Source organism: Pinus tabuliformis, chromosome 2_2 (assembly GCF_031772625.1).
Source record: "Pinus tabuliformis cultivar Carrire ecotype Pingquan chromosome 2_2, CPIR1, whole genome shotgun sequence".
NCBI lineage: Eukaryota > Viridiplantae > Streptophyta > Pinopsida > Pinales > Pinaceae > Pinus > Pinus tabuliformis.
Window position 1 is genome coordinate 940723586 of NC_142300.1, and position 576716 is coordinate 941300301.

The following is a 576716-nucleotide window of genomic DNA, read 5'->3' on the forward strand; positions in this document are numbered from 1 at the left end:
TTCAGGACATGTAACTTCTAGGGAATTGAAATTTACTAGCTGGGCAAATTCAAATAAAGAAATATGTTTACAAGAAATTGAGCTAGAACAAGCGGTATCAACAGTGGATGGATCTCTATAAAATTTGGAACTTTTGCAGGCTCTTTCAATTCCTCTGTAATCAATAGTAGATCTTCTAGGGAAAGACAAAACAACAGAGGATTGGTTCTCTTGGATATCAACAGAGGTTATTCTTTTAAGTGCTGGAGGCTTGGGATTAGAAACTACCCAGTGTTTAGGGAATGTAAGATCTTCCCATCGAATTGTCTGATGTTCTATTTTCTGATTCTTTGAATCTGTTAGAACAATGACACTTGCTTTTGAATCCCGACTGGGTGTATGGCATATGGCTGGCCATAAGGTATTTGTGTGCCGGAAACATCCTCTGGATTGTATGGCTATGTTATGTCTTTTTTAGTGCATATCAAACCCCGAAGTTTGTATATGCAATTGCAAGATCTGATCTATTGTTTCGTCAAAGACATAGACTGAAAAATTAGGATAACAATCAAAGTATATTGGGCCATGTGACAGAGGAGCAATTATACCTCCTATTAAGGAATCAGTATACTTATTATGAGTAAGGTCTCAGACTGTGGCTAGCACAAAATTATTTAACCCCTGATGAGTCAAAGGGTTGATCCCAATCCTTATGCATCCCAAGTGCAAATATTTTGTTTTTAACCTTTTAGCTTCGGCCTGTAAAGTTTTTGGATCCAGAAGAGGGATTGACTGAATATTGTCAGAATTCTCCTAAATCTGACTAATAGACTCCTTTATATTAATTCTAGTGGTAACTCTTAAATGGAATATAGAAAAATCATCATAAACTTTTGATGCAGAGATACTAGGTAATTGCCATCGAGCAGATGGTTGTGGTTCTTCATATTCAAGTTCTGCTTGATTTAAGACTCGACTAGAACTTGATAAAAACATGTCCCTAAGGGGATTCTCTGTAGCGGATGACTCTCTGTCTTCTAATTCATGGAAGGATATAGACTTCCTAGATGGATCCATTAATATGAGTGATGATTTAGAATACCAACCTCTTGAACTAGACGTTACTGGCTCTGAAACCAATTTACAGCAGGGGCTTCCAAATAGATATTTTCTTATTTTCTTATTTTTTCTTTTTTAAATACATAATGTAATTTTATATCAATCTATAAAAAAAATAAAGTAAATGAGAAAAAAAACTTATATTTTCATATAATTCTTTCTCTTTAAAAGTATTTCAATATACATCTCAAAAAAATATTTAAATATTAATGTTAACCAATGTATTTAAGTGTTGACTTCGTATACATATACATTTATAAGTAGATCCACCTTAATCCTTTTTCTAGTCTCTGCTTTATCAAGTTGTAATGGGGAGCAATTTTCCTCAGGGGTAACATTTTTTTCAAATTTTATCTTTCAAAAAAGATTTAATCCCTCGTATCAAAATAAATCTACACTAAAATATAAATTTAATATTAATCAATGTAAAACATAATGAAAATTATGTAGAACTACACATTTCTCATCACGTTAACCAAGATTTTGTAACTAAATTTTATGTTTTAATTGATGAAATAAGTTTTTTATGTTAATATTCATGAAACCTTTCTATAAGGTAAAACTTTGGTTTAAGTAAAATTATGAGAAATATATAAGTAGTGTAACCATATAAATTAAATGGTTTGTGGAGGTCCATAGGCATCAACCCATAAAAAGCATCAAAACACTTCCTTTTTTATATCTGTCACATTGCTAAAACTACCAATTGCACCAAATGTTGCAAAGGAAACGTCGTAAGTCAGTAGCATATGGCTGAAAATCATAGATGAAGGAAGATGTGATATTGGTCTAGACTCGAAACGTCGACAAAAAAGATGAACACTGTGGATACCGCTTGTTCTTGCTCTAGACTCGAAACGTCGACAAAAAAGATGAACACTGTGGATTATCCGAACTCAATCTCTCAAAAACCACTCCACAGAAACTTGCAATCCAAAAAAGATGTGATATGTTATGTCATCTGAAGGTGCACAAACTTCACTCTAAAAGAACTATCAACAATATGACTAGTTGTGAAAATCAACAATATGCCTAGCTATGAAGTATATATATGTGCTCTTATGTGAAATAAGAATTTAGTTTGCATGATATGATCAAGTATGTTTTAGGTTTTAGAAGTTAACAATATTTTTTGGTACATTTAAACCTAGAATTATATGTGTGTATCTGTGTGTGCTCTTATTTGAAAAAGGAATTTAGTTTGTAGAACATGATCAAGTTTATTTTAGGATTTAGAAGTTAATAGTACTTTTATGTACATTTCAACCTAGATGGTTTGCATGTCTGTGTACCTCCTTTTTCTTTGGTTAAAATTTACTGAATTTTTAAGTTTAAAAAAATTGGTGTCAAGTTTATAGCATATTTATACAGATAGAGGCAGGTGTGTTCAATGCAACATATGGAATAACAAGATTTTTAACTAGTAATCTCTAACATGTTGACTAGAGAATCATTTTGAGGTTAGGAGGAGATTGCATTTTGTGAAGATAAAGAAAACTCTTTCAGTCCTACCCACATCCTAAGAACAACATGATTACATCCTAACAACATATGATAAAATCTTACTCATGTAGCAAGGACCTTTCAATTCCCCTTGTGGATAATGAACATTGATGTGCAAAAGTAAGACACTATTGATGACCTGATGCAGTCCACAAGTGATGTTTGTCAGTTATTTTCCTTGGTCAGCTTTATATTGTAGTTTATGTGACAATAATACGATATTTGCAGTGATTTTTTCAGTGAGCCAATACATGTAATGTGTAAACCTAGTATCGCCTTCAAACTTACATGCTCGACTTCTTGTGGGATAATTTCATAGTTTCAAATATATTCATACAAAATAATGTCAAATGTAAGAAAGAAGTTACAGAATGGAATAAGACATTCGAAAAAGAATATAAATGACAAAATGGAAAATAACATCCTAAGATTATTCTAACAGGAAACCCAATAAAGAAATCCAAAAGCAACTGAAATAATTGCAATTATTATCATATATAAGCATAGACATTCTCAAATTATTGGCTACATGCTTGTGCCAAAACCTTTTATTAAAAAAATAATACAATGAATGAATGTCAATGAATTTTGGTAGCAATGTCACTAAGTTATGCAAATTAGTACAAAAGAATAACATAGACATGTAGAAATAGATGTCATGCCTTCAAATGTGGCAAGACTGCCATTAATGAAAATCACAACCCAAGAAAAAGCACAAAATGCCATACTATGGACTACTACCAAGAAGAGAGTGTTTCAAAATCAGCTCAACACCCAGGCTAGCCAACATTGCATCTTGTTGAACTCCTTTTGCAAAAAAAGAAGAAGATATGTAGGCCCTATTCAAGAGATTAATACAACATTCAAGCCTTCAACTGCATATTTGTCTGAACCAGTAGACTTCATTGTATTGGAGGATGCATGGATGCCATCTTAGGCTTAGCCCCACATCAAAAAGTTGATACAAATAAAATGAAAACACACTATTGAAACTGTTTCTAAAGGGATCTAACAAGTGTTCACCATAATAAGATATGAACCAACATTCAAATGGAAGAGGCAACAAAAAGATGGTTGGTGAATCAAAATTTGTTACAAAGAAATGTCAACATATTAAGGTAAGTGAAAGTCCAAGGCATCTCGCATAAATAAAAGTCTACCCCTTTAGATATCATTAATAGTTTATTATTTAAAATTTTCCTTAAATAAAGCCAAGCTAGATTCACAAATAATAGCCAAAAAGCACTATTCTCATTGCCAATTGAAAACTAAGTTCATTGTGCAATTGTATGGTCATTAAACCCTTCAATAAAAAATTTCACTCATGAAAGTAATACCAATATTAATCCCTTGAAAAAAATGATTTCATTAAATGTTATATGATTCACATTTACTTTGTCAAATAACAAAACCATGTTTCAAAATAAGTATGGAAACTAATTATGTTAAGAGGATCCATTATGTTTGCAAGAACCTTAAATTTTCATGTTAGTTTTGTATCCTTTCATTCCAAATGACAAAGACACAGAAGTGTGGAGGACCAATATCATAAGAGGCTCTAAATAATATCACATCTGAATAATAATATTAAATAAAATTACTCTATAAAGTGTGCGAATATGATATTAAATATTTAAAGTCCATAATAACAACGAAACATTGATCATAAAAAAACATACATTGGCTAAAATATTTGTGTTTACAAAGATGAATTCTTAGAAAAATGGGACATTTCCAAGACCACCAAAGCACATAGTTTTTTTCAAGGAAAAAAACGGTAACTTTTTATTAAAAAGATAATGAAAAGTTACACTAGCAGATGCATTGAAGCATTCCGTAAGCTGCCACAAGGGCTCGAGTGCTTTCGCACCCCACGCAATGTTAGAGGACTAACGTGCACAAAGAATAAGAAGAAAGGAAGGGAGGAAAGAGTAGAAAAGAGGCAAAAAAACTGAATTCCGGCAGTGAGTAGGACTCACGCTTCAAGTTTTTCTCCCCTTTTTCTTTTCGACCTTACGCCATTCACATGGAGTGGGCTCGATCGAAGTAATGACTAATTGTGTTTCTGCATTCTGTGGGCCAATTTCTTTGTCTGAATCTGAAGTATCTGATTGGTGGTGTCGTTTGATGCCTCCCGTGCTCAGATCCATGCTATACTTCTCTGCCTTGTTGTCTGATGGAATTTCCTTCTGATTCTCCATTTCTTGGGATACCTCGGTCTTCTCTGCTGTGATCTCCTCCTCTGCTGCTTCTAATTCTTCGTCCTCTGAATCTGAGTGTGAAAATTGCCATCCTTTTTTCTGCTTCTTTTTATTCTTAGCTTCTGGACATGAGCTTTGTAAGTGTCCTGTCTGCCTACAAAGCCTACATCTGAAAGCGGTGTTTTCATAATCTAGTACCTGTAACCAGTTCTGTTGTTTGTAGATCAGCCTTATATTGTCCAGCAGCCCTTTACTTAAGTCTACTTCCACACAGATACGTGCGAAAGTGTAGATCCTTTCATCGATCCTTTCTAGGTCTGTTTTGATATACTTCCCAATGTTGTTCCCAATGCCTTCCAACACTTGTTCATTCCAAAAGTGCAGTGGAAGATTGTATAATCTAACCCAGACTGGCATTGTGGTTATAGTCATTTTATTTGGATCAAAATCTGGGAACCATGGGGTCATAAACAGCCCCGATGTTCCCCAGAACCATGGCCCAGCACTGATGACTGTATCTCTGACTTCTTTGGATGTAAATCTTACTATGAAGAAACCCTTCGAACATAGATGAATATCACATTCCATGGTCCAGCTGGTGAAGATCCAGTGGAATAGATCCATGGGTTTAGGCCAGAAGCTGTTGAAACGGCAAATTAGAGCTTGCGTTTCATAGGACTTAACGAAGTCATCAATCCCTGACGAATCTAAGTTTAAAGCTGGGGTATGCTCTGACTGATCTACTATGTATGGCCTGGGTATGTGCCCGCCTTGGTCTGGGGAGGGCCCTGAATTCCTGCTGCCCTGTAAGATGTTTTTGTAGGATAATCCTCCCTTGGGTTGGTGCTGGGCTGCAGTTTTTTTCCCTTTGTCTCTCCCTGAGGAGCTTGTCTGTCCCTGAGGCGGAGCCCCTCCTCTCAATCTAAAGTTTAACGTAATGGTTGTTCCTGGCCCAATCTCATAACTTTCCAACGATCTACAGTCCTGGAGGGACCGCCTACCACTGACCAGATATTGGATCTGGACTGGGTATCCCAATTCTGCCCATATTTTTTGTTTCAGCTGCAAAAGGGTGTCTCCTGCATGAACCCAAACTAGGCGAGTTTTCCCCTGAGGGAGATTAATCAGAATCTGAAAAAAATAATTTGTTACGTGCTCTGGCTGAAGGCAAAGTTCCAGATCTGGCTCTGTTTTGATTTGTTTTTCCTTGTGCCTGTCTAGATCTGCCGAAAAACTGCTCGATCTATGGTTGGTGCCTTCGATCTGCTGCCTGGGATCAGGCTGTACTCGGGTAAAGGCTAGATCATGAAGATCCAAGTCAAAACTACAAAGTTTGGGTCCATGCGATGAAGGGGAACGCGGATCTGCAACATGCAATCCCCTCCTGTCATTTTCCCATGAGTTCTGGGTTTGACGAACCCTGGCCCCTAAACGCCATACTGCTTGACGGCTTCCTTGTTCAGATGCACAGTTTGGGCCTTCGATCTCTTGCCAGAGAACACCCTCCTCGCGGATCCACGCAGAACGGTGTGCTTCTGTTGAAACCCTCGCCTCATAGTCGCGTTGGAAACTTGTATTTCGCTCCCAATCCAATATCTTTCGGTTCCATGTGATCGAAAACCCTGCAGGTACGCGGCCGCACTGAACTGGCCATATTTGAGGCGAGGTTAACCGTTTCTCTGAGTGCGCAGACGGCTTCCCAGCAGCGATTACTGTTAATCCATACACTGGATCGCTTTCAGGTTCTGCGGCTGGCTTGGGGGCCGATGCGGCTGCAGAAAGAGCCCCGCTTAAGCAAACCCTAGCTATCGCTATCGCCATTCTCTCGAGATCTTCACAAGACGGACTTCTATGTTACCTACTGATCTGTCGCCAAAGCACATAGTTATTAATATATACTATCCAAATTGCTGGAGAAAAAGGGATAACAAATACGAAAATTTATGGTGATTCTTATCAATGAACTAGATGACCGTGGATGATGGTCAGGGAAATAATTCATGTAAAGAATTTAGTTACCTATCTAATACATATATACATATCCTGAATGGCAGGAAATACGTTGCCCTGCAACAATTGTTTAAGGAATGCAACATCATATATTAATAAAGAATCTAAGTAAATGAGTTAGAATAAGACCCTAACAAAATTATTTAGTTTCACAAGTTTTACCATTTAAAACATTAGCAAATAAAACTACAAAAAATCACTTAACAAATTCCACAGCTAACATCCTCTAAAAAGAAAATTCTTTTACCTGACCATGACAATGAGGAAAACCTATTATCACTAATAATAAACTAAATATATAAATGGCTCTCCAAAAGAAATGACGCACATGACAACTTAAGCATAATATTTGCTAATATAAATGTCTCTAAAAGAACAAAAATGATCCACAACTTAAACATAATCTTTACTTTTCCCACAGGACTTTGGTTTGACAGTGAAGGGTGCATTGTTAAGGCACTCCATGTGATAGGTCACTAGTTCCAATCCCCCCGTGGGTGCTAACTTAATAAAATAAAAATAAAAAACGTAATCTTTACTTTGCATGATTCCCATTCTTCAAAGCCAACTTGTATTATATGACACAACTTGAAATGGTCATAATATTTATAAAATATAATTCCTCATTATTCAAATTATTGGTAAGTTATAAATTAGTTTACTAAAATTTTAGAGTTGTAGTTGGTAGGAGAGTTACATACATCAAGCTCAAGCTCTTCACGATCACTTAATAGAAATTTCCTTCATAAATCAAATGGGTTAATATACTTTATATATATCCTCACATTATATATTACCAAATTTATACACAAACGAATAAAGTTGGCATATAAATGAAGAAAGAAGATGTGTTGATATAAGTGCTTTAATGTCTTTAAAATATTATCCAACTTCTTACATGTAGACATTTAGATCAATGTTTTTGACAAAAAATCCTCTCCCAATATTTATTTTATGAACTTTGAAAAGCACATTTTTTTTTTCGGAAGAAAAGTACTGCAGTTGTAGATGCAATAATAGTTCTGTTGAATACTATGAAAAGTTAAAACTATCATCCTGGAAATTCTGCATATTCCCAAAAATATGCAATCATGTCTCCATTGAATAGTTGGTAAACCATTGAAAAAATCCATGGCGAAGGATTCTTAATTTCAAAATTTCAGATTCTACATGAATGTTACTATGGCAAGCTTATGCATGTTGATAAAATGAAGAGAAAAAAGCTACAGTATAATGCTTTGTATTGTAGCCTAAGATGATGAAACATACTATACAAGTAAGAGTGCAATAGGGACTCAAAAATATTTATAAGCAACACCTATTACTAAAATGGAATAATCGACACTGTATTCCCTCTAGTATTTTGACATGCACAATTTCTCCAAACTGTCCAAATAATGATCTAAAAATTTCATCTATCACTGTTGGGTGTAAGCCACCCATAAATATCTATGTCCAAAAGGCCTATAGAATAAGAATATAAAGTGAGAGATTCCTTGAAAAAATGAAAGCATACAGAGAGACAAATAGAAATAGAGGCACAAATAGTTGTATTATTTCAATCATTATCTGAAGCAACAACTTGAGGTGGAAATGACGCTACTACAAAAAAAAAAAAACACTTGTGAGGGGTATAGGACATTTATAGAAGAAATGAATAGCACAACAAATACTAAACATATTATATATCTCAATAAATTATCACACAACAAACCATACCAAGCTCAAATGCCCGAGCATTTTGGCACCACTTGCTATAGTATTCAAGATTAAATCATCTACCGTTACAAAATTGAAGTCCAAAAGTTGCAGATTAGTACAGAGACTAATGGTAGAGAACCCCTTTGAAGTTTATACTAGGAAACCTTTGAGATTGATTCTTTCAATATTGTTATTGGAAAGAAGTAGAGTTTCCAATTGCACTTCTATGACTAAAAAATATGACCTTAGTGAGAACTCCTTCAATTACATCTCAATAAAATTTAATACAAACAAGCATTTCCCATCACTATGGGAGCCATCAAGTGTGAGGGATGTTAGATCCTTGCATTGTAGTATATGAAGCAAGGCATAGCAAAATAAATTAACAAGTCAACGAAAGAACATGAAATATATAAAAGTGGTTTGAAGTAGTCAAAAGATACATCTATGAAGGGAGAGGGTATCCGAGGTGAAAAGAGCTTGATGTGCCCCTAGCGATTTAAGACAATAATGTACATGCCCACATTGTTAAATAAAGGGGTTTACAAACTTTCTTAATATTTTAACTACGGGAATAAAACTAAACATCAAATTAGAATAAAGGCCCAATTCCCCATTAAAGACTGTTAAGCAGTGAAAGGAACTCTAACAAAAAACCATCGACAAAGCCATTTAAATAGCAAGAAAAAATGAGGTAGAGTCTATTTAAACACGCACACACCAACAATTTCATATTGTATGCAATTAAAATTATAGACATATGAATGAATACAAACTTTTCTTAACTTCACAATTTATGGCTACATTCCGAAAATCAATCTACTTGGATTCTGCCTCCTGAGAGAGTCTCTTCCTATTTGGGAAGAGAAATATGGGTAGTTGTGGGTTTAAATAAATATAGTGCAGTTTTGGGTTCAAAACATAGACAGGTACTTTAACCTTGTTATGATGTAGACGTGGAGATGTTGAAAGACTTGTTATTCATGTGCTACACTCTATGCCCCCGGTTAAGCAAAGACATGGTCCACTCAGACAGGAAATCCCAAAATCTTTGTTCCCATCCTGATGGTACTAGAGGATTTACTAGGTTCTCCTGGCACTAATTGGACATCTAGAATGACAAAAATCCCCCTTAGAATTTCCTCTGCTTAGATTTGTAAACTGATTTACTCGCGCCTTTTCAAGTTTTCGTTACTTAAGATGTCTCTCCTCTTCATGATAAGGAAGGTAGGTAGTCGAAATAAAGGAATCGACTCACAATTCAGGTGGTTGACAGTTCAAGTAGGAATCGATGGTGGGATCCAATGGGAGAAAATCTTTCAATCATAACAACTTGTATTATATGACACACAACTTGAATTGGTCATGATCTTTATACCATATAATTCCTCATTCTTCAAATTATTGGTAAGTTATAAATTAGTTTGTTAAGATTTTAGAGTTGTGGTTGGTAGGAGAGTTACATATATCAAGCTCAAGCTTAAGCTCTTGACGACCTCTTAACAGAAATTTCCTTCATAAATAAAATGGGTTAATATACATTATATTTATCCTTAGATTATATATTACCAAATATATACGCAAATGAAAAAAGTTAGTATATAAATGAAGAAATAAGATGTGTTGATATAAGTGTTTTAATGTATTTAAAGAATTATCCAACTTCTTACATTTAGAGATTCAGATTAATGTTTCCGACAAAAAATCCTCTCCCAATATTTCTTTTATGAACTTTGAAAAGCACATATCTTTTATTTTTTTGGAAGAGAAGTACTACGGTGGTAGATGCAATAATAGTTTTGTTGAATACTATGAAAAGTTAAAACTATCATCTTGGAAAATCTGCATATTGCCACAAATATGAAATCATGTCTCCATTGAATAATTGGTAAGCCACTGAAAAAATCCATGGCAAAAGATTCTCAATTTCAAAATTTCAGATTCTACATAAAAGTTATTGTGGCAAGCTTATGCATGATGAAAAAATGAAGAGAGAAAACTACAATATAATGCTTTGTATTGTAGCCTAAGATGATGAAACATACTATACAAGTAAGAGTGCAATAGGGACTCAAAATCTTTGCAAGCAATACCTATTACTATACTGGACAAATCTGCAATGTTTTCCCCCTAGTATTTTGACATGCACAATTTCTCCAAACTGGCCAAATAATGATCTAAAAATTTCATCTCTCACAGTTGGGTGTAAGCCACCCACAAATGTCTGTGTCCAAAAGGCATAGAGAATAAGAATATAAAGTGAGAAATTCCTTGAAAAACTGAAAGCATACAAAGAGACAAACAAAAATAGAGGCACACATAGTTGTATTATTTTGATATTATCTCAAGCAACAACTTGAGAAGGAACCATCGCTACTACAAAACAAAACACTTGTGAGGGGTATAGGACATATATAGAAAAAATGAAGAATAGAACGAATACTAAACAATTGATATAACTCAATAAACTATTGCATAACAAACCCTACCAAGTTTAAATGCGAGAAAATTTTGGCACCACTTTCTATAGTAGCCAAGCTTAAATCATCTACTTCTATAAAACTAATATCCAAAAGTTGCAAATTAGTACAGAGACTGATTGTAGAGAACTCCTTTGAAGTTTATATTAAGCAACCTTCGAGATTGATTCTTTCAAGCTTCTTGTTGAAAAGAAGTAGAGTTTCCAATTCCACTTCTGTGACTGACAAGGATGACCTTAGCGAGACCTCTTTCAATCACATCCCGCTAAAATTTGACACATAGAAACATTTCCCATCACTATGGGAGCCATCATTGAATGCGAGGGATGTTAGAGCCTTGCATTGTAGTATATGTAGCAAGGCAGAACAAAACAAATAAACGAGTCAACGTAAGAACATGAAATACATAAAAGTGGTTTGAAGTAGTCAAAAGATACATCTACGAAGGGAGAGGGTATCCAAGGAGAAAAAATACATTTCCCATCACTATTGGAGCCATCATTGAGTGCGAGGGATGTTAGAGCCTTGCATTGTAGTATACGTAGCAAGGCAGAACAAAACAAATAAATAAGTCAACGTAAGAACATGAAATACCAAAAAGTGGTTTGAAGTAGTCAAAAGATACATTTACGAACGGGTAAGGTATCCAAGGTGGAAAAAGATTGATGTTCACCTACAGATTTAAGATAATATTGCACATGCCCACGTTGTTAAATAAAGGGGTTTACAATCTTTGCTTAATAGGCCCATGGACCCAAATTTGATGTAAGCTAACCATGGTTTTTTTGTGCTTTTAAAACAAGGTAGGAAGATATTTTAGGTTTAGGAGGGAATGTTTTTGGCATGTATTAGTTTAGTTTAATAAGGTGAATTTTGGACTTCTTTTCCCTCATAGATATTCTAGTTGATTTTCCTGTAAAGTTTTTTTCCCCAATTCAATCAAGTAAATAATTTGCTTTTTCTTGGCAACAATGATGTGTGATCTTTGGTGATAGCAATGATTGTGTGTTTTAGCAATGAGAAAACTTATATCACTCACACGTGAAACCAACCATGGATGATTGTGTGTTTTAGTTGTGTATTTCCTTCATGATTCAATAATAAATAAAATAAAAATATGTGATAATTATGCATAAATTATGTAAAACTTATCACATAAGAATAGTAAATTTTTTAAACAATGAGAAAACCTATATCACTCACATGTAAAACCAACAATGGAAATGCCCATCATTAACCATTCAAGAAAAACTATCCACTTAAAATTATAGACTAATAATATGTAGAAGCATAATTTCACTCCAACAAACTATCTAAATCTTTTATCATAAACTAGCTGCCTTAAATCCAAAAAACATGAACTTAGTTAGTCTCTCATATATATATATATATATATATATATATATATATATATATATATATAATAAAATTGATTAAAAACTTATGTAATACAAATTAATTAAAAATGCAATTTAATTCACCCAATATATTCTAACTACCTAGGGTTGATAATGTATAATGAAAAATCAGCGAAAATTCCTTCGGTGACTTATTGCTTCTAAAGATGCACCTGGAAGACTTGCATTTCTCTCTCCTTCCTCTTAAAGGAAGAGGAAAATGTGAAACATAGAATTTCTGGGGATTTGCCAGAATACAGAATTGGAGGCGTTTCCCTCTCCTTCCTCTTAAAGGAAAAATCATATATCATAGTCACTTGCCAAATTACAGAATTCGTTGCGAAGGATCAGCAACAGGCCTATTTTTGGTACACGTCTTTCCTGCTACCGTTGTAGCAAATTTGAAAACAGTTTGCAATCCACTCACGCAGAGCGCCTTAAAACTTCTTGCCTTCGAATCCATTACGATTTTACATAAAAGGGGAATCATGGGTGGAGATGAGCATAGTCGAAACGAGACCTACACAGTGGTGGTCGTGGGTAGCCCAACCCCTCGAAGTGAAACTATGGTAGTGGAAATCTACGAGCTCTCAATTTTACAAGGGCAGAGGAGAGGAGTCTTTCTCAGGAATCTGTTGCGTCAAGTCAAATCGCCAGTTGCGGGAAGCACATCATAACCAGACAATGGTTTAATTGAAGTAGAAATTAAATAAAAAAAAAAAAAAAGAGTAAAATTGAGTAAAATTTTGGAACAACAAAATAAGACTTTGGATTAATTTCTAATTCATGAAAATACATTCATATGAGACTGCAACCCATTCACCAAGTAAAAAACAAGGTTTACTGCGATTTACTCTTCACTAGGGGTCGCTGAGTAACACAATAAAATACAGTAACTATTGTTTTCACCCACCCACCAAAATTCGCTCCACAATTTTCTTTTCTCCTATCAGACTTTCACCCTCTCTTGCTCAAATATGCAAATGACTTTTTCATTCATATTTATCCAAAAAACACATTTTGAATCATTAATACACGATAAAGAAAATATTCAAGTCTCGAGATGGATGATTATACAAAATGGGGAATTTTCTAAATTTGCAGAGGTTGCAGACTGCAACTAAGAGTTACATAGTAAATGTTTTACCCATACATATTTACCAACCCTCATTAAGTGATTTAACTATGTGATGTGTTGCGGACTGCTCAGAACTTCAGTCCTTCCACCTACAAACAAAATTGCAAACTGCAGAAGTTGACTGGGAAAGTATGGTGGTTGTCGATCTGTTTAAGGCGGTGGTTGGGATTAATATTTCCAACACTCCCCCTTAATCACAACTTCTGCCACTGAAAGTTTCCAAAGAGTCTTTGAGATAATAAAAACTTTCACATGCCAATTGCTTTGTGAAAATACCAGCAAATTATTCTTGTGATCCGCAGTGCTGCAACACAATTTGATAATTGTTAAAACTCTTTGATAAAATGATATTTAGCATCAATATGCTTGGTCCTCCTGTGAAAGACAAAATTCTTTGACAATGAAATTGTGGAAGTGTTGTCACAAAAAATAGTTGTCGTTCCCTCTTGGTCGTGACAAAGATCCCTCAACATCCTTCTCATTCAAATTGCTTGGCACAATGTTGTTGTTGCGGGGACATATTCAACTTCTGTTGTTGACAATGACACTATCGACTGCTTCTTGGAAGCCCATGAAATGGCTCTAGAATCCAAATGAAAAACATATCTTGATGTGCTCTTTCTATCATCGACACTTCCTCTCCAATCACTGTCAGTGTGACCAATCATCCTGAAATCATCTATTGCAATATATAAAATACCATACTAGTTTGTCCCATTGACATTCCTTAGAATCCTTTTAGCTACTTGCCAATGTGTTTCTTTAGGTGTCTCCATGAACCTCAACACCAAACTCACTGCATACATTATATCCGGCCTAGTGGTGGTCAAATACATCAAGCTGCCTATCATACTTTTGTATAATGTCAAATTGACATTGCTTCTACAATCTTCTTTGCTCAACTTCAACCCCATGATAGTTGGAGTTGGTGTAGGCTTGATGTTCTGCATTTTAAACCTCTCCAAAATTTATGCCACATACTTTGCTTGAGAAATAAAAATTCCATTTTTTGTTTGCTTCACTTCTATGCCCAAAAAATATCTATAAACCCCAAGTAAGTCATTTCAAATTTACTTTCATGACTTCTTTGAAATCAGCGATGACGAAATTATCGAAGCCTATAAAAATCAAATCATCTAGATATAAGACAACAATAAGAATCTTACCATCACTCTCTTTGATGTAGAGAGTAGGCTTACCATCACATTTGTCGAAACCATTGTCCAACAAGTAAGCATCTATCCTACTATACCATGCATGTGGTGCTCGCTTCAGCCCATAAAAAGATTTCCTCAACCTATACACCTTGTCTTCGTGGCCTTCTACCTCATAACCAATTGGTTGCGCAACATACACTTCCTCTTTCAGCACTCCATTCAAGAACACTAATTTTACACACATTTGATACATTTTCCATTTATGTTGTGCGACAATCGCCACCACTGTATGCACTGTCTCCATCCTTGCAATTGGTGCAAACGTATCCACATAATATCTTCCATGTTGCTGCGTGTATCCTTTACAACTAGCCTTGCTTTATGCCTTTCAATCTTCCCATCGACATTGCTCATGGTCTCATAGACCCAGTTCACTCCAATGACATCTTTTCCTTACGGAAGGTTCACTAACTCCCATGTGTCATTATTTTCTATTGCTTCGATTTCTTCCTCCACTATCGCAACCCATTTTTCTTCTTTGACTGCATCCTCGAAATGGATTGGGTCATCTACATGAAAAAATAATGCAAATAAGGAACTTAGACTAGTGCTACTATCAGGTTCATCTTGCTCATAAGTCTCATTTAAATTTCTGAATTTCGGTCTTCTTGTGCTTGCTGAAGATGGGCTTGACATGTCACTTGGTGTTACACTTTGCGGTGAGCTTGGAGAAGAACTTGTTTGACTACATGACATTGTCCTATTATTTGTTTACAATGTTACTTGCTGCCTACTTTGTTGCGCTTGAATAGGAGTAGAGGGAGTCATTATTGAGGAATTGCTTGATGTTGTCAATTCCTCTTTGTCCTCATGTGGTATACATGCTTTGACATTGATTGTATTATCTAAACTTCCATCCCATTCTTCCTATTCTATGAACTGCACATCTCTGCTGATTATGGCCTTCTTGGTTAACGGATTGTAGAGATTGTATGCCCTGGATTCATCACTATATCCAACAAATATGCATTTCCCCCCCTTGTTGTCCAACTTCTTCCTCAACTCATTTGGGACATGTGAATATTCAACACATCCAAAAGCTATCATGTGAGTGACACTATACTTTATTCCACTCCATGCCTCTTCAGGAACCACATTCTGGATGCTTTTGGCTAGAAATCTATTCATGATATATGCTGCAGAAGCGACAACCTTAGCCCAATAATCATTTGGAAAATGCTTTTCCTTCAACATACTCCTTGTCATTTCCATAATGTTCCTATTCTTCCTTTCCATGACACCATTTTGTTGAGGTGTATACCTTGTTGTAAATTTTTTGTGAATTCAATGCTCCCTACAAAAATGAAGGAAGTCTTTTGAGATGTATTCGCCACCTTTGTTAGTCCTCAAGGATTTGATGTAGTGTCCACTTTTCTTCTCAGAAAGAGCTTTGTATTGGTGAAAGTTCTCAAACACTTCACCTTTCTATTTTAGGAGATAAACCCATGTCTTCCTTGTCTAGTCATCCATGAAGGTCAATAAATAATGGGTTCCACCAATTGATGGTGTCTTCATTGGTCCACATAAATCTGAATGGACAATCTCAAAAGATGCCTTTTCCCTTATTGACTTTCCTATTGGAAATGTCTCTCTATGTTGTTTGTCCAAGATGCATCCTTCACATAGACTGTCCGGTTTTTCTATGAGTGGAAATACCTTCACCATGCCTTTCATACACATCAAATTTAAACCTCCAAAGTTGATATGACCAAATCTCAAGTTCCATAACCAATTTTCATCTTTGACTTCTGCTTGATAGTTCACTTGTGTAACATTTGCAACTTTTCTTTCATCCTCTTGTGAGTTCATTGATAGTTGTGCTTGTGCACCTTCTTCCTTAAAATCTAATCTTATCTTTAGGGGAAACATTCGATTGTTTGTCATCTAAACCTTTTCAATCATTTTTCTGCTTGGAGGCTTATCCAAAATTGTGCACTCATCATTTTTGAAAAAAACATTATAGCCCTTTTGCATGAGTTGTCCAATGCTTATGAGGTTAGGCTTCAAACTAGGGACAAAGTAAACATCTAAGATGTACTTCTTCTCCCTTTCTTTGTTAGGATATTAACTCTTCCTTTGCACATGACAGAGACTTTGCTATTAGTCCCTAATGTCAATTCAAATTTCACACTGTTATCTAGATTGGAAAACATTTCTATGTTCCTTGACATGTGGTTGCTACACCTTGAATCCAGATACCATATATCACTTTGTTTTTCTTGTGCTACATTACAAGCTAAAAACATGTTATCATGGTTTTGATTTTCTTTTGTGAAATTTACACTTGGTTTGTTACTAATGTCATATTGCTTCTTTCTACATTCATTTGCATAATGACCATAGTTCTTACAGTAATGACATTGGACTTGAGATTTATCATACCTCTGACCTTGAGCTTGATTTTGGCTTAGGCTTTAACTTGGATTTTGGTTACTGCCCCTTCCACCTGAGCTTGAAGGGCTGCTTATTCCACCTCTTTGTGGGCTTCTTCCTCTTCCTCTAACATATGATCTTCCTTTGCCTCTACCTTGACCAAATGAAACTTGTGTCTTGAAGGAATGCTCCAATGAGGAGCTTATTTCTCTATTCAGTCTATGCTCATGAGAAATCAATGATGCATGAAGCTCATCCACTGAGAAATATGAGAGATCCTTTGTCTCTTCTATGGCCACAACAATGGCATCAAACCTTGTTGACAAACTTCTCAAAACTTTCTGAACTATTCTCCTTTCCTCAAGTGTCTCACCATGAGACTTGATTTGAGTAACTAGTCCAATTACAGATGTAAAAAACGAGTCTACATTCTCAATCTCTTTCATATAGAGTGTCTCAAAGTCTCTCCTTAGCACTTGTATCCTTGCTGTCTTCACTTTTTCCATTCCTTGGTAGGCTATTTGGAGGGTGTCCCATTCTTGCTTGTACTTCGTTGCTGTTGCAACCATTGGGAAAATACTTTAATGAACTGATTGAAAAATGTAGAAGAGGGATTTTTCATCCTTATTCCTGTTGTCTCTCAACAAATCCCTTTCTGCTTGAGACAAAGCATTGTATGCTTCTGCATTTGCTGGTTCTTGAAAACCATTCTCCACCAAATCCCAAATGTCTTGAGAAGAAAATAGGGACTTCATTGTAATAGCCCGATAATTATAATTTTTCCAATTAAACTGAAGTATCTGAGGACTAGTCAAGCTTGTGCTTTATTTTTCCATTTATGAGTGTAAAAACCGCTTTCTACCTGTTGGGAAATATGCTCCAAAGGAAAAAACAATCTTCCCTCAAAACAATTTTTAATTGCTAGTAAAAAAACACTTGTTTTTACACTAACAAAGTTTAACCCACTTTGATACCATTTTACAAAATTTTAGAGGAGAGGAGTCTTTCTCAGGAATCATTTGCGCCATGTCAAATCTCCAGTTGCGGGAAGCACATCGCAACCAGACAAAGGTTTAATTGAAGTAGAAATTAAACACATAACAAAACAGAGTAAAATAGAGTAAAAACTTGGAGAAACTAAATAAGACTTTGGATTAATTTCTAATTCATGAAAATAAATTCATATGAGACTATGGTTTATTCACCAAGTAAAAACCAAGGTTTATGACTATTTACACTTCACTAGGGGTTGTAGAGTAACACATAGTAAAACACAGTAACGATTGTTTTCATCCGCCAATCAAAATTCGCTCCATGATCTTCTCTTCTCCTCTCAGAATTTCATCCTCTCTCTCTCTCAACTATGCAAATGAATTTTTCATTCATATTTATCCAAAAAACACATTTTAACTCATTAATACATGACAGAGAAAATATTTAAGACACAGAATGGACGATTATACAAAATGGGGAATTTTCTAAACTTGCAGAGGTTGCGAACTGCAACTAAGAGTTGCACGGTAAATGTTTCACCCATACATATTTACCAACCCTCATTAAGTGCTTTAACTCTATGATGTGTTGCAAAATGGTTAACGTTGTACTACTTCTCAGAACTTCATTCCTTCTGCCTACAAACAAAATCACAACCTGCAGAAGTTGAGTTGGAAAGTATGGTTGTTGTTAGTGTGTTTAAGGCGGTGGTTGGGATTAATATTTCCAACAAAATCATGGAGGGTTGCAGGGGTACTGCCCCATGTTTTGTCACTAATGGGGAGAATGGTTTTCAATGCTAGAAGTATGTACATGTTATGCAACATTCACCCGCATGCACAAGTTAAGGCTTCCAGCCTTTTGCATCAAATATGGGATTTCCATTCTCACCCCATTGCGAGTGGTTTTCCAATTTTTAAAATGTGATAAATTAATTAAATTATAACTTTATTTCAACACTATGTAAATAGTTTTTCATGCACAATTTCATGAGCAACTAAAACTAATGAATTTAAATGTAATTTCTAAAGAAGTTCACTTCGTCAGTTCTAACAATGAAATTTTTCCATGTTATTCATACTTGTCAACTGTTATAAGGATCACACCAAAATTTTCAAAAATTATGCCAAATTCTAAGGTTGGCACCAAATATCAGGAAAACACTTGCAATGACGCATGTCCCTTTCTTCTTCCCTCATTTTGTTCCCAAGGCAGTGCCTTCGAATAATTTTTTCCCTTCTCTATTTTCAAAGCCCTTCACATATAAGAATAACATAAAAATACTGCATCAATCTGTATAGAATCTTCTGTTGTTGGCCTTCAATTATTTGGTCTATTTTTGGCTGTAAAAGAAATCTTTTGGCTCCTCTCTACTCGGGCGCAGTTTGTTTATTATGAACACTACAAGTGTATTGGTGAGTTTGAGCTTGATTTGCAGTGGCAACTCTAGTAATGGTGGGGGAGGAGATCTGAAGGCGCTACATGGCTTCAAGGCTAGGATTATCGATGACACATCGGGGCGTTTGTAGTCATGGAACGACTCCAACTACTGGTCAGTGCTCTTGCAGCTTCACAGAAGCGCTCGGGCAAAATAAATCCAATTTTAAAGATTACCATTAATAGTTGTGTCCTTTACAAGTTTTCTTGGCAATGCACTGTGCAATTTTGGTGGTATCAATCTGACTACCCACATGAATTCTATAGTCTAACATAAAATATTCATGAGTCATAGTTAGACAAAGTGACAGTTAGGGAAGTTATTCCAAAGGAACTTCTTAGGACTAGGTGTAACTGCTCTTCGCACTATCCTTAAGTATAGGCTTATAGAAGTGTCACGAAAAGAACTACTTCAGCCTTGAACCAGAAGCCTTTAGTCCTTCACCTATGGATCCTAGCTAGTGGAAAGGGTTTAGATCGGGTTGACCTTTCACCAATGAATGTGTTAGTTTCTGGGGTTGAATCACTGGTGGACCATCCCAAAATTCTATTGAGAAATTCCGTGACAGTGGAAGCAGAGCAAGCAGCAGAACCTCGCTCGCTTGCTATTCCTGTTCTAGCATCCCTACTGTAGTTGGGGGTGAAGCCTCGACCTTCCATCTATTGGAAACCAGCGATATCTAGAAATAGGTGTACAAAGTCTATTCACATCATTCACACACATCTTTGAGAGCAATTAATTAAAAGCAAATCATAAAAAATAATTAAATTATAACTTTATTTTGAATTATTATTATTATCATTAATTATAAAAAAGAATTAAAATATGAGTTAAACATATACACATTTAAAAAAAAAAAAAACTATTATGGAACAAAATTCTTAACCATCGAGATTTATCCCCACTTCACCTAAGAAATTTTTAATCTGTAAATGGGCTTTGTTACAATACCATGGGAAAATGCCATGGCTTATCAATATCACATGCCCAAAAAACCATTACTCACTTCATATGGAAATTGATCATATGAATTTTTTTATTTTTTTTAAATTAATCAATTTATTTAAAAAGGAAAAATTGCATAATTACTTTGGACATAAATCTCAACCATTGGTTTGAGTATATTATTATGAATCTTCATTTACAAGTCCTCTTCAAAAGGAACAAGCGATTTTTCTCGAAGATGGCGAAGCAGGGAGGAAACTCGAACCCAGGCCAAATCTCTGATCATAGAACAGGTTTCGGGTAGTTAGCCGAGGCCAGCTCCAGCATAGATGCCGTCACGGGAGCCTCACACTCAGCCCTAGAAACTGGCATATGGCGGTCAATGCGCGTTACGTTTTTCCCTAAGGCGGTAAAGTTTATTTTATTACTGTATCTGTCAGTTGTTTTCCGTTTCTCCCGGACTGTCGGTGGTATTCCCCTTTGTAAGCATCAACATGGTTAAGCCCACGGAGTTTCTAGCACTGGACCCAGAAGTAGAGGACATTCTGTCCATGTGGGGTAAAGATATAAACTCTCAAAATGTGGATTATTACTTTGGTTCTGTAGATATTCCCTGCCTGGAGTCTGCATCGCAGTTGGAAACCACTCATCATTTTGGCCATGACAAGGTATCGGACAGAGAGTTCCAGTTCGAAGGATTAGCTTCTGACCCTCCTCAACCAGCGACAGAACCAGCTCTGTGCGGGATTATCGCGGCTTCAAAGTCCCAGGAGCCAAAGGGTTTTCTTCCGAAACCCCGGTTTCCAAACCCTAAAGGGCTCGAGGAAATCTCGCAGCTAGGGTCTTCAGCTGAAGCGGAGCTTCCCAGATCTATTGGCGCTCCTGGTTCGCTCACGAGGGTTTCTCTCCCTCGTGACCCACAAGGCTTACTTGGGGTTCAGCCTAGCACCCAAGGTACCTCTGCTGCTGATGGGTCGACAGAAAATGGTGGCCAGGGGGCAGATCCATTGCTTGAAGAGAACGTCAATCTGGATCATTCTGGTATCAGACCGGAAGGGGAGAACTCAAGGCTAAGGAGTGCGAATAGGAAGCAAAAAAGGCCGATTGGATCACAGGAAATATCGGAAAATCTTGTGCTAGGGATGGAGGTATCGATGAGAGAAGCCCTAGCGATGGCAGACTGCACTTTGGTCGGCAGGGCCAGAGGTAAGCCATTTTCTTCTGCCTTTCTTCAAGAATGGGGTGCAAATAGTTTCACTTTTGAAAGAATCGTAAATTTCGAAGCACAAACATTAGCAAAAGGATGGTTCAAATTTAAGTTCGAGGACAGAGAATCGGCGGATTGGGTACTGCAGCAAATATGGCATTTTGACAACATCCCCGTTCTCTTCAAAAAATGGTCTCCATTGTTCGATGCTATTAAGGAACGCACAGATACCTTCCCGGTCTGGGTGCGTGCTCCGGGTCTCCCCTCCCTTCTGTGGACTGAGGAGGTCTTCAGAACAATTGGTAACAGGTTGGGTGTATATATGACTGCGGTCATGTCCTTTCTAACAACAAATAATTTGGCAACCGCACGCATCCTTGTCATGCTCAGACCAAGTGGAGGCTTGGCACAAAAGATAAATCTACAATTTGACGAATATGTCCATGAACAACTTTTAGATTATGAATACCTTCCCTTCAGATGCCACTGGTGCCATGAACATGGACATTTAGCAAAGGATTGTCCCCACAAAAGAAGACGGAGACATTTTCGTCGAAATCCGGCTCACAGAACAACTGTTCAATCGGTCGATCAGACGAGGATGGAACCGGATATGCCGGAGAATCAGGAACATATGAATATGGAGGCAGAGGAGACCGAGAATGACCCTACATATACAAGCACACAGGCCACAGATTTGGAAGCAGAAAATGATACAGACCAGGTTACTGTGGAAGAGACGGCCGTGGAAACTGTCAAAATTCCGGAAGCAGAGATTGGTCTGACTGAAGAAACTCCACAACTTCAACCCGTCGATCCGGAAAAGGGGAAAGAAACGAAGAAGCCGATCAGCTATCTAAGGCAGGTTTACTACAGGATCAGGACAGCTGGGAGATAGAAGAAATTTTACAGGGGCAGTCTGTCAGATCAAACCAGCCTCCATATGTTCAGTAGCTCTATCAACAGTCAGTTTTTTCCGCCCTTTTTTTGTCGGCATTTCTCCAGTTTTACTAAATTTTTGCTGTTCACACTCATGTACTTTTTTCTTATATACTGTCTCTCGGCAAATATTTCTCGGGGTCAGCTCTGATCTCTCGGCATATACTCTCGGCTATCTCACTCGGCATTTACTCTCGGAACATATTTCAGTTTTCTCCACTTTTGATTAACAAATTTTGTATATGTAACACAGTGATGGAGGACTATTTCTCACTGCTTTCACAGGATTTATGTCTTTCCATGTTGGAGACTCCAAATATTTTTGAAATTTCCTGTATAAATTTGTTTTTATATCCTCCTCTTGGAGGATGAATGTATCAGGTATCAACTCGAAAAATAGCTCCCCGCGGGTTGAGCTGTATCTGCACATTTAAGCCCTGTGCGGCTTATGAACTACTGGAACAAAACTTTTATTTCACTAATAAAAAGTTGCTTTTTTCCCCGGAAAAAAAAAATATTATTATGAATATTCTAAAATATTTTAGGAATAAATATCTGCTATCCACTTAATAATTATCGATAATCAAATTAAAATTATGGAATCCTATTACAAAATAAACATCCCTATTAACATAATTATTATTATTTTTTAATTATATTGAAATTTACCATTGAAAATGAATAATTTATGTATAAATTTTGTGAAGGTCTATCCCAATGAGCTTAGATTTAATTTTAAATGTAATTGATAAGTTTTATGTTAGTGTTTCTAAGTGTCACATCCTTTTTTTTATTAAATTTCTTCAATTTATTTCTATTAATAGCAAAAGATGTTACATTGAAAACCTTTCATTAATCCAAAAGAGTGACCGTAATATCATAACTTCTACTCGAGATAAACATAGACACATTAGAAACTAACAATAAGCCAAATTTGCAAGATAGGACTGCCCTAACAAAGTCAACTAAGATCCTCCAATTTCCTTAAGGCTCTGACTGAGCCATGCAAAATGCCAGAGGCAAAATATAGTAGTACATAACCTCAATCCACTAGAAATACTGAAAAAAACATCATAAGATTCCTTACAAGAAAAACAAGTTCCAACCACAGTAAAAATTAACGCAATTTTCATGGTGGACTTATTAGTCCAAAATGATTATTAACGAATGAGGAGAAGAGTTTGCATGAGAAGTGTTATGAGTTGGAGCATTGGTGATTGCAGGCTTTTCCTGATGGTTATTGGACTCAGTATCTGAATCAAAGGCCAAAAAATTTCTACTCAAGTCAATCTAATCACGATATCATCCAAATTATACATGATGTCCCTCAAGATCCTTTTAATCTCCTCATGAACTGCAAAGAGCTTGTAGTTGACAACCTTCTTATCTCAAATTATCATGCTTAATATAATTTCCAAGTGATGGTGCAAGGTGATAGAATGGAGGAAGTGAAGTCTTCCCCTATGAAACTTCCCTGGATCAAGAACCCACTTGAGGCTACTCCCTCCAATATCTGAATCAGAATAATATTCATGATCACTAAACTCCCAAGCTTCCAAGTGTGGAATTTCCTTTCTAACCTTGAGACGAGCTTAGTCGAAAAAATTAGTGACTCATTCCCATCTGAAAAAATTCCTACGTCGTGAATATGATGGCCCAGGTGCACCACCTATGTGTCTAGGTAGTTGTTGTCGTAGAGCCACTTAGGCATACAAGCTGCAAACATAACAAGAAACAACGACTCTAGAAGAATGAACAACAGAGTTGGGGGACGCAACATGATGGTTAAATCCCAATACAATACGAACCACAAACCTAGTCTTAGAACAAGAGAGAACTATATGTGGGTGGAAGAAGTAATTAGGGTCCCACAACATTCCCTAATTGATACCTTCCCAAAATTCTAGAAACCCCAAACTTTGTTTGAACCAAGAGTTGAAAAATTTAGAAACATTTGAAATACTAGAGTTCTAGCGAGGCCATGTCCATTGTCAAAATTAAATGGATAAGGTACCGTGGTACCACACTCCACATACCAACACTGGACAAATGAATGAAATCCTAGTGGGGTCAGAGTTCTAAGGTATTGCTGAGGGTAATACTGCCACCAATTTGAAGGAAGGATGAGTCCCCAAATTATGTAAAAGATCACAAAGAAAATTGACACCTATTTGAGAAAACAGATGATCGAGAAGAGAGTTGACTACCTGACAATTTAAGACATTAGGACCAAGTTTTAACCAAACCTTTGAAAGAAAACAATGCAACCCTATAATGACCAACCTATAAAAGTATAATAAAAACAAACCTCCAATCACTATAGCATAGACTTCTTTTGGTCACCATAAATAGATTAACGATTGAGGATTAATAGCATTAGTAACCAAGACACAACCTTTCTGCCACCCTGAAACCAATATGAAGCATACATAACATGGCACAAACGTGATAAATTTGGCTTGATGAGTGAAGTGAGCAGCAAGAGCGTTCACCAACATGAGCCAAGTGTACAACCCAAATCAATACTCTGTCATCCCAAGAAACTTTAGCATGATAATCTCATAAATGGGCTTTCCCTGATTGTCAGAGCATCCCCCTTTCGCAACCAATCTACCCAGAGAGGGACGATCCATTTCAGAGTAGACATAATCAATTTCATCGCTAAAAGATACTGTCGTATACACATCCACAACCTCCTAGTTTCTCACATTTAAGTTGATCAGACTTGGGTAGGTGGAGAAACTTTTGGGAACCATGGGATCACCAGACAAGAGGCATGCAGAGCTAGGTGTAGAGCAAGACTCTATCACCGAGGGCTACCACCCTGTTAACCAGATGTAAGACTCACATGTCAACTATAATTTTTTTGGAAAACCAACTTCGAGAGAGAATTATCCACATTCTGGTTACGCCTCCTACCACGGTCCCGTTATCATGAGAACAACCCCCATTGGAGATGAGCTGTGACATCTCAAAATATGGACAATTTCGTGTCTACTAAAAAAATGTTATTCAAAATTAGTGCACATATACCATTAAGGTGGAGTGTATTCATTATATATTTTAGCGCAACACATGAACACCTTATTACTAGGTTTAAACAAAATAGAGATTGGTCATTTTGTTCAAAAGATTCCAGGGAGGATTTTGGCTACCACTCTAAATAGCACATATATTTTGTTTACACTTTAAAATTGTTAGGATTTCCATTTGCATTTTATTGTAGGTTGTTTAATGTTAACATGGAATATAATTCACCCTTACCTTAACATGTCAATATTAGTACATTAGTACTTACTTAAATCAATGTATAGCTAAAATTAGTAAAATGCAATGATTTTATAACGCATTGTGATTTATATTTTGGTATTTCATGAGATATTAAATTTAATTCATTGGATTTTGAAATGTATATAATTACTTGGATTATTTTAAAATTTTATTTATGTGTTTGAAAAAAGAAAAAGAAAAAGTATTTATAGATCGTGATAGTTTTGATGAGATAAAAGATTATGAAGTTTAGCATGGGAAAGTGAGGATTGGTTGTTTTTCCCATTCAATTTATGTGAGAAAATATTTGAGGCAAGACCCCTTGGTACGAGTGAGAAAAAGGAAGAGAGGGAAGCTGTATTCTAGCTAGTCTTAGGTAGCATTGTGTGGTATGTTTAGAAAGATGTCACTCAACTCATGTGTAAGTCCTGGAACCCTTTTGTTCCTTTGTTTTTCTAATGTGCTCACAATAGGTGAGAGGCAACATGATACGAAAGTGCAAGGTAGCTCTAGGGTAAAGTATATATCTAAGTCACCTTCTTGCGAATTTAGATACCACACTGCACCTGGAAAATAGTGTGAAATCATGGAGATGGAATAAGAAATAGTGGGGAAGCATGGTTTCCTCTCAAACTTGGAGGTTGCGGCTATAGTTTCTTACTAAATCCCGGACATGGGAAATATGAGGAGCACATTGAACCAATATTTGGATGCAATCAATTTATATTGGAAAATGAAATCCCTGTTGGCCAAGATGCTGCTAGAATGCCACAATGCTAAAGTTAAAATTTATTACAATTAGATGAGATCCATCTTGAGGGGAAGGGGATGGATAGGTTTCTATGAAAAATCAAAGGCTATCTTTTTCCACCCCAATGCCTATAATGCTCCACAGAAAAGGGAAAGCAACCCTTTGAGGTTGAGCCAAACGACTCAACATAATTCTCATGGTGTTTTCTTCATTTAACTATCTTTTAATTTGATCTCTTAGTTGTAGGTATTGGCATGCTAAGTGGTTAGGACTTGATGGTGTTAGTCCTAGCCCCAATGTTTCGATTTTCGAAGCAAGAAATTTAAAAAATAAGAAGCAATGTATTTCCACTGGCCTAGTTTCCCAAGTGGAAAACCAAGCCATGCTTAGACTTTCTAGACCTATAATTATTTAGTGAATCAATAGAAATTAAACTTATAGGAAAAAAAGATAAAAAAATCTCTTTGGAAACTCTTGTCAATCATGTTATCTCATATGGTTGCAAAGCTTGTTATTGTAATATCTATATAAAATTGTGTAATGAGATAGGACAATTTTCAAAAATATTTTATAAATTACAATCCCAAAAATAGAGGCAATACACCCTATTATATCCTGTTCATAGACATGGGTCTTTCCTAATTGAGAACACAATACATAGTTATCAACTTGTTGAGGGCCCCGAAATCGGGTCGACAACAAGCGGGATACCCACCCGGTCCGGAACCTGGTTGGCGGCTCCTTGCCCGTTTGGAGTAGTCGGTCCGACTGGGGGTAATGGGACCAGTTTCCCAATGTGAGGGGTGTGTGTGTGTGTAGAGTTTGATGGTATTGATCTAGGGGTATTTTTAAGCTAATTTAATTCTAACTGCTAAACTAACTCTATGCTATTGTAATCTAATGAAAAACAATACATCTAATCTACGCTAACCCGAGGTATTTTTCTTCTATTATGCGATCTAAAAAGATTTCGAACAATAGCTGGTAATAAAGATCATTCAACTATCATAAGAATAGAAATCCATTAAGATAAACCATTCTGCATAAAAAGTTAGGCAAAACAGTTGTGAACAGCATATCGCATAATTAGTTATTCATATGTCAAGCATAAATAAATGACTCCACCGTACAGAAGTGCCAAATGGTAATACACACATTCATACATTAACATATAAAGAACTCAGCTACATATCACTTTAGGAATATAAGCAGAAATCAATCAAGAGATAAAAGTACCATTTATGACTGATTTCACTAATAAACTTCAAGCAATAATGATTTATTTCTACTTGTTCTAATATCTGCTAAGAGTACAGAAGTGCAACATCAGTAACAGACATTAAAATGCAAACATAAATAAATCTCGATCCATCCATTCATCAAAAACCCCCTCCGAGGGTGCAAAAGTGCATGTTCTGAGGACAAGTTTTTTGACAGATTTCCGGACCCTTCTCCAAATGCCATGAGAAGGGTTAAATACTACTAACTAATTAATCTTAATTACACAAATTTAGGGAACGGCTTCAAATGACCGCCCTTTTACTAAAAGCAAATTTATTTCTAAAAATCAAATCTAATTTCTAACCGTTTCTGTATCTGCTCCTTAGTGCTGTAAGCAATGCGCTGTTCGCCGTGAAAGAGTCGGCTAGTTGTCCTTTCCTTTTGTTCGAGCTTGAAAATTAGCAATGATAAGAGCTGGCACCTCTTTCTGACAGACTAGAAGATATTTTCGAAAACCTTTCTCTAGCTGGGTGTATTCACTGTGCGTATACTTAGTACAACCCAGGTTCCTTTCGAACTGATTTTTCTGTTGCTATTTCGGTTTCCGGTCGTGCGAATGACTCAATGAGTTAGGAGTCGCGTTGTATGGACAATCCCCTGTATCGAGAATTGCTTCCGTTCTTTGTTCCAGGCTTTTCTGGAGCGTCCTCCTTCTTTTGCGTTTCTCTTTTTGCTTTACCCAGTCTGAGCTTCAAGATCTTTTGCAAACACGCTGCTTTTGTGTGCCTTTGACTCTGAGTCTTAGATAGTCTATTTTCATCAGTGCCTGTTGGGTGATACTCTGGAATCCGCGGTCCTGCTGCATGCGGCATCCATTTGCGGAGGCATCTTCTCTCTGTTACCCCATTGGCGCTTTCCTCTTTTCCTTAGATGTTTCCTGCATATAGATTTATATCAGTTACATGTCTTGCAGTTTACGCAAAGAAGAAGAGAAATGACGAAAAGATTGACATGAAAGCATTAAGTTCTAATGAATGCGTAATTCTGACACTCATCATGATTTGACTCTTCGAAAAACGCGATACAATCATTATTGGATACTGAAGCATGCGATCATTAATTTCCCTTAAGGTGCGCGCTCAATTTTGGGTTTACCGTTTATGTCGGAGAATTCTTGCGATGAGTCCTTTCTGCGATTGGAATCGCAGTATCGAGGACTGCGACGTCATTAAGTGTTATCGCAAATTGCCAATATCGCAGATCGCAGTTTTGTATGATCGCAAATCACAAGATTTTCGCTTTATCACTCTGTGCTGCTTATGCGACATTGCGATGTGCGACGTCGCATATCGGCCGTCGGCGATTCCTTAGGTTTTCCCTTTTTGAGCGCTTTTAATGCACGCGATGCGATGGGTTCTCGCGTCGCTCTTTTTCAGTGTATTTATGCGCTTAGGGAAAACGCTTCTTTCTACCTTTGCGACGCGATATAGCTCTTAGGGAGTTAATACAAAAGATTTTTTAAACAAAATATTTTTTTTAGATTTTTGGTTAAGGGTCCCCCTTTGCTTGATGTTATTACTAATATCAAACAAAGAGGGGGGTTGTTGGTGACCACAACAATGGCGATTCACTGTGATGAACCAGTTATCTCTGCTTTTCTATTGACCGTTCACTTCCGAAACAGCAAAATTTTTATATGTCTAAATTTTGTTATGGACAAATAGAGTAGATTACCCCTCACCTCGTCAACAATACTTTGTCTCAACCTTTTTATATCCCAATTGCTTGCTTCCTCAGGCTTTTTCTTGCATTCGCACCAGACATTACTTGGTCTTGATTAAAGATAAAATAAGGTCTTCTCTGCGTACTGGCTTAAAAGTATGCTCATTTGTCGTAGGTAGAGCCTTTGCTACCCGCAAGCGTCCATAGCCTCGACAGGGTTACCATGTTATCCAGCAATGATCCTTTTTCCTGCTTGAGGTTACTCGCAACATTCCAGAAAAAAAAAAAAAAAATCCTTTTTGACACACTTTTCCTTCTTTAATTCTCTAAAGAACAATGTCTTGGTTTGGTGGCCAAATTATGACACAGTCATTCACTTGATTTACACTTTTGCTGAACAAGCCGGCTTGTGATGAGACCTCTTGTCTTTTGATTGCAACAATCTTAAGTCGTTGCCCTGTTTTGATAGACAGTATTGGCAAAGTCAGCAAGTTATAATATCTGTGATCATGATAAGCCGGCTCGTGATGAGACCTCTTATTCTTTGAGATATAGTGTTTTCCTTGGATTGTTTCTCTGAATGCTGCAATTTCCTTTTAGCAGGGAGGAAGTCATTGTTTTTCCTTAAGAAAGCTCTGGACGACAATAATAGAGTTTTTTGAAAACAACAGTTTTGCAGAGAATACTTATTTTATTATTGATGATACCTTTCATTGTGCTGATACAAAACAATTCTTTACCAAAGGTTGCTTTCGTCAAAGTTTTTTGAGGTTGAAACTAGCATCGTAATCAAGGTGAAGTTAACTCTATTTGTCAATAATAAAATTCAGATTTTCAAAAATTTTGCTATTTGTACAAGCGAAATCAAAATCTGATAGAGAATTGGCGTGCTCTTTCATGAATCCTTTTTAAATGATCATTTACAATGGGTTTTATTCATAAAAAGAGAAAAACAAAACAAAATAAAAACTAAAAATTAAATCTATCCTACAAAAACTAGAAGAATTCTCTTCTATGGAAAATACATTTTGAGAATTTGTCCATTCACAGGCAGAGAATCTCTCCTGCCTGTTAAATCCTGCAACACAAAAGTCGATGGGCCTATGACCTCTACAATCTGAAAAGGACCAAGCCATAGCTTCTGGAATTTCGTATGTTTTCCCTTTTCTTCATGAGCCTTATCCCATTTTAAAACTAAATCTCCCATCTGAAAAAAAAATAAATTTGGTCATTATGTTTGAGTCAAAAGAGGATTTTATTAGCGCTTGGTGGTGAGCATGGGTTTTCTTAGCTTGTTCTCGTCGTTCTTCTAGTTTGGTTATTTCCATTTGTCTTAATTGTAAGGAGGAAGTAGGTACTTCATCAATGTAGTACACTAAAGACAAAGAGGGAATGACTAGGTGAGTCGGAAGAACCGCTTCTCTCCCATAAACTAAATTAAAGGGAGAAGTGCCGATAGAAGCTTTCTTTGTAATTCTATCTGCCCATAAGGCATTTACCAGTTGCTTTGTGCCAATTCTTTTGGTTTTGGTCGACTGTCTTTTTAATAATCCTGATTAGGTTCTTGTTTGTTGATTCGGCCAACCCGTTACCTTGCGGATAGTAGTTGGCAGAATACTTCAGTTTGAACCCTCTTTTGAGCGCAAACTCAGTGATTGCATTTCCAGAAAAATATGATGCATTATCAAACATTAAGGCCGTTGGCAATCCAAACCTAGTGATGATAAACTGATCTATGAATTCAATAATGTTTTCAGAATTAGCTGTCTTGAGAGGAACTGCTTCTACCCATTTGGTAAAATAGTCAGTTGCCGTGAGGATATACCTATGCTGTTTAGAAGAGTGAGGAACGATCTCACCTATTATGTCCAGGCCCCATTGACTGAACGGTTGCTCAATGTTAACCAGCTGCAGTGGCATGGATGGCTTCTTTTGTTTCCCTGCAACAGTCTGGCAGACTTGGCATTTCCTTACGTAATTGTATGAGTCTTTGAACAGCGTGGGCCAGTAATATCCTGCACGCAAGATTTTATGTGTGGTGGCTTCTCCAACATAGTGTCCACCTGCTGGTCCATCGTGAAGTTCCTGCAAAACCTTTTCGGCTTCAGTTTTCTCAAGACATCTAAGAAGCACAGAATCGTAATTTCTTTTAAACAGAACATCATTTATGAGCTGGTATTGTTTAGCTTTCAATCTCAGGGCTCTCTTCTTGGTGTGATCTAGGTGAAATGGAGCATACCCGTTCTTAAGAAAATAAATGGTGTCAGCATATAATGATTCTGCGTCGTTTAGGCTTACCTCATACGTGTGTACCTCTTCAGATGAGTTCTCAGGAATTTGCGATGCTCCAGCTAACATCTTGTAGAAGCCTTGACCTCTCACGATTTGTGCTGGCTTGATCTCAAGATCGTACTCTTGTAAGGCGGTGATCCAATTCGCTCTCTTTTCGCCTACGTCCTTCTGTATCAGGAGGTTTCTTACCGCTGGGAACGGTACTATGACTTTGGTATGGGCTTTTAGCAAGAAAGGTCTGAAATATTTGATTGCTTTGAAAACGGCATACGCCTGTTTCTCTACGTCTGAGTAATTAAGTTCAGCACCTTGTAAGTTCGAGCTAAAGAATGCGATTGGAGCTTCTGCCTTTTCTTGATTTGCTTGAGTTAAAATCGCAGCATAAGATTTCTCTGAGGCAAACGTGTATAAGATAAAAGGTTCTGAAAAATTTGGGGTTGCTAAAGATGGAGCGTTGATGATGGCTTGTTTGATCAAGTTGAATGCTTCATGCTCGTCTAGACCCCATTTAAAGTTTGAATTCTTTTTTATCATTTTTTGTAAAGGAGAAATAATACGTGAAAAATCCGGGACAAATCTTTTGACAAAATTGATCTGTCCAAGGAAGGATTGCATGGTCTTTTTGTTATGGGGCATGGATATCTCGGAAATTTCTTTGATTCTGTCAGGTTCAATGTGAATACCAGATTTTGACACTATGAATCCTAGCAATTTCCCTTCACTTAATGCGAAAAAAGATTTCTTCGGGTTAAGTGAGATCCCATACCTTAAACATCTTTGAAAGATTTGTTTCAAATCTTTGAGATGGTTGCTTCGTTTTTTGGAGTACACTGTTATATCGTCCAGGTAAATCACTACTGATTTATTGACTAACCCTTTAAACGCAATGTCCATGGCTCTCTGAAAGGTAGCTCCGGCATTGATCAGACCAAATGGCATCTTCCGATATGCATAAGTGCCCCATTTGGTTCGGAACGTAGTCTTTAACTGATCATCGGGATGCACCAGTACTTGATTGTATCCTGAAAATCCATCCAGGAAAGACATTAATTCTGAGCCTGCTACTGCCTGTAATATTTGTTCCATAGGTGGGAGGGGAAAGTTATCTTTCTGACAGGCTTTGTTGAGATTTCGGAAATCGATACAGATTCTAATGTCTCCGTTTTTCTTCCTAACGGGTACCATATTGGATACCCATTTGGAATGCCTGACGGGGAAAATTATTCTGGCTCTCAACAACTTATTAAGCTCAGTTTTTATCTGATTTTCTAAGTTAGGGTGTATTTTTCTGAGCTTCTGCTAGACAGGTTTTTCATTGTCAATCATAGGGATAGTGTGTTGAATGATAGAAGTGTTGTAAGTCTTCAGCTCATCGTAATTCCAGGCAAAAACGTTTTTGTATTGTCTCAGGAGATGGATATATGCTGATTTCTCTTTAGGGGCTAGGCCGTGGCCTAGGTTAACGTTTTGTGGCTTCTGATCGGTCCCTAGGTTTACTAATTCATAGTTCAGGGTAGAACTGTAAAGTTTAGCATTGGCGGACCTTTTAAACCGACTTTTCAAATCATATAAATCTTCTAACTTGACCACTGATTTTGGTATAGCATTGTCAGTGCTACTTTGTTGTACTTGGTGATCATGACAGTCTTCGTCGATTATTTGGTTTGAGTAGGATCCTTCAGAAGTAAGGAAATTTACGATGTCAGGATCGTCGTTGAATACTCTCCAATTGGTGATGTTGTCAGGGATGGATGGTCTAAAGATTAATTCTATTGAAAACCTATCAGGACTAAAATCTTCGGAAGGAATAAGTCTAGAGGCTACGTTAGCTAACAGGTCTGCGCTCACGTTTTGAATTCTTGGAATTGACGAGATGTTGAATGCTATGAAATGTGCAGTGAGATCTTGAACTAACGATTGATAGTGCTTTAAATGACTTGACAGGCAATGTATGGTGTTACGTACCTGTTTTACGACGATCTCAGAATCTCCAAAGACTTGAAGATACTTAACGTTCAATCCGATTGCTTTGTATAGGCCTTGAACCAAGGCTTCGTACTCCGCTGTGTTGTTCGTGCAATCGAACTCAAGTCTTCATGTGAGCATAATCTTGTTCCCGTCCGGGCTAATCAAAACGCATCCTGCTCCTGCTCCCTCATTGGATTTAGACCCGTCAAAATATAATTTCCAAAATAAAGATGTATTTACAGAATTATCTAAAAAACTAAAACATTTTGAGTCATCAGTTTGGGAGAAATTTTCAACTTGGGATAAAACTGAATTCTCTAAGTAAGGTGAAATATGAGCATTGAAATTGCCGAGGAAAGAATCTACTGCGTAATTGCCTACAATGCTGCTATTGTATGTTATGGCTTCATTTTCTCCTTCCAGTTCTGTCACTATGTATTTTTGGTGCAACTCTCGTTCAACCCTTATCTGATTTGGTTTACCATTGTATGGTAACCACATGTGCGACCAGTTGGTTGAGAAATATCCGTGGAGTTTCTCCGACCAATCCATGCTAAGAATCAAACCATAGAACTCATGGATATCAGCTACTAGAATGTCGATAACCTGACACACTTTTGGGTTAGACGACAATCTTATGGTCACCTGATTAAGTTCACCAATCACTTCGACTTGGGATCGATCAAGTTGAACTATACGTACTGCGGATTTTTGAGGTTGAACATTCAATTTGGCACATATTGACCTGGGTAAAATATTCGTTGAAGCACCAGAATCGACCAAGCAATTGTGCACGTTTTTATTGAAGATTTCATATGTGAGAAGAAAAGGAGGAGTATGAGATCTTGATCTTCCTCCAATCAAGGCGATGTCATTTGGATCAATCTCATTGATCGCATTGGTTGGAGGCCTTCCCAGATTGTGGGAAGCTACAGCTGTAGGTAAAGATGTAGTAGGCACAACATGTAATTCTTTCATCATTATTTTCTGCTGGTGTTTCAATTTACTCAATTCATAAAGGGTGATATTAGCCCTAGTCTTTTTCATGTCATCGATGATGTTATACTCCATTTCATCCGACACTATCAGTGTTCTTGATGGAGGTGCTTGATCGGATTGGACTGGGCTAAACTGGGTCGCTTTAGCAGTTGTCTTTTTTGTTGCGACCTTATCTTTTGTTGCAGGGCTTGCGCCCTTTTGTTTTGGGGTAGTTTGGGGAGGATCAAGTTGATTTTTGCTTCATGTGCTAACCGGAAATGCTTCTTGATCCTCTTCTTGTGGGAGGATGAAATCCCACATTCCTTGTAGTTCCACCACTTCTTCATCGTCGGTCTGTGCTTCGATGGTATTCTCTTCTTCTTCTTCTTCAGATTCAACGTTTGAGACAACGTTGGGTGGCTTCGTCTCCATGGGAGGGTTTCTTTTAAAAGTCCTGAAAGGCTTTCTTGAAGACGTTTCTGCTACTTGTCTTTTTATATCAATCATCTCATTGGACATGGCCTTTAATACTTTTTGTAATCCTTCCATATCGAAAGGATCTTTCGTTTGCTTCTTCTTGGTGTCTTCTTTGAAACAGATCTTCTTAGATTTACGTTCTTCAATTGCAGATCTCTTTTCAAGGGCTACTACGCGTTTTTCAACTGCTAACGCCTCTGTTAAGTTTTCAACTAAGGTTGTCTTGCTTGCCCTATCTATGAAGATAGCCAAGTTAGATGGTAAGGCCGTGATGTACCATTCACATCTTACTTCCTCGCTGGGTTGTGAAGCAGCGGGGATTTTGTTGAGGATCTTATTGAACCGTAAGTTAAAATCTTTAATGGGTTCTCTAGCCTCAGCCTTAAGATTAGATAGGTCATTGATCAATGTCGCCGTGGATCTGTCATCACCAAACTTGGTGAGGAACTGACTTTGAAAAATGTCCCAGCTTGTGATGGATCCAGAAGGTAACGAAAAGTACCACGACCCGGCTGTTCCTTGCATTGTATAAGGGAAAAGCCGGACAACAGCGTCTTCGTTAGTAACTCCGTTGAGATTAACAGAAAGCATGAAATTATTGATATGTTCTTCGGCTAGCATGCCTGCTTCTGGATTGAATTTAGGCAGCCATTTCTCAGGATGGGCCGGTATAGGGCTCAGGGGTGGAGGCATTAAAACCGCCCCAGGATTGTTCCATGGAGACTGGGCCATTGTTGAGCTGCTAGTCAATGGAAGTGCAGAAGATGATCCCTGATGCTGAGAAGATGGAGATATTATGATCTTCGATGATTGCGGAGGAAGGGTTGCGGAAGATGGATGAGTGATCTTGGGTGAAGATGTGGGTGGCTGACTTCGCGGTGAGGGAGTTGAAATGGACGAGGTAGATGAAAGAGTCTCTCTGTCAGACTCTGGAAGTGCTTTCCTTGCTCTTTTCCTAGTGGGGAGAGGGATTTCAGTTGGCTGGATGCCAAACTTTTCACTCTTCAATCTGGTCAAGGGATGAGCAGGATTGTACTGCGAAGTCACGCTGCCTTTAGATTTATCAGACCTCTGAGTAAAAATATAGAATCCCTGGAGTTTACGAATTAAAGTTTGAAGTTCAGGGGGATCAATGATAAGTTGGTCTGATATATTAGAGTGTGTAGCAGCGGTGGATGCCCGAGCGACTTCTCGCTCCGAGTTTAATCGTACCGGAGAAGTCGGGGGAGTTGGTGAGGGTGATTTGCTCTGAGAATGGTATTTAGATTTTGATTTATGCGCCATTCATAGCTCGTGCCCTCCTTCTAGCGCCAAATATGTTGAGGGCCCCGAAATCGGGTCGACAACAAGGGGGATACCCACCCGGTCCGGAACCTGGTTGGCGGCTCCTTGCCCGTTTGGAGTAGCGGGTCTGACTGGGGGTAATGGGACCAGTTTCCCAATGTGAGGGGTGTGTGTGTGTGTAGAGTTTGATGGTATTGATCTAGGGGTATTTTTAAGCTAATTTAATTCTAACTTCTAAACTAACTCTATGCTATTGTAATCTAATGAAAAACAATACATCTAATCTACGCTAACCCGGCGTATTTTTCTTCTATTATGCGATCTAAAAAGATTTCGAACAATAGCTAGTAATAAAGATCATTCAGCTATCATAAGAATAGAAATCCATTAAGATAAACCATTCTGCATAAAAAGTTAGGCAAAACAGTTGTGAACAGCGTATCGCATAATTAGTTATTCATATGTCAAGCATAAATAAATGACTCCACCGTACAGAAGTGCCAAATGGTAATACACACATTCATACATTAACATATAAAGAACTCAGCTACATATCACTTTAGGAATATAAGCAGAAATCAATCAAGAGATAAAAGTACCATTTATGACTGATTTCACTAATAAACTTCAAGCAATAACGATTTATTTCTACTTGTTCTAATATCTGCTAAGAGTACAGAAGTGCAACATCAGTAACAGACATTAAAATGCAAACATAAATAAATCTCGATCCATCCGTTCATCAAAATCCCCCTCCGAGGGTGCAAAAGTGCATGTTCTGAGGACAAGTTTTTTGACAGATTTCCGGACCCTTCTCCAAATGCCATGAGAAGGGTTAAATACTACTAACTAATTAATCTTAATTACACAAATTTAGGGAACGGCTTCAAATGACCACCCTTTTACTAAAAGCAAATTTATTTCTAAAAATCAAATCTAATTTCTAACCGTTTCTGTATCTGCTCCTTAGTGCTGTAAGCAATGCGCTGTTCGCCGTGAAAGAGTCGGCTGGTTGTCCTTTCCTTTTGTTCGAGCTTGAAAATTAGCAATGACAAGGACAGACTAGAAGATATTTTCGAAAACCTTTCTCTAGCTGGGTGTATTCACTGTGCGTATACTTAGTACAACCCAGGTTCCTTTCGAACTGATTTTGCTGTTGCTAATTTTGTTTCCGGTCGTGAAAATGACTCAATGAGTTAGGAGTCGCGTTGTATGGACAATCCCCTGTATCGAGAATTGCTTCCGTTCTTTGTTTCAGGCTTTTCTAGAGCATCCTCCTTCTTTTGCGTTTCTCTTTTTGCTTTACCCAGTCTGAGCTTCAAGATCTTTTGCAAACACGCTGCTTTTGTGTGCCTTTGACTCTGAGTCTTAGATAGTCTATTTTCATCAGCGCCTGTTGGGTGATACTCTGGAATCCGCGGTCCTGCTGCATGCGGCATCCATTTGCGGAGGCATCTTCTCTCTGTTACCCCATTGGCGCTTTCCTCTTTTCCTTAGATGTTTCCTGCATATAGATTTATATTAGTTACATGTCTTGCAGTTTACGCAAAGAAGAAGAGAAATGACGAAAAGATTGACATGAAAGCATTAAGTTCTAATGAATGCGTAATTCTGACACTCATCATGATTTGACTCTTTGAAAAACGCGATACAATCATTCTTGGATACTGAAGCATGCGATCATTAATTTCCCTTAAGGTGCGCGCTCAATTTTGGGTTTACCGTTTATGTCGGAGAATTCTTGCGATGAGTCCTTTCTGCGATTGGAATCGCAGTATCGAGGACTGCGACGTCATTAAGTGTTATCGCAAATTGCCAATATCGCAGATCGCAGTTTTGTATGATCGCAGATCGCAAAATCGCAAGATCGTAAGATTTTCGCTTTATCACTCTGTGCTGCTTATGCGACATTGTGACGTGCGACGTCGCATATCGGCCGTCGGCGATTCCTTAGGTTTTCCCTTTTTGAGCGCTTTTAATGCACGCGATGCGATGGGTTCTCGCGTTGCTCTTTTTCAGTGTATTTATGCGCTTAGGGAAAACGCTTCTTTCTACCTTTGCGACGCGATATAGCTCTTAGGGAGTTAATACAAAAGATTTTTTAAACAAAATATTCTTTTTAGATTTTTGGTTAAGGGTCCCCCTTTGCTTGATGTTATTACTAATATCAAACAAAGAGGGGGGTTGTTGGTGACCACAACATAACTTAATGAGAACTTTAATGGGTTCTCATTTTTTATAGGTAATATTTATTGGCTACTTTTACTTCCTTTTAAAAATGGTGTGCCATTAACATTCTTTTCTTTTTTCAGAGTTTAGATTACCAATTTTTGCAGCCATCATACCTAGAGGTGCAAATAAAATATTTAAAATTGAACCTTGAAACAAAAGTTAGTGTTCATACCATCACTCCCTTTTTCTTGATATCAGAATTACAACTTTGTTGAAATCATGGTTTCAACAAGTAGTAAAATAAATGAAAAACATACATATATTAAAAAGTTTGAACTTTAAAAAAAATATTGAAAATTTCTAAAAATTAAATAAAAAAACTGTTTAACGTTTCTCTTCAAATTATCTATCTATCAAATCTATCTATCTATCTATCTATATATATATATATATATATATATATATATATATATATATATATATATATATAGATAGATAGATAGATAGATAGATAGATAGATATATATATATAGATATGAAAAATAAAATAAATGAAAAAGATAGTAAGTTGGGGAGGACAATTCTCGTAATCAATTTAATTAAAGGATAAAATAAAAGTATGATACTATAAGAAGGTGATCAAGCCTAATTTAGAAGATCAAAAGTATCTTCCCAAGACGTCATGGATCAATGAAATTTTTCATATTTATGACAAAAAGAGGGTTGAAAATAAAAACATTTTCTCTTAAATATACCTACATTAAATCACAACTTCAAAATAGCTACAACCTTACCACATGTGGCCATTTCTCTTTTCATTATTATTAATTGGAAAAAGGAATTTTTTTCTTGTAAATACAGAGGGTAAGAAGGAGAAGGGGTTTTTCATCTCAACACACTCTCTACTAGGTCATACATTTTCTCCTTCTCTTCCTATAGCAACTTTACCATTTTCTGCAATTCTTCTACTCATAGTATCTTTTTCTTTCTTTCTCCCTTAATCTTTTCCAAATCCCGAATTAGCAAATTTTCAACCCATTGTCTTTTAAGATTGTTAACAATCTCCTTATGTTTACTTAGAAGGATGACCTTGCCTTTCAAAGATATTTCTAACCTTTTGCATCTATCTAATTCCTCAGATAAAACATTGATTTCAACAGTCCTCCAAGTTCTGATTGTGTTGCATATGTTGCTATTTTAGTAGCAAGTTCAACAACTTCCTGTAGTGCTTATTTATATTTATTCTTCTCCTGGTACACTATCTTGAATGTTGGTTCTTGTGTTTTGATAATGTCATTAATAGATTGTTGTGTATCAACAAATTGATTTTTCTTAGTTTGCTTTCCTTCATGTACTGCTTCTTGTGGAGTAGAAACATCGTTAGGAGGTTCTTATAGATCAAAAATTTGATTTTCCCTAGTTTTCTTTGCTTCAACTATTAGTTCTTATATAGCAGAAACATCGTCAGTAGGTCCTTGTGGATCAACAAATTGATTTTCCCTAGTCTGTTCAGCTTCAGCTATTGGTTCTTATGTAGTAGCAACGTCATCTCAATTTCTTGTGGATTAGTGGTCTAGAACTCTACATCCTGCTCCTCTACTTATATTCCAACCAAGACGATTACTTGACCTTCACAACTTACTTCCTTAATAATTTGTTTACAACCCATGCATAACCTTTTAGTTGTGTCAATGGGTGACACCATTCCTATTACCTATGCTAGGCTTCCCAACCCTATTTATTTCTTAAATTGTTTTTTCTCTTTATGTAGAGCAAGTTGTTCCTTCAAATTTTCATTTTCCTTTTTCAAATCATTAATTTTCTAGGTTAGGGGGTTCTTCTTTCTTCTCCTCACTAGGATGTTCCTCTAGCTCCTTTGATTATGCTATAGCAACATGAACTCTAGTCATTGATGAAGATGATCGCGTAATAGTCACTCTTACTCTTTTTGTAGGATTTTTACCCCCTCATGTCTTTTTTAGTGACCTCCTTCTTATTCTTGTTTGTAGAGTTTCTCATTCCTCAATAGGGCACATATACACAACGCTTTTACACTATTTTCTATAAATATCAGTTGGTTCTTGAGTATCTTCTCTTTTCCACTTAGTAGGTGTATCAATGGTAGTTTTTGTAGAACTTCTACTTTACATATTTTGACAAGGAGGCCTAGGTGGTGTAACTACCTTTACTTTCGACTCTGTTTTTGCACTTTCCTCATGCTCCCCAATTTCACTCCTTTCCTCCTCTAGGAATGGTACTCATGAGTCTGCTAGTAGTTTAGACCATGTACTCCCTTGTCGTTGCAATGAGTTAATTATGATCAATTTAATCAACCTATGATTAGTTATACATGTTTGATGATGTTTTTCAATGTGTACAACGTCTTCCATACACTGTAATGATTTTAACAAGTAATAAGGTATATTGATTGCTTTCCTATTACACAAGTGTGCTAACAACATAAAATGATAATGGAACACAATCCCAAAACGACATTTTCATGTTACAAAATTCTAAATGAAATAAGCTACATCATCCCAGGGATGAGGAAGGGAGGCCCTATCAATCACTCTTCCTTTATACCTTATCTCCCTACCTTCCTATAAAAATGTGGCTTTGGATATTGGGACTCCTATTTTTTGAGAAAATGAATTCATTCATATCTGTGGTAGACCCATAACCCTAGCAATTACTTCCTTTATAACAACAACCCTTATTCCTTTTATTATTAGTCCTTGCTCGTTCAATATCTGTACAAATTCTAGGGAAATTTGTATATTGAATCCTTTTAGCTTCTCAAAGCATGCCAACCTACCCACATTGTGAAACACTTCTAGGACCTTTGAATGGTGTAATAAAGAATCAATAGAGTCGGGTTCATATAAGATTGTTTCTCCTCCCATGTCTACTCAAAAGACTGTTACAAGGTTGGCACTTGTTCATGCAAATATTCGTTAGAGAGGAGAATGTTGATCTTCTAAAATTGACAATATTTTCATTTCATTGGTTTTATGCCATAATTGACAACTAATGGGAATGATTTCAGGGTGGTCACATCCAGTTTACAAGTGGAATAATGGCTATTTGTTATTAATACAAGGTCTAGTCAATAACCACTAATTTGGGATGGTGGTGATGGTGCATCGTACTATAGATACTATCCTCTTCCCTCCAACTTGATGAAAATATCAATTGTCAGTGGGTGTTATAGAGGGTCATGTCAAGGTCTTAAATCCATAAATGTAAATAAATGATAAAAATCATGCCTTTTGTTGACTTACCATTATGCTGACATGGAGACTATACAAGTGATTCTAACTTGAATGATGTCATGCAACAACTAATTCATGACATGTGTCTATTTTTGAAGCCTTCCATTGCAATAATGTGGCAATAGAGGTTTATGTGTCAAAAAAATCAGGTGTATCAACATAAGATTGTAGTTGTCAACCATGAAAATGCAAGAGCACATGATGTGTTAGCTTGTGGTGGTGAACAAATGAAAGTGTCTGTGATCTGCATCAATGGAACTATGTAAAATTATAAAAGTGGCTTGCATATGTACAAAGTTGTATCAATAAGAAATATGTAGAACAATATCAACAAAATCTGTTTGAATACTCTAATATCTTTCAATAGTAGCACGCCTATGGAAGTGTAGCAACTAATAATAGTTGGTAAATATGGAATCTTTTACAACAACAAATTTGAACAATAAACCAATTACAAATAGAGAAGAAAATATATTAGAACACTATTACAAATAAATAAAAATATATGTTGGCTACTAACTAGCTAGTTTTTAGCCACCACATTTGTCCAATAATGTCGTAGAGGGGTTTTCACCACTATAAATTTTTATTTATTTTAGTTTTCTCTCTTTTTTTTTTGTTTTTGAATAATAGTCAAATAAACTAAGTGGATAGCAATGCAAGAAAAATTTCCCTTGCCCCAACAACTTCAAGGTATGAATATGAATTTGAGACAATGTTGAAAAATGAATCCTTAGAAGTAGGGCTATGATACAACTGCAGATAGTGTCCATTGGCAAGCGGGGATGTTTGGGACCCATCAATGGTTGTTAATTTCATAGTCCAATTGTCAAACATTGTATCTACTACATAAGGACTTAGCTACTTGGTGCACAACTTCCCTTTGAGATATTTGAATCAGGAGTTATATAATAAAGCTTAATCACCCTATTAAAACACCTTCTTCTTAATAAATTTATCATGCCACTTGGAATGATGTTGTTGAATAGTATCTGTTCATTGCACAACAACCAAGTGCTTCTCATCTAACTCATTCAACTATTCTAGTCAATGTTTCTAAGCTACAGTCAAATCTAAATTCACCTCTAAACCAACTCTGAATGTTTTTATCTCAAATTCAATGGGAACAATGGGACTCTTACCAAATACCAAATCATAGAGAGATAATGTTGTAAAATTCCAGCAAGTAGTTCGATAAGCCCATAAAACTTCTGGAAGTCTATTAACCTAGTCTCTTTAGTGGCCTACCAATGTCTTCATGAGAATATATTTAAGTGACTTATTGGTACTTTCCACTTTCTAATTTTTCTATGGATGGTAAGGTGAAGTGACTTGGTGATGAATCCAATATTTCTTGACAAGGTCATGTATAAGCCAAGAAGTGAACTATGTGCCACCATCTATAATTATCTCCTTTGGCACTCCATATCGAGCACAAATCTCCTCAAATAAAAAGTCTTGAAAAACACTCTCAATTTCCTTAGTGAGTGCTCTTTCCTCGATCCACTTGGTGACGTAGTTTGTGCGTACCAAAATATAAGTCTTCTATTGAGATTAGGGGTTAATTGGTTCCAAAAAATCTAAATCCCATTTCTCGAATGGTTCCATCACTAGTTGAGGTTTTAATGTCATTTTATCTAATTGAATAGGCTAACCCATCCTATGATAGTTGTCACACCCTTGCACATATTTCTTTGCATCTTGAAATATAGTAGACCAAAAATAACCCATCTAAAGAACCTTATGACATATCCTCTTATTTGCAAAGTTTCCTCCACAAGGCTCATCATGACAAGCCTTAAGAATATCCTGGATCACATCCTCCCTCACACACCTTCTAATTTTCTCATCAAAACAAGTGTGGAATAGGTAACCATCCAACCAAAACTATTGAGCACTTTGCTGAATCGTTTTTCACTTTTCTTTTGGAGAAAGATGATAGAGAAGCTTTCCTGCGACAAGCTAATTGGAAACATTTGCATACCAAGGTGAATAAGTATATACCCCAAGTAGATATTCATATGGAAAAGAGTCTTCAAAGGGCACATTATCATTAGTGTTAGTCAATTTAGAAAGAGAATGTGAAACAACATTATCTTTTACAGGTTTATCTACAATAGTAGTGTCAAATTCTTGGAGTAACAAAAACCACCTAGTAGCCCTGTCATTAGTGGTTGGTTTATTCATTAAAAATCAAATAACATAGTGGTAAGTATGAACAAACATTTGGTAACTAGTAATGTAATGCCTAAATTTGCTAATAGTAAGAATAACAACCAAAAACTCTTTTCTAGTTACCATATAATTTACCTCTACATGGGCCAAGTTCTTGTTGATATAGTAAATGATATAAGGTTTACTTTCCTCCTCCTCTCCCAACACAACCCTGATGGTTGTATCAGAAGCATCAGTGGAGATGTGAAACGAAAGACTCCAATTTGGTCCTCATACAATGGGAGTTTTTGTTACACATATTTTTAACTCTGCAAAATCATTATTACACTTATTAGTCCATATAAATTATTTATCTTTTGTTAATAGGGAAAACAATGGAAATGCAATCTTAGAAAAATTTTCTATAAATTGTTTGTAATAACCTTTCTTCCCCAAAAATATACATACCTCCTTCTTCGTCTTATGAGTGGGGATTCTTAGAGTTACCTCAAATTTTGTTGGATCAACCTGTATACCCATAACAGAGAGATAATGTCCTAAAACAATACCTTCAGCCATCATCATATGATGCTCTTTAGTACTGATACAAAGGTGGGTCTATATACAATTCTCAAGTTCCTTTTCAAGGATCTATAAGGCTTCATCAAACGCATCCCCATAGGTTGTAAAGTCATCCAAAAAGATTCCAAACATTTATTGACTAGATCATAAAATATTGGTAACACTGATCGTTAGAAGGTTGTTGGCGCATTAAAACGTCCAAAAGGAAGGACCCCATACGAAAATGTACCCTATGGGAAAGTGAAGGTAGTCTTGTCCTGGTCCTTAGGTGTGATCTAAATCTTATTATAACCACTAAACCCATCAAGAAAAAATAAAATATTTTTACTAGATAGAATATCTAGGACCTGATCAATGAAAGGTAGTGAGAAATGATCCTTTTGAGTGGCTCCATTAATCTCCCTATAGTCAACACAAACTATCCACTTTCCATTCTTTTTGGGGACAATAATAAGTGTAGATACCCATAGATTGTTAAAAATGGTATAGATTAAGTTTGCATTTAAGAGCTTTTGTTGACAACACTCTTTGGGGCTAGATTCATTCTTCATTGAGGTTGTCATATAGATGAGATCCCTCCTTCAAATAAATATGATGAGTGTATAAAGTGAAATGGATACCCTTAATACTAGGGGTCATAGGTATTTCTATTATAATACAATCATTAAAAGTATTATCCTCACTAGCTTTGTTTATTACAAAACTTAACAATTGAGATGTTGATGGTGTAACAATAGAAGGCTCACTAATGAAGTTCTTAATAGTATCATCCTCAATCTCATTTTTGAAATGTACAATTTTTTCTATAGTGAGTAATGGATGTGTATCAACCTCCTCTAGTTTAAACTTAGACCATAAACGATTCTCATATTCTAAAGTCAGCTTAGTTGGAGGATAAAGAACAAGATCTTTGGTAGTATTGACACTAGATATAATCATACATCCATATCTACATCCAATAAATGTGTTTGCAGTGCCCAACCATGGACTGCTTCAAATAAGAGGATGTCCTCCTAAGCGTGTCTTACACTGTAACACTACAAAATCTATTGGATACTGGTAGTAATCTATTGGAATAATAACATCCTCTAATATTCATTCAAGTCAAATCATAGACCTATCTTGTAATTCTAAAACATTCACAGGTTGGTCTTAGGTTGGTAAGACAAAGTAGTTTGATAGTATCCTTGGTTATATATTAATTGTTGCTCCTAAATCAATCAGGGTATTTGGAAGATTTGTTCTTCCAATATGGATAACCACTTTTGGGTTCCTAGGATCTTCATATTTGGTAAGTGTATTATCCCCTAACATTAGTTTTGGTAATTTTCCAATTACATGTACAATATGAAAATATCATGGGTTCCTACATGGATTTTTGACACATAATTCTCTAACTATTTTAGTGTAAATTGGAAAATCTTGAATCGCTTGAACTAAGGGGATTCAGACATGAAAATTTTACAACTCCTTCAAGAATTCAGATTTATATTGAGGAGTAGTTTTGTCTTTAGTTAATATTTTGGGATAAGGGGCGTGCAAAGAAGTTTCATTATGAGTAGTTGTTACAGGACTCACAGTTGGGGTAACATCAAATATTATGGTGACATCAAAGGTATCATTAGCTGTCACAGTGGTATTAGTAGTAGCACTAGCTGTTACAACCTCATGAGTTTTGTCTTCTATCCTAGCACTAGTAGTAAAATTAGTTGTTACAACCTCTAGTACCTTAAAAATGGCAGAACAAACACATGGAATCTCCATATTTCCTTTGTTTTCCTCTTCCTAAAAAATACAACATTCATCCATTGTATAATATCCATAATCCATTAGTGATTCATGTTTAAAAGAAAAATAATAGTTCTTACTAAAACCTGGAATTGATCTTCAAAACTTTAGAAAATGAAACAATTACCATAATATCAAAATAGAAAAGCGTAATTCTACAAATACTTCTCAAACACAATGTCAGTATTGGTAAAAACAACCAATATTACCTCCTGTCTTCACCAATAGTATACGAGGTATGAAGTCCACCAAATATCCCTCTTGATCTCCCTTAAATATGCTAAAATTCTCACCATTTGAAGCACCCAAAATTTTTTATATAGAAAATACAAAGATGGTTTGTTTATTCAAAAAAATACATTTTTACCCATGCACACTTTTCTACCAAAAATTTCTCCTTTTATAAATTGTCATAACCCTTTGTGAAAATACAATATTAATTCAAAGGCAAATCAATTCATTAATTAAATAATTAATTCCCATTTTATTTCAATACCAAATACCATGGGAAATACCACAGGTTTCCTAGACCATTGCTTTGAAACCACCATTTTACATTTTATTTTGACTTCATATTCTTTCACGAGCACCCCCATTTAAAACACTTGGGGATATACGTTGGGATCACAATTGTCGTTACACAAAAACCCGCATGTGTTAGTAAACAGATGCACCTCTCAAGTTAATGGATCCTCGAAAGGTGGTTAAGAACATGTTGCAATATACATAGGGAGATCTGCATTATCCAATGCTCAATAATCTTCCCCCCAGTGTGACCTGAGTTTGTTTTGAACTTGAGACCTATGTCTTTGATGCCACTTGTTGGGATCACGATTACTATTAGAAAAAAACCTGTAGGTGTTAGTAAATTGATGCATCGCTAGAGTTAATGGATCCTCGAGAGGCATTTAAGCACATGATGTGAAACACATGAGGAGTGCCTTATATCAATGATAACTATTTATTCAACATTGAAAACATGTTCCTTAGCACCTTTTGGTTGACCCTATCATCTTTGATGGATTTCAAGTTCACCAAATCAATAGCCTTTCATCCCAAAATAGATGGAAGAAAAGAACTGGCCAATAGAATTATTGTGTGAATATCATGCACAAATATCTCTAAACACCCACATACATGGGATGAAATCCTTCTATATGTTTAGCATAACTGTAACAAAGCTCTCCATGGCTCTATTGGCCATATCTGTTTTTAGGTGTGCTTAGTGTTCTAGCCATTTTCCTCATTGATTCCACTCTACAAATTATATGTTCATAGATAGAGTTCTCCTATGCTCAGGATGAGGTATATAGACCAACCAAATTTGTTTACTGGATCTAGCACCTCCCCCAATAAGTTCATGATATTCTACCAAAAGCCAAATAAAAGTAGTGACATGATGTGGACATGATCAACATCAAGTTACACACAAGTTTTAACTTTTTAATAATGTGTGGTTGATAGGAAGAGCACATCATATTGCCCCATAGGAAGCTCAAAATACTCCAATATGGGACTTACCCAATCTCAAAGGATGTGGGTGAAAATTCGTTTGAATTGAGTACTCCCTCTTTCCTTGGCTTGCACCAAGTATTTAATGTGGAGCTCTTTCAACTATATTTTACAAATTTATTGGACACCTCAAAGGTAGCTAAGTGTATGCACAGTGTATGCCTCCCATAGAACTCAATATTTATTACATTGATCATGTTACAATGGACCAAATATTGTATGTAAAAGTTGTGTCCTTGGGTGGTTGATGTATCAACTAATAACTCCTTGGGGGATTGCAATTATTTGGTGCTTCATCTTCTAGGGTTAATTTTTGACATATAGGGTTCTTTCTTTATGTTAAAAATCTATTCTTTTAGCCTCTTATAATAGTTTCTGTGAATGAACATAGTTTTTGTGTCTCTCTCTTCAAAGATAAACTCCCACCACTCTAGAGAATTTGTGTTATACAACATTGAACTATTTTGTTCATTAATATAACTTGAGTTTTCACTATATTACTATTCTATCTAATATATTATCTTTGTGTGTGTTTCATTTCATTCCTTGTAGAACCTAAATGATTTATAACAAGGTTTGATGGAGCATCAATTGGTATTTAAAACATCCCACTCCTTACCACCTTCACACAGTGAACATGATGATGACATCCCTTAGTTTTAATAGTTAACCACACAATGCACATCCATGTAGGCATCCTTTTACACAAAATAATGAAACTTAAAATATCATCCATGAACTACTAGAGGCTAGAAAAATATGTTAGAGTACCAAGACTTAATCCTTACCTATGGTAATGGTATTAAGCATATACCACAATTGTGACATGTCTTCTATGTAGGAATTTACAGGGTAAGTTCCTCAGACAGAACACCAAAGGACACCGCTCACAAACAGATCACAAATCAATACACCAGTACCTTTGATGTGGTTAAAACCCTCAAAGAGGGAAACAGTCCATAGCCTGAGCCAACGCGGCCACTTCAGGCAATTTATTAATAAAAGAATGAAAATTTACATCAGCTTCTCTCATGGACGGTTAACCTACAAATGACCCTCCATGCTCTTTAAATAGAGATCATGGACCAATCGGGTGTTAAGCCACGGATCAAGTGTCGATAATACCGAGGAGAGAATGAACCGTCGGATCACTACATATCATGACCGTCGGATTCTAAGTTACAAAATGTACATAGTAAAGAAACAAACTTTACCTAACTCTATACTAGACCAAGTTATACTTAACTATTTCCTATGTGTCGGAATATCCTGACATCCCCCCTTAAGAACAACTTGGGATGGGATTGAAGGATTTACAAATATGACACAATAGGAGAAGGAAGGAGGCACTAGAGCCTATCCCCCCTTAATGACAACTTCCTGAACTCCAACCATAAATTGAAGTTTAGTGAACTTCGCCTCTGTGAGAGCCTTTGTAAAGATGTCTGCAACTTGATCATCTGTTGAACAATATTGCACTTCAAGAACATGGTCGTGGATGAGCTTTCTGATGAAGTGCATGTGCAGTTCAATGTGTTTGTTGCGCTGATGTTGGACTGGATCTTTGCATAGTTGAATGGAACTTTGATTATCACACCAAAGTGTAGTCGGATGCTGCTGCTGAAATCCAAACTCTGAGAGGATCTGACGAAGCCACAAGGCTTCCTTACTAGCTTCTATGGCACCACGATACTCTGCTTCTGCTGAAGAAAGAGAAATGGCACCTTGTTTCTTGCAAGCCCATGTAATAGGTCCTGAACCAAGAGTGAACACATAACCTGTAGTAGACTTCCGATCATCAGGGTCACCAGCTCAATTGGAATCAGTGAAACCAACCAATAGAGGAGATGCTTCGGCACTGTAATGAATCCCAAACTGAACTGTACCTCGAACATAACGAAGTATTCTTTTAGCTGCTTTCCAATGACTTTCACGTGGGTTTTGCATAAACTGAGCAACAAGGCCAACAGCAAAGGAAAGGTCAGGACGAGTATGGGTTAGATACAAAAGTTTTCCTACAAGTTGACGGTATAAGGTAGCATCAACTTCAGGAGAAGTACAAGTGACTGAAAGTTTGACTCAAGACTAAAAGGGAGAAGGGGCTGGCTTACAGTCTTCCATGTGAAAATGGCGTAGAATATCACAGGCATACTTGGACTGGGAAAGGGAAATACCTTCCTTGGATTGCAATACTTGAAGACCAAGAAAATAATGTAAGTGTCCTAAGTCTATCATTTCAAACTTCCTTTTAAGGCTAGTCTTCACATGGTTTATAAGGTTGGGATCACTACCAGTCAGGATAAGATCATCAACATAAAGAACAAGAATGATAAGAGACTTGCCCACTTTCTTGGTGTAGACAGTATTGTCAGAATGACACCTAGAAAAGCCATTTTCTAAAAGAAAGTTATCCATTTTGGCATACCAAGCTCGAGGAGCTTGCTTGAGACCATAAAGGGATTTCTTAAGCCGACATACAAGGCTGGAGTCTATTTGTATAAAGCCAATAGGTTGTTCCATATAGATTTCTTCATGCAAGTCCCCATGCAAGAAGGTGGATTTAACATCCATCTGATGGACTTCCCATTTGAAAGAGGCAGAAATGGAAAGAACAAGGCGGATAGAGTTCATTTTGGCAACAGGGAGAAGGTTTCAGTGTAGTCAATGCCTTCAACTTGTGAAAAACCCTTAGCAACAAGACGAGCTTTATGTTTATCAACTTTCCCATCTGGTCCATACTTGGTTCTGTAAACCCATTTGCATCTAACAAGTTTTCGTCCCTTTGGTAGAGGAACAAGATCCCATGTATCATTTGCCAATAATGAATGATATTCTTCATTCATAGTTTCTTCCCAATCTGGATGGCCTGAAGCTTCTGCAAAGGTGTCAGAATCATAATTCATTGAAGCTTGAGTCAGTAAAGAAGAGGCTCTATCAAACTGAGAACGTGTACGTCACTGATCTGTAGGATCACCGGCAAGATCACCTGCTGCATCCCGAGTAGCACGGACCCATTTTGGAAGCTGAGGAGCTGAAGGAGGATCCTGAGAAGGTGGGGGAGGATTTTCATCCTCACTTTCATCATCTGAAGAAGAAATATTTTCAAAAGTAGAAGAGATAGGGAGAGGTGGCACATTCGCCGAACTAGGCTCGTAGGCCAATATATTTTCAGCAAACTTTACATCTCTTCTAATGATAACATTTTTGGACTTAAGTGGAATAAGTCTATATCCTTTGACATCTTCAGAATATCCAACAAAAATACATTTTTCACTCTTAGGTTCTAAAGCTTTATGTTTCTCATCTGGAATATGGGCCCATGCTTCACTTCCAAAAACACGAAAGTGACTTACATCTGGTTTGATTGAGCTCCATGCTTCTTCTAGAGTGATATTCTTTAAAACCTTAGTAGGAGTGCGATTTATTATGTAATTTTCACAGTTAATTGCTTCTGCCCAATAATTAAGACTAAGTCCTTTAGATTGAAGCATAGAATTAGCCATTTCCTTTAAGGTGCGATTCTTCCTTTCAGCTACACCATTTTGTTGTGGAGTATATGGAACAGTATGTTGCATTTGAATTCCATTCTCAGTGCAAAAGTTGATGAATTTGTTGTTAACATATTCTCCGCCATTAGCAGATCTTAGCTTAAGAATTTGATGTCCAGATTGTTTTTCAACAAAGGCCTTAAAGGCCAAGAACATGTTAAATACTTCACTCTTGAGTTTTAAGAAGTATAGCCAAGTGCGTTTGGAGAAATCATCAATGAAAGTTAAGAAATACTTGTAGCCAGAGAATGAAACAACTGGAAGTGGACCACATAAATCACTATGCACGAGCTGTAAACGGGCTGAGGCGTGCCAAGAGGCACATTTTTCAAAACTGTCCCGATGATGTTTTCCGAGTACACATCCGAAACAAACACCATCTCTACAAGATACCATTGGAAGACCTGTCACCATATTTTCTTTACATAGATTCTGAAGAGAGCGATAGTTTAAGTGACCAAATCGCTCATGCCAAAGTTTGCTCACTTCATCATTATGAGCAACAAATACTGAGGGAAGATTTGATGACCCAAAGTTCTGAAACTTATACAACCTTGTAGAATCATCAGCAATGCCAGTAGCTAAAATCTGTCTAGGATCTCTTAGGTCCTTAATTACAACATCGTGAGGTGAAAATTCAACGATTTTACCTTCACCTAAATGGGTTATCTGATATATAGATAGAAGGTTGCAGGATAAGGTTGGAACACATAATACATCATTAAACTGACCATTGTCTATATGAACAGTTCCAGTCCCTACAACACTAAGAGATCTATCATCACCAACATATATATTTTTGGTGTTACAATCATTTAAAGAAGAAAACATGGCTTTGTTTTTGGCCATGTGATAAGAAGCTCCAGAATCAATGAGCCACTCATGAGAATGAGAAGAAGAAGATACATTTAGTGCATAGCCAGACCGAGATGCTTGACAACCACATGCAGAAAGTGTCATTCCTGAAGATGAAGTTGAAGTTGAAGAGTGCTCCAAATGGATGTGATGCTTCTTCATTGCTGCTTCCAAGGCTTCCATCTTCTTAAAGCATTTGGATTCTAAGTGGCCATCTCGATTACAAAAGTTGCAATGTCTATCAGTCTTCTTCCCTTTGTTTTTATTTGTCTTATCATTTTGTGTAAATGATTTTTCATTTTGAGGCTGAGATTGCTTAGGACCCTTGTTTGGTTTAGGACCATTCCTTTTAGGATACAACTTCTTAGGATTCTTTGGATTTGGTTGCTGCTGGGCGGCTAACGCTTTCTTAGAAGAGTTTCCAAGATTAAGAAGACCAAGGTGTAAGAGTTTTTCTTGTTCTCTTATTAAAGAATCACAAAAAGAATCAAAGGAAGGGGACTTGTAGTCTTGTCCTTGAGAAATGAAGGCTTCTCTTGTAGAATGGAAGGTGGAAACAAACACAGAGTAGGCTGGTCCCAACTTAGTAAGAATGGAATAGATAAGGTTACTATCTTCTTTCTTAACCTTAACACCTTCCAAGAGAAGTCTAAGGGTCTTGAACTTGGACAAAAAATCTTCAATGCAAGAAAAATTATTGGGGTCCAATGTAAGCAACTAATTTTCAAGTTGATGGGCTCTAAGTTCATTTTTTATTCCAAAAACTTTAGTAATCTGTTTCAATGCTTCATCAGGAGTATCAAGTTCTACAATATGGAATCTAAGATCTGGAGAAATAGACATCCCTATCAACCCACGTGCTTGATCTTGCCTATTTTCCCATTTAGCTGCCTTATCTTCATCTTTCAGTTTGGTTTCTTGGCCTGTGGCTATTCTGTAGAGACCTTTACTTCTAAGTAAATCGACAATGTAGGACCACCATTGGAAGTAGTTGGTGCTGTCAAGAATAACTTGGCATGGAATTTCCATTTTAACAGAAACTGAAGCTATAGATGCTAAAACTAAGTGTTCCAATGGAAAGATCTCGAAAAATTAGGCTGTTTAAAAAAAAACGGTTCTGAAAACAGCTTCCAGATGAAGAAGTTATGGCTTTTTCAAGAAAATTTTATGAAGTCGCCAACGAAGTGCGGGAATGTGCAGAAATGAAAAATCTGCCCCCACAAAAAGGAGACTTGAACTCAAGACCTCTACCCTCATAAATTAGCTTTGGACCAATTGAACTATATAAAATGTTTGAGAGAGAGAGAGGGGGGGGGGGGGGGTTGAAGCTTTGGGTTGCGTGCTTGCTTTGAGAAAGCTCTTTTTCCCTACAAAACAAAAAACACAAAACCCAACACAGACATACAAAAAGAACGAACCTTATGGCTCGAAGTTAGCTTTAGCCGGAAACTAAATATTTTCCTCAATGTTTCTGATTTTCCGAGATCACACTAAGGCACAGTGGAAAAGAGCATACGCATGAGAAAAATCCTTCCTTTATGTTTCTGATTTGCCGAGATCGCACAGAGTCGCGAGGAAAGAGCATACGCAGAAATGAAAGGTATAGATCCGGTAATAAAAAAAGCTAAATAAACCGAAACCGAAATAAACAGAGAGAAAATAACTGTAAACTGCAAATAAACATTGTATACCTCCAGATCTTAAAAATGACGCAGCTAGGGCTACCGGAAACCTTTTCGCGTGAAACGAAAGGGGTTCCTCACTGGAACAGATGCTCCCAACACAACAAAGCAGTCCTCTCGGCTCGAAAGCAGTCAGAAACAGTAGATCTAGGAAATGGTAGTCGGATGCAGTTCTACCGGCTTCAGATTTGGATCACCAACGGACGCAACCCTCAAATAGCTCTGATACCATGTAGGAATTTACAGGGTAAGTTCCTCAGACAGAACACCAAAGGACACCGCTCACAAACAGATCACAGATCAATACACCAGTACTTTTGATGTGGTTAAAACCCTCAAAGAGGGAAACAGTCCACGGCCTGAGCCAACGCGGCCACTTCAGGCAATTTATTAATAAAAGAATGAAAATTTACATAAGCTTCTCTCATGGGCAGTTAACCTACAAATGACCCTCCATGCTCTTTAAATAGAGATCATGGACCAATCGGGTGTTAAGCTACGGATCAAGTGTCGATAATATCGAGGAGAGAATGAACCGTCGGATCACTACATATTGTGACCGTCGGATTGTAAGTTACAAAATGTACATAGTAAAGAAACACACTTTACCTAACTCTATACTAGACCAAGTTATACTTAACTATTTCCTATGTGTCGGAATATCCTAACATTCTAATTTTTTGGATTTCGATAAGTTGACCATCAAAGACAAAATTCCCATTCCCATTATTTGTAATCTCTTGGATGAGCTAACATAGAGCCAATTTCATCACTAAAGTGGACCTTCATTGAAGACAACATCAGATATGGATGAAAGAGAACATCTCTAAAACAATTGTTTTTTTTGCACACATGAAGGCCATTGTGAGTTTTTAGTGATGCCCTTTGGAGTTTGCAATGCTCCATCTACCTTTTAGAGATTCATTGACAAGATTTTTCATTGTTCCTATGAAATTTTGTGTTGGTCTTATCTAATGATATATTAATCTACATGAAAATGTAGAAGTTTTAGGACTCAAATTGAACATACTAATAAAAAATTACAACTCTTGTGAGACCACAAGTATTTTCTCAAGAATTCCAAATGTGCTTTTCAAACTCTAGAAGCCGAGCAATCAGGTTACATTGCTAGTCAATATGGTGCACAAGTAGATCCCAAGAATGTTGCATCTATGCAAGATTGGCCCCACTACAAGACCTTGAAAAATTTATGTGGGTTCACAAAACTTACAGGTTACTATAGAAGTTTTATGAAAAATTAAAAAAAAAATCTTGCTCCCCTAACCACTTTAATAAAATAAATAACTTCTTATGGAGTGATGAAGGTTGGAAAGATTTCTCAAAATTAAATGATTCCATTTGTTTTACCCTAGTCCTAGAAATGCCAAATTGCTCTATGACCTTTTTCTTGAAATGTGATGCTGGAAGGGTGTCCCTTGGGATTCACCAAGCTGTGTTACTACAATTTAGGAAAATCCTTTTATGAGAAAGAGATGATGGAGATCCTTCATGTAGTTGAGGCTTTAAACTCATATCTCATTAGGAAACATTTCCATACTAAGGATGATCATCAATTTGAAAGATTTTCTAAAAATGAAGATAAATGTCCCTAAAGAAACATACGTTGTTCAATGAAATGCTTAGCTATGGCTATGAGATTATATATATGAAAGGTAAATAAAATGTGGTTGCTACTGCTTTATCAAGATAATGCTAAGAGGAAAGATCTCATTTTTCCTTATCCTTACCTATTCCAAAATGGTTAGAGGAAGTCTGTCAAAACTAACTAGAAAATGACATTGTGGTCCAACTATCACAAAGGTTTCACATTACTCCTAACCCTCCTAAAGGTTATACATAGTAACACAATACATTAAAGTATAAAATGCACATTTTTCTAGTAAATATTTTCCTTAAAATAATGCGAACTAGAGGAGTTGCACTCAGCATTTATACTAAACCACTCTAAGTTTCATGAAATCCATTAATTGGAAAAGAGACCTAGACGAGTTGCACTGAGCATCTATACTAAACCACTCTAAGTTTCATGAAATTCATCAATTGAAAAAGAGACCTACGATTTTGTAGAAGCCTAGGATATGTGTAAAAAAGAAGAAGAAAGGTGAGATGTTGAGGACACCTAGGGCACTAAAAACACTACCAATACCAATAAATAAATGTACGAGTAATGTACAAGCTATCATCACTATTAACTAATCATATGCAAATCGTTTTAGTTAAAAGACTAGGCCATTATGTTAGCAAGGTGATTTCAAGAAATGAAATAATTTTTCTGAGATAATAGATATAATAAAATCTATATAGTTAATTACGCTCAAAGTATCCAACCATGTTTTATTGTGGACCACTATTTGATAGGTCGATAATAAAATAGAATTTGAGGTTTCTAGTCTTATTCACTTCATTTAAACTAAGAATAATCATTTTAAATAAATAGGAGTCACAACTTATTCAAGAAAAGATTCCATCTCAATTCATTTGAGTATTGAAGTTTGTTTTGGAGAATTCTTTATACCATTTAAATTTAAGTAGCCCAATGATTGAGAATGAAAACTATTGTTTACTTTTATAAAATCACAAGTTTAAACAGAAGAGACTTCCATAAGTTTAGAGATAGAATATATTCGCAAAGTTCAAGATGTAAAATATATACATCTTCTTATATATATACACCCTTGTATATATACACCCACATATTAATGAAATGGGATTTCATTTTCCCAATGGTGTCTTCGTCAACGGTGCCGCATTTCGGTTGTCTTTCTGTGGAGCCTGCGTTAAACGACACAGTCAACGACACAGTCGATGACAGCAAGGATTGGCACTTCTAAAATCCCACGCTTTCCTTGTAAAATCTAACAATTTGCTTCGCTGATTTCTCCAGTTGAACTATGATTGCTATGGCCTGCGTGGGGGCTTTATTACTATTCTGAAATCTGCAATCAGAGCGCTGCTTCAAGGTCTACACGTCAGATCCCATTCTCGTTGGTGGTCAACAAATGGCTATGAACAAGGTTCGACTAGAAACAAGAATCAAGGATTTTGTGCCAAGACATGTATACGGATGTAAAAGCAGCGATGATCTGATAAATTACTGTCCAGCACAACGAAAGCCATGGCAGTGCACTGTTAGCTGTTACAGCGCAACCGTGGGACATGGCATTTGTATTGAAGACTGGAAAATCTACGGTGACCATCTAGTGGTGCAAAAGGCAAGGGCTAACGAGCTTGGCATAGGGTATTAAATGCTTCTTCAGCTGCAAGTTCGTTAGCCATATAATATAAGGTGAGGACGGAGTGTTCAAAGAATCAGCGACCATGCGTGTTAAATATGACTAATAAACTTACAGTTGAGCAGGCATTTAATACCTTATGACAGACTCCTTAGCCCTTATCCTGCAAAATGTCCGCAAGATTGAGAATACGTAAGTACCATTTTTGGCTAGCTGTAAAGTCAGACTCCATTAAACAACGTTGACCTGGATATTTTGGAGCCCTCCACGCACATAGAACTTGATGCAATGAATCACATCAAAATTGTACGAAGTTTTTACTGCCAAATCAAGATTATTAGTTTCCTCCCTCGAAAATATGGGTGAATAGTTCATTTTAGAAGTATTGAGAGCTTTATGTATTTTTGGGTTGGTAAAAAGGTGCATAACTGATTATTGAACCGTGTTGTATAATTTAAATCAGTGGTTCTCCGCATTTTTTTTGGGTGGTGAGAGAAAGTATCGTTAGTTTGATTGTGTGAGTTGGTTATGAGATGATGGGTTTGGTAGTATTTTGGGTTTTAAGAGCATTAGTTATGGGTTATTATGGGTTATTTTATGAGATTATTGTGAGTTAGTTGTATAATTGATCATTGAATATGTTTAGTATGAGAAGATTTATTTTATTGTCAAAATTATAGTTCGTTTGCATTTTGACATATGGTAGTTAGTTTATAATGTGGTTTAGTATTAAGATTGTCTTTAAGGAGGTCAAGAAGCTTCAATTTTGCAAAGTTCATCAAACATGGTCAAAGGCGGTTATGTTTTAAATGAAGTTCAAGCGATAGTTCAAAAATGAGGTAGTGCAGAAAAAATAATGTTTGTGAGATTCCAGGGTGAATGTGAGTGTTGATGAAGACCAGTGAAAGAAAAACATAACCTACTTATATATAAATTGTAATATGTCATTATTATAATAATATTTGTAATATAAAAGTGATTTGAAACTTCTGTGATCCATAATAGTTGAAAGAATAACTTTGGCGTAAATCACATGTAGACAGACATTTTTCGATGCGTTTCGAACCAAGTAACACTTAACCATATCTTAAATACTTGAGAGTCTCTCGTACTGTACAAAGGTAACTTACTAAATTCGTCATTTTCATCGTAAAAAAATCCTTGATCGCAATTGCAACAGACTTGTGAAATTTAGAGGAGAAGAACGTTAACAAAATGATGGTAGATAGCTACCTATATCATTGAAAAGATCTAAAACTACATTATATCATATGCAATGAAAATATATGTCTTGAAATCTATTAATGCTATGGACGTCGATACCAACTGATTAGATCGACAGACCTGGGCATTGGCGTACAGGTTTCAACATATATATCATATGCAATTACTCCAACATTGCCCAACATGTTGCATGGATACCTAGAACACATGCTGAGAACTAGACGCGAACATCATCTTTTCTCACAATTCATTCTTCCACATGTCACCCACCATTTCCAAACTTTGGCAAGCCCCCAAAGGGTTACTAAGTTATTCTATGGACAACCTTGGCATGACATTGAAATATGATTTTTTTTTTTTTAAATTGGGTTAAGCTAAAGGTTAGTTATTCTCTCTTAAATACACACTCCAGGCCCCCCACATACTCCAAGCCCACCAAATTATTGGACTCGTTATTTATGCATTCTAAACACTTATTTCGTTTTATGTTTTTTTTAAATGATTTAATTTTTTGATACTTTAAATGATTTACTAACAAATTTTTATAATAGTATTGGTAACATTTTTTATTTGTGGAAATTCAATGTTTGTTATTTATGGAAATTGAATGGTTGTGATATCTTCAATCATGAGTCAAGGCTTCAAATTGTAGATTTTTTTGTTGAATATTTTGGTTTTATTATATATTTAGATATTCCAAATAATTTAATTTTTTTTTATAGGTCAAATGATTTTAATACTAAAATAATAATATTAATATTTTAGTATTTTAAATATTAAATAATATATTAATTTAATTATTATTTTAATTTATTGATACAAAACTTATATATTAGTATATGAATATTTAGTATTTAATATATTATTACTATTGAATTATGACATTAATATAATATTAACCAATGTAGAAAATATTGTTAAAACATTTAAATAACCTTAATAAAAGTTTAATACAATATCAATGGTACATTAATAATATATTATTCCACACATTTATAATGTCTTACTTATAAATTAATTTATCCATTAAAAAACTGTTAATTGTGGTTGACTATTGTTGACATAGTCAACTATAGTCAACATAATTATGGTTGACTATTATTTAACATGGTCAACTATGGTCAACATGGGCATCATAATAAATAATAGTCAACATGACTACTGTGGTGAACCATAGTTACCACGAACATGATGGCTTATAAGTAGGTGACCCATTGTCAACCATAGCGAACTATATTGAACTATGGTGGATGACCATTGTTGGCAATGGATGCCTATAGTGGATGGTCATGGTTAGGGATAGTGAAATCATGGTGGAGCATCAAAAACCGCCATTTCAATAGTACCCATAATGAAATAATGGTCAACTATAGACACAACATAGTCGAAATATGGTCAACCACAGTCAAACCATATTCAAACCATGGTGAACCATGGTCGAAAGTTGCATTGTGAGAAAGATTGTCTCAATATGAAAGTAAATCATGGTCAACCATGGTCAATAACCATGGACATATTTTGACAAAGTTTATCTCATGGTCCAACATTGCATTGTGACAACCACGATTAGCCATGATCCAATGTCTCATTGTGACGAAGATTATCTAGATATGAAAATCAATCAAAGTAAACCATGGTCCAATGTTGTATTCTGACAAAGATTGTCTCAATATGAAAATAAACCATCTTTATTTAAGGTTTATAATATTTATCTCAGGGTTTATATACCTTGGGTTTATATTATTCCCTTGGGTTTTTAGTATTAATCTCTTGGGTCTATTATTCCCTTGGGTTTTTAGTATTAATCTCTTGGGTCTATTATTCCCTTGGGTTTATAATATCAAGCAAGGTCAACCATGATCAACCATGATTTATAAAATCAGTCATGGTCAACCATGGTCCAATGTCACATTGTGACAAAGATTCTCTGAATATGAAGATCAACCATGGTCCAATGTCGCATTGTGACAAGAATTGTCTCAATATGAAAATCAACCATAGTGAACCATGTTTATTTTAGGATTTATAATATTTATCTTAGGGTTTATATACCTTGGGTTTATAATATTAATCCCTTTTGTTTAATATTATTCCCTTGGGTTTATAACCTCTTGGGGTTTTAGTATTAATCCATAGGGTTTATTATTCCCTTAGGTTTATAATACCAATCCCTCAGGTTTATTATCTAAGGGTTCATATTCCTAGGGTATAATATTATTTATAGGGTTTATAATCTTAATTGTAGGGTTTAATATAAATCCCTTGGGTTTATAATCATTGTCATTATCAAATTATGACAAAGATGGTCTCAATATGAAAATCAACCATGCTCAACCATTGTCAACCATCCTCAACCAGGATCAATCATGGTCAACCATAGTGCAATTGGACATTGTGACAGAGATTGTCTCAATAAGAAAATCAACCATGGTCCAACTCCACATTGTGATAGAGACTATCTTATTATGAAAATTAAACATGGTCAACCATGGTCCAACACCACACTCTGACATGGACAACCATGGTCAATCATTATCAACCATGTTCAACCATAGTTAACCATGGTCCAACATCACATTGTGACAAATATTGTCTCAATACAAAAATCAATCATGCTCAACCATGGTGAACCATGGTTCAACATTGTATTGTGACAAATATTGCCTCAATATGTAAATAAACCATGGTAAACCATGTTAATTTTAGTGTTTATAATATTTATCATATGGTTTATATACCTTGGTTTATAATATTTATATTAGGGTCTATCATAGACTTTTCTCAATATGAAAATCAATCATGGTCAAGTCAAGCATAGTCTAATGTTGCATTGTGACAAAGATTGTCTCAATATGAAAATCAACCATGGTTCACCATGGCTAATCCCGGTCAACCATGGTCAATAACCATGGTTACATTGTGGAAAATATTATATTTTGGTCAAACACCACATTGTGACAACCATGGTCATCCATGGTCAACCATGGTCCAACATTGCATTGTGACAAAGAATGTCTCATTATGAAAATCAACCATAGTCAACCATTATCCAATGTTGCATTGTGATAAAAGTTGTCTTAATATGAAAATCAATCATGATCAACCATAGTGCAATGTCGCATTGTGACAAATATTGTGTAAATATGAAAATCAACCATGTTTGACCATGGTCAACTACATTTATTTTAGGGTTTATAATATTTATCTTAGAGTTTAGATACCATGGGTTTATAATATTTACCCATTGGGTTTAATGTTATTCCTTTGGGTTTATAATACTTATATTAGTATTTATATACTTTGGGTTTAAAATATTAATTCCTTGGGTTTAACATTATTCCCTTGGGTTTATAATGCCTCGGGGTTTTAGAATTAATCCATTGGGTTGGTTTTATAATTAACCCCTTGGGTTTATCAATCTAAGGGTTCATATTCCTAGGGTATAATATTATTCATAAGGTTTATAATATTATTCAATTTGTTAGGTTTAGGTTTCTAAGGGTTTATTTTCCTAGGGTGTAATACTCTTCATAGGGTTTATAATATAAACCCTTGGGTTTAATATAGATCCTAGGGTTTAATATAAATCCCTTAGGTTTATAATCATTGTCAAGCATGGTCCAACATCACATTATGACAAATATTTTCTCCATATGAAATTCAACCATGGTCCAATGTCACTTTGTGACAAATATTGTCTCAATATGATAATGAACGATGGTCAACCATGATCAACTATGTTTATTTTAGGGTTTATACTATTTATCCTAGGGTTTAAATGCCTTGCATTTATAATAATAATCGCTTGGGTTAAATATTATTCCCTTAGTTTTATAATACCTTGGGGTTTTAGAATTAATCCATTGGGTTTATTATTTCCTTGGGTTTATGATATCAATCAATTGGGTTTATTAATCTAAGGGTTCATATTCTTAGGGAATTATATTATTCATAGGATTTATAATATCGATCCTTGGGTTTCAAATAAATCCCTTGCATTTACAATCATGCTCAACCATGCTCAACGATGGTCCAATGTCACATTGTTCCAAAGATTTTCTCAATATGAAAATCAACCATGGTCAACCATGGTCCAATGTTGCATTGTGACAAAGACTGTCTTAGTATGAAAATCAATGATGGTAAACCATAGTCGTCCATGTTTATTTTAAGGTTTTTATACCTTGGGTTTATAATATTTATCCGTTAGGTTTAGTATTATTCATTTGGGTTTTTAGTTTTAATCCCTTAGGGCTTATTATTCCCTTGGGTTTATTAATCTATGGGTTCATATTCCTAGGGTATAGTATTATTCATAAGGTTTATAATATCAATATTTGGGTTCAATATAAATCCATTGAGTTTATAATCATGGTCAACCATGGTCCAATGCCACATTGTGACAAAGATTCTCTCTATATGAAAACCAACCAATGTCGCATTATGAAAAGGATTGCCTCATTATGAAAATTAACCATGGACAACAATCTTACAATGCCGCATTGTGTCAAAGATTGTCTCAATATGAAAATCAACATGGCTAACCACTATGCAACATCGCATTGTGCCAAAGGTTGTCTCAATATGAAAATCAATCATGGTCAACCATAGTCTAACATCACATTGTGACAAAGATTGTGTCAATATGAAAATCAACTGTGGACCATGTTTATTTTAGGGTTTATAATATTTATCTTAGGGTTTATATACCTTGGGATTATAATATTTATCCTTTAGGTTTAATATTATTCCCTTCGGTTTTTAGTATTAATCCCTTGGGTTTATATTATTTATCTTAGTGTTTATATACCTTTGGGTTTATCAATCCCTTGGCCCAATGTCACATTGTGACAACCATGGTCCAATGTCGCATTGTGAGAAATATTTTCTCAATATGAAAATCAACCATGGTAAACCATGGCCAAGACATAGACATAGACAAAGACATAGACAGTCGTCATGATGACATAGACAAAGATATTTAACCTTTGTAGCCAATGTATAAATAATCAACCATGGTCAATGTTAATTAAATATATGTTTACCATACTCAATGATAGTCAACACTTTTCACTCTTAGTCATCCTTAGTCATACATGGTCAACCATGGTCAATCATTGTCAACAATGGTAAATCATGGTCAACGATGGTCAATCATTGCATTGTGATACAAATTGTCTAGATATGAAAATCAACCATGCTCAATCATGGTCAACCATATTTTATAAAATCAATCACGACCAACCATGGTTAATGATGGTCAACCATTGTCCAATGTCGCATTGTGAAAAATATTGTCTCAATATGAAAATCAATCATTGTCTCCACCATGGTCCAGTGTTGTATTATGACAAAATTGTCTGAATATGATAATCATGGTAAACCATGGTCAACCTTGGTCAACCATGTTCAACCATGTTTAATAAAATCAAACATGGTCATCCATGGTAAATCATAGTCAACCATGGCCGAATGTTACATTGTGACAAAGGTTGTCTTGATATGAAAATCAACCATGGTTAAGCATGGTCGAACATCACATTTTGATAAGAATTGCCTCAATATGAAAATGAAACATGGTCAACCATAGTCAACCATGTTTATTTTAGTATTTATAATATTTATCTTAGGGTTTATATACCTTGGGTTTATAATTTTTATCGCTTGGGTTATTATTCCATTGGGTTTATAATATCAATCCCTTGGGTTCATTAATCTAAGGGCTCATATTCCTAGGATATAATATTATTCCCTTAGGTTTATAATCCCTTGGGTTTTTAGGATTAATCCCTAGGGTTTTTTTATTCCCTTGGGTTTATAATATTGATCATGGTCAACCATGTTTTATAACTTCAATCATGGTAAACCATGGTCAAACATGTTTTATAAAATCAAAACATGGCCATCCATGTCAACCATGGTCAACCATGGCCTAATGCCACATTGTTACAAAGATTGCGTTGATATGAAAATCAACAAGGTTAAGCATGGTAAAGCATAATTTATAAATTATCCATAGTTAATAATCAACTATTATTAAATAATAATAATTTATTATTAATAATGATAATATTTATTAATATTAGTAATTAATATAATTAATTAATAATTAATTTATATTACATCATTTAAAATTAAATAATAATAAATTGCATTAATTAATTAATAATAATAATAATGTTGTTATTTTATTATATTATTATTTTTAATATTTTATTATTATTATTTTTATTTATTAATAATAAGGAAAAAAAACTTTTACTTATATTAAAAATATTAACGTGCTTATGCTTATATTATATTATTTTATAGTTTATCATTTAAAATTTTATTTTAATAAACTGGGAAAAAGTTTCTCAGGATTATAGTGAGAACCCGCCTTTGTATATAAAATAAGTGGTAACTAGGATTTGATATCTTACTACTTTAGCTTTTATTTTTCAAATCATTTTGATCACACAATTCTTATTTTAGAAAAGCATAGGGGTGAAAACTAAATAATGCTTAAAGATAATATAACAAAATAAATAAGTAAAGAATTATTGCTTTATGAATACACAAGTTATAAGATAATATTAATGTATTAATTTTGAAAAGAGGTTTCTCCTTATATTATAAGGTTTAATTTAGGTATAAATTATATATTATAATTAATTTTATCTATATTAAATTAGATTAATTTAATATAATTGTAATTTATAAAATATTATATTAATAATATTAAATTAAAAATGTTATAATTTTCTTTTAAGTAAATTGACTAAGTTAATATAGCATTACATTATATTACATAATTTTTTATACAGTTATCATATTAAGGGGTAAAATTTAAAGTAATAAAAATGATAATAATCAATTTGTTATATAGTGATTCTAATTGTTAACTATGAATCTTCAATTCTACTTTATTATGAATATTATGAATTTGTAAATGACTTTGTTATAATAGTATGGGAGTATCCATTGTCTTATCATTACCATATACTTAAAATCCACAATTTATTTTACAATCAAAATATTTTATCAAAATTTTATTTTAATTTACTTTTATAACATTTATTTAATTAAATCTAAAATAAAAATATTATAATTAAATAAATTTTAGATAAAATCTAATTAATTTATTAATATTACAACTAATTCTTTATATATATATGACCTCATTATCATAATAACACTACTTTTCTTTAAACAAATATTTATCTATCTTAAATAATCCACTTAGGCATATTATCAATAAAATTCTCAAATCTCCCACCAATTCATCCAAAAAAAAATCTATGGGAAATTTTGGAAGCATCATTACAACCCTTTCATTTTACCATTGTTTTCCATTAAACAAATACCTGTGCTGGATAGAGTAACCCAATCCTGCACAATGTGAATTTAAGTTATCAATGGTATAAGAAGACATTCCCAGGATTTTCATAAACTTACAAAAGGCCTCATTACAATCTACTCATGAGTCATAACAGCCATATGCGACCAACTCATTGATGCTGAACTTGAATTAGTTTGTCATCAATGTTACCATATGACAACAATGATTAAGTAAAAAATAAATTTACTGATGCAAATATTGATGTGATTATTTTAATTGAGGTAGAGTACAAACCAAAAGAATGGTATCTCTCATACATATATAGGAGTGTGTAACTGTCAGTATAATATTTCTGCCTTACTAAGAATCCTTTTGCCTGGTTCATGGATCTTTCAACATATATATTTATAAATATACCATTGTTCATTAATTTTAGGTACAGACTTTTAAAACCAAGAATCACTGCCTCCTAATCCTAATCTTAGACATGCCACCAGCTTGTTCATGATGCGTTTCAATCGGTTATGTAATCTCCCATGCTCTAGGTTTATTGGATCTTATGTAATAAAGTTTTCTTCTAATAAACATAATAAACATCATGCTTTCAGCGTGGTCTTTGGTCGACAAATTTTGCATGTAAATCATAATGGGTTTGAATCTGTTATGTAACGCACCATGCTGGATTGATCTAATAAAGTTTTCTTCTCAGGTATAATATATCTGTCTAAGTTATAGACACTGGTTCAGATCGGAAAACCTCATGCTTCCAGCGTGGTTTCTTTTTAATTTGCTATTGATCTAGTTTATAGACTATGGTTTAGAAAATATAGAAATTATGAGGAAGGAAATACAATAGAAAAGTACAACAATATAAACATTGAGCCACAACATTAAAAATATCAATACTTCACATTTTTTTTTCTTCCACTCATTTACCATATTCATTGAACAATTATAAAATTGCTATTGGTCATTTGAGTCCAAATCAATTGACATTAATTCTGACTTCAAATTAATTTGCAAAATTCTAATTTCTCTCAGGAGAAGTGAAATTTTGCTGTAACAACTGGTCAGCAATTGCATATTACAATTAATCATCCTTTTCAACATCCTTCTTAATATTTATAATATGAGCAATTGTAAAATTGCATATTACAATTGATCATTCTTTTCAACATCCTTCTTAATATTTATAATATGATTCTATGTACATGAGAATTTTCTCATATTTTAATATGATTCTATGTACACGAGAATTTTCTCATGGAATAAAGATTTTTGTTTTAAAGATTTTTGTTTCAATGAATATATCTGCAAATTGATTAAAGATTTCTATTTTAATGAATATATCTGCAAGTTGATTAATTTTTTTACAAAACTTGTATCAATTTCACTCTTTTTCACAAATTATCTTTTACGAAATGATATTTGCAGTAACAATTGTAGAAATGTTATCCCAATAAATAATTGATATATTGATGTTCTTGCTTTATATCCATTCAAGTTCTCTTCAACCAATTTGTTTCACATCGTCTCTATATACAAGGTAATGAAATGGCTGATTGTTACCTTGAAAATGTATCCCTAACCAACCGAAAATTTACTATTGGATTATACCATAGCCTACAATTGCTTGTTCCATGGAAATACCCCAAAATTTTTTTAGTGCTGCAAAATAAATATTCAACATTTTTTTAGTCCTCCAAAATGAATCTACTTGGACTTTACATGAATCTAGAAATCAAATTTAAAGTGATAATAATATACATTTTGACTAACTTTGACTTTAACGCAATTGTTCCTTTAGTTTCAACTTTCACTTATCATAATATAAATTTTTATTTTTTAGATTTATCTATCTTCACAAAGCTATCTCTCTTTCTAGTCATGTGATTGCAGCAATTGCTATGCAAAAGCCATATCTCCTTGGAAATATTATGACCTAAATCACAAGCTAAAAAAAAGTAGGTAGCTTGTTGGTTTTGTTTTTTTTTCCAACAAGTTAATAATGACCAAATATTAAACTTGATATTTTAGAATATTTTAGCTCAGTCATTTCTATCATTACCTCTTCCATTTTTATTGGTAGGAAAACTTATTCTTTAACCTCTATTGCCTACCTAGTGTATATGCTTGTCCTCTTCGTCAAAATTTTCTCATCTAGAAATTCTCAACTTCCCTACCTGATCTCTAGAAATATTAGTTTTTGCTTGAAATATTTGGTTTACCTAGTGTATATGCTTGTCCTCTTCGTCAAAATTTTCTCATCTAAAAATTCTCAACTTCCCTATCTGATCTCTAGACATATTAGTTTTTGCTTGAAATATTTGGTCAAAATATTTTAGAGCATCAAATTTTGCACAAAAGTTTTTAATATCTTTTTAACTAGTGAAAAATATTGAGTGGATACATGATTTTGCATGTGAAGAGTTCCAAATTTTATTATGAGAAATTGTAATTTAACAACTTTAACTTATGATTATGTAGATTCGCTGTAGCCCATTCCATGCATCTTTTGATTTTGTTGTGTGCAATAAGTGTTTGGAAAAATAAATTCACATAATGATAGTGGGATGAAAGAAAGAAGTGTAAGTTACTTTTTGGCTTTTCATTCAACTATTATTTTTGAACTTGAGTCCAACTAGCAAAAGGTTGAACTTCAACCAATTTTTTATAATTTTTTATAATTTTTTCTACCAAATTCCATAAATCTTTAGATTTTCATTTAACTATTATCTTTGAACTTAGATCCAACTATCAAAAAGTTGAACATCAACCAATTTTGTATAACTTTTTCTACCAAAATTCCTTAAATCTTGAAAAAACTAAATAAAGTTTTCATTTTAATATGCTAAAATCATAATTATTATATTTAAATATTGATATTTAAAACTTATAAATACTAACATCATTTCTTTTATTAACCATTTTTTCAAACCGTCCAACACTCCTCAGAATAACCTGAATTTATGACTTCACAAACAATTAAATGTTTTCCACTCCTAGAACTAGGGACTTATACCAAAATCTGTAAATTATAAAGATACAAATACAATTATCAATAAAAACATTAAACCAAAACATTGAATCAGTGGGTAATATTCTTTGAGGTAATTTTTCCACTCATAAAACCCTCAAATTTTTTCCACTCATAAAACTAGAGACTTATACCAAAATCTGTAAATTATGAAGATACAAATACAATTACAATTATCAATAAAAACATTAATTCCAACTGATTCTGATTTTCAAGTGAAATTCTGTGACTTTAATTCCAACCAATCAAGTGATCTGCCATGACTTTAATTCCAACCAATCAAGTGAAACTAATTCTGCCTTTCAAGTGATCTGCTATGGTGAAAGAACTAAAAGTTATGAACTCCAATTAATCTGGAAAACTTTAGATTACACGGACAAAAGCTCAAAATTTTCTAACAATACTGTAACAATTAATCAACAATTACTTATTATAATTAAGCGTTGTGTTGAACATCAGATCTGTAAACATCGTGCTTTCAGCGTGGTTTTGGGTTGACAAATTTTCCACCTAAATCTGCGTCGAAGACCTTTATTGTGTTCACATCTAGTTTCAACCTCTTTCAAGAATGTTTATCTTCCTTTGGTCTTGGGTTGACAAGTTTTCCAGCTAAATGTGCGTCCAAGAATTTTGTTGCGTTCATATATATACTTTCAGACACTTTCAATTTTTATCTTCTTCTCCTTAATCCAATACATTATCTTGATTATTATAAAAAGAAACCAATCAATCAGAGCTTAACCTGAATAGTTGTCTTAGAAATCAAGTTAACCACCGCCCATGACAATAAGAACACCTGGTATGTCGTAAGCTAGCAATTGAGCTCGGTGTGTTTTTTTCGTGGTATCCAAGGCAGTCTATCAAAATGACTGTGTACATCAGAAAAAGGAGTAGAACTCACAAAATGATGTGAAGGCTAGGATAATCTCAGCTTCTACCAGCAGGATACATGCATAGAAGATTTATCTGTCATTGTGAGATAGGAAGTAAAGTTGTCTTTTTTTAATAATGTGTATTTCAAATTCATTACCTCTGCTGGAACCAATAATAATGAAAGACCTGTAAAAAGCAATTTAGTAGTCTTTTTTGTGATAATTGCTCATATGAATTCATCACAAATTTAAGCTATGATGCAAGAGCATCCGAGTGAAGAGGCGACAGCTAGGAAATGTTTTTATTTTTATTTTATTTTGACAGACAAAAAAGAAAAACACTTTAAGTTTCTGTTTCATTTAAATTTAAGGCTCACTCAACCATTGTCAGTATTTTTTAAATTAGGATTAGTTAGGAACTTGTTTGAAGAAATTGTTAAGCAATTGAAAAGTACCTGAGGAACAGTTCCTCAACTATAAAGAAACTGCTAATATTGTATTGAAAAGAAAAAATCAGAGAGGATGGAAGGGATGCAGAGAGGAGAGAGAGCCCAGAAGTTGTAATTCAAAATTATTTGAATTTCTATAATAGCTAACAATTCAAAATCTGTCATTAAGGAAGTAGATTAATTTTCATTACATTCTCTGTGCATAGATGTTTTAGGCATCAAAATGAAAGCAAGACAGTGAAACCATTTATTCAAAAGATTTGAACAAGCATCGACAAGCATTTTGTAACAAGAAGCATTTCAAAACCGAGAACCAAACAGAGGTATACTAACATATAGATTTCTTTTCTCAACAAAACAAAACCCAGGTACTATTATATTCTGCATTTAAAAAGCATTTCCTGTACATTGCATTTTCATTTTTCATTCAATAAAATTCACTGTACAAATTCTGTAATCTGGAAATCGTGGAGGGTTCCAAACCCATGAAAACCAAACACATTATAGTCCACAGGCTAGGCCTAAATCTAACAGCGAGGGCATGAACACCTTAGAGATCACATACAGACACAAAGGACCCAAAACCTCAAGGGTATAGCCGAATTACAGACAAGAGCAAGCGACAGAACAACTGCAAACTAAACACACAACAAAGCAAGCAAGAAACCACTACAGCCATGGAAAGACCATACCCAGGCTTCCCTAAGCTTGTGAACAGTCCCCAAGACGAAGCTGTGGAGCAACGCTTCCCTAGAAGGGCCTGCACACCACCACAGAGTAGGGAAATAGTCAGTTTGAGCCACGAAAACCAAAAACAACAATGAATAGCCAACTGGAAGAGGAACGAGGATTTTTACTTGGAGGAGAATCATTTCCGTGACGGAGGACGAGAGCCAAGACCCGCAACAGAGGGTTTCCACTAGTGGAAGAGCCATGGACGCGTTCTGCCTACTCACCAAGGAGCCAGAGCGTTAGAACCTTCAAAAACAGGGAGTGAAATTGAAATCGGAAGGAGGAGCTTACCTGAGATTGAGTGCGCTGAGTCGTCTTGTGCAACAGCTAAGCAGGGACCTGAGATTTGCAGAGCCGAACCGTAACCAGACCCAACATCAACATACAAATCACCACAAACAGAGTAGAGATGAGCTTGAAGCAAATAACAGAGACAAATAAACTTGCGAGAGGAAGAAGACCTGAAACCCTCCAAAAACTAGAGCAGTGAGTCAATACAGATAATGAGCAGAGGCACAACATCGACAGACCACAGAGAACAAGCAGAGGCACAACACCAATAAACCACAGAGAACCAGCAAAGCATAGTAAACCGCCATATGGAACAAACAAGGCACGATACTTACCATCCATCACAAATACCAGGTGAAAACATAGAGCACCCATAGAGCCAAACCATCGCAAAGGAGAAATGACTTCCAAACACCCTCGGCGAAAGTGATAACCCATAGTCACAAGCCTGAGGTCAGTACAGAGGGTGGAAAACAAACAATAAACCGCAATAAAGTCACACACCAAAAACCCTGCCACCAAACTTAATTTGGAACTAAAGAATTAAACGGTCACAGCCACGTGTCCCTCCTCGGGATCGCCACCAATTTTTGGTATCAGAGCAGGTTGTTCCTTTCTCTTAATAAAAATGGAGTTAGGAAGAAGGGGTTGAGGAAGGGCCATCAGAAGAGTAGCAGATGAAGGGATACGAGAAGAAATTAGGAATTTAACTACACGTTTGGCAGTAGTGGAAGCAGGAAGGCGTAGAGATCCGGAAGGTGGGGATGATAGTGAGGAGGAAAACATAGCCACGATGGATGGGTCAGATGACGAAGGACCATAAATTAAACTATTGAGGTCAGTTTTGTTGGCTAGCAGCAAGCTAAGACTGGAGCTCTCTAATTATGATGGCAATTTGTCCATAGAGGCATTGTTAGACTGGATAAGTGAACTAGATAAATATTTTGAGTATGAAGAAATCAGCGAAGACAAGAGGATCAGGTTTGCTGTCACCAAATTGAAGGGACATGCAACTCTATGGTGGGATAGTTTACAGGTAGAAAGAAGGAGATTAAACAAGCCATTGATTAAAAAATGGGACAGGATGGTTGCTAGAATAAAGACCAAGTTTCCACCTAAAGATTATCGAACTGCCCCTTATAGACAAGTACAAAACCTGAAGTAGAGAATGATGACTGTGAAGGAATATACTGAAGAATTTTATAATGTTAACCTGAGAGCTGTTTATGTTGAAGATACCCCTGAGAAAACAACGAGGTTTGTAAATGGTCTACGGATGGAGATCCTACACGAAATTAGTATTCTTTCCCCTAAGACCATAGAGGAAGCTTATCAGAGTGCTTTGAAGGCAGAGGAAAAGATTGCTAAGAAACAAAATGATAGAAAAGGACGTGGTTCTGGTAGAGGTCGAGGATAGACCTTTTACAGGGTAGGATTGCCAACAACAATGAAGAGGGCAGTGGTTCGAAGACTTCAGGACAGAGTGAAAGGGAAGGTAACACCAGAGGAGGAAGGTCATACCAGCGAGGAAGAGGTAATGGTAGAGGAAGAGAAAATGCCTACCAGTGTTACAAGTGTCACAAGTGGGGACACAGGTCCTTTGAATGTCTTGAGAATGAAAAAACTGGGCAGAGGGGAGCATATGTCGCTCAGTGCGATGAAGCGAAGACACTGCCATAGGAGGTGGAAAATATGCCAAAGACTGGGGAAACCATGGTGTTGAACAAGGTATTATTAAAATCAGCTAAGGAAGTAGCTGATCAAACACAAAGGAAAGCATTGTTCTAGACTGTATGCAAGTTGCATGGTAAATGCTGCAAATTCTAGTAGCTACTGAAATGGTGGGAAAATTGGGTTTGAAGAAGTTGAAGCACCCAACCCCATATAGGGTGTCTTGGTTGCAGAAAGGTCACCAACTGCTAGTTGATGAGTAGTGTGAAGTAGAGTTTCATATTGGCAAGTACAAGGACAAGGTGACTTGCGATATGATGCCTATGGACGTGTGCCATATTCTGTTGGGTAGACCATGGCAGTATGATAGGAAGGTTGTCCATGACGGGGCAACAAACTGTTACAAGTTTGTTAAAGATGGGATAAAGCATACCCTAGTGCCCATGAAGGAAGAGGATGTTGTAGAAACCAGTGGGACAAAAGCACTACTATTAGGCGGAAAAGAGTTTCTGTGACAGATGGAGGATGATGAGGTGAAGTATGCAGTTGTGCGAAGGCCAAAACCAGTATTGATCCATACTGAAGTCACTGACTTACCTAAAGAGATACAGGACATGCTGCAAGAGTTTAGTGATATTGTGGTAGATGATCTACCAGACAAATTACCACCGAAGCGGAGCATTAGTCACCATATTGATTTTATTCCAGGAGCCAGTTTGCCAAACAAGGCTGCCTACTGGATGAGTCCGAAGGATAATGAAGAAATCCAGAAGCAGGTGCAGGAGTTGTTGGATAAAGGACTGATTTGGGAGAGTTTAAGCCCTTGTGCAATTCCGACTGTTTTAGCTCCCAAGAAAGGAGGTGAGTGGCGAATGTGCACGGATTCTCGGGCCATTAACAAGATTACTATCAGGTACAGGTTCCCTTTACCTCAGATGGATGATATGATGGATTGTTTGAGTGGAGCAGTGTACTTTTCAAAGATAGACCTGAAAAGCGGCTACCACCAAATCAGAATTCGAGAAGGTGACGAGTGGAAGACAACTTTCAAGACTAATGAAGGCTTGTACGAATGGCTAGTTATGCCATTTGGATTGAGAAATGCCCCTAGCACATTCATGCGGTTGATGAACGAGATGCTGAAGGAATTCATTGGAAAATTTGTGATTGTATATCTGGATGATATACTTATATTTAGCAAGACGAAGGAAGAGCATTTTCGACACGTGAGGTATGTATTGGAAAAATTGCAGCAGAATAAATTACTGATAAATTTGAAGAAATGTTCTTTTTTCAAGAAAGAGTTAATTTATTTGGGATTTGTGATTTCTGAGAATGAACTAAAAATGGATCTGGAAAAGGTTGCAGCCATAATTAGCTAGCCATCTCCCAAAAGTTTGTTTGAGGTACGGAGTTTTCGTGCTTTGGCGAGTTTTAATAGAAATTTATTAAAATTTTTAGTGGGATTTGTGCTCCCATGTTGGACACCATTAAGAAGGCAAATCAGCCTTTCCATTAGATAGAAATGGCAGAGAAGAGTTTTCAGCTGCTCAAAAGGAAAATTACTGAAAAATCGATTTTGCAATTACCAGACTTTAACAAACTTTTTCAAATTCGTTGTGATGCCAGTGGGACAGCCATTGGTGCAATACTCAGCCAAGAGGACAAGCCAGTAGCCTATTTCAGTGAGAAACTAAACGAAAGTAGGCAGAAGTACACATCTTATGAAAAGGAATTTTATGTAGTAGTTCAAGCGCTAAAGCATTGAATACATTATCTGTTGGCCAATGAATTTGTCTTGTTTTCAGACAATTCTGCGTTGCAGTATATTATGTAGAAACATAAGCAGAACCATAGACATGCGAAGTGGGTGAAGTACTTGCAGAGTTTTACATTTGTGTTGAAACACATCAGTGGTCAAGCCAACAAAATGGCAGATGCATTAAGCAGGAGGAATTTGATCCTACAGGAAAGTACGATACAAGTATTAGGATTTGAACATCTTAAGGATTTGTATGAGGCAGATGCAGATTTTAAGGAAGCTTTCCAAAATCCATTATTGAGAGATAACAGTTCATCGCTAGATTATAATATGCAGGAATGGTTGTTCAAAGGAGGGCAATTGTGTATTCCAGAATGTTCTATGAGAGAGAACTTAATCAAGGAAAAGCATAATGGAGGTTTAGCTGGACATTTTGGCATAGACAAGACCTTGGATCAGTTGAGTCACTTTTACGATTGGCTGAAGATGTGCAGAGATGTACAGAGGTTTGTGACTAGATGCAAATTGTGTTAGCTTGCAAACGGACATAGCTAGAACACAGGGTTGTATACGCCCTTACCTATTCTGAATAGACCATGGGACTCAGTCAGTTTAGACTTTGTCTTAGGTCTACATAAAACCCAACGGGGATTCGATTCCATCATGGTGGTGGTGGATCATTTCACCAAAATGGCACATTTCATTCCATGCAGGAAAACCAATGATGCCACACATGTAGCACATTTGTTCTTTACCGAGATAGTTAGATTACATGGCTTGCCGAAGTCTATTGTTTCAGATCGAGACGTTAAGTTTACAGGACATTTTTGGCGAACCCTATGGAAAAATTTAGACACCAAACTAAACTTCAGCTTAGCTTATCACACGTAGACCGAGGGTCAAACTGAAGTGGTGAACCGAAGTCTGGGAAATTTATTGAGGAGTTTGGTTGGAGAAAATTCTCGATAGTGGGATCGTGTGCTTGCACAAGCAGAATTTGCCTATAATGATTCGCCCAACCGAAGCACGGGCAATAGTCCTTTCCAGATCCTATACGGAATGCACCCACATGGAGTACATGAGTTACGAGATTTGGGACAGTTGGAGCGCAGGAGTGCTGACAGTGAAGATTTCACAAAGGCAATTAGCGATCTTCATGAAGATGTGAAACTAAAATTACAAGACAACATCCAAAGATACAAGCAGAAAGTAGATTTGAAAAGGCGAGGGGTACAATTCAACGTAGAAGACCTGGTATTAGCACACCTACACAAGGAGAGGTTTCCTAAAGGCGAATACAACAAGTTGAAATGGAAAAAAATTAGGCCTTGCCAGATTCTTTGGAAATTTTCTGCGAATGCTTATGAATTGTAGTTACCCCCAGGTATTGGAATTTCACCCATTTTCAATGTGGCGGATCTGTACCCCTACATTGCGGCAGATGAAGAAGACAGTTTGGAAAGACAAACATGGGACACCTAGACAAAGAATGATTCATGAATTAAAAAAATGCCCCGAGCAAAGCCTCTAGAGATCAAATAGATCCTACATACACAGGTGGTCAGACAGACTCGAAGAAAGGAATATTAGACGTACCTAGTCAAGTGGAAGGGTCACCCTATTGAAGATAGTTCATAGTTAGATGCTGGTTAGATTCAAAGTGCCGGGTACTCTATTGAAGAGCTCATGGACAGAAGCCATGAGTTTAATTTACCCCGGGAGCCTGATGCAGGAGCATTCGAGTGAAGAGGCGACAGATGGGAAATGTTTTTATTTTTATTTTATTTTGAGAGATAGAGAGAAAAACACTTTAAATTTTTGTTTCATTTTTGTTTCATTTAAAGTTAAGGCTTACTCCGCCATTGTTAGTTTTTTTTAAATTAAGCAAATAGATCCAGATAGGATTAGTTACAAACTTGTTTGAAGAAATTGTTAAGCAACTGAAATGTAACTGAGAAACAGTTCCTCAACTGTAAAGGAACTGCTAATATTGTATTGAAAAGAAAAAATCAGAGAGGATGGAAGGGCTGCCAACTAGAAAGGAGAGAGAGCCCAGAAGTTGAAATCCAAAATTATTTGAATTTTTATAATAGCTAACAATTCAAAATCTGTCTTTAAGAAAGTATATTAAATTTCATTACATTCTTTGTGCATAGATGTTTCAGGCATCAAAATGAAAGCAAGACAGTGAAACCATTTATTCAAAAGATTTGAACAAGCATCGACAAGCATTTTGTAACAAGAAGCATTTCAAAACCGAGAACCAAACAGAGGTACACCAGCATATAGATTTCTTTTCTCAACAAAACAAAACCCAGGTACTATTATATTCTGCATTTAAAAAAAGCATTTCTTGTACATTGCATTCACTGTACAAATTTTGTAATCTGGAAATCGTGGAGGGTTCCAAACCCATGAAAACCAAACACATTACAGTCCACAGGCTAGGCCTAAATCTAACAGCGAGGGCATGAACACCTCAGAGATCACATACAGACACAAAGGACCCAAAACCTCAAGGGTATAGCCGAATTACAGACAAGAGCAAGCGACAAAACAACTGCAAACTAAACACACAACAAAGCAAGCAAGAAACCACTACAGCCACGGAAAGACCCTACCCGGGTTTCCCTAAGCCCACGAACAGTCCCTAGGATGAAGTTTTGGAGCAGCGCTTCCCTGGAAGGGCCTGCACACCACCACAGAGCAGGGCAGCAGTTAGTTTGAGCCTCAAAAGCAAAAAAGAACAATGAATAAGCAACTGGAAGAGGAACGAGGGTTTTTACTTAGAGGAGAATCATTTCCGTGACGGAGGACAAGAGCCGAGATCTGCAATAGAGGGTTTCCACCAATGGAAGAGCCATGGACACATTCTGCTTTCTCACCAAGGAGCCAGAGCATTAGAACCTTCAAAAACAGAGAGTGAAATTGAAACTGGAAGGAGGAGCTTACCCGAGATTGAGTGCGCCGAGTTGTCCTCTGTAGTAGCCAAGTAGGGACCTGAGATTTGTAGAGCTGAACTGTAACTAGACCCAACATCAACATACAAATCACCACATATATAGTAGAGACGAGCTTGAAGCAAATAACAGAGACAAATAGACTTGCGAGAAGAAGAAGACCTGAAACCCTCCAAAAACCAGAGCAGTGAGTCATTATAGATAATGAGCGGAGGCACATCATCGACAGACCACGGAGAACGAGCAGAGGCACAACACCAATAAACCACAGAGAACCAACAAAGCATAGTAAACTGACATATGAAACAAACAAGGCATGATACTTACCATCCATTGCAAATACCAGGTGAAAACACAGAGCACCCGTAGAGCCAAACCATCGCAAAGGAGAAATGACTTCCAAACACCCTCGGTGAAAGTGATAACCCATAGTCACAAGCCCGAGGTCAATACAGAGGGTGGACAACAAACAATAAACCACAATAAAGTCACACACCAAAAACCCTGCCACCAAACTTAATTCAGAACTGAAGAATTAAACGGTCACAGCCACGTGTCCCTCCTTGGGATCACCACCAAGCTATGTTACCAGAAACGGGACGGTAGCGAGGGTTTCTGGAAAAAAATGCACAAGAAACGGAACGAATGAAAACGCCATTTTCTACATCCATTCTTGTTTTCATGGTTAGGGCTTAGAATTTATTTTTCATTACCTGTTTGGGAGGTGGTTTGCACTACGTATTTTCAACAATGCACATTGAAGAATGTATAATGACGATCTGAGAGATTACACTAATATTCCCAAATAAGGAATCTACAGTTCGATTGAAAGCACATCGTTTCATTGCAGATGTCACTTCAACTGCCAATTTGGACCAAAGCTTATTGACAATAAGATTGGTGACATTTCCCATTATGTTAATGTATTTTCTATTATCTCCCATTTTTCAGATAAAACTATAATTTTTATAACGCAAATAACATAAATCAAGCCGAACTCTACACCCAACCACAATCCCACAAAGATTTTTTTATTGTTAGCAAGTTACCAATTTGGAACAGGCCATTCCCATAAGGGTCCCGTGTTGTATCTCTTATGCATTGAAGCAGGTCATAAGGGTCCACTATTGTATCTCCACTATTGTATCTCCCGAGCATTGGAACAGGATCATATATTCGCTCCAGGTCTTCCCATACACACTAATCCATTATGGTTAAATCATAAATGGGATTATTACATTTTCAACTATATAGATGAATGTTTTGTTTTATGTTTTCTTAGTAGAAGAAAAACACGAGAAACAGATTTCAATCACCAATATTTTGCATATTTTACATATAAATCCTTCTGTAGCGAACCTGAGAAGGGGAGCAGCTACAGGTTAAGGTATTATTAGCTTGAAAACCTTACGATTATTAGACTTTCTCGTTCCAATGTAATCTGGCGAAAAAGGACAAAACATACCCTAGTTTATATAACTGTATTTACTATTATGTAAATATGTAATCGTTCAAAGATACCAGGCATCTAACATATATTTTTATAGCGAAACTTTTTCAATTTTTGATTTTTTTTCCTGGTGGAAAATTATTTGTTTACTAGTGAGATGTTATCATTAATTTTATGTTAAACTATAATTAAGGTGGGCTATTTTCAATTTTTTCTTCTCATAGTAAAATTTGGGCAGAGATCAACCCCTAAAAGAATCTTTGAAAGCTGATCTAGCAGACAGCAAAACCTTGTCTGGTTGTCATTTCTCGTTTTTCTTCGGAGCAATGACATAAAGGCAGAAGAAAAACACAAGAAACAGATTTCAATCACCAATATTTTGCATATTTTACATATAAATCCTTCCGTAGCGAACCTGAGAAGGAGAACAGGTCAAGGTATTATTAGCTTGAAAACCTTGGAATTATTCGGCTTTGTCATTCCAATGTATTTTGGCGAAAAAGGACAAAACATACCCTAATTTATATAACTGTCTTTAATATTATGTAAATATGTAATCCTTCAAAGATACGAGGCATGCAACATATATTTTTATAGTGAAACTATTTTAAATTTTTATTTTTTTGGTGGAAAATTATTTGTTTACCAGTGAGATGTTATCATTAATTTTATGTTAAATTATAATTAGGGTGTGTTATTTTTAATTTTTTTTTTTCTCATAGGAAAATTTGGGCAGATTAACCCCTGGAAATCTTTGAAAGCTGGTCTACCAGAGTAGCAAGACTTAACCCCAAGGGCGTGGAGGAAAATTGACCCTGTGACCACTCTGCCACGTACTTAACAAAGGGAGTCAACCAATTGAGCTAACCCTTGGAGCTTGGGGGCTATCTCCAATGTCCTAATGTTTACTGGAATAACTATTTGCCTACCAAAAGATGCTATCACCAGGATTATGCAAAACTATAGCTAGAGTAGGCCAGTCTCAATATTGGATGGAGTAAATATCTGCAACACAGAAAATATTGTAACCAATATTATCTTATAAAGCTATCCAAAAACTAATTTCTTAATAAACCTCTTTACATAAAATTAAACTTATAAATACTAAACCCCACACAAACTAATTAACCCCACAAATCAATTGTTATATATCTCTTAAAAAAATTAACCCCACACAAACTAATTAACCCCACAAATCAATTGTTATATATCTCTTATATACTTCTATCAAGAATATTGTGCATATAAGCTTCAGATTAACAATATCGTGCAGATAAATCGCTCCGTAGCGACTATGACAGGGAGCACAGGTACAGGTTATGCGATGCGTAGTTTGAAGACCCTAATGGTATTTCAATTAAATAACACGCGTAAGTATGCATTAAATCTAGTCGAGAATTGAAAATAATCATTACTTATAGATCCATCAAATGCGCATCGCTCAGTTTTTTAGTAAGAGAAAAGGCAGATGTATATATTATATGAGTAGAAAATTACATAAATCATTTTTCAGACATTTTATAGAGTGAGTAAGAATAATTCTCAAGATATCAAAAGCAACTTGTTACAGTCGAGAGCCAGAGACGCACTTTGAGCAACATAAACTACATATAAACATAAATTACATATTGAGCAAAATACTATACTGAGTCTATTTGACTAAAAGCAACATTTACAAAAACAAGAATTGTAAGAAATATACAAGATGAAACATCATTTGTTGCTACAATGATAATCCACTCTCTAAAATCAAAATGAATTCATTGGACAGCCTCGGCATCGCTCAGTTGTGAAGCCAGACGATTCATGCACTTCACAAGTTCCTATATATAATAAATCTATTAAATATTAACAAAAAGCAGGGCTTCTATGGGTTTGTTTTACTAGGCAAAAGATGGTTTGTACTTTAAACCAGCACATATCAAAGAATTGAATGGAATGAGTCTGTATTAATGTTTACAGTTGTGTATATCAAATTTTGTTTTAGATGGATTTGTTTAGGTGAATTTTAAGAGGCTTATTCTACAGTCCAGTATGATGTATAATTTTGTTCATCTGTGATCAAAGCAGAAATTTTGTTTATGTTCTCTAAATTTTTTATTTATTTTTTAAATCTAAAAAAAGTAACTATACAAAACATTTAAATAATGTCTATTCATAAAAAATAATTAAAAAAATTGCAAGTGAAGAAATTTGATCCCTCCGGACTTTTGTTAGATCCGTATTTAAAATAGATCTATATTAGTGTTTATACCAGTGCATATCAAGGGAAGAGTCATATAGGTCTGTGTTGGTGTTTAAAACAGTGCATATTTGAATTAAGGTTGAATAAATTTGGTTAGTATTTTGACAGTTGACTAGTGTATACAAAACATTTAAATGATGTCAAAATTAATAAAATTGTAAATGAAAAAATTAGATCCCTCTAGACTCAGATTAGATCCATATTTATATTTAAAATAAATCTGCCAAGTGCATATCCAGCCAAGAGTCATATAGTTCTGTATTTGCGTTTAAAACCGTGCATATTTGAATTGGGGAATTGGGGTTAGATGAATTTGGTCTAGTCTTTTGACAGTTGACTAGTGCAACTCTATTATGAAATTGTTTGTTCTCTATTTCAACCGTCTATGTTCTTCCATTTTATGCAAACTTACCCGAGTTGAGATCTGTGTAGATGATCATTACATTAATTTCATGTGAATAAAATTTCATTTTCTTGTTATGCAGAGTACAGGATATGTATGTGTTACAGAATAGAAACAAGATCGAGAGAAGGTCCAAAGAAAAAATAAATATCTTTACATAGAGCTGTTTTACAATTATGCATGATATGATGGATTCAATAAGAATCAAACTTACTGAAGTGTTGCTTTTTATATTTAAAGAAATTAATAGATGAAAATGAATTTTAACACTTGAAAAAAGCTTAATCCGTTTAAACGCTATATAGATCTAGATCCATCTATACAGATTTCTTTCATACAAAATTTTGCATAAAAATAGCGATTAATCCATTTAATGCTTAATAGATCTAGATCCATCTATACAGATTTCTTTCATACAAATTTTGCATAAAAATAACCATTAGAACTCTTGAAATGATTGAAAAAAAAGCAGTGACAGACTCATCAGGTGTTGTGGATCGGAACTACACCCGTAGATGTACTGGAACGATGCCTCACAGAAGTTGAAGTAAACAGCAGAGGAGCGATTACTAGCATAGACTGCACTATGCTCATCATTGTTTCGGACAGAGATATCAACTCCTCAAACGTAGACAGCGGTTTTCTAAGTGCCACCATGGCCAATAAACGAACTGCCCGCCTCAATACATCGCTGAAACTGGTATCCATTGAGGGTGAAACACACGACACGCAGGCAGAGGGAAAAATGAAAGAGATAAACGAAGGGCCAGATCCATCTCGTGGGGTTTTCATTCATGTTGGGTACAATTAATTTCAACACAGTGCCCTGATACTGTACACTCCGTGTATTAAAATATGATTAAGAGGGCGGTCGAGTGAGCACATAATGACTCCATCGTATTCGATATTTTGTTTTTTTATGTGAGGTACGTAAGGTAGACATCTCAACGTATTTTTTTCCGCGAAACAGATTGATGTTTGATGTCGACATATTTGGTATATAAGTTCTGTGAATATATTGTGGCAGAAACCTATTTTCGTAAGGTCGTTTATTATTTATAATCTCATAGGATACGTTTCACAAAAGAGAACGAAACCCTCATGAAATGGTAAGGTACACTATTTAGGATCAGATATGCGTTAATATTGACTATGATATTCTTAAATAGCTTAACTCCAAATCAAAGCATTAATATTGAATTTGAAATTACATTGTATATCTTTATGTTACTTAAATAGTTATTTATTTTATTTGAGTGTTATTTGAAAATATTTTCTTTATATTGAGTATAAATTATAAATAATTTAATAAGTTGAATGAATATTTTTATAGTGTATTTGGTTTTAGGCCTTGAATGAATATAATAGGTTAAAATAGTGAAAAGGGACCTAAGTCGAGCATTGAACTAAACACAAATTCATAATTGTTGGCGTGGACCGACTCACGACCTTCCAACCTCCCAATCAACGTTGAAAGGTGTGCTGAGGAATTAGTTTCGCATGGTTTTCTTGTGTTATTAGTGACTTCTCCAACTATGGTAGAGGAGAAGTGTTGTTGCTAATATTAATGGCAATTGCAGAGAATAGAGACAAGGCAATGATGACCACAACTTGCAGAGCTAATTCACCGGGCCTGGCTCAAATGAAGCAAGCCATCCTTGATCTGTCTTGCTCGCTATGAATAATTCAATGGAAAAGGTGGTTGGGTGCACAAGAGTTGATTACAAAACAAGAAAACCATGCCCAAGGTACAAGTCAATTTTTATGAGCAATTTGTAAGTATGGAATGCCTCGTCGGAGTGTACAATTTGACTGAGAATTAATTCTCAGCATAGAGAAACACTCAAAATCCCATTCTATGCATTAACTCCTGTGTTGTGACTAAGAACATAAGTTACAATAGAATGGGGAGCCTTGCTAAAGTGTGCAAGATGACTAAAAACACATTCTCAGTATGGGGGGCACCTAGATAACGAGTCAAAGATTCAAGGAGCCTTGCTGAAGTGTGCAAGATGACTAAAAACACATTCTCAGTATGGGGGGCACCTAGATAACGAGTCAAAGATTCAATGTGACTGTGATGGTTGAGTGAACCATGCCCATCTTTAGAATTAAATATGGTTGTAGAGTGTAGTCACCATGATAGAACAACTGTAGACCATGCCATGTTGTAGTACACTATTAGATTTAGAGACTATAAAGACAACATCATTCCCAGTGTAGTATAGGAACAAAACAATGCAGTGCACTTGAGCAAAGTGGGGGAATGTAGAATTGTTTTGAGTTAGAGAGTGCAACGCTATGAGTATGTGACTGAGCCAAGTGTTCACTGAGAGATATTGTATCACAAGGCAGAGACCAGAACTGGTTGAGCAACAAAGAGCACAATTCAAAGGAGAAGTGTTGAGTTGAAGAAAATGAGTTGGTATTGTAGTAGATCGAATTTATATGACTGTGTTTATGTATTAGCCTCTGTTGTGAGTTTGAAAATTGTATGAAAAGTAGAACATGACTAGATCAGGTAGTGTCTTGCATTCATGAGAGGTTCGTGCCTCTTGGCAAGTGGTGACTTGCTATGTGAAGGGGTTTGGGGCCTCCTCTGCTTGGGTTCTCATAGAAAACTTGATGTAATTAACTGGATGTTTGATTTACATCATAATAAAAAAATAGATTGGTGGTTTTTCTCCTTTGGGTTTTAACATAAAAATACATGTGTTAATATGTGTATGTTGCTCAATTGATGAACTGTGTGCTCATGTAAATGGTTTTCTTTACTACACGTTTAAATTGTAGTCTGAATGCTCATAAAAATAACTACCAAAAGTCAAAGAAAATATAAGAATTGAGCATAAAATTTTAATAACCTCACAATTACTAATTGACCCCCCCTCTTAGTAATTCCTTATTCCAACAATTGGTATCAGAGCCAAGTTCCTTTAGGAACAATTTAACCATTGGAAGGTAGATCCACAATGAATTATGTCCACGGAAGAGAGTTAGGATGCTTAATCGAGTAAGGTACCAATCTTTGATGGGACAACTTATGATTTTTGGAAAGTTAGGATGGAATCCTATCTTATGTCTCTAGGGGTATATTTTTGGAGCTCTATGTTGATGGATTACGATGTTCCTAATAACCCTCCCACAGACGTAGATAGTAAAATGGTATATGTAAATAATGTTAAAGCCAATAATTCCATTCTCTTTGGCCTTAGTCAATCTGAGCTTGTAAAGGTTATGCACTGTAAGTATGCCAATGAATTTTTGCTGAAGCTCAATCAGAGCCATGAAGGAGATGATAAGGTCAAGTAGGAAAAACTTCAAACCTTCACAATGAGGTTTGAAAGCTTAAAAATGAGTGAAGAAGAAACTATAGCATAATACTTCCTTAGAGTTGATGAAGTAACCAATATGATTATAGGAATTGGTGAAGCCATCAAGGAAGATATAATTGTTTAGAAAATCTTAAGATCTCTGCCTATGAGATTTAATGCCAAAAACTTTTCCATTGAAGAGATGTCTAATCTAACGAGTCTCAAAATGGACCAATTGCTTAGTACTCTCACAACCTATGAGATGAGAGTAGGAAAAGAGAAGTTTGAATCAAATTAAACAACTTTCAAGGTGTCCAATAAGGCTGAGGAACACAAAAATAATCGGGATTTTTCTAGCTACGAATCTGATCAAGTGTTGCCTCACTTTGCTAGGAAACTAAAGCATGGCTCAGGAAAGTTTAAAGGGAAGCTTCCCTTCAAATGCTTTTACTGTGGAAGAGTTGGACATCTTTCATCTAAGTTCCCTTACAATGAAAGGATAGAAGATGGAAATGATCAGAAGTTCAAAGGTAAAGCTCAAAAACATCAAAAGAAGAGGCTCTCTAAGAAGAAGGGGCTTTACTCCAAAGAGGATAGCTCAGCTCCAAAACCAGATAGCGAAAAATCCTCAGTGGATGAGTCAAAGGAATGTTTACTAATGACATTTAGAGTAGAATCCAAGAAACAAGACATTACATACTCTCAAAAAGAAGAAGAAGAAGTAGGAGTAGTGTACAATGAAGGAGAACTCATAAACGCTATTGATGAGTTAAAGAAGGCCAGAAGAAAGAACACGAAGCTAAAATAATAGCTATAGTGTTCTTAAGAAGGTATGTATAACTCAGACAATGAGGAATTTGTCTAGCAAAATTAAATACATGAAGAAGTCATTAATAGTAAAGACATATTATCCCTTCGACTCGAAGAAAAATAAAAAACATGTGAGAAACTAGAAGAAGAGAATGGGAATCTAAAGGAGGAGTTATTAAAGGTAAAGAAGGAGATGATCTCAGATACATGCAAAAAGAAAATTTGTCACTGGAAGTCAAATTAGAAGAAGTTAAATAGAAATAAGTTCTTAATGATTTAGTCCATGAATGGGAAGAAAACTATCACAGTCTCGAGGAAGAAGTTGTCTCTCTGAGAAAAAAATATTGAGAGACTAAAGACTTAGAAAGGTTTAAATGAGAAGTATGTGGAAGGGACAAGAAAGTTAGATTAGGTTCTAAATAGCCAAAGGTCTCTAGAAAAAAAACAGGTCTAGGATATTTGAGGCCATAGGAATCTTCTATGAAAAAAGATGAACTTGAGGTTCGCAGGATTCGACGAACCTCTAAGCTATGCAAAAATTCTTCAAGAAATAATCAAAGAAGATAAACATGTAGCAAGAAAGAGAGGATCCCATCATTGGAGCAAGAATTCCAACCTCTCAAAGGAGCCATACCAACAGAGAATGATTTAATCAATAAGATAATAGAGGTACCTTCATGAACGAACTCATGAACCTTCCAACTTTAGGTACTCTAATATATTTATGGTCAATGTTATAAATGTCACATCTGTGGACATAAGGCTATTGATTATAGAAGAGTTAAAGTTGAAATAGATGAAAATTTTAGATACAATAAGTATCAATATTTTAGACCTCAAAACTCTCCTTCCAGAAATAGAAATCCCTTCTCATCCTTGATGAACGATGTTGAATGCTTCAAATGTAATAATTTTTGGGCACAATGAAAGTGAATGCAGAAGCACATTTGAGTACTCATATAAGTTATAGTGTGCTTAGAAGCTAGCATTTCAAAAGGACAACAAGAATAAGAAACATAAGTCTCAAAAGAGCATGAAATGTTGACATGCTCTGTTAGCACAACATCAAGAAAACAAATGGTATGTGGATAATGGTTGTTCCAAGCATGTGACTGAGGATAAAAGTAAATTATTGTCTCTAAAAGAAAAGGACAAACATAACAATGTCACGTTCGACAACAATGCTTTATAAAAAATTAAAGGCAAGGGCATAGTCAGTATTGATTAAAAGATTAAAGCTCAAAATGTACTATATGTAGAGGGACTGAAGCGCAACGTACCTAGTGTGAGCCAAATGTGTGATAATGAGTATAAAGTGACCTTTTGATCCAAATATTGTGAGATCCGACATGAAAAGTAGAAAGATGGTGGGAAAGGAAATTATAACTCACAATAATGTATATGTGTTTGATGAATCCAAAGTAATTTTCTTCTTGAGCAAGACAAATGAAACCCAGTTATGGCATAGGAGACTTGATCATATGAATATTTACAACTTGATAAAAGTAACCAAGGTAGGAGTTGTGAGAGGATTTCCAAGATTTTCAAGGCCTGAGAATTCAGTCTGCAAGTCTTGTCAATTTGGTAAGCATACTAGCACTCATTTCAAGACAAAGGAATTCTCTTCATCTAAATCACTAAAGTTGATTCACACATATATTTGTGGCCCAACCAGAATAATAAGTCCCAAAGGAGAGAGGTATTTTACGTTTCTTATTGATGATTTTATCAGAGACACATGGATCGTGCTGTTAAAAGAGAAATTATAACTGCTTAAACATTTTAAGACGTTTCAAGCTCAGGTATAAAATGATAATGGTATAAAGATCAAATGCTTAAGATCAGAGAGGGGAGGATCATACACTTCAAGAGAGTTTGAAGAATTTTATGAAGAGCATGACATAAGGAGGCAATATTCTGTTGGCTAATAAAAGGTGCCTTTTAAAACTCCTAATTATCCCATATTAATTATCAACCCTGGCAAGTCCTCTTATTTCAAGAGTGTACACAGTATGTGGCTGCTATTAATTCAGAGAGTAATGTTTCCTAAATTGTAGTATAGATCTTTTAAATACAAGAGTAAACAGATGCATCTAATAAACTCTAACTGCAATCATTAAAGGGAATATAATATCTAAACTTCAGGACTCAATCTTCTACTGAAATTGTAATCAATCCTTACTCAAGCAATTTGACTAGAAATGGCATCAACTGAGAGTACAGTAGCAATAACTCATCTCTTTTTAACTGATTTAATCTAAATCAAACCCAATCTCCAGTAAATAATCTAAACAACAATGATATCAATCTGAGAGTCCAACAACGGTAGTTAATATTCTTTATAGTTGATCAAATCAAGTTGAAAATTTATTTAAGTAACTCAATCTAAAATGAAAGTGAACTGAATCGAACGACAATGTTGTAAGTCATATAAAACAGAGATATTCTGTCAACACAAGAAAATAGTAAACAGCGAAGGAGATAAAATCACAGAAAGCAAGAAAACTATCAAACAATCACACTTGCGAGAATTGGGAATGTATGACACAAAGGAAGCAGTTAAATCCACCAGAGGCCAGGCCCTTAGCCGCCAGTGAACACTGCTAAGTTACTTCAGTTAATGCAAGGGAACTACAACTTCACTTATGTATTAATCATCAAATGTAAGCAGCATTACAATATAACTATGTTCTCTCAACAACGAGAGTCTGTAATTAAAATTACAAATTCAATAACAATAGAGATTCTCCCCTTTCTTCTTACAATTGTATCCTTTTATAATCAGAAAGGGTAAAATATAAATGGTAAATCCAATCCCTCAGGATCTCCTGATCCTGAGGGATTCGTAACCGATTTCCAACTTCAGACATATTTTTCTTTCTCACGCTGATCCCCTTGATTCATCTTTAGCCTTGTCTGCAACCACCGCGTTCCTTCCTTAGCTTGTTGATTTTTGTTGCTACTTCATTAGGGAACAACAATTGTCCCTTTCATTGTTTTCCTGCATAAAGAAGGGTAATAATTAGCTAAATCGTAACTGTAGATAATTCCTTCATTTATTACCATAATTCCTCAATATATTAACGCATTAAGATATAGAAAAGATAAGAATAAAGGAAAAGGATGAGGAGATTAATAGTAACTACATACCCATTTCGTGACTCAACATACTCCCCTGCTTACCCTGTTTCATGTCCTCCTGAAAAGCAAGTGATTCGTAGGCAGAGCAGTTAAAGAATAAGCTAGAGAAGGAATGTCATAAAGTGGTCTAAAACCATGATTCTTGGCCAAGAGCTCAAAGATGGTCCCTGTCTGTCCTTCAGGCAATTCGTATATAGCCCGATAACCTTCAGCAGGATACCAAATGATGGGGCTATGGAACTGACATCCTAGCCAATAAGGACCTTCTCTCAAAATGAGATTGCTATATGTGACAAAACGGTTTGCAGCTAGCTTAATATTTTTGTAATTAAATGGTTCTCTATTCTGTACACTACTAATGGAGACTGTCCACCTGAGCTTGGCTGCAGCCAAGGAGCTTTCTTGAATGGAGAGGAAGTATTCTACTCCCTTTGTAAAATCTCTTTCTAAATAGGCCCCAAAATTTTAATCACCCCTTCCCTTGTCATCAGACTCTTGTAATTGGCCAGCATTTGTAAAGGGTGCTTGGGTTCACTTCTAACCCAAATATCCAGTCCATGCTCTTGTCTTTGGAACGTGTTATGAGCCTTTAACCATTTCATTTGCTTGACAACAAATGAGATAAAGGCTTGGAATTGAACATCCCCCATGAAAGGGTTGGGGTTCTTTTCCACCTCTTCCTCTAATACAAAATTGTGTAGGTAGAATTCACAAAGAAACCTTTGAACTTTTACCCCATGCTATTTGCAACAATTTATAAAATCCTCAATTGTTTTTTATTCGATTTGTTTTCTAGCTCTCACAGCTTTAATTTTTAATAGCAAGTATCGTTCTAACAAAAATAAGGCATAATTATTGGCAAGAGATCTGCATGCCAAGACATCAGTGTATAATGAGCAGATAGTGTCCATTTGACTCATGACCTTCTCTAATCTGAGCTTAATTTTCTCAATTTTCTCTTCTGCTTTTTGGTATTTGTTGAAGGTCTCGCTCTCTAATGTATTCATGTCCTGAAGCTACCTCTGCAATTCTTGGTATTTTTGCTGGGAGATAGTTTCTTGTTCAAGCCATTCTATGGCAAGCCGAGCCTGTGCTAAATCTTCTTGAAGATTCAATATACTGGGGTCATTGCGCATCATGATATCTTTGGTTTGAATGGTTGTTTGAGTACTTCTGCTATGAGAAGGAATGCCTATTGTCTGTGTTTCTTTATTATGGGAGGTCCAAACCTCCGTCTGGGTAGCCATACTGTAGGAGGGTACCACCTCTATCTGAATAGATATGTTATAAGAGGGTATAGCCTCTGTCTGGGTAGCTACCCTTACAAGAATTGCATGCTGTTTCGTAACAGGTTGAGTGAGTATGGGCTTAGTTTGAGTCCTTGTAGACCTTCTTTCATATAATTCAGTTTGAACTACCATGTTTACTATCTACGGGGTTTTATCTGGAACCTTCCCTGTTGATATTTCTTTTATCTTTCTCCTGAACCTTTTTACCGTTTTCCGAAGCCTCTGTTATTCCTTCCTAAGATTTTTAATTTCGGCTCTGTACTTTTTCGAGGGAGCGATTGTTCTGTTAATAGTTCCTACTTCTAACAAGCTTGGTTGCTCATCTTGGCTCTATTCTAAAAGAACTTTGTCCTCAGATTGGTAATCGTTTTCTTGGCTTATTTCTACTCCTTATGTTGGCCTATATTCTCATTGTTTAGGCCTACTTGGCTGGGTTCTCCTGGAGGTGTGTCACCAGGTTGGTTCACCTCTTCTTAAATGGCTTCTGCACCTATTTCTGCTTTGCAGCTTACATTTTCTGATAGAATATTGTCTGGCTAGAGTTCTCTAGAGATTGCGTTGCTCCCAAATTAAAATTGAGTGGGCTTTCAGGTTGTATGAAATCATTCATATTGGCTAGGATCTAGGCCAATTCGATATCATGCAATAAATCACCTGGGGGACTTGTATTTGGTGTTACGAGGAGTTCTTATTCATTTCTTTGCTCAGAATGCCCTGCTTCTTCCTCATGGTCTGATTCAGGGTCCTCCCGTCCTTCTAACTACAAGTATTGCTCACTTCCTATGCTGGATAGTTCTATGGGCTGGCTGATACTACCCTGGGGATTTTCGGCCACTCTTAAGTTTTTCCTCAGCCTAGTGGAATGTCTACGCTTTTGGGAAATGTTCGTTGCAAGGGTAGTCCTCTTCCTTTTCGGAACTGGGTTAGGTGCAAGCAGAGCCAAACCTCCTTCGAGAGCAAATATTAGTTCCTCCCAGCTTGATTGCTGCTGGGCGAGGTTGTAGCTAACTATCAGCCTAATAAAACAGTGGTGGATTACTACGGTTTCTATGTGTTGGGACCATCTTAGCCTCTCGGCGGTGTCATGCAGTAAAAAATTCAATAATGCAGGTAAATTTACAGAGCACTTTTGTTTCAGAACTGCTAAGAGTTTGAGTTGACACAGCCTTACCATGTCTTTGCACCCATCGCATGTGATGTAATTCTGGACGATTCTTGCTAATTCTCCCCATGGTTCTCCAAGCGAAGATGGTTGAACGCCTTTGCCTTTTTTGATTAGCTCCTCTCCTTCGTCCTTAAAGGCTTTGATAGCATCATGCAACTTCAATCGTTTTTTAGCCCATACAAGTCCTTCAGCTGGAAATCCGGATACTTCTGCTATCACATCGTCTGATACTATGATTTGTCTACCCCTTACCATGGATTGTCCATTCTGTAAATTTCATAGGAATTCAATGGCAATTTCCTCATTGGGTCGCTGAAATCGCGTCAAGTATGTTATCCACCTAGCTTGGGCTAAAATTTCTCTGGCTGCATCAGAAACAACCAATATTAGTAGCTCCCTGTGCATTGTCCTTCCTCCCATACTGCTCGAATTCTACAAACAGTTAGTGTAGCAGAGATATCACAGCAATAAACAGAGCTGAGTGATGGAACTACAAGTTGTTATAATGGTTATATCAGATGATACTTTATAAGCATAAATACCATTATCTAGGACTTGTTATTATACCACATGCTCTGTGATCATGGAATGTCGTATTGCCATGAAAAATAAAATAAAGAGCTGACATGCATGCATAAGTACATTGGAGGTTGCTCCTCACCCCCCTTTGAAATAATAGGTCACCTTTGACTAAATGAGTGAAGGGATAACGTGTTGGCGGTGAAGTACAAGGGTGATCAAAGTGGCAAGGTACGCATATTAATGAAAGGATCCCAAAAGATACCGGAGTGTTGAAATCAATGCAAATAACGAGAACTATCAATAAGTGAGGAGATGCCGTGAGGTGATTCGAAAAGGAAAAGGGACAACTGATGCAGGAAAAATGCTTTGCCGTCATGATTCCACTTAAAACTATTATGATTGATTTTTAAAATATATCGCATGCATAAAGGCTCAAAGTAAATTAGGAACATAATCTCTCTGTAGTAAAGATAAAAAAACAAGAAAAGGGAATTATAATAACTATTGATGTTGAAAATACGACTTCAATACCATCAGCAGAGCTTCTGTTTCCTGCATGAATCTATAGCCTCGATAGAGTTGCTTTCTAGCCCTTTCGAACCATGGTCCTCTATGTATAATTGGGGAAGTGCATTATGATATCAGAGTAGAGACCAATGTGCTGGCTTCGTAACTAGATGAACACATTGCCATTCACTGGGAAGGAGCGAAAGGTGGGTAGGCCGGCTCGTAATGATACCTCCTATTCCAAGGAATTTATTTCTTGATGCATCCATTGGATCATATCCCCGATGTGGTGGCCATAGTGGGAATGCCACTTTGCTGCTTCCTTATGATCATGGTAGGCTGGCTCATGATGAGACCCCCTATCCTCCATCTGTAAAAATCATAGAATTGTTAGTAAACATATGTATATGTTTATATATATATATATATTAAACAACACTTCCTATTTATATATATAGGGTGGCTCAACACTCTTTAGGAGTAGGGATGACAGAAGAAGTCTGAACATATCAATATAACAAAGTATGCCCTTAACCTTATTTTTATAATGAACAAAGAGAATTATAGGGTTAGGGGAGAACCAGCATGGTACAAATAATCAATCAATTTGATTTATAGTGGAAATGAGGACAGTGAAGTGATATAGATGGTTGTGTCCTTTCTTTTTCGATCAATACAAAGCAATTTTGTTAAAGATGATAATATTCAATATATTTGCCTGTTCCAGTAAACTCCAAATTTGTATCCTTACATATATATTTGTACACTTGTGCCCTATAGAGGATCATAAAGAGTGAGCAAAGGAAAGAAAGGGTGTTCTCAAAAAATATTCATAGAGTGTTATTTCCTAAAGGAAATAGCAAAAGAAAACCTCACACAAAAAGTGTCGTTCCTTATAGAGAACAACAAGGAAAGACACACAAAAAGGTGTTGTTCCTTAGAGGGAACAACAGTTGTTCCCTGTAGGGAACAACAAAGAAAATACATACGAAAATTGTTGTTCCTTAGAGGGAACAACAGCTGTTCCCTGTAGGGAACAAGAAGGGAAATACATGCTAAAAATTGTTTTTCCCTGTAGGGAACAACAACTGTTCCCTGCAAGGAATAGTGAAGAAAATGCACACAAAAATTGTTGTTCCTTGTAGGGAACAACAAGACAAAATGCACACCGAAATTGTTGTTCCTTAGAGGGAACAATGACTGTTCCTTAGAGGGAACAACAGCTGTTCCTTGTAGGGAATAGCAAGAAGAGAAAAAAATTTGCACACGAAATTGCTATTCCTTAGAGGGAACAACAGTTGTTCCTTAGAGGGAACAACAACTGTTCCTTGTATGGAACAACAAGAAGAAATAATTGCACACAGAATTTTCTATTCCTTAGAGGGAACAATGGCTGTTCCTTAGAGGGAACAATAGCTGTTCCTTATAGTGAACAACAAGAAGAAAAAATTGCACACAGAATTCGTTGTTCCTTAGAGGGAACAATGACTGTTCCTTAGAGGGAACAATAGTTGTTCCTTAGAGGGAACAACAAGTAGAAAAAATTGCACAATGAAATCGTTGTTCCTTAGAGGGAACAACAGATGTTCCTTAGAGGGAACAACAACTGTTCCTTGTAGGGAACAACAGGGGAAAGTCCACACGAACATTGTTGTTCCTTAGAGGGAACAACAAAGGAAAAATAGAGAAAAAAACTTATATACAATTTATTATACAGGAAAATTCAATCAAATAGAAAGGGAAATTTATGTACAAATTTCAAAATAAATAAATTCTTCATTAGACCGATGTTGTGGATGGGTTGCCCCCCTCAGCAAGAATTTGTATAGTGGAATCTTCCTGTAACTATTGGAAGAAGGACTCCCTGGTAAGTGGTTTGTGATAGCGGCGTACTCGATGTCCATTCGCTTTAAAAGAGTAGCCAGACCCAACAATGGTGGCTAATGTGAGGGTGCCATTATCATGCACCTCTTGTATCTCATAGGGGCCTAACCATTTGGTCTATAGTTTTCCAGGGAAATCTTGGAACCTAGAATCATATAGAAGTGCCTAATCACCTTCATGGAAGATCTTCTTCTTGATAAGGGCATCATGCCATTTCGCTCTTTGTTGTTGGATCAGTGCAGTATACTGAAGAGCTGATAGCCAGATTTCATCCAATTCATTGATTTGATGCAGCCTATTAATCTGTGTTTCATTTAAGTCCAAGCCTACTTCTTGATCTATCCTCAATGTTTGGATTTCAAATTCGATTGGGAAGATAGGTTCTTTGCCAAACACTAGCTGATATGGGGAATATCCCGTGGTATTTCTCCATGTCATACAGTATGCCCACAGGGCTTCTGGAAATTGGGTAGCCCAATCATGTCTATGTGATGTGACTCTCTTTGTGAGTATTGCCTTGATTACTTTATTGGTGCTTTCTACCTGGCCATTTGCCTGTGGGTGGTATGGAGATGTGATTCTGTGCATGATATGGTGATTTTTTAATGTCGCAGCAATCTTATGGCCTACAAATTGTGTCCCTCATCCGTGATTATTTCTCTAGGCAAGCCATACCACACGAAAAGTTGGAAAAGAAAATGGATTACTGAGTCCTTCGTTACCCTTGGTAGAGCCTCTGCCTCCACCCATTTAGTCACATATTCTGTTGTGGCTAGTATATATGTCTTTTGATTAGATGATGGGTTTATTGGACCGATGAAATATAATGCCCATCGTTCAAAAGGTTCAATGACTAACTGCAGATGTAGGGGCATCTCGTCAGACTGCCGAGGGTGGCCCATTCCTTGGCAACTATCACATGCCTAAACAAACTTCTTGGCATCTTTAAAAATGGTGGGCCAATAATAGCCCATCTATAAAACATTGTGACTAGTTCTGTGGTCTGCAAAACGTCCACCGCAAGGCCCACTATGGCAAGCTTTCAGGATGTCGAAGATTTTGTCTTCCTTGACACATCTTCGAATATGCATATCGGCTCCTGTATGAAATAAATATCCCTTGATACAGGAGAACCGAGTGCTACGTTGTACTATTTGTTTTCTTTCACTAGGCGTCAGGTGCTTGGGTAATTTTCCTACTGCTAGGTAGTTTGCGACATCCGCGTACCATGGTGTTTTCACGGTTACAACAAATAAGTGCTCATCAGGGAACTGGTCTTCTACTGTTGCCGAGTCGTCTATCTTTGGCACACGTGAAAGGAAGTCTGCTACTGGATTTTCCTTTCCTGGTCGATCTTTGATTGTTATGTAGAATTCCTGCAAAAGGATCAACCATCTTGTCACTCTTCCATTTGTAACAGGTTTATTAGCTAGATATTTAATAGCAAAGTGATTAGTATACAAAACCATAGGGTATCCTGTTATATAATGTCTGAATTTATTAATAGCATAGATTACAGCTAGAAATTCCTTTTCAGTCACAGTGTAATTCAACTAAGCAGGGGATAGATTTTTGCTAATGTAGTATATCACATAAGGTTTCTTATCTTCCTCCTAGCCGAGAACTGCTACAATGGTTGTATCTGATGCATCGGATGAGATCTAGAATGGAAAATCCCAGTTTGGGCCCCGTAATACTGGGGCTATTGATACTAGCCATTTTAAATCTTCAAAAGTAGTGTCACATTTGTCAATCCATATGAAATCAATATTTCCCGTTAATTCATATAATGGTGCAGCAATTTGAGAGAAATTCTTTATAAATCTTCTATAATATCCAGAAAATCCCAAGAAACTACGTACCTCAGTTTGTGTGGAGGGGGTAGGTATTAAGAGAATTATCTGAGTTTTTGTTGGATCTACCTGAATTCTAGCTACTGAGATGTAGTGACCCAGGATGAGGCCCTCGGTCATCATCATGTGGCATTTCTCATGGCTTAAATAGAGCCTAGTAGCAATGCATATTTGTAGAACTTTCTCTAGCATTTGTAATGCCGGCTTGAAGTCGTCTTCGTAGGGTGTAAAGTCATCCATGTACACCTCGAGCCCCTCGTTTATCAGGTCGGAAAAAATGCTGAGTATATCCCTTTGGAATGTGGCAGGTGCATTGTACAATTCAAAAGGTAAGACCCTGTAAGCAAATGTCCCCCAAGGGTAGGTAAAGGTAGTCTTATCCTGGTCTTCAGGGGCTATTTGAATTTGATTGTAGCCGCTAAATCCATCTAGGAAAGAAAATAATTTTTTTCCTGCCAATGTGTCCAAGACTTGGTCGATGAACGGAAGGGGAAAATGGTATTTTTGGGTTTCTTTATTAAGCTATCTATAATCAACACATATACGCCACTTTCCATTCTTTTTAGGCACCACAACTAATGGAGATACCCATTTGCTATCAGATATAAGATAGATGAAATTTACATCTAACAGTTTTTGTAGTTCATCTTTAACAATATCTTTAAGGTGAGGGTTTAACCTCCGTTGAGGTTGTCGAATGGGCCTTGCATCTTTCTCTGTATAGATGTGGTGCATGCATAATTGGGGATCAATCCCTTTCATGTCTAGGTAATCCCATGTGAAAGCCTCTTTATATTTTCTCAGAAGTTCAACAAGCCTTTGCTCCTGGTCATTAGTCAGGTTTTTGTTGATATTTAGGACTTTCCCTTGCTCAATTTCTATGGTTTTGCTATTATAAACAGTAGTTGTTGGTATTGACTGTTCATTAATATCTTTTAAGGGATCTTATTCAATTTCATTATCCAGGGCTGCTTCGATCACGTGACATTTTAGATTGGATACAATATCTGGTTGGTTAATGTAAGTGTTAATGATGTCATCTTCTATTTGATCCTTAAATTCAAGAGCATCTTCTATAGTTAGCGGTGATCGAATGTTTTCAGTTAAATATGATACAGGTTGTTTTCTAGTTTTTATTATTGTTAAACTTGGCTGAGCTGGAGGATATAAAGCTAAATTCTTCACATTACTTCCTCTTGCTATAGTCATGCTGCCTGTTCGACAGCTTATGTAAGCATCTGTAGTTGCTAGCCAAGGTCTTCCTAAAATTAGGGGATGTCTGTCTAGCCGGTTTCTAGGATTGATGATCAAAAAATCTGCTGGGTATTCCCAAGAATCTACAAACACCATTACATCCTATAATGTTCCTTCTGGTTTGACTACCGATCGGTCAGCCAGTTCCAGCAAGGTTGTGGTTGGATCCAAGGATGTAATGCCAAGTTTTTGACAGGTTGTTGTTGTAAGAATATTAATGGTTGCTCCTAGGTCAACTAATGCATTGGGGAAGGAGCATCCATTTATTTGTACCATGACTATAGGGTTTCCTGGGTCCTCATATTTTACCGGTGTTTCTCTGCCTGATAATAAATCAGACAAAGTTCCGACTACGTGGACAGTTGGGGTTATTTTTATTTTCCTCTTCGGCCTTTTCGTACTCAATTCCTTAATAGTTTTTTCATAAATTGGAATGTCCTGAATAGCATGAAGAGAGGTATTTTTACACACAAATTTTTAATTCTCCTAGAAGATCAAAATCAGGATATTCGATTGAGCGGGGTATAATTAATCTCTCTAGGAATGGTGGAGAAGAGGTAATAGTTTGATCGTGACTTTTCTGTTTAACCATATTCTCCACTTGAGGTGCTTGTTCTACAGGTAAAGGATCTTCTAATTGTATACTTTTATCCCCCTCTTACTCAATTATCCGTCCAGACCTTAATTTGAGTTCATTACACTCCCTCAACTCGGTTTCTAGCTCTGGTCCTTCAATAATTTTCACAGATTGGACTGGTCTATTGTTGGGGTTCGGGTTGTGCTGGGCTGGGAGTTGTGGTCATTGGTTGGTCTGAGGGTTCTGTTGTAATGTGTATGGTTCTGATAGTGTAGGTTGAGGTAGGGCGATTGTTCCTGCTGGCTGGTTTGTAGGTCTTTGCTAGCTTGACTGCCAATTTTGGTTTTGTGAAGTGGAGGGTGGCCATTGAGATGGATATGCATTACTCTGCTAGAATGGTGGAAAGTAAGAGGAATTTGGCTAATTGTTTTTTTTATTTTATTGGTTGGACCAAGGTGGCATAGAGAATGGTCGTTGTGACCAATTAGGAAAAGGTGGCTAGTTCTACCACATAGCTCCTGGGTATTGTTGTGAATTGTATTGCGAGGGTTGAAAGAAAGAAGATGGGTCAGTAGGCGTACCTGTTTGTTGTGCTTGCCATTGACGACGGTGATTTAGCAAGTAGACTGGTTCTGTTTCTTCTTCTGCCTCCTTATAGACTACTTTTAATCCCGGGAGTGATGGGTAGCTTTCTGTGGCATGATCTTTAGTACATATGGCACAGGTTTGTACCATATCTAGTAGGCATTCTTTATGACTATGCCTCTTCCTGCATCTAGGGCAGAATATCACCAAGTTTTGTTTTGCTTTAGCCTGCTTCTACTTGGCTTGCATGATGTCTAATTGCATCGTCAAAGTTCCCAATATATCTGTTTTGAAATCCTCCAGCAGGTTGACGATTTTTGCACAAGTAATGCTCCCGCCAGAGATTTTGTTGTCCCTGGTGGTCATGTCACATTCTGTTGGTTTCAATCTTGTACTACCTCTTGAGCACCTGATACACAAATTAATAATGTTAGCATAGCCCCTTGATATATATCACCTTTACCCATAATATTTAATGTCTCTATCCATTGGTCTTTCATTCCTTTAATCAGTGTAGTTTTTAGCACATTATCAGGTAAAGGTAGAGTTGCATAGGGAGACCGTTGGAGGTTATATTGAAAACATTCCACATACTCTTCCAACATTTCACTAGGTCTTGCTACCATTTGGAATATTTCATCTTCTAATTCCCTAGATCTGTAATAGTCGTGATATTTTTTAAGGAAAGCAGTTTTCATTTGATTCCAACCATTTATTGTGCCCCCACCTAGTCCCATAAACCAACACAGGGTTTCTCCTTTTAACGTAGAGGGAAATAGCTTTAGTTTCTCGGGGTCAGTGGTGTAATCATAACCTCGACATAATACATCAAATTCAAATAGAAATGCTTTTGGATCCTCTGACGTGATTCCATGAAAGGTGGGAATATTTTGTAGAGGGATAGCTTTCATGGGTGCATTGAAAGTTGTGTCAATGATGGGATACTGTAATGTAGAGGTCTGGGGTGCTTGTGGATTGTTGGCCATTTGATCAAATATATGCCAGTACCCTTCCGGGATCTCTAGAGAGTTATTCCTAGGGTGACTAGAAGGGGTTGGAATGATCTTAACAGCACTCCCTTAGTCTGGGATACTGAGTGTTCCTTGCTCAATTACTCCCTGAGGGGATCTTGGTTCCTCTGTTTCCCCTGTTTCTCCTCCTCCAAGAATATTACAAGAATTCCCTTCTTGTGAGGGACTTGGGTATGAATTTTCAATATCTTGAAAACTCTGCTCAGTTCCTTCTGTTTTACTATGGACCTCAGCGTAGGCTACAGATGGTGAGCCTGTGGCCCGAAGGGAGACAGTAGGTTGTCTGGAAGCAACTGTTTGAGGCCCTATTGATGGCTGAGATTCGGCTTTCTTTAAGACGTCGTCTATGAAATTTGAACATCCAAGGGTCACCGGTCCCTTAGATTTTTCAGGTTTGGGTAGTGGAATTGGATTGTTTTCGGGTTTTCTCTTCTTAGTCATTCATGCAGACAATTCAAATGTTTATCTCTGTCAGACCAGGCAGTAACTCCTCAACACAAATTGATTTGTATATCTTATTCCTTTAGGTAGGTCTTCATTATATACATGAGGGAGAGACTGTTCACTTCATCTCCCGATGACTGTTCATATTACCTATTTATTTATTTACATTATATTCACCCAATCTTGATGATTAGGTGTCAACATTCCCCATTAATCTGAAGGGATGTTGGTGAGTCCAAGCATCATTCTAAATCATTCAAGCTTTTCTCTTCCAAGCGCTTTGGTGAAGATGTCTGCAATTTGCTCATTAGTGGAACAATGATGGAGATAGATTATCTTGGCCTCAACATGATGTCGAATCAGATGATATTTAGTATTGATGTGCTTCGTTCGATCATGGAACTTTGGGTTCTTGGCCAACTTTATTGTAGAGGTATTGTCAATCATGAGTGGAGTTGATTGTACTTGTTTTACCTGCAAATATTCAAGAATTTTCCTGAGCCACACAATTTCTTTTGTTGCTTCACCTGCTGCCACGTATTCTACTTTTGTTGTGGAATTTGCTGGAACTGATTGTTTGCGTGATCTCTAGGAGACATCTCCTGATCCAAGACTCATAACATATCCTGAAGTAGATACCCCGGGTTCTTTATCTCCATCGAAGTCTAAATCAGAGTATCCAATCAAGCTAAAGTCATCCACCTGTGTATACTTGATTCCAAAGTCTTGAGTTCCCTTCAAGTACCTTAGAACTCTTTTTGCAGTAGACCAATGTCCCTCACAAGGTTTTTTCATAAACCTAGAGAGGATTCCAACAACAAACGAAATGTCTGGTCTGGTAGTAGTTAGGTAGTTGAGACTCCCTACAAGCTGTCTATACTTTGTTGCATCCTCAAATTCTTTTCCTTCAATAGATGTGAGATTTAAGTTTTGTGCCATTGGAGTAGTAAGAGGATTGCATTTTGTCATGCCAAACCTGTTCAATAGATCTCCAATGTATTTCTTTTGAGAAAGAAATATGGACTTTGGATGTTGGGTTACTTCAATACCAAGATAGTAATGAACATAGCCCAAATCAGTCATTTCAAAACTTTTCCCCAATTCCTTCTTTATGGATGCAATGTAGCTTTCATTGTTCCTTGTCATTAAAAGATCATCTACATATACCACAAGATATACAACTGTTTTGCCAACTTTCTTGACAAATAAAGTTGCATCATCAAGATCATAATGTTTGAAATTGAGTTTCAGAAGATGCTCAGTTAGTTTTTCATACCAGGCTCACGGTGCTTGTTTGAGGCCATACAAGGACTTCACCAGTTTGCATACTTTGTGTTCATGTCCTTTCACAGCAAATCCTTCAAGCTGGGACATAAAAACATTCTCTTTTAGATCTCCATTCAAGAAAGCAGGTTTTACATCCATTTGATGGACTTTCCAACCGTTTTGAGCTGCTAGGGCAAAGAGTGTCCGGATGGTAGCCCATTTTGCTGTGGGGGCAAAATTCTCCTCATAATCGACCCCTTCCTTCTGTGAAAAACCTTTTGCCACAAGCCTAACTTTGTGCTTGTCAGGTGAGCAATCAACTTTATACTTGTTCTTGTAGACCCACTTGCAGCGAATTGGTTTGGTTCCTAATGGAGGATCAACCAGCTTCCAAGTGCCATTCTTTATGAGGGCATCATACTCCTTTTGCATTGCTTCTTTCCATTCATCATGAGAAGCAGCTTCTTTGAAGGAAGTTGGTTCAAAATCTGTAGACATGTTCAATTCACAATCATAAGAAACATCCATATCAACATGTGAATTAGAGTCATCTACATCACCTCCATTTTGCCAATTTGAATTTCTAGTCCCTGTCCTTCCAACCTTATCAGGATGAACACTTTCAAGTGTCTTTGTTAGCCACTTTGGGGGACCTTTTTCAGATGGTCCACACTGCTCCGCTGATTGAGTTGGGACTAGATCAAGATTGAGTCTCCCAATTCTGTCAATCACATCACTTAAAGCATCATCCCTTGTTGGAGTTTCATGCAGGGGAGAGTGTTCTTGAGAAGAAGATTCCACATGTTCAGCTAGTATAGGAACCCCCCCTTCAAGATGTGGAATCTGATTATCAAATTCTTGAAATGATTTTGCTTTTGCGAATCTATCCAAGCGATCAAGTTGTCGCTCAACAACATTGTCAATTTCGGATGATTTAAGAAAAATTACATCTCTAGATACAACAAACATTTTATTTACTTCATCATAGAGACGGTATGCTTTGGAGGTGTTTGAATACCCCAGGAAGATACACTTATGACTTCTAGCACCAATTTTGTTTCTATGTACCTTTGGTATCAAGGCATAACAGGTGGAACCAAAGACCCTGAGATGCTTTACCGAAGGAACATGTCCATACCACATTTCATATGGAGTTTTGTTTCTAATAGCATTAGATGGACATCTATTCTTTATATATGCAACACATAGAACAACATCAGCCCAAAACATTATCTTTACATTTTTTAAGAAGAGCATGGATCATACCATATTTAAGATTGTCCTATTCATTCTTTCAGCTACACCATTCTCTTGGGGATTATAAGGCACAGTTGTTTGATGTTTGATCCCATGTTGGCGAATATAGTTTTCAAATTCATTTGATGTGTATTCTTTTCCATTATTAGTGCGAATAGACCCAATATGAGATTGTGCATCATTTTCAATCCATTTATGAAAATTCTTGAATGTTTGAAAAGAATCAGATTTTTTCTTCAATAAATAAACCCAACACATCCTGGTGTAGTCATCAATAAATGTCATGATATATTTATTTCCATTTGCAAAAGGAACATGCATTGGACCTGTTGTGGCCACCAACAACCCCCCTCTTTGTTTGGTATTAGCAATAACACCAAGCAAATGGGGACCCTTAATAAAAAATCCAATTTTTTTTTTTGAAAGTTTTTGTATTTAACTCCTTAAAATTGTATCGCATCGCGAGAAGAGAATGAAACATTTTCCTATGAGCATAATAAACTGCGAAGAAGCGACGCGAAATTCATCGCATCGCATACATTATGAAGCGCTCTTAAATGAAATCTTAAGAAATCTCCGACGGCCGATATGCGACGTCGCATATCGCAACATCGCGTAAGCAGCACACGATGATGGAATGACTAAGCGCGATCTACGATCTGCGATGCTGCGATCTACGATGAATGCGATTTGCGATAAATGCGATCATGAATTTCTGCGATGACACATCTTAACGACGCGATCCGCGATGCTGTGATGCAAGTCGTAGAAATCACCCATCGCGAATTTTCCTCGGCGGAGTATTCAAGGAAAGCTGTCCATAAACCAAAATTGGGCGCGCGCCTTAAAAGAAATTAATGAATGTACACCAAAGTATTCAAGAAGGACAATTTTGTGTTTTTCGAAGAGTCAGTTCGTTATGGGTGTCATGATTTTATGCATTCATAAGAGCTTAAAGCTTTCATGTCAATCTTTATTATCATTACTCTTTTCCTTTGCGTAAACTGTAAGACAGGAAATAACATGAAGCAATGTGCAGGAAACATCTAAGGAAAAGGGGAAAGCGTCAATGCTCGGAGAACAGAAAAGAGATGCCTTCATAAACGGATGCCGCATGCAACAGGACCATAGATTCCAGAGTATCACTCAACAGATGCTGATGTCAATAGGCCATCCAACGCTCAGAGTCAAAGGTGCACAAAAGCAACATGTTTACAAAAGATCCTGAAGCTTATGCCCGGTAAAGGAAAGAGGGTGCCAAAGAAGGAAAACGCACTAGAAAAGCCTGGAACAAAGAATGGAGGCAGTTTTCGATGCAGAAAATTGTTCAGAGAGCAAAGTCCCTAACTTGTTCAGTCATTCGCAAGGCCGGAAACCGAAATAGCAAAAGCAGAATCAGTTTGAGAGAAATTTGGGTTATTACCAAGTATACACGCAGTGAATACACCCAGCCAGAGGAAGATTCTTGAAAATATCTTCTAGTTTACCAGAAAGTGGTGCCAGCGCTTGTTATTTCTATTTTCATAGCTCAAACGAAAGCAGAAGGCGACCAGCCGACTCTTCCCAGGCAAATGTTGCATGCTTGCAGCACTAAGGAGCAAATACAAAAATGGTTAGGAATTAGATTCAATTTTTAGAAATAGTTTTGCTTTAGCAGAAGGGCGGTCATTTAAAACCGTATCCTAAATTTATGTAATTAAGTTAATTAGTTAGCAGTATTTAAACCCTTCTCAGGCATTAGGAGAAGGGTCCAGAAATTTGTCAAAAAACTTGTCCTCAGAACATGCACTTTTGCACCCTCAGAGGGGGTTTTGATGAATGGATGGATCAAGGTTTATTAATGTTTGTATTTGATATCTGCTACTGATGTTGCACTTCTGTACTCTTAGTATATGTTAGAGCAAGGAGAGATAAATCATTGTTGCTTGAAGCTTATGAGTGGAACCAGTCATAAATGGTACTTTTATCTCTTGACCGATTCTGTTTATATTCTTAAAGTGATATACAGTTTTCAGTTGTTTATATGTTACTGCATGAATGTGTGAGTTACCATTTGGCACTTTTGTACGGTGGAGTCATTTATTTATGTTTGATATATGAATAACTTATTATGCGATATGCTGTTCACAATTGTTTTGCCTAACTTTTTATGCAAAGTGGTTTATCTTAATTGATTTATATTCTTATGATAGCTGAATGATCTTTATTACCAGTTATTGTTTGAAATCTCTTTAGATCGCATAATAGAAGAAATTCACCCTGGGTTAGCGTAGATTAGATGTGTTGTTTCTCATTAGATTACAATAGCATAGAGTTAGTTTAAAAGTCTGAATTAAATTAGCTTTAAGTACTCTTAGATCAGCATCATCCAACTCTGCACACACACACACCCTTAAATTGGGAAATTGGTCCCATTATCCCCAGTCGGACCCGCTATACCAAACGGATAAGGAGCTGCCAACCAAGGTCTGGACCGGGTGGGTATCCCCCTTGTTGTCAACCCAATTTTCGGGGCTTCAACATATTTGGCGCTAGAAGGAGGGGCTGAACTATGAATGGCACCTAAATCAAAATCTAAATACCATTCTGAGAGTAAATCGCCCTCATCAACTCCCCCGACTTCCCCAGTACGTTTAAATCCAGAGTCAGAAGTCGCTCGAGTATTAAACGCTGCTACATACCCTAATATTTCAGACCAATCTACCATTGAACCCCCTGAAGTTCAAACTCTGATTCGCAAACTCCAAGGATTTTCTATTTCTACACAGAGGTCTGATAAATCTCAAAGCAGCGTGACTTCGCAGTACAATCCTGCTCATCCCCTGACCAGATTAAAGAGTGAAAAATTTGGCATCCAGCCAACTGAATTCCCTCTCCCCACCAGGAAAAGAGCAAGGAAAACACCACAAGAGTCTGACAGTGAGACTCTTTCATCTACATCGTCCATTTCAACTCCCTCACCGCGAAGTCAGCCACCCACATCTTCATTCCAAACCATCCATCCATCTTCCACAACCCCTCTTCTTCAATCATCTAAGATCATAATATCTTCATCTTCCCAGCCTCAGGGATCATCCTCTGCACTTTCATTTACTAGCAGCTCAACGATGGCCCAGTCTCCATGGAACAATCCTGGGGCAGTTTTAATGCCTCCAGCCCTGAGCCAAATACCGGCCCATCCTGAGAAATGGCTACCCAAATTCAATTCAGAAGCAGGCATGCTAGCTGAAGAGCACATTAACAATTTCATGCTTTCTGTCAATCTCAACGGAGTTACCAACGAGGATGCTGTTGTCCGGATTTTTCCCTATACAATGCAAGGAACAGCCGGGTCATGGTACTTTTCATTACCCTCCGGGTCTATCACAAGTTGGGACATTTTTCAAATTCAATTCCTTACCAAGTTGGGTGATGACAGATCAACGGAAACGTTAATCAATGACCTATCCAATCTTAAAGCCGAGGCTAGAGAACCCATCAAAGATTTCAATTTATGGTTCAATAAAATCCTCAACAAAATTCCCACTGCTTCCCAACCCAGCGAAGAAGTACGATGTGAATGGTATATTACGGCCTTACCATCAAACTTAGCAATCTTCATGGATAGGGCAAATAAAACAACCTTAGTTGAAAACCTGACAGAGGTGATAGCAGTAGAGAAACGCGTAGTAGCCCTGGAAAAGAGATCTACGATAGAGGAACGCAAATCTAAAAAAGTAACCTTCAAGGAAGACTCCAAGAAGAAACAAACGAAAGATCCTTTCGATTTGGAAGGATTGCAAAAAGTATTAAAGACCATGTCCAATGAGATGATTGACATAAAAAAACAAGTGGCAGAAACTTCTTCAAAAAAGCCCTACATAGCTTTTAAAAGAGGCCCTTCAATGGATGTGAAACCACCCAACACTATCTCAAATGTCAAATCCGAAGAAGACGAAGAAGAAGAGAGTACCACTGAAGGGCAGACCGATGACGAAGAAGTTGTGGAACTACAAGGAATGTGGGATTTCATCCTCCCACAAGAAGAAGATCAAGAAGCATTTCTGGTTAGCACATGAAGCAAAAATCAACTTGATCCTCCCCAAACTACCCCTAAGCAGAAGGGCGCAAGCCCTGCAGCAAAAGATAAAGTCGCAACAAAGAAAACAACTGCTAAAGCGACTCAATCTAGCCCAGTCCAACCAGATCAAACACCTCCATCAAGAACACTGATAGTGTCGGATGAAATGGAATACAATATTATTGATGACATGAAAAAGACTAGGGCTAATATCACTCTTTATGAATTGAGCAAATTGAAACATCAACAGAAGATAATGATGAAAGAATTACATGTCGTGCCTACTACATCTTTGCCTACAGCTGTAGCTTCCCACAACATGGGAAGACCTCCAACCAACATGATCAATAAGATTGATCCAAATGACATTGCCTTGATTGGAGGAAGATCAAGGTCTCACACTCCCCCTTTTCTTCTCACTTATGAAATTTTCAATAAAAATGTGCACAATTGTTTGGTAGATTCTGGTGCTTCAACGAATATTTTACCCAGATCAATATGTGCCAAGTTGAATGTTCAACCACAAAAATCCGCAGTGCGCATAGTTCAGCTTGATCGATCTCAAGTCGAAGTGATTGGTGAACTTAATCAAGTAACCATAAGATTTTCGTCCAACCCGAAGGTATGTCAGGTTATTGACATTCTAGTAGCTGATATCCCAGAATTCTATGGCTTGATTCTTAGCAGGGATTGGTCCGAAAAACTCCATGGATACTTCTCAACCGACTGGTCGCACATGTGGTTACCCTACAATGGTAAACCGAATCAAATAAAGGTTGAACGAGAGTTACACCAGAAGTACATAGTAATGGAATTGGAGGGAGAAAATGAAGCAATAGCATATAACAGCAGTATCATAGGCAATTACTCGGTAGATTCTTTCCTCGGCAATTTCAATGCTCATACATCACCTTACTTAGAATATTCAGTTTTGTCCCAAGTCGAAAATTTTTCCCAAACTGATAATTCAAAGTGTGTTAATTTTGTAGATAAACCTGTAAATACATCTTTGTTTTGGAAATTATATTTTGATGGCTCTAAATCTAACGAAGGAGCAGGAGCAGGATGCGTTTTGATTAGTCCAGAAGGAAATAAGACCATGCTTACGTGCAGACTCGAATTCGATTGCACAAACAATACAGCGGAATATGAGGCCTTGGTGCAAGGCCTATACAAAGCAATCGGGCTGAACGTCAAGTATCTTCAAGTCTTCGGAGACTCTGAGATTGTCGTCAAACAGGTACGTAACACCATACATTGCCTATCAGGTCATTTGAAACACTATCAATCTTTAGTACAAGATCTGACTGAGCATTTCATAGCATTCAATATTTCGTCAATCCCAAGACTCCAAAACGCGAGCGTAGACCTTTTAGCTAATGTAGCCTCTAGACTTATTCCCTCCGAGGATTTTAGTCCAGATAGATTTTCAATAGAATTAATCTTTAGACCGTCCATCCCCGACAACATTACAAATTGGAGAGTATTCAATGACGATCCTGATATCGTAAATTTCCTCACTTCTGAAGGATCCTACTCTAATCAAATAATTGACGAAGACCATCACGATCGACAAATACAACAAGATAGCACTGATAATGCTATACCTAAATCGGTGGTTAAGTTGGAAGACTTATACGATTTGAAAAGTCGGTTTAAAAGGTCTACCAATTCTAAGCTCTACAGTTCAACTCTGAACTACGAATTAGTAAACCTAGGAACCGATGATAAACCACAAAACGTTAATCTAGGCCACGGCCTAGCCCCTGAAGAAAAACTAGCGTATATTCGTCTTTTGAGACAATACAAAAATGTTTTTGCCTGGAATTACGATGAGCTGAAGACATACGACACTTCTATCATTCAACATACTATCCCTATGATTGACAATGAAAAACCTGTCCAACAGAAACTCAGAAAAATCCACCCCAATTTAGAAAATTAGATAAAAACTGAGCTAAATAAGTTATTAAAAGCCAGAATAATTTTCCCCGTCAGACATTCCAAATGGGTCTCCAATATGGTACCCGTTAGAAAGAAAAACGGAGATATTAGAATCTGCATCGATTTTCGGAATCTCAACAAAGCCTGTCAAAAAGACAATTTTCCCCTCCCACCTATGGAGCAGATATTACAGGTAGTAGCAGGCTCAGAACTAATGTCTTTCTTGGATGGATTTTCAGGATACAATCAAGTGCTGGTACATCCCGATGATCAGTTAAAAACCACATTCCGAACTAAATGGGGCACATACGCATATTGGAAGATGCCATTTGGTTTGATCAATGCCAGCGCTACATTTCAGAGAGCCATGGACATCGCATTCAAGGGTTTAGTCAATAAATCTGTAGTAATTTATTTGGATGATATAACAGTGTACTCCAAGAAGCGAAGCGACCATCTCAAAGACTTGAAACAAATCTTTCAACGATGTTTAACGTATGGAATTTCACTTAACCCAAAGAAATCTTTTTTCGCATTAAGTGAAGGAAAACTTCTAGGATTCATAGTGTCAAAATCTGGTATTCACATTGAGCTTGACAGAATCAAAGAAATTTCTGAAATATCCCTACCTCATAATAAAAAAACCATGCAATCTTTCCTTGGTCAAATCAATTTTGTGAAGAGATTTGTCCCTGATTTTTCACGAATTGTTTCTCCTTTGCAAACCATGATTAAAAAGAATTCAAATTTTAAATGGGGTCAAGATGAGCATGAAGCATTCAACCTGATCAAACAAGCTATCATTAACGCTCCATCTTTAGCAACCCCTAGTTTTTCAGAATCTTTTATCTTATACACATTTGCCTCAGAGAAATCATATGTCGCGATTCTAACTCAAGCAAAACAAGAGAAAGTGGAAGCTCCAATTGCATTTTTTAGCTCGAATTTACAAGGTGTTGAACTCAACTATTCAGACGTGGAGAAACAGGCATATGCTATTTTCAAAGCGGTCAAATATTTCAGACCTTTCTTACTTAAAACCCATACTAAGGTCATAGTACCGTTTCCAGCGGTAAGAAATCTTCTAATATAGAAGGATGTGGGTGAAAAAAGAGCAAATTGGATCACCGCTTTACAAGAATACGACCTTGAAATCAAACCAGCAAGCATTGTAAGAGGTCAAGGCTTCTGCAAAATGTTGGCTGGAGCATCGCAAATTCCTGAAAATTCATCTGAAGAGGTACAAATGTATGAGGTAAGCCTAAACGATGCAGAATCATTATATGCTGACACCATTTATTATCTTAAGAACGGATATGCTCCAGCACACCTGGATCACACCAAGAAAAGAGCTCTGAGATTGAAAGCTAAACAATATCAGCTCATAAATGATGTTCTGTTTAAAAGGAATTACGATTCTGTTTTTCTTAGGTGTCTTGAGAAAACTGAAGCCGAAAAGGTTTTGCAGGAACTCCACAATGGGCCAGCAGGCGGACACTATGCTGGAGATGCTACTGCACATAAAATCTTACGTGCAGGATATTATTGGCCCACGTTGTTCAAAGACTCACACAGTTACGTGAGGAAATGCCAAGTCTGCCAAACTACTGCAGGGAGACAAAAGAAACCGTCCATGTCACTACAGCCGGTAAACATCGAGCAACCATTCAGTCAGTGGGGCTTGGACATAATAGGTGAGATCGTTCCTCACTCTTCTAAGCAGCATAGATACATCCTCACGGCAACAAATTATTTTACTAAATGGGTAGAAGCAGTTCCTCTCAAGACAGCTAATTCTGAAAACATTATTGAATTCATAGATCAATTTATAATCACTAGGTTTGGATTGCCAACGACTTTAATATTTGATAATGCCTCATACTTTTTTGGGAATGCAATGATTGAGTTTGCACTTAAAAGAGGGTTGAAACTGAAATATTCGGCCAACTACTATCCGCAAGGTAATGGATTAGCTGAGTCAACAAATAAAAACCTAATCAGGATTATTAAAAGAACAGTTGACCAGAACCAGAAGAATTGGCACAAAACTTTGGTAAATGCTTTATGGGCAGATAGAATAACGAAGAAAGCTTCAATCGACACATCTCCCTTTAATTTAGTTTATGGGAAGGAAGTGGTTCTTCCAACTCACTTAGTGATCCCCTCCTTGTCTTTAGTACAATACATCGATGAAGTATCCACTTCCTCCTTACAATTAAGACAAATGGAAATAATTAAATTAGAAGAACGACGAGAACAAGCTAAGAAAACCCATGCTCATCACCAAGCGCTAATAAAATCCTCTTTTGATTCAAGCATAATGACCAGAAATTTTTTTCAGATGGGAGATCTAGTTTTGAAATGGGATAAGGCTCATGAAGAAAAGGGCAAACATACAAAATTTCAGAAGATGTGGCTTGGTCCTTTTTAGATTGTAGAAGTCATAGGCCCATCAACGCTTGTGTTGCAGGATTTAGCAGGTAGAAGGGATTCTTTGCCTGTTAATGGACAGATCCTTAAAATATATTTTCCATAGAAGATTATTCTTCTATTTTGTAGGATAGTTTTAGTTTTTCTTTTCTTTCTTATAAAAAAAACCAGTTGTAGATGGTTACTACAGGTATTCACGAAAAAGACACCAATTCTCTTTCAGATTTCGAGCTTTTTCGCTTGTACAAGTAGCAATTTTTTTTCAAAATCTGATCTTTATTATTAACAGATAGAGTTAAAAACTTTAGCCTAGATATGATACTAGTTTCAACTTTAAAAGTTTGATGAAAGCAACCTTTAGCGAAGAAATTGTTTTATATCAGCACAATGAAAGGTATCAATAACAAAATAAATATTCTCTGTAAAACTGCTGTTTTCAAACTCTATTATTGTCGTCCAGAGCTTTCTTAAGGAAAAACAATGATTTCGTCCCTGTTAAAAAAAATCGCAGCATTCAGAGGAACAATCCAAAAAACACTATATCTCAAAGAATAAGAGGTCTCATCACGAGCCGGCTTATCATGATCACAGATATTATAACTTGCTGACTTTGCCAATACTGTCCACCAAAACAGGGCAACGACTCAAGATTGTTGCAATCAAAAGACAAGGGGTCTCATCACGAGCCAGTTTGTTCAGCAAAAGTGTAAATCAAGTGAATGACTGTGTCATAATTTGGCCACCAAACCAAGACATTGTTCTTTAGAGAATAAAAAAGGAAAAAAGTGTCAAAATGGGTTTTTCTCTTAAAAGTTGTAAATAGCCTTAAGCAGGATAAAGGATCATTGCTGGGTAACAGGTAACCCTGTTGAGGCTATGGATGCCTGCTGGTAGCAGAGGCTCTACCTACGAAAAATGAGCATATTTTAAAAGCCAGCACACAGAGAAGACCTTATTTTTTCTTTAAAAGACCAAGTAATGGCTGATGTAAATACAAGGACAAAGCCTGAGGAAGCAAACAATTGGAATAGAAAAAGGTTGAAACAAAATATCATTGATAGGATAAGGCATAATGTACTCTATCTGTCCATAACAAAATTTAGACTTATGAAAATTTTTCTGCTTTGGAAGTTAAAATTCAATAGAAAAGCAGAGATAACTGGTTCTTCCCAGTGAATCGCCATTGTTGTGGCCACCAAAAACCCCCCTCTTTGTTTGGTATTAGCAATAACACCAAGCAAATGGGGACCCTTAATAAAAAATCCAAAAAAACATTTTTTGAAAGTTTTTGTATTTAACTCCTTAAAACTGTATCGCATCGCGAGAAGAGAATGAAACGTTTTCCTATGAGCATAATAAACTGCGAAGAAGCGACGCGAAATTCATCGCATCGCATACATTATGAAGCGCTCTTAAATGATTAATCTTAAGAAATCTCCGACGGCCGATATGCGACGTCGCATATCGCAACATCGCGTAAGCAGTACACGATGATGGAATGACTAAGCGCGATCTGCGATCTACGATGAATGCGATTTGTGATAAATGCGATCATGAATTTCTGCGATGACACATCTTAACGACGCGATCCGCGATGCTGCGATGCGAGTCGCAGAAATCACCCATCGCGAATTTTCCTCGGCGCAGTATTCAAGGAAAGCTGTCCGTAAACCAAAATTGGGTGCGCGCCTTAAAAGAAATTAATGAATGTACGCCAAAGTATTCAAGAAGGACAATTTTGTGTTTTTCGAAGAGTCAATTCGTTATGGGTGTCATGATTTTATGCATTCATAAGAGCTTAAAGCTTTCATGTCAATCTTTATTATCATTACTCTTTTCCTTTGCGTAAACTGTAAGACAGGAAATAACATGAAGCAATGTACAGGAAACATCTAAGGAAAAGGGGAAAGCGTCAATGCTGAGAGAACAGAAAAGAGATGCCTTCATAAACGGATGCCGCATGCAATAGGACCACAGATTCCAGAGTATCACTCAACAGATGCTGATGTCAATAGGCCATCCAACGCTCAGAGTCAAAGGCGCACAAAAGCAGCATGTTTACAAAAGATCTTGAAGCTTATGCTCGGTAAAGGAAAGAGGGCGCTAAAGAAGGAAAACGCACCAGAAAAGCCCGGAACAAAGAACGGAGGCAGTTTTCGATGCAGAAAATTGTTCAGAGAGCAAAGTCCCTAACTTGTTCAGTCATTCGCAAGGCCGGAAACCGAAATAGCAAAAGCAGAATCAGTTTGAGAGAAATTTGGGTTATTACCAAGTATACACGCAGTGAATACACCCAGCCAGAGGAAGATTCTCGAAAATATCTTCTAGTTTACCAGAAAGTGGTGCCAGCGCTTGTTATTTCTATTTTCATAGCTCAAACGAAAGCAGAAGGCGACCAACCGACTCTTCCCAGGCGAATGTTGCATGCTTGCAGCACTAAGGAGCAAATACAGAAATGGTTAGGAATTAGATTCAATTTTTAGAAATAGTTTTGCTTTAGCAGAAGGGCAGTCATTTAAAACCGTATCCTAAATTTATGTAATTAAGTTAATTAGTTAGCAGTATTTAAACCCTTCTCAGGCATTAGGAGAAGGGTCCAGAAATTTGTCAAAAAACTTGTCCTCAGAACATGCACTTTTGCACCCTCAGAGGGGGTTTTGATGAATGGATGGATCAAGGTTTATTAATGTTTGTATTTGATATCTGCTACTGATGTTGCACTTCTGTACTCTTAGTAAATGTTAGAGCAAGGAGAGATAAATCATTGTTGCTTGAAGCTTATGAGTGGAACCAGCCATAAATGGTACTTTTATCTCTTGACCGATTCTATTTATATTCTTAAAGTGATATACAGTTTTCAGTGGTTTATATGTTACTGCATGAATGTGTGAGTTACCATTTGGCACTTTTGTACGGTGGAGTCATTTATTTATGTTTGATATATGAATAACTTATTATGCGATATGCTGTTCACAATTGTTTTGCCTAACTTTTTATGCAAAGTGGTTTATCTTAATTGATTTCTATTCTTATGATAGCTGAATGATCTTTATTACCAGTTATTGTTTGAAATCTCTTCAGATCGCATAATAGAAGAAATTCACCCCGGGTTAGCGTAGATTAGATGTGTTGTTTCTCATTAGATTACAATAGCATAGAGTTAGTTTAAAACTCTGAATTAAATTAGCTTTAAGTACTCTTAGATCAGCATCATCCAAGTCTGCACACACACACACACCCTTAAATTGGGAAACTGGTCCCATTATCCCCAGTCGGACCTGCTATACCAAACGGATAAGGAGCTGCCAACCAAGGTCCGGACCGGGTGGGTATCCCCCTTGTTGTCGACCCGATTTTCGGGGCTTCAACAGGACCACATAAATCTGAATGACTTAGTTCAAGTTTTCTATGTGCTCTTGAATGTGAATCATGAAAACACTGTTTGCTATGCTTTCCTAGAATGCAAGCATCACATTGCTTAAGTTTCCTAGGAATTGTAGGCAAACCAGCAACACCATTCTTTTTCAACGAGTGGAGGCTGTCATAGTTCAAATGTCCAAATCTATCATGCCATAATAAACTTGATTGAAGTGTACCTTCTTCATAATGAGAATTGTATGAGAAATGTTGTGCACGAGTAGAGGTACCTTGCAGCTTCATAAGCCTTTCTTCGTCTATGCCCCTCATGACAAGTGAGTGGTCAGATGCTTTTCTTACCTCAAGCTTGCCATCAAACATATGAATGGAGTGACCTTGCTAGCGGATGTGAACCAAGGAAAGCAAGTTTCTCTTGAGCTATGGGAGATATAGAACATGATGTAGAAGAATGTCTGGAAGACCAAGCAGTTTAAGCCTGATTGTGCCAAGCCCTGATGGCTTGATTTTTTATTGGTTTGCAAAGTATACTACTCCATCAACATTGTCAGTAAATTCTTCAAAAAAATCTTTTCTATAAATCATGTGGCAGGTTGCTCCTGAATCAAGCAACCAATCATTTTTCCAAGAAGCAAGTGAAGCATTAAATAAATCTTCATTTACTCCAATATTACATTGTGCCACAACATAGTGAGTGGATTCAGGTGCTTTACCTTTGTCTGTGTCATCAGTTTTACCTTTTTGTTCGTTTCTTTGCTGCTCAATTTTGTCCCATGGTAGCTTGCATGTAGAGGCATCATGTGATCCATTTCTTTTGTAGCGTATGCAGTGCAAATCTGCCTTTTCTCCTTGAGAGTATTTGCCCCCCCTGCCTCTGAAATCTCTTCTAGCTCTTCCTTTGGAAGAATCTTGAGCAAGATTATTCTCTATGTGTGCAAGAAGAGTTGTCTTCTTTTCCAAACCCTTCACTTTTGCAACAAACTTCTCCATCATAAAAATTTGAACTAAGCTCAAAAATAATTACAATATTCGTAGCAAAACACTAATAATAATTTTCTATGACTTTCCAAAAAATGGAATCAACTGCAAGCTATCAATATTCATATATCATGCAATATATATTTCACATATTATACCATGCCAGACTGGCAAACCGGTGGTAGCGATCAACATATGGGCAGCATTCTAGACTTTAATACACCAAGACTGTAATACAGCTTAAATACAACAGACCTTTTAATATATATAGCCAATGTCCAAAACAGTTCAACACATGGAGAAGCATACCAAAAAAATTCAACATATGGCATTTAGAAAAAAAAACTTCAAGGTAAATACCAGCTTTATATGCCAAAACAAACTTCAAAAATCGTTGAGACTAGCGTTATATGCCAAAACAACATTATATGTCAAAACAACGTTATATGTCAACCAGCGTTAATACAATGCCAAAACAAACTTTAGAAATTGTTGAGACCAGCGTTATATGCCAAAACAACCTTATATGCCAAAACAATGTTATATGTCAACCAACATTAATATAATGCCAAAACAAACTTCAGAAATCATTAAGACCAGCGTTATATGCCAAAACAACGTTATATGTCAACCAACGTTCTTCAAAACAAGAGCAGCAACGTTCTCCAACGGAACAACATTCTGTAAATACTTATGGAAGGGAGCAGTGTTCAAATCAACAGTTCAACGCAGCGTTCCGGAGCAGCGTTCTTCAAACTTCAATTTACTGAACATGCTAGCCTTCAGATTAAATTGCATGTACCATGTCCTTCTTGCATCAATATTTTTCTTTGACCTGAAAACATTTCCACGTAGGAAATTTCATTTCCATGGCATTTAATACAACATCCATGCAAGAAACAAAAATGATAGCCTCACGATGGCTCTTAGGGCCACGCAGCAAGACAATATTCCACCAAAAGTTCTTCAGACAATATTCTAGTTCTGAAGTTGACCCTCTCTCAACGCTTCCAGAATTTAGGCAGTAAGAACAGTAGATAGACTACGCAGTAGACAGAGAGGACAGAGAGCACAATAGATAGTGGACAAAGAGCTCAGTAGGCAGACTCCACAGGGGCACAGGATAGAGAGCAGTAGGGAGAAGGGAGTTACAACTATTTTGGAAGCTGGCTCTAATACCATGTTAGACCAGGCAGTAACTCCTCAACACAAATTGATTCGTATATCTTATTCCTTCAGGTAGGTCTTCATTATATACATGAGGGAGAGACTGTTCACTTCATCTCCCAATAACTGTTCATATTACCTATTTATTTAATTACATTATATTAAGCCAATCCTGATGATTAGGTGTCAACAATCTCTACCCTAAGTTCCTAACAACTCTATTGGAAAGTGGGTGGGGGAGTAGGCATTTTACTTGCTCTGTACGCAGGTTCTTACCTTCCATTTTTAATACCCAGTTCTCTCTCAACAGATAAGCATCAAATACCTACTTTAGTTTTCTGTAATTGTGCTGAAAAGCAAGCAGAGGAGCAAGCTCTTTACTTTCTCATTTCATAGGTTCTTACCTTCCGTTTTCAATACCCAATTCTTCCTCAACAACAATTATCAAATGTACATCACTCTTTGTGAATGGCTACACTCTCCCCAGCAACAACGCTAAAATGTTGGTTGATAAAAGGTTCCTTTTAAAACTCCTAATTATCCCACATTAATTATCAACCCGGGAAAGTGCTCTTATTTCAAGAGTGTACACAGTATGTGGCTACTATTAATTCAGAGAGTAATGTTTCATAAATTGTAGTATAGATCTTTTAAATACAAGATTAAATGGATGCATCTAATAAACTCTAACTGCAATCATTAAAGGGAATATAACGTCTAAACTTCAAGACTCAATCTTCTACTGAAATTGTAATCAATCCTTACTCAAGCAATTTGACTAGCAATGGCATCAACTGAGAGTACAGTAGCAATAACTCATCTCTTCTTAACTAATTTAATCTAAATCAAACCCAATCTCCAGTAAACAATCTAAACAACAATGATATCAACTTGAGAGTCCAGCAACGATAGTTAATACTCTTTATAGTTGATCAAATCAAGTTCAATATTTATCTAAGTAACTCAATCTGAAATGAAAGTGAATTGAATCGAATGATAATGCAGTAAGTCATATAAAGCAGAGATATTCTGTCAACATAAGAAAATAATAAACAACGAAGGAGATAAAATCACAGAAAGCAAGAAAACTATCAAACCATCACACTTGCGAGAATTGGAAATGTATGACACAAAGGAAGCAGTTAAATCCACCAGAGGTCAAGCCCTTAGCTGCCAGTGAACACTGCTAAGTTACTTCAGTTAACGCGAGGGAACAACAACTTCACTTATGTATTAATCAATGAATGGAAGCAACATTACAATATAACCATGTTCTCTCAACAGCGAGAGTCTATAATTAAAATTACAAATTCAATAACAACAGAGATTCTCCCCTTTCTTCTTACAATCGTCTCCTTTTATAATCAGAAAGGGTAAAAGATAAATGGTAAATGCGATCCCTCGGGATCTCCCAATCTTGAGGGATTCACAACCCATTTCCAACTTCAGACATCCTTTCCTTTCTCGCACTGATCCCCCTCATTTGTCTTTAGCCTTGTCCGCAATAGCCGCGTTCCTTCCTTAGCTTGTTGATTTTTGTTGCTCCTTCATTAGGGAACAACAATTGTCCCTTTTGTTGTTTTCCTGCATAAAGAAGGGTGATAATTAGCTAAATCGTAATTGCAGATATTTCCTTCATTTCTTACCATAATTCCTCAATATATTAACGCATTAAGATATAGAACAGATAAGAATAAAGGAAAAGGATGATGAGATTAATAGTAACTACATACCCATTTTGTGACTCAACATATTCTATGGCCATAACTCTAAAAAAAAAGGAGTAGCTAAGAGAAAGAATAGAATAGTCTAGGAGATGGCCAGAGCTATGATAGATGAAGTAGATGTACCTCACACATTTTGGGGAGAAAAAACACAAGTAGCACTGTACCTATCAAACATAACACAACTCATGGCTAATAGTGATAAAACTCCCTACAAGTTGTGGAAGGGAAGACTTGCATCAGTAAAACACTACAATATATTTGGGATAAAATCTTTTATGAAAAAGAATGATAAAATAAGAAGTTTATATTGAGAAGAAAGAGGGGTTCATGTTCACCGAAGATGAAGGGCTTGTGTGAAAAATGAGAAAGGCCTTATCTAGACTCATACATGCCCCGAGAACCTGGTATGAAAGACTAGATATATACCTTCAATAACAAGGCCTTAATAGGGGAACTATAGATAATAATCTATAGATAAAATCCAAAGATGACCAAATACACATTGTGCTAGTGTATGTGGATGACATAATCTTTGGCAGCAATCTGGAGCGGTTGGGACATCAATTTTCAAACTATATGCAGACAGAGTTTGAAATTTCCATGATAGGAGAACTATAATTTTTCTTAGGATTGCAAATTTATCAATCAAAGGATGGGGTGTTTATCTCTCGATCCAAATACTTGTGATAAACTCTAAAGAAATTTGGACTGGAAGATTTTGAGCCAGTTAGCACCCCCATTGTTACATGATGTAAGTTGTGCAAAGAAGATTAGGCACCACTCAGAATGTCTAAAGATTGATGATAGGAAGCTTATTGTATCTCATAACATCTAGACCAGATATCATGCAAGCAATAGACCTGGTGGCCAGATTTCAAACCTGCCCCCATGAAGGTCCTGTCATTTCTGTTAAAAGGATCCTCAAATATCTGTAAGGCACAACAAACTATGAGTTGTGGTTTGCTAGGTGTAGAGAGTTTAAATTAAAGGTCTATACTAATGCTGATTGGGCAAGGAATATTGATGATGGGAAGAGCAACTATGTTGCAACATTATTTTTGGGAGACTTCTTAGTTTCCTAGTTCAACAATAGACAAGACTCCATTTCTCTATCAACTGTTGAAGCAACGTATATTTTGGATGCCACTTGCTGCTCACAAATTGTCTAGATGAATTAGACCTTGAAGGACATTAAGATAGAGTTGACTGATCCCATTCCAATCATGTGCGGCAACACTAGTTCTATCAACCTCTCTAAGAATCCTATCACGCACTTAAAGACCAAGCACATTCCTATCAATTTTCATTTCTTAAGAGAACATGTAGCTGTTAGTGTTGTTTGACTTGAGTATGTAGCCACTAAAGAAAAAGTTGCATACATCTTTACCAAAAAACATGCAAGAGAGGCCTTTATGTATCTTTGACAACAGATAGGAGTTGTGACTCCTCCTCCCACATTACTCAATTATAATGAGTATTGGAAACTACTCAACTTAAAGGATTAGAGTAGACTACAATGTTTCAGGGGATGCTTTAGAAGGATCATTGTTGGCTTGTTGGGGCTTGACCCAAGTTCAGAGTTAATTAGCCAAGCAAATCCCTGTAGTATTGTCCCTTTCGGCAAAAGTCCATGAAGCGCGGACTAAGGTCTCACCTGAAGTAGTATGGGGAGGGGGGTGCTGGAACCAGGTTTCCGCACCCTTGAGATGTCTGAGAGGTTGAACTGGTCCAACTACTAGTCCCTGTATGCAGGTTGCTTTGCGCACTTCCCTGGTCTTCGCAGCCTGATAGATTTGCCTTCGTGTAGTCCTAACTAGGGGTTGTGGGACTCTACGTTGCTGGAGAAGTGCTTTTCACTATTCCCCTAAATCACACCAGTGATCTTATTTACCTTCTTACACCAGTTAGTTATCTTCACGTAAATAGAAGCCTTTTATTATATTTATTTATACAACACATTCATATAAGTTCACGCAGCACATAAATAGTAAACTTGCAAATTATACCCAATAACGGATAAAGCAGGAAAAGATACACAGAAATATGGTGAAAATTCTCTTTATTAATTCTTCCCACGATTATAGACTCAATCTTCCTTGCACACTCAGCTGTAGACTATTAGGCCTATGTGCACTCAGCTACAGAGCCTTTTCCTACTCTATGACCCAAAGACACACTTTACACTTTGACTCAATCTCTTAGACTCATCATCCTTATCTTCTATCTTTTCCTAGCTTTGCTATCTTTCAAACTTAGAGGCTCACTCTATTTATACAACCCCATGGTCCATGAACCATGGGTGGATATTTCAAGCCGACATTACATTTACAAAAACAGGGGTAGACAACCCTATGACTCTGTTATGACTTAGCGCTCTACGCCCACAAACCGTGGAGTCTTTACAAAGGACTTGGTCAAAACTTGGGCTTTAAGCCCCAAAACATGCCTTGGGGGGATTCCATGCCCAACAAGCCCCCAACAAAAACATCATGACTTTCCCTCGAGTCACTTTGTTGGTGCGGAGTCCCTCCAACTCTGCTTGAACTACTACAAGGTCGACAACTCACTTAGCGACTGCCTGTTGAATCTCTTGTACTCGTTGTTTCAAGAGCACGGTGTTGGAACTACTTCCCTGGACCTGTTCTTTCATCCCCTACATTTGTTTATAGTCCCGCGCCTTCGTTCGGCTCCTTGAAGCACGAAGACTGTGCTTCTGCCAATTAGTCAGATAGGTGCGCCACCCGTGTAGGGCTTCAATCGACTGCCATTTAATTTGCCAGGGAAAGGTTCTCCATTTAGCTTTACTAGCTATACCACACCTCCGTCTGTGACCTCTTTAACAATGTATAGTCCCAACCAATGCATTCTGAACTTTCCCGGGAATTTATCAAACTTACTATCATACAGTAACACTAAATCATTTACCTTGAAGGTGCGCAACTTAATATGGTGACTGTGCCAGGCCTTCTTGCGCTACTTCTGTACCTGATGATGGAAACCAGCCAGGAACCATTCCTCTTCCATTTCTTCCAACTATGTGAGCCTCTCTTCCGAGGCTCCACAATCCATCATACCTGTGAGCACTGCAATGTGCAAATTAGGCACAATATACTCCATTGGCATGATAGCTTCCACACCATAGACCAATCGGAAAGGTGTCTGTCCCATCAGTTTCTTACACGTTTTCCTATAAGCCCATAATAATGCAGGAACATGCAGGTCCCAATCACTCCGCTGTGCATTGCAGACTTTGGTCAGTGCAGTCTCTAGTATTTTGTTGAATGCTTCTACTATCCCATTGGATTGTGGGTGATACAGTGTGATTTTCTGATGATACACCTGAAACTCTTCTGTGAGTGCATCGATTGTTTCATTCAGGTAATGTGTACCGTGATTGCTCATCAAGATTTTCGGACATGCAAATCAAGTCAATATGTGCTCGAAAAAAAAATTCACAGCTGTGGCAGCCATGCAGTCTTTGACCGACTGCACTTTTTCCCAACAAGTCAAGTACTCTATCGCGGTGATAATGTATCACGCATCCATCTTTCCTTGAGGTTTGATAGGTCCTACAAAGTTGATTGCCCACTTTTCGAAGGGTTGCAGCATCATTTGTGGATTCAAAGGCATCTCATCCCCCCACGATGGTTTACCTGTACTTTGACATATATCACAGGCCTTACAGTGTGCTTTTGAATCCTGATCAAGGGTTGGCCACCACAACCCTGTGTGGAGAATCTTTTGCGCGATTTCTCGCCCTGCGTAGTGTCCTCCTGCAACGCCCCCATGTGCTTCCATGACGACCTGACTTCTCTTGAATTCAAGTACATATCTTTGTAGTATCTCATCATTGCCCACTTTATATAGGTTCTCACGATGACAGAAAAATTAGCCACACGCACCACCAATTCCTTCTTCTGCTGGATGGAGTATTCTTTTGGCGCAGTCCCCATTATCAAAAAGTGGATTATATCTTCAAAGTTTCCATCCGCTACACACACAACAAAGAGCTATGCGTCAAGTAATCCTTCCTCCAAATTAGTAGGTACTTCTCCTGTCTAAATTCGTGACAAGTGATCCGGTCCTACGTTCAGGCGACCAGGCCTCACAATGACCTCAAAATCATATTCTTGGAACAATAAGAGCCACCTACATATGCACCCCCCCAACATAGGCTTATTGACCAAGTATTTTAGAGCGGATTGGTCTGTATACATCTTGAAGTGTCTCCCTAGAAAATAGTGCCAGTATTTTTAGAGCGTGTACACCATAGCCAACCCCTCACGTTCAGTTGTGGAATAGTTCTTTTCTGCTTTAGACAACCTATGGCTTGCGAACGCGATAGGGTGATCCAAGCCCTCTCCACCCTCGTGTTAGTACTGCTTCGAGTGCTATACATGACGCATTGACATGGACATGAAACTCCACATCCCATTTAGGGAAGACCAAGATTGGTGCGGAGGCCAATTTCTCCTTTAGTACATCCAGGCTTTTCATGCAATCATCATTCCAGTAGAACGTGACATCATTTTTCAACAGTTTCTCCATTGGCACAGTGATCTGGGCATAACTTTGATGAACTTCCTGTAGCACCCGGTATGCCCCAGGGTAGCGTGCAGCTGTTTGACACTTTGTGGTGCTTCCAAATTTAGAATTACTACAATCTTCGTGGGGTCTACCATCAGTCCCTGTTTGCAGACCAAATGTCCCAACAGGTTTCCAAAGGGAACGAGAAACGTACACTTCTTAAGGTTCAACGCGATCTGGTGTCATCAGAAAGTATCTAGCATCAAGAGTAAGTTCACTAAATGGTGCTTAACCAATCCAAATACAGTTCAATCATCCAGATAGACCTCCAGGAATTTGTGGATATATTCTTTGAATGTTGCGACCACTATGCGTGAAAAGATGGCCGGCGCGTTCTTCAATCCAAACAGCATGATGGTGTATTGTAAGCAACCCCACTTAGTTGTGACGGTTGTCTTTGTCCTATCTTCTGGCACAATTTTGATCTGGTGGTACCCTGAGAACCCATCAGTAAAAGAATATGATTCTTGCCCGTCAAAATTTTCCAATACTTCATCTGTGAACAGAGTTGGGAATGGGTTGTGCACACATGCATCATTCAATTTCCTAAGGTCCACGCATATTCTTATCTCGCCCTTCTGCTTCTTTTCCTAAACTACCATAGGGCTTACCCAATCGGATTCTTCCACTGGCTCAATGATTCCAGCTGCGAGCATTTTTTCTAGTTCTACATGGACTTTTTCCTTGTATTTCAAATTCAAGCGATAAGGCCTCTGCTTAACTAGTTTTGCGTCGGGTTTTAAAGTGATCTTCATCATTCCTAAATCGCCAACGATTCCCTTTAAGTTTGTGATCTTGGTCAAGAATAAGTCCTGGTACTCGTGGATTAACTCAGCGACCTTATCCACCATCACATCATCCCAGTAGTCATCAAGCGTTGCATACGTAGGTTCGGCCTCCATACCAATGTTTACCTTCTTTGTTTTTATCGGTGCGGTTATGTCAGGGTCTTCAATCAATGGCCCTTGAACCTCGCGATAGCCTTTAGTTTCTGGAATGTTAACTCTTCACGGATCTTCGTCGTCTTCTTCAGTATTCACGTGGTAACACCCCAGTGCGCAGTTCAGCTGATGTGCCCATTCAGGATAAATCACTTCTATTTTCTCCTATGGTATTTTAAAGATAGCTACTTTTACTGCTTGTAGCGCATCATCAATAGTATCCCACCATAAATCCTCAAACGTGAAGGTTAACATAAATCCTTCGCGCAAGATATCCCATTCACTCGTTCCATGGCGGAGCTCCGTTTCTATATACCAGTTCATGGGTATAATATCCAGGATATGAGAAAACAAGTGCACCCACTCCGGTTATGGCTCTTCCCCGTAGATCCTTGTCCATTTGGCGAGGTGAGTGTGCAGATCCTCCAGTCCATCACACTTGTCTTTCAATCACATCTGAGGCTTCCCAAACTACATGCACATCATTCTCTTGCATTCGTGCTAGTCCCCGAAGCTTCTTCGGTGTGTACCCTATCACCTTGCGGGCATAGTGCACAACACCCATTTCAAAACTTCAAAACATTGTTGTTCCAGCACCTCTCTTTCAAATCTGTTCAAGAATTCATCCACCTCACTTAACCCATCATACGTAGGCAGATCCCTTACCTCTATTGATATGCAGCGCAACAATCTTGTCATAATGTTACAGTTCAGTGTGGTTACCTCGTGTAACTGGTTCTGCCATCATTCTATCTCCTCATCAGAATCTGATGTGTAGGATCTTTCACGCTCCCATGAGATTTGTCCATCCATGGTCTGATTTACCCAATCTTTCTCCCACGCAGTTATCTTGTAGATGGAGTCCAAATCGTCGTCACTATCGTAGCTGCACACTGGCTCCGTGTAGTGTGATCCTTCTGCAGGGTCTAAAGGTACAACTACGCGTAGAGACTTTTTCTCAAAGATCATCTTGCACTTCTTTAGATTTATCATCCCATTCATGTTAGTGGCCCAGTCTATTCCTAATAGCGCAGGGTAGGGATTGTTGTCATCAACAATCTCTATCACTTTGAAGTCTGTTAGCACGTTTTCTCCTTCGATATCCACTATAATTCCCTGTAATCTTCCCATATGTAGGATCTTTTGTTGTTTCTCCATTCACAGTTGGATAGGAGACCATTGTAGCATAGACCTTTTCATGTGCTCCCATGTTTGCTTTGGTAGAACATTCGCGTCCGATCCTAGGTCCAAAATCACTTGGTCCATCTCATATTCCCCAATCTGCGCGGTCAATCTCATTTTTGTTCCCGTTCATGTCGTGTGTTTCCCGAGCTTCCAAAATATGCGCAGTTCTCCTGGCGCAGTCCCAACGCATCTATTTATGAGTTCCTATAGTCCTTTTACAACCTTGTTGTCACGCAATAGCTTCATGCATGTTTCCAGGAATGTTGTGAGCATGGATGGGTCCATTTATGGCTTTGGTCTATCTTTGCTTCCTAAAGTGGAGGCATCAACGAAGCTCTTCTTGGCCTCCAGGAAGGTTTCCTTAGCACACTCCAAATCAGACTTTGGTTCCTTCATTGGAGCCTTGCAAACCCAAGTACTTTCTTCTGGCTGCTTGCCCTTATCATCCCCTATCATAATTCCACTTCGGAGCAGAATATTCACATTAGGGTCTTCCTCACGCAGTTTATACCTCATCATTTACAAGTTCTAAGTCAGGGGAGGTTGGAGCGCTCCTTTGTCGTGCAACCTCGCTATCAGTGTGGGACAATCCTCCGTCTCATGATCAAACAATGTACAATATAGACATGATGGACGCATTGGATTCGTACAATGGTGGGCATAATGTCCTAGCCCTCCGCAATTGTAACATATCACCTGTCCGTGACTTCGTCCTAGTCCTCCTCCACCTCGGCCTCATCCACGCCCCTGAAATATGGTTCACTCCATCCCTGCATTCTAGTCAAGGGGATGCGTTTTGGCTTGAACTTTGTAGGTAGGAGTTCGATCCATCATCAGCTCAAAACTTCTATAGGTGTGCTCATCATGTCCCACTGATCTACAGAAATTACAGAACAACTGCTGCGAACTCTACGTGTACTTATGCAATAAATGGCAGTTGTCTGTGGCATGCTTTCCTCCTATCTGACAAATCATGCACCATAATGTAGGCCCCAGGCTCGGTCCTGCTTGTGCTTCTGGTCTCAATGACATTGGTCCCCCTCTTGTGAGGTAATTTGCGAAAACCAAGTAGTGGTCCTTGTCATGTCCCTGGCCCTTACACTTTACGCACCATACCTCATTGCGCACTTCTGGCGAGCTATCTAGTCTTGTTTCAAACTTTGCATCTCAAGGCACAAGTTTTTCAGCTGTGTGTGAATCTGCTGAACTCCTAGGTTGGGATCCTGTGTTGGGGTCTCATGCAACCTCATCACGTTCTCCAAGGCCTCGGCCTGAGTGGTTAGCCTCTGTTGTGACAACGCGTTCCTTAGATGCGGCATTAGCGATGCTACAAACCATGCGCAATGTTTTCCATCTGTCAATGTCATATTAGCTTCGCGAATTGTACACTTCAGTATCTGATCCAACTCCCAAGGCGTCTCACCTGGAAGAATCACGATTTCCTTAAACCTAAAGATCGAATGTGTCTCTAACTTCGGCCTGCTAAATTCTTTGTTTAGCACAGCTTGGATATCCGCGATCCTCGCATTCAGATTGTCATTGGAATGTTTAATGTACCAGGTCAGCGCACGATCCTGCAGAGCACTGACCAATGTTTCCTTCTTTATATTATCATCCATGACTCCCTGGGCTTCCCGTACAACCTTTATCTTGAACCAAAACTAGTTTGGATCTTCATTTCCTACTCCCTTGAATACCAGTAACTTTATCGCACTTGCCATATTGACTCATGGTGGTGGCGGAGGTGGTATGGGCAAAGATGGGGGTGAAGACGGTGAAACTGGTGGTGGTGTGGGTGGGGGTGGTATGCACGAAATCCTTTGCCTTATCAAATTGATCACACTCCTTGGTGAGACCTTTGCGAGATCTTCTTCGCCCCCTCATGGAGGTGAAACCAAGGGGCTAGTTTCTAATTCCGCACTACCTTCATTTATGTATATTCTCCCACTTCGCATAGCCCAAAACATCAGTTTATCTGCATAACTCGCTTTTCACATAGTAGCATTTTAATCCAAGTGTTCAAAGACTTCACGTACTTACCTTGCGGTCCTTTGAGGAAGCATCGTTCTGCCTCGCTATAGCTGACTGAAGTATCTACTGGGAACTCAGTGATGAATCCTCCTATAATTCGATCGAGCTAGTGATCAACAACGCACGTGATCTTATCCTCTGATGCTTCCAATCTGTGCACCAATTCTGGAGTCCACACAATAGGACTATCAATTTTACACCTTCCTTGGCTATCTTGTAGCTTCATGATCCACTCGTATAGCTGAGTACGGAAAGATGCGAAGAAAATTTCATGGATCTCTATATATAAGTAGCAATCTAACCACTCTTCCTTTGACAGTCGCGGATTCCTATTTTCTTGCACCGCGAACTCGTGAATCTTCCTATCCAACCAATCTCCAATTCTTTTCTTTGTTGGATTCTAGTGATACGACATCAAACATCTCTATACAAATCCCAGTCCTAGCAACAGAACCATTTGTTGGTTTGTTGGGGCCTGACCCAGGTTCGGAGTTGATTAGCCAAGCAAATCCCTGTACTACTGGCCCTTTTAGCAACAGTCCACGAAGCGCGGACTGAGGTCTCACCCGAGCTATATGGGGGGGTGCTAGAACCAGGTTTTCGCACCCTTGAGATGTTTGAGAGGTTGAATTGGTCCAACTACTAGTCCATGTGCACAGGTTGCTTCGTGCACTTCCTTGGTCTTCGCTACCTGATAGATTCACCTTCACATAGTCCTAACCAGGGGCTATGGGGCTCTATGCTACTGGAGCAGTGCTTTGCACTATTCCCCTAAATCACACCCGAGATCTTATTTACCTTCTTACACCAGTTAGTTATCTTCCCGTAAATAGAAGCCTTGTATTGTATTTATTTATATAGCACATTCATATAAGTTTGTGCAACACATAAACAATAAACTTCCAAATTATACCCAATAACGCATAAAGTAGGAAAAGATACATAGAAATATGGTGAAACTTCTCTTTATTAATTCTTCCCACGGTTATAGACTCGACCTGCCCTGTGCACTCAGCTGCAAGGGCCTGCGCACTCAACTGTGGACTACTAGGCCTATGCGCACTCAGCTGCAAAGCCTTCTCCTACTCTATGACCCAAATACACACTTTACACTTCGACTCAATCTCTTAGACTCATCATGCTTATCTTCTATATTTTCCTAGCTTCACTATCTTTTACACTTAGAGCCTTGCTCTATTTATAAAACCCCATGGTCCACGAACCATGGGTGGATCTTTCAAGCCGACATTAAATTTACAAAAACAAGGGCGAACAACCCTATGAATCTGTTATGACTTCATGCTCCGCGCCCATAAATCACAGAGTCTTTACAAAGGACATGGTCAAAACTTGGGCTTTAAGCCTCAAAACATGCCTTGGGGGGATTCCATGCCCAAAAATCATTTTACATTGATGATAAAGGGGGAGAAGAAAAACATAATTATGAGGAGAAGAATATTGATGCTAGGTTTCAAGATTATTTTTTTGCCCTCAATGCCAAAGGGCGAGATTATTGGATAATTGGCATTGTCAGAATTTTTGGTGTTACTTGGTATGTTGCCAATTATTTCAACTAGATTAGCATTAAGGTTAGAGGAAACATATGCTGGCAATGAAGAATATGTTTCTCAAGGGGAGTGCCATAGTTACTGCAATGTTCTATAGAGAATCATCATAGTAGGACTAGTGGGGAAGACATAAAAATATAACTATGATGGCTAGGGAGTCCCAAACTTTGGAGGAGATTATGCCTCAAGAGATCAACTTAGATTCTCCTGAAAGTGGCATAGTTGGAAAATGTTCTGGAAGTGCTTTCAAATGGTATGCTGAAGTCTGAAAAAGGCCTTCTTGGATAAGGAAATACTGTCACTTAAAGTTTATAGATAAAAAAGATCATTCGCTCAAGATTTAGGCAGATTTTCAACTAAGGCTAGGACATAGGTGATTCGAGTCTAGTTGGAGGTCGAGTCACGCAGTAGAGTCTAGTAGGAAAAAAAAGTCCCGACTTCAACCTACTGACCTATGAAGAACCAACTATCTATTCAAAGGTTGGGCTGCAAAACAGAATTTGGAAGGAGAATAAAGTCCTAACCCAACCCTCAACCTATGTGGGACCCGGTTCAGGAAAACAATTAGTAGTGTGATTCGCTTATAGTGATGTGTTGACAACAATGTGGCAAATGACATCAACATGATGTGGTAGTATGAAGAAAATGTGGCAAGTAGTTTCAACACTATTGGGTGGCCAAATGGGCCAAATCTAAGTGAGGCATGTTACTATGCAGAAGGAGCCACATGGCCTAGATGATGTTAGCATGGCATAAGCTAATGATGTGGCAAAACCTTAAATTTTATGCCAAGGGGTTGTTTTATGAATTTTTTCTTCTGTATTTGGCTTTCAACATTAAATGAATTGAACAAGCCAAAATAGTGAAAAAGGACCCAAGTTAGGCCTACAGGAAAGTTGGGGATGAACTAAACACAAATGCATAATAGTTGAAGCGGGTTGAACCATGACCTTTTGACCTCCTGATCAACATTGAAAGGTGTTCCCAGGAGTTAGTTTCACATAGTTTTCCTGCATTATTAGTGACTTCAATAACTATGGTAGAGGAGTAGAGTTGTTGCTAGTATTAATGGTGAAAGCAAAGAACATAGACAAGGAAATGGGGACCGTGGTTTGCATAGCTAATTTAATGGGACTAGCTCAAATGAAACAAACCATTCCTGATTCATCTTGCACCTCAATGGAAAATATGGCTATGTGGAGAAGAGTTGATTACAAAAAAAGAAATCCATGCCTTAGGTACAAGTCTATTATTGTGATCAGTTTGTGAGCATGGAATGCCTCGTTAGAGTGCATCAGTTCACTGAGAATTAGTTCTTAACATAATGAAACACTCAGAATCCCATTCTTTGCATTAACTCAAGGTTCGTGACTAAGAACAAAAGTTACAACAGAATGGGGAGGCTTGTTAAAGTGTGCAAGATGACTAAAAACTCATTCTCAGTATGGGGGACACCCAGATAACTAGGTAACAATTCAATGCGACTATAATGGTTGAGTGAACTATACCCATCTCCAAAATTGAATATGGTTGCAGAGTGTAGGTACCCTAATAGAAAAATTTCAGACCATGGCATGTTGTAGTACACTATAAGATTCAGAGACTACGAAGACAACACCATTCCCTATGTAGCAGAGGAAAAAAATAGTGGAGTGCAGTTGAGAAAAGTGGGGGAATGTAGAATTGTTGTGAGTTACAGAGTGCAATAATATGAGTGTGTGAATCAGCCAAGTGTTCACTGAGAGACAGTCTTGATACCAGAACTGGTTGAGCAACAAAGAGCATAGTTCAAAGGAGAACTGTTGAGTTGAAGAAAAGGAATTAGTATTGCAGTAGATCAAATTTATATTATTTTGGTTATGTATTAACCACTATTGTCAGTTTCAAAATTGTATGAAAAGTAAAACAATGGCTAGAGAAGTTAGTGACCTGCATTCATAAGAGGTCAATGCCTCTTAGAAACTGGAAACTTGCTATCTGAAGGGGTTTGGGGCCCTCTGGGGTGGAATTAAGTGGGTGCTTAATTTACATCATAATAACAAATAGATTGGTGGTTTTTTCCCTTCAGGTTTCCATGTAAAAATACTTGTGTCAATATGTGTGTGTTGTTGAAATGATGAATTGTGTGCTCATCTGAAGGGTTTGATTTACTACACATTTAAATTTTAGTCTAAATGCTCATACAAATAAATAGCATAAGTTAAAGGAAATATAATAATTGAGGATTAAATTTTAATAACCTCACAATTACTGATTCACCCAAACCACCCCCCCCCCCCACCCACTCCGCGCCTCTCAGTAATTCCTTATTCCAATAGAATGCATCATGAACTCTTGATTGCCATTCATCTTGTCACCCTCGAAATCAAGAAATGAATTGGACTTAGACAATTAGAACTACATGTTTGGTTTCAACAACCTTAACATCCTTTTGAAAATAGAATTGGGTTATCTTTTAGACCAAGTTTGATAGTCTAGGTCCCTAGATCAAAATTACGGGTACATAGACAAATGATTGCTTTGAACTGAAATACCTCTAGAACTCATGAAACATTAACTAACCCTGTAATCCAAATATTATTACGTTGTTTCTCTTCTAGACCCAAATTCAAATACCATTGATACATAACTGACCAATGGAAGTTTTTATCTTGACATGCTGGTGATTTAGGTGTATCCCAACAAATAATCTCCTTCTTCCTTTTAGTCACCATATTTATAATTTGTACTTATATATATGTGACAAATGAATGAGGCATGAATGAAATTCTTAGCTATTAAAACCTCAAACTAAGAGAGAATTTATTAATCTATCACTTCATCATGTACCACCATCATTGGGCCATGCAAAAATGATAACGAGAAGTTAATAAGTTATGGTCAGTATTAATAAGGCCATTTGGTGGATAATTCACATTGTAAAATATCAACACCTTTTCCCCATGGAGACTGGAGTTTCTTAAATGAGCTATCAGTTGGTCTCAAAGGGAGAAAATGACTATTTTTTAGTAGGTATCGAATATAAGTAGGGAAGTCACTTTGACAAAGTTTATGGTATGTTATGTGTAGAGACTTTACATGTACTAAAGGTCATATGTTTGGAACAATGAATGTGTGAGAATATGGATGTCTAGAAGTATGGGTGTATGGAAGGATGAGTTTTCCAAAAGGAGGGGTGTGTGAGTTTCCCCCCGCCACTTAAAAAAGTGAATAAGTATGGAAAAGTGTGGGGGAGTAATGTGTAGAGATTAAAAATGTGTGGAGTGTAGAGACATGGAATATTTTTTCCTTAGAAAATGACTAAGTTTGAAATCTAGAGTAGGGATAAACAATACACAGTGGTGATGATGGCACATGAAAATGGATCAACACATTTTCATCCTTTTTATGTCCTTCATGCAAATTTTGTTCATAGGTATTATTTTGATTCTATGTTATAGTTTTCATCTAATGTGTAAGTATAAAGGATGCATGTGCAAAAGGATAATGTGCAGAAGGATGATTTTGTAGAAGGATGGGCATGTGAGTTGTTTGCCCCACATAGAAAAATGACCAAGTATGGAAGAGTGCATGGGAGTAATGTGCAAAGAGGAAAAATGTGTGCAGTGCAGAGACATGAAATATTTTTGCACACTACCTAGAAAATGACTAAGTGTGAAATCTAGGGTAAGGATAGAGACTACATAGTGATGATGATGGTACAAGAAAATGGATCAACATTTTTTCATTCATTTCATGTCCTCCATGATGCTTTTCTTCATAGGGTTTTGTAGGATATTATTTTGATTCTATGTTATATTTTTCATGTAATGTGTAAGTAGGTATTGTACGTACTTTTTTTACAAGAACTCCTTCATCTTCCTAATTAGGTTCATCTTGTTTAGTAAGAGAAACAACATGCAATGTAATTTATTTTTTCCCGTTCAAAATATTTATAAACCTCTTTTGTTCATTGATATTAAGTACACTGACAAAGTTCATCCAAGGATATTCGTATTTATCCATATGTATGCATGCATGCATGCATGTATGTATGTATCTATGTGTGTGTGACACATGTTTATCCATGGTAATTTTCAAATATATATAATGTTGAACATTCTTACAGTGAACTTGTGTCATTTAAATATTTTTTATTGAAATTCACAATATTTTAACAATGTTGATGTTCTGGAAATTATTCTCAATACCATGGTTTATATAAATAATAACATGTTATTTATTAAAACATCGATAAATCTATAATAAAAAAAAATTGTGGATGAAAACAAATCCTTAGTGCTATCTTTATCCTCCTTCCCTAGAAGTACCTTTTCAAATTCCTTTTCAAAAAGTAGTTTCATCTTCTCATGGTCAATAAAATTCCACCATATGGGTACATCAAATCTAAAATAAACAAGGAGAGAAACTTTCCAAAGCATTCTTCATTAGATTTTTATCTCTTTTATGTATTGTTCTATACTAGTACCATCTTCTTTTCCTATAAACAACATATTTGAAAAGAAGAGTATAATTTTGAACAAAACCACTTCTCTTTCAAGCATCTAATTTATATAGTTGTGGTTAATAGGTGGAAAATGTAAAATGATCGAAACCTCTACGATACTTCCTGTGTTGTCTATTATGACCACAATTATGAAATTTCATGGTCAAAATGTATAAACTAACATTATTTTGACAAAAATATAGGTGCTATATCAAGTGATATATTATCTACAATTTTCATATCCATCATAGGAATAAAATATAAAATAGTTAATTTTAAATAAACTATAACTCCAATTATGAGCTCCAATTTGGAAAATTTAATTTTTTTATAGTAACTTAGATATATAGTTAGTTAATTCAAAATTTGTATAAATTCTAAAAAATGATCTAAATGATTTTATCTTCTTTGTTCCTTCAAAATTTGCAAAAATGAAAAAAAATCTTCGACATACTTTCCAAAGATAAAACTCTTATACCACTCCTGTTAAAACTTAATAGATATAAGAGATAATATAGTCATTAACTTTGGGAATAAACACTCAACTTTAGAAATGTCAAATGCATTCCATCCCTCAACTAGAAAAGTGGCAAGAAAAGGAGAAATGTGGGTGGAGAAACATTCAAATAATCCGCAAACACATGTATCCATTCAACAATAAAATAAGTTCTCCTACTTATACGACATATTCATATACATCAATATACTAAACACCTATCCCCCTCTTAAGCACAAACTTAGAAAAAACATAAACCTTTTTTTTTGGATACCAAATTGCATAAGATTCTTAAAAAATGATATGCACACTAGAAATTTCCAGAACATTAAGCAAAATCTTTTGGTAGAAATCACATACAAGATATTTTTGGCCGACACGTTTCGAACCAACAAGTGTGGTTCATCATGAGGACCAGATGACGATGAACCACACTTGTTGGTTCAACACGTGTCGGCAAATAATTTCTCTCGTGTGATTTCTACCTAAATACTTTGCTTAATTCATTATGGATCAGAGAAGCCTGAATACATGTTTCGAGTGAAAGCACCCTAGGGCTTTGGGTTAGAACCCCAACAAGGCAGAAGCAAACTACAACAAGAAATATTCAAACATCTCGGGCAAGATGCTTATATTATCAAACTACATAAGAGTGACCGTACCCAAATTTCCTTCGCTCAAGTAGGTCCCGCAGGGTTCAAACCCTCTGCAACTCTCGATGTTCTTCAAACCTGAAAATCATTCAATTCGAACATACATAGCAGTATGGAAGTAAAGCATATTCATGAAATTGACTTTATATCATATAAACAAATGATTGATCATACATCAAAACGACATTCATATATGAATTAAAACATAATTTGATGCATAGAAATAGTTAATTTTGGAAACAAGACAACATTTCTTTTATTGCAGTAAGCTATAAATAACATGGAGAGAATTCACCTAAGTATTCCTCTAGCTCCAAGTGGAACCATCCTCTGAATTCGTCCTATCCCAACCTTCAACAATCTTCTTCCATCACCAACACCATGATATCTCAAGCAAAAGGAAGGATATCTATAATCAAGGAAACAAGGGTTTCCTGAAGCTTGGGGAAGTGCATGAGGCACATGGATTTATTAGACTCAATCAGGGATAATCTCAGTATAATAACTCTATTTCTTCTCCTCCTCCCATTAAGGCCTTCCCATAGAGGTCTATTTATACCTCTCCCAATTAGTTTTCTAGTTGGGAAACAGTTGGGCCACGGGCAATAGGAGGTAATCAATAGGTAAAACCCGTGAACTTTGCCCAAAGTTAAGGAAATTTATTTTTTTAATTTTTTTAAGTGTTTTAATACATATACACGAGTTGGGTATTGACTAACCCACATGTACAAACTTTTAGCTCAGGGAAAAGTAGCGTACAGGGAATAAAACACTATTTTTTATATATTTGGACCAAGTGTGGAAGGAGGGGTTTCCCTAGGCCATAAACAAAGAATCATTTATACCAAGAGTGGTAAATGGTGCTATAACAGATGCCCCCTATAATATGAGGTCAGAAGGGGTACATGATGGCCGAAATGTATTAAGCGTATGGAAAGAATCATGCCAAGACTGAGAAGGACTTCACCAGAATTCAGCCTGTCAAGCCATCAAAAGAGATCAGAAAGAAACTGATGTTTGAGGAAGGAATATCCATGCTTAGAGAAAGTAAAGAATGCTCGCATATCAAGTACAAGTAGATCCAATATGTATACTAGTATAAAGGAACTGAAGGTACGTAATGGTTCATCTGATCGTGATAAAAAAAGTACATGTCTGAATATCACATATAAGAAGACAATCAATGATGCTGAAGGATGAAGTTGATCACTGATGTCAAAAATTGATCCCAATAGTACCAAATGAACATGATGGAATAAAATGATACTACATCGCAACTCAGATGCCATCATATAATATGTCTTCGTGAAGAATTGCAACATATAAGGTGGATGGTGTCAACTAGTAGCAACAGGAGCAACTGACAAGTGAACCAAAACATGTTGATGCAGCCCGAGGTCTTCATTGACCACCGTGGTACATTTCTACACAATGGAATTAATGATCTGAGTTTGACCACGTGAGAAATTGTTTGATTACTGGTCATTGATGTATACCGTTAAAAAACATGAGACTACTCACCGATAATGATAATGAGAGTCAAGGTACCCAATACAATCTAACAAGTGCGAATGAATGAGCTGAAGTCAAACGTTTGAAGGAATCTATCAATCATGAGACAATGATGGTTTCCCATTGTCGATAACAAAGGAATCTGTCACTGATGACTGCAAACCCCAAGGTACTGCCAAATGGACTCTAGATTGTTTTAATAGAGAAAATGAGCTATAGTCGATAGGAAAAGATCTGCTAGAAGGAAGGAATTAAGACATCCTTCATCAATCTAGCATGAGTGTAACCCGTAGGCTAATAATGTGGAAGGAATAAAACGAGAAAGATGTAGTAACCCAACCGAAGCATGTTTTTGGCATACACAAGATGTAGCTAGTGCACGATAGAAACCCTCTAAACCAACCAATAATGAAAGCTGACACAAAGACGAGGAATCCACCAATATGGTCAAATGGAAACCAAGGCACTGCACGAATCCCAATGTGTGATAATGAAAGCTGATGTCGAACACAAGGGAAACCACTTAGTCAAAGACCCATGATACTGATTGATGCTGAGCACAAGGTGACCTATCAATAATGAAAATAGGGCCAAGGTGCGACTCTAGATCTGCCCTCAGAGCAATTTGTCGTAGCCAATAAGGACAAGACCCCCTAGCAAGAAGTCAATGGAGGCCTTCTCAAACCGGCACGAGCAAAGGACCAATATAACTGATGTGATGACAAACATGAAACTGACAACCAGGGATGGCCAACTGAAAAATAGGTCAAGAGAGACTACAGAGAGACCGACTTAGGTTTACTTCCCTTGAAAAAAAGCACGACTCAGTGATGACTATATGGTAGCATATGATAACTCTGTATAAGTTTGTCATGCAAGTGGCATAAGCAAACTCTCCATATGATTGGAAGAGGTAACCAATCAGAGGAGTACTGACTCAATAACAAGGTTAAGGCACTCCTAAGTCAAACTAAATCCCACCCCAATGGAGGAGAGACTTTCTTTTGCGTGCTTTGTTTGAGGGAAACACGATTAACTCTAGCTACCAACAAAATATGGAAATGTCATCCTGTTCCCTTTGTTTTTAGAATATATAATTTTTTTTTGTCTTTTTCTTTAAGCTAGAAAAAGAATAAAATGAATGCTATTGTACATTGGAAAGAACGAGTGTCAGAGAAATAGATGATCTAGTTCCTAGGAGGGGAACATTCCTATGCTCAATGCAGGGAGGTGAAACTGGTCAAGGACATGCAAAGGGATGCTCTTTCCACGGGTAAAAGTATGCATCAAGTTGCAGAAGCTAAGTGATTGCATGGTTGACTTTGCAGAAGACATGGTCAAATAAGTGGCTTAAACACGATTCCAAGTAAAGCCGGATCACGGCCAAAAGGTGCAAATAGTCAAAATGCAATGCAGCAGTACAACAAAACACAAAGGAGCCTCTAAGGTATAAGGCCATAAATTAGCGCGGAAGAAAGGAGAATGTGTCTTCAATGCATCAGTCATGGCGGGACTAAAGAGGATGACCTAGCCTACTTAATATAGCAGCATGGGAAACCAATGTCAGCGAGGATCTAACTAAGATTCCCATGTAAAGGATGGCTCTACCATCACATCATGATTTTAAAAAAAAATCAGCGAGTGAAAATGATTTGCTGACCAAGATACGATGGGGTCGACCCTACGGCTAATGTATCACTGAATGGAGGCTAGTATGCAAGATGTAGGAAAAAATGGTTTTCCCTAACCTAAATGCCAGTGAGAAAACGACACCTGCCATGAGGGGTCAGCGGTCATGGGACCAAAACAACAGATCGAAGAAGTCCCCAAAATTTCCTGTAAAAACAACCCACTCTTGACAATCCAAGCCCACAGGTCAAAAAAATCCATGAGACAAAAATGAATTTTTGAAAAAATATTTTGCAGTTTCAAAGTTCTATAATGACTTTTGGACCCACAACTTTTTCATTTCCGTTTGGAGCAAAGAGTTGTGGAGCAAAACTAAACAAGATTTCCTCTGAACAATTGGACCGTTCGAATCACCCCAAATTCTCCAGGTAATCCTCAAATCCTACTTTTAATGGTTTATGATAGTTTTTAAAAAAAATTCAAAGTTTTGACCGTGGGAAACTATGCCCAAAAATTCAACTCTATGTACATGCGGGTTGGATGTGAGTAACCTGCATATACGATGGCCCTACACGTGACTGTGTGTAAAGGGAACCCACATGTACACGAGTTAAAGTTTTAACATATAAATTAACGGTTGAAACTTCAATTTTTTGCAGGATGACTATCACTTGCAGGGAAAGAGATCATACCACCATAGATAATGAGGTAATGAATGATCAAAATGCATTGGATGCTCTGAGAGGTTGTGGCTTACTCAAATTCTTCAAAATGCCAAATATGAAGGCCAATACATGCTTGCTAGAACTTTTGATCCACTACTCGAGCGCAGAGGATGAAACTTTCATGATCGACCAAATGCCTATATGGATTGAGGTCAAATATATCTATTTCATTATTGGTCTCTCCCAAAGAGGGGAGGTTGTGCACTCGAAAGGTAGGACAAGAGGTAGTTTTTTGGTGGAAGACTATGTCCATATATATTGTCCTGGACATCCAAAGAAGATTAGGAGTCAAATTCCAATCAAACATGTGGAAAGTCTATCCTTGAGGATTTTCGATTTACCATTGCACGGGTAAATGGGTCAGCTTTCCTACATCAGGTGTCATGAGTATCTATTAGGCTAGCAGTGGAATGTCTTACCACAATATTTAACTAGTGCATGCCTCTTCTCACTAACATGAAGAGTCAATTGACCTCTATACAAAAGGGTCAAACGAAGAATTTTGGATATGGAATCATCTTGTGTTCATTATTCTTCGAGAAGGTACCTGGGCTACGTCCCAAAGTATCAGTGTCCATCAACAACCCTAGAGATCCACGAATGGGTAGATGGGCGGACTTGATGAAGCGCCTTGGGGGTGGTGACGTGCCCAGAATGACCTTTGATGATGAGTTTTTCACCTGGTGGGATCAACAGATCATTGCAGTTGATGACTACCCATATGCCAGCATGGATTTCTGAGGAGATCCAGACTTAGTGTTACCACCAAATGCAGCATGGGGAGACATAGGTAACAATTTTTTAAGTTTTGGTGAGTATTTTCTTTTTAAGTTGGATTTTTTAATATGAAATGAACTTAAAAAATAGAAATGAAAAAAATTGATGAGAAAAAATACTGACAAAATATAATGACCATGTTCTAGATGTGGGTCTAGTGAGACCTGATGGCTTTCTGAGGCATAGGCATCGTGGAAGAGGGGCCGAAGAGACGACAACCGAGACAGAGAGAGTCCATTGTGGTGTTCAAAGAAGCTTGGTGAGACTAACTCATCAGGTACCTATGATAGCTGTAGAGGATCTGCCTGAGGAGATGCAGTGCCGTGTGGTAGGGGTACCACGGGACTGTGTCCAGATACTTTGGCGTGTAGCCAACGCTATGGTTAACATTTTAACCGCTCATCCTGAGCCAGCTCAATAGATAGATATATGTATGAATGGACATGATTATGGGCATAAGACCAAATTTTGAGGGCATCCTGTCCCAATTTTATATATTATTTTTGAACACTCCATCTATATATAGGCGATTTTATGAAATATATACATATTCTATTCTTTTTAAGTTATTTAATTTGATGAATGATTAATGTGCCAATCTAATGCTTGATTAGTAATAGAGTCTGCTAATGAATTCTCAGATCATGGAATGTGAACATATGTGATATAAATAAATGATCATTGCAACACTCTCACTCTCAAAAATTGGCGATATAAATAAGGATCATGAACCCGATAAGTGTTATTTAACTGCGACACCACCAATTGTGAGTCTAGATAAACTACCAATGAATCAATCCCATAAGATATTGCTTCAGATAGTAAATTAAGAACGATAGTATATTTGGCAATGTTGTTCGAAGCAGGGCCAATACATACTCCCCTCGACACCATCAACTGGCTAGATGGATAATAAATCACCCAAGCCGTGGAAGCAAGATTCTGAGTGTGCCTACTTGCACCATCAGCGAATTTGAAATATATTGAATCGTCCATCAATACCTGCCAAAGCAGATAAAAAAATATCGATATCACAAAACGCCAGACAGATATGTACAAAGATACAATATATACAAACAAGCAATTGCTCAGCCGAAGCCTAAGAAAAATACTTCTTAAGGTAGATACAATTTATGGGTTGCACCAACTTGTTCCCTTCAAAGTCAATTAATTCATAAGCCCCTTTTTTCAAAACACACTTGACTATAAAGGGACCATACCACATATATTTGAACTTGCCTACCCCTAGGGCATCTTTGTCTTGGTCATAGACTAAGACAAGGTCGCCTTTAGAAAAAAAAAACCCAAGGATGGATAGCTTTATTATATTGAGTTTTAATCCTATTCTTAGGGGCTTCGTTTATTATGGCTGCATCTCGACGCTGCTCATCAAGATCTTCCAAATGAACAAGGCATTCTTCGAGACTAGATATCTCCAGAATAAGTTCTACAAGTAGCTTAAGGGATAGAATTTAACATTTGATAGGGAAGATAGATTCCAACCTATAAGCTAGTTGAAAAGGAGTAAAATTAGTGGCAGTCTTAACTGAGGTTTGGTATGCCCAAAGTGTCAGATACAACATGATGTGCCAATTGGATCGAGTTTTATCAATTGTCCTTTGCAGGATGGTCTTAAGGGACTTAGTCATAGCTTCAACCTGCCCACTGGCCTGAGGGTAATATGGAGATGAATGCTGCTTCTGGAAGCCCAACTTGAGAGCCAATTCGGTCATTAGTTGATTTTGGAAGTGACTTCCATGGTCAGTGAAAATCTCTCTTCGGATACCAAATCGTGAAATAACCTAGTTGAAGAGAAACAAGGTTGTTGTCTCACTATCATTTTTGAAAGTAGGCATGGCCTCATCCCACTTTGTAAACTAGTCTACAGACGCAATGATGTACTTGTGATTCCCTACCGAAGGTGGATTACAAGTAGTAAAATCAATGCCCCACTTCGTAAATGGATCGACAATGATAACAGGAAAAAGTGGAGCTAGATGTGTGCACATTTTTCGAGTATAAACTTGACAAGGATGGCAATGTTTGACCACTTCAATACAGTCTTTGAAAATTAAAGGCCAAAAGTAGCATGCTCGCAAAATTTTCTGGGCTGTTGCAGGCTTGGATAGATGACTGCCACAAGCTCCACTGTGGCAATCATTAAGCACTGACTCGGCTTCTTCCAAAGTTAATAAACACCTAAGGATTGATTCAACCCCTCTGTGATATAATGTATCACCAATAATAACATAGTTTTTGGCAAGGTGACATAACTTTTTACGCTCATCTTTGGAGAAAGCAGGTGGAAACTTTGAAGTCTGCGGATATATAATGATATCTCTGTACCAAGGATCCTATGAAGAAATGTGGAATAAATGTTCGTCAGGAAAATTTTCCTCATAAAAAATAGCTTCCTCACAAGGCAGCTCCGAAATCAATTCCACAAAAACTAATGACTTCTTAGATTTAGTGGACAATAATTCAAGATCGAACTCTTGCAAAATAAAAATCCATCGATTATACTTATCCCCAATCACTCACCTACTGAGGACAAACTAAAAAGGACTAACAACCACTAAGACAAACATTTTTAGAAGCAAAATGTAATGACAAAGCTGCTGAACAGCATGGACAACCACCAAGGCTAATTTCTCGATGGGAGAATAGCATAGCTTAGGTCCTACTAAGCCTCAACTCAAGTAGTAGATTACATTCTCACTAAGAGCATCATCCTTCTCAACCAGAACCAAACTGATGGTTGATTCTTCCATAGCAAGATACAAAAGGAAATGTCTGCCATAATCTGGTGGACTCAATAATGGAGCAGAGGTTAGTTCTTTTTTCAAAGCATCAAAAGATTGTTGCACAAAATTGTCCCATAAAAATGGAACTCCTTTCTTAAGAAAACACATAAATCCTTTGGTAATCACAACGTAATTTGCTATAAATATCCTCAAGAAATTTTATTTTCCTTGGATACTTTGAAGTTGACGAATGGAAGACGGGGGAGGCAACTGAATTATTGCCTCAACCTTGAAAGGATCAACTCGAATCCCTTCAGTTGATACAATGAATCCTAACAGCCAACTGGATGTGACTGCAAAAACACATTTATTCGAATTCAAGCGAATTTATAAAAATGACATCTCTCAAAAGCTAACCAAAGGTTCCTAGGATGATTAATTCTTTTGTGAGAACACGCAGCTAAGTCATCCAAGTATGCTTCGATAACATGTTTGATGTCGTGGAAAGCATAAGACATGGCTCGCTGAAAAGTAGCTCTAGCATTTTTAAGGCCAAAAGGCATCTTCTTGTATGAAAATGTGCCCCAAGGACAAATAAAGGCTGTCTTGTGCTCATCCTCTAGACGGATAGTAATTTGATTGTAACCAGATAATCCGTCCATGAACAAAAAAATTTCATTACCTGCACATTCATTAACAATTTGATCAATAAAAGGTGTGGGGTAATTGTCTTTTGGACAAGATTTATCTAAATCCCTAAAGTCGATACATACTCGGATCGTTCCTTGCTTCTTATCTATCAGGACTAGGTTGGAAACACACTCAGTTAGAGGAACGGGTTATATGAAACCTGCCTTAAGCAGCTTTTCAACTTTAGCTTTAATAGCTGCTGCTTTTCAAGGATTGACCGGTCGAAGTTTTTGACGAATGCGTTTGGCGTTTTCATATGTCTTGATCTCATGCTGGACTATAGATGGATCAATTCCAGGCATTTCCTCATAAGACCAAGCGAACACATCTCAAAATTATTTGAAGAGATCAATGTAGATTTGAATTTTTTCAGGGGAAAAATCAGCTCCGATGAATACATTTTCAATTACGTTAGGATTCCTAGAGATGTTCACAAGTATAGTTCATGAGATAACCGACATGTTACCTTCGGGAGAAAATTGTGCTGGAGCCAAAGGGTTTGAAACTATATAAACATCACTAGTAAACAAATTGGACAAACTAGATTCAACTTCATGCAATGGAGGGAGAAAATATGAATGATGATGTAAATCATCCCATGGTCAATCCACACCCATCATTGCTTCCAAAATTTCTTCTTCAGATGGTAACATTGTATTCAAGCAATCCAGAGCTGAAGTAGAATCGAGGGTCCAAGTCAGAGCCACATCGCCATCTAAATCCTGTAGTGAAAAAGGAGTGGCACGATTGTCTTTAGAGTTAACGATAGATTGATAAGTGAGTTCCACTGCAAACATGGGAAATGCCATTCCACCTACCTGCCCTCCATCTAATGTGGTGGTAGAAGAAGGTAAGGGCCAAGGGTCTGAAAAATAATGAGTTTGAAAGAACTGTTTCCGAGAAGGTCCCCTAGAGGATGAAATCACATTAATTCTAGCTATAGGAGTAGGGAGGTCGAATATACCCATTAACGAAGAGTACATCCCAACTCCTAAATTCTCAATAGGTTGATGGGGATTGTCCACCAATGGAATGGTAGAATCCGAAGTTGCATGAGAGTCACCTAGAGAATAATCTAACTGATCAACTCTAACAATCCTCCCCTCATGAGGAAAACAGAGGATGCAAAATAATGATGAAACTATGGCATCCATGTCGTAAGTCCAATTCCTGCCTAAGAGGAGGTTATAATCCAAGTTCGCATCGACTATTTCTACGTCAATACTCACCACCTTTCCCCCAACAAATATAGGAAAGGTCGAGATAATCCCGTGTGGCCTATGAGAATGTCCATCAAATGCCATCAAAAGAGTTGGTGAAGGAACAACTGAAGGTGATCCAATGGCCTTCCAACATGACATAGACATCACGCATGTGGAAGCTCCCTCATCTATAACAGTCCAAAAAATATTGGTCTTTTGGTATGTGGACTTTATCTGGAAAGCCATATGGTGAGGAAGTCTCTTTTTGATATTCAACATATCAAAAGTGAGCACTAAAGAATTCTTTGGGTGTACTACGCTAATTTATGAAAGCAAAGCACTTCTCTGAGCAAGGCACAACTAGAGTACCTCCAATGCTGACATAACACATGGACTTTGAGCCAAATCTTCTACAATCGAGTAGTTCTAGGCTGCCCTAGAATTAGCATTAATAGTTGAGTGCTTTGCGGGGCTTTTCGGTATCCGAGGTATAGACTCAACAGAGGGCCGCTCAATATGAAGTGGTTTTGTGCCTTCGAGAATAGATTTAGCCTTAGATGTTTCCGATTCACCATAATCACATTCTCGTGTAATGACGTCGATATGAGAGCTCATCATATAAACATTTGGGGAATTTTCCCCTTCCTGGTTGCCCCTAACGGAGGTACCAGCATTAGAATTCACACCATCATGTAATTTTTGCCCTTGGGGAAAAGGGTTAATCAAAACAGCTTGGAAGCTAGAGGACCCTTTCTGTACTAATAATCGGTGATCGTCTTGCATCTTAGGGCAGAGGTGAGTTAGATGATCTCCATTGCATAACTTGCATGGAAATTTTACCTTTTTCTTGGATTCTTTCCTACCCTCTCCGACATCATTGCTAGGTTTATTTTCATTGCCTTTTCCTTCTTGGTTCTTCTTCATACCTCATCCCTTTCTCTTCCCATCGAATTGTTGATTTCCTTTGGGGTTAGTGGTCTGGACAACATTTATAGAGGTAGGTTGGGATGGTGTAGGTACAGATGGTGCTGCCTGGGTAGAAGAAGTAGTTTGTAGAGACAACTATTGTAATTGATTCAATAGGTTCACCGCTTTAACATCAATCGATCCGACTATACTATTAGCATGGGGACCTGGTTTCGGTTTGGCTAAATCAACCTTAGATCTAGGAGCATCAGGTAGAATTTTTTGAAGAACCCTAGACTGAGAATATATCAGTTCCAATTGTTAGGCTCTGAAAATGGCCTGCTCTTCCGTATAAACACCGGAGAGAGACACATCCTTTGAGATCTTAGGTTGTAATGATTTGAGAAACCACTTGAGAAGGAACTATCATGAGATTTCAGATTTGATAAGCCTTTTCCTCCTCCTCCATTCCTGGATGTGATCAGAAATGTGAGTTGCGGTGTCTTGTTGAAAGTTAGCCAGAAGTTTAGTTTCGGCTTCATATTAGATAGGCAATTGAAAATGGTTCAAAAAGACATTAGCCAAATCACAAAAAGAAGTATAGGTGCCCCCTAGAAACTCTATATACCATTTGGCTGCATTTCCAGTTAGGGTGCACTGAAATAACCTCAACCTGATCGAATCATCTATCAGGGAGTTGGATGAGCACCATAAGTGAAATGTGGTTACATGGTCTCCCAGATCTTCACCACTCTTCCCTTCGAATTTTGGGATATCTGAGGGAAGTTTAGTTGGGACCGGAGGCCAAGCCAGATTGTACTGAATCGGATCATTTGTTAATTTAGTTAAGTCTGGCAAGTTCAGCGTGGCCAGAAAAGGGAGTCATGGCAGACCTTGGGAATTCCATCTAGTGTGGGCGGGGTTCCCAAAGGTTTGAAAAGAATGACCTAGATTTTTAAAAACACTAGGTTTCTCGAAGTAACTCATAGAGCCTACCGAACCAAAAGGTGCTCCTTGTGGTCTAGCAAAATTTGGAGTTTGACCAACTCCTACCGAAAATCCTCTGTAACTAGTAAAGTTACCCCCAAACGAAGTGTTAAAGGGAGCTAATAGCCCCTGATAAGGATTCCATGCATTAGCAAAGGGTGGAAAGTTATGAAACAAATTAACTGAAGCATACAGCACATTCCCTTATTGGCCAGAATAAAATTGATTCCCAACTCCTATCTCACTAACTGTAGGGTTTGTCCAACTCTGGAATGGGTTATTACCTTGACCTATAAAGGAAAAAGGCATTGACCCTACTGTTGGATTGGAGTGACCACTTACAAATGGGAAACCCTCAAAAGAAGCTAATCCACTCATCATGGATGTGGAGTCGATTGATGGTATGTTCAACGGAACTAAAGGAATCCCGTGAGATGGCATTCCATAACGGATAAATACAAAGCTGGATGCAGTAGCCTGAGAACTTCCACTCGTTGACGGAATGGAAGTAGACCCAAATATAGTTGTGCTAGGAGTAATAGAAGGGATGGAAGTAGTTCCTCCACCTTGTGCAGATATGGGAGTCTGCACACTCTCAACACTTGTCGTAGATGCCATGCTTCCAGCAGTGGTCATCAAAGGAATAGATGGGTGTAAACCTGAGCTCGAAGGCCTATGAGTCAGGGTTTTAACATATAATAGAATGTCTTGATGATTAGGAGGAAGAGGAGAATTCGGAGCCACAACCGACTCTGAAAGCTCTTCAACTTCGATATTATCTTCCGACTGCAAAAGTACTCGAGAAAGAACTGGTGTATTCCTCTCTAACTCTCTACTGGTGCCAGGTCTATCTTGTGAATTAATGACCCCAAGCAGAGGAGCAATCTCCGATGTGCCTATTGCCACTGGTTGAAAATCACTAGCATAATTGCTCCTACGCCTTCTAGTAAAAGGCTTAGGACTCGTAGGTGATAGCCCAAGAAGTCTCGTAGACCACCGAGATGGCCGATCATCCACTTTGAATTATTTAAAAGATCTACTTAGAGACTCAAAAAATTATAAAGCTAGGCTAACTAGGTGATGAGCCCCATAAACGGGTAATTATATGGGCTCATTTGGCCTCCTAACTCAACTTAATCCACCATTCTCATTATTTTATTACATGTTTTTTATTATATTTATGCTAATAGAGTGAATTGGGTTAGTCATTGTGCCATGAAGTCTAATGTGTGCATTATGCAGATTTTGGGTCAATTTTGGGACAAAGTCAAAGGATTAATGAGCATTTGGCAGCCAATATTTAAGGAAAACAAGGGAGAGGATTTGTAGGAGGGTTTCCCCCTCATTTATGACTCCCTACCTCGAATCCTCCTTCAGAAAACTCGGAGCACAAACAACCACATTGATGCATCAAAGGGGCAGCTGAGCAAGTGAAGAAGAACTGTTGTCTATCTCTAGTCTTGGGAGCCGAGCCTCCTTGAGTTTAGGAGAGTTGTTGGAGGCTTCAGTTGTATAAGTAGTAGGGATTAGATGCTCAGTATTTTAGTTGGTTTTTAGTCCAATTTTCACACTTTTGTTGCAGCTCTTGCTCAACTCATTTTCGAGCTTACTTTTGTGAACAATTTATGTAATGTGAATTTTATTTTCATAATGGAGATGAAATATTTTATGAGCCAACACTGATTTCTATCAGAGGGATGAATCTCTTGGGTTAGGGCCCAACCCAAGCTTCCCAACACCTCTTTCTTTGTACTTATATGTGTTTGCTTCAGTTCATGAATTAATTTCTGTTAGATAGATTCATTTTAACCTGGTTAGAATAGGTTGCTTTTGTTGGTTTACATAGCTAGTTCCATTTCAATTGCTGAAGTAGGTTAAATAGTGATAGAAAAAGATCCAAAAAGGCCATCAATAGAAACTTGATATCCTTGCTTCCCTTTTGGGACCATGAGCTGAGGTCAAGGCACTCTTGTTGCCACTAAAAACACAATTTTGCTTCCTCCATGCAATTTCTAGTGTTGTAGCTTGACTTAAAAGTTAATGTTTTGCTTCAGATCCATTTTTCCATGTTCATTTCTATTTTGCAAGAAATATCTTTGTATGCTTTCTTGTTCATATAGCATTGTTCATCATTTTATGTTTCTAGTTCATAATTTAGGTTAACATAAGAGATAGCTCTATTCTTTTGGTATAGCTAGTTCTTTTCTTGCTCAAATTCAGTGTTTTGATTTGCAGCTCTCTTATAGTACACCTTTGCTCATAATACATCAATAAAGCAACCATCATCATCTCTTTTCTCATAGGTTTCACAAGTCATTCATAGCCCTTCACGAATCTGCCCTAATTTTTGCATTTTTCTCATAAGCTTCCCTCTTGTCTCTTGAACAAATCCAACCATCATTTTCTTTCCTAATCATCCTTGATGAGCTTCAGACACCTTGACACCTCCCTCTAATCTTCAGCTACCCTTTCCCACCATTTTTCCACCTTTAAAACCTCTAAAAACAGCTCTCGACATCCTCCTGTAGATCCTCTTGTAGATCCCCTGCAGCCTCCTGTAGAATTTCCTGAAAGTGACTTTTTGAAGTCCGATTGCAGAGGAAGTCTCCAAAAGGTTACCAAAGGCTTCTTAGGACCCCTCCACACCTTCCTACACCTTTGAAAACCCCAAGGTCGCCTTCCATCGCCACCAAATCTCTGCCACAACCACAAACAAATAAATTACAAGCATAACAATTTCACATAAAATACATGAAAACCAAAAAATATGTTTTTTCTCTCATTTCTTTCTGGAAATAGCTTGAATAGATGTAGTTTACCTCCTCAGTAGGTAATGGCATTCATTCCATAGGTTTTTATCTCTCTTTCTGCAAAAGTAGGGTTAGTGGGTAAATTAGGGTTTGCTAGGGTTTGCTTTATACTCCAATCTTCTTTCTCTTTCTGCAAGTAGGATAGCCTCTGTAGAGTTAGCTTTCTTTCATCACAGTTAAAAGCTTCTTTTGGAAACTCATAGAAGTTGGCTTGAGCTCCTAGTGATCTTGCACCAGCTGACCAAGTGACAGCCTGCAATAAAAGTTAGTACTTGTGCATACAACATCGTCGCTTCCAAGTTTGTTACGAACTACCGGGTTGATAAAAGTAAAGTAGGAAGCCCCAGGAGTTGCAGCATTCTTGTTGCAATACTGGTGCTCACCACTTTTTTGGTGCCTTTGCCAGGGAAGCATCAAAGTATTTTGTGATTACTACTTTTCTTCTATTTTCTACTGTAACATTTTGCTAAGTAGTTCATTTCAGCAAAAGTAGAGTAGTTGTTTCTTTCAATTTCTGCATTTCCTTGCTTTCATTTCAATTCTGCAGTTTCCATTTCAGCAAAAGTAGATTAGTCCTTTCAATTTTGCAATTTCCATTTTAGCAAAAGTAGATTAGTCCTTTCAATTCTGAAATTTTCATTCCAGATTAGTCATTTCCTTGCTTTCATTTCAATTATGTAATTTCCTTTTAGCAACATCATTTCAATTAGTTGCAATTTGTTTTTTTCAATCAATTTCAGTTTTGCAGGGACAAGTAGTGAAAAAAACAAAAATCACCCAAAAAAGAAATTCCCTTTCATTCCTCGTAGGAACATAGATAATTCAGAGAAATTCCTACCCAACACCCCCACCACATCACAAAGCCACCCCTCTCTCTTCTTCAGTGGCAGTGATCCAGAAGATCCTTTAGGAGAACAACTTGAAATATTTGAAGAACCTATAGGAGAAGAAGAGGAAGAAACCATCCCTCCCGAAACAATGGCTAAAAACAAAAATGCTAGGGGAAATGGAGAAAGAGTAGAGGGTACCTTTCCCATCCGAGAGACCAATGGGGTCACTAAAATGAAGAACATAAGCCCTTCAACCCTACCTCACTTCCATGGATTGACTATGGAAGATCCTGACACCTTCATGTTTGAGTTTGTTGTTATCTGTCGAACCTATGACTATGCAGAAGATGAGCAAAAGTTGAAACTATTTCCTTCTACCTTCAAAGATGCAGCATTGCGCTGGTTCATGGGGTTACCTAGCAACAACATCACAACTTGGGCTTAGATGCAGCAAGCCTTCAATAATAAATATTGTCATCAAGAAAAGTGTCTATCTAGAACTGCTCTATCCCACTAAGGTGTGACAGCTACCTTAGAAACAAACAGAGAAAACTACTTTTGTATTCTTCTTTATGAACTATAAACAAAGAGGAATAGGATGAACCAACCTGTGTCTTGCGCTAGTCCTTTGATCCAATCTCTCTCCTCTTTAACAGCTTCCAGCTACCTGCTCCCTTACTTGCCCAGCTTCACCAAGTACCTGTAAGATCACAGAAGAAGGAAACTATACAAAGACATGGGTTTATATTCATAAATAACTTAGGATCAGATTTAAGCTAACCATACAAATGTAACAAGCATCAATGAAACACAAGCATGGAGAAGAAACTCAAATAGTTTTATTGATATACAAGAAGATCCAGGAGGAGTTACAACCGATGATTCCTGACCCAGCATCAACCTCCCAGCAAATAAATCCCTTCTTCAACCCCAACAAAGCATAGATCACCCGATTCTCTAATATGTATCTCAAAACCAACAGCAATTCCTTACAATGTGCAAAATTCCGGCCTCTAACCTCTTGATCTCTGGGATGAGATATCTATATATAGATATTTGCAGAGGTGTGAGTCAGCTCTGGGTTTTTGATTAGTGTCTTTTCTCTGATAGTTCTTGATGCCACTTGGAGATCTCATTGATCTCTTACTCATCCTTGGGTGATTTTGAGAGGCAAGTGTCCCAGGAGAAGTTTCTGGAAGATTCCATGATCATCCACCTCGCAAACTGTCTCTGCCACTTGTCTTTTCCCATCCATCGCACCCTCACAGTGTATTTAGGTGCACTGCAATGCACTTACCGTGTGTACAAGGTGCGATGCAGCGCACCCTGGCCATGGAGCAAGTGCACTGATCCAGTTTTGACCAATTTTGAGTAGTTTTTCATGGAGAACTTCTGGGAGAAGCTGTAATCTATTGACCTTGTTCCTTTAGGGGTTAGAACAACACTTTTAAGGACTTAGGAGCCCTTGGTTTATGGACATTTCATGCTTGGAGTTGTAAGGCACAAAAATGTCTATAACAGTTGCCCCCTAAAGTATGAAGCCGTTAATCGGGTGAAATGCTTTATTATGAGGATCCGAAGTTCTTTCAATGCTGGGAGGAGACATGTAATAAGATACAATACAATACATTATCTTCATACTGTTTTCATGATCTAGCTGAGGCGGGCATTCCCATGCTCAGCTTTATAAATTCATTTTCATGTACATAGGACAGACAATCGTCTGATGGTAGACTGATGATTCTGATAGAGACATCATCCTTTTGGTAGGATGATTATCTGTGTTGCAATGCTGTACATTTTAATGTCTTTATTCCCCTGAATATATATCGCAGCCCGGATGGATGAAACTAGATCCGGGGTCTTCAATCTCTTCCGATCTTCACTCGAAGTACAAGTCGATCCATGTGAGAAATGTTTTGAAGTCGAACATGGAAAGACATCGCTTGATTACCAGTCAATGATGTAAATTGTTAACAAGCGCGAGAGGAATCACCGATAATGATAATGATCCTCAAGGTACTGCAGTACAATCCACGTGCTGTGAATAAAGGACTTGGCGTCGAACACCACGCAAAATCTTTCGGTCGAAGGTCATTGATGTAAACCTGTCGCCGGAAGTGAGAAACTTGCCATTGAGGCATGCAAGCTTCAAAGTACTGAATGGGGTGTTCCTAGACCAACTTCTTGGATAATGAGCTGATGTCGACAAGAAGTGATCCGTCATAGGAGGGCCTTAATGAATCCCACATCAATGACACGGAACGGAGCAAATGATTTTGATGGAGGTGAAAACGATCTGATGATATATGGTTCAAGGTGGCAGTCATGAAAGAATGGAGTATAATGTATGGTAGTGGGTGGGACACAGGTGTCTTCTCTGGATGACTTCTCTTGAACATGTCGGCGACATTGATGTGATGGATTGGTAGCATTAACCCCAAATGTGGATGGTATGGTGTGACCATGGCGATGTGACCGGTGAATGAAACAACCCAACCCGACTCAGGCACGGAGTGGAAGTGTCATGTTCAAGAGCGACTTGCTACCAATAAAGATTTTTTGAGTTTTCTTCCCAATTTTTCCCCAGTCATTGCTGACCAGTACCTCTTTATTTTTGTCAAGCTTGAGGAGGATAACATATGCTTGTTCTATAATTTGCCCTTCGGGCAAACCCATCGCTATGTTTTAACGAGCCTAGCGATAGTGAAACTCGTTCTCGTCTAAAGACAAGTTTGTCGCTATTAATCTTTTTAACAAGTTTAACGACAAAGATAACTCGGTCCTTTTCATTTTTAGAGAGTCTGAAAAGGTACGTAAAGGTAACTCCAAAATTCCTTTTTCGTCATCTAATCCCTTAAGTCCGAAAAAGTATAAAACAATACAGAAGGGATGAATTTTCGATAGCTTTAACGAGCCGAACAAAACAAGCGCTCGATCTTTTTGTGCAATAATCCCTCAGGTCCAAAAAGATTAAAATCTAGATGAGGGATAACACTTCCTATCCCTTTAACGAGCTGGAAGGCCAAGGACTCAGCAATCTTTTCATATTTTACGAGTCAGTTGAAAAGAGCTTAAAGAAGACTCGTCTTTTGAGGAACGAGTGATAAAATGGGTAGCAGCTGATTCCAGGTAAGGTTTGGAATTTTCCAATCACGGCAGTGTTACAAGGATGGCTAGTGAAATCACTCTTCGCAACTGTTCCTCAAAATGGGTAAACAATCAAATGGAGGTGAATGATCGGCCAAAGAAAAAGTGGAGGTGACGGTGAAAACACGACCAAGGCTTTAATGGCTGAAGTACTACATTCACGGTGGTTATTTACTGGAGAATAGTTCATTTTTTAACGAGCTTAAACGCGGGTGGAAAAATTTTCTCATGTCTTATGTTTATTTTTTAACGAGCTTGAACTATGTGCTAAAACTGCTCGATGCAGGTTTATTTTTTAATGAGCTTGAACCCTGTAGTAACACTACTCATGATAAGTTTGCATGCCCCCAACATAATAACGCAAATCGAGGTACATGCCCCCCAAGCTTCATTGCATTCAACTCGGTGGTTGGAATGAAGGTTTACCTTCGAGATGTTCGAAAGACTCGACTTTGATCTTACGAGATCGTAATCAAAGACTCGATTTGGAAAGGGAGTTGTTTCATTTTTTAATGAGGTTGACACAGTAAAAGAACTATCCTCATGACTCCTTGTTTCATTTTTTAACGAGGTCGACACGAGATAAGAACCGTCCTCGAAATCCAAATCCATTAGATATAGAAGATTTCATATTCCACTGTGACCACTTCCGCCAGATTACTCGGAGGCGGTAGGGCAAAAGTACCCATTAAGGCAGGGTCTTTTAGGAGACCTACTCCGATATTTTGGAGTGAATGATTGCTTCCATGGATCATTGGAATGCTTCCCGTAACTTGTGAATTGTTGGGGATAAATGTTTGTTGGTCGACGATTGTAATTCCTCCTTGGAAGGGAAATGCAATCTTCCTGAAGTAGGTCGACACAACTGCGGCCATGGCATATATCCAGGGCCTTCCCAGTAGGATGGTGTAATCAAGGTTTCCGTCGATTACTTCAACATCAATTTCTATTGTTTTCCCTCCTAATTCAACTTTCAAGTTACTTAGGATACCATATGGGGTATATGTCCTTCCGTCGAATGCTTTTAATGTCGTCGAAGATTGCGACAAGGTTGGAGATCCTAAAGTTTTCCAGCAACTCATCGACATAATGCATGTAGATGCCCCCTCATCAATAATTGTTCGATGAACAGTTTTGTTGAGGGCTTTCACTTGAATAAGGAAAGCTAGTTGAGTTGGTAACTGAGGGTCATATCCTTTATGATCAAAGGCCACAAGATTGGAATCCATTGGGTCAATCCCACCTATTGCTGATAATAAAGCTTGCTCTTGGGAGAGGCAATTTTGCGGTACCTCAAGTGTCGACATAGCGGACGGCGATTGGGCCAGGTCCTCTATTATATTATAATTCTGTGCTATTTTTGCACGAGGATTAAATGTCGATTTGTGCACTACTCCCTTTGGCGACTTTATCATTTGTTCAGGAATGATGGGTGGCACAACTTTGGTCAAAGTTGTTGTCGAACTACTAGGTTGTTCATTAGCCTTGTTATTCGACACCTGTGGATTCCCGTAATCTTTATTCCTTGCCAAAGCATCATTTTGCTGCTTTGATATAGACAACATAAGCACTTGGGATCGGGAAGAATTTTGATTAGCAACCAGTTTGGTTCTCGGGTTTGGAAACGGATCAGTCAATACTGCTGAGGTTTTTGAACTCTTAAAGAGTTTCTTAACTTCAGCTTTATGTGGACAATCTCTCGTCCAATGATCGTCATCGCATATATGACACCCCGCAGGGGGTTTCCTTTGCCCAGAAGGGTTTGTAGAAGGTTTTTCAGGAGATGACTCATCCTGCTTCCTTTTTCTCCCTTTCTTTTTCTTCTTGCCCCCTGGTTGCTTCAGCTGTTTGCCCTTGTCGGTCGACACAGCATTTACTTCTGAGGCAAGAAGTTTCTCATTTGCATTATGACTAGAAATCTTACAGGCCTTTTTAGATGTAGCCTTTGTCGATTTCGTGTCTATTGCGCCAATCACGCCATCGCCGGCATGAGAGTCATTGTTTGATTTAGGAGGAGGAGGAACTAAGAATTCCGGTCTAGGGGCGTCAGGTATTTTATCGTAGAGCGTGCCAGACTGAGTGTAAATCAAGTCCAAATATTGCGCACGAGCGATAACTTGCTCTTCTGTGACGACTCCCCCTTTTGCCACATCTTCCGTGATGGAAGGCAGTAATGACTTAATAAACCATTCAGCTAAAAGCTGATCGGGAACATACGTTTTCACCATTCTACGATGACGTCGCCATTCATGTATATGATCAGATATGTGAGTGGCCGTCGTTTGTTTGAAGTTGGTAAGAAGTTCGGTTCCCATTTCGTACCTTATCGGTAACTGAAAATGGGTTAAAAAGGTTGTGGCTAGGGTACTGAAGTTGTCGAATGAAGCTCTAGGCAATTCGATATACCATTTTGCTGCCGGACCAGTTAACGTCCTCTAAAAAAGGCGAAGCCTAATCGAATCATCGTTTAGGGTGTTTGATGAACACCACAGATGAAATGTCATCACATGATTCGACGGATCTTCACCCGGATTTCCATTAAATTTAGGAATATCTGACGGAAGTTTATGCGGAATCGCTGGCCACCAAGGGGCATAAGCAATTGGATCATTCGTCAGCCGGTTTAGATCTGGTAATTCTAGAGTTGCTACAAAGGGCAACTGTTGATTCAGGTTAGGCGAAGCATACCCAGGATAAGATGGAATCGCCTGAGCAATGGGTCTTTGCATACCAGCATAATGTATTTGATGTTGGCAACTTTGACAAGGTTGATGGGCATAACCATTATAATATGGTTGTTGATAACCGCTTTGGAAATGCGGTTGCCCATTACTTACAAAGACTTGTTGCTCAGGTCCTTGATATGATTGCTGGAATGGCGGTTGTTGAGATTGAACCAGCCCTGGTTGTTGGACCATTTGTTGTTGTCCAATACTGGATGATTGACCAAGATGAGGATTCATAGTACTTGTCTGAGCCTGAGTCACTCCAGATAAGGAGGCACTAACCTGAGGTTGTGATTGAATCGTTGAGACAAGAGGCTGTTGTATTGCAACCTGAGAAACTTGGGGTTGACATACAACAGGTAACGCTTGTACTTGCGATGCAGTCACCATAGCAGGTATAGTGGGAATATTCGACACAGGGTGGACTGGTTGCATTGAATATACAACCCTTGGTTGGTGAGGCAGTATTGGTACCCAACCGCTGGATGTAATTCCAGTTTGACCTGAACTTTGTTGTAAACTCCCATATGGTTGTTCTCCGGGAGGGAACAATGAAAAGGCATACTGCCCTCCATATGGTGGAAATCCAGTACTTAAAGGGTAGATTGGCCTTTGAAGACACATTGGATCAACTTGTTGAGTTTCAACATAAGAAATACCAGATGATAATCCGGATGAAGAAATAGGAACTGACCATGTCGTCAAAACAGTCCCCGATTGGACTCCGGCTTGTTGTTGATAACTTGCCGGGACAGATGATATACCATCGAACATCATTGGAGTAGCAGCAGGAGGCTCTGCCGCTGCTGCGTCGGATGACACAGTCCTGGATGTCGACGATTGTTCAGACATATCTAGTCTATCCAAAAGATTTTCTAGCGATTCTACAAGAAATTGCGATAAAAAGAGACTAACTTCGAAGACCAATGAGGGAATGGTGATGATTATTCCGTTTAAAATAAATTTTAGATGCTTTGACACAACTTGTTTTTTCAATTTTTAAGAGTCGAGAAAAAACAAAAGATGACTCTAGTCTCCTTCGATTTTTAATGAGCCTGAAGTGACAAGTGCTCAGATGGACCTTTTCCGTTAAGGAGTCTGAAAAGGAACAAAAGGGACTGCTCTGGAGGTCTAGGTAGAGGGAGTACCAAACCAATCGCAAAACTGCAGAATAATTTTTACGGTATGGCAGTCAATCTTCCCGAATGCTGTGTTCGGTGCATTGCGATCAGTAGGGTGGCCGACACGGCTTCCTATGGATAAAGGATTTAAACCTATAGGGGTCTCCCAATATATACGCGACGGTACGTGGGAGCACAAGTCCGTACTGGCACTTATCGTCTCAAAGTGGAGGAATCACCCAACCATCAATGAGGACAACAGTTACCAGGCTTTACGACGCCGGAATACGTCTCTAGTCTAGACCTCTAAATCTTGTGCGTTAAGTTCCAAAGCGTTGTTAAGTTCATTGAATTTATTTTAAGTTGATCTTTCTTATGAAGTTTGCCTTTTGGGATCACCACGAGATGTAGATGTAATTCCTAAAATGCAATCTAAAGATGATAAACAAACTTTTATCTCTTTTCAGCAATGAAAATCCTAGCTACTAGGGGAAAAGAAAGACACAATCTTTTCGCAAAGAGCAAAGAGCACACTGTAAATGCACTTTCCTAAATTAAGCCAAACAGACTGTCAATATGCAAATGCACATGCATGTGTTTTGTTTTTCACTTTCTTAATATTGATGCCTAAAAAGAAAGTTGTTGTACAAATCTGAATTTGTTTTCAAGTGACAAACACAAACAAGCTTCTTTTCGAAATCAAAAGGTAGAGACGATTACGACACTTTATGATTTTGAAATAAATACTCCTTTCGACACTAGAAAGTCACGAATTCAAACCAAAGGCAAAAGTAAAAGCATAATCGACTATCAACAGCAAATAAACTTTCTCCTATGATCAAAATCGACACTTGCGACAGATCTAAATCAAAGGACGACAGTACGACTATTCTACTTTTGCAATGGAAAACTGTAAATGATGCAACGAACACATAAAAAACATCTACAGTTTCTTTCGTACAACTGAGGCGGAATATCAGTAAGGAAAAGGGGTTTTGAAATAGTGAAATACTGATCACAGGCTGCAAAAATCAGAGACAAAACTGGAAAAAATGAAGCAAAGAACCTCAGCTGCACAAGGCTAGGCTGATCAGCGCACCTGTTACACAGAGAAACTACATTGCAGCGCAGGTAGCCCTCTCGGGAAGTGCGTTGAAATGCAGAACCTCTTCACAGAGCCTGCGCTGGGGCAGAAATGAGAATTCTATCCAGGTTCTGGGTCACGGTTTGCAGTTTAATCTTTGGTTTTTGGCCGAGTAAAAGCAATCAATAATGCACAATCAGAGGTAGATCTAAAGGGGGTTCTAAGAGCTATCACAAGGGCAATCAGTTAGTTTATGAATCAACTGTTCAAATCATAAACAGATCCAGTGAATGGATTGAAGCAGTAGATGTCTACTTTGCATTTGTAAATGGCAAATGCAGTTCGATTACTACTTCTAAGTTTATGAAATAAACAACAAGAGAAACACAAACAAACTAACTAGACACGATCCCCAGCGGAGTCGCCATTTTGTTATCGGGAAAAGTGTCTATCTAGAACTGCTCTATCCCACTAAGGTGTGACAGCTACCTTAGAAACAAACAGAGAAAACTGCTTTTGTATTCTTCTTTATGAACTATAAACAAAGAGGAATAGGATGAACCAACCTGTGTCTTGCGCTAGTCCTTTGATCCAATCTCTCTCCTCTTTGACAGCTTCCAGCTACCTGCTCCCTTACTTGCCCAGCTTCACCAAGTACCTGTAAGATCACAGAAGAAGGAAACTATACAAAGACATGGGTTTATATTCATAAATAACTTAGGATCAGATTTAAGCTAACCATACAAATGTAACAAGCATCAATGAAACACAAGCATGGAGAAGAAACTCAAGTAGTTTTATTGATATACAAGAAGATCCAGGAGGAGTTACAACCGATGATTCCTGACCCAGCATCAACCTCCCAGCAAAGAAATCCCTTCTTCAACCCCAACAAAGCATAGATCACCCGATTCTCTGATATGTATCTCAAAACCAACAGCAATTCCTTACAATGTGCAAAATTCCAGCCTCTAACCTCTAGATCTCTGGGATGAGAGATCTATATATAGATATTTGCAGAGGTGTGAGTCAGCTCTAGGTTTTTGATTAGTGTCTTCTCTCTGATAGTTCTTGATGCCACTTGGAGATCTCATTGATCTCTTACTCATCCTTGGGCGATTTTGAGAGGCAAGTGTCCCAGGAGAAGTTTCTGGAAGATTCCATGATCATCCACCTCGCAAATTGTCTCCGCCACTTGTCTTTTCCCGTCCATCGCACCCTCACAGTGTATTTAGGTGCACTGCAACGCACTTCTCGTGTGTACAAGGTGCGATGCAGCGCACCCTGGCCATGGAGCAAGTGCACTGATCCAGTTTTGACCAATTTTGAGTAGTTTTTCATGGAGAACTTCTGGGAGAAGCTGTAATCTGTTGACCTTGTTCCTTTAGGGGTTATAACAACACTTTTAAGGACTTAAGAGCCCTTGGTTTATGGAAATTTCATGCTTGGAGTTGTAAGGCACAAAAATGTCTATAACAAATATCAAGACTAATGTTGGTCAAAAGATACCATGGAAGAATTATTCTGAATGACCATGGGAAGTGATGAATCCTTGGAGGATTATGAAGAGAGATTCGAGCTTAGTTATAAAAGGGCTAGGTGCACACTTGACCCCGAATCTCTGAAGTTGGTCCTGCTCATGGGAGTTCCGGAAGACCTTCTAGACACCCTCCATTTACTGGCTGTGGGAGACATCTACCAACTACCTTATGAAGACATAAAGATTGTCTTTAGAAACCATTCTAGGGTAGCCAAAAAGAGAGGTAGGGGGAGTCAACCCATAGCTAGTACCTCCTCATCTAGTTCATCCCTCAAAAGTGAACTTGGAAACATGCTGGAAGATTTCAAGAGTGATATGCTGCAGACTCTTGCCATGCACATGGATACCTTGCATATCAAAAGGAAACAAGAGGAAGCAGAGAGGGATTTGGCCATTTTTTGTCCTAGGTGCACCATAAGGCATCCTAGGAACAAATGTCCATTGAACTCTATAGAGGTTTGCTCAGTCTGTGAAGAAGATCATTCTACAGATAAGTGCCCTTCCTTGCCCAGACTTAAAGCTGTGTACCAAGGGGCCGAAGGAGCCGTTGAACCACTCTATTTCATAAACCAAAGCAAGCCGCATGGGCCTAGACCTTACCAGTAGGGAAAGCAAGGGACATCTCGGGCATACTAAAACCCCAATCAAGCCACTTCCATGCCTTCTTGGGGCCCCCCTGCTCATCCTTCCTGGTCCACACCTCCTCCTTGGTCATATCTATCTCAATATAATGCTCAACCAACTACTCATTCATTTCACTCCTATGCTCAGCCACAACCTCAGTGGAATGCACCTCATCAGGGGTGGAAGTCCCAGTACAACTCTCCTCCTTCTCTTTTGCCTCCACCACCTGCTCAACCACAACCATTGCCTCTTGCTCCACCAAGGCAACCCCAAATTCCTACTCAACCGAACCTGAACTCGAATAACAAACAGGCTTAGCAAGCATATAGTGGGGAACCATCATGCCCAACCTATGCTGTGGAGATTCGGGAGATTAACCTACAATCTGGGAAGGTTCTCCCAGATAGCCAGCCTCCCCCTAAGGAGGATGAGGAAGATAAAGAGGAAAGTGAACTGACAGCAATTCCACCCTTTCTTGAGAGATTACCTGGAACAACACAGCCTACCCCAGAAGAAACTGAACTTCTGGGAGAATTGAAACAATTATGTGTAAAGATACCACTTCTCCAAGCCATAAAGGATGTGCCTATATACAACAAGATGATCAACGAGAAGTGCTTTAGGCATCCAGGTAGGTGCAAGAGAGATGCCCCAACCATCAATGTCATAGTACAAATGTCTGACCTGATGTTGGGGCAGGTAATATGTCTGAAGTATCTAGACCTTGGAAACGCAGTAGTTGATGTCCACATCAATGGCACCATGATCCCCCATGCCCTGATTGATTTGGGGGCTGCCATTAATGTGATGACCAAGGACACTATGCTCAACCTCAACCTCCAGGGCTCCATGAGAAATACCACAACAGTACTACAGTTAGCAGACCACTCCACCATGACCCCTGAAGGGATTGTGGAAGATGTAATTGTCTCCATCAATTCCTAGGAGTACCCTAATGATTTCCTAGTTCTCTAGCCGAAGGCAAAGCTCATTGGGTATCCTCTATCCTGGGAAGACCCTGGTTGGCTACTGCAGATGCCTACATTAGCTGTCGAGCTGGGAACATGACAATAAATAATGGGCATATGTCCAAGTAGCTAGTCCTATACCCTCCTACCCAACCCTTGCTAGAACATGATCTACCTCTCTGGTTGGAGGAGGAGGATGAGGATGAAGTCTATTATACACCACTGTGTGCAGTAGAAACTGCCATGAGGGGGAAACCGCAAAATGAGGATGGTATCATTGAAAATTTAATTAGGAATCCACCCCCTAGTATTTTTCCATTAGAAGATCTAGCGAAAGAAACCCAAGACAATCCCTTAGCTTATTTCTGTGTGGCCAACCCTACCTCTATCCGAGTCAAGAATATAGAGTTCAGCCCAAAAAGAACCTTGAAAATCAACTCATCCCTATCCACCTCCCAGGAGAAGGAACTGTGTAGCTTATTGAGAAACCATTTAGATGCCTTCACCTGGAGCTATAAGGAGATGAAGGGAGTGCACCCTTCAGTTTGTACTCATCACATTTACATTAAGGAAGATTGCAAACCAGTTAGGCAGCCTCAAAGGAGGATGAATCCAACCCTTAAAGACATTGTCAAGGAAGAATTGCAAAAGTTACTGGATGCAGGATTCATCTACCCCATCTCTGACAATGAATGGGTCTCTCCTTTGGTGCTAGTGCCAAAGAAAAATGGTAAGTGGAGAATCTGTGTCGATTATCGGGAACTGAACAAGGCCACCAAGAAGGACCATTTTCCTTTGCCTTTCATAGATCAAGTGTTAGATGGTCTGGCGGGGAAAAAGTTTTTCTCCTTCCTAGATGGGTTCAGCAGGTACAATCAGATCCAAATCAGCCTAGAAGACCAAGATAAGACCACTTTCACTTGTCCTTGGGGTACCTTTGCATATCGGGTCCTTCCTTTTGGTTTGTGCAATGCTCCTGCCACTTTCTAGAGAGCAGTATTGAGTATATTTTCTGAACTGGTTCATGATGCAGTGGAAATATATATGGATGATTTTACTCCTTATGGTTCTAACTTTCAGGAAGCTTTATCTAACCTGGGAAAAGTTTTGGACAAGTGTATTGAAATGAACCTGTCCCTCAGTCTGGAAAAATGTGAATTCTTGATGACTAAAGGGACCGTGCTAGGTCATGCAATCTCTCAGCAAGGATTACAGGTGGACCCCAACAAAATTACCATCATCCAAAGTGTCCCACCTCCTCAAAAGGTGAGATATGTCCAAAGTTTCCTAGGCTTAGCGGGATTTATAGAAGATTCATTAAAGATTTCAGTAAGCTAGCCTCTCCATTGTTTGGTCTTTTGGGGAAAGATGTCGAGTTCATATGGACTAACAACTGTCAAGAAGCCCTAGATTCCTTGAAAAGTAAACTTGTGACTGCCCCAATTTTTAGAGGTCCAAACTGGGCCCTACCTTTCCACATTCACATAGATGCCTCGAACAAAGCGATAGGAGCAGCCTTAGGGCAAGTTGATGAGAAGCTACCTTATGCCATATACTTTATAAGTAAAAACTTGTCAAAGGCAGAGTTAAACTACACTGTAACCAAGAAGGAACTCCTAGCTGTAGTCCATTCCTTAAATAAATTCAAACATTACATCACAAGCTATAAAACCTTCGTACACACTAATCATGCTACAATTAGGTATTTAATGAACAAACCAAATGTAAATGCTCGCGTTATTAGGTGGTTGCTTTTATTGCAGCAATTTGATCTAACCATTGTTGATAAGCCTGGTAAGGAAAACGTTGTTGCTGACTTTTTGTCTAGAGTAAATCTGCCTACAGGTGAGGAAGGAATGGTTTGTTGATATAGCAAATTACTTGGTTTCAGCACAGTTCCCACCACACCTGTCCTCAAAGGAGAAGAGCAAGGTCGTGAGGAAAAGTGCCCCTTTCACTTGGGTTGGGGGCAATCTCTTCAAACTTGGCCTGATCAGTTTTTGAGACGATGTGTCAGGGAGGAAGAAGTTTTTGACATTCTCTTGACCTGTCATGATGGGCCTTGTCGAGGCCATTTTTTAGCAAAGAGGTCTGCCTTCAAAATTCTGCAAGAAAGATACTATTGGCCCACTCTTCATCAAGATGTGAGGAGATATATCAGTTGATGTGATCGGTGCTAAAGGATGGGGAAACCTACTCCAAAGGATGAGATGCCTCTGCAACCTCAAGTGAATTTTGAGCCATTTGAAAAGTGGGGCATGGACTTTGTGGGTCCTTTCAACCCTCATTCAAACCAGAAACAATACATCATTGTGTGCACCGATTATCTGACAAAATGGGCAAAGACAAAGGCAATCAAGGTAGCAATAGAAGAAAAAGTAGCTGAGTTTTTAAGAGAGAACATATTCTATAAGTTTAGGTATCAAGAGAACTGGTTACAGATGAAGGTAGTCAGTTCACCTCCAATCTCATTGAAGACCTACTCATCCATCATAAAATCAAGCGCAGGACTTCCACCCCTTACCATCCACAAGCCAACGGATAGGTGGAAGTCACTAATAGAGCTTTAGAGGGAATTTTGACTAAGGTAGTGAGAAACAGTAGGAAAGATTCGACAGATCGATTGGTTGAGGCCACCTGGGCCTACAACACCACATGGAAGACTACCACTAGATTCACACCCTATTAACTGGTCTATGGGAAGAAGGCTTTGTTGTCAATAGAGTTTGAATACAATACACTAAGGATGGCAGCATAGCTGGACCTAGATCTCAGCGATGCACAAAGGGAAAGGCTACTCCAGCTTAATGGATTGGATGAACAGAGATTGCAGGCCCTTCTCCACATAGAATTAATCTAGCTTCAGAGGAAGATATGGCATGACAAAAACATCAAGGAGAAGCAATTCCAAGAAGGAGATTAGGTGCTACTGTATGACTCAAGGTATAAAGATTTCAAGGGAAAGTTGAGGACAAGATGGTTGGGACCGTACACGGTAGAAAAGTGCAATGACAATGGTTTAGTTCTGATCAGGACCATTGATGAGGAAGCCATCCCCATATTTGTCAATGGGCATAGGTTGAAAATCTACAAAAATCCCCTCTCAAAGCAAGATTTTTTTGAAGATCTGAGTAAAACAGTGTTGGTAGTGGAGCAAGTCTCTGCCTCCACTCCACCCACTCAATAAATAATAATAATAATAATAAGGACTCCAGCGAAAACCTCTATGAGGCGCTTGAGTCCCATCATTAGGCTAAAAACCTCTTTTGAGGCGGCCCAGTGATGACAAAAACAAAAAAAAAACAAGAAAAAAATGAAGAGAATAAAGATCCCTGGGTGAAAACCTCCCTTGGAGGTGCCCAGGGTAGGCAGGTAGGGTGAAAACCTCCTAGAGGTGCCTTAGTTGTCTTTTCAAAAAAAGAAGAAGAGAAAAACAGAAAAAAAGAAAATTGACTTTTTGAGTGCATTGCAGGTCACAGATGGACCCCAGGAAGCAAGGGGACATGCCACCAAGCCTATTACATATCCTCTAGACTCTTCTCCATCATCTTTGATTCTTTTTTCCATCTCTCAGTGTTTTTTTCTGAAGACTGTGCATCCTACAGGAAGCCCTGTATGTTCTACAGGAGGCTCTTATAGAAATCACATAGAGCTCAAAATGAAGCTAAAAAAAGATTGAAGAGCTGGGAATTTTCACAAAAAGCCTGTAGACCATCCTACAACCATCCACCATCCTAACCCTCCATCCCACACCTGCACCACCTCATTTCCAATTATTTCTTTCCTTCCTACAAATAAAACACAGAAACCTGTTTTTCAAAAAATCGAGGAAATAAAAAACAACACCCCTACAACTCACCTATAGCCTACCAGATGCTTCTCCATTACCATCAGATTCTTCAAGAAGCCTCCTCACAGCCCCCTGCATAAGCCTCAGCTAAAAATTTTAGAGGGAGAAGCAGCTACAGGAGCTCTTGTAGGACTCCTGTAGCAGCTGATCCCCTTAAAAATCAAGCTCCAACAGTAGAATAGGTGCAGCCACAGGTATGCAGAAGATGTCCGAAGCAAGATCCAGCAAAGGAGCACATGTACAAAGCAACTGAGCCACATATCAAGAAGCCACAAGCATATGGCAGCAGGAATATAGATATGCAACACCAGAGTCTGAGCATGCAGCAGCAGCAAAGCCTCGCAACACTGTAGCACGAACATTTCGACTTGCAGGTAAGTGTCTAAAATCGTTCCTCTATTGCATCTGTATAATTTGAAACTGAAAAAACGAATGGAATGGTTGGGATCAAACCAGAAAGGTGGCCAGTTAACTGGCCACCCTCGTCCAGTTCGATCGCGCTCATTCGGAGATCACACTGCACGTGTGTCTAGTCAACTCACAAAAAATCTAAAAAGATAGGTAGTGGCGGATGTTTTGAACTCAAGCACCAACGATGGGAAGTGATTGCAGGAAGAAAGCATAAAGTCTCATGATGACACTGTAGTGGGGACCAACGGTCCAAATAATGGTAACGTACCATTTCTTCCACCTCACCTCGTCACCAGAAACCTCTCCCGTAAGCATAAGTACGCTCTCTCGAGCTTATTCACCACTTTTGTTTCCATTTTTATCATCATGCCCTTGACTGCACCGAGCTCCCTACCACCTCCAGAGCCTCGAAACCATCACTTTGTGTCATTTTTAGAACTCCTCCGCTTATCGAGTTCTACAAGAACATTATCGGGTTCTACAGGAGCAGTAACAGGTCCTACAAGAGCCTTTTCTACAGGAGGACCAGTGAGCAGTCTTGCAGAAGAAAAAATTGGATTTTCATTCAAATTCGGGCTCGAAGAGGTAGGCTCAGTGCAAACCCACTTTGCATATTCGTATATACAAGGGGTGATGGGATTTTAAGAAAGAATTGAGCCTGAAAAGGAAGAGGAATTGCATTCAGAAGTTCTACCTTCTTCCTCAGAAAAAAACACAGCTTTTGTGTGTTCTTTGTTTCTGAAGTATTGTCTGCTTCTCCATCATGGTACTCACATATATGAGGAGAGATGCAATTTAAAGAAGAATTGCCTGAAACAAAGAGAAATTGCATTAAAAAATATGCCTGTTTCTTAAAGAAAAACACAGTTTTTTTCCTCTGTTTCCTGGTTTTTGAAAATTGCTATCTCCTTCTCCACCTGAGGTATTCCAAATTCTGAAAATAATGACAGAGGGATTTATGCGGAAGGAACCTCTAAACTCAGCTAGGCTACATGAACACCCCGAGGTAGTAGCCCTTTTTACCAGAGCCAATTGGATGCCATTCTTTGAAAAACTTCATGGGTATGATGAAGAAGTAACGTAGGAGTTTGCCCTGTCCTTGATACCTCACTCAAAAACCCATGCCACTGTTAGTTTCAGGGGTCTCACCATGGAAATCACCCTAGAGTTCATCAGTAGGGTTACCAGTCTCCCACTTGGACTACCCTGGAGCAAGGAGGAAAAACCACTGGGTCAAGTTGCCAAGAAAACCTTCTTCCAGCCAGATGAGCATCCTGTAGAGGACAAAAATGGCATCAGGAGAACAAGCATACCTTACCCTTGGGATGAGGTCAGTTATCAGATTATCAAATACATCTCCTATGAAGGAAGGTACAACATAGTTTATGGGTACCATTTCAGACTTTTGCATGAGTTAAGATATGGCATGGATCTTCCTGCACCCCAAAAACTCAGTATTCCCTATTTTCTCCTCCAGTCCCTAATAGATTCTAGCATCAAATTGAAGGCAAGAGGTCCAGACCAATTGGCTCACCATGGGCTAATTAAACTACTAGTGGAAGAGGCCCTCCACACCTTCACAATACCCATAGCCTAGGATATTTTTAGAAATATGACAAGGGAAGATGATGTAAAAGCCCTCACATATGACCTCAGTCCATCTGAAAGTGAGGGAGAAGAACAAAAAGGGGAAGATGAGGAGGAAACCAGAAAAGAGGAAGAGAAAACACAAACAGAGAAAGAGGAACCTGACACAGGGAAGGAAGAAACCCAAACAGAGAAAGAAAAACATGAAACAGAGAAGGATAAGACCAAAGCAGAGAAGAAGAAGGAACCTAGGACAGGAGGAAAAAGGACTAAAATAGAAAGGAAAAAGACTAAATCAGTGAAGACAAAGACTACAGCAGAGAGGGCAGAAACTAAACAAGAAGAGGAGGAAATTAAAACAAGGATAGAAGAAACAAAACCTACAGAGGCAGAAAAGACAAAAGAAAAAGAAACAGAAGCAAAGAAGGCAGAAGTGTCTCCTGAAACACTGGAAAGGGAGGCAGCAGCTATTCTTGCTGCACTCAGCACCCCAGTTAAGCCCAAACCAAAGAGAAAAAGGCAACCATCCATGTATTTCAAGGCTCGAAAAAGCACCAGGATAAAAATAGGGAAGCCACAACCACCCTCAAAAGAGCCTATCACCATTGAAGATTCTCCTACTACCAAAAAGGAGGAATCTCCATCCAAAACCCCCATCACCTATGAAAGAGGAAGCCCTAGATCTTCCACTTGGAAGGAAAGGATAAAACTATAGGACTCTAAAACTGTCCTATAGGAGGCGCAGACCACCCTACAAGAGACTGAGAAACTTGAGAAAAGGGCAGAAGAGCAGACCAAGGGGAAGGATGAAACAGCAGGGATACCGAAACTTGACCCTCAGGTTAGTTTAGGCACTTATTACAACTTTCTGGAATGAGGGAAAATCATCCCAAAGAAGTTTGCAGTCCCACTTTTCTTCGAGCTGGAAAAAGAAAGAGTAAGGAGCCGCAGATGGATGTAAATTGCAAAGTCCAAAGGGGTGGAAGACAGTGGCCACATGGAGAGAAAGCTTAGAGAGATGGGTAGAGAGTTGGCCACTATAAAATATGCAAAAGCAATCAAAAGATCTCACTTGGAAGTAGAGAATGAAATGTTAAGAAAACAGCTGCAAGAAAGGGAAACCTAGGTAGAGACTGAAATGTTGAGGAAACAACTGCAAGAAAGGGAAACCCAGTTAGCATGCATGGCCAGTTGGGCTATGGAGGCACTACAGTGCAGGTAGCCAGCCAAATCATATGGAGTATACCTCAAAGATCAGTGGCTACAGTTCCAGATCAAGACTCTGGCCCAGAGAGGCACCATACCTTTTCAGGATTATGGACAATTCATGGATCTATGTGACCATAGTTCAGTAGAAGACAAGGCAAAGCTGGCAGAGTTTTACTTGCATAACCTGGTCCTCACTGATATGAACCTATGGGACCCCAATGCTAGGTTGGGGGATTTGCAGCTGATGGCCATGGCATCATGGATGAGCCATGAGGAGAAAAGGGCCACAAAAATCAAGAAGTTGATGGCAAAAGAACAAAATGAGCCTCTAATGATTAGGGCAGAGCCAGAAGACCCTATGGCTCTCCTTAGCACACACCAGCAACTTGCAGCTGATCCTCAAGGTGTCCCTAAGCACATCAATGAGCAGGCCCAGGCTATTGCACATTTTGAGGACATGGAAAGATTGTTTGGAGATGACTGCATTCATGCCTGCATGAGAAGGTGGAGCACATTGCCACACAGCCTGTAGATCAGGGAGTATCACTCCCCAAACAGGATGAGAGAAGCCTTGAGGAGAGTACCACTATATAAGCACTCTAAGCAAAGTTTGAAGGCCAATTGGACTGGCCTCAAATTCAGTCCTCCACTGCTGCTAGGACTACTGAAAGGTGTAAAAGAAGAAGAAGAATAAAAATAGTGTGAAGAGGTGGATAGAAAGGCAGGATTTCATGATAAGGAGGAGGATGTCACATCAGAAGAATGGGATGTTAGGGAATCCATCAGGGCCATCAAGGATGAGGAGATAGATTAGTTGCTTAGAAGATGAGCAACACATTCAGTAGGGGGGTTATGATAATCCCCATAAATGGGTAATTATATGGGCTCATTTGGCCTCCTAACTCAGTTTAATCCACCATTCTCATTAGTTTATTGCATGTTTTTATTAGAATTCACTCTATTAGAATAAATATAATAGAACAAAATGCAACTACTCTACTCAATTATGGAACAAAATGCACTAGAATAGAATAGAACATATTTTCCTCCTAGTGGCCTAGTTATAACACAACTCGATAGCCAACTAGAGGCTAAATTTGACTCATTCAACCCTTAGCATGAAGTTGCAACTCAACCCTTCTAGAGTCTTCTTCATAGTTCCCACATGGCTAGCCCATTTTCCATGAGTAACAAAGGTTGATATTGCATCCTATCAAATTATGGTGCTAAATATCAATAGGTCAACATCCAAGGAACATAAATTTCTAATACGATCTATGATTGAGGTGATTCTTACATCGTTGGAAAGGCTACAAGTGTGTCAATTATGGAATCTAGGTCCATAGTAAGGTTAAAAATACAAAGTGTAGTCATTGGAAGACTCAAAATGGCTCCTTAATATTTTCACCCTAAATTTTCTAAACTAGAACCACGGTGGACAACAAAGGTGGTTTACACTTTTTGGCAAAAAGGTGAGTTGTAATTCGAAGAAAAGAATCTCAATCGAGTATTTTTTAAGCAATCAATCGAACAATATTTTATTCTTTGATCGAGTTATTTGAAGGCTTAAATATTTCTCGATCAAGTTATAAACCCTTGATCGAGCTCGTATGTACCCCATGGTTACTTAGGCACTCAATCAGGAAACTTGTTGGTTTTGGCGGAATATTTGAAAGCGGACCTCCATCGGGCCTTTTCAATTATTAAAATTGTCAAAAAAGGGGCTCAATTGAGATCTTTTAAATTGTTAAATTATCAATTAATATTTGGTTCTTAGTGGCGGTTAATAATTAAAAAAACTCGAATGAGCTATAGCTCAATCTAGCTATAGATCGATCTAGCTCTTCGCTCCTAGTGAAAACAAGGACTCAATTGAGAGTTTTCTCAATCGAGAGATTTTCTTTAACCCTGTCAAAAGCGCGATCGAGGGTTTGTTAAACCCTCGATCGAGCTCTTTCAAATTTTACCTAAAGTGTTTGATTGAGCTTTTTAAGTGCTCAATCGAGTTGTTGAGGGCCTAAAAAATAGTTTTTTAGCTCACCTCCTACAAATTTCTCCGCAACCGCATCTTGTAGCATGGAAAACTTAAGGTAATATTGGTCCTTCCGCAACACCATCTTGTAGCATGGAAAACTTAAGGTAATATTGGTCCTTAGGTGGTGGAGTTGATCACGTTGGATTCACAAATGGAATATTCTATCCAATGGCATATGAGTTTGACATTTTCAAATTCATATGATAGTTTTAATATAATTCATTTTAGACAATATGCTTGAAATTGTTTTGGACAGTTTCACAGGGGTTGAATAAAAAAAATTAATAACATAAATGAAAAAAATGAAAAAAATACCATCTTCATTTACGAGTCCTCTTCAAAAGGGTACTCTTGGTTTTTGAATTTATTTAAATAGTAGAAAAAAATCATACATGAATGCATGTGTATGAAAAACACAATTCAAATATTAATTCAACAACTAATATATATATATATATATATATATATATATATATATATATATATATATATATATATATAATTTTGCATTAAAAAAAATAAAGTTTCAATATTCATAACTTAGTTTTCTCTATGTAGATCATGTTTACGTTTATATATATATATATATATATAGTTATTTTATGTGAACACACACATACCTATTAAGATGTGCAAAAAATTGTAAGGACAAGCATTTAATTTAATGGAAAATTGACAGGTTATATGACACTACCTTTTTTTTTTAAATATCAGTAGGACAACAACATAATTATCCACAAATTGGTTTTTTACCCTAAATCAAAATCCACAAAGCTTATATGAATTTTGAGAGTTTCAATTCGATTAAAGAGTAAAATTTTGAAATTTCATCGTCACATTTGGCCTAGAAATGTAAACCATATTCGTGGATTCACCCACCATTAGTTAAAAAGACCTTGCAAAATGCTTCTTCCAAAATTTTCACTCTAAAAGAATTGAGATGGATGACAAATAATTTATTGATCTAATATGAATCATAAAAGAGGGGAAGGTATAGTAAATTTGGCACCAAATACATAGTCAAAACCAAAAGATATGATGCAAAAGATGAAAATGGCCAAAAAGGATCAACAATAACTTTGGAAAAGAGGGTTGATGGTGCAACTACCAATGAATGTCAAATGACATTCTAAGAAACACAGAGAGAATTTGTTTTCTTGCCTTCATAACTAAAGCTTTGGAGACCAAAAGTCTCCCAAAATGGAGGGGGTGATCCAAAATGTATCTACATTGTTTGAGACCACCATAGGAGGAAGCAATTTTGGCTATATCTTGAAAATCAAACTAATGAATTGGCACTAAAAGTCCTTGTGTTCAAATCTACTCAATGCATTCTACAGTGAATAGTTTTCTAATAATTGGTCATCTACCTCTATCAAAGTTGTTTGCAAAAGTTATTCCCACAACAAAGTAGTGGACATGTTATTCCCCATAAGTCCATGTGAAACCCACATAAACACACAATGATTTATTCATCTTCATATTATAATGAATGAGAATCCAATAAAAACTTTTAGATGCAACAATGAATCCAAAACCCTAACTCCAACCATTATGAAATGAAGTTAAAACCCAAGTCCAAAGGAAAGACAACAAAAGCTTGTAAAGCCTTCCTACTCAAGAGAGGCTTCTATCTAATTGTGGAATGATAAGATTTTATAAAGCATTGATAACCATTTAGGTTAACTCTTATCCTTTTATTTTCTCTCGAGCAAAGATTATGGATTTTTTATGCAATGCCCATCATGCTCATATTATATGTTCAATGTTCATATCAAGTCTTCCTAAAACTATAAATGGACAAGTTAAAACCATGAACCAAAAACAAGCACAAGATTTACATCTTACCCTTTCCCTCTGCGAAACATTTTTCACTATATAGTCATTTTAAAACCATAAATGGACAAATTAAAACCATGAACCAAAACCAAGCACAAGCAACAAATGAGGATGATTAAGTGACAATAAGTCAATATTGAATAAGTCATGCAACCAAATGAGAGTGATTAAGTGACAATAAGTCACATATCACTTAAGTCATTGTTGATGGAACTTATCACTTTTACAACAAATCCCTTAAACAAGATAAGTTAAAAATGAGAAAGCTACATACTTCAAACAAAGTAATCATCATATAAAATAAGTGAAATATTTTCTCGAGATCCAACACTAATGAATTAATCATCTCATAAAATAGCCACTGAAAGTACTAACACCTACCTCGATAGTTATAAGCAATGCACCACTCATAATACAGCTTCTCACACACACACACACACTTTTTATAATAAGGGTTTAGTACTAAATGAACCCAACACACACACATAATAAGAGTCTAGTAGTAAATGAACCTAACACCTAGCTTAGGAGTTATAAGGAATACACCATTCAAAATAAAGCTTCTTTGGGAAAATTTACATGAAAAATTATAACCTTATATTGTTCAATGTTATAAGGAATACACTATTCAAAATAAAGCTTCTTTGGGAAAATTTACATGAAAAATTATAACCGTATATTGTTCAAGGCTAAATTAAGGACTTGTCTAAGCAAAAGATGATTTGCCTGAATGACAATTTTCTCATCGAATTTTAAATCTAAAATCGGAAGTGTTTGAATCATTCTTTTAATGGTGGAAATGGATTTGACACCTCAATAATCAAGAACCAATGGAGCACCTAAAATTCCAAAACTTAACAGTGGTAACATAGATTTTAAAAAATTTCCGCAAATTTTGTCAAAATCGCAATAGAAAAACCATAGTTTTGTGGGTGAAATAGTCACTTGTAGTGGTAAAGAGGCAAACCAAAACTGATCCAACTAGGCACTTTTACAAGAGGAACCCCAAAGGGAAACTGAGCTGTAATCTTGCTTTGGCAAGAACTAATAAATTGAGATGTGATGTATATATATATATATATATATTTATATATACGAGGAACTTGCACAAATTTTGGTCAACACATTTACAATTTTTATTAAGACATAAATAATGGTAGCAAGTAACTATATTTATTTACATCCTATTCTTATCCTTCTTTACACAAAGACTTGTTTGGCATTTGGCGAGAGGTAACTGATGGTAAATATGTTATTTACATGGGTATGAGCTATTTTCAAGGATTTCTTGTAATCCGTGAATTATGACATAAATATGTGAATGAGTTATCACATGACATTGTATTATGCAAAGACTACAATAAAACATTTATGTTATTCTCCAATCAAATATTTGAAAATTAATTTTTTTAAGAATATTAAAAAATACATATTTATTTTGTAAAATTAAACATTATAAATTATATTGATCACTGTAAAATTAAACATTATAAATTATATTGATCACTGACTTAATAATGGTAAAAAAAAAAAAAAAAAAAACCACTAATAACATCAACTAGATGGATGCTATTAAGACCTTGCTTCCCACTTTTTCTGAGATCTCCTTCCAATATGTTTATAGAAAGCAGAACTCAGAAGCAAATCCCCACTCCAAGAACTCTCTCTTCTTGAAGCTAATGCATTTCGAACATCTGGTTGATGGTTCTATTGGTGACTTCCTTAATGCTCTATTTTGTTGATCTGGCCCTGTGAGGCAGGCCTTTTAAACACTAATAACATCAACTAGATGGATGCTATTAAGACCTTGCTTCCCACTTTTTCTGAGATCTCTTTCCAATATGTTTATAGAGAGCAGAAATCAGAAGCAAATCCCCACTGTAAGAACGGTATTTCTCTCCTCTTGAGGCTAATGCATTTCGAACATCTGGTTGATGGTTCTATTGGTGGATCAGGTTCGTTTGAGTGAGTTTTGATTGCGGGCTTCCTTATTGCTCTATTTTGTTGATTTGGGCCTGTGAGACGGGCCTTTGATATGTTCTCTGATGTCTTATCCTTTCTGGATTTATGTTCTCTGATGTCTTATCCTTTCTGGATTTCTTCTCACTAGACATTTTTGTCGTTGGCTCTCTGGGGTTTGAGCCTATGGTCTATCAAATGGTTTATCAATTTATTTTCTTTAGTGCCATTCTAAAAAAATTTGTAGAATTTTTTTTTATGCCCGAGTACAATTGGGATCACAAAATGTGAAACAACACTGTGTAACTCCTCCTCTTTAATTTTATTAATGAAAGACATTATTATCTCAAAAAAACCAAACATTTTAATAAAGTGATTAAAAAATTAATAATAAATTCAAAAAACTTCCAATAAAAAAAACTTCCCATACAAAAATTAGATTAACAAATAAACAATAAGTCTACTCAATAAAACAATATAAGAAAATAATCTCAACCTGAACAAATAAAACAATATAAGAATATAATATCAACCTGAACCAAAATATTAATCTGAAACTAAATCCCAAAACTGCAACATTCCCACATATACAATACACCGGTCTCCTGAGATATGCCGTTTTACTGATTTTTTTTTATTTTCAAGAAAATATTATTTTCAACCATGGACTCCATGAATGCCAAACCACTAAGGTTGCATTGATTGAATCCGCGAAATTGAACAAATATTACAATCATGCCAAGAATTGCTTCTTGCAAGAGACGGGTGTCAAAACCTACTTACGTGTCAATTTCCCTCAAACATTCCAACCTTGCAATGTAGTAATCAGCCCACGATTTATGAGCGACTTCTACTTTTTATAAAAAAATAGAAAATGCTTACTGGACATTCCAGATACAAATATCTTTCATCAGTCCCGATTTCTCTATTTTCAGAAATGCCTGGTCAAGACATCAGTTTTGTGTGATGATCTTTATAACCGCTTAATTCGGCATTTGCACCAAAGTCGTTCCAGAGGCAGTAGTTCTAAATTACCCAACAAGGAATTGTTGGGAGCTCCAACTTCTCCAACTCAAGAAATTTAACTGGGATGATTATTTTCATCTAGCCAAGCATTTAGCCCATTAAGAATGGGCCGCAGAAGTTTAAAATCTACATGATAACTTGCCTCGAAAACTTTGGCTGGGAAGAGACCAGTATAGACCTCGAGATATGAAATCATAAATGGCCATTCATTTACTGCTTTCAAATAGAAGATATCTCCCCACCACCAGAACTCTTTTTGCTCATAAAAATCCAGTTTATGACTTATGCCCATATTGCAAGGGCAGCCATCATTAGACCTCCCACTAACAGGGCAATGTATGATACAAACTGCAATCTAGGATTGCAGCACATTCCCTTGCTCAGAAAATCTGCAGCAATTAGATCTACTAAAGACATATATATGAGTATTCCAGCAGATATAGAATCAAAGATACCCTCTATAATGAGGGCTCTTGGGCTATTTGGATTGTAAACAGAAGACACTCCGGTTCCAATAGCAATGCCTGCTGGTGTGGTTATGGCAAAGAAACAAGCCATCAGGAAGGCAGAGAGGGATTTAAAACCAGCCTGCAAAGTTACAATGTTGAGTATAATTAGATACGGCAATAAAACACAATGCAGTATATTCAGTAAGAAATCTCAGGATATATACACTGGATTCTAGTAGTAACCTGTGAAACACAGCCCCCAAGTGCAAAGCCTTCGAAGAATTGATGGAAGGTCAAAGCTGCCATTAAGGGTCTGATTGTGCATGGACTCTGTGAAACACCAAGCGAAAGACCAATGATTATAGAATGGGAGACAATCCCCATTTCTAGAACCTGCATTACGAGTTTGCATATTAGAAGTGTAGAGGGCAGAAGAGGTTTAAGATAATGACGAGCTTTGACAAAGTTCAATACGACAACAAATTTGGATAAGTGGAAATGACCTGGGAAACCACAATATGCCGGATAGAGGAATCAGACACAGATGGAGATGATGTGTGTACATGGCCAAATTCCCCATGAACATGGGCATGTGTTTCATCTGCGCAAGAATGATGACCATGGGGGTGGCTATGGCTGTGAGAAGCAGCATGGGCATGTATGCCAACGATATGCATATGGCCATCACCATGCGAATCATCTGCCTTCTTGTGATTTGTATCCTCAACAGATGAAGCAGGGGCTATTTCGGGCCAAGACCCTTCCTCAATAGGGTTACAAGTCAAGGTTTCAGCTTGATCCTTTAGGTGTTTCCTTTCATAGTATTGTGTACCCACAAAATCAGCTAGAAGAGTAAAAAAAGCGGCCAACATTGCAATAAAACCAGAAAATGGAAATTTTAACCACGGCGTTTCCGGCAAACATTCGTCTGTAAGGGCCTCTTGAGCATCTGGTAACATGTGGACAAAACCTGTTGCCAGAATAACTCCAGCTGCAAAGGCCTTGGCAATAACAAAAACGCTTCCATCTGTTCTTAGGAATTTGAACCTCCTTCCCAAGAGGGGCAATGCTACTCCACAAGCACTAGTTAACAGAATTAGAAAAACTGCAATCATCTTCATATGCAATGCAAGCTCCTCATTCCGACATCTTATATCTGTATCTTTTCCACAATCAGTTGTCCCCATTGAGTTCAATGCCAACCCTGCCAAAGCAAAAAAGAAAAATCGGAACTTTAGTTTTGAGCAGAGTATATAAGCAAATGTGCCAGTTTAAGAGTTCCTAAATGACTTAATATTAATAGCTTATCACCCACAGGAAATTTAACAGGTTGCCAAGAGAAGATTAGAACACTGATAGAATATTCTGACGAGGTTCTCATTCAATAAATGTTGTAATTGTACAACACTATTCAATTCATGGTCCTCAAGAAATAGAGGATTAACAACTTGTAGGCTGTTCTCAAGACTAAATAAGAAAGCAGAAAAGGCTCTAAGCCATAGTGAAATCTGTAAGCCTCCAAATCCCCCACAGTAGAATCGACAGCTAAACAATCTGCCATAAACACTTGACAAGTAATATCGGAGACCATGATCAGTAACTTGTAAATAGACAAAACCAGGCCTGCGCTAATTGGTATATTGAACACAATATCTCACATGGCAATGGTTTGAATGACCAGAATCAAACAGAGGAAAGGGCACATAACAATCAAATTTTCCCAGGATTGGACTTAAATTTCGGTTTCACCAGTAGAACTGAAATTATCTCAGGACCAGAATAGGTCCTAAGACCGAGCAAATTAAAAAGTGACACGCATATCATTGTAATCATGCAATTCACAGCTAAAAGAAGGAGGACTTACACGCAATAGTTTCCGCCCTCTCTTTTAGAGACAAGAAGCAAACCACTAGTCCTTCAGCACAGCTAGCCACAGAATCCTGTAGGCAGTGTTTACATAAACATTTAGCAATAACTTACCAGGAAAAAAGAAGAAAAAATTACGAAGTGGTGTGAATACTAACAATCGATATGACACTTGTAACTAAAATTCACTATAAAAGGTCTAGCATATCACTCTGAACTATCACAGCCATACTACATAGTATAGGTTAATTTATATTTTAATGTCCACCTGTTCTCAAATGTGGCCGATAGAATTGAAAAACAGTACATAGATAGAGTACGCAATGGGATTGCATAGATTGTTAGTGAGAGAGATAAGTAGAACAAACTATGAAGCACTAAAATTTGAGAAAAAGTGAAGACCAAAAAAACATGCGAAAGACAATAAAACAAGGAATATAAAAGATCATCAGAAAAAGCCTAATTGTTGACAGCAAAAGACACCCAAAGGGCTTTAAGCAAATCCATTTTGATCTTAGCTTTAAGCAATCCGCAATCCATTTTTAAGATCAAATCCATTTTGATCTTAGCTTTAAGCAATCCATTTTTAAGATCAAATCCATTTTGATTTTAGCTTTAAGCAATCCATTTTTAAGATCAAATCCATTTTGATCTTAGCTTTAAGAAATCCATTTTTAAGATCAAGATCACACCTAGTTAGACACCTAATTGATGTGTGAAACAACCTTATTTGTGGGACAAGAAATCCCATTTAATCCATTTTGATCTTAGCTTTTTAAGATCAAGATAACACCTAGTTAGACACCCAATCACACCTAGTTAGACAAAACAACCTTATTTGTGGGATAAGAAATCCCATTTAATCCATTTTGATCTTAGCTTAAGCAATCCATTTTTAAGATGGAGATAACACCTAGTTAGACACCCAATTGATGTGTGAAACAACCCTATTTGTGGGACAAGAAATCCCCTTTAATCCATTTTAATCTTAGCTTCAAGCAACCATAAATCCCCTTTAATCCATTTTAATCTTATATTTAAGCAATTCATTCCATTTTTACGACCTAGATCACACCTAGTTAGACACCCAGTTGATGTGTGAAATAACACTGTTTGTGAGGCAAGAAATCCCCTTTCTACAGGGATTTGACCGCTCAAAGTCTACACAGCTGTAGATAACCTACCCGCTGCAAATTTCCACAGGTGTAGATACCTTACCCATTCCAAATTTTCCAAAATTTGAAGGAGGGACCTCCTATTCTTGGCCCATCGTCGATGATAAGGTTCACATTAATATTTGAGGTCAAACCTTATGTTCAGCCTGGAGCTGGCAATGTCGTAAGATTTGGAGCTAAGGGATTTCTAAAATCATAAGATGACTAGACTGGAGCTAGCAATGCGAGAAGATTTAGAGCAGAGGGTTTTCTAAAAGAGGGGGATGACACTGTCTGTTTCCTAAAAGAACGAGGTGAACAGCCTGGAGCTGGCAATGTTGGAAGATTTGGAGCTTACGGTTTTTAAAAGCACAACGTGATTAGCCAGGAGCTGGCAACATTGGAAAATGTGAGCACTGTGGAAAGATGTGATTACTTACCCTGGAGCTGGCAACGTGAGAAAATGTGAGCAATGTGGAAAGATGTGGCTAGCCTGGAGCTGGCACCGTGGGATGGTTGGGATTTGAGGAGTTTCTGCCGAAATCAAAACATTTTGCAGATAAAAGAAAGCTAACACTCCATGTCCTTGTACTCTATACGAGTCCTCACAGAACAGGAGTGGTACCGTCCCCTACTTCTATCCTAATTAAGAAAATTAACCCAAGTGCCCGAACTATTTATAAAATAATGCCAGTGCCGCACCATATATATGGGGTTTTGGCAACTGGAACTATAAGATTTGAATGTCATCTAAACACGACATTTCTGGTATCGCTCAGGAACTTTAGCAAGATTTGTAAGAGGATGGAAGAGATTTTGAAGAGCATTTCTAGTATCGCTCAGGAATTTTAGCGAGATTCGGAAGAGAATGGAAGTGAAAGAAAGGGAACAAGACTTGTTTTCATCACAAAAATGTATGTCAAATTATCAAAACAATCCCTGCCACGGATTTTCATTGAGACGCAGCAGGGATGTGACCAGGCAAATTTGCAATTAACTAAACACCCATGTAAGATGTGATAAAACAGATACCATTTATGGACTTCATCAGGACCAAGGATTCCACTCTACTGAATTGAAAATGTTAATTAAATTACAGGGCCTGGGTTGGGTTCTAAGACTTAACTTAATGCCCGAATTGGCGTTTCAAACTTACAAAATTACAAGCCTCAATTGTGAGCATGTTTAGCTGTATATATGTGAAAAATTGCAAAACAATAAAGGTACAGCAAATGACTAATTAAAGCAGCGCAATAGAAGTGAGTGCTCATGCTAATACGGTTTCTGCAATCATTAAAATCCATGGCAAACCCAAATTGCAAAACAATAAAGGTACAGCAAATGACTAATTAAAGCAGCGCAATAGAAGTGAGTGCTCATGCTAATACGGTTTCTGCAATCATTAAATCCATCGCAAACCCAAATTGCAAAACAATAAAGGTACAGCAAATGACTAATTAAAGCAGCGCAATAGAAGTGAGTGCTCATGCTAGTACGGTTTCTGCAATCATTAAAATCCAGCTACAAATCCAAATACATTCCCAATCTCACAGGTAGGGTAAGAACCTGTTCTCAAAGGTCCCAGGCAAAAACCCAAGTAACCCAAACATTTGGGTGCTCAGCCAATGAAACACAAAACTGCAGGCACAGATTCCTTCCTACTGAAAGAAATGCATGAAATCAAACCGAAAACTCTCATAAAAAAAAACATAACAAGCAAGCTTTCATCGCCACAGATGCAATAATCACAAGTATTCAGGCGAAGAAAAATACCTGGAACGCCATCCCTATCACTCTGTAACCTTTAAAGTCTTCCAGTAACCGAATAAAATCCCAACTACGGACTCCGAATAGAACCAATTCGATTCAAAAGAAATATACCAAGTGGGTCGACAGCACAAGAATCCCAAAAGCCGACTTGAGAAAAACTGCCGAACATATCTCTAATAAGCCTAATCAAATCAAGGCTCTACAACACTATGTCGTCATCCAACTTTAAAAATAAAATAAAAGATGCTTAATTATTGTGGCTGAAACGGTCAATATTAATCCAAAATTGACAGCCAAAAAGAACGCAATCACCAGCAAAACCAGGGGATTTTTTTTCAATACGACTCTACTGCAAACTGGATCGAAAAGGACAAACACATCAGTACACAGCATTCATCATCTTCTTCATTTTACTTAAGGAAATTAAGACAAACAAATGCAGAATCAGACATACTTATCGTGAATATACCCGTGTGAATAAATTCAAGAGAAATTTCTGTGTCGTTCGGAGAGGACGAGGATCGGATTTCCAGTTTAATCGCTCGATGACCCACAATCGCAATCTTCGGAATGGAGCCTTATAGGACTCAGATTAATTCCTGGCCATCCGATCGGGCCGCATACCAAACTGCTGCGCTGCCCTGGGTCAGTGTTCACAGGATGATGACATTGTGAGGAAATTCGTCCCAACTGTTTTATGCTTCCTTCCACATTTTAAATTTGGCGCACGCTTCCCGCACGCGACTAAGTGGTTCCACGTGGCAGAGCTTTCGCGACGCTGGCTCAACTATGTCGACAGCCTTGGCTCATTCTTTGATCATTTTTTGGATGTATTTTATATTTTCTTAATTTGGTAAAAAGCAATGCGGCTGATGTGACACGTCATTGGTTTCGCAGTAAAACACCTCGGGCATGTCAGGTCACTGTATGTCCCAAAATGGATTGGTGGTTTTTAGTTTTATGTGGTTCATTGTACCAATGTAGTATTAGCTAGGTTTATTTGCTAATAAATTGCATTACATAGTTAAACATGGCATAGTTTAATCAGGTTCTCTTACCATACCACACCACCTATACTTATTACATGATATAATATTAATATGTTACTAATACATATTTATATTTATATTTGTTTATCAATGTATTTAGTTTTATGGTAATATTAAAATAATAATAATATAAAATAAAATTTTAAAATTTATTATTAATTATTAGTATTTTATTGTAAAATTAAGATTTATAATTATCTATATTTTTCCATAAAAAGTTATAAATTAAAATTCAAAAAAAATATTTTTATTATTATAAATTTATTTTAATAATTAAATATTATATTTGAACAAATTTTTTTGTATAAATTTTTATTTTATTTTTTATTATAAAAGACCATTTATATTTATGAAAAACAAAAAACAAAGTGTTCTGGGTTGTGACAAAGGTGATGTGAATGATGTTTGATATTAAATGTGTTTGGATGTTTGTTTATATAGCAAATTTATTTTGACTTCAAATTTATTACCAATATTTTGAAATGTAAACTTTAAATTTATTGAACATCAATAGATAGTATAGTATACCTTTAAAGTGGACATTTAATATGATAGCATTTATAATTTATATTTGAAAGAAAGAAATATTTGTGGATTGTGAAAGTAACAGGAGTGATGTTTGATATTAGATCTTTTGGAATGTTTATTTATACATTATAAATTAATTTTAATTTTAATATACTATATAATAAAAAATAAAAAAATTAATGTTTAATATTTAAAGTAATATTTAAGTAAATAATATTTATGATTAGTTAGGAACATATAAATATATAGAAATAAATTTTTTATTATTAAAATATTTTTATCTTTTTTATTAAAATATATTTATCTATCTTATATAAATATAATATTTTTATAATATTATTTATTTTCATATAAATTGAGTAAAAATTATTTTTAAATAACATTTTCTAATTTCTATATTATATAAAATTTCATTTTTTCCCTTGTATTTCTAAAAATTTAAAAATATTTGTATTTATACTTATACCTATTATCAAAATATAATATTATTAATCTTTAATAAAGTAAAGCTTATACTTTACTTATATAAATCAAAGTTTTTTTTTACTTTCAATTAATTTAATTTAATTTCATGTTATATTGTTTTATAAAAAGATATATATTTTAAAATAATTTATTAAATTGAATTTATTAAATATTAATATAGATTTATTTCAAGCACTGATCTAACCAGAGAGTCATCGAATTTCTTTAAATGCAAACTTTTTTATAATGTAAAATTTGAAAACGAAAATTCATCTCTCATTCTATGATAGTGGCCCTATATATATATATATATATATATATATATATATAGTTTAATTTGTAGTTTTGAATGGTATATCCACTACATTGTGCACATTAAAATGGTTTTTGATTTTTTTTATTTCTTGTTATTAATATATTTTTAAATATATTTCATATTCGTAAATATTTCCTATTAAAATATTTTATTGATAACCCACATTAATTTTTTTGTTATTATCAATGTTTTTAAATGTCACATACAAATTTTATATTGAGAATTGAATGAATTACACATATCCCTTTTATTATTTTTACTAGGAAGTACTTGAAATTTTTTATTTTTCTTTGGACATTGAATATTTTATTATATACAACATTGAAATATCTTCTTTTAACAAATTTTTCCACATATATAGATATATATGAAATTGATATTGATATAAATTAGTTAACATAGATCTCCAAATACTTTATTTAAATGTAATAATGAAATATGTTTGAAAAGTGTAAGGTCCAAACGTCTTACTCACACTTTGTTTTTACTTCTAATTACTTTACCTCCTTTGAAAGTGATATGAAATTATATTATCTAGTATGGAAAACTTATTAAACATGCATAGCATATTTATTTTTGTTTTTTATTATAGCCGACATTGTTTTTCTATTTTGAGAGAAACACGTGTCAACTCTATATTAAATACCGACAAATTACACACCTTTTGGCTCAACACAAATATACATTTTTAAATTTCATTTATTTAATATTTATGTTAGTTAATAAAGTTATTAATAACATATAAATATTTAAAAATAGAATTTTGATCTTAAAATATAAAAGAAAAGTAAAACATTTAATATTGAATTTTCTAAAAGTATATGGGCAACTTTAATATGGTATTGTTAATTTGTGTTCACAAAAAAATAAAAATAAAAAATTAACCATTTACCTTTTCAATTTTTATATTTAATTTAGTGTTTATTTAGATTTCTATATTTGGTAGGGACTAGTCACTTTGTGGCACATACATTTGTTACTAAACTTGTTATTAGTACATATAGCCATGTTGATTCATGTTACAACATCTCCTTCATAATAGGTTGTGGAAGCACCTCTTCATGCAATCATCTCACAAATACAAAAATCTTGCTTGGGTAGATTTAGGAGTAGTCTAATGAATGATTAGAAGTTGGGTTTAAGTAGAAATTTCCAAGAATGCCATAGAATTTGACTAGCAAAAAATCATAAAGTATCATTTTTCAAGATTAACTATGTAACATATTTGATGTTCAAAGGGGTGAAGTTAGATTAAAATTAATGACATGAATTGTATAGTGTCAATCATCACCTTCAAAAATGACACTTAGTAAAAAAGGACTATTATAAAGTGCATAAATCCTAGTATGACTTTGGTTTCCAGTACTTAACCTTGTATTTTTTCCTCCAAGGCCAAACCCACTTATCTTGCTACCCCATATGCATAATCTTAGCAAGTATTATGCCTTAAGAACCATCCATTTAGAAATTCATTCACTTTGTTTAAACATACAAGGGCCTTTTGTACTTCAATATTATGAAATATCATTTTTCAAGGTTAATTGTATGGTGTGTTTAAGACTTAAGCCATGAATTATGACTCATCTCTCATGAGTAATGTTACCCACCCATATGTATAGGTAACCTTAGGAGAAATATTTTTTCCTATGATGCAACATGTCAATGGGCAACCTTATCATGATTCATAGATAGCCAACCTCATCTGTTTATCATCCACTCTTTGGTCAATGCATTCATTTGTCTAACTTGCTCCTTCGATGAAGGTGGGTCATCTATTGTGAGGTGCATTAACCATTTTTGTATTCAAGTGCTTTTATTTAATGCTTAAAGGAATTTTAGTGTGGATCACAAGTTGAATTGGATTATAAAACATTATTGGTCGTTCACTTGTTCCCTTTCTCCACCTGGTTGGTTATCACATTCCCCTAACCTAGTGTGACCTTCCTTAGGGCCTTTCTTTCACTATTGAGGAGAGGCATAAATATGAGGCTTTGATGATGGTAGGAATTGTTATCCATACTTAACATTGGTTATCATTTCGCTATTTTATTGTCCTATCTTTTGATTGGTGGTTGGCAGTCGCTTATGCTTGTTCATCTTTTATCTTGTCTTATGAGAAGAAGGGGTTGTAAACATCTAAGGTCAATGTAGTTGTAAGGAAAGAAAGTGCATGAGACAAATATTAAAATGAAAAAGAATGGCAAGGTATGTGTAGCAAGAAAAATCCAAGTTATAATATGAGCTCTACCCCCTCTTATATAGCCACTCATCCCTAGGAATGTCCATACATATGATGCCTATCAAAATAAAATGAACTCTTTATGAATATCCCGACCATGATGAAGTAATAAAATGTTCATCGCTGAAAGGGATTATCTCATGATAATCAATGAAGCTTGTTAAACGAGCTAACTAAAGAAAAGAGAAAGGCAAATGTGGGGTCTTGGAAAAATAAAGGTGAGGTAGGTAACTTAGGAAATGATTTGTAAATTGTTATGGATATTTCACTGGATAGTTTGTCACAGCATATCTAATAAAATTAGACCAAGATCTATATTATGAGGGTTAATTTCCTTAAATTCCAAATTTATTAATTACTGTTTTTATGCTTATGCACGTAATAGATAAAATGCGGAAAAGTATAAAACAATACAATATGATCACACACCAACAATATTAAACAAAATATGTGTTCTAGGAAATCCGTATGGGAGAAAATTTAGTTGGAAGGTGAGGTTTCTCTACTCTATCTTTCTCTAAAATGGAAATAATGCAAGTACAAAGGATAAGGCACTCTTTATGGAATCACCTCAGACCTATGGTCTGATAAATTGCTACGAAAAATTAACTTTGTCAGTTATGCTCTCTCACACCCACACCCTATTTCCATTTTCTACTATAGAACAAGATACAATAAAAATGAATAGAAGCATTTTTCCTCCTAGTAGCCTAGTTTTAACATAACCTGATATCCACCTATGGGTTAAGCTTGACTCCTTCAACTCTCAACTTGAGTTATAACTTTGATCCTTCTAGAGTCTTCTTCATAGTTTTCATATGGCTATCCCATTTTACATGGGTAATGGGGGTTGATGTGGCATCCTCTCGAACCATAGTGGTCAAACAGGAATGTTTACTTCTGGGTAGCATAACTTTTACATATAGACTCTCTTTGACATATTTCTTGAACTATTGGAAAGGTCTCCAAGTGTAGAACAATGCCTAGTATTTTGACATGAATGAGAGTTTTTGGACACCAAAAATATGTATTTGATGCCTCATACTACTTGTAGAAGGGTTCAAACCTCGATTCTCCAAATTGGGACTCAGATGGTATAATTGGGCCTATGAGTTGATTCCTCCAATTTTTCCACTTTGAAAGCATCAAGGTGGATGAAAAATAATATATTGATCCAATCTAGATCAGGAAGGCTAAGTGCTTCCTCTACAAAGTTGACTATGTACAATGGTTTAATAAAACCTAACCTAATATTATGACTCCATTCATGAAGTACACCATAATCCACAACAATCATCACATATGTCTCTCTTCTAAAAGGTTCAGCCTAGGAATTCTTTCTCCCCTTAAGATTGGAAGCACCTAATAAGGCCATGTAATAACTGTTAAAATTGTAACTATGTACGGTCTTCATAATAATAAACTATTGTTATATTTTGAACAAATAAATTATTATTATTATTTCTTTATTGTCAAGCATATTATTCATGCTTTATATTGGTCAAAAGAAAATTTAAAAGGGTGTGTACTTCATGAACCTTCCAAAAGAAATAAATTTGAAATTTGTCAAGTGTCATTTGTCTCACCCAAATGCCAAGTCAACCCTCCTACCCCTCAAGTCATCTCAGGTACATGTGGCACCCATTCACTTGTGGAGAAGATTATATATAGCCCATTCAGATCACTCAATTGGAGATGATTATCACACACATACATCTGATTTGAAACAAAGAAGAAGAAGGATCCTTGGAGGTTGAAAACATAAGACAAGGCTACTTCTCTCTAACCTACCCTTACTCAAGGAAATTTGGAAGGTCGAACAAAAGTAAAAATCTGAAGCATAAATATTCTATGGTTCTATAACTCGTCCCTATGAAGAAACGTTTGAAGTCTTAAGTTATACTTTTGTGGAATTATGTGAAAATTGAGACTTATATTCTGAGATATGATACGAAGTTCAATGACATTACCTGAGGCTAAGGCAGAAGGTGAAATTCATCCCTCTTAGAGATCTGAAGCAGACTTCTTTCCATACTCTTTTGTGAACAATTTTGGGAGCATCTTGTTTTGGTATGTTGGAGGGCTAACTTGGCATAATTTTTCTATTGGTCAAGTTAGATATTGACTTGGATTTTTCTTGTTGATGAAGATTCTATAAGGAAAAGATTGTTGGGTTTTCCCCTTTTGGGTTTTTCTCTAGCCTGTGGCCTAATTTTTGGTGTCCCTTGTATATTTTTTCATTATGATCTCTACTCACATATTTTAAATGTACAATTTCTTGATGACATAACTAAATAAAGTGAATTGTAAGAGAAACACACACACACACACACACATATATATATATATACACATATATATATACATCTATATATATATCTATATCTATATATATATATATATATATATATATATATATATATATATATATATATATATATATATATATATATATATATATATATATATATATGTGTTTTCACTCGAATTTCAACATGATATCTGAGGTAGTCATAGTCTAAGAGAAGACAAGTTTGCATCTTTCTTAAATATCTAATCTAGATCGAGTTGGAGTTGTTGATCGAGTTTACAAGAAGTGTTGTATAAAGGTTCAAGTCTCTTGTTGAAGTGCTGGACGTAGGGTTTAGAACTTGTGTTGGAACTATCTTAAGGGCTTATAAGGAAGGTATGTGAGGGAATTAGAAAGTATTTTAGGCCAAATTATGTCAATCTTGTACCTTCTATAGGAACTCTAAAAGAATCCCTATTAGAAACATGTACAAGCCCATATTGACTTGACAATTGTGTATAGCATCAAATACATCTCTATGGTATTGCTCAATGATCCGAGATCCCTATTTAAGCTCCTTGATGATAAGTAATGTTTGGTTTGTGCCATAGTTCAATATGGTTCAAGCCTCCTCTCTCCTATGTATACTCCTGTGATAATTCCATGAAATTACGATAAGATCAAGATTCTGTATAGAGATCAGTAACCTAAATTCCAATATTATGTTGACATTGGAGTTTAAAATCCGAACTGTGTAATAATGATAAGGATTTTCCATCACAAGTAAAAAAAATTTAAGCATGATTCTAATCGAAGATTGAAGAAAGATCAGAAAAATCTTAGACACTGTCTCAATTATGTTGGTTATGGTTTGAATTTTCCACCTCTCTAGAATTGTGATAAGATCAAGCTACATCTCTATGATCCATAGAAGTGAATTTTGAACCCTTGAAAGAACAATAACAAAGGAATATGAATTATGAATAAGTATTTCCTCTCACAAAAATAATAGCACCACATATGAAGTCTGAGGTCTATATCTTTAAAGGAAAAGGCTAAATTCAATGTTTAAATTCGAATGGAAGAAGAAGCAGTCTAAACATATCCAAGGTCTACAGTAGGTCCAATCTATGACATATGAAGTTTCTGTGTCATTCGAGTTGAAGTTGACCAAAAAAAATCATTTTTTGTACCTCTGAAGCATGATCTTAAGAGAAGTTTGAGTTTTTTGTGAACATATGTCTTTGATGTATCCCAAGGAAGTTATAATATGACACCATAATCGAAGGAAAAAATGGAGAACAAGTAAGGTTGACATAATACTTCTCAAGAGGTACATATAAATTTTCGTTTTTATATCTCAAGAACTAGGTTAACAGAAACCAAGAATAGATTTATGTTGTAAGTCCATTCCAATGTTCTCTTGCATCCTAAGGTGTATGCTCTTAGAAGACCTCATCAAACACATTTCTATATCTACTATGAAGGAACCACATTTAGATATTGTTGACATCTGATGTAGTATGAGGGTATGTATCCTCTCTCTTGAGGAAAAAGACAATCAAAATTAATAATTGTTGCTCTCATAAGTATTCAGATTCGTCCATATGAAAATTAAGTTTTCGTGATCAAAGTTAGAATGAAACTTCAAGGCTTGTCGATAGCATTTCTAGGATTTGTAGCTAACACTTTAGTACACATGTATAACTTGCAATATGAAATATGACAGGTATTGAAGACTTTGGATATTGAAGCATCTAGGGTTTGTAAACCCTAGATAACTTTTGAACTAAGAAAAACCCTAGGGATGTAGTCCTAGGACTAATCATTTCTACTATAAGAAGAAGCCATAGCTCTTGGGAATGACATAAATGACATCATGCTGATGTGAGGGAAAGGATGGTGAAAATTACAAAAGGCCCATGATTAAGAAGGAGTTGACTTTTCTTAAAGATAGGTACTCTACATCTCATTTATTTGATTACTACCGTTACTATTGCCTTTATGTTTGGATAGTCTTTTGTCTATGTACTTTTATCAATTGTATTTGTTCTTCCATAGCTTCCTAATAAATTTGTAGGTCAATGATAAGAGTTGACAACATATGAAAGAATTGGAAGAACATAGGAAATCATGAGGACTTTCTTGAATCATAGAAGACATGAATGTAGAAAGGGCGAGAAGTTTGGAGTACACATTAGAGAAATCAAAATATAGCATGCACCAAGATGGCAACATGAAAGAAATTTTTGAGAAATCTCTCCCAGTTAGAGGGATAAGTTCATGATAATTTGTTTGTCTCAGTTGGAAGAGTTACCCATGGATTTTGAGAGCACCTCATGATTGAATAAGACCTCATATCTTGACATTGATTGAACAAGAATGATCTTAATGATTTGTTTTATGATGATATGAGTTAGAGGAAAAGATGTTGCCTTCAAAGGGATCTGGGAGAAAAAATCAACATGAAGAATCTTGGGTTCATACACTACTACTTGAGACTTAAGGTTCGGCAGAGACCTGGTTCGAAGCGTTGATGATGAAAGAAGTACTATTGGTGGTTGTTTCTACCTAGGATTTGCTATAGTTTCTTGGAAGAGCATGAAGCTGGATTATGTTGCACTAAGCACTAAAGAGGCAGAAGATATGGAAGTTTCTGCAATTGTGAAGTTTGTCTCTGTAAATGTTTGATGGATTGTTCGTTGATTAATCTAGGGGTGGAAAATTAAGTGATTTCTCTTACTTTGATGATTGTTTTTGATGTATTTTTTACTTAACTTGGTTAGCTTCTTATTTCACTTGATTATTATTAGTGTTCTCTATCATCAAACAACTATAAAACAATAAAATCAATGAGAAAATAGGAAACAAGATGTAAGGTATTAGCAAGGGCCAAAACCTCTCCTCTTGAGAGGAAAACCCACAAGAACTCTTCTCTTCTTATAGGACTTCAATTAACTAATTTTAAGACCTGAGAATCTTTGCAAAGTCCCCTCCAAGATCAAGTCAATCCTTCCTCCTTGATGAGCTTTCCTTCGAGCAACTTGACCCCAAATATTTATGCAACTTCGACCCCCAGCTACTTCTTCTACAATTTTGACCTCCCAACAGATTCTTATGCAACTTTGAACCCCAACAGTTTCTTTTGTTGAAACCATAGATTCCACATGTGAGATGAATTTTCTTCCTTCCATTCTTCACTTTGATAACCTTCTCCTTCTTGAGTACTGTTAAGCCCCAAAACTGCCTCCTTTTCAAGCAATTTCTTCACCCTTCTTCCTCTGTTTTCCCATACTAGTGCATCCTAAACCATCAAAAGCCATTGTATGATTGATTCTAGGAGTACATTTTAGTGATTTTCAAATTATATTATTATGGGTGTTATTTGGATAGGGTTTTGTTCTTCAGCTATGGAATGTAGCCACTTTCTGCAGCTAACTAGAAATTCCACAGCCATCTCCATACTTTTGTAGGTTACAGGTGTCGAGAAGAGGAACGGGCCACATGGGTAGCTAAGGAAATGTCAGTACATCAATAGAGTCCTATTCGTTTGATCAAATTCGAGGAGAAAGACCCCGGTCAAAGGGGAGTCAACGAAGAAGTCATACAACAGCTAGAACTCTGTTTTGGCACGAAAATGAGTCTGAGGCATGTTCCTGAAGCTAAGGATTCATTTTGCCACCTGCATAACCATATCCAACATCCATATTTAGAGATTTATTGTTTATGCCAACTGGAGACTAAATTCCCCGATGCACGACCTGTTCACGTGTCTGCTGTAGAAGATTTTTCTCTTAGAAATAGTTATGAATTTTTCCTATAAATTGCAGCGTTTGGAACGCAAAACTAGTTAATGTTTTTACTGCTGAAGTAGTGTGATTTCCGTTTGTAATCAAGAGACATATAGTCCTCTATTTTTATATACAAAAACTCTGTTTTCTTATATGGCTACCTGAGCGTGTGAAGTAAATTTGTGTTGCTAGTCCAAGGCCGTGCAGAGGGCCCCTGCATGGTTGAGGTTCCTTTTTGTTTCTGTGTATTTACATTTGTTGTTTTTCTTTCGTTCAACTATATATTTCTTGTGTTTTCATTTATGTCCATAATCGTTCTAACATTGTATATATTGCAGATTTTGTCACTTGTTTTTACCAACCCTGATAAGTGCATTTCAATATCACAGTAGTTTTTAATTTTTTTTATGCTCGAGCTTCTTAGTTGTAATTTTGAAATTTTATTAAGTAGCATCCTTAGACTCACTTTTTTTGTTGTTCTTTAGTTTTCTAGTTCAAGTTGTTTTATGCTTTTTAGGATAGTCAATCACTACATAAGTGCATGTTTCCATAACCTTTCGTTGATGGTTTACCCTCAAACTAATTGGTGAAATATGGAGTTTATAAATGAGATTTTCTTGTTGTTCAGTACATTTTCTTTCTTAATATAGTCACTCATTACATAAGTGCATGTTTCTGTAACCTTTCGTTGATGGTTTACCCTCAAACTAATTGGTGAAATATGGAGTTTATGAATGAGATTTTCTTGCTATTTAGTACCTTTTCTTTCTTAATATAGTCACTCATGTTATAAGAAAATATTTCTAGAGCCTTTCGTTGATGATTGATCTTCAAACTAATTGGCGAAGTGTTATGTTTATAAATGAGATTACTTGTTGTTCATTAGTTTAGAGTTAGATAGTTTGATGCCATTTTCTCATGATATAAGCTAATATTTCTAGAGCCTTTCGTTGATGATTGATCTTCAAACTAATTGGCGAAGTGTTATGTTTATAAATGAGATTACTTGTTGTTCACTAGTTTAGAGTTAGATAGTTTGATGCCATTTTCTCATGATATAGGCTAATATTTCCAAAGCCTTTCTGTGATGATTGATCTTCAAACTAATTGGCAAAATGTTATGTTTATAAATTAGATTACTTATTGTTCATAAGTTTAGAGTCAGTTTCAGTTTTACTTTTGCCTTTAGTTTAATTACAGTAGTTTATTAGAATTTAATTTTGCAAGTAGAATAGACAACATAAGTAGTCTTGCTTCCAGTACTTCATTCTCAGTTTGATATAGATAGCTACACTTCCATTTTCTCATTCAAGTTTTGATTTTATAGATATCAGCGTTAAGAGTCTTTTAAGCTCATATTTTGGAAACCATTACAATAGCAAGAAGGTAATATTTATCTCCACCTTCTTGTTTTTGAAAACTCCACTTCCAAACTTGACCCAAAAAGCACTTTTAGACTCTCATTTCAGTAGTAGATTAAGATTTCAATTACATTGTAGAACTCTGGGAGTCAAAAGAAAAAAAAACCCAAAACAACATAAACTTGAAAATAGTGAGGTAAGAAAGGGTTATTTAGCACATATAGTGCACTACACTTCATTAGTTTACGACACCCAGATTGATAATTTATGTAGCAATTTAGGACACTAAATTGACTAAACATTTTGGCGCCGTTGCCGGGGAAGTGTAACTAGGTAGCCTATCTCTTACATTCAAAAATAAAATTATATATATATATATATATATATAGATATATATATATATATTAATAATTTCTCGAGTATGCTCTCCTCTTGCACTTTGTGTGATCTGGAGGATCAGAAAAAGAATTGTTATTCCAAAAAAAAAAAATTCAAAAACAAAAAAAAAATGACATGCATAGAGAAAGAGATTCTAGGGGTAGATTTATAGCTAGGGGCAGAAGTTTGATTTTCACAACTCCAACTACTCCACCAAGGATTAGAAAGGACACACCTCCATCCCAGACTCATACTCCTAGCCTTAGGATTCCTGGAATTCAAGGGGCAACAACTCAATTAGAATATTCTCACACTTCATCTACTAACCTAGAACTAGGAGAGGAACCCTTTTTCACCTCTATAGGGGAGCCTATTGTAGTTGAAGAAGTAGGAATACCTAAAGAAGAAGAAGAAGTAGAAACTCTCTCTCATCAGCCATTGATAGAAGAACCAGAAAATTCTGAGGAAACTATCATGGCAGAAGAAGAGCAAGATGGAGAATTTTCACTATTTGGAGGAGGGGGTAGAGGTGGAGGTAGAGGAAACAATAATGGAGGTAGAGGAAACAATGGAGGAGGCAGAGGAAATAGGGAAGGAGATAACTCATTTGGATTCCCTATAGTAGATGAGGAAACACATACAAACACAAAAAACATTTCACCATCTGTCCTCCCAAACTTTTATGGGTTGAGAAGTGAGGATCTTGAAACATTTTTGTTTGAGTTTGAAGTCTTATGCCGAACTTATGACTATCTAGAAGACTCTCAAAAACTCAAATTTTTCCCTTCAACACTAAAAGGGGATGCTCTGAAATGGTTTATGGGATTAGTCACTCAATCCATTATGACTTGGAATGACATGAGGTAGGCATTCTTGGATAGATACTTGGATTACTGTATGCCTACCAATCATACGGATGAGGTATTCAAAATGATGCAAAAGGAAGATGAAAACTTAGAGGATTTTCTTGAGAGGTTTAACTACAATTTGAAAAGAGCAAAAATGAACAATTTAGGTGAAGAGACCTTGAAAGCTCTTTTGTTGAAATCCATTAGAGATGAATGGATAGATATCCTAAACATGATGGGGAAGGGAGACATCTCTCAACTTCCATTGAGTGGCATAGCAGAACTATGTGTCCATCTCTCAAGAGGGAAATCTAAAACTGGGAAAGGACCAAGAGATCCTTCTCTTATTAGAGCAAACAAATATGCCACTAGAACTATAAGTAGGGCAGAAATTGGCAATATGCTTGATGAATTCGAAACTGATATTTTAGGGAGCCTTAGTGAGCAGCTAGACACCCTCAAAATCCAAAACAAGCAGAAAACAGAAGCTGATGCTTTAGCCATTTTTTGTCCAAAATGTAGAAAGAAACATGCTCTAAGGGAATGTCCCTTAGATGCAAAAATTGTAGAAACTTGTATGATTTGTTCAGAAAGTCATGAGACCAAGGAATGTCCTTCAATCCCAGGTCTTAAGGCTGTCTTTCAAGAGGAAGTAGTCCCAAATTCTGTCGAACCTCTTCGTTTTGTTGCAAGAAGACCTTGGCAAGGGCCCCAAAGTCAAGGATTTAACAATCCAATGAATTTTTAGGCCCCACCAAACTGGAATTCTTGGCAACAACCTTGGCCTCAACCTCAAAATCAGTATCAATCTCAACCATGGGCACAAGGGGTACAAAATCCTTATGGGAGATTTTATCAATATTATCAATATCCTCCATCTTGTCAGAGCTATCCTCCCCCACAAAATCAACAACAAAATCAACAACCATAACTTCCAAATCAATGTCCTCACCTTTCATTACCATTTCCACGACAACAACCAGCCCAACCATTGTCGAACCCCAATAATAAAATCCCCTAGAATGCTTACATGGTAGAAGGACAACAATTTCCTACTTACATGGTTGTTCCTCTAGATCTTTAATGATGTTCAACTTAGATCTGGTAGGATTTTAGAAAATGAAAAACCTTCTATAGATATTCAAGAGCAAGATGCTTCTGAGGAGGACTCTCTGAAAGTCAATAAAAGTTTTGACGGGATATCTTTTCAAAACCAAAACATTCAAAAAGAAAAAAAATAAGAGTCAATAAACACAACTCCTATAGTTGAGCAACCTGCATCTACTTCTACACCTCCTTTTCCTGAGAGATTACAAATTGATAGAGGGGTGGAAAAGCATATCTTGTTGCCCAATTATGATTTCATAGATGAATTAAAGAATGTTGGTATCAAGATTCCCTTATTACAAGACATTAGAGAAATTCCTATTCTAGCAAAAACAATAAAGGAGTTGAGCATCAAAATACCAGGTAGAAAACCAAGAGACACAAAAAAAATTCACGTGGTAGGAAGAATAGCAGATATCATGATGGGAAATATGACCATGTAGAAATATGTGGATCCAGGAAGTCCAATTGTCAAGACACACATAAATGGGATGGAAATTCCAAATACATTGATTGACTTAGGGGCAGCCATAAACATTATGAGTAGACAGACTATGGAACAACTTAAACTTCCTAATCTTCTTTACATACCTACCTTAATGCAACTTGCAGATAGATCGATAATCAAACCAGATGGTGTATTAGAAGACATTTCAGTCTCCTTATATTCTTGGGAATATCCTGTTGATTTCATGATTTTAACTCCCAAGAATAATCTAGGAGGACACCCACTAATCTTAGGAAGACCTCGGCTGGACACAGCTGATTCTTTTATTAGTTGTAGATCTGACGACATGTATATTTCTGATGGTAGTTCAACAAAGAAATTCACTTTGTATCCTCTAGCAAAAGCAATCACAGAAATAGATGACAAGGAATGGATCGATGATGAAGATGTTATACAACCTATCTTTACTATATCAGTAATTAGTGAGCATACTCAAATTTTGAACACATTAGAAAATTTTGAAACATCTTCAGAATATGATCATGCACAATTTCAGTTAAATTCTAATATTGAATACTTGTCCTCTAGGCAGATGTCCCTTTAATCTATGGAAGAGTTTGGTAGCTCTACAATTGAAATTTTTCCAGGTAGAACTTTGAATATAAACAAAAACTTGGAGAAATTACAACAAGAGGATCTAACCAAAATCTTACAAAAACATTCTACTGCATTTGCATGGGAGTATACTGATATGAAAGGTATTGACCCTAAGACTTGTATCCATCATATCTATATTGAGGAAAATAGTAGACCAATCAGATAACCTCAGAGAAGGAGGAATCCAAATCTTAGGGAGATTGTGAAAGAAGAGCTCCAAAAACTACTCAATGGGTTTCTCTTTTGGTAATTGTGCCTAAAAAGAACGATAAATGGAGGGTGTGCATTTATTACAGAGAATTGAATAAAGCAACCTTGAAGGATCACTTTCCTTTGCCTTTTATAGATCAGGTATTAGATACATTAGCAGGTAAAAAGTACTTTTCATTTTTGGATGGTTTTAGTGGTTATAATCAAATTCAGATAGCACCTGAAGATTAGGATAAGACCATATTTACTTGTCCATGGGGAAATTTTTCCTACTGAGTGCTCCCTTTTGGATTATGTAATGCACCAGCAACATTCCAAAGAGCAGTACTAGGAATTTTTTCTGATCTAATACATGATTGTGTAGAGGTATATATGGATGATTTTACATTCTATGGTAACACATTTGAAGAAGCCTTGGAAAATTTGGAAAAATTCCTTAAAAAATGTAAAGAAACAAACCTTTCATTAAGCCATGAAAAATGCTTTATGATGTTTATAGAAGGTATTGTTTTAGGACATCAAATTTCAGGAGATGGGATTAAAGTAGACAAATATAAAGTGGAAGTCATCTCTAAGTTACCAATTCCAAATTACCACAAAGATGTTAGAAATTTTCTAGGATTTATAGGATATTACAGAAGATTCATAGAAAACTTTACTAAAGTAGCATCTCCACTCTTCAAATTGCTTACAAAAGATTGTGAATTCAAATGGAATCCTGATTTCCAACTAGCATTTGAAACCTTGAAAACAAAAATATCTGAAGCACCTATCTTAAGAGGACCAAACTAGAAACTTCCTTTCCATATTTCTACAAATGCTTCAGATACAGCTCTAGGAGTTGTACTAGGACGAAAATATTTTATTCCTTATGCCATTTACTATATAAGTAAGAACTTGGCTCCCATTGAGTTGAATTATACTGTGACTGAAAAAGAGCTCTTAGCTGTTGTTCATGCGATTAACAAGTTTAGACATTATATAACAGGCTATGAAACTTTTGTTCATACAGATCACTCTGCAATTAGATATTTGATGAATAAACCTATTACTAATGGCAGAGTTACAAGATGGATTTTACTTTTGCAAGAATTCAATATTACTGTGCTAGATAGACCTGGAAAACAAAACATAGTTGTTGATTTCTTGTTCAGGATTCAAAATATCAAAGAAGACTCTCCGGTTGAGGATAAGTTTCCTGATGAATATCTATTTGCAGTAACTACTCAAACTCCTTGGTTTGTAGATGTTGCTAACTATTTGGTTACAGGGAAGTTACCTTCACATTTATTTCCTAGAGAGAAAAGAAAGATTATTCAAAATAGTACAAGATATTCATGGATCTCTAACGAATTGTATAAAACAGAGCTAGATCTTGTGATCAGAAGATGGGTCAGGGAAGATGAAATGCTTGATATTCTTAAAGCATGTCATGATGAGCCATGTGGTGGACACTTTGCTAACAGGTGGACAACCTATAAAATCCTTTCTCTGGGATATTACTGGCCATCCATCTTCAAAGATGCAAAAGAATATTTCAGAAGGTGCGGAAGCTGCCAAAGGGTAGGGAAACCTACTCCCTCAAATGAGATGCCATTACAACCTTAGGTACTTATCGAACCCTTTGAAAAATGGGCTTTAGACTTTATTGGACCTATTAATCCTCCATCCAAGTAGAAAAAGTATACATTGGTATGTACTAATTATGTCACCAAATGGGTAGAAGCGAGAGCATTACTTTTGGCTAACAGAAAGACAGTAGTTAATTTTCTTTTTGAGGATATTTTTACTCACTTTGGTGTTCCAAGATAAATTGTGACAGATCAGGGATCTTAATTCACATCCAAAATGATGGAGAGGCTTATGGTAGAGTACAAGATCAAGCATAGGAAATCCACTCCCTATCATCCAAAAGAAAATGGTCAAGTGGAGTCCACAAATAAAGTGATTGAAGGAATCATCACCAAGACTGTGCATCTACATAGAAGAGATTGGGCAGAAAGGCTTCTTGAAGCCTTGTGGGCCTACAGAACTACATGGAGGAATACAATGGGACATACACCTTATGAACTTGTTTATGGAAAGCAAGCCATATTCCCCATTGAGTTCCAAGTTAAAACTTTCAAGATGGCAGTTAAGTTGGGATGGATCTATCAAAAGCTCAAAAGCATAGACTGGAGCATTTGAATGAACTTGATGAAATTAGATAAGAAGCAGTTCAAATGACTAGACTAGTTCAACAACAGAGAGCTAAGTGGCATGACAAGTACATCAAGGAAAAAGGGTTTCAAGAAGGAGATTGGGCATTGCTATTTGATTCAAATTTCAAGGATTTTCAAGGTAAATTTCAAACTCATTGGCTTGGGCCATATGAGATTGAATTTTTTTTTAGTAATGGAGCAGTAAGAATCAGAATCATAGATGAGCATCAAACTCCTCTCCTTGTGAATGGTCATAGGTTGAAGATTTATCAAAAGCCAATCTCAAAGGAGGAGTTTATCAAGATCTTTCAAAATAATTCTGAAATGAAGTTGGTGAACAAAAATCATTCTTCTCCACCAACTTAGTCTTTGTTCTTTTTCATAAATTTAAAAAATAAAAAAATAAAAAAAATGAAATGCGTATCAACTTGAAAACCAATCACTGATTGGTATTCTTATACAGAAAATACAGGGTGAAAATCAGAAGACTTTGACACCCTATATTTTCCAAAAAAAAGGGGTCCTTCATTTTATTCATGGTTCATTTCATTCCATTCCATTTTATTTCTGAAAATTTCACTCCATTTCACCACCACATTCCATCAATAAACTTTTCTTTAGTATTTCTTCATATCCAATTTTCATCTCCATTCTTTCATATTTCATCCATATAGTCATTTTCTATTTTCATTCATTCATCAAGTCATATTTCATTCACTGTGTTACATTTCGCAGTTGTTCTCCAATTCCGCAGCTGATCTGATTCTGCGGCTATTCTGATTCCGTAGCTAATCCTGTTATGCAGCCAATCTAACTCTGCAGTAGCAGTTGGAATATTAGCCAAAAATAAAAATAAAAAGCCAGATGCAGGTATTGAAGGAGAAATATTTTGAAGACACATCAACACCTAAGCACCTACAAAAGCAAACAATCAAAGGTTAGCAAATGGAAAAGGTATGGTTCCAAAGGTGAGAATAAAACCTATTTCAAATAGCACTATAAAAGCATAAGATTGTATAATTTGAATAATCACTACTCCTTAACATGCCATAATGCGATTTGATTGTTGTCATAACTTCACCATGCCTTCCAACATAATGCTTAATGGTCTCATGATTTGCCTCCGACTTTAACTCATACTTCACTGTACTTTCCTACTCCACCTGTTTAAACGGCTAATTATGTGAACGTAACTTAGTTGAATATAGCTCTGTCACACACCGAGTTTCCCATTTTCTTACTCCCGCAGCCTTCTTATGAACACAAAGCACTCGAACTTCATTCAGTTTTCGGTTCTGTGCATGAGTAATACTCTACCTCCACACAGTCTATGTGTGCACCAGTTCTTACATCCTCCACACTATTCCTATGCATATGCTCTTCTTATTTCATATACCCTCCATACTTCATTCCACAACCATCGATTCTCTCCACAGTTCTCTGGTATTCCATTTCTGTCCCTATAACCGCTCTGTTCCCATATAACCACCGTTTACAAAGTTTCTACACAGTGAAGAAAAGAAGAATGGGTCTCATTGTAAGATCAGAGCCCGTAGGAGTCAAGTTTATGGAGGGATACCCTCAGTTGAAGGGGACATTGAAGAAGGCTGGTTGGTTGAAGTTTATCATGAAATTCAATGGCCATCATAAAGAAGTCACCAAAACATTTGCAAGGTCTTTTGATGGGGTAGAAGTAGAAATTGGTGATATAAGGTTCTCAGTGACTGAATCTTCCATTGCAGTTGCAACCGAACTTCCAAAAAATGGAGAAATGTGGTTCAAAAATAAGGAATTCGATGATGAGGCATGGAAAATTATTCTCCAGAACCCAGGTATGGATATCTCAATTTTCAAAAGAGGAATTCCTATCTCAGCATTAAAGGATAAATGGAGTAGTTTGCTCTTAATTATTCAGAAATTTATCACGTGTGAGGGTAGATATGGTTCAATGTACATGTATCACATAATGTTTTTGATGAACTTTTTAGAAGGTGAAACCATCAATCTCCCTTACTTTCTTTTGAATAGCTCAAGGAAGATGTCCACCACTGTACAAAAGAAAATAGAAGATATAGAACCTCACCTTTGCCACCATGGTCTCATAAAAATTTTAGTTGAAAATCACTTGAAGGATATAGGAGACACATGGGAAAACTTCCTGATCAGGAACTTTTTCCAAGATCCACCTGAGTTACCTGAAGGGAGTTCAGTAAAGAAGAGTAGGAGGAGGAGGACAACTCTTGCAATCCAAAATACTCCTACCAGTTCAGAAAAAGAAAATAGTGAGGAAGAACCTCTCTCTGAAACTCTAACTGAGGTCATGAAGCAAACAAAACAGAGAGGAAAAATAAAAAGAAAAGTTGAGGAAATTTATCAAACTCCTGAGCCTTCATCAGAAGAGGAACAATTTCTCTCTGAAAAATTAGTCCACATTAAAGAACAGTCCAAGAAAGAAAAAGAAAAAGGGAAAAGAAGAAAGGTCATAGGAGAAGAGGACATAGGCTCACAAAGTCTAAGAAGAAGCTCTAGGCTTAAAGGCAAAATGAAGAAAACACAGACAAAAGAAGCCCAATTCATAGACTTGGGAGGGGAGACTCCAACTCAATCACCAGATAACACCTCATTTGAGTAGAGTCCACAATATTCTCCTTCTCCTCAACTAGACTTTGAAAGTAGTCCAAGAAAAGCATCTCTAGAGATTGACCAAGCTCAGCAGTAGATCTATGATTATATTGAATCATTGGAGCAGAAGAACACAACAACAGATCAGGGGACTTCATCTAACCAGCCAGTTACATCACAGGAAACTCTGATTCACTCACTAAAGTAAGAAATCTATGAATTAGAGGTCTTAAACAGGCATATTCAGAAGGAAAATTAAGCTTTGAAGGAACAAAATAAGCTAGACAAAATCATTCATGACAATACCATGCTTCATTTGGGTCTATGTCATAAGAAAAACATAAAATTGAAGAAGAAAAATAGGAAGCTAAGTAGGGCCCTCATCAACCTTAAATATAGATTCCTTATGAGAAAGCCTAGAATGGCAGTGGCAGCAAGGAAAAACAAGAAAAGGTTGGATGTTCTAGCAGAGGTTTCAGAGCAGATGCAGTAGAAGAAGGATTGCTACAATTTTGGTTGCATGAGGACATGCAACAACTTCACAGTGGGGATATGTTGAGCCCCCCAACTGCCTCTTTTTCAAGCAATTTATTCACCCTTCGTCCTCTGTTTTCCCATACCAATGCATCCTAAACCATCAAAAGCCATTGCATGATTGATTCCAGGAGTACATTTTAGTGATTTTCAAATTATATTATTATGGGTGTTATTTGGATAGGGTTTTGTTCTTCAGCTATGGAATGTAGCCACTTTTCGCAGATAACTAGCAATTCTGTAGCCATCTCCATACTTTTGCAGGTTACAGGTGTCGAGAAGAGGAACGAGCCACATGGGTAGCTAAGGAAATGTCAGTACATGGATAGAGCCCTATTCATTTGATCAAATTCGAGGAGAAAGACCCCGGTCAAAGGGGAGTCAACGGAGAAGTCCTACAGTAGCTAGAACTCTGTTTTGGCACGCAAATGAGTCTGAGGCATGTTCCTGAAGCTAAGGATTTGTTTTGCCACCTGCATAACCATATCCAACATCCATATTCAGAGATTTACTGTTTATACAAACCGGAGACTAAATTGCCAGATGCATGACCTATTCACGTGTCTATTGTAGAAGAATTTTTCTCTTAGAAACAGTTATGAATTTTTCCTATAAATTGCAGCATTTGTAACGCAGAACTAGTTAATGTTTTTACTGCTGAAGTAGTGTGATTTCCGTTTGTAATCAAGAGACATATAGTCCTCTATTTTTATATACAAAAACTCTGTTTTCTTATATGGCTACCTCAGCGTGTGAAGTAAAATTGCGTTGCTAGTCCAAGGTCGTGCAGAGGGCCCTTGCGTGGTTGAAGTTCCTTTTTGTTTCTGTGTATTTATATTTGTTGTTTTTCTTTCATTCAGCTATATATTTCTTGTGTTTTCATTTATGTCCATAATCATTCTAACATTGTATATATTGCAGCTTTTGTCACTTGTTTTTACTAACCCTGATAAGTGCATTTCAGTATCACAGTAGTTCTTTAATTTCTTTTATGCTCGAGCTTCTTAGTTGTAGTTTTGAAATTGTATTAAGTAGCATCTTTAGACTCACTTCTTTTGCTGTTCTTTAGTTTTCAAGTTCAAGTTGTTTTATGCTTTTTAGGATAGTCACTCATTACATAAGTGCATGTTTCTGTAACCTTTCATTGATGGTTTACCCTCAAACTAATTGGTGAAATATGGAGTTTATGAATGAGATTTTCTTGCTGTTCAGTACCTTTTCTTTCTTAATATAGTCACTCATGTTATAAGCAAATATTCCCAGAGCCTTTCGTTGATGATTGATCTTCAAACTAATTGGCGAAGTGTTATGTTTATAAATGAGATTACTTGTTGTTCATTAGTTTAGAGTTAGATAGTTTGATGCCATTTTCTCATGATATAAGCTAATATTTCCAGAGCCTTTCATTGATGATTGATCTTCAAACTAATTGGCGAAGTGTTATGTTTATAAATGAGATTACTTGTTATTCATTAGTTTAGATTTAGATAGTTTGATGCCATTTTCTCATGATATAAGCTAATATTTCCAGAGCCTTTCATTGATGATTGATCTTCAAACTAATTGGCAAAGTGTTATGTTTATAAATGAGATTACTTGTTGTTCATAAGTTTAGAGTCAGTTTCAGTTTTATTTTTGCCTTTAGTTTAATTGCAGTAGTTCATTAGACTTTAATTTTGCAAGTAGAATAGATAGCAGAAGTATTTTTGCTTCCAGTACTTCATTCTTAGTTTGATATAGATAGTTGCACTTCCATTTTCTCATTCAAGTTTTGATTTTGTAGATAACAGTGTTAAGAGTCTTTTAAGCTCATATTTTGGAAACCATTACAATAGCAAGAAGATAAGCTTTGTCTCCACTTTCTTGTTTTTGAAAACTCCACTTCCAAACTTGACATAAAAAGCACTTTTAGACTCTCATTTTAGCAGTAGATTAAGATTTCAATTACATTGTAGAACTCTAGGAGTCAAAAGAACAAAACCCCAAAACAACATAAACTTGAAAATAGTGAGGTAAGAAAGGGTTATTTAGCACATATAGTGCACTACACTTCATTAGTTTACGACACCCAGATTGATAATTTATGTAGCAATTTAGGACACTAAATTGACTAAACAAGTACTCAACCAACAATCTTTAGTCTTTTCACATAAAATTTTTGTCTCCTAAGGTAGTTGCAATTTTTTCCTTCCTGATGCAATTGATGCTCTAACTCTTTCGCACATGTGAAGGATATTAGCCCAAAAAATTTACTTTCTTCTTCTCTTCCTTTGCTAAGTATTAAACTTCCTTATTTGTCCTCTTTTCTTCTTAAATCAAACTTCTTGAGAGTTATATGGATGATCTTCAAATGAGGTTGAAGTCTTCTTATATATAGGCTTCTTTCTAGGTCAAGTTGCTTCCTTTAGGCCAACTTGAAGGCCGACTTGTTCTTTCGATGATAACAAGCTCTTGAAGGGTCTATTTTACACTTTTTATTTTATATATTTTTTTCTTTACAAGATGTAACATGCCCAAATGGGTCTTTCATACATGAAAATGGCTCAATTAATTTATAGACTCAATGAATAGCCCTAGAAGCACTCAATGGGTGCTTGACCTAAAATCAAATTTCCCTTGAGCATGAAACCCATGCCTCAAGAATAACAATAATAAATTTATTTGTATCTTTACAAAAAATACATAAAATCATAATTAAACATGTCATTATGAACAATGAACCTAGTTACATATTTCAACATTCCCTCTTAACTAGGGAGGTATTAATAATCCATACAAGGTACTTGGACATTCTCAAATTGAAGAATTCTCAAAATAAGTGTTAGATTGGTAAGTCATATCACAAGCTACTTCCTTAGCTTATGCTAGAGCATCTCATTATATCAACCAACATTGTCACATAGAAAGGCCTTGACTAACATCTCTATCTCTCCACAAGATCAAAGCACATTGCTGGCAAGACTAATGACTGACAAACACCATCATCATTGTCTCTCAAGGAACATACCCCACTCGGGTGTTCATAGGGTATGTCCTTTTATGACAGTTCCTATTTTTGAATAACACATGCTCAAGGAATTTCCTCTTCGACTACTCTTATCTTGGATTCCCTACCTCATCCTCAATGAGTATAAGAATTAGTCTCAAATTCTTACCAAATCCTCCATTATTTCTTCACAATGTGAAGACAAGAATGATGTGTCTATCTCTCCCTCTCAACTAGGGAAGACATACTCATTCCTGTAAAAGGAATATACCCTAGCTCCCTCTTATCCAGGGACTTGTCCAACCTCCCTCTTAACTAGGGACTTGTTACCAACAACAACTATCTACATTTTAGTGTAGATCATGGTACTTTCAGCTGCTTGTAGGGATCTTCATTTCAATGTAATGAACTTTTTCTTCATAACTATGGAGTCTTCATCTTGTAGGGCATCAACCATCCATCACTTTCCTTCAACGAACCATAGGGTTGAATAAACAATCATGTCATTCTTATTTTCATCGGAAAGTGATCTTCTAGTCCACATTTAACTTTTCTTCACATAACTACCTCTTCTATGTCATGTTTCTTTTCAGGATCTACCATCCATTTTCATGAGTACTAGTTGTGGGTGGCATCTACAACTCTCTTCCAGTATCCTTGTATCAACCCAACTAGACGTTGTTCAAAAATCAAAATGAACATCAAATCAAAGTTACCTTTTATGATGGATTTTCATCATGACATCTTATTTCTTGCAATACCAACATCGTGCACATTCATAAACACATCTCCAAGACATTGAATGTCATGGGTCTCCTTCCTTTAAAGATTTTATCAGATTCCTCATATCTTCTTCATGGAGATGTCCTAGCCAATTATTTTAGTCTTATGATGTTTATCACTTTCTCTTATCTCATGTGACCATAGTTACATTTCTCACGAACTCCTCTTCCTTTCTTCACATATTGCTTCCCAGGAAGTTTTGTTCCTAGTTCCTTCATCTTTGTCAACCACCTCATATTCCATATGAGGACATATTATGTTGACTTCATCTTATCAATATGTGAATGAGGTAACATGCCTTCATGCATCTTTCTAAAGGAAGAGATCCTTCCTTTTCGATCATGCTCATGAGATAGAGCATTCAACCATGCTATATGCAATTATATGATGACATGAATTAATCTATCAAATATATGCATACATTCCTCTTTTCTTATTTTGGTCATATAAAATTCCATCGTCAACTTCCTTTTCTTTATTGAAAGTACTTCAACCATTTTTACATGTTGCACTCCTTTGTCATCATACCATCATCCTTTTTAAACAAAGGATCCCACACAAGGTGGAATGTAGACCATCAATGAGACATTTTATTCTTCCAAGTAGAGGTGAACCTTCTAATGAAGATTCCATCGGAGGATCTTGATTATCCTCTTCCTGCAAATTCTCCTTCCTATAAATGATGTATGCTGATTTCTTTCTATGTTAGATGACTTTCTTCCAATCATATTACTACTTAAGTATGAGCTACCATTTACAACCATGTAGATTTTTTCTTCAAATATCCTTTCAAGCTTCTATAATGGTGCCATGAGCTCTTTATTTTCTTTAATCGTATGCTTCTTATATGATGCCATCTTCTACTAAGATGCATATTTTCATAATGCTTCTCATCTTGACTTCCAAGGGTAGAGGTATTTTCACCTTCTACTTCTCCTTGCTATGCATCTTTGAAACCTTAATAGTGAATATATATCCCTTTGGATTTATTCTCATCAGATTCTTCCACTTCTTCAGTGATATGGGATTCATTCCTTTCTTTCCTTTTATTGTTGTCCTTCTTGAATTTAAGACAATATCTCTTGTAATGCTCATATTCTTGATATCGATAGCATTATATCTTTGACATATTGATCTTCTTCTTTTTCTAAGGACCAAACTTCCCAAACTTTCCTTTCCTCATAGCCATGGGAGCAAATTCTTGGACTTGTTCACTTTGTCCAACATCCCTTTTTTATTTTAACCTGGTTTCTTCAATCTTACATAATGACCATATTTCACTTAATGGAGTAGCTTCTGTATTTCCATAGATGCTTGATACGAAGTTGCCCCATACCTCCGGTAGTGCATTGAGAAAAATTGTGGTCATTTCTTTATCATACAACTTTTCCCCCAACTCTTGCAGTTGGTCTCTTATTTGTGGCACCCTATAAAAGTATGAGGTTATTCCTTCTTCCTTTGATATATTCATCCTGTAAATTGGTTCTCAATGATATGATTTCTCTAGTAGTGCTTATGAAGAACAATTCTACTAGCTTCTCATATATTTCTTTTGATGTCTCCAACTTTGTTACATAAGGAATAACGGAATCCTTGATGGATTCTAAAAGGATCCATTGAACCCTTATTTCCCCTTTCGTATATTTTAATAATGCTTGAGATTATTCTTAGGATGGTTTGGAGAAATTACTATTGATAAGACCAATAACTTCATTCTCTTTGAAGATCAAATCTTTCCTCTTTTTCCATGCAAGGAATTTTGGTGACCCAACCAATTTGTTGTTCTCCTTATAAAATGAAGTCAATTTAATAGATTCAGACATAGATATAAATATAATTACTTTTCAAGTGAAGATGCTTCTTCAACTTGGTTCATTTCTTGATGATGTTGATAACATAAGATGTATCGTTGATGAATATGTCTTCCTTTAAGTATGCTTTAAAAAGTGATCATTTATTCAATGAGAGGAAGATAACCTTTATGACTTTGATGATGATGGAAACAATTCTTCTTGCTTCCATTGGATGTAGAGACTTCAAGATGCTTCAATGTGTATACCTTCTCTTAGTGGATGTAGGGTTCTTGAGGTCTTGTTTTCCTTGTGATGGAGATTGTAAGCTTCCCAAGGATGCTTCAATTGTATAACCCTTCTTTGAATGAGCCAGGGTTTTGACGTCTTCTATGATGTTCCTTAATATCTTCCTTAATACTCCTTAGATGTTTAGACCATTATGAATCCATTTCTTGATGGTTATATGCCTTTACCTTTCTTGATATTACTTTTTATTGTCCTTCTTCAAAATTCCTTTCCTTGTCTTGTCACCTTAGCTCTCATACCATGTTGAGAAATCTAGAGTAAGTAAATTACGTGATTTCACTTACTTTGATAACTACTTATCATGTATTTTTTACTTAACTTGATTAGATTCTTCTTTCACTTGATTATTATTAGTGTTATCCATCATCAAACAACTATCAAATAATAAAATCAATGAGACAATAGGACACAAGATGTAGGTTATCATCCAGTGGAAAAACCTCTCCTCTTGATAGGAAAACCCACAAGAACTTTTCTCTTCTTATATAACTTCAATGGATGAATTCCAAGACCTAAGACTCTTGTCAAATAACCCTCCAAGACTAAGTCAAACCTTTCTCCTTGATGAGATTTCCTTCCAGCAACTTGACCCTAGCTACTTTTTCAACTTTGACCCCCAGCTGCTTCTTTTGCAATTTCAACCTCCCAACAATTCTTCTGCAACTTTGACCCCCAAAAGTTTATTTTGTAGAAACCCTAGATTAAAAGTGTGAGGTGAATTTTCTTCCCTTCCTTATTCGCTTAGATAACCTTCTCCTTTTTGAATACTCGACCAACAATCTTTGGTATTTTCACATCGGATTTCAGTCTCCTAAGGTAGTTGCAATTGGTGCCCTAACTCTTTCGCACATGTGAAGGATATTAGCCCAAAAACAATTCCAAAAACTTTTCTTCCTTCTTCTCTTCCTTTGTTAAGTAACCGTCTTCCTTATTTTTCCTCTTTTCTTCTTATACCAAACTTCTTGAGAGTTGGATGGATGATGTTCAAATGAGGTTGAAGCCTTCTTATATATAGGCTTCTTTATAGGTTGAGTTGCCTCATTTAGGCCAACTTGAAGGCCAACATATTCTTTTGATGATGACAAGGTCTTGGAGGGTCTATTTTACACTTTTGATTTTATATAAATTTTTCTTTACAAGATGTAACATTCCAAAATGGGTGTTTCATACATGACAATGGTCAATTGACTTGTAGACTCAATGAAAAGCCCTAAAAGCATTCAGTGGTTGCTTTACCTACAAATAATTTTCCCTTGAGCATGAAACCCATGCCTCAAGAGTAACAATAATAAATTTATTTTTCTCTTTACAACAAATACGCAAAATCATAATTACAAATGTTATTATGAAGAACGAACCTAGTTACATATCTCAACACTATTTGATGAGTTCGATTGTGATATTTTGTAAAGATCAAAGGAGTTTGAAGATTGTCAGAGAACCTAGTTTTTCATGGAAGGTCGTAAGAACATTATGATTCTAGATGTGATGTAGATGGCAGCGAAAAAGCTACAATATGATCTCCATGGATGAACAGGTATTTGATGTAAGGGAAGTATGTGTACTTTTGAGACAAGCTTGGGCTTGTGGATTACTCCTCCCAGATTAAGAGGGAGTGAGGTTGGACACCTAGTTCTCCATGTTCCATGTACTATGCCTAGGACTAACAACCATAACTCAAGTACATGGGCACAGATAGGGGTAATGGTGGATTGGATAAGCATCTTGGAATTCCATTCTTGATTCATGTACTATGGTCGATTAGGATTAACACCCTAAGTCAAGTACATGGAATCGATTAAAGAATAGTATGGTGGATTGACATTTCCTTGTGACAAGTAGGAAGTGTTCATATGAAGTAAATAATTTGGTGAACCTAGGTGGAGTATGTGGATTAGAGAGGTAGTGTGGTGTCCTATTGAATTCCTCGTAGCATTATGCTCTGATATAAGGGAGAGATAGAGCGTACTTTTCAAGGCCTTGGTATTTTGATAATGTTGGTTATGATGATGTTATCATCAATGATGTTTATCAATATGGATCCTTTCTTATAGAAGTATCCAACTTGAAAAATATCTAGATGAGTCATTATGAATACCTCCCTAGTTAAGAGGGAGTGTCGAAATTGTAACTATGGTCAGTCTTCACAATAAGAATTTATAGACATATCTTGAACAAATAAAATTATTATCATTATTTCTTTATTGTAAAGCATGTTCTTCAGGGTTTATACATAAAATTTATAAGGCTATGTTCTTCATGACCCTTTCAAAAGAAATACATTTTAAATTTGTCAAGTTTCATTTGTCTAACGAAGATGCCAAGTCGACCCTCCTACCCCTCAAGTCGGCTCAACTACATGTGACACCCATTTGCTTGTGGAGAAGACTATATATGGCCCATTTGCATCACTCAATTGGAGATGATTATCACACACATACATATGATCTGAAATGAAGAAGAAGAAGGATTTTTGGAGGCCAAAAATAGAAGACAAGGTTACTTATCTTTGATCTACCCTTGCTCAACGAAATCTAGAAAGCCGAATAGAAGTAAAAGTCTAAAGCATAAATATTCTATGGTTCTATAACTCATCCTTGTGGAGAAAGGTGTGAAGTCTGAAGCTATACTTTTGTGGAATGATGTGAAAATTGAGACTCATATTATGAGATATGATATGAATTTTAGTGAAATTACCTGAGGATAAGACAGAAGGTGAAATTTATCCCTCTTAGAGATCTAAAGCAGGCTTCTTTCCATACTCTTTTGTAGACAATTTTGGGAGCATCATTTCTTGGAATTTTGGAGGGCTGATTTGGCATAATTGGTCTACTGGTCAAGTTATATGTGATATGGATTTCTATTGTTGACAAAGATTCTATAAGGAAAGGATTGCTAGGTTTTCCCATTGTGGGTTTTTCCTTGGCCTCTGGCCTAATTTTCAGTGTCTCTTGTCACATTGTTCATTATGATCTCGACTCACATATTTTAAATGCATAATTTCTTGATGATATAACTAAATAATGTGAATGCTAAGAAAAACACACACACACACACACACACATATATCACAAGTAATTATCATGTTCAAAAATTCTAGTTTTCACTTGAATGTCAACAATAACCCTCCCATAACTGAGCACGATAATTTGTGTACAAATCATAACCTAGGAAGACATTTAAAGATGATGCTTTTGTGAGGTACTTTGATTCCTTTAACATTAAATGTGGCCCACTCTAATACTCTTATGTTTCTTGTATCCATGATATTGATATCACTTGATTTTATGAGTATGTGGTAGAAATTTTCTCCCAAGTACAACTACCATCCCTTGAGGGATTACATGATGCTTCTCCATAACTTCAAGCAGGATGTCTAGCCCCTTTGATGATGACACAAGGAACTTTTCCAAAGGATGTTGAGAAATTTCTAAATATTGTTGACCTTGGGATGGCATGGCATAGTTGATGACACCCTTACCCACCTTCGAGACCATGGACATTGTCCTTTAGAGATGAGACATTACTTTGAGAGAATATGTACCCAAGAGATGGTAGGATGCCTCTAGGATGGAATTGCACCTACTTGATAGATGTTGCCATAATTTTGAGGATATGTGGTGATGATGATAACATTTAACCCTTATAGAAAGGATGGTACACTATTCACCATGATAATGCCATGCCCTAGCATTATAACATCCTCTTCTTGGTGCTTGGGAGGATGATGTGGGCACATTTATGGCTGATGTTGGATTAAGGAGGCCTTGATTTATGATTAGGCATCCATTTGATAAGGACACAGGGATAAGATGCACCGCTTGAAGCCATTTATTGCATTTTTCTTGGAGAGACACACCTGTTGGAGGGATGTCATCCTTGGAGGATGTTTTACTTACACCTATGGGATATTTAAGGCATAATTTCATGTTATAATGTAATTTTCGCTATTTTTAGTTCAAATTAGTGACTTAGTCACTTATATCATGGACTACTTGGATTATCTTGATTGTATGTGTTTGACCTAATCCTTTAGATTAAGCCATAGTAACCCTTGAATTCCCTCTCTTGGAATTATACCTTTATCCACCCAAACCCTAATTATTGCATACTTTTTTTGGGTGAAGTCTTGTTGTAAGAGCCTTACAGGGCATTTATCCTAACTCAAATTAGGTTACTTGATCCACAAGGTCTTCTAGGGAAGCCTCCCTTCTGGTGGATTATATATAACTATAGAAATGAGAGGGGTAGTTTCTGAGGCGACAACAATAACTCTCCCATTGTTGTGCTCATTATAGGTCACTTAGTGAGGCTTTGCACCAAGGTGATAGATTTTGCAGCAACAAGTATCATTCACTAATGAGTAGTCTCTCATGAGATTATATAGTATACTTAGCATAAATTATATGTTTCTTACACTGGTGAAGAATTGGAATTGAAACTAGTGAATTGAATCACATTATAGCCTCAACCATCATCTTCAAGTCTCACATCTAGTGACTAGTTCTTGCTGAGAAAGTTACCCATCATAGAATGAATTTGGATAAGGTTCACTTGAAGATGAATTTCCCTCCATAGCCAAAAAAACTTAGCTAACTAGCCCATTTATGAAACCTTATCAAGTATTTTGTTGAAAATTGGCGAGACATCTATGACAAGAAAACCGACACATAGAAATTGAGTATGGTAAAATTAATATAATTTAAAAAACCAGCTAGATTACACTTATTTTGATTTTAGTAATGCAAGTAACCATGAGTTGATGATAAGTTTAGATTCCTTGTTACCTCAAAGGATTTGATGCAATGATTGTGTTACTCAACCTAGCTATTTAACTATGCACACTAGGTATGTTTAATCAAATATGCCATACAAATCAATGGCACTAAGTGATAAGACTTAGTAATATATGATTTATAGTTGAAAGAATCATTTTAATTTTTAGTTTCTATCAGTAAAAATAGGTTGAGATAACCAGATCGACTCTGACCCCTACTCAAAGGCGTGGTCGCATAATCACACGTCAGAGTTATGAAGTCTCAACCCTTTCATCCTGCAATCCCCAATTGCACTCTTTTGCTACCCTTTCTTTTGTAGGTCGCAGTAGCGTATTCCCAATTGACAATATATTAAAGAACAAACCATAAATATATTTCAACGACACAAGGGATGATACAAAGCCAGCGTATTCAAAAGACAACATTAAAAGGCCATTTAAAGATGCATTAAGGGATAAAAAGAGTGCATGCATCACAAAATTTATTGAAGGAAGACGAAGCGTCACACATGCATTGTAAAATATAGCATATGTGCGAATACAAAGGGTTGAAACACTACATATTACGGGGCTATGTTAAAATCTCTCACAATGAAATCAATGTATTTTGCAACGTATGAGATATCAAGATACCGCCCTATGCAATGAGAAGCCATGAAACCAACCCTATATTAAATACATTCACACTGATTGTTGATATATTAACGTTGGGATACGCCACAATAGTTGAATATGCACCGCCACAATAGTTGAATATGCACCGTCGACAAGATTATACATCCGCCAATGCAATAGAAGGCTTGACACATGCAAGAGTTCAGTGGATAATGCAACAAACAAAGTGATCGCAGTCTATCATATTGCACATGATTATGCGTTAGGAACATAAGCGATATGAAGGGAAACCATGCAAATGTGCACACACCACCAAAATGACAAAGTCACGAATATACAATATTGCATTGATACACCCAAAAAGAAATAATAAGAAAGAGTCCCCAAGGTATGAGATATCAAGATACCGCACAGCGGATCCACGTCGTCATAAACGGAACCAAAATTATTAAAGTCATTATAGAAGTCCGTTAGTATTGGACAACTTATGAGGACCAGCCACTTTCTCTCTCCCTTACCACGTGCATTGCATGCAAGCCATGTGCTTGGCAGCAGGGAGGTGATCTGTGACATTAGTATCATTCCAGCGACTATGAGGCTGGTGGTTTGTTGGCATGGCTGTGATGTTGGTCCTGCCGCTGTGATGCTGGTCTTGCCGCTGTTTCTCTTGCTAGAGCCTAGTTTTTTTGGGGAGGGAAACGGAACAGAGGGAGGGATCTTAAGCTGCTTCAGCCGCTGATCCATAGCTACCTACGACAGAGAAGGCATATGAGTAGCGGATCTGGTAGTTTTTATTACAAGTTTTTTGAGAAAGCGAATCCCTGCAAACAGTGGCTGCACTTATTTTTCAATATTTTGTTCTGGAGCAAGGGTATTTAGTAGCTCATAATCTGATTGCATTATCTATCTATTTTGATGGATCTGCAGGGCATAAGCAAAGGTTTAGTAGCAGAGCGCCTTTTGCCAACAATGGTGCAGAGAGGGAAACGACCAGACTTTGTCCTGTGCATTGGAGATGACAGGTCAGATGAGGACATGTTTGAGGGTATCACAAATGCTATGTCAGGACCTACACTTTCTCCGATAGCAGAAGTATTTGCATGCACAGTTGGTTAAAAACCCAGTAAAGCAAAATACTATCTTGATGATACTGTGGATGTCGTAAGAATGCTTCAGGGTCTGGCCACAGCTTCTGATCAGGCAGCATGGAATTTATCTGCTCAAGTTGCAGAGCTCACTTTGAGTACATAATTTGAAGACGTGTTTTCTATTTGTTGTTGTTGCAGCTACAAATAAATGGACACATTTGGTAAGAAAGATGTTCAAATGCAACAACATGCAAACAAGAAACTGCAGAGAGGACAAAACTAACCATGGGTTACTGCTGCCCCTTTGGAGAAAGAAATAAGAGGCTTCAGGTCCAAGATTATTAGTTCTTTTACTGAAAAAACGTCTAATTTGAACGCAGAACATGAGTAATTTTAGTTCTAACAACGAATCATTTCGATCTCTTATGAATACTACATGGCATTTGCTTCAAAGCTCTGAGGTAAGAGAACATCACCTTGAATCATAAATTATATAGAGCAATTAATTACTGTTAGTTTAGTAAAATTAACTTCTATTTGATTTGGATCTTCGAAAATAACCAATACTATAGTTTTTACAGTGCAATTTTGATGAAAGAGACCCTAAATTTCATAAGCCGATGCTAGTATACCACATTGAAAATTCCTGTGGTGTTCTTTAAGGCGTATTGCTGTCATTAAACGCAGAAATAATGAATATTTTGGAAAAAAGGAGTAAAAGAGCATGCCTGTGAAGGAGTCGTTTCTTTTCAAGAATTCCATAAATTTACCTGCTTTAAATTTATTTTCTGAAAATTTCAACCAGCTCTAACATTTCGCAAAAATATTAAATCTGGAAAATTGATTTTGATGTTCAATATTGATCGGCATCTTATAATTTTGTCTTAGGGAGAAACCTTTAAGAGCAAAGCTGCTTTACACACAGAAGAAATCCATGCGGCTACTGTTGTTGAGGAGCAGAAATCTGCTGCTCAGAAGCAGCAGATGGACCAAGCAATTCAGATGGTAAGAACTGGTAACAAACAAAAAATTGCAGATTATGAGCTGCTTGCGCTACTTGCAATTTCCAGAAAAAAGAAAATTCTATTAATTGCAGAACTAAAAATATCCAGTAAAATGCAGAAGAGTAAATGTAGATTTCAGTTTCATGTATGAAAGCAGTACAGGTTTAAAAAACTATTTATCTCACCTTGTTCATTGTATCTCACCGCAGAAACATAGCTGTTGCAGAGAGCATTAGAGGTTCTGGGAACGGTCTGCCTTGGATCAATCCAAAACCAGTAGCGAAGAGGCTTTCCTGACAAAATGGAACAGGGAGTATGATAACAGCTAAGATAGCATCCTCCCTCAAATCAAACCTGCATCTTAAGTGCCATGGGTTATTCTCCTCCCTCACAGGGCGAAACAGGTTTGATGAATAGTTCTGGTAAAGACAGTGGAAATAGGTTTGATGAACAGAACAATTTCGATATTAGTTTGCCACTTGTATCGCCATGCATAACCATGCCACTTGTTTTATTTTCTGTATGTATATCTATGAGATCACTGAAAAAGCAATATTAATCTCTAGCATTTGTACCTATCGAATTAATGTTAACATTAAAACAAACCCGTTGACGGTTAGCGAGAATGCAGCAGGCGTAAAACCAATTTAAGCTATGGTCAGGCCTCTTCCGCCTCGGGAAGAGGCCAAATAAGATGGCAAAAGTTAAGTTCGAAATAAAACTTTGGTTATCCGGCACAGCGCGTTTGAGAGCGTTTGAAAACTTTGTAATAAGCACAGTATAACACAGTAATAAAACTTGAAACTAATGCTATCTCGGACCCGATCGATTACAATAGTAAATGAAGATTTCAGTTTCATGTATGAAAGCAGTACAGGTTTAAAAAACTATTTATCTCACCTTGTTCATTGTATCTCACCGCAGAAACATAGCTGTTGCAGAGAGCATTAGAGGTTCTGGGAACGGTCTGCCTTGGATCAATCCAAAACCAGTAGCGAAGAGGCTTTCCTGACAAAATGGAACAGGGAGTATGATAACAGCTAAGATAGCATCCTCCCTCAAAGCAAACCTGCATCTTAAGTGCCATGGGTTATTCTCCTCCCTCACAGGGCGAAACAGGTTTGATGAATAGTTCTGGTAAAGACAGTGGAAATAGGTTTGATGAACAGAATAGTTTCGATATTAGTTTGCCACTTGTATCGCCATGCATAACCATGCCACTTGTTTTATTTTCTGTATGTATATCTATGAGATCACTGAAAAAGCAATATTAATCTCTAGCATTTGTACCTATCGAATTAATGTTAACATTAAAACAAACCCGTTGACGGTTAGCGAGAATGCAGCAGGCGTAAAACCAATTTAAGCTATGGTCGGGCCTCTTCCGCCTCGGGAAGAGGCCAAATAAGATGGCAAAATTTAAGTTCGAAATAAAACTTTGGTTATCCGGCACAGTGCGTTTGAGAGCGTTTGAAAACTTTGTAATAAGCACAGTATAACACAGTAATAAAACTTGAAACTAATGCTATCTCGGACCCGATCGATTACAATAGTCCCTGCTGAATGCCAGATGGCAGGGACTAATAAGTGAACATACACACTTAAAGAAACAACTTGTTTTTGTTAGCCTCTTGTGATAAATGACCACATTTTATTTTTAGATTTTGCTTTAGTAATCCTTATATTATTGGTTTTTTTTTATAAAATAATTATTAATAATATTATAAATTTTTATCATTAAATTGTATTTTTAAATGTATAAATAATATTTTTATTATATTTTGATTATATAAATGGGATAACTAATATTGATAATTTTAATAATTTTAATTATATAATTTGGATAACTATTATTTTCAATTTCAATAATTTTTTTTGATTATATAAATTGGATAACTAATATCTATAATTTCAATAACTTTAATTATATAATTTGGATAACTATTATTTTCAATTTCAATAATTTTAATTAGACACAAAAAAATTGTTGCAAAACTAATGGGAAAAATATGACGGAAAAATTCAATAAGTAACATGTTTGGCAATACTAATAGGAAAAATATCGTTGGGAAAAATTTAATAAGTAAAGTGCTTAACACTGAGAAAAAACCAAAGTTTTTGGCAAAACTCATTGAAATAATATAACCCTAGAAGATTTAATTAGTAAAATGTTTAAACCAAAAATATGAGTTGTACAGGGGAAATTATGTGAAAAATTTAATAAGTGTTTAAAACTGCGAAAAAACCCAAAGTTTTTGGCAAAACTCATTGAAATAATATAACCCTAGAAGATTTGATTAGTAAAATGTTTAGACCCTAGAAGATTTGATTAGTAAAATGTTTAGACCAAAAATATCAGTTGTACAAGGGAACTGATGTTTGGATAATATAACCCTAGAAGATTTGATTAGTAAAATGTTTAGACCCTAGAAGATTTGATTAGTAAAATGTTTAGACCAAAAATATCAGTTGTACAAGGGAACTGATGTTTGGATATGTTATTGTTTTGTCCAAAAAGCTATGATAATGAAAATTGATGCAGTAGATCTATGATTTGCAAGTAATTGGTAGACAAGTGGAATATCACAAGTTATTGTAAGAACACCTTTCTGGGAATACTCCAACTCCCCACCAGATATAGTTCAACTAATAGTAGATGGTCTAATGAGTGTATGCCAATTAGTAATCATATCATGATTATTGCAATTGCACTAGAAATTATTGCATTTTTTTTTAAATATAGTTATGGTTGTAATGAATATAGAGTAAGACCTAACCCATCACATTATAGATAAATAAATTTCCTCATAAATAGTTCTGATTCTCATACACTATATTATAATTTATACCTAGAAATAAGGCTGCACTATTGCTTAATTTAAGCACTCAATGGTTGAAGGGAAATTACATTAGAAATGCTTAAAGGTAAGCAACCCATCACTTGGATGGCACGAAATGATTGAGGGTTTATGACTAATTGTTAACTCTTCAAAGCACTACTTTGCTCACATATCAACAGTCCAGAGTGTGCCAGGAAGAGATACCTGCAATTTTTGTAAAAGCATTTTAGTCAAATGGAGGAATTGATATGTCAGAACAAACTTGTTAAAAATAGAAGGCGCAATAGATGGAAAACAATATGTATGTGTTATATATACCTTTTAAGTTTTCCCCAAGTTTGAAAGGAGATAAGTCCTTTGTAGGGGCAACTACTGCACCTGAATGCATCCCCGAGTCCACACAAACAAAATCAACATCCATTATATCAGAAAAATGAGCAAATATTATATTACATTTTGATTCCTACAGTATGTGACCTTGTTCACAGTTTGGAATATAAAATAGGGTAACTGTAATATAGTATACGCTGCAGATCCCAGCAGCCAAGATTCTCCTTCAAAGATGGAGATGGAAACTCAAGTTTTCATTAAAAAACACAGCTGTGTATATTAAGAGAGAGACCTAAAGGAAGTTTGTTCAATCAAAAGTGTAACAGATATCAACGCAGCATTTTGTTCTTTTATACAGAACAATTATACTCGTAAACAGTAACTAAAAGAACAAATTAGAAATACTATAATGGTGAAAAGGTTATATAAATTGGCAACCTTTCTCCACAAAATAGGGATGGCAATTTGCAAATACTTCTTCCCGAGAAAGAAATGAAATAAGAGCAAAAGATTAAAAAGAACCAGCATACATTTCCACACGCAGATTGTGGGTTATTCAACTGCTCTGCAGTCAGGCCCAACTTCGTCTGTTTCTCTTCCAACTCAGCTCGGCCACATGTACAATTTTTGCAGGCTTTTCTTTTCGTACTAACTTCCCAGTGGTCATTGAAATTATCACTAATTTGATCATCTTTATCTACTGGAAGCAATTCATAATTGTCCAAGGTCACTGCAACAATCTGAAAAGAATACCAAATGAACAAGAGAAGATAACCAAAACTGCACTCAATGTTATCAACCATGAATTTGCAAGTGCATGTGAGATAATTTTACTTAACATGCATTAACAAAAAGAAAAAACAATGAAGAGAATTGACAAAATATTATATTAACCTAGAGCACAATATAGAAGTGTGAAGATAAATTTAAAATATAACTATCGAGCTTGTGGACTCTTACATCATCAAAATCCATTGAAATATGTGAATGTTCTCCCATGAACCACACCTGTGCATTAAGATGAGCCAATAAGCATTGTTAACCATTACAGAAGTAAAATGTGCTGCATAGAACTTCAACATTAGACATGACGTTGAATAATATTGTGTAAACCAAAGCATCAACTTTATCACACAAGTAAATAGAAGATCTCATAAGCCTGGTTCAATGTTTTCAAGCTCCAGTTAAAAAGATATTCAAAATTATGTCATGCTTTAGAAAGATCTAAGAATCAGATTATATTGGAACAGCCAGAAGAAACAGCAGAGAAACATTAATGCAATATCTTTATAGCTTGTTTTGCACGTTTTATTTGTACCTAGTGTTTGTTCTTTCTCATTTGGGTCTATGAATAATGTTGAGATTCTGTGATTAATCTTCGCCTGAGGGCAATGTCAACTTATTGCATTGATATGTTGTAGGATTTATTAAGCCTACACAAGGGTAACTAACCCATTTATTGTGATTTACTACTTTTTACTATTTTGGCTAAGGCCAGCCTAGCCACCTTCTTGGGGCTATATACAATACACTCCTCATTAATAAACCATCTCATTCAAGCGAATATTTTAATATTTTCCTAAGAGTACTCCTAAAATAGTTCACTTTCTTCATGGTTACTTGTTCTTGGCTATGGTTGATCTCTCTTAAGTGCAAAATGCTATGAGTAAATCTCTTGTGATCTAAATTAAGTGCTATTATAAATCTTCCATGTTTACTTGACTGGATTTTGGTTTGTTGAAAGTGCTCACCGTAGATCTATTATCTTCTTATGAATATCAACAACTATGCTATGGTGTGCAACACGTCCACTCAATTAGATTGTTTATGGTAGTTAATGATGATAGCTCAAAAGATAGTTAACCCTTGACTTTCAATTTTTATTTGTAGTTTTGCAAAATGAAAATCAAGATACATGTACACCAGGAATTAGTACACTTAAGAACCAAAAAGTGATCATACATAAGCTCCCTACCTACATAAGCAAGGTAGCATATACACTTTGGTCCCAAACTGAAGACTATCTACATCTTACTCTAAAATGGGAATCCTTACTGAAAAGTAAATAGCTAAATCTGCTCTAAAACAGCAAATTCTTCCAAATTGAATGCCATGGTGAATCCATGAAAAGTTGCTCAACATCACTTCTATAAGAAGGAAAACAAATTGCATCCCATGTGGCCCTACCAGCCTGTTGAATCATCTGCTTGTCCCCAAACAGAACACCTTTCCAGTGCAGAGGGTCTACAAAGAGAACATTATACACAACAGCCATTCAAAATCCAAAATGAACAAAACAAATTACAAAATATGGATTGAAAGAATAGATGGGAAAAGTGACCAAGCTTATCAAGTTTGTAACGTTATTAAAGAGGATTCTATCATATATATTCCTTTCCAATGGATAAACTGCAAACCAACATTAACAGCCACCAGCCCCTGTTACTAACCAGAGGGCAATGAAGATCTTTTCGAATCCTCTTCAGAAAGAAGGCTTTCTTCATCTATCAGATCCTCCAAATCATCATTCATGTCTAGCTTTACGCCCAACGGGTCAGATTTAAGCAAACGCTCTTGTTTCTGCACAGCTTTATTTTTTAGGGAAAACGGCATGTGAGATATTTTTACTTAACATGCATTAACAAAAAGAAAAAACAATGAAGAGAATTGACAAAATATTATATTAACCTAGAGCACAATATAGAAGTGTGAAGATAAATTTAAAATATAACTATCGAGCTTGTGGACTCTTACATCATCAAAATCCATTGAAATATGTGAATGTTCTCCCATGAACCACACCTGTGCATTAAGATGAGCCAATAAGCATTGTTAACCATTACAGAAGTAAAATGTGCTGCATAGAACTTCAACATTAGACATGACGTTGAATAATATTGTGTAAACCAAAGCATCAACTTTATCACACAAGTAAATAGAATATCTCATAAGCCTGGTTCAATGTTTTCAAGCTCCAGTTAAAAAGATATTCAAAATTATGTCATGCTTTTGAAAGATCTAAGAATCAGATTATATTGGAACAGCCAGAAGAAACAGCAGAGAAACATTAATGCAATTCACTTTCTTCATGGTTACTTGTTCTTGGCTATGGTTGATCTCTCTTAAGTGCAAAATGCTATGAGTAAATCTCTTGTGATCTAAATTAAGTGCTATTATAAATCTTCCATGTTTACTTGACTGGATTTTGGTTTGTTGAAAGTGCTCACCGTAGATCTATTATCTTCTTATGAATATCAACAACTATGCTATGGCATGCAACACGTCCACTCAATTAGATTGTTTATGGTAGTTAATGATGATAGCTCAAAAGATAGTTAACCCTTGACTTTCAATTTTTATTTGTAGTTTTGCAAAATGAAAATCAAGATACATGTACACCAGGAATTAGTACACTTAGGAACCAAAAAGTGATCATACATAAGCTCCCTACCTACATAAGCAAGGTAGCATATACACTTTGGTCCCAAACTGAAGACTATCTACATCTTACTCTAAAATGGGAATCCTTACTGAAAAGTAAATAGCTAAATCTGCTCTAAAACAACAAATTCTTCCAAATTGAATGCCATGGTGAATCCATGAAAAGTTGCTCAACATCACTTCTATAAGAAGGAAAACAAATTGCATCCCATGTGGCCCTACCAGCCTGTTGAATCATCTGCTTGTCCCCAAACAGAACACATTTCCAGTGCAGAGGGTCTACAAAGAGAACATTATACACAACAGCCATTCAAAATCCAAAATGAACAAAACGAATTACAAAATATGGATTGAAAGAATAGATGGGAAAAGTGACCAAGCTGATCAAGTTTGTAACGTTATTAAAGAGGATTCTATCATATATATTCCTTTCCAATGGATAAACTGCAAACCAACATTAACAGCCACCAGCCCCTGTTACTAACCAGAGGGCAATGAAGATCTTTTCGAATCCTCTTCAGAAAGAAGGCTTTCTTCATCTATCAGATCCTCCAAATCATCATTCATGTCTAGCTTTACGCCCAACGGGTCAGATTTAAGCAAACGCTCTTGTTTCTGCACAGCTTTATTTTTTAGGGAAAACGATGATCCAGTTTCCCAAGTGGGCTTTTGTGCTCTCAACTGCAATGAGGAATGCATGAAAGGGAACAACTGTCAAAGATATGGCTATAACTATCACAAATTCCAAATGCACACAAAATCATGCAAGGATATTCTGGATCTAACTGTTCCAATGTTTGTCTTAATAACAGGAAAAACTAAAACTCATAAATGAGATAGACTACCCAGCAGACCGATTTTACTCTACAGAAGAAGTATTTATCAGAAATTGTTAAACTAAAGGAAAAAGTAAACCACCCCTTGGGGATTATCAACTAAAGATCCTTCTAAGCAGTTATATTTCATTCAAAAATCTATTTAGCATGTTTTACAAAGAGGCACACATATTGTACTGTAATCACAATACTGGAAATATTAAATAACAATTATCTATCTTAAGATAAACAGAATATAAGCAATATAGTTTTCGCCTTGAGTCGGAACTACAATAAACAGTGAACTTACTACCATATAAACAAGAGGAATGGCATGCCCAACATGCAAGATTTAATTGCAGGACTGTTTCAAACCAAGTGTTTAGCCATAAAATACCAAAATGCATATATGTATCCTACAAGTAACCTGTGCAACCAACAGTACAGGAAAAGGATAACGTCAAACCTATTTACTAATTACATTCTCGGCAATAGAAAACTCAGTGGAGAATATAACCACTGTAAATTATGAAGAGAAATTTTAACACTGTAATTCCATGAATTACATAAATGGATCTTAACAAAAACGAAAACAAAACAACTGACTTTGGTTCCGGCTAGAGCTAAAATGCTCAACATCCATAATAATTTAAAAACCCTCAAGTCGACAGAGAAAAGACGCTCTTCTCGAACAACCATAACATAATTTAATAATAAGTAAGCTTAGAGGAAACATAGCCACAAGAATGACCTGGTTCACTTCCGGGGTAAGGAGAAATTGTTGCCGCCACGGTTGCACTGTGGAAGCCATCGACAGTATAGACCTGTAGCTTTCCCCTGCAAAGAAGGGGAAAAGTAAGTTGTATACGATGATGAGCATGCAAAACAAAAGACCTATGATAACAGAAACATCATATATTCAACAAGGGCCTTACCTGCGAGGGTTACCGTGTAGTGGGCGATAATGTTGAAAAACTTTCCAGGAAGACCTTACGGTTCTGTTGACTGAACCTAAGATCCAAGTGAAATTGGGAAAGATTTATCCAAGACAGATAAACAAAATTCCTGGTGAAAACCTCAGAGAGAGGATTTGTAACACTGAAGGAGGGTTTGCAACGGCTTCTAAGTCCGAGGAGGAAAAAGATACCTGTGGTGTGCCAGTGGATTTGATTTAATCTAACTAATATACAACATCCATGAATTTGGGCTTCAAATTGATATACAGAATCCATGTTGACATAAGATCAGAATTTAGATGGGCTTGGGCTAATCGAATTGCGTTAATCTTACCTGGACATTTGCACCTGTCACAATGTTTGGCTTGTCATACGGCTTCCCCTCTGCCTTGCGCTTGTTCTGCCATTTGCGTTTGAATGCAAGGCCTGCCAACATGATCGCCTCTGAAGATCCAACCGTGCCCACACCAACAGCTTCCTCTCCATCGCCAAGTGGGGCGTTAAATGTTCACGCATCGATTCTTTTTCCAAATCCAGACACATGAAAGCACTGAACACTTTCAGATAAAGAATTGAGAAAACAAAGAAAAATAAATAAAATTAACGCCCAAAACGGATCTGAGAAGGGCCTTCAGATCTAGTATCCCAAACCCTGCCATTACCTGCAATTCTGTAGTGACAGGATACTCATCCATGTCGACATAATTCTTGTTGATTGCCTGTATGATGAGCTTATCACATTCTGGTTCCATCCATGTGGTGACAAAAGAAGCAAGATTAAGTCTGGGGTTCCCATCCAACATGAGCTCGTCGCTGATGATCTGATAGGCAGCATCTTTGGGAATCGACTTACTCGAAATTTGAAACCTGCCAACACAAACATTCAAAGGAAACCGAATCAGAAGCCCTGCTCAGGGCCATTTTATTGGAAATCCCAATGTCCGGAGGGTTTATCCTCAAGAAAATACTATTGCACAATAGCAGAAGCAAACCCATCTAGTGAAATAAGCTTTCATAAGCGCAGTTTATGTTCCTAGATTTCCCTCCAGAGTTTATACATACCGAGGCAAGGATTCCTGAACATATCTGGAGGCAAAGGTTGAATGTATGGAGCCATCAGAATCAATAGCGCTGCTCAGAGCCATTTTTGGTTGATTTTCAAAAGAAACCCCACTCCACACTACTGTTTCCCGATATTCGGTAATCGGTTGCAACTGCAAAGAAGAACCGGAATTAAATGCGAAACTGCAAGATGGAAAAAAAATGCCAGGTGTCAACCTTAGAGTGCGAAACTGCAAGATGAAAAAAAATGGCAGGTGTCAACCTTAGAATGAAAGGGACGACGAAAGTCTCTTTCAAAGAGAAGGCCTATCGGCCTAACTAGTAATTGTCCCAAAAGGTACAAAGAGAGGCCGATAGGATTATTAAATCGGAATTGTTGAATTTTTCTAGAAGAGATGTTGGTTGGTTCAAGCCTAACGAATGAGCAATTTGAGTTGGCTAAAGGTTTTCTAATTGTTTTTTATTATGGTAAAATTAGATTGATAATTCATTGGTTTTACTTTACTTTCAAAAGGTTGAAGGAATTTGAAAAGCAAGTATAGAATTGCTTTGTGGGATTTGATCCCAAAATCATTGCTTTGTAAATACATACTCAATGAAATGTTAATTGGTTGAAACCCTGCAAATGTTTGACATAAGAAAATAAGTCGAAAAGGTTGAAAGGCTTAATTGGTTTGTGGAAAACCTTGTTTTGTTGGCCTGGATCATTGTGCAATTACTTTTCTTTAGATGTTTTGTTTATATCTATATTACAAAGAACACATTGAATGTCTTATTTCATTCTAGAGTAAGTTAATTACTATCCCCTACCAATATATTTCATTGAAAACCATAATTGTATATTGCCTTTAGAAAGTCAAAACATAATATTACAAAACATATATCAACATATTGATATATTGCTATTAAAAAGTTGATTCCATTAGAAACCATGATATTATCGGATGCCTCGAATCCATCAAGACTGAGGCTGAATTTGTTGATTGTAAGGGTTGTATTCCACAGCCTCCAACCCACAATGTTGACAGCTGAGTCAACAGTCCCAACGAATTGGGCCAAGATTTCAATTCTACGCAATCACAAACCCACAACTTCTTCAAGCTGCTCAAGTGACCTAGAGAACAGGGCAGCATTTCCAACAAAGCATTTCCCAAATGATAACCCTGAGAAGATAGGTTATGCTTTGTAAGACCAAAATGATAACTCCACTAATAAATTTGAGAAGGATGAGCAGTAGAACATTGAAACGAGTCATCCGTAAGTTGTGACAAAAGGATTTAGGATTTCCAACCTGCCTAAAACGTTGGGAAGCCTAAACAAAGTTCAACCCGGTTAAGAGGCTGGAAGCCTAGACAAGTTTAGTCAAACCCGTAAGGGTAAAATGACCCTATACACTGAAATACAAATACAAGTATACAATGAAACAAGGGAAGAAGCGGTGATAATTTGAGAAGTCATAAAGAACATACCACATTTATAACAGTGGAAGAAATTATCGTTGCTGCCAGTTCTGAAAACCAGCACAAGTAGCTAAAGTCAAAGGCAAGAAATACATCTAATACATTTCACAATAGCATGAAAGATTACTTTACAAGAGAGCAAGAAACATCAAAGGAAAAAGAGAAAAGCATACCTGCAAATTCCACATCCGTCACAGTGGTATTGCTGTTTTGAGTCCTGGAAACCAAAGTGGCAAGTACAATTAGAACCGAAAGTGTATACATCCAAACCATCTTTTTATAATTTTGTAAGAGTGAAACTCTCTGTTTTCCTAAACCAGAACTATTAAACCTGAAAAGGCATTAAAAACGTACCTCATCATCAAAGAAATTGCATTTTTCACAGAAGTAATTTCCCATACAAACACCACAAGTAACGCAGGTTTGTTGAACCTACAAAATGACAGTGCATAATCATTTTTAAAATAACTCAAGAAGCATTAGTGTTTACCTCTAAATTTTCTGCACATTATTAAAATTAAAAAGGCTCAGCTCTTTCAAATCTACCTTCAGAAAATTACAAAGAATACATATTGTTCAGAGCATTAAGACAAACATCATAATGAATAACATCTAACTGGAAAACAAGATAGAACCTTACCTTTCGAACTTCATGGCGCGGTACATTATGTCTGTCATGTGGATGGACATCCATTGAATTCTGTTCAGATATGAGATCAAACCATACTATACCCTCACAAATGAAATTAGAAGAGACGTAATTTTATAGTTCTATTTTAACAAGTATATAAACCAAACACAACCGTTGAACTTGAAATAGCTACGAAAGAAGTAAAGAAAAAGAAGCATACTTTGGCCTCATTATGACAATTCCTACAGTCAAAGACTTCATTACAAGACGGAGCCCTTATTTGGCATCTCCGGCGGTAGTGTGAACATCTGCCATCAATTATCAGTATCAAGAAAAGACACATCAGTAAAATCATCCCTGTAAGACACATTTTTCACCACTTTGTAAGATGCATGGAGATACCAATAAGAAAATATCAAAATTATATATAATAAATAAAAGGCATAAATGTTACATTAAACAATAGTGTATTGAACATCTCCATTCTATTTCAAGGAAGAAATACCAAATACAGTATGGGTATGCATGTCAAACAATGTAGATGCTCACTACCTTAAATATTTATGTTAAGGACAACAAATGACCAGGATGAATTCCTTGACAGTTAAAAACAGAAATTTCATAGCCCCACGTTAATGAATGCTATTTTTGCACACTTCAATTCCCTGAGATTCATTGTCTTAGTAGAAAGTAAATTAAGCTGAAGAAAATAGAGAGACACACAGAAATACTCTTCTCATGTTAGCAATACAAAGAGGTCACTTTAGCACAACCTCTTTTCTTGTTCTATGAGATGAGATAGGTTTGCTTATGGCCAAAGGGATAAATAGAACAAATATGTGGGATACCATAGCCCCGCATAATATGTAATGGTTTTTCAGCTCTAAAGAAAATAAAGTTAAAAATTGAAATTAGTTCCACATAAAGAACACATGCACCAACTATAGGTTTCCAACGTTAGCCGTCTCTTGAATGACTGTGCCAACATCAGATCGCTGTTGAATGGAAAGATTGCACATGCCCACATCATCAAATGTGGGTTTCAAGAGCATTTCTTCTTACAAAACAATTTGATAAACATGTACATAAAATGCAGGGATTTGGATACTATGATGGAAAGATATACTTGTATTTGTATATCTTGTATTGAAAATGTGGAGACATTACTTCATCGACAAAAGTTTTATGCTAAGATCATGGAGGACTCAAATATTTGTTTGATCAACCTATGTTGAATGCAAGACAATCTAGATGGCTAGTTATACTTAGTGAATTCAACTTTGAGATCAAGTAAATCAAATGCAAAGAGAACAAGGTTGTTGATACACTCAGTAGAAAAATTCAATTGAATCACACAACATCCATAAGTTCTTGTGGAATCGATCTAGTAGAACAAATCAAGCATGTAGGAAAACATGGTGAGAAATATCATCAAGTGAAAGAGAAGTTGCAACAATATGGTGAGAATGAGGAATATCATCTCATGGATGAGGGTCTAATTAGATTCGAGAACAAAATCTATGTACCAAATAATGATAAATTGAAGAGGCTTACAATTAAAGAGTTTCATGCAAAACCATATTCCAGTCATCTGGGATACCAAAAGACTCTCGCAACCATTAAGAAGTTTTACTATTGGCCTAATTTGAAAAAGGAGGTACCTAATTTTGTTTTAAAATGCATAGAATGCCAGTAGGTGAAGGTTGAATGTAAACATCCAGCAGGATTATTGTAACCCATTCCCATTCTGGAATGGAAATGGGAAGTGATCTCCATGGACTTCATCACTAGTTTTCCAAGAACCTCAAAACAACGTGATGCAATTATGGTAGTGATTAACATGTTGAGCAAGGTAGATCACTTTGTAGTAGTTAAATCCACCAACTCAGTAAGTGAAGTGGCTCAAATATTCATGAAGGAGATTGTGAAGTTGCATGGAATTCCTAAGAAAATTATTGCAAGCAGAGATGCCAAGTTCACTTCCAAGTTTTGAAAGGAATTTTTTGTAGGACTAGGGACATAATTGGCTTTCAATACAACTTATCATCAACAAAAAAATGGGAAAATAGAGAGGACAAATAGAATCTTGGAAGAAATGTTGAGAATGTATGTAATGCACCAGTAAAATAAGTGGGAAGAGTATCTTCTACTTCTAGAGCTTGCATACAACAATGGATACCAAGAGCCTTTAAAGATGATCCCATTTGAGGAATTGTATGGAAAAAGTTGTAATACTCCTATCAGTTGGGGTGATCCAGTGAATAGGGTTCTTATTGGGTCTGATATGTTAAAGGAAATGGAACAAAAAATGCAGAAAACCAATACTCGAGCACTAACAAAGAAACGTGTAGCATTTCCACTGGCAGTACAGCTTCTAAAATATGTTATGAAATAAAGCTATAATTTGGTATATAACCAACTCACAACCTAACTGTCTAATGGTGCGTAGGAATTTGGCAATGTGCACACCTAACTGTTATTGTAGACCATGAAAATAACTTCATCTAACATTCAGCCTAAATGGGACTCACTCAGACATAACAGCAGCTAAATAAGCCCATAACTTGCTGCAGCCTTTTACACCAACAACAACGAACTCTGTTGAGTATAGAAAATTAGGAATAACACCTCATTGGTCCCATTTATTAGGAATTTAGGACTTCCAAGGGATACAGTTTCCTGAAGATCATTTTACAGGATCCTCCTCAATGTTAAGTCCGAGTAATAAATATAATAAAATAGTTATCCACAATAGGCATTGCTATAAACAGATCATCCATATTGTAATAAGCAACAGAATCTGACAGCAGGTATTTAGCAGTGAAAAAGTTAAAAGATATTCCTTTAAACAAAAATAATATACTACAATAAGTTTCAAGAAATTTTGAGAAAACTTGCGTGTGTGCTCAGCCAATATCTTATGATGAGGCATCTTCTAATATTGTAAATCGCTAACAAGCACTTCGAAACTCTTGTGCAATCACGCTCCAATTATGGACCATAGCAGTAGACATTTTCAAAAATTGTCATTACCTGTGGTTGCTCCAAGGTCTTCCATATGCATGTGACTCTTTTTGCAAGAGATTAAGTCTTTCTAAGTAAGCTTCTATGTCCAAACGTCTTGTTGGTGCCACATTTACTTCAATGCTTCAGTGTTGGCTTTACTAAGTGTTCACCAAAAAGCATCCCATCGCTGGATACATGAAGATTATACTTATTGTTGATGAAGACAGCCCTCCAACATAAGTGGGAATCCTCGAAGATCTTGTGAACAACACTCTTCAGTTCCTTGAGAGAAGCACAGCTTGCATTCCTGGCTGGGTATAGGCACCATTTCTTTGTTTGGGCTCCAGGTATATTTTTGTTATTCATTACTGTAGATATCTGACTATGGTATTTCGCATTGTTTTTTAATTTTCTAATTTGAATCTTGAATCTCATTATTTACATAATATTTTATATTACTTGATCATTAATATTTCCATATTTAAAATTTTATGTAGATATCTGACTATGGTATTTCGCATTGTTTTTTAATTTTCTAATTTGAATCTTGAATCTCATTATTTACATAATATTTTATATTACTTGATCATTAATATTTTCATATTTAAAATTTTATGTTTTTGTATGGTATTTCTTAGTGTTTTTTATTTTTTAATAACAATTTGAATCTTGAATCTCATTATTTACAAAATATTTTATATGACCTGATCATTAATACCTTCATATTTAAAACTTTATGTATCTATTATTTTTAAAATTCCTCTTATGACAAAAATTTGAACCTTGAATCTCATTATTTACATAATACTTTATATCACCAGTTTCATCCATTAACTTACATGCTTAAGACTTTATTTAGCCATGGTTTTAAAATATTGTAGTATTTATTATTTTGTTGGGGTTTAAAGGTTTCAAAATATTCATCCTTTGGAATTTGTGTTGAGTTAACCAGTGGATTTCAGCACTGTTAGCATTCGTGTTCCCTGGCGCATCACAGCAGAGGAGAGATGCTATCTATCCATGGCATGTTTTCCTTGGGGTTTTCCTTTATTCAATGCTGATTGGAACTGCAGAGTTAGGAATCCTGGAAAGGCTCTCGTTCCAGGAGTTGTTGGGTGGCATAGACCGCTTCAGCTCACAGGCCATGCTTGTCAACTCCACTGGACTTGTTATTCTCATTTTTGCCATGTTGGTTGTTCTATCCACCGTTCTACCATGAAACCCTACTGGCAAATTATTATGTTTGTATAGATATATGCATGAAAGTTGAGTAGTGAGGAAGTTAATAACCACGTTGAGCATCATGTACCAGTACATTTTATATTAAAAGAACTAAACCATAACCAAACCATTCATATCAATATAGTAAGTGTAGAACGCGTTCATAGTTAGAGGTCAATAGATTGAAAAGATTAATGGCAACACACTTTTTTTTAAGTAAGAAGTAAATTACAACATTGCACATGGTAAATGAAAAGTGGGGAAATTTGTGATTTGCAAATATTAAAACAAATCGCTTACATTAGTAGTTGACATTACAACTAAAACATTAACGTTATTTAAATTTTGAACCCGATTTGAAATTCATGTATTGTATTGTCAAAGTTTATGTAGATAGCAGTAACGCTTAGTCATGAAATTGCAAACAGAGATATGTTCAGAACCGCCAAATACTACTCCAGAAATTGTAGATTCAAATTACCGTAAAAGCAATTAGGTCTTGTATTTGGGCTTACGAAATCAAATATGTAATCTGCGTATATCCTTTCAAAAGAGAAATATCGCCAACCAATGTTGCTTAAGGAGGTATAACCAATTCTCTGAGAAGGTATTCACAACTGCTGTTGCATCAATGTTAGTGTGAGAGGGAACAAAATTGTTCAGAGCAGAGTTGCCTTTTTCTTTCTTAAACCAAAATTAGGAAACTTTTGTATTAATCAAAAAGATGCTGTAGGAGAGTAAACAACAGAAGTACATTGTTCTTTGAAATTCCAGATAAGCTAGGCATTCCAGCTCTATGTCTAAAATTCCCAGCTTACAGAAGACTACTAACAAAGATTTCCAACAGTTCACACAAGTATAAATGCTGTAATAGCATCCTAGTATTAGTAAAACTTTGAAATACATTAGAAAAATAAAAGATGTTACAGCTGTCAGCTTCTCGCATTTCTTGGGTAGAGTGCACTGGTTCCAAATCTCTTATTTCCATGGCTTCAAGGAGCTGCCACACAGTGTCTTCTTCCCTGTGTGCTTCTTAGGAAAGCGCATTCCATTTCCAATTGTGTCACCCTTTGATTCAAATGGGGCAGAATCCTCATAATAGTATCATTCTGTGAAGAAATTTGATGATCATGATTTCTGCACCTGAAAGTCTCGCTTTACCTCTTGATTATAAATATACAGGACAATCTCAGAATTGATGTGCTCAGAGAAAGGAGAATAGGCCTGAAAATGCTGAAAACCTGACCCAACTTATATTAAGGTTTGCCACTACAAATTTAAGTCTCCCAATGCAATAAATCAGAAAGGGAACCTGAAAATCCGGAGGAACTTGTAGTCAAAATGAGCCAGAGGTGAAATGTACAGAGGTAGCCAGAACTCTGAATAGAGCCCCCTAAATGATTAACTTCCAGTCACAGTTACTGAGGGTAAACTCTGATCTGGCTAATAAAATAGCAGGTACCAGTTCACATGATGCCAAGTGTATCTAGGGGTTCAGTGCTTTGAGTGGGGTGCTAACTGGTAACTGAGGTTAATGAAGCCATTCAAGTGACTTGGAGATCTTCTGTGTACAGGACTCTTTTCCCCTTTGCGCTTTTTTCCCAACTTTCAATTCTTTTGCTGAAACTCGGGTCAGACCTGAATCAGGTCTGACTGCTCTCATATGGGAGTTCTTGAGAGTATTTGCTGAGTCTGCAACAGACTTAGGAGCCTCAACATCTAGACTCCAACAACATTTTTTGATGTTTTTGAAACCATTGCGTGACATTTTTTTTAATCCCCATTTTTGCACTGCTTTCTGGTCTCATTTTACATCTGAGATATCGATCACCTTAGGAATCCAGATTATGGGTTGTTGTGCTGCAGATCCCTGCAGTTGTTGTTGTTGGTTTATTTGATGTTGTTGTTGTTGCTGGGCCACAACAAGTCAGCAATGGCATGGGAGTGGCAGAAAAGGTTTATTTTCCTATGCCTTGCAAACAGCATCACATGCACCAGTAGGCAAATTGAAACTGAGAAATGCTTCAGCAGTAAAGAAACTGTGCTGTGGCTGGAAATAAAGGGCACCATGGCTTTTTCCCAAAGCAAACTGATATCAGCTCTGCCATATGAGGATAGGACAGATAAGGTCAAATTAAAATGATTACAAAATGCAAACCAATCCTCCAAGGCCTACTAATTTGCACATACCAATTCGAAATCATAGGTCAACCTTACCAAATTCATCATATTACTGTCTAGTAAGTAGTTGACTACGTCATAATTTTATGTTCATTGAAAGAGAAGGCTTAATGACATACGCATTTGTGTGTTGATATCTGGGTGTAAGTAATGCATTAGCATTTGTGTTACCATTTAAATTAATATCTGTAGTAACCATTCAATTGGTTTTATTTACAATTCTTGCAGGCTTGAAAGAAAAATATGACAAAGCAATGAAAGAAAAATATGACAAAGCAATGAGGAGAAACCAGTAGGCAAATTGAAACTGAGAAATGCTTCAGCAGTAAAGACAAACTGATATCAGCTCTGCCATATGAGGATAGGACAGATAAGGTCAAATTAAAATGATTATAAAATGCAAACCAATCCTCCAAGGCCTACTAATTTGCACATACCAATTCGAAATCATAGGTCAACCTTACCAAATTCATCATATTACTGTCCAGTAAGTAGTTGACTACGTCATAATTTTATGTTCATTGAAAGAGAAGGCTTAATGACATACGCATTTGTGTGTTGATATCTGGGTGTAAGTAATGCATTAGCATATGTGTTACCATTTAAATTAATATCTGTAGTAACCATTCAATTGGTTTTATTTACAATTCTTGCAGGCTTGAAAGAAAAATATGACAAAGCAATGAAAGAAAAATATGACAAAGCAATGAGGAGAAATGATGTGAAGGCCATTGTTGTCACTGGTATGCAACTTTGCAGAAGGGATGGAAACTGTACTAAATGTTCAATGGTGTTATAAATCTTTATATATATTCATATATATAGAGAGAGATGTAAATGCTTCTGTTCAAAAATCGAGATGATTTCATGTCTATGTCTCTGTTTTGGCATTGTTAGGTAATGGAAGCATATTCTCAGGTGGTTTTGATACTGAAAAAATGTTGGTTAGGAGGCGGCAGCTCCCTGTCCTGGGGATTTTGTGCTATGTTTTTAGTCCATTTCTGTGCCTCTTTCTATAATCCAATCCAGAGTTTTCAATCAATAGCTTTGAAATTGTTATTTTTTTTCCAATCAAGTGCTTTCAAAATTAATCTCTCGTGGTGTGGAATGGTATCACTGGGCAGCTAGTTCAACACTGCTCCTTGAGTCCCCAAAAGTCACAGAGGATATCATTGCAGCTGCAATGACATCTTCTAACTTGTAAGAGAGTAATAGGCAGATCGAAACTTCTAGGTATGTCCAGAAAAATACAGAGCAACTGAGTCAAACAGGGTATGATTTCCAACATAAATTAACAAAATCCCAGATACTGTTGAGACATAGATAGGAGCCTACTCAGATTTTGTATCCTGATCACTGTGCATCTGCACATTAATAATTGCATGGGCAACATATATGCCAGGCAAGCTACATAACCTGTTGAACCCCTAGATACACTTGGCATTATGTGAACTGGTACCTGCTATTTTGCTAGACAGATCAGAGTTTACCCTCAGTAACTGTGACTGGAAGTTAATCATTTAGGGGGCTACATTGATTATATCCTCAGTTTATCCCTTGGGATTTGAATATGGGATTCAACAAAGAATATAACTTGTATTAAGCATTCAACCTTTGGGGATAAAGCTACGCATTCATGCCTCAGGACATGGCTTTCCAACTGCACCCTTTCGTAGAAGAGGGAACATTTGTAAATAGAAATTGTTCATATTCATGAAACAATACAGGCAAATGAACTAAAGAGTTTAAATGAGAAAACAGAAATGAATTCATGAAGATCAACTGATTGTTATTCCAACCCCATGAGAAGCCCATGAAAATAACACAAATCATGCACAGTGAACAGATACTATAGTGGAAGTTGGATGTTTGATATAAAATAACAAATTCACACAACTGTAAGTATCAGTATAGGAGAAGCAGACCACCTATCAATGGAAGCACCATTTCAAATGGATCAATAAGCAAGGCAAAAGCACATGAATACATGAATTGAAACATGAAATAAATCTAAAGGTGAAAGGCATCATGCAAAGATCATCATAACTGAAAAGAGCAGATAACAAAAAGATCATCTCGAAGAATCAATGAGGGACATCCTTCTGTACAAGAACATTTATGAGCCAATGAGAAGAATTTGAACGCGAAGCTCATTCATGGGTGAGGGAAAACACAATAACTTGTAGGACGTGACCCCAGAAAGAAACTCAGTCCCCTGTAAACACAGACTCTGACCTTGAAACTACATCAATCCACTCAAAAACGCCGAAACCGGTCCTAATATCAGCGAAAAATCAGCTGAAACTAAATGATATTATTATGCCAACTATTGCAATCTCAATCGCAAACAACACACCAGCAATCTAACCTTGCAATCTGGAACCTTCACAGAATCTGAAGAAACAAAAAGTGTATTTTCAGGCTTTAAATCCGTGTGAATGAGTTTCAACTCATGCATATCTGCCACAGATCATTGGTAATATTAGGAGAAGAAAATCCTGGATAATGTTGTTAGTGCCCTTGTAAAGGCCCAGTCCACTGTTATAAATTGTGATATATCATGACCAACTAAGCAATCTAGTTAATGGCAGCAGACAGTCATTCACTATAACATTAAACTATATACAAGTATTTTAAAGATTAACAAATACAAGTATTTTTCTAAAAAAAATTAAAAATAGAAAATAATGAATATTGGAAACCACATATTTAAAATTTCAATTGTATTGTCAATTTGGGTATTGGTTAACTTTTATACAAACATATGCTTCCACAATTGTAACTCTTTTCCAACATTGATAAACCACTGCCATTGTACATAATTAAATTAAATGTAAAATTTATAAACTACATACATGTTGTGAGTCAGTAATCTTAAAAGTCATGTGTAAAGAGAGCCTATTGTACATAATTAAATTAAATGTAAACTTTATAAACTACATACATGTTGTGAGTAAGTAATCTTAAAAGTCATGTGTAAAGAGAGCCTATAAGGTGTGTAAAGAAAGAGCTGTTAAAAGTCATGTGTAAAGAGAGCCTATAAGGTGTGTAAAGAAAGAGCTGTTAAAAGTCATGTGTAAAGAGAGCCTATAAGGTGTGTAAAGAAAGAGCTGTTAGGATTGTTAAATTGTAAGTATGGTTTTTTTTTTTTAATCAATATATTAAATTTAAGTTTTTAATACACAATTTAAGTTTTTTTAGTGTATTAAATTTAGGTTAAATTTAGTTAGTCACAAAATTCTAAAACATATTTAGTCATCCATAAAAAGAACATGGGAATTAATTTAATCTATAAATAATTATAGAAAATATGTTAAAATTAAGTTCTAAATGATAAAAACTGAAGAACTAAAAACTTATTATATTAAAGATACTTTGCTGTTTTAAATAAAAATACATTTGAAGAACTAAAAACTTATTATATTAAAGATACTTTGCTCTTTTAAATAAAAATACATTTGTATTAAAAATAATTTGCTCTTTGAAATAAAAATACATTGTATTCCACAAATACAAAAGAAAAATATATTTATTTTATTATTACTTTGTTCTTTTAAATAAAAATACGTTTATATTAAAAATAATTTGCTCTTTCAAATAAAAATACATTGTATTCAACAAATACAAATACAAAAGAAAAATATACTTATTTTATTATTACTTTAATACACATACAAAGAAAAACCAACAAAACCAACAAATGATATAGGCTAAATAGAACCCAGTAAATGCACCATGCAATCACAAGAAAAACAGAAACTTGAGAATATATCTGATTTTATAAGTTAAGACACAATTCAGGAAAAAAAATTAGACGACTTAATGAGGGAAATCTAATTGCTTATAATTATGAATATCCCAGAAAAGATTTCAGAATTTACCCATCTAACATCATAAAATAACAAACTTAACAAACTTGATTTCGCAACTGTATATCATCATTTATCCACGTTGCTCTCATGATATACAGTGTACAGAAACCCAAGATTCCAAGAAACAATGATAAACAATTGATTAAGTTCCCAAGACTTTGTCTGGACACCTAAGTTACTCTGGACACCTAAGTTACTCTTGCAGCTTTTGCTGTAGAAGTTCATTCTCCTCGGTTTGTAGTAAAGCCTATTTCCTCAACCTTGCATTTTCTTCCACAATGGAGTGATTCTATTGAAAAAACTGTAAATTTAACCGCCTCTTTTTCTATCTTCCTCTTGGACCTGTGAATATTAAATTCAGAAGTTAAAATTTTCAGTGGTTTCAGTGCTTTTTATTATAATTGTGATCTTTATTCATTATCCAGATTCAAAAAATTGCAATGTTTACTTTATAACAGCTGACCTATAAAGCGTTCAATTTTTTTTTTCCAATTTGTTCAAGCTATTTGCAGGTAAAAATGATTAAAATAACCCAATATAAATGTACAACATCATAAAATTACGTTTCAAGTCAAAGATTGTAAAGTCATGGACATTTGGAAGGTATAAATGTTTCATGCAATTTGGAACAAGGCCATGCACATAATAAACAATAAATTAATCTATATTTTAAATTCTGGAAAAAAATTATAATAAAAATATAATGACTTGAACTATAAAAGGAGATTATGACTACGTATAATTTGTTACCGTCCAGAATATCAGAAAAAACACCCGCAGAAACAGAGTTAGTAGAAATCTCTTACCATTGCATTCACTGATTGGCAGAGTGGTGACTTTGCATGAGCTTGACATGGCCAGGGCTCGTTTCTGGTCGATTGGCTGACCTAACAGATTGTTACTGGTAAAAAGCTCACAGAGACACACAACATCATTAGTAACGACGAATTTGAGGGCGGTGCAGCAATCTTTGGCCGGTTGCTTGTTGGTTCCCATGGTGCAGTGCATCGTTCCTTGTCCCGCCCATTTCGCTCGATATTGCATCGACTGTGGCTTCCCTGGATATCATGCAGGGTAACATTTCCTTATACCTGTTCGCCATTAGAAACATGGGACTACAGGTAACCTGATGAGTGCATGCTTGCCAGATTGATGCGCGGCGAGGATAATGAATCAATAAATATCGTTTTACTGCCAGATGTCAACAGAAAAGCATATAACAGATAACAGAAGTGTAGAACCGCCTTCATGAATATTCATAAATACACAACGAGAACTTTGTGGGTGGTTAGAGGGTTTATGCCCGCTCTATGCCCACCACGTGTCAGCCTGAGGAACAAAGGGACGACAAAAGTCCCTTTCAAAGGAGAAACAAAGTGTAGAACCGCCTTCATGAATATTCATAAATACACGACGAGAACTTTGTGGGTGGTTAGAGGGTTTATGCCCGCTCTATGCCCACCAGGTGTCAGCCTGAGGAACAAAGGGACGACGAAAGTCCCTTTCAAAGGAAGGCCTATCGGCCTAATTATAGAATTTCCATCCACCTAAAATATAACATTTAATATTAATTAATTAATTTATTGAATATTATATCAGCATTTTTCATCTATCTTTTACCGCAAACAAGTCATGTATCGTATTTCATCTATTACTTTAAAATGTTGATTATGGATTCGAAACTTAATAATATATTACTATGTTTATTATATTATAGATTAAAACAAGAAACTATTAAATAATAACATGGTGATTTGTTAATTAATATGATTATGATGCGTGTTTATTTTTTATTTAATTAAGTTGCATCTCAGTTATGTTAATAATATTGGATAAAATTTCAATATTAAAATAATAATGTTATAGGTTTAATCTATATTTTATAAATTAAGATATTTATGATTAAATATCTAAATATGTAAACACTTGAACATTATTTATATATGAGATAAGACAATTATTCCAAAACACTTTATATTAAAGATTATTGTAACAAGTATAAGAATCAAATTAGAACTTCGTATGATCTAATTTAAAGCTGATCCAGCATAATATTACGTAGATCATAACAAGTGCGAGATGGATCAAATTAAAAGCATCCTCAAGATCAAAAACAACTTAATATCTGATCTAAAAGCTTACCGGGTATTTGGCCAGATGGATTTCAGCCATCAAATTAACGGCATCGTCAAGCTCGAAAACTTTAAATCTGATCTAAAATATTGCAGAGATATTTGGTATGGAAGAAGATTGTAAACGGAATTTTTTTATCAAATCTACTCTATAATATGACAATATTTATAGTTTACTGGCCAACACTGATTTGAGGGATCAAAGCTAACACATTCTAAGTTGATTATGGGAAAAAGAGAGTAAGTTTAAAGCTAAGGTTAACGCAGCCTTCCGGTATATCAAGAAAGTATAAAACACAAACTTTTCTGGCAAATTTAACAGTACCGGCGTTTAAAGCCGAACCTATCAAATGTATACCAAACTTATCAAATGCATATGCAGAATCCAACAACATTTTTAAAAGAAAAACAAGGTAAAATTGCAAACACGGATTCCAGCATTTCTGTACACGAGGAGACAGTAAAACAAAATATTTATGGTAGGTTTGACCGAACGGCATTTTAAGCGAACTATCAAATGCCTATGCATAAATTTAATCTTCATAAATTTAACCTTAAAACGTTAAAGAGGAATCCAGACATCCAATTAAAGGCATTATTAAAGATTCGAGCAGTTCGGTATAGAACAAAATATTTAAAATATTTATGATAAAATTTAACCTTAAAACGTAAAAACAGAAATTCAAACATCAAATTAAAGGCATTATTGAAGAGGAAATACAGATTAAAATGCAAACGCAGATTGAAGGCATTATTAAAGGAAACATCAGACTGAGCGCATTATTAAAGGAAATACAGATTAAAGATTCGGCAATCAGATTAAAGGCGTTAAAGAAAGTATGCTTACTGAGCTAATTCCCGCCGCCCGGAACGTTTCTGAGAGATGGCGAATCAGAGTCGTCGAGCACGAACTCAGTGAGAGCCCGTTTCGATAAAATGATAAAGAAAGTGCAGGATGATGTTTGCGCGGCGGTAGAGGCGGTGGACGGGCACAATTTCAAGGAGGACGTGTGGTCGAGGCCTGGGGGAGGAGGCGGAATCAGCAGAGTTTTGCAGGACGGAAATGTGTGGGAAAAGGCAGGAGTTAACGTTTCCGTTGTCTACGGTGAAATGCCGCCCGATGCTTACCGTGCGGCCAGGGCAGCTAATTCTCCGGACAATAACAAGAAATTGGGCGCAATTCCGTTCTTCGCGGCGGGAATTAGCCCAGTAAGCATACTTTCTTTAAACAAAGTGCAGAACCGCCTTCATGAATATTCATAAATACACGACGAGAGCTTTGTGGGTGGTTAGAGGGTTTATGCCCGCTCTATGCCCGCCAGGTGTCAGCCTGATGGACAAAGGGACGACGAAAGTCCCTTTCAAAGGAAGGCCTATCGGCCTAATAAATTTTAGTATTAATACAAAATAATCAAATTTAATTTATAATATTAAATTATGAAAAAGCTGCCAAATTTTTTGATCAAAAATAAAATAATACTGAGTAAAAAAATCCAATAAATAATACCATATCCGCAACCACTATAATAATATACCTATTTATTATTTTGTATTTAAATTTCAAATAAATAAAACAATATTATTTTTATTTTCTATATCATAATTTTTTTTCTAGCTTATAGTATTATCCATTTACTCTCCTCTTTTAATACGAACCTATAATAAAATATTTTTTATTTAAAATTTAATCCATCAAAAGTTGCAAAATATCTTTATTGCCTCTTATTATTGGCATGATATATACGTATTGAGTTTTTTATTGACTTGCTATTAGTTTTTCTTTGACTAAAAAATTTTAAAATCTATCCAAAGTTTAACATTATGAAATTAAATTTATTATTTTAAAATAAAATTTATTTCTATTTATCTCAAATATGATTGGTTGAAATGTTTCCCCTCTTATAGTGTAATTATGACAAAAATTGTCTTTTGTGTACTCTATTATTAATTACTATGTACTACATCACTAATTACTAAAATATAAATATTTTGAAAAATAACATTATATATTAATTACTATGTACTATAAACACAAATGGTTTGTAATTAAATTCAAAAATTCCATTTTCTCATTAGTATAAAGTATTGAATAGACAATTTTTATGGGTTTTATTTTTTAATTTACAAAAAAATAATTTGAAAAATATAAATTTGAAAAAAATATGTAAAAATAACATGTGTACAATTTGTACAACTCTTCTTATATCAATCTATACTTTAATGACATGACATGTGTACTATAATATGAACATTATATAAAAAAAATTACCATCATTAAATATTAAATAAATAATTATTAACTTGTTATCATTCTCTTCAATGTCAATTATATATATATATATCCAAAGAATTGGAATACAGAATTCATTGGAATGTCGGAATCAACACAAATACTAGGGTTGAAGCAATGGCCTTATGGAGTCTTTTATGGTTCACAAACTTCCTCAATAGATCTGATATTCATTATTTTGGGGATTCCAAGGTTATCACTGATCATGTAAATGGATGTGCAAATATCAATCAACCACGGCTCCTTGGATGGTTATGGAGAATTGGAAATCTATGGACTTAGTTCAGTAACTCTACAATTAAGCATATAGGCAGAGAACATAAAGAGGGGACTTCAAGGAAATCTCAACGATATGCACATTGAAATAATTTTGGAAGACAATGTTCTAGACGTTGGGGAATTTCCATTCCTTGGGTAATTTCTGTGTTTCTCTTTTTTGTATAATTTTGTGTATCTTTTTCTTTTTTCTGAATTGCACTGGCCACATAGTCATCATGTTGGCGATTAGATGTAAAAGATATGGGTGGTATTATGGTATACTTCGTTTATCCACATTGACCACATTGCTGGATGAATTACTTCTTTCTATCCCCTTCTAATTCTAAACCATACTGCATACCATATGTGTTCATATGATGTATATAGTGTTATCTAGTTTTTTCAGATTGGGAAGCATGCTTGCTCTCCCAGATGGATCTATGTTGATACTGGATAAGGATGGATGATGACTATATTTGTATATGATCCAATATGATAATACATAATGCTTTTTTCGTATTGTATATATATATATATATATATAACTTTTATCTACCAAAAAAATGTTTAATTATATTAAAAATTAATAAAAAAATGTTAAATAAATATTCATACAACTCATTTTATAATTTTATTATTATTCGGAATACATACAACACATCATGACATTAAAATATTTTATTAAATTAAGCAGACAAAAATACTAGTTATATAACCTTGTTTATTTACAAAATATAAAATACATTTAAAAATATATAAACAGTCTAACTTTGCCTTTTGGCAGGGATGGTGGTTGGTAAGAAAAATAATATTTAATGTAAGGCCCATGGGTGTAATGTTAAGGTTGTAAGTGGAACAATATTTAATTTAAATACAATGGCTATTCTGCTCAAAATCTGATCAGGTGCCTCCACGGTAGCTGCATTTACTTTGCCACGTGTCACTGTTAACACGATGATGACATCGTGAGGAAATTCGTCCCGAATGTTTAAACGTTCCTTCCTGACATTAAATTGGGCGCACGCATCATGCACGTGACGAAGTGATACCACGTGGCACAGCTGTTTTCCAGGTTGGCACAACTATGTCGACAGCCTTGGCTCATTCTTTGCACATTTCTTCACATAATTTGCAATTTTTTTTTAAAAATAATTTATTATTTTTATTTTGATATAAAGCAATGGATGGTGTGACGTGTTATTGGTTGGGCATCCAAAATATTTAAGGTATGCTGATTATTTTTATGCACTACCGTGCAAAGACAATGATATTAGGTTTCATTTTTAACAAACTAACATTCAGTTTGTGAGAGATTTTTTGGCGAAAATCACATGGAATACCATTTGTCGACGCGTTTCGAACCAACTAGTGTGGTTCATCATCAGGACAAGTTGAAGAAACAGATCCAGCGTAGCATGTTAAATAGTCCGAGCAGAGCCTCCAACGGCTAACTTGACCAACGGCTAGTTTGACTCAAGGACCGGGGTCAAAATTATTTAATAATATAGTTAGAATACCTAGGATCAATATCTTAAAAATATATATATATATATATATATATATATATATTTTTTTTTAATGGGTAAAAAAATATTATAAAAATTATAAGTCAATTAGTATTTAAAAAGAATTTTAGTTAAATAAAAGACCTTAAAATAAATTAAATAACTACAAATAAATAAAGTAATATATAAAATAATTTTAAAAATTATAAGTAAATTAATAATTAAATGGAAAATTAGTTACATAAGGGACCTGTATAAAATAAAGTAATATCAAAAGGATGTTAGGTTAGTTAGAATATAAGCTGATAAGAATAGATAATATGCATAAATGAAGTAATAAAATATATATAAAAATAATTGAAGTATTATAAAAGTTATAAGTTAATTAGTATTCAAAAGGAAAATAGTCATAACAGACCTTAATAAGACGCTAAGGAAACGAGAAAGTAAATATCCTTAAAAAAAAATAAAAAAAAAAAAAATAAAAAATAAAAAAATATAATATATATATATATATATATATATATATATATAATAAATAAATAAAAATAAATAAAATAAATAAATAAATAAAAATAAAAATAAATAAATAAATAAAATAATAAAAAATAAAAATAAAAATAAAAAAATAAAAATAAAACTAATAATAATAAAAATAATAATAATAATAATAATAAATAAATAAAAATAATAATAATAATAATAAAAAAATGAAAAATAATAATAATAATAATAACCTACAGAGGGGGCGGAAAAATGACTAGGAAGAGAGTGCTGGGATCCAACACCTACTGATTTTCCAGCCATCCTCCCTATTGAGATTGCAAGGCCTCTTTTCAATCTCAAGCGCTTCCCTAAATTTTCGATGATGGAAATGCAAAACCTTAGCAATAACACTAGCCTCCTCAATACAAACATGATGATTGGTTTTCTCAGCATGTTCAGCTAAAGCGGAAGACTTAGCTCTCCTATGTTTAAGGTCTGCAGCGTGCTCGCTAATCCTTTGATTAATGGAGCGACCAGTCTCCCCAATATAGGGGGTCCCACAGGAACAGGGGATCATATAAACACCTTTCATATCCTTAGGGTCGATGGGATCCTTCACCGATCTGAGGGACATACGAATGGTGTTCAGGGGCCTAAAGGTCACAGGGATACTATGCTTCCTGAGAATCCTTCCAATTCTATCAGTGGTCCCCTGAACATACGGAAGATGGACACCTGGAATTCGATCCTTCGGTTCCCTTTTAGTCAGAGAATTCTTGGAAGCTTTAAGGAAAGCCCTCTGACCCAAGTATCTACTATAACCATTCTCAACAAAAACATCAAGCAGATGGGATTTTTCATTCTCAAAGCTCTTTTCGTCCGAGATCCTTAGGGCCCGAGTAGCAAGGGTATTGAGAACACCCATCTTTTGAGCCGGGAAATGGTGGGAACTGGCATGAAGATACTGCTCCGTATGAGTTTTCTTCCGAAAAACTCGATGGGCGAGGGAACCATCACTATTCTTAGAAATAAGAATATCAAGGAATGGAAGGCATCCATCAACTTCCTGCTCCTTAGTGAACTTAATGGCTGAGGATTGATTATTGAGATGATCAAAGAAGAGATCAAGCTCATCCTGGCCATGAGACCAGATGACATTGGTGTCATCCACATACCTTCTCCACAGCTTTGGCAAAAGCCTGGAAGAGTTAAGAGCCTTGGACTCAAAATCCTCCATAAACAGATTAGCAACGATAGGGGAAAGGGGTGAGCCCATCGCAACCCCACAGGTTTGCTCGAAGAATTCTCCCTCAAAACTGAAGAAGGTGGAAGTGAGACAGATCTCAACCAATCTGGCCGTGTCAGGATCTATTAGGCGGTTGATCACCTCCATGGCCTCATTAATAGGGATGCAAGTGAACAGGGAGACAACATCAAAACTAACAAGAATGTCCCCAGGTTCAAGCTTAATGTCCTTGAGCTCTTCAATAAAGGAAGCAGAGTCTTTCACGAAGGACTCCGTATGACCAACTAAGGGCTTAAGCTTTAACGCAAGGAACTTCGCAAGAAGGTAGGTAGGACCTCCAATGGTGTTGACGATGGGCCTTAAGGGGGCTCCTTCCTTGTGAATCTTGGGGAGACCATAGATTCTAGGAGTAATAGGGTTGTTTTCGATGAGTTTATGGTGCAAAGAACTCAAAGAGCTAATGGATTTAATGGCCAAAGCCACATTCCTAGCAACCTTCTTCAAAGGATTCTTAGGGAGCTTTTTGTAGCTCCCACTATTATGAAGATGATCCAACATCTTGCTGCGGTAATCAGCCCTGTTAAGAATGACGGCAGCACCACCCTTGTCTGCCTTAAGAACAATGATATCTTTGTTCTGGTTTAAGGATCTGAGAGCTAAAGATTCCTCCTTGCTAAGGTTGCTTTTAGGCGGCCTAGCCTTTCTCAAGGCAACAACACAATCCTGCCTAATAGTATCCTTGATCCTATCAGGTAAACCTCTGATTCCAAACTCAATATCACAAATAATATCCTCCACGGGGATTTTTCTCGGGGCTAAGGCAAAATTTAATCCTTTGCCCAAAACTTTAAAAACAGCAGGGGGAAAAACGAAACTGGAAAGGTTTATAACCCTGTTACTAGAATGAGAAGAAAGGTGAAGTTTATTAATACCAGAAGTCCTCTTATTCTTATTATTTTCCATTTTAGAGATGTTGGTGTTAATCTTGCCCATCCAGTTATTATTATAACATTCAATCAATCATTAACTTAGTATATCATATACAAAAGAGAATTATAGATGTAAGGTAAAGTAGTTATACTATAAAAATATTTTTTTTTAATAGAGGTTAGGTAGTTATATTATAAAAATATTTGTTTAGATTTATTTTAACATTGGATTTATTAAACGTAAAATATCAATTTTTTTTTTTTTACTTTAAAAAAAGTTTGCATGTCAATATATTTTATCTCATTTGAAGTTTGGTTCATAGTTAAGATGAATTTATGTTAATTTAATTTTTCCCTTTAAATAGGTTATATTCCAAATGAATACCATGGGTCAATACCATGGGTTCTCAATACCATGGGTCATTTTTATTTTTATAGGGTTATTTTTATTTTGTTATGTTTATTTTACTTTGACCAAGTTAAAATATGAGTTGTCTTTAGTGAGATTTTTCAGAAGCTTTTTCGGTGGGTTTTTCCAAACTAATTTCTCTAATCACAAGCTTGATGGGCAAACCCTGCACAATCCAAGTGCCCTAGGGGTTTTTCATGGTACTGAATCCATATATATAGTCAAAAAACCAGTTTAAATAACACAACTCAAGATTTCACCTTAAATTTTCGGCTGAATTCCCACATTGGAAAGTCCAAAAGTCGCACTAAAGACAACTTCATTAAAAATTTGTTTACATTACGTTACGACGTATCTACTATATTGGGCCAGACAAGACCTCTCGCAAGCCTAGATCCATCTTAACCCAGATCTTTTGCACCTCGAGAGATTTGATCTCTCTTGGGGCTTGGATATTTTGCACCTCGAGAGATTTGATCCCTCTCGGGGCTTGATAAATTCCAGGTTAAAGATGGATCTATGCTCGTTACAAAATTTCTTTTATTTTGACTTTCATTGTGAGAGAAATGTGTAATTTATTTCATTCTCGAAATGAAGTTGATATATAACATTTTAAATATATATTAATAATAAAGAAAAAAAAGTTTAAAGTAAAATTGGAAATCAAATATTTTAATATGCATGTTAGTAAAAGATTCTCACATCAAATATTTATATAGAGAGAAAAAGAGTTAGAAAGTTATTATTCCATTAATAAATATTTTTTAATTCAATATAAGAAAAATATTTGTAATTCTTTCAATTTTTATTATGAAATTAACATATAACATTGTAAAAGATATTAATAACAAAAATTATATATATATATATAACATTGTTAAAAATATTAACTGACCTAGATCCAACTTAACTCCAAATCTATCAAGCTCCGAGAGGGATCAAATCTCCCGAGGTGAAAACCTCTTTTTTTAGTGCAAAACTGGAGGAAAGGTTTGTACCTCCAGAGATTTGATCCCTCTAGGTGCTTGATAGATCTGGAGTTAACATGGATCTAAGCTTGTTTTAGTCATGTGCGGCCAAATAAAATGTAACGAAAATATGATTAATTTTTAATTTTATCAATAATATGTAAATTCATCTAATATTAATATAATCATTTTAAATATGCTAAATATGATCAATCATTTTAATTTTAAAATATGCATAGTTACATCAACTTGTTGAGATGATAATTGTTAATAACTTTAATGATGAAAAATGATGAAACAAAATTTTTGAATGTAAAGTGACAATGTAATAGTGTTGAATGATAGAAAATGTGAATAATAAGAATATAGTCAATTACAAATAGTCTTCATTATGATTAATCTCAAACTATTTTCTTCTACTATTCTTATTGTCACCCTTGTTACTTTTGTCATATTTTCATATCGATTGTCATATTTTCATATCAATTATATGAAAATGACAGATTAAATTGTAAACCATTTAAATCTTTAGCTCGATCTATTGTAGTAAACATCATACCTTGTCTCTCTTTCTCTCGAATATTAATAGGTTGAATTACTATAACACAAAAATCAATGTACATTGTCAATAATTTTTTGTGCTTACATTGAAATCAATGCACAATGTTAATCCAATCACTTTAAAATTAATGTACCATCTTACATCCAATTACATCAAATCAGAAATCAACATCTACACTAAAATTTGTGCATCTAATGCAAACAGTCAAATAAGATTAGAAAACAAAATTTACACTGAAATCAATGCATCTAATGCAAACAAACAAATAAGATTAGAAATCAACATTCACACTCAAATCAATGCGTCTAGTGCAAGTAAGCAAATAGGATTATAAGCCAACATCTACACTGAAATCAATGCATCTTGTGCAAGTAAGCAAATAGGATTATAAACCAACATGTACATTGAAATCAATGCATCTAGTGCAAGTAAGCAAATATGATTACAAACCAACATGTACACTGAAATCAATGCATCTATTGCAATCAATCAAATAGGATTAGAAATTACCATCTACACTGAAATCAATGCATTTAGTGCAAGCAATTAAATAGGATTAGAAATCATCTACATTGCAATCAATGCATCTAGTGCAAGAAATAAAAAATTATTAGAAATCAACATCTACATTGAAATCAATGTGTTTAGTGCAAACAATCAAATATAATTAGAAATCACCATCTACACTGAAATCAATGCATTTACTGCAAGCAATCAAATAGGAATAGAAATCATCGACATTGAAATCAATGCATCTAGTGCAAGCAATCAAATAGGATTATAAATCACCATCTACACTGAAATCAATGCATCTAGTGTAATAAATATTCTTCCCTCTCTCCCCCTTCCATCTACATTGTTAATAATATTTAGTGCTTACATTGAAATCAATGCACAATGTTAATCCAATCACTTTAAAATTAATGTATCATCATGCATCCAATTACATCAAATTAGAAATCAACATTTACACTCAAATCAATGTGTCTAGTGAAAGTAAGCAAATAGGATTATAAACCAACATCTACACTTAAATCAAAGCATCTAGTACAAGTAAGAAAATAGGATTATAAATCAACATGTACACTGAAATCAATGCATCTAGTGCAAGCAATCAAATAGGATTAGAAATAACCATCTACACTGAAATCAATGCATTTAGTGCAAGAAATAAAATATGATTAGAAATCATCTACATTGAAATCAATGCATCTAGTTCAAGCAATCAAATATTATTAGAAATCAACATCTATATTGAAATCAATGCATTTAGTGCAAATAACCAAATAGGATTAGAAATCACCATCTACACTGAAATCAATGCATTTAGTGCAAGCAATCAAATAGGAATAGAAATCACCGACATTGAAATCAATGCATATAGTGCAAGAAATCAAATTTCATTAGGAATCAACATCTACACTAAAATCAATGCATCTAGTGCAAGCAATCAAATAGGATTAGAAATTACCATCTACACTAAAATCAATGCATCTAGTGTAAGAAATATTCTTCCCTCTCTCCCCCCTCCATCTATATATATATATATATATATATATATATATATATATATATATATATATATATCTCGCTCCATCTCTCCTTCTTTGTATCTGTATCTCAACCCCCAAACCACACATGCTCTCTCACTTCATATCTATCAATATCTCTGTCCCTCCCTCCCTCTAGTGATCTGTCTCTTCTTCCCTCTCTTCACTTTCCGTTTATATCTTTATCTCCCTTTGTCTCTCTATATCACCCCCTAAAACATACACTCTCTTTCTCCAATCTATATATCTATCCCTCCCTCCTCCTCCTCCTCTCTCTCTCTCTCTCTCTCTCTCTCTCTCTCACTCACTCTTCCCCTTCTCTCCCTCTCCCCCGATTTTATCTCTCTTCCCTCATGTTGTCCTCTCTCCCTCTCTCTCCATATTCCTGATCACTCCCTCTCTCTCTCCACATTTATCTCTCTATTTCTTTATTCTTACCTCCCTCTGTCTCCCTCTCCAACTCCATCTCTCTTTCCCTCTCTCTCCACTCTCTCGCATCCTCTCTCTCTTCCTTCCTCTCTCTCCCTTTATCCCACCTCTCTCTCTCTCTCCCTCTCTCTCTTCACCCTCCAACTCTGTTACTATATCCCTCCCTCTCTCCTCTCTCCTTCTCTCCCCCATTCTCTCCATCTCTCCTTCTTTATCTCTTTATCTCACCCCCAAACATACACACACTCTCTCCACCTCTCCCTTGTCACTCCCTCTCTCTCTCTACTTGTCACTCTCTATGTATTTCTTCTTCTCTCTCTCCCCACTACAACTCCATCTTCCTATCCCTACCTCTCTCCTCTTGTCTCCCTCCCTCTCTCCTCCTCTCTCTCAAGTATTCTCTCTCGTACTTCCTCCCTTTCTCTCCTAGCTCCCTCTCTCTTCTCCCATCCCCGTCTCTCTCTCTCTCTCTCTCTTTTCCCTCCAATTCTCTCTCTTCCCCCATCACTCTCTCTCTCTCTCTCTCTCCAACTATGTTACTATATCCCTCACACTCTCCTTCTCTCTCCTTCCCCCCGTGCCCCCCATTTATATCTCTCCTTCTTTGTGCCTTTATCTCACCCCTAAACATACAAACTCTCTTTCCATCCCTCCCTTGTCACTTCCTCTCTCTCTCCACCTATCACTCTCCATGTATTTCTTCTTCCCTCCCTCTCTCCTCCTCCAACTCCATATCTCTATCCCTCCCTCTATCCTCCTCTCTCACAAGTCCTCTCTCTCCCTTTCTCTCCTACCTTCCTCTCTCTTTCCCATCTCTCTCTCCCTCACTCCCTCCCTCCCTCCTCCAATCCTCTCACTATCTCCCTCCCTCTCTCCATATCCCTCTCGCACCTCCATCTTTGTGTCTTCCTCTCCTTTTCTTATCCTTCCCCACATTTCTCACTTCTCTCCCTCTCTCTCTCCTCATTCATCCTCTCCCCTCTCCTTCAATTTATCTCCATCTCTCCCTTCTCACTCCCACTATCTCTCCACCTCTATCACTCTATGTGTTTGTTCTTCCCTCCCATATATTTTGCAAAACTATTACAAAATATATTGCCATATATATTAAAATTAACATATTACACAACTATGATATATTACAAATAAGACACTAAAATAAATGCATATTACAAATATATTACAAAACTATTACAAAATATATTAAAATTAACATATTACAAAATTATGGTAATGTGGGATTTGATGGATCCATAATTAATTCCCTTAGCATCAATGATTAATAGAGCTCGATGCTAAGATTAATACGTCATAAAATCTTATAGATTATGGTATATTAACAACTCTGGTTTGCAACTCATTAAGATTATAACCTAATCCATTGATTAATTAATCTTAATTGCTTAATTAAGTCTATTCCAACTTATCTATTAATACTTGATAAAATCTACCTCCATTACTTAAAAACATTAAGGGTTACAATTTATTATAAATTGTAACCCTTAATGTTTTTAAGACAAGTAGAGAAAATCATCTACATCTTTTTCAACTATTTGAAAAGTCATCTAGTGAAATTTTCTTCTTCCTTTTTAAATATTTACATTCATCTAGATTAATCTTAATTTCTTAATTAGGTCTATCCAATTAGAAAATCTAGTTTTTTCATGAAAAAATAGATTTGTAATGAATTCCTATTTTTAGTATTATTCAAGATAGCTCGCTCGTAATGAATTCCCTTTAACCTAACAAAAACAATTTTGTTTGTCTTTTGCATTATTTGGTAAATTATAATAATTTTTTTCTAAATAGTAATATTTGACTTTATTGTTTTGATTACAAGGTGTGTTACCAACTTAAATCCATATGACAAAGGAAAAACATCAAAATCAAGAATCAATCACAGTTCAACCTAGAATCAATCACAGTTTTTTCTCACACCAAAATACTTTCCCACAAATATTATTTCCCACTTCGCATAGGTCCCTAAATCCTTTCTCTCAAATATTATTTCACACTTCGCACTATCATCGAAATACTTCCTCACAAATAGAATTTGACACTTCGTTTTGTGTTAAATTTATATAGTTAGGGAGAGACACTGTTAGTTAAGTATAGACACCGACATTAGATTAATTAGATTAAATTTTACACGTTATTATGTTTACATTTACATGTTTACATTTTTACATGAGATTTATGTTTACATTTACAGTTACATGTTTACATTTTTACATGAGATCGACCCCATACGTTCACATTTACGCTTACGTTTACATGTTTGCAAGATCTCCCTCCATACTAGGCTTTACATTTACGTTTATTTCTGTGTTCATGTTTACATTTACGTTTACATGTTTACATTTTTACCTGGGATTACCCCATACTGGGTTGTAGAGCGCTAGATGCAATTATTAGATTGTAATTTGTTAATTAGAATAAAAATGTTGAAAATGAATAACCATTATTTACAAAGTATTAGAGATGTAAACTATTTTTTATTTTACATTGTATTTATATTTTATTAATATAAAATATAAAATATTTTTCATTAATTATAATTTTTTTATGTTAACATTAATATAATTAGTATTTTGTCATTTGTATTTAATTTGGGTGGTTAAAAGAATTGATTCACAAATGACATGTTGAGTTTTTAGTCTTATTGTTGTATGATCTTGAGTTGTGAAGAATATATTACCCTTTTTAAAAGATGGAGTGCTTGATTACATAGAAAAAAATTAATATTAATATCTTATTAATATAATTAGTAAATAGATAACTAACTCATATTAATATATTATTAATATACCCCTCATTGGTTGCTTTAAATGCAAGGTAGTGGGGGTTGGTTTGTTGTTGTCCAAGCAGGCCACATGCCAATGGGACATGGTAGTGCACCCCAATAATGGTTTATGTAAGCGCATGCAAAGGGATTGGGGGAGATCTTAAGCCACCTCCCAGTGAACTACACGCCATATCTCATCAGGCCTACAATAAGAAAATGATGGAAATTCATACAGTCAGATCAAGAAACAAATTCGATGGGGATACTTGCTCACCCAACGAGCTTGTCACTCGGTCTTGGCTAATTAATAAGACATTCAATGGTTGTCAAGTGGTGAGGAGAAACTCCAATTCTCGACTAAGTATAATTATGTCACATCATTTCCATCATGGTGTTTGGTCAATTTAGTGTGTCATAAATTGCTATATAAATTGTCAATCCAGGAGTCGTAAACTGATGAAGTGAAGTGCACTATATATGCAAGATAATCGATTTCTTTCTTCTTTTTTGTTTTTGATTTTTGTTTTGTTTTTGGGTTTATCTTTTGTTGATTCCCTAATGTGCGATGGAAAAAGTAAAGTATGGATATAAGTGTTCAAGGCAATGGTGACCTCTAAAATAATTTTCAAACTTCAAAATTCTCAAAAAGGTTTTAAAACTTGCAATGATGAAATCAATTCCTAAGATAAAATGAAAAATGTACCAAACAGTGAGCTAGTGATAATGAAGCCCAGTATCCTTGCTGCTATATAAAAAGAGAAAAAAAAACTGAACTCAAAGCAATTCAAAAACTGTAAGCAAAGTAAACTAAATCATACTACTTCAACTCATATTCTAACTCCTCACCATTCGACTCGCTCTGGCTATAGGAGGTAATCATAAACAAATTGAGTAATCTGATATCTAAATTTCATAAAATGAAACTAAGATCAAACTACACATTCATACTTCAATCCCTTATCATTCGACTCGCTTTGGCTATAGGAGGTAACTGAAAATGACATGAGTAATCTAATCACTAACTTGCAGAAAAATAAATTAAATCATATTACATCAACTCATATTCTGACCCCTCACCATTCGACTTGCTGTGGTTATAGGAGGTAATCATAAACAAATTGAGTAATCTAATATCTAAATTGCATAAAAGTAAATGAGCAAAACAAAACTGAAAGAAATAACAGTGCTGGAATTAGAACTCAGAAAATAAATCAACAGAAGGACAAGATGATTTCATGTCATTAGTCATTAAAAAGCTATGTGCAATTGCCCGGGCTGTCTATAAGAACCTAAAAGAAAAACACTGATCAGTTAACAGTCATTAGAAAGCATAAAAGAAACTATGGACAACAACTATCATGAATACCAAAAACGGTGTAATATATACAAGCAAACGATTATGGCATCAATAGCATAAAGGAAGAAAGCAAGAAACTATATAGCAATTATAGAACCTTGGTGTACAGGGGCCCTCTGCAACCTCGGCCAATCAGCAATCAGTCACAAATTGAACTTAAGAACATTGTCTTCTCATATATTAAAATGCAGTCATAATATAAAGATAGAGTCACGACACAGTGGGCTCGTAAAACAGTCAAAATTACATATCCAAAAGCTAGCTAATATGCGTGCGATAACGCGTTATTTATAACTGAGGATGATACAACTACTTCCTAAATGCTGCGCTGCTAAACAGACACGTGAATAACCATGTCCGGAGATCTAGCAATATGGTAGCTGTGACAATTAAATCCAAGGAGGGGTGGCTTTTAGATTTGGTTCATGGAACAGTCCACAGGTGTTAGCACTCCTCCTGAGATCGAGGAATTTGCCACGCAAGTCTTCATGTGGTAAAAACAGAGTCCTACCACTGCAAAACTCTTAGATTGACCACCGCTTTGACTGTCCTTGACCATGGCCTTTTGTGAGTGATTCAGCTGAACCAAGGGGACATGTTCCATGTCCACATCATTTGCAGCTTGCCCATGTGGCCGAATTCTCCAGTAGACACCTGTAACATAGAATTCAACAAAAAGGCTGCGGAAAGTTGAGCTGGCTGCGGAAACTGACAAGATTCCACAGCTGACTGAGCAAAAATCTAGATCAAACAACATTCACAAGACATAGTTAGGAAACCATGTTATATGCTCTTTTTAAACTAATATGCAATGATTTGACAGCTTGGTGGTTCAGGTAACTGGAAAAAAAAAGCTAAAAATGTGTATAGGGAAGATGCAGGTTTGGGACTCAACATACCCCCACTGTGAAGGTGTTGCATGTCCTCATGCAACCATAATTTTAGTCATTCCCCTTTAGTCCATATGTTCTGAAGCCTCTGCTAGTACATCCAGTCCTCTTCTCTTCTTTCTTGGTGCCACCACCATCCTGGGTTTCCTTATCAAACATCTGAATTTGAGATTGATTAATTCCCTGCTCAACTTTCTGCACTTTTTCTTTAGTTTCTTGTTCTTCTTCTGCCATAGTCCCAAATGAAGCATAGTATTATCATGAATGATTTTGTCCACTTTGCTTTGCTCCTTTAGTGCTTCATTTTCTTGTTTAATGTGCCTGTTTATAACCTCCAATTCAAACACTTCTTGTTTTAAGGATTAGACTTGTGCATCTTGTGTTATGTGGGGCAGAGTGGATGATGTGATCGGGCCTGCAGCTGTCTTTTCTAAGGATTCGAGGTAATCATACACCTCCTGCTAACTTGGATCTATTTCGGGTGTTTTCCTTGGACTGACTTCAAAGTCTTGTTGAGGAGGAGGACTGCTTTCTAGTTCTGGCCGAGAAGGACTTACATCAACATCTGGAGGGCTGGTTTCAATATTTGGCTAAGGATGAGGTGGACTACGGCTAGCTAGAGGTTTCCTCCAGTTGATGAAGTGGGGTCCTTTTACTTGTGTTTTCCTCCACTTTCCTCTAAGCCTGTTGCTTCTTCTTAAATACTGTGGGCTAGTACTCCTTCTTCCATGCTCTATTTTCCTTTTTCTTTCTTCTTGGCTGTAGCAGCTTGTTTTTGAAGATGCACTAGTCTCTCAGACAATGTTTGATAGTCTTCCTCTATAGATGGCTCTGGTGATTGCTAGACTTCTTCTATGTTCCTTTTTCCTTTCAATTTCCTCTGTTTTCTGTCCTTAGTTCTTTCTTCCTTCTCTTTTTGACCAACTTCTTTAGTTTTACTAATAGGAGAGTCTTGGATTATGGCACTTTTTTCTTTTCTCCTACTCCTTCTTGGTGTCTTTGGTGTATTGCTTTCAGGTGCCTCAGGTGGCTCTTGAAAGTAATTTATTATTAAGAACCATTCCCAGGTATCTTTGTTTTTCTTCAGTTGGTCTTCGATGAGAATCCTTACAAGTCCATGATGATATAAATGAGGTTCTATGTCTCCTATGTTATTTTGGACTGTGGTGCTCATCTTTTTCAAGCTCAGTAGTAAGAAATAAGGCAGATTAAGGGTTTAACTTTCTAAGAAGTTAATCAATAACCTAGCATGATACATGTACATTGCTCCAAAGCGTCCTTCGCAAGTGATAAACTTTTGAATGATTAATAGTAAGCTGGCCCATTCTTCTTTTAGTGCATGAACAGGAATTCCTTTTGTAAATACAGTTACGTCCATACCTGGGTTACGTACTATTATTCTCCATGCCTGCTCATGCACACTTTTGTTTTTAAACCAACACTCACCTTCTTGGGGCAGGTCTGTGGCAGCTGCTATTGATGCTTCAGTGACCGTGAAATTCAAGTCTGCAATTTCCACCATCTAGCCGTTGAAAGACTGTGCAAAGGCTTTTGTTACCTCCTTATTATGGCCTTTAAATTTTTGAATGAAGTGTAGCCATTTTGCTTTCTTCAGCAAATATTTTACTTGAGGGTAACCTTCTAAATACTTAGGTCCTTCCGGTTCTGCCCTTAATAATCGTCCCATCCTTTCCTCTGGTTGAAATTCAACTGAAATTCAACTACGTGTGAGGGTTTAGCAGAGGTAAGATGGCTAGGTTGTAGGGTTTATGGCAAAAAAAATAGTGGCTGCAATTGATAGATGGATAACGGTAATGGGAGTGTTCAGGAACTGCAAGCGGAAACAGAGGATGAGCAGCCGAGGTGAGTTCACAAAATGGAGTGAAGACGTATGTGAACGAGGTGGCTTTAACAAAATGGTAGGGTAGTGAAGTGAAGTCAGAATTTTGAATTGAACGGCTGCGTACAAGATGTATTTACCATACCTCTTTTATAAATATGGTATTTGGCCCATAAGATTCACTTAAATAAAACCTATTCTTGAAAATGGGCGAATGGATTCACTTAAATAAAACCTATTCTTGAAAATGGGCGAATGGAAGGTTGTAAGTCCTAATTTCAAGGGCTAAATTTACCTTTTTTACCCTCTCCCTTAAAATAAGGTGGGCTATTTGAGGTGATTTGTAAAAATTTACTATGATACAAAATATTCGCCCACTAAAAATTTAAAACCCTTTAATTTCGCCAAAGGGCGAACATTCGCCCCTAAAATTATCCTTGTGTTACACGTTTATGGAATGGCTGCGAAAAATGCGGTGGAGAGGAGCCGTAATGAAATAGGTCACATCTCATGATTACAAGTGGAGTATGAAAGTGCAGTCATCTATGAGTTAAACCCGAAAATTAACCATGAGACCGTTTAGGGAATAAATGCATGGTTTATGGAATAATGTCGTGGAATGGTAATGGGTAATGGAGCTATCGTGATAATCATTGCACATAGTGGATCTTTAAGGTTTAATAACTATGCAAAATTGTGCCTTTGATTGCTATTTGAAAGAAATTTTTGCTCATACCTTGGAATCCTTGTCATTTGTTGTCCATTAGCCTTTAATCAACTGCTCCTTATTGATGTCTGTAGATGCTCCATGTCTTCATAGCATATGCTCAGTCATACCTGCATTTTCATGATTATTGCACTAACATTTTGACTATAAATTTGAAAAACAGAGTGGTGGCTGCGGAAACTGCTTCTGGCTGCGGACACTGATTCCAGTTGCGGAAACTGACACAACACCCACTTGGCTGAATAAAGATAATTAGATATTAACTAATTGAATGAAAATGGTCATGAAGGAGACATTTATTGATGAAATGGAATGAGATGGATGAGATGAAGTGATATGAAATGGAGTGAAGTGAAATGAAAATGAAATGGAGATGGATTGGGATGGAAATGAAGTGAAGTGAAAATGGGAAAGAAGGAGAGAATTTTTTTCGAAAAATATAGAGTGTCGGGTGTCCCTAATTTTCACTCTACATTTTTTGTATAAGATTGCCAATCAGTGATTGGTTTTCAGGCTTATACAAATATATATATATATATATATATATATATATATATATATTTTAACAGAAAGAAACAAAGGCTAGGCTGGTGGGGAAGAAGGATTCTTCTTCACCAGCCTTATTGCAGAATTCTCTTGAAACATTTTGACAAATTCCTCTTTTGAGAGTGGCTTATGATAAATTTTCAATCTGTGGCCATTCACAATAAGAGGAGTTTGAAATTCATCAATGGTCTTGATTCTTACCTCTCCATTGCTAAAGACTTTGTCAATCTCATATGGCCCAAGCCAATGGGTCTGAAATTTACCTTTGAAGTCTTTAAAATTGGAATCAAATAGTAATGCCCAATCTCCCTCTTGAAACTTTTTCTCTTTGATGTGTCTGTCATGCCACTTAGCTCTTTGATGTTGAACTAGATCAGTTCTTAAGATTGCTTCTTGTCTGATCTCATCTAGCTCATTCAGCTGCTCCATTCTGTGCTTTTGAGCTTCTGATAGATCCATCCCCAACTGAACTGCCATCTTGAAAGTTTTGACTTGAAACTCAATGGAGAGCAGGACTTCTTTCCCATAAACAAGTTCATAGGGAGAATGTCCTGTTGTATTCCTCCATGTAGTTCTGTAGGCCCATAAGGCTTCAGGAAGCCTTTCTGCCCAATCTCTTCTGTGTAGATGAACAATTTTGGTGATGATGCTTTCAATAAATTTGTTTGTAGACTCCACTTGGCCATTTGCTTGCGGATGGTAAGGAGTAGATTTTCTGTGCTTGATTTTGTATTCTTCCATAAGCTTCTCCATCATGTTGGATGTAAATTGACTTCCCTGATCTGTCACAATTTCTCTTGGGACACCAAAGCGAGTAAATATATCCTCATAAAGAAAATTAACAACTGAATTTTCAGTAGCAGAAAGTAATGCTTTGGCTTCTACCCATTTAGTGACATAATCAATGCATACCAATATATACTTCTTCTGTTTAGATGGTGGATTAATGGGTCCAATAAAATCTAAAGCCCATTTTTCAAAGGGTTCGATGAGTACCTGTGGTTGTAATGGCATTTTATTTGAAAGAGTCGGTTTCCCTACTCTTTGGCAGCTGTCACACCTTCTGACATATTCTTTTGTATCTTTGAAGAGGGAAGGCCAATAATATCCTAAAGAAAGGATTTTATAGGTCTTCCTTTTGTCAGCAAAGTGTCAACCGCATGGTTCATCATGACATGCCTTAAGGATGTCAGGCATTTCATCTTCCCGAACACATCTTCTGATCACACAATTTGGCCCTGTTTTAAACAATTCGTTAGAAATCCATGAATATTTTGAACTCTCCTGAATAATTCTTCTTTTTTCACTAGGAAATAGATGTGGAGGTAGCTTCCCTGTAACCAAATAGTTAGCAACATCTGCATACCAAGGAGTCTTAGTAGTTACTGCAAATAAATATTCATCTGGAAACTTATCCTCTACAGGAGAATCTTCGTTAGTATTTTGGACCCTAGACAAGAAATCAGCTATTGTATTTTGTTTCCCTGGTCTATCCAATACAGTAATATTGAATTCTTGTAAAAGTAAGAGCCATCTTGTAACTCTGCCATTAGTAACAGGTTTGTTCATTAGATATCTAATCGCAAAATGATCAGTATGGACAAAAGTTTCATAGCCTGTTATATAATGTCTAAACTTATTGATTGCATGAACAATAGCTAAGAACTCTTTTTCAGTCACAGTATAGTTCAACTCAGTGGGAGTCAAATTTTTACTGGTAAAGTAAATGGCATAAGGAACTAAATCCTTTTGACCCAACACAGCCCCTAGAGCTGTATCTGAAGCATCTGTAGAAATATGGAAAGGAAGTTTTCAATTTGGCCCTCTCAAAATGGGTGCTTCAGATATTCTTGTTTTCAAAGTTTCAAATGCTCATTGAAAATCAGGATCCCATTTGAATTCACAGTCTTTTGTAAGTAATTTGAAGAGTGGAGATGCTATTTTGGTGAAGTTTTCTATAAATCTTCTATAGTACCCAGTAAATCCCAGAAAATTTCTAACATCTTTTTGACAATTTGGAATAGGAAACTTGGATATGACTTCAACTTTTGATCTATCAACCTTAATCCCATCCCTTGAAATATGATGTCCCAAAACAATACGTTCAGTAAACATCATAAAACATTTTTCATGACTCAATGAAAGGTTTGCTTCATTACATCTTATAAGGACTTTTTCCAAATTCTCTAATGCCTCTTCAATTGAATCACCATAAACTGTAAAATCATCCATATAAACCTCTACACAATCATGGATTAGATTAGAAAAGATTCCTAGTACTGCCCTTTGAAATGTTGCGGGTGCATTACATAATCCAAAAGGAAGCACTCGGTAAGCAAAAGTTCCCCATGGACAGGTAAATGTGGTCTTATCTTGATCTTCAGGTGCTACCTGAATTTGATTATAGCCACTAAAACCATCCAAAAATGAAAAGTACTTTTTGCCTACTAGAGTATCTAATACCTGATCGATAAAGGGTAAAGGAAAGTGATCCTTCAAAGTTGCTTTATTCAATTCCCTGTAATCAATGCATACCCTCCATTTACCATTCTTTTTAGGTACTATAACCAAAGGAGAAACCCATCGGCTATTTGAAATTGGATAAATGAAGTTTACATTGAGTAGTTTTTGGAGCTCTTCTTTCACTATCTCCCTAAGGTTTGGATTCATCCTTCTCTGAGGTTGTCTGATTGGTCTACTATTTTCCTCGATGTAGATGTGATGAATGCAAGTCTTAGGGTCAATACCTTTCATATCAGTATACTCCCATGCAAATGCAGTAGAATGTTTTTGCAAGATTTTGGTTAGCTCTCCCTGTTGTGATTTTTCCAAGTTTTTGTTGATATTCAATGTTTTAGCCGGAAAGATCTCAATGGCGGAACTACCAAATTCTTCCATAGAGTAAAGAGACATTTGTCTAGATGATAGATACTCAATGTCAGAATCTAACTGAAATTGTGTGTGGTCATATTCTGAAGATGTTTCAAATTTTTCTAATGTGTTCAAAATTTGACTATCTTCACTGATTTCAGAAATGGTAAAGACAGGTTGTATAGTGTTGGGCCTCAAAATAGTCCCTATTTTCACTCCATTATTCACCAATATCTTCACATTTTACCTTCATGTCACCTCCATTCCACCTCCACATCATTACATTTACCTCATTATTGGGTTATAACAATGATCAAATTCGAATTTGATAAGATAAGCCTCATGGAAAAGATCATGATCTCATGGAGAAGATCATGGACCTCATGGAGGAAATCATGGAGGATAGGGTTATGTGTCTAGATGGTTGAGAAATGTATGGAACTAAAAGAGAGATTAGTGGATCATCATTATGAGTTTGTTATCTCATCCCATTGTATAAATAGGAGTACCTCCTCCATTCCAAAGGGAGGACTCTTGGAGCATGTATCCAACTTATGATGGAATAGAATAAAGCTTCATTTTACATATATTTCCATTATGTAGTTTTAGATATAAGTTGCCTTAATATAGTATATGGAATAGCTTGTCACTTTGTTCTTAGGAGAATTGAGCTCACTCTAGAAGGATCAAAGGAACATGTTATTTCATATTAGATCTTATTTCATTTAATTGCTTAGATGTTTGATGTTTGAGGATTTGTTTGTGATTGATGAATGAGTTTTAAATTAGAATCTTATCAGCATATGAGAGGATAACCAAGGGTCTAAGTTAGGCTCTCTCTCTATTTGATTTGCATGATAATTGAAATTCATTCTTTTGCTTTTATGTTTCAAGTTATTTCATTTCTTATGCTTATGAATGAATCTTAGTTTAGTTTGGATTAGTACATGAGAGGACAATCAAGAGACTAAGTTAGTCTTTCTCTCTCTTTGAATCTGAACAACAATTAAAGTTCATTCTCTTGTCTTCATTTCAAGTTTCTAGTTTTATGTAATCAATGATTTCTCTATGATATTGTAGGGAAGGACAACCAGGACCTCCTTAGTTAGGAGCCTCTTCCCTTGCATATTATATTGAATCATAAATCATTTAGTTAGACATAGAGTTAGTTGCCTACTCCTGCATATATTTTGTTGGCATCATCACAAGCTTACGAGTTTCCCTGGTTGATAATTTAATGAAGCAATTTAAGCCCAATAAATTGCCCAACATTTTGGCGCCGTTGCCGGGGATGGTGCTAAGGGATTAGGCATTAGGAATTTAATTCAGTACTAGTATTTTTCTTTAGACAAAATAACTTGTGAGACCTGGTGATAGCAGGATCTTCACAAAGGAAGTTCAAATTTGAGTTTTCTGATGTTTTAGTGTTTAGCTAGTTTTAAATTTCGTCTTTTCAAAAAAACCCCCCTGCATAAATAAAAACAAATCAAGCGATTAGTATGCTCTCTTCCTGCGCTTCGTGCGATCAGGAAGATCAGAAAATCTATTGATTTTGTTCAAATAAAAATACTCTTGCTGAAGAACTAATTTGCAAAAAAAAAAAACAATAAAGAATTTTGTGAATGAAAGAAACGTCTTTAAATTTTTAGATGAAATTTAGTTTTTTTAATTTTAGATTTAAAAAAATAAAAAATTTAGTTTTTAATTTTAGATTTAAAAAAAAAAAAAATCAACAAAATAATAATAATAAAATTCATTTTAACAACTAACCATTTTTTGATAGGGTTACCATTTTTGTTTTTAGACTTTAAAAAAAAATAATCCAACCAACCAACCAGCGTATTCATGAAAACAAAACAACTCAAAACATATAAAAAAAACAAACTCAACTGAATTTACAATCTTGGCTTGGGTTGTAAAGAAACTTGTACTCTGCTTGAGCAGATTGAAAATTTGCAACGCCCTATAACTATGGAAGCAGGATCGGTAGTTCTCATGGATTGGCTATGGAGAATAACAGTGTGGAGGGTTTGCGACCAAATGCTAGAGGGCCTGGATTGGTGATGCCTAAGCACCACCTGAACTACTAACTGATATAAGTCTTGTAGCCTGTGCCACCAATCCATGATTGCAAAGCTCATCCAACTTGTCAGGAAAAGATGCAAATGAATCTGCATGTATATGTATCCCGAAAAAGAATTCTTGAAGAAAACTCCATGGGTTCCATTCGTATGATGAACGATGTCAACACAAGCGCCGCAAAGTAATTGGCTAGGTATATGTTGGCCAACAATATGACCTTCTGCAGTGGAAAGAAAGCCCTGATTTGCTCGAACACGAAAATGGCCACCAGGAGGGGAAGCATGAGGAAAATGCAGGAGATCCCCGATGCTACGAAGGGGGCATAATGCTGTCCTACCAGCGGGCGGAATCCATTGGCGATTTCTTCGTTGGAAATGCTCAAATATATTTTTGATCTGTTGGAGAGCTTCTGGATCCCTGGCATCAGCTGATCTGCGACTTTCTCTGCCATGTCATGAAATTTTGATGGCAGATCCGTGAATTCTTGAATTAAGTCATTGTATTCATCTTCGGGGAGTTGGATCTCCACGTCTTTGTTGTTCGTTGAGTTTTGAACTTTCCATGGCATTTCTGTGGCTGTAGAATTCGTGGAACCTTGGAATTCCGTGTTGGCCATCGTGTCTCTAGAATCTTCTAAGCTTTCGGCTTGCTTTAATTCTGGCTGTTCAAAGGGGAATTCGCGATGCCTTCAGCTTCAGTTCCTTGTTCTTTCTGCATCTCATCTATTGTCAAAATTACATACCTGCATTTCAACAATGATGAGAGCCCATGCAGGCCTTGTGAAATGTTTTGACCCAAGCAGCAACGTAGAATATATTAGCAAGCTATGAGAAGACGCACTGGTTCAAAGAAAGAGCGTAATTCTCTCCATGTTAGCAGCGCTCCACTAGACTCCAGAAATCCTGTGAAAGAAGGTAACAGATTGTCTCCAACTGTTAGCAGATTTCAAGGAAAAAATACTTGTGTTAAGCATTGCATTGTGAGCTAAAACTTCAGTTAAACAACATGAGCGATTGCCACATATTTGCCATTAATTTAATAAATGAATCCTTGCAAAGGCAATTTTATTTAATTAAATTGGCGCTGGAGATCTGGCTGACGTGTAAGCTCAAGCAGAATGGACTGAGAAAGATATTTCGTGAGCAAAACGGTAAGAGCCAAAATCTGATTCATTTTCATTAATGCAGCGGATATTTTTGAGAAAATCTCGGGATATTTTAATGAAACATCAGTTATAAGATAATGCATTTACCATCGCTAAGATGTGTCACTACCGTCATTCATTGAGACTCTTCCATCAGTGAAGCCGTAGGATGTTTAAATGCATTTCCATTCCCTGTTGCTCAGGAGTACATCGCAGGTTCGGAACGCCGGGAGCGGGGCGCTGTGGCCTATGCACAGGAGCAGAACGGCTGTTTCATGTCGGAATACTCCTTATTGGCAGAGGATGTCGAGACAGATATTCCTTGGGCCACCGAGGCTTTGGGGTTTGAAACCCGAAGCGGTGAATCTCTGGATAGGAAACGAGAGAGCTACCACCTCGTTCCATAAAGATCACTATGAGAATTTGTATGCGGTTGTGTCAGGAGAAAAACATTTTCTTCTCCTGCCTTCAACGGATGTGCACAGAATGTATATAAAGGAATATCCAGCTGGGCATTATGTGAGATCCGAGGAAAATGGAGAGTTCAAAATAGAGTTAGATACACCATTGCGATATGTTCCATGGTCGAGTGTTGATCCTTACCCACCATCATCACAAGCTGAACAACAAAGAATGTTATTCCCCAGATATTTTAATGGCCCAAAGCCATTTGAATGTACAGTCCGAGCAGGCGAGATGCTTTACCTGCCAAGCTAGTGGAAAATGTAGGTTAATTGAGCCACGTTGTAGAGAAAATCACTACAGTTCATCCCATCTAGGTAAATCGATTCTCCATGCAATCATAGGGGACTATATTGTTCTCCTTTCATACAATCCTGAGATTAGGAAACTTCATTTTAGTTATAGTTTAATTTTAGAATTTTTCTTTATTAGGTTTTAATTAAAAAAGAATAAAAATTTGTTGATTTTCAACTTAAAAAAAATCTCAACTTAAATAACAAATTAAAAAAAAAATTGTTTTTTAATTTGTTGTTTAAAAAAAAAAAAAAATCTCAAAAATCAAATTTGTTATTAAAAAAAATAAAAATAAATAATAATAATAATAATATTTTGTGTGTTGATTAAAATAAAAAAAATAAGAAAAAAATCAAAACAACACAAAATAATTTTTTTTGTGATTTTCTTATTTATATTAAAAAAAAAAACTAACTTCATTTTAGTTATAGTATATTTTTAGAATTTTTTTTTTATTAGGTTTGAATAAATAAAATTTTGTTGATTTTAAAAAAAATTCAACTTAAATAATAAATTAAAATTTTATGTTTTTAATTTATTGTTTAAAAAAAAAAAATTCTAAATAAATAAGTAAAATCAACATAAAAATTATGTTTTCATTTATTTATTACTTTTGATAAATTAAAAAAAAAAAAATAGTACTTTTGATATTTAAAAAAAAAAATTCACAAAATTCACGCAGATTTGAAAATAAAAAAAAGAAGGATACTTGGAAACACATTTCGAAAATCGATTGGAGGATTCTAAAGACAATAATTATTTCTGATAGCTTTAAGTTGGCATTAACTCATCACATCTTTCTGTTGTATGCTTTATGATGCACTAATATGCAGAACACAACAGATAATTCTAATGTCCATCTTTTTGCCAAGTACATTTCATGAGTTATCTGACACAAACAGGGAGTATTATTTTTCATGGTTGTTTTTAAGAATGGATTGAAATTGATATCATGAATTGAGTTACTTTCAACACTTTGATTTTTCTTAAATCTGTTTTATTTGGTATGAAATTTTTGCGTAAGAATCATGAAGGAAATGCGCAATTCTTCTTGAACAAACTTATGTTTTCTTTCTGCCAAGTTTTTTTTTACAGGTTACAGGATAACAAAGTTATCATTAAGGAGATTGCATTGTGACGACAATTAGTCTTCCAAAGACTCAATTCATGAAAAATTCTGAAGACAAATCCATGTCCACAACCACTACCTTGCACTTCCCTTTTTCAAAAAGATTTTGAATTCCACCAATCGTACATCCATAAGGCGTGACACTTCCATATCCATTTTTCACAGCAAGAGTTCTTATTCATACACCATGCATTTCCTTACATCCATCCATTTTCCTTGTCATTATCATTCCCCTTCATTTCCGCCAATAAAACCCTGCTTGAGTCAAAGTCCTAGAGTCTAAGTATCATTGAAAAAAACACCTAGAGGCTTGCATGCCTTAATGGCAAGTACTCTTGCCAATGAACAATGGGAGTACATTAATATCCCTTGTTCGTTGGATCTTGTAGGTGGCTCGACCACGACAAATTTATTTGTACCTACAAAGATGTGTTAGGCATCCTGACTCCCATTGGAATCAATGGTGGGAGCTCTTGTGTTGGCTAGGGGCATTCATTAACGACCACTAAGTCAACAACTTCTTGCTATGTTCGACATTGACACATTTAATCACATAGTAAGATTTGTGCCATCGAGCGTTGAAGACTTGAAGACCCATATTTTGTAGCAGATGCAGCCAATTTCCTTTCATTGTTTTTTAGTTTGTCATCACTTGAGGAGAAGTCAATCAATAAGGCTGGGAGGGAAATGTAACTTCTATATTTTGTATACCTTCCAAGCCTTATAGATTTTCAGCCATATTCAGCAAACTCATCAGATTCATCATCCAACATCGAAGGATCCAGCAGCTGATACGACAATACAGATCCATCTTTCATCCACCATTTTCACAACCAAGTAAAGAAGACTACGAACAACAGTTTTTGCAGCCACACGTGCACAACTCTCATTCACTTTTGGAAGGGTAATTTAAGGTATGATATTTTCTAACTTTTAACCATTAAATTCCTTGAAAAGTTAGAATAATAATTTTTGGAAAAAACTTCACTTCCTTTCTTCATTTCACATAACTGCCCAAACCATCCGTTTAAGGGGAAGGATACATTTACATACATGCTTTGTCACATTCATATAACATCCACATTCATATATCACATTCTAAACCCCACTTACCTCCAACTCCTTCAAAAGTATTTCAAAGTTAATTGGATGCCAACACAATCATGGTTGTTACACAAGAACCAACCATGACGCATTCCAACAAAAATACTCTGCCACTATTACATGAGCATACAAATGGCTTTGTCAAAAGTATTTAAAAGTTAATTGGATGCCAACACAATCATGGTTGTTACACAAGAACCAACCATGATGCATTCCAACAAAAATACTCTGCAATAAAAATCACATTATCAATATGCAAAGATCATACATTGAATGCAACAAACAAAATATGGTTGAAACACAGGAACCAACCAAGTTGTAGTTCATCAAAATAACGCTTTGCAAAAGTTAAGTAAATGATATCATGCAGAGTTTAAGCCAAAGCTCAAGTACCAAAAAGTAATGTAATAGATTGCATGAGGACATGCAATACCTTCAGTTTGGGGGAGATGTTGGGCCTTAAAATAGTCCCTATTTTCACTCCATTATTCACCAATATCTTCACTTTTTACCTTCATGTCACCTCCATTCCACCTCCACATCATTACATTTACCTCATTATTGGGTTATAACAATGCTTTTCCAAAGTTTATTAATTATTAACATTTTTAAGTGGATTTATGGCTAAACTTTAGAAAATAATATGCTTATACTTATACCTAACAATTAGAATGATTTTGTTGACATGTGTAGGTACAAAGGAAGCTTCCAAGGCATCTTTATGTGGCCTTGAATGATCAAATTCGAATTTGATAAGATAAGCCTCATGGAAAAGATCATGATCTCATGGAGAAGATCATGGACCTCATGGAGGAAATCATGGAGGATAGGGTTATGTGTCTAGATGGTTGAGAAATGTATGGAACTAAAAGAGAGATTAGTGGATCATCATTATGAGTTTGTTATCTCATCCCATTGTATAAATAGGAGTACCTCCTCCAGTCCAAAGGGAGGACTCTTGGAGCATGTATCCAACTTATGATGGAATAGAATAAAGCTTCATTTTACATATATTTCCATTATGTAGTTTTAGATATAAGTTGCCTTAATATAGTATATGGAATAGCTTGTCACTTTGTTCGTAGGAGAATTGAGCTCACTCTAGAAGGATCAAAGGAACATGTTATTTCATATTAGATCTTATTTCATTTAATTGCTTAGATGTTTGATGTTTGAGGATTTGTTTGTGATTGATGAATGAGTTTTAAATTAGAATCTTATCAGCATATGAGAGGATAACCAAGGGTCTAAGTTAGGCTCTCTCTCTATTTGATTTGCATGATAATTGAAATTCATTCTTTTGCTTTTATGTTTCAAGTTATTTCATTTCTTATGCTTATGAATGAATCTTAGTTTAGTTTGGATTAGTACATGAGAGGACAATCAAGAGACTAAGTTAGTCTTTCTCTCTCTTTGAATCTGAACAACAATTAAAGTTCATTCTCTTGTCTTCATTTCAAGTTTCTAGTTTTATGTAATCAATGATTTCTCTATGATACTGTAGGGAAGGACAACCAGGACCTCCTTAGTTAGGAGCCTCTTCCCTTGCATATTATATTGAATCATAAATCATTTAGTTAGACATAGAGTTAGTTGCCTACTCCTGCATATATTTTGCTGGCATCATCACAAGCTTACGAGTTTCCCTGGTTGATAATTTAATGAAGCAATTTAAGCCCAATAAATTGCCCAACATATAGTGTCCTCATCATCGACCCATTCATTATCTCCTACTTCTGTAATTGCTTTTGCTGGAGGATACAGATTGAATTTCTTTGTCAAATTACCATCAGAAATATACATATCCCCAGATCTACAACTGATAAAAGCATCAGCTGTGGCTAGCCAAGGTCTTCCTAAGATGAGTGGGTGGCCTCCTAGATTACTCTTGGGAGTTAAAATCATGAAATCTACTGGATATTCCCAAGAATCTAAGGAAACCGAAATGTCTTCTAATACACCATCTGGTTTGATAATTGATCGATCTGCAAGTTGCAGTAGTGTAGGTGTAAAAAGAAGATTAGGAAGTTTTAGCTGTTCCATAGTCTGTCTACTCATAATGTTGATAGCAGCCCCTAAATCAATCAAAGTATTTGGAATTTCTACCCCGTTGATATGTGTTTTAACAATTGGACTATCGGGATCTACATACTTCTGCATGGTAATTTTTCCCATCATGATATCTGCAATTTTTCCTACCAGGTGGATTCTTCTTGTATCTCTTGGTTTCCTTCCTGGTCTTTTGAGACGCAACTCCTTTATTGTTTTTGCTAGAATAGGAATTTCTTTAATGGCTTGTAGCAGGGGAATCTTGATACAGACATTCTTTAATTCATCTAAGAAATCATAGTCAAGCAACAAGATTTGTTTTTCCATCCCTTTGTCAATTTGTAATCTTTCAGGAAAAGGAGGTGTGGATGAAGATGTAGGTTGCTCAACTATAGGAGTTGTAGGGGTTGACTCTTTTTCTTTTTCTTTTTGAGTGCTTGGGTTTTGAAGAGATGCTTCAGAACCTTTATTGGCTTCAAGAGAATCTTCCTCAGAAATTCTTTGCTTTTGAGCATCTATAGAAGGCTTGTCTAAAACTCTACCAGATCTGAGTTATACATCATTGAGAGGAACAATCATATAGGTAGGAAATTGTTGTCCTTCTACCATGTAAGCATTTTTAGGGTTTTTATTATTAGGATTTGGCAATGGCTGGGAAGGTAGTTGATTTGTCTTTTTTTGGAATGGAAGCAAGAGTTGGGAATTTGGATTTTGTTGAGAAGGTTGTTGTTGTTGTGGAAATGGCAATGAAAGTTGTGGATTTTGATTTGGAAGTTGTGGAGCTTGTTGTTTTTGAAAAGATGGAGGATATTGATAAAATTGAGCAAATCTCCCATAAGGATTTTGCATATCTTGTACCCATGATTGAAATGGATTTTGAGGTTGGGACCAAGGTTGTTGCCAAGGATTCCAATTTGGTGGGGGTTGAAAGTTCGTGGGGTTGTTAAACCCTTGATTTTGTTGCCCCTGCCAAGGTCTCCTTGAAACAAAACAGAGAGACTCAATTGAATATGGGTCTTCTTGAAAGACAGATTTGAGCCCAGGAATTGAAGGACAATCCTTGGTCTCATGGCTTTCTGAACAAATCACACATGTTTCTACAACTTTTGCATCCAAGGGGCATTCCCTTAGAGCATGTTTTTTCCTACATTTTGGACAAAATGTGGCTAAAGCTTCAGCTTCTGCTTTCTGCTTGTTTTGTATCTTAAGGGTGTCAAGTTGCTCACTAAGACTCCCTAAAATATCAGTTTTAAACTCATCAATCATATTGCCAATCTCAGCCCTACTTACTGATCTAGTTGCAGATTTGTTCGCTCTAATGAGAGAAGGATCTCTAGGCCCTTTTCCATTTTTAGATTTTCCCCTTGAGAGATGGACACATAGCTCTGCTATATCATGAAGTGGAAGTTGAGATATATCTCCTTTTCCCATCATGTTCAAAATATCTATCCATTCATCTCTAATGGCTTTTAATAGAAGGGCTTTCAAGGTTTCCTCATCTAAGTTATTCATTTTTGGTCTTTTCAGGTTGTATTGAAATCTTTCAAGTAAATCCTCCAAGTTTTCATCTTCTTTTTGCACCATTTTGAATACCTCATCCTTGTGATTGGTGGGCATACAATAGTCCAGGTATCTATCCAAAAATGTTTGTTTCATATCATTCCAAGTCCTAATAGATTGAGTGACTAATCCCATGAACCATTTTAGAGCAGCTCCCTTCAATGTTGAAGGAAATAATTTGAGTTTTTGAGAGTCTTCCATATAATCATAGGTTCAGAACACGACTTCAAACTCAAATAGAAATGTTTCAGGATCCTCACTTCGCAACCCATAAAAGTTTGGAATGACAGATGGTGAGATGTTTTTCATTTTTGTTCGAGATTCCTCATCAACTATAGGAAATCCAAATGAGTTATCTCCATCCCTATTTCCCCCATTGTTACCTCTACCTCCTCCATTGTTTCCTACTCCTCTACCTCTACCTCTACCTCCTCCAAATCCATTTACTACTTCCTCTATCATGATAGTTTCCTCAGAAATTTCAGAGTCCTCTGGTTCTTCTACTAATGGCGAACGAGGAGGAATTTCTCCCTCTTCTTCTTCAGGTGATTCTACTTCCTCAATTACAATGTGTTTTCCTATAGAAGTAAAGAAAGGGTCTTTTCCTAACTCAGATTCGGTGGATAGTGTGGGAGAGTCTCCTAATTTAGCTACTGCCTCTTGAATTCTAGGAATCCTAAGGCTAGGAGTGTGAGTTGGAGATGATGGAGGTGTATCTTGTCTATACCTTGAAGTAGATGGAGTTGTAAAAATCGAACTCTTGGCCCTAGCTATAAACCTTCCCCTAGAATCTCTTGCTCTATGCATGTCAATTTTTTATTTTCCTTCAAGTCGGGCTAATAATTCTCTTTCTGATCTTCCAGGTCACTCTAGGTGCAAGAAGAGAGCATACTCAAGAAATTATTGAACCAATAACTCTCTTTTCCGATCCTCTAGATCACACTAGGTGCAAGAGGAGAGCATACTTTCAGAAGTTATCAATTTTTACCTTCCTTGAAATTTTCTTGTTTTTTTTTTTTAAGAAATTGGCTACCTAGTTTCACGTCCCCGGCAATGGCACCAAAATGTTTGGTCAATTTAGTGTGTCCTAAATTGCTATATAAATTGTCCATCTGGGAGTCGTAAACTGCTGAAGTGAAGTGCACTATATATGCAAGATAACCGATTTCTTACTTCTTTGTCGTTTTTGATTTTTGTTTTGTTTTTGGGTTTATCTTTTGTTGATTCCCTAATGTGAGATGGAAAAAGTCAAGTATGGATATAAGTGTTTAAGGCAATGGTGACCTCTAAAATAATTTCCAAACTTCAAAATTCTCAAAAAGGTTTTAAAACTTGCAGTGATGAAATCAATTCATAAGATAAAATGAAAAATGTACCAAACGGTGAGCTAGTGACAATGAAGCCCAATATCCTTGCTGCTGTATAAAAAGAGAAAAAAAACTGAACTCAAAGCAATTCAAAAACTGTGAGCAAAGTAAACTAAATCATACTACTTCAACTCATATTCTGACCCCTCACCATTCGACTCGCTCTAGCTATAGGAGGTAATCATAAACAAATTGAGTAATCTGATATCTAAATTTCATAAAATGAAACTAAGATCAAACTACACATTCATACTTCAATCCCTCACCATTCGACTCGCTCTGGCTATAGGAGGTAACTAAAAATGACATGAGTAATCTAATCACTATTACATCAACTCATATTCTGACCCCTCACCATTCGACTCGCTCTGGCTATAGGAGGTAATCATAAACAAATTGAGTAATCTGATATCTAAATTGCATAAAAGTAAATGAGCAAAACAAAACTAAAAGAAATAACAGTGCTGGAATTAGAACTCAGAAAATAAATCAGCAGAAGGACAAGATGATTTCGTGTCATTAGTCATTAAAAAGCTATGTGCAATTGCCCGGGCTGTCTATAAGAACCTGAAAAAAAAAACTGATCAGTTAACGGTCATTAGAAAGCATAAAAGAAACCATGGACAACAACTATCATGAATACCAAAAACGATGTAATATATACAAGCAAACGATTATGGTATCAATAAAATAAAGGAAGAAAGCAAGAAACTATACAACAATTATAGAACCTTGGTGTACAGGGGCCCTCTGCAACCTCGGCCAATCAGCAATCAGTCACAAATTGAACTTAAGAACATTGTCTTCTCATATATTAAAATGCAGTCATAATATAAAGATAGAGTCACGACACAGTGGGCTCGTAAAACAGTCAAAATTACATATCCAAAAACTAGCTAATATGCGTGTGATAACGCGTTATTTATAACTAAGGATGATACAACTACTTCCTAAATTCTGCGCTGCTAAAGAGACACATGAATAACCACGTCCGGAGATCTAGCAATATGGTAGCCGTGACAATTAAATCCAAGGAGTGGTGGTTGTTACATTTGGTTCACGGAACAGTCCATAGGTGTTAGCACTCCTCCTGAGATCGAGGAATTTGCTACACAAGTCTTCACGTGGTAAAAACAGAGTCCTGCCACCACAAAACTCTTAGGTTGACCACCGCTTTGACTGTCCTTGACCATGGCCTTTTGTGAGTGATTCGACTGAACCAAGTGAGTGATTCGACTGAACCAAGGGGACACGTTCCATGTCCACATCATTTGCAGCTTGCCCATGTGGCCGGATTCTCCAGTAGACACCTGTAACATAGACTTCAACAAAAAGGCTATGGAAAGTTGAGCTGGCTGCGGAAACTGACAAGATTCCGCAGCTGACTGAGCAAAAATCTAGATCAAACAGCAGTCACAAGACATAGTTAGGAAACCAGTTTATATGCTCTTTTTAAACTAATATTCAATGATTTGACAACATGGTGGTTCAGGTAACTGGAAAAAAAAGCTAAAAAGCTGTATAGGGAAGATGCAGGTTTGGGACTCAACACGTGGTTCTCTACTTATAGCCAAATTATATGGCACTAACATGGGGAAGGAGCTCCCTCAGCTCTCTTGTGATAAGAGCTTCTTATTTATTTTCCAGCTATGGATAATGATAATACCTCTTTGGTTCTCCAATTGGTTTCTATTTTGGGTATCATTTGTAACACACCCTCTCACCTCCTTAAACTATCTCAGGCTGTGGGAAGTGTTACCTATTGATTTGACCCGATATCCAAGGTCTGCTATGAAGATTGCGCTACAAAAATCTTTATTTTCTAACATCACCAAATACAAAAAAAAAACCAATGTCACCATTGTATTCATCTCGTTGAAACCTTTCTAGTGATATAAATTTTATCTCAATTCGACTAGTGGAATGAAAGTTATGACCATTTGAAGTTTAGCTAATCATATAAGGATGTGTGACTATTAAGCTACCACGTGGTATTGCCACATTAACATGACACAAGTCCACATCTTCACTGGCTTTCTGCATGGCTTCCATGTGGTCCTAGTGAGGCCCATGCAACACCACCATGTCAAGATAGGGTGTGAGCCTCACTTGGCCCTTCCCAATCGTGTTTTACAAAAATTTTACATTATATCCAATCTACAGGTAATCCAAGAGTTCCAACATTGATCACTCTTCTATAGTCCCAGAGCTTCATATCTTCAGATCCACACTAGTACAACATATCTAGTGTGGGTCCCACTAGATGATATCTGACTCACCACTAATACAGTCTAGCAGTGATCCAGAACTCCATAGGGGCACGCACCTTTTCAACTCCAAGATCTTGGATGCTCAGATCTAACTCACACTCAAAAGTGATCTGGCCCACTTACATGGTATCTGGGCTAGCGGTTATCCAAGACTCCACAGGTGTGTGCACCTTTGCCACTCCCTCATCTCAAACGCCTGAATCTAGCTTACACTTAAAATTGATGTGGTCCACTTACATGGTATCCAATCTAGCAGTCATTTGGGACTCCACAGGGGTGCACACCTTTGCCACTCCTGGATCCCAGATTCCTAAATCTCCAACTCCACCAAACTTAATCTATCCCCAAATGCATTTGAGCCTTCATGTATCTTCTTAATCTTGCTCACCTATAGATGCCTCAGATCCCAGATGCAACTTCATTTTGATAAGAATTCTAGTTTTGATTAGATCCATTCCTCGTGCAAAAGAACACCTTAAGCCAGGCCCACCCTGAATCACCATATATGAAATACACTCACTCACAAGATCTGGCCCATATGAAATCTAGTCCATGCACAATGGAAATTTTCCTTGTCCACTCAATGCTCGGATTCACATGATTTCCTATAGAAACACTAAGGTAGGGGATGGGAGGAAAATCAAGGAATTTTATGAATATTTCTTAAGTCTAGGGAATTTGCACAGAACATTGAATTTTCTAAAAGAGATGGTGAAATCCAAAACATTGGCTTCCAATAGGTGAATAAACCTGCAACTCATGTCTTATGATTTTATCATGCATTTTCTCAAGATGAGGGATTGTGAATGAATAATTCTAAATTTTCATCCAAGCAACATTAACAAGGAAATATTGCATAGATTTACAATTTTCAACCCATTTTCACAAGATATGAACTTGCAATTGCAACCACGTAAGAATTCATCTACAAGCATACAAACAAATGATAACTCATAAGCAAAGTAGCAACTCCAATGTGCTACCAGTAATTGAAAACACAATATCCAAAATAGCCAGCAATAAATTTAATCAACATCATTCAAACATCCACACATGAATATGCGTGACTATAATAGCTTTCATAACCAAAGTAAGGCTACTATAGTCTGAAAACCAAACATACACGATTTTATACTTATCTAAATGAATTGAAATGGTTAGCAACTAAAGGAGGGACTTCAACTCTCCACCCAACCATAGGACAGATGAACTACAATCTCTCTTGTAACTAACCACCTCCGATTTGGATCCAAAGTTTGAGGAGATGCTTGCTCAAGGGAAATTTGTTGGAAAATGTAACTATGTTCGACCTTCAATAATGTACTTGATTCATCATGTAATGCTCTTGTCAAAAGAATAAAGAAAAGAATTATTATTATTATTATTATTATTATGACTTATTAAAGCATGGGTTTCATGCTTGGGTTACCATGTTTTAGGTAAAAGTCCCCATTGAGGACTTATAGGATTTATTCTGAGTCTATAGAGTTATTTTACATTTAAATAGACCCTTCTTGGGCTTTTGAATCATGTAAAAATGTTAAGTATTGAGTTAAATATGAATTATGTAACCTCCACACCATGTCGGGCCTCGACCTAAGAGAAGATCAAGTCAGCCTAAGGACCCTATTTGACCCCACAAGATGCCTATAAAAGGAAGCACTTCGAATTCATTTGGAGCATCATTCTCTCATCAAGTTAGAACTCTCTTGTAGTTGGGAAGAAGTGTGAAAATCTCTTGTTGTTGGGCATAAGTGCAAAGTTTTGTTGTAGCCAGGAAAAGGTGCGAAGTCTGTTGCTGAGAAGCCGAAGTGAGTTCATTTTTGGGGAAGTCTATAGGGACAAGGAAAATAAAAATTTTGGTGGCTCTCTCTCTCTCTCTGTTTTAAGCCCTATATTGGGAGATCGAAGTCTTCCAAGTTTCATTGTTGCTGGAAGATGCCAGTTACATTAAGTTGCTGCATAGTCGAAGTTGATGGGAAGAGGTTGAAATTATGGGAGGTTGACATGGTGTGGAGGGAAGGTATGGTCTTGGTATAGGGTGAAGAGTCTCAAAGAATACTATTGAAAGGAATAATTATCTTGACTGGGTTTTCCCCTCGAGGGGGGTGTTTCCATGGCATGTGCCTACATCTGGTGTCTATTGTTTTATGTGCTATTGCTTTTGGTAATTACTGGATGAACTAAATAAAGAAGATATAAATAATAATAATAATAAGAAAAATCACAAGTAATTATCAATATTAAGAAAATATTTACTTCCTTTTTGATTTTTCAACAAAATTCACACCAAACTTGGTTAAGTACCTAAGAGATGGAGACCATTTTCTAGGTGGTTTATCAATTTCTCTCTAGCAGTAAGCACCATAATGTCTCACTTATTCTCCCCGAGATCAATCATAGGGATTCACCCAAGGTCCAAATAGGGTATTTCTTTGTTCTGGGAGTTTGAATCCACTCTATTGGTGGATTATAAGTTGTCTTTTCAAGGTAAACACTATAGGATCCCTTATCCCACTATCCAGGTGGTTTATCCACCTTTCTAACAAGCACCATAGTGGTTCAACTTACCCTACCAAATGGTTTATCCAATTCACAACAAGCACTCGAGTGATTCTGTCATCCACTAAGCCTCCCACTGACTATTCAGGCTTGGACACACACATTCCAATGACCTCAACACATCAATAAAGGGGAAAACCACTTGATTTCAAAGCGTAAGACTCAGCTGTAACTCCAATGTTTCTCCCATACTCCATGTCCAACATCCCCATAATTATTTCTTGGTTTTCATCTCTTGATTTTTTTTATCCACTAGTGTTTTCTTCTCACTTCCTATTTTTCCTTGAGTCCCTTCCTATCCCTTCAGACTGCCCTCATTTCCCTTCACGTTTCGGAAAAAATTTTGTGCACTTTCCTTCATCCAATTAAATCTTATCATCTATTAGGTGGTGGTTCGATCTATTATGCTACCATATACTACTCTCCCGCTTCTCTGATCTCCCTTAAACTTTGGTCTGTGTGTCCCTCCCTTCATGTGAACTTTTCATATTTTTATTATTTTCAAGAAGACAATTTAATACTTAATTTTTTTACAGAATTTTTCCCAGTTAGTTGTGGCTTCCATGTTGGCATTTATGATTATGATTACATATACAAAAATAGGGGTAGAAAGGTGAGTTTTTACAAACCCCACCCCCTTAAAGGAACACCATCCTCAGTGCTTTTATATGTAGGAAGCAAAAAAACAAAAACTAATATTTATAATCATAGTTCTTAAATCCACTTAACCATTAAACAAAAATGGGTATACTACCCTTATTTGTTCTTCCAACTCCTAGGTTGCTTCATCTGGTTCAAGGTGGTTCCATTTCACCTTGACCTACTCTATTTATCAATTCCAAAGCGTGATCTTCCTCTGGTCTAGGATGCATAATGGTTTTGGCTATAATTCTCCCTTGGATTCCACTTATATCACAGACCAATCAATTACATGATAGTGCCATGTACACACTTTTTAAGAAAATAAACATGAAATACATCATGTGATTTCACTGTGAGTGGTAAGGCCAATCTATAAGCCATTAACCCCACTCTTTCCAAAATTTGAAATGGTCCACAAAATATGGGTTCCAACTTAGCACAAGACCACACTTTTAGTGATCTCTTCCTTGGTTTGATGTCGAGACATACATGCTTTCCTACTTGGAATTATTTGTACATTCTTTGTTGATATACATGACTCTTTTTCCTATTTTGGGTTTCCTTCAAGTTTTGCTTGATATTGAGCACTTCTTGCTCCATTTCCTATAGTGTGTCTAGCCCAAGATCCACTCTATTAATTGGGTTACCCCAGCTAATAGGAGTGCTACATTTTTGGCCATACAATGCATCAAAAGGGCTCATCTTTAGTGACACTTGATACCCTTTGTCATATGTAAATTCTACTGCTGGAAGGAATTCTTCCCACCTCTTTGGTTGATGCATGACATACATTCTTAACATGTCCTCTAAAATTAGTTTCACTATTTCCATTTACCCATCTATATGAGGATGATATGTTGTACTAAAATCTAGTTGGGTTCTAAAGCCAACAAACAATGCCTTCCAAAAATTGGAACCGAACCTGGCATCCTGATCTCAAATGATTTTCTTAGGTACACCATACAATATGGATATTTCCTTCATGAATATATCAGTTATATAAATGGCTTTGTGGGTGAACTAGACAACTATGAAGTGAGATAATTTACTCAACTTGTTCACTACCCCCATAATGGTGTCATGTTGTTTAGTTGTTTTTGGTAATCCAATAATGAAGTCCATAGATATAACTTCCCACTTCCACTCAAGAATTTGGATTGGTTGTAGTAGTCCTACTGGCTATTTTCATTCTACTTTGAATTGTTGGCATTCCAAGAAACTGACAATGTGTTCAATGACTTCCTTCTTCAATCCTGGAAAATAATACATTTCGTTATGGTTATTATCATTTTCTGATAACTAGGATGACTTGAGTAAGGTTTCTTATGAAACTCATCCATGATGAGCTTCCTTATGTCAACTACAGAAGGAACATACCCTCTATCTTTGAACAACAACATACCATCAACATTGAGCTTGTATCTCTTTCTCATTAATCCCTCTGGCCCCTATTGTAAACATTCCTTCACATTATAGTAATTCTCATCATGTAGCAATTCCTCTTTGATCCTTTCTTTGACATAAATTTTACAAGTTCTCATGGTCGCTAAGTGGGCCACTTGCAAACTTATACTAAGTGAATTTGCTACCTTTTTTTCCTTGCTTTTAACGTGATTTACCTCAAAGTTGATTTCACCAATCAAAGCCAACCATCTAGCTTGTATAGCATTTAACTTGGGTTGGTCAAACAAGTATCTCAACCCTCCATGGTCTGACATCAACATAAAATTTCTCCCAAGAAAATAGTGCCTCCACATTTTTAATGTGTGCACTATTGTTGCAAGCTCCAAGTCATGAGTGACATAGTTCTTCTCATGTTCATTTAATTTACTCAACTTGTAACAAATCACATGTATTTCTTGCATAAGGAATCCACCTAGTCCTTCCTTGCAAGCATCTACACAAACTAGAAATTCCTTCTCTAGATCTACTATTCTCAAAATATGTGCACATGTGAGTAATTTATTAAGTTGCCCAAAACTAGCTTGACACTATGATGTCCATTGAAATTCATCTCCTTTCTTTTGTACAACTATTAGTGGATGCCTAATTTTTTAAAAACCTTGAATGAACCTCTAGTAATATCCGAACAATCCGATGAAGGATCTAACCTCTATGACATTTCAATGAGTGGGCCACTCCATTATGACCTTGATCTTTTTGGGGTCCACAACCACTCATTTTGAAATTACATGCCCCGAGTTTTGAACTTGTGTTTGGAATAAATCACATTTGTTGAGCTTGGAAACTTATGCTCCCTTAGCAATTGCAACATTTCTTTCAACTACTCTTCATTATCTTCTTTAGTTTTCAAGTAAACCATGATGTCATCCATGGAAACCACTATAAATATGTCTAAATATGCCATGAAGATATTTTTCATCAGGAAAATAAATGTGGATGGTGCATTTGTGAACCCAAATGGCACCACCAAAAACTTGTAGTGTCCATATCTCGTATTGAAGGTTGTCTTATGGATGTATTCATTCTTAATTTAGACTTGATTATAATCAGATCTTGAATTCATTTAGGAAACCCTCTAGCCCCTCTCATCTAATTGAAAAAGTCATTTATTTGAGGTAGTGGGTACTTGTTCTTCAATATAGCCTTATTCAACTACTAGCAGTCAATGTACAACTGTAGTGTGCCATCCTTCTTCTTTACAAACAACGTTGGGTCTAATGTACCCATTATCCAACATTTCATTTAGCTACATCTTCAACTCCACTAGTTGTAGTGTACTCATGTGATATGGAGCTTTCAAGGATGGCACTGCTCCAAGGATCAACTCAATGGAAATTTCAATGTTCTTCCTAGGAGAAAATCCCAATATTTCTTCCAGAAACACATCACTGAGATGTTTTAACACAGGCTGCTCTTCCATTCTATCCCTATTGTATTCTAATTTTCTAGTCACTAAATAACATACAAGGCACACCCCCTTCTATTGCATATTTTCACTTGCACGATTGAGATTTTCCTAGTCATTATAGGCTTTCTTATGCTCTGCAATTTCAATTCCTCACCCTCATTGTTGACGCACTACAACAGCTTGTTGTAGCAACCAATTTTGGTTTATGGGCCTCTAACCAATCCATGTTTATTATAATGTCATACGAGCCTAATGGAAAAAAAAATAGGTTGGTTAAAGTGGTCATGCCACTTATCATCATGAGGCATGATTCCACTAGGTTTGTCACATGCCTTTTGGTTCCCATGGCCATCTAGACCAACGACAATTTCTCATGTTTTGTCCTTTGCAAAGCACATTGGTCCACAAACTTTAGGCTAATATAAATGAATTGTAACATGGGTGAATTAAAATTGAAATAGGTTGGTTAATGACCATACCTTCCATCTCAATCATTTAAGCTTGATGGTCGCCCTACCTATTGTCTAATGTAGTGTAAATTTGTGGTATATTCTGAGCCATATTGTTCACTGTTGTTGCCTCTTGCACATTGTATAGTTACCTTGTGTTATTTGGAAATCTAGTGTCCATGCAGAGCTGCTAGTCCCACTAAGGCTGGTAGCTACCTTAGAAACAAACAAACTAAAACCACTTTTGTTTTCCTTTATGAGAAGTAAATAAGAGGGGAAAGAAGGAGACCAACCTCTGTCTTGCGCTTGGTTCCTTGCTTGATTCCTCTCCCTTCTGATAGATCTTTGCCACTTGCCTCCTCGTTTAACCAACTTCAAAGAGTACCTGTAGAATCAAAGCAGCATAACACTATCCAAGAACAGAGATCTACTATCATAAACAATATAGGACCAGATATATATTGACCACACAAATGCATATATCATCAATCATACAAGAATGTGGAGGAAAACTTGAATAGCTTTATTAATAATCAAGAATAGCAAAGAGGATTACAACCAATTGTTCTGACCCAACGTCATCCTCTTAGCAAGAAAGCCCTTCTTCACCTCATGAAAAGCTTAGATCACCCAACACTATGATGTTACACCAAGAAACCAACAGAACTTCCTTACAAGATACAAAATTCCAGCCTCTGGATCTCTGGGATGAGGGATCCATATATAGATGTTTGCAAGGGGGGTGAGTCAGGTTTTGAGATTTGATTAGTGTCCTCTCTCTAATAGTTCTTGATTCCACTTGGAGATTGATGATCTCTTACTCATCCCTGGGCGAATGCAGAGAGGCAAGTGTCACAGGAGAAGTTTCTGGAAGATTCCATGATCCTCCACCTTGCAGATTGACCTTTCCATTTGTCCACTCTCGCCCATCGCACCCCATAGAAGGGCTTTTCAGTATGCATCGCACCTCCCGTGTGCATTTAGGTGGGATGCAGTGCACTTTGACCATGGAGCAGGTGAGATGGTCCAATTTTGACCAGTTCTGAGTAGTTTTTCATGGAGAACTTCTGGGAGATGATGTAATTAGCTGACCTTGTTCTTTTAGGGGTTGGAACAACAATTTTAGGGACTTAAGAGCCCTTGGTTTATGGACATTTATGATTGGGGTTACAGTGCCCAAAAATGTCTATAATAGTTGCCCCCTAAAGCATGAGGTCATTAATCTTTTGATGTCGGGTGAAATGCTTTATCATGAGGATCCGAAGTTTTTTCAAGCTGGAAGGCGACATGTAATAAGATACAATACAATACATTATATTCATAATGTTTTCATGATCTAGCTGAGGCGGGCATTCCCATGCTCAACTTTATAAATTCATTTTCACGTACATAAGACAGACAATTGTCTGGGTGCAGACTGATGATTCTGGTAGAGCCATCATCCCTTGGATTGGATGATTATCTGTGCAGTAATGATGTACATTTGATGTCTTTATTTTCCTGAATATATATCGCAGCCCGGATGGATGAAACTAGATCCAGGGTCTTCAATCTCGTTCGATCTTCACGCAAAGTACAAGTCGATCCATGTGAGAGATGTTCTGGAGTCGAACATGGAAAGACATCGCCTAATTACCAGCCAATGATGTAAGTTGTTAACAGGCGTGAGAGGAATCACCGATAATGATGATGACCATCAAGGTACTACAGTACAATTCACATGGTGTGAATAAGGGACTTGGTGTTGAACACCACGCAAAATCTTTCGGTCGAAGGCCATTGATGTAAACCTGTCGCCGGAATTGAGAAACTTGCCATTGAGGCATGCAAGCTTCAAAGTACTCAAAGGGGTGTTCCTAGATTGACTTCTTGGATAATGAGCTGATGTCGAAAAGAAGCGATCCGTCATAAGAGGGCCTTAGTGAATCCCACATCAATGACATGGAACAGAGCAAATGATTTTAATGGAGGTGAAAACGATTTGATGACATAAGGTTCAGGGTGGCGGTCATGAAAGAATGGAGCGTAAATGTATTGCAGTGGATGGGACACAGGTGAATTCTCTGAGCGACTTCTCTTGAACATACCGGTGACACTAACATGATGGATTGGTAGCATTAACCCCAAATATGGATGGTGTGACGGAACCATGGTGATATGACCAGTGAACGGAACAACCCAACCCAACTCGGATGCGGAGTGAAAGTGTCATGTTCAAGAGCGACTTGTTACCAATAAAGTTTCTTCAAGTTTTCTTCGCAATTTTTCCCCAGTCATTGTTGACCAGTACCTCTTTAATTTTGTCAAGCTTGAGGAGGATAACATATGATTGTTCTATAATTTTCCCTTCGGGCAAACCCATCACTATGTTTTAACGAGCCTAGCGATAGTGAAACTCGTTCTTGTCTGTATGGACAAGTTTGTCGCTATTCGGTTTTAACGAGTTTAACGACAAAGATAACTCGGTCCTTTTGAATTTTAGGGAGTCTGAAAAGGGACGTAAAGAAAAATCCAATAATCCTTTTTCGTCATATAATCCCTTGAGTCCGAAAAAGTATAAAACAATACAAAAGGGATGAATTTTCGGTACTTTTAACGAGCCGAACAAAACAAGCGCTCAACCTTTTTGTGTAATAATCCCTCAAGTCCAAAAAGATTAAAATCTAAAGGAGGGATAACACTTTTGGTCACTTTAACGAGCTAGAGAGGCCAATTTCTCGACAATCTTTTCATATTTTACGAGTCAGTTGAAAAGAGCTTAAAGGAGACTCGTTTTTTGAGGAACGAGTGATAAATTCAGGTAGCAGCTAATTCCAAGTAAGGTTTGGGATTTTCCAATCATGGCAGTGTCACAAGGATGGCTAACAGGATCACTCTTCGCAGCGGTTCCTCAAAAAGGGTAAACAATCAAATGGAGGTGAATGATCGGCCAATACAGAGTGGAGGTGATGATGAGAACACGACCAAGGCTTCAAAGGCTGATGATAATACATTCACGATGGTTATTTATCAGAAATTGGTTCATTTTTTAGTGAGCTTAAACTCTGGGGGAAAATTTGCTCATTGCTTATGTTTATTTTTTAACAAGCTTGAATTCCGCGTTAAAGCTGCTTGATCTAATGGTCATTGATTACTTTGATTTTACCATTGACAACTTTGTTCCTTCAAAGGTTGTACTGCCTGCTCAATTGCTTCATCAAACTAGTTAGAAACGAACAATTTATGTTTGAAAAATGAGTCAAAACACTAATATTTTACTTGAATTACGTGAAAAGTAATTTAAAAGTGGTTTTTTACCTCTCATTTTACCATTTCAGTTGAACTTTGGTTTGTTGGAGCTTTGGAGGTGCTTTCCCCCTTGATTTTCACTAGCTGATTCTGGGAGATTCTGTGGATGATTCTCGGTGCCGTCTGGACTAGGTAGGAGCTAAACCTGAGCTCTTCAGTTTCATCTTTTCCTTTTTGAATTCTAAGCATGTTTTCTGGTTTTTTTGAGCCTCTGGGGTTTGAAAAACTCACCCTGGCTCCATCGCACCTCTTCTATATCGAAAGGTGCAATGCATGCTGGCTTGGCCATTGGCCAGTCAGCATGCATCCCACCTAGAACACTGCTGGGGGTGCGATGGGTGCAAAGAGGGAAATTTATGCACAGTTTCTCATGGAAATTTTTGCCTGTTTTTCACCAAATCAGGATCCTGACTCTTCTCTTGTTTGTTTCAGAGATTCATTGGAGAAAAATGCCTGTTACATGGTGAGAATGTGAGCATGAAGAAGAGGACATGCTTGCTTTACATGATCCGGTTACGGTAAATGCACTGCGGAACTGTGGCCTGTTCAAGTTTTTCCGCATCTCTAGCATGAGGCAACAAATCAACTTGTTGCAATATTTTCTTGATGCATGGGATCCTACCACCTAGGTGTTCCATATTAGGGGCAAGTCCATCCCCTTGACTGTTGTGGACATCTATTTTTTGACTGGCTTATCGAGGCGGGGTGCCCCTATCTCATTATCAGGTTCGGCCCGTGGGGGTGAATCTGTGAGAGATTACATTCACAGGTATTGCAGAGAGGGATCTCAGCCAAGTAAGGATGGAAAGATCAATATCCGAGATGTCACTGACAGGTCCTTGAGGACCATTCTTTTCACTTTTTCTAGACTGGCTGGTAGTGCGGCTCTTCATGTGGCTAACAGGTCTTATATGCAGTACGCCTTGGAATGCCTTGAACCAAAGGTGTTCAACTGGTGTGATGTAGTACTCTTTGTGATGAAGGAACAACTGACCAAGGTGAAAAACAGAAGATTGAATAACTTTGGATATGGTTCTATCTTGACTGCTTTCACCTTGGAAAAGATCCTGTTGATGCAGCCGCAGTATGTTTCACTTGGTTTACCTCCACCAACTGAGCCACGGATGCAGAGATGGGTCGACCTTATGGCTAGACATGCTGGTCAGTCCCAGGTTTCCTTTTCTGATACCTTTTTCGAGTGGTTCAACCGTCAGGAGATGGTTTTTTCTGAGTATCCATATGCCAGTATGGATTTCCGCGGTGATCCGGATTTGGTACTGTCGGCTGGCGAGTAGTGGGGTGTCATCAGTAAATCCTCTGACCATATCTCTGTTTATCATTTCTTTTATAATGTTCTTGTGCTTTCATCTATCAGGACTAATCAAAACTCATGTGCTCATGCAGATGTTGGACCAGTTCGGCCAGTAGTACGCCTGAGAGTGACAGCTGCCGCTCCAGTAGGAGAGGATGAGGGAAGGGCTATCCTTCGCGACCTTGATGTGGTCGAGACTCTTTCAGCATTGCAGGACCAGGTCAAAGGCCTGACTCTTGGTATTCCGGACGTGAGGACTAACGAGCTGCCTCTGAGGTTGCAGCGACATACTACTGGCATGCCGAGTCGATGGACTAGGATTTTACTCATGATTGCACAGGGGTGACTTGTTATCAGCAACATCATTAGACTAGGGTTCCCCCTAGCGTTTTGAGTTTTGGGTCATTTGACCAATTTTGTCTTGGTTACAGAACATTATGTGTAAACCATAAACAATTATATATATATTTTTGATTTTCGGAGTTTTATTTTGGTTAAGTTACATGATCGTGATGCAAATACTGATGAAATGCTTCATTTTATAAATGTTGCAAATGTCTATCTAACACATAATTTGCAAATGAATCTGTTAATGTGTTTAAGTTTATGGAAATATGCTGATATTGAATAAAATAAAATTGCCTCTCCAAAATCTTGACCCATAGGAACATGCGATAGACAGCTGGATTTCGGATGGAGTAGATACTAGTGAGTTGTAGTATGATGAGTTGTGAGTCTAGCCTGACGACAAGTCAGCTTATGCCATGTGTGATGGAATCAGAGAGAAGTTATATCAACACGCTATATTCAACGATTTTATTTGTTGACCGACCAATACATACCCCTCTGAAACTTACTAACTTGCCACTTGGATAAAAAATGGCCCAGGCCGCAGAAGATAGGTTCCGCAAACTACGACTCGCTCCGTCGGCATATCCAACAAAAGATTCCAATAGGTTCGACATCTGTGACAAATGTAAAAAGTGGATTACTTGACCAAAACAATTACCCTTAGCGAAAACAAAAATGTAACAAAAGCATATGGGTTACCACACTGAATCATGCGCAGTAACGCTTAAGGTACAACCCGTTACGGGGTTGCGCCATTGGAATCCTGTCATAATCCATTAACTCGTAGGCTCCTTCTACTAATACATGCTTAACAATATAGGGGCCCATCCATAAAGACTTGAACTTACCTGCTCCCAATTTATCGGATTCCTGGTCGTAAAGTAAGACCAAGTCACCTTCTGAGAAGACACGAGGTTTGACATTTTTGTCGAACTGTGCCTTGACTCGTTTCTTATGGGCTTTGTTAGCCAAAGTGGCATCATGACGGGTTTCATCCAATTGGATTAGTTCCAAGAAACGAGCCTCCTCTTCTGAAGTTCTGGGGAGAAGGTCAACTGCGAGTTTGAGGGACGAGATTTCACACTGAACTGGTAAGATTGCTTTTAGGCCATACACCAATTGACAAGTTGTAAACCCGGTTGCATTCCTTACTGATGTTTGGTATGCCCACAAGGCTGAGTACAGGATCAGGTGCTAACTCCTTTTGTGGACTCCAATCATCCTTTGTAGCATCTGCTTCAGGACTTTGTTGATTGCTTCAACTTGTCCATTGGCCTGCGGGTAATATAGAGTAGAGCTGTCGTGGGACAACCCCAATTTGGCAGCCAATTCGACCATCATGTGATTGCGAAAATGCGATCCATGATCTGTGACTATAGCCCGTGGAACGCCGAATCTGGCGACTACATGATTGAAAAAGAAAAGGGCAACTATTTCACCAGTGTTATCTAATGTAGGCATTGCCTCGGCCCATTTGGTAAAATAGTCTACTGCGACTATGATATACCCATGCCCCCTGGTCGAGGTGGGGTTACATGTCATGAAATCAATGCCCCATTTGGCGAATGGCCTAACAACGACTATCGGTTGCAGGGGTGTGGGTGGTTTTCTGGTTTTTCTATCAAAAATTTGACATGCATGGCAACTTCTGACTGCGGTTATGTAATCTTTGAACATTGTTGGCCAGAAGTATCTTGCTCGTAAATTTTTTTGCGCCGTAGCATAACTAGATTGATGCCTCCCACACGCGCCTGAATGGCAATCAGTCAGGACTTTTTCGGCCTCCTCATGGGTGAGGCACCTCCTTAGAACTGTATCGACACCGCGACGGTAAAGTGTATCACCAACAATCATGTAGTCTTTTGATTGGTATCGAATACGTTTTTGTTCCGAGCGAGAGGTATTAGACCTATATTTTTGGGTTTGGAGATAGATGATTATATCTCCATACAATGGATTGCTTGAAGATATCAGAAACAAAGATTCATCCACGATGGTTTCTTTGGATGTTTCATCATTGGACGACGATGGGAGATCGCATAGTAATTTCGCGAAAACCAGGGATTTCTTTGATTTGGATTTTACGAATTCCAGATCAAACTCTTGAAGAATTGCTATCCATTTTGAATATTTTCCCCCCCAGCAACTGTCGCGACAATATATAAGTCATGGGGTTGCAATATGACAAAATGGTAGTTTTTCGAAAGAGGACATAGTGTCGAAATCTCTGTATCGCTTGAACAGCTGCGAGAGCCAGATTTTCAACATAGGAATACTTGCTTTCTGTATCATTTAAGTTTCTACTCAAATAATATATAGGATGTTCAATTCCGTTGCCTTCTTGAACTAAAACCATTGCGATGGTTGTATCTGCTGTAGCCAGATATAGGTTAAAGTCTTTTTGATAATCAGGAGTGTACATTAATGATGCTTTCATTAGGGATTATTTTAAAGAATCAAAGGATGCTTGCACGACCTGCTCCCAGATGAAGGGTACTTCTTTTTTCAATAGACGTGTATAACCTTTAGCAAGTTTGGCATAATTTGGAATGAACCTCCTCAGAAAGTTTTCTTTCCCTTGGAGTTTCTGAATCTGAAGCAAATTTGAAGGTGGAGGAAAATTTATGATTGCCTGAACCTTACATGGGTCAAGACGGATCCTGTCCTTCGAGACTACAAAGCCAAGAAAACGACCAGAACTGACACAGAACACACATTTGTGCAGATTGAGTCGTATCTTGTAGTGTCGGCAACATAGAAATATTGCTCTCAAATGCTGCAGATGATCGGTCCGCTTTCGCGAATGAGCCGAAAGGTCATCGAGATATGGTTGAACAATGTTTTTGATGTCATGGAAGGCATAATTCATTGCCCTCTGAAATGTTTCCCTTGGGTTCTTTAAACCAAAGGGTAATTTGCAATATGCAAATGTGCCCCACAGACAAATAAATGCAGTCTTGGACTGGTCCTGTGGGCGGATATTTATTTGATTATACCCAGAGAATCCATCCATAAATGAAAAAATTTCACATCCAGCGCATTCATCAATTATCTGGTCAATAAAGGGTGTAGGGTAGTTGTCTTTTGGACAAGCTTGATTTACATCCCTGTAATCGACGCACACTCTAATTGTTCCTTGTTTTTTCATCACAGGAACAATGTTTGATACCAAATTGGTTAGAGGAACCGGGTAAATAAAACCAGCATGGAGAAGTTTTTAAACTTCTGCCTTGATGGCAGTGGCTTTCTTGGGGTGCACCTACTGTAGCCGTTGTCGTACCGGTTTAATATCTGGATACATATTGATTTCGTGTTCAACGATATTCGAGTCAATGCCTGGAATTTCATCATATGACCAAACAAAGACATCTCTGAATTCGCGAAAAAGAGTGTTATATATTTCCAGTTCTAAAGGAGAACAACATTTTCCAACATAAATATTCTCTACAACATCTGTTTTGGTCGAGATATTTATGGTGATAGTCTCTTCAATATTGGACAAGTTTCGATCGGAATCCACCGTGTTTATAGTATTTGATAGGAAATAAAAAACTGAAGGATGATGAAGGTCATTAGGAGTATCTTTCTGACAATCCGGAAGATGGGAACGATGGTGGTAATCTTCCCATGGCGCCCCATCATTTATCATTGACTGAACAATTCCTTCGTTGGTGTAATGCACTTGGGACCAAGGATCCAAAGGGGTGCCATATTCCTTAGACCTATCTATCCAAACGCTTGATGAGCGTTGATTTGGGTTTGCCTTCCATGCCAAAAACATTGATTGCTACAATATTTCTATTGGGCTTGGAGGCAATACCTGCAGATGATCCATGTTAATATCGTTTTCTAAGATCTTTTGAATGGAAGATATCATATTGCAGGTTCCTACCGTTGCCACTTCCGCCAGATTGATTGGAGGCGGGAGAGCAAAAGTTCCCATTAATATAGGGTCTTTTAGTAGGCCTACTCCGATATTTTGAAGCGAATGGGGGCTTCCATGGATCATCGGAATGCTTCCCGTAACTTGGGAACTATTGGGGAGAAATGTTTGTTGGTCGATGATTGTAATTCCTCCTTGAAAAGGAAATGCAATCTTCCTAAAGTAGGTTGACACAACCGCAGCCATAGCATATATCCAGGGCCTTCCCAGTAGGATGTTGTAATCAAGGTTTCCATCGATTACTTCAACATCTATTTCTACTGTTTTCCCTCCCAGTTCAACTTGCAAGTTACTTAGAATCCCATATGGGGTATATGTTCGTCCATCAAATGCTTTTAATGTCATCGAAGATCGCGACAAGGTTGGAGATCCTAAAGTTTTCCAGCAACTCATCAACATAATACATGTAGATGCCCCCTCATCAATAATTGTTCGATGAACAGTTTTGTTGAGGGCTTTCACTTGAATGAGGAAAGCTAGTTGAGCTGGTAACTGAGGATCATATCCTTTGTGATTAAAGGACACAAGATTAGAATCCTTTGGGTCAATCCCACCTATTGCTGATAATAAAGCCTACTTTTGGGAGGGGCAATTTTGTAGTACCTCAAGTGTCGACATAGTGGATGGCGATTGGGCCAGATCTTCCACTATATTATAATGTTGTGCTGCTCTGGCACAAGGATTAAATGTTGACATGTGTACTACTCCCTTTGGCGGTTTTATTGTTAGCTCTAGAATGATGGGCGGCACAACTTCTGTCGAAGTTGTTGTCAAACTACTAGGTTGATCTTTATCCTTGTTGTTCGACAGCTGTGGATTCCCGTAATCTTTATTCCTTGTCGTTATCAAAGCATCATTCTGCTGTTTCGAAACCAACAACATTAGCACTTGGGACGGGGAAGCATTGTCACTAGCAACCAGATTTGTTCCTGGATTTGGAAACGGATCAGTCAATACCGCTGAGGTTTTTGAATTTCTGAATAATTGTCTAAGCTCGGCTTTATATGGAAAATCTCTTGTCCAATGATCCTCATCACATATAAGACATGGACGATTTGGTTTCTTATCTCTAGAAGGGTTTGCAGAAGATTTTTCAGGTGATGATTCCTCCTGTTTCTTCTTCTTCCCTTTGTTTTTCTTCTTGCCTCCTGGTTGCTTGGTTTCTTTGCCTTTATTAGTTGAGACGACATTTACTTCCGAGGCGAGAAGTTCTTCTTTTGCATTTTGACTAGAAATCTTACGGGCCTTTTTAGATGTAGCCTTTGTCGATTTCATGTCTGTCGTACCAATCACGCCATCATCGGCATGAGAGTCATTGTTCAATTTAGGAGGAGGAGGAACGGAAAATTCCGGCCTGGGAGCGTCGGGGATTTTATCGTAGAGTGTGCCAGACTGAGTATAAATCAAGGCTAAATATTGCGCACAAGCAATAACTTGCTCTTTAGTGATGACTCCTCCTTTTGCCACATCTTCTGTAATGGAAGGTAATAATGACTTAATAAACCATTCAGCTAAAAGCTGATCAGGAACATATGTTTTTACCATTCTACGATGATGTCGCCACTCATGAATATGATCGGATATGTGAGTGGCCGTCGTTTGCTTGAAATTGGTAAGAAGTTCTGTTCCCATTTCGTACCTTATGGGTAACTGAAAATGGGTTAAAAAGGTTGTGGCTAGGGCACTGAAGTTATCAAATGAAGCTCTGGGTAATTCGATATACCATTTCGCTGCCGGACCAGTTAACATTCTCTGAAAAAGGCGAAGCCTAATCGAATCATCATTTAGGGTGTTTGATGAACACCACAGATGAAAGGTAATCACATGATTCGACGCGTCTTCACCCGGATTTCCATTAAATTTAGGAATATCTAATGGAAGTTTATGCAGAATTGCTGGCCACCAAGGGGCGTAAGCAATTGGATCGTTCGTTAGCTGATTTAGATATGGTAACTCTAAAGTTGCCACGAAGGGTAACTGTTGATTCAGGTTTGGCGAAGCATACCCAGGATAAGATGGAATTGCCTGAGCAGTTGGTCTTTGCATACCAGCATAATGCATTTGATGCTGGTAACTTTGGTAAGGTTGATGGGCATAACCATTGTAGAATGGTTGATTTTGACTGTTTTGAATATACGACTGCCCATTATTCGCAAATATTTGTTGCTCAGATCCTTGGTATACTTGTTGGAATTGCGGTTGTTGGTATTGCACCAGCCATGGTTGTGAAGCCATGTGCTGTTGTCCAATACTGGCCGTTTGACCAAGATGAGGGGTAATTGTACCCGTTTGGGCCTGTGTCATTCCACTAGTTGGCGATTGTGGTTGAGTCGCAGGGACAAGAGGTTGTTGCATTACAACCTGAGAAACCTGAGGTTGGCATACAACAGGAAACGCTTGTACTTGCGACACCATCACAATAACCAGCGTAGTTGGTATATTTGACATAGGTAAACATTGTTGCATCGAATATACAACTCTTGGTTGTTGAGGCAGTATTGGCACCCAACCGCTAGATGTAATTCCAGCATAACTTGAATTTTGTTGTGAACTCTCGTATGGTTGTCCTCCCGGAGGAGACAATGAAAGGGTATATTGCCCCCCATATGGCGGTAATCCGGTACTCAAAGGAATTGTTTGTCCTTGAGGACCGGATTGCCCAAATTGACACCGTGAAGGATCAATTTGCTGAGACTCAACATAAGAGTTCCCGGATATTATTCCGGATGAACAAACAGGAACGGACCATACTGTCGAAATAGCCCCTGAGTGGGCCCCATCTAGCGATTGAGAGCTAGTTGGGACAGATGGTATGCCGACGAACATTGTTGGAGTGACAACAGGAAGTTCTGTCGTTGCTGTGTCAGATGACACAGTCCTAGATGTCGAGGGTTGTTTAGACATTTCTAGTCTATCCAAAAGATTCCCTAGCGATTCTACAGGAGCTTACAATAACGGTAGACTAATTTCTGATGAAGAAGTATATAGAGTGATCCCGAATCCAAATTGTGATGGAGTACTAGATGGAGGATCCTCCACAATCTCTTCTATAGCAATCAGACCAGGTGGAAGAGGTAGACCGTCAGGTCCGTAAAATATTTCTGGTGCCGAAGAAGGTATAGAATCTGCAGCGACAGATGTTTGGGGAATAACACCTTCCGAATCAGCTGTAGATGGAGCTGGTTCAGTAATACAAGTGTTTACCTTCACACTAGGATCAGTTCTACTGTCCTTTGGTGGCTACGGAACTTCCTCTGTAAAGGCAGGGATATTAGAAATGGTTGGAGTAATCAGAGTTTCCGATGGTGTTGGAACACTTGTTCTAACTTTACCAGGGGATTTGGAACTGGTTAAACGAGTTCGCTTCGTCCGTAACAGTTTTGATTCTAGAGACAAAGACGGTTGAATCGTAAGTCTCCGTGAACGACGGTGTTTCAATTGACTTTCTTCCATGATTGCGGATTACTCGATCAACTAAAAATCAAGGGGAAATATGTTTCCGAATTAAATGAATTTTAGACGCTTTGACACAACTTGCTTTTTCAATTTTTAAGAATCGAGAAAAAAAAAAAGATGACTCTAGTCACCTTCGATTTTTAATGAGCTTGAAGTGACAAGTGCTCAGATGGACCTTTTCTTTTAAGGAGTCTGAAAAGGAACGAAAGAGACTACTCCGGAAATCTAGACAGAGGGATTACCAAACCAATCGCAAAACTGTAGAATACTTTTTACGGTTGTTATAGACATTTTTGGGCACTGCAACCCCAAGCATAAAATGTCCATAAACCAAGGGCTCCTAAGTCCCTAAAATTGTTGTTCCAACCCCTAAAGGAACAAGGTCAACTGATTACAGCTTCTCCCAGAAGTTCTCCATGAAAAACTACTCAGAACTGGTCAAAACAGGATCATTTCACCTGCTCCATAGGCAAAGTGCGTTGCATCTCACCTAAGTACACTCAGTGGGTGCGTTGCATTTCAAAAATCCCTTCTATGGGGTGCGATGGGTGAGAAGAGACAAATGGCAGTGTCAATCCACGAGGTGGAGAAGCACAGAATCTTCCAAAAACTTCTCCTGTGACACTTGCCATTCCGAATTCGACCAAGGATGAGTAAGAGATCATCAATCTCCATGTGGAAGCAAGAACTATCAGAGGGAAGACAATAATCAAATCACACGCTGACTCGTCTCCCTTACAGATATCTATATATGGATCCCTCATCCCAGAGATCCAGAGGCTGGAATTTTTCATCTTATAAGGAATTTTTGTTGGTTTCTTGAGGCAACATCATAGTGTTGGGTGATCTAAGCTTTGCATGAGGTGAAGAAGGGCTTACTTGCTGAGAGGATGATGCTGGGTCAAAACAACTAGTTGTAACTCTCTTGGTTTTTTCTTGATTATCCATAAAGCTATTCAAGTTTTCCTCCATACTCTTGTGTCATTTATGTTTCATGCATTTGTATGGTCAATTTACATATGATCCTAGATTGTTTATGATAATAGATCCACGTTCTTGTATAGTGTCATGCTATTTTGATTCTACAGGTACTCTGTGAAGCTGGGTGTACAAGGAAGCAAGTAGCAAAGGACTATCAGAAGAGAGAGGAATCGAACTAGGAACCAAGCGTAAGACAGAGGTTGGTCTCCTTTATTCTTCTCTCATCTATCTTTCATAAAGGAAAACGAAAGTAGTTTTACTTTGTTTGTTTCTAAGGTAGCTACCACACCTTAGTGGGATTGGCAGTTCTGCATAGACACTTTTCCCTGTAACAAAATGGTGACTCCGCTGGGGAGCGACTAGGTTGTTTGTTTATCTACATTTGTCTACTTTATAAACTTACAGACGGAGCCTGAAGTGAAGCCAGGTAGCTTTCGAACTGCATTTGCTATGCAAATGCAAAGTAGATAAATGCCGCTTCAGTCAATCTCCAGGTTTTGTTTATGAATTAAACAACTGATTTACAAACTCTCTAATTACCCTTGTGGTGGCTCTAGTAACCTCCTTAGATCTACCCCTGTTGTTGATTTACTGATTACCACTTGCTCGGCCAAAATCCCTAAACTAAACTGCAAACTATGACCCGGAACCCAAGCAAAGTCTCGTCTCTGGCCCAGTGCACTCTCTGTTATGTGAATCTGAAATTTAGTGCACTTCCCGAGTGTAGTAGGTGTGTTGCATTTCAAATTCACTGTGTTACAGGTGCGCTGATCAGACTAGGCATTGTTCCTGAATTTTGGTTTCTGTGTTCATTATTTTCAGTTCTATTCATGAGTTTTGCTGCCTATGGTCAGTACACCTCTGTTTGAAACCCCTTTCCTTGCTGATATTCCGCCTCCATTTTGCAAAGAATTGTAAATGTTTTTGTGTATTTGTTGAGTAATTTTCAATTCTCCTTTGCAAAAAGGTAACGTAATTGTACTGTCGTTTCTTGATTTGAAAGTGTCACAAGTGTCATTTTCAGTCATAGAAGAGAGTCTGATTGCTCTTGATAGTCGATTACCCTGTTACTGTTGTATTTGATCTGAATTTGTAGTTTTTCTAGTGTCGAAAGCAAGTCTTCATTTCCAAATCGCAAAGTGTTGTCATTGTCTTCATTTTTGATTTTGAAAAGAAACTTGTTAGTAATTGTCGCTTGAAAAGTAATTCAGATTTGCACATTAGCTTTCTTTTTATCATTCACATATTAAGAAGGCTGAAAACAAATACATGCATGTGCATTTGCATTTAGACTGTTTGATTGGTTTGATTTAGGACAGTGCATATAGTGTGTGCTCTTTGCTCTTTGTTGAAAGAATTTTGTCTTTCTTTCCTTAGTAGCTAGGATTTTCATTGCACAAAGAAGATAAAAGACTGTTTATCATCTTAGATTGCATTTTAGGAATTGTACATCTACATCACGTGGTGAACTTGAAAGGCAAATTTCTTAAGCAAGATCAACTATAAAATAAATTTAATGAATCTAACAACACTTTGGAACCTAACGCACAACATCTAGAAGTCTAGGCTAGAGACATATTCCGGCGTTGTAAAGCCTGGTAACTGTTGTTCTCACTGTTGGTTGGGTGATTCCTCCACTTTGAGACGATAAGTGCCAGTACGGACTTGTGCTCCCACGTACCGTCGAGTATATTTTCAGAGACCACAATAGGCTTAATCCTTTATCCATAGGAAGCCGTGTCTGCCACCCTATCGATCGCAATGCACTGAACACAACATTCAGGAAGATTGACTGCCATACCGTAAAAAGTATTCTGCAGTTTTGCGATTGGTTTGGTAATCCCTCTACCTAGATTTCCAGAGTGTTATAGCTCCAAATCTCACTCTTATGGTTTGTGATGCTGCACTTATGGCCTAGGGCAACCCCTCCTTCCAGACCTGGTCCAAAAATTTAAAAAACAGTGTTTTATTCCCTGTACGCGACTTTGCCCTGTGTTAAACGCGTGTACACGCGGGTCTGTCATACCCAACCCGCGTGTATCTATTAAAACACTTAAAAAAAAATATAATTTCCTCTTTTTCGGGCGGTGATCGCGGGTTTACCTGCTGGATCACCTGTTAGTGCCCGTGGCCCAACTGTTCCCAACCAACTCCTAACTAAAAAACTACTTTGGAGAGGGTATAAAAAGACATCAAAGGGAAGGCCAAGGGGAGAGAGAAAGGAGAGCAAGATTATTATGCTGAGATTTTTCCCTTAGACCAGGTCTGAAGTCCTTGGTGCATCCTGCACTTCCCCCATTTTGCATAGGAAACCCTTGTTTCCATGTGTATTGGTGATCATTCATCCTTGACATCATCATTGAGTAAGACTTGGAAGGAGCTCTTGTTGAAGGCTGGAGGCTGGAACGAATCCGGGAGGAAGCTTGCTTGGAGCCTGCTGAAGGTGTTCAGGTGATATCTTTCCGATATATGTACTTTATTTGCCTTTATATATAAAGAAACACGTCTTTGTTCCCGAATAATCTTTCTTTATGCTTATGAGATTCTTGTGGTGAATTCTTATGAAAGTAGTTACTTAAAGATTATTTATAACTAACTTTATAGCATAAAGATGATTTATACATAAACTTCTATACATGTACTGTTGTGTTCTTTGATTTGTTTGTCTTGCAGGTCAGAGAAAGAAGAAGGGAACTCCAAGAAGGGTTTGCACCCTAACGGTCTTCTCGGACGTAGGACCTTAGGTATGTACCCTAAACATTAGAATTTGCTTAAAAGTAAAAAAGATGGCTGTGTGTGTGTGTTTCTTTGTATAAGCAATTTTCAGTCTGGTAGAGTCTCAGCCCAAAGGACTCTAGGGGTACTTTCCCTTCAACCAGAATTGGCGACTCCGCTGGGGACAACATTCTTGTTGTTCCTAGTTTGGGTAGTCCTCAAGCCAATCAAGGCTCAGTCCCTCTGTTTGTTGGTTCTGACTGTTTGATATTTTCTTGAACTCCAAGCTGTTCCAGTTTTTCAGTTTGTGTTTTTTATTTTTCTTGAAACACTTCATATACGCACTTTTTCTGGATTACAGAAGCGTATATACGCAAGTTTCACTAAGTAAACCCGTGTATACGCAGGTTTCCTTAGTTACAGTCGCGTGTACACGCATTCTGCAAATAATTGCAGGCGCGTATATCACATAATTTTCAAGATTTATAATTTTTCTTTTGGCTGAATGTCTGTCTGGTGGTTTGGGTCAGTTTAAAGCAGTCAATTCCCAGTGACAGTTCTCTGTTTAACAGGGGGCATCTTGTTTCGAACTCTCTCTAGGAGTGCTAGTCTTGTTTTTCGTTGATTGCAAGCGTCATTGATTTTTGACACACAAGGTTTCTGTTTAAGAATCTTGATTGCTCTGTTTCGGCAGAGTGGGAAGATTGTCTTAAAATCTTTGTGTCCATTTTGTTTTCATGACATTTGTGTTTGCTTAACGAAATCATTTTTATGACCATTTGCTCCTTCGTTTTGGGAAAGTTGTTTGTTACCATTTCCTTGAAACTTGTCTTTTGATTTCTTGGACTTTCATTGCTGCTTTTGATTGTCAAAAGCGACTTCGAACACATTTTATTTTTGTTGAGTTCTCATCATTTCATTGGTGTCAATTCACAAAAGTGTTTGGTTGCTTGTTTATCAATCATTGGTGTCAGTATTTTTGAGAGTTTTTCCTTTGAAAAAGACTTTTTGGTTTGATTGAAAGAAAATCTTTTGAAAGTTTTTGAGTTTCGCTTTCTTAAACTTGCTTCTCATCTGATTTCCTTTTTTGCGAAGTGAAAGTGCTTTGTTTTTTATCTTAAAACTTGTTTTTATTGTTTGGACGAAATGATTAGTAACAAATCATCTTCTATCTAAGCATTTCAGTGGCAAGACAAAATTTGGTAAAGCAGCAACTTTCCTTCTTTGTTTTTAGAGTAGTCTTTGAATTGTGCATCCACATTTAGTTCTTGCATTAGGGAAAGATTTGCATCTCTTTTTAGGCATATTTAGTTTTGTTAGTTTTTGTGAGTGTGGAGTCTGAAAAGAAAAAGGAAAATTTTTTGTTTATATTACAAGTGCCTTCTGAACCTCATAGAAATTGCTATTCATCGAAAACAAAAGTGCATGTGCATGTAGCTAGGTTTTATTAATTTCTTTTGCGTCCATAAAACACCACAAGTTTCACCTCCATTACCTTTGACTTAAAGAACAGCCTAATAAAATCAAGCGCTTAATTAAAATCCACTAGAACTTTTTGTTTTAGTTATTACACCAACAAGTTTAGGATTTTTAGGGCCTTGGATTAGGCGAGTGGAGAGTTAACTCTCCAAGGCCACACAAAACGTCAAACATAAGAGTCTGATTAAAGAGAGTAAATCCAATAGCGTTAGGGAGACCAGGAAGACTCCGGATCTGGGAGTTAAGCACGAGGGTCTGTGAAGACAGGGAAGAGAGATACCCCCTCTCCTACTTGTCCGAACTTACCTCACGACTGTTCCGCCTGGCTTCTGCGACGAGTTGGTACCCATAGTTGCCTCTCCTAGGGATCTGCATAGGTGGCTGCGGAGGGGAATCCCGTGGCACCTGAGGTCGACGTTGTATCACTCTCGACAGTACTTCCGGAGGGCACCCTTGCGAAGCTTGGGGGCTTGCACCGGCGCAGACTGTTGTTAGGAGGTCAGCGTAACTTCCTCTGATACCTTCGCTGATAGGACTGGGCCCTCATCATCCCAGACTATCCTCGGAAGGCCCTTTGATTCACTTTCTCGTATTTTGGTGTCCGGTCTCAATCACCCGGAGCGGAAATACTTGAAAGTTGTTTGACTGGCTGTATCTTTAGGAACTTTTTAGTGTGTGCTCTGTGCTCCTAGTTGGCCTAGCTTTTAATTTTTTGAGTCTTTAGATAAGATCATAACAAAAAATTCAAAGTGGCTGACCGGTCTCCAAGACGGTCTCGAAGACTTCGTGGTCTCTCGCCACCTAGTTTAGAGCCTTCTCCTAGAAGGCGCAGAGGGAATACTACCGGTGGGGTCCGTCCCACGCCGGCTGACGCATCGGGGATTGATCCTCCTCTCGGGGATATTAGCGGCCAAGCAAGGCCTGGTACTTTTGAACAAGAGAGGGACGCTCTAGTCTTTTCTCAAGTTCGCTTTCAAGCGGAGGATAACGTAGAGGTAGAAGAACTTTCAGAATCATTAGTGATTCCAAATTCTCCACTACCATCTAGTTACCCAGACGTATTGCAATACGTTGGGCCTCCATTATATAGACCAGCGAGTCCAGGTTACGCTACGCGCTTACCATTTATGATCACTACTGGAAGCATGGCTTCCACAAGTGCTGCGACTATGCAAACCCCAACATCGGTGCAAGGGGGAGGAACCATTTCCATCCCCTCCGCTTCCTTGTTCGGATCGTTTGCTAGCACATCTTTGGTTGGGTCTACCTCCATTCCGTCCACGAGTGGAAATGCCCAAACCAATGCTTTTAGTACTGGTTCCTTCCTTTTTGGCACCCAATCACAGGGTATTCCGTCAGTTCCGTTCAATACCGCTACGTCCATGATGGGCGGATCGGCTTCATTTCAGGGTTTTCCTTTTGGAAGTGGTCATATTCCACATTCCAACCCAACGGTAGGATCCATGCCTTTTTCTTCAATAGGACAAAGCAGCAATCCTTTCCAAGGTTGGAATAACCCTGGGGCTAGTAACGCAGGAACTGCGAATCCATTCATCGGTCAACAAGGAAGTAGGCCGTATTCCACGGTTAGCATGTTTCAAAGTATTCCTCCCCTCGCTTCGGCTTGGAACCCATATCAGGGGTTATCGACTCCTTACAATTCTATAGGAGGAAACTTTGCAAGCTATGGAGCTTATACGGCAGGAGTTGGTCAAACTCCGAATTTTGCTGGACCACAAGGCTTGCCCTTTGGTTCAGCTGGTTCTACTGGTCACTTGGGGCAGCCTGGTGCCTCTCAAATCCCAGGACAATCTTTTCAGAACTTGGGGAGTTCTGCCCAGTCTGGGTGGAATCCCCTAGGTCCTCCTAGGCTTCCATTTCTGGCAACGTTAAACTTGCCAGATCTCACTAAGCTAACGAACGACCCTATCAGATACAATCCAGCCTGGCCTCCGGTCCCAACCAAACTCCCTTCGGACATCCCAAAATTCGAAGGGAAGAGTGGTGAAGATCCGGGCGATCATGTAACCACATTCCATTTGTGGTGCTCATCTAACTCCCTCATCGAAGATTCGGTTAGGTTGAGACTTTTTCAGCGCACCTTGACTGGTAATGCGGCTAAATGGTACATAGAGTTGCCAGGGGGCAGCTTTACATCGTTCGCAGACTTAGCTAATATCTTCTTGAATCACTTTCAGTTGCCTGTCCGCTATGATGCCGGAACTGAACTTCTGGCTACCTTTCGTCAGGATAAGGCAACCCACATTTCTGATCACATACAGGAATGGAGACGGAGAAAAAGGCTCATTAAAGCCGAAATCCCTCCGGAGTACCGTCTAGAGTGGTTTTTGAAGTCTTTGCAACCTGAGATCTCCAAGGATGTCTCCATGTCTGGGGTCTATTCTGAGGAGCAAGCCATTTTCAGGGCCCAGCAGTTAGAACTGATCTACTCTCAGTCTGGGATCCTCCAAAAGTACTTGCCAGATGCTCCTGGATCTAAGGTTGATTTAGCTAAGCCAAAGCCAGGTCCGCATGCGGATGGTATCGTGGGGTCTGTAGACTCAACTACAGTGAACTTGCTGAATCAATTGCAGCAGTTGTCATTACAAACTGCTCCTAACAACCAAGTCACAATGTCTAATCCTCCTGCTTCCCAAAATTCTTCCATTAACGCCGTCCAATCCGATAACCCCAAAGGAAATCAAAATTCCGATGGGAAAAAGAAAGGACGTGGTAAAAAGAAGAACTCGGATGGGAAGCCCGATGCAAATAAATCCGGCAACAACGCTGGTGGTGGTGGAAATGAGTCGAGAAAGAAAGTTAAGTTTCCTTGCAAGTTATGCAAAGGAGACCATCTAACTCATCTCTGCCCTAGAATTGAAGACGCTCAGCGCTTGTTAGGACAGCAAGGGACTTCTAGTTCGCAAGCTGTGTTAACTAACCCGTTTCCCCAAGGGCAGCAACTTCTTGCTGGCGCAAGTTCGAACCCTGGTACCTCCGCAGGGGGCAACCAGGAAGGGGACAAGTCATCAAATGTTTTCATGATGGGTGCTCACGCTAATGTGGCCACACGGTCACGCGATTATGGTGAAGGTGAAAATTCTAAGGGTAAATCAGTTCCCGAAACTAACAACCCACTTCATATTGAGCGACCTTCTGTTGAGACTATACCTCGGGTGCCGAAAGGTTCAGCTAAACGCGCGACTATCAACCCTAATATTAGGGCAGCCCAGAATTACTCCATTGTCGAGGATCTGGCTCAGAGTCCATGTGCTATGTCCGCGTTAGAGGTTCTCCAGACATGTCCTACTCAACGAAGTGCCTTGCTATTGGCAATGGGGGCAGTAGATCCAAGTAATTCCTTAGCTCTCTCTTTTGATATGAGTAATGTCAAAAAGAGACTTCCTCATCACATGGCTTTCCAGATAAAGTCTACCTACCAGAAAACGAATATTTTCCGGACGGTTGTAGATGAGGGAGCTTCCACGTGTGTCATGTCTATGTCATGTTGGAAGGCCATTGGATCACCGACGGTTGTTCCTTCACCCACCCTATTGACAGCATTTGATGGTCACTCTCATAGACCGTACGGGATTATCCCGGCTTTTCCTATATGTGTTGGAGGAAAGGTCGTTAATATTGAAGTAGAAGTCATAGACGCTAACCTAGATTATAATCTCCTATTAGGAAGGAACTGGGTATACGAGATGGAAGCCGTTGTTTCGACTCTATTTCGTGTCATTTGCTTTCCTTATGAGGGGAAAATCGTTAAGGTTGACCAATTGGACTATTGTCCAGCTGATCCTCAAGCAAACTCTGACTCTACCATTCCTTTAGTGGGTAACCCCCGTCCGCCTATTGAGAGTCTAGGAGTCGGGATGTATTCTTCATTGATGGGTACGTTTAACCTTCCCCCTCCTACAGTTGGTATAGATACAATTTCATCCTCCAGGGATCCTTTACGGAGAGAGTTTGTCCAAACTCTTTATTCTTCGAATCCTGGAACCTTAGCTTCATCTGTGACCACATCAGGTGACGACAAGGTGGGTGAAATAGAATCTCTTATGTCTGCAGCAGAACCTAGATGTGAATCTATCGATAACGCTGTAGATAACCATTCTACTATTCCTCTGGGAAAGAAATAGATGGTGATGTGGCTCATTTTCGGACCCCTGATTCCACCTCTGCATCGGATTGCTCGGATATTGTTTTTCCATCGGATGAAGCGATATTCGAAGCAATGACGGCCGTAGATCGACCTTTGGAAGATTTACATCGTCGGTTATACTTTCATTCCCCTGTGCATGAAGTAGAATCTCGGTCCTCCAGTTCGACTAGTGATGTTTGTACGGTCCCTTTGGCTCCGACACATTTATTTGCCGAAGAGAGTATATTGATTGGTTCGATCGTCGTACCTATAAACATCCCTAGGTGTCAGTTGGCGGAGCCCCCTGACGGGCTCTACCTCAGGAAGTATTTTGCTTAGTTTTACCAGGCAATGGCTTCTTTGTATTTTATGTATATTTGTACATATCTTATCGAGCGTTTTTCTGATATCAGCACTTTTGGTCTGCTTTGGCAGGTGTTGATGGATGATTTGGTTTATTTTGGATTCGCCGATGGTGCTAGTCGGCACACTCGGAATCTTGCTTCCGCAGCTTGGGTACTTTATTACCCAACTGGTCAGTTGATGACATCGAGAGGCGTGTGTATCGGTCCTGCTTCAAACAATATGGCCGAGTATACAGCTGTTATCAATTTATTATCCGAGGCAATCTCTTACGGGATCGACTCGTTGGTAGTGTATCTTGATTCTCAATTGATAGTGTCTCAGTTAAATAACATTTATCGGGTTAGAGATCCATCATTATATCGCCAATATTTAAGGGTGAGGTTGTTGCAAAGATCATTTATTTACATTAATTATTTGCACATTCCAAGATCTCAAAATTGGTTAGCTGATTCTATCGCTAATCAAGCATTAGACTGGCATATCAATCATTCATCATCATAAAATCATGCATCAAAAAGTCAAACTGTATATATATATATCACAAAGCGTCTCGAGTGTACATATGTGTGTCCAAAAATATACAAAATTGGGACTCAAATGCCCATAATCATGTCAGGCATATCTAATGCCTCGGCTCTGGATGAGCAGCTAAATAACTAACTATAGCATTGGCCACGCGCCGAAAAACGCGAACCCAGTCACGTGGCATCCCAACCACATGACGCTGCATATCTGGAGGAAGGTCCTCTATCTCGGCCATCGGTACTTGATAGCTCAATCTCGCCAAGTGTCGCTGGACGTTGGCGAGGGTCCTTTCCGCATCCGCAGCCGCCTCTTCGGCTCCTCGGCCACGCCGTCCGTGCCGTGGGAATCCATCTGGTCGCACAGGCCCAATGTCTGAAACATGATCATCATATCAGTCATTTGAATCTCATCAAAAAAAAAAAATATATATTTTTCAAAGTTCATCATTATGCTTGAAAAATCCTAAAAATCATAAAATCATAAAAATAAAAAAAAATCTTACCGATCTCGCCCCATGCTGCATCTGGTGGCAGCACTAGGTCAGGATCTCCTCGGAAATCCAGTCCAGCATAGGGGTAGTCGTCTATGGCGATGATCTGTTGCTCCCACCAAGCAAAAAAGTCGTCGTCGAATGCATTCCTGGGCACTTCCCCACCCCCCAGACGTTTCATCAAGTCAGCCCACCGGCCCATACGTGGATCACGTGGACTACTGATGGGAACTGCTACCCTGGGGCGGAGTGCAGGAACCTTCTCGAAGAAAAATGTGCATAAAATGGTTCCGTACCCAAAGTTCTTGGTCTGTCCCTTCCTGATAGAAGCAAGCTGCTCCTTCATGTTGGCAAGTAGAGGAGTACACCAGTCAAACACCGTGGTGAGACAGTCCACTGCTACGCTCATGTTTACCCGTGATGCCTGATGTAGCGAAGATGACCCGTTCACTCGAGCTATGGTGAACAGGATTATCCGCAGTGACAAACTCGCCACGTGTGGGATCGAGATCTGACTCCCGACCTTCCGATGACCTGGGCAGTAAATTTGTACATAGTCGTCTACGCTGAGACTATTCCGGGTCCTGCCCCGGGAGTGGACTACCTCTCCCCTTCGGGAAAGGCCCGTGATGAAATATATATCTTCCACTTCTATCCTGAGTGGCATTTGATCAATCATAAAAGCTTCTTCCTCGACATCCCAGTAATCAATAAGTCTCTCGAGCAGACGCACATTTGCTTTCATATTCGGCAACTTAAAGAATTTTAACAATCCGCATCCCTGTAAGGCATCTAATGCCTCATCATTCTCCATAACTTCATTATCTACAGCTGAGTGCTCTTTTTCACGCCATGTGAGAGTCATCCTGGAAGAAAAAATCAATTTCATCCATTAGTTTTTCGTATAAAAATTTTTCGCTGCGCACACGCGGTTTACCCTATACACAGTCGCGTGTAGGGCCGTCGTATACGCGATTTATATACATCCAACCCGCGTGTACGCCGCACAGCAATTTTTTGCAAAAATCTAACGGTGAAACATTAATTAAACTTCCTAAAAACTATCACAATTGATTGCAAGACAAGTTTAGTGCTTACCTGGAAGTTTTCGGCAAGTTTGAACGGTTGAATAAGTCACGGGGAAAGTTTGCTCCTTTTGCTCCACAATTTGCTCTCCAAGTCAAACGGTGAAAATGGTAAGTCCAAAATTTCTTTTTATAAGTTTTGAAAATGCAAAATTTTTTCAAAATTTTATTTTGTTTGGTTTCATGTCACTTTTAACTTGGGAGCTTGGAATGTCGAGATTGAGTTGTTTTTCAGGACATTTTGGACATTTTTCGACGGTTCGAGACGGTTCCATGACTGCTGACCCGTCATGGCAGGTATCGTGTTCTCACTGGCATATAGGTTAGGGACACCATTTTTCCGTTGCATTATGCATACTAGCCTCCATTTGACCGATACATCTGCCGTAGGGTCGACCCCATCATGTTATGGTTCGCAAGCCATTTTCACTCGCCGATTCTTTAAATCATGACATGATGGTAGAGCCATCCTTTTACATGGGCATCCTAGTTAGCACCTCACTGACATTTGTTGCCCATGCTGCTTCGTTTTGAGTAGGCTCGGGAGTCCTCTGTAGTCCCGCCATGACTTATGCGTTGAAGACTCATTCTTCTTTGCTTCTTCGCTTTGTTCTGGCCTTATACCCTAGAGGCTCCTATGTGTGTTGAGTTGTACTTCTACCTTGCATGTTGACCATTTGCACCTTTTGGCCTATAGCCGGCTTCACTTGGACTCGTGTTTAAGCCCACTTTTGACCATGGCCTCTGCAAAAATCAACCTTGCATCCCCTTGACCTCTGCAGCTTGACATACCCAGATCCGTGGAAGGAACATACCTCTGAGTGTCACTGACCAGTTTTTCACCTCCCTGCATTGAGCATAGGAACGTTCCTTTCCCAGGAACTAGAGCATCTGTTTCACCGACACTCGTTCTTTCCACTGTACCATAGCATTCTTTTATTCTTTTTCCGGCTTATCAGAAAAAGACAAAAAAATTAAATATTCCAAAAAGAGCGGGAACAGGGACATTATTTCCATTTATTGTTGGCAGCTAGAGTCAGTCGTGTCGCCCTTGAACAAAGCACTCAAAACAAAGTCTCCTCCGCATGGGTGGGATTTAGTTTGACTTAGGTAAGCCATAACCTTGTTATCGAGTCAGTTCTCCCCCGATTGGTTATCTCTTCCAATCATATGGAGGGTTCGTTCGTGCCTCCTGCATGACGAACTTATACAGATTCATTATATGCTACCACATAGTCACATTGAGTCGTGCTTTTGTTCAAGGGAAGTTAGCCTGAGTCGGCCTTTCTGCGGTGTCTCTTGACTCATTTTTCAGTCGGCCATCCCTGGTTGTCAGTGTCATGTCTATCATCACATCAGTTATATTGGTCCTTCACTCGTGCCGGTTTGAGAAGGTCCCCATTGACTTCTTGCTGGCGGGTCTTGTCCTTATCGACGACGACACATTGCTCTGAGGGCAGACCTAGAGACCGCACCCTGGCCCTATTTTCATTATTGATAGGTCACCTTGTGCTCAGCATCGATCAGTATCATGGGTCTTTGACTGAGTGGTTTCCCTTGTGTTCGACATCAGCATACATTATCACACATTGGGATTCATGCAGTACCTTGGTTTCCATTTGACCCTATTGGTGGATACCTCGCCTCTGTGTCAGCTTTCATTATTGGTTGGTTCAGAGGGTTTCTGCCGTGCGCTAGCCACATCTTGTGTACGCCGGAAACGTACTTTCGGTTGGGTTACTACATCTTTTTCGTCCGATTCCTTCCACATTATTGACCTACGGGTTACACTCGCGCTAGATTGATGGAGGATGCCTTAATGCCTTCCTTCTAGCGGATCTTTCCCTATCGACTCCGACTCATTGCTCTGGGGCAAAGATCTAGAGTCCATTTGGCAGTACCTTGGGGTTTGCAGTCATTAGTGGCAGATTCCTCGCTATCGACAGTGGGAAACCATCATTGTCTCCTGATTGATAGATTCTTACAGGTGTTCGACTTCAGCTCATCTATTCACACTTGTTAGATTGTACTGGGTACCTTGACGCTCATTATCATTATCGGTGAGTAGTCTCGTGTTTGTTAACGGTATACATCAATGACCGGTAATCAAACGATTTCTCACATGGTCGACTTCAGATCATTTATTCCCATGGTGTAGAAATGTACCACGGCGGTCGGTGAAGACCTCAGGTTGTATCAGCATTCATTGGTTCACTTGACAGTTGCTCCTGTTACTGCTAGTTGATACCATTCCACCTTATATGTTGCAGTCAGTCATGGCGACATTCTATATGCTGGCACCTGAGTTTGCAGTGTAGTACCATCCTATTCCATCATGTTCAGTTGGTACCTTATGGGATCAGTCTTTGATTTCAGTGATCCGTTGCATCTCTCAGCGTCATTGACAGTTTTATATGTGATATTCAGACATGTACTTACTCATTATGATCAGATGATCCATTATGTATTTTTACAGTCATTTATACTTGTATACTTAGTGGATCCGCTTGTACTTGATATGCGGACATGCTTTACTTTTCCTGAGCATGGGTATGCCCGCCTCAGACAGTGTTTCTTTCTGATCTCCTTTCGGTGGCTTGGCAGGCTGAATTCTGGTGAAGTCCTCCTCGGTTTTTCGGCAGAGTTCCTTTCCTTGTACTTACTTAATGTATTTCGGCCATCATGTTCCCCTTCTGACCTCATACATTAGGGGGCATCTGTTATAGCTCCAAATCTCACTCTTATGGTTTGTGATGCTGCACTTATGGCCTAGGGCAACCCCTCCTTCCAGACCTGGTCCAAAAATTTAAAAAACAGTGTTTTATTCCCTGTACGCGACTTTGCCCTGTGTTAAACGCGTGTACACGCGGGTCTGTCATACCCAACCCGCGTGTATCTATTAAAACACTTAAAAAAAAATATAATTTCCTCTTTTTCGGGCGGTGATCGCGGGTTTACCTGCTGGATCACCTGTTAGTGCCCGTGGCCCAACTGTTCCCAACCAACTCCTAACTAAAAAACTACTTTGGAGAGGGTATAAAAAGACATCAAAGGGAAGGCCAAGGGGAGAGAGAAAGGAGAGCAAGATTATTATGCTGAGATTTTTCCCTTAGACCAGGTCTGAAGTCCTTGGTGCATCCTGCACTTCCCCCATTTTGCATAGGAAACCCTTGTTTCCATGTGTATTGGTGATCATTCATCCTTGACATCATCATTGAGTAAGACTTGGAAGGAGCTCTTGTTGAAGGCTGGAGGCTGGAACGAATCCGGGAGGAAGCTTGCTTGGAGCCTGCTGAAGGTGTTCAGGTGATATCTTTCCGATATATGTACTTTATTTGCCTTTATATATAAAGAAACACGTCTTTGTTCCCGAATAATCTTTCTTTATGCTTATGAGATTCTTGTGGTGAATTCTTATGAAAGTAGTTACTTAAAGATTATTTATAACTAACTTTATAGCATAAAGATGATTTATACATAAACTTCTATACATGTACTGTTGTGTTCTTTGATTTGTTTGTCTTGCAGGTCAGAGAAAGAAGAAGGGAACTCCAAGAAGGGTTTGCACCCTAACGGTCTTCTCGGACGTAGGACCTTAGGTATGTACCCTAAACATTAGAATTTGCTTAAAAGTAAAAAAGATGGCTGTGTGTGTGTGTTTCTTTGTATAAGCAATTTTCAGTCTGGTAGAGTCTCAGCCCAAAGGACTCTAGGGGTACTTTCCCTTCAACCACAGAGCAGTCCCTTTCATTCCTTTTCAGACTCCTTAACAAAAACGGTCCATCTGAGCACTTGTCACTTCAGGCTCATTAAAAATCGAAGGCGACTAGAGTCATCTTTTGTTTTTTCTCGACTCTTTTAAATTGAAAAAACAAGTTGTGTCAAAGCGTCTAAAATTTATTTTAAACGGAATAATCATCACCTTTCCTACGTTGGTCTTAGGTTGAGAGAATGGAGTCCACCAACCAAGTAATTCCCCTTGGAGGAAATCCTAGTTCCTTCTCTTCTTGGGGAGATGTTGGTGCACCCCATATGGCCACATTGTCGCTTCCAGAATTGAGAATCGGCTTGCCCGTATGGCTCTTCTCAACCTCTGTCATTCAGAACACCGCAATTCCTAAACAATCGAGTCAGTAACTAGACGATTCCAGAGTTACCCCCCAACCCTCTACTTCCTCCAATTCTTCCTCTCCTCCTTCCTCTTCGCTTGATGAGGCTGGTAAAGCGAAAAATCAAGTACCAGAGAAGAAGAAGGAAAAGAAGAAGAAAGAGAAGAAGAAGAAGGAGCCAAAGGTGAAAAGGGGCAACCAAGCGTCGTCTAGCGAAAATCCACACATTGCACCGATCAGTCCTAAATCGCCATGTGTCATTTGCAAAGGAGACCACTATCATAGAGATTGTCCTTGCATCCCTCAGATTTTAAGAGACTGGTCTCCTCGTTTGCACAATCCAGTGTCGTCAACCTCTGATGATCATGTTGAAAACACACCGTCGACTAGTGAAAGTGAAGCCCCAGGACAAAAAGGAAAATATAGATTTCCTTGTAAACTATGCGAAGGCGCTCATGTCGTCCACCGTTGTCCCTTCTTAGACGAGGCTAAAAGAGTTTTGGACGATCGTCCGGTTTCACCGTTACGACTTCTTCCTAGATATAAAAAACTCTTGCCGAGTTCGTCACTAGTTGAAAAACCAGCTGACCCGCCCAGGTGGTCGGCCGAAGCATTTATCATTGAAGACGAACCATCTGAACCCATACCAGATGAAAGTCAAAAGGTCAAGAGGGCAGTTGACCTGGTCTTGCCTTTAGAGGTTCCATCTTCAAATGATACAGTCACCGAAGAGAACAAGGATGACGCCGTCCAAATTCTTTTCGTAAGCACAGACTCCGATGAACATGGGGGAAATTTACCCATTCCTTTACCGCAGGAAGGAAGTTTGTCAAAGTTGTACTCGGCCGTCTATTCGGTCCCACCTCTATTAAATTGGCAACTAGGGAAAAACTCCATGTGGGTCAGCTTATTTATGGCGGCTGATATTTTTATTGGATCCCTCTCGTTGAGAGGTGTAGGATTGATCCAAAGATCATTCGATTCCGATAAGTATTTATGGAGATATGAATTTATTTTGTTTATGTAATTATTATCAAGCCAACCAGCACTTATGTAGGCGCTAGAAGCCCAACCGACGTGTCTATTCATCATCCTCGTTTTAGTATAAATTGGTGAGGATTTGAAGTCATTTTGAATATTTATCCTTGAGGTGATCTCCTCTCCACCTCTGGGTTTTTGGGAGGAGAGAACCAAAAGATACGCTGGCCTTATGGTGATGCCCTAGCCGTAGGTCGATCTATGCAGCAAATAGAGACACCTACACGTTGTCAAATGGAGATATCTCATATGCTAGAATGGAAGACATTATACACAATTATGGAGACCTAGCCGCAGTCATAAAGGATCTAAACGCAGTAACTGAAGCTATCTTACACGTTGTTGCACGCTGTTCACAAGTCTTCTCATACGCTCTGGTAGCATGGTTATACATGGAAACATATATGTGCAGTCTATGTATGGAACCGTAGCAAATACCCTAAGAAGACGCTGGATAGTCATACGCTAATGTAAACATTGGACGCTGGGCAAATGCTGGACAGTCTTACATATGTGCTGGATAGTTTTATATACGCTGGACAGTCTTACATATACGATGGGCAATAATATAAACCTTGAACACAGTTAAGGCAACACATAAGTAATGAATGCAGTAAATCAACAACCCTCATCTACGCAAGTTAAGGAGGCTTCATGAATGCTTACACGCAGTCATATACGCTCAAGATGGAGGCCCAAACGCTGTCAAACCCTAGCCGCAGTAAGGAATGAAATACAAAACACAGTTAACGAGAATCATTATACGTTGTTCATGGTTATATGTAGTCAAAGGTTATGCAGGCCATAAAGATTAATACGCTGGTCATGAAGCATAAAGGCTGTCAACACAATATATAAATGGAAATGCTGTCAACGTAATATATATTGGAACGCAAGTTAATATGCCACGTGGCTCATATGACTGTCATAGAAGATATATATACATATATATATATATATATATATATATATATATATATATATATATATATATATATACGTTGTAGAACATAGTCATATGCAGTCCATTCTGGGTACACACAGGTCCATACAAAGAACGCATAGTCATACATTGCAATTATGGTCACATACATTCGTTGGACAGTCCTGTATATACGCTAACGCAGTCACATACATATATGGAATGCAATCATGTATTGAAGATTGTACATATGAATGCAGTCAAAGTAATAAAGGCTGTAATAAAGACTGTACATATGTTCACAAGATGGCAATATACATATATATGCTGGGGTGATACAAGTTATACGATGTATGCACATATCTTCTAAACTATGCTCATATATACATGACAAGGTATATGCAGGTTATGGCAATAAATATCTATGTAGGCAGAAGGACGTATTATCATAAGGATGCAGTTATGATATAATGATGCATGGGAAGTATGAGAAGTATGATGCATATGGGTAGTATGAAGTAGCATAATGCATATATCATGTGCATCATAATGAATTAGATCATGTGTATGGGTAGAACAATGATGCATGGAGCATGAACAACATCATTGTAAATATAATCATGAGAATGGTACAATTGTGATGAATGATGCAACGGGCAGCATCATGATGGTGCTACACAGTTAGGTGCAGATGCAGAACAATGATAGGTGAAGGAGTCACCTTGAGAATCAGTTGAAGCAGAATGTCTTCAACTGATCTCATCATTTTATGAAATGATCTATGCTAGATCTAGATAAGTCAATGTGTTGACTTCTGTTGATGTACTCTCTCTCTCTTTCTCTGCTGAACTTTGAAGATAAAAGAAGATTTGATCAAAGGGTTTCCCCACACATTGTGGGGTTTGTCCCTCGCTCATGCCATATCTTGTGTCCTCTTGTCTTGGCTTGTCTTCTGCATATTATATTTATGTTCTATCTGCAGTTTATCGTAATGCTGATGTGATTGCTAACTATGAAAATTTAAATAAATTGCTCTAGCATAGAACATACCAAAAATTAACATGGTATCAGAGCTGAGGTGAAGACAATGCCCAAGCAAGAGTGAAAGAGCAATCACCAAATACAGTTGGGACAAGACAAAAGGATCAATGGGTTCCTCATAATTCACCTAGGGTGAAGTTGAAGCAGAGAATGTTATTAGAATGGTGCAAAAAAACTTCTGATGGCATCACTTCATTGGGAAGTTCAGATCTAATGGTAGGAAGGAAAGGTAGATGTCTTGGTTATGAGTTCAGCCCTTATGCGAAGGAGTGCCCGAATGACAGAGATGTGGGTCATCAAAGACAATGGTCGACTCTTCCACGAAAGAAAGGAACCCCAAAATCTCTTTTATGTACATGATTGAACCTGATGTCCATCTCAGAAATGGAAGTCAAAGGTTACAAGGTGGCACTTATCGATGGAAAGGTACGTGTTTGAAAATAGATTTTTTAAAGATGTTTTTGAGTTCAGGGTTGTATCAAGTTTCAGGAAGTGCACTGGGGACCATGTCCATTGACTCAGCACCGGAGGTCTGTGAGACAGATGGTGACTAGGATGCCTGAATTCAAAAAGAAGCATGAAGGTACATGTCTGAAATGTATCAAAGGAAAATATTATAAGGGGACCATTCCCCTCATGCAGCAGGTTCACAGGTTTGGAACAACCCGAGGAGTTTGAGAATCATGATCAAGGAATCTCATGTATACATGTGGATGAAAGCCCTCTATGGCTTGAAGAAAAACACCTCGGGCATAGTATGAGAGGATTGATAGCTGTCTAATGCAACTGAGATTCACTAGGAGTGAAACCGATCCAAACCATTACTCGAAGGTTGTGAATGATAAACCTCTCGTAACAGCACCTATGTCTGATAGGTGCAAATCCTCTCATTTATAGGAGACAGAGGGAGTTGGATTCGGAATGTGGGAAGATAAGCTGCAAGCTTGTGACTGCCTCGAGGATCTTAACTTTCAGAAGTTATATGGTAATGATGTCGGACCAGATTTGGGAAATGCCTTTGAGTTTCATAAACTCATTCGCATTGATGTTCTTGGAGAACCTCCGTTCGAACATATGTGTTGCAGTTAGCATGGTGAGCTCATATTTGGTTGAGCCTCACTGGATTGGTACCAAGAATCTTCTGAGATATCTTCAGGGGCACAATCTCTCATGGATTGAGATACACTGCCGAAAATATGAAACCACATGATTATTCGAATGATGAGTGGGCAGGTAGTGTGGAGGATCACTAGAGCACTTTTCAGTGTTGGTTCTCTTTGGATTCTGCTTCGATGCAGGAAGCAGAAGTCGGTCACTATAAGCACCGCCAAGACCGAATACATGGCTATGAGTATGATCTTGTAGGAAGGTGCATGGTTGCGGGATTTCTTAGCTGTTTTCGATTATTGAGGAATCCTGTATTCGACAATTTCTCCAGCGGACAAACATCAGATACTGCCTTATCTGGGATATGGAAAGTCGATGAGCAAGGAGGCTCCATCGCACTGAGATGATATACAGGTCGCTAAAGCCCCGGGGGAAAGATCAAATTTGTGATTTTCCCGAGTGACTTGGAGTCATCAAGAGACCTTTGTACAAGGGTCCTGCATGTTGCATACGTTGAGCTCTGGGAGCTCTTGGGGGCTTGCAGAATCTACTGGAGCAACATACGACCACAGGGTGACTCACCCTCCCCTGGTGGTGTGCACTGGAACAAGATGATTCGCTCTCTTGTGGGACAAGATGATTCGCTCTCTTGTGGAACAGGATGATTTTCTCTCCTCTGTAGCAGGATTGATGTGTTCTCCATGGTAGCCTGGATTGATGTGTTTTCCATGGCGATTGTAGCAGGATTGATGTGTTCTCCTGTGAGGATAGGATTGATTAAGTTCTCCTGTCGAGGCATCCTACCCATGCAGTCTGGGACTCATGGGAAGTACCTCTCATCTGATCAATGAGCAGGGAAATGAAGTTAGGGACCATAGTAGTACCGATGGACGCATCATTGTATCTACCGTACTCCCTACGCTAGGATGTCCTCCATTGATCTGGGATCAATAGTACTGGTCTGGGACCAGTGGTAGGAGTTGTACATATTATGACACTGACTTCGGGTCGGTTGAGACTGGTCTGGGACCGGTGGTACATACTCCGAGACTGACTTCGTGTCAGTGCAGGACTGGTCTGGAACCAGTGAGAGTGGTACATACTATGACGCTGACTTCGGGTCCACTGAGACTGGTCTAGGACCAGTGGTACACTCTCTGAGACTGCAATACTGGTATGGGACCAGTAGTAGGAGTGGTACCTACTATGATGCTGACTTTGGGTCAGTTGAGACTGGTCTGGGACCAGTGGTACGCACTCTAAGTTTGACTTCGGGTTAGTGGAGAATGGTATGAGACATTCTCGATCAATTCTTCTTCTTCATAGTTCAGCAGAGTTGAGCAGAGTAGAGCTAGCAGAACCAGCATCGCTGAGCAGAGCTGAGAAGAGCAGAGCCAGCAGAGCTAGTAGAGCCAGCAGAGCTGAGCAGAGCAGAGCTAGCAGAGCCAGCAGAGCTGAGCAGAGCAAGCTAGCAGAGCCAGCAGAGCTGAGCAGAGCAGAGCAGAGCCAGTAGAGCTGAGCAGAGCACAGCAGAGCCAACAGAGCTGAGAAAAGTAGAGCAGAGCTAGCAGAGCCAACAAAGCTGAGCAAAGCAGAGCTAGTAGAGCTGAGCAGAGCTAAGAAAAGCCATCAGAGCTGAGTAGAGTAGAGCAGAGCCAGCAGAGTTGAGCAAAGATGGGCAGAGCAGTGCAGGGCACTAATGGCAGAGATAGTACAGTCGGACATATGGATCAGCAGATGTAGTTCCCCCTAGTTGAGAGGGAGTGTTAAATTGGAAACTAGGGAAAAACTCCATGTGGGTCAGCTTATTTATGGCAGCTGATATTTTTATTGGATCCCTCTCGTTGAGAGGTGTAGGATTGATCCAAAGATCATCCGATTCCGATAAGTATTTATGGAGATATGAATTTATTTTGTTTATGTAATTATTATCAAGCCGACCAGCACTTATGTAGGCTCTAGAAGCCCAACCGACGTGTCTATTCATCATCCTCGTTTTAGTATAAATTGGTGAGGATTTGAAGTCATTTTGAATATGTATCCTTGAGGTGATCTCCTCTCCACGTCTGGGTTTTTGGAAGGAGAGAACCAAAAGATACGCTGGCCTTATGGTGATGCCCTAGCCGCAGGTCGATCTATGCAGCAAACAGAGACACCTACACGTTGTCAAATGGAGATATCTCATATGCTAGAATGGAAGACATTATACGCAATTATGGAGACCTAGCCGCAGTCATAAAGGATCTCAACGCAGTAACTGAAGCTATCTTACACGTTGTTGCACGCTGTTCACAAGTCTTCTCATACGCTCTGGTAGCATGGTTATACATGGAAACATATATGTGCAGTCTATGTATGGAACCATAGCAAATACCCTAAGAAGACGCTGGATAGTCATACGCTAATGTAAACATTGGACGCTGGGCAAACGCTGGACAGTCTTACATATGTGCTGGATAGTTTTATATACGCTGGACAGTCTTACATATACGATGGGCAATAATATAAACCTTGAATGCAGTTAAGGCAACACATAAGTAATGAATGCAGTAAATCAACAACCCTCATCTACGCAAGTTAAGGAGGCTTCATGAATGCTTACACGCAGTCATATACGCTCAAGATGGAGGCCCAAACGCTGTCAAACCCTAGCCGCAGTAAGGAATGAAATACAAAACACAGTTAACGAGAATCATTATACGTTGTTCATGGTTATATGCAGTCAAAGGTTATGCAGGGCATAAAGATTAATACGCTGGTCATGAAGCATAAAGGCTGTCAACACAATATATAAATGGAAACGCTGTCAACGTAATATATATATTGGAACGCAAGTTAATATGCCACGTGGCTCATATGACTGTCATAGAAGATATATATACATATATATACGTTGTAGAACATAGTCATATGCAGTCCATTCTGGGTACACACAGGTCCATACAAAGAACGCACAGTCATACATTGCAGTTATGGTCACATACATTCGTTGGACAGTCCTGTATATATGCTAACGCAGTCACATACATATATGGAATGCAATCATGTATTGAAGACTGTACATATGAATGCAGTCAAAGTAATAGAGGCTGTAATAAAGACTGTACATATGTTCACAAGATGGAAATATACATATATACGCTGGGGTGATACAAGTTATACGATGTATGCACATATCTTCTAAACTATGCTCATATATACATGACAAGGTATATGCAGGTTATGGCAATAAATATCTATGCAGACAGAAGGACGTATTATCATAAGGATGCAGTTATGATATAATGATGCATGGGCAGTATGAGAAGTATGATGCATATGGGTAGTATGAAGCAGCATAATGCATATATCATGTGCATCATAATGAATTAGATGATGTGTATGGGTAGAACAATGATGCATGGAGCATGAACAACATCATTGTAAATATAATCATGAGAATGGTACAATTGTGCTGAATGATGCAACGGGCAGCATCATGATGGTGCTACACAGTTAGGTGCAGATGCAGAACAATGCTAGGTGAAGGAGTCACCTTGAGAATCAGTTGAAGCAGAATGTCTTCAACTGATCTCATAATTTTATGAAATGATCTATGCTAGATCTAGATAAGTCAATGTGTTGACTTCTGTTGATGTACTCTCTCTCTATTTCTCTGCTGAACTTTGAAGATAAAAGAAGATTTGATCAAAGGGTTTCCCCACACATTGTGGGGTTTGTCCCTGGCTCACGCCATATCTTGTGTCCTCTTGTCTTGGCTTGTCTTCTGCATATTATATTTATGTTCTATCTGCAGTTTATCGTAATGCTGATGTGATTGCTAGCTATGAAAATTTAAATAAATTTCTCTAGCATAGAACATACCAAAAATTAACAACCTCCAAGCAACCTAGTTGTTTCCTTTGATTGGAATCAACTAGGCAGACCCCGTTTATTGACTAGTGTACCGTTCCGAATCATTGCTCAAATATATAGAATGGTTATGGCCGGTACCATCATAGATGAAGGGGCTTCTGTGAGTATCCTTTCCTCGACTGCTTTGAAAGCGCTTGGTTCGCCATCGCTTTTGCCTGAGATGAGAAATCTAACAGGCTTTGACAAAGGAACCAGTCGACCGTTAGGGATCCTTCCCAATGTGCCCATAACATTGAGAGGGAAAATCGTTCATATGAATGTAATGGTAGTCCAAGGACCCCTGGATTATAATCTACTCCTTGGATGAGACTATATTTATTGCATGGGAGCCATTGTCTCATCACTCTTTAGAGTAATGTGTTTTTCGCACGAAGGAAGAGTGGTCAAGCTCGTAGACCAGCTTTCATTTCCCGGATCACACATAGAAAATAGTCATATACCATCCCTGAATGGTCTTTTCACACAAGGAATGTCTCATCAATCCCCAGTCCATCCACCTGATGAGCGCGAGTGATTCGGGGACATGACTGAAACCCAGGGGGACATGACTGAAACCCAGGGGGCATGCACCCTGGTCTGCTTCGACAGGAAAACTTCGGGTATAGGGTAGGTTTCCGTGAGAGATATATGACTAGTCTATACTCCCATCCGTGATTGGAAAAGGGGGTTAGACTGGAATAAGATTCCCTCGTCAAAGTTATGTGAGTGGAGGCGTCTGCACCGCTCGCCTTTGTCTATTTCGGTAGACATCGCCGAAGAAGTGTTTTGTTTGCGGTGTGAATAGAACAATCTTTGGTAACCTGAAAGAGGTAGACCTTTCCTGATAAAACAAATGTTTTGTCGGTAGAATAAAAGGTGACCTTGAAGCTTTATTTTATACCTGGGGGCATGCAAACCTTTTGGCATGCAAGCAAAGAGCGACCATTTATTTTTTTAAATTTTTAGGTCCTCTAACCCTTTAAACTCGTAGGATTGGTCGTTTCCTAACTCACATAAAGAAAGGATGTGGGGAAAAACTCTAAAAATTGCAGTTTTCATATATGAGACATTCTTATTATACGACTGGATTAATCGAGCAGTTTTAACACAAACTTCATGCTCGTTAAAAAATAAACATAAGCAATGAGCAAATGTTTCCCCCAACGTTTAAGCTCAATAAAAAATGAACCAATTCCCGGTAAATAACCATCATGAATGTAGTACTTCAGCCTTTAAAGCCTTGGTTGTGTTCCCATCATCACCTCCACTCTGTATCGGCCGATCATTCACCTCCATTTGATTGTTTACCCCTTTTGAGGAACAGCTGCGAAGAGTGATCCTGCTAGCCATCCTTGTAACACTGCCGTGATTGGAAAATTCCAAACCTTACCTGGAATCAGCTGCTACCCAATTTTATCACTTGTTCCTCAAAGACGAGTCTCCTTTAAGCTCTTTTCAATTGACTCGTAAAATATGAAAAGATTGCCGAGCCATTGGCCACTCTAGCTCGTTAAAGGGACCGGAAGTGCTATCCCTCCTTTAGATTTTAATCTTTTTGGACCTGAGGGATTATTACACAAAAAGATCGACCGCTTTTTTTGTTCGGCTCGTTAAAAGTATCCAAAATTCATCCCTTCTGTATTGTTTTATACTTTTTCAGACTTAAGGGATTAGATGACGAAAAAGGGTTTTGGAGTTTCCTTTACGTCCCTTTTCAGACTCTCTAAAATTGAAATGGTGACTCCGCTGGGGAGCGACTAGGTTGTTTGTTTATCTACATTTTGTTTACTTTATAAACTTACAGACGGAGCCTGATGTTGAGCCAGGTAGCTTTCAAACTGCATTTGTTATGCAAATGCAAAGTAGATAAATGCTACTTTAGTCAATCTCTGGGTTTTGTTTATGAATTAAACAATTGATTTACCAAACTCTCTAATTTCCCTTGTGGTGGCTCTATTAACCTCCTTAGATCTACCCCTGTTGTTGATTTACTGATTACCACTTGCTCTGCCAAAATCCCTGAACTGAACTGCAAACTGTGACTCGGAACCCAAGCAAAGTCTCGTCCCTAGCCCAGCGCACTCTCTGTTCTGTGAATCTGAAATTCAGCGCACTTCCCGAGTGTAGTAGGTGCGCTGCATTTCAAATTCACTGTGTTTCGCTTGGTTCCTAGTTCGATTCCTCTCTCTTCTGATGAAGGAAAACAAAAGTAGTTTTACTTTGTTTGTTTCTAAGGTAGCTACCACACCTTAGTGGGATTAGCAATTCTGCATAGACACTTTTCCCTGTAAGAATGGTACGGCAGTCAATCTTCTCGAATGCTGTGTTCAGTGCATTGCGATCGATAGGGCGGTAGACACGGCTTCCTATGGATAAAGGATAAAGCCTATTGTGGCCCCCCAATATATACTCGACGGTACGTGGGAGCAGAAGTCCTTACTAGCACTTATTGTCTCAAAGTGGAGGAATCACCCAACTAGCGATGAAAACAACAGTTACCAGGCTTTACGACGCCGGAATATGTCTCTAGCCCAGACTTCTAAATGTTGTGCATTAGGTTCCAAAGCATTTTTAGATTCATTAAGTTTATTTTATAGTTGATCTTGCTTAAGAAATTTGCCTTTCAGGTTCACCGCGTGATGTAGATGTACAATTCCTAAAATGCAATCTAAGATGATAAACAATCGTTTAATCTTCCTTTTGCAGTGAAAATCCTAGATACTAAGGAAAGAGAGATGATATTCTTTCAACATAAAGCAGAGAGCACACACTATATGCACTGTCCTAAATCAAACCAACAAACAATCTAAATGCAAATGCACATGCATGTATTTGTTTTCAGCCTTCTTAATGTGTGAATGATAAAAAGAAAGCTAAGCGCAAATCTGAATTATTTTTCAAAGCGACATTACTAACAAGTTTCTTTTCAAGACAAAATGAAGACAATGACGACACTTGCGATTTGGAATTGAAAACTTGCTTTCGACACTTGAAAAAATACTAATTCAAATCAAATATAAGAGTAATAGTGTAATCGACTATCAAGAACAATCAGATTCTCTTCTATGACTGAAAACGACACTTGCGACACCTTCAAATCAAGAAACGACAGTTCAATTACGCTACTTCTTTGTAAAAGAGAACTGAAAATGGATCACAATACATAAAAAAATTTACAGTTCTTTGCATAATGGAGGCATAATAATGGTAAGGAAGGGGGTTCCAACAAGGTATACTTACTACAGACAACAAAACTCCTGAATAGAGCTGAAAAGAGTGAACACAAAAACCAAAATCTAAGAGCAGAAGAGGTCTTGTCTGATTAGTGCACCTGTAACACAGGGAAAGTGAGATGCAGTGCACCTACTACACACGGGAAGTGCGATGCATCCAGATTCCAAAGAAGAGACAGTGCGATGGTCCAGGGACGAGACTTCAACTGGGTTCCGGGTCACAGTTTGCAGCTCAGTTCAGGGATTTAGGTCGAGCAAGTGGTAGTCAGTAAATAAATCACAGGGGTAGATCTAAGGAGGTTACTAGAGCCACCACAAGGGCAATTAGAGAGTTTTTAAATCAATTGTTCAGTTCATAAACAAAACCTGGAGATAGACTGAAGCAACATTGATCTACTTTGCACTTGCATAGAAAATGCAATTCGAAGGCTATCTGGCTTGACTTCAGGCTCCATTTGTAAGTTTATAAAGCAAACAAATATAGACAAACAAACAATCTATTTGCTCCCTAGTGGAGTCGCCATTTTGTTATCGGGAAATCTAGTGTCTATGCAGACCTGCTAGTCCCACTAAGGCTGGTAGCTACCTTAGAAACAAACAAACTAAAACCACTTTCGTTTTCCTTTATGAGAAGTAAATAAGAGGGGAAAGAAGGAGACCAACCTCTATCTTGCGCTTGGTTCCTTGCTTGATTCCTCTCCCTTCTGATAGATCTTTGCCACTTGCTTCCTCGTTTACCCAACTTCAAAGAGTACCTGTAGAATCAAAGCAGCATAACACTATCCAAGAACAGAGATCTACTATCATAAACAATATAGAACCAGATATATATTGACCACACAAATGCATATATCATCAATCGTACAAGAATGTGGAGGAAATCTTGAATAACTTTATTAATAATCAAGAATATCAAAGAGGATTACAACCAATTGTTCTGACCCAGAATCATCCTCTCAGAAAGAAAGCCCTTCTTCACCTCATGAAAAGCTTAGATTACCCAACACTATGATGTTACACCAAGAAACCAGCAGCACTTCCTTACAAGATACAAAATTCCAGCCTCTGGATCTCTAGGATGAGGGATCCATATATAGATGTTTACAAGGGGGGTGAGTCAGCTTTTGAGATTTTATTAGTGTCCTCTCTCTGATAGTTCTTTATTCCACTTGGAGATTGATGATCTCTTACTCATCCCTGGGCGAATGCAGAGAGGCAAGTGTCATAGGAGAAGTTTCTGGAAGATTCCATGATCCTCCACCTTGTAGATTGACCTTGCCATTTGTCCACTCTCGCCCATAACACCCCATAGAAGGGCTTTTCAGTATGCATCGCACCTCCCGTGTGCAATTAGGTGGGATGCAACACACTTTGACCATGGAGCAGGTGAGATTGTCCAATTTTGACCAGTTCTGAGTAGTTTTTCATGGAGAACTTCTGGGAGATGATGTAATCATCTGACCTTGTTCTTTTAGGGGTTGGAACAACACTTTTAGGGAATTAATAGCCCTTGGTTTATGGACATTTATGATTGGGGTTGCAGTGCCCAAAAATGTCTATAACACCTTGTGCCAATTTTCTTTTGCTAAGGATAGTCTCTTCGTAGGTGGTTCTCTCCACATGTTCAACACTAAAAGGGCCCTTCCTAAACCCTCAATCTCTTCTCTTGCTAGTTTAGTGGGTTAGTTTCTGTTAAAAGTAGTGAATTTTTGTTGAAACTCATTCTTGGTAGGAGCGTTGAACTTCAAATTTCTCTCCCCTAGCTTATATCTTGAGGATTTCTACCCTTTTCCCTTAAATATGGTTCTATCTCTCTTTTTCTAGTTTGTTTGGAACTCAACCTTGTGCTTGGACTACTCATAGAAATATTTGGCCTTTCAGATAGTGGCCTCTAATGTTTTTGTCTCATCAAACTCAATCATGTCTTGGTAATGTTGTGGGAACCCACTAAGGTACCTTTGTATCTTCACCTTCTCATCCATGATGTATGGTTGTTGGGTAGGCCCCCCTAGGTCAAAGTTTTGTAAATAGCCTACATTTTGAGGAGCGGAGCATGCTTTGCAAAGTGTTTTAGGACACATAGGGGCTTTAGGGCGGTTCAAAGCCCCTTATTTTGTAAAAGGACAAGATCAATTTGTATGTTTTGAACTCCGCCAATGGCTTGCGGACCATGGTATTGTAAGAGAAAAATATATATAAAGGGTGTCTTAGTAAGTCAAAGGCTTCGATGGATGATGGATATGTTTTGATGTTTTGAGTCTGTAATTGTCATATATTTTTGTGTTAGAGTGAAGGGGAAGGCTCCTGCAGCTATGTGCGCGGAGACCTTGGTAAATTTGCAGCTGTGTGCGCAGGGTAAAAAGGATTGTAATTGTGAAGATTTGAAGATAATAAATAGTATTTTGAAGGTAGACCTGTGTACTTGCATTTTGTACTTTACTTTATGCAATTAATATTTACTTTTGTGCTACATAGTAAAAGATAAGATCAGAATTAATATATGAATGTTGTTAAAGTTAATTACAGTTAGGGTCCAATTGATGTATGCAAAATAGGTAGAGTTTTAGATCTGTGAAGTAGTCTTTTTTTATGAATAGATCGAGTTCAGTATAATATTAAGTAAGATCACATAGCACAGTAATAGATTTGTAGGTGAGTTAGACTAAGTCAAGATCCACACTCCATAATCCTTTTGGATACGGAAACATGGTTCCAACATCCCCCACTATTGCCTCACGTGTGATTGTGGTCTGCACGAGCAGATCATTATCGAAAGGGCCGATGATAAAGGGTTTTGTTGGTTAGCGCAGCCAACTCTGAACCTGGGTCTAAGCCCCTCAAGCCAACAAATTGTTCCATTGCTGGAACCAGGATCTATCTGAGGGATATGTGATGTGGCATCTGACCAGAAAAGAGATTCAAGACTGGATTGATCTGAAGGTGAACGAATTTGCAGCACAAGAAAATAGAAATCCACATCCATCAACAGAAAGGTGGTTACAAAAGCATATCTTTACAGATCAGCATGAGATATTTTTCACATCATTTGATAATGAGAAGCATGAGTGGCTTTCATAACTAGTTGAAAGTAAGACCCATTGGAAGTGTAACGAGCCTACTATGTCGACCCCAAACATGATTAAGCAACTTAAGGAGACTGAAAATAAGATCACAAGAGCTGTTGATTACTTGATGTTTTCTCGAAGGCTTTATTTTTGAATTCACGATTGACACATCAGTATCCTACAGTGAAGCTGAGCACTAATTTTTCAAGTGTTAGTGAGGTAAGTATTTGAATTACTTAAAGCATTGGATTAAGATGCTACTATGTGAGAAGGGCATACTGTGCATGCAAGCGGATTGATGTTTAAAATTAGGACTAGATCTATGTGGAATGGAAAGAGATTTAGAATAGAACGTGATAATTTCACTGAATCTATTTACAATCCATTATTGGGTGAATCAGAAAGAGAAGAAGAAAGGAGAAACCCTAGGCTCTATCATGCCTAGAGGCACGTTGCAGTTAGATAATCAAGGCACTTATGGGATTCCCAATCTGACCAATCCACCTCCACCTCCACTGACACTTCTCCCATTTAATATGGCTAACACAGTAAAGATGCATGTCTTTAAGGGTCAGGGATCAGAAAATCTCGAGCAAGTTTGGTTTATTGCAGAAGATGTATGGAAAGCATAACAAATTAATGATGAAGATATGAAATCTTTTCACAATGGTACAGGACATAGAACTGTCATGGTATATTAAGTACAGTTCAACAACCCCAGCTACTTCGCTAGTTGAGACAAAGAAAGCACTGAACACAGAGTTCAAGAAACCAAAGTCGCAGTCACAGTGCATTACGAAGATAAAAGAGATTAAGCAAGAAGTTAATGAGACTACCTGGGAATTAGATCAGAGATTAAAATTTTTGTTGGGCCAAGTCAACTTTCATATCTCGAATGAGCAGCATAAAGAGTAGTATATAGCTGCATTATTACCACATCTTAGGTTACTGCTATCGCAACAAAAGATCACATCACAAGCTGAGGCATTAGAAATTGTGATGAAGCTAGAAGCATCACCGGTATAGGATACTCACGTAGGAGTTCAGCAAATACAAACCCAGTTAGCAAGCTTACATATGGAGATACAAGATTTGAAGAAGGGAAAAGAAGTTCGGCCTGATATGTGCTCAAACATTTGGTGCATAAAGTGTAAAGTGGAAGGTCACTATAAGGACTAGTGTCTTGTCTATCATGATTATTTGGCTGCTGGAGGTCCTAATCCTTTGAAGCCAGAACCTAGTGTTGGACCAAGTACTGGATTGAGTTTTTGGTGTAGTATTTGACAAATTGCAGGAAAGTACCCGATTGACCACTGTTATTTGTTACAGAAGTATGTGGAGTCACAAAAACAATTATTTTGTAACTTCTTCCAGTCAGTAGGACATGAGAAAATAAATTTTCGCAACTATGATTTGATTATAGAGAAAAATTCGACATACAGAATGTACGCAGAAGGTGGCGCACAAGAAGATCATGCTTCACCTGCATCCTGCAAAGGATTTCATGGCCGAGGATGCGGTCGAGGAGGGGGTGTTGCATGAGGTTGGGATTAGATTACATGTTATAATTGCGGCGAAGCTGGACATTTTGCACAGGATTTTCAAAACCCCACTACCCCTTCCTGTAAGTATTGTAGACAGTTTGACCATGTAATAGAGGATTGTCTTGTTTTGATGGATAAAATGAAGGAAAAGAAGAATCAGTAGCCTATGAAAAAATTGAAAATGATGAGGGCTGAATCGGGCGAAGATGATCCAAGTGTTAACATAATGACACGAAGTGGCGCAACTATAGGAGGAGATAAAACAAAGGGAAAAAAAACTATGGTGGATACATGGGTTAGGAAGGCTGGAGAAAAGAGTATCGGGTTCAATATGAAGAGGGAGAAAGAAACCTTCATGGAAGCAAAGAAGAGTTTCATGAACCTAGGAGCTTTGACATCGAAGACACAGATGCAACCAGTACCACGAAAGAATAATCTTGAACTAGTTAGTGCGATGGAGAACCTTGATTCGACCATTCTGAAGTCCTTTCTACAAACATCTATGAAGTTTATAAGGGATCAAAAAGAAGTGGAAGGATTGCAAGAACTAATCGACAACTACGCTGGTAAAGAGAAGCCACAACTTGAATAATGCATAGTAAACAAAGTATACAAAAAAAGAAAATAACCTGTCGAGAGATGCAATTAACTGCGCAGATCAGAGAATACCGAAATTGATCAAGTAATTCTTGACTTGGGATTAGATACAAATGTATTACTTGAAGCAGACATGGGAGTGAATGGGGCAACCAAAGCTACAATGGTCACCAATTCAGCTACGCATGGCCAATCAACAGAAAATCATCCCAATGGGTTGATTGCATGGCATTGTTGTGGACATTGAAGGAGTAAGCGTGGTGGTAGACTTTGAAGTCATTGATATTGTGGACGAAAACAAGTCGTATCTGGCTTTACTTGGACTCGATTGGGATTTTTATATGGACGCTATAATCAATCTGAAAAGAAGAAGTATGGTATTCGAGAAGAATGGTACCAGGGTTGTTGTTCCTTTGGAACCCTGTGAAGGAGTGCGGTATACAAAACCTGTCTGCGAAAAATATGGAAATGAACATATTGAAAATATCTATAAGTTAACTGCGTGGGATGAGTATTGGAACAATGTCATCACAGATGGGAGGATAAGATGGAAAAATGATAGTTCATGTGTCTCAGACTTTGATGAGGAATTGGAGAATTGGCAGAATTGGATGCACAAAGTTTCTACTCTCCGTTGTAACAAACTTACAAAATATCTTCACTTCATATCAAGAGAGGTATGTAATTTACCTTATTATGATGGGATAGGTGATGTCAACTTATTTCTTGATGATTTTGAAAGGGATGTACTAGAAGAATAATGATTCTAGGCCTTGGATATAGCTTTGAGGTCTGCACCTACGCGATGGCGGGGCACACATAAAGACTATATAGGAGATTGGAAGGAGTATCACCGATTGGTGAGGCTCAGGTTTAGTCATGAAAATGCAAGGCTCACATAGAAGTATAATGGTAAGCATGATCCCCAAGAACATTTTTCTCATTGGAATACGGCATGGGGCGAAGAACCTCAACTAGAATGGGTACACATATTTTTCCACACTTTGGATGTGATACCGATGAATTGGTATCTCGAAATAGAGCTGCACCATGGCACTGTCGACTGGTATGATATGAAGGAAAGCTTCATATTGACCTTTAGCTTCGAAGATGGTTTTTAGTGTATCGATGATTCCCTTTAGGAAATCAGAGCAGGAATTTTCTGGACACCAAATGAGCCAACGACTTGGGTACAACCTGATTGGAACGCGCAGTTGCAACACACAATATAATGCTATAATATGACTGTGGAAGAGGGCGAGGAAGATCCGCACAACATTAACATCCCTGAATCAGAAGGACAACGTGAGGTTGCGAGACTAGAAGTTGAGATACTTGACATAACACAACCTATTAAGATGAAGCAAGTCAATATAGGCTCAGAGGCGGAGCCCAAATTCGCGCACATAAAATATTAATGGGATGAGGATATAGTAGGTAAGGTCATCAAATTACTGCATGAGTACTAGGAGTTATTTTTGATGGAGTTCACTGAGTTGAAAGGCATTGTAGGTGATCTAGGTGTAATGAGGATCACTTTGAAGTGAGATGCGAAACTTGTAAAACAATGACCTTATAGGCTAAACCCAAAATACAAAGAGAAGGTGAAGGAGTAACTTGAGAAGATGGTCACAACTAGAATAATTCTACCTGTGGAAGAATCTGAATGGGTGAGCCTGATAGTAGTGCAACAAGAAAAGACTAAGGGAGACATAAGGATTTGTGTCGATTTAAGACAGTTGAATGACACATTCGTGCATGACCCATTCCCAACACTGTTCATTGATGAAGTTTTGGATAATGTGGGAGGATAGGAGGCCTACTCCTTTACAGATGGCTTTTCAGGGTACCATCAGATTAAGATCATGTCGAAGATAGGAGTAAGACCACTTTTGCTACTGAATGGGGATCATTTCAATATACAGTCATGCCATTTGGGTTGAAGAATGCACCTGTGATATTCTCTAGAGTTGTCGTCGAAACATTTAAAGAATACATCCACACATCTTTGATGACTAGACAATATTTGGATTGTTAAAGAAGCATGTTTCGAGCTTGTGTTTGATGTTGGATACCTGTAGGAAATATCAAATCTCGTTGAACCTGAAAAATTTTATTTTTTGTGTACCATATGGAATATTACTGGGACATGTTGTTTGAAAGTTGGGGCTGATGGTGGACCTTGTAAAAATTGTTGTTATTATCAATATGGATCCACCGAAGAACGTGAAGCAGCTACGTGCGACTCTAGGGCATACTGGTTATTATCAGAAGTTCATAAAGGCCTACACACAGATCACTACACCAATGGAAAAATTACTGAAGAAAGATGTCACCTTTTGTTGGGATGATGAATGTCAAAAGAGCCTCAACATCTTAAAGAAAAAAATGGTCACTATGCCAATCCTGGTGTTTCCAGATTGGAAGGCGTTCCACGTTCTTGTAGATGCATCGTGCATAGATTTGAGTGATGTCTTAGTGCATCCTGGAGAAGGGGATCTTGATCATCCCATCGCATTTGTGACTCAAAAATTATCTAAGGTAGAAAGGAATTATTCCACAACAGAACAAGAGGGCCTGGTTGTGGTGTACGCGCTATAGAAATTTAGGAATTACTTATGAGGCATGAACTTCAATATGTTTACAGACCATTTTGTGTTGAAGTACTTGGTGAACAAGCCTATGTTGGGGGGGAGATCCATTGGTGGATATTGTTGTCCCAAGAGTATGATTTTGAAGTAATACTCAAGCCAGGATGATTGAACACTCGGCCGGATCATTTGCAAAAAATTGAGACCAATGAAGAACCAACGGAAGGACTGCCTGATGCGCAGCTAATGAACCTCATAAATGGGTAATTATATGGGCTCATTTTACCGCCTAACCTAGTCAAATAAACTATTCTCTTAGCTTATTGTATGATTTTATAATTATATTTATGCTTATAGAGTGAGTTGAGTTAGTTATTGTGCCATGTGGTCTAACATGTATTTAACGCAGATTATTGATGGATTTTGAGGTCAAAGTCAAGGATCCAGTGGAAAAATGGCAGAAATAACTCGAAGTGGACAGAGGAGAGGAATTATAGGAGGGAATCCCCCTCATTTATTACTCCTCACTTTGAATTCCCCTTCATTTAGCTTGGAGTACAAGCAGACGAATCATGCACTAGAAGGCAACCGAGCAAGTGGAGGATGACTAATGATTATCTAGAGTTTTGAGAGCCAAGCCTCCTTGATTTTAAGGAAGCTATTGGTAGCTTCATTTGGATAAGTAGAGGGGCCTAGGGCCTCACTAGGGTTAGATTTTTTGTTGGATTTTTGCTCATGTAAACTCTGCTCAAACTGAGCTTATTATTTTGTGACAGTTTCATGTAATATTGCTATTGTTTTGATAGTAAAGATGGGATCCTTTTTGAGCTAGCACCGAGTTACCTTAGAGGACTAAATATCTTGGGTTAGGGCCCAATCCAAGAAGCCAAGCTCCTCTTTACTTGTATTTTTATGTTTTATTTCAGTTTGTAGATTAGCTTGCTATTAGATGTATTTCTTTTACGGTTAAGAATAGGTTGCTTTTGATGATTCAGTAGTTTGCTTCCATTTGTGCTTTCTGTAGCAGGTTAAATAGTGATAAAAAAAGATTCAAAAGGCTAGCAATAGAGCCTTGGCCTCTCTTCCTCCCTTTGGGACCATGATTTGAGGTAAAGATCCTCTTGCTGCCCCAAAAACACAGATTTTCCTCCTTCATAGGACTTCTAGTGTTTGTAGCTTTTTAGTAGGTTACTAGTCCAGCTTTGCTTTGCTTTAGATCTTGTTCATCATGCTCACTTCCTAATTTGCAATAGTATTCTTTCATGCTTTCCTTTCCTACAGCATTTCTCCGCATTTCCTTTCATAGATCATAGTTTAGATAATTTTTATGCAAAACTTTGTTTTTCCTAAATGCATTCATTTCACTTGTTGCTTGATTTCCTTGGTTGACTATCAGTTTCTATGCAGCAAATCTCTTCCAATAGTGGGCCAGATTATTAGCTATCACACCCTCCATATGATCCATGCCCTATAGGTCTCCCAAATCTCACCTCAATTCTGCCCTAGTTTCTTGCATTTTTCCATAGAACTTCTTCCTCTCTCCTTGAGCAAACCCAATCATATTTTTCTCTCTTGGTGATTCATGGTAGACCTTAGGCACCCTAACACCTCATTCCAACCTTCATCTACCTTTTTCACCCACTCTCACACCCTAAAAACAATGAAAACTTCTCTTGGCCCCCTCCTATAGGCCTCTTGTAGATTCCCTATTTTCCTCCTATAGATTTCCTGTGTCCTCCTATAGATTTTCTTGTAGGCTTTATTTTGAATGCCAAGTGTGGGAAAAGCCTCCAGAAGGCCACTTGAGACCTCCTAGGACCCATCCACACCATCCTACATCCTCTCAAGTCCCAAAACTGCCCTTCAACACCACCTATTCACTGCCACACTCACACACAATAAATTACATGCGTGTCAAATTCACATAAAAATACATGAAAATCCAATAATATGTTTCTTGCCTATTTACTTCCAAAGGTAGCATAGTTAGATGTTGTTTACTTCCTTGAGTAGGTAATGGTATTCCTTTTGTGGTTTTCATAGTTCTTTCTGCAAAAGTAGAATTAGTTGGTTAATTAGGGTTCACTAGGTTTGCTTTACATTTCAGTATTTCTCCTTTCTACAGTTAGAATAACATCTATCTTTCTTTCCTTTCATCACATATAGAGCTTCTTTTGGAATCCATAGAAGTTGGCTTGATCTCCTAGTGATCTTGCACCGGCTAACCAAGTGACAATCTGCAATGAGAACTAGTACTTGTGCATACAGCATCGATGCTTCCAAGTTTGTTACGAACTACCAGGTTGATAAGAGTAAAGTAGGCAGCCCAGGAGTTGCAACATTATTGCTGCAATATTGGTGCTCACCACTTCTTAGCGCCATTGCCGGGGAAGTGTTAGAGTATTCTGTGATTACTGCTTTCTTCTATTTTCTATTGCAACATTATGCTAATAGTTCATTTAAGCAAAAGTAGACTAGTCATTTCTTTTCCTTTCAGGTTCTGTATTTCCTTGCTTTCCTTTTCAATTCTGCAAATTTCCATTTCAGCAAGTTCATTTCAGTTAGTTACAATTTATTTTTCTCTATCAATTTTAGTTTTGTAGGTACTATTAGTGTGGGGAAAAAGAAATGAAAACCAACCAAAAAATATTTCCTTTCATGCTTCGTAGGAGTAGAGATAACTCAGGAAAATTTTTGCCCAACACCCCCAATGCTTCACACAGGCAACCTTCTCTCTTCTTCAGTGGTTGCGATCAAGAAGAACCCTTAGGAGAACAGCCAGACATATTTGAAAAACCTATACAGGAAGAAGAAGAAGAAAACATTCCTTTGGGCCCAATGGCTGAAAACATAAATGCTAGGGGGGATGGACAGAGAATAGAGGGTACCTTTCCCATTCGGGAGACCAATGAGGACAAAAAAATGAAGAATATAAGCCCTTCCACCCTACCTCATTTCCATGGTTTGAATACAGAAGATCCTGACACCTTTTTGTTCGATTTTTCTATCATTTGTCGAACTTATGACTATGCAGAAGATGAGCAAAAGTTGAAACTGTTCCCTTATACTCTCAAGGATACAACACTGTGCTGGTTCATGGGATTACCTGGCAATAGCATCACAACTTGGGCTCAGATGCAACAATCCTTTAACAACAAGTATCGAGACTATTGTAGGTCAAAAGATACGAAGGAAGAAATCTTCCGAATGACTAGAGGAAGTGATGAGTCCCTGGAAGACTATAAAGAGAGGTTCTAGCTCAGTTACAAAAGGGTCGAGTGTACACTTGACCCTGAGTCTTTGAAGTTGGTCCTGTTCAGGGGAATCCAGGAAGATATTTTAGACACCCTCCATCTACTGGCCGGGGGATACATCTACCAACTATCTTATGAGGACATAAAGACTGTTTTTAGAAACCATTCTAGAGCAGCCAGAAAGAAAGGTAGGGGGAGTCAACCCATAGCTAGTACCTCTTCCTCCAACTCATCCATTAAAGGAGAAATTGGAAACATGTTGGAAGACTTCAAGAGTGAGATGCTGCAGACTCTTGCCATGCAAATGGACACTTTACATATCAAAATAAAACAAGAGGAAACAGAGAGGGCTTTGGCCATTTTTTGCCCTAGATGCACTAGGAGGCATCCTAGGAATGAATGCCCATTGAAATCTATAGAGGTTTGTTCAGTCTGTGAAGAAAATCATTCTACAGATAAGTGCCCTTCCTTGCCCAGACTTAAAGCTGTATATCAAGGGGCTGAGGGAGTCACTGAACAACTTTATTACATAAACCAAAGAAGGCCACATGGACCTAGACCATACTAGCAGGGGATGCAAGGGACATCTTAGGCATACTACAACCCCAACCAAGTGCCTTCCATACCTTCTTGGGGTCACCCTGCACATCCTTCCTGGTCCACACCACCTCCTTGGTCATTCACATCTTAATATCATGCCCAACCAGCCACCCATTCATTTCAATCCTATGCTCAATTGTAGCCTCAGTGGAATGCATCTCATCAGGGATGGAGGCCCCATTACAACTCTCTTCCCGCTCTTATGCCTCCACCACCTGCCCAACCACAACCGTTACCTTCTGCTCCACCAAGGCAACCCCAAATTCCTGCCCAGCCAAATCCAAACCCGAACAACAGACAGGCTCAGCAAGTGTATAGTGGGGAACCATCATGCCCAACTTATGTTGTGGAGATTCAAGAAATCAACTTGCGATCTGGGAAAGTTCTCCTAGATAGCAAGCCTCTACCCAGGGAGGTTGAGGAAGATAAAGAGGAAGGTGAACCTAAAGCAAATCCACCCTTTCCTGAGAGACTATCTGTAACAGTCCAACCTACCCCAGAAGAGACTAAACTCCTGGGAGAATTGAAACATTTATGTGTAAATATACCACTTCTCCAAGCCATAAAAGATGTGCCTATCTACAATAGGTTGATCAAAGAGAAGTGCTTTAGGCATCCAAGAAGGCGTAAGAGAGATGCCCCAACCATCAATGTCATAGGACAACTGTCTAACCTGATGTTGGGGCAGGTAATCTGTCCAAAATATTTGGACCCTGGAAGCCCAATAGTTGATGTTCACATCAATGGCACAATGATCCCACATACCTTGAATGATTTGGTAGCTGCCATTAATGTGATGACAAAGGATGCAATGCTCATACTCAACCTCCAGGGCTCCTTGAGGAAAACCACGACAGTGCTACAGCTAGCAGACCGCTCCATAGTGACCCCTGAGGGGATTGTGGAAGATGTGATGGTATCCATTGATTCTTGGGAGTACCTTGCCAATTTCTTAGTTCTCCAGCCAAAGGGAAAGCTCACTGGGTATCCTCTCATTCTGGGAAGACCCTGCTTAGCTACAGCCGATGCTTACATCAGCTGTCGAGCTGGGAACATGACCAAAAAGAATGGGCACATGCCCAAGCAGTTAATCCTATATCCTCCTGCCTAGCCCTTGCTATAACATGATCTACCTCTCTAGTTGGAGGAGGAAGATGAGGATGAAGTTTATTCTACACCACTTTGTACATTAGAAACCGCCAGGAGGGGGAAACGCAAGATGAGGATGATATGATCGAAAATTTGATTCAGAATCCACCTCCCAGTGTATCACCATTAGAAGACATAGTAAGAGAAACCCAAAACAACCCCTCAACTGATCTCTGTGTGGCCGATCCTACTTCTACCCATGTCAAAAATATAGTGTTTGTCCTAGAAAGAACTTTGAAAATCAATCCATCCCTCTCTACTTCTGAGGTGAAGGAGCTATGCAGCGTGCTGAGAAAACATCTAGATACCTTTGCCTAGAGTTATAAGGAGATGAAGGGAGTGCACCCTTAAGTATGTACTCATCATATATACATTAAGAAAGATTGCAAACTAGTCAGGTGACCTCAAAGGAGGATGAATCCAGCACTTAAAGATATTGTTAAGGATGAACTACAGAAATTGCTTGATGCAGGATTCATCTATCCCATCTCTGACAGTGAATGGGTCTCTCCTTTGGTTCTAGTGCCAAAGAAAAATGGTAAGTCTGTGTCAACTATCAGGAATTGAACAAAGCCACTAAAAAGGACCATTTTTCTTTACCTTTAATAGATCAAGTGTTAGACGGTCTGGCAGGGAATTTTTTTTTGTCTTTCCTAGATGGGTTTAGCGGGTACAATTAGATTCAAATTAGCCTGGAAGACCAAGATAAAACCACTTTCATTTGTCCTTGGGGTACCTTTGCATATTGGGTCCTTCCTTTTGGTTTGTGCAACACTCCAACCACTTTCCAAAGAGAGGTATTGAGTATATTTTCTGAATTATTTCATGGTGCAGTAGAGATATACATGGATGACTTTACTCCTTATGGTTCTAACTTTCAGGAAGCTTTATATAACCTAGGAAAAGTTCTAGACAAGTGTATTGAGATGAACCTATCCCTTAGTCCAAAAAAATGTGAATTTTTGATGACTGAAGGGACAGTGTTAGGTCATGCAATATCTCAGCAAGGACTGCAGGTGGACCCCAACAAAATTGCCATCATCCAAAGGGTCCCACCTCCTCAAAAGGTGAGATATGTCAGAATTTTCCTAGGCTTAGCTGGGTATTATAGGAGATTCATTAAAGATTTCAGCAAGCTAGCCTCTCCTTTGTTTGGCCTCTTAGGCAAATATGTTGAGTTCATATGGTCAGAAAACTGTCAAGAAGCTCTAGATACCTTGAAGAGAAAGCTAGTGACTGCCCCAATTCTCATAGGCCCAAACTGGGCCTTGCCATTTCACATTCATACAAATGCCTCAAACAAAGTGATAGGAGTAGCCTTAGGACAAATTGATGAAAAGTTACCTTATTCCATATACTTTATAAGCAAGAACTTGTCAAAGGCAGAGTTAAACTATACAGTGACTAAGAAGGAACTCCTAGCTGTCATGCATTCCTTAAACAAGTTCATACATTATATCATAGGCCATCAAACCTTTGTGCACACTGATCATGGTGCAATTAGATATTTAATGAACAAACCAAATGTAAATGCTTGCATTATTGATGGTTTCTTTTACTGCAATAGTTTGATTTGACCATTATTGATAAGCCTAGTAAAGAAAATGTTGTTGTTGACTTTTTGTTTAGAGTAAATTTTCCTGCAGGTGAAGAAGTAATGGTGGATGATCAAATGCTAGACGAACATCTGTTTGCTATCTCAGTACTCTCTCCATGGTTTGCTGATATAGCAAACTACTTGGTTTCAACACAGTTCCCACCACACCTGTCCTCAAAAGAGAAGAGAAAGATAGTAAGGAAAAGCGCCCCTTTCACTTGGACTGGGGGCAATCTCTTCAAACTCGGCCCAGATCAGATCTTGAGAAGATGTGTCAGGGAGGAGGAATTCTTTGACATCCTCCTAAACTACCATGAAGGGCCTTGTGGAGGTCATTTTGTAGCAAAAAGAACTGCCTTCAAGATATTACAAGTAGGCTATGACTGGCCCACTCTTCATCAGGATGTGAGGAGATATACCAGCCAATGTGACTGGTGTCAGAGGATGGGGAAACCTACTCCAAAGGATGAGATGCCCATGAAACCTCAAGATACCTTTGAGCCATTTGAGAAGTGGGGCATGGACTTTGTGGGTCCTATCAGCCCTCCTTTAAAGCAGAAACAATACATCATTGTGTGCAATGATTACCTGACAAAGTGGGCAGAGACAAAAGCAATCAAAGCAATGACAGAGGAAAAAGTAGCTGAGTTTTTGAGAGAAAACATATTCTACAAGTTCAGGTATCCAAGGGAGTTGGTCATAGATCAAGGCAGTCAGTTCACTTCCAATTTGATTGAAGACTTTCTCACACATCATAAAATCAAGCACAGGACTTCCACCCCTTACCATCCACAAGCCAATGGGCAAGTGGAGGTCACTAATAGAGCATTGGAAGGGATCCTGACCAAGGTAGTGAGCAACAACAGAAAAGACTGGGCGGACAGATTAGTTGAGGCCACTTGGGCCTACAACACAACATGGAAGACCACCACAGGGTTCACACCTTATGAACTGGTCTATGGGAAGAAGGCTTTGCTGTCAATAGAATTTGAGTTCAATACACTAAGGATGGCAGCTCAGCTGGACCTAGACCTCAGCCATGCATAGAAGGAGAGATTACTTCAGCTCAATGGATTGGATGAATACAAATTGCAAGCCCTTCTCCATACAGAGGTAGTTTAGCTTTAGAGAAATATATGGCATGACAAAAATATCAAGGAGAAGCAATTCCAAGAAGGAGATTGGGCAATACTCTATGATTCAAGATACAAATATTTCAAAGGCAAGCTGAGGACAAGATGGCTGGGACCCTACACTGTGGAGAAATGTAATGATAATGGTTTAGTTCTCATCAGAACCATTGATGATGAAGCCATCCCCATGCTTGTAAATGGGCATTGGTTGAAAGTTTACAAGAAACCCCTCTCCAAGAGAGAGTTTATTGAAGATCTGAATAAAACAATGATGGTAGTGGAGCATGTCTTAGCTTCCACTTCACCCACTCACTGAAGAAAAGAAAAAAGAAAAAATAATAAGGACTCAAGTTAAAATCTCCATGAGGTGCTTGAGTCCCATCATTGGGTTGAAAACCTCTTTTCAGGCGGCTGAGTGATTTCCAAACAAAAAAAAAGAAGAAGAGAAAAAAGAATAAGATCCCTTGATGAAAACCTCCCTTGGAGGTGCCCAAGGTAGGCAATTAGGGTGAAAACCTCTCTGAGGCGCCCTAGTTGTTTGTTAAAAAAAAGCAAAAAAAAAGAGAGAGAGAAAAGAAATGAGTTTTTGTTGCATTGCAGGTTTGCAGGAGGACTACAGGGAGCAAAAGAAGGTGCCAAGGGGACCCTGACATTCATACCAGCACCCATCTCATCTTCTCCACACTTTTCTCCATCATTTTTGGCATTTCTTTCACCCCACTGTGCTTCTTTTTCAAAAAACTGTGTTTTCTACAGGAGGCTCCTGTAGGAATTACAGAGGGCCAGAAATGGATACAAAAGGCAGTTTGAGGGACAGGGAAGCTTCATGAAGAACCTATAAACCATCCTAAAGTCTTCAAACCTCCTTGCCATCATTTCCAAGCCTGCATCACACCCCAAGCATAATTTTTCTTCTTGTCCAAGAAAAACACAGAAAAAAACAGTTTTTCATTAAAAGAAAAAAACAAAAAATAAGAGAGGAAGCAACACCATCCACCTCACCTAAAGCCTACCTACTACCTCTCCATCTTTATCTATACTTAAGGCATCATCCTCAAGCTCCAGGCATAGGAATAAGCTAAAGTTTCAAGGGGAGAATTGGCTATAGGAGCTCCTATAGGAATTCCTGTAGCAGTGATCCCATCAAAACCCAACACCAGCAGCAGGAGAATGCACACATGAAGGTTGAGAAGGTACCTGAAGCTCAGACCCAGCCAGAGAAAAACTTGCACAAGTCACAACCACACATCAACAAGCAGACAACATACATCAAAAGAAATAAAGGCATGCAACAGAGAGAGAGCCACAACACCTTACAACGAATACATTCGGATCACAGGTAAGTAACTAAATCACTCCTCTATTTGCATTTGTGTAATTAGAAGTCATACAAAAGCAACGAGATGGTTGAGGTTGAACAAGGGAAAGGTGGTTAGTTAACTTGGCCACCTTCATCTAGTTGACTCCACTCATCCGAGATGTCACCCACATGTGCACAGAGTCAACTCTAGCACAAGATGCCAAGGACAGGTAGTGGAGGAAGTGTGAACTCCGATGCAATGATGGGAGATGATTATGAGGAGAAGCCATGATGACCAAGCAAGTGGGGACCAACGGTCCAAATATGGCCAACATAAACCTTTCCAGCTCACCCCTCATCACCGGAAATATCCATAAATGGTAATAAGTACTCCTCCTCGAGCATTCTCACCACCTGTTCCTTCATTCTCTCCTCGTAACTCAGCTACAACAGTCTTCTTGTGCCCCCACAGCCTTGTAACCATCGTCCTCCATTGATCGCTCCCATATTCCTGCTCTCAGCATTTTCTACAGGAGCACCTACATGAATTCTACAGGAGGGACAACAGGCTTGTACAAGAGGGGTAGTGAGTTGTTTTGAAGGGAGAAAACACGATTTTTAGCATGATTTTTGGGCTGAAGAGGTAGGGTTCATGAATGCCCCCTATTTAATATCAATATATGCAAGAAGTGCTTTCAATTTGAGGAGGAAATAAAGTCTTTAGGAGAGGAGAAAATACATAAAAAAAAAATTCTGCTTATTTAAAAAAACACAGTATCCTCTGTTTCTCTGTTTTTATCAAAATTTGTTGTCTCCATCTCCACATTTGGTTTCCCAAAAGAGTATAAAAAAATGAAAGGAGGGTTTATTAGAAAGGAGCCCACTAACTCCACTAGGCTCCATGCACATACACAAGTGGTGGACATCTTCACAAGGGAAAATTCAATGAATTTCTTCGAGAAATTCCAAGGGTTTGATGAGGAAATTTCCCAAGAGTTTGCTCTCTCTCTGGTACCCCACACAAGAACTCATGCCACTGTCACCTTTAGAGGTATTTTCATGAAGATAACCCCTAAATTTATCAGTAGGGTCACTACCCTTCCTCTTGGGCTGCCTTGGAGTAAGGATGAGAAACCAATTGGCCAGGCTGCTAAGAAAAACGTTTTCCAAAACAATGAAACCCCTATAGAGGATAAAAATGGCATTAGAAGGGCTAGCATACCATATCCTTGGGATGAGGTTAGCTATCAAATAATCAAATACATTTCTTATGAGGGGAGGTACAACATTGTCTATGGTTATCACTTTAGAATCCTCCATGAATTAAGGTATGGCATGGACACTCCAGCACCTCAGAAGCTCAGTATCCCCTACTTCCTCCTGTAGTCCCTCATTGACTCTAGCACTAAGGTTCAAGCAGGAAATTCAAAGTAGCTAGCTCACCATGGGTTAATCAAAATCCTAGTGGAGGAAGCCCTCCATACATTTACGCTCCCTATAGCATGGGAAGTTTTCCAAAACATGATAGCTGAGGATGAAATAAAGGCCTTAACCTATGATGTCAGTCCTACTAGTAGTGAGGAGGAAGAGAAGCAAGGGGGAGAAGGTGAAGCCATAGGTGACTTATCAGAACAAGAAAGAAAGGAGGAAGAAACTGAAATAGAGGAGGAGAGAGCTAGAGAAACAGAGTAGGAAGAGACAGAAGGAGGAGAAAAAGAATTAGAAAAGGCAGAACAAGGAGAAGAGTCCCTTGAGACTCTAGAAAGGGAGGCATCAACTACCCTCACTGCCCTCAGTACACCAATCAAGCCAAATCAAAAGAGGAAAAGACAAGCCTCCGTGTATTTCAAGGCTAGGAAGAGCACAAGGATCAAAACAGGCAAACCTTAGCCCTCTTCAAAAGTGCCAATTACAATTGAAGATTCACCCTCTGCTAAGGGGAAAGAAGCCCCTTCCAAGACACCTGTAACATATGAAAGGGGGACTCCTAGGTCTTCCACATGGAAGGAAAAGGTAGTACTACACGACCCAAAAATAGTCCTACAGGAGGCTCAGGCAGTTCTACAGGAGACACTGTCAAAACTACAGGAGACCCAAAAGCTTGAGAAAAGGATAGAAGGATAGCCACAGGTAAAGGTGGAAGCAACATAGCTACAAGAACCTGATCCCCAACCTAGTCTTACTTCCTATTACAATCTACTTGAAGGAGGAAGGATAATCTGACAAAAAATTGAAATACCACTATTCTTTGAATTGGAGAAAGAAAGAGTAAGAATGCATAGGTGGATTAAAATAGTCAAATCCAAAGGAGCTAAGGATGTTGGCCATATGGAAAACGAACTCAAAGAAATGGGCAGAGAATTGAGTGCTATCAGAGACAGGGAAGCAATTGCAAGAAGCCACCTTGAAACTGATAATGATTTGCTAAGGAGGCAGCTGCAAGAGAAAGAGACTCAGCTGGCATGCATGGAAAACTTATCCATGGAGGCATTGCAATGCAGAACACCAGCCAAATCCTATGGCCTCTATCTCAAGGACCAATGGCTACAATTCCAGATAACGACTTTCGCACAAAGAGGCATAATGCCTTTCCAAGATTACAGGCAGTTTATGGATTTGTGTGACCAAAGCACCTCAGAGGATAAGGCAAAGATGGTAGAATTCTACCTACATAACATGGCCCTCACAGACATGAATGTGTGGGACCCCAATGCCAAGCTAGGGGACCTACAATTAATGGCCATGGCCTCATGGATGAACCATTAAGAATTGAGAGCAGCAGAAATAAAAAGATTGATGATCAAGGAGCAGAATGAACCACTAATGATAAGAGCTGAGCCATCAGATCCTATGGCACTCATCAGAACACATAGCCTACTTGTCAATGACCCCCAGATTGCCCCCAGATATCTCACCAATCAGGCACAAGCCATTGCACACTTTGAGGATATGCAAAGGCTACTTGGTGATGACTGTGTGCATGCATACATGAGGAGATGGAACACCTTACCACATAGTTTGCAGATCAAGGAATATCATTCCCCATGAGGTTGAAGGAGGCATTGAAAAGAGTGCCAATGTACAAGCACTCCATGCAGAGGTTGAAGGTCAACTGGATTGGCCTCAAAATGAGTCCTCCACTACTATTAGGCATGCTGGAAGGCAGAAGGGAAGAAGAAGAGGAATAGTAGTGGAAGGAGATAGACATGAAGGCAGGATTATAAGGCAAAGAAGAGTAGATCACATCAGAAGGTTGGGATGCTAGGGAGGCCACCAGGGCCATAAAAGATGAGGTGATTGACTCTGTTGCTCAGAGGATGAGAAAAAATTTCAGTAGGGGGTGATGATGAGCTTCATAAATGGGTAATTATAACTCATTTTACTGCCTAACCTAGTCAAATCAACCATTCTCTTAGCTTATTGTATGATTTTCTGATTATATTTATGCTTATAGAGTGAGTTGAGTTAGTTATTGTGCCATGTGGTCTATCATGTATTTAATGCAGATTATTGATGGATTTTGAGGTGAAAGTCAAGGATCCAGTGGAAAAATGGTAGCAATAACTCGAAGTGGACAGAGGAGAGGACTTATAGGAGGGAATCCCCCTCATTTATTACTCCTCAATTCGAATTCCCCTTCATTCAGCTCAGAGTACAAGCAACCGAATCATGCACTAGAAGGCAATCGAGAAAGTGGAGGATGACTGATGATTATCTCGAGTTGTGGGAGCCAAGCCTCCCTAATTTTAAGGAAGATATTGGTTGCTTCATTTGGATAAGTAGAGGGTCCTAGGGCCTCACTAGGGTTGGATTTTTTGTTGGATTTTTGCTCATGTAAACTCTGCTCAAACTTCGAGCTTATTATTTTGTGACAGTTTCATGTAATCTTGCTATTGTTTTGATAATAAAGATGGGATCCTTTATGAGCTAGCATTGAGTTACCTCAGAGGGCTGAAGCTCTTGGGTTACGGCCCAATCCAAGCAGCCAAGCTTCTCTTTACTTGTATTTGTATGTTTTATTTTAGTTTGTAGATTAGCTTGCTGTTAGATGTATTTCTTTTATGGTTAAGAAATAGGTTGCTTTTGATGATTCAGTAGTTTGCTTCCATTTGTGCTTTTGGTAGCAGGTTAAATAGTGATCAACAAAGATTCAAAAGGCTAGAAACAAAGCCTTGGCCTTTCTTCCTCCTTTTGGGACCATGATTTGAGGCAAAGACCCTCTTGCTGCCCCAAAAACACAGATTTTCCTCCTTCATAGGACTTCTAGTGTTTGCATATTTTTAGTAGGTTAATAGTCAAGATTTGCTTTGATTTAGATATTATTCATCATGCTCACTTCTTGATTTGCAATAGTATTCTTTCATGCTTTCATTTCCTACAACATTCCTCAGCATTTCCTTTCATAGATCATAGTTTAGATAATTTTTATGCAAAACTCTGTTTTTCCTAAATGCATTCATTTCACTTGTTGCTTGATTTCCTTGGTTGACTACCAGTTTCTATGCAACAGATATCTTCCAGTAGTGGACCAGATTATCAGCAATCACACCCTCCATTTGATCCATTCCCTATAGGTATCCCAAATCTCACCTCAATTCTGCCCTAGTTTCTTGCATTTTTCCATAGAAATTCTTCCTCTCTCGTTGAGAAAACCCAATCATCTTTTTCTCCCTTGGTGATTCATGGTAGACCTTAGGTGCCCTAACACCTCATTCCAACCTTCATCCACCTTTTTCACCAACTCTCACACCCTCATAACAGTGAAAACTACTCTTGGCCTCCTCCTGTAGACTCCTTGTTTTCCTCCTGTAGATTTCCAGTGTCCTCTTATAGATTTTCCTGTAGGCTTTCTTTTGAAGGCCGAGTGTGGGAAAAGCCTCTAGAAGGCCACCTAAGACCTCCTAGGATCCATCCAGACCATTCTAAATCCTCTCAAGTCCCAAAACCGCCCTTCAACACCACCTATTCGCTGCCACACTCACACACAATAAATTACATGCACATCAAATTCACATAAAAATACATGAAAATCCAAAAATATGTTTCATGCCTATTTATTTCCAAAAGTAGCATAGTTAGATGTTGTTTAATTCCTTGAGTAGGTAATGGCATTCCTTTCATGGTTTTCATAGTGCTTTCTGTAAAAGTAGAATTAGTTGGTTAATTAGGGTTCACTAGGTTTTCTTTACATTTCAGTCTTTCTCCTTTTTGCAGTTAGGATAGCATCTATCTTTCTTTCCTTTCATCACATATAGAGCTTCTTTTGGAATCCATAGAAGTTGGCTCGAGCTCCTAGTGGTCTTGCGCCAGCTGACCAAGTGACAACCTGCAGTGAGAACTAGTACTTGTGCATACAACACCGATGCTTCCAAGTTTGTTACAAAATACTGGGTTGATAAGAGTAAATTAGGCAACCGAGGAGTTGCAGCATTATTGCTGCAATATTGGTGCTCACCAGCAGCCCTTTGTAGTAATTTTTATTGATGATCATTCTATCGATATCATTTACTTTTTTTCTACCAGAGTAGCCCTTGCAGGGTATACGACTCAACAAAAGAAAGAACTCATAGTCAGAGCTGCGGATTTTTCTATGATTGTTGGACATTTGTATAAAATAGGATCCGATGAGATATTTCACATATATGTCCCTGAGCACGAAGGACACAATATTTTGGAAAAATCACATGGTGGTGTTGTGGGAGGACACTATGCAGGAAAATCCACCATGTAGAATATTTTAAGAGCGGGACTATGGTGGCCCACGATGCACACGGATTCGAAAGAATATTGTAGTGCTTGCAATGTCTGCTAGAGGATAGGAAGACCATCAAGAAGGGATGATTTGCTGCTAAATCCACAAGTCACCTTGCATGATTTTGATAAGTGGGTGATTGAATTTGTTGGGTCGATCAATCGGCTGGGCAAGAAGACTGGTGTGCGATACATTATTTCCGCAATGGATTACCTAATCAGGTGGGCTGAAGTGCAACCTGTAAAGGATTGCAGCATAGATATTTCTTCACAATTCATCTTTGAATATAACATGTCGAGATTTGGGTATCCAAAGATCTTAATGAGCGACTGAGGATCACACTTCCTACACAACACTATTGAAGCATTGACAGAGGAATTTCAGGTACATCATCAGAAGAGCATGCCTTATCATCCTCAGGTGAACGACACAGTTGAGGATTTTAACGAAAATTTGGAGAACACCCTAACTAAAGTATGCAACTTCAGCATAAATTATTGGGATGTGTGCATACCAGCAGTTTTATGGGCATACAAGACTACCTGCAAGAAGTTGATAGGATAGACTCCATTTAGATTGGTTTATGGATAGGAAGTTGTAATGCCTATGGAATACATAGTACCAAGTCTTAGAATCGCCACAGTCATGGAAATGATAGACAATGACATTATAGAGGAGAGATTGGGAAAAATGCTCATACTCAAGGAAGATTTCTTTATTGCAGAATTTTACCAATGAGTGCAGAAAGCTAGGGAAAATGCCTAACATGACCGACATATTAAGCAGAAAACTTTCAAGAATGGAGACTTGGTTCTATTGTATGATAGTAAGTTCACAAGGTTCCTGGGAAAATTCAAAATGCATTGGTTAGGACCATACATTGTCAGGGATATCTCAGATGGTGGCACAGTTTAGCTCACGAAGCTGAATGGAGAATTCTTTCCTAGGCGAGTAAATGGTAGTAGGTTGAAAATCTACAGGGACAATTTTGTCCCTAGGACTACACAATGACTATATGAATGGAGAAAAGTCTTAGTGCTACAAGAAGTTGGAAGGAAGCACGAGACTTTAAACTACTCTTCCAAAGAAGGACTTCGTTGAGGAGGAAGTGTTGTGCGATATTCAGGAGGATAGTGCAGATGGAGGAAGATGCAACGAAGAAGTAGTAACTGCATTGCAGGGAAGGGTCTGATGCAGTTCATCCAGAATATGACTATTGGAGTTGTACACTTGTTTTGCCAGGTTTATTTCCATTAAAAGGAGCAGGGGAACACATTTAATGGGAATATCTGGGAAAATCTGGCGCCAAATTTTCATTTATGAGGTGGATCTAAAGGAGATCATGGAGTTTGAAATTAATAAAGGTTATAAATATGGCAACTCGCTCCACATTCAAACAATTTTCTCATTGAGATTTTGATTGGTGATTTTTCGATTAAGTGTGAGCCGAGAATTTTGTTGTATGAATTGGGAGGAGATTGAACATGAATTTATTAGATGAGAGCTAGGATTCATCAGGACTGCTACACCACCAGTGTATGTCACCAAGTCGAGGTCCCCAAGGAAGCAAACTACTGGCATAAGCATGCAGAAGAAGAAGCCTCTAGTTATGAAATCACCAAGAAAAATCACTAAGAAGCATAGAACTAAGGAGAGGCTGGACAAGCAGAAGAGACCGATGGAGCCCTAAGATTTATATGCGGAAGAAGTGGCCGATAGAGTAGAAGATATCGATGCAGAATATGTGGCAGATATCTCCAATTTTCAACGCTATATGCTGCCACGAAAGCGAACCTCAAAGGGTACCAAGGAACTAGATGCTATCAAATTCAAAGTCTTTACACCACTGTTACCGGATGAGGTGTTGATTGAGGGAGAGTTGTTGGCAAAGGTGCCACAACTGTGCATGGAGGACTGGGATCTTAACGATCAGAGCAAGTATCCCTAGTTCGAGCCCAACAAGTACTTGAAATCAGTTTACTATGAAGAAGCTGGAGTAACAAGGGTCGAACCGATGCAGTGGGCAATAGGAATTCAACGAGCTAGGTTATTGAATATGCTATATATTCCGCACTTTGGACGTAGTAATATCAACACAATCTGTGTGCACTAGCTATTGGCGTTGGTGCATGATGGATATATGTGGCTGGGGATGAAGATCCCCATTGATGATATGTTGATTAGAAGAATAATTGCACTTCCCTACCAAGGAGAAAACCTCGCTGACACATTTGTCAAAAAATCTCAGGAGAAAAAGTTGGCTGAGACGATGAAGAAGGATTATGATCTAATCAAGAAGTCTCATGGATTTTTCATTAGCTCCATTAATGACTAGGCTTTGCACTTTACCACACACATTTTGGATGGGAAAATTATGAGGAAGTGCTGGGTGGATGAGGTACCTACCTTGGTCGTATCATTGGTTGGGCAGTGCAGCAAGGGCGTCTAGTTTAACTGGGTAGGATATTTGTGACAAGAAATTTTGGATGATTGTCAGAAGGCACAAGAAGAGGGAAATAAATTCCACTACGCATGGTTATTTCTCTTGATAGCATTGAAAACATGGAGAATGTCAGAGGAGTCATAGTTCCCCACTATGGACCCTCAGATCTGTGAGGCTACGAGATATGCCTCGCTATGGGCTTCCAAGGAGCTGAACCGTGTTATAGAGAATAAACTATTCTGAGTCATGCTTGAAAGGGACTTGCACACCATGATTAGATAGAAGCCGAGGCTATCACTAGTTTTATTTAAACAATACAAAGAGATTGCAAAATTCAAGGCATACTTTCACCATGTACACATCTGCGCCAGGAAGGACCTGGAGGAGGTATGATATGAGCTATAATTCTTGGTCACTGATTATGACATCACGCAAGTGGTGAGCAGTTGGCCAAGTGATTGGCTAACTCCACCCATGAAAGGAGCAGAGATAGAAAAAGCAGGCACCAGTCGAGCAACAAAATATAATTAAGGTGCGTGAACCGAGAAGAAAACAACCAAGAAGGGGAAAATGAAGGTGACTAAGAAAGTCACAATCGACCTAGTGAAGGACACTACATCAGAGACAGAGCACGAAGCCGAGCAGGAGGAATAGGTCATCGAAGGCGGTGATGAAGGTGGTGAAGACCCTTTTGTTGACACTGAGCAGGTAGATTTCCCATTCATAGTTAGAATGTGAAGATCAAGTGTTGGAGGCACACCAAAGAAGCACAAGTTGGAAAAATCTACTAGCACAGAACCGATGGTCCTCACTGAGGGGGACATCGACGAGATTGCAGACATAGTTTATGCTGTGACGGAAGACATATGGGGGAACATTGAAGACCAATATAAAGAAGTTTTGACAGAGGTCCAATAGGGCCTCAAGGAGTTGTAGGTTTAAGTGAGCATGGTTCAAGTGAGTGTGGCTCAAGTGAGCATGAAACCATTAAGAACAACTACAGGTAGCACACAAACAATAATCACATCTGAGCTCCGGGTTGTGCCACTACTAGGTGACACGCTACATTTTGAAAATGCCAAAGATCGAGAGCGCACGCAACGCTGGAAAAATATGAGTATCAATCTTACGACACTCCCCATTCAGACATTGCACGTGTTACATCAGGGAGTCACTGAGCGGGAGCAACATTCTTCATTGGTAATTAAAGAATTTAAAAATGAAAACCGACATATGTTCGAGGATAAGAATCAAGCCATCAAGGACCATGATAAGGCAGCTTCACACAAGTAGCAGCTAGAAGAGGCCATCACCAAATCTGGCAGCATGCTACTAGAGCTCCAGATCTAGACAGAGGCACCACCCAAAGAGAAGCTTCAAAAGCTTGCAGAGACAGTAAAAGAATCAAAGGCAGAAGTCAACAAAGTAAAATTCAAGCTGGAAATGTAGATTGCAGAGTTGCAGATGACGCTTCAGTTGACAACTCCACCAGAGGTACACGAGCAATGTGGAGTGAATATCAAGGCCGATATAGAGAATATATCTACTACTGTCAAGGACTATAGCCAGATCTTCGAAGACACTATGGAGATATGGGCCTTGCTGTAGGAGGACTCACATGTATAGAAGATAGAGGCATAGATCTATCACAAGAGACAACAGTTTGATGAAATCAAAGTGATGGTGCAAACCCTAGCACCTGCACAACGTTTTCCCATCTCCAGGAGGGAAAGTTTTTGCAGGGACAGATGGATGAGCTGCAGTGAACATTTTAGTGCAGACGTATCCCTGGGCCAATGAAGCGATTTAGCTCTCACAGATAGTGGAGAGAAAAATAAATATCATCAGATAGATGCAAAGAACCATTGATCTGGAAAAAACATGGTCAACGATAGAGAAGTTGATAAAGGAAGTGTGACAGGCTGCGATGTAGTGCCCAAAGACACTTCAACCTCTGAAGGATGCATACAATGGTCTCAAAGTGAAGATTCAGGACATACTAGCTGAGATATTCGGGACGAGTCACATCTTTATGTTGGGGGCCTGTTGGGTAGGGTCCCCATAAGTCAAAGTTTTGTAAATATCCCACATTTTGAGGAGTGGAGCGAGATTTGTGCAGTGTTTTAGGAGTCATAGGGGCTTTAGGGTGGGTCAAAGCCCCTTATTTTGTAAAAGGATGGGATCAATTTGTATGTTTTGAGCTCTGCCCATGGTTTGCAGACCATGGTATTGTAAGAGAAAAATATATATAAAGGGTGTCGTAGTAAGTCAAAGGGATCGATGGATGATGGATATGTTTTGATGTTTTGAGTCTGTAATTGTCATATCTTTTTGTGTTAGAGCAAAGGGGAAGGCTCCTACAACTGTGTGCACAAAGACCTTGGTAAGTCTACAACTGTGTGCGTAGGCCCCTGCAGCTGTGTGCACAGGGTAAGAAGGATTGTAATTGTGAAGATCTGAAGATAATAAAGAAGATTTTGAAGGTAGACCTATGTAATTACATCTTGTACTTTACTTTATGCAATTACTGTTTACTTTTGTGCTGCCCATTAAAAGATAAGATCAGAATTAATATATGAATGTTGTAACAGTTAATTACAGTTAGGGTCCAATTGATTTATGCATAATAGATAGAGTTTTAGATCTATGAAGTATTCTTTTTGTATGAATAGATTGGATTCGGTATAATATTAAGTAAGATCGTGTAGCACAATAATAGATCTATAGGTGAGTTAGACTAAGTCAAGATCCACACTCCATAATCCTTCTGGATTCAGAAACCTGGTTCAAGCATCCCCCAATATTGCCTTAGGTGCGTCTGCGGTCTGCGCGAGTAGATCGTTGCCGAAAAGGATGGTGATAAAGGGTTTTTCTAGTTAGCGCAGCTAACTTTGAACCTGCATTTAAGCCCATCAAGCCAACAATGGCACATACCTCAACAACTCCAAAAATATTCTAGTGTACTCATTAGCAGTAATATGCCTTAGCTTATGATCATGGAATTATTTAACTTCGCTATCATATTAGCTCTCAAACAAGTACTTCTCCTAGAATTATTTCTTAAACATAGTTCCTTCTCCCTAATTTCCTTAACTTTTCTCAAATCCTCCCACCATGTGTCAACTTTTCCCTTCAAGATTAAAATGTCTACTTTTGCCTTCATGTTTTCAAATTAGTCATGCACTCTAAATTATTTCTTCATTCCTAACATCCAAGCTTTTGCGTGTTTAGCCTTCTTTATTTATCCATATAAGGTAGGGGGATTTTATTTCTTAAACTCTTTCATCATTGAGATATTATCACATCTCCTTTGTTGATGGTGAATTTTGGTTGCATTACCAGGCAAAAGGTCATGACTGCTTGACTCTCTTCTAGAGTGTTGAGTGGGATTTCTCCTCTCACCATGTCTTCACTTACTTGATTATGTTTTTTCCTTAAAATAATTCCTTTCACCCTATTAGTTTCAAATCATTGCTTCTGGATGTTCAATGGGATTTACTTGGATTTGTGCCTGCCTAGATAGCTGACACCAAGCTCATGTTACATATGCTTTTATAGGTTAAATAAGCTCTGCAAAATCATTGCATTCACCTCTACCTGCCTTTCTTGTGCTCCGAAGATATTTTCATTGTCTAGCTTGCAACTTCTCAATTTAGCTCTCAAGCTCTTGAGAGTATCCATCCAATTAGGGGAATTTTACTCTCACTTATTCCCAACTAATTCCTCTTCTCAATTATGATGACATTTGTCTGTGTTGTACAATACATTTTGCTACTCATTCCTCTATTTCTTGATGGAATTTTGTGTCTTCTTATCTCTCTCTCTCTATGTGTTGTTACACATATAACTATTAGTTAAATCAAAGATGATTGATATATTTACTCATCACCATGGTATATTTGCAATAAGCATGCTAATATGAAACTAGCTGTAAAATCAAATCCCATTTTAGTACACATGTTAGAAAACAAAATAACATATTAACAATATGTCAAGCCAACAATCATATCAACAGTAAGTCTATAATTAGTACACGTGTATATATCAATTTAACTATTAGATTAAATGTTTATCCTCTGTGTGTGTGTGTGAATCTCATTAGGTCCAACTGTTGAACCTTCACTTTGATTACACTTTGTAACACATCCTCTTTGTAACACACCCTCTCACTTCTTTAAAATATATCGGGTTGTGGGAGGTGTTACCCATTGATTTTTGCAATGTCAACAAAAATCAAAACCAATGTCACCATCACATTCATTTCATCGAGATATTTTTGGTGATATAAAGTCTATCTCAATCCTACTCTTGGATTGAAAGTTATGACCATTTTATGTTTAGCCAATCATACAAGGCCACGTCAACGTTGAGATTTCAAGTGGAATTTCCAAGTTAATATGAAACAAGTCCACATATTCAATAGGTTTCTACATGGTCTCCACATAGTCCCTATTAGGCCCAAGTGGCACTGCCATGTCAACATTATGCAGGAGGCCCACTTATCCCTTCCCCATCATGATTTGCAACAATTTTACATTATATGGAGTCCACAGGAAATTAAGGAGTTTCATCATTGATCATTTTTCTACACTCTCAAACCTCTAGATCTTTAGAAACATAGTTTCACAACATATCCAATGTGGGCCCCATTGGATGATATCAAGCTCACCATCAATTTGGTTTAGCGATCATTTGAGACTCCACAAGGGTGTGCACCTTTGCCACTTTGGGAACCTAGATGCCTGGATCCAACTCACATTCAAAAGTGATCCGACCCAGTCACATGATATTCAAGCTAACTACCATCTGGGACTCCATAAGCGTGTGTACCTTTTCCATTTCGGGATCCCAAATGCATCAAATCGATCTCACACTCAAAAGTGATATGGCCCAGTTACACAGTATCCAGACTAGCAGTCATCTGGGACTCCACAAGGGTGTGCATCTTTACCACTTACGGATCCTAGAAGCATAGATATCTAGTTACCCCAAACTTAATCAAGCCCCAGATGCATCTGAGCCTTACCATATCTTCTTAACCTCACTCACCTCTGGATGCCCTGGATCCTAAATGAAATTGCATTTTGATGAGGAAATATAGTCAAGATTAATTTTGGTCCTCATATAAAAGAACACCTCAATATGGGCCCACCCTGGACCATTGGATATGAAATACATCCATTCACAATATCTGATCCTTGCACAAAGGAAATTTTCCATGTTTTCCCAGATTCATTGGATTTCCTATAGAAACAATAAAGTAGGGGAAGAGAGGAAAATAAAGGAATTTAATGAAGATTTCTTAAGTTCAGGTAATCTTCCCATAATGCCAAATTTTCTGAAAGAGATTGCCAAGGCTTGAACATTAGAATATAGTAGGTGAGACAAGCCTATAACTCATGTCATATAATTTTTTCATGCAATTTCTCAAGATGATGGATTGTGAGTGAATAATTCAAAGTTATCATCCAAGAAAAAGTAACAAGTAAATGTTGCATAGATTTATGATTTTCTACCATTTTCACAAGATATGAATTTTCCATTGTAGCAATGTATGAATTCAACTCCAATCATACAAATAACTTGTAATTCATAAGTAGAGTAGAAAATCTAAGGCACTATCAATCATTGAAAACATAATATCCAAAATAGGCATCAATAACTGTAATCAACATCATTCAAACATCCACACATGAATATGCATGACTATAATAACGTTAATGATCAGAGTAAGGCTAACATAACCTGCAAAGAAAACATACACCATTTTATACTTATTTGTATAAATTAAAATGGTTGGAAACTAAAGGAGTGTTATGAAACCAACTCACAAAAAGATAGAAAAGAGATATAAATGCCTTAGAATTCATCCTCTTTGAGGGGGCAACCTCTTTTACATTAAACGAATGAACGATTATTGGATGATACAAATGACAAGACCTCCTTTCTATATATAGGAGTCTAAGGGGACATCATAGAATCAGAGCCGGCATAACTATAATAATGTAAGGGCACAATAATAACAATAGTGGGCTTCTATGTGGCACAATAATAACAATACGAGGACTACATGGTCACAACAATATAATAAGGGGGTTGTACTAATGACAATAAGGGGTTAAAATAGTAATATAGGGACCTAACATGCCCCTCTCCTTCAAAAAGTGTTGTCCTCAATGCTGGAGTAGTTATGGATGCTTCTGTATAGAATTCTCGTCCTCCCATGTGGAATATTTAGCAGGTAAGTTCTTCCACTTGATGAGATACTCTGAAATTGATCTATTTTGTAGCTGTCAATTTCTCGGTTCTATGATTGCTTCAGGTTCCAATATGATTTTTCCTTCCTTGTCAAGTTCTCACAATAATGTTTGAACTGGGATCTTCTACAACTTTTGAATGAGTTCCCACTCCTTTGGGCATATGGATATCTGTAGGGCCTGATGTTTGGAGGAACACTTCTTGGAATCAAATGAATAGCATGATCATGATCACGACTAGGTGGGAGGCCTTTGGGAGTCTCAAAAACCTTGGAATGATTGTCCAAAATGTTTTGGAGATCTGGAGAAATAGTTGATTTCGATGTGGGATCCTCTAGTGAACATAATTGTGCAATTATGCCCCATTGTTATATATTTAGAAGCTTTGTAATGATGTTAGAGTTGATTATATTTCCTAGTTTCCCTTCGATACCCCTCAATTCAACCTCCTTTCCTTCCCAAAAAAATTCAAGAAAAGTTCTTGAAAATTAAAAGCTATCGTACCCAAAGATTGTAGCCAATGGACTCCTAGTAAAAAATCAACACCACCCATTGGAATGGAAAGCATTAGGCTATTCAATACATATTCTCCCATGGATAGCTTGATATCATGGCACTTTCCAGAGCAGTTTATGGTTCCTCCACTTGCAACCAAAACTTGAAACTCAAGTGTTGGATATAGGAAGCAATTCAATTCCTTCGCTATCTTACAATGAATAAAATTATGGGCACTGTCTGAATCAATCAAAACTATTACCTTTTTCTTCTTGATATGTCCGTCTATCTTGATAGTTTGAGTAGTGGTAATTTCTTCCAATGCATTACAAGATATGGTCGGATTCATTTCTTGACACTCGATGTGATCTTTCACTTCTTGAACATTTTTCTTCTTGATATGTGCTTCTATCTTGATAGTTTGAGGAGTGGTAATTCTAGCCAATGCGTTACAAGATATGTTCAAATTTATTTCTTCTTTCTTGATGTGATCTTTCACTTCTTGAACCTTTTTCTTCTTGATATGTCCTTCTATCTTGAGATTTTGAGGAGTGGTAATTCTTGCCAATGCTTTAAAAGATATGGTCGGATTCATTTCTTCTTGCTCTGGGGTTGGTTCCTGGTGTATATCCTCTTATTTTGATGTTTCTTGATCCTTTTCTTCCTCCTCTTCATAATCTATGTAAAATAATTTCTTTTCAGCACACTTATGACCTTTAGTGTATTTTCTATCACAATTTTAACAAAGCCCCCTTTTTTTTTTTTCCAATTGTTGGGGTGTAAACCTTGTAGGTTGTGGAAGTCTAGGAGAAAAAACACTTCCATAATTATAGTCGTGAGTGGTGGGATTCCTTGTTTTCATAATTTCGCTTTCAATTTTTCTTGCCAACCTGAATTGTTTCTCCAATGAATCAGGTTCCCAAAGATAAACCTCATGTTGAATGTTATCCTTTACAGTCCCTATGAAGACATCAATCCTTTGCTTCTCTGGAATATCATTTCCCCTTATATTCAATTTTCAAAAGTCCTCAATGTGCTCTTCCATTGAACCCTTTTGTTCAAGATTTATCAATTGGCTAAAGAAGTTTTTACTCTTTGTATCCTCATAATGTGCTATGATTTCTTCTGTGAAAACTGACCAAGTGACAAGTGCTTTACGAGAACAAATCCCTTTATACCATAAAAATTGATTTGGTTCTAAATATAAAGATGAAATATGTACTTTTTGTAACAGTTGAACCTCATTTAGATCAAAATATTGCTCCATTTGTAGTATCCAATTTACCAGATCCTTGCTGTCAAACTTCCCCATATCACATTTTCTTGATTTTAGGAGCTTGATCTTGAAATGATTGTAACTCACTAATTTGAGATCTCTAAGTTCTGAAATTGTGTCCTGCATTAGCCCTCTAAGTCCTCTTTCTAATTCCACACGTATAATCAGAATTTGATTCTCTAAGAAAGAGTTATGCTCAATCTCCTAGGATGACCTGATTATATAATGTTTCAGTAGAGAGAAGTTGTATGACGTGCCATGTGACCTTCAGATTTGCCAAATATTCATAGAAAGATACATTCTGTCCTATTTTTGTATCTTCTGACGAAATTTCAATTTGTTGCTCAGAGAAAAAGTTATGACGATTTTCCCAAGGTCACCTGTTTAGAATGTAATTTGGGAGTCTGCCAAAACCCTAACTTCCTTAGATTATATCTCTGAAAATATAGCTAGAAAATATCTAAGATTTGGACCTGATCTTCACCAATATTTAAGCTCAAATGGGTTTTAATTTCAGATTCTGAACCTTTGTAGAAAAAATATTATAGTGAAAATTCCACGATGACCTGTTTGAGATGAAATTCTGGAGCTTGCAAAAACCCTAAATTCCTCATATCATATCTCCGAAAATATAGTGATACAAGATCTGAAATTTGGACCTGAGTTTCAGATCGATCTCTTATCAAATGGTTTTTTTTTTTTTTTTTTTTTTTTTTTTTTTTTTTTTTATCTTCTGAAAGTTCGTAGCAAAAATGCCACGATGACTTGTTTGGAGCAGCGAAACCCTAGAATCCAAAGCTCTGATACCAAATGTTATGAAACCAACTCACAAAAAGATAGAAAAGAGAGATAAATGCCTTAGAATTTAGCCTCTACGAGGGGGAAACCTCCTTTACATTACATAAATGAACAATTATTAAATGACACAAATGACAAGACCTCCTTTCTATTAATAGGAGTCTAAGGGGACATAATATAATTAGAGCCGAGATAACAATAATAATGTGAGGGCACAATAATAACAATAGTGGGCTTCTATGGGGCACAATAATAACAATATGGGGACTACATAGACACAAAAATATAATAAGGCGGTTGTACTAATAACAATAAGGGGTTAAACTAATAGTATAGGGATGTAACATCAAAGTAAGGCTAACATAACCTGCAAACAAAACATACACCATTTTATACTTATTTTTATAAATTGAAATGGTTGGAAACTAAAGGAGGGCCTTCAACTATCCACCTAACCATAGACCAACTATTCTACAAACTCTCTTGTATGTAATCACCCTTGAGCAAGATCTAGAGTCTAATAGGATGATTGCTCAATGGAAATTCACACCAAAACCTGGTCAAGTACCTAGGAGATGGAGTCCACTGTATAGGTAGTTTATCAACTTCTGTGTGGCAGTAGGCACCATAGTGACTCACTTACTCTTCCTGAAATTAATCACAAGGATTCACCCAAGGTTCAACCAGGGTATTTCTCAGTTCTAGGATTCTATATCCACTATACAAGTGGTTTATCAACTTTGTTTTCAAAGCAAGCATTGTAGGAGCCCTTAGTCCACAATTGAGATGTTTTATTAGCCTTCCATAGAATCACTAAAATGGTTCAACTTACCCTACCAAGTTGTTTATCAACTTTGCAGAAAGCACCCAAGTGATTTTGTCATCCACTAAGCCTCCCACTGACCAGTTAGGCTTGGACACACACATTCCAATGACCTCAACACATCAATATAGGGGAAAACACCCCATTTTTAGAGCACAAGACTCAATTGTAACTCTATCATTCCTCCTATGCTCCATGTCCAACACCTCTAGAATTATTTCTCTATTGTCGTCTCCTTTGTTTTCACTAGCTTTTTCTTCTCACTTCCTATTTTTACCTTGAGTCCCTTTGTGCCCCCCCAAACTTCCCATGTTTCCTGAACTTTCCTTCATCCAATTACATATTTCCATTTATTAGTTGGTGGTTTGATATGTTATGCCACAAGATACCACTCTCCCCCTTCTCTTCTCTACCTCAAAAATGGATCTGTGTCTCCCTCCCTTTAGGGAAACATTTCATATTTTTATTTTTTTCAAGAAGAAAATTTAATACTTAAATTGTTTACATGATTTGTCCTAACTAGCCATGGCTTCCATGTTGGCCTTTATGGTTATGATTACATATACAAAACCATGGTTATAAGGGAGCGATTTTGCAATAGTCCTCACATGTGTCTCCTTTAGGGGTTTTCATTGTAACAACCTCAGGTTAAAAGTCTATGTAATAAAGTTAATAAAGGCAAAAATAAGACCAAGGATGTAGGACATGTATTCCGAGTTGAATGTTGGGAAAAACATCCTAGTCGGGTGTCCCTTCGGTTTATTAATGTCTAAGGAAATTGGAAAAGGAAAAGAGGCATTAATTGAAATTTTATTTATGAAAATAAAGGAAAATAGGAGAAAAGGAAGGTGAAGAGTCACAAATTTTCATGAGGATGAAATTGAAGGAAAAATAGACGAAAAAGAAGAAAATATAGGCCTAAATGATAGAAAGGGTTCTAAGGATTAGTTCATAGGATTTTTTCCATTTTAGCTTAGAGCTCTCTATTCTATTATCTCTCTCATAGTCTTGCATACATGGAGTTTTATTGGATCACTCTTAGAGGAGCATGGCATACTTGGGTTTTGGAGCAAGAAGGCAAAGGAAAAGTAGGAAAGCACAAGGGGATAGTGGGATCAACAACTACAACTAGATTGCTTTGCAGGTACCGAATTGTATGTACAATTTCCTTGCTAGTTCTGGCATGCATGGCACATGCATGTTGTTTCTTAGTTATGATCTCTCATTGGGATGGAGGATTTCCTGGATTGACAATGGCTTTTTGTAGCCTTTCCATTTCTTGGGTAGCCATGGTGTTGTGGGTTTATTTTTCTTTTCTAGTTGGTCTTCATGTTCCTTATGGTTGTGGGTTGAGTTACTAGTTCTCAGGGCCTTGGTTGAACAAATGCTTTAGAGTCCTTGGTGGGTTGAGTTACTAGTCCTAGAAGCCTTGGTTGGACAAATTCTCTGGAGTCCAATGACAACTGTGGGTTGATTTAATAGTCCTGGAAGACGTGTTGGAACAAATGCTCTGGAGCCTTGGACAACTTGTATGGAGAAAGATCTGTTGATGGTTAGTGATGTCTGACCATGAAGTGTGTTATGCTCCTATACCAATAGGTGCCATATTTCATGATTGACTTGATAAGCCTTGAATATGTTCAAACCTTTCCTTGTTGCAAAGGTTTTCCATATAGTCAAAAAAAAAAAAAAATGTAAAGAGGGTATACCCTAAAAGAAAAATCAAAGGGTGAAAAGAAATAAAATGGTCAAAAAAGTGAAGAAAAATGAACCCCACCAAAAGAAAGACCAAGGAAAGTGTGCAAGTCTAAATGCCACTACTTTTTACTCTTATGTAATAATCAAATTGTGTGCAACTTGTAACTTATGCCACAATTGGTAAACAGTCAAATAGTTTAAGATGGCTAGTTCATAGTTGAATTTCATGTTTTAGAAGTAGAGAATAAAATCTGACCAAACTGTTTAATCTTGGCAGATAAGTAGATAGGTAGAGTGAATAAAAGGTGCTCAACAGTTTAATATAAGCCCTTGGATGTAATAAGGTTAGACTTAGATAGATTTCTATATGTAAAAGAAAAAGTGTGATAAGGGTTTGCCAGTCCAAGTGCACCCTAATAAAGAAGAAAAATTGTCAGGCTCAAGTAGGTAGGGTAGGTAGATGGTGTTGCAGAATTACTTGTGATGGATAATGTCTCTGAAATGTGTTAATTTTCACTTTTATCACAAGTACAAGTGAGACATTTCACTTGATGTAGTTCAAGAAAAACAAGGTCAAATAATTAACTTTCCTTCACATTTTCCCTAAATATTTCACTAATTTCCCCTGAAGTATTAAGGTCTTTGAAAACCAAAGGGGCTCAGAGAATTTCTCTGACTTTTGGAGGGACCGGAACCTCGGCCCAATGATTTAAAAAAAGCCTAAATACCTAGAATTATCCATAAACCATTCATCTAACTTCATGAACTCATTTCCTAAGTAAAAATCCTATTTTTACTTAGGAAAATACACAATATCCCCTATAAAATACCCCTTTTCCACTTTAGCCTAAGTTTAAATGTATACCCAAAAAGTTTTAACTTAGCGCTTTCATTTCATTTGTCATATTAACTTCTTACTTATATTATATAGCTCTCGAAGAAATTTACCCTATCCTGTAATATGTAAATATACATAGAAAATCCCCAAATAGTTAAATATCCCGCCCCCGGTTGAATAAGACATAATCAATGTTAAAAAAGGATTAATAAGTTAATCCATGACTCATTAAGAACCTCAGGTTTTCGCTTTTTTACACGGGATTAACTAACCCTGTGGGTTAGTTAATAACCTTCTTATTCATTCGCAATCACCCGATATATTTGATTAATTGTTAAATGTATTGGGCCCACATACATAAAGCCGCACCATGCTCCTCTCCCCGTTCGCCGTTCGATCATCCCCCCATCATCCAACGGTCGATGCCGATATCGCTCCCCCCTTGGTGACCGTGCTTTAACGTGCGGTCACCAGGCGGTTTTCCACCCGTACCTCCACTATGCATCGTGCGTTCGATGTGATTGCTCACCCTTCGCCCAAAACCAATTAACTCCAAAAGCAGTGTGAGCATATATCGCTTACCGCCCCTCCATAAAACGACAAAATGTCTTTTCGCCGCTTACGTCACCTGCCTGATAATCCAAAAAAACCCCCGCCAATCTAGATTTTGAAAATAAAACCAATGTAATGTCATTTTTCACTGTTATATGCTGCGACTGTTTTCCCATGCAAAGTGATGTCCCCGTCAACTGCCAAAGCCTTTCAACCACCAACTGGTCAGAAAATTTGCAGTGACGCCAAACAGAACCTGTTATCCATCCCGCCATTGCATTCTTCACTTCCCCAACACAGGTATTTACCCATTTTCACTGAAACCTTGCAAGTTTTGGTTTTATATTGAATATTCCATAGAAATGACCAATTTCACTGTACATTCAAGTCATTGTTCACTATATAGGTTCACAAACTTGCTGTTTTCACTATTTTTCACATAAAACCCAAGTTCCATTCCTGAATTCACAAGAACCAGTGATGGAAACTCCTATAGCTCTGAATGTTGTACCTATGAATGCCCCTCATAAAGATTTAGATTATCTGCCCCTGGCCGATAAAGATTTTCAGACAAAAGACTTATCAGGTAATGAAAACCACCTTAAGATCTTTTGCCAAGCTAGCGACAGCTATCTTAATGGATCTGACATCTTAGGACTGTGTGAATCCAACATTCCCGTGTACTTCCTCCCCTTAGTCCATGTTTTCCCATATATCATTCATCACTGTTGTGCTAATTATGACCCTACTCAAAGAGCAGTCTTGTCCCCAAGTTAAGAAGTCCTTTTTCCCATAACTGCTCAGTCCATCAATGAAATGCTACAATTCCATTCCAGTCATGCTCTCACTCCCCTTTCTATGGGATACTTACTTGAAAGAGCTCCCCAATTGTCTCAAGCTAAACTAACTCGCATCTCTCAGATGTTCATGGACCCTGAACATCAGCCTAAAGGCCCACCTCCTTATCTAAAGGTTCTCTTCATAGATACAGGAAGAATTATTATTGATATGATAGCCTCAATCATGGGATTTAACTCTGGAGAATATGTTGATGAGATAACCTTGGTATTATTGTCTATGTTTACTCATGGACAACCCCCTGTTGTTAAATATGATTATGCCTCTTACATTACGAACAAAATTCATGACCAATTCCTAAAACTGGACAATGAAGGAGTCTTCAAATACACTACTTGCATTTATCATCTTTTGTTCTATTATCAGTCAGACAACTTCCCTTTCCCTGTCAAGAAACTTTACACTAGAGGCAATCCAAGGTCTATCATTTTTTGGAGCCCCATTTTCCATAGATCCCTTGAGACCCCGTACACTTACAATGAGTTCATTGACCTATTTGTCCATCCAGCAACCACTTTATTGACAGGATTTTCTCCTCCTAGAATAAATGGTGATATGAAGAAAATCCTCCAGCTCTCCAAGTAGTACAGGATAGGTGATTGGTACCTATATAACAATCACACAGAAATTAGAATTTATGGATGTGAACTCTGCCCTTTTAAGCTACCAAATATGTTCCAATGAGACTTTTTGCATTGGAATATTTCAGACAAATGATAAATGTAGACCTAGTCCATTTTTGTAATGCTAAGAAGAAAGATCAGCTTAGAATCAAGAACCAGCTAGGCCCTTTTGTCTGCAACACTATGGAAGCATGGAAAGAAGCAGAAAATTTTTAGAAGAGCAACTTAAGTTACAAAAGAGTTTTGAGTGGAAACCATATGATCCTAACAGTTTTATATGTGATAGAAGAATGAAGAATAGGTTGTCCCCATATATTCACCATAGAATTCCAGAAATTAAAAAATATGCAAATATGGATGACTAGAGGGAAGGTACCCTAGTAGAACATGATAGTGAACAGGTCAATTTTGAGAAAGTTATGAGATATCTTGAGAAAACACTTGACTTGGATTCTTTTGGGCAGATATCATTTAAATTATCTTGGATTTCAAGAGTTGGTGCCTCTAGTGCTGGAACCTCTCAGCAACCTTCACAGGAAACAAGTATACCAGCTACAGGGTCATCAAAGGGTAAGGAATTAGAAACTAGCTTTCAACACACTGAACAACCTACAATGTCCAAGAAGCCTGAAACTTCTAGAGAACAGGCTCAAATACAGACTCCCCCCACTCAGGTCAATATAGGAGAGCCTCCAATTCTACAAACTCCTGTAAATGAAGAAAGAAACAAAAAGAGAGACAGGGAAAAAACTACCCCTGCCAGTGAACCATGAGGACAACCTAGAACAAAGAGATAGATATTAAATCCCCTTTCAGAGGAGGAATTTGCAGGAGAAAATATAGGTAGTTAGAGGGAAGAAAGAGTGGAAAGCCAGCAAACTTTCCCAACAGGAGGAATATCCACTAGCTCTCAGAGGCAGGAGATAGAAAGGAAGAAAAGCGTAGAGATATCTTCTTCCAAGCCACTAGGGACTGATGCCTTAGACATCAAGAAAACATTCACATAAATAAAAGCCAAGAATGATCCCTTGAGGATGCAGGTTTATAACAGCTATTTGAAGATGGATCCTACAAATCAACAAAGATTGATGTCAGCCTGTGACATCAAAGAAGGCAAGATGATAATGAGCTATTTCAAGCCCAAGGTGCAATAGCCTACATCAGTAGCAGATTATATCAGAACAAACATTGAAGTCATGGCAAAGGATATTCATCCTTTGGATCAAATTGAGTTGCATAAGCAAACAGGAGAAATGATTTACTCAACCTTGACTAGCAAGGCAATGATGGCCCACATGTTATAAAATTCTTTGGACAACACTACTGCTCAACTACACTTAGAAAAGGCCTCCTCTCAAGCCAAAGATAACAGAATAAAGTATTTGGAAGAAAGAATTATTGGATTGGGACATGATCCCAAAGATGTGAAAGGCGTAGAAGCACTAATGAAAAATAAAGATGAAGATATTGCTGCCCTAAGGAAGCAACTAAAACTACCACCTTTAGGTCTCAGAACTAAGCTACGATCTCTCAAAGGTAAATGTTGCAGAAAAAACAAGAGAGATTAAAATGTTAGAAAAAAAAATAAAATCATTAGAGAAGGATCTTACATTTGACAAGCTTCTGACAGAAATCAAGAGAATTCTTTGGACCAACATCACTCAATCCATAAATGATGTTTGGCCATCCATCCAAGTAATCTATGAACAGATTGATCTAGTGAAAGCAACATAGGGAGAAATTCAAAGGACAAAAGCTCTATTAGGACAAATTCCTTATCAAGCCAACCGGCTCATACATTTTTTGAATAACAAAAATAAGGAATAACTGGAAGAACTTGGCATCTCAGACAGGACAGACACTATTTTGGACATCAAAAGGGTGCTAACCAAGAAAACTTTGATGCAGAATTTAGAGAGAAGATGTCACGACATGCAGGTGGAAATTAATTCTTTTATGGAGAAGTTCACTATTTTGCAGAATAAAGGGCTACCAAGTCCTTTGGTGATTAATGACAGATTAATGAAGCATATAGATTATGTAGACAAATTGAATAGGTATTCTGGAAATCAAGCTAGTTCATCAAAAAGTGCATCAGGATTAAAAGCACTCCCCATAGGCCGAGTTCTCTATGACAACTTAGAGAACTTATTCTATGTTGAGCATGAGATAAAGCACTTGTTCCCAATCCAACCTACCTTTTTCAGATATATAGAAACTGATGAGACCCTGAGGAAACTTCAGAAACACAGATTTCCAGATCAAAAATGGTGGGAAGACATGTTGGAAATTTTGTAAAATTATCCTTAGTAAAAGGTAAATTTTGATTTTTACTACAGTCAATGAAGATAAAGAGGATGAAAAGAGATCAACATATAAAGAGTATCAGATGTAGGTAAAGTGTATCAGTAGGAAGGTCAAAACAGAGCAGCCAACACATAATTACACCAAGGACAGCAAGAGGCCAAATCCTAGGGCCTAACTCCAGCACATTCTCAGAAATAGGAACAGCAAACCATTCGGTTGCCTTATCTGTCATCTACGAGGTCTTCTAGCCCTATTTTCTTGAAGGATATAATTAGTCACCCCAGTTTATTTCTCACTTTGTTATGAGATATTTCATTATAAAAAGTTTTGTATAAATACCCCCTCAATTGGAGTATTGAGGGTGGATCCTTAGACATTGCTGTAACATTGACTATTTTGGAATAAAGTGTTGTTGGACCAACTTTTGTATGGTTTGCTGGATAAAGAATTGAAGCAAAGGATTTTTCACAGATTTATTGAATCAAACACCAGATCAATAAGTCCTCTATACCTTATGTTTTAAAGTTTTCCTTGTTTATTATATCATCCATGTTTCACATCTGAATGATAAATGAAAAAGATTAATTCAGAATATGCTTGATTGCACTCTGTTTTCAATCGTTATTTATTAAAGAATACTTAACTGCTCTTAGTAGTAATAATTCAAGTTCCCTCTTTAAATATGTTGAAGGATTCTTAACTACCCTTCACCCGTTTTAAACCCATTCCATTTATCCCAAGTCTTTATTTGTTTCATGTTTGACCATCTTGCCCTGTGAAACCATCTTTTGTTAAGAAACCAAGTCCAGTTAAGCCATCTTCTTTGACTCCATTAGCCCAATGGCCTAAACTACTCAGTCCTACCCCTCTGCTAGTGAATATCACCACCCAAACTCAAACAAAACTCCTAAACTTCATAGCTAGCCTAAAATACTACAAAACAAAGCTAAAAATTAAAGAGAGAGCCCTCTCTGGATATAGATTGGGTAGATTCTGTATCTAAAAGTTGGTTTGTGGTTACCTCAGACCCCTTTCCTCTTCCTATCAACTTCAAGGAAAATCTGAGTGATAACATAGTGGCGACTCCACTGGGGACTTGAATAATTTGTTTGTTACTATTGTTTACTTTATAAGCTATAGACAGAGCCTGAAGTTAGCCAGGTAGCCTTTGAACTACTCTTGCCTTACAATTTCATAAGTAAATGAATGCTACTTCAGTCTATCTCCAGTCTAGTTTATGGATTGAACATCTGGTTTCAAATTCTTGATCAGTTCCTCTTATCAGATAAGTCTTTAAGAAAGTTCAAATCCCATACCTTAAGCCTCTTAAAGAAACTGTAGGAAGTTTTATTGTCCAACCCATTTAGATAAAAAAACCAAAACATACCTAGAAACCTAGCTTCAGAAAGGACTCATTACACCAGAGTTAACCCTGATCCAAATCCACCACCTATGTTTGAAAACCCTAATCTGATCCCTAGGATTCTTAGGAGACAAGAAAGACAAGAGAGTTCTGCTAGTTCTCGGCCTCTATACAGATCAAGATCCTGTCCAGTGAAGTGGATTTACCTTGAGGACGAACCCTTTGATAAGTTTTTCGAGACTTCTTTATTTGTAACCTTTTCTGAGTGTGGGTTAGCCCACACAGTTCATGACCCATTATTTATTGAAGATTTACAACTTGAGATTGTCACTTCACATCTTGATAGATATTTGCAGAATTCCATTCAATATGAGCTTACCTCTGTAGAAACAACAAGCCTTTCTGTAATCACTTCAGCCTCTCCTAGTTCTTCAACAGCACTTCTGACATCTCAACCTCAAACCACCCCTTCCACCCCTCCACCCACCACTCCAAGACCAACTCCAGCTATTGTTTCAACCCAACCTACTGCAATGGCAAATAGGTATACCCCCCTCAATTTACCTGCCAATCCACGGGCTATGCCCCAATACTATCAAAGTAAAATCACTCCTTTCGATGGCTTTGGTACTTACACTGCACAACAACATACAAAAAATATGACAGACTACTTTGAGATATATGAGGTTGATGTTGATGATGTTAGAATGAGGGTATTTGTTCAAAGTCTAACTGGTGACATTAGAACATGGTTTAGAGCCCTCCCTGCAAACAGTATAAATGACCTACAAGCCCTTTATACAACATTCTTGAACAGATGGGAAAAGAAGAAAGACCCTCTCTAGATCTTATCAGAGTATGAAGACTTGAAGAGAGGAACACAAGAAAGTGTACAAGATTATTGTACAAGGTTCAATAATGTTTACAATGCTATCCCTCAAAACCTCAGACCTCCCCCAGATTTGGCATTGATCAAATTACCTGATGGATTTGATTCTGATATGGCATACCAACTTAGGGAAAGAGCTCCTCAAACCTTAGAAGAGATGCAAAGTATAGCTATCAGTTTGGAAGCCAACCTGGTATCCAAACAAGCTAAAGCCAGAGCTGAAAGGAGGATACCTTTTAAAGAAGAACCCTCAGCCTTTGAACAAAAACTGGATGCTATTATTAAAGGTATGGATAGGCTAGGAGATAGAGTAGAAATAATTGAAAGGAAATCCCCATGGGATGGTCAACCAAGCAACACTGGGAGAAATTCAAATTTCAAGAAGAACCAGAACCAGAACACTAGAAAGACTGGCCCTGATCAAAACCTTAGGCCCCCATTCCAGGAAAATTATGCTGAAGCCTCAACTTCTAATGAACCAACAGAAGATACTCAAATCAATTTGATGGGACTCAACAATGAGCAACAAGTTTTCTTGACCCAAGAGGACCAAGAAGCTCACATTCTTAAACAATTCCAAACTCAGTCAGGTGAATCATTTGACTTTAGGGAGGGATATGATATAGCTATTTATGAAGTCCACAAACAATATAACCTGAGGAGTAGAAGAATAGATATTCTTGAAACCAATAAACAGAAAGCCACAAAGCAGCCTAACAAAGGTAAGACCAATACCACCCCTGTACATATTCTTTCCAGAATAGACCCTAACCCTGCTAATCCAATTATTGAAGATGTATTCGATAATCAACCCAATAATAGACAACTTTCCACTTCTATTCCCTCCAAAGGAAATGTGGAAGAACCTCCAGAAGTTGATTTGGAAACAACTTCAAATCATAACCCCACTCTTGAAAAGGAGAAAAACACAGAAAATATAGAGGATAAAGAGAATCCACCTGTCCGAAATACAAGAAATCAGATTGAAAAACCTTTGAATCTAGAAGCTGAAGTAGGAAAATTAAAAATAGTTGTTCCATTGTCTGAATTAGCTAAACATGATGTCTACAGAAGCCAAATCAACAAGTCACTCAAAATATCGGTTAATGAAGATTCAATAAATGTTTTTGATGACCAGCCTGAATTGATTTTTGGCCCTGAAGTGAATGGGAAACTAGTAGATGGAGGAATCCCTCCTTTCTATGTAAGTTTGAACATACATGATAAAATACTTCATAATGCCATGTTTGATTCTGGCGCATCTCATAACTTAATGCCTAAATCTGTAATGGAGAAATTACACCTAGACATCACGAGGCCGTATAAAGACCTCTTTTCTTTTGATTCAAGTCAGGTCAGATGTTTAGGATTAATCAAAGACTTGTGTGTATCACCAGTTCAATATCCTGGCAAAACAATCTTAATGGAAATAGTAGTAGCTGATATTCCACCAAAGTATGGCATGTTATTGTCCAAGTCTTGGGGTGCAAAATGTCAAGAATATCTACAAATGGACATGTCTTATGCTACTATTTCAATTTTCGGTCAACCCAAGAAACTATACATAGAAACCTTAATGAAATACGTTGTAAGTATTCAGGAGAAACCCCAAAATTTCCCTATCTACTCAGTGCACTCTGATATGGATTCTTACATTCTTTACAATGCTGAAAGTGATTCCTCAAATGAATTGGAAGTTTTAGCAGCAGAACCAAAAGAAATTACAAATGATAAATCTAGTGTTCAAATACAAGAAATTTCTGAGAACAATGAAACACTAGATATCCAAGAGAAAACAGAAGAAAGTAAAAAACTAGATCTCTCTATTAAATAGATTCCTGAGACTCTTGACACCAATTATGAACATGAAATTCTCTGGCACTTAGAATTTGATGGTTCAATTAACAAATTAGGAGCAAGAGCAGGAGTTTGAGTGCACAATCTTGAAAACGATCATGTTGAAGGCCATGCCTACAGATTAAACTTTAGATGCACCAATAATATGGCAGAATATGAAGCTCTGTTGCTAGGTCTTAAATTGATTAAGAAATTAGGAGCAATTAGGGTGTCTGTCTTAGGAGATTCTAAGTTAATAGTTCAATAGGTTAAAGGACAATATTCAACAAATGGTCCAAGACTGAAGTATTACAGAGATATAGTGATAGAGATTCTCAACACAGTTTTGGAAACTAAGCTTGCCAAAATTCCAAGAAAACATAATTTGAAAGCTTGTAGTCTGGCAATGTTTTCCAGCACTTGCAAATTACCATTCCAACCTAATCATCAGTTCATAGCTGAGATTAGATATAGGCCAGCGATACCTGACAATTTGAAGAACTGGCAAGTGTTTGATAGTGATAAGCAGATTAACAATTTCTCGACCTTAGATGAAGAATTTTGTAACATGAACATAGATCTAGATACAGTTAGTGAGTTTGATCAAACATATAAGATAGAAACAAACATTTCAGTAGAAAGTGCAACTCAAATGGTTCACCCAACAAAATTTACCAACAAGCAAATGCAGGATCTTAAAGAAATGGATATTGATGAGATCATTGAAGGAGAATATGAAGCAATCAATTTAAAAGAAAATCATTTGCCTCAGGGATTAACTCCTTTGTAAGATCTCTTTGATTTCAATGATATTCCAAAGAAACCTAAGATGGAACCCTTAAAAGCAGATATTGAGGACTATAATTTAGGAACTAAGGATGATCCTAAAATGGTAAAGTTATCTAAATCTTTTCCTCCTGACCAAAAACTCAAATATGTTGAACTAATGAGAGGATTCCAGGATGTCTTTGCCTGGAGTTATGAAGACTTGAAATCTTATGGCACCTCCATAATTCAACATACAATACCTCCAAAGGAAAATGAAAAACCATTCAAGCAAAAGCTCAGGAGAATTAAACCTGTAATACTTCCCTTAATTGAAAAAGAAATCAAACGAATGTATGAAGCAAGGATAATCGCACCTATCAGGTTTTCAGAGTGGGTATCTAATCTAGTACCTACTAGGAAGAAAACTGGAGAAATCAGATTATGTGTTGATTTAAGGAATGTTAATAAGGTTTCTCTGAAGGACAACTACCCTTTACCCAAGATGGATCACATTTTACAGAGGGTGGTAGGTGCTTCTAGGATTTCACTCTTGGATGGGTTCTCAGGCTATAACCAGATTCTGGTTCATCCTGATGACTAGGAAAAGACTGCTTTTACAACACCATGGGGCACATTCAAATATGTTAAAATGCCATTTGGACTTAAAAATGCAGGGGCAACCTTCCAAAGAGCCATGGACATAGCATTTGCAAAATAAATTCATGATTTTCTGGTTATATATCTAGATGACCTGACTGTTTTTTTCTCAATCAGATCAGCAACATTTGGATCATCTGAGACAAGTATTCTTGAAATGTAGAAAATATGGTATTTATTTAAATCCTAAAAAGTCCTTATTTGGTCTAGAGGAAGGCAAACTTTTAGGCCACATTATCTCCAAAGAGGGCATCAGAATTGATCCTGCTAGAATAGAAGCTATTCTGCAAATACCCCACCCTAGAAATGTCAAAGAACTTCAAGATTTCCTAGGAAAGATTAAATTTTTGAGAAGATTTATATCCAATTTAGCTGAATTAATTAGATTGCTTAATAATACGTTGAAAAAGGATTCTAGTATTAGATGGACAGTTGAAGCCAAACAAGCCTTTGAAGAAATTAAAATGGCTTTGACCAGAACACCAGTCCTTACAAGTCCCAAGTTTGATAGAGACTTCATAATATTTTCATTTGCATCAGAACACACCATAGCAGCTGTTTTACTAGAGAAGGATGATCAAGGATGTGAAAGACCTATAGCCTTTTCAGTGAAGCACTTAGGGATGCACCACTAAAATAAAAAATCATGGAAAAAAAAGCTTTTGCACTCGTAAAAGCTATTAAAGACTTTAGAGTCTACATATTGTATTCCCATGTAATTGCCTATGTACCAAATGCTGTTGTCAAAGACATCCTAACTCAGGATGGAATTGAGAACAAACGAGGTAAATGAATTGCTGCTATATTGGAGTATGATATTGAAATAAAACCTACAAAACTTATAAAAGGACAGGGATTGGCCAAACTCATGACTGAAACAAATTGTCAAGCCCTAGACATTAATGAACTGGATAATGAATAGGAGATGGCGACTCCACAAATCAGCCAGGCCTTCTTAGATTCACCTTGGTACGCTGATATAATTTATGTATTATTAAACCTGCAGGCTCCTCCAAGGTTATCTAGAACAAAGAAAAGGTTTTTAAAGATGAAAGCTTCAAAGTTTTGTATTTTAGATGATGTTCTTTTTTGGAAAAATCATGAGGTATTCTATTGAATTGTTTTTTAAAATAAGAAGCTGACAAGGTTCTCAAAGAATTTCATGCTGGAGACTGTGGTGGACACCTTTACTGGAAAGCAATTGCAGACAAGATCCTGAGGGCCAGATTTTATTGGCCAACCTTGTTCACTGATGTAAAGAAATTTATCACTGCTTGCCACAAATGGAAAATTTTTGAAGGTAAGAGAAAACTATTACCTTTACCCCTAAGACCAATTTCCACTGAAAAACCCTTCCAACAATGGGGACTGAACTTCATTGGAGAAATCCATCCTCCCTCTTCTGGCCAACATAAATGGATTCTCACTGCCACAGATTATTTCACCAAATGGATAGAAGCCATTCCTTCTAGACAAGCCAATGACACAGTGATTATAGGATTCTTAGAAACCAACATATTGTCTAGATATGGCTGTCCCGAGAAGATCATAACTGATAATGATGCTGCTTTCAAATCCAAGAAAATGATAAGTTTCTGTAATAAATACCATATCACTTTAGGCCATTCCACAACCTATTACCCTCAAGGTAATGGTCTAGCTGAGTCCTCCAATAAAGCCTAATTAATATTATTAAGAAATTATTGGAAGAGAACAAGAAAAATTGGCACAAAAAACTTACTAATGCACTATGGGCAAACAGACTTACCACCAAGAAATCTATTGGAACTAGTCCTTATAAATTAGTCTATGACATGGAAGCTGTATTTCCATCATCTTTAGGAGTTCCTGTAATGAAATTACTTCAAGAAGCTCAAGTGGACCCCAATGATATTCAAAGGAGGATAAACCAGACTATCCATCTGCAGTAGACCAGAGAAGAAGTATATCAAAGATCCCAAGCGTTACAAGAGAAACTTAAGGAAATATTTGATAAAAGAACCAAGGCAGAAGACTTCTACCTTGGAGACAAGGTTTTAAGATGGGATTCCAGGAGAGAGGATAAGGGAAAACATGGGAAATTTGATTTCCTTTGGAAAGAACCTTTTGTTATCCATGCCTTATAAGGGAACAACACTTACTATCTCAAAAACTTGGATGGGACAGAAACAGAAGAAGGGCTAGTTAATGGTCGGATGCTGAAGCATTACTATGATCCTACTTTTTAATGTATTCTGATTTTAACATGTAAATACTATATCCTTGGTAATGTCACAATTTGGATTGGATAGTGACTTGCTGAAGTTAAAGCCCGAAGAGAAGGCCCTAAGCTTCAGAAGTGTTACCGTCATATATACAATAAAGCAACAGGGAGAAGAATATTTTACAGCATAGTCAAATTCATTCAGAGGCCATATGACCTACTGTTCTTGACTTTTCACCAGGAAAAGCCATCCCCAAGTGGAGCCAGTGGTATGCTCCTATACCAATAGGTGTCATATTTCATGATTGACTTGATAAGCCTTGAATATGTCCATACCTTTGCTTGTTGCAAAGGTTTTCCATATAGTCAAAAAAATAAAAAATAAAAAATAAAAAAAAATGTAAAGAGGGTATACCCTAAAAGAAAAATCAAAGGGTGAAAAGAAATAAAAAGGTCAAAAAAGTGAAGAAAAATAAACCCAACCAAAAGAAAGACCAAGGAAAGTGTGCAAGTCTAAATACCACTACTTTTTACTCTTATGTAATGATCAAATTGTGTGCAACTTGTAACTTATGCCACAATTGGTGAACAGTCAAATAGTTTAAGCTTGGCTAGTTCATATTTGAATTTCATGTTTTAGAAGTAGAGAATAAAATCTTACCAAACTGTTTAATCTTTGTAGATAAGTAGATAGGTAGAGTGAATAAAAGGAGCTCAACAATTTAATCTAAGCCCTTGGATTTAATAAGGTTAGACTTAGATAGATTTATACATGTAAAAGAAAAAGTGTGATAAGGGTTTGCCAGTCCAAGTGCACCCTAATAAAGAAGAAAAAATGTCAGGCTCAAGTAGGTAGGGTAGGTAGATGGTGTTGCAGAATTACTTGTGATGGATAATGTCTCTGAAATGTGTTAATTTTCACTTTTATCACAAGTACAAGGCAGACATTTCACTTGATGCAGTTCAAGCAAAACAAGGTCAAATAATTAACTTCCCTTCACATTTTCCCTAAAGATTTCACTAATTCCCCTGAAGTATTAAAGTCTTTGAAAACCAAAAGAGGCAGAGAATTTCTTTGACTTTTGGAGGGACCGGACCCTTAGCCCAATGATTTAAAAAAAGCATAAATACTTAGAATTATCCATAAACCATTCATTTGACTTCATGAACTCATTTCCTAAGTAAAAATCCTATTTTTACTTAGGAAAATACACAATTTCCCCTATAAAAAACCTCTTTTCCACTTTAGCCTAAGTTTAAATGTATACCCAAAATGTTTTAACCTAGTGCTTTCATTTCATTTGTCATATTAACTTCTTACTTATATTATATAGCTCCCAAAGAAATTTACCCTATCCTATAATATGTAAATATACATAGAAAATCCCCAAATGGTTAAATATCCTGCTACCAGTTGAATACGACCTAATCAATGTTTAAAAAAGGATTAATGAGTTAATCTGTGACTCATTAAGAACCTCAGCTTTTTGCTTTTTTACATGGGATTAACTAACCCTGTGGATTAGTTAATAACCTTCTTATTCATTCGCAATCACCCGATATATTTGATTAATTGTTAAATGTATTGGGCTCACATACATAAAGCCTCGCCGTACTCTGCTCCCCGTCCTCTGTTCGATCATCCCCCCATCATCCAACTGTCGATGCTGATATCATTCCCCCCCTGGTGACTGCGCTTTAACACCCGATCAGTAGGCGGTTTTCCTCCCGTACCTCTGCCACGCGTCATGCGTTCGATGTGATTGCTTGCCCTCTGCCCAAAACCACTTGACTCCAAAAGCGGTGCGAGCATATACCACTTACCGCCCCTCCATAAAACGAAAAAGTGTCTTTTCACCGCTTATGTCACCTACCCGATAATCCAAAAAAACTCCTGCCAACCTAGATTTTGCAAATAAAACCAATGTAACGTCATTTTTCACTGTTATATGCTGCGATTGTTTTCCCATGCAAAGTGACGTCCCCATCAACTGCCAAAGCCTTTCAACCGCCACCTGGTGAGAAAATTTGCAGTAACATCGTCCAGAAGCTGTCATCTATCCTGCTATTGCATTCTTCACTTCCCACATACAGGTATTTACCCATTCATTGAAACCCTACAAGTTTTGGTTTTATACTGAATATTCCACAGAAAGGACCAATTTCGCTGTACATTCAAGTCATTGTTCACTATATAGGTCCCCAAACCTACTGATTTCACTATTTTTCATAGAAAACCCAAGTTCCATTCCTAAATTCATAAGAACCAGTGATGGAAACTCTTATAGCTCTAAATGTTGTACCTATGAATGCCCCTCACAAAGATTTAGATTATCTGCCCCTAGCAGATAAAGATTTTCAGATAAAAGACTTATCAGGTAATGAAAACCACCTTAAGATATTTTTCCAAGCTAGAGACAGCTATCTTAATGGCTCTAACATCTTAGGACTATGGGAATCCAACCTTCCCGTGTACTTCCTCCCCTCAGTCTATGTTTTCCCATATATCATTCATCACTGTTGTGTTAATTATGATCCTACTCAAAGAGCAGTCCTGTCCCCAAGTCAAGAAGTCCTTTTTCCCATAACCGCTCAGTCGATCAATGAAATGATGAAATTCCATTCCAGTGATGCTCTCACTCCCCTTTCTATGGGATACTTACTTGAAAGAGCTCCCCAATTGTCTCAAGCTGAACTAACTCACATCTCTCAGATGTTCATGCACCCTGAACATCAGCCTAAAGGCCCACCTCCTTATCTACAGGTTCTCTTCACAGATACAGGAAGATTTATTATTGATATGATAGCCTCAATCATGGGATTTAACTTTGGAGAATATGTTGATGATATAACCTTGGTATTATTGTCTATGTTTACTCTTGGACAACCACCTGCTATTAAATATGATTATGCCTCTTACATTGCCAACAAAATTCATGACCAATTCCTAAAACTAGAAAATGAAGGAGTCTTCAAATACACTACTTTCATTTATCAACTTCTGTTCTATTATCAGTCAGACAGCTTCCCTTTCCCTATCAAGAAACTTGATACTAGAGGCAATCCAAGGTCTGTCATTTTTTGGAGCCCCATTTTCCATAGATCCCTTGAGACCCCGTACACTTACAATGATTTAATTGACCTATTTGTCCATCCAGCAACCACTTTATTGATAGGAGTTTCTCCTCCTAGAATAAATGGTGATATGAAGAAAATTCTCTAGCTCTTCAAGCAGTACAGGATAGGTGACTGGTACTTATATAAGAATCACACAGAAATCAGAATTTATGGATGTGAACTTTGCCCTTTTAAGCTGCCAAAATATGTTCCAATGAGACTTTTTGCATTGGAATATTTCAGACAAATGATAAATGCAGACCTAGTCCATTTTTTTAATTCTAAGAAGAAATCTTAGCTTAGAATCAAGAACGAGCTAGGCCATTTTGTCTGCAACACTAGGGAAGCATGGAAAGAAGCAGAATTTTTTTTAGAAGAGCAACTTAAGTTACAAAAGAGTTTTGAGTGGAAACCATATTATCCTAATAGTTTTATATGTGATAGGAGAATGAAGAACAGTTTGTCCCCATATATTCACCATAGAATTCTAGAAATTGAAAAATATGCAAATATGGATGATTGGAGGGAAGGTACCCTAGTAGAACATGATAGTGAACAGGTCAATTTTGGGAAAGTTATGAGAGATCTTGAGAAAACACTTGACTTGTATTCTTTTGGGCAGGTATCATTTAAATTTTCTCAGAGGTCAGGAGTTGGTGTTTCCAGTGCTGGAACCTCTCAGCAACCTTCACAGGAAACAAGTATACCAACTACAAGGTCATCAAAGGGGAAGGAATTAGAAACCAGCTTTCAACACACTGAATAGCCTACAATGTCCAAGCAGCCTGAAACTTCCATAGAACAGGCTCAAATACAGACTCCCCCCACTCAAGTCAATATAGGAGAGCCTCAAATTCTGCAAACTCCTGTAAATGAAGAAAGAAACAAAAAGAGAGACAGGGAAAAAACTACCCCTTCCATTGAACCATCAGGACAGCCTAGAACAAAGAGATAGAGATTAAATCCCCTTTCAGAGGAGTAATTTGCAGGAGAAAATACAGATAGTTAGAGGGAAGAAAGAGTGGAAATCCAACAAACTTTCCCAACAGGAGGAACATCCACTAGCTCTCAGAGGCAGGAGCTAGAAAGGCAGAAAAGCGTAGAGATATCTTCTTCCAAGCCACCAGGGACTGATGCCTCAAACATCAAGAAAACATTCACAGAAATAAAAGCCAGGAATGATCCATTGAGGATGCAGGTTTATAACAGATATTTGAAGATGGCTCCTACAAATCAACAGATATTGATGTCAGCCTATGACATCAAAGAAGGAAAGATGATAATGAGCTATTTCAAGCCCAAGGTGCAGCAACCTACATCAGCAGCAGATTATATCAGAACAAACCTTGAAGTCATGGCAAAGGATATTCATCCTTTGGATCAAATTGAGTTGCATAAGAAAACGGGAGAAATGATTTACTCAACCTTGATTGGCAATGTAATGATGGCCCACAGGTTACAAAATTCTTTGGACAACACTACTGCTCAACTACACTTAGAAAAGGCCTCCTCTCAAGCCAAAGATAACATAATAAAGTATTTGGAAGAAATAATTGTTGGATTGGGACATGATCCCAAAGATGTGAAAGGTGTAGAAGCACTAATCAAAAATAAAGATGAAGATATTGCTGCCCTAAGGAAGCAACTAAAACTGCCACCTTCAAGGCACCCACAGACTGATGAGGTTATAAATCAAAAATCTGAAGAAGAAATGATGGATTTTCTCTTAAAGCTTAATGAAAGACTGAATGATACTGAACAAGCACTTGAAAAGGCATTGAAGGACAAGCAGGGAGAGTCAACCTCCCAACCTACCAATGTAGTCCCAGTAGTATCAACAACAATCCCATCAACTCTTGGAGCAGCATTGGCACCAAATATCCCAATAGTCACAGCAGAGGCAGTCACAGGTACAGCAATAGTAGGAACAACACAGGGCAACAGTGCTAATTTGAGCACAGAAGAGCTAATAAAGGAAATGGAAGACCTGAAACTACAAGTTTTTGAACTAAATAAGCTAAAGTAGAAATATGCCAAAATGGAACGAAGCTATGATCTCTCAAAGGTAAATGTTGCAGAAAAAACAAGAGAGATTAAAATGTTGGAAAAAAAAATTAAAATCATTGGAGAAGGATCTTACATTTGACAAGCCTCTGACAAAAATCAAGATAATTCTTTGGACCAACATCACTCAATCCATAAATGATGTTTGGCCATCCATCCAAGTAATCTATGAACAGATTGATCTAGTGAAAGCAACACAGGGAGAAATTCAAAGGACAAAAGCTATATTAGGACAAATGCCTGATCAAGCCAACCAATTGATACATTTTTTGAATAACAGAAGTAAGGAACAACTGGAAGAACTTAGCTTCTCAGACATGACAAACACTATTTTGGAAATCAAAAGGGTGCTAACCAAGAAAACTTTGATGCAGAATTTAGAGAGAAGATGTCACGACATGCATGTGGAAATTAATTATTTTATGGAGAAGTTCACTATTTTGTAGAATAAAGGGCCACCAAGTCCTTAGGTGATTAATGACAGAACAATGAAGCATATAGATTATGTAGACAAATTGAATAGGTATGTTGACAATCAAGCTAGTTCATCAACAAGTGCATCGGGAATAAAAGCACTCCCCACACGCCAAGTTCTCTGTGATAGCTTAGAGAACTTATTCTATGTTGAGCATGAGATAAAGCACTTGTTCCCAATCCAACCTACCTTTTTCAGATATATAGAAACTGATGAGACCCTGAGGAAACTTTAGAAACACAGATTGCCAGAACAAAAATGGTGGGAAGTCATGTTGGAATTTTTGTAAAATTATCCTTAGTAAAAGGTAAATTTTGATTTTTACTACAGTCAATGAAGATAATGAGGATGAAAAGAGATCAAAAGATAAAGAGTATCAGATGCAGGTAAAGTGTATCAGTAGGAAGGTCAAAACAGGGCAGCCAACACACAATTACACCAAGTACAGCAAGAGGTGAAATCATAGGGCCTAACTCCAGCAAATTCTCAGAAATAGGAACAACAAACCATTCGGTTGCCTTATCTGTCATCTACGAGGTCTTCTAGCTCTATTTTCTTGAAGGATATGATTAGTCACCCCAATTTATATCTCACTTTGTTATGAGATATTTCATTGTAAAAAGTTTTGTATAAATACCCCCTCAATTGGAGTATTAAGGGTGGATTCTTAGACATTGCTGTAACATTGACTATTTTGGAATAAAGTGTTGTTGGACCAACTTTTGTATGGCTTGTTGGATAAAGAATTGAAGCAAAGGACTTTTCACAGATTTCTTGAATCAAACACTAGATCAATAAGTCCTCTATACCTTATATTTTAAAGTTTTCCTTGTTTATTATATCATCCATGTTTCACATCTGAATGATAAACAAAAAAGATTAATTCAGAATATGCTTGATTGCACTCTATTTTCAATCGTTATTATTCTCCATGTTTTCTTTTGAATTAGGATAAACAGTAAAATCTTAATTGCTCCTGTTTTCTAGTTCATTCATTTTGATTTTTTATTAAAGAATACTTAACTGCTATTTCGTAGTATTCATTCAAGTTCCCTCTTTAAATATGCTGAAGGATTCTTAACTGCCCTTCACCCATTTTAAACGCATTCCATTTATCCCAAATCTTTATTTTTTCCCTCTTTGACCATCTTGCCCTGTGAAACCATCTTTTGTTAAGAAACCAAGTCCAGTTAAGCCATCTTCTTTTACTCCATTAGCCAAATGGCCTAAACTACTTAGTCCTACCCCTCTACTATTGAATCTCACCACCCAAACTCAAACAAAACTCCTAAACTTCATAGCTAGCCTAAAATACTACAAAAAAAAGCTAAAACTTAAAGAGAGAGCCCTCTTTGGATACAGATTGGCTAGATTCTATATCTAAAAGTTGGTTTGTCGTTACCTCGGACCCCTTTCCTCTTCCTAACAACTTTAAGGAAAATCTGAGTGATAACAAGGTGGAATCAATGATTGAGGGTGTAGGTGGTTTCACCTTTGGAAGCCATGGTTTGGTTTTGTTTTGGTTATTCCATGAGATCCCACATTCATGCTTGGAATATGGCACATGGGTGACTAGCTGAAAGAAAGTTTTGGTTCAACACAGTCTATGGTCGGGTGGTACGTGGAAGTCCCTGACTTGGTTAGCATTGTTATGCTCTTAACTTGCAAGACGATTACCAGAATACCAAATATGCGAAAAAATATACCCAGAACATAGAATAGTGAGAAACAAGAGCAAGTATTTTATTATTCAGAAAGCAATGTTCACTTGCCTCTTCGAGGGGGCAACCTCGAATAGAGCAGAGCTCGATTACAAAATAAGACACGATGCTCCTCACAGGGAGTCTCTATCTGTTACACTAAAAAATGTCACCATGACTATTTGCAGTTAGTATGGCTCCATCCACTGTCATACTATCCTCCTTGGCAAGTCTCATGCCTCTGCTTTCCATGTCAAACTCAAAGAAAGAGAGAAAAGTCATTTAAAGTCAATTATCTCTGGGTACGTAGTTTCTCTCAGCCTTACCTGCGTGTACGCAACCCAAGTTCACAATACCTGCGTACTTGTACGCTCTGTATGTAAAGGGGTGGGTGCGTACCCCTGTAAAGGTCAAAAGGCGTGAGTTTCATCTTTAAAAAGTTACTTGTGGTCATTTCTAGAGCATTCTAGAAGCTTGTTTGACGTGTATGAAGCGCCTCCAGATGGTTCATGTATCCCTATAGAAGAGGAACTTATCCCATCAAGAAGGGAGCTAACCCACCCAAAGAGGGGCTTATCCCATTGATGGTGGACCTGATTAACTTCTTCTACAACACTATAAATACAGGCATTGGGCCAAAGGGAGGGGAGGTTGAAAGCTGAACATTCCTAAGGGTAGATGCTGCTGGAATTAGGACTTCCTTGTATAAGCTTGTGAGGAGAGATTACCATCTTTACTTGTTGTATTTGGAAGTGGGTGAGCTAATCAGAGTAAAGGAGGACTCTTGTGGACCTTGGGAGGAACTTGCACAACACCAAGGCTCAGGTTGTAATGGTTTCTTTTATTACCTTTTAATGCAAATAAGTCCATTCTTCTCAACAATTTGTTATTTATGAGTTGTTTCATATACTCCTTGGTCTATATGTTAAATGTGTTTTATTTTATGTGATATTCAGGTGCTATTTAATCGTTTGATTGTTAGTGAATGCAGGTTTCGAAGAGAAGGAGGAGCTCATCCGGATCAACGAAGCTGGACTACTACAACAGCGTTGGGTTACAGGTAAGATCTAAAACACTTGATTTCTCATAGTATAAATGCATATTTAGAGAAGGATTGCTCCTATTTGTCTTGTTTGTCACTAGAAAGTCTTAGGCTTCTGGGGAGGTTGGTTGTGTCCGCACTATCAACTCATTCCATGTTTCATTTATCCGATCCCGTTAACGGATTGGGTATCGAATATTGTTCCGGTTAACAAGAAACAAGGAACAATAAGAATATGCATCGACTATAGGGATATAAATCGTGCTTGTCCAAAAGACAACTATCCCACGCCCTATATCGATCAAATAATTGATGATTGTGCCGGCAGTGAAATATTCTCCTTTATGGATGATTTTTCCAGTTACAACCAAATCAATATTCTACCTGCCGATCAACCAAAAACGGCTTTCATTTGTCCTTGGGGGACATTTGCTTATTGCAAATTACCTTTTGGACTTAAGAATGCTGGAGCTACTTTCCAACGGGCAATGTCTTATGCGTTTCACAACATCAAGCACATTGTGCAGCCGTACCTCGATGATTTGCCTGCTCATTCTTTACATCGAGCTGATCACCTTGTCTACTTACGAGCTATTTTTATGAGGTGTCGGCATTATCGAATTCGGTTGAACCCACACAAATGTGTCTTCTGCATAGAAGTGGGACGATTGCTAGGATTTGTCGTTTCAAAAGCCGGTATCCGCGTCGATCCCTCGAAGGTAGAAGCTATCATCAAATTGCCTCCTCCTCCGAGTCTGCGCCAACTCCAAAGTTTGCAGGGGAAAGCAAACTTTTTACGTCGATTCATTCCTAACTATGTCGAGGTTACAAAGGGTTTCACCCGGTTGTTGAAACAAAATGCTCAATTCTCTTGGGATGAGATAGCTCAGAAATCTTTTGATGCACTTAAGCACGCGTTGACCCATGCACCGTTGCTGCATCCTCCCAACTACAACCAGGACTACTTTTTGTATCTCGCCGCCTCCCACTCCACCATTGGAATGGTCTTAGTTCAGGAAGACAAATTCGGAACGGAACATGTGATATATTATCTTAGTAGGACGTTAAATCCCACTGAGCTAAAATATTCGCATGTGGAGAAATTGGCCCTGGCAGCTGTTCAGGCTGTCCAGCATTTTCGTCATTACATTCTTCTCCGTAAAACTACAGTGATTTCGGATTGCAACCCTCTGATCTATATTTTGACTAAACAATTGCTAGGGGGCAAGTACTCCAAATGGATTTTTATCCTGCAGGAGTTCGATTTGGAGTTCGAAAAATCTAAGTCTAAGAAATCCTTAGTTTTTGCGGAATTGATGTGTGACTTCCCGCGTGCTGACACGGAAACTGTGGCAGAGAAGCCCATTGCGGACGAATCTTTGTTTCTTATCAGCACTTTAGATCCGTGGTATGGGGATATAATTTTCTATCTCCAAACCCAATCCTTTCGGCCCGAAGCTTCTAAGACGGAACGTCGGAAAATTCGATTCCAGTCCCAACAGTACAAAATAATTGGAGATACTCTTTATCGCCGTGGGGCAGACTTGGTTTTCCGAAGTTGCTTAACTCACGAAGAGGCAGAAAGGGTTTTGAATGACTGTCACTCTGGGGCGTGTGGCGGTCATATGTCTGGGTATGCCACAGCTCAGAAGGTGTTGCGTGCTGGCTATTTCTGGCCGTCCATGTTTAAAGACTGTATCATTGCGGTCTGAAAATGCCACAATTGTCAAGTGTTTGATCGCAAGATGCGCGCACCACCAGCTCCTCTCCACCCTATAATTGCCGTCGGTCCATTCGCCAAATGGGGTATCGACTTTATTACTTGTAACCCTCACTCGGCCGGGGGGCATGCGTATATCATCCTTGCGGTTGATTATTTTACTAAGTGGGCCGAGGCGATGCCTACATTCGAGGCAGACGGCAAGACAGCAGCAATTTTCGTATTCAATCACATTATTGCTAGGTTTGGTGTCCCACAAGCGATAATCACTGACCATGGGCGCCATTTTCGAAACATTATGATGACAGAACTTACAGGCCAGCTTGGTTTATGTCATGATAGTTCTACTCCTTATTATCCCCAAGCAAACGGTCTGGTTGAGTCTATCAACAAAGTTCTAGTTATCATGATCCGACGGATCATTGGTATTCATCGCTCGAATTGGCACAACATGTTATTTTCAGCGCTTTGGGCATACCGAACCTCAGTGAAAACATCAACAGGGTTCACTCCTTTCCAACTAGTTTATGGTTTGGAAGCCGTGCTGCCCATTGAATGCGAAATCCCGTCACTGCAAATGGCCATCGAATTACTCCCAGCTACTTCCGAAGAGGAGAAGCGTCTGTTATACTTAGCTAAATTAGATGAGACTCGACGTGAAGCTGCTTTAGCAATCGAGACTCACGCGAAACGAATGAAAGCTCAGTATGACCGGAATGTGACTCCTCAAAATTTTTCGGAAGGAGACCTAGTTTTGTTATATGATCAAGCTAATGATAAGTTAGGTGCTGGAAAATTCGTTCCTATGTGGCATGGGCCCTACATTGTCAAGCGAAAGCTAGTAAAAGGGGCCTATGAGCTGGTAGACTTTGACGGGGACTCTTTGGGTAAACCCAGAAATGGACTTTACCTAAAGAGGTATTATGCTTAAATGATGGGTATGGAGATTTTAGTTAGGTTAGTTTTCTCTTTCTAGTTGCTATGTGTGCTTAGTTTAGATTGTGTGATTAGTTTAGACAGTGTGCTTAGTTTAGAGAGTGTGTTTTTCGTCGTTATTCTGGCTTATCTTGGTTTTACTCTTGATATTGCAGATGTCGATGCCTCTCCAAACGTACATTGGATTTACTGATGGTGCTTGTCGTAGTACACGGAATATCTCTTCCGCAGCTTGGGTTATCTATTCGCCCTCTGACGAGTTAGTTTCTATGCATGGGGTGAGCCTCGGTCAAACAACAAACAACATTGCAGAATACAGTGCAGTGATTGAGTTATTATCTGAATCTATTTCATTTGGGATTCAGAGTTTGATAGTGAGGTTAGATTCTGAACTCGTTGTATTACAGCTTAATAGAGTCTATGCCATTAGAAATCCATTGTTATTAAGATTGTTTTTGAGGGTGCGTCTCTTGGAACGTGAATTTGATTACATTGAATATCAGCATATTCCAAGGTCTTTAAACACATTAGCAGATGCAATTGCATCTCGAATGTTAAATAGATATTTGCAATAATTGTAAATTTCCAAACATTTCATCACACATGTTTAACAAAATAAGCCGGTAATAATGATATATATAGATAGAAGTGTGTCAAAAAATATACATCGTCTTCGATCATAGGTTTAAAACACCTTATGATCGGCAAAAATGATAAGTACAAAAAACCAAAATGTCACATGTGTCTACAAAGTGACCATCCAATCACTGGTGATGCTCCCTATACGACACCACTGCACGGGCCACTCTACACAAAAACCTCCTAAAAGGTCCCGGGACTGCGACTACATAGCGCTGAAGTCTGATAGGAATATCATCTATAGTAGTCTCTGGTATACCCGCCGTCAGACGCTCTAGATCCTGCTCCAACTCAGCTAGTGTCTCTGCAGCCGCGTCCTGTGGGGCCGGTGCCGGTGCAACTGGATGTCTCCTCTCAAAAGCCCGGAGATTGGCCGGACGCCGTGGACCTACATCTGCATTTTGAACATTTTTACTGTCAGTTTGAGACGATATATATAAAAAATAAAAAAATTAGATAATTTAAAAACTTGTGAAAAATGAAGTACCTCTGTCGTCCCATTGTTCTCCCTGTGGAAGAACCATGTCCGGATCATTCCGAAAATCCATTCCGGCATAAGGAAAATCCTGAATCGCAAAGACCTGGTTCTCCAACCAGTGAAAGTAACCGTCAGGAAATCGGACAGCTACCGCTCCCTCATCAGGATGCCGGGCCATTACCGCAACCCATCTCGTCAACTTAGGCTCCCGAGGAGGCCCAATTGGAACAGTAAGATGCTGGGGGATCAACATTGGAACTCTCTCTAGGGCAAAGCTCACAACTAAAGGCCCATATCCAAAGGTCTTCAATTGTCCGTTCTTTGCCCTAGTCAGTTGGCCCTTCATATTGGCCAACACAGCATCGCACCAGTTGAAAATGGTGCCTCGGAAGCAATCTATAGCCATCCGCATTTGGGACCCGGTGGCATTGTGCAAATCGGCCGCGCCGCAAAGTCTAGTAACCGTAAAGGCAATTACCATAAGTTTAGGTCGGGATATGTATTTGATTTCTATCCCCTTCTCCTGGTTTTGATTGTTGCACCACTCTAGCCGGAGACTAGCAAGGGATTGGCCACCCGGCCTAGTCCCGAATAGAGATAGTTGCTCGCCCCTGTTAGGCAAGCCAATGAGAAAATATATGTCGGAGGGCTCTATCTCGAGCCGGTGCTCTCCGATGTAGAAACATTGATCCTGAATGTTCCACCTTTCAACCAGCCACTCTAAGAATGGCACCTGGGCCCTCATGCCAGGTATGGCCCAGTACTTGTAGAGACCGCATGCCTTTAAAGCATCAATGGAAGGTTGATGATCTATTGCAGCCAAATCGACGTCTTCGTGTTCTCTTTCACGCCAATCTAGCATGGTGGGTGATCTACACACCAAAAAACAATGATTAGAATTCATTAAACAAAATTTGGTTGGTTAAATTTGGAGTTTGGGGTTTGAAAATCCACTTTGTGCGGAGTACACACCCCGCGTTCAGAAACAGAGTGGCGGTACGCAGCTGTTCTGAGGGTGGGCTGCGTACTCCGACCATTTTCCCATTAACAAAAATGTCGGGGTACGCAGGTCGCCCATGGGGCACCTGCGTACCCCGAAAAGCGTATCCTAAAACCCCAAACCCTCTAAAAAATCAAATAAAAGTTTAAAATGAAATTCTAAACGGATGAAATTGAAGAGGAGGATGTTGTGAAATACCTGAAAGAGACGACACTTGATTCCGACGGTCGGATTCTCCGCAATGTCCACGGGAAGTTTCTTGTCAAAAGCCCTTTTCTCTCCTTCAACAATAAAATGGTAAAAATGACATGGTAAAAAGTCTTTTTATAGGTTTTTTGGATAAATGAATGCTAAGTTTGTTTATTTTTTACCGTGAAAGGATATTTTTCAATGTATTTTTGCCCATCTTAAATAGGTATGAGTAATGTGTTGTTTTTGTGCAGGACAAAAGGACTTTAGGGTAAAATCATCATTTTTCACGAACCAAGACATCAGAGTCATATTTTAAGCCCTTTTTCTAACTCCTAAAACATGAAAAGATTGCCGAGCGTTTCTTTTACACTCGTTAAAACAGAATTAAAAGACGGTCCTCTTACAGCCCTTTTCTGACTGTAAAAACAAGAAAAGATTGCCGGATTTTTGTCATTTCAAATTCGATACTGGAAATAAAATGACATGCCTCTGATCGCTTTTTACTTTTCAGGTCAAAGGCATTAATCATGAAAGTACTCCTTGGTCGCAAGATCAAGCGATTCTTTCAGGTATTATTTTATACTTTTTCGGGCTTGGGAGACACAAATTTACGAAAAAGTTCACCTTGGAGTCTTCTTTAGTTTTTTCAGACTCTCTAAAATTGAAAAACGCCGATTTTCTCCTATACTGGACTCATTAAAATTTCACAGTAAAGGACCTGTTCGATTACAAACAGGAACGGACCACTCCTTCTTAGGGTCCGAATCTGAACTAAGTTGGACTCATCCGAAGGATGAGCTTATAATCAAGCATATGTTATCCTCCTCAAGCTTGTAAAAAATAAAGAGGTACTTGCCAGAAATGGTGGGGGAAAAGAGAGAAGAATGAACCTATTTGTTATCCTTTGTTACAGAAGAACCTTATCACCGCTCTTGAACACGACACTTTTCATTCACCTGGGTTGGGAAATCCTTTGCCTTAAAGTTGATCAAACCACTTTGAAAGATTTCAACCGTTTCTGGGTATTAACTTTGGGTCAATCGTCACCAAGCCATCTGTCGTGTCGTTATGTGTTCAAGAGGTCTTTGCAAATAAACCATTCATATGCAAAATACTTGTCATCCATTTTGACCATCCCTGAGTCAGTCGTTACAGCAACATTTCTTCAACTTGAACAATGATTTCGTGTTGTGGGCTTGCCTGCAACAGGTCACTTTCTATCGACATCAGCACATTATCTAGAAAGATGACTTAGAGATCATCAGTACCTTGAGGTCTGCATGCATCAATGGCAGGTTTCTCGCCTTTGACGACAGTTTACATCATTGACTTTCGATCAAAGGATTTTGTGACGTGTTCGACATCAACTCATTCATTCACATTTCATGGATTGTACTGGGTACTTTGAGAACCATTGACATCACTGGTGGTCTCTCTCACACTTGTTAACAGTTTACATCATCGACTGGTAATCAAGTGGTTTCTGCCATGTTCGACATCGACTCATTTATTCACATGGATAGAATCGTACCAATTCGGGAAGTAGAAATGAAGACCCTGGATCTAGTTTCCACCATCCAGGCTGCGAGGATTTTTGTATTCATTATATAGTAGACTGATCATAAACAGATGGCTGCGTCCATACTGTGTCTACAAAAGTCTATAATTGTGATGTACTACAAAATCATTCCTGTATCAGAGTAGTAGTTAGATTGTTAGTTAAAGTTTTCAATCTGAGTATGGGAATGCCTACCTCAGCGATGATATCATCTTATATATGTATTTTGTGTTGAATATCTACAGGTTCTGACCAGGCTCTCTGCAAGATACTCCTTGAAATGATAAAGTACTTCACCCTTCCTAGATCATATAAAACCCTAATCTACTACAGGCTTCGCACTTTAGGGGGCAATTTGTTACACTAAAAAATGTCACCATGACTATTTGCAGTTAGTATGGCTCCATCCACTGTCATACTATCCTCCTTGGCAAGTCTCATGCCTCTGCTTTCCATGTCAAACTCAAAGAAAGAGAGAAAAGTCATTTAAAGTCAATTATCTCTGGGTACGCAGTTTCTCTCAGCCTTACCTGCGTGTACGCAACCCAAGTTCACAATACCTGCGTACTTGTACGCTCTGTATATAAAGGGGTGGGTGCGTACCCCTGTAAAGGTCAAAAGGTGCGAGTTTCATCTTTAAAAAGTTACTTGTGGTCATTTCTAGAGCATTCTAGAAGCTTGTTTGATGTGTATGAAGCGCCTCCAGATGGTTCATGTATCCCTATAGAAGAGGAACTTATCCCATCAAGAAGGGAGCTAACCCACCCAAAGAGGGGCTTATCCCATTGATGGTGGACCTGATTAACTTCTTCTACAGCACTATAAATACAGGCATTGGGCCAAAGGGAGGGGAGGTTGAAAGCTGAACATTCCTAAGGGTAGATGCTGCTGGAATTAGGACTTCCTTGTATAAGCTTGTGAGGAGAGATTACCATCTTTACTTGTTGTATTTGGAAGTGGGTGAGCTGATCAGAGTAAAGGAGGACTCTTGTGGACCCTGGGAGGAACTTGCACAACACCAAGGCTCAGGTTGTAATGGTTTCTTTTGTTACCTTTTAATGCAAATAAGTCCATTCTTCTCAACAATTTGTTATTTATGAGTTGTTTCATATACTCCTTGGTCTATATGTTAAATGTGTTTTATTTTATGTGATATTCAGGTGCTATTTAATCGTTTGATTGTTAGTGAATGCAGGTTTCGAAGAGAAGGAGGAGCTCATCCGGATCAACGAAGCTGGACTACTACAACAGCGTTGGGTTATAGGTAAGATCTAAAACACTTGATTTCTCATAGTATAAATGCATATTTAGAGAAGGATTGCTCCTATTTGTCTTGTTTGTCACTAGAAAGTCTTAGGCTTCTAGGGAGGTTGGTTGTGTCCACACTATCAACTCATTCCGTGTGACACTATCCTTTATATATGACTCATACATCCAATACCATGGTTTTTATTAATACCATCTATCTAATACCATGGCCCATTTGCACCTAACTGTGGTCCCGTCATTAAATGCGAGATAACCACTTACAATTATTAATATGGGCTTTATTGACTTTTTACTATGACTCGATCCTACTACATAAATAAGGGGGTTAGGGTGGGACCCTAACATGCCCTCCCCCTTAAGAATAGCCTTGTCCTCAAGGCTGAAGCTGCGGAAACTACTGAAGAATAGTGGCTGGTTCCTAGGTTGCATCTTCCGTAGAGGTGTCTTTCCACTTAACGAGGACTTCCCTGATCATGTGACCACGCAGGTGCTGTTCTTGTGTGTCTAGGACCTATTCAGGTTGGAGCCAGATTAACCCTTCTTCATCCAATTCAGGTAGACTGGTTTGAATTCTACAATTGTTCCCAATCACTTTCTTGAGGCATGAGACATGGAAAACTGGATGGATTTTTGCAGTGGGTGGCAAAGCTAGCTTTTAGGCCACTTCTCCAGTGCGCTAAAGTACTTGATATGGTCTGTAGAATTTTTGAGATAGTTTCTGACAACCCTTGTCTTTGAGTGATGTTTGCTTATATGGTTGCAGCCTCAAAAATACCTGATCCCCTTCTTGAAATTATCACTCTAAGCGATGCTGATCTACCTGCTGCTTCATGTGGTTTTGAGCTTGATGAAGATTCTCTCTAAGATGGGCGAGCATGGTTCTGCGGTTTTGTAGGAGTTGATCCACTACTTGTACCTTTGAGAACCCCTTGATATAAGAAGTAGGGGAAGGAGGGAGTTGACCATAAACTGCTTCATAGGGAGTCACTTTGGTGGTGGCATGATAGTTGGTGTTATACCACCATTCAGCTAGAGGTAACCACTGTACCCAAATATGTTGCTTTTCTGATGTGAAACACCTAAGGTAGGTTTCCAGACATTTGTTGACGGCCTCAGTTTGACCATCCGTTTTTGGATGATAGGAGGTACTGAGTTTTAGTTGGGTGCCTTGTAGCCTGAAGAGTTCCTGAAAAAAATTACTAGTGAAGATCGGGTCATGATCAGACACAATAGAAGTGGGCATGCCATGCAATTTGAAGATCTGATCCATGAAAGATTGAGTGACCAAAGTCAGTGTAAATGGGTGGGGTAGGGCGCAAAAATGAGCATACTTAGAGAGTCGGTCCACAACCACCATGATGACTGACTTGTTTCCTGACTTTGGAAGACCTGTAATGAAATCCATAGAAACCTCCATTCATATTGATGCCGGGATGCGCAACGGTTGTAATGTGCCTGGTGCTTTGACTATCTCCCCTTTGTGGCATTGATAGACGTCGCATTCCGCTACAAAAGTAAGGATGTCCTTTTTCATGCCTATCCAAAAAAATGATCTTCTAGTGTGAGCATACATCTTCTAAATGCCTGAATGTCCTGCAATGGGGGATGAGTGCAATTCTGCCAAAATGCGGCTTTTGAGGGTGGATGTTGGTGATATTACCACTCTGTCCTTGTAGTGAATAATCTTGTCTTGCCACGAGTAGCCCTTGGTGGAATTTGGATCCGCCTGCAATTGAGTAATGAGTTGGGAGAGCCAGGCATGTGAAAACCATTCCCTGCGAGCCTCTTTAATCCATTCAGGAATGGGAAGGGAAATTGCAAGCAGGGTACTTTCCTCCTCAAATTGGCGAGATAATGCATCGCTACACTATTTTCATGCCCTTTCTTGTAAATGATCTCATAATCATATCCCAGCATTTTGGCGAGCCATTTATTTTGTTGTGGGGAGGATAGGTGTTGCTCCAAAAAATATTTGAGACTGTGATGGTCTGTGCGGATTTGGAAATGTTGCCCCAGTAAGTAAGGTCGCCAGGTATCTACTGCATGTAAGATGGCCATCATTTCCTTCTCATAGGTAGATTTTCCCAGATTCTTCCCAGTTAGTTGTTGGCTTGTGAAGGCCAAGGGTCGACCTTCCTACATTAAGACCGCCCCAATACCCGTACCCGAAGCATCACATTCAATGACAAAAGGTTTGGTGAAATCAGGGAGTGCTAAGACTGGAGTTGAACACATGGAATTTTTGAGAGCTTTAAATGCCTGTTGTGCGTCATCATTCCAGAAGAATGAATTTTTCTTGAGGAGTTGAGTGAGGGGCTTCGCAATGTGACCATAATTGTAGACAAATTTGCGATAATAGCTTGTGAGACCCAAAAATCCTCTCAGGCTCTTCAAGGTCTTAGGTTGAGGCTAATCTTGCATTGCCTGGATCTTTTTGGGGTCCACCTTGACACCTTCCCGCTCCACTATGTGGCCCAAATACTCAACTTCTTCCATGCCAAAAGAACACTTGGACATCTTAACAAATAATTTATGCTCGCGGAGCAGTTGCAAGAGCAGATCTACATGCTGAAGATGTGCAGCCCAAGTGCAACTAGATGAGGATGTCATTGAAGAAGACAAGGACAAATTTCCTGAGATATGGTTTGAGAAGGTGGTTCATAAGGTTCTGAAAAGTAGATGGGGCATTACAAAGACCGGATGGCATGACCAGGAACACATAATGGCCTTCATGAGTTCTGAAAGCAGTCTTTGGAATGTCGACTTCCTTCATGCAAATTTGGTGGTAGCCTGAGCGAAGATCGAGCTTAGTGAAGAATTGAGCCCCATTGAGTTCATCCAGCAAATCATCAACAATCGGGATGGGAAATTTATCTTTGACTATCAACTTATTGAGGTCCCTGAAGTCTGGACACATCCGCCGTTCCCCATCTTTCTTGAGCACGATGACCACCGGTGATGAATAAGGACTAATGCTGGGACGAATGACACTTGCTTCCAAAAGTTCCTTGATTATTTTTTTTATTTCATTCTTTTGGGTGAACGGATATCTGTATGGGCGCACATTTGGTGGTTGGGCCCCTGGAACCAAGGTGATGCTATGATCATGTTCCCCTCTCGAGGGTGGAAGCTCATGAGGCTTGTCAAAGACTAGAAGATGGTTATTTAAAATCTGTTGCATCTCAGGATGAATCGGCAGAGAAATGGGTTCGACGGCCTGGATGGCATTAAATTGAGCTATAACTCCATGATGGCCCTTTTTTAGCAATTTCTCCATCCTATGTGAGTTGATAATAGAGGGAGCTCCCTCCTGGAGTCCGCGGAGGGTATGTGTGGAGTTGTTTTGCTGAAAGCTCATATATAACTCCTGGAAATCCATTGTGATTGGCCCAAGAGTGCGAAGCCATTCAGCACCGAGGACAATGTCGCACCCTCCCATGTGTATGGCAAACATGTGGGTCTTCAACTAATAATACCCCGTTTGAAGTTTGACATTTTCACAGTGGCCTTCACATTTCATTGTTCCCCCATCTGCAATTTGGACTTGGAAGTTAGAAACTGCTCATACAAAACAATGCACTACTTCCGCGACTTTTTGATGGATGAAATTATGTGTGCTTCCAATATCAATCAGGACTACTACTGGGCGATGTTTAATAAAACCTATGATTTTGAGAGTTTGAGGTGAAGAAATACTTGCCAAAGCATGCAGTGAAATAACTAGTTTGTCAAGGACATTGTCCTTTTGGTTTTCCTCTTCTGCCTCCTGAAGTTCCTCAAGTGGTGGGGCTTCCTCTGATGAGCTGTAATCAGTGGCATCAATTTGAAAAAAATTGGGCTCCTTGCATTTATGACCTGGGGAGTATTTTTCATCACAATAGTAACATAATACCTGCTTTCTTCTTTTGGCCATTTCTGCAGGTGACACCTTTTGAACCTTAAGTGTTTGAGTCATGTTGTGAGCTTGTGGGGGGCGACCCTTGGTGGTGAAATTTGGGCGAATGGACTGGGCCGCTAACGCACGTTCCACATTACGAGCTACCTTGCAAGCCTCCGACCATGTGGGAGGGTGGTGCAGTCGGACGTGGGCTTGTATGGCCTCTTTAAGACCACTGATAAAACATTCCATGTAGAACACATCTGGGAGATACTGAGTGCGGAAAGCTAAGGCTTCAAAGGCTGTAACATATTCATCCACTATGCCAGTCTGTTGGAGCTTAGTGAGACGACCCAAAAAAGCAGATTCATGGTCAAAGTGCTCTGTAAGAGATTTTTGAAGGTGACTCAAGTTAAAAAAATGCCATTGCCACGTTGATGCCATTCCCACCATTGCCATCTTTCATTGTCCAAGTACATGCTCCCCACCATAAGCTGAGTCTCATTATCTAAGATGTTATTTAGATTGAAATACTTCTCCATTTGTGCTAACCATGCGTCCATGTGAGAACCATAAAATTTATGCATATCCAGCTTGGGAGGTCGCGGATGGGATTGTTGGCAGGTGCCCCAGAGGTGAAGAGAGTGGCTAGACTCACCCTCATTGTGTCCATTGCCAATATACGCCTCCTCGCGGGCTTCCTCCTTGCCCTTAGAGAGTGCATCAGTTAGTTTGTCAAGTTGAGCTTGGATGGCTTAGAAGGATTGTTCAAGTTTGTTGATCTTTTCATTGGCCATAGCTTGAGCTCTAGTTTCTACCAAGCACTGATCCGATGTACTTGAAATTTAGGACCGCCCAATTTTTTTTTCGCTAACAATTGAATGGTACCACCTTGATCAGCTCGTCATCCTAACAGAGTTTTACTCCTTGCTTAGGAATACTGCAGTGCCGAATCCTCAAAATGTCAATGCTGCCAAAAGTCCTGCGAAAATCATGCCCCAGTATAGGAACCCCACACAACTACTCAGATCTAGTGGATCTGAGAGATCTGAATGGTTAATCGGGTAGCTCTGATCGGCGGAACAGATTTCTGCTACAAATCTGATGGATCTAATAGATCAGAATGGCTGGTCTACTAACTCAGAACTGTGGGAATGATGTCTGCTGCTGCTGCAAACCCCCTTGCGAGATCTGATCTGGCAGAGATTATCCGTGATCCCAAGATAGAAAAGGGAACTATGGTCTCGAGGAGTGTCAGAAGCTACAGATTGTAATATACATAAGGGTCTGATAGTAGTACTCGGCCCAATGTTTCAGGGCTCTAACTAAGGAGGATCAACCGTACCCTTAGCCGTACAACCCGACTAGCCTATCGTATGGGCGAGTAATCTCTCCGAGTGCTGTTCTCGGTGTACTGTAGTAGCAAGACGGCCGACGATTTATCTATGGTGAGGTTTCAAAGGAGCTAGGGGGCTTTTGATATACCCAGAGGGTACTTGGAAGACAGTCCGTGCGCAGTTCTGTCTAATGCGCTACTACTCGAAGGGGTACCCACAGGGGTTACAAGGGAGTCCAACAAGCGTGACCACCTCTTGTATTTCCTGCATGCATGCCTCCCCAAATCTGCAGGTTTATGCACTCAACGACAGATCCTGTGGTTTAAAGACGCCGGAACACATCTCTAGCCAAAATTATTTTTTGCTAAGAAATGGAGATCCCACCTGCCCTGGAAAGAGCTCTGATACCAATTGTTATTCTCTTAACCTACAAGATGATTACCAGAATACCAAATATGCGAAGAAATGTACCTAGAACATAGAATAGTGAGAAACAAGAGCAAGAATTTTATTATTCAGCAAGCAATGTTCACTTGCCTCTTCGAGGGGGCAACCTCCAATAGAGCAGAGCTTGATTACAAAATAATACACAATGCTCCTCACAGGGAGACTCATACATGCAATACCATGGATCAATACCATGGTTTTTATTAATACAATCTATCTAATACCATGGCCCATTTACAACTAATTGTGGTCCTGTCATTAAATGCGGGTTAACCACTTACAATTATTAATATGGGCTTTATTGACTTTTTACTATGACTCGATCCTACTACATAAATAAATAATGGGGTTAGGGTGGGACCCTAACAAGAATTTTCATATGTTATTTAAAGGTATTCTCTATTGTGATCTATGAGGATATGTATTAATTATGATGGTGACATTGTGGTTGTTTTGCCATGGTTTATATGTTGGTTATTACTAGTTTATATATTGGTTATTAGATGGTTATATGTTGGTTATATGATGTGTATTGTTTATGGCTCTTGAAATGTTTGATGAATATGTGATTGGTTATCAAATGCATGACCTAATATATGTTATTGCAGCTAATATGAGAGGGAATTAAACCTTCTTGGTGATTCTCAGGTAAGTATGAGAACCCTATGTTCATATGTGTATTTATGACTTGTAGATTTCATGTTCATCATATGTTTGACAGAATTTATGTCATGGTTAGGCTTGGTTAGGTCAATTCCTTGATCAAGTTTTGTGTTAGAGGCTTTTTCTTGGTGTCATTTATTTTGTTGGAAAGTATCATCAAGTTCTAGGTAGTGGTTTGGAGATTGGCCCTAAAAATGTGGCTCAAATCTTGTGGTAGTAGGCACAAAACTAGCTAAAAAAGACTGGAGCCTCTCCCTTGCAAGATTATGGGAGCGAATGGAGGCCTACACTTGCATGGATGTAGGCTTGTGCATGCATTTAGGAGTTTTGTTAGTGAAAAAATAAGTTAACTCAGGGGTTGGTGTTTCTGGGAAAATTAGTGTCTTGTCGAATGACTAACCCTCTAGGTTTGGTAGCTAACCTAGAAACAATAGTTAAAGCAATTCAATATCTTTCCTATGAGTGATAGATAAGAAAGAGACTATGAAAGACCAACTTGTAACTTTTGCTTGAATCCTCGCTTGATCTCCCTCTCCTTTGGCCGATCCCGTAACTCCTCCCCATACTTAACATGCTTGGAGAGTACCTGCACAGCTACAGAAACAAAGACCTATCAAAGCATAATGATCCATCACAGCATAAACATCATAGAATCAGAAATATGATAAAAAAATGAATGCATTTACAGTTAACACAATCAATTGGGAAAAATCTTGAAGAACTTTATTGATATCAAAGAGAATTACAACCCATATGAAGTCTGATCCAACGCCATCCTCCCAACTTCAAACCTTCTTCACCTCATGAATCAACAAGAACACACCAACAATGACACAATGCTCTCACCTCAATACTAAAACTAGCAACAATTCCTTACAACTCAAAATAATTCAGCCTTCTGATCCCTTGGATGGGGATCCTTTTATAGATGATTGCAAGAGGGTGAGTCATCAATGGGGATGATGAATGCCATTCCATTTGTTGAAATTAGTTCCACAAAAGAGGGGAATTGGAGATGGTTTCCTAGTTCCCTTGGTCATCCTTGGGCGAATTCAGAGTGGAAAGTGGCAGAGGAGAAGTTTCTAGAAGATTCCACGAGTAGACAACTCACAAACTGTCCCGGAATTTTTTCCAACCTCACCCATCGCAATTACTAAAGGGCCAAACTGCGATGCATCTCACTTAGATAGTGTAGCAAGTGAGATGCATCTCACCCTAACACAGGGCTTTCAGATATGGTTCAGTTTAGGCACTTTCTGGATGATTTCTGAGATGGAAATTTTGGGGAATGAGGCATTCAAATGACTAAGCTTCTTTAGGGTATAAAACAACTCTTTTAGGGGTTGATGAGCCCTAATATCATCGAAATATGAGTTTGGGGTTGATGTGCCCAAATATGTCTATAACAGTTGGGCACAAGTGGTTGGTTAGCCCATGGGGTTCCTATAGCTCCTAAGGAAGGTCAATTTGTTCTTGTTTTTGTCGATTCCACTTCCTTAATTGTACTTGGAGAGTTGAATCATATCATAGTAACTATTCATCACATGTTTACCCCGGTGGACCAGTAAGCTTAGGTAAGTGTGGGAGGAGGGTGTTACAGAGTGGTATCAGAGCATGGTTCAACACTTGGACTGGATGGGCGGAATTTGTTTGTCATGCATGCATGTAGGTTGTATATGTGCTTGATGTGTATGCATGGTGATGGTCATTATTGTAGTTGTGTTTTCATGTATAAGTTGATGATGTTTTTGTTGGGATGTGTTTTTCATGAGTGCATGTCAGCTGTATATGCACTTGTTATGCATGCCAGTGTCTATATGTTGTTATGCATGCCTTGTCATGGTTATGGCTATGCATGTATAGTAGGTCAAAGATGCATTGTGATAGTCATTGTTGTAGCTTATGTCATCATGATGTTGATATGTTGTTTGAGATGGGGTAGGAAATGCAGATCAAAAGGCGAGGTTGTAACATTGGACCTCGGGGTAAGGGTAGATCATCATACAGGTTTGTATCTTTGGCATGTAGGTATATTGGTTAATGGTTGTTATAGGGATTTTGGTTATGTACATGGCTGTTATTATATTATTGTTGTGGTTACATGCATGATATGGGATAGTTTTTCAGTGCGGTCATATGTATGTGCGTCAGATAGTCATGAATAGTAGCTAACTTATTGTTATATGAATTGTAGTCATGTGCATTATGATTAAGGTCATTGAATTTATATGTCGATGTTATATGTATCATGTTAATCTATATTGGCTTGTGTAGATGGTTATGGTTATGATTTTTAGGTATTGAGTTGATATATTTTATGATTTTGTGTTATGATAATTTGGATTTACTTGTATAGATGTAATAACCTACCCTAAAATACATTGAGGTACGAGTTTGATTATGTGGTATATTTAGTTTATTTAACATGGTATGTTTACAAGTTGTTTGAATGTTTGATTAATTTCATGATAGGAGTACGTGTATATAAGATTACATGAAGAAATTATATTGTTTTAGGATGATTGTACTAATATAATATGTGTTGAGATTGCTGATATGCACTTGAGTGCATAGTAGGTGATAGTTGTAGCATTATGATTAATGATTGTGAATTGATTGTAGATTCTAACATGGATGTTAGTCTCGGTAAAGGTTGATTTCAAATTAATAGAGATGATGTCTTGATATTTGGAACATGTGACTGACATGTGTGAGTAGTTGCAGGGAAACATGCTTGGCATTAGTGTGACAAGGTAACAATTGATTTGTTTATATAGATAACAACTAGTTGATGTGATAGCCCACAGTAAGACTCAATTGTAGCAAGGTAAAATTTAAAAGAAAGGAATTGGGTGAGAATTCCTTTGGGTATGTTTGGAAACCGTAATTCCAAATCACTGAGTTCTTTGCATGAACAAAGAAATTTTTCATAACCTTGAATTTGTCTGACATTATGTGGATATGCGCTATATTTATGAACATGTATTTGACATGTATAACAACTGGTTTCTAGTTATGGTTGGATTCTTCAAGGAATTGGAGTCCCTTGAGAGATGATATATGTACATGTTTAGTTGCAAGTCAATGTGTTGGGAACATGAAAGTAAGGTATCTGGTATATTGTTATATTCATTTATACATTGACAATTATATGTTTATGGAATTATAATGCAGGGATAGCATGGAAAAAGAGACTGCCATGAAATTTTGAGGAAGGCTTAGGCTGAGATTTCCCTTGGAAGCATTAGGAACCAGGGGGTCAAGTCATGGTGTTCGTTGCTAGTTTGTGCTTTTAGTGCTTTGTGATTTTTTTGTGCTTAACTTGCAGTTTTATTTATGTCTAGTGCATGGCCATGCCACTTTTTTTGTAGTGTCGTATTGCTATTGGTCTTTCAGGGTTTTCTCATTATTTGTTTCTTGTTCCTGTCTTTTATGTTTGAGGGTCTTGGGAATTGGTTGGGGAAAGAGGAAAGTTAATGGAGCTAGAGAGATATGAATGAAACTCAACAGGTAATGTAAGACTTGGATGAAGCTCGGTGCATGAGTAAAGGATAGTTGAAGGTAAGAATATCACAACCAGTTGGATTGGTTGAGTCCACTGGGGTAAATGGATGGTAGTAGGACAATCATAATGAGGAATTTAATCAGGAAAGGTAAAGTTAATGGATCTGAGCCATCATATTCATTGGCTATGTTGGGAACGATTGTTCTCAATGTTGTACATGTTGTGCACAGATAAAGGGAGTTCTCTTAACCTAGACCTTATGATATATGGTAATTATGTTGTGATCATGATTATGTCATTTCCTATATATGTATACATGTATGTATGTATATCATTGCTACAGGGTCATCAATGATTATGATTGCTTTATGCTAATGATTATATAGAGGTATGTATGTATGTCCTTCTTTGATAGGGTCATCTGGGATCATTCTTGTAGAGGAATGATTTCTTATGTAGGTGAATGACATGAAGGGCTTCTTTGTCTTATGAGGAATCAAGTGGGAAGAGTAGTCCTAATAGATCAATAAGGTCAGTATTATGTGGATATGATTGATATTATGTGCTTGCACTATGTCTATGTTTATGCTATGACAGGTAATGGTGAGGGATACATTCGCGAAATGAAAGCAGTGCAATCTACAACATGTTGGGACAAGCATGGATAGTGGAAGGACACTAGAAGTAAGGTTTCTTGGTAGAGAAAGTGTGGTCTCCAGATGTGCAGTACTAGTGTTGTGTACATGTTGCATATGTAGTATTCTGTATATATGGTGTTGTGTACGTGTTATATATGTGGTTCTATGTAATGTTGTATATGCAGTGTTGTGTACATATGGTATTGTGCTCATGTTGGATATGATATGCTGCATACGTATGGTACTGTGTGCATGTTGGATATGTGGTATTGTGTACATATGGTGTTGTTTGCATGTTGGATATGCAGTGCTATGTACATATGGTTCTATGTACATGTTGTATATGCGATGTTATGTACATATGGTTTTGCGTGCATGATTGTACATGTGATGTTGTGTACATGTTGTACGCATGGTGTTGTGTGCAGGTGGTGTCGTGTACATGTCGTGCATAGGGTGTTGTGTACATGTCGTGCATGTGGTGTTGTGTACACATTGTGCAGGTGGTGCTGTGTACATGTGGTGTTGTGTACAAAAGAAGGTGGTGGTGTGTACATGTCATGCATGTGGTGTTGTGTACATGTGGTGTTTCATACATGTTGTGCAGGTGGAACTATGTACATGTGGTATTGTGTACACATTGTACACGTTGTGTTGTGCACGTGGTACTGTGTTATTGTGATACGAGGATTGTGTAACCACTGTATCGTGACATGTGTATTCATTGTGCTGTACTCTGTGCACATATATGTGTGGTGTTGTACACCAGATGTAGGTGCATGTATTGCATTATGGGGTACATTAGGTGTAGGTGTATGTATTGTGCAATGTTGTATGCCATGTGTGGTTGTATGCATGTGGTGTACACTATGTGTATGTGTACATGGTTGAAGAGAAGAAAAGGCATTGGGTGCTTTCCAGGTGTGCCAACTGATGTAATGTGTGTACAAAAAGGACAAAGAACAATGGTAGAAGAAAAGGACAAATTTAAGGATAAGTATCAATATTTCATTTTAGTTTTATTAGGCATGTGATTTATGATTCTAATTTATGATTGTTACATGTGATCTATGATTCTGGTTTAATGATGATTGCATGTGATTCATGACTTTGATCTATGATGGTTTTGTTTTGAGATAACATGATGTGATATGTTTATACATGATGATTTGGTCAAGAGTTGGTTTGGATTGTTGTGACAAAAAGTAAACAAAATGGAAAGTGTACTTTATTGATGGGCCACCAATGAGGTATGATTTGAATTTATTTGAATCTATTTTAAATCTAATGGAAGCTATGTTCTTGGTACATGAAAGCATGAAAATGCTTAGTTGGGTGGTTGAAACTAAATTCAAGCATTAACAACAACGACAAAAGGAATTGGAATAGGAAGCAGTATGTTGGTAAAGCACTTAAGGAGCAGGACTAGTGTGGGACACTGGTACCCAATAGTGTCCATTGATTGTCATGAGAATGCTATGACTAGAATGATGGTTTTGAGGTAGGGATATGCCCTGGTTTTTGGACCTTCCAATGTGAGGAAACCTTGCCAAGGGAGGGATTTCTTGAGGGACTTCATAGCAGAGAAGGGGATGCCAAAGGAACTTGGAAGGTGTCTGACTGCACGGAAGGGGGTGACCAGATTTCCCGAGGGACTATGTAGCAGAGAAGGGAAGGCCGGGGAAGAATTTGTTTTCATCATTAGAATTTCCAAATGGAATTAGATGCACATTGGGAGTGTGCTCTGGAACAATGAGCTGGTAATTATTCATTGAGGGACAAATGGCATGGAATGGTGGTGCTAGACATTAGATGTAGTTTGGAACTTGACAATGGATTCTAGACTCCTTGAGAAGGAGGTGAATCCTTGTATTACTTTGAGGGTGGAGGCATGAACCTCTGGATTCCCTTGTTGCTGATATGGGCATCATATCCTTTTATTTGATGGTTAAAGAAAATGTGCATATGTGTATATTATTGTAAATAATCTATCGAGTTGGATTTTTTAAAGCTCCATAGACAATATGATTATTTTTTGGTTGAAGAAAATGTGCATAAGTATATGTATTTATTACTGTAAATAACATAATGAGATGTGTTATAAAGCTCTAGTATGCGGTATGTTGTCAAGTTTTTAGCAGGATGCCATTGTAAATACTACAATGAGCTATGTTATAAAGCTCCTTGGGTCTTATGTTTTGATTTTCGATGGTCTTGCTGATTGTAGGTGTCATAGAACACTGAGGATGGTGTTCCCCTAAGAGGGAGGGGTACATAAAAATCCTGGGTTAAAATTCCATGTAATAAAGTTAATAAAGGAAAAAATAAGACCAAGGTCATTGGACACGTATTCCAAGCTGAATGTTGAGAAAAACATCCTAGTGGGGTGTCTCTTCGGTTTGTTAATGGATAAGGAAATTGGAAAAGGTAATGGAAAATGGAAAAAGTCATTAATTGACATTTTATTTATGAAAATAAAGGAAAATAGGAGAAAAGGAAGGTGAAGAGTCATAAATTTTCATGAGGAGGAAATTGAAGGAGAAATAAAGGAAAATGAAGAAAATAGAGGCCTTAATGATAAAAAGGCTTCTGACTATCAGTGCATAGGTTTTTGTCAGATCTCTATTCTATTCTCTCTCTCATACTCTTTTACACTTAGAGTTTTCTTGGAGCACTCTTGGAGGAGTGTGGCATACTTGGTATTTGGAGCAAGGAGGGAAAGGAAAAGTAAGAAAGTGCAAGGGGACAACAAGATCAATAGCTACAACTGGATTTCTTTGTCGGTACCGAATTTCATGTATGATTTCCTTGCTAGTTTTGGCATGCATGGCACATGCATGTGGTTTCTTGGTTATGATATGTCATTGGAATGGAGGATTGCCTGGATTGAAAGTGGCTTTTCCTAGCCTTTCCATTTCTTGGATAGGCAAGGTGTTGTGGGTTTATCTTTGTTTTCTGGCTAGTCTTCATGTTCCTTATGGATGTGGGTTGATTTAGTAGTTCTTGGAGCCTTGGTTGGAAAAATGCTATGGAAGCCCTATAACAACTTGGGTTGAGTTACTAGTCCTAGAAGCCTTAGTTGGAAAAATGATCTCTAGCCCTCAGTGTGTTGAGTTACTAGATCTGGAAGCCTTGTTTGCACAAAAAGTATGGAACCTAGCGACATGTGTGGGTTGAGTTACTAAGCCTGGAAGCTAGGTTGGAACAAATGCTTTGAAGCCCCACACAACTTGCATGGAGACCGATCTAGTGATGGTTACTGATGTCCAACTGTTAGGTGGAATCACTGGTTGAGGTTCGAGGTGGTTTGGCATATGGAAGCCATGGTTTGGTTATTCTATGAGATCCCACATTCATGCTTGGATTATGGCACGGGGGTGAATGACTGAAATAAAGATTTTGTTCAACCCAGTCTATAGTCGAGTGGTACATGGAAGTTCCTGACTTGGTTGGAATTTTCATATGTTAATAAGATATATTTTCTATTTGATCTATGAGCATATGTATTGATTATGATGATAAAATTATGGATGAGTTTCCATGGTTGGTTATTGTTGGTTTATATGTTGGTTATTAGCTGGTTATATGCTGGTTATTTGATGCATATTATTTATGGCTCTTGAAATGTTTGATGAATATGTGATTGGTTATCGAATGCATGATGTAATAGATGTTACTACAGCTAACATGAGAGGGCATTAGACCTTCTTGAAAATTCTTAGATAAGTATGAGACCCCTATGTTCAGAAGTGTATTTATGACATGTAGATTTCATGTTCATTATGTGTTTGATGGAATGTTTGTCATGGTTAGGCTTGGTTAGGTAAATTCCTTGATCAAGTTTTGTGTTATATGCTTTGTCTTGGTGTCATTTATTGTCTTGGAAAGTCTCATCAAGTTCTGATCAATGGTTTGGAGACTAACCCTGAATAAGTGGCTCAAATATCGTGGTAGAAGGTACATAGCTGGATGAAAAAGACTACAGTCTCTCCCTTGCAGGATTATGGGAGTGACTGGAGGCCTACAATCTCATGGATGTGGGCTTGTGCATGTGACTATGAGTTTTGTTAGTGAAAAATCAAGTTAACTCAAGGGTTGGGCACCTGGAGTGATTGGTTAGGCATTGGGGGTCTTGTAGCTCTTGAGGAAGGTCAATTTGGTCTTGCTTTTGTTGATTCCACTTCCTTAACTATACTTGGGGGGTTGAATCATATCATAGTAATTCTTTGTCACATATTTTCCCCATTGGACCAGTAATATCGGGTAAGTGTGGGAGGATGGTGTTACAGAGTATGACATGAGTAGGACATGAGTATGACATGAGTATGTATCATAATCAGACATCACTAACCATCACCAGATTGGTGTTTACCTAAGCTATTCAGGGCTCTAGAGCATTTTTTCCAACCCGCCTTCTAGATATAGTAACTTGGCCCATAACTGCAACCAAGCTCTCAAGAATTTGTCCAACCAAGGCTTCTAGGACTAGTAACTCAACCCAACAAGGGCTCAAGGGCATTTTTTGAACGAAGGCTTCCAGGACTAGTAACTTAACCTAAGCTGTTACAGGGCTTCTAGAGCATTTTTCCAACCAAGGCTTCTAGGGACTAATATCTCAATGCACAACCATAAGGAACATGAGCAGTAATTAGAAAACAAAAGGGAAAATTCATAACACCATTTCTATCTAGGAAATGGAAAGGCTAGGCAAATCCACTTCCAATCCAAGAAATCCTCCATGTAAATGACAGATCATAACCAAATAACCTCAAACATGTATCATGCATGCCAAAACTAGCAAGGAAACCATACATGCAACTTGATACCTGCAAAGCAATCCAACTGTAGCTATTGATCTATCTGTACCCTTACACTTTCTTACTTTTCCTTTGCCTTCTTTCTCCAAATCCAAGGTATGCCACCATCCTCCAAGAGTGCTCCAAGAAAAATATAAGTGTTAAAGAGTCTGAGAAAGAGAATAGAGAGAGAGATCCAAGCTAGAACTGGTAAAAGTTTGTGAATTGATCCTAAAAATCCTTTTTATCATTGAAGCCTCTTCATTTTGCTTCATTTTTCCTTCAATTACCTCCTCATATGAAACCTGTGACCTTCCACCATTGTTTTCTCCTATTTTCCATTATTTTCATAAATAAAATGCTAATAAATGACTCTTTATTTTTCAAATGCCTTTTCCAATTTCCTTAGCCATAAATAAACCAAAGTGACACCCCACTAGGATGTTTTCCCCACCATTCAACTTGGAATATGTGTCCCATGAATTTGGTCTTTTTTTTTGCCTTTATTAACTTTATTACTTGGATTTTAAACCGAGGGTTGTTACATACCCCTACCCTTTAGGGGAACACTGTACTCAATGTTCTATGGCACGTAAAACCAACAAACCATTAAAAAAAAAACATACTGCCTATGGAACTTTATAGCACAACTCTTTGTAGTATTTATAATGACCACTGATGAAGAGATGATGATCATATCATTTACTGGAGCTTCACAACACAACTCTATAAAATGTCATTACCATAATGAATACTCAGATTTCTGTTGCCATATTCAGATAGATCTCTAATTAGACCAACGAATTGGAATCATCCAAGCAACACCTCAATCCTAAGTTCAACAACTGAACGATATTCTTTTGCAACAACAAGTGATGCACCACCTTCTGCTATTATTAGAATGAATAAATTGAATTTGAAAAGATTCCCTAGTATTGATAGGTTTAAGCATAGCAGAGGTCATAGCTCACCATAGAGATCACACCTTCACCATTTCGTTTTGGTAAACAAGGTAATAAACTAGTTATGCTATAGAGACTGGAAGACAAGCTCGAACCCGCTTTATGGTGGGACCAAAAACGCAACCTAAAGATGGATGTGGCAACCCCTATCACTATAGAAAGTAGATCCCACATCTCGAATTAGTCGAGTCATTCGATTCCATTTCGGACAACTAGTCAAAGAGAAGGTGAGCATCTAGGCTTGTATCCTTACCTTATTGAACTTGTCTATCTATAAGTGTACAAAGTTCACTAGGTGCTCCATTTAGTCCTTTTTTTTGTCAAGTTATTTGCTCACAATCAACAGTTAGTTGATCCCCTGTCCATTTCTCTAAGGGGCGGTAACGTTTCTAAGTGACCCTCTTCCTTATTGGTTAGTAGAGGAAGGAAAAGCCGTACAGATGTAGGTCCTGACAGATACAAATATAGATGTAGGTCCAATGACCGAAGGGGACTTAGAGGAGCACATGGCTTAGGAGGAGTGTTGGAGCATTAGGATGCCTTTGAAGGAACCTATACGTCCAAATCATGTTTCATGTCCTAATTAGCTACGTTTTAAAAGAAACGTGTCATCTTGGTACTTGTCCTTGATCCATAATGGTACTTGCTTTCCAAAGACTGGGCTATAAAAGCTTTGCTTCCATAGGTCCCTGTGCAATGTCTGGATGGATATTATGCGGTAGAGAGAGCCTCATTGGATGGATAGGCTTCAGATGAAACCTATCTTAGAATTAAAGGCAGACGATGGGGGCCCTCTCCTGATGGTTGAGCAAGAAATCCCTCTATTTTGGGAAAATAGAGTGAGAAATCGATGGTGGCCCATTGGTCGAGCCATGCGTATTACTATAACAACTACATATATGATCATACACATATACACATATGGACATTTTATCTAACCAACAAATTAAAGGATACAGTGCCTGTATCAACAACAAGGGAATACAAAGGCTCACATATCCAGCCTCAAAAGTAGTACGAGGATTCACCTCCTTCCTAGGAAGTAAAATATCCACTACCAAAATCAAATATGCATTCAATGTCCAATGCTACAATCCTTGTGTTACTTTTTCTCTCAGTGAACAATTATCGACTCATTATTTTAGGGCACACTCCCAATGCGCATCTAATTCCATCTAGCAATGCTAATGACCAAAATTAATGTATTCCCCAACATTCCCTTCTCTGATACACAGTACCTCAGGAAAAATGGTCACCCCCTTCCATGCAGTTACAGATATGGTTCTCATTTATCATGTGATATGTTGTTCTGGATTCTGTGGATATCACATGGTTCATGATACCATCTATGAAGTAATAGGGATTCCGCTAAAACATGGGTAGAAAGGAGGAAATTTGCAATAGTCCTCATAGGTGTCTCCTCTAGGGTTTGCAATTTTTTCTAGCGGTTTCAATTGGATAGGGGAGGAAACCACATTCTTGGATGCAACCTTTTTAGGACTTCTACAACCTTATAGGTAAACAACATGCAAGAGGAATTGTGGGTAGGGTACTCAGGTTCAATTCCACCCCTTCTCTCATAGTGAAAAATTTTAAAATTCTTATTGTTATATTTCCATGTTGTATGTTATTTCAGACAAATGTGAAGGAAATGGGTCCATTCTTGAGAGTGGGTCTCCCCCCTGTCACAAGGTCACCATCAATTTGTGATGAATAAAAAGACTCTAGCACCCTCTAGTGGAAGAGTCCCTCCTTAACTGAAACACTATTAAGAGTTTAATTAATCCTTCGGAGAACAACTTTGGGCTAGGAGGAAATTATATTTTCCATTGGGTCCTAAACGTTCCTATGGATTTCATTAAGCCACAGTAGAGAGCTCGAGTGCAGTGTGGGGAAACATACTATTAGGAAAGGGAGCACACTCAAGTTGAGTTGAGAGTTGAATGTTGAGCAACTTGATTTAGAGAGATTACTCTACCTCCAATCCAAGATGAAATTACTCAGAAGGAGAGATAACTAATAGATAAGAGAGGCATCTTCACAGATACAAATGTGCTAGCAAAATTTATTGATTGGTTTTGAGATGTAAGGAATACCAAAGGGCATTGTAATCAATGCATGTACACAATGGACATTGATTAGAAACCAAACTTCCTCCTTGATAGAGTTTTGGTGTACATAAATGGGAATAGGGTGGACATTCTTCTATTTCTATATTAGTTACAGTGACAAATTATATATATGTATTAGAGGCTAAGTTATATCAAGAAGCACATGAGCATCCCTCCTAAACTAGGTTTCTATCTAGGAAACAACAAGGATCCCACTTCCATTGAAGCCACCTATTTGTGCCAAAATGCACCACCCCTAAGAGGATATTACTCACAGTTTCAAAGCTAAACAACACATCAACGGGACTTGAATAACAATCCAAGGAACCCAAAATGAGCCAAAATCCTAAGCCAAAGAGCACACCAAGCCAAACCACAATACCGTAGCAGGCGAGCATTGGGCAGAAGGCTACCCAATGTTTGCGAAAATGACCACCTAACAATTCCAACGGTAGGCACTGGTGGGAAGGAAGAAACAATGAATGAATGTGCATGGGAAGAGTTATGCACTCCGGGGATTAGACAATCGATGCAGGAGCATATCGAATGGTTTGTAATGCTCTAGACCTATCAAACGAACGTGAGTTAATTCTTCCATGGGTCACGAAGGGGGGCACGTGTCACCCTTTTGTGCCCTTTATACCTCAGCTAGACTTTCAAATGAAAGTCAAGGGTGCATGTGTCGGGTGCTAAGTAAGCATGCCATGTCAACCATCCACATCAACCATCTAGTCCTGCAAGCCACATCACCCATGCCACACCTGCACCACCTCACCACCACATCACTTTCTTAAACCAATTACCATATTATGCTACCTTGCTACATGTTACATGGTCAACACCATCATGTTGATGTCATCGTGATGTAAGCATGACATCAACCCTAAAATCACCCAATGGTATCATGACACATGTATAAGAAAATGGTTATAAAAGGACAGGAAGCCCATTTTAGGCATTGTTTTGTCCACCTAGCCTCTAAGTCACAGTTTTGGCACACCCATGAATGTGATGATCTTGAATCACATCCCTACGATCTCATATTTTTAGTCTTGAATGAAAAATTCTCTTCCTCATCATGAATGCAATCAGATACACCCTCATCAAATTCAAAATTTGAGAAAATGTGAGCTCAAGAAATAACCCTAGCCCGCCTATGTGAAGAAGCACTCATTCGCTTGTGAAAGCTTGATTTTTATGCCAATTAACCTTCCATCTTATAATATTGACCATTGTACATCCTAAGAAACCTCAAAATTTGTCAACCTTAACAAAAATTCACAAAACACCCTAATTCGATATTCACATACGCTAAGCAAGCTAAATACCACCAATTTTGAATTAAATTCCCTCCACAAAATTATCCAATCTCATTGAGGCATGTGGCAGTTTCATATTGGCTAGTTAGTCTCACTAATAAAATTGACATCTTGCCACTTCCCTCAGTCCACCAACTCTATTAAATTCCCCCCAACAAATCCCTCATATTCAATGGCTACACCACCTGTACCAAATGCCTCTGATGTCTAAATGGTTGAAAAGGCTAAAGCACCTGATTTCTATGACCAGGATGTTGATGTTTGAGATCCTATTTTGACCACTTATGACATGAGAAAATCCATACAACTAGTATGCAATACCTTTGATTCAATAGGTGGTTACAAGAACCTATTTGAATCAAACATGGTCCTCAAATTTTTCCCACAAGCATACCATTTCCGAGAGATAGTAACATGGTGTGCCAACAAATATCAAAGTGTCATCATTTATACCCAAGGAGATAAGGAATGTATTAAGGTAACACCAGAGGCTATTGCAGGTATGCTATCATTACTAGACAAGGCAAACATGCAAAAGTTAGACATATAAATAATAGAAGATCAATAGAAGGGCCTTCCCCTAGAGGTCAAGTTGCAGATGATCCATGAAAATGTCAAAGTAGTATTCTCCCTTTCTGGGCCTCCTTCCTATCCGATCATGATATTTGAATCTATGCCGCAAATACATTTTGCCATGATTTCTCAAGTCCTTGGTCTTAATACCAATTTCCAAGTAAATGAGTTGGTCCTAGGTTTTCTAGTTACTTTATGTCATATGGTCGCTAAGGCCTGCATAAAATATGATTTTCCCCAATTCCTATTTGATGAAATCCATGCCCAATTGATAGAGTTTGAGGATGATAGGTATTTTTGATATCAAACCTATATGGTCTATCTTTTTATTCACTAGAACTGTCCTTACCTTAAGGGCCCAAAGCCCAAATTGGTCAATGAAAAAAATACCATGTTTCCCAACTTTGAGTGGTTTCCTCACCATAAAACAACAAATGATTTTTCAAGTATGTGTCATCATTTATTTCTATTGTATATACTTTATTACATGGTGAGACTCTACTTAGAGCCCCTAAGTTCCTTAGGAAAAGATTTTAGTTCCGTCCCAACACTAGAGTTGGTGACTAGTACATCTTTGACGAGTACATAGTCATAACGATATAAGGGTTTGAAGAAAGATAATATAATTTGTTGGAATTTTTGACTCAACACATCTACTTGTTGAAGTATATAAGGCAAATATTTAATAGTGGAAACTTGTATTTTACTTCTTGGCGAGCAGCTGTGACATTTACCATCTCTCATGAGGTGGGGCCTTTTGTTTTAAGGAAGGAGCACCTTGAATATAGTGGACAATATCCTAAAAAGATTCGATTTCCCACAAACAGGTGTGTGGAAATATGACCCACACAATATCATATATGAAAAAAGAAAGGACAAGGAAAATGAAGAACATAATCATGACCCTAACCCCATAGTAGAAGAATGTGAAAATAAATCCATAGTGGAGGAGGTCATGGCTATTCTACATCGTATAGAATCAAGCACATCCCACCTCTTAGCAAAGAAAATAAGCACATCAGATCCCTGGTGAGTCTCATCATTGAGTAATTATCTGGGCCTTAATTAACCTTAATTCACCTCCTAGCTTAGTCAAACCAACTATTCTCACAACTTATTGCATAATTTTGATTATATGTTGCCTATGAGATGAGTTAGAGTTGGATATTTTGCTTTCTGGTCTAATGTGCATGTAATGCAGGAATAAAGGATAATAGCAAGGAAAATGCAGGGATAAAAATATAAAAGCAAGGAACTATGGTAAAAGACCTTGGTAAAACTCGAATGGGACAAGGGAGAGGAATTATAGGAGGTAAATCCTCCTCATTTACTGCCCCTCCATTCGAATATTCCTCCATTAGCTGAAAGTGCAAACAACCAAATCAGGTGTACTAGAAGGCAGCCAAGCAAGTGAAAGTATGAGTTTATCTTGAGTTGGGAGCCAAAACCTCCCTACTAGAAGGCAGCCGAGCTAGTGAAAGGGAAAGCACAAGTTTATCATTGAATTAGGAGCTATGCCTACCTAATTTTGAAGGAAGTCGTTGGAGACTTCAAAAGTATAAGTAGAGAGGCTTAGGACCTCAATTTTTTTAGTTAGTCACAATTAGTTACCAAGAGTGGGGAAGAATTCAGAGTTTTCAAGCTGCAAGTCTTGTAATAGTTTTTGATTTATAATGAAGATGAGTTTTGTTTTGAGATAGCACTGAGTTAACTCAGAGGGCTAAAGCTTTTGGGTTAGGGCCAAACCCTAGCAGCCAAAGATCCTCTTTATTGTATTGTTATGCTAGCATAGATTCATGTTTTTTGTTTATCTACTTAAGTAGTTCATTTCCATTCCAGAGGTTTATTGTTTAACTGTTCATCTACTTAAATAGTTGCAGTCTCATTACAGTAGTGCAGAGTAGATCATTTATGATTTCATTCAGTTAGCAGGTTAGCAAAGAAAAGATCCATAAGGTTGTCCACAGGTGTCTCGGCCTCACCTCCTCCCTTTGGGACCATGACGTGAGGAAGAAACCCTGCAGCAACCCCAAAAACATAGAGTTTTAGTTTTGCATGAAGTTTGTCATTTAATGTAGTCACTGGTTCATTACATTGTTACTTGGTTCATTTCATGGTCATTCAGTCATTTCATGGTCACCTATTCCTTCACTCTCTTCTTGTCATTTGATCTCCCTCACATTCCCATTTCATTCTCCTTCAGCACGAAATGCTTAGCGGAAGATGATAATTCATGTTAAATGGTTTTTACCAGTAGATCGCCTTTCACAGGCAAAAATGACCAATCATTTCCCAAATTCACTTTTAGCATTTGACTTTGTGCACTTTAAATCCCAACCATCGATCTGCCTTGTCGGATCCGACGGCTATCGTGCACCCACTCGCCAACCAGCTCAGTCAAGTCTCCACCGTTAATTTTCCTAGAGAGATTCGACGGCTATTGGGCCATTTCATGTGGATTTCTATCCGGTCATTATCCACCCAAAGGCATGTGATAAGAGAGGTTTCCCTGTGCTACGTATCGCCAGGGGAGGATAATCGCGTAAAATTTTGGAAAACTGCTTATGGCTTTGAGGGCATGCGATAAACAACTTACCGCCCTCTAAACAACTTACATTCCTTTAGGCACTCCAATCTCCACCATCAATCTGTCTCCTGATCTGATGGTTGTTGCTTCACCCGATCGCCAACCAGCTCGGCTGATCTCCACCATTAATCAACCCTACCTGATCCAACAGCTATCGCGCCATGTCTCGTGGATTTCTATCCGACCATTATCTTCTTGAGAGCACACGAGAAAAGTGGTTTCTCCATGCTACATGTCACCCGGGGAGGCTAATCACGTGAAATTTCAAAATATAGCTTATGGTTTTGAAGGCACATGAAATATAGCTTACCACCTCTGCAAACCCGCTACCATTTCCGCATGTTTCTTTTGCCCACGCTCTAATATCCACCGTCCATCTTCCAATTAGTCCTGTCTATCCATCTTTTGACTTAGCCTCTGTGATATAATATCAGCCATTCATGTGCTTTGTTGCCTTGTTCGTTCACCTATTCACCAAAGCCTCTTGTGATCTGATCTCTGCCATTCATTTACCTTTCACCCGCCTGATCCAATGGTTCTCATGTGCTATTGCTCCCTCACATCCTTCTTTTTATAATTTCATCTTTCTCTTCCTCTTCCTCTTAAACACAGACTTAGCTTAGTTTCCTTTTCTTACCCCTTAGTCTAGTTTTGATGCTTCTACTTCTGTAACATAGATAATTAGCTTTAGATTAGTGTTGTTCTAGTAATTATTCTTAGCATACTTGTTTAATTGGTTAACTAGGGTCTAGTGTGAGTTAGCATTACAAGTTGTTTCCTTCATTATTGCAGTAGAGTAGCTCCCCCCTTAGAATAAATTTTCTCTTCTTCCATGAAAATCAAGATTCTTCTGATCCTATAGAAGTCTAGCTTGGAACCCTTGGGGTCTCTTGTTAGATGGGAAATGACAATAGGCAATACCTTCACTTTTACTTGTGCATATAGCACTGTCACCTCAAAGTTTGTATGAACCCTGGGTTGATAAGTAAAGTTGGTAGCCCTGGGAGTTGCAACATTCTTTCTGCAATACCTAGGCTCATCACTTTTTGGTGCTGTTACTGGGGAGGTGTCAGAGTAGGAGTGATTATTGCTCCTTCTTCTATTTCTAGTCTCTAACTTTCTTTTCTTATACTTATAGTCTTCAATTTTATTCCATTAGTTTATTTTTGCAAAAGTAATCTAGTTTCTTTCTTTCATTTGTCATTTATCTGCTTTCCTTTCCATCCTGAAAGTAGAATTTCAATTCAGCAGGTAGTTTCCTTTTTGTTAGTGGTTTTTCATTTAATTAGCAATTTCCTTTCTGCAGAGTACTTTCTAGCTTTAAATAAAATATGACAAAAACCAACCCAGAAACATTTCCTTTCATTCCTCCTAGGAATAGGGATAATTCAGGAATTTTTTTTCCAAATATAGCCACTACATCCAACAATCAACCTTCTCTATTCTTCAATGATTGTGAATTGGAAGAACCTCTAGGTGAGAAACCTAACATATTTGATGAACCTATAGGGGAATAAGAAGAGGAAGAACCCATTCCTACTGAAATAATGGCTAAAAACCAAGATGATAGAGGAAATAGAGAGAGAATTGAGAGTGCCTTCCCCATTAGGGAAACCAATATGAAGAATATAAGCCCCTCTGCTCTACCTCATATCCATGGTTTGACCATAGAGGACCCTGACACTTTCCTATTTGAGTTTTTGTTATATGCTGAACCTATGACTATATAGAGGATGAACAAAAGTTAAAATTGTTTCCATCTACCCTCAAGGATGTAGCATTGTGCTGGTTCATGGGTTTACCTGGAGATAGCATCGTAACTTGGGCTCAGATGTAGCAAGCCTTTAACAACAAATATAGGGAATACTGTAGGTCAAAAGACATTAAAGAAGAGATTTTTAGGATAACCATAGGCCAGGATGAATCCTTAGAAGACTATGAAGAAAGATTCCAGCTCAGTTACAAAAGGGCCAGGTGCACACTTGACCCTGGTGCACACTTGACCCTGAGTCGCTGAAGCTGGTCCTACATAGAGGATTAAGGGAGGATATCCTAGATACCTTGAATTTGTTAGCAAGAGGAGATATCTACCAACTACCCTATGAGGATATCAAGACTATCTTTAGAAACCATTCTAGGGCAACCAGGAAAAAGGGTAGGAGTAGTCAACCTATGGCCAGTACATCATCTTCCAACTCATCCATCAAGGGTGAAATTGGAAATATGTTGGAGGACTTCAAAAGTGAGATGTTGCAAACCCTTGCCTTGCAATTGGATTCCATGAATATCAAAAGGAAGCAAGAGGAAGCAGAGAGAGCCTTGGCCATCTTTTGTCCTAGATGCACCAGGAGGCATCCTAGGAATGAATGCCCATTGAACTGTATTGAGATTTGCTCAGTCTGTGAAGAAAACCACTCCATAGAAAAGTGCCCTTCTTTACTTGGACTCAAAATTGTATATCAAGGAGCTCAAGGGGTCACTGGGAAGCTTTGCTACATCAACCAAATGACACCTCCTGGGCCTAGACCATACCAGCAAGGTATGCAAGGATCATCCCATGCATATTACAGACCCAACCAAACCAAAACTATACCTTCTTGGGGACCCCCTACTCAACATTCCTGGTCTACACCGCCTGCTTGGTCCTATACACCTCAATATCATTCCCAGCTAGCTAGCTAGTCATTTCAACCTTACATTCAGCCACAACACCAGTGGAATACCCCACCCTAGGGGTGGAGGGCCCAAGTTAACAATGTTAGAGCCTTATTACCTCCACCACCTACCCAACCACAACTCCTGCACTCTGCTCCACCTAGGCAACCCAAAATGCCCACCCAGCCAAATCCAAACTCAAACAATAGGCAGACTCAACAAGGATATGGTGGAGAGACATCATACCCAGCTTATGCTATAGAAATCCAGGAGATCAACCTAAGATCTAGGAGAATTATCCCAGATAACCAACCTCCCTCTCCACATAGGGAGGTTGAGGAAGAAAGAGAGGAAAGCAACCTTAAAGAAAATCCACCCTTTCCTGAAAGATTAGCCCAACCACTCTAGCCTACCCCAAAAGAAACTGAACTTCTCGGAGAATTGAAAAACCTATGTGTTAAGATCCCCCTTCTCCAGGAAATCAAAGATTTTCTTATTTACAATAAATTGATTAAGGATAAGTTCTTTAAGCATCTAGAAAGAAGAAAAAGGGATGCCCCTACCATTAATTTCATTGGGAAGTTATCTAACTTAATGTTGGGGTAGGTAATAAGCCCAAAATACTTAGACCTTGGAAGCCATGTAGTTGATGTGCACATCAATGGCACCATTGTCCCACACACTCTGATTGATCTTGGGGCTGCCATTAATGTGATGACCAAGGACACCATGCTCAAGCTTAACCTCCAAGGGTCATTAAGGAAGACCACGACAGTGCCGCAACTTGCAGACCGTTCCATAATCACCCCTGAGGGAATTGTGGAGGATGTGATGGTCTCCATTGATTCCTGGGAGTACCCTCCAGATTTCCTAGTTCTCCAGCCTAAGGCTAAGCTTACTGGTTACCCTCTTATCCTTGGGAGGCCATGGTTGGCCACAGCTGATGCCTATATTAGCTACAGAGATAGGAATATGACCATCAAGAATGGGCGTAGGTCCAACTAGTTAGTCTTATACCCTCCTGCTCAATCCTCCCTAGAACATGGTTTACCTTTATGGTTGGAGGAGGAGGAAGAAGATGAGCTTTATTCTACCCAACTTTATGCTATGTAAGCAATCATAGGAGGAAGACAACAAGAGGAGGATGACTTAATTAAACACCTACTCCAAAGTGTAACTCCTAGTTCATTACCCTTAGAAGAAGAAGTAAAGGAAACACTGAACAATCATCAAATTGACTTATGCTTGGCCGATTCCAACCCACTCCAAGTCAAAACAATAGAATTTTGCCCAGAAAAAACCTTGAAGATTAATCCATCTCTTTCTAGTTTAGAAGAGGAACAACTATGCAAATTGTCGAAGGAGAACCTAGAAGCCTTCGCTTGGAGCTCTAAGGAAATGAAGGGAGTACACCCCTCAGTGTGTACTCACCCATATACATCAAGGAAGGTTGCCATCCAGTCAGGAAACCACAAAGGAAAATGAATTCAGCCCTTAAGGACATCGTCAAAGAAGAACTCCAAAAACTGTTAGATGCAGGGTTTATTTACGCTATCTTTGATAGTGAGTGGGTCTCTCCTTTAGTGTTAGTTCCCAAGAAGAATGGCAAGTGGAGGATTTGTGTTGATTATAGGGAGTTGAAAAAAGCCACAAATAAGGATCATTTTCCCCTACCCTTCATTGACCAAGTACTAGATGGCCTGGCAGGGAAGAAGTTATTTTCTTTCTTAGATGGATTCAATGGGTACAACCAAACACAAATCTGCCAAGAAGACCAGGATAAAACCTCATTCACCTATCCTTGGGGTACCTTTACCTATAGGGTCCTTCCTTTTGGCTTATCCAATTCTCCTGCCACTTTCCAGAGAGTAGTCTTGAGTATTTTTGTTGAACTAGTGCATGACGCTGTGGAAATCTATATGGATGATTTTACACCTTATGGTTGTGATTTCCAAGAAGCCCTGACTAACCTAGGCAAAGTATTATGCAAATGCATTGAAATGAACCTGTCTCTCAGTCCAAAAAAATGTGAATTCTTAATGACTGAAGGTACTGTGCTAGATCATTCCATATCTTAGCAAGGACTGCAAGTGGACCCAAACAAAATAACCATCATCCAAAGGGTCCCACCTCCACAAAAGCAGAGAGATGTCAGGAGTTTCTTGGGGTTAGCTGGATACTACAGAAGGTTCATAAAGGACTTCAGCAAGTTAGCCTCTCCTTTGTTTGGATTGTTGGCCAAAGATTTTGAATTTATATGGCCAAAGAGCTGTTAAGAGGCCTAGACATTCTAAAGGGTAAATTAACCACTGCACCAATCCTTAGAGGCCAAACTAGGCCCTCCCTTTTTATATCCATGTTGATGCCTCACATAAAGCCATAGGAGCAGCCTTAGGTCAAGTGGAGGAGAAATTGCCGTATGCCATCTTTTTTACCAGTAAAAACCTGTCAAAGGTTGAGTTAAATACTGTGATCGAAAAAGAACTCCTGTCTGTTGTGCATTCATTGAACAATTTTAGGCATTAAATTACATTCTATCAGACATTTGTGAATTCTGATCATGCTGCAATTGAATATTTAATGAACAAACCAATGTAAATACTAGAACCATAGGATGGTTACTTTTATTGCAGCAGTTTGATCTAACTATTGTTGATAAGCCTAGTAAGGAGAATGTTGTTGCTGACTTTCTATCTAGGATGAATCTTCCTGTAGGTGAAGAAGGAATGGTGGATGATCAATTACCATACAAGCATTTGTTTGCTATTTCAGTTCTGTCCCCATTGTTTGTTGATATAGAAAACTATTTGGTATCAGCACAGTTCCCACCAAACCTACCCTCCAAAGAAAAGAGAAAGATAATCACGAAAAGTGCCCCCTTCACCTGGATTGGGGGCAATCTATTAAAACTTGGTCCAGATCAAATCTTGAGAAGATGTGTAAGGGAAGAGGAAGTCTTTGACATCCTTCTGACGTGTCATGATGGGCCTTGTGGAGGTCACTTTGCAACAAAGAGGAAAACATTCAAAGTGTTGCAAGTAGGCTATTATTGGCCTACTCTTCATCAGGATGTGAGGAAGTAAATTAGTCAGTGTGATCAGTTCCATAGGATGGGAAAGCCTACTCTAAGAGATGAAATTCCCCTACAACCTCAAGTTACTTTCGAGCCATTTGACAAGTGGGGAATGGACTTCATTGGGCTTATCAATTCTCCTTAAAAAAAAAACAATACATTATTGTGTGCGCTGATTACTTAACTAATTGGGTTGAAACCAAGGCAATTAAAGCAGCAACAAAAGAAAAGGTGGTTGATTTCCTAAGGGAGAATATATTCTATAAATTTGGGTACCTTAGAGAGCTAGTCACAGACCAAGGTATCCAGTTTACCTCCAGCATGATTGAAGAACTGCTCAAGTATCACAAAATCAAGCATAAGACCTCCACTCCTTATCATCCACAAGATAATGGGAAAGTGGAGGTGACCAATAGAGAACTGGAGAACATCCTAACCAAGGTAGTGAACATCGACAGAAAGGATTGGGTAGAAAGACTAGTCGAGGTCACCTGGGCCTATAATACAACATGGAAGACCACCACTGGATTTACACCCTACGAGCTGGTCTATGGGAAGAAGGATTTGTTGTTCATTGAATTTGAATATAATACATTAAGGATGATAGCCCAACTAGATCTGGATCTTAGTCAAGCACAAAAGGAAGACTGTTCCAATTGAATGGCATAGATGAATTCAAAATGTAGGCCCTCCTCTGGCATGACAAGCACATTAAGGCGAAGCAATTTCAAGAAGGAGACTGGGCATTGTTATATGAATCTAGGTATAAATACTTCAAGGGTAAGCTAAGGACAAGATGGTTCAGACCTTATGTGGTGGAAAGGTGCCATGACAATGGTTCAGTGCAGATCAGAACTATAGATGAAGAAGCCATTCCATTACTAGTTAATGGAAACAGACTGAAAATGTGCAAGAGGCCTTTATCTAAACAAGAGTTCATTGGCAGTATCAATAAGATAGTGATGATGGTGGAGCAATTTTTAGCTCCTCCCTTATTAGGTCACTTAAAAAGAAAAAGAAATAGAATAAGGATTCAGGTGAAAACCTCTATGAGGTGCCTGAGTCCCATCTTTGGGCTGAAAACCTTCGTGATGCGGCCCAAGGATGAGAAAATGGAAATAAAAAGAAGATCCTTGGGTGAAAACCTTCCTTGAGGTGCCCAGGACAAATATATAGGGTGAAAACCTCTCTGAGGTGGCCTAGGTGTTTCTTTTAAAAATAAAAATAAAAATATATAATAAGAGAAAAAGAAAAAAAACATAATTTTTATTTGCAGGAGGATGAGAAAGACAATCAGGGAGCAAAGAGAAGATCCAAATGGGGACCTGCCTCACATATGTTCATCTACTCCACTCCTTACCATGCATCCCTCCATAAATTCCATTGTTTTTCACTTCATTGCTCCAATTCAGGGGAAAATTGTGTTTTCTACAGGGACCCATCACCTCATCCATTACCATCATCCCTGCCTTCACACACACTCCTACTCCCTCTGTCCATTCGGTAGCATCAGATATGCAGTCACAGACACCATCAATGTACAACATAAGAGGAAGAAAGATGACCATACAACAGCAACAACAGCATCAGATCTGTAGTCACAAACACCATCAACGGACAACAAAAGAGGAAGAAATATGACCATACAACAACAACAACAACAACATCAGATCTGCAGGCAAGAAACCATTAATAGACAACAGAGGAGGAAGAAGAATGACCAGCAGAAGCACCTCTGATCTTTGACAACTACAGTGTGGCATTAAGGCAACATGTAAGTATCCTGCTCGTTTACTCATATGCATCATTTGATCAAAATTTGTAAAGGTTAAGAGGTAGTTTGTTTGTAAAAAGGTGGCCAGTTTCCTCTAAAAAAAAAAGAGGCTAGTGGATTATATACATAGGAAACTCTATTTTCTCAAGAATTTTCTCATTTCCTCTTCAAGCCTCACAAGAAAGATGCTCATCAAGTATATCTTGTGTGAGGGTAGATACAATATTGTTTATGGATACCATTTTAGAATGCTTGAAGAACTAAGATTTGGGGTAGAAACACCAGCTCAGCAAAGATTCAACATACCCTATTTTTTGATGCAATCACTCATGGACTCTAGTAGCAAAGTAAAGAAAGGAAATTCCCAACCGTTAGTTCACCATGGGTTGACCAAAATCCTCCTTGAGGATGCCCTTCAAGACCTCAAGATCCCTATAACATGGTTAGTCTTCAGAGACTCACCAGTAGAAGATAACATCAAAACCCTCATCTATGATGTTAGTCCTTCTGTCAGCAAGGAGGAGGAAAAACAAGAAGAAGAAGATACAAAGCTATATGGGGATGAGATGGATGAAGAAAGAACTAATACAGAGGATGGTGCTGAAACAAAAGAGAAAGAAGCCATTGAAACAGAGGAGGAGATGAAGCAAGAAACTGATAGAGATGAGAAAGAAAAAAATAGAGAGGAAGAAGGCATTGAAACAAAAGGGGAAGAACAAAAGGAGGAGTCACCTAGGGTGTCTCTAGAGGTCCCTGAGTAGAAGGTAGTAGCTACCATCACTACTCTCAGCACACCTGTTAAGCAAAAAAAAAAGGAAAAGAAGGAGGCAAACCAATCTACATTTCAAAACAAGAAAGAGAAGCAAGAAACAAAAGAGATCAGTGGCTTCAGGGACAAAGAAGCAACTAAAAATCAAATCACATGGTCCTAATCAACACACATAATTTAATTGCAAATGATCCTTAACTGGCACTTAGATATATTGCTTCCCAAGAGCAAGAAATTTCACATTTTGAGGATATGCTTAGGCTGTTAAGAAATGATAATATACATGCCTGCATAAGGAGATGGAAAACACTACCACATAGCTTGAAGACCAGAGAATATCCATGGGAAGAAGTAGAAAGGAAAGTAGGATTCTAGAAACAAGTAGTAGAGACCACAACAGAAGCATGACATGTCAGAGAGGCTACCTGAGCCACTAAGTTGCTGAGAAGATGAGCAACACTTTTAGTAGGGGCATGATGATGAGCTTCATCATTGAGTAATTATATGGGCCTTAATTGACCTTAATTCACCTCCTAACTTAGTCAAACCAACTATTCTCACAACTTATTACATACTTTTGATTATATTTTTCTTATGAGATGAGTTAGAGTTGGATATTTTGCTTTGTGGTCTAATGTGCATGCAATGTAGGAATAAAGGATAAAAGCAAGGAAAATGAAATGATAAAAAGATAAAAGAAAGGAACTATGGTAAAATACCTTGGTAAAACTTGAATGGGACAAGGGAGAGGAATTACAGGAGGTAAATCCTCCTCATTTACTGCTCCTCCATTCGAATATCCCTCCATTAGCTGAAAGTGCAAACAACCAAATCAAGCGTACTAGAAGGCAACCAAGCAAGTGAAAGTATGAGTTTATCATGAGTTGGAATCCGAGCCTCCCTACTAGAAGGCAGTTCGGCTAGTGAAAGTGAAAGCACGAGTTTATCATTGAATTGGGAGCTATGCGTCCCTAATTTTGAAGGAAGTCATTGGAGACTTCAGATGTATAAGTAGAGAGGCTTAGGACCTCAATTTTTTTAGTTAGTCATAGTTAGTTACCAAGAGTGGGGAAGAATTCAGAGTTTTCAAGCTACAAGTCTTGTAACACTTTTTGATTTATAATGAAGATGAGTTTTGTTTTGAGCCAACGTTGAGTTAGCTCAGAGGGCTGAAGCTCTTGGGTTAGGGCCCGACCCTAGCAGCCAAAGATCTTATTTATTGTATTGTTATGCTAGCATAGATTCTTGTTATCTGTTCACCTGCTTAAGTAGTTCATTTCCATTCCTGAGGTTTATTGTTTAACTATTCATCTACTTAAAAAGTTGCAGTCTCATTACAATAGTGCATAGTAGATCATTTATGATTTCATTTAGTTAGGAGATTAGCAAAGAAAAGATCCATAAGGTTGTCCACAGGTGTCTCGGCATCACCTCCTCCTTTTGGGACCATGACGTGAGGAAGAAACCTTGCAGTAACCCCAAAAACACAGAGTTTTAGTTTTGAATGAAGTTTTTTGTTTAGCACAGTCACTAGTTCATTACATTGTTACATGGTTCATTTCATGGTCATTCAGTCATTTCATGGTCACCTGTTCCTTCACTCTCTTACTGTCATTTGATCTCCCTCACATTCCCATTTCATTCTCCTTCAGCATGAAGTGCTTAGCGGAAGTTGATAATTCATGTTAAATAGTTTTTACCTGTAGATCGCCTTTCACAAGCAAAAATGACCAATCACCACCCGAATTTTCTTTTAGAATTTGACTTTGTGCACTTTAAATCCCAACCGTCAATCTGCCTTGTCGGATCCGATGGCTATCGTGCACTTTCTTGCCAACCATCTCAGTTAAGTCTCCACTGGTGATCTGCCTAGACAGATCTGATGGCTATCACACCATATCACATGGATTTCTATCCAGTTGTTATCCACCTGAAGGAACACAATAAGACCGGTTTCCCTGTACTACGTGTCACCTGGGGAGGCTAATCACGCAAAATTTTGGAAAACTACTTATAGCTTTGAGGGCACGCGATAAAAAACTTACCGCCCTTTAAACCTGCTCCGTCATTTCTGCACATTCCTTTAGGCGCTCCAATCTCCACTGTCAATCTATCTCCTGATCTGACAGATGTCATTTCACTTGATCACCAACCAGCTCAACCGATCTCCACCATTGATCAACCCTGCCTGATCCAACGGTTGTCGTGCCATATCACATGGATTTACTTTCGACCATTATCCGCTCGAGAGCATGAATGAAAAGTGGTTTCTCCATACTATGTGTCACCCGGGAGGCTAATCAAGTGAAATTTCAAAATACAGCTTATGGTTTTGAAGTCACGCGAAATACAGCTTACCACCTCTACAAACCCGCTACCATTTCCACATGTTTCTTTTGCCCACACTCTAATCTCTACCATCCATCTGCTGATTAGTCTTGTCCGTCCATCTTTTGAATTAGCCTCCATGAACTAATCTCATCCGTTCATCTGCTTCATTACCTTGTTCTTTCACCTATTCACCTAAGCCTCCTGTGATCCGATCTCAGCTGTTCATTTGCCTTTCACTGACCTGATCCAATGGTTCTCATGTGCTGTTTCTCCCTCACATCCTTCTTTCGCCAATTTCATCCTTTGACTAATCTTCCGCTTAAACACAGACTTATCTTAGTTTCTTTTACTTACCACTTAGTCTAGTTTTGATGCTTTTACTTCTATAACTTAGATAATTAGCATTAGATTAGTGTTGTTCTAGTAATTTTGCTTAGCATAATTGTTTAATTGGTTAGCTAGGGTCTGGTGTGAGTTAGCATTACAAGTTGTTTCTTTCATTACTACAGTAGAGTAGCTCCCCCCTTAGAATAAATTTGCTCTTCTTCCATCAAAATCAAGCTTCTTCTAACCCTATAGAATTCTGGCTTGGAACCCTTGGGGTCTCCTTCCAGATGAGTAGTGAAAATATGAAGTACCTTCACTTCTACTTGTGCATATAGCATTGTCACCTCCAAGTTTGTATGAACCTTGGGTTGATAAGTAAAGTTGGTAGCCCTGGGAGTTGCAACATTCTTGCTACAATACCTAGGCTCATCAATCCCATGGATATAGAATAATGAGAGGAGCATAACTCCAAGAGGGCCAAAGGAAAAGAAGCAAAGGAAGATGATGAATATGAAGAAGATTTTGAAGAAGAGAATACAAAATTCCAATCTTTGGAGCCGTATAGTAGCCAACTAGAAATCCCAACAAAGCCAACTTTCACTATTGAGCACATGACTTCTGCTATATCAACATCTAAGGTAGAATATGTTGGGAATGTCCCAAGGGCATTTTTGGGGCTAAAAGCCCATGTTTTGGGATAAATTTGTAATAAAGTTGTAAATTCTCCGCATTTTTCGGTCGCGAAGCGCGAAGGTGTCAAGAGTCATAAAGGGTCATCCACCCTTATTTTGTAAAATGCAAAGTCGGCTGTAAAGATCCACCCATGGTCTGCGGACCATGGGATTGTATAAGAAGGAGCTAAGTAAGTAAGCTTTAAGAAGCGAAGAGTGAGTAGTGGAGAGTTAAGCATTGGAGTTTTAGTAGAGAAGTCTAATTGTTTCGGGTCTTAGCGTAGGTAGAGGCTCTACAACTGAGTGTGTAGAGGTCTAGGGTGGAAATCCTCAGCTGAGTGCATCGACCCTTCCAACTATGTGCACAGGGTGGATAGAGTCTTTATTAAATTGAAAGAACAATAAAAAGAAGTATTCTGCAATTAATGTGTATTTAGTTCCTATTAATGCATCTTATTATATTGCATTTTGGGTTTAATTTACAATGTTTATTTGATGCGTGAATATATGTGATTGTATTGGTTAATTGAACACAAGTAAGGATATCAGTTTATGTGGTGCTAACTGTGATTGATTAGTAAGATAAGTAAAACACTTGGGATAACCTAGGAAATTGCACAATACATTGTCATAGCGGTGCGAAAGTACCTAGACCACGGGTTAGGGCTGCGCGAAGGTCAATCATACACCTTTGCAGAGGTAATGAAGGGTAGAATAAAGGGTGGATTGACAGAACCCTAAGGCTTAGCGACCTATGCAAAAGTAGGGGCAGAGGGTATAAATTGACATCATGACCATCTCAGGGTGCAGAAACTTGGTTCTGGCATCCCCCCATACTGCTTCGGGTGAGACTTTGGTCCTGCTTCGCGGAATGATTCAAAAAGCGCCAGTAGTGTAGGGATTTGTTTGGCTAACTAACGTTGAACTTGGGTCAGGCCCCACAAAGCCAACAAATGGTTCCATTGGCGAAACCAAAATTTGCATGAGAGATGTGTGATGTCGTATAGCTTGAATCCAACTAAGAAAGAGGTGAAAGACTGGTTGGACAGGAAGACCCACGAATTCGTGGTGTAGGAGAATAGAAATCTGTGACTAAAGAAGGAATAGTGACTGGACAGGTACCTATATACAAAAATCCACGAGATATGTTTATGTTCCTTTCTAGTTGAGTTATACGAGTGGATCACAAAGCTAGCAGATAGACAAGGAAGGTGGAGGCTTGATGGTTCTAGTGTCTGGACCCTGGAGTTAGTACAGAGACTGGAAGCTTCTGAGGATAAGATCGCCCATGCTATCGGTCATTGGCTTGATCATATCATAGGGGGGTTTGTGACCGAATTTTCGTTCGATACCTCATTCGGTTACAGCGAAGCAGAGTGACGCTTTTTCAAAGGTCTGCGAGGTAAGTACTTGAAGTATTTAAACACTTGGATTAAGATGTTATTCTGCGAAAAGTGGGTTATGTAGCTACCTTGATGTTCAGAGCTACACGAAGTGGAAAGACCTACATGAACGAAGAAAGAAAGGGTCCCGAATATAGCCCATTGATTTCACCTCATTTGAGTGACGAAGAGGGAGTAGCGTAGGCTTCTCCGCGAAGTGTAGTTTAGTTAATAAAATAGGGATTCCCACGACTGCCACCTCCACCTACACCACTTCCAACATCACCACTGTCACCTGCGACTTTGCCCACACCATCACCACCTCCACAACAGTTGAACATGGGAAATTCAATGAAGCTTCCCTTGTTTAAGGGCTTGGGAAATGAGGACCTGGACCAGTTCTGGTTCATCATAAAATCTGTATGGGAATCTCAAGGTGTCAGAGAAGATCACATGAAGAAGGCAATGTTGGTTAGTGCTTTACAGGATCATATGCTAACTTGGTACATCAATTACTCTAATGATAACCCAAATGTTGGGTTGGTAGAGATCCAGACCGCGCTGCATAAAGAGTTCAGTAGGACTAAATACGAGGTGCAGTCGATTGTGGGGTTCAAAGAAATGACAATGAAATCAAGTGAGACACCTTGGGAATTGGATCAGAGATTGAAGTGTAAAATCTGCGAAGCTAATATGAACTTAAAAGATGGTCAGCACTGCGAGTGGTTTGTGGCTTCGCTCCTGCCTCACCTAAGGATTGCACTGTCACAACAAAAGATTACGACTCAGGCAGAGGCCTTGCATATTTCCATAATATTGCATGAAAGAGCGATGCAAGATCTGAATCTGGGGGTTCAGTAGATCCATGCGTAGTTGCAAAATAATTACCTTGAAATCCAAAGTTTGAAGCAGGACAGAACAGTTTGACCGGAGGAGCGCGAATAGATACGGTGCTCGAAATTTAAAGGTCAAGGGCATGACAAAGACCACTGCCGGTCTTTGCGAATTATATTGTAGGAGGAGGATCGATGTCTTTGATGCCAGAAGCCCAAGCAGGACCGAGCGCAGGGCCCGAATTGTGGTACGCTATATGTCAGGTAGCAGGGAAACATACGACTGATAATTTTCATTTGCTGTAGAAGTTTGAACAAAAACCGCAACAACTGTTCTAAAACTTTTGTAGGTCGATAGGGCATGATGAGAAAAATTGTCGAAGTTATGAATTGATGATGGATAGAACACCTTCCTATAGAGTTTAGGCAAAAACGCGACACCCTGACCAGAGCACTGGGATGGCGCGAACAAGATTTCAGTTGCGTGGACAAGGCCGAGGCAGAGGAGGACCTGGCAGAGGTCTGGGCAACTGATCTATTACAATTTATGAGGACCAGGACACTATGCACGTGAATGCATTAACCCAATGCGTCTGTCTTGCAAATATTGTACTCAATTTGATCATGAGATAGAGGACTGTTCTACACTGATAGCAAGGATACGTGACAAAGGGGTGCTAGCATTGCAGCTGACTTAGAACCTATAAATGATGAGGGCTGAGCCTCGCGAAGAGGATGAGAATGTGAATATAGTGCTATGAATTAGGATTGCAATGGGCGACGATAAGGGGAAACAACTTGAAGATAGCGCGTGGGTTTGCAAAGCTCCAGAGAAGGGGGCTAAATTTGATTTGGAGCATGCACACGAAACGTTCATGGATACAAAGAAGAGCTTTTCTGAGGCCTCTACCTTAGGAAGCCGGGATAAGCCTGTTCAAGAAATGCAGCCTTCTATGCTTACGACCTTTCTAGAGACCTGCATGAAGCTACTGCATGATAACAAAGCTGTGAAGGGGTTACATGAACTTATAAATAGATGCGCTAGAAACGCTCCAGGTGAACCACGCGTGTTATGAAAGATTGGTAAGCATAAATCAAGGAAAGGGTGTGAGATGAGACTCACTGCACAGATAGGAGAATATGAAATGGATCAGGTTATTCTGGATCTAGGGTCAGATGTGAAAATTTTACCAAAGCAGACTTAAGAGTGTATGGGGAGACCCGTGCTGCAGTAGTCTCCGATTCAGTTAAGGATGGAAAATCAATAGGAGATCATCCTGATGGGATGGTTGTAAGGAGTAACTGTAGATATTGAAGGCACGAGCGCATTGGCTGATTTTGAAGTAATAGAAATTATGGATGACATCAACTCCTACCCTACGCTCCTTGGAATTGATTGAGCTATTGGCATGAATGGGGTAATCAACCTAAATAAGCGAAAGATGATATTTGAAAAGAAATCACTTCGCGTAATAGTACCCCTTGATCCTACTGAAGGATCACGTTATATGGAACCAGTCCACGATTACAAAAGGATTGATGATTTGGACTGCATATATAAGATAACAATGTGAGACCAAGATTGGGTGAATCCGACAGTGGATGGACGAATTACATGGGATCACGAGAGTTCTTGCAACTCAGACTTGGATGAAGAATTAGAGCACTGGTAGAATTGGTTACATGAAGTAACTACACTGAGTTGTAACATGATGACCCGCTTACTGTGCTGTGTGTCGTCAGAGGCAAGAAATCTGCCCACTTATGATGGCTTGAATGATGCGGATGTTTTTTTGGATGCATTTGAGAGAGAAGTACTAGAGAAGCAGTGTTTCCAAGGCTTGGACTGGGCACTGCGCTCTATGCCCGCGAGATGGTGGGGTACGAACAAGGGTAGTTTTGATGATTGGCACGAGTGTAGGAGGATGATGAGAACACGTTTTGGGAAGCCAAAGGTACGAGTGATAGAAAAGTATGAAGGGAAGGATGATCCATGTGAACACTTGGCCAAATGGGCCAAGGCCTATGGAGAAAAGCCCCAACCTGAATGGGTGCACTTGTTTTGTCACACCTTGGATGTCATCCCGATGAATTGGTACTTGGAGATAGATCTCTGCCATGGCACAAGTGAATGGGACATTCTGCGCGAAGGGTTCATAATGATGTTTAGCTTCGAATATGGGTTTCACTGTATGGATGAAGTGCTACAAGAAGTTAAAGCAACAATATTTAGGATACCACAGGATCCTTTGGATCTGGTTCACCCCGATTGGACCACTCAGCTGAGCCACGTGCTGGAATGCTATAACGTGACTGCTGAAGAAGAAGATGAGGATCCACGAAATATTAATATCCCTAAAACCTAGGGTCACCACGAGGTTGAGGGATGATAGATCGAGAATCCTGATATAACCGCACCACTAAAAATGAAATAGGTAAATATTGGTACAGAGGCGGAGCCCAAATTCACGAAGATTGGAGATTACTGGGATGATGCGATGGTAGATAAGGTCACCGAATTGCTCTGCGAATACCAAGATTTGTTCCTTACCAAGTTTACAAAGTTAAAAGGGATAATAGGGGACTTGAGCATTATGAAGATCACGCTAAAACCTAATGCAAAGCCAGTTACGCAAAGACCTCACCATCTCAATCCGAAGTATAAGGAGAAGGTCCACTTAGAGTTAGATAAGATGCTCGTGATAGGCATCATTGAGCCCATAGAAGAATCTGATTGGGTAAGCCCAATGGTGGTACAGGAAAAGAAGTAGAAGGATGAAATAAGGATATGCGTAGATCTCAAGAAGTTGACTAATGCTTGTGTACATGATCCATTCCCGACTTCGTTCACTGATGAGGTATTGGATAATGTAGGTAGCTAGGAAGCATACTCCTTCACTGATGGGTTCTCTAGGTACCATTAGATCAAAATCACGCCTAAAGATAGAAGCAATATGACCTTTGCGACTGAATGGGTATGTTTTCGGTACACTGTAATGCCTTTCGGATTGAAGAAATCACCTGTCATTTTTTCACACGTAGTCATTGCTACGTTCAAAGACTTCATTCATAAGTTTCTAGAGGTGTACTTTAATGAATGGACTATGTTTGGGCTGGTAAAATGCAATGTGGCAAGTTTGCACTTAATGCTCGATACCTGTCAAAGGTACCAAATTACGCTCAATTTGAAGAAATGTCTATTTTATGTTCCTTTTGGGACTTTACTAGGTGGTATGTAGTTAGGGAATGATGGTAGATCTTGTGAAGATCACAGTGATACTTAACTTGGATGTGCCGAGGAGTGTGAAACAGCTGCACAACCTTGGGACATACTAGGTACTCTAGGAAGTTTATCAAAGGCTACGCCCAGATCACCGCGCCTATGGAAAAGTTGTTGAAAAAGGATGTCACGTTTTGTTGGAATGAGGACTGTCAGAAAATCTTGGATATGCTGAAAGGAAAAGTGTTCACCGCGTCGATTCTAGTCTTCCTGTATTGGAAGAAGGACTTTCATGTACATGTAGACATGTCATGTATAGCACTAGGAGCAGTAATAGCACGGGTCGACAAAGGAGAATTGGACCATCTTATAGCGTTCACAAGCAGGAGGTTATATAAGGCTGAGAAGAACTATTCCACCACTGAGCATGAAGGATTAGCCATGGTATACGCGCTCCAGAAGTTTAGACACTATTTGTTGGGTGGACATTTTAAGATGTATACAGATCATTCTACATTGAAATACCTGGTCAATAAACTTGTGTTATGGGGGAGAATCTGTAGGTGGTTGTTATTGTTCCAGGAGTATGATTTTGAAGTTATTGTGAAGCTTGGACAACTGAACGTAGGACTAGACTATCTGTCGTGCATCGAAACGGGTGAAGAGCCCACTAATTTGGAGGAAGGATTGCCTGACACACAACTATTTGTAGTGCGCGTCACAAATGGTCACTTTGAAGACATCATACACTTCCTAACGATAGGAACTACCCTAGAAGGTTACACCGTCTAGCAGAAAAAGGAGTTAGTGGTGTGCGCGGTAGACTTTTTTGTCATTACTGGACATCTGTACAAAATGGAGTTTGATGAAGTATTACGACAATATGTACCAGAGTTTGAAAGGAGTAGTATCCTCACGGATGCTCATGGGGGTGCCGCTGGAGGGCATCACGCAGGAAGGGTGACGACACAGAAGATTTTATGCTCAAGTTTGTGGTGGTGAACCCTCCATCAGGATTCAAAATCTTACTACAAGGTGTGTGATGTGTGTCAAAGGACTGGCAAGCCATCACGGAGAGATGAGCTGCCTCTGAACCCACAGATGACATTACAACCTTTCGAGAAATGGGTGATAGATTTTGTGGGACCCATTCAACTGCAAGGGACGAAGACAGAAGAATGGTACATTATCACTGTGACTGAGTATTTGACTCAATGGGGGGAGGCATAGCCTATGAAGGACTACACAGGAGTGAACATTGCAAAGTTTCTCTTTGAGTATGTACTGACGCAATTTGGGTGTCCAAATATTTTGATGAGTGATCGTGGTACACACTTTCTGAACGAAACAATCAGTGCGCTGATGGAGGAATTTTAGGTATATCACCCGAAAAGTATGCCTTATCACCCACAGGATAACGAAACAGTAGAAGAATTCAATAAGGTACTGGAAAATGCGCTGACCAAGGTTTACAATGCTCAACGAAGTGATTGGGACTTGCACATACCCACCGTACTATGGGCCTATCGAACAACATGCAAAAAGTTGACTGGACAGATGACCTTTAGGCTCGTATATGGCATTGAAGTAGTGATGCCCATGGAATACAATGTGCCTAGTCTACGCATAGTGCCACTCATGGGTATGAAATATCGTGGAGCCTTGGAAGAGAGGCTCATACAACTTTCTGAGCTTGAGGAAGAAAGATTTTTGGATGGATTTCACCAACAGCTCCAAAAGCAATGTGAAAAAGCATGGCTTGATCGATAAATTAAGTTGTGCACCTTTAAGGTAAATGATATGGTTTTGTTATATGATATCAAGTTTGATAAATGTCCAGGGAAATTCAGAATGCATTGACTAGGGCCCTATGTCATTAAGGAGATTACTGACGGTGGAGCAATTTAGTTGTGTTGTGTGTGGAGCATGATTGTTCAGGGGTCTTTTGTTTCAGCTAGATGTATACCCAGGAAGTTTGTACACCCCTCCACGTGGGGGGGGGGGGGGGGGGGGTGTGGGGGGGTCGATCCCCCCCAGCTAGGGGGTTCGGGGGCCAGTGGACCCCCGGGGGGGGTTCAGGGGCAGCGCCCTCGAAGCCAAAAATAGATGTAAAATTGCCTTGTAAAAGTATAGTAATTTCTAGTCGATCTGGGCCATTCATTAGGTGGATGATGGTATAACTTATGTTTAGTTTAGGGTTTTTTGCCCTAGAAGGAAACCCCTCTCTTTGTATGAGGGCATTGTATTTGAGGCCGTGATATAGATGTGTATTCTATGAGCGAGAAACAGAGAGGTGAGACTGCAAGAGAAAACAGAGGATATTACAACGGATTTGCTGTAGGTTGTGTCTCTTCATTTTACTGGATAATAGAAAGGAAGGACTGGCTGTTCGGGGTGGACGTAGCCCAAACTGGGTCAACCACGTATATCTGTGTCTCTCTTGTTTTATGCATTTTCTGTGTTTATATTTCTGCAATATTTTATGTGTTCCATTGCTCCGTAATATATAATTTTCTAACAACTGGTATCAGAGCCGAAGGTCTATTTGGCTGATAAAATTGCAGGAAAGAAGGGTTCCTCATTCGAGTGGGAGCAATGGCAGAAGATGGTAAGTTTAGGGTTGAGAAATTTAACGGCCAAAACTTCTCGCTATGGAAGATGTAGATGGAAGATTATCTATATCAGAAAGATTTGTACCTACCATTGAGCGGAAAAACAAAGAAGCTGACGGCTATGACAGATGAAGAATGGAACCTTCTCGATAGAAAGGCACTTGGAACAATACAGTTGTGCCTCACTGCATCAGTTGCCTTCAACATTTCGAAGGAAACAACGACAGAGGGTTTGATTCAGGTGTTGTCGAAACTATATGAAAAACCCTCAGCCTCAAACAAGGTATTTCTTATGAAACAATTATTTAATATGAAGATGTCAGAAGGTGGATCTGTTGCAGATTATTTAAATGATTTTAATACAGTTACAAGTCAGTTAAGTTCTGTAGGGTAAACTTTGAAGATGAAGTTAGAGCTCTGTTATTCTTGTGCTCATTTCCAGAAAGTTGGAATGGTTTAGTAATGGCCATTAGTAACTCTGTCTTTGGATCTAGTACTTTAAAGTTTTATGATGTTTTCGGTGCTATCCTTAGCGAGGAAATGTGACGGAAAAGCTCCGGTGAGACATCAGGTAATGCTTTGAGTGTAGAGTCTAGGGGAAGAAAAATGGAAAGAGGAAAGAGCTCAGAATATCACAGTAAATCAAGGAAAGGCAGATCCAAGTCCAGATCGGGGATAGTGTGCTGGAAATACGGAAAGAAATGACACCTAAAGAAAGACTGTAGATCTCGAAAGGGAAAAGAAGGAGATGCATAACAAGAAAACAATCATGAAGCAAATGTGGCAGGTGAGGTGTTACAATATGCTTTGATTCTTTCTTTCAAAAATATTACTGATTCCTGGGTGGTAGATTCAGGGGCCTCATTCTATGCCACACCTGATAAGAAATACTTTCATGACTATGTTCAAGGAGATTTTGGACAAGTTTGTTTGGGTGATGATAAACCCTGTAAAATTGTTGGAATGGGTAAGGTTCTTGTGAAACAGCAGAATGGAAACCAATGGCTACTAAAGGAAGTAAGGCATGTTCCAGATCTAAAGAAAAATATGATTTCAACAGGGCAGTTAGGCGGTGAAGGTTGTGTGACAACTTTCATAGATAAAGCTTGGAAGGTCACCAAAGGAGCCCTGGTAATTGCAAAAGGCGAAAAGGTTGGTACATTGTATTTATGCAATGGTATTTCTAACTCTGTTAATGCTTTAACTTCCAAAGGAGTAGATGCAGCATTATGGCATCATAGGCTCGGACACATGAGTGAAAAGGGGATGAAGATTCTTCACTCGAGGAATTTGTTGTCGGGTTTGAAGAATGTTGATTTGGACTTCTGTGAGAATTGCATTTATGGAAAACAGAAGAGAATCAGATTTCTCAGAGTTGGGAAAGAAAATAAGAGCGAAAAATTAGAGCTTGTGCATACAGATGTATGGAGACCTGCTCAGTTATCATCCCTCGGTGACTCTCATTATTATGTTACCTTTATTGATGATGCAACTAGAAAAACTTGGATTTATTGTATTAAGAATAAATCTGATGTATTTGATACTTTCAAGAAATGGAAAGCTTTGGTTGAGATTGAGACAGGAAAGAAATTGAAGTGTCTTAGATTAGACAATGGAGGTGAATATTGTAGCAAAGAGTTTGATAGGTACTATTCAGAGCATGGAATTCGTAGAGAGAAGACAGTTACAAGAACACCACAAGAAAATGGTGTGTCAGAAAGGATGAACAAAACAATCATGGAGCATGCAAGGTGCATGAGATTGCATGCAGGATTTCCTTTACAGTTTTGGGCAGATGTTGTAGATACTATTGTTTATCTAATAAACAGAGGGCCTTCAAGTTCCTTGGATGGTGGTGTTCCAGAGGAAGCATGGACAGGTAAAAAGGTAAACTACTCCTTTTTAAAGCCTTTTGGTTGTGAGGCCTTTGTCCATATTGATAAAGAAAATAGAACAAAGCTTGAGGCAAAGTCAAAGAAATGTACCTTTATTGGATATGGTGTTAATGATTTTGGTTAATTAGGAGCAGAGATGTAATATTCAATGAAAATGTCTTGTATAAGAATCAGTTGCAGGAAAAGAAGCAAGAAAAAGAAAACAAGGAATATGCAGTTCTTGACGAAATCAATGAAAAGGTAAAGGTGCCTGAAAATAATAATAATCAACAACCACAACAAAAAAAACCACCACAACAAAAATAGGCACCACAAACACCTGAAAGTGGTGTTAGAAGATCTACCAGGATAAGTAGACCCCCTGAACGATACTCTCCTTCATTATATTATTTATTGTTGAATGATTCTAGTGAACCCGAATGTTATGAAGAAGTAATGCAGGTTGAACACAGGAAGAAGTGGGAGGTAGCCATGGAAGAAGAGATGGAATCCTTAATGCATAACCAGACTTGGGACTTAGTCAGGTTGCCTGAAGGAAAAACTACATTGAAGAATAAATGGGTTTACAGGCTGAAGGAAGAAGATGGAGGAAAATAGAGGTACAAAGCTAGACTTGTGGTGAAAGGGTTTGCACAGAAGAAAGGTATTGATTTTGATGAAATATTTTCTCTTGTTGTTAAAATGACTTCAATCAGAACTATTTTAAGTCTAGTAGTAGCTGAAGATTTGCATCTTGAGCAGTTAGATGTAAAGACAACCTTTCTCCATGGGGATTTGGAGGAAGAGATATATATGCAGCAGCCACAAGGATATGAGGTGAAAGGGAAGGAGAAACTAGTGTGCAGGTTGAAGAAGAGTTTGTATGGCTTAAAATAGGCTCCAAGGCAGTGGTATCTAAAATTTGACAAGTTTATGTCTGAACAAGGTTATACTAGATGTCACTCTGATCATTGTGTTTATCTGAAAAACAATATGATGGCAACTATATTATATTGTTATTATATGTAGATGACATGCTTGTTGCGGGGTCTAACATGTAGGAAATAAATGCGCTCAAAATAAAATTGGCAAATTCATTTGCAATGAAGGATTTGGGACCTGCAAAACAAATCCTTGGTATGAGAATCACTAGAGACAGGAAAAATCGCAAATTAACATTGTCTCAGAATGAGTACATACAAAAGGTGTTGAAAAGATTTAATATGCACAATGCAAAACTAGTTAGTACACCTTTTGCTAGTCATTTCAAACTTAGTAAGGAAATGTGCCCAAAGACCCAAGAAGACATGGATTATATGTCTAAAGTTCCACATGTATCAGTAGTTGGAAGCTTAATGTGTGCAATGGTCTGCACAAGGCCTGATATTGCACATGTAGTGGGAGTTGTAAGCAAGTACATGAACAATCCAGGAAAGGAACATTGGATGGCAGTGAAATGGATTCTCAGATATTTGAAATGTACCACAAATCAAGCATTATGCTTTGGTGGTTCAAACATTTCTCTATAGGGATATGTTGATGCAGATATGGCAGGTGACAGAGATAATAGGAGGAGCACTACAGGATATGTATTTACTGTTGGTGGAACAGTTGTCAGTTTGGTTTCAAAAATCCAAAGTTTTGTTGTGCTTTCAACAACAAAAGCAGAGTATGTTGCTGCTACAGAGGCTAGTAAAGAAATGATTTGGTTACAAAGGTTTATGGGTGAATTGGGTAAGGAGCATGATATAGGCACGTTATACAGTGATAGCCAAAGTTCCATTCATCTTGCAAAGAACTCAGCATTTCATTCCAGGACTAAACACATACAGCTCAAGTACCATTTCATACGATCAATGTTGGAAGATGGAGAGTTGAAGCTGGAAAAGATACACACTAGCCAGAATCTTGCAGACATGCTAACAAACGTTGTAACCAGGGAGAAACTGAGAACATGTTCAATTTCAATTGGTCTTCAAGGATGAAGATGAAGATGAGAAATAGCTAGGTCCAAAGAGGAGTCATTGTCCAACAAATGAAGCAGCGGTAGAGTTGTCACAATCATTCTCCAAGTGGGAGATTGTTGTGTGTGGAGCATGATTGTTCAGAGGTCTTTTGTGTCAGCTGGATGTATAGCTCAGGAAGTTTGTACACCCCTCCATGCGGAGGGGACTTGTCCCCCCTGTGGGGGTCCGGGGGGGGCTGATCCCCCTTGGCTAGGGGGCTAGGGGCCAGTGGACCCCCGGCGGGGGTTCGGGGGCAGTGCCCCCGAAGCCAAAAATAGATGTAAAATTTCCTTGTAAAAGTATAGTAATTTCTAGTCAATATGGGCCGTTCATTAGGCGGATGACGGTAGAACTTATGTTTATTTTAGGGTTTTTTTCCCTAGAAGGAAACCCCTCTCTTTGTATGAGGGCATTTTATTTGAGGCTGTGATATAGATGTGTATTATCTGAGCGAGAAACAGAGATGTGATATTGTGAGAGAAAACAGAGGATATTACAGCAGAATTGCTGTAGGTTGTGTCTCTTCATTTTGTTGGATAATAGAAAGGAAGTATAGGCTATTCGGGGTGGACGTAGCCCAAACTGGGTGAACCACATATATTTGTGTCTCTCTTGTTTTATGCGTTTTCTGTGTTTATATTTCTGCAATATTTTATGTGTTCCATTGCTCCGTAATATATAATTTTCTAACAAGTTGGTTAAAATTGAACGGAGATCCCTTCTCAGGAAAGGTGAATGGCAGCCAATTGAAGCCATACATCGGTGACCCAACAAGGTAAATATATGAAGGTAGAATAGTCTTAGCACTCTAGGCAGCTAAAAGGAGGAGTGGGACTATAAACTATGCTGCCCGGGTTGGGGAGCTGCACGATTGGAGGATTGTGTAGAACGAGGAAGTGTCACCGGGTTTGCAACAACACGAAGAGAGCTATGCTACCCATGAAAAAATTGCACAGGTCACCCAGAGAGTGACTGTTAAAGTCACTCTTCATGATTTGACGATAAGAATGCAGCCAAATGGAGCGGGCGGCTGGCATTTAGGACAAAATCGATGGGTATAATCCTTGGAAATCTGCCGCCAATAGCATTAATGAACTAAATGTGGGGGGAGCAGTTGGATTTGAATTCAAAATGGCCTATAAATTACAGGTGGAAGCCCAACAAAAAACACTTGGAATTTTGGACATTGAGTTGGCAAGCTCTTAGATGTGCATGATCCGCACATTCCTCGAAGCATTGCTTTACTACCTAATGTTTGATCGATTTCTAAATTCCAACCGAAATTTCATTCGTGATTTTATCCCAATGTCGGAAGCTATGGGTGCTGAAGCAGTGACAATCGAGGAAGCTGTGCCGAGGGTTGTTAGGGAGGTAGAGGGAGATGCTCCAGAGGTTGCAGAAGTACTAGCTGAAGTCCCCAAGTCACCACAGATGCATAGACCAAAGCTTGCTGATGAGCCTCATCATTGGGTAATTATATGGGCCTTAATTCACCTCCTAGCTTAGTCAAACCAACTATTCTCATAACTTATTGCATACTTTTGATTATATTTTGTTTATGAGATGAGTTAGAGTTGGATATTTTTCTTTGTGGTCTAATGTGCATTTAATGCAGGATTAAAGGATAAAAGTAAGGAATTTTGGCAAAGACCATGATCAAAACTCGAATGGGACAAGGGAGAGGGATTATAGGAGGTAAATCCTCCTCATTTACTATCCCTCCATTCAAATATTCATCCATCAGGTCGAAGTGCAAACAACCAAAATCATGAGGACAAGAAGGCAACTGAGCAAGTGAAAGACAAAGCACCAGTCTATCTCGAGTTTGGGAGCCGAGCCTCCCTAATTTCAAGGAAGTTTTTGGAGACTTCAGATGTATAAGTAGAGAGGCCTAGGACCTCAGTAGGATTCAGATTTTTGATTGTAAAACTCTACTCTATTTCCGAGCTAGAAGACTTGTGATAGTTTTGGAAGTAATCCAATATTTTGGTAATAAGAATGAGTTTTGTTTTGAGCCAGTACTAAGTTAACTCAGAGGGTTGAGGCTCTTGGATTAGGGCCCAACCCTATCAGCCAAGGCTCCTCTTTAATGTACATGTATGCTAGTATAGATTCATAGTTTAATTGTTCATTTGCTTCATAGATGCATTTCCATTACAATAATGTAGATTAGATTGGTTGGGTGATAGTTTGTTTCCATTTGTGCCTTCTTTCAAGTAGCAAGTTAGCAAGGAGAAACAGGATCACCATAAGGTTTTTATTAGGTGTCTCGGCCTCACTTCCTCCCTCTAGGACCATGACTTGAGGAAGGGACCCTTCAGCAACCCCAAAAACATAGATTTCTAGTTCTTGCATAAACTTTGGAGTTTGTTGTCTTTGATTCAGTATTTGGTTCATGATTGCAAGGGAAATTTCATTGTCATGTTTTTCCATCTCCATTTCTGCAATAAGATATCACTCATGCTTTCATTCCCTTCAGCAACTTTCTTCATGCATAATATAGACAATTGATTCATGCTTTTATAGTTTATGAAAATATATCTTGTTGAATAGTTCTCGGAAGACACACATGTTTTAAGAAAATCAGGTAATTCAAGAGGAGACTCAGAATTCATCACCAACAACCACCTTCCACTTCATCCACCTTAGCCATTTCTTATTCCACCATCACCCTCACTAGTTTTTTTTTATCATTTTTCATTGAAATTCCCCTAGTTACATTGAGCGAATCTAACCATCTCTTATCTTGGGTATTGACTCCTGAGTGCTCCTAGACCTTCTAACAACCCATTCCATTCATCATACACCTTTTCCAAGCTTCCCAACACCTTCAACACCTCACAATTATCTCTTGGTTGTATCTTGTAGGTTTCCTGTAATTCTTACAGGATCATCTTGTAGGTTTCTAGTACATCCTATAGGTTTTACTGAAATGACCTATTTTGAGGCCGAATTGTTGGGAAACCTCTAGGAAGTCACACAAATCCTCCTAGGACCCTTGCACACCATCCAACCACTCCATAAACCTTCCAGCCATCCTCCATCACCTTTCATTCACCTATCACATCCACAAGAACAATTAATTTGCATACTTGATTTTGCCTAAGAAAACAAAAAAGTGAAAATAGATTTAGCTTAGATTTTTTTTCTTACACACTAGTATGGTTTGATGCTCTTAACTCCTGTAGCTTAGATAGTAGCATTTTTTTAATGTTGATTTAGAAATTCTGCTTAGCATAGTTGTTTAAATGGTTAATTAATATATGGTGTGATTTAGCATCACATGTTGTTGTCTTCATTATTGCAGTAGAGTAGCTCTCTTAGAGTAGATTTTCTCTTCTTCAATCAAATAATCAAGTTTCTTCTGACTCTATAGAAGTCTAGCTTGGAACCCCTAGGGTCTCTCACCGGACGAATACTGACAACAAGCATGACCTTCACTTTTACTTGTGCATATTGCACTGTCACCTCCAAGTTTGTACGAACCCTGGGTTGATAAGTAAAGCTAGTAGCCCAAGAGTTGCAACATCCTTGCTGTAATACTGGCGCTCATAACTTTTTGGTGCCGTTGCCGAGGAGGTGTCTGAGTAGAATTTGGTTACTTCTTTCTTTTCTTTTATTTATTGTCTTCAATATTTTGCTATTAGTTCGTTTCTGCAAGTAATCTAGTTGCTTCCTTTCTTTTATTTTTCATTATCTACTTTGCTTTCTAGTTTGCAAGTAGGATTTCAATTCAGTGAGTAGATTTTTCATTCTGTTAGTGATTTTCATTCAATCAACAATTTCATTTCAGAAAATTACTTTCGAGTTTAAAAATAATTGACAAAACCAACCCAAAAACATTTTCTTTCATGCCTCCTACGAATAGGGACAACTTAGGGAAAGTTTTGCCAAATACCCCCACTGCGTCCAATAACCAACCTTCTCTCTTCTTCAGTGGCTGTGAACTGGAGGAACCTTTAGGTGAGCATCCTGACATATTTGAAGAACCTATAGGGGAAGAAGAATAAGAGGAACCCATTCCTACTGAACCAATGGCTGAAAACTGAAATGACAGAGGGAATAGAGAGAGAGTTGAGGGTGCCTTCCCCATCAGGGAAACCAACGGGGACACTAAGATGAAAAATATAAGCCCCTCTGCCCTACCTCATTTCCATGGCCTAACCACAGAGGACCTCGACACTTTCCTATTTGAGTTTGTTGTTATATGCCGAACCTATGACTATACAGATGATGAGCAAAAGTTAAAACTATTTCCATCTACCCTCAAGGATGCAGCATTGCGCTAGTTCATGGGCTTACCTGGAGATAGCATCACAACTTGGGCTCAGATGTAGCAAGCCTTTAACAACAAATATCGGGACTAATTTAGGTCAAAGGATACTAAAGAAGAAAATTTTAGGATGACCATAGGCCAGGATGAATCCTTAGAAGACTACGAAGAAATATTCTAGCTCAGTTACAAAAGGGCTAGGTGCTCACTTGACCTTGAGTCACTAAAGCTGGTCCTACTCAAGGGAGTAAGAGAAGACCTTTTGGATACCTTACACTTATTAGCAGGAGGAGATATCTACCAATTACCCTATGAGGATATCAAGAATGTCTTTAGAAACCATTATAGGGAAGCTAGGAAAAAGGGTAGGGGTAGTGAACCTATGGCCAGTACATCATCTTCCAACTCATCCATCAAGGGTGAAACTGGAAGACCTATAGTAGATGTGCATATCAATGGCACCATTGTCCCACACACTCTGATCGATCTTGGGGTTGCCATTAATGTGATGACCAAGGAAACCATGCTAAAGCTCAACCTCCAAGGGTCATTGAGGAAGACCACAACAATTTTGCAACTTGCAGATCATTCCACAATAACCACTGAGGGAATTGTGGAGGATGTGATGGTCTCCATTGACTCCTGGGAGTAACCTGCAGATTTTCTAGTTCTCCAGCCTAAGGCTAAGGTTACTAGTTATCCTCTCATCCTTGGGGGGCCATGGTTGGCCACAACCGATGCTTGCATCAGCTACAGAGTTGGGAATATGACCATCAAGAATGGGCATATGTCCAAGTAGTTAGTCCTATACCCTCCTACTCAACCGTCTCTGGATAATGATTTACCTTTATGGTTGGAGGAGGAGGAAGAAGATGAGGTTTATTCTACCCAACTTTATGCTTTAGAAGTGACCATGGGAGGAGGACAACAAGATGAGGATCAATTGATTGAACACCTGCTCCAAAGTCTAACTCCTGGTTCATTACCATTAGAAGAAGAAGTAAGGGAAACCCAGAACAATCATCCAATTTAATTATTCTTGGCTGATTCCAAACCACTCCATGTCAAAACCATAGAATTCGTCCTAGAGAAAATCTTGAAAATTAATCCCTCTCTTTCTGTTATCAAAGAGGAGAAGCTATGCAACATGTTAAAGGGAAAACCTAGAATCCTTCACTTGGAGTTACAAGGAAATGAAGGGAGTACACCCCTCAGCGTGTACCCACCACATATACATTAAAGAATGTTGCTAGCTAGTCTGGAAACACAAGAGAGAATGAATCTAGCTCTTAAAGATATGGTCAAAGAAGAACTGCAAAAACTGTTAGATGCATGATTCATTTACCCTATCTCCGACAGTGAGTGGGTCTCCCCTTTAGTGTTAGTTCCCAAGAAAAATGGTAAATGGAGGATTTGTGTCGATTACAGGGAGTTGAACAAAGCCACAAAGAAGGATCATTTTCCTCTACCATTCCTTGACCAAGTGCTAGACGGCCTGGTAGGGAAAAAGTTTTTTTCTTTCCTAGATGGATTAAATGGGTACAACCAAATCCAAATCTTTCCAGAAGACCAGGATAAGACCACATTCACCTGTCCTTGGGGTACTTTTTCTTATAGGGTCCTTCCATTTGGCCTATGCATTGCTCCTGCCACTTTCTAGAGAGTAGTCTTGAGTATTTTTGCCGAATTAGTCCATGATGCGGTGGAAATTTATATGGATGATTTTACACCTTATGGCTGTGATTTTCAGGAAGCCCTGACTAACCTAGGCAAAGTAATGCACAAATGCATTGTAATGAACTTGTCTCTTAGTCATGAGAAATGTGAATTCTTAATGACTGAAGGGATCGTGCTAGATCATTCAATATCTCAACAAGGAGTGCAGGTGGACCCGAACAAAATAGCCATCATCCAAAGGGTCCCACCTCCTCAAAAGTAGAGAGATGTCATAATTTTCTTAGGGATATATGGATACTACCGAAGGTTCATAAAGGAATTCAACAAATTGGCCTCTCTTTTATTTGGGTTGTTGACCAAAGATTCTGAGTTTATATGGTCAAAAAGTTGTCAAGAGGCTTTAGACATTCTAAAGTGTAAGTTAACCACTGCAACAATTCTTCAAGGCCCAAACTGGGCCCTTCCCTTTCATATTCATGCTGATGGCTCACACAAAGCCATAGGAGCAACCCTAGGTCAGGTAGAGGAAAAACTGCCTTATGCCATCTATTTATTAGTAATAACTTGTCAAAGGTTGAGTTAAATTATACAGTGACCAAAAAGGAACTCCTAGCTATTTTGCATTCATTAAACAAATTTAGGCATTACATTATAGGCTATCAAACATTTGTGCATATTGACCATGCTACAATCAAATATTTAATGAACAAACTAGATGTGAATGCTTGAATTATAAGATGGTTTCTTTTATTACAGTAGTTTGATCTAACCATTGCTGATAAGCCTGGTACAGAAAATGTTTTTGTAGACTTTTTATCTAGGGTAAATGTGCCTGCAGGTGAAGAAGGAATGGAAGATGACCAATTACTAGATGAGCATTTGTTTGCTATTTCAGTTCTCTCTCCATCGTTTGTTGATATAGCAAACTATTTGGTATAAGAACAGTTCTCACCAAACTTGCCCTCCAAAGAAAAGAGCAAGATAGTTAGGAAAAGCACCCCCTTAACTTGGATTGGGGGCAATATTTTCAAACTTGGCCTAGATCAAATCTTGAGAAGGTGTGTCAGGGAAGAGTAAGTCTTTGACATCTTTCTGACCTGTCATGATGGGCCTTATGAAGGTCATTTTGCAGCAAAGAGGACAACATTCAAAGTGCTACAAGTAGGCTATTATTGGCCCACTCTTCATCAAAATGTGAAAAAGTACACTAGTCAGTGTGATCGGTGCCAGAGGATGGGAAGGGCTACACCAAGAAATGAAATTCCCCTGCAGCCTCAAGTGACTTTCAAGCCATTTGACAAGTGGGGCATGGACTTCATTGGGCCTATCAACCCTCCTTCAAAGAAAAAATAGTACATTATTGTGTGCACTGATTATTTGACTAAGTGGGTTGAAACCAAGGCAATAAAGGCAACAACAAAAGAGAAGGTGGCTGAGTTCCTACGGGAGAATGTATTCTACAAATTTGGGTATGTTAGAGAGCTATTCACAAACCAAGGCAACCAGTTTACCTCCAACATGATTGAAGACCTGCTCAGCCATCACAAAATCAAGCATAGGACCTCCACTCCCTATCACCCACAAGCTAATGGGCAAGTGGAGGTGACCAACAAGGCACTGGAGGGCATCTTAACCAAGGTAGTGAGTAGTAGTAGGAAGGATTGGGCAGAAATACTAGTTGAGGCCACCTAGGCCTATAATACCACATGGAAGACCACCACTGGATTTACACCCTATGAGATGGTCTTTGGAAAAAAGGCCTTGCTGTCCATTGATTTTGAATATAACACATTAAGGATGGTAGCCCAATTACATTTGGATCTTATCAATGCACAAAAAGAGAGATTGTTCCAATTGAATGGCTTGGATGAATTCAAAATGCAGGCCCTCCTACATATAGAGATAGTTCAACTTCAGAGGAAGATCTGGCATGATAAACATATTAAGGAGAAGCAATTTCAGGAGGGTGATTGGGAATTGTTATATGATTCTAGGTATAAATACTTCAATGGAAAATTAAGGACAGTATTGCTTTGTGGAAAGATGCCATGGTAATGGTTTAGTGCAAATCAAAACCATAGATGAAGAAGCCATTCCTTTGCTTGTTAATGGGCACCAATTGAAAATGTACAAGAGACCTTTATCAAAACAAGAGTTCATTGATAATATCAATAAAACAGTGATGATGGTGGAGCAAGTTCCAGCTCCTCCCTCATCAAGTCACTGAAAAAGAAAAAAGAGAAAAAAGAATAAGGACTCAGGTGAAAACCTCCATGAGGTGCTTGAGTCCCATCTTTGGGTTGAAAACCTCATGAGGCGGCCCAATGATGAAGAAAAAAAGAAAAAAAAAGAGAAAAAAGACAAGAAAAATAAGAAGATCCCTGGGTGAAAACCTCCCTTGAGGTGCCCAAGGCAAACAACTAGGGTGAAAACCTCTCTAAGGTGGCCTAGTTGTTTTTAAAAAAAAATAAAGAAAGAAATAAAGAAAAATATATAATTGTCATTTGCAGGTGAGCGAGAAAGGAAAACAAGGAGCAAAAGAGGATCCAAAGGGAACCCTGCCTCACACATATTCATCTCCTCCACTCCTTACCATGAATCCCTCCATCATTTCTATCATTTTCCCACTCCATTGCTTCAATTTATGTGAAGTCTGTGGTTTTTACAAGTTCCCATGTATTCCTACAAGATCCCCTGAAAACCTACAGGATGATCCTGTAGGAATTACAGTGACCCGGAAAACCTACAGGAAGCAATCCAAGGGCACATGATAGGTTTGTTAGGTCCCTAAAATTCACCCTATGCATGATCTAACACCTCACCTTGTCCACCATCATCATCCTTGCACTCACCATTCAAAATAAGAAATTAGTTTCAATAGTTTCTACCAGTCTTAAAAAAAAGAAGAAGGAAAATAGAGAGGAGTAAGAGCATTACCTGAGTATCCTTTTCTCTACATGCTTCTACTCCTTCTCTCCATTCATTACACTATCCTCACATCCCTAGCCAGCAACATGATTAAAGAATTCTGAGGGAGAAGAAGCTACAGGACATCCTGTAGCAGCCTATCCCATAGAATTCCAATCACACCAACAACAAGTCTTCACTAGGATGATCCAGGAGCTCCACAACAGTAGGAGCATCAGATCTTCAACCACAAATACCTGCAAAAGCAAAGAAACCATTAGCAAACAACAAGAGGAGGAGGAAGAATAGCATGCAACAAATAAACAACGTAGCACCTCTGTTCTTCGACAACTGCAGCATGGCATCACAAACACAGGTAAGTATCCTGCTCACTCACTCATATGCATCATGTAGTCAAAAGCTAAGGATTACAACTTTTCAGAAGGTGAAGAACCCACTAAGGACAAAAATGGAGTAAGGAGGGACAGTCTGCCATAGCCATGGAGTGAGCTAGGCTACCAACTCATGAAATATATCTCATGTGATGGTAGATATAATGTTGTTTATGGCTATAATTTTAGGATCCTTGAAGAATTAATATTTAGGGTAGAAACACCAGTACACCAAAGACTCAACATACCATATTTCTTGCTGCAATCAGTCATAGACTCCAGCAACAAAGTGAAGGAAGGGCATTCCCAACAATTGTCTCACCATGGGTTGTTTAGGATCCTCATTGAATATGCCCTCCAAAACCTCAGAATCCCTATAACATGGTCAACCTTCAGAGACTTTCCAGCAGAGGATGACATCAAAACCCTCACTTATGATGTTAGTCCTACTATCAGTGAAGAGGAGGCAAAATAGGAAGAGGAAGATACAAAGAAAGATAAGGATGAGATGGATGAAGAAGAAGATGACATAGAGGAACATGATGAAGCAGAAGAAGAAGAGGGAGAAGAGAAGGAGGATGATGATGAAACATAGGAGGAAACTAAGGAAGAAACTAATAGAGATGATGAAGATCCACAAGAGGAAGAAGACAAGAAATACATAGAGGAAGAATGCATTGAAATAGAGGGGAAAGAACACAAGGAGGAGTCACCTAGGGCATCTCCAAAGGCCACTGAGAGAGAGGTAGCAACTGCCCTCACTGCTCTCATCACCCTAGTCAAGCAAAAAGGAAAAAGAAGGAGGAAAACCCCACTATATTTTAGAACAAGAAAGAGCACAAGAATAAAACAAGGGAAGCCACAAACATCAACAAAAATTCCTATTGAGATTTAAGATTCCCCTACACAAAGAGACAAAATGCCTTCCCCTAAGTCACCAATCACCTATTTAAGGAGGCCTAATACTAGATCAACTTCCTCAAAGGGTAAGGAAATCCTACAGGATCCACAACAAAACCTACAGGAAGCAAACATAGTCCTACAAGATACTTTGCTGAAACTACAAGAGGCATAGAAATTGGAAAGCAAGGTAGGGGAGTGGTAAGAAACAAAAGAAGAAGACCCAGAGACAAAGGAACCAAGCCCCAACCTAACTTGGATTCCTATTACTGGTTTATTCAAGGAGGTAGGGTAATACCTCAAAAATTTTCCATCCCATTGTTTTTCGAACTTGAGAAGGAGAGGGCCAGAACCCACCGATGGATGCAGATTTCCAAATCAAAGGGGGTGGAAGACATTGGGGACATGGAAGAGAAACTCAAATAAATGGACAAAGAGCTAAGTGGCTTAAGGGAAAGAGAAGCGATAATGAGAAGTAAACTTGAGAGAGAAAATGCATGGCTGAGGTTACAAATGTAGGAAAGAGAGAACCAACTAGCATGTATGTCCAGCCTCTCCTTGGAGTCAATCTAGTGTAGAATGCCAGCTAAATCCTATGATGTTTTCGTCAAAGAACAATGGATGCAGTTTCAAATTAAAACACTAGCACAGAGGGGAACTATGCCATTTCAGGACTACAGGTAGTTTATTGATCTTTGTGATCAAAGTACACTAGAGGATAGGGCCAAAATGGCTGAGCTCTATTTTCACAACATGGCCCTCACAGACATGAATGTTTGGGATGCTAGTGCCAAGCTAGGGGACCTACAATTAATGGTTTTGGCTTCATGGATGAACCATTAGGAGTCAAGAGCTACAGAGATGAAAAAAATATTGGCCAGAGAGTAGACTGAACCTCTTTTGATCAGAATTGAACAATCAAATCCCATGGCCCTCATTAGTACCCATAATTTGATTGCAAATGATCCTCAGCTGGAACCTAGATATCTTGTTGCCTAAGAGCAAGCAATTTCACACCTTGAGGACATTTTTAGGCTGCTAGGAGATGATAGTATACATGCTTGCCTAAGGAGATGGAACACACTGCCGCATAGCTTGAAGATAAGAGAATATCACTCCCCTCAAAGGTTAAGAGAGGCACTCAACAAGACACCTATGTATAAGAAATCTATGCAAAGGTTGAAGGTCAATTGGATAGGCCTAAAACTCAGTCCACCACTACTCTTAGGGATGCCAGAAGGGAGAAAAAAAGAAGAAGAAAAGAGGCAGTGGGAAGAAGTAGAAAAGAAAGCAGGGTTCTATGAACAAGAAGAAGAGACCACAATAGAGGCATGGGATGTTAGAGAGGCTACCAGAGCCATGAAGGATATGGATATTGACTAAGTTTCTCAGAGGATGAGCAACACTTTCAGTAGGGGGGTGATGACTAGCCTCATCATTGGGTAATTATATGGGCCTTAATTCACCTCCTAGCTTAGTCAAACCAACTATTCTCATAACTTATTGCATACTTTCAATTATATTTTGTTTATGAGATGAGTTAGAGTTGGATATTTTTCTTTGTGGTCTAATGTGCATTTAATGCAGGATTAAAGCATAAAAGCAAGGAATTTTGGCAAATACCATGGTCAAAACTTGAATGGGACAAGGGAGAGGGATTATAGGAGGTAAATCCTCCTCATTTACTACCCCTCCATTCGAATACTCCTCCATCAGCTCAGAGTGAAAACAAGCAAATCATGAGGACTAAAAGGCAATCGAGAAAGTGAAAGACAAAGCACCAGTTTATCTCTAGTTTGGGAGCTGAGCCTCCCTAATTTCAAGTAATTTGTTGGAGACTTTAGATGTATAAGTAGAGAGGCCTAGGACCTTAGTAGGATTCAGATTTTTGATTGTAAACCTCTACTCTATTTCCGAGCTACAAGACTTGTGATAGTTTTGGATGTAATCCATTGTTTTGGTAATAAGAATGAGTTTTATTTTGAGCTAGCACTGAGTTAACTCAGAGGGCTAAAGCTCTTTGGTTAGGGCCCAACCCAAGCAACCAAGGTTCCTCTTTATTGTACATGTATGCTAGTATAGATTCATAGTTTAATTGTTCATTTGCTTCGTAGATGCATTTCCATTACAACAGTGTAGATTAGATTGGTTGTGTGATAGTTTTCTTCCATTTGTGCCTTCTTTCAAGTACTAGGTTAGCAAGGAGAAAAAGGATCACCATAAGGTTTTCAGCAGGTGTCTCGGCCTCACTTCCTCCCCCTGGGACCATGACTTGAGAAAGGGACTCTTTAGCAGCCCCAAAAACACAGATTTCTAGTTCTTGCATGAGCTTTGGAGTTTGTTGTCTTTGATTCAATATTTGGTTCATGGTTACAAGGAATATTTCATTGTCATCTTTTTCCATCTCCATTTCTGCAATAAGATATCATTCATGCTTTTATTCCCTTCAACAACTTTATTCATGCATAATATAGGTAATTGGTTCATGCTTTTCTATTTTATGAAAATGTATCTTGTTGCATAGTTCTTGGAAGACATACATGTTTTAAGAAAAGTAGGTACTTCAGGAGGAGACCCAGACTTGATCACTAGAAGCCACCTTCCACTTCATCCACCTTAGCCATCTCTTGTTCCACCATCACCCTCACTATTTTTTTTTTATCATTTTTCATTGAAATTTCCCTAGTTACATTGAGTGAATCTAGCCATCTCTTATCTTGGGTATTGACTCCTAAGTGCCCCTAGACCTTACAACACCCCATTCCATTCACCATACACATTTTCCAAGCTTCCCAACACCTCACAATTAGCTCTCAGCTATATCCTGTAGGTTTCCTGTAATTCCTATAGGATCATCCTGTAGGTTTCTAGTACATCCTGTAGGTTTTCCTAAAATAGCCTGTTTTGAGGCTGAATTGATGGGAAACATGATCCTGTAGGTTTCTAGTACATCCTGTAGGTTTTCTTGAAACAACCTGTTTTGAGGCCGAATTGATGGGAAACCTCTAGGAAGTCACAAAAAGCCTCCTAGGACCCTTCCACACCATCCATCCACTCCATAAACCTTCTAGCCATCCTCCATCACTTTTCATTCACTTGTCACATCCACAAGAACAATTAATTTGCATACTTGATTTTTCCTAAAAAAGCAAAAAGGTGAAAATAGATTTAGTTTAGTTCTGTTTGCTTACACACTAGTATGGTTTGATGCTCTTTACTTTTGTAGCTTAGATAGTAGCATTTGTTTAGTTTTGATTTAGAAAATCTTCTTAGCATAGCTTTTTAAATGGTTAATTAAGATATGGTGTGATTTAGAATTACTTGTTGTTTTCTTCATTACTGTAGTAGAGTAGCTCTCTTAGAGTAGATTTTTTCTTCTTCCATCAAAGAATCAAGCTTCTTCTAACTCTATAGAAGTCTGTCTTGGAACCCTCAGGGTCTCTCACTAGATGAACAATGACAATAGGTAGGACCTTCACTTTTACTTGTGCATATAGCACTATCACCTCCAAGTTTGTATGAACCCCGGGTTGATAAGTAAAATTGGTAGCCTAGGAGTTGCAATATCCTTACTGCAATACTAGCTCTCATCACCTTCCCTAACCAAGGAGAGCGCGAAGGATAAGAAGGGAAAACAGGCTACAATACCGATGCGTGCATCGCCTAGAAGAAACCCACAGAAGGAGAAGGCCATCACATAGGAAAAGGGAAAAAACATTAACTTGGAGCCGGAGGAGGAAGAAATTGAGGACATCCTGATGGATGATGAGGATTTGGGGGTGGAAGTGGAGGAAGTTGAAGTCGACGGTTTTGACCTTATCACTAAGTTGCCCGAGTACATCCCTCCGTGCAAGGGCAATACCAAGGTGCCAAAGGACATTGACAAAAGCAAGGTCACCTTGCACATACCTCTGCTGCTGGAGGAGATTGTCTTTGAAGGGTCATGCTTGGGGCGGGTTTCACTGTTGAAACTGGAAGATTGGAACTTAGCTAACCATGAAAAGTTTCTGCACTTGGCGACAGAGCAGCTCATGCACCGCGTTGTTCAGTCAACAACTGACATGACTGCATTGGAGCCACAGAAGTGGCTCGGGGGAGTAGACAAGGTAGGTCTGCTCAACTTGCTATGGGTACCACACTACAATCGCACACCCATTACAGTATTGGTCGTCAAGCAGTTGCTATTCTTGGTGCACGATGGGTGTTTATGGCTCGAGGAGCCGATACTCATCATCGACAGGTTGATCCATAGGATCACATGGCTTCCCTCTTCAGGGGAGAATTTGGCCATGATGTTTGGCAGAAAAGACGATGAGCAAGCCCTTGCGGGGACCATGAAGGAGAAATTCAAGCTCGTAAAGAAGCCATGAGGCTATGCCATCTCAAGAATCTGCGATCCTGTGGTCAAGGTGGCCACGTAGATCCTGGCAAGAAAAGTTATGCAGAAGTATCACACAGATGAAGTGTCGGCACCCGCCATTGCTCTTGTAGCCCAATGTGTTGAAGGAGTCTAGTTTAATTGGGTGCACTATCTCTGCAATGAATTCCTTGTAAACTATCACGAGGCACAGGAGTTCAGCAAGACCTTCCACTATGCATGGTTCTTGCTATCTATTTGCTGGTAGCCTGGGAGTTGTCGGAAGATAGTCAATTCCCCTGAGTCACATTAGACCTATTAGAAGCAACAAAGTATGCTTTGCTCTAGGCGACCAAGGATGCTCAGCGCATCAAGGATAGCAAGATCTTCTAGATATTGATGGAAATTAACATACGCATGGCTATCAATCGCAAACCACGATTGTCGCCTACTCTATTTCCAAAACTATAGGAGTACACAGAGTTTAAAGCAGAATTTTAGTGCATATCAATCAGGGCATGGAAGGACCCTGAGTAGATGTGGCATGAATTACCTTACTTGGTGACGAAAGATGTGATTGGTGCAGTTCTTGATCATTGGCTGGTAGAGTGGCATACTGCCTCAGACTTGGTGGCGGGGTCAAGCAAGTCTGCCATGCAGCACAAAAAGGAGGAGGCCAAGCTCAAGATGGCATAATTGGCCAAGAAGAGGAAGAAGGAGGTTGCGAACAAGGCTCAGGCAAAGCGTGATGCTTCCCAGTAGGTAGAAAAGCAGACAGGCGAAACAGAGCATCACTCTAAAAAAAGCGTGAGGTCGCCTTCACCCATAACAGAGGAAGAAATAGACGAGCAAACAGAGCAGCATGGAGCGGACCCATAGACGGCATCGTACCACATCAAATTTCCAAGAGAACAAGAAAAATTGGGGCTGTGGAAGAAATCCAAGGCCAGTAAGGCATTGCTGGACCCAATCACCCTCACAGAGGGAGATTTGAATGACATTGGAGACATGGTGCGGCATGTCACTGCAGAGGTACTGCAGCAGTTCGAGTAGCAGCAAAATAATTATTGGGGGCCATCCAGATAGGTCTGCATGAGCTACAGATCTATAGGTAGCAGGCTGGCATGATGTCCACTAGCCTCGCTATTAGTACTTCAGAAGCTGCCGAGATGCTGCGTGCAAAGGACTCCCAAGTGATAGTGCTACTGGATGGAGCATTGACCACATAAAATGAAGCTGATAGGCTCACTGTCAGTGCCCTCGAGGGAGTGGGGTTAAACTTGGCAATGCTCCTTGGAGAGGTGCTCCACCTACTAGAGGATGGAGTGATCACGAAGCTAAGGGCCTACGAACAACGCGCTTTGCAGGTAATCAATGAGCAGAAGATTAAAAATGTGCAAATGGCCCTGTAGCGAGACATCGCCATCACTTCCATGGTGGACCTTACTAACATGAATATGCACATGATTAAGGCCATGAGGGAAGCCTGTTGAATGGTCCTCAAATTGGCCATTCTTGAGGATGCTGAGGCAGATGAAAAGGTCTACAAGCTTGCTACAAGGGTGCGCAACACTCGCACAAAGTTGGATTAGGTTTAGCTAGAGCTGAACCTATAGATTGCATATTTACAGTTGAAGGCCCAACCTTCAACTCCACTGGAAGTAAAGGAGTAGTGTGCAACCACTGTCACAGAGGCAATAGCAGTGGTAGACAGTGCAGTATCTGTCTACACGTAACTTTTTGAATAGTCGTTTGAGGGCTTGACGAGCTTGCGGGAGGATCCTAATGTACAACGACTAGAGATAGAGGTGCAAGAACTGTGTCGACGCTATGACGAAGTAAAAGTCAAACTACACACCGTTTGTTGGGTTGTGCTATATTCTTTCCACGTAGTTAATAGGGGGTTTGAAGGGCACCCGTAACCCCACTTTATGGGGTCTGGGGCAGCGCCCCAGAAAATTTTGGTTTTGGACCATATGTTAGGTTGGGCGTACCCACCTATGGTTTTGTGCATGATTTTCGCACATGTTTTTTGGACGCGATGGTTTTCGGTCCATGGTATTGGATGCTTCGGCATGTATAAATATGTATTGTAACATTGAAAGGAACATAATGAAAAATCAAGCTGGTAGTCCTGGTTTTGGGATCCAGCGAAAAATCTCTGTGCATATGTGTTTTATGGGTTATGCTCTCGCATTGTTTATTTTCTTTGTTTAAGAATTCGTATGCAGATAATTTTTGTACAGGGTTAAAACCTACATTTGGTATCAGAGCTGTTTTGGCTTCAAGGGGACGCCTTTGTTGCTGAGGGGTTTCGCTTGGGCCTGTGGTAGACCCTGTTCAATGGGAGATCTACGAGATCGATTCTGGTGGTGAAAGAAGATGGCGAGCAGTGGAAAGATAGAGATTGAGAAGTTCAATGGTCAAAATTTTGTGTTGTGGAAACTCAAGATGGAGGATCTGTTGGTGGATAAAGATCAGTGGATCGCGGTAGATCCGGGTACTAAACCATCAGGAGTGACCGATGAAGAATGGAAGAAGTTGGATCGGAAGGCAAAGAGCACAATATGATTATGTGTCTCGGATTCAGTATTGCTGAATGTATCAGGGGAAGCTACGGCAAAGGCTTTGTGGGTCAAGTTAGGGACCTTGTACCAATCTAAGTCTCTGGTGAATAAACTGTTCCTACGGAAAAAGCTGTATAACCTAAGGATGAAAGATGGAGACTCGTGACAGAGCATCTGAATGCGTTTAATACTGTGGTAAGTCAGTTATTATCTGTTGATATTAAAATTTCAGATGAAGATAAGTGCATTAGTCTGTTGTGTTCTCTACCAGATTCGTGGGATAGTCTGGTTATTGCAATAGGTAGCAATGCAACTGCTTTGCAGTTTGATGAAATAGTCTCAGCCTTGCTGACGGAGGAGATGAGACGGAAAAATATGGACAACCAGAATGGTGATGCCTTGTCTGTACGAGGACGGTCCCAGAACAGAAACAAAAATAAGTCATTGAGTGGGAGATCTAAATCTAGAGGGAGATCTAAATCGCCAGGAAAACCTACAAAGGTGGTGTGCTGGAAATGCAGAAAGGAAGGGCACTTCAGAAGGGATTGTAAATCTAAAGCTCCTGATAAAGGAAAGGGATCTGATGATTCTCCTGCTGTAGAGGCGAAAACCACCTCAAATGAAGGTGGGGATATGTACTTGGCTTCTTCAAGTACACATGTAGATCATGAGGCATGGTTGATTGACTCAGGTGCATCCTTTCACTTCACTCCCCATAGAGAGTGGTTCTGCGAGTATGAGAAATATGATGGTGGTGATGTCTTCTTAGGAGATGATAGGAAGGCTAGAATCATTGGTCGGGGAAAAGTAAAGTTGAAGTTGCAAGGTGGAAGGGTTAGAACACTTCCGGGTGTTCTACATATTCCTGCATTGGCCAGAAATCTGATTTCTGTAAGCAAGTTGGATGATGCAGGTGTAAAGACGGTGTTCGAGAAAGATACCTGCAAGATGGTTCGAGGAGCACTGATATTAATGCGGGGAGTTTGGATTGGAACTCTGTACAAACTGCAAGGTAGCACTGTTGTTGATGGGTGCAATAGTTCTATGGTTCCTGAAAATGGAGTAAAGAATCTAGTGGTCTCTGGAGAGAAGACCATGTTGTGGCATCAAAGGCTTGGACATATTGGAGAGAAGGGCCTTTGAATACTTCATGGTAAAGGTATGGTAGAAGGTATGAATAATAGCTCTCTGGATTTTGATTTCTGTGAAAATTGTGTATATGGGAAGCAGAATCGGGTGAGTTTCCCCTCTGGTGGTAAGAGGACGAAATAGATATTAGAGCTTGTGCATAGTGATGTGTTTGGACCTGTGAAGGTTCCATCACTGGGTAAGTCTGTGTACTATGTATAATTCATAGATGACTTCTCAAGGAATACATGGATATATTTTCTTAAGAAGAAATCTGAAGTCTTTGACAGGTTTAAAGAATTTAAGGCTCTGGTGGAAAATCAGACAGAGAAGAAGATAAAGGTGCTGAGGACAGATAATGGTGGAGAATTTTGCAGCAAGGAATTTGAAGAATTTTGTAAGAAGTGTGGTATAGCACGGCAGAAGACTACTCCATATACACCTCAGCAAAATGGAGTCGCAGAAAGAATGAACAAGACATTGATGGAAAGGGCAAGAAGCATGCTCAGTGGTGCCGAGTTAGGACAGGAATTCTGGGCAGAGGCGGTGGATACTGCATGTTACCTGATCAACAGATCACCTTCATGTGCGTTGGAGGATAAGACTCCACAAGAAGTATGGATTGGTAAGAAACCCTCTTTTTCACATCTAAGGGTATTTGGATGTGATGCATATGTACATGTTCCAAAGGAGAAACGAACCAAGTTGGATAGTAAATCTGAAAAGTGCATCTTTATTGGGTATAAGGATGGTTTAAAGGGTTATAATCTTTGGAACCCAGTCACACGGAAGGTTGTGTACAGCCGAGATGTGTTGTTCAGAGAGGTAAAAGATGTTATTCAACATGAAGTCCAACCAAAGGAACCTGAGAAGATAGAGTTTGAGCCAAAGGAGGAAGAATTAGACTCTGCAGCAGAGGAGGAATCAGAAGATGAAGAGCCACAAACTCCGGCTGTGAGAAGATCAGTTCGAGAAAGAAGGCAGCCAGAAAGGTATAGTCCATCTGCTTTCAGTTCAAATTTTGCTTTGTCTGTTACTGATAATGATCCCAGAACTGTGAAGGAAGCAATGGATTCAGAGGATGGAAAACTCTGGAAAGAGGCCATGGTCGATGAAATGGCATCTTTGCACAAAAATGAGGCTTGGGATCTGGTGGAGTTGCCGGCTGGAAGGAAACCCATTGGCAGCAAATGGGTGTTCAAGAAGAAGACAAATGCAGAAGGAAAGGTGGAGAAATACAAAGCTCGGTTGGTAGCAAAAGGTTATTCCCAGGTGCCGGGAATTGATTTTGGTGATATTTTTTCTCCTGTTGCCAAGGTAACTTCTATTAGATTACTTTTATCTGTTGCTGTTGCTTTTGATTTTGAGGTAGAACAAATGGATGTGAAGACAACATTTCTTCACGGGGATTTGGAAGAGGAAATCTACATGAAGCAACCTGAAGGCTTTGCGGTGAAGGGTAAGTTTGAACTGGTATACAGGTTAAAGAAGTCTCTGTATGGGTTAAAACAGTCACCAAGGATGTGGTATTAGAAATTTGATACATTTATACAGGGACTTGGCTTCACCAGAAGCAAAGTAGATCATTGTGTGTATTTTAAATTAATTGGTGACCGTATTATTTATCTGGTCTTGTATGTGGATGATATGTTGCTGGTTGGAAATGACAAAGAAATTATCCAGGATTTGAAGACCCAATTGTCCTCCAAATTCGACATGAAATATCTTGGTGCTGCAAACTATATTTTGGGCATGGAAATTAAAAGAGATCGGTCAAAGAGGAAGCTCTAGTTAAACCAGAGGAAGTATGTCGAGACAGTACTCCAGAGGTTTCATATGCAGGATAGTAAACCGGTGAAGGTTCCTATTCCTGTACGTGTGAGGTTATTTGCTGAACAGTGTCCCAAAACACAAGAAGAGGAAGAGGACATGTCCCATGTTCCATATGCAAGTGCAGTGGGTAGCCTGATGTATGCAATGGTCTGTACTAGACCAGACATTGCACATGCAATGGGAGTATTGAGCAGGTTTATGTCAAAACCTAGGAAGGAGCACTGGACAGCAGTGAAGCAGGTTTTCAGGTATTTGCGTGGCACTAGTGATTATGGTTTGTGCTACGAAGGAAGACCAGGATTGGGCAGAGTGTTGGATATTCATGGCTTTGTTGATGCAGACTGGGCTGGAGATCTGGATCAGAGAAGATCTACAAGTGGGTATGTGTTTAACCTATTTGGAGGTGCAGTCAGTTGGATGAGTAAGAAACAATCTATAGTGGCACTATCAACTACAGAGGCAGAATACATGGCAGCCACTCATGCAAGAAAGGAAGCAGTTTGGTTGCAGAGATTGTGTTCAAGTATGGGGTTAGTACAGGGAGCTATAAGAATAGACTGTGACAGCCAAAGTGCAATTTTCTTGGCAAAGAACCCTACTTATCATTCAAAGACAAAGCACATTGATGTTCAATATCACTTTGTGAGGGATATGATAGAAGACAGAAAGGTGTTGCTGGTAAAGGTGGACACTTTGAAGAATACTGTAGATGCATTGACAAAATCTGTGAGCTCTGAGAAGTTCTCTTGGTGTAGAGAAGCAATGGGAATCTCAGGGCTGAAAAATGACTAAGCTCTCCTGTGGCCCCCTGTGGAAAGAAAACAACAAGTGGGAGATTGTTGGGTTGTGTTATATTCTTTCCACGTAGTTAATAGGGGGTTTGAAGGGCACCCGTAACCCCACTTTATGGGGTCCGGGGCAGCGCCCCGGAAAATTTTGTTTTGGACCATATGTTAGGTTGGGTGGACCCACCTATGGTTTTATGCATGATTTTCGCACATGTTTTTTGGATGCGATGGTTTTCGGTCCATCGTATTGGACACGATGGTTTTCGGTCCATGGTATTGGATGCTTCAACATGTATAAATATGTATTGTAACATTGAAAGGAACATAATGAAAAATCAAGCTGGTAGTCCCGGTTTTGGTATCCAGGGAAAAATCTCTGTGCCTATGTGTTTTATGGGTTATGCTCTCGCATTGTTTATTTTCTTTGTTTAAGAATTCGTATGCAGATAATTTCTGTACAGGGTTAAAACCTACACCATTTCTCTCACACAGAGACTAGCAAAGCTATAGGAGGCCAAAACATATAAAGAACAGGTAGATGTAGCGTAGCACAAAGAGTTAGTGCTAAAGGTGCGCTTGAAACCCTGGTTGGACGAAGCTTATTCGGTCATGGCCTCTATTGAATGCAAACTTGCTAATCTGCAAGCGACTCAGTAGAAGCTTCAGGCTGATAGCTTAGGACCAGTGGTAGAGTAGTTGGTTGAAGAATTGAAGCAGGCGACCGCATAGTGTATCACCGAGGTTGCCGTCATACAGGTCAAGCTGGGAAGTCTTCGTACCAATATCTCTACACCTGCAGAGTGACTCGAGGGCGAGTCGTCATGTTTGTGTTGGGGGCTTGTTGGGAACTAGTTCCCTCAAGGGTAGTTTTGGGGCTAAAAGCCCATGTTTTGGGATAATTTTGAAATAAAGTTGTAAAGTCTCCGAATTTTGTGGTCACGGAGCATGAAGGCGTCAAGAGTCATAAAGGGTTGTCCACCATTATTTTGTAAAGTCTAAAGTTGGTTGTAAAGATCCACCCATGGTCCATGGACCATGGGATTGTATAAAAGGGAGCTAAGTAAGTAAGCTCTAAGAAGCGAAGAGTGAGTAGTGGAGAGTTAAGCATTAGAGTTTTGGTAGAGAAGTTTAAGTGTTTCGGGTCTTAGCGTAGGTAGAGGCTCTGCAAATGAGTGTGCAGAGGCCTAGGGTGGAAGTCTGTAGGTGAGTATATGGATCCCTGTAGCTGTGTGCACAGGGTAGATAGAGTCAGTGTTAAACTGGAATATATCAATAAAGAGAAGTATTCTACGATTATTGTGTATATAGTTCCTGTTAATGCATATGATTATATTTCATTTTGGGTTTAATTCACAATGTTTATTTGATGTGTGAATATATGTGATCGTATTGGTTAATTGAACACAAGTAAGGATATCAATTTATGCCATGTTAACTGTGATCGATTAGTAAGATAAGTAAAACACTTGGGATAACCTAGGAACTTATACAATACATTGTCATAGTGGTGCGAAAGTACCTGGACCACGGGTTAGGGCTATGCGAAGGTCAATCGTACACCATCGCGGAGGTACTAAAGGGCGGAATAAATGGTGGATTGATAGAACCCTAAGGCTTAATGACCTGCTCAAAAGTAGGGGCAGAGGGTATAAACCAACATCATGACCATCTCAGGGTGTGGAAACTTGGTTCTAGCATCCCCCATATTGCTTCGGGTGAGACTTCATTCCATGCTCCACAGAATGATGCTGAAAGGGCTAGTAGAGTAGGGATTTGTTTGGCTAACTAACGTTGAACCAGGGTCAGGCCCCACAAAGGCAACATAAGAGTAAGGTTAGGCTTCCAAGCTTGAAAAAATGTCAATCGTGGAACAATTTGAAGAAATGGTGAAGCAATCAACCAAGGAAAGAAAGAGGGATATAAGAATAATTGAGAATCAACCACTCCCCAGAAATAAAGTAAAAAATTCTTTGGATCACGAAAATGGAATTTTCAAATTGGCAATTTTGTAGTCTAAAGCAGAAACAATGAGGTCCATGGAGGATTATGAGGTCCACTAGATGTCCCTTCTAGTCAACCACATTCCATCCATAGATATCATGGCACTGGACATGCAGGTGACACTCATGATGCGTAGGAATATGCATAGGACCACTACCATAATAAGAAAGATGCAACATATGCACAATAAGGAATGTGGTCAACTCAAGTATGAGAGAATAATGTGCAGATCTAGAAATACCAAGATAAAGAATTTGGAGGATAATATCACTCATATAGATACACACCCTTGTGACTTCAAACAATAAAAAAATATGATGGATGATAAGGAGAGGGAGATAGCAGCCCTGAAGAAACAACTAAAGATCTCAGATGCACACCCTATGAAAATTTATGAGCTAGCAAAGGAAGAAAAGGAGAATTAAGAGCTAAAGGAAAAAATCTATGATATGAGAACAAAGAATACATACTATAGAGAGAAAATTGTGTTACTAGAAGCATAAGTTCAAAGAATCAAAGAAAATTAAGGTGAGGCATCTTAGTCACACCAAATTCCTAATAATCTGGTAGGAAAAGTTGAATCAATGGCAGTGCCAGATGATTCCAAGAAATTGCAAACTCTACGCTCTAGCTGGGAGAAAGAATTAAAGAAGAAGGAAGAAGAATTGAAGCGAAAAAATGGAATTGTATCGGAAACAAGAGGATTACCAACAGATCAAAGTAGAGCTAGATGTGTTGAAAAGGAAACACCCAAGTAAAGCCTCATTCAAAGCTGCAAAATAAATAATATAGGATAGAATAATGAAGATGGTGGACAAGAATTGTGACCACATGGAGCTACTTCAAGAAAATATAGATACGATAAAAAGAGCTAACATAGAAATGAATACAATAAAGAACAATATTGGAGACTTCCCACCAAAGCTAAAATAATAATAGATTTCCTTAATTACTTGTCTAATGAGGATATCACAACATTAGATATTGATAGATCCATGGAAGTGGAAAGAAAAAACAAGATGAAGAGTGTTGGCTTATTGGGCCCTGACCTAGGTTCGGAAAAGTTATTAGCCAAACAAATCCCGCAGCTACCGGCCCTTTCGGCAACAGCCTGCAGAGCATGGAGTGAGGTCTCACCCGAGGTAGTAGGGGAAGGTGCTGGAACCAAGCTTATGCACCCTTGGGATGTCTTGATCTAGTCTGGAAGGTTTGTGAACCATTCTGTAGCTTCGCACTACTCTGCCTCCGCGCAAATCCAGAATAAGGAAAATCCTTAATATTTATTACTACTGAGTTTGTTACAGATCAGATCTACTTCTTACCGTCTTCAAGCAAACATTTAATAAAAATAACCAGTGCATGTACTTAGAAATGGTTTATATTTGCATAAACTCAAACCATAAAAAAATATATAAACTTGAAATTAACCAGGTCCACAATATTTCAGAGTGAACACAGTATTTCAGAACCAACTTATCTTTATTCAATTCGTTTGCCAATAAAACCATATCTACCCTATGCACTTAGCTGCAGGGGTTCGCGTACACAGCTGCGGACTCTACCAGGCCTCTGCGCACACAGCTATAGAGCCTCTATCTACTCACCAACACCCTTGACTCGAACTTACAGACGCAGAAAATACTATCTTCACAAACCCATAGCACCAAGATCCATCAAAAACAAGAATTACCTTCTACCGAGAGCCTCGCTCTATTTATACATTCCCATGGTCCGTGGATGATGGGAAGGCTGACTTACTTCCTATTATTATATACTATTTCTTGGGTGGACAACCCTTTGACTCGACCTATTTCATTTCGTGCTCCGCATATTTCTGATATTTACAATATTATTATCCTCACTTATAGGCTTTCAACCCAAAAACTATTACGCGGGACCTCCACTACCCAACAGGCCCCCAACACAATCATCGTTACTCATCCTGAGTCACTCATCGGTTTGGCGATACGCGCTACCTAGGCTTCGCAGTTCACCTTCCTGTGAGTGATGTACTTCTCCCTCTTTGTCTCCTGCAACACTTCTTCCAGCTCCTGCGCCATTGTCGCTAGCAATTCATGCAACTGATACTGCTCGTTCTGCTCTGCTTAGTTAACACAGAACACCCCCTCATAGAATTTTGGATCTAGCTGGGGTGCTGCATACGGGAACTCCTCGTACCAACGCAACCATTTTCCAATTTCATATCTTATGTTTTCACTTTTTGCTGTAGCTTGTGTTGCAATTTTGCAAGACCATTACTGCTGTCCATGAGATCCCAATCTTCAAGGTGCATCAGAGATGACCTATTAACCGCATTTCCACCATTTGTCTCCGTATTTACAGCCTTTCCCTTATCTTTCATGGTTTGTCGTCCAGCCCATGGGTGAGGCAGTGGCATCCGGACTAGTTTTACTTCGTGTCTATAAATTTTCCGCACATCGCCTACTGTCGACGCTGAACTCTGCGCGGTTCCCACAACTGTCAACACCGCCCTCTTCAGAAAGCCCAACACCTCCAATGGCCATATCACAACCCCCGGCCTTACTCCTTGAGTGTAGATAATGAATAGTTCCATAGCTGCGGGAAGGCATAATAGCTTAGTGTTCTCAAAAACATATCTCGTTCAGTGGATGCCCCCTTTGATTTATTAGTGTCTCGAAATTAAAATTCGTTGGCTCCTACCTTTTTTTTCTGCCCTCATGCTAATCCTATAGCAGCGTGTTCCCGATCTGGCTCATACCCCATCTCTTAATTGCCCGCCGCCTGCTCCCTTTTTCCATAACTTAGACATCTTGTCATGAATAGTGACAGCAACGGTCACCTCTCTGCTTGTTAACACAACACTATAGTCCTTTCTGTGCAACCGTGACCCTTGTGATAGATCAAATCTATGCACACCCCAGTGGTCGCGTAGCTGCTCCCCAGACTTCTTTAACATCCCACGCTCTCTTTCAACTGGATGGAGCAGTGAGACTGTCCTTCGGGCGGTTAGTCAGGCGGTTAGCCCACCCGTGTAGAGCTTCAAGTGATTACTATTTACCCTTCCCAGGAAGGGGTCACCATTGAGCTTAGCAAGCTGGACCACGCCTCCATCTGTAACTTCTTTGACTACATAAGGTCCCAACCAGTGCATGTGGAGCTTACCATAGAATTTTTTGAACTTTCTGTCATATAGTAATACTATATCATTTTCTTTGAACGTGTGCATCTTGATATGGCAATCATGCCAAGCCTTCTCTCACAGATTTTGTACTTGCTGATGAAATCCTGCCAGAAATCGCTCCTCCTCTAGTTCCTCCAGTTGCGTGATCCTCTCTTCCAAAGCACATGGTCTGCCATGCTTGTCGTCGCTGCTATTCGTAAACTAGGTACATTGTACTCCATGGGCATGAAGACTTCCTTGTCATAGACTAACCGAAAAGGTGTTTGGCCCGTCAACTTCTTACATGTTGTTCAGTATGCCCATAGCATAGCAGGTATGCACAAATCCCAATTTTGTGCTACGCATTACATACCTTGGTCAACGCTATCTCCAAAATTTTGTTAAATGCTTTAATGGTCCCATTTGCTTGTGGATGGTATGGCGTACTCTATTGATGGTATATCTGAAACTCCTTAGTGAGCACGCTGATAGTCTCATTCAGGAGATGTGTTTCATGGTCGCTCATTAGAATTTTTGGGCATCCAAATCGTGTTAACACATTTTTGAACAAGAATTTCACGGCTGTAGTGGTCGTGCAGTCTTTAACCAGCTGTGCTTTCACCCATTGGGTAAAGTATGCTGTTTCCGTGATGATATACCGTGCCCCTATCTTTCCTGGAGGTGTGATCGGCACCACAAAATTGATCACCCATTTCTCAAACAGTTGCAGCATCATCTATGGCTTGAGTGGCATTTCATCCCTCCGCGATGGTTTCCCAGTCCGTTGACATACGTCGCAGGCCCGACAGTACACTTTCGAATCTTGATGTAGAGTTGGCCACCACAGTCCGGCACAAAGAATCTTATGTGATGTGGTGCGGCCTGCATGATGTCCTCCAGCAACGCCCCCATGTGCTTCTGCCAGAATCTGTCCTCACTCGAATTTAGGTACATATCTACATAATATTCCGTTGTTTCCCATTTTGTAGAGGTGCCCTACAATAATAGTAAAATCTGCTATGTGTATCACCAATTCTTTCTTTTGCTAAACGGAATATCCTTGTGGCACGGTTCCTGTGGTTAAGAAGTGGATTATATCCTCAAAATGGCTATCCGGGACGTGCACCGCATACAACTGTGCATCTGGTAGTCCTTCCTCTAAGTTTGTGGGCTCCTCGTCGTTCTCAATCTGGGACAGGTGATCTGGGCCTACATTTAGACGTCCCAGCTTTATGACGACTTTGAAGTCATATTCTTGAAATAATAGCAACCACCTACAAATGTGCGCACCCCAACACAGGCTTGTTCACTAGGTATTTTAGTGCAGAGTGGTCAGTATATATCTTAAAGTGTCCTCCGAGCAAATAGTGGCAGTATTTCTAGAGCGCGTATACCATCGCCAATCCTTCTTGCTCAATAGTGGAATAGTTCTTAGCTTTTGATAATCGTTGACTTGCGAACGTGATCAGGTGATCGTTTCCTTCCGCTCCTTCCTATGTGAGTACCACTCCCAACGCGATACATGACACGTCAACATGCACGTGAAATTCGATGTTCCATTTTCGAAAGACCAATATAGGGGTTGATGCCATCTTTTCCTTAAGAATTTCTAGAATTTTGTTACATTCTTCATTCCAGCAATAAGTAGCATCCTTTTTCAGTAATTGTTCCATTGGTGCTGTGATCTGTGCGTAGATTTTTATGAACATTCGATAGTAACCAATGTGTCCCAGTGTGGTGCGCAGTTGTTTGACACTTCGCGGTGCTTGCAAGTTGAGTATGAAAACAATCTTTGTCGGATCGACCATCAGACCTTGCTTACAAACCACATGGCTGAGCAGGTTTCCGAAGGGGACAAGGAAAGTACACTTCTTTAGGTTAAGTGCAATCTGGTGCCATCAACAACTATCCAAGATTAACCTTAATCTTGCAGTATGTTCCTTAACTAGCCCAAACACAGTCCAATCATCAAGATATACCTCTAATAACTTGTGTATAAACTCCCTGAATGCCGCTACCACAACGCATGAGAATATTCCCAACATGTTCTTTAGTCCAAAGGGCATCATCATATACTAAAAGTAGCCCCATTCGGTAGCAAATGTTGTTTTACTCCTATCCTCCAGTGCAATCTTGATCTGGTGGTACCCCGAGAAGTCATTAGTAAAGGAATAGGCTTCCTGTCCTCCCACATTTTCCAGTACCTCGTCTGTAAATCGCATCAGAAATGGATCGTTAATGCATGCATCATTGAGCTTTTGGAGATCCACTCAGATGCGAATTTCACCTTTCTATTTTTTCTCCTGCACCACCATAGGACTTACCCAGTTGGACTCCTCCACTGGTTCAATTATTCCTGTAGTGAGCATCTTGTCCAACTCTTTGTGGACCTTCGCTTTGTATCTTGGATTCAACCGGTAAGGCCGCTGCTTAACTGGCTTCGCATCTGGCTTCAAGGTTATCTTCATCACTGCTAGGTCACTGATGATCCCTTTTAACTCTGTGATTTTAGTCTGGAATAAGTCTTGATACTATCGAAGTAATTCAACGACCTTTTCCAAGGTGGCATCATCCCAATAGTCCTAAGCATTGTATAGTTCGGTTCTTCCTCCGTTTTGATGTTTACTTGTTTCGTTTTCAATGACACGGTGATGTCTGGATCCTTGATTGCTGGTCCGTGAACCTCATGACTCCTCTCTGTTTCAGGAATATTGATGTTTCTAGGGTCATCCTCATCATCTTCTACCTGCACATTGTAACATTCTAGGGCCTAGCTCAACTGTCTCGACCAGTCTGACTGGACAATTTCTTCTAGTTCTAGTGGTATTTTGAAGATAGTAGCCTTTACCAGCTACAACACGTCATCCACAGTATCCATCCATTGATCTTCAAATAGGAACGTTAACAAAAACCCTTCACGCAAGATATCCCATTCGCTTGTACCATGTCGGAGCTCTGTTTTAGTATACTAGTTCCTTGGAATGACATCCAGGGTCTGATAAAATAAGTGTACCCACTCCGGTTGAGGCTCTCCTCCATAGGCTTGGACCCATCTGGTAAGGTGCATGCGCGGGTCATCACATCCATCGTATTTCTCAGTTATTAATAGTTCCGAGTTCCCAAATATTATCTTCATCATGCACCTGTAGCCACACCAATCATCTAAAGTTCCTTCATGAGTGCCCCACCAACGCGTAGGCGTCGTATGCAATACCAATCGCAACGTATCAAACTGTTGGTGCTCTGGAACCACACTTTCAAATTTGGTCAGGAATTCATATATTGCTGTGAGCCCATCATACATTAGTAGTTCACGATCCTGAGCTTTGATGCAATATAGCAACTTGGTCATCATATTGCATTTTAATGTGGTAACCTCGTTCAACTGATTATGCCACCACTCGTCTTCCTCATCTGAATCTTTGGTGTAGGACTCTGCATGCCCCCACGATATTCTTCCTTTCGTATTCAGATTGACCCTATCTTGATTTCGTGTGGTAATTTTGTAGATACAATCTAAGTCATCATCACTTCCTTCATCACACACAGGTTCAGTGTAACATGGTCCTTCAGCTGGGTCTAGTGGAATGACTACACAGAGTGACTTCTTCTCAAATATCATTTTCCGCTTCTTTAAATGAATAACCCCATTCATATCAGTGGCTCAATCTATCCCTAACAACGCAGGGTAAGGGATACTTTCATCCATGATTTCTATTCCTCAAAGTCCGTTTGGATGCTCGTGCCTTCTATATCTATGTAATTCCTTGCAGTCTTCCCATGGGCAGGATCTTCTGTTGATTCACCATCCGCAATTGAATAGGAGACCATTGTAGTGAGGGCTTGCCCATGTGTTCCCAAGTCTATTTAGGTAGTACATTTGCATCTGAGCCCAAGTCCAGAATGATCTAACCCATCTCATAGTCACTAATCTATGTCGTTAATCGCATTTCCTGCCCAGTTCGCAACACCTGTTTTCCCAATTTTCAGACCACGCGAGGTTCACATAACACTGCGCACTTTGTTATCAATTATTCCAATCCTTTAACCTCCCTATTGTCGTGAAGTAATTTCATGCATGTCTCTAAAAAGGTAGTTAGCATTGAGGGATCCCTCTCTGGCTTAGGTTGATCCTTACTACCTGGGGTAAAGACTTCTGCGAATCTCTTCCTAGCTTCCATATCTATCCCCTTGCGAAACCTGACATCGTCCTTGGTTACTTTCCTCTTATCCTCCCCTGTAGCTGTGCCACCTCTGAGCACCATGTTTATGTTGGGGTGTTCCTTGCGCGGTTCGGCCCTCATCATTTGGACATTCTGCATCATCGTAGGTTGTGCTGCCCTCTTTTCTGTATCTATGCTATCAATGTGGGGCAATCTATCATTTCATGATCGAACTACTCGCAGTAAAGGCACGATATTCTAGTTGGGTTGGTACAGTCCCACGCGTAGTGTCTTAGTCCTCCGTAGTTGTAAGAGATTATCTACTCGCGACCCCTTCCTAGCCCCATTCTTCCCCATCCTCGTCCACGTCCCTGGAACCCACCGCGCACTATCATCGCAGCTGGATCCTGACCTTGCGCTTCAGTCTACATCTTGTAGGCAGGTGACCGGTCCATTAATAATTGATAACTACGGCAGTAGTGCTCCTCATGGCCCACCAGTTTGGAAAAGTTGCAAAATAACTACTAGGGTGTCTGGTTAAATTTTGGTAGTAGATGACAGTTGTCTGTGTTATGCTTTCGTCCCACCTGACAAATTGCACACCAGAGCGAGTGATGAGCCCCATAAATGGGTAATTATATGGGTTAATTTTTCCTCCTAACTTAGCTTAATGCACCATTCTCATTAGTTTATTGCATGTTTTTTGATTATATTTATGCTAATAGAGTGAGTTGGGTTGGTCATTATGCCATGGAGTCTAATGTGTGCTTAATGCAGATTTTTGGTCAATTTTGGAGACAAAGTCAAAGATTTAATGGAAATTTGGTAGAAAATATTCGAAGAAGAAAAGGGAGAGGATTTATAGGAGGGTATGCCCCTCATTTATGACTCCCCACTTCGAATTCTCCATCATGCAGCTCGGAGCATAAGCAACCACATCAATGCACCAAAGAGGCAGCGGAGCAAGTGGAGGATAACTTCAGTTTATCTCAAGTTTTGGGAGCCAAGCCTCCTTGATTTTAAGCAAGTTGTTGGAAGCTTCATTTGTATAAGTAGAGAGGCATAGGGCCTCATTAGGTTGTTGGAAGTTAGTCAAATTTTTGAATTTTTGTTGCAGCTTTGCTCTGCTCAACTTCGAGCTTACTTTTGTTGACAGTTTCATGTAATCCTATTATTATTTTGATAATGAAGATGAGATCTTGTTCGAGCTAGCACTGAGTTACCTCAAAGGGTTGAAGCTCTTGGGTTAGGGCCCAATCCAAGCAGCCAAGCTCCTCTTGTTTTTTATTTATATGCTTTGTTTTAGTTTATGAATTAGTTGTTGTTAGATAGATTTCTTTCTTAGTTAAGAATAGGTTGCTTTTGGTGATTTAAAAGGTTGTTTCCATTTCAGTTTGTTGTAGCAGGTTGAACAGTGATAGGAAAAAGATACAAAAAGGCCATCAACAGAGCCTTGGCCTCCTTTCCTCCCTCTGGGACCATGAACTGAGGCCAAGACCCTCTTGCTGCAACAAAAAACACAGATTTGTCTTTTCCATAGGATTTCTAGTGTTGCAGTTTGTTAGAAGGTTAATGATTTTGTTGTAGATCTATTTCACCATGCTCATTTCTATCTTTTCAATAAATTTCCTTCCATGCTTTCTTTCCATGTAGCATTCTTCAACATTTACTTTCCTAGGTCAGAATTTAGAGTAGCTTGATGAAAAGTTCTGTTTTTTTGATGTAGCTAGTTTCCTTGCTTGCTTAATCTCATGATGTGAGTTTCAGTTCTCTTGCAGCAATCCTCCTCTCACAATAAGTCAGCCAATCAGCCAGCACCATTTCTCTTTGATCTATGTTCCACAAGTCACCCAAAGTCCCTCACAAATCTGCCTTAGTTTTCTGTACTTTCCTCATCAACTTTCCTCTCTTTCGTTGAACAAGTCCAATCATATTTCTCTTTCCTGATCTTTCTTAATGAACCATAGACACCTTAACACATCACCCTAGCCTTCAGCTACCCTTTTCACCCACTTTCCCACATTTAAAACCTCCAAAACTACTCTCGGCATCCTCCTGTAGACCTCCTGTAGATCCCCTGCAACCTCTTATAGATTTTCTTGTAGGTGTCTTTTTGAAGTCCGATTGTAGGAAAAGCCTCTAGAAGGTCATCTGGGACTTCCTAGGACCCATCCACACCTACTTGCACCTCTGCAAACTCTAAATGCATCCTCCATCACCACCTAATCACTGTCATATTCACAAACAAATAAATTACATGCATGACAATTCACCTAAAAGCACATAAAAATCCAAAAATATGTTTTTTTCTCATTTCCTTCTAGAAATAGCTTGAGTAGATGTTATTTACTTCCTAAGTAGGTAATGGCATTCGTTTTATGGTTTTTAATCTCTCTTTTTGCAAAAGTAAGATTAGTTGATTAATTAGGGTTTGCTAGGTTTACTTCACATTTCAGTCTTCTTTTCATTTCTGCAAGTAGAGTAATCTCTGTAGAGTAAGCTTTCATTTCTTTCATCACATATAGTTCTTCTTCTAGAATCCATAGAAGTTGGCTTGAGCCCCTAGTGATCTTGCACCAGCTGACCAAGTGACAGCCTGCAGTAAGAACTAGTACTTGTGCATACAACACTGTCGCTTCCAAGTTTGTTATGATCTACTGGGTTGATAAAAGTAAAGTAGGAAGCCGAGGAGTTGCAACATTATTGCTGCAATATTGGTGCTCACCACTTTTTGGTGCCTTTGCTAGGGAAGAATTAGAGTATTTTTTTATTAGTGTTTTCTTCTATTTTCTATTGCAACATTTTGCTAAGTAGTTTATTTCAGCAAAAGTAGAGTAGTTGTTTCTTTCAGTTTCAGCATTTCCCTGCTTTCATTTTCAATTCTGCAAATTTCCATTTCAGCAAAAGTAGATTACTGATTTCCCTGTTTTCCTTTCAATTATGCAATTTTCATTTCAGCAAAAGTAGATTAGTCATTTCCTTGCTTTCCTTTCTGCATCTCATTTGCTTTCCCTTTTAGTTTTGTAATTTCATTTCAGCAAGTTCATTTCAGTTAGCTACAATTTGTTTGTTCAATCAATTTTGAGTTTTGCAGGTACAAGTAGAAAAAAGAAAAAATCAACCAAAATATTTCTTTTCATGCCTCGTGGGAACATAGATAATTCAGGAAAATTCTTGCCCAAAACCCCCACCACATCACATAGCCACGCTTCTCTCTTCTTCGGTGGCAGTGATAAGGAAGAACCTTTAGGTGAACAACTACAGATATTTTAAGAACCTATAGGGGAAGAGGAAGAAGAAAACATCCCTCCCGAGACAATGGCTGAAAACAGAAATGCTAGGAGGAATGGAGAAAGAGTAGAGGGTACCTTTCCCATCCGAGAGAACAATGGGGACACTAAAATGAAGAACATAAGCCCTTCAGCCCTACCTCACTTCCATGGATTCACTACATAAGATCCTGACACCTTCTTATTTAATTTTGCTATTATCTGTCGAACCTATGACTATGCAGAAGATGAGCAAAAGTTGAAACTATTTCCTTCTACTCTCAAGGATGCAGCATTGCACTGGTTCACAGGGTTGCCTGGCAATAACATCACAACTTGGGCTCAAATGCAGCAGGCCTTTAATAACAAATATTGAGGCTACTATAGGTCAAAAGACACCAAGGAAGAAATCTTCTGAATGACCATGGAAAGTGATGAATCTTTTGAAGATTATGAAGAGAGGTTCTAGTTCAGTTATAAATGGGCCAGGTGCACACTTGACCACAAATCTCTGAAGTTGGTCCTACTCAGTGGAATTCTGGAAGACCTTCTAGACACCCTCCATCTACTAGCTGGAGGAGACATCTACCAACTACCTTATGAAGACATAAAGGGTGTTTTTAGAAACCATTCTAGGGCAGCCAGAAAGAGAGGTAGGGGGGTCAACCCATAGCCAGTACCTCCTTAGCCAATTCATCCCTCAAAGGTGAACTTGGAAACCTGTTGGAAGACTTCAAGAGTGAGATGCTGTAAACTCTTTCCATGTGAATGGATACCTTGCATATCAAAAGGAAACAAGAGGAAGCAGAGAGGGCTTTGGCCATTTTCTGTCCTAGGTGCACCAGAAGGCATCCTAGGAACGAATGTCCATTGAACTCTATAGAGGTTTGTTCGGTCCGTGAAGAAGATCATTCTATAGATAAGTGCCCTTCCTTGCCTGGACTTAAAGCTATATACCAGGGGGGCGAAGGAGCCAATGAACCACTCTATTTCATGAACCAAAGTTAGATGCATGGACCTATATCATACCAGCAGGGGATGAAAGGGACATCTCAGGCATACCACAACCCCAACCAAGCCACTTCCATACCTTATTGGGGCCCTCCTACTCATCCTTCCTGGTCCACACCTCCTCCTTGGTCCTATTCATCTCAATATCATGCCCAACCAGCTGCTCATGCATTTCAATCCTATGCTGAGCCACAACCTCAGTGAAATGCATCTCATTAGGGGTGGAGGCCTCAATAAAAATCTCCTCCCGCTCTTTCGCCTCAACCACCTGCTCAACCATAACCATTGCATCCTGCTCCACCAAGGTGACCCCAAATGCCTCCCCAGCTGAACCCGAACCTGAACAACAGACAGGCCCAACAAGTACATAGTGGTGAACCATCATGCCCAACTTATGCTATGGAGATTCAAGAGATTAACCTACAATCTGGGAAGGTTCTCCCAGATAGCCAGCCTCCCCCTCAGGAGGCTGAGGAAGATAAAGAGGAAAGTGAACCGAAAGAAATTCCACCCTTTCCTGAGAGATTATTCGTGACAACACAACCCACCCCAGAAGAAATTGAACTTTTGGGAGAATTGAAACAGTTATGTGTAAAGATACCACTTCTCCAAGCCATAAAGGATGTGCCTATATATAATAAGATGATCAAACAGAAGTTCTTTAGGCATCTAGGCAAGCGCCAGAGAGATGCCCTAACCATCGATGTCATAGGACAACTGTCCAATCTGATGTTGGGGCAGGTAATCTGTCTAAAATATCTAGACCCTGGAAGCCCAGTAGTTGATGTCCATATCAATGGCACCATGATCCCACATACCTTGATTGATCTGGGAGCTTCCATTAATGTGATGACAAAGGACACCATGCTCAAACTCAACCTCCATGGTTCCTTGAGGAAGACCATAATAGTACTGCAGCTAGCAGACCGCTCCACTGTGACCTCGGAAGGGATTGTGGAGGATGCGATAGTCTCCATTGATTCTTGGGAGTACCCTGCTGATTTCTTAATTGTCCAGCCGAAGGCAAAGCTCACTGGGTATCCTCTCATCTTGGGAAGACCCTGGTTGGCCACTACCTGTGCTTACATTAGTTGTCGGGTTGGGAACATGAGCATCAAGAATGGGCATATGTCCAAGCAGCTAATCCTATACCATCTTGCCCAACCCTTGCTAGAACATGATCTACCTCTCTGGTTGGAGGAGGAGGATGAGGATGAAGTCTATTCTACACCACTATGTGCAGAATAGGGAAACCGCAAAATGAGGATGATATCATTGAAAATTTAATTAAAAATCCACCCCCCAGTATTTTTCCATTAGAAGATCTAGTGAAAGAAACCCAAGACAATCCCTTAATTGATCTCTGTGTCGCCAACCTGACCTCTCTCCGTGTTAAGAATATAGAGTTCAACCCAGAAAGAACCTTGAAAATCAACTCATCGCTATCCACTTCCCAGGAGAAGGAACTGTGCAGCTTATTGAGAAAACATTTAGATGCCTTCGCTTGGAGTTATAACGAGATGAAGGGAGTGCACCCTTTAGTATGTACTCATCATATATACATTAAGGAATATTGCAAACCAGTTAGGAAACCTCAAAGGAGGATGAATCCAGCCCTTAAAGACATTGTTAAGGAAGAATTGCAAAAATTACTTGATGCAGGATTCATCTACCCCATCTCTGATAGTGAATGGATCTCTCATTTGGTGCTAGTGCCAAAGAAAAATGGTAAGTGGAGAATCTATGTCGATTATTGGGAACTGAACAAGGCCACTAAAAAGGACCATTTTCCTTTGCCTTTCATAGATCAAGTGTTAGATGGTCTAGCGGGGAAAAAGTTTTTCTCCTTCCTATATGGGTTTAGCGGGTATAATCATATTCAAATCAGCCCGAAAGACTAAGATAATACCACCTTCAATTGTTCTTGGGGTACCTTTGCATATTGGGTCCTTCCTTTTGGTTTGTGCAACGCTCCAGCCACTTTCTAGAGAGCAGTATTAAGTATATTTTCTAAACTGGTTCATGATGCAGTGGAAATATATATGGATGATTTTACTCCTTATGGTTCTAACTTTCAAGAAGCTTTATCTAACCTAGGAAAAGTTTTAGACAAGTGTATTGAAATGAACTTGTCCCTCAGTCCGGAAAAATGTGAATTTTTGATGACTGAAGGGACCGTGCTAGGTCATGCAATATCTCAACAAGGATTGCAGGTGGACCCCAACAAAGTTTCCATCATCCAAAGGGTCCCACCTCCTCAAAAGGTGAGAGATGTCTGAAGTTTCTTAAGCTTAGCAGGATATTACAGGAGATCCATTAAAGATTTCAGTAAGTTAGCCTCTCCGTTGTTTGGTATTTTGGGAAAAGATGTCGAGTTCATATGGACTGAAAGCTGTCAAGAAGCCCTAGATACCTTGAAAGGCAAACTTGTGACTGCCCCAATTTTGAGAGGCCCAAACTAGGCCCTACCTTTCCACATTCACACAGATGCCTCAAACAAAGCAATAGGAGCAACCTTGGGACAAATTGATGAAAAGTTACCTTATGCCATATACTTTATAAGTAAAAATTTGTCAAAGGCAGAGTTAAACTATACGGTAATCGAGAAGGAACTCCTAGCTATAGTGCATTCTTTAAATAAATTCAGACATTACATCACAGGCTATCAAACCTTTGTACACACTAATCATGCTACAATTAGGTATTTAACAAAGATTTCTCATGCTCGCATTATTATATGGTTTCTTTTACTGCAACACTTTGATTTAACCATTGTCGATAAGCTTGGTAAAGAAAATGTTGTTGTTGACCTTTTGTCTAGAGTAAATTTTCCTCCAGGTGAAGAAGGAATGGTGGATGATCAAATGCTAGATGAACACCTATTTGCTATCTTAGTACTCTCTCCATGGTTTGCTGATATATCAAATTACTTGGTTTCAATATAGTTCCCACCACACCTGTCCTCAAAAGAGAAGAGCAAGTTCATGAGGAAAAGTGCCGCTTTCACTTGGATTGGTGGCAATCTCCTCAAACTTGGCCTAGATTAGATCTTGAGAAGATGTGTCAGGGAGGAGGATGTTTTTGACATTCTCCTAACTTGCCATGACGGGCCTTGTGGAGGCCATTTTGTAGCAAAGAGGATTGCCTTCAAAATCTTGCAAGCAGGCTACTATTGGCCCACTCTTCATCAAGATGTGAAGAGATATACCAGCCAATGTGATCAGTGCCAAAGGATGGGGAAACCTACTCCAAAGGATGAGATGCCCATGCAACCTCAAGTGACCTTTGAGCCATTTGAGAAGTGGGGCATGGACTTTGTGGGTCCTATCAACCCTCCTTCAAAACAGAGGCAATACATCATTGTGTGCACTGATTATCTGACAAAATGGGCAGAGAAAAAAGAAATCAAGGCAGCAACAGAGGAAAAAGTAGCTGAGTTTTTAAGAGAAAACATATTCTATAAGTTCGGGTATCCAAGAGAACTAGTTACAGATCAAGGTAGTTAGTTCACTTCCAATTTGATTGAAGACCTGCTCACACATCATAAAATCAAGCACAGGACTTCCAACCCTTACCATTGACAAGCCAATCGGAATGTGGAAGTCACTAATAGAGCTTTGGAAGGAATTTTGACCAAGTTAGTGAGTCACAACATAAAAGATTGAGCGGATAGACTAGTTGAGGTCACTTGGGCCTATAACACAACATGGAAGACCACCACAGGGTTCACACCCTATGAACTGGTCTATGGGAAGAAGGCTTTGTTGTCAATAGAATTTGAATACAATACAGTAAGGATGGCAACTTAGTTGGACCTAGACCTCAGCCATGGACAGAGGTAAAGGCTACTCCAACTCAATGGATTGGATGAAAAAATATTGCAGGCCCTTCTCCACACAGAGGTAGGTCAGCTTCAAAGGAAAATATGGCATGACAAAAATATCAAGGAGAAGCAATTCTAAGAGGGATCTTTGGCACTGCTCTATGACTCAAGGTATAAAGAATTCAAAGGCAAGCTGAGGACAATATGGTTGGGACCCTACACTGTGGAAAAATGCAATGACAATGGTTTAGTTCTGATCAGAACCATTTATGAGGAAGCCATCCCCATGCTTGTCAATAGACATAGGTTGAAAATTTACAAGAAGCCCCTCTCCAACCGAGAGTTCATTGAAGATCTAAATAAGACAGTGTTGGTAGTGGAGCATGTCTTAGCCTCCACTCCACCCACTCACTAAAGAAGAAGAAAAAAATAAAAAATAATAAGGACTCAAGTGAAGATCTCCATGAGGCGCTTGAGTCCCATCATTGGGTTGAAAAACTCTTTTTTAGGCGGCCCAGTGATGACAAAAAAGAAGAAGAGAGAGAATAAGATCCCTGGGTGAAAACATCCCTTGGAGGTGCCCAGGGTAGGCAATTAGGGTGAAAACCTCCTTGAGGCACCCTAGTTGTCTTTCAAAAAAAAAAAAGGAAAGAGAAAAAACAGAGAAAAGAAGGAAGAGAAAATTGACTTTTAATATGCATTGCAGGTTACAGGTGGACCACAGGAAGCAAGAGAAGATGCCACAAAGCCTATTTCACCTCCTCCACACTCTTCTCCATCATTTCTGACCTTTCTTCCACCTCACTGTGTTTTTTTTCCAAAGACTGTGTATCCTACAGGAGGCCCTGTGTGTTCTACAGGAGGCTCCTGTAGAAATCACAAAGAGCCAAAAATGGTCTCAAAAAGCAGTTTGAGGGGTTGAGAGATTTCTTGAAGAGCATGTAGGCCTTCCTACAGCTATCCACCCTCTTGGCCATCCATCCCACACTTGCACCACCTCACCATCATCGATTTCTTTCCTTCTTGTAAAAAAAACACATAAACCAGTTTTTTAGAAAAAAAAGATAAAATAAAAGTAACAACACCTCCAAATCTTACCTGCATCTTACCAAGTACCTCTCTATGTTCCTCAACATCTCTAGTGTCATCCTTACAACTCCCAGCACAAAAATATGCTAAAATTTTTAAAGGGAGAAGCAGCTACAGGAGCTCCTGTAGGATTTCCTGTAGTAGCTGATCCCCTTAAAATCAAGCCACAACAGCAAAATAAGTGCAACCATAGTATTGAAGAGGATGTCTAAATCTAGATCCAGTTAGAGCACCTACACAAAGAAAAAAAGCCACACATCAGGGAGCAGAAAGCATACAACAGAGGAGATACAGGCATGCAGCAATTGAAATATGAGCATGCAGTAACAAAGGAACCAAGATGCACCACAACACGAACATTCAACTTGCAGGTAAGTGTCTAACCCTCTCCTCTGTTGCATCTGTGTAATTCAAAAATATGCATAAGCGAATGAGATGGTTAGGGTTGAATGAGAAAAGGTGGCCAGTTAACTGGCCACCCTCATCCAGTTGACTGTGCTCATCCGAAGATGCCACCACACGTGTGCCTAGTCAACTCACAGAAAATCCAAAGGACAGGTAGTGGAGGGTATACAAACTCTGATGCAATGATGGGAAGTGATTGCAGGAAGGAGTCATGAGGAGTCATGATGACAAGGTCGTAGAGATCAATGGTCCAAATATGGCAACATACCTTTTTTCCAGCTCACCCCATCACCGGAAATATCTCAAAGAAGACATAAGTACTCCTCCTCGAAATTCCTTCACCACCTTTTCTTCCATTTCATCCTCGTCCACTTAGCTGCAGAAAGCTCTATACCACCTCCATAGCCTCAAAACCATTTTTCTTTATCATTTTCAACCATCCTCCTTCTATCGGTGTTCTACAGGAGCACCTACAGCCAGTTCTACATGAGGGGCAGTAAGCAGTTTTTAAGGAGAAAACATGGGATTTTTGCTCGATTTATGGCTTGAGGAGGTAGGTTCTATGCATACCCACCTTGATTATTAATATTTGCAAGGAATGATACAGTTTTAAAGAGGAATTGAGCTAGTAAAAGAAAAGGAATTCCATAAAAAATTTCTGCCTGTTTTCTTAAAAAAACACAATTTTTCTCTGTTTTCCTGTTCCTTCAAAATTCTTGTCTCCATGTCTATTTTGGGTTTTCAAAGGGGGTATAAGAAAAATGATAGGGGGATTCATGAGGAAGGAGCCCAAAAATTGAGCTAGGATCCATGAGCATCCCGAAGTAGTAACCATTTTTACCAGAGCCAATTGGATGCCATTATTTGAAAAATTCTGAGGGTTTGACGAAGAAGTGGCTCAGGAGTTTGCCCTTTCTTTAGTCCCTCACTCAAGGACCCATGCCACTATTACTTTGAGGGGTATCTCCATGGAAATCACCCTAGAATTTATCAGTAGGGTTACCAGCCTTCCCCTTGGATTACCTTGGAGCAAAGATGAAAAGGCAATTGGGCAATCTGCCAAGAAAAACTTCTTCCAACCAAATGAACATCTTGTAGAAGACAAAAATGGCATTAGAAGAACAAGCATACCTTACCCTTGGGATGAGGCCAGTTACCAAATTATCAAGTATATTTCCTGTGAAGGAAGGTGTAGCATAGTTTATGGCTACCATTTCGGACTCCTCCATTAGCTAAGATATGGCATGGACACTCCAACACCACTGAAACTTAGCATTCCCTATTTTCTCCTGCATTCCTTTATAGACTCCAGCATTAAGTTGAAAGCTGGAGGTCTAGATCAGTTGGCTCACCATGGGTTTATTAAACCATTAGTGGAAGAAGGCCTCCATATCTTCACAATCCCCATAGCATGGGAAATCTTCAGAAACATGACAGAAGAAGATGATATAAAGGCCCTCACATATGATCACAGTCCTTTTGATAGTGAGGGGGAAGAGCAACAAGGGGAAGAAGGGGAGGAAACTGAGGAACAAACAGAGAAGGAGGAAACTAAACCAGAGGAGGAAGAAACCAAAATAGAGCAAGAGGAAACAAAACCAGCAGAGACAGAGAAGACAAAAGGAGAGGAAAAAGGGGCAGAAAAGACAGAAGTGTCTCCTGAGACCCTAGAAAGAGAGGCAGCAGCTTCCCTCACTGCCCTCAGCACCCCAATGAAACCAAAACAAAAGAGGAAGAGGCAAACATCAATGTATTTCAGGGCTTGGAAAAGCACAAGTATAAAAATAGGAAAACCACAACCATCTTCAACAGTGCCTATTGTAATTGAAGATTCACCCACTGTCAAAGGGGAGGAATCTCCCTCTAAAACCCCCATCACATATGAAAGAGGAAGTCCTAGATCTTCCACTTGGAAGGAAACAGTGCAACTACAGGACTAAAAAACAACTCTACAGGAGGCACAAACTATTGTATAGGAGACCCTAACTAAGCTACAAGAGACTGAAAAACTTGAGAAAAGGGTAGAAGAACAGTGAAAGTGGAAGGAGGAAACAACAGAGACTGAAGAACTTGACCCCCAGCTTAGTTTGGGCTCTTACTACAATCTTCTTGAGGGTGGGGAATCATTCCACAGACATTTGTAGTCCCACTTTTCTTTGAGTTGGAAAAAGAAAGAATAAGGAGCCATAGATGGATGCAAATCACCAAATCCAAGGGGGTAGAGGATATTGTCCACATGGAGAACAAGCTTAGAGAAATGGGTAGGGAGTTAAGTGCCGTAAGACATAGAGAGGCAATCACAAGAACTCACTTGGAAGCAGAAAATGAGTTGCTAAGAAGACAACTGCAAGAAAAGGAGACACAATTGGCATGCATGGCCAACTGGTCTATGGAGGCACTACAGTGCAGAACACCAACAAAATCATATGGAGTATACCTCAAAGACCAATGGCTACAGTTTCAGATCAATACTTTGGCACAGTGAGGCACAATTCCTTTCTAAGATTATAAACAGTTTACGGACCTATGTGACCAAAATTCAGCAGAAGACAAGGCAAAGATAACAGAGTTCTATGGATGAATCATGAGGAGAAAAGAGCAATAGAAATAAAAAATTTGATGGAAAAAGAGAAAAATGAACCCTTAATGATCAGAGCTGAGACATCAGACCCCATGGCTCTCATTAGCACACACCAGCTGCTTGCAAATAATCCTCAAAGTTTCCCTAAGTATATCAATAATTAGGTTCAGGCCATTGCACATTTTGAGGACATGGAAAGATTACTTGGGGAAGACTGTATTCATGCTTGTATGAGGAGGTGGAACACTCTCCCACACATTCTGCAAATCAGGGAGTATCAGTCCCCAACAAGGATGAAAGAATCATTAAGGAGAGTGCCATGGTACTAGCACTCTATGTAGACTTTGAAGGCCAATTGGATTGGCCTCAAATTGAGTCCCTCACTATTGCTAGGCCTACTGGAAGGTAGAAAAGAGGAATAACAACATCAACAATCGAAGGAGGTGGACAAAAAGGTAGGATTCCATGACAAAGAAGAAGACCTCACATTAGAAGCATGGGATGTCAGGGAGGCCATCAGGGCCATCAAAGATGAGGAGATGGACTAGTTTCTCAGAGGATGAGAAACACATTTAGTAGGGGGTGATGATGAGCCCCATAAATGGGTAATTATATGGGCTAATTTTTCCTCCTAAATTAGTTTAATCCACCATTCTCATTATTTTATTGCATCTTTTTTTATTATATTTATGCTAATAGAGTGAGTTGGGTTGGTCATTATGCCATGGAGTCTAATGTTTCCTTAATGCAGATTTTTGGTCAATTTTGGAGACAAAGTAAAATATTTAATGGACATTTGGCAGCAAATATTTGAAGAAGACAACGGAGAGGATTTATAGGAGGGTATCCCCCTCATTTATGACTCCCCACTTCGAATTCTCCATCATGTAGCTCGGAGCACAAACATCCAGATCAATGCACCAAAGAGGCAGCCGAGGAAGTGGAGGATAACTTTTGTTTATCTCAAGTTTTGGGAGCCAAGCCTCCCTAATTTTAAGGAAGCTATTGGAAGATTCAGTTGTATAAGTAGAGAGGCCTAAGGCCTCATTAGGTTGTTGGAAGTTAGTTAAATTTTTGAATTTTTGTTGCAGCTTTGCTCTGCTCAACTTCGAGCTTACTTTTGTTGACAGTTTCATGTAATCCTATTATTATTTTGATAATGAAGATGAGATCTTGTTCGAGCTAGCACTGAGTTACCTCAGAGGGCTGAAGCTCTTGGGTTAGGGCCCAATACAAGCAGCCAAGCTCCTCTTGTTTTGTATTTATATGCTTTTGTTTCAGTTTATGAATTAGTTGCTGTTAGATAGATTTCTTTATTAGTGAAGAATAGGTTGTTTTTGGTGATTTAAAAGGTTGTTTCCATTTCAGTTTGCTATAGCAGGTTGAATAGTGATAGGAAAAAGATAAAAAAAGGCCATCGATAGAGCATTGGCCTCCTTTCCTCCCTCTGGGACCATGAACTGAGGCCAAGACCCTCTTACTACCACAAAAAACACAGTTTTGTCTTTTCCATAAGATTTCTAGTGTTGCAGTTTGTTAGAAGGTTAATGCTTTTGCTGTAGATCTATTTCACCATGTTCATTTCTGTCTTTGCAATAAATTTCCTTCCATGTAGCATTCTTCAGCATTTACTTTCCTAGATCAGAAATTAGACTAGCTTGATGCAAAGTTTTTTTTTTTTTTGTTTTGATGTAGCTAGTTTCATTGCTTGCTTAATCTCATGATGTGAGTTTCAGTTCTCTTGCAGCAATCCTCCTCTCACAATAAGTCAGCCAATCAACCAACACCATTTCTCTTTGATCTATGTTCCACAGGTCACCCAAAGTCCCTCACAAATATGCCTTATTTTTCTGCACTTTCCTCATCAACTTTCCTCTCTTTCCTTGAACAAGTCCAACCATATTTCTCTTTCCTAATCCTTCTTGATGTACCCTAGAATTCTTAACACATCACCCTAGCCTTCACTACCCTTTCCACCCACTTTCCCACCTTCAAAACCTCCAAAACTGCTCTCGGCATCCTCCTATAGATCCCCTGCAGCCTTCTGTAGATTTTCCTGTAGGTGTCTTTTTGAAGTTCGATTGCATGAAAAGCCTCCATAGGGCCACCTGGGACCTCCTAGGACCCATCCACACCTTCTTGCACCTCTACAAACTCCAAAGTTGTCCTATATCATGTTGATGCCCCGAAAATAGTTGTATCAACATTGGGGGATAACCACCCGGTCCGGACCTTAATACAGCTCCTTTTCCGTTTGGAATGGTGGCTCTGACTCGATATAATGGGACCAGTTTCCCAATAATGAATAAAAGGGGATGGATGAGTGATTGATTTCTAATAAATGATAATGAATGGATGACTTAATCTATCAACGAAAATATAAATAACTATTCTATCTCGGGAGGCTTCTATTCTTTGAAGTGCAACGTTTGATGATCTCTGTTCATCGATAGGCATATAGATGACTCTAAGCAATAAACATAGACATTCCTTTACTTAATGATTACTTTGTTCAAATAGTTGAACAAAGTGATTAACACATTGTTACACCTATCCTTTTATATTACCGATACATGTATGATTAAAAGAAAATCATGCTGTAAACATCCAGTAGTGGAAAGTATAAAGAATGCTGTTAAAACACATGCATATATCTGATAATAGCAAGAGCGATCAAACAACAATTCACATAAAAGGAATGAACTCAGACATAGATAGTAGTACCATATGAGCTGCAAATCACTCGCAATATCAATCAGTATTTGGATTCCTTCTTCCGACGCAGAAATACTTTTAAACAAAGGCAATAGTGCACATTCACATAAAAGCTTAGTTATCAAAATTGGATTAATTGGCCCAGCCTTTATAAAAGAATATGCCTGAAGTACAGTAGTGCAACTTCAGGTTTAAGTCATATACAAAAACTTACAATCCTTTCTAAATACATGAAAGGGTCTATAAATACTTGATTAAAACTAGCTAACTATAAAACTAAAATCCTACTTAATTGGTACAACTTGATTCAGAATATCTTCCTCACGACAATCTGGCAGTCGGCAACATGATTCATCACTTAGGCTGTTTTCCTTTAGACCTGAGCTGGCATATTGCAAGCATTGGTTCCGCTTCTGGTGGTCGGTTGAGACGAGAATTGAGTTGCACAGCATAGGTGGCATCTTGTATATCGGGAATGATACACCCGATTGCATATGCGAGGCACTTGAGGGCGGCTCTCTCGCTGTATGGTTTGACTAGGAACAACCAATAGGTGTCCCATGTCAAACTGTTAATTCCTGCGATTAATCTCCCATTTTTCTCCAGCTCTTGATAACATGACTGCTCCAATGTTTTATACGATAGCAATTTACCCGAAGAATCATGCTTGTGTTTTGCTGGGTTTTGCCTCCAATTCCGAATGGGTTCAGACTCAATTTCATTCTCATTTCTGAATTTCTCCAAGAATGCCTTGTTGTACTTCTTCTCTGGTACAGGCAAATGGTACATTTGCCTCAAATCATCAGGTTGAAATGAACCAAAGACTCTCCCATCCATGGTGCAAAATGTTTTGTTTGTGATTGGGATTTCTTTAATTGCCCACTTCACCACATCTGTATATGGGAGAATTTGTTCCCGGGCTACTATCCGATGAAGGAAAGAGTCGGCTAAATCCTTTAGAATAGCATCAGATTTCCGAGTCATGTTTGTTGTGGCTTGCACTGTCATTACCTCAGGCTCTTCAGCCTCAATCAAATTATTAGTGCTTAGCCAAGTAGTTTTGCCGAGTCCTAGACATGTAATGTCGGATATCAGTCCCTTTCTATTTGTCCCTGGATCGGCAGTGGGTTGCCCTGTAGCTGGCAAAGTGGAATCTGTTGCGGTTTTCTTAGATTTCTTTCCCATTTTGCTTGAATTTACTGCTTCGGAAGAGCTCTGCACAGGAGTGAAAATGAACGTAAGGCGGAGAATTGATAGCGCAAACCAAAGAAGAACGAGATATATTAATCAATGAATAATGGAGGATTTAAATTAAGGTGGCCACGAATGCAATCTCTGAAGAGATTTTAGACTTATTGTTTCATTAAATGGCCGTTTAAACCTGTCAATCCTTTAAATGCTCATTATGTCGTTTATTGGCCAAATTATTCACTTAAGCGTGGCTTTGATGTTTTGGCGATTGAGTGCAAGTGAATTGCTATCGGGAAAAGAAAGGCCATTAATACTAAATAACCATAAAATATCCCGGCTTTACCAATCTTTTTTGAAATCTACGCTTTTAGCTTTATCGCAATCGGCGATCGGGGGAAAGCTTAAGTTGTTATATTGGTTCCTTTTGGAATCCCCGATTGCCGATAGCGATATTGCCAAGTCGCATCGGGAGTTTTAAATGAGGGCTTTGAAATGCATGCATGGTACATCTCCGATCGCCGATAGCGATATCGCATCACATCGGAGCGAAAAGGGGCTTTTGTTACGATAGCTTGCCATTTCCGATATCCGATAGCCATTCATGTATTGTCGCATCGAGGAAAAACTTAATGGGCCTTTTGTTATGTATCCTTTGTTATTGCGATATGTGATCTTGCTATCACTTTATCGCAATAATAAGGGATTATTTATTATAAGACCGCTTATGTGATTTATCAAAAGGTTAATAATGTTTTATTTATTTTCGGACCTTTTGAAAAATACTAATTTGATACCAATTTAATTCTAAAAGGGACCCATTTCATATTATAGTTATGAAAATAAAATTTGTATGAAATGGGGGGGTTGTTGTAGAGAAAAACAATTGGCGATTCGCTAGAAGAAACAATTATCTCTGAAAAGTATTGAAATACTTAAACTTTCTCTAAATAGGAATCTCATCAAAGAGGAAAATTCTAATATAACTAGGTATATATGCATTCCAAATAAAATAAAACTATCTTTGCTAATTTCCTCTCTTGTTTAAACTTAGATACATTCTAAGTTTTAAATTGGCCTCTATTGGTTGATAATGATAAAACAAAAAACCTTTCCAAATCAGCTTTTAGAATTGACTTGTCTGTCATAGATAGAGCCTCTGCTGCCAGCAAACATTCATAGTTTCGACAGGGATACCTTTTAACCACGTTATTGTCCATTATCCCATCCACTTCAGAGTATGATTAACAAAATGAATTCAAAACATGCTTTCATATTTTGTATCTCTTTTACTTTTCTGTTATTTTGTAAGATAAAAAGTCATTGTCCTGGTTTGGTGGCTAGATGAGTGACAATGCCATTCACTGGTAGTAATTTAACCGAACAAGCTGGCTCGCGATGAGACCCCTTGTCTTATAATTATAAGCCATTACCCTGTTTTGGTATGCAGTGTTGGTAATGTCGGTTAAACTATTTCCCGATGATCATGGTAAGCAGGCTTGTAATAAGACCCCTTATCTTTTATATCAAATATTTTAGAATTACACTCTGAGTAATTACAAACTTTGATGAATGGGATGGACAATTTTCTCCTTAAGAGAGAATGGATGACAGGGTAAGAGTTGAAGATGTTGAAATTGGATTAGTTTCTGTTTTGATATTGATAACCTTTTTTGTGACCAATTTGAAAACATAAAATGATTTACAATACTTCTAAATCTTGAGAAGAGTTCACAAAAATTGAAATGTGGTTTCAGAATGCAATTATACCTAGTTTCCTAGAAATTGTCCCTTTTGTCTAAGGCTTCTATTATTTTAAAAGCAAATATCAACACTACTTCTTTGAGCAACTTTTAAATACAGCAAAGGTCAATGGAAGATACCTTACAACTTTATTTCTAAATGGTCCTACAAACTACAAATTTTACTAAACTAAAAAAAGGAGAAGGGGTTACCTCCTCAATTGAAGAATTTCTTTAAGATAAGGCCATTAACAGGGAGAGAATCTCTCAAACCTGATAAATCTTGTAATATGAAGGTCGAATGGCCTATCTTCTTGCAGATCTGAAATGGCCCAAGACACATTTTCTAGAACTTGGTGTGTTTTCCTTTATCCTCATGGGCTTTGTCCCATTTCATAATTAAATCACCGACTTGAAACTGTTTTGAACCGGATGAAGTTGAATCAAAGGATGACTTGATAATTTTCTGATGTTTTGCTTGAGTAACTTTGGCTTTTTCTCTTTCCTCTTCTAATTTTAAGATTTGATCATGTCTAAGTTGAATAGAAGAAGAAGGGCTTTCTTCAATAAACTGAACTAGGGCTAGAGAAGGAAGGACAAGATTTGTTGGTAGCACTTCTTCTTTCCCATATACAAGATTGAATGGAGAAGAACCTATGGAAGCTTTCTGTGTTATCCTATCAGCCCATAGTGCGAATATTAAAGATTTATGCCAGTTTTTATGATTTTGTTCGATAGTTCGCTTAATAATCTTGATTAGATTTTTATTGGTAGATTCTACTAAACCTTTACCTTGGGGATAGTAATTAGCAGAATATTTCAATTTAAATCCTCTTTTAATAGCAAAATCAAACATAGCATTGCCAGAGAAGTAAGATGCATTATCAAAAACAAGAGCATTTGGGACACCAAACCTGGTAATGGCGAATTGATCAATGAATTCTATAATTTCCTCAGAGTTTGTTGTCTTTAAAGGAATTGCTTCAACCCACTTAGTAAAATAATCCATGGCAGTAAGGATATACTTATGCTGTTTGGAAGAATGTGGAGTGATTTCTCTGATGATGTCCAATCCCAATGCTCAAATGGTTGTTCAATGTTAACTGGTTGCAAAGGGAAAGCTGGCTTTCTTTGTCTTCCACTAGAAGTTTGACAACTTCGGCCTTTCCTTACATATTCATGAGAATCTCTAAATAGGGTGGGCCAATAATATCCAGCATGAATGATTTTGTGGGCTGTTGTGTCAGCTCCAAAATGTCCTCCTACTGGTCCATCATGTAATTCCTGCAAAACCTTTTGTGCTTTAGGTTTTTCTAGGCATCTTAATAAGATTGAATCATAATTTTGCCTAAAAAGTACATCATCAACAATTGTGAAATTTCTTGCTTTCAATCTAATGGCCCTCTTGCTTTTATAAGACAGGTTAGGAGGTGCATATCCATTTTTCAAATAAAAGATCAAGTCTGCATATTGTGATTCAGAATCAGTAATACTTATCTGATTGATTTCTTCGATATGTTCTGTATCACCTGGTTGTTGAATGTTGGATGCTCCTGCCAATAACCTGCAAAAACCTTGGCCTCTAACAATCTTTGCTGGCTTGATTTCCAAGTCATATTCTTGAAGTGTTGTAACCCAGTTTGCCCTTTTTTCACCTAATTCCCTTTGGATTAATAGTTGCCTTACTGCAGAAAAAGGAACTATGACTTTTGTATGGGCTTTTAAAAGGAAGGGTCTGTAATGTTTGACAGCTTTATATACAGCAAAGGCTTGTTTTTCTACTTCGGAGTAATTTAGTTCAGCACCCTGCAAGTTTGAACTATAAAATGAAATGGGTGCTTCCAAGTTGTGATCATTAATCTGAGTGAGTACTGCTGCATAAGACAAATCAGATGCGATAGTATACAATGTGAAATGATTAGAAAAATTAGGAGTATTTAAAGCGGGGGCATTGATTATTGATTTTTTGATTAAATCAAACGCTTCCTTTTCTGTTGATCCCCATATAAAAACTGAATTTTTCTTAATCATAGTTTGTAGTGGCAAAATGATGTGAGAAAAGTCTGGAACAAATCTTTTGACAAAATTGATTTGGCCTAAAAATGACTGCATGGATTTTTTATTATGAGGAAAAGGGATTTCAGAGATCTCTTTAATCCTACTCGGATCAATATAAATGCCATCTTTGGACACAATAAAGCCCAAGAGATTTCCTTGATCAAGAGCGAAGAAGGATTTTTTAGGATTGAGTGAAATACCGTACCTTCTGCAGCATTGAAAGATTTGGTTTAAATCATGCAAATGATTGGATCTCTTTTTAGAAAATACAGTAATATCGTCTAAGTAGACAACTACTGTTTTATTGATCAATCCTTTGAAAGCTATGTCCATCACTCTTTGGAATGTGGCTCCTGCATTAATGAGTCTGAAAGGCATTTTCTGATAGGCATAAGTTCCCCATTTTGTTCTGAATGTAGTTTTAAGTCTGTCATCGGGATGGACCAAAACTTGGTTATATCCTAAAAAGCTATCTAAAAAGGACATCAATTCAGAGCCTGCTACTGAATGGAGTATCTGGTCCATAGTAGGTAATGGGAAATTGTCTTTTAGGCTTGCCTTATTCAGATTTCTGAAATCTATACAAATCCTGATATCGCCATTTTTCTTCCTAACAGGCACCATATTGGAGACCCAGTTTGAGTGTCGAATGGGAAAAATAATCTTAGCCTTTAAGAGTTTATTAAGTTCAGATTTAATTTGACTCTCTAGGTTCGGATGTATTTTCCTGAGCTTTTGTTGAACTGGTTTTTGTTCTGCAAGCATTGGAATGGTATGCTGGATGATAGATGTATCATATGTCTTTAAATCATCATACTTCCAAGCAAAGACATGTTTATTCTTTCTTAATAGTCTAATGAATGCCGTTTTTTCTTCCAGAGAAAGTCCTAATCCTAGATTAATGTTTTGAGGATTTTTTTCAGTGCCAAGATTAATCAACTCAAACCTCAAGGTGGAACTGTGGAGCTTTGTATTGATCACAGGTTTAAATCTGTCTTTAATATCATAAAGATCCTCCAGCTTCACCACAGGCTTCGGTATTGAGTTTTCCTCATGCTTTTCTCTCATCTGAAGATCATGATCACTTTCCTCTATAATCTGATCATCATAGGACTTTTCGGAAGTCAAAAATTGTAAAATGTCTTCATCGTGATTAAAAACTCTCCAATTAGTGACATTGTCAGGAATTGAAGGCCTAAAAAGCAATTCTACTGAAAATCTATCTGGGCTATAATCTTCGGAAGGTAGGAGTTTGGAAGCAACATTGGCTAGCAAGTCGGCTGCCGAATTTTGAGACCTAGGGATGGAAGAGATATTGAATGCTGAAAAGTGCGAGGTGAGTTCTTGCACCAGCGATTGATAATGCTTGAGGTGATTTGAAAGACAATGAATCATATTTCTCACCTGTTTGACAATAATTTCAGAATCGTTGAACACTTTCAAATATTGCACCTTAAGGCCAATCGCTTTGTACAGTCCTTGGACTAAGGCCTCATACTCGGCTGTGTTGTTTGTGCATTCAAACTCTAACCTACAGGACAGCATTGTTTTTTCTCCTTGCGGGCTAACCAAGATACATCCTGCTCCTGAGCCTTCGTTAGATTTAGAGCCATCAAAATATAAAGACCAAAATAAATAATTATCAACAATTTTATTTACAGTTGTCTCAGTATTATTAAAACATCTTGACCTATCTGTTTGTGAATAATTTTCGATTTGAGATGTAAAATTGTTTACTGAGAAAGGAGATGGTTGGGCTGTGAAGTTGCGAAAGAATGATTCCGACGAATAATTCCATAAGATGTTGTTATTAAATGCTATGGGTTGATTTTCCTGTTCGAACTCTGTGATAGTGTGGGTCATGTGCTTTTCCCGATTGATTTTTATTTGATTTGGCTTTCCCTTGTAGGGTAGCCACATGTGGGACAAATCGGTAGAAATATACCCATAGAGCTTCTCGAACCAATCCCTACTTAAGATTAAACCATAAAATTAAGGTATATCGGCGATTAGGATATCAATTCTTTGGACTACTCGCAGATCGGCCGATAACCTGATAGTTACAGAATTAATTTCCCCTAGACGGGTTTAGGGGTTCAGGGGCACCTTTACTCCTAGTGGTGACAGGAAAGGCTTCTTCTTCATTTTCTGTATCGGAGTTAGGCAGTATGAAATCCCACATTCCATGGCATTCAACAACTTCCTCTTCATCATCAGTTGGTGAGATTGTTTCCTCTTCTTCTTCTTCAGGATCTAAATCTGCATTAGATATAACATTCGGTGGTTTTGATTCGGTTTTCTTGAAATTTCTAAAGGGCCTTTTAGTTGAGGTTTCTGCTACTTGCTTTTTAATTTCAGTCATTTCATTTGACAAAGTCTTAATGACCTTTTGCAGACCTTCCATATCATAGGGTTCTTTAGGTGTTTTCTTCTTTGAATCATCTTTAAAAGAAACTTTTTTGGCTTTTCTATCTTCAAGACCAGCTTTCTTCTCTAGAGCATTAATATGTTTCTCCACAGCAAGTGCTTCTTTCATGTTTTCAGGTAAAGTTGTTTTTGCAGCCTTGTCTACAAAAATAGATATATTGGCAGGTAGGGTAGTTATATACCATTCGCTTCTGTTTTGTTCACTTGGTTTGGAGGTCGTTGGGATTTTATTCAAGAGTTTATTAAATCACGCATTGAATTCTTTAATCGGTTCCCTATGCTCTATCCTAAGATTGGAGAGATCATTTATTAATGTGGCTAAAGATCTATCATCACCATACTTAGTGAGAAATTGTTCTTGGCAAGTGGTCCAACTGGTAATGGAACCAGATGGCAAGGAAAAATACCAGGATCCTGTTGATCCTTGCAAAGTATAAGGGAAAAGCCTAACTACAACATCTTCCTCTGTTACTCCTTTGAGATTAACTGATAACATGAAGTTATTAATATGTTCCTTAGCTTGTGTTCCATCATCTGGGTTAAACTTGGGTAGCCATTTTTCAGGAGCATCAGGTAATGCATGTAATGGTGCAGGCATATTGACCGCACCAGGCCTGGTCCATGGATCTACCATTGTAACACTAGTAGTGGATGATACTACTGTTGAAATTCTAGATGTTTGGGAAGGAGTTGATATTGAGGATTGCGCAAGTTGGGATGTTGAAGTTCCTAATCCCTGATGAACAACAATATGTAATGAGGGAGTGGATGGTTGACTTCGCACAGGGGAAGATGAGATGGAGGATGTGGATGAAAGTGCTTCACTGTCAGATCCTTCAGTGTTCTTCTTGGCCCTTTTCCTTTTAGGTAAAGGGAACTCAGTAGGTTCAATACCGAGCTTTCCGCTCTGAAGTCTAATGAGGGGATGAGGTAAATTGAATTGCGAAGTCTCATTGCTTTGAGATACTTCAGATTTCTGTGGTGTTATCAAGAAGCCTTGAAGTTTCTGGATGAGTAAATGAACTTCAGGGGACTCAGGAATTAATCATTCTGGAGTATTGTGGGTGAGAGCAGTGGTAGTTGATTCCTCTTCTTCTTGCTTGGATACTGGAGAACCAGCATGCAATTGGGAAGTACGAGGTGATGTGGAGGGAGATTTACTCTCAGAATGGTCTATAGATTTAGGTTTGCTCGCCATTCATAGTTCATGCCCTCCTTCTAGTGCCAAAAATGTTGATGCCCCGAAAATCGTTGTATCAACATTGGGGGATAACCACCCGGTCCGGACCTTAATACAGCTCCTTTTCCGTTTGGAATGGTGGCTCCGACTGGATATAATGGGACCAGTTTCCCAATAATGAATAAAAGGGGATGGATGAGTGATTGATTTCTATGACTTAATCTATCAGCAAAAATATAAATAACTATTCTATCCCGGGAGGCTTCTATTCTTTGAAGTGCAACGTTTGATGATCTCTATTCATCGATAGGCATATAGATGACTCTAAGAAATAAACATAGACATTCCTTTACTTAATGGTTACTTTGTTCAAATAGTTGAACAAAGTGATTAACACATTGTTACACCTATCCTTTTATATTATCGATACATGTATGATTAAAAGAAAAGCATGTTGTAAACATCCAGTAGTGGAAAGTATAAAGAATACCGTTAAAACACATGCATATATCTGATAATAGCAAGAGTGATCAAACAACAATTCACATAAAAGGAATGAACTCAGACATAGATAGTAGTACCATATGAGCTGCAAATCACTCCCAATATCTATCGCTATTTGGATTCCTTCTTCCGATGCAGAAATACTTTTAAACAAAGGAAGTAGTGCACATTCACATAAAAGCTTAGTTATCAAAATTTGAATAATTGGCCCAGTCTTTATAAAAGAATATGCTTGAAGTACAGTAGTGCAACTTCAGGTTTAAGTCATATACAAAAACTTACGACCCTTTCTAAATACATGAAAGGGTCTATAAATACTTGATTAAAACTAACTAACTATAAAACTAAAATCCTACTTAATTGGTACAACTTGATTCGAAATATCTTCCTCACGGAAATCTGGCAGTCAGCAACACGATTCATCACTTAGGCTGTTTGCCTTTAGACCTGAGCTGGCATATTGCAAGCATTGGTTCCGCTTCTGGTGGTTGGTTGAGATGAGAATTGAGTTGGGCAGCATAGGTGGCATCTTGTATATCGGGAATGATACACCCGATTGCATTTGTGAGGCACTTGAGGGCAGCTCTCTGGCTGTATGGTTTGACTAGGAACAACCAATAGGTGTCCCATGTCAAACTGTTAATTCCTGCGATTAATCTCCCATTTTTCTCCAGCTCTTGATAACATGACTGCTCCAATGTTTTAGTGGATATCAATTTACCTGAAGACTTATGCTTGTGTTTTGTTGGGTTTTGCTTCCAATCCCGAATGGGTTTAGATTCAATTTCTTTCTCATTTCTGAATTTCTCCAAGAATGCCTTGTTGTACTTCTTCTCCGGTACAGGCAAATGGTACATTTGCCTCAAATCATCAAGTTGAAATGAACCAAAGACTCTCCCATCTATGGTGCAAAATGTTCTGTTTGTGATTGGGATTTCTTCAATTGCCCACTTCACCACATCTCTATATGGGAGAATTTGTTCCCGGGCTACTATCCGATGAAGGAAAGAGTCGGCTAAATCCTTTAGAGTAGCATCAGATTTCCGAGTCGTGTTTGCTGTGGCTTGCATTGTTGTTACCTCAGGCTCTTCAGCCTCAATCAAATTATAAGTGCTTAGCCAAGTAGTTTTGCCGAGTCCTAGACATGTAGTGTCAGATATCAGTCCCTTTCTATTTGTCCCTGGATCGATAGTGGGTTGCCCCATAGCTGGCGAAGCGGAAGATGTTGCGGTTTTCTTAGATTTCTTTCCCATTTTGCTTGAATTTACTGCTTCGGAAGAGCTCTGCACAGGAGTGAAAATGAACGTAATGTGGAGAATTGATAGTGCAAACCAAAGAAGAACGAGATATATTAATCAATGAATAATGGAGGATTTAAATTAAGGTGGCCACGAATGCAATCTCTGAAGAGATTTTAGACTTACTGTTTCATTAAATGGTCGTTTAAACCTGTCAATCCTTTAAATGCTCATTATGTCGTTTATTGGCCAAATGATTCACTTAAGCGTGGCTTTGATGTTTTGGCGGTTGAGTGCAAGTGAATCACTATCAGGAAAAGAAAGGCCATTAATACTAAATAACCATAAAATATCCCGGCTTTACCAATCTTTTTTGAAATCTGCGCTTTTAGCTTTATCGCAATCGGCGATCGGGGGAAAGCTTAAGTTGTTATATTGGTTCCTTTTGGAATCCCCGATTGCCGATAGCGATATTGCCAAGTCGCATCGGGAGTTTTAAATGAGGGCTTTGAAATGCATGCATGGTACATCTCCGATCGCCGATAGCGATATCGCATCGCATCGGAGCGAAAAGGGGCTTTTGTTATGATAGCTTGCCATTGCTGATATCCGATAGCCATTCGTGTATTGTTGCATCGAGGAAAAACTTAATGGGCCTTTTGTTATGTATCCTTTGTTATTGTGATATGCGATCTTGTGATCGCTTTATCGCAATAATAAGGGATTATTTATTATAAGACCACTTATGTGATTTATCAAAAGGTTAATAATGTTTTATTTATTTTTGGACCTTTTGAAAAATACTAAGTTGATAGCAATTTAATTCTAAAAGGGACCCATTTCATATTATAGTTATGAAAATAAAATTTGTATGAAATGGGGGGGTTGTTGTAGAGCACAACACATCACCACCTAATCACTGCCATATTCACAAACAAATAAATTACATGCATGACAATTTCACTTAAAAGCAAATAAAAATCCAAAAAGATGTTTTTTTTCTCATTTCCTTCTAGAAATAGATTGAGTAGATGTTGTTTACTTCCTAAGTAGGTAATGGCATTAGTTTTATGGTTTTTCATCTCTCTTTTTGCAAAAGCAAGATTAGTTGATTAATTAGGGTTTGCTAGGTTTACTTCACATTGCAATCTTCTTTTCATTTTTGCAAGTAGAGTAGCCTCTATATAGTAAGCTTTCCTTTCTTTCATCACATATAGAGCTTGTTCTAGAATCCATAGAATTTTGTTTGAGCTCCTAGTGATCTTGCACCCACTGACCAAGTGACAGCCTGCAGTAAGAACTAGTACTTGTGCATACAAGACCGTTGCTTCCAAGTTTGTTACGAACTACTGGGCTGATAAAAGTAAAGTAGGAAGCCCAGGAGTTGCAACATTATTTCTGCAATACTGGTGCTCACCAGCGAGGATGCCACACTTGGCCCTGCTTGTTCCTCTGGTCGCAACGGTGTTGGTCCCCCCACTGCCACATAGTTTGTAAAAACCAGATAGTGTTCCTTATCGTCACCCTGGCTTCTACACTTTAGACACCACCCTTCCTCCCGGAGCTCTAGTGGGGCACCTTTTCCTTTTTTAAACTTTGCATCTCTAAACACAGTTTTTGTATTTGCATGTGGATTTTCTGAACTCTCAACCCCGGATCTTGTATTGGAGTTTCATGCAACCTCATCGTTGTCTCTAATGCTTCAGCCTGGGTTGAGATATTTTGCTGTGACAGCACCATCCTAAGATGTGGTGTCAATGATGCCACAAACCACGTGCAGTGATGTGCATTTGGCAGTGTCATGTTTGCCTCGCAGATTGTACTTTTAAATCTATGATCTAGATCCCACGGAGTTTCACCAAACATCATCGCGATCTCCTTGAACCCTATGATCGACTGTGTTTCTAATTTTCGCTAGATAAATTCTTTTTTAAATTTAGCCTGGATCTCCGCTATTCTTGCATTCAGGTGATCGCTTGAGTACTTTATATACCACGTCAGTGCGTGGTCCTGCAGCATGCTAACTAGGGTAGCCTTTTGATGTTGTCATTCATAACTCTGTGTGCTTCCCATGCTGTCATCACCACAAACCAAATTTTTTCTGGATCTTTGCTTCCTGCTCCTTTGAATACTGGCAACTGAATCACGCTTGTCATGTTTAACTTCTAGTTTTCACGTCGGTGCACTAGGACCTTCTATGTACTCGTACCACTCTTGATTCAATCAATCCTCAGACTCTTTCTTCGTAGGATTCTAGCATGCCAACATCAAACATCCCTTAGGTAGATCTAGTCCCAGCAACGGAACCATTTGTTGGCTTATTGGGCCCTAACCCAGGTTTGGAAAAGTTATTAGCCAAACAAATCCCGCAGCTACTGGCCCTTTCAGCAACAGCCCGTAGAGTGCAGAGTGAGGACTCACCCAAGGTAGTAGTTGAAGGTGCTGGAACTAGGCTTCCACACCCTTGGGATGTCTTGATGTGGTCTGGAAGGTTTGCGAACCATTCGGTAGCTTCGCGCTACTCTACCTCTACGAAGATCTAGAACAAGGCAAATCATTAATATTTATTATTAGTGAGTTTGTTACAGATCATATCTACTTACCACCTTCAAGCAAACATTTAATAAAAATAACCAGTGCGCGTACTTAGAAATGGTTTAGATTTGCATAAACTCAAACCATAAATAGATATATAAACTTGAAATTAACCAGGTACACAATATTTCAGAATCAACACAGTATTTCAGAACCAACTTATCTTTATTCAATTCGTTTGCCAATACAACCAGATCTACCCTGCGAACTCAGCTGCAGGGGTCCGCGCACACAGCTATGGACTCTACCAGGCCTCTGCGCACACAGCTGTAGAGCCTCTATCTACTCACCAATACCCTTGACTTGAACTTACAAATGCAAAAAATACTATCTTCACAAACCCATAGCACCAAGATCCATAAAAAACAAGAACTACCTTCTACCCATAGAGCCTTGCTCTATTTATACATTCCCATGGTCCGTGGGCCATGAGCAGGCTGACTTACTTCCTATTATTCTATACTATTTCTTTGGTAGACAACCCTTTGACTCAACCTATTACATTTTGCACTCCACACATTTCGGAGATTTACAATATTATTATCCTAACTTATAGGCTTTAAACCCCAAAACTGTTACGCAGGACCTCTGCTACCCAACAAAGAGGAAGCAAAAGCTAGTGACAATGGTTTATAATAAGGTAGAAGAAACCACAAAGGAGATGAAAATCTTCAAAGGAAAATGTGATATTTTATACAAAAATAAATTCCCACCATTTTTTGATGGAAATGGACAATTGTATCCCAAATATTCTCTCATGAAGAGATTATCGGAAATAAAAAATAATCAAAAAGGCTTTCAAAGAAGAAGATCATGTTCTACAGGGAAGAGACATTATCAACCTTTGTGTAGATTATTTTGAATTTGTTTTCATTTTAAAGAGTATTGTCAATGGAAAATACAAAGCCGTTTACAATATAGTGACTAATCTTGATGGATCCATTTTGGATGTGCAAATGTGTGATGTCCTATTTGGAAAAGAATGGAAAGCACTAATGGACTTCTATAGACTATCCACTCCAAGTGCACCTGCATAGGCCCAAATTGGATCAATAGTACCACATGAATCTCAAATGGAGGCAGGCGCAAGCTCCAGGCCACCCCTACAACAACAAGAACAATCTTAACCACATACACCAACTCAGCCAAGATAACCCCCAACAACACTCCAATCAAATTAGTGTGCAATCCTATTATCCAACGCACTTGCATAAGACAAAGAGAGAGAGAGAGAGAGAGAGAGAGAGAGAGAGAGAGAGACTTTACTACAACCAAGTGTGCACAACCAAGTTAGTGTGGGACCCGCCGTGCAACTAGAAACTTCTAGCACCCTATACTTGGAAAATTCTATAAGAAGTTAGTTATGAAATTGCCAGTGGTTTTGTAAAGATTCCTAATTGTCACTAAATACCACTAGTGATTTTAGGTCAAGGTGTTGGACCCATAGATCCTATATATCAACCTCATTCTGAGGTAATTGGGGGAGGAGTTTTTATGTACTGAAACTTTGCCAAAATTTTGTTGGAAAAAATGTTAGGATAGGTAGATGTTATTGTAAGGGAAGAATTTTAAAGTAAATTCTGGGCTGTAAGTGATTCTCTATTCAGATGTAACTCTTCAAACCATCTTGTAATTTTAATTTTGAATTATATTAATACAATTACAAATTTTTTCATGGAAAATCATCTTTGCACACTCGATGCTTGTGTGGAATCTGGTGTAATTATGTGAAATAAAGGAAACCCAAAATCTGTCAGATTGTTTTCTTTAATTTCTGTGAATTTTATGAAGGTCTCATGGAGTATCCTTGTTTATTTTGGTAATCTCTCACATGGGTTGGAGTTGAAATGCATAAATTCAAATTGTTGCGTATTCTTCCATTGAATTCTTAATTTCTCAGTTGTTTCTTTGATGTCAGTAATCTAGGAATGGATTCTTAATTGCCCACCTTAGTTTATTGATATTTGTTCTCCATGCTTTCAATTTCCCTCATCAAACCCTCATAACCTTTATGTCAAACCCAAAGTGTATGGAAGCTCAAACCTAAAAATATGTGGAAAACATACCCATAAATGTGTTTATAAACTCTTGGTATTTTCATACATAATTTCCCAGAAAAAAACAAAACCCTTGAAACAAAAAAATGAAAATCAGATTTAGATGTTCCCATCCTTTGCATTGTAGCACAACACATTGTGAACCTAGGTCACCAACATCTCTCCTAGAACTGTTTCTAGGGATTGAACTCGGGTCACTAGTGTGAGAGGAAGTTATACTTACCACTATACTACAACGATGTCTCATAAACTCGATTAACCCATGGTCACATACTCATCACTAAGTCATTTATTAATTCAATGCAACTCCTAATTCATATTCACATTCTCGATTCCATTAGAAGGAATACGAGAAATAATCCTAACCCAAATTTACTTCCTCCAATACCAAATCTTGAGTGACTTGTATATTGATATAATCAAGGAAATAAGTATTCAAGGGCGAGTATATCAACATCTTTATTATTCTATTGTAGACTTGAAATGTATGCCTCAACATTGGGGTAAAGCCACCTAGTGAGGACCTTAGAACAAATCATTTTCCATTTGAAATGGTAGTTCCAACTGGTTAAACTAAGTCCAGTTACCTTCTCTTTATCTATGCTGGCTTAAAGTATGCCTTTGTCTTACCAATATAGAAGATGCATCAGATCAACCCTCTTGCTGAGCTCAGGCAAGAAAGTGATCCTTAAGCTGATATAGTGCTTAGCCAAACCACAACTAAATTTTTTCCTCTTTGATAAGAGGAATTCTAGAAATGTAATGATTAATATAAATGCAAACTAATCCTAGAATTCAAGCAAAAGGAAATAAATCCTAAGCCTATATCGATTAGGAAGATGTAGATCTAACCCAACTGAGAGAAAAGTAATTAAATGATCGGGATTTCAACTTGCCTAGTTTTAGGTGAATATCTAGCTAATGAAATAGTTCTACTAGCTGATATTATGATTACCAAAGCATGTTGTTGTAGTAATTTCCTCTCAAATATGTATGCAAAGAAAGCACTTAAGATCATGGATGACAAACAATCTCAACAATATAAATGGCTGCTAAACATTGTAGATTTGTAGCAACTGATAGAAACAAAACCCACCAAAGTCCTGATCTATGCCAAAATCATAGTTAAACACCAAAAAGAAACAATAATAACTCAAATCATCCAATGGAAACTAGATATACAAAGAATAGATTTTATTATAACACTTGTGAGGGGAACAAATAAATGTTACCAGCCCCCCTCTATCAGATGGGTTCTTGGCTATGCTCAAACGTCTTTAGCGTGTGTAGAGTCTCTCTCCTTTATAATGTGTAAACCCAACAAATGAAAGGTTTGAGCTCAATGGGAACTCAAATGGAAGAAAAGTGGTGATCGAAAATGAAAATAATTAGATTTACAGTAGTGAGTTAAACAATGAAAATAATCAAAAGTGAATAATGAATGGAAAATCCTTCTATTTATAAAAAAATATTGAGTTATCCTCAAATAATGAGCAATAATAAAATATTATTAACCCCATTCTTGGAATAACCACTTGGAATATTTTATTATATTTGGTTAGGAGGCAAAAAGTATTTAAACTTTTATTTAGAAATAATAAATAAATAAATGATTTATTTATCATCTCAAGAAATTGGTTAAGGAATAATAAACAAATAATGATTTATTTAATTATTCCTAAGGGATTTAGTCAAATTTGACAATGAATAATAATTAATTAGTGATTAATTAATTATTCCTAGAGAAAAATAAGATAATTAATAATTTATCTATTGATTTTTCATAATTGGGTCAAATATGACAAGGAATAATAATTGAATAATGGTTAAATTAATTATTCGTAGAAGAAAATTAAATAAATAGTATTTATTTAATTATTCTTCATGGGTTTAATTATAAATTACTTAACAAAGGTGATTTATTAAATAATTTCTCACACTGAAAGCAATTTTAGTATGGTAAAATTAGCATTACATGGTGTACTTCGATCCATCAAGTAAATTATGCTAGATGATCATTTGTTTTGGTGATAATAGATTTCCCCCCAATGTACGAGTGTTAGGAGGAAAACATATGACCGAAGTATGTTGTAAAGACACAATCACTACACAACAAAGTGGAGTTAGAGAGAGAGAGAGAGAGAGAGAGAGAGAGAGAGAGAGACCAATACAACTGAAGCAGGAGGATAGGGACAGAGGGGGCAAGACCAATGCAAGTCACCTTTTATGTTGTGGTACCAGACCTCAATGAGGTGGGCTGGGCATACATATACCCGCCGAGATAACTTAGTACAAAAATAATGGTGTGTTGAGAAACATCAAACTGAGCAATGAAGTACATGCTGAATGGTACATGACAAGCTAGCAAAACTAAGACATAAAATAATACAATGTGTCCCATATACATAATTCACCTTGAAAAACATGAGCCATTACTAAATAAAATAATATATGAGTACATGAGATATAATGGCCCTTCCCTCAAAAAATGGGTGGTAGGGAGGGTAGAACAACCGAAGAAAACCTGCCAAATAGGGAAGGGCTTTGCAAAACTTAATAGACCATCTGAAGGAGATAGGAATGCTATGAACACTGCGATTGGTAGGAACCAAACCCATAAAATCTACCGATCTACATCTGAGGTTGTAGCATAATAGGAAGGCATTCGAGCATGTGGGGGGCTACCTGAAGGGCCACACCCTCATGAGGTCTGAAACATCTCGCACACACTTGGCAATCACTGATACAATTTGTTGCATCACTAGACCATCAAGTGTATGGATCATGAAAATGAAACAACCAAGTCAAAAGGCAATGATGAGTCCCTTTTCTTGATATGAGGTGTCGAAAAGAATGGAAGATGGAACCAAGATACACCACCCTCTAGGCCATTCTTTTGGAATAAATGAGTTGATGCTGACAAAATAGGGCCCATGATAGGTGAGGCAATGAGGATACTCAACTAAGGCATGAAGGAAAATAGTAATGTGACTGATGGAATAAAACCGGGGATAATTGGAAAAGTGGTATTAAAGGACAAGTAGATGACGTACCTTGTCAGAGCATAAAGTGCATGGTTGAATTGGCATCAACTGACTCAACTCTAGAGGGGATGGGGAAAGTATGACTGGAGGAAAAAATGGGCAACACAGGATGAACGGTATGAAAATATCGATGTAATACTGTGACATGATATAATGGGACATGAAACAGACTCCATGGATGTAATGGTGACTCATCACAGATGCTCTGAACAAGGGTGATTCGATGACGCTACCACATAGAATAGGTCCGATGGGGACCATCTAAACATGAGTAAATGATGGTTACTCATGACGAAAATCAATACGTGGTACAACAAGTATTAAGAGGAGGTGGACCTCAAAGTACAAGTGTTTCTTTATGAAGAAATTCAATTTTGAAAGGTGACGAAGTGACCCTTCTTGGAAAAATGACTTCGTGGTGAAGTGTCAAATCATCAAAAACTAAGAAAGACCATTATAATACTCGATGAGAGATTTCTAATGGTTCTGACAGTTCATCAAATGGAGCTACGTCTGGTCACAATGTGTGACAGAAAAAATGTGGGTTTTCCTATAAAAGGGTTTTCCCTCCAATTTGAGAGGAGGATAAGGCCCTAAATCTTGTGGGGATCACAGCGGACAAACTGACCATCAAAATTGAGATCTACAACTTTTAGGCAAGTGGCCTTACTTGTCTAAATATGGCCTTAATTATTCTTAGAACGATGGTTCCTGGTGAAGAATTAAGGGAAGAGAATAAACTACTAGAGGAGGTATAGAATCATCCTCACCCATTGAGTCAATCATGGGGACTATGTGGACATAGAGTAGAATATTTGAAGATATGGTATCAAATGTCTATGATATGCAATGTCCATATGGCTCGCCAGAGAGGCCAGTAGGAAAAACTATCCAAGGAATGGAAGGATAATCGACCATACCTAGATCCAGCGAGATCTAGGGTGAGACTTATGTTAATCAATTGAGAAGATGGGTAGGGGAAAAACCATCATGCCCCCAAGAATGGGATACTGCCCACAAATGTATGTGATGGACGGGACTGATCTAGTATGCAAAGGTGGGGATGATGCCCCATAGTAGGAGGATTTTGTAGGGCGCCATTGTGTTTCGAGTGCTTGAAAGAAGGATTCAATCATCTCGGCCCAACTTGGCACGAGATCCTCTAAAGGAGATGTAGGGGCCTATGTGCCCCATAGTATGCTATGGGCATACTAAATGTATTTAGAGAGGTGGACTCCAAATATTGAAGGGAGTACGCATGATGGTGCATATCGTCCCATGGATAATCAGTGGTAGTCATGGATTCCGTGATGTCCTCATTAGAATGGAAGATAAGGGGCTAGGAGGAAGATTAACTACATGGTGTGGCAGTGGTACCTGGTACATCAACCTAAGAAAGAAGGTTCACATATGCATCATATGGAATGATAGATGACAAGATAGTAGATGGAGGATCTTTGGAAGTTGAGACCTGGCATTCTGTCGAAAGAGGTTCGATAGAAGCACGTGTAGAAACCTCAAAAAGGTTTGCTTGCGAGGAACTCAAGGATGACAATAGGTACAGGATATGGCCCGTGGTGGTCATCATCTTGACATCAGGGGGGGGATCATGATGGTAGGACTAAAGTCCCCCTATTCCAGTTTACTAGTGGTACCAGAATCCAAGAGTAGATCAGTAGGTGTTCCACTATGAGTGGTCTCGTATTCGTGAAGCGCCTCAAGGCAATTATGAAATTCATTGAGACAAGGGAAATAATGGGAATAATGACCATGATGATTGCACAAGACCCAAGGGTGATTTGTGCATAAAGTTCTAAGTTTCTTGGGTGGACCCGGTAAGTTAACATGAACTTCAGGGATATTTGACTCAGAGAACGTTTCATGAACCAAAGGTTCAAGATGAGGTAGCTCACGACAATTATTGGTGGAATGCCCAACAACTTTACACAAAGTGCACAGAGGTGATGGATTTGGGGCCTTGGGGCTCATAGGAGCTTGGGGAGCCTTATCCTTCAGTTCTTTCCTCTTAGCTTTTCCACCCATGTCTAGATGTTTTCACAATAGGAGTGGGTTCTTGTTGAGGTTGTAATGGAACTGAAGCAGTGACAGGGGCTGTAGGGACCGGTTCGACCAGGGTCAAAGCATGATAAGGTCTTAGCTGAACAGGTGAAATGATTGCAGGGGGATCAATGTACCATACTAGGAAGGACTAGCGAAGCCATGACAGGGATAGAAGATATTCTTGGAGGGGGGAATAAGAAAGGTATATTTCCTGCAGGGTAATGTCTCGACAGAATAGCTCCTAGATGGTTGAGACATGGAGGAACCGTTCCTGGGGGGAACATAAGAGAGGCACCCACAAACAGAGGAGGTCTAGGGGGCTGGATCTAGATGGCTCGACTGGGATGGTAATAGCAGGATGCTGAGGAGCTAGGTGTGGATCAGATGTACCAGACTTCTTGAGGGAAACCTGTGATGCTTGTAACATGAAAACACTCAAAGAGTTAGGCTTTGAGATGAGAGGGGGAGGACTAGGGAAAGCACCCAGCAGTGAGGAATATTTATAGACTCCGGGTGAAACACTGGTGAGAGGATTTGGTGACTGCTTATCTGACACTGACGAGATAATGGACTTGGGGGAGGTCATGGATGCCAGCTCATAGTAAGTCAATTGATCGATGGTAACGATATTCTCTTCACGGGGGGAGCACATCTTGCGGAACATCGCAGATGTGACAACTGACATTTCATATGTGTAAATACGACCCAATAGAATGTTGTAATCTAAAGTGGCATCAGTAACCTTGATGTCTACGTGGATGGTATTGCCTGCAAGAGTCACTAGACAGTTGTGGTACATGCTAAGAGGCTAGGAGGAGTGCCTGTCCCAAGCATGCAAAGTGATGGTGGAGGGCGAAAAATTAGGTGACTTAAGTTGTTTCCGAATGATAGTGGACATCACACAGGTGGATGCACCTTCACCAATAATGCATCAAGAGATGATGGCATTAAAAACTCAGACTGGTATCTAGAAAGCAACAAATGAAGGAAATGGGGGATGTTCTAATGTCTCAATTGGGAAGACAATCAAATGATCGTCAAAAGGATCTACTGTGCCCAAAGCAGTTAATAGATATTTTTTTGAGTTGGGCATGAATAGAGTAGTTCCAACATGAACATGGTGGCAGGTGATTGCACCAAGTCATCTACTATACTGTATGTATGGGCAGCTCGGTTACAAGCCATGTTATGACGTAATGGTCCCTTGGGGATCTTAGGAATTACTTTGAATTTAGGTTGAGGGATCTATAGCAAAGAATTTGGTATCATAAAAGGTTTAGTAGATGATTTGGTTTTGGACTCAGTGGCAGATAAAGTCGATTTCTTTTCATATTGACGCGACCAAGTTTGCAAGTTGATATCGGAAGGGTTAACCTCATTAGAATTCATCAGAAGGATCTGGTAGTCACTAGGACTAGAGGGTTGGGGGTGATGGGCTGCTTGACCTAGTAGAGGTTGAGCAAAAACAAATCCTTGCTAAGGGAAATGATTTGTAAGCACTTCTGGTTGAGATGGCATAGGATTCTAAGGTGATTATTGACCTATAGAATCTGCTTGAGCTTCCCAAACTTGGTGCATCTTGGGTAAGATAGGACACTCATGTGTAATGATCATGTACACCACAACATGTACAAGGCTTGTTCATACTAATAGACTTTTTCTTCTTGCGCTAGCTGCCCTGTTGCTGGTTGTTAGTGTTAGGATCGTCTCCCTGGGGTTGACTAGGCTGATTACCTTGATTACCTTGGTTACCCTTGTTACCCTTCCCCTTATTATTTTTCTTCGAATTATGGGGATTGGTCATACTCTTCTGTGCAAACACTTGACCCTGAGGGGGCGGTGGCTGTTGGGGCTAAGGATGCATGGGAGGTTGCGCATTAATTCTTGAGGTGCTGGAGCGCTTGCCTGTGCATAGGGAGGAGCAAAGATTTGGTAGACAGGTTGGGGCCCTAAAAACATGTTGCATTAGGGAAATTTTGAGGTCTAAAATGAGCCTCCTAAGAAAAATGTACAACCAAAATAAACTTTATAAGAACCAATAGGATTGAAGATGATGATGTCAACCATGGGGGATGATTCACCACTTTTGGAGTAAAAAAGCAAAAAGATTAAAAATTAATAAAATAATAAAACTACTTTTTCAACTCATATTTTTAAGTTATATCCTTAAGGTTTTACTCAAATTTTGAGTGGGAGTACTCATTGGATGAAAAATTTAATTCCTCATCCAATGAGTACCCATGCTGCATACTTTAGATGGACCCTTCTATAAGAAAAATGAGAAATACAAGAAAACAACATGGTTGCAATCACGTTTTTCATGTATTTTTGATTTTTGATATAGTAGGGTACATTGAAAGTATGCAACATGGGTATTCCTTGGATGAGGAATCAAATTTTGCATCCAATGAGTGTTTTCGCTCAAAATTTGAGTAAACTCATAGGGAGATAAGTTGAAAATACGAGTTGAAAAAATAAATTCTATTTTTTCCCTCTAAAATTTGATGATGTAATCCAATCTTATTTTATTATTTCCACTATTATTTTATAATTTCCTTAGGAGGCCCATTTTATACCTCAGAACTCCCCTAATGCTAGCAGGAGGGGCATAAGTGTTGGAGGAACTGGTGCCCCCCTTCGGATAGCCATAACTTTGTTGAGTATATGGCGAATAGTGTGAAAGGGTTCCAACGATAATGTTTGGCAGCGTGAGATGCCCTGGTGGATTGGCACTTCCAGGAGGGGGGAGGTCTAGAATGAAGGTATTGACATAACTGGATTGCACATAAATCAGGTCATATCTCAGAGCAGTTTGGAGAGCTTCTTCCTCTGTTTGAGGAAAATGGAACGCGACATATTTTCCAGTTGGTGATAAAAGGATCCTAAGAAACCAATCTAGGTAGACATAGTCTTCGAAGGGTAGGGCACGATAAGTGCTCCTCCTTCTATGCCATTCCTGAACATGATCGGAAGGACGAGTGGTAGAGGACTGACAAAATGAGGTCAGGAGCTCCATACCAGTGCCTTATCAGAGAGGTAACTGAAAATATGAGAGGAACTCTTTAGCAAGCATCGCGAAAATAGAATGAGATATGGCGGGCTGGTCTACATACGATTTTGCAGTGTCTCCAGTGAGTGTATGTTAGAGCAGCCGAAGGAAAATGGAATCATCAGTAATGGAGTTGGATGAACACCACATATGGAAGGAGCGGACGTGAATGGTAGGGTCCTCTCTAGAATTACCCTCAAACTTTGGGATGTTGGAGGGAAGCTTAGTCGACATAGCAGGCCAACCAGCTTTGTGGTCTATAGGGTCATTTATCAACTAGCTAAAATTTGGAAGACTTAACCCAGCCATAAAAGAGAGCATGGGGGCTGCCAGAATGGTTCCTGAGACTGTTTCGCTAGATGTGACAACCGGGACAGAAACAAAGCCAACACCAGGTTGGGTTCCTGCACGAGGATTGGGTCCAGACATGGTGACGGTATGCGGTGAAGGAGGCTCAAAATCAGATGAGGAATCAGATGAACTAGGAGAAGAGTCAATATGGGGACTCAGAGGGATACGAAGTTGAACCCGACAGTAGGAGTAATATGCTCGAGCAGAAACTGGGGATGAAGGCCTAAGAGTCTCCATGACAAATGCCTTGGTGGTGCAATGGTGGTAGGACACACGTGAAATAGAAATGGTGAAGGGAGATCAACAATATTCCTTTATCTCGATGACAGGCGATAAATTTATTATGTTAGGTCTTGGCTTGGCAGTATAAACCAAGCTCCCTTCATTTAAGGTGTGCTTGTGTGTGCAAGTGTGTTTATTGATTAAGCCTAGATTGTGTTTGAGAAAAAAAGAAAAAAGCTTGCCAAAAATAAACTGAAATTAACAACAGAAAATGAACAAAAAAATTATTAGCTAAACCCCACACAAACTGGGTTTGCAAATACTATGCTAGTTGGTGGCGAAATTGACTGAAAAAACACTAAAAAGGTCAAGATATCTGATTGTCGGTGTGAATGGGATCAAATGACACTAGGCTGTTGGAAAGTGGTGCAGCTACAACAAAAAACTAGAGAGGAAGATCGCTACAAAAAGATAGGGAGATGGGTGAAAAACCTAGGGAAACTAATGGGACCTTAAGGTCAATGAAAAAACAAGGTTTAATATGAAACTATGGATGGAAACAACCTATCTTTATAGATATGAAACAGAAAGGTACAGATATGGAAAATATGGCTAAAAGTGTTGCAGAAACTCAGATTTCTTACTCAGCTAAACTCCTCCTCTAAAGGTGGAAGCTTACTAGAAGCCCTAAGGGGCTAAATTCCACTTCAATGAGTAAATCAGTGTAGATCAAGGCCTAAGTGGGATGAGACAGAGGTCAAACAATCCAGCAGGCAACTCTCGGTAAAACCTAGAAACAGATTTGATAAAAACCTGGAAACCATACAAATTGCAAGTATTGATCTGTTTTTAGGTGGGATCGCACATTTTGGGCTGAAATGCGTGCTTTGAACTCCAGATCGCACTTTTTGGGCTGAAAAGTGTGATTTCTACTCCTTGATTATTAGTCAGAAAATCTCGGAAAAAACTATCGTCTCTATCATAGCTGGTTCTTGTGACCTACCAAAAAGACCAGAAAACTTGCGGAAGTCAGAAATTTAATAGATTTAGGGTTAAAAAGATACTAAAAAACATTAAGAGACTGAAAAGCAAAGAAACCCTAAGCTGAAAATTGAAGGTCACCTAGGTTTCTAGATCTGAAGTAAAAACCCAGTGGAGTCACCAAATTTGTTGTAGTATTTTGCTTTCAAATATGTATGAAAAGAAAACGCTGAAGACTATGGATGACAAATAGTCTAAAAAATATAAATGATTGATAAACATTGTAGATCTGCAGCAACTGTTAGAAACAAAACCTGCCAAAGTCCTGATCTATGCCACAATCATAGTTAAACAAAAAAAAGAAATAGTAATAACTCCAATCATCCAATGGAAACCATATATACAAAGAATAATTTTTATTATAATACTTATGAAGGGAACAAATAAATGTTACTGATGAGCCTCGGTTTTGCAGCAAGAATGCTGCAACTCTCAAGGCTATTGACTTTAATTATCAACCCGGGGTTCGTACAAACTTAAGAGGTATCGACAATATATGTGCAACATACAATGTGTCCTTCCTTTGATGCCATGATGTAATGGAGTACATGTACTAAAATCAAATCCTAAACTAATTGCAGAAAATGAACTACTCAAAATGGAAACTCTAACCTATTCCAAGAAATAAAGTAAAAGGAAAGAAACAAATTATAATTACATAAAGATCATGAACTAAATGTAAAAGAAACCTAACTCAACCCCATTTATCACATGTGATGATTTGAAATAATTGGGCATGGAATATGATCTAGGGAGTATTAACTGTTGCAAGCATGTGCTAACTAAGAAAAAAAAAAGAATTATTTTTCTTTATCTTTTAATTTTATAAATTCAAATGCTAATCTTTCCTTGTTCTTTGGAAGGGGAGATAGGTGTGGAAGAAGAGGGGTACAATGGTTTTGAGGGCTTAGAGGTCAAGTAGAGGTCTAATCCTATCTAAAATTATTATTTTTCTCAAGTCAGGCTCAAAATAGGCCGCTACAAGATTTCCTACAAGATGTATATAGGATGAACTAGTTCCAACATGATGACTTCAAGATCCCTGTTTTATTACAAAAAGCAAGCTGAAAGCTTATGAAGTGGTCTAGAAGGTGGAATGGAGCTTGGGAAAGGTGGATAATGGAAGAATAAGGCATGGAGGTGGTGGACACTACCCAGAACTCAAGCAAGGGCTTTAAGATGGGTAGATTTGCTCAATGGAAATGACAATTTTTTGCTTATAAAACAAGAGTTTAGATTGAGATTTTAGTGGATTTTGGGGACATGGGTGGATGAGGCGAACGAGATGAGGTATCCTTGCAATGTAGAAGCTCCTGCAACACCACACATTATTTTCTTCATCTTTACACAAATTCATCTATACATGGGAAATATTTATTAAATAACGGAAAATACCTAGTCTAAAATTCAGAACTGCGAGAATTAGTGAGCTAGTAAATATGTCGAATGCCTAACCTAATCAAGTGAAAATTCAATGGGGTAAATTTTGTTAGTAAATAGAGTTTTTTTGTGATCTAATGCAAGTGGAACCAACTTGATTGAATCTTTTTAGCATTCTCTAAAAAATAACATACATTTGCTGCTATTTGCCACAATGGAGTTCCCGAAATCTAGATTTGGGAATAAGCAAAATAATCCAAGCAGCTCAATGATCACTATGAACTTCCAAATATTTTCCAAGGATGAAATGATTTTTTTGACCCAGCAAAAGACCTTACATTAACCATTTAACCCAATCCTACAACAATAAATCATTAATACTAAATGCAGAAAAAGAAATAAACAAGAACAAGAGATGTGTTTGAATAAGAAGTGAAAAGAAGGATAGCAAATGATACAAAAGGGCTCTTAGGATCCTGGGACGACCAAGTCTAAGATAAATCAAATTCCCATGGAGGATAACAAGATTTAGAAACTGAACATGACACTAATATTCGTTATTTTCATTAATATGATTACATCCCTGTAAGAAAATACAATGGAGCTGCAAAAATACGAGTTCTCTCCACAAGAAGACCAGTCAAAATATCCCCCTAGAGGAAAATTTGACTTGGTACTTATAAAAAATGATTAGGAATCATTCCCCATGAAAGGAGGAAGCTTTTTCCACCAAATCCCTTGATTAGTGGATCTGGTTCCCAGTACTAGGAATCTAAATTAAATGGGAGGGAACACATTCCTAGATTTTCTCAATCATTGGAGTTCCACAATCTGTGCCATAATTACATAATATCTTGTTGATTGATTATTTAATATTGATCCTTTTATAGTAGGGAGAAAGTCCCTAAATTATCTCCTCCTTCAAATCTTCATAATCTTCTCAATATTCTCATAATATTCCATAAAAACAAATAATATTAGGCACAAATATGCAACTATTCATAAACCTTCCTAATGAGTATATTAAAGTTAAAAATACATTATCTAATGCAAAAACATAGTTCTAATGTGTTGAAGAATAGTTAGATGGGCCTTAATTTATGTTTAATTGAGAGGCATGGGCCTTAATTTATGTCTAATTTAGAGGCCCATCATACCCCCTGCTGAAAGTGTTGCTCATCCTTTGAACAAGTTAGTGACCTCATTGTGCCTCATTCATGGCCCTGGTGGCCTCTCTCATGTGCGTTAAGAATCTTGGTTGTAAGTTTTGCAAGGACAAGCCCAAAAACATATTTGTGCAAATAAAAATCATTGTTTCTTGAGACCATTATCTTGCCTTCTTTTTTTCTTTTGTGGCCTAGATGATTGCCTAATGGCCTTGGAGTTTTCTGTTTTGATTAGGTCTCTCTTAAGCACTGTCTTTTTTTGGTTTTTAGCACAATTTGTTCCTTTATTCCTTCTTGTAGCAGCATTTTGCCTTCTTGTAGCAGTCATTCCTTCTTCCTTCAGAGTCTTCTAACTGTATGGGAGTGATGAGAAATGATGTAGGTTTGTGAAAATGGAGAGGATGCTCTGTTTGTTTTTTCAAGAAATTTTCAGGGTGAGACAAAGTGTAGGGTTTGTTCTTGAAATTATGAAATGGGATGGATGAATGATGGATATATAGTGAATATGAAGTGGATGGAGGGCTTGGAGTGTTGTGGTGACTTAACCTTTGCAAAAATTTCTTCTTTTAACTGTTGTTTTCATTCCTTGAAATCATCATCCTTCATAATTTGACTTTTCAACATTTCACGAGTGAAGGAGTGAGCTGCAACTAACTAGTTAAAGGTGGTTGAGACTTCTAACCCATCCTTAGCTTATAAAACCTCATCTCTCATGCATTGATAACACATTTCTAACTATAATATGCTCAAGAGAAGAGGTCAATATTGCATACATTTACGTACCTGATTGTTGTTGGAGAGACATGCATGCTGCTGCCGAGTTGATGTTGTTGTGCTGCTCATGACTCAGGTACATCTTCTTGACCCCCTTTTTCTTTTTTGTTGATTTTACTTTTCTGATGAGTTGTCTTCTTGTTGATGTGCAGGTGTTGGCTTCCTCTATTGCTACTGATATCTGGAGGAGTTTCATTGTGCTTGTAGTTATGCTTCTCCTCTTTCAATCATGGTGTTGAAGGTTAGGCATGGAGCCTGATATTACTTCAAAATAGGATGCTACATAGTTTCCTATAGTACTACTACAGGAAGTCCTCTAGTTGCCCTTTTTTTGAATTTTTGTGTCCTTTTGGTGTTGGAGAGTAAATAGGTATTGGGGATGAGTGGAAGGTGTGGCCATAGAGTGACATGGTCATGATGGGTTGGTTGAGATGTGGTGAAGTCAATGTCCTTTTTTCCTGTCCCAAAACATGTCTGCATCATAATTTTTCCATCGGATTTCCTTTCCTGTAGATTTCCAGGAATTCCAGTAGTACTACAGGAGACTCTTGTAGTAATTACATGAAATCATATAGAAAACACAAACTTGCCTACAATTGGAATTTTTCTATTGCTGGAGATGAGTATGGATGAAAGAACATGGGTATTATGGATGAGATGAAATGGATGAAGAAAAACATGGGGCTTTGTATGGCTTGCTTCTCTCTGATGTCTGTGTTTATTATTTTCTTTCAAACTTGCATAAACAAGAATTGTTATGAGTGTGTAGGTTTGAGGTCCATGCCATTATTTTTGTACTTTTTCTCTTTTTTTTTTCATGCTTTTTTTTGAAAGACAACCAGGTTTCCTCAAAGGAGGTTTTCATCATGGTTTCCTGCCCGAGGCACCTCAAAAGAGGTTTTCACCCAGAGGTCCTTTTTTTTTTCATTTAAGGAAAAGTGGAATTTGAAGATGGATTTTGGTTAGATGGAGTGGATGAGTGATGAAAGTGGTGTTGGGGGACCTATATCAACCTTCCCTAAATAATACATGACCTTTTGACCCATTTCTCCATCATATTGCCTCTTGTAGCTTCTTCTCGACCTTCCTGTAGAGATCCTGTAGTAATTCATGACAACCTCTTGTAGCAAACTTGTTCTTTCCATATCTTCCAAATGGTAGAATGGATTGACCAGAAACTTTTTGATCATGTTTCCCTCATCATTATGCACCTCCCCATAAACCAATATTGGCCAATGGATGCACGAATCTTGAGAAAAACTAAAAATGGTTGAAAGTGATGGAGGTTGATTTATTGGAAACCGTGCACTAGAATTTTCTGGAATTTCTTTGGAATGTTACCATCATCCATATTCATCTCCCCATGAAACAAATTTTTAAATGGATGCATGGATATCAAGAAAATTCAAAAAAATTTGTAGGTGATGGAGGTCGATTTCTTGAAAACTATGCACTAGAATTTGTTGAAATTTCTTGAGCATGTTACCATCATCCATATGCATCTCCCCGTGAAACAGTTTGGAAAATGGATGCATGGTTTACAAGATATGGCATAAATAGTTTTCTGCTCTATGTATTTCTGTTTCCTTTAGTAAAATAGAGCATTCCTGTAGTTATTTAGGACATCAAGGAAAATGAGTGGTAGAAGCTTGGGAATCATGAGTGGATGGTGGAAATAGATGAGGGTAATGGATTGGTGTGGCCTTGGTCCTGTTGAAGCATTTGAGAAAAGGAGGAGAAAGTCAAAATTTGACAACTTTTGTTTAGGTTTGACATAATTTTTTCTTTTTTGGTACCAACTTGTTTTTGTTGCTTGTAGTTGTTGGAGATTACATGCATTCATCAGAGAGATACATGGAGCAAAGTTTTTTTATTTTTTCCTTTTTTTTTCTTCTAGGCCTACTAGCCGCCTCAAGGAGGTTTTCAACTAGTAGGTCTACTTAGGCACCTCAAAGGAGGTTTTCACCTAGGATCTTTTCTTTTTTCTCTTTTTGTCTTTTTTCTCGATGCATTGATTGCCTCATGGAGGTTTTCAATCAATGAGCCAATCTGAGGTGCCTCAAAGGAGGTTTTCACATGAGGTTTTCATTTTATCTGTCATTTTTCATTTTTTTTTTTCTACCCTACACTACTTAAAAAACAAAATCATTTTCAACTATAAGAATACTTCTAATGGAGCCATGTGCACATCAAATGATAGAAAAACTGATTTGTAGGCTTGAAATGTATGCTTTGACATGTACTTGAATTTGAGTGATCAAATGATTTGACTTCGATGATATCAAGCATGATTGAAGAAGAGAGTATTGCTACACTTTGTTGATTTTCTGGAACCAAACCTCAATATAAATTTGATGCACTTGGTTTGCTTGTTGAATTGGATTATATTAGATGTCTTGTTCTTCCATGAAATTCAAATATTCCCATTTTTTCTAATTGTTCTCTTGAATAAATGGAGGATTTGATGGTAACCACGTGGGAGCTTTCTCGATCTTTGATTTTGTTGTCTGCTCTTCATCAAATTTAGCCCATGATCCTTTGGTATTATCATTTGAATCTTGTTCTTATGGATGTAGTCCTTCAATGATATCAAGAGAATCTCTTTTTTGTAATACTCTTCCTGAGCGATGGTGAATACTATTTAGCTCAAGAGGAGATGTTTGGAAGTGTTTTACCTCAGCATTGTAAGTGGGTTGAGCTACTTCAATGTTTGGGTTTGGAAATGGTGGTATAGGTAGTTGAGTGGGAGTGGATATTGAGATGGATGTGGTTGGGGTTGTGGTTATGGTGGAGGTGGATGGTAGGGATTACATGGAGTTGGGTTAGGAGGATATTGAGGATATTGTGGATGACTCCCATAAGTTCCTTGCCAACCTTGTTTCCAAGATTGGTTTTGGGGTTGAGATGGTGAACGTTTCCAAGGAAAGGGTGTGTTCCAATTACTTTGAGATGGATGTGCATAAGATTGAAATTGTGAATTAGGCTCTTGCATTATATCAGGGTGAATACACTTACATGGTCCTCTTGGAGCTACATAACATACTTGCATTGTCATTTGACTTGCTCCATTAGCCTCTTGGTAAACTTCCTTCAACCTTGGTGATGAGGAGCAAACTTTAAAATCATGTGATTCTACATGGACAACACAAATATCAACATCTTCTTTTTTCTCATTTTGTATTCTTAACATTTTTACTTGTTTAATTAAATTGCTAAGAATTTATGTTTTAAAGTTATGAAACAAATTTCCAAGTTTAGCTTGACTTACCGATCTTGATATTGATTTACTTACTCTTGCCCTTCCTCTTGATATGTGTTTGAATGTTTCACAAATTTCTTCAAATGATAGTTGGTATACATCACCTCCACTCATGAGATCAAGGATATCATTCCACTCATCCCTAAGTGTTCTAGGTAGGAGGGGTTTTAGTGTATCAAATCCTAAATGATGTAGTTTTGCCCTCTTAACATTATAGATGAACCTCTCTATTAGATTCTATATACTCTCATCTTCTCTTTGATTTATTCTAAAGATTTCTTATTTAATATCATGATCTTTATATTTTTCTAGAAGGATATTTTTCATATCATTCCATGAGCTTATTGAATTAGTCCCTAACTCATGAACCATTTAAGAGCTCCATCCTTCAATGTTGTTGGAAACAATATCAATTTTTGAGTGTTCAATAAATAACCATAAGATATACAAATGATTTCAAATTCAAAGAGAAGGGTTTCCACATCCTCTAACCTTAGACCATGAACTTTTGGAAGAAAAGAATGAGGGATATTATTCATGTTCACACTAACATCAGTATCTTGAATGGGAAATCCAAGAGGATCTTCCTCATTGTCATTATCTCCATCAATTTATTCTACATTATTTGTCATATATTCTTATTCTAACTGTAAAAGTGGATGGTGATGTGGCTCTTACTGCACTACGTGATCAAATGGGGGGGGTGGGTTGGTGTTGGATAATTTTTTTTGTTTTTATGATTGAATGAAAACTATAATGCAATGCAGTTTTCTACTTTTGAAATTAAATATGCCTAATGCAAATATTTTGTTTTTGTATAATGTAAAAAGAAATGAATCAACTAGAGAAGAAAACAATGCATACTTCGACACCTCCCTAGCAAAAGCACCAAAAAGTGATGAGCCTCGATATTGCAACAAGAATGCTGCAAGTCCCAAGACTATCGAATTTAATTATCAACCCGGGGTTCGTACAAACGTAAGAGGTATCGACATTATACATGCATCATACTATGTGCCATTCCTTTGATGTCGTGATGTAATGGAGTGCATGTATTGAAATCAAATCCTCAACTAATTGCAGAAAATAAACTGCTCAAAATTGAAACCCCAACTATTGCAAGAAATAAAGTACAAGGAAAGAAACATATTCTAATTGCATAAAGATCATGAAGTAAATATAAAAGAAACATAACTTAACCCTATTTATCACATGTGATGATTTAAACTAACTAAGCATGGAATATAATCTAGGGAGTATTAACTATTGCATGGATGTGCCAATTAAGAAATAAAAAGAACTATTTTCTTTATCTTTTAATTTTATAAATGCAAATGCTAATCTTTCCTTATTCTTTGGCAGGGGAGACAGGTGTGGAGGAAGAGAGGTACAATGGTTTTGATGGCTTGGAGGTCAAGCATAGGCTTAATCTTATCTTAAATAATGTTTTTTCTTAATTCGAGCTCAAAACAGACTGCTACAGGGTTTCTTACAGGATGTCTACAAGATATACTAGTTCCTACAGGATCCCTTGTTTTATTACAAAAAGCAGGTCGGAAGCTTATGAAGTGGTCTAGAAGGTGGAATGGAGCTTGGGAAAGGTGGATAATGTAAGTATAAGGCATGGAGGTGGTGGAAACTACCCAAAAATCAAGCAAGGGCTTGAAGATGGGTAGATTTGCTCAATGGAAATTGCAATATTTTCTTATAAAACAAGAATTCAGATTGAGATTTTAGTGGATTTTGGCGACATGGGTGGATGAGGAGAATGAGGTGAGGTCTCCCTGAAATATAGAAGATCCTGAAACAACACTCATTAATGTCTACATCTATCCACAAATTCATCTATACATGGGAAAGATTTATTAAATAACGGAAAATTACTAGTCTAAAAATTAGAAATTCGAGGACGAGTGAACTAGTAAATCTATCAATTTCTTAACCTAATGAAGTGAAAATACAATGGAGTAAATTTTGTTATTAAATAGAATTTTTTTCAATATAATGCAAGTGGAACCAACTTGATTGAAGCTCATTAGCATGCTCTAAAAAGTAGCAAAAATTTACTGCTATTTGCCACAAAGGAGTTCTTGAAATCTAGATTTGGGAATAAACAAACTAATCCAAGCATCTCAATGATTACTATGACCTTCCAAATATTTTCCAAGTATGAAATGGTGCTTTTGACCTTGCAAAAGAACTTACATTAACCATTTAACCCAATCCTACAACAAGAAATCATTAATACTAAATGCAGAAATAGAAAGAAACAAGAACAAGAGATGCATGTGAATAGGAAGTGAAAAGAAGGAAAGAAAATGATACAAAAGGGATCTAAGGCTCTTGAGATGGCCAAGCCCAAGGAAAATCAGAGTCATATTAAGGAGAACAAGATTTAGAAGCTTAACATGACACCAATCTTCATTATTTTCACCAATACAATTACATCCCCGCAAGAAAATACACTAGAGCTGCAAAAATATGAGTTCTCTCCACAAGAAGATCAATCAAAATCTCTCACTAGAGGAAAATTTGACTTGGTACTTATACAAAATGATTAGAAATCATTCCCTATGAAAGGAGGAAGCTTTCCCCACCAAAATCCCTTAATTAGTGGATCTGGTTCCCAATACTAGGAATCCACATTAAATAGCAGGGAACACACTCCTAGATTTTCTCAATCATTGGAGTTCCACAATTTGTACCATAATTCCATAATATCTTTTTTATTTATCATTTAATATTGATCCTCCTATAGTACGGAGCAAGTCCCTAAATTATCTCCTCCTCCAAATATTCATAATCTGCCCAATATTCTCATAATATTCCACAAAATAAATAATATTAGGTACAAATATGAAATTATTCATAAACCTTCCTAATGAATATATTAAAGTTAAAAATACATTATCTAATGCAAAAAGAGAGGTTTCATGTGCTGATGGATAGACAGACAATCCTTAATTTATGTTTTATTCAGAGGCATGGGTCTTAATTTATGTCTAATTATAGGCCCATCAGTTACCAGTCCCCCTCTATGGGATGGGTTCTTGGTTATCCTTAGGCATCTTCATCTTGTGTAGAGTCTCTCTCTTCTATAATGTATAAACCCAACAAATAAAATGTTTAAGCTCAATGGGAAGTCAAATGGAAGAAAAATGTGCTAGAATGAAAATAATCAGAGTTACAACAGTGAGTGCAACAATAAAAATAATCAAAAGTGAATAATGAATGGAAAACCCTTCTATTTATAACAAAATATTGAGTTATCCTCGAATAATGAGCAATAATAAAATATTATTAACCCCATTTTTGGAATATTTTATTATATTTGGTTAGGAGGGAAAAAATATTTAAACTTTTATTTAGAAATAATAAATAAATAAATATTTTATTTATCATCTCTAGAAATTAGTTAAGCAGTAATAAACAAATAATGATTTATTTAACTATTCCTAAGGGATTTAGTCAAATTTGACAAGAAATAATAATTAATTAGTGATTAATTAATTATTCTTAGAGAAAAACAAGATAATAATTTGTCTATTGATTTTTCATAATTGGGTCAAATATGATAATGAATAATAATTGAACAATGGTTTAATTAATTATTCCTAGAAGAAAATCAAATAAACAGTGATTTATTTAATTATTCTTCATGGATTTAATTATAAATTACTTAACAAAGGTGATTTATTAAGTAATTTCTCACAGTGAAAACAATTTTACTATGGTAAAATTGGCTTTACATGGTTTACTTCGATCCATCTAGTAAATTAGGCTATATGATCATTTTTTTGGTGATAACACATGTTATGCTTACACATCATTTAACGATAAATAATTGACTATAAAAACCAAGAAAAATTTCTCATAATTTCAATAGTAATTGAGTCGACTTTTGATGATAGATTTCTAAGTAAATAGTTACTTAGAAATATGATTTAAATATTTGAACAAAGAGAAATTAATAAGAGATATATGTGACTATGAATTAGATAGCTAATCCAAAAAGACCTTCAACTTCACATTGAACAATAGTGCTTAACGTGAAAGACATTTTACGCAAATCTGTCATTAAAAAGATGAATTTTTCCTTAAAAATAATAAGATTTATAATACAAACTGATTAAAACTCAGTCTCTTGCTTTGCTCCTTGAATTGATGTCTAACAATATTTCTCAAATCATAAACTCGAATGCTAAAAGAAAGAGCTACAATAGTGCAAGCTCTCCTCCTAATACAAAGTCTAGAATTGAAAAAGACAAATCCCAATTACTCAGATCTGAGTTTTCTCCTCCTACTTCTACAACTTGAAAATCCCTTATAATAGTTCTTCAAAATTACAAAATTGCAGAAGAGAGTAGCCATTTTTCTCCATTCAACGAAAGTCCAATTTATAATTTCAAAAGAAAATTAAAATAAGAGAATTGTTGGAGAATAAATTTGCTCCAATAAATTGATTGGACAAAATTTTATTTCCTCCCTTGAGAAGCAATTCTATTGATCAAAATATTTTCTTCCTCATCTCCTCAACTTCTCTCCTACCACAACTAATTGAAATTTAGAAATTAAAACCAATTTGGTGAACAAAAATCCATTCTCAACAAATTGTTAAAAAATAAAAATAAAAATAAATTAAAATCCAAACAAAATTCAAGATGTGATTACTTCTGTTGAGTCTAATTTGCTTTTTAAAAATCCCAGAGGAGGAATGAGTAACAACAATTTTCTAAAGCTAATAGAATTTGGTCAAATCAACATCAAAACAATTAATTTTGTTTCAAATTCATCACTTTTCTTTCCGTTGGATTTCTGGGTTATTAAATAATACTTTTTTCTAAAATTAACCATCCCATATTGTCCTCCTCTATCTTAACTTTCTAATGAGCTAAAGTGGGCTTAATTTGATTGAGTAAATCTTCATATATGCCTCTCCAAACATGGTATTCCAAAATAATCTGAATTTTGGAAAATGTCAGGCATGGGCTAAAATTAAGAAATTACAATTCATTGTTCTAATTATAATTAAATATACAATTAAAATTAATTAATAGTTAATTAATTACATTTTGTTAAGTTAATTTTACACATTCTATTTAAAATCATTAAATTAAATTACAAACTAAAAAAGAGGTTGAACTACTTACAAAATCCAATATAATTCTCATATGAATTAAATTAATTACAAAATATTAATTAGAAATTAATTTTAATTAAAACATTAAACATTATATTAATAAAATGCATTATTTAACATTATCATAATATTATATTCACATAATTACATAACTAATATGAAATAAATTTTCTATGTGTTAAGAACCCTTTATACAAAATTTAATATACAAATCAACGTTCTATAACCAAGCCCATTGAAGCTATGAGGGACATCAGAGGTGAAGTGAAACATCAAAGATCGAAGGAATGGAGACATTGGATATTGGAAATAGTAGAGAGTAAGCCATATTGGAAGTGATATATCGAGGGAATCATATTGGGGGTTTAGGAACAGGGTTCAGATAAAATAAGTTTTGATAAAGAGCTCTAATGGAAATATCATAGGTATCGAAGGTTTGGGACATCAAAGGTGTCACATAATAAAACTTACAATAATTTAAACGCTGATATAATAAATGATGGTTGTGGGTCTAGTGGATTATTATATTAGTTTATATAAAGGCGCGCGAGACTTATAATAAACCTTGGTAAAAATCACTTTAATGTGATTATATTAATAAAGTGGTCCTTGGGGAGGTCATATCAAAGATGAGGTTTATCATCACTTTCTCAAAAGAGAAGTTAAGATATAATAAAGTTCCATTGAAAGTCTTTCGATGGAGCTTTGACTTTATGAGTGAGAGCTTATTGAGGTTTATGTTTAACATAATTTTTTAAAGGTGCAACTCCTATATATGGGTTCAAATATTATGATGTGTTCCAAGGAATGGTTGGAGTGGGGTAATAAGGTGGAGTGGAGCCTACGTGGAGTGGGTCCCATCCATAAACTACAACCCCTTGGTAATAAAAGTCATAACCTTAAAACGTATAGCCACTTTGGAGAATGAATAATTTCGGGATTTTAGGAGTATTAAGAATTGAAATTTATATTAACATCCGAGATATAAAACACATCACTTTAATCATTATATGATTTAGCTACAATAATTTTGTAGGACCATAAGCAAGAATTAATAAAAATGAATCTTTACAATCAACTACTAATTTATTTACAAGAATTAAAACAATATACACTTTGTACATTTTTTAGCCCTCGTGGTAAAAATCATCCAACTTCGGCAAAGTGCCATTTGAAACCCATGTAACCAAATAGGATGAAATGAGGACCAATGGAAAGCTTGTGAAAAGTCAAACTCAAGAAATAAATCAAAATAGAAATCCAACGAAAACAAAAAAAATGGTAAAATTGTCAGACACTCAACCAAAATAAAATATTAAAAAGGTGATTTAGCCAAACATTTATGGAAAGGGTCCCCATTATTTGAAATAACAAAGTAAAAAATGGGTGTGCTGAATTTTCTCTTCAACACTCATGACAGACGAGGAAGAACTAGTTATCTTTGGTTTAAAAGACGATGCACTTTTAATTTACCCAAAGGTTAAAAATAATGGATTCCATGAAACCTTATAACAATCAAAAAATTTGATGGGTCCCACTTAAATAGAGTAAACACAATGAGTTTGAAAAGAGAAGTACTCAAAGTAGACTTGAGTAAAAATCATTAATCCAAAATTTGGCAAAATTTCATTTTAAAATTACCTCGTATGAGAAATAGAACAAGGTACAGATAGGAGTTTTTTAATAAAACACATATCCATTATCATGAATGGTCTCTGACATCGCTTCATTGCCAACGAGCCTGAATAGTACCCCAGTGAAGTTGTCATTTATGCTATACAAGCATGGCCCCACTTCCAGCAAGCATTCACAGCCTCAGCAGGTTTACTTGTGTTTCCCATGCTTCCTCTTTTAATCTCCCTTTTGATAAGAGCATTTGCGAGCTTTTAGCTTATGATGTACTTGAGTGAAAGAGGTGGGATGGTAATAGAAACTTATGTTAATGGATATAACCTTTTCATAATGTTGACTTCAAATTCTTCTCCCGTGACTATCAATCAGAGGGTTTTATAAAGTGGAGGGGTAAGAGGGATCCATTGAGTTAAACTCGGGTTAGTTCTCTCCTTGAAAAAGTGAACTATATCACTTATAAAGGATGTGTGTTCCTCCATGAAAAAGTTTTAAAGCAAGAGGGCTTTATGGTTCCATAAATATATACCTTTATTGATAAATGAAATTCATGAAATTGACAGAGTAAATATTTTACATGTCTTCCAACCACTGTTGGGTGAGGAAAAGGCCTTTTACCTAAATCTTGGCAGAGCCACCAAAATCAAATCAAAAGGAAAATAATTCAAATTAAAGTGAAAAAGAAATAAAAAAATCCTAAAAAAATGTAAAAATGAAGAAGGCAAAAGCTAGAAGAAAAATCCCGAATTTAAAGAACAAGCCCCAACAAGACTAACTTTAAAATGTCTGAAAAAACAAATAAAATAAGAAAACCATATGTGTGTTTGTCTTTTGTTGAGAATCTAGTAAATTTTATCATGTGGAGTTATAAGTGATTGGGCTTTCGAAATTCAAGGGCAAATAACAGTGAGGAGATATAATAAGCTAAATGAGAAGTCTTTGCCTGCTGCAAATTTTCTTGTTTCAAAGCAAATCCTGCATAAAAGAATCTTAACCATTTTATGATAAAAGAAATTCTTAAGAAATAGACTAAAGGTTCTGAAACTACCAAGTCTAGCTAACTTTATGAACATCATTACTGCTTCTCCCAAAAACTCGAAAGCAAGCAAAACAATGGAGAATGAGTGCCAAATTTCAGCTAGCAGGGGCGTGAAAAATAATTATTGTGGTCCTGCAATATATATATGTATATGTATATGTATATCAGTAGAAATTAAAAACAAAACTAGAACTAAATGTAAAGAAATGGAAATGAATGAAAGTGAGTATATGAAACTGACCATTGGAAAACTTCGTTTAATTTTACCTGAGAAATGTCATTTTCTCCAAGAAAAGATAAATTATTTTTTTGATTAGTAAAAACATAAATAAGTTGCTTTCAATGTAGTTTTCATTGGCCTAAAACCATAATTTCTTCAATCACAATTTACAGAAAACAGTGCTAGAAGAAAATAATGATTTATGTTCAAGGAAACGAAAAAGTAGACCAAATCCAATCGGGAATGAGAATGATAATGTGTATTTGCAACGATGATTTTTCTCTTTATATTTTAGATTTCATGTGATCTGAATTTAAACAAGGATACAACAAATTATATATATAACCATAAATACAAAGATGCAACATAAATAACACTTCATTTCATTAATATCAAATATTGGAGTATGCTTACAAACAGAATGAAAATAAGACTAGCTCAGGCAATGGTAATTTTTCTCTGAGAAGAGATGTCGTGGCTACATGCCTCTAAAATATGTTATAATGAGGCTTGAAGGCCTATTTATTATTGAGAAGTAATGGAAAATCCCAAACATCCAAAAACCTAACCCTAGGAGATGAAACGCCAAACTATGGGCCCCGTTGGGGTAAATTAGTACATCAACTTCCTAGGGTCATAAATTTGGCATATGATCTTCCTTTGATGTGTATGGTACCTCTTTAGAAAGATCTATCTGGGGAATACAACTATTAACATTAAATATTGAGTTAACAAAATTTATTTTTCGTAGCTAATTTTCCCAAAAAATGTCATTTAGGGCCTCAAAACAGCTCCAGAAGTTCAAGACCTGAAAAAGTGCCAAAAATAGTAAACTATGCTACAATTAAGGAAACTAAAAATATGAAAGAAACAATAGTGGGGATCCAAGGGAATAGCCGAGTGGCCACCAATATCCACCCGGATCATTCCTCCCCCCTTACAAAGAAATGTTCCCCACTACGTTGAGTTCCTCCATGAGATAAGGAAACTTTTGCTGAACTTGGTACCCAGTGAGCCACTTACCCTAGTGAAGGAGTTGGCCAGCTTTGACAAATTGATATAGTTGGATTCTTTTCTATTGGGTGTTATTGATCTGTGTGTCCATGATCTAATCAGTTGTGGCTTGTTCCATGCAGTCTGGATTTAACTCTGTGGGTGTGAGCTGTTCTGCAATGTCTGATGTGTCCAACAATGGTAGGAAGTATGGTCGAAGCTAGTCCACATTGAACACTAGGTGTAGGCCAAGGAATGGGGGAATGCTGAGCTCAAATGCATTTTATCCCATAGCCTTGGTAATGGTGTAAGGACCATATCGAAGTGGTCTGAGTTTTTGATAGGCTCAGGTAAGGTGTTCCTTCTGTAAATGGAACCAGACTTTTTCACCCACCTGAAACTTGTATGGTACCCGATGTTGATCATGTCACTACATGTAATTGGCATTTGATTTCTCTAGAATGTCATGGACCTGTTGGAGGATGCACTGAATGTGCTCAATGAAGTTGTTTGCCTTGTCAACTTCGGACTGGACATGAGTTGAATCTACCTGAGTAGCTGCAAATGTTATGTCCACATCAATGGGACATAATGGTTGGAATCCCAAGCTGACCTGAAAAGGGTTGTGGCCAGTCGAGCTATGGAGAGCCTGGTTATAGCTGTGTTGGACATAGGGGAGGTTCTCATCACATGTCAATGGATGATTTGAGTTGTACATGTGCAGAATGTGTACGATCATCCTATTGACGACCTCTGTCTAGCCATCAGTTTGGGGATGGAAAGTTGTGGGCTTAGTGAGATTTGTGTCCAACATTGACCAGAGACTGGACCAAAATTTACTAAGGAAACTCCTATCCTAATCTAAGATGATAGAATGTGGGATCCCAAAGTGTACCCACACTCGTTCAAAGAAGAGTTTAGCAGTGGATTTTGCTACGAAATTCTTCTTGCAGGTCGCCATAATGGCCATCTTCAAGAATCTATCGACGAGCACAAAATAAAAATCATTGCCATGCTTAGTAGAAGGAAGGCTTGACATGTAATCCATGGAGATGGATTCCCAAGGTCAACTAAGGGTAGGCATCGAAGTATAGAGGCCTTGCCTCTTGATGGTCGATTTGGAAATGACATAGGCGGTGTAGGATCTGATGTACTTCCCAACATCTTGTTGAAGATCCAGCCAATAAGAATACTTATGTAGTACAACCAATTTTTTCGCGACCCCGAAATTCCCAACGACTCGACTGTAGTGCACTTCCAAAATCATCTTGGAACGCTTTCTTGAAGGAACATAAAGGTGTCCTAGGTGGCATAACGGTGCATCTTGGAGGAGAAAATATGGAACTTGATGACCCTCCAAGAGCATATTGTATGTGTGGCCTTATTCTAGGTCATTTTTGTAGAGAAGTGGCCAATTAGAAGTATTATTCCCATAAGAGTTGAGCACGATGGTTAACGCCATGATCGGTGGTCGGCTGAGGAAGTATGCAACATTATTAGTGGTGCCCTTTTCATACTTTATATTCAAATGGAATTGTTGTAGGTATGTGGACCAATTTTGATGGATATCATTCTGCAACTTCCCTTGTGTCTATATGAACTACAGGCGTCAGTGGTTTGTGTGGATGACCATTTCCTTCCCCAAAATGTAGTGCTTCCATTGTCGGCATGCCTACATAATGGAATACATCTCTTTTACATAAGTGGGATACTTTTGGGCTGTCTCTAAAAGTGTCTCACTGTGATATTCCATCGAGTGTCGGTGTTGATTAAGGACTGCCCCGATAGCATAGTCAGAGGCATCTATCATGATCTCAAATGGTTGTTGCAAGTCTAGTAATGTGAGCACTCATGTAGAGCAGAGGCAATGTTTCAACTCTATGAATGCCTTCTGTTGAGATTCAGACCAAAATAATTTTTCTTTCGCTCCTCCCTTGGTGACTTGACTCAAGGGCCAAGTGATATGAGAGGACTCCAACATGAACCTGCAGTAGAAATTGGGAAGACCCAGAAAGATGTAGAGCTATGTCAGAGTGGTTGGGGCTGGCCAATCCTAAATGACTTGGATCTTGGTTGAATCCACATGCACCCCCCATTCATTAATAATGTATTCTAGATACTGAACCTGGGTCATGCCAAAAGTGAATTTCTCCAATTCGGTACACAACTTGTGTTGCCTAAGTGTTTGGAGAATCGGTCGGATGTGGTGGAGGTGCTCTTCCCAACTTTGGCTAAAGATCAGGATGTCATCCAAGTATACCACTACAAGTGAGTTGGTGAATGGCTGTAAGATGTCATCCATTAGCCTCATGAAGGTCACAGGAGAATTTGTCAACCTGGAAGGCATAACCTGCCATTCGAAAAGGCCCTCCTTAGCTTTGAAGGCAGTCTTCCACACATCAGAGGGTTCGATTGGTACCTGGTGCTATTTGGAATTCAAGTTGATCTTGCTATTTGGCCCCCTTGGGTTGGTCCAAAAGGTCATCAATCCATGGGACCAAGTACCTATTCCAGAAAGTGATCTTATTCAATGCTCGATAGTCAATACATAGTCTCCAAGTCCCATCCTTCTTTTGTACCAACATGATTTGACTCCCACAGGGTGATGAACTCAGCCGGATGTGCCATTTCTACAACAGCTCCTAAATCTACCTCTTGATTTTGTCGTTCTCCATAATAGAGCACCGATAGATTGGTACATTGGGAAATGACACACCTATGGTTAGATCGATGGAGTGCTTGACCTGACAGTGTAGAGGCACCCCTGTGAGGGAGGTGAAGATGTCCTTGTATTCCTCCACGACCTTGTCCATCTATTGTTGTCATACGGAGCAGCCCTGTCTAGAGGTCGTGGCCACCGTCTTCTTCATTCCCTGAGGGTGTATCATTAGGAAAACATATTTCTGGATTTTGGAAATGATATTACTGCATTGTTTTGCAGTAACCAAAGAGATGGCAATAGGCGATGCTACCTCTGGTATCTTGTAGAACTTATTTCCGAAGGTAACAATAATAACGTGAGGCCTTGACTCATACACAACATGTCACTTCAAGAAGTATGGTTGGCCTAATAATACGTCACAAACATCAAGAGGAGAAATGTCACATAATACCTAATCCGTGAAGGGATTGATGCTGTATGGAAGGTGGCACTGCTCAGTGACGTGAAGGTCCTGTCCTTGGTGAAGCCACCTGATGGTGTATGGTTGTGGGTGTGCTGTGGTCAGTAAGCCTAGCCTCTTCATGAACTATGATGAAATGAGGTTCTTTTATCTCCCACTATCGACAATAAACTATAGAAGGGAACCCTTTACCGACATCTGGGAGTGGGAGCGGCCCTCCCCTTCCTCTGGATGTTCATGTTCCTCCTTCTGAATCTTCCTGGTGGCAACAATGACGTTGGGCTCCGCATCGATAATCTACTTCCATTTTTCATTCCCCTTATTGGGTTCTGACTCAGAGTCAGAACATGCATCAAATTCAAAAGCCTTCAACTTGGCCATGAGTGACTACTTGGCCTGACACTCACTTGTGTTGTGAGTGAAGCTCTTATGGAACTCACACCACTTTCCCGTGCCCTTCTTCAGCTTTGCGGTGTTGTTCTTTGCTTGCAGCTTTGGCAGGCTTTCTTGGGTCATCCTGCCTTGGCTTTGTATTTTGTTCTACGATTTGGGGGCACCTTTTCCTTGCTTCAAATTCATAGATCTAAAGTCTCACTTTTTCTTTTTAAGCTTCTTCTCCATCTTCACAACTTATCGGTATGCCGTGCTAATCGAGGAGATATCCAAGAACTTCATCTCATCGTCAATGTACCTGTGTAGGAAGTTGTGGTACTTTAGTACCAAATGTTTCTTAGAATCCTTAACCCAACTTCGTGCAAAGGGTATGAGAAACATTGGTAAACTCCAGCACGTCTTGGTCCCTTCCTTCTCGCAACATGGTCCACTTTATGTATTTATCCTCATAGCTCCCAACAGGGTAGTATTTCTCCTCGATGGCATCCTAGAATGAATTCCAAGAGGGTGCGGCTAAAAACAGTGAGGACATAATTTCATCCTTCTTCTCACAGTTAGTTTTCCACTAGTCGTTAACGTGGGGGGCAACTTTGAGAAGAGAAAAAGAATTATTTTCTCGGTTGGAAAAATCATGAACATAAAAATATCCTTCTAGCAAATTTAACCATTTATGTATGACATCTGCATCTATTTGGCCCTCAAATATGGGAATGTCAAAATTTACTTGTACCTTAAAAGGAGTGGTGCCTCTAGAGTGGCTGGTGGATGTGGATGTGCCACCGATGGGTAACTGTTGAAGGATCTGGTCAAAGTTATCCATCATCATGTTCATTTGTTTCTTGAGGGCCTCCTCAAGCAATATTTGATAGGATCTCCTACTCCCTCATCTTTATTTTCTTTCCCCATGGGAGGCCATCGGGATTTGTGAGGTTGGTCTTGCAATGGTTCGACCAGTTCAAGCCCTAACTCCTTATATCCCAACCTCGTCGGGGACATGCAAAGAAAAACATAGAAAGAGAAGACCACTCTAATACCACTGATCTGAATTTAAATAAGAACAAAAAAAATTACAAATATGACCATAAATACAAAGATGCAACAAAAATAACACTTCATTTCATTAATATCAAATATTGAAATATGCTTAAAAATCAAATGGAAATAAGACTAGCTCAGGCGATGGTATCTTATCTCTTAGAAGAGATGTGGAAGCTACATGCCTCTGAACTGTGTTACAATGAGGCTTGAGGGCTTAGTTATTATTGAGAAGCAATGGAAAACACCAAACATACAAAAACCTAACCCTAGGAGATGAAATGCCAAACTATGGGCCCTATTGGGGTAAATTGGCACATCAACTTCCTGGGTTCATAACTTTGGTATACAACCTCCAGTTGACGCGTATGATACCTCGTGAGAAAGATATATCTGAGGACTACAAGTGCTATTAAAAAAGACTCGAGTAGACAACACATATTCTCCGTCGGTGATTTTCCCAAAAAAATGTCGTTTAGGGCCTCAAGACAGCTCTGGAAGTTCAGGTCTCGAAAAACTACCAAAAATAGTAAACTGTGCTACAATTAAAGAAACTGAAAAACTGAAAGAAACAATGGTGGGGGTCCAATTGGAATAGGTGGGTGGCCACCAATATCCACCTGGATCATTATGTGAACTCCGTGACTTTCATAAAATGTCAAGAATCAAGACCAAGACCCAACCAATCTAATGCATATGTGTAGATGCAGAGGTCTTGAAATTTTTCATGCTAAATATAGGGTGATATATCAAAACTCAAATACAAGATAAATCAAACATGATTTATCCATGGTCCATTATCTTTTCCCATTCCAAATTCCTTACCAATTGTTGCATTACCATTGTGGTTGCTCAAGGGTTCCTTGAAAATCAAATGAAGATGCACACTAAAAGATGATTGAGATAATGAAACTGGCATCCAATAGTGGGACAAAGGCAGAAACATAAACAAACCACATGTGGTTAAATTTTCATTAGCCATGCAGATTTCTGGGAAGAGTAAAAAGAGGCCCAAGTGCACACACCATGAAGAATTTATACCCTTTAATTCACAAAGTGATTTTAAGAAATAAAAGCTTGGGATTTGATAAAATTGTAATTATAAATACATCCAAGCTTTCAAACATCATGATAACCTAATAAGTCAAACTATATAGAAATGGGTGAATGACGAGAGGCCAACAATATTATATAATCTGATATATCACTAATCTAAGAAATTAAAACGCTAAGAACAGAGAGAAATGGAAATCTTGGAAAAATGAATAATAGAGGATCAAAACTCCAAGATTTACCAGTTAGAAGCTCTGAGTCATTTCGGTAGAAAGGAATGTGCTAAATTATATGCAAGATGAATGAGTGTGATGCAATGGTTCAACTCAATTCCACAATTGTAAGATTTAGAATGGGTAGAGATAAAATCATGGGTAGGATTATTTTATGTCTTTCTGTAAGATTTTGGAGCAAATTTCCTTTTCTTATGGGCCTTCTTTAATTTAAAATGCGAGAAGTTGTAGACCTACAACAAATCTGAATAAGGAATGGTTAAGCATTCAATTTCAATTACATTAACGATTATTATCTCATCTCATGCATTTGCAAAGCAAGGAAATATAAACAGAAGCAACAATATAAAATACCAAGATTCTAATGAAAAAACAAATACTTCTTTGAACATGTTGTAGATTGTAAAGGGTTGATTTCTCACTTTATCATAAATCCAACTACATTTTCTTGTATACATCAAGTCTCCAACTCAAACTAATAAAGACCTATAAAAAGAAACAAAACAGAAATAAGAAATAAACTAATAGAAAATTGACAACAGATGAAGATTAACATGTCAATGCATACCTGGAAGAATTTTCACTATAAATTAACCTCATGAATTTTCAAGTTCTCCCATGCGTTTCTCGAAATTTGCATATGTTCAAAATCATCTACTTATTCAATCTAAATTAAAATGCTAATTAATGAGCTTTCAGTTTGCATCTGCTTCATATTTACATTGAAAGACAAGAGCGGTGAAAGTGAACCTGTAGAATACTTGTGAATTGAAAATTTGGTATTCTAAAAAATTGTCAGACCATAACAATCATTTGGAACTTCACCATATATGATTTTGTAACAAAAACATTTTCAACAATGTGATGAAGTTTTGCAAAAGAAAGACAATTAAGTGAATCAAAAGTATATATGATCCAACGATACAAGAAATTTGATATTTTCTGAGCCGCTTTATCAGAAAATGAAAGGGGATGCCAAGGGAAAAACTTGGACTCATTACTTTCTTATTGAAAATTTGCAATAATAAAATAACTACAAACATGAAAGGAAGCTAAATCTAAACTAATCTATTGCTAATCCTAATTGGATGAAATAAAACATGACTAAGTATAGTTATACTTCCAATGTAACCATTCTTTCAATTTAACACATGCATGTATGTACAAGTCAATCAACAAGAGTATAACTACAACTAAATTATTAAAAGAAAAATTCAACCTACTATGTACAACTAACAAATTTGGAAAAATAAATTTATTTACAAAATTATTACCTTGAAATTCTTCCAAACAAATGCTTACAGGGTCATAAAAAAAAACATGTATTTCCATTGATACTTGAAATCAGTTCAAAGGAAGAAAGGAAAACATGCCAACATTGAATGATACACCTTCAAATGTTGTAAGGTGTTGTAAACTAGCGGTACTATGTACAAGAACGAGTGTATGAAAAGAAATCTTAAAAAATGGAATTCCCATATTTTTCCTAAATGAATTAACAAGATGTAGATGGGAATTAAATGGAAAGTTTAGAAGACCTCTGGAAAAATTAGATTGTTGACCAAATTGTAATGTTACACTCTCATGTGCCAGAGTTCATGAAAAATCAATTTAAAGAAAGACATGTGTCGATCTCAAATGAGCAACAAATAAAAATAAGAAATAAGATTTTGTTGTTGACCGTGGTTAAAATGTTGCCATTGATTGCCACATACATTTATTAATGCACGTGATGAGTGTTGAATGCTAAAAGTGCCAACACAATGTGCTGAGAAGTTTAAAAATGAAATTCGAAAGAAAAAGAAATTCAAATTGAGAGAACTGAAAATGAAGCAAATTACAATTTACATTAATGTTATAAGTAATAGTACAACATTGATGGAACTCATTTTCAAATATTTCTTTCCCAATTATTAATAGAAATTATAAAGTTAAACTCATTGTTTGCATTATTTTTCGGGAATGAGAAGCTTTCAAGCTTATGATCCAAAAATGGTACTTTATCATCCTAGGAATAAAAAATTGTGATATGTCCTTGATTACCAAAATTACTGTGATAATTGAATGTTTGAAAATTAAAATGGATTGGAATAAATCCTTGATTAAAGTTCTCTTTATCTTCAAAATAGATTCACCTAAGTAATAAGACAAAACCATCTTTGAAGAGAAAAGAGGTTGGGCATTTTCATTTTCGAAGTCATCATCATAAGTAACCTCATAAGTGTTCTTTTCCTCTGAATTAAATAAATCAAAACCAGACAAGTAATTGGATATCAAATGAAGAGAATCTTTAGGATTATTGATTGAGCTATTGATTAAATTTTTTCTACCAATATCAGAAATTAATAATTCATTATTAATATCAGTTCCTCTATTTTATAAAATTAAACTTGTATTTAAAAGGAGTGTTGATTGATTATGAATTAAATTATTATTGTTAAACATATCAGGGTAGAGATAAAAATAGGAAGTTGGAGATATATATCAGAATGTTTCTCTATGCATAGATGACTTTATATTTTCCGAAATAGACAATTCAGATTCTTCATGCATTTGATCGATCTGCAAATTATTGCTAAACTAATCCATAATTTGCAATTTATTGTCATCAGATTGTGAATTAAGTTTAGCAGTAGACTGTATGTTGTCGACATTTTCTGGTTGATTAAATTGTTGTTGGTTTCTGCTAATAGATCATGCATCTTGTTGAATTTATACTTGATCAACATTATTTAAATTTGGAGCAGTTTTGGCTTAATGATTACCATTTGTAATTTTAATTTGCGAAGAATCAAAGTTTTCATTTTGAGCAATTGAATCATTATAAAAAAAGAATATAATTTTTGGTTCTTTATAGTTATCACATGACAAAGACACCAAATGTTTGAACCATCCAATTAGTTGGAATTGAGAAGGCAAATATTTGGACCGGAATTGCATTAAAATTAATTTTAATCTAACATAAAACATATTCAAAGTCTCAACTTCCATCCTATACAATTCTTCCAACTGATCACACACCTTTTCGTAATCACATTCCTGAAATGCATGAAGGAAAATATTTGAAAACGTGTTCCATCTATGTACAAAGGCAACTAGCAAAGATAAACATAGTCTTTGGCTTTTCGTGTCAAGGTAATAGTGAAAATCCTACAAATAACACCTTTGTCAATATTGAAATTATTGCAAATTTAAAATAAATTGAAGGAGATTATTAAAAGAAGATGTCTTACCACTATACTTTACCTAAGACAAGGTCTGGATTGCCTTTATCAGAGTGTTTTTTGGATGAGGTCCAATAATGAAACTCCAAGGAGGTATTTTACATGGAGCCATAGTAATAAAAAAAAATTAAAGCACAAAATAATCAGAGTCACAATTTTACTATGGCCCCGTTTCTAGCGCCAAAAAAGTTGTACGATTGAAATGTATGCCTCAACATTGGAGGAAAGCCACCTGGTTGGGACCTTAGAAAAAATCCTTCTCTGTTTGAAATGGTGGTTCCAACTAGTTAAACTAGGTCCAGTAACTTTCTCTTTATCTTTGTTGGCTTAAAGTATGTTTTTCTCTTACTAATAGAGAAGAGCCATCAGATCATCCCTCTTGCTGAGCTCAGGCAAGAAAGTGATCCTTAAGCTTATCTAGGGTTTAGCCAAGTCACAACTATAGTTTTGCCTCTTTGATAAGAGAAATTCTAGAAATGTAATGATTAATCTAAATGAAAACTAATCCTAGAATGCAAGAAAAATGAAGGAAATCCTAAGCCTATATTGATTAGGAAAATCTAGATCTAACCCAACCGAGAGAAAAGTGATTAAACGATTGGGATTTAAACATGCTTGGTTTTAGGTGAATATCTAGTTAATGAAACAATTCTATTAATAGATATTATGATTACTAAAACATGTTCTATTTGTAGATCATTTAAAAATGAATAATTGACTATCAAAACCAAGAAAAATTTCTCATAATTTCAATAGTAATTGAATCAACTTTTGATGACAAATTTCTAAGTAAATAGTTACTTAGAAATCTGATTTAAATATTTGAGCAAAGAGAAATTAATTACAGATCTATGTGACTATGAATTAGATAGTTATTCCAAAAAGACCTTCATCTTTAAATTAAACAATAGTTTTCAACATGAAAGATATTTTATGCAAATATGTCATTAAAAAGATGAAATTTGACTTAAAAATAATAGTATTTAAAATACAAACTAATTAAAACTTGGTCTCTTGCTCTGTTCCTTGAATTGATCTCCAACAATCTTTTTCAAATCATAAAATCTGCTGCTAAAAGAAAGAGCTACAATAGTGCAAGATCTTCTCCCCATACAAAGTCTAGAATTGAAAAAGGCAAATCCCAATTACTCAGACCTGAGTTTTATCCCCCTACTTCTACAACTTGAAAATCCCTTACTATAGTGCCCCAGAATTACAATATTGCAGAAGAGAGGAGCCATTTTTCTTCATTCAACAAAAGCCCAATTTATAATTACAAAAGAGAATTAAAATAAGAGAAATGTTGGAGAATAAATTTGCTTCAACAAATTGATTGGAAAAAATTTTATTTCCTCTCTTGTTGAAGCAATTCTATTGATCAAAATATCAACTGTTCTCCTGCCACAACCAATTGAAATTCAGAAATTAAAACCAATTTGGTGAACAAAAATCCATTCTCAACAAATTGTTAAAAATAAAGATAAAAATAAATTAAAATCTAAACAAAATTCAAGATGTGATTACTTTTGTTGAGTCTGATTTTCTTTTGAGTAATGCTGGAGGAGGAATGAGTAACAATAATTTTCCAAAGCTAATAGAATTTGGCCAAATCACCATAGAAAGAAATAATTTTGTTTCAAATTCATCACTTTTCTTTCCACTAGACTTGTGGGTTATTAAATAATAATATTTTCTAAAACTAACCATTCCATATTGTCCTCCTTTGTCTTATATTTCCAATGAGCTATTGTGGGTTTAATTTGGTTGAGTAAATCTCTAGATATGTCTCTCTAAAGATGAGGTGCCAAAATAATCCGAATTCTGGAAAATGTCACGCGTGACCTAAAATTCAGAAATTATAATTAAATGTTCTAATTCTAATTAAATATACAACTAAAATTAATTAATAACTAATTAATTACAATTTGTTAAATTAATTATATACATTCTATTTAAAAACATTAAATTAAATTACAAACTAAAAAAGAGGTTGAATTAATTACAAAATCCAATATAATTCTCATATGAATTAAATTATTTACAAAATATTAATTAGAAATTAATTTTAATTAAATTATTAAAGATTATATTAATAAAATACATTATTTAACATTATCATCATATTACATTCACATATTTACGTAACTAATATGAAATAAATTCTCTGTGTTAAGAAACTTTTATACAAACTGTAATATACAAATCAACGTTTTATAACCAAGCTTACCGAAGCTATGAGGGACATCGGAGATGAAGTGAAACATTGAAGATTGGAAGAATGGAGCCATCGAGTATCAAAAATATTAGAGAGTAAGCCATATCATAAGTGACATGTCGGGGGAATCATATCAGGGGTTTTAGGAACTGACTTCTGATAATAATAAAAAAGTTTCGATAAAGAGGTTTAATGGAGATATCAGATGTATCGAAGGTGTGGGATATCAGAGGTGTGAGATATGAGAGGTGTCACATAATAAAACTTACGATAATGCAAATGTCGATATAATAAATGATGGTTGTGGGTCCAGTAGATTATTATATTCATTTATATAAAGGCACACGAGACTTGTAATAAACCTTGGTAAAAGCCCCTTTAATGTGATTATATTAATAAAGTGGTCATCGGGGAGGTCATATTGGAGATGCGTTTTATCGTAAATTTATAAAAAGAGAAGTTACAATATAATAAAGTTTCGATGGAAGTCTTTCAATGGAACTTTGACTTGATTAGTGAGGATTTATAGGTTTATGTTTATCGTAATTTTTTAAAGGTGCAACTCCGATATATGGGTTTCAATATTATGATGTGTGCCAAGGAATGGTTAGAGTGGGGGTTATAAGGTGAAGTGGAGCCTATGTGGAGTGGGTCCCATCCATAAACTTGAGCCAGTTGGTAATAAAATTCCTAACCTTAAAAATTACAGCCACTTTGGAGAATGAATAATTTCGGGATTTCGGGAGTATTAAGAATTGAAATTTATATTAACTTCCGAGATCTAAAACACATCACTTTAATCATTCTACAATTTGGTTGCGGTAATTTTGTAGGACCATTAGAAAAAATTAATAAAAATCAATATTTACAATCAATTACTAATTTATTTACAGGAATTAAAATAATATACACTTTGTACCTTTTTTAGTCCTGGTAGTAAAAATCATCAAACTTCGGCAAATCAACATTTGCAAACCATGTAACCAAATGAGATGAAATGAGAACAAATGGAAAGATTGAGAGAAGTCAAACTCAATAAAGCAATCAAAAAATAAGTCCAAAGAAAACAAAAAAAATGACAAAATTGTAGGACACTTAACCAAAAGAAAATATTAAAAAGGTGATTTAGCCAAAAATTTATGGAAAGTGCCCCCATTATTTGAAATAAATTAGTAAAAAAAGGGGGTGTTGAATTTTTTCTTCAACATATCCCCAGAGTAACATATCCTTCTTGAAAATCATAAACTCCACACATTTCTCCACCATTTCCTTAGTGTATACTGAAACCTCGAAGCCCTCCATCAATTACACCATCCACTACACCTGGATGTACACTAGGGTGAACGAACATGGTTAGGACCCTAGTCTCCCAAATTGCAAGGGATCTAATATTACAACACATCAATAGGGTGAATCAGAATCCTCCCAACCAATCCTCAACATGGGTGCCTGCATGATATGCACCATTGGCATTGCCAAATGTGTTACATGACATGGCCTAACATTACATGAAAGTTGTGACAACTCTAAGCTAATTCCGCCTCATTGTAAATAATTCATATATTTTTTATTGTATCTAAAAGGCTTGAGAATTGGGACACAGATTCTAGAGTTTGAGGAAGGAGGATTCTCGGAATTTGAAGGAATCTTGACTTGTATCATGACAACCATTGAAGGTTGGAAGGTTTTCTATAAATGCACTATTTTTACAAATGAATGGAGTAGGAAAGAAGGAAAATATGCCATGCATTCCTAGGATAAACATGAGAAGGAAGAAAGGTTGAAATTAAATAGAGAATGCGATACAATTGGTAGTTTGGGGACAAAGAAGTCAACCAATAGGAAGTGGGAGGAAGGAAATGTTGACACACGATATCCTCTCCACCAGTCAGTTATGATAGAACCATCATAGATGAGAAGGAAGGGGCCAGATGGGGGGGGGGGGGTTGGGGTGGGGGCTATAATGATGTCTACCCACACAACCAAAAGACGGTTGCAACGACGTAGTGGAAGAAAAAACATTCTCGGGGGCAGACATTCCATGTATGGAGAGTAGAGAGACGTTTTGGCAAGAGAGAACTCCCATGTAAGGGAGGGGATTGATCTCTAATATAAACATAAATATAGAGAACATGAGACTAAGCATCCAAGCAAGAGTAAAGAAAAGAATAATTCTATGATGCTATCAAAATGCAGGGAGAAGAGCCATTCTTGAGTTGAGCAATGGGAGGTGGAAGAATAACTCTAAGGTGAGGACAATAGTCTTTAGATTCCATATAAAATTCGAGGGTGGAGAAGGTTTTTTCTAAATTCCCTTGACAACTTGGGTGGAAGCCTACCCCTTGGATTCTTGGTAAGGGAAATTGTTTACTCTTTTGTTCATGTTTCTTAGTCTTATAGTGAGTTCTAGACTCCCTTGCTGATTTGAGGGTGGAGGCACAACCTCTAGATTCCCATGTTGATTTGAGGGCTGAGGCACAACCTCTAGATTCCATTTTTGATTGAGCATGGAGGCACAACCTTTGGAATCCCTTGCTGATCTGTGGGTGGCAGCATAGCCTTTGGATTCCCTTGTTGATTTTAAGGGTGAAGTTGGTGGACCTCTGGATTACCTATAAAATATTGAATGCATGAAGTAGTTGGTGGGTGGAGGTGGATGGTCCTCTGGAGTCCCTGTTTCAACTAGCATATTTTTTTTAATCCCTAAAGCACTCCTCCTTAAGCTCTAGAATTTGGCTCGAGGGTGACCATTGCAAGAAATTCCTAGTTGCAGAGTGTCTAAGGTTGGGTGGAAAGTTCAAGTCCCAATGTTAGTTACCTAACTCAATTTATCAAAGATAAGTATTTGATTATGACTTCAATTTTTGAATGCTTTATTCTTTTTTCATGCACCACTTTATCATGGCTTGTGATGGTAGAGGACGGGGTATTCTTAACTGAATGAACATTAATGTTTTAAATGCATGGATGTGGAATCGTGGGCCTAAGGCTCATATTGATATGGATTTAATGTTTTGGTTCAATACCTATGATATGACATGAAATCTAATTTTATACTTGTTTAAGGAAAGGTGAATTCTTGTATATTTCCCAACTAATACAAGTTTTCCTTTATGTGCCCATGGACTTATTTTCTATCTATTATCGACTGAGAGAATTGTAGCTTAGTTAGTTGTTATGAGAACAAAATTTTTCTAAAGACCATAATGAAAATGAATGGGAAAACCCTTGTGTATGTGTTATAGAGTTGAAAGAAATGGTTATTTGAACCCCATATAAATATTACTAAGCTCAAGAGAGATGGAATTGTACACACACACACACACACACACACATATATATATATATATATTATGAACTCATAGTTTAGTTACACCTTAGCTGGCTCAGTTTGGGACAAGAAGTTCAAGCTTAGGAGGATAACCCGAATGGGTCACTTACATATTTTTATAAGTACCTATCAACTATGTGTCAGAGACCTGGGTAAGGTTCCTCATAAGTGTGTTAATAGTATGAAGTGATAAGGGAGAATCCCTTGAGAAAATACCATATCTAATATTTACACCTATTAAAATATATATCGAAACAAGCAGGGGTGAAGTTCAAGGCACTAAGGGAGTTGGCCTTGTCCATATGCACAAGCATCATAACCAAGTGTTGAGGTTAGAAGATCCAAAAACCTTGTACTTATGTCATGAGTTGAGGGCTGAAGGAGAAAAAAGACTCACATCGTAAGCACCATATGGCCAATACCTATGTGCAAAAGCATTGGCAAGAGATATCATATCTCTTGGATGCCTTCAGGTTAGAGCCACACACGTGTCCTAGAGGTTTGGTACCCTAGCTATTTCGTAGGGAACCCCAAGCGAGAAATCCTAGGATTTTATTCCAAGGGTGACTTGGTGCAGTGGGGCCAAATATTAAGTGTTGGTGCACCAGGGCAAAGGAACATAAAAATTGTTATAACGAAATCAAATGATTTAACTGTGCCTCAGAGGACTAGGTGGGACCTAAGTCTAGCATTGTTAGTGATGTGGCCTGAAATTGACATGGCGTCTCGAGAAATAAGACATGTGTCAAACACATTCGAGGGTTTTGAGGGTCCAAGTGGCTTAGAATTGGGTGACATGTAGAAAATCTAAGGTGGGGCCATGTGGAGGGTGACGTCACCTTGACGAAAATGGGCATTGCTTTCATCTCAATGCCTTATCCCTGGAAATTTAAAATGGAATCAAGACAACATGGCATGGTGGATACCAGACAAGCTGCGATAAATATTGGAATTGATACACATTAGTGTTGGGTTGCAAAAAAGATCCACATCCCCTTAGAAGGTTGACAACAAAAGAATGGATGGGGGACTATGCAAGAAATTCCTGATATTTAATCTCTAGGATGTCGTGGTAAGGAGGGGTTAGGGTGCACATTGTTGTAGTGAATAATGAGGAGACATTGTTGGAAATAATACTGAGAGGGGGGGGGGGTGAATCAGTATTATCAGAACTATAAAACTTTTTCAATGCTCAGAAACATATACGCTACTTTCGTTAAGTGAACCAGCGTGTACACGCAACTGTGAATAAAGAAAACAGTGTATAACTAGAAATCTTATAATTCAGTCAGTTTATCTTCAGTTAAGTGCATGAGGACATTATTCACCATATTAAGAATAAACAGATGTAGTAGAACAGATCACACAGAAACCACACATATGAACACCAAGATATAAGGTGGAAACCCAATGTGGGTGAAAACCACCTGCTGCAAGTCGTCTCTATCTTTCTTTAATATGAAACTTCAGTTTACAATCTTTTTGTACTGGTGCAACCTTATACCAGTACGCAGGCTACAACCTACAGAAGGCTACAACCTTCTCTCGTTCTCCAAACTTCCTTGGAAGGGAGCTCCAACCCCCTTTGCTCTTGTACTAGCTAAGATACTAGTACGTAGGTGCTGACCTACAATCTTCTTTCTTTCAGGTACCACCTTTCATACATTTTCAGACTGGATATTCCTGAAGCACAACATTACAATCTGTAGACCACAATTCATTCAATTTTCACAACAGATCATTGAAGCATAAAACAACCAATACTAGCATCATCAAACTTTGAATCACTGAACCACTGAACCCTGTCAATCACCAGTTACCAGAACACGGAGCAGACTACAGAACTCTGCAATAACAGTTAGACCCAACTGTAACTCAAAAATCAAGCTCCAAAATATATACGCTACTTCAATGAGAGAAACCCGCGTATACACGCGCTTTTACCGAAGCCAACCTGCGTACAGATCTAAAAATAAATTCTATCAACTTGCAGCTGTACCAGACATCAGTTAGACCCAGAACATAACATTGCGTCAGTATGCAGATCTAGAAATACGCATAATCAACCATATTATAATAGTGCATTTCAAATCATTAGATCCCGATCTATCCTTTAGATCTAGTCTTTCATCAACCGAAGTGATCTCTCCTTAGCTTAGATCAAGCAACCCAGAACCTGCATACCAGATTTCTTTCTTCTTCAGATATTCAAGCCTTTACAAGATGATTTGCCTAATGATCTTCTCCTCCTTATATAGCCTTAGGCCTAGCTCAATACCAAGAGCCAAAACCATAGAAATCCAAAACCATCAACTTCAAAACTAGAGATCTACACGTCTGTCGAGGTACTTTGGTCCAAAGACATGGGCACAAGTACCGAGGACTAACTACCATGGACCAAAAGGAAACTTCCCAACATATACGCCCTTTTCTGTTCATGCATCTGCGTGTATACGCGTCTTTGTATATAGCTCTCCTGCGTATACGCGACTTAGTATGCATATCACCAGCGTGTATACGCAACTTGGACTTGATTAACCGGCGTATATTAGATTTCTCTGTATTCTGTAGTCTGAACGGAGATCTGTCATCAAAGAGAGTTGCCATCAAGGACAACACCTGTATCAAAGCGCCACACCTGTGCCAAAATGCCAACAATCTCCCCCTTTGGACTTGATGGCAACCTCAAGATCCTTAGAATCATTCTCCCCCTTTGTCATCAAGGGCAAAGGGCTATGCTCCCCCTGAGTACATGCTGATACCTCTGCTTGGCTGTGCTGAATCATGCTCCCCCTGACTGTAGGCCAGATCTGTAAAAGATGTTCTTCAACAAGAACCAAGACTTCTACACCATAAGGAACCTTCCTATCACCAAAAGACTCAATACATACATCCATACTCCCTACCAAGAGGGGACACATCAGAAACAACCAATTATATTACATCAATCATCCCAGGCATAGTGGGGAAACCAACATAGGCCGTTACATGACCTTGACATCATAAAAGAGATATCACAAAAGAGATACATGACATAGAGACAACAGATCTAGACCAAGACTTATGAAAGTCACCAGCAGCATCTGATAAACATCTTTTAGATCAGCAACCAGGATTTCTTTCTGAGCTCCTTCTCCTGAAACCAATAACCAAAACATCTAAATGCCAACAATGCTTTATGAGACTTTTTAAGCTGCTCCCCCTGAACCTGTGCCTGCTGCACCTCCTGAAACTGTGTCTAAAGGATTCTGACATACCCATCTCAGACCTTTTCAAACCAGAGTTTGCCCTTGCTGCTCAGAACTCCATATACGCGATTTATCCTGCACAAAACAGCGTATGGACGCGGATATACTCTCTGCAACAAGCGTACACCATACACGCGACTTTCCCAGCATAAATCCGCGTGTATACGCGTATATACCTTTCGTAACTTGCGTATACCAACTTTTCTGTAGAACAGACAAGCTTCAACAGCAGGATGAAGCATCAACTACTCCCAGCTTTTGTCTGAGATATTCAAAAGTTTCCCTGGGCAGTGGTTTTGTGAGAATATCAGCAACTTGTTCCTTAGAAGGAACATACTCCAACTTGACCTTCTGCTCAAGCACTTGTTCCTAGAGAAAATGGTACTTGATTGGTATGTGCTTGGTCTTTGAGTGCATGACTGGATTCTTTGAAATGCTGATTGCACTAGTATTATCACATAAGATAGAAACTGGTGGAGCGCAAGTGATTTGAAAGTCCTGCAAGGTCTGCATCATCCAAAGAAGTTGTGTGCAACAAGATGCCGCAGCCACATATTCTGCTTCAGCTATAGATAAGGCAATCGAACTATGTTTCTTGCTGAACCAAGATACTAATCTGGAACCCATGAAGAAAGCACCACCACTTGTGCTTTTCCTATCATCCACACTTCCCGCCCAATCTGCATCTGTGTAAGCATGAAGAGTGAGATCTATATTTCTAGGATACCATAAGCCATAGTTTTGGGTCCCTTGAAGATACTTGAAGATTCTTTTGACTGCCTGAAGATGAGTTTCCTTTGGGTTGGCTTGAAATCTTCCAACAATTCCTACTGCATGTGTAATATCTGGTCGGGTACCTGTCAAATAGAGCAAACTCCCAATCATGGATCTATAAGTGGGTTGGTGAACTACTGTTGATTCATCATTTGCACTGAGGCTGCATCCTGTAACCATGGGTGTACATACTGGCTTTGACTATTCCATGCCATACTTCTTCAAGATCTGCTTGAGGTATTTGGTTTGAGACAAGAAGATACCTCCTTCATTTTGTTGAATTTGCAATCCAAGAAAATATGTCAATTCTCCAAGTAGTGACATTTCGAATTCTTTCTGCATAACCGAGGCAAAGTTTTGACTCATAGTCTCTTCATTGCTGCCAAAGATAATATCATCTACATAAACAACAAGAATTAGCAATTTGTTATTTTCAACTTTTATATAGAGATTGCTATCTGCTGATCCTTTTGAAAAGCCTTGTTGGTGAAGATATTTGTCCAACCGATAGTACCAAGCCCTTGGAGCTTGTTTGAGTCCATAGAGAGCCTTTTTCAATCTGCATACAAGGTTTGGATCATTCCCAAGAATGAAACCATCTGGCTGCTCAATATATACTTCTTCTTCTAAGTCTCCATTCAGAAAGGCTGATTTCACATCCATTTGAAATACCTTGAAGTTTTGAAAGCTTGAGAGAGCAAGGAACATTCGGATAGCCTCAAGTCTTGCCACAGGAGCAAAGGTCTCTTCAAAATCTATTCCTTCTTGCTGTGCATACCCTTTACAAACGAGTCTGGCCTTGTTCCTAATTACTTCTCCATTTTCATTCAATTTATTCTTGAAGACCCATTTTGTTCCTATTACATTTTTATCTTTTGGTCTAGGAACTAATTCCCAAGTGTTGTTCTTTTCGATCTGCTCAAGTTCTTCATCCATTGCTTTGACCCAACATTCATTCTTGCATGCCTCTTTCACATTTTGTGGTTCAGTGGAGGAGAGTAATGCCAAATAGCTTGAAGCTTCTGCAAGTGTCCTTCTTGTTTGTACTCCTGCTTCTTTCTGCCCCACAATCTGAGATTCCGGATGATTCTTTTGAACATATCTGGATGGAGTCTTCTCTTCTATTCTTGTCTACTCCTCTGGTTCTTCTTGAGGTTCTTCTTCTTCTTGAGGTTCTTCTTCTTCATCATTCCGTCTTTGAGGGTAGCCTTCATCTTCTTCAATGTCTTCATGGTGAACTTTCCTAGGAATATATCCCTTCTCATCAACCACTACATCAATGCTGTCAACAATTTTGCCAAGTCTTTTATTGTAGCACTTGTATGCTTTGCTATGTGGAGAATAACCAAGAAGAATGCCCTCATCTGCTCTTGGTTCAAGTTTGCCAAGTTTCTCATCAGTATTTTTAATATAACATTTGCTCCCAAAGATTTTGAAGTGCTTCACCGAAGGAGTCTCACCACTCCAGAGCTCATGAGGTGTTTGAGTGCTGTTTACTCGGACATTTGTTTTGTTAAGAATAATAACTGCAGCATGTGCAGCTTCACCCCAGAAGGTTGCGGGAGTACCTGATTCATCAAGCATAGCACGAGCCATTTGTTGGATTGTTCTGTTCATTCTTTCCACAACCCCATTTTGCTGAGGAGTTCTAGCTGTAGAGAATTCTCTTCTTATCCCATGTTCTTCACAGAAATCGAAAAATTCGTTTGAGGTAAATTCCCCACCTCTGTCAGATCTGAGGCACTTAATTTTGTGTCCTGATTCATTTTCAACCAAGGCTTTGAAAGATTTGAATTTTTCGAATGCTTCATCTTTGTGCTTCATGAGCCCTAACCAAACAAATCTGGAGAAATCATCAATGAATAATATCAGATATTCTTCTCCTCGAGGTGTCCTCTTCCTAAATGGACCACATACATCTGTATGGACTAGCTCGAGAGGCATGCTAGCTAATCCTTCCTTCTCTGGAAAGTTAGTTCTAGTTTGCTTTCCAAATTGACAAGATTTGCATATGGTATTGTCTGGAATTTTGATATCTGGAAGACCACGAACTGCCTGATATTTGCATGCTTTCCTTATTTGTGAAAAGCTTAGATGTCCCAACCTTCGATGCCATAACCAGTGCTCTTCATCCTTGCTTAGATAGCATTGTTGTTGTCCTTCTTCAAATATGTACAGATTATTTGGAGTTCTTTTGCCTTTGAGTACTGTTTTACCTGTATCAATATCACGAACAATACATCCATTTGATCTGAAAATAACCTCGGTTCTTTGATCACACATTTGGCTGACACTTAGAAGATTATGCTTCAATCCATCAACATACAAAACATTTCCAGCTTTGACCTTTCCTTTTAACTGAGCAATGCCTTTTCCTTTTATAGTTGCAGGAGTATCGTTTCCAAAAGAGACTTTCTTTCCTTTTTCTAGAACAGAATAAGATTCAAGTTTTTCTTTATCACCTGTCATATGCTTCGAACATCCACTGTCAATGTACCATAGATTTTCCTGTCCCTCTGCATAAAATGCTATTCCACATCTTTCTGTTTGAGGTTCCTTTATTCTCCATGTTTTGGTGCTTGAGGCTTGCTCCTTTTTCTGCTGAAACCTGCTCCTGCATTCAGATTCTTCATGACCAAAGTTATTGCAAATAGAACATTCGACTTCATTTTCAAGAACCGAAAAGTTGTTATAGGTCCTTTTTGTCATCCCTGTCATACTTCTTTGTTTTTGAGCTTCCCTAGTCATGATTGTTTTATATGCAACACATTGAGCTGCTTTGTGACCAAAATTATGGCAAGAAAAGCATTGTCCATTGAAGAAGCTTCTGCGGTTATTGAATCTACCTGCCAACTGATTGTAATTTCTATTTCCATCTATTCTTGAACCAAACTGAGAAGATTTTACCTGTGGCTGGTTGTAGCTTTTGTTCACCCTTAAGATGGATTGCCCCTGATAGTTTCTGTTTGTATTTTGTCCCTGCTTTACCTGATTATCTTCATTGTTCTTCTGCTCATTTCTTCTTGCCGCATCAAGATAACTTTTTGAGGTGGATGCTTGAGAGGTTTCTCCATTGTAACCCAAACCTGTCTTGTTTAGAGGAGACCACTGCACATTGATAATCTCATCCAAAGTTTCAGATCCTTTGACAAACTTAAGATTAATAGCTTTTGTTTTCTCAATTTCTTTTCTGAGACCAACAATTTCACCTTCTAGTTTTTCAAGATGTTTTTCTTTTTCATCAATTTGAAATTGTAGAGTATCAATGATCACATTCTTTTCTTCTATACATCTCTTGAGTCTAGTAATTTCATCATAGAGGTTATTCACATCTACAGCATCCTCATAATCATCATCTTCAAATGCCATTAACAACTTATATTTATTACCTTGTTCATCTTCATCACTGTTTGATAAACCATCACTATCTTCATGGGTGTAGTAGCTTTTCTTATTTGCACTTTGTTTCTTGTTCCATCTAGCAGGTTCCTTTCCTTTATCCTTATAAGGACATTTTGCAGCATAATGACCTACTCTTCCACAAGCAAAGCATTTGAAAGGTAGCTTACCTCTGAACCTTCCAGAACCCCTTTGAAGATTTCTGACAAAATTTGATTCTTCTTCCTCTTCTTCTGGAACATGGCTTGCTTCATAGTAATCTTCTTTGCCTGATGCCTTAAAAGCAGCTTCCCTTCTGTCTGATGGACCTCCCTTTCTCATTTCATAAGCAGTTAGAATTCCATGTAGCTGAGACATAGTGAGAACACAGAGATTTTCCTTTTCTTCTATTGCAGATACTTTAGATTCAAACTTGGGGGATAATGATCTTAGAATCTTTTGAACTACTATAGCCTCTTTTATTTCTTCACCCAAATTTTTCATACAATTAACAATCTCATCTACCCGAAGAAAATAATTAGCAACACTTTCATCATTATACATCTTGAGAGTCTCATATTGAATCCTGAGAGTTTGAAGTTTAGCTTGTTTTACCTGTTCATCTCCTTCATAGCTCGTGACCATTTTGTCCCATATCTCTTTTGCTGATTTGAAGTGCATTACCTTCATGAATTCTGTTTGGGATATACTTCCTAGTAGAGTACTGACTGCTTTTGCATTTGTTTCATACTTCTTTTTCTCAGCTGGATCTGTAGGAGTAGCTGAAGGAAAAGCATAGCCTGTTTCTACAATGTCCCAAACTTCTGTACCAAGAGATTGAAGATATGCAGTAACTCTTACCTTCCAATAATTGAAGTTTGTCCCATCAAAAATCGGTGGCCTGATTGATGCTTCTCTCTCGTAGTTGCTCATGATGAACGATCTACCTTCAAGCGATCAAGCTTCTCTGAAGGACCTGCTCTGATACCAATTGTTGGAAATAATACTGAGAGGGGAGGGTGAATCAGTATTATCAGAACTATAAAACTTTTTCAATGCTCAGAAACATATACGCTACTTTCGTTAAGTGAACCAGCGTGTACACGCAACTATGAATAAAGAAAATAGCGTATAACTAGAAATCTTATAATTCAGTCAGTTTATCTTTAGTTAAGTGCATGAGGACATTATTCACCATATTAAGAATAAACAGATGCAGTAGAACAGATCACACAGAAACCACACATATGAACACCAAGATATAAGGTGGAAACCCAATGTGGGTGAAAACCACCTGCTGCAAGTCGTCTCTATCTTTCTTTAATATGAAACTTCAGTTTACAATATTTTTGTACTGGTGCAGCCTTATACCAGTACGCAGGCTACAACCTGCAGAAGGCTACAACCTTCTCTCGTTCTCCAAACTTCCTTGGAAGGGAGCTCCAACCCCCTTTGCTCTTGTACTAGCTAAGATACTAGTACGTAGGTGCTGACCTACAATCTTCTTTCTTTCAGGTACCACCTTTCATACATTTTCAGACTGGATATTCCTGAAGCACAACATTACAATCTGTAGACCACAATTCATTCAATTTTCACAACAGATCATTGAAGCATAAAACAACCAATACTAGCATCATCAAACTTTGAATCACTGAACCACTGAACCCTGTCAATCACCAGTTACCAGAACACAGAGCAGACTACAGAACTCTGCAATAACAGTCAGACCCAACTGTAACTCAAAAATCAAGCTCCAAAATATATACGCTACTTCAATGAGAGAAACCCGCGTATACACGCGCTTTTACCGAAGCCAACCTGCGTACAGATCTAAAAATAAATTCTATCAACTTGCAGTTGTACCAGACATCAGTTAGACCCAGAACATAACATTGCGTCAGTATGCAGATCTAGAAATACGCATAATCAACCATATTATAATAGTGCATTTCAAATCATTAGATCCCGATCTATCCTTTAGATCTAGTCTTTCATCAACCGAAGTGATCTCTCCTTAGCTTAGATCAAGCAACCCAGAACCTGCATACCAGATTTCTTTCTTCTTCAGATATTCAAGCCTTTACAAGATGATTTGCCTAATGATCTTCTCCTCCTTATATAGCCTTAGGCCTAGCTCAATACCAAGAGCCAAAACCATAGAAATCCAAAACCATCAACTTCAAAACTAGAGATCTACACGTCTGTCGAGGTACTTTGGTCCAAAGACATGGGCACAAGTACCGAGGACTAACTACCATGGACCAAAAGGAAACTTCCTGACATATACGCCCTTTTCTGTTCATGCATCTGCGTGTATACGCGTCTTTGTATATAGCTCTCCTGCGTATACGCGACTTAGTATGCATATCACCAGCGTGTATACGCAACTTGGACTTGATTAACCGGCGTATATTAGATTTCTCTGTATTTTGTAGTCTGAATGGAGATCTGTCATCGAAGAGAGTTGCCATCAAGGACAACACCTGTATCAAAGCGCCACACCTGTGCCAAAATGCCAATAGACATGACATCAAAAGGGTCCATGGGGAAATTAATATAACCCTGGAGGTATTGTCCTCGATAGTTTTGACGAGGGATTGCATATGTTTCTCTTGGGATTTAATATATAGGATGAGGTGGCCTGCCTATGCCTATGTATGATTGATTAATTGTTTTGAAGGGTATGGCATATGAGCTGGCCAATAGATGCTACGTGGCATATGACATGGACATCCATGTGGGTGCCATGTTGTATGCCTGATGACATGACATAATATGATTGGAAAAGAATTTAATCAACCATATCTTTTGATCCGGGAGTTGGATGGAGACAAATTTTATACCATTAGAAAGGTCTCAATGAGATGAACGTAGCGAAGTCATCCATTTCTTGTTTTGAGGAAGTTGAAAAAGGTCAAAACATTTAGACCCCATTTCCATAACATGACAATGGGATTCGGGTAATCATAGTAACTGCTTCTTCCTATCCTTAGTTTAGGACTAATGATGGTAGGGGGTATGTTGCAAAAGTTCTGCCCAAGTTTAATGATAAAAAGAAGAGGACAACAAAAGAAAATATAAGTGCATTTCAAGATTTGGCTCAATTTGATGGTTAATGAGAAAGATGTTTTCATGAGACTATTAATGATTTGAAGAGAGAATTTTGTACCCAATGGAGTGAAAATAAGGATTTATAGTATTACCTTATGAGATTCCCTGGATTAGAGTAAAATTCAACTAAGGACATCGAGGAATTTACCAAAAGATTCAATAAATTATATAACAAGATCCCAAATGAGATAAAGGCTACTCCCATGGAAGCCATGGTGAAATATGTAGTAGCATTTGTGCCTAATTTTTCTATCTTATTGAGAGAGAGAAGAGTAGTCACATTAGTGACCATGCAATCTGATGCCATTTTTATTGAAGGAAATTTTGTAGCATCTTGGAAGTTGAAGAGGATCAAGAAGGAAGAACAAGAACAATGTATAGAGAAAGGGAGAGACAAAGACAAAGGAAGAAAGAACAGTGAAGGATGAATCAAATTCTTCAAGTAAATATAGTGTTGAGGCCAAAATGGAAGAAATGAAAAGACTCATCAATAATATATCAGACACGATATCCCATCTAGAGACATAAGGACCAAGCAGAAACCCCATGAAACAACCCAAGAACCTAAATTTCATTCAAAGGCCATTAAACCCCCAGATAATGTAGCTGGATAGGAGAATGGAAGAGAAACCCATTCAACCCCCAATAAGGAGGGAATTAAATGTCCAAATGGATGAATCATATGGTGATATTGATCAGAATAAGACATCAATTGGGTTGAGGACTGAAATCCCACCTTTTATCTAACAAAATCTAACTATGCAAATGATTTAGCATTATAAGAGGCTTATGATATGTGAGATGGATCGGGAGTATCTGCCACACAATATTGATAATTTTTTTTGATGAGGATCATCAATAGCTAAATCATATGGGCATTAATGCCACTCTCCAGCTTATTAAATTCGACTTTTCTCACATTTCTTTACATGTTTTATTATATTTTTCTTAGTGAGAAGGGTAAATGTGAGATGTTATGTCATGTGGCCTAATGTGCATTAATTGCAGGATTTGGAGAAGTTTTGGGCTAATTTAAGTGCAGGAACTTGAAGTAGACAAGCAAGAGGGCTTTTAGGAGATTTGGTCTCCCTCATTAACTCCTCAATCACTCGAAGGTTCCTCCACTAGATATCATCAGCTCAGAGTTACACGCAGCTAAGCCAACCAGGTTCATTGGCAGCCAAGCCATTGATAGTTGAAGACAAGTCAATCTTGAGTTTGGGAGACACGCCTCCCTAATTTTTCAGAAGTTGTTGGTAGCTTCAGTTGTATAAATAAGAAGGCATAGGACCTCATTAGGATTCGACTTTTTATTATAGCCAAGAGGAAATTTTGAGCTAAGATATTGTGATTGTTATTCTCATGTTATTTTTGACATCTTGATGATAATGAAAAGGGTTTCATTGATCCAGCATTGAGTTGAGTTAGAGGGCTGAAGCTCTTGGGTTAGGGCCCAACCGTAGCAGCAAAGGTTCCTCTTTTTGTACATGGATTCTTAGATTGGAATCATAGATTAGCTGCTCAAGTTATCTCTGCTTTATTTAATTTACATGTCTTTGAATGATTGGTTAGTTTTTCTTCCATTAGTTATAAAAGTAGATCAATGTTACAATAGTGAAATAAAATACTTCAGAAAATATTATGAAAATGGTCTCTTCCTCATCTCCCCCCTGGGATCATGGTTTGAGGGCCCCACTCTCACAACCCCAAAAACAAATTTATCTTTTGGTCATTGCATAGCTTAGGGTTTCTTGTTGAGTAGATCATTGTTTATTATTTCTTAGAAGAAACTACAATTGTCGTTTTGGTTTCTTGAGTTTGCTATAGATTAGAAAGCATTCCATTCCATAGATTTAAGCCATTAGCAATCAATAAATCAATTTCTCAAATTCTACTCATCTTTTTCACATTTACATGAAGTTGTGCATGAATGAAGAAAAAAATATGTGTTTTTGTAGGAGTTGTTGATCTGCAGGGGGGAACTCATTCTACTAGCCTCATCTAAGTCTTCTCCACCTCTCACCCAATCCTACCAACCAATAATTTATATTTTTATTTTATAACCACCGTGGAAAACCAACTTGAGAAAATCCAACCATCCGGAAGATATGGGCTTATCCTTGGGTAGTGTGCACTTTCCCCATACCTTATTCTACCATAATCCATCTTCCATCTTCCCAACATTTCCTTTCACATTCCCTACCTTCCTACAACATTCAACTAAGTTTCCTGTAGTAAACAAGGAGATCTTGTAGTAACAAGAGGAAAGCCTGTAGCAACCTGTTTTAGATTGTTTTGGGCATAAATGATTATTACAACATAAGGTAGGCCTTCAACTTAACTTCCATACCCCTTAATTCCATTTTGGACCAGCTTTTCCATACCTTCCTCCCCTCCAAAATATTGGATTATTAGCTTAGCATTTACATTTCTAAATTGAAAACCAAAAGACTCTTTTCTGCAATATTTAGTTAGTGCATGCATACATTAGTCATAGCAGTATTAGGATAATTCCCATGCCTACTTAGTCCAGATATATAGATGATAGAATCCAAGGTTAAGTTAGGTCTCTTCTACAAGTACTGTGTGTTAATTCTTAGCTAGGAAATTTCATGTCATTTCATAGCACTTTCTATTCAACACTTTCATTTCCTTAAAATAGGCAAGCAATTTCTTTCTACATTAAAGATAGCTTTACATTCATTATCAGTAGTCGGTCTCATTCTAGTCAATAGAAGTCTAGTTTGAAAAACCCTAGTGGTCTATCACCCCAATTGAGAAGTGACAATAGTAGATTGTTGCATCTGCTGTGCATATAGCACTGTCACCTCCAAGTTTGTACAAACCCTAGTTTGATAAAGTAAAGATGGTCGCCCTAGGAGTTGCAACATCCTTTCTGCAATACTGGGGCTCATCACTTTTTGGCACCATTGCTGGGGAGGTGTCTAGGTAGATGTAGATTTTGCTTTCCTTTTGTTTTTCATTCAATAGATAGCTGCAATTTCTTCTTTCTTTATATTCTGTAAGTAGTTCCATTCAATAAATAGTTGCAATTTTTGCTTTCTTTCCATTTTGCAAGTAGTTCTAAAAAAACTGTAAAAGAAAAGCATTTTTTTTATGCCTCGTAGGAGTAGAGACAACTTAGGATTTTTTTTTCCAAATACCCCCACACTACCAAACAACTAACCTTCCCTCTTTGTCGGTTGTTCTCAGTTAGAGGACCCATTAGGCGAACAAATAGAGATCTTTGAAGAGTCTATTGGGGAACAAGAAGAAGAAATCATTCCACAAACCTACATCATGGTTGAAAATAGAAATGTGATTGAAAATATAAATGGAGTTGAAAACTGAACTAAGGGTGCTTTTCCCATTAGAGAAACTAATGGAGATGCTAGGATGAAAAACATAAGACCCTCTTCCCTTCCTCACTTCCATGGCTTAACATCAGAGGACCCTGATACATTTTTGTTTGAGTTTGTTGTCATCTGTAGAACTTGTGATTATACCTCTGATGGCCAGAAGTTGAAATTGTTCCCATCCACCCTCAAGGATGTAGCCTTGCACTGGTTCATGGGTTTACCTGGTGAAAATATCACTACCTGGGCTCAAATTCAACAACCCTTCAACAACAAGTACTAAGATTATTTTAGGTCCAAAGACACCAAAGAGGAAATCTTTAGAATGACCTTGGGACATGATGAATCCTTGGAAGATTATGAGGAAAGGTTCCAACTCAGCTACAAAAGGGCCAGGTGCACCCTTGATTCTAAATCACTCAAGTTAGTCCTTCTCAGAGGGATCAGTGAATATATCCTAGAAACCATAAACATGTTTTTGGGAGGGGACCTCTACCAGTTATCCTATGATGATATCAAGACAGTTTTCAAAAATCATTCTAGGGTAGCTAGAAAGAAGGTTAGGGCTAGTCAAGATTTGGCCAATTCATCCTCCTCCAACACATCCTTCAAAAGTGAAATTTGGAACATGTTGGAATAATTTAAGAGTGAGATGTTTCATACCCTTGCCCTGCAAATGGACACCATGCAGATCAAGAGGATGTAGGAGGAAGTAGAAAGAGCCTTAGCTGCCCTTTTCCCTAGATACACTAGGAGGCATGCTAGAAATGAATGTCCATTGAATATTATAGAGATCTACTTGGTTTGTGAGGAAAACCTCTCCACAGACAAGTGCCCTTCTCTACCTGTATTGAAAGTTGTGTATCAAGGAACTGGAGGTGTGACTAAATACCTTTGCTATATCAACCAAAGGAGGCCTTAAGGACCTCGACCATTCCAGCAGGGCATGCAAGGGGAGTCTTATTCATATTACAAACCCAACGATATTGCATCCATTCCCCCTTAGTGTCCTCCTGCTCATCCTTCATGGTCCACACCTTCTCCATGGTCTTATGCACCTCAATACCATTCCCAACCTGCCAATCAATCATTTGAGTGATATGATCCCCCACAACCTTAGTGGAATACACTATCATAGGGGTGGAAGCCCCCATACAACCAATCTCCAGCCTTACTGCCTCCATCTCCATCTCAACCACATCTCCTTCACCTCCTCCACTTAAGCAACCTCAGATGCCTACTCAGCTAAATCCAAACTTGAAGAACAAGTAGGCACAACAGGTCTATAATGGAGAGACATCCTACCTTGCCTATGTTGTGGAAATTCAAGAAATCAACCTCAGGTTTGGAAGCATGCTTCTAAATAACCAACGTCCATCTCCACCTGAGTATCTTGAAGAGGAAAAGGAAGAGAGTATTCCCCAAGCCAATCCACCTCCTTTTCCTGAGAGATTGATCAATCCTAGCCAGCACATCCTAGAAGAGACTAAACTTCTGGGTGAACTAAAAAAATTGTGTGTTAAAATCCCACTCCTCCAAGCTATTAAGGATGTACACATATACAAGAAGTTATTTAAGGAGAAATTATTCAAACATCCTGGGAGGAGAAAGAAAGACACCCATACCATTAATTTCATTAGACATCTATCTGAATTAATGTTGAGAAGAGTGATTTTGCCGAAGTATCTAGACCCTCAAATTCCTGTGGTAGATGTGCACATTGATGGTATCATTGTCCCCCATACCTTGATTGATCTTGTGGCTGCCATCAACGTGATGACCAAGGAGACCATGCTTAAACTGAATCTCCAAGAATCATTAAGGAATACCACAACAGTCTTGTAACTTGTAGACAGATCCACAGTAGCTCCTAAGGGAGTTGTTGAGGATGTGATGGTCTCCATTGATTCCTAGGAATACCCTACTGACTTATTAGTTCTCCAACCTAATACCAAGTTCAATGGTTATCCTCTCATCCTTGGAAGGCCATGGCTAGCCACTGTTGATGCTTACATAAGTTTCAGGGCTGGGAATATGACCATTAAAAATGGGCATTTGTCTAAACAATTAGTCTTATACCCTCTTGCTCAACCATCTCTAGAGCATGACTTACCCCTATGGTTGGAAGAGGAGGAGAAAGATAAAGTATACCATGCCACATATTATCCAATCTATACTATGGATGATACTATAGGAGGGGGGAAACCTGATGAAGATGACCTGATTGATTAAATCCTCTAGAATCCGCCCCCTAACACCATGTCTCTTGATGAGTTAGTAAAGAAAGTTGAAGATAACCCTTGGAATAATTTGTGCCTAGTTGAATCAAGTCATACTCATGTCAAGATGATATAATTTGGACTAGCTAAAATATTGAAAATCAACCCCTCTCTCTCTGCACATAAGGGAAAGGAGATATGTGACATGCTAAGAGAGCATCTGGATTCCTTTGTTTGGAGTTATAAGGAAATGAAGGGAGTGCACCCTTTAGTATATACTCATCACATTTACATCAAGGAAGGCTGCAAGCCAGTGCGCCAACCTTAGAGGAGAATGAAGCCAACCCTCAAAGACATAGTTAAAGAAGAACCACAAAATTTATTGGATGCAAGGTTCATTTACCCATCTTAGATAATGAGTTGGTGTCTCCTCTAGTTATAGTCCCAAAGAAGAATGGAGAATGGATGATCTGTGTGGACTAGAGAGAGTTAAACAAAGCCACTAAAAAATACCATTTCCCTCTACCTTTGATTGATCAAGTCTTGTATGGTCTTGTAGGCTAGAAGTTCTTATCTTTCCTAGATGGATTCAGTGGTTACAATCATATCAAGATAAGCCTAGAGGACCAATATAAAATGACCTTCACTTGTCCTTGAGGTACCTATACTTATAGGGTCCTTCCTTTTGGAATATGTATGCCCCTACCACTTTTCAGAGGGTAGTCTTGAGCATCTTTGCTTAGCTAGTCCATGACTCTATAGAAATCTATATGGATTATTTCACTCCCAATGGGTGTGACTTCCTCGAAGCTCTCTCTAAGCTACGGAAAGTATTAAATAAGTGCATTGAAATGAACCTATCCCTTAATCCTGATAAGTGTGAATTCTTGATGAATGCAGGGACTATTCTAGGTCACTTAATATCTAAGGAAGGACTGTAAGTGGACCCAAATAAAATCGCTATCATCAAGAGAGTCCCTACTCCTCAGAAGCAGAGGGATGTCAGAAATTTCTTGGGCTTAGCTGGATACTATAGGAGATTCATAAAGGACTTCAACAAAGTAGCCTCACCTTTGTTTGGACTACTAGCCAAGGACTCTAAATGCGTTGATATCCAAAAGCCCTTTGTTCATCTCTTCTTCATCAAAGTTCTGTGGCTCCATTGGATGCTTGTTTTTATCCATTTTTCCCTTTTGTCTCTGCTCGGTTGGAATTTTCAGTGCTTATTGCCGAACTAGGGTCCATTGCAATTTTTTCTACTTTTTATCTTCTGCCATGGAGGTAGTAGGCTTTGGCCTCGACAACATGGGTGCTATAGTTTAGAATAGAGGTGTTGCAGTCATGATGTTCCCTACTTATCTTTTCAAAAAATTCTTGTTTAACTTCCTCCCAACTCAGGTAACCAGACATGCAGCAACACACTCGGCTCTTTAAGCACAAAAACACACGACGAACTCTCAAGAAGCAAAGTGTCCAAATGTGGAGTGGGGTGCAATATTTATAACCCATTTCAAATTCAAACTATTCATTCTCCCTTGGATCTTTCTCATAAATGCGAATCTGGCAACAAATTTTCCCATATCTGTGCCTTAAATGCATTTCTGCCGCTCCTTTTAACATAAAATTCCCTGTCAAATCAACTGTATCACTACCAACATTCATATTCTGGGAAGGCTATGTGGAACCCTTCCTTATGGCATAGCTACCTCATCACAACTTCCACTTGTGCCATCTTCCTTAGTGTTATCATTGTAATTTTTATTTTTTTATTTTTTTTATTTTTTATTTTTTGAACTTTGGAAAGTTTGCCTTGTTTTTAGACATGTTCAAGTCATTTTTATGTTTTTAAAGTCTAAGTCATAGGGTTAGAGTCTTATTTCCATCATCAAATAAAGTTCAACAACCTTTTTTTGCTCCTTATGAATCCCATATCATGTTTAAAATTTCCTGTGTCTGGTCATTTCAAAAATTTGAATGCATTACAAAATTGTCTAGGAGTTTTCATAGCGCAAAGTCCTGAAAGTACACTACATGCCCTATGAAATCAGGGATTCGTAGTTAGGCCTTTTCGTAGCACAAAACCCAGAATTTACACTAGATGCACTATGAAATCGGGGATTTGTGAAAAATCATGTCTAGCTATCAAATCCATTAGAATCCATTAAAATTTCATCATCAGGTGTCAGTCCATGAACCTTACCTCTCACATGCAACCATTCATATCCGCCATTAGATTTGTTAGGGGTCATTTGTCCGCAGTCATTTCAAATTTCAAAAAAAGGAAAGGGTTAGTTGATCCTGGTCATATCCGTGTTGATCTTGGTCATATTGAGGCAAGAGACACTTGCTGTTGTTCTTAAGTTTGAAGTAAACAAGCCCAGGGTGAGCAGAGACCAAAATCCTTTTGCAGGCTTGAAGCAAGGCAGCTCTTCATCAAATTGAAGTGAGGCAGTTTCTTCCAGGGCTTCTATCTACAGGGATTTCAAAGGAGAAACGTTGGAAGAAATAAAGAGTCATAGTTCAAGCCGATGTCTGAGAACTAAAGCTAAAGGCTTAGATGCTCTCATCAAGGATAAGACAGTTGAAGAAGCCTTAAAAAAAGTAGGTTGCTGGAGGTTCTGTGAGAAACTACAGGGAGGACATAACCAAGTGACCAAGTAATTTGCTTTAAATTTCACAGGTTTACATAGAAAGATTGGAGTGTTAGAATTGCTAGTTTCTCCTGAAGTTATATCTTTAGTCACAGAAATTCCTAGAGGTCAGGAAAAGTGGTTTAAGAATTTCAAGTTTGAAATGGCAGCTTGCAAGATATTCTTGAAGCCTGACTTTGTAGACACAGATTTAACTAAAGCAATGCCAAGGGGTTATGTCAAAGATTCATATTCCAACCTACTCTCATGCATACAAAGGTACTTCACCAGTGAAGGAAGATACCACAAGGTGTATTCTTATCATTTCAAACTCCTATTGCATTTCATTGGGATAATATCTCTAGATCTACCTTTCTTTCTATTTTGGAGTTTAGGCAAGATGTCTGAGAAAATACAATTGAAGAAAGAGGCATGTGAAACATCATTGTTCCATCATGGCTTAGTTAAATTAATTTTCTTGCATGAACTTCAAAAGGTAGATAGAGAATGGTCTTCATTTCTCTTTATGTCTGGTTTTAGAGCTAAAACAGGACTTAGCTCTAGGGCTAAGGAAATATCATCACTAGTGACTAGTCACCATGCAGAAGAAAGGTCAAGCAGGTTTGTTAAACTGAAGGCTAGAAAGCAAGTTAAGGAGCCAGTGACTAGAACACCATTGAATGTTCAAGATACTCCTCAGCATTCATAGAAGAAGAAAGTTCAAATTAAGGAAGCAACACAAGAGCAGTCCATTGGTGAAACAGTCTAGAGAAGGGTAACTAGAAGTCAAATAGCCAAAGAAAATGGTAAAACAGTGGTCACTGATGAAAGCCCAATCTCAAATGGAAATTTGAATGATCTTCTTTAAGCTATTAACATTGAAGAGTCTCCTCTGGTCTAAGCAGACTTAATTAAATTAGGTGAGGGAAAGTCAAAAAAGATGAAATCCTCTAAAATGCTACAGTTTGATGATCAGGTTTCAAAATTTGTTTTTAAGCCCAGAAGGCCTGTGACTAGGTAGTCCAAAAGGTTATAGGAAGTAGAGTCGAAGGTAAGTGAGATAGGGGAGATATCAGGATTCCGTGAAGAGCTCGTAGTTCCAATAATGCAACCATCACTCATGCACGAAGATGATAGAAATAGAGCAGTCAATACTCAAGAAGAAGAAAATAACTATGAGGAAGTCAAGAAGAAATTGAATCTTGGTAATATTGAGATTGCTAAACTTAAGAAAAGGGCAAGGAAACATGCAGTTGAGAAAGCCAATTTCAAAAGAATGAAGGCCCTGTGGGAATATGGAAAAGCTTCAAACCCTGAAGTAGTTAGCAGAGACACTCAATACTTCACCTAGATTGTCCCTGCAATCAAGGAAGTAAGGTATATCAGATGGATCAATAACAGACTAAGAACTAATATCAGGGTAATGAAAAGACAAATTGAAGACTTGGAAATTCAGCTGAGCAAATCTGGAGGTTAGCCTCAGCACAAATGAACAGGGTAGTAAGTGATGAAACCCTAATACAATTTTGGTTGAAACAAAGACATTACTTTTTAAAGATGTTTCATGGATGGGTGATTTCAAGTATATGTGACATATTTACATAATGAAATGGTTGTGAAGAATTCTTAGAAGGAAAGTTTTTGGAAAAACATGTGTAAATTGATTCACTAGCAGTTTCGTAGTGCGCTACGAAACTGTTGTAGGTGCAGTTTTGTTTTTTGTTTTTTGATCAATATTCAAAGGAAAGAAGGGGTTATTTTTGAAGAAGGATGCTGCCGGGGAAATGTGAGGAGATCATTTGAGAAGGTTTAAAGCCCAAGTAAAGAAAAACTCAAAGAATGAAAGATATATACAAGAACAAATTTTTGGGCTACAAAAACAATAGTTTATTTCGTAGCACATCCGGATTGACTTTCTTCAAGCAACTTCAAGGAGTTCAATTTTTTCACAAGTGTAAGAGCAGGTTTTTATGGCTAATTCAAAATGTGTTATATGATTAAAGGGGCTAGTTTGGATAGCAGGAGATTCGAGGAACACCATTGAAGAGCAAGGCTACACTGCAGGGGACATTTTCCTAGTTTTTAGGACAGATAAGGGAGAAGTTATTGAAGACCAGTAGGAGGGTTATGGACATCACCAAGGTCAAAGCTTAGGAGGAGCAGCTGTCAAATATCAAATTTAATTCTTGGTTTAGGTTGTTACTATCATAATAAGAGGTTGTACTCCTAATTGTATTAGGACACTAAGACTGTTAGATAACTGCTACTTGTAATTAGTAGTTTGTTTTACGTATGAATAGGTGTCAAGATAGGAAATTCGAATTCCCCTCATGTCGATGGGAATCCAAGATTGTAATGATAAATCTATAGAGGACAAGAGGTGGAATGCCTCAAGGTTGGCAATTTTCAAAAGAAACAAGCACACTATGTTATTATAGCAGAGTGTATGTTTTCATGTTAATATAGAGATATTGGTTTTACTACTCAGGATTCAGAGAGGGTTTTTAATGTTTGATTTTGTCATGGATTTCTTAATTCACTTACTTGCAGTGGTATAGACACATGTTACTTAGAATTCATTGATAATGCTCTAACTTCCTTCATGTGTTTATAAATTGTGTTCTTAGCACTATGTCTCTGTTTTACTGATACATTAAGACTCTTTATGCCCTGACTTCCATGTTAAGTTGATATTATTGTTGTATTGAAACATATTTTGACTCCATAACCCAATAGATGTTTGTTGATTGGCATTTCAACCATTTATACCTTTTTGTTTGATTTTTCCATAGAGTTATCCATCTAATCCTTAAATTAAAATCTTTAACCCAGTGAGAGAGCCCTCTTAGGTTGAGGAGGCTAAGCCTCAGCCAAAAGATTGGTTTGAAATAGTTACTCAAAGTCTTCCTGATTAGCAGCCTATCAGGGTCGGGTTTTTTTATAACACTTAGCATCGTGAAAACCTCCTGCTTCGATATAATTTTTCCTCAGCAGAGCAGTTTATAGTCCTGCACTCTCTTTCAACTGCCACAAGAACTAAGACTTTCCTATTGTCATGTAGTCATTGTGTAGGGGAGAGATCATCCCTGTAGAATTTCAATATGCTCCCATTAATCATACTAGGAAACACTTCCCCATTAAGCTTCATGAGCTGAACTACGCCACCATTCAAAATATCGTTAATAATGTATGGTCCTAGCCAATGCATCATAAACTTCCTCGTAAATTTGGTAAACTTGCTGTCATACATCAGGACAAAATCTCCATTCTTAAAAGTATGTTGCTTGATGTGATGATCATGCCATGCCTTTTCTCTAGCTTTATGCGCCTACTAATGAAATCTAGCCAAAAAACAGTCTTCCTCTAATGCAAGTAGCTGCGCTAGGAATTCCTCCATGATGTCGTGATTTACCATCTCAGTTACTATTGTGGTCTATAGGTGGGGTACTATATATTCCAACGGGATTATTGCTTCTTGTCAATAAAATAGTCAAAATGGTGTTTTCCTAGTCAATTTCTGACAAGTCGTCCTATATGCCCATAGAACCGCCGGTATGCGCATATACCAATCATTCTGATTAACATTACAGACCTTTGTTAGGGCATTCTCTAAGATCTAGTTGAAATCTTCAACAATGCCACTCGCTTGGGGATGATACAGTGTACTCTTTTGATGGTATATCTAGAATTCTTCTGTTAAAACCTCGATTGTCTCATTCAAGAAGTGTGAACCACTGTCACTCATCAGAATATTCAGGCATCCAGACCTTGATAGAGTAAATTCGAATATATGCTTCACAACAGTTGTCACGTTCCAATCCTTCACAAGCTATGCCTCGGCTCACCTGGTTAAGTATTCTGTCACAGTGATAATATAACATGCTACCGTCTTCTTCCCTGGTGGATAAATAAGTACAATGAAGTCAATTGCCCATGTATCAAATTCTTGTAGTGTGACTTGTGTATTTAACACTAGTTCATCCCTTCGCAATCGCCTCCTGGTCCTTTTACACACATCAAACATACTGCAATACGATGAGCCTCATCATTGGGTAATTATATGGGACTTAATTCACCTCCTAGCTTAGTCAAACCAACTATTTTGACAAATTATTGCATACCTTTGATTATATTCTGTTTATGAGATGAGTTAGAGTTGGATATTTTTCTTTATGGTCTAATGTGAATTTAATGCAGGATTAAAGGATAAAAGTAAGGAATTTTGGCAAATACCTTGGTCAAAACTCGAATGGGAAAAGGAAGAGGAATTATAGGAGGTAAATCCTCCTCATTTACTATCCCTCCATTCAAATATTCCTCCATCGGCTTGGAGTGCAAACAACCAAATCATGAGGACTAGAAGGCAGCTGAGAAAGTGAAAGTCAAAGCACCAGTTTATCTCAAATTTGGGAGCTAAGCCTCCCTAATTTTAAGGAAGTCATTGGAGACTTTAGACGTAGAAGTAGAGAGGCCTAGGACCTCAGTGGGATTCAGATTTTTGATTGTAAAACTCTACTCTATTTTTGAGCTACAAGACTTGTGACAGTTTTTTATGTAATCCATTTTTTGATAATAAGAATGAGTTTTGTTTTGAGCCAGCACTGAGTTAACTCAGAGGGCTGAAGCTCTTGGGTTAGGGCCCAACCCTAGCAACTAAGGATCCTCTTTATTGTACATGTATGCTAGTGTAGATTCATGGTTTAGTCATTCATTTGCTTAAGTAGCTGCATTTCCATTACAACAGTGTAGCGTAGATTGGTTGGGTTTTAGTTTTCTTCCATTTGTGCCTTCCTTCAATTAGTAGGTTAGCAAGGAGGAAAATATCACCATAAGGTTGTCAACAAGTGTCTCGGCCTCACCTCCTCCCTCTAGGACCATTACTTGAGGAAGAGATCCTTCAGCAACCCCAAAAACACAGATTTCTAGTTATTCCATGAGCTTTGGAGTTTGTCATCTTGATTCAATACTTGGTTCATTTCATCGTCATCTTTTTCCATCACTCTCTTTCTGTAATAATATCTCACTCATATTCTGATTTCCTTCAGCATGAAAATGCTTAAGCGGAAGCCAATAAATCAGGTCTTAATTGGATTATACCTGTGGAATTTCCTTACTGTCCAATCAACAACAAACTTGGCTAATCAACATTAATCACGTATCGCATGGCCGACATATTTGTTTCAACATTTGACTTTATGCACTCCAAATCTCCACTGTCGATCTATTTTGCTTGATCCAATGGCTATCGCATCATCCACTTGCCAACTAGCTTGGCCGATCTCCACCGTTGATCAATCCCACATGATCCAATGGCTATTGCGCAATCTCATGTGAAGTCTTGCATGACTGATATCCGACCGAGAGCATGTGAGAAAAGTGTTTTTCCCATGCTACATGTCACCACTTAGGCCAATCGTGTAAAATTTAGGAATTCCACTTACAGCTTTGAGGGTGCATGAGAAACTACTTACCACCTACGAAGACCGCTCCATCATTTCACACATTTTCCACCCTTCTGCCGACACGTGACTTGATATTATCCATCCATCTATTCACTTATTCTCCGTGATAAGATCTCTGCTGCTCATCTTCCTTTAATCCTATTTGTTGATCGATCCATCCATATATTCACTTAATCTTCACGATAATACCTCCACTTCTCTTCTTCCATTAATCTTGTTCATTGATCGATCCATCCATATATTCACTTAATCTCCACTGCTCATCTTCCATTAATCCTGCTCATTGATCGACCCATCCATCTATTAACTTAATCCCCTGCGATAAGATCTCTGCTGCTCATCTTTCCTTAATCCCGTTCATTGATCGATTCAGCCATATATTCACTTAATCTCATGTGATAAGATCTTCGCCGCTCATATTCCGTTAGTCCTGTTCATTGACCCACCTAATCCAATGGTTCTTATGCATTTCCGCTTCATTACGTCCTCCTTTTGCTGATTTCGATCTTCAATTTCTTTTCCGCTTGACTCCTTCCCAAACTTTGTTCTGCGTATCATTTAAATACTGCCACCCCTAAGCTTTGATTTGGTTATTCAATCAGACTCCAACATTGTCCAATCATCGCAATACTCCTTCTAGCCATCCTCAACCACCTTCCATCCACCTGTCACGTCTACAAGAACAATTAAATTGCATGCTTGATTTTACCAAAAAAACCAAAAAAGTGAAAACAGATTTAGTTTAGTTTCCTTTCTTACACATTAGTTTGGTTTGATGCTCTTTACTTCTGTAACTTAGATAGCAACATTAGGTTAGTGTTGATTTAGCAATTCTACTTGGCATAGCTGTTTAAATGGCTAATTAGGATATGGTGTGATTTAGCATTACATGTTGTCTTCTTCATTACTACAGTATAGTAGCTCTCTTAGAATAGATTTTCTCTTCTTCCATCAAAGAATCAAGCTTCTTCTGACTCTATAGAAGTCTGGCTTGGAACCCCTGGGGTCTCTTGCCAGATGAACAATGATAACAAGTAGGACCTTCACTTCTACATGTGCATATAGCACTGTCACCTGCAAGTTTATATGAACCCTGGGTTGATAAGTAAAGCTAGTATCCCAGGAGTTGGAGCATCCTTGCTGTAATACTGGTGCTCATCACGTTTTGGCATCGTTGCCGGGGAGGTGTCTGAGTAGAATGTGATTACTGCTTTCTTTTCTTCTATTTCTAGTCTTCAATTTTCTGCCATTAGTTTATTTCTGCAAAAGTAATCTAGTAGCTTCCTTTCTTTTAGTTGTCAATATCTGCTTTCCTTTTCATTCTACAAGTAGAATTTCAATTTAGCAAGTAACTTGTCTTTCTGTCAATAGTTTTCATTCAATCAGCATTCTACAAATTACTTTCCAACTTAAAAAAAAAAATCTTATAAAAGCCAACCCAAAAGCATTTCTATTCATGCCTCGTAGGAATAGGGACAATTTAGGGAAATTATTGCCAAATACCCCCACTGCATCCAATAGCCAACCTTCTCTCTTCTTCGGTGGCTATGAACTAGAGGAACCTTTAGGTGCACAACCTGACATATTTGAATAACCTACAGGGGAAGAAGAAGAAGAGGAACCCATTCCTACTGAACCAATGGCTGAAAACTGAAATGACAAAGGAAATAGAGAGAGAATTGAGGGTGCCTTCCACATCAGGGAAAACAATGGGGACACTAAGATGAAGAATATAAGCCCCTCTGCTCTACCTCATTTCCATGGCCTAACCACAGAGGACCCTGACACTTTCCTATTTGAGTTTGCTGTTATATGCCAAATCTATGACTATTCAGATGATCATAAAAAGTTAAAATAGTTTCCATCTACCCTCAAGGATGTAGCATTGCGCTGGTTCATGGGTTTACCTAGAGATAACATCACAACTTGGGCTTAGATGTAGCAGGATTTTAACAACAAATATAGGGACTACTGTAGGTCAAAGGATACTAAAGAAGATATTTTCAGGATGGATCCTTAGAAGACTACGAAGAAATATTCCAGCTCAGTTACAAAAGGGCCAGGTGCACACTTGATCTCGAGTCACTAAAGTTGGTCCTGCTCAGAGGAGTAAGGGAAGATCTTCTAGATACCTTAAATTTGCTAGTAGGAGGAGATATCTACCAATTACCCTATGAGGATATCAAGATTGTCCTTAGAAACAATTCTAGGGTAGCCAGGAAAAAGGGGAGGAGTTGTCAACCTATGGCCAATACATCATCTTCCAACTCATCTGTCAAGGGTGAAATAGGAAATATGCTGTAAGATTTCAAAAGTGAGATGTTGCAAACCCTTGCCTTGCAATTGGACACCATGAGTAATAAGTGATTACTTCTTTCTTTCTTCTATTTCTTGTCTCTAATATTCTTCCATTAGTTTATTTCTGTAAAATTAATTTAGTTTCTTCATTTTTCATTCTACATTTTCTGCTTTTCTTTCCATTTTGCAAGCAAGATTTCAATTCAGCAAGTAGTTTTTTCATTTAGTCAGTAGTTTTCATTTAATTAGAAATTTCAATTCTGTAAAGTACCTTCAAAGTTAAAAAAAAAAAAAACAAAAAACCAAGCCAAAAACATTTCATTTCATGCCTCATAGGAATATGGATAACATAGGGAAATTTTTGCCAAATACCCCCACTGCATCAAACAACCAATCTTCCCTCTTATTCGGTGGTTGTGAACTGGAGGAACCCTTAGGTGAGCGACTTGACATATTTGAATAACCTACAAGGGAAGAAGAAGAAGAAGAACCCATTCCTACTGAACCAATGGCTGAAAACAAAAATGATAGAGGGAATAGAGAAAGAGATGAGGGTGCCTTCCCCATCAGGGAAACCAATGGGGACGCTAAGATGAAAGATATAAGCCCCTCTACCCTACCTCATTTCGATGGCTTGACCACAGAAGACCCCAACACTTTCCTATTTGAGTTTGTTGTTATATGACGAACCTATGACTATACAGATGATGAGAAGAAGCGAAAACTATTTCCATCTACCCTAAGGATGCAACATTGCACTGGTTCATGGGTTTACCTGGGGCAACATCACAACTTAGGCTTCGATAAAACAAGCCTTTAACAACAAGTATCGAGACTATTTTCGGTCAAAGGATACTAAAGAGGAAATTTTTATGATGACCATAGGCAATGATGAATCCCTAGAGGACTATGAACAAAGATTCCATCTTAGTTACAAAAGGGCTAGGTGCACACTTGACCCTGAGTCACTAAAGCTGGTCCTCCTTAGGGAAGTAAGGGAAGATCTTTTGGATACCCTACTCTTGTTAGAAGGAGGAGATATTTACCAGTTACCCTCTGAGGATATCAAGACTGTCCTTAGAAACCATTCTAGGGTAGCCAGGAAAAATGGGAGGAGTAATTAACCTATGGCAAGTACATCATCTTCCAACTCATCCATCAAGGGTGAAATTGGAAATATGCTGTAAGATTTCAAAAGTGATATGTTGCAAACCCTTTCCTTGCAATTGGATACCATGAACATCAAAAGTAAACAAGAGGAAGTAGAGAGAGCCTTGGCCATATTTTGTCCTAGATGCACCAGGAGGCATCCCAGGAACGAATGCCCATTGAACGGCATTGAGATTTGCTCGGTCTGTGAAGAAAACCACTACACAGACAAGTGCCCTTATTTACCCGGACTCAAAGCTGTATATCAAGGAGCTAAAGAGGTCACTGAGTAGCTTTGCTACATCAACCAAAGGAGACCTCCTTGGCCTAAACCATACTAGCAAGGTATGCAAGGGTCATCCAATGCATATTACAACCCCAACCAAATGACAACTATACCTTGTTATGGACCCCCTACTCATCATTCTTAGTCTACACCCCCTCCTTGGTCCTATGCATCTCAGTATCATTCCTAGCCAACCAGCCAATCATTTCAACCTTACGTTCCACCACAACCTCAATGGAATACCCCATTCCAGGGGTGGAGGCGCCAATAAAACATTACTCCAACTCTATTGCCTCCACCACCTACCCAACCACAACTCCTACACTCTTCTCCACCCAAGCAACCCCAGATGCCTGCCCAGCCAAATCCGAACACAAACAATAGGCATGCTCAACAAGAATATAGTGGAGAGACATCATACCCAACTTATGTTGTAGAAATCTAGGAGATCAACTTAAGATCTGGGAGAATTCTCCTAGATAACCAACCTCCCTCTCCACATAGGGAGGTTGAGGAAGAAAGAGAGGAAAGAAACCTTAAAGTAAATCCACCCTTTCCTGAGATAGTAGCCCAACCACTCTAGCCTACCCTAAAAGAAACTGAACTTCTGGGAGAATTGAAAAATCTATGTGTAAAGACCCCCCTTCTCCAGGAAATAAAAGATGTTCCCATTTACAATAAGTTGATTAAAGAGAAATTCTTCAAGCATATAGGAAGAAGAAAAAGGGATGCCCCTACCATTAATGTCATTGGGCAACTGTCCGACTTAATTTTGGGGCATGTAATATGTCACAAATATTTGGTCCCTGGAAGCCCTGTAGTAGATGTGCACATCAATGGCACCATCATCCCACACACTCTGATCGATCTTGGGGCTGCCATTAATGTGATGACCAAGGACGCCATGCTCAAGCTCAACCTCCAAGGGTCATTGAGGAAGACCACAATAGTTCTACAACTTGTAGACCATTCCACAGTCACCCTTGAGGGAATTGTGGAGGATGTGATGGCCTCCATTGACTCCTGGGAGTACTCTTCATATTTTCTAGTTCTCGAGCCTAAGGATAAGCTTACTAGTTACCCTCTCATCTTTGGGAGGCCATGGTTGGTCACAACTGATGCTTACATTAGCTGTAGAGTTGGGAATATGACCATCAAGAATGGCCATATGTCTAAACAGTTAGTCCTATACCCTCCTGCTCAACCTTGTCTAGAGCATGATTTACCTTTATTGTTGGAGGAGGAAGAATATGAGGTTTGTTCAACCCAACTTTATTCTTTGGAAGCAACTATAGGAGGAGGATAACAAGATGAGGATGAATTACTTTAACACCTGCTCCAAATTCCAACTAGTTCATTAGCCCATGAGAAGAAGAAGTAAGGGAAACCCAGAACAATCATCCAATTGACCTATGCTTGGTCAATTCCAATCCACTTCGTGTCAAAAATATAGAATTCGGCCTAGGGAAAACTTTGAAAATTAATCCATCTCTTTCTACTCTTAAAGAGGAAAAGCTATGCAACATGTTGAGAGAAATCCTATAAGCCTTCGCTTGGAGTTACAAGGAAATTAAGGGAGTACACCCCTCAGTGTGTACTCACCACATATACATCAAAGAAGGTTGCAATTCAATCTGACAACCACAAAGGAGGATGAATCAAGATCTTAAAGATATAGTCAAAGAAGAACTACAAAAACTACTAGATGCAGGATTCATTTACCCTATCTCCGATAGTGGGTGGGTCTCTCCTTTAGTGTTAGTTCCCAAGAAAAATAGTAAGTAGAGGATTTGTGTCGATTACAGGGAGTTGAACAAAGCATAAAGAAGGATCATTTTCCCCTACCCTTCATTGACCAAATGCTAGATGGCCTGGCAGGGAAGAAATTTTTTTTATTTCCTAGATGGATCTGGTGGGTACAACCAAATCTAAATCTATCTAGAAGACCAAGAAAATACCACATTCACCTCTCCTTGGGGTACTTTTTCCTATAAGGTCCTTCGTTTTGGCCTATGCAATGCTCCTGCCACTTTCCAGAGAGCAGTCTTGAGTATTTTCGCTGAATTAGTACATGATGCAATGGAAATTTATATGGATGATTTTACACCTTATGGCTGTGATTTTCAAGATGCCCTAACTAACCTAGGAAAAGTATTGCACAAATGTATTGAAATGAACCTATCTCTCAGTCCAAAAACATGTGAATTCTTAATGACTAAATGGAGTGTGCTAGGTCATTCAATATCTCAGCAAGGACTGCAGGTGGACATGAACAAAATAGCAATCATCCAAAGGGTCCCACCTCCACAAAAGCAAAGGGATATTAGGAGTTTCTTCGGGTTAGTTGGATACTACCTAAGGTTCACAAAGGACTTTAGTAAGTTGGCCTCTCCATTATTTGGGTTGTTGGCCAAAGATTCTGAGTTTATATGGTCAAAAAGTTGTTAAGAGGCCTTAGACATTTTAAAGGGTAAGCTAATCACTACACCAATTCTTTGAGGCCCAAACTGGGCCCTCCCTTTTCATATTCATTTTGATGCCTCACAAAAAGCCATAGGAGAAATGTTAGGTTAGGTAGAGGATAAATTGCACTATGCCATCTATTTTATCAGTAAGAACCTATCAAAGGCTAAGCTAAATTATACTGTGACTGAAAAGGAACTCCTGGCTATTGTGCATTCATTAAACAAATTTAGGCATTACATTACAGGCTACAAAACATTTTTGCATACTGACCATGCTGCAATCAAATATTTACTGAACAAACTAGATGTGAATGCTAGAATTATAAGATGGTTGCTTTTATTACAACAATTTGATCTAACTATTGTTGATAAGCCTGGTAAGGAAAATGTTGTTGCAGACTTTCTATCTAGGATGAATCTGCCTGCGGGTGAAGAAGGAATGGTGGATGACCAGTTACTAGATGAACATTTGTTTGCTATTTCTGTTCTCTCCCCATGGTTTGTTGATATAGCAAACTATTTGTCATCAACACAGTTCCCACCAAACTTTCCCTCCAAAGAAAAGAGCAAGATAGTCAGGAAAAGCACTCCCTTCACCTGGATTGGCGACAATATTTTCAAACTTGGCCCAGATCAAATCTTTAGAAGGTGTGTAAGGGAAGAGGAATTTTTTGACATCCTTCTGACCTGTCATGATGGTGTCAGGTGGAAAGAGTCGATAGTGCAGACACAACCAACCTCCCTAGGAGCCTAAGACTCTCTAGTGACAAACAAGACAAACAAGAGCAATCCTTCTCTAAACATGCATTTACTATACAAGAAATCAAGTGTTTAGATCCTACCTGTAGTCCAACGCTGTTGTAGCAGTCCAGCCTCACTGATCCGGATGAGCTCCTCCTTCACTTCGAAACCTGCATTCGCTAACAATCAAACGATTAAATAGCACTTGATAATCTCATAAAATAAAACATATTTAACACATAGACCAAGGAGTACATGAAAAAACTCATAAATAACAAGTTATTGAGAAGAATGGACTCATTTGCATTAATAGGAAACAAAAGGAACAATTACAACCTGAGCCTTGGTGTTGTGCAAGTCCCTCCCAGGGTCCATCAAGAGTTCTCCTTTACTTTGACAAAGCTCACCCACTTCCAAAATAGAGCAAGTTAAGATGACAATCTCTCCTCACAAGCTTCTAAATGGGAGTCCTAATTCCTGCAGCATCTACCCTTAGAAATGTTTAGCTTTCAACCTCCCCTCCTTCTGGCCCAATGCCTGTATTTATAGTGCTCAAGAGGAAATTAATCAGGTCCACCATCAATGGGATAATCCCCTCTTTGGATGGGATAGCTCCCTTATTGATGGGATAAGTTCCTCTTTGGTAGGGGTACATGAACCATCTGGAGGCACTCAATACACGTCGAACAACCTTCTAGAATGCTCTAGAAATGACCACAAGTAACTTTTTAAAGATGAAACTTGCGCATTTTGACCTTTACAGGGGGACGCACCTGCCCCTTTACATACAGAGCGTACAAGTACGCAGCTTTTGTGAACATTGGGTGCGTACCCGCAGGTAAGGTTGAGAGAACCTGCGTACCCAGAGATAAATACATTTATAAAGACTTTCTCTCTTTTTGGAGTTTGACATGGAGAGCAGAGGCATAAGACTTGCCTAAGAGGATAGCATGACTATTGATAGAGCCATACTAACTGTAAATAGTCATGGTGACATTTTTTAGTGTAACAGATTGCCCCATAAAGTGCGAAGCCTGTAGTAGATTAGGGTTTTGTATTATCTAGGAAGGGTGAAGCGCTTTATCATTTCAAGGATTATCTCGTGGAGAGCCTGGTCAGAACCTGCAATTTTCAACACAAAATACATGTATAAGATTATATCATCACTGAGGTAGGCATTCCCATACTCAGATCAAAACTTTAACTAACAGACTAACTACTCTGATACAGGAATGATCTTGCAGTACATCATAATCATAGACTTTTGTAGACACAGTATGGACGTAGCCATCTGTTTATGATTAGTCTACTTAGATAATGAATACAAAACTCCTCGCAGCCTGGATGGTGGAAACTAGATCCAGGGTCTTCATTTCTACTTCCCGAATTGGTACGATTCTAGCCATGCGAATAAATGAGTTGATGTCGAACATGGTAGAAACCACTTGATTACCAGTCGATGATGTAAACTGTTAACAAGTGTGAGAGAGGCCACCAGTAATGTCAATGGTTCTCAAAGTACCCAGTACAATCCATGAGATGTGAATGAATGAGTTGATGTCGAACATTTCACGGAATCCTTCGATCGAAAGTCAATGATGTAAACTGACGTCAAAGGCGAGAAATCTGCCATTGATGCATGCAGACTTCAAGGTACTGACGAGTTCTAAGTCATCTCTCTAGATAATGTGCTGATGTCGATAGAAAGCGACCCGTTGCAGGCAAGCCCACAACACGAAATCATTGTTCAAGTTGAAGAAATGTTGCTGTAAGGACTGACTCAGGGATGGTCAAATGGATGACAAGTATTTTGCAGATGAAAGTTTTTCTTGGAGACCTCTTGAACACATAACGACACAACAGATGGCTTGGCGACGATTGACCCAAAGTTAATACCCAGAAACGGTTGAAGACTTTCAAAGTGGTTTAATCAACTTTAAGACAAAGGATTTCCCAACCCAGGTGAATGAAAAGTGTCATGTTCAAGAGTGGTAATAAGGTTCTTTCTGTGACAAAGGATAACAAATAGGTTCATTCTTCTCTCTTTTCCCCCACCATTTCTGGCAAGTACCTCTTTATTTTTTACAAGCTTGAGGAGGATAACATATGCTTGATTATAAGCTCATCCTTCGGATGAGTCTAACTTAGTTTAGATTCGAACCCTAAGAAGGAGTGGTTCGTTCCTGTTTGTAATTGAACAGGTCCTTTACTGTGAAATTTTAAGGAGCCCAGTATAGGAGAAACTCGGCGTTTTTCAATTTTAGAGAGTCTGAAAAGACTAAAGAAGACTCCAAGTTGAACTTTTTCGTAAATTTGTGTCTCCCAAGCCCGAAAAAGTATAAAATAATACCTGAGAGAACCGCTTGATCTTGCGAACAAGGAGTACTTTCATGATTAGTGCCTCTGACCTGAAAAGTAAAAAGTGATCAAGGACACGTCGTTTTATTTCCAGTATCGAGTTTGAAACGACAAAAACCCGGCAATCTTTTCCTGTTTTTACAGTCAGAAAAGGGCTATAAGGGGACCGTCTTTTAATTCCGTTTTAACGAGTGTAAAAGAAACGCTCGGCAATCTTTTCATGTTTTAGGAGTCAGAAAAGGGCTTAAAAGATGACTCTGAGGTTTCACTTTTTCGTAAGTTTTAACGAGTTCGAAAAAATGATAAAAATGTACTCATGGTTTTCATTTTTTCATAAGTTTTAATGAGTTCGAAAAAATGATAAAAATGTACTCATATGGCCGACTTTCAATTTTAATTTACGAGCAGGAAAAGATGGAAAGAACTCGACATTTTCATTTGTTTTACGAGAATGAAAGATAACAAAATAATCTCGGGATTTTCATGAGTTTAACGAGTCTTGAAAATAACTGAAATTGACTCGAGATAGGTTTCATTTTTACAAAAGCTTGAAACAGAGAAAAACTATGCTTCAGAGTAGTTTCATTTTTTTACAAGCTTGAAACAGAGAGAAAACTGTGCTTGATGCCCCCTAAGCGTAATCGCTAGAGCGCATGCCCCCCAGCTTCATTTCATTCAACTACGGTGGATGAAATGAAGGTTCAAGTGCAAGATCATTTGAAAGACTCGACCTACAACTGTACGAAAATTATGCAAAAACTGAAATAACTAACCTAAATATACAACTTAACATTTATGAGATCTAGTCAAACTCTCGACTCAAGTAGAGGAGGATTTGTTTCATTTTTTAACGAGCTTGACAGATGAAAAGAACTATGCTCGAATCCAGTTTCATGTTTACGCAAGCTTGAAACGAAAAACTAAGCTTGTTATAAGTTCGCATGCCCCCAGCACAATGACGCCAATCAAGGTACATGCCCCCCAAGCTTCATTGCATTCAATGAGGTGGATGGAATGAAGCTTTACTTTTGAAATCTTGGAAAGACTCGTGGGAGTTGTTTCATTTTTTAGTGAGGTTGACACAGGAAAATAACTATCCTCATACTCACTGATTCATTTTTTAACGAGGTCGACACAGTAAAAGGAACTTTCCTCGAACACACTGATTCATTTTTTAACGAGGTTGACACAAGAAAAGAACTATCCTCATACCTGATTCATTTTTTAACGAGGTTGACTCAGTAACAGGAACTATCCTCAAAGTCCTACTTTCTACAATCTATATAACCTAAAATCTAGTTGATTCATTTTTTAATGAGGTTGACTCAGTAAAAGAACTATCCTCATCAACTGATTCATTTTTTAACGAGGTTGACACAGTAAAAGGAACTTTCCTCGGGACAGCCTGTTTCATTGTTTAACGAGGTTGATACAGGAAAAAACTATCCTCGCCAACACCTGTTTCATTTTTTAACGAGGTTGGCACAGGAAAAGGAACTATCCTCGCAACATCCAATTTCATTTTTTAACGAGGTTGAGAGAGGAACAAACTATCCTCGTACTCACTAATCATGGCTTGCAACTGGAAGAAAGACATGTCAATGGACACACCTTGATCATGGCTTCCAAGAGGTCCTCATCAGAAGGAAGAATACTTCTCTGAAAGGAACACATGTCAAGGGACTCAAAAGGAATAAGAACATCGTGTTCAAGTAATCCCATAGAGTTTTCCATGTCAATTACTGGATCTAAATCAACAGTGAGAGGCCCACTTACATCGGTAACTGAAAACATGGGACCGGTTGCCACATAATTAACCCGTGGCAGGGTAGATACCACTTTAGAATCAGGAACATTTAGGGGTGTCATATTATTGGTAGTTGAAACAAGACTAGGGAACGAAAGCTGGTCTATAGTCACAATACTGCCATTGTGAGGGAAAGACATCACACGAAAGAGTGTCGATACGACAACTTTCATTGTATAAACATAGTCTCGCCCAAGGAGTAAATTGAAATCCAAGGGACCTCGAACTACCATAAGATCAATACAGACAGTTTTACCTTCCAAGGTAATAGAAAACTTAGGAAGGATCCCTAAAGGTTCACTAATGGTTCGGTTAAAAGCTTTTAGATTCTGCGTAATAGGCGCAAGCTGAGGGGAACCCAAAGCTTTCCAAACGGTTGAGGATAAAATACTAACAAAAGCACCTTCATCTACCTGAGTACGATGTATGTCCCTACCACCAGCCTTGACAATGATTTGGAAAGGGATGGAGGAAGGAAGACGAGGTTCTGTCAGTCTATTCCAATCAAAGGAAAAGACCTCAGTGCTTGGAGGGGGTTCTGTAGAAACAGGTGAAATGCCCCCCGGCGTAGAAGAATCTGATGTAACAAGAAGAACCTGAGCAGTATGAAGTTCACTCTCTAAAGAGAAAGTGGGATCGATCAAATGTGAAATTGAATCAAACACTTGATCAACTAATGGATCATCAACCTGAGTGACATGAGTTTCACTCTCCAATGGGAGAGTGTGATTGACTGTACTTGAAGTTAGATCAATCACTCCGTCAGTTGACGGTAGGTTGGGAGAAAGTTTACGGTAACCAGTTGGAAATTCTTGCTGTGGAACAGTAAGTTTTTCCAACAATGTTGAGGCTTCATCCATGTGAGGGCAAATGTGAGTTTGATGACTCCCTTTGCATAACTTACAAGGAAACCTAACTTTACCCTTTTTCCCAGGAACCTGACTATCACTGGTTGATGGATCAACGGAAAGTTGATGAGATTTTTCTGACCATACTTCCAAGACCTTTGGAATATCAGGACAATTTACAAGGAAGTGGTCACCCTTACAAAGCCTGCAAGGGTATTTGGGTTTACGATGCATGTCGGAGTTTTCCTCAACACAACTAACACTTACAGTCGTGGTTGGTTGGTTGACTTCTTTCTTATCTTGCTTCTTCTTCTTCTTCTTCTTCTTCCCTTTCTTCTTCTTCTTAGCCTCCTGGTTATTAGCATCAAGGCTTTTACCAGGCGAAGAGGAAGAAATGGAGGAAGAAAAATTAGGCGAAGAAGGTAAAGGGTCAACAGAAGGTTGGTGATGTTGAGATGGTGAACTCTGTTGAGGTGAAGCATCCAGTTGAGGTGGAACAATTGGAGTACTTTGGGCCAACAAAGTTGAAAATAACCATATCGGTAAACCTATTCTAAATCCAGGTAATGACAAAGTAGCCATGTAAGGAGGACCAACATTTCCAAAGGAAAAGTACTAGGATTCTCGTTAGGAGGGGTTCCTAGGTTGGTAAATTCCGGAACATTTGCCATTATATTCAACTTCAGTGAATTTTATTAACAATTTTTAAAACTAAAATTAACAATTCACAATTCACACCTAACAATTAAAATTCACAATTCACACCTATGGTCTCTAAAAGTAAAAACAAACAAATTAACACGCGCTATCAAATCTAGGAGTCAAACCACACACAAACAGTAACTTTCCGGACTAAAAACACTAGTTGGTGATGAAATCCAACATCGCAGAATTCAGTATAGAAATGGCAGGTGGAACAGTTACCCCGACAACCTGCTTAATGAATAGACTGGACCAAGTTCCTCCACTTTAACCGTCTCGAGTGAAGTGAACCCCCCAGAAAATCCAAGTGAGTCTAGCCGACGTCTGCTCCAGGTACAGTGGGATCTTCCCTCCACCGTCACCTTGGGTAGAATCCTAAAGATAATGGTCACTAAGGTCACCAACAGCAACAAATACACCTGGGGGAATAGTCTACACTCCGACAGCACGCAAGGGCAGAGTATCAAGCTCAATCCCCTTGCCGGCTCCTTGACAATAATCCAAGGTTTACCGGCAAGTGACCCCAGGCTCCTCGACAATGGTTAATCCGAGGTTTATCGTTTGTAGTACGTGCGTATCTGGCGTCGTTCCCAACGAGGGAGGATTGATCCCCTCACTGGTTCGGACACGAGCTCGTGCTTCTCCTTTAAGAGGAGCTTTCCCAGAGTATAAATGCAACAGTTGGATTTATCCTACCACAAGATAAGCTACTTGTTTGGTTTACTGTCTTGGAGAGTTAATTACTCTCCTACTCCAAGACACTAACCTGATCTATGTTGGTGTTTCAGAGCCCTAGAAATGTAAAAATTACTAGATGGATTTTAATTAAGCGCTGTGTTATTAAGGCTATTTTTACTCAAATGGGTAAATGGATACAAAACCAATGGTGTTATGACCCGACTCAACTGAATGCAATCGAATATGATAATGTAATCTTTTCAATTCGATGAATCCTAACTAAAGTAAGGAGAGAGTTTCCATTCACTTCCGACAATGCAAAAAATTGATCACTAAGAGAAAATATAACAAATTCTCTAATGCACTAATTTTATCAAGAAAAACTAATGCAAATCAATTCCAAACCATTTTTTATTTTTATTTTTGTGTAAATTCAAATCAAAGAAAACTGATCTAAATCTACGATTGATTTTTCAGAATGTAAACTATGCAATTGTAATCTATGCACAATTCACTTGAAAAGTATGCAAATGTAATCTATGCACATTTTTCATTCATATTCTGAAAATGAGAATTCTAATTATGCAAATGTGATCTATGCAAGAGAATTCTCAAACACAAGATGATTCTAATGTAATCTAAGAACCAATCAAGTGCAAGTCGAGAAAATTGGGTGAGAGTTCCAAAGATCAAAAAATAAAAACACTCAAAGGCGATTAACACTCATACACAATTTAGCCCCCCTCGGCGAATGAAGAGGAATTTTTTTTGCAAAAACAAAAGCAAAAAGATGCAAAATTGTGAAAAGACTGAGATAAACCTCCAAGTAATGACCAAAGGAAATCAAATCAAGAATTTCTCAATAAAGAGACTCAAAACACCCAATTGATGAAAGCTTAAAGCAGGAATGCCAATGAAACAAGCTTAGGTGAAGATTTATGGCAGGTAACTAGTGGATCTGGGTGGAAAAAACAAATTGAAAACAAAATCTAAATTGAAATTTTCTCAAAATTGAAATTTTCTCAAAATTGACAGGGGTACGCAGGTCATCTGTTCACACAGGTGCGGGTACACACTGTGCACAAAGACGCAGTGCGTACAAGTACGCACTGTGTCAAACCCAGAGACTGCGTACTGCTGGCAAGGCTAAGAAAAATAAAAACTAAATTGACTCTAAGCTAACCCACCCAAATACACAGCTAGACAACCAAAAATCAGAAAACAAGCAATTTTTCTCAGACCAAAATATCAAATCAAAAAGAACTCAAACACATTCATGGAGTCCCCAGTATGGTCGCCATTTTGTCAAGCGGAAAGAGTCGATAGTGCGGACACAACCAACCTCCCTAGGAGCCTAAGACTCTCTAGTGACAAACAAGACAAACAAGAGCAATCCTTCTCTAAACATGCATTTACTATACAAGAAATCAAGTGTTTAGATCCTACCTATAGTCCAACGCTGTTGTAGCAGTCCAGCCTCGCTGATCCGGATGAGCTCCTCCTTCACTTCGAAACCTGCATTCGCTAACAATCAAACGATTAAATAGCACTTGATAATCTCATAAAATAAAACATATTTAACACATAGACCAAGGAGTACATGAAACAACTCATAAATAACAAGTTATTGAGAAGAATGGACTCATTTGCATTAATAGGAAACAAAAGGAACAATTACAACCTGAGCCTTGGTGTTATGCAAGTCCCTCCCAGGGTCCATCAAGAGTTCCCCTTTACTTTGACAAAGCTCACCCACTTCCAAAATAGAACAAGCAAAGATGAAAATCTCTCCTCACAAGCTTCTAAATGGGAGTCCTAATTCCTGCAACATCTACCCTTAGAAATGTTTAGCTTTCAACCTCCCCTCCTTCTGGCCCAATGCCTGTATTTATAGTGCTCAAGAGGAAGTTAATCAGGTCCACCATCAATGGGATAATCCCCTCTTTGGATGGGATAGCTCCCTTATTGATGGGATAAGTTCCTCTTTTGTAGGGGTACATGAACCATCTGGAGGCGCTCAATACATGTCGAACAACCTTCTAGAATGCTCTAGAAATGACCACAAGTAACTTTTTAAAGATGAAACTTGCGCATTTTGACCTTTACAGGGGGACGCACCTGCCCCTTTACATACAGAGCGTACAAGTACGCAGCTTTTGTGAACATTGGGTGCGTACCCGCAGGTAAGGTTGAGAGAACCTGCGTACCCAGAGATAAATACATTTATAAAGACTTTCTCTCTTTTTGGAGTTTGACATGGAGAGCAGAGGCATAAGACTTGCCTAAGAGGATAGCATGACTGTTGATAGAGCCATACTAACTGTAAATAGTCATGGTGACATTTTTTAGTGTAACAGATGGGCCTTGTGGAGGTCACTTTGCAGCAAAGAGGACAACATTCAAAGTGTTACAAGAGGGCTATTATTGGCCCACCCTTCATTAGGATGTGAAAAAGTACATTAGTTAGTGTGATCGGTTCTAGAGTATGGGAAAGCCTACTCCAAGAGATGAAATGCCCCTACAACCTCAAGTGAATTTCGAGACATTTGACAAGTGGGGCATGGACTTCATTCGACCTATCAACCCTCCTTCAAATAAAAAGTAATACATTATTGTGTGCACTGATTATTTGACTAAGTGGGCTGAAACCAAGGCGATTAAGGTAGCAACAGAAGAGAAGGTGGCTGAGTTCCTAAGGGAGAATGTATTCTACAAATTTGGGTACCCTAGAGAGCTAGTCATAGACCAAGGCAACTATTTTACCTCCAACATGATTGAATAACTGCTCAGCCATCACAAAATCAAGCATAGGACCTCCACTCCTTATCATCCACAAGCTAATGGGCAAGTGGAGGTGACCAACATGGCACTGGAGAGCATTTTAACCAAGGTAGTAAGTAGTAGTAGGAAGGATTGGGTAGAGAGATTAGTTGAGACCACCTGGGCCTAAATACAACATGAAATACCACCACTTGATTTATACCCTATGAGGAGGTCTATGGGAAAAATGCTTTTCTGTCCATTGAGTTTGAATATAACACATTGAGGATGGCAACACAACTAGATTTGGATCTCAATCATGCACAGAAATAAAGATTATTCCATTTGAATGGCTTGGATGAATTCAGAATGTAGGCCCTCCTACATACAGAGATAGTTCAGCTTCAGAGGAAGATTTGGCATGATAGACACATTAAGGAGAAGCAATTTGAATAGGGTGATTAGGCATTTTTATATGATTCTAGGTATAAAGACTTCAAGAGCAGGCTAAGGACAAGATGTCTCAGACCTGATGTGGTGGAAAGATGACATGATAATGGTTCAGTGCAAATCAGAACTATATATGAAGAAGCCATTCCATTGCTTGCTAATGGACACCAATTGAAAATGTAAAAGAGGCCTTTATAAAAACAAGAGCTCATTGACAATATCAATAAAACAATGATGATGGTGGAGAAAGTTCCAGCTCCTCCCTCATTAGGTCAATGAAAAAGAGAAAAAAAGAATAAGGATTTAGGTGAAAACCTCCATGAGGTGCCTAAGTCCCATATTTGGGTTGAAAACCTCGTGAGGCGGCCCAATGATGAAAAAAAAGATGAAAAAAATGCAAAAAAGAATAAGAAGATCCCTGGGTGAAAACCTTCCCTGAGGCGCCTAGGGAAAACATCTAAGGTGAAAACCTCTCTGAGGCAGCCTAGGTGTTTTTCTAAAAAAAATAAAAAGTAATAAAAAATAAAAAATAAAAAAGAGAAAAAAGACATAATTGTTATTTGCAGGTGGGCGAGAAAGACAATCAAGGAGCAAAGAGAAGATCGAAAGGGAACCCTGCCTCACATATATTCATCTCCTCCACACCATGCATCCCTCCATCAATTCCATTGTTTTTTCACTTCATTGCTTCTATTTAGGTAAAGATTATGTTTTCTACAAGATCCCCCGAAAACCTACAGGAAGAAATGTGAGGGTGAATCGTAGGATGGTTAGGTCCTATAGCAGCCTATCCCACAAAATATCAATCATTAGCTACAAGTCTTCACTAGGATGATCCAACAGCAGAAGCCCACATAAAATAGACAATAGAGGAGGAAGAAGAATGACCATGCAACAAATAAACGACGTAGCACCTCTAATCTTCGACAATTGCATCATGGCATCGAGACCACAGGTAAGTATCCCATTCACTCACTAATATGCATCATTTGAAAAAAGTTGTAAAGGTTACAAGTTAGTTGGTTTATAAGTGAAAAGGTGGCTAGTTAACTTCGCCACCTTCATTCAGTCATCACATACAAAACCAGGTGTCCTCTCACATGTGGTTGTAGTCAACTCAAAGACAGAGGAGGAGTAGGACAAGAAGTGGTTAACTACAGATCTACGAGGTGGGAGCTGATTACGAGGAGTGGGAATGATGAGGTGGTAGTGGGGACCACAATCCAAAAATGGCAACGTACCTCTGCTTCCAACACGCCGCCTCACCCCAAAAATCCATAAAGGGAAATAAGACATCATTTCATGCATTCATGCATTCCACCTCCTCGAAACTCCCTCACTCAAGTCACTCTCATAACTCTGGCCACCCACCGGAAGAAAGGATCCATTGTTCTACAAGAGAATTTCTACAGGAGCATGCACAAGAATTCCTACAGGAGCAGTCTACAAGATACACAAAGGCAGTCTACAGGATAGGCAGCGAGGGGCTCAAGATGGAATATCACAAGAATTGTCCACTATGACCATTCTAAAGAGGTAGGATCTAAAAATGCATCACCATTTACAAGCAAATGAACTATAAATGCTCTAAAATATAGTGGATATAACAACTGCGGGAGATGAATTACATACACAGGAAACTCTGTTTTCTCCCGAATTTAAAATTCTTGTGTCAAACCTCTCATTTCCTCCTCAAGCCTCACAAGCAAGAAGTCAGGAGGGTTTAATAGGAGAGAACCCATAAACACTATGAGGATACAACAATACCCCCAAGTGCTTGAAATCTTTATAAGACACCAATGAATGGGGTTTTTCAAAAAATTCACAGGGTATGATGATGAGGTGGTTGAAGAATTTGCTCATTCCCTCACTCCACACAACAGAATCCATGCCACTGTTATAGTGAGAGGGCTCACTATAGATCTCACCCAAGAGCTCATTAGTACGGTCACCACACTTCCCCTAGGAATTCCATGGAGAAAAGAAGACAAAGCAAATAGTTAGGTGGAAAAAAGGAAATTCTTTTTAGAAGGCGAAGAACCCAAAAGTGGTTAAAAGTGGAGTAAGGAGGGATAGTCTACCATACCCATGGAGTGAGGTAGGTTACCAACTTATCAAATATATCTCATGTGAGGGTAGACATAACGTTGTTTATGGCTACCATTTTAGGATGCTTGAAGAATTAAGTTTTGGGGTAGAAACACCAGTTCACCAAAGACTCAGCATACCCTATTTCTTAATGCAAATACTCATAGACTCCAGCAACAAAGTAAAGGAAGGGAATTCCAAAAAATTGGCTCACCATGGGTTGATCAGGATCCTCATTAAGGATGCCCTCCAAAACCTCAGGATCCCTATAACATGGTCAATCTTCAAAGACATACCAACAGAGGATGACATAAAGACCCTCACGTATGGCGTTAGTCCTTCTGTCAGTGAGGAGGAGGAAAAACAAGATGAAGAAGATACAAAACTATATGGGGATGAGATGGATGAAGAAGAAACTAATACGGAGGAAAATGATGAAGCAAAAGAATAAGGAGGAGAAGAAAAGAAGGATGATGTTGAAATAGAGGAGGAAACAAATGAAGAAATTGATGGAGATGAGAAAGAACAACAAGAGGAAGAAGATAAGAAAAATAGAGAGGAAGAAGGCATTGAAACAAAAGGGGAAGAATACAAGGAGGAGTCACCTAGGGTGCATCCAGAGGCCCCTAAGAGGAAGGAAACAACTACCCTCACTGCTCTCAACACCCCAGTCAAGCAAAAAGGGAAAAGAAGGAGGCAAACCCCTCTATATATCAAAACAAGAAAGAGCACAAGAATCGACCAAGGGAAGCCACAAATATAAAAAAAAATCCCTATTGATATTGAATATTCCCCTACACCAAGAGACAAAATGCCTTCCCTTTAGTGACCAATCACCTATGTAAGGAGGCCTAGTACCATATCGACTTCCTTAAAGGGTAAGGCCATGCTATAGGATCCACAAAAAAAACTAAAAGAAGCACAGAAATTGGAAAGCAAGGTAGGGGAGTAGCAAGAAACAAAAGAGGAATACATTGGGCACATGGAAGAGAAGCTCAAGGAAATGGGCAAAGAGCTAAGTGGTGTAGGTTTTAACCCTATACAGAAATTACCTGCATACGAATTCTTAAACAAAGAAAATAAACAATGCGAGAGCATAACCCATAAAACACATATGCACAGAGATTTTTCCCTGGATCCCAAAACCAGGACTACCAGCTTAATTTTTCATTATTGTTCCTTTGAATGTTACAATACATATTTATACATGCCGAAGCATCCAATACCATGGACCAAAAACCATCGCGTCCAAAAAACATGTGTGAAAATCATGCACAAAACCATAGGTGGGTCCGCGCAACCTACCATATGGTCCAAAACCAAAATTTTCCGGGGCACTGCCCCGGACCCCATAAAGTGGGGTTACGGGTGCCCTTCAAACCCCCTATTAACTACGTGGAAAGAATATAACACAACCCAACAATCTCCCACTTGTTGTTTTCTTTCCGCAGGGGGCCACAGGAGAGCTTAGTCATTTTTTCAGCCCTGAGATTCCCATTGCTTCTCTACACCAAGAGAACTTCTTAGAGCTCACAGATTTTGTCAATGCATCTGCAGTATTCTTCAAAGTGTCCACCTTTACCATCAACACCTTTCTGTCTTCTATCATATCCCTCACAAAGTGATATTGAACATCAATGTGCTTTGTCTTTGAATGATAAGCAGGGTTCTTTGCCAAGAAAATTGCACTTTGGCTGTCACAGTCTATTCTTATAGCTCCCTGTACTAACCCCATACTTGAACACAATCTCTGCAACCAAACTGCTTCCTTTCTTGCATGAGTGGCTGCCATGTATTCTGCCTCTGTAGTTGATAGTGCCACTACAGATTGTTTCTTACTCATCCAACTGACTGCACCTCCAAATAGGTTAAACACATACCCACTTGTAGATCTTCTCTGATCCAGATCTCCAGCCCAGTCTGCATCAACAAAGCCATGAATATCCAACACTCTGTCCAATCCTGGTCTTCCTTGGTAGCACAAACCATAATCACTAGTGCCACGCAAATAACTAAAAACCCGCTTCACTGCTGTCCAGTGCTCCTTCCCAGGTTTTGACATAAACCTGCTCAATACTCCCACTACATGTGCAATGTCTGGTCTAGTACAGACCATTGCATACATCAGGCTACCCACTGCACTTGCATATGGAACACGGGACATGTCCTCTTCCTCTTCTTGTGTCTTGGGACACTGTTCAGCAGATAACCTCACACCTACAGGAATAGGAACCTTCACCGATTTACTATCCTGCATATTAAACCTCTGGAGTATTGTCTCGACATACTTCCTCTGTTTTAACCAGAGCTTCCTCTTTGACCGATCTCTTTTAATTTCCATGCCCAAAATATAGTTTGCAGCACCAAGATCTTTCATGTCGAATTTGGAGGACAATTGGGTCTTCAAATCCTGGATAATTTCTTTGTCATTTCCAACCAGCAACATATCATCCACATACAAGACCAGATAGATAATACGGTCACCAATTAATTTAAAATACACACAATGATCTGCTTTGCTTCTGGTGAAGCCAAGTCCCTGTATAAATGTATCAAATTTCTGATACCACATCCTTGGTGACTGTTTTAACCCATACAGAGACTTCTTTAACTTGCATACCAGTTCTTTCTTACCCTTCACCGCAAAGCCTTCAGGTTGCTTCATGTAGATTTCCTCTTCCAAATCCCCATGAAGAAATGTTGTCTTCACATCCATCTGTTCTACCTCAAAATCAAAAGCAACAACAATAGATAAAAGTAATCTAATAGAAGTTACCTTGGCAACATGAGAAAAAATATCACCAAAATCAATTCTCGGCACCTGGGAATAACCTTTTGCTACCAACCGAGCTTTGTATTTCTCCACCTTTCCTTCTGCATTTGTCTTCTTCTTGAACACCCATTTGCTGCCAATGGGTTTCCTTCCAGCCGGCAACTCCACTAGATCCCAAGCCTCATTGTTGTGCAAAGATGCCATTTCATCGACCATGGCCTCTTTCCAGAGTTTTCCACCCTCTGAATCCACTGCTTCCTTCACAGTTCTGGGATCATTATCAGTAACAGACAAAGCAAAATTTGAACTGAAAGCATATGGACTATACCTTTTTGGCTGCCTTCT

General features: G+C 38.1%; 3 protein-coding genes and 2 pseudogenes across 8 annotated transcripts; 1 reads left to right on the forward strand and 4 right to left on the reverse strand.

The window, feature by feature from the left end:
• Window positions 1-174369: 174369 nt before the first annotated feature.
• On the reverse strand, window positions 174370-180220 carry LOC149196271 (zinc transporter 4, chloroplastic-like). Of its 5 annotated transcripts, none has more exons than XM_089405493.1 (6): window positions 180001-180219; window positions 179550-179704; window positions 176621-176696; window positions 175260-175960; window positions 175000-175149; window positions 174370-174895 (listed from the first exon to the last, which is right to left on the reverse strand). In XM_089405493.1, the coding sequence occupies exons 2-6, from the start codon at window positions 179559-179561 to the stop codon at window positions 174590-174592; spliced, it is 1245 nt and encodes a 414-aa protein (XP_089261619.1). In that variant the 5' UTR covers window positions 179562-179704; window positions 180001-180219; the 3' UTR covers window positions 174370-174589. The 5 variants fall into 5 exon arrangements, with proteins under 5 accessions (XP_089261619.1, XP_089261618.1, XP_089261621.1 ...); XM_089405492.1 differs by having other exon boundaries at window positions 179550-179902; XM_089405495.1 differs by lacking the exon at window positions 179550-179704 and having other exon boundaries at window positions 180016-180220.
• Window positions 180221-213878: 33658 nt separating this feature from the next.
• On the reverse strand, window positions 213879-222823 carry LOC149196272 (uncharacterized; annotated as a pseudogene). The gene is made up of 14 exons (XR_016255140.1): window positions 222659-222823; window positions 222304-222515; window positions 222120-222205; window positions 221039-221234; window positions 220776-220832; window positions 219874-219914; window positions 219563-219692; window positions 219168-219259; window positions 218073-218120; window positions 217643-217852; window positions 217101-217183; window positions 214843-214950; window positions 214128-214235; window positions 213879-214021 (listed from the first exon to the last, which is right to left on the reverse strand). The product of XR_016255140.1 is annotated as an uncharacterized LOC149196272 (transcript).
• LOC149196273 (glutamate decarboxylase 1-like) lies at window positions 222408-223469 on the reverse strand. Its single transcript, XM_089408243.1, has 4 exons — window positions 223387-223469; window positions 222987-223191; window positions 222659-222802; window positions 222408-222515 (listed from the first exon to the last, which is right to left on the reverse strand). The coding sequence occupies exons 1-4, from the start codon at window positions 223467-223469 to the stop codon at window positions 222408-222410; spliced, it is 540 nt and encodes a 179-aa protein (XP_089264369.1).
• Window positions 223470-224463: 994 nt separating this feature from the next.
• LOC149196274 (E3 ubiquitin-protein ligase RZFP34-like) lies at window positions 224464-226573 on the reverse strand. Its single transcript, XM_089408244.1, has 6 exons — window positions 225698-226573; window positions 225487-225546; window positions 225201-225278; window positions 225020-225063; window positions 224856-224896; window positions 224464-224549 (listed from the first exon to the last, which is right to left on the reverse strand). Exons 1-6 carry the CDS (start codon window positions 225845-225847, stop codon window positions 224464-224466), a joined length of 459 nt encoding a protein of 152 aa, XP_089264370.1. The 5' UTR covers window positions 225848-226573.
• Window positions 226574-255354: 28781 nt separating this feature from the next.
• Window positions 255355-263480, forward strand: LOC149196275 (lysine-specific demethylase JMJ32 pseudogene; annotated as a pseudogene).
• The last annotated feature ends 313236 nt before the right edge of the window (window positions 263481-576716 follow it).

Excerpts from the sequence above, each read along its gene's own strand:
- LOC149196271 (XM_089405493.1), bottom strand. Across the intron at positions 175,150-175,259 it reads GGCATATTGTGGTTTCCCAG|GTTCTAGAAATGGGGATTGT; the intron begins GTCATTTCCACT and ends CTCGTAATGCAG. Across the intron at positions 174,896-174,999 it reads TTGGGGGCTGTGTTTCACAG|GCTGGTTTTAAATCCCTCTC; the intron begins GTTACTACTAGA and ends GTAACTTTGCAG.
- LOC149196273 (XM_089408243.1), bottom strand. The coding sequence starts at position 223,469 with ATGGCTCTGAGCAGCGCTATTGATTCTGATGGCTCCATACATTCAACC. Across the intron at positions 223,192-223,386 it reads GTTCAGGAATCCTTGCCTCG|GTTTCAAATTTCGAGTAAGT; the intron begins GTATGTATAAAC and ends TTGTGTTGGCAG. Across the intron at positions 222,803-222,986 it reads CTGTCACTACAGAATTGCAG|GAAGCTGTTGGTGTGGGCAC; the intron begins GTAATGGCAGGG and ends GGCGATGGAGAG.
- LOC149196274 (XM_089408244.1), bottom strand. The coding sequence starts at position 225,847 with ATGTGTCTTACAGGGATGATTTTACTGATGTGTCTTTTCTTGATACTG. Across the intron at positions 225,547-225,697 it reads ATTGTCATAATGAGGCCAAA|AATTCAATGGATGTCCATCC; the intron begins GTATGCTTCTTT and ends ATATCTGAACAG. Across the intron at positions 224,550-224,855 it reads CTTCCACTGTTATAAATGTG|GGTTATCATTTGGGAAATGC; the intron begins GTATGTTCTTTA and ends CTATCTTCTCAG.